Consider the following 437527-nt stretch of genomic DNA (forward strand, 5'->3'; position numbering starts at 1 on the left):
GCTGGCAGAAGGGAAGAAATAACTAAGATCAGAGCAGAACTGAAGGAGACAGAGAACCAAAAATCCCTTCAAAAAATCAATGAATCCAGGAGCTGGTTTTGTGAAAAGATCAACAAAATTGATAGACCGCTAGCAGGACTAATAAAGAAGAAAAGAGAGAAGAATCAAACAGATGCAATAAAAAATGATAAAGGGGATATAACCACCAATCCCACAGAAATACAAACTACCATCAGAGAGTACTATAAACACCTCTACGCAAATAAACTAGAAAATCTAGAAGAAATGGATAAATTCCTCAACACATACACTCTCCCAAGACTAAACCAGAAAGAACTTGAATCTCTGAATAGACCAATAACAGGCTCTGAAATTGAGGCAATAATTAATAGTTTACCAACCAAAAAAGTCCAGGACCAGAAAGATTCACAGCCGAATTCTACCAGAGGTACAAAGAGGAGCTGGTACCATTCCTTCTGAACGTATTCCAATCAATAGAAAAAGAGGGAATCCTCCCTAACTCATTTTATGAGGCCAGCATCATCCTGATACCAAAGCCTGGCAGAGACAACAAAAAAAAGAGAATTTTAGACCAATATCCCTGATGAACATCGATGCAAAAATCCTCAATAAAATACTGGCAAACCAAATCCAGCAGCACATCAAAAAGCTTATCCACCATGATCAAGTGGGCTTCATCCCTGAGATGCAAGGCTGGTTCAACATACACAAATCAATAAATGTAATCCAGCATATAAACAGAACCAATGACAAAAACTACATGATTATCTCAGTAGATGCAGAAAAGGCCTTTGACAAAACTCAACAGCCCTTCATGCTAAAAACTCTCAATAAATTAGGTATTGATGGGACATATCTCAAAATGATAAGAGCTATTTATGACAAACCCACAGCCAATATCATATTGAATGGACAAAAACTGAAAGCATTCCCTTTGAAAACTGGCACAAGACAGGGATGCCCTCCTTCTCCACTCCTATTCAACATAGTGTTGGAACTTCTGGCCAGGGCAATCAGGCAGGAGAAAGAAAAAAAGGGTATTCAATTAGGAAAAGAGGAAGTCAAATTGTCCCTGTTTGCAGATGACATGATTGTATATCTAGAAAACCCCATCGTCTCAGCCCAAAATCTCCTTAAGCTGATAAGCAACTTCAGCAAAGTCTCAGGATACAAAATTAATGTACAAAAATCACAAGCATTCTTCTACACTAATAACAGACAAACAGAGAGCCAAATCATGAGTGAACTCCCATTCACAACTGCTTCAAAGAGAATAAAATACCTAGGAATCCAACTTACAAGGGATGTGAAGGACCTCTTCAAGGAGAACTACAAACCAATGCTCATTGAAATAAAAGAGGATACAAACAAATGGAAGAACATTCCATGCTCATGGATAGGAAGAATCAATATCATGAAAATGGCCATACTGCCCAAGGTAATCTATAGATTCAATGCCATGCCCATCAAGCTACCAATGACTTTCTTCACAGAATTGGAAAAAACTACTTTAAAGTTCATATGGAACCAAAAAAGAGCCCGCATTGCCAAGTCAATCCTAAGCCAAAAGAACAAAGCTGGAGGCATCATGCTACCTGACTTGAAACTATACTACAAGGCTACAGTAACCAAAACAGCATGGTACTGGTACCAAAACAGGGATATAGACCAATGGAACAGAACAGAGCCCTCAGAAATAATGCCGCATGTCTACAACTATCTGATCTTTGACAAACCTGACAAAAACAAGAAATGGGGAAAGGATTCCACATTTAACAAAAGGTGCTGGGAAAACTGGCTAGCCATATGTAGAAAGCTAAAACTGGATCCCTTCCTTACACCTTATACAAAAATTAATTCAAGATGGATTAAAGACTTAAATGTTAGACCTAAAACCATAAAAACCTTAGAAGAAAACCTAGGCAATACCATTCAGGACATAGGCATGGGCAAGGACTTCATGTCTAAAACACCAAAAGCAATGGCAACAAAAGCCAAAATTGACAAATGGGATCTAATTAAACTAAAGAGCTTCTGCACAGCAAAATAAACTACCATTAGAGTGAACAGGCAACCTACAGAATGGGAGAAAATTTTTCAATCTACTCATCTGACAAAGGGCTAATATCCAGAATCTACAATGAACTCAAACAAATTTACAAGAAAAAAACAAACAACCCCATCAAAAAGTGGGCGAAGGATATGAGCAGACACTTCTCAAAAGAAGACATTTATGCAGCCAACAGACACATGAAAAAATGCTCATCATCACTGGCCATCAGAGAAATGCAAATCAAAACCACAATGAGATACCATCTTACACCAGTTAGAATGGCCATCATTAAAAAGTCAGGAAACAACAGGTGCTGGAGAGGATGTGGAGAAATAGGAACACTTTTACACTGTTGGTGGGACTGTAAACTGGTTCAACCATTGTGGAAGACAGTGTGGTGATTCCTCAGGGATCTAGAACTAGAAATACCATTTGACCCAGCCATCCCATTACTGGGTATATACCCAAAGGACTATAAATCATGCTGCTATAAAGACACATGCACACGTATGTTTATTGCAGCACTATTCACAATAGCAAAGACTTGGAACCAACCCAAATGTCCAACAATGATAGACTGGATTAAGAAAATGTGGCACATATACACCATGGAATACTATGCAGCCATAAAAAATGATGAGTTCATGTCCTTTGTAGGGACATGGATGAAGCTGGAAACCATCATTCTCAGCAAACTATCTCAAGGACAAAAAACCAAAAATCACATGTTCTCACTCATAGGTGGGAATTGAACAATGAGAACACTTGGACACAGGAAGGGGGACATCACACACCGGGGCCTGTTATGGGGTGGGGGGAGGGGGGAGGGATAGCATTAGGAGATATACCTAATGTAAATGATGAATTAATGGGTGCAGCACACCAACATGGCACATGTATACATATGTAACAAACCTGCACGTTGTGCACATGTACCCTAGAACTAAAGTATAATAATAAAAAAAAGAAGTACTGGTTCATTATAAAATATCAAAAAGCATAAATGTATAAAGGCAGAAAAAGGAAGATTCATCTCCCTTTTCTTCAGTTCCTCTCCCTGCTCTGCAAGAATGGACTTCCAAGGCTGTAGATGGGCTATAGCTGGTTTTATATAATAAGAAAGAAGAATCCACAATATGGGCACCATTGTGTATGAAGATGTCTTTCCAAGGTAATACGCTCCGTGCAGAGCTTGCTTTTTTGGAACTGTGAGAGCTTCATTGATGAATGGACTCTTAACAATTCCCCACTGACAGGGATACGACGTCATGATATTACAAACAACCCTGCCATGAGCATTTCCTGAATCCTTGTGCGTCTTTACCCATCTTGAAGTATTTCCTCAGGACAGATTTACAGGGCAGGGATGTAATTTTTTTTTATATTTTTTCATTTTTTAAAAATATTTTTAGAGACAGGGTCTCTCTCTGTCACCCAGGCTGGAGTGCAGTGGTGAGATTATAGCTCATTGCATCCTTGAACTCCTGGCCTCAAGTGACACTCCTGCCTCAGCCTCTCAAGTAGCTGGAATTACAGGTGTGCACCACCATGCCCAGCAAATTTGCTTTTTTTTTTTTATAGAGATGCGGTCTCACCATGTTGCCCAGTCTGGTCTTGAATTCCTGGCCTTAAGCAATCCTCCCATCTCTGCTTCCCAAAGTGCTGGGATTACAGGCACGAGCTACTGTGCCCAGGCTACAGGGCAGTTTTTAAAACCCCTGGTGTCTCTAAGCGTGTTATGCTGGGCCACATCCCCCAAAGGTAAACACCCACATCACAGTCACAACACAACCCACATTCCTGGCTTTGTTGTGCTTGCCATTGCAGATCTCCAAGCCTCCTTGGAGCACCCCCACTAAATTCTATTCATGGGGGGCAGGACACAGGCCTTTAAGCCACCCTGCAGCATCCTCCACTTACTTTTTTTTACCTTCCCTGTACTGATTGTATGAGATGCCAAGGCCCTGTTCCCTCTCTCGGCTGACAATGGTCCTCACCCACATTCAGCAAACCTGGGCTGGGGCTGGGGTAGTCAGGACCTTGACAATTTCCATGCCAGGGACCCAGATCCCATCTGTGGAGCCACAAGCCTCTGAGCTGTCAGACGAATGGCAAAGTCGTTCCTTGACTCCATCATACACAATCCAAACTCAATATTCCCTGGACTCCTTCCGTCTCTGTCCTACAAGATTCCAGAATCCCCATACCAGGACAGTATTATTATACTAAGTTGGAATGGAAGATCTACTGGCTCTTACCTTTGGATGGGTTTTTTCCTAGGGGGCCTCTTAGGCGTCCAGACTACTAAACATCTGGCTCAAGCACCCACAGGTTTCACAAATGCCCAAACCCACCCAAGTCCTAGAGTGAGCAGGCTTAGGTTCTTGTTCTGCTCACACCACAGATTGTTGGATCTCCATGTGTAGGGGGTGAAGGGGGCAACTCAGAGATTTTGAAGGGAGAAGTGTCACGAGCATCTTCATGGGCAGGAGGAAGATGAGGATGTGAAAATTAGAAGAGACAACCTGGGGATGGGGGAGACACATTCAAGAATGCTAGAATATCGGAGCTGACTAATACACTGAGCTTGCAGTGTATTAGTCAGTGTTGCTGCAGCAACAAACAGCCCCAGATTCTCAGTGGCCACAACAGCAAACACACCTTTCTCACTATATTACTGGGGCCCCGGCTATTGCTGTGCTCCATGCATCTTCTCATTCTGGGACCCAGACTCAAGAAGCAGTCATGTGGGTCTCAAGGCAGAGAAAAAGAGCAAGAGGGCTGGCAGGAGATCCCACTGTACTTCTTAGATAGAGCTTGTGCAAGCACCTGGCTTAACTCTTATTTGCTCACATTTCAGTGGCTAAAGCATGTCCCCTGGCTAAGCTCAAAGTCAAGGGACAGAGATGTATAATCCTTTAACAGGGAAGAGGGTGTGAAGAATTGTTAATACCAACTCTAACTACCACAGATGGCGCAACCCTAACTCTGTTATATGCCTGGATAAAGTGAGGCACAGAAAGGGGAAGTGGCTTGCCCAAGGTCCACAAACCAGGTAGCAGCAGAACCAGCTCTAGCACCAAATTTCCTGGCAACCAATCCAATGTTCTTAATCCTACTCCCAAAATTTCTTCCAAGAGATATTAACTGATATGGCTTGACTCTGTCCCCACCCAAATCTCATGTTGAATTGTAATCCCAGTGTTGGAGATGGGGCCTGGTGGGAGGTGATTGGATCATGCGGGTGGATCCTTCATAAATGGTTTCGCACCATCTTCCCCCAGTGCTGTCTTGTGATAGAGTTCCAATGAGATCTGGTTGTTTGAAAGTGTGTGGCATGTTCCCATTGGTTCTCTTGCTCCTGCTCCCACCATGTAAGACATACCCGCTTCCCTTTTGTCTTCCATTATGACTGTAAGCTTCCTGAGGCCTCCCCAGCCATACTTCCTGTACAGCCTGCAGAACAGTGAGCCAATTAAACCTCTTTTCTTTATAAATTACTCAGTCTCAGGCATTTCTTTATAGCAATGGGACAATGGACTAATACATTAACCATCTGGGGAATGGGCAGGGAGGTCTTTGTTATAAGACAGCTCAGAGCCTTTAATATGCCATTGAGGGGTTGGGTGCAATGGTTCATGCCTGTAACCCCAACACTTTGGGGGGCCAAGGCGGGTGGATCACCTGAGGCCGGGAGTTCGAGATCAGCCTAGCCAACATGGCGAAACCCCATCTCTACTAAAAATACAAAAATTAGCCAGGCGTGATGGTGCACCTGTCATCCCAGCTTCTCGAGAGGCTGAGGCAGGAGAATTGCTTGAACACGGGAAGCGGAGGTTGCAGTGAGCTGAGATCTCACCACTGCACTCCAGCCTGGGTGACAAGAGTAAAATTCCGTCTCAAAAAAACAAACAAAAAAATACATCATTGAGATTTATCATCTCCAGGTCAGGAAAGTGGGCTTCAGCTTTTCCCAACTTTTTTTTTTTAATCACAAAATCCACAGAACCATCTGAGGAGCAGCATGTGGGGTTGGTGTTCCCAGGAACACACTTTGGGAAACACAGCAGCACCACACCAGCAAGTCAGATGAACTTACTGCACCACAGGCAACATGAGACTCAAGTTTTAGGTTGCTATAAGGAATATTTTAAATATTTTAAATGTTTTAAAATAGCATAACCTTCATATAAATTCTTCACAGCTTAGAAATAGACACAGCTTTCATTTTTAGAAAGTTCCCATTACTTTGTAAGGCCATCATTAATTTTGATTATTTTCTCCATTTTTATTTCTTTTTGGTTGCAGCTGAAAATGTAATAAATGTAATGAAACAGATATTCATAAAGTCATTGGTGGATGAATCATGGGGATCTGGATAATGTTATTGTCTGCTATGACAGCCTTTATTTCTTTAATAAAAACAACAAATATCACAAATCAATTCTCAACAATAAAAATATGTTTTCGCAAAGCAAAAACCTACATTTTGCTGTGATAATGGCAGCACATCTGTCATTCTCAACACATCTTAAACAGTCATACATGGCCTGTGGTTGGGGCCATGGGACTCTTCTGAAAAAGGCTACAAGAATTAGGTCATCTCAAATCATTAGGGTATTTTTTTCCATGATGATTATTTTGAGTTGTAACATATGTGAAATTAAAATAAACTTTATATGGCTTTGGATTTCCCCAAATCTTTCAAAAAGTAAAATCCTATTCAAATGGCTCAAAAATAATACTGTAAAATATACTCCAGTCCCCCTTTAAGAGTTTTCTGATATACTGGAATAGACTTAGAAACTGTGGCCAGAAGGGTCGGCTCTTTTTGCCCGCTTCTTAGGCAGGCGTTTCCACAGATCACAAGCTTCTGGTTAAAAGAGGCCTGAAGACCACTGACCTGCTCCCCGTGGGCCTGAGTCCTCTCCTCTCTGTCCCTCCAGGTCACCACGCAGGCCCTGGGGACAGGTACAGCTCACAGCTAGGAAGTCATGATCCCAGGATTCAAACCCCATCTTTGTGTAACTACACAACCAGTGCCCTAATACTCTCCAGTTTTACCCGAGAGTTCCAGTGGCAAGCCTTGGGCCTTAATTGTGTTTCCACCAAGGTGGAAAATTTTCTGCTGGAAAGAGTTATGAGTACAGTTAAGAGTCCCCCACCTGACCACGTGGGACAGGTCAGGTGATACAAAGTTGTCCTTTATGTGGGACCAAAATGTATTTCCCTTCAGTCTCTGTTGAGGGAGGAGGAATGAGTCTAATTCCTGTATCCTGTGACTGTCCCTTCAAATATTTCAAGACTGTCATCTTCCTCCCCAGTCTTCTCTTCCACAGACCAAACAACCTTCAGCTCCTATGCGGTACCTGGCATGAATGCTTCTGAGGCTCTGAAGCTGCTGGAGGTGGACATTGGCCTAAAGGAGCCCATGAGTCCATGATGCCAAGGCTGGGCAGGGACACCCAAGAGCTGCTTCTACTCTAGGAAACGGGGTGTGTGGAAGACAGGGGTGTCAGAGCCTCATGGGGCAGCAGGGCCTGTCTCCCTCATTGCCTTGATTGTGCCCTATGACTGTGTCCCCATACTGCCATGGAGATGGGACAGGACCCTAGCCCAACCTCTGTGTCTCTGTGGCCTTTCTACCCAGTGCCAAACCAGATGATGTGTTTAAATATGTAGATGACCAGCATAATGCAGACGTGTCCTGAGTTATATATGTAAAACCCTGCAACATAATGAGAAATACATGTTCGTCATTGTAACCGTGGAGAATGTGGGGCCGTTTGTTCCTGCGGTAACGCTGACTAATACACCAACTAAGATTCCTTCCAGAAATATGTGCAGCCACCCACAGCTTAACAACAGGGATATGATCTGAGAAACTTGTCATTAGGAAATTTCGTCATTGTTCAAACATCATGGAGTGACTTACTCCAACCTAGATGGTGTAGGCTACTACACACCTAGGCTACATGGTAGAGCATTTTTCTCCTAGGCTACAAACCTGTGCAGCATGCTACTGTACTGAATACTGCAGACAACTGTAGCACAATGGTAAGCATCTGTGTATCTCAACCTAGAAAAGGTACAGAAAAAATACAGTATTATAATATTATGGGATCACCATCATATATGCGGTCCATTGTTGGCCAAACCATTGTTATGTGGCAAAAGGCTGTACATATATAAAATGTGTGTGTAGATACACACACACACACACACAAACACACACAGAGCATTTTGATAAGACACACAGATTTGCACATAATTTCTATTATCATTCCAGAATGAAGTGGTTTGCCATTTTTATTAGTAGTCTAAGCTAAATCCAACATTTCAGTTTGTTTTTCTGATCAGATTGAAAATATATTTAAAATATTATAAATCTTTTAGACTTGTCAAAAGAAAAGTGCAGTGAAATTCCTTTTACCAGATCACGAACATCTTCAAATAACCCTGGGGCTCTTTTTCTTCTCAGCATTCTCTTCCCTATCCCATCCAATCCTGCTTCTACGGCAGGTAAGAGAAAGGATAAAAACAGGTTGAGGAAAGGGTTCAGTCTGTCATTCATTTACGTCTGGGGCTGCCAGGAAAGCTGGCTGGTTTTCCTTCTGCTCTGTGAGCTGAGAGGCCTGGCGTTCCCACACTCCACACCTGAATGAGCCAGGGGGGCCTCCACTAATTGCCTGGGTCCCTCGCCTCCTGGCCTCATTGGTGAACAGTAAGCCATTGTTTTGTAAGGGAGAAAAATAACCTTTTAATGAATGCGTGCACATCGCCCCAGCCCCCTACCCAGCATCCTGTGCCCAAGGTTTCATCCTAGAAGACACTCCAGGGAACGAAGTGCAATGGTGCCAGGTGGCCCCACAGAGACTCCTCACTCCTGCAGGCATCCGTCTGAAATGGGACTTCATGGGCCAGGACTTCAAGGTGAACTAAAAGTAACAAGCAAAAGCCACTTGCCTCTTCTCTGCTTGAGGGGAAGTCGACCATAGAGTCAATTCGTCCCTTCGCTGATTTACTGGCTATCACAACAAACACCCTGAAATACATTCCGGAATATTATCATTGCCGCAGCATCTGCTCTGCTCTGCCAGCAAACACGACTCCCCAAAGCCACGCCAGGGCGTCACCTACTCTCCTACCTCTGCACATCCATTATATTTTTGTAACGGCAAAGGGTGCAAAAAGCAAACAGTGTGAGCTGGGCGCATGTTTTTCTAACAGGGCAGTAAGAAAATACTTGCTACCTGAGATATTTCTGTAAGTCAGTGAAGCAAGCCGTTCAACATGTGGGTTGCATTATCCTCTGAGTTGAGCCTGGCTTTCTAACTCATACTAAACAGGCGTCTGCCAGGGCTGAGTTTAATAAAAACTGCAACTTTCACTAGTTAATGCATATAGGCAATAAAGATTCAGGCATCCCGAGTGCTTAAGAACAGGCTAATTGCTGTGCACTCTGTCCCTAAATGAGGGTTGTCCCCCCAAAACAGCAGAGAGACAATGACCCTGCGAGCATCCACTAGGACCAGCCTGTGATGCAAGCTTTTGAAGCAACCACACGTGATGTGCGTCAAGCTTCTGAAGCTACGCTCCTGAGGAAGGCTTTGTGCAGCTCAGACTTCCCCACCATCTGCTAACCATGCCCTGCGATGGTTTCCATCCTAAGTGGATTTATGTTCCATCCCTTCATGATGCTCGCCTACAAGGAAGGCTGTATTATTTGGACTGTATTATTTGGGTCCTAGAGTTTTTTCAATATGTTCATGTTTATGGTTATGTCCTTTGATTTCACTGAGGTCATTACAAGAAGCGTCTAGATGAAGATGATTAAGAAGCTTCTGCATTGGAACTGACGTCGTTTCGTTATCAAGGGTGCCCCTCGTTTTGTCACCCAGGGAGCCCAGTAGATGTTCCAACAAAAAAATTTTTTTTATTATAATGCCAGGAGAGAAATGCCCTTAAAAATGATTAAGCGGCTGGGCGTGGTGGCTCATGCCTGTAATCCCAGCACTTTGGAAGGCCGAGGTGGGTGGATCACGAGGTCAGGAGATCGAGACCATCCTGGCTAACACGGGGAAACCCCTTCTCTACTAAAAACACAAAAAATTAGCCGGGCATGGTAGCAGGCGCCTGCAGTTCCAGCTACTCGGGAGGCTGAGGCAGGAGAATGGCATGAACTCTGGGAGGCAGAGCTTGCAGTGAGCGGAGATCGTGCCACTGAAAAAAAGAAAGAAAGAAAGCGGCAACTTCCCCACTCAGTCTTGGGAAACGAGGGGACAGGTAGCCCTATTTTCTGTAAGAAATAGTTTCTGGGCCGGGCACCTTGGCTCACACCTGTAATTCTAGCACTTAGGAAGGCTGAGGCGGGAAGATGACTTGAGCCCAGGAGTTTGAGATCAGCCTGGGCAACATAGTGAGACCGTGTCTCTATAAAAAAATTTGAAACTTAGCCGGGTGTGGTGGCATGAGCCTATGATCCCAGCCACTCCAGAGGCTGAAATGGGAGGATCACTTGAGGCCAGGAGTTGGAGGCTGCAGTGAGCTATGATCGTGCCACTGCACTCCAGCATGGATGACAAAAAAAAAAAAGAAAGAAAGAAAGAAAGAAAAAATAAATAAGAATACATTCTCACTCACCCCTCCTCCAGAATATATATATATTTTAAATTCCTAGTTAGAAACTCCAAGCTGTCACTGATTTAAAAGAAAAAGAGTTGCTGGGAGATACACAGCTTGCTAAAGCAGAAGTCTTTCAAAATGTCACTAAAATATGAGAGTTTCCTCTAGTTATTTGGTTTCCGCCAAATAGCTAACCTATTGCCAGCTGCACACAGGAGTTAGAAAAAGGTTACAATTCATCCCACCCGATTTGAGATTTTTCCAGTTAAAGACATGGCGAGGTAGAAAGACCAAGTTCCTTGTGATGCTAGATGGTCCTGGGGTACCATTGGACTGGCCGAGTCTAATCCCTGCTCTGCCCTTAGTAGCTCTACAGCCACGGGGATGGAGCTTATCCTCTTGGCCCCCCTTTCCTTATCTTTGAAACCAGAGATATGTCTTAGATGATCTCAATGTCTCCCCTTTTTCTGAAGCCTATTACAACCTTGTGGAACCAATCATTCCTAGGGTCGCATGAGCTCGCCTTCCTAAGGGGAATATTGAAAAGCATCCACCAGGGGGCGCCTGATCCGCTTCAGGCGGTGGCACTGGACTGGATTAACCCTGTAGACAGGTGAGTTGACTCCAGCTTTCCCATCCAGCCCTGGAAGGATTCCGGATGTCCGGGGATGTGACAGCCTCCCAGGGATTAGGCTAGAATCACACCATCTCCGCTACCAACCTGTTTTGCAATTTATTCACACCTCTAAGCAGCTGGTCTGGATGACTCTATTTTCGGAAATTTCTGGCGTTTGGGGCCAGCTGTCTATGGGGGAAACATCTTTTCAGTACGCTCACGTATATGATTCAGTTGCAGGCGAGAATCTGGGAGCTGCTGGAAGCTGGGGGGAAAAGTCTCTGACTCTTGCCTTCAACCCCTGGCCACTGAGAAGTGGGACTGCAGCTAGTATGGCCCCCATAGCTATTGAAATGCCCGAGACACGTCAGTGTCTAAACATCTCTCAGACCACCCCTTCCACTTGGATGTACAACAGCCGTCCTTTGAGAGCAGTGTGGTTCAGAAGCCACACCCTTAGTGCCTACATATTCAGGTTGGAGAACAGGTCTGCAGCCAGCCCTCAGCAGATACAGGGCCAGCTTGGAGGGTAGGCTGACCAAAGAACTGAGAAGCCTTATTTGGTCTCCATCACAGTTCTTGGGGAAGATGGAAAAAAGCAGGGTGGTTGAGCACCTGACATTCAAAATTGACCTACGTTGAGTGTTGGAGTTGCGAAAACCCACTAACAAGAAGGCGAATGTTTGGTTTTTTGCTGCCACAGATAAGGGCAGCTTAGGAGAGTTGCACTTTTTACCATACCCTGGAATAAAAATAACCTATCTGTCTATATCATAGACAGACCAGTTTGGGGTTTTATCCTTTAGTTTGTTTTGTTTTTGTTTTTTTGTTTTTTTGAGACAGAGTCTCACTCCATCACCTGCGCTGGAGTATTGTGGTGTAATCACTGCTGCCTGCAGCCTCAACCTCCTGGGCTCAGGTGATTCCCCCACCTCAGCCGCCCATGTAGCGGGGACTACAGGTGCATGCCACCATGCCTGGCTAATTTCTGTATTTTTTGTAGATATGGGGTTTTACCATATTGCCCAGGCTGTTCTTGAACTCCTGGCCTCAAGCAATCCAATCTGCCCATCGTGGCCTCCCAAAGTGCTGAGATTACAGGAGTGAACCACTGGGCCTGTCCCTCCTTTGATGATCTGGATTAACCTGCCAACAGTCTGTCTTTTCCTATAAGTCTGAAAAAAGCCACATCCTAACCCTGAAAAGGAGATCAGGTCTACAGGACTTGTGGGTGTTTTATCCAATGCTGCCTTCTTCCCCCACCCTCTGCCTCCCATTCCAGGTGGGAAACATGCTGGCAGGGTGACTTCTCTGGATTATAAACTCCTTGCCCTCACAGCTCTGAAGACTCAGTAGCCAGCACTAACATTGGTGAGGGGTGAAGAGCTGCTAACTGATGCTTATTATGTCTGAGCGCCAGGAACTTACAAGAAAAATGGCCCCTGCTGCTTCCGGAACTGATGGTTCAAAGAAGCCAGCAGTCAGGCTGACAGCAGTCCTGCCAAACCTTCTCTCAGATGCAGGCTGTCCCTAAATGATAACAAGCTCCTGGAGGATCTGGGATGCCAGGATGACTGAATGCTCCTGTCCTGTCTCAAACCATCCAGCAAAGGGTCCGAGAGCTGCTTTCCTCACCCAGTAATGCAGGCAAAATGCTGCATGAGCTGGACAGAATCCATGAGGATGTTCTGGTTGGAACTATCTGAATAATAACTGCTCCGGGACTGTGGGTTGTTTGATATTTTGTTTCCTAAGAAGGGTAGGGGAAAACATGTAGGGACCCAATGCCTTGGTCCCAAAAGATAAACCCATCATGGGGCCTGTGAAAGAAGAATGACATCCTTATCTCAGGCTGTTCTTGGACTCTTCATCACAGGGTGTCTGAGCCTGTGTGGATAAAATGTTCTGGAATAATGGGGCTGCTCTTTCCTTCCCCGCCCCCATCCAACTGTGAAACAAGTTGTCATCTCAGAAGTGCCACAGAAGGGGGTGGCCTCCTGATCCACTTCCCGACTGACCTCACAGCCTCCACGTCCTGGCTGAAGATTCCAGGTGGTAACTGCAGGGGCTGGACAGGAATGGTGCAGGTCTGAGCATGTGCACACCGACGGCTGTGAGCGATGGGGGACCCTGGCCATGCAGAAGAGGCACCTGCTGCCACCACACCCTGTGGGGAAGTGGGTGTGGGGAGGAAGAAAAGGGAAACATCCTTCTTGGTGGCAACTTCATAGCACCAGTCCCAGGATGAGTGGAGATGGCCACTACACAGTCTCCAAGTGACAGGAGCAGAGTCTGGCCACACGAGTCCCATCAGGAGAATGTGGCCCCACAGGGCCTTGGCCCATCCACTCTTACCCCAGACCTCCTGGGAACTGCACAGGGCCAATCTTACTTCAACCTGTAAAGACCCCTTGGCCACTTCATGGGAAGGAGGACTGGGGCAAGTCACCGAATATCTCTTGACTTCACCTTCTCTTGCACAACAGGAAACATCAGAGCCGCTTTTGTTATTGTAAACATCGAATGCATGGAGCATGTAAAGGTCCTTCCTAGAGTAGGATAAATGGGAGACTTCCTTCTTCAAAGGCTTCACTATTTCTTAAAGCTGAGTCCTCCTGGCTCAAAGAGAGCAAAGATAAAGGAATTAGGAACAGCCTCTCTCAAGCCAAAACTTACCCTTTTGCATTGACTGCTTCTGTAACAAATTCAAGTATCCCTGTTGGCAAATAGATATTTTGGGCAGACTAGAGCAAAGATAACCAACAATGCAAGACTTCACATTTTAAATTGTTTCAAATGTTAAAGCTACCAGCCCAAGACCACCAGGAACACACTTGTCAAACACAGTGAGTTGCATTCGCTTGCAAGGGAGCACACACCGGGGAACTATAGGACTTCTCAAATAAGGACAGTCAGGAAGGGAATCACTATGGGAACTAGCAGGGGATGTGGGGTCATTCTTGGGAGGACTGGTCAACTTGTAAACAAGGTGAGTTGCTGGGACAGCATCTTTCCTTTAGAATACATGCAGTACACTTAAGCCTGTGCCGTTACTGTGAGATCAGCATACCCATGGTCTTCTTGAGAACATAGCCATCTGAATAAGGGTGAAGTTAGTTCAGGCTGCTTTAACAAAATGCTATAAATTGGGTGGTCTATAAATGACAGAAATTTATTTCTCGAGCCCAGGGTGGGTGGATCACTTGAGGTCAGGAGCTCGAGACCAGCCTGGCCAACACAGTGAAACCCTGTCTCTACTAAAAATACAAAAATTAGCTGGGTGTGGTGGTGGGTGCCTATAATCCCAGCTACTCAGGATGCTGAGGCAGGAGAATCACTTGAACCTGGGAAATGGAGGTTGCAGTGAGCCAAGATCATGTCACTGCACTCCAGCCTCAGTGACAGAGCAAGACTCTGTCTCAAAAAAAAAAAAAAGAAAGAAAGAAAAGAAAAGAAAAAAAGAAATGTATTTCTCATAGTTCTAGAGACTGGGAAGTCCAAAATCAAGGCATAGGCAGATGCCATGTCTGGTGAGGTCCTGATTTCTGGTTCATAGATGATGCCTTCTTTCTGTGTCCTCACATGGTAGAAGGGGCTGCCTTGCTCTAGGGGTAGAGAGGGAACAGTTGTCTTTTAAAAGGGCACCAATCCCATTCATGAGGACTTTCCCGCAAAACGCCACCCCACCATGACTTAATCACCTTCCAAAGACCCCACCTCCCAATACCATCACCTTTGGGGTTAGGATTTTAACATATGCATTTTGGAAAGACACAAACATTCAGACCCTAACAATGAGCTTAGATAGTTTGTCTTGAATGTCATGGTTTGGTACAGTTTATTGTTTGAGAGTTTTATTGCTTGGGAGTTTTTATACCACAGTTTTGCAAGCTGCGGCTTCTGTTTCAATTGTTTCCTTTTGCAGCCTAGATGCCAGTAGATTCATTTTTTTAACTTTATTACACCTGATTTTCAAACTATTGCATATTAAAATTATAGGGCCTTTTCCTGATTTATCAACTTTAGAACACAATCTATTAACTTATAGCTATGAAAGATGGGTGATTTGCTTATCTGTAATACTATCCACCCAGCACCTCCAACTTCACCCAATTTTTGTTTTATTTTAGTTTTTTTTTTTTTTTTTGAGATGGAGTCTCACTCTGTTGCCCAGGCTGGAGTGCAGTGGCATGATCTCGGCTCACTGCAAACTCAGCCTCCCAGGTTCATGCCATTCATGCCAGCCTCTCCAGCAGCTGGGACTATAGGCATATGCTGCCATGCCCATATAATTTTTTGTGTTTTTAGTGGAGATGGGGTTTTGCCGTGTTAGCCAGGCTGGTCTTGAACTCCTGGCCTCAAGCAACCTGCCTGTCTCGGCCTGCCAAAATGCTGGGGTTACAGGCGTGACCCACCACACCTGGCCTGGTTTTTGTTCTTCTAATGATTATATTTATAAATCTAAACCAGTGGTTCTTAGCCAGGGGCAATCTCCCTCTCCTCAGGGGGCATTTGGCAATGCCTGGAGACATATTTTGGTAGTTACAACCTGGGGAGTGCTATTGCCGTCTAGTGAGTCCAGGCTGGCAATGTTGCTGAACATCCTGCAATGCACAGGACAGCTCCCACAACAGAGAGCTATCCAGCCCAAATCTCAATAGTGCCAAGGTTGAGAAGCCCTGCTTTAAACAATATATTAAAATCTCTTGACCCACCAACTATAGATAACATCTGACTTTGGATCTATAATGAAGGACATGACCCCTCTACTTCATTCCAAATCTTCCCTCTCTTTCCTCTCAACCTAGTCAAGATTTGAACATCTACATTCTACTTAGTAACAATAACTAAGAGTTTGGCCTCAAGGTTGGTTCTAAAAAGTGAAACCCAATAAACAGTGTTCATAATAGTATGATTATGCAAATATTGGTGTCTGTGAATCGTATAGTGACACTCAATCCACCAAGAAAGAAATTTGATTTTTTGCCACCAGCTTGGGACCCTCAAAGGAGACTGAACAGAAGTGTTAAGGTCAACTGGATTCTCTTTTCTTACACTTCATGAGTAGTTCACATCATACCCTATTATATTTGGCTTCACATTTAAACCATGACATCTTTGCAGTTTCTTTATTTTGGTCATGCTTTAACTGTTGTCTTAAATGTTTGTTCACAAAGGAAGCAGATTGCTTCATCTCATCATATGATCATGTAGCTTCTTAATCATGCTGCTTGTTAAGAGAATCTGCTTTCTTTGTAAAGCTGTACTTCCTGAAAGCTGCTTTTGTTCTAATTTGGAATATTTGCTTTCTAGTTCTGCTGTGTGGCTCTCATCTTTCCTGCAGCTAAGTTCCCTTGTTCCTGCAGCCAACTTCCTTTTGTTGGATCCTTTCTAGCTCCAAGAGGTCATGGTGGGCAAGTGCTAGGCTCTGGAGCTACACTCCCAGGTGCAACTTCTGGGGCCACCACAGAGTAGCTGCACAACTCTGAACAAGTTATCTGATCTTTCCATATCTGTTTCCTTATATATAAAATGGGATTGTGATGATAAAAATAGTAACCCAACTCATAGGGTAGTTGTGAGGATGACGTTAGTTAATGTATATAAAGTGCTTAAAAACAGTGCCTGGCTTTTAGTAAACCCTCAGTAAGTGCTAGCTATTGTGGTCATTATTTTGCTGGAGCATATTCTTAAGTAATCTTTTCAGACAGAGTACCAGGAAGGTAAAACTTTTAGTCTTTTTATGCATGAACTGCCATTATTTTGTCTTCTCGTTTGATTGACAGATTGCTAGACATAAAGATCCATGGTTAAATCACTTACCTTCAGAACTTTGAAGGCATTATCCCACTGTTTTCTAGCATCCAGTGTTACTCATGAAGAATCCAATGCAAATCTGATATTCATCCCTTTGTAGGTGTTGGTTTTTTGTATTTGTGAGTTTTTAGGATCTTCTCTTTATGTCTAGTGTTCCGAAATCTCACAAAATTGTGCCCAAGGGTGAAATTTAACCTGCTATACTTGTCCAGCATTTGGTGAACACTTTCTAGCTGATCCTTGTGTTTCTCTTCAGCTCTGGTACATTTTTAAAACTCTGGTAATTTCAAATCGATTATTTTTTTCTGAATATTTTCTCCTTTCAATTTTCCTCTTTTGTATTTGTGGGATTGCCATCTGATAAAATGCTGTACTTACTGAATTGGTCCTCCATGTCATCTACATTTTCTTTCTTATTTTCCAACTTTTTATTCTGGAAGATTTTGTTTACTTATCTTCCAAGCTTTTTATTAGAAGTTTTATTCTGGTAATAAAGTCTTTAATTTTCAAGAACTTTCTTATTCTCTAAGTGCTCTTTTTTTCAGAGCAACCATTCACATTTTATGAATGTAATATCTTCTAAGTTTTTTCTAAGAAACTTATTAGAGGTTCAGATAGGAATTTTGTTTTAAGTTCTTACCTGTTGATTAATTAATCTGTGCTTTCCCTGGCATCAATTATTCTATTTATCCTCTTGGTCCCCTTATTTGGGGCCCTTTTTCCTTTAATGTATGGTGACCTTTGGTTGCCATTTGTATATGCACCAGTGACAGGACTGGTTAATACAGGTACTGTTACTGTGTAAGTCTGACCAACTGCTTGGATCGGCTAATTGGGAATTGTGACCCATTTGTTCTCTAGCATTTCATCTTCTCCCTGCATAGACCTCTTGCTCTTCTCTACTGGATTATTTCATGGGCAATGAGCCCATCCAACAGCTCCAGCAAGTCCATACCTATAGTGTGAGCTAGCTCAAGATATCTCTTCAAGGGCTTCATCAACACTGGGGCAAATCTCCAAAGATACCCCCTAGGTGCCAGGTTATCACATTTCCTGAATGCCCAGTAGATACCTATCCCTGTCCAAGGTGTATACCAGCATTTTGTAGGCAGGGGGTTAGAAGCCCTGAAATTAAGACATCCAAGTAGCCCAGAGTAGCCTGTACAGTCTGCTGGTGCCTACATGTATAATCTTTCCAGATGAGCTGCAACCCAATTGACCAGGAAGTGGGGTCCATTTGAAACAATGGGTGCTGATAAACCATTGTGGCAATGCCCAGAGTTATCAAGGCAGATGTTGGATCTTGAGACTTAAGGCGCTGTCATGGAACTTAACAATACGCCGTAGTCCTCAATTCATGTCTGAAGCATTAATGCTATTTTCATTTATTTCTGTCTTTCATATGCAGTGGGGTCTTAACAAATTGAGGCCCAGAGATGGACAGAAAGACTCCCAGGCACCAGAAAGCTATTTCTTGCAGCCACCATGTTGCTGTGATTAACAAAATAGTTGGATGCATTTTCCACTCAAAAGTGGCTACAGGGGGAACTGAGTGTGAGTTGTTCACTATCAACTAACAGCACCATTAGAATTATGTTAAAGCTGAGCTAAGAGAAGCAAGAGAAAGGATGCTACTCAAGAAGAATCTTCTAGTGAAAGAGTGAAAACTTTATTGGTCTCAATGGCAGTGGTGAATCAAGGACTTTTTTTTTTTTTTTTTTTTTGAGATGGAGTCTCTGTCGCCCAGGCTGGAGTGCAATGGTGAGATCTTGGGGCTCACTGCAACCCCTGCCTCCTGGGTTCAAGCAATTCTCCTGCCTCAGCCTCCTGAGTAGCTGGGATTACAGGCACCCGCCACCACGCCCAGCTAATTTTTTGTATTTTTAGTAAAGACGAGGTTTCACCATGTTGACCAGGCTGGTCTCGAACTCCTGACCTCGGGGGATCCACCCACCTCAGCCTCTCAAAGTGCTGGGATTACAGCCCTGAGCCACCGTGCCCGGCCCAAGAACATTTTAAATTCTGTGCAACCAAGAAATTCAAAACTGATCTACATGCCCTGTCCAGGTTGACCAGTTATCCCGCTAAACTAGTAACCACCAGAGACTGAGCCTGAAGTGGGGGCTCTATCTGTGCCTTGCTTAGTTCTTCATTTTGATTAGAAATACAAATGCCTGTATTCTACCCCTAACCCCTTTATTGACTAATTCATGGGATCCATTTGACCGCTATTGATGTTTTCTCACTTATTAAAAAAAAATAGTTTTGGTGTAATTATTCTGAGTTAAATATATTTGCCTCTTTTTATCCTAAAAATTGGAAGTTGAAGAATCCTTTTGTTGCCCTTAATGAGCTACTGTAGTAGCTTCCTAGGGCTGCAGTCACAAAGTATTGCAAACTGGCTGGCTTGAAATAACAGAAACCATTCTCTCACGGTTCTCGAGGCAGACATCCAAAATGAAGGTGTTGGCAGGATTGGTTCCCTCTTGGAGACTCAAAGGAAGAACTGGTTCCATGCCTCTCTTCTATCTTCTAATGGTTGCTCTTGGTTTGCAACTGCGTAACCCCAGTCTCCATCCCTGTTGTCACATGGCTGTTATCCCTCCGCGTGTCTGTGCCTTTACATGGTGTCCTCCTCTGTATGTGTGTCTCTGTATCTATTTTCCTCTTCTTATAACTTCCATCTTAGTTACATCTGCAATGACTCCATTTCCAAATAAGGTCACATTCACAAGTACCAGGAGTCCAGACTTGAACATATCTCTTGCAGGGACACAGCTCAACCCCCAGTGCACAGTGTGCCTGTCAACTTCCATACACACTGGTTTGGTTCTATCCCAGGAAGTGGGGAGCCAGGGCTGAGAGACCAAAAGTCCTAGATCCTGGTCCCAAGTCCTCAGCCCATGACTACGCATTACTGTTTCTAACAATGATATGAAAGGATCCTAAAGACTGGTTATATTGAAATATGCCAAAGACAACCTCTAACCCTGAGGCCCAGAGAGCCCCAGGAATCTAAGCTCTCAGTCTTGGACCCAACAGCAAGCCCTCTCTCAACTACTCTGATGGTCTCCTGGCCCCGACATCAGCATGTGTAGCCTTCTGCTGCCTGTCTGCAAAGCCGTCCCTGCACAATACACTCTTCTAAGCATCTCAGAGAGGACAGGATGTGGCTTTGCATGGTAGTTGGAAATGATCAAGAAAATATATATTTACCAAAATCTGAGCTGAAATTAGGATATCCGGATGCTGAGTGTTAATGAGCAGCGTGTCGGTGTTTAACAACTGGGGCCACAGGCCATCGGTTTCACAGGACTCATTTGAATAATGCTTCCAACTGTACAGACAGTGCAGGGAAAGCCGTACACAGATTGGCTTATCAGGAAACACATAAAGGAAAGGAGGAGGGGAAAAAAAACCCCATGGGATCCTGCAGGCTAAAAAAAAAAATGCTAAAAGGAAAAATAAATGTACATGTGTACCTCTTAAGTCTCACAAATCTGCAGGGATTTGTAACTCAGGAAAACCCTGAAGTGAAACACAAATCAAAAAGGGACCAAGGGCCATAATCCACATTCCTAAATTAGTTGTCTTTTCCGGTAATGAAAAAAGAATCAGACTGTAAGTATACAATATCTCTCCCTGTCATTGCCGCTTCTTTCATTGCTTTCTTAAAATATTACAAAGCAAACAAATCCTGCATTCTAATCCATTATAAACCAGTTCCATATCTAATCAACTTGAAGCCAAAGCCATCTGAGCAGTGCAAACATTTTTTAAAAGAGTCATTCTAAGATAAGCAAAACAGGAAATTGGAGGTTGACGATGATGAAACTGATATCCAAATGGTAATCTGAGCAGTAAAGTCACTAAACCCTTCCTGCACCATAAACAGAGTTTCTTGGGATGTGTTTCATTCGCTTTCCCTGGTGATTTGGCAGTAGGTTGCACCAGTTAGTACAAATCATCATCTTTCTCTTCCTTACCCCATGTCGGCAGACTGCGGCCAGGATGCGGGATCCCAGGGCGCCAGGCACTCCCATCTGCTCTGCTGAACAATGTGTGGTCCACCCTTTATCCAAGCTGCAGAGGGGAAGGGCAGATGGAGCCACCTTGCCTTCTAAGTGACTGCAGCAAAAGCACATCTGTCCTCCAGGGCAGGTTCTCGACCCCAGCACTATTCACATTTTTAGCTGGATCGCTTTTCGTCGTCGGAAGCTGTCTTGTTCGTGGTGGGTTGTTTAGCCGCACCCCTAACTTCTGCCCACTAGGTGCAGTAGCACCCCTCCCAGATATGACCATCAAAAAATGTCTCTGAACATTGCCAAATGTCCCTGGGAGTGGGAGGCACAATCACCCCCTGTTGAGAACCACTTAGAAAGAACTTTTGCTGGGAAGAGCTCAGAGCATGCATTTAGAGAGTGTTCGGTGTTCTCGCATTAGCCTTTCCCAAGGGAATTAGTTACTAACTGAATGTCACCTTCTCCACGAGACTTCCCCTGAGCACCCTATTTATGCTCACTCACTATTTTCATTACTTATCATGTTAACTGTTTAATATTCTGCCTCCCCTGTTACACTATATGTAGTTCCAGGGACAGAGTAAACGTTCAAAAACATTTGTTGGCCAGGCAAGGTGGCTCATGCCTAGAATCCCAACGCTTTGGGAGGCTGAGGTGGGAGGATCACTTGAGGCCATAAGTTAGAGACCAGCCTGGCCAACATAGTAAGATCCTGTCTCTACTGAAAGAAAAAAGAAAAAAATAGCCGAGCACAGGGGCATGTGCCTGTAGTCCTAGCTACTTGAGAGGCTGAGGCAGGAGGATTGCGTGAGCCCAGGAGTTAGAGGCTGCAGTGAGCTGTGATCATGCCATTGCACTGTAGCCTGGGCAACAGAGCAGGATCCTATCTTTAAAAAAAAAATTAAAATAAATTTTAAAACATTTATTTATTTGACAAATAAATGGAAAGAAACCAAACTTCACATAGTAAAAACAAAGAAGAAATGAGTTGCCCACCTAACTAGGGTGATGTGGTGAGGAGGACCCAGGGCTCCTGGACTCAGTGCCACAGCCACGGTGCCAACAATGAATTCAATGACACCTGCTTGTCAGGGCTGTTGGGGGTTAAATAGGGTCGTGTGTGTATGTGCCTAACACGCAGCGCATGTGTGGGTGCTCCGGCCTGCCCCGCCTTCCCTACCTCTTTTCTGATGCAGCATCCTCAGCTCTTCCCCAGGGCGCTCCCTGCCTGTGGACTCCTGGGGCCCAGGCCAGACCCTGCCTGCAGATGATTTGAGGACCTGTGTCTTTAGCAGCCCCTTCCTGTTTGGTCTGAGGCCTGGGTCCATGGTGGCAGACCACCTGCCAGACCAACCCCTTGGCTGCCTGGCCTGTGAACTCCAGCCGCCCCACCTCTGGCCAGCTCCCTGGGCCCATGCACAGTTCGACCTGGGCGAAGCTCTGTCTGCCACCTGGGACCCCCAAAGGTGCCACCTTGCCTGAGCCAGGCACTCCCTGCTCTCCTAAAGTCACTCAATCTTAGGAAATGTCTGTTGTCCAATCTGGCACACTCCATGCTGTGGGTGCTCACACTTCTTAGACGCAGTGCTCCACTGGGTGTGCTCTGTTCTTGGGGTAAAGCTAAGTCCTTGTGGCTTTAGACCAGAGAAGTTTCTTTCTGTCTTACAGGGAGTTCCAAGTAGTGAGGGCTGCTCAGCTCCACACAGTCACTCAGAAACCCAAGTCCCTTTCCCGTGTCGCTCCCCCATCCCCATGGCTTTCTTGTTGTCTACATGACTGAATTCAGTTGCCTTCCCCTGCTTCCAGCCAGGGGAAGGGGAAAGAGTATGGAGGAGATGAGTCCTACACAGAGACATGAGTCCCATATCCAGAAACGGCACTTCCTTACATTCCCATGGGCAGGAATCTAGTCCCACGGCCACATCTCGCTGCAAGAGAGGCCGCGAGGTGCAGGCAGAAGGGAGGGCAGGCAGAGGGGAGATGTGGGGTCCCTTCCCCACTCTTCTCCAGCAATCATTTCCTGAGTGTTTTGCTGACTGCAGTCACCTCCACTCCAGTGAGCTCCTTAATCCAGCAGAGAAACACACACCCAGAGCACAGTCGAAGAGGACACAGAGGAGTGGGCAGCTGGCTTGGCTGTTGCACTTGAAGACAGGATCCCAACCAGGAGCAGATGGGAGGCGGCATTCGAGCTGGCCTCTATCTAAGACAAGGGGAGGAAGGACAGGGTGAGAATTTTGCCTGGTCTTAAATCCATATGCCCTTGAGTTTTTTCAATCCTTAGGAAAATGAGTGAAACAGACCTGGGCCATTTGACCATTAAAGATTTTGGACAATCTCTGCAAGAGTTAGAGGCACCATGTGCCCCAGATCATCACCCTTCTCCAAAACGGTCCCTTGGTTTGCTTGGTTATTTTTGTAGAGACAGGGTCTCTACAATGCCCACACTGGACTTGAACTCCTGGGATCAAGCAATCCTCCTAAGCAGCTGAGACAACAGGCACATGCCACCTGGCTTGCTGACCTCCATTTCTGTTTCCAGGAGAGATTTTTTGTTTTGTTTTTTGTTTCCAGACAGGGTCTCGTTTTGTCACCCAGGCTGGAGTGCAGTGGCATGATCATGGCTCACTGCAACCTCTACCTCCTGGGCTCAAACAATCCTCCCATTTCAGCCTCTGGAGTAGCTGGGACCACAGGCACATGCCACCACCATGCCCAACTAATTTTTTTATTTTTATTTTTTGTAGAGATGGGGGTCTCACTATGTTGGCCAGGCTAGTCTCAAACTTCTGGTCTCAAGTGACTCTCCACCTTGGCCTCCCAAAGTGCTGGGATTATAGGTGTGAGCCAGCACACCCGGCTGGGAGAGACTTCTTGATTAGCAGAAGGCAAATTTCATTAATTCAAAGACAAAGCCATGTTCAATGAGTTGCCAGAAAAATAAAAGTTGATTTAAATGTCCCATGACTAAGTACTGAGTCATCATTTGTCATTATTATTTTATTATTTCTTCCTTGTGAGAAATTATTTTATTAATATTTTTATTTACCTTTATTATTTCTCAGCTGGAGAAACCCTACAGAAGGGTGCTGGTCATGCAGCCACATGGCCACCGTGTCCTCAGCAGGCCTGGTTCCTTCCCCCCAGGACCACGGAGGCACAGCCGCCCCTCAGGGGCATAGCATACGGTGTGGTGCGGCCCCTCTTTTCCTGAGCTGAGATTTTTTCGTCTTGTCACGCCCCCCATCTCCCATGCGGCCTCCTCTTCCCAAGACCCCTGGCTTCACTGCAGACTTAGCCACCAGCTCCGCATCACTTGCCCAGCCTGCAACCTCCCGGAGGTGCTTCCCCACCTCCCAAGACAGCGGGTAGGTGCCAACTGCTAATTTTCTTCCAGTGGCCCACCCTTACAACTCATCCATTGCACTCCAAAAGATTGTTTTTTGGAGGACATTTTTTTTTAATTTTATTTTTTCCATAAGTTATTGGGGTATGGGTGGTATTTGGTTACATGAGTAAGTTCTTTAGTGGAGATTTGTGAGCTCCTGCTGCACCCATCACCCGAGCAGTATACACTGCACCATATTTGTTATCTTTTATTCCTCACCCCCCTCCCACTCTTCCCCCCAAATCCCCAAAGTCCATTGTATCATTCTTATGCCTTTGTGTCCTCATAGCTTAGCTCCCACGTATCAGTGAGAACATACAATGTTTGGTTTTCCATTCCTGAGTTAATTCACTTAGAATAATAGTTTCCAATCTCATCCAGGTCATTGCAAATGCTGTTCATTCATTCCTTTTTATGGCTGAGTAGTATTCCATCATATATATATATGTGTATATATATATGTATATGTATGTATATATATGTGTATATATGTGTGTGTGTGTGTGTGTGTGTATACACCACAGTTTCTTTATCCACTTATTGATTGATGGGCATTTGGATTGGTTCTATGACTTTGCAATTGTGAATTGTGCTGCTGTAAACATGCGTGTGCAAGTATCTTTTTCGTGTAATGACTTCTTTTCCTCTGGGTAGATACCCAGCAGTGGGATTGCTGGATCAAATGGTAGTTCTACTTTTAGTTCTTTAAGGAATCTCCACACTGTTTTCCATAGTGGCTGTGCTAGTTTACCTTCCCAGCAGCAGTGTAGAAGTGTTCCCTGATAGTAAAAGGATATTTTAAATATAAAAGAAATGCAAGGTGTTGTGGTAGTTAATTGTAGGTGTCAACTTGGCTAGGCCGTGCTGCCCAGTTGTCTGGTCAGACATCAGTATAGATGTTGCTGTGAAGGTATTTTTCAGATGAAATTAACATGTAAATCATTGGATGTTGAGTAAAGCCAAGTACCATCACGTGTGTGGGCCTCATCCAATCAGTTGAAGGCCCTATAAAGAGACTGGAGTCCCCTAAAAAAGAAGGAATTCTGTCTCCTGAAGGCCTTCAGACTCAGGCTGCAATCAACTCTTCCCTGGGTCTCTAGCCTGCTGGTCTGCTCTGCAGATTTCAAACTTGCCAGTCTCGGCCAGGCACAGTGGTTCAAACCTATAATCCCAGCACTTTGGGAGGCTGAGGCAGGCACATCACCAGAGGTCAGAAGTTTGAGACCAGCCTGGCCAACATGGCGAAACCCCGTCTCTACTAAAAATACAAAAATTAGCGATGCATGGTGGCAGGTGCCTATAATCCTAGCTACTTGGGAGGCTGAGGCAGGAGAATCACTTGAACCTGGGAGGCAGAGGTTGCAGTGAGCCAAGATTGTGCCACTGCACTCCAGCCTGGGTGACAAGAGCAAAACTCCATCACAAACAAACAAACAAACAAACATCTTGCCAGTCTCCATGATCCCGTGGGCTAATTCCTAAAAATCTCTTTGCGTGTGTGTGTGTGTGTGTGTGTGTAATATCTCTCTGCATATGTGTATATATATATATAGAGAGAGAGAGAGAGAGAGAGAGAAAGATCATATACATATATAAGAGTATATGATATACATTCTATTAGTTCTATTTCTCTGGAGAACCCTGGCCAATAAATCAGTGCTACTCATTGATCAATGTTTCCTTGTCCTGTATGTTTTAAGGTGTCTTCATTTTCTTTTTATGATCCTGAGTTGGCCACCAACCAACAAAAGTATTCTCCTCCTGAGTGGCACACTAGATATTGTTCTCCTAAAAATTCAGTCGAGATTCCAATATTTGGTCAACCCCACAAAAACACTCATGTTCTAGTTCAGTCAGGATAACAAATGAAACAGTTCCCAACTTACCCAACTTCGATTGTCTGATCGAACTCAGGCTCACATGATATTTATATCTGAGTGCCCCCCAAACACACAACTCAATAAACAGTCAATTCACTTCGAAAAATTCCCATTTGGCCACAATCTTGCAGCTGTCTGTGAACTCTGCCCCGCCTGAAACACACTTTGGTGCTACAAAGAGCATTCTCCTCCCCGGACACCATATCCTGGGAAGCAAGGAATTGTTTGGAGATGCTCCCAGCTGGCCACCCAGTCTCTGTCCTCAGGGATCCAGAAAGCTCTGGAGGCTGCCTGGCCCTCGGCACTGACCTGGAGCAGAATTGTGAAGTAAGTGGATGTGGCTTTTTCTACCTGTGGGCTCCAGGAATCAGTCTTTTCCAGCTCCTGTGGAGTCACCCATGAGATTTCCATTAGGAATACCTTTTTGTTTCTCTTGGGACTACTTGTTGTTGCTTTACTTATTTATTTATTTATTTTCATTTTCCATTTTGGCTTTGACATTGCAAAGAATGGGCCATGTGGCAGGGACACCTCTGCTTTGAGGCCAGCATGGGCACCTTACACCCCCAAGTGGGCTGCAGAGCCTAGCCAGACTGAATCCCATCAGCAGGTTCTTTTACTTCTTCCAAGATGGTAGCACTTCCTGCCTGGCAGGCACTGCTGCTAGTCAGGTTGAGAACGTCCACAACTCGCCATCCCCACGTGTGTGCAGACATGAAATGCCTACGTGGCAAATATCAGGCCTGGCAGAACCAGGCAAATGTTGACACAGCCAGGTGAGGGGAAACATTCATTCTTTCTGTCAGCATTTACAAAGCACCTACTAAGTGCCAGGGCTTGTGCTAGGTGCCAAGCAAAACCAAAGAGGGCCACTGCCCTCCTTGTGGGAGGCAGGCATGAATCCTATTTATTTTGGGTCTCAGAGTCCTGGTCCCAGAGCAGAGATTCCATAAACATTTTAAATTGTGTGTGTGAGTGAGAACAGGAGAGGAGAGTGCATGGGAGGGTTCGCACCTGACATGCCCACACTAAAAAGCAGACCTCCACCTTTAGTTCCTCCCTAATGGAGAGCCATCACCAACACTCCATTAGGGAGAAAAAAAACAACTCGTTTTTCTCTTGAGAGTCGGTACAGTATTGGTTTTCAATGTTTCAAACCTATGAACAAATACCCCCATGTGTAAAGTCCCATTTCACTCAAGAATCGTCTGTGTTGATCTCAAACACACATTTATGTTTCTTGGTTGGAAAAGCAGAAAAACACTAAACGAATTTTAGTGACCATTTCTTTAAACCTGAGAGGATGGGGAAGCTCAGCTTTCAGACTGTATCAGCAGGGGATGCGATTCCACACTCGGGTGTCATGTGATAGCATTCACAGAGCACAGGAAATACTTCCGCCCGCCCGTCAGCGGGGACAATGGGACTGAAGGTAGCTGGGGGAGAAGGAGGGGTATGAAGGAAATTTCAAGGAAGACAATGAAAAGTTGAGTAAAATCCTTCATTGTCAAAATGAGATCAAATTAGCAATGGTCTCAAAAGCTGTCCAAAGTGAGGGACCCTCCTTCCCCATCAGAGAGTTTCTGTTTAAGGAAGTCCACACCAGCAAGTGTTCCCTAAACAGTGTGTTTTAGGAGCACACCCCGAGAACACTCACTGAATTCCCTTTTACCTAACCTTCTAGAAGCCTTGCCCCAGTTTTATCCCTGTCCTTACTGTTTGCTTAACCCTGTGGGCCAAAGCTCCACTACAGCCATGGATGACTCACAAGCTCAAAATGCCTTCGTCCTAAGCTTCACTAGCCGCACGACTTTACAATTGTTCCCAACACACTCTGTGTGCTACTGCAGGCGTCTCTGGGAAATATTTCTCTGCCCCGTTGCAGTTCCAGGTGCAGGTAGAAGAGAGGACGCGGCTGTTGAGGACACAGCTGTTGAATCCGTTCCCACCTTTTGCTGTGTACATAAAATACAAGTGGCAGGGCCATAGGACTTCCTGGGCAAGGTAGACCAAGGTGACAGAGTCCAAGTAACTTTGAAAAAAAAAAAAAAAAAGCCCACACACTCTGCCAGGTGTGGTGGCTCACACCTATAATCCCAGCACTTTGGGAGGCCGAGGTGGGTGGATCACTTGAGGTCAGGAGTTTCAGACCAGCCTGGCCAACATGGTGAAACCCTGTCTCTACTCACTAAAAATACAAAAATTAGCTAGACATGGTGACAGGTGCCTGTGATCCCAGATACTCGGGAGGCTGAGGCATGAGAATCGCTTGAACCTGGGAGGAGAAGGTTGCAGTGAGCTGAGATTGCACCACTGCATTCCAGCCTGGGCAACAGAGTCAGACACTGTCTCAAAAAAAATAAAAATAAAAAAAAAAACCTCACACACTCTATATACATACTATAGAATATTACTCAGTCATAAAAAGGAGGCCAGGCATGGTGGCTCATGCCTGTAATCCCAGAACTTTGGGAGGCTGAGGTGGGCAGATCATTTGAGGTAAGGAGTTCAAGACCAGCCTGGCCAACATGTTGAAACCCCGTCTCTACTAAAAATACAAAAAAAATTAGCTGGACGTGGTGGTGCATGACTATAATTTCAGCTATTAGGGAGCCTGAAGCAGGAGAATTGCTGGAACCCAGGAGACGGAGGTTGCAGGGAGCCAAGATTACGCCATTGCACTTCAGCCCCGGGTGACAGAGTGAGACTCTGTCTCAAAAAAAAAAAAAAAAAAAAACTAAAAACCCACATGCTGTATATGCATGTGACAGAATATTACCCAGCCATAAAGAGGAATAGTTCTGGTCACCCTACAGTATGGATAAACCTTGAAGATGTGCTGGGTGAAGGAGGTTAGACACAAAGGACCACACATGACATGATTGTATTTATATGAAATGCCCAGAATAGGCAAATCCAGAGAGACGGAAAGCAGATTGGTGGTTTCCAGGGGCTAGGAGGAGAGAGGAATGGGGCGCAACTGCTTAGTGGATAGAGGGTTTCCTTTTGGGGTGATGAAAGGCTTTTGGAACTAGATAGAGGGAGCGGGTGTAGAAATGCCACTGAATTGTGCACTTTAAAATGGTTGGTTTTATGTTAAGTGAATTTCACTTCAATAAACCCACCCCCACACACATGCACACATGCATGCACACTTATTGCTTACATCCCCAAAAGAGGCCATGATTTTTTTTTTTTTTTTTTTTTGAGACAGTCTCGCTCTGTCGCCCAGGCTGGAGTGCAGTGGCGCGATCTCGGCTCACTGCAAGCCCCAAGAGGCCATAATTTTAATCTTTGATTTCACCTGGATACCCCTGGCAAATTGTATTTATATTTTAAAAATAAAACTCCTTGGCTTTAGGGGTGTAGAAGGCCCAATTCCAGAACATTTGGATCTCTCCTCTCCGGAGAAACACCATCAACTCAGGAATAGAGGCGTTGAGGGAAGAACACGCAATGGCCAGGACTTCCCCACCGGCCCGTGTTCCTGACGCGTGGCTGATTTCCCTTTAGCCGAATGCAACGATAACAACAGTGTCCTTGGGAAGCCACCCTCCACCCATTGCCTTCCACATCTGCAATAGGGGTTGAATGACATGGAGTTTCTTGTTTCGGTGCTTGAAGAATGATATGGTATGTCAGATGTCACGGGACGTTAAATAAAGCTGCTCAGAGATGGAAATTGTTACCGTATTTATTTGGAAGTACCAGCAGCCACTTAATTGCAATTTGCAGAAACAAGCTATTGGCTGAGAGTTATTTTTATCAGTTGATTCCACGGTGGATTAAGTGTTTCTGCCATTTCCAGGGTGAGCGTCAAATGCCACAGGCTATCCTTGGAGGCGGGCATCATCTCCCAGTGAGCCTTGGGGGACTGATGGAATTTGTTGAGGCACTAAAGCACCGGGCCTGCCCGGGGGGCCTACCTCATCTGACAGCTGGTACACAGCTCCCTCCCTTAACACACCCCCAAAGAGGCTCATGGCTCATACTCCTGTGTCAGATGAAGGGCCACCACGAATGTCTAGATTATTCCTTTTTTTTTTTTGAGACAGAGTCTTGCTTTGTTGCCCAGGCTGGAGTGCAGCAGCGTGATCCCGGCTCACTGCAACCTCCGCCTCCCAGGTTCAAGTGATTCTCCTGCCTCAGCCTCCCAAGTAGCTGGGATTACAGGCTCGTGCCACCAGGCCCGGCTAATTTTTGTAATTTTAGTAGAGAGGGGGTTTCACCACGTTGGCCTCAAAATGAATTTTTTTCCTCAAAATTCATGGGTTAAAACCTAATCGCCATTGTGGTGGTATTAAGAGGTGGAACTTTTGGAAAGGGATTAGGTCATGAAGGCTTCGCCCTCAGGAATGGATTAGTACAAAGGACTGGAGGGGCTGGGTGAGGTGGTTCATGCCTGTGATCCCAGCACTTTGGGAGGCCAAGGTGGGTGGATTGCTTGAGGTCAGGAGTTTGAGACAAGCCTGAGCAACATAGAAAAACCCCGTCTCTACTGAAAATTAAAAAATTAGCCAGCCGGTAGTCCCAGCTTCTTGGAGGGCTGAAGTGGGAGGATTGCTTGTGCCCGGGAGGTGGAGGCGGCAGTGAGCCAAGATCATGCCACTGCACTCCAGCCTGGGTGATAAAGCAAGACTCTGTCTCAAAAAAAAAAAAGAAAAAAAAAAGGACTGGAGGGAACTAGCTTAGGCCCTTTTTGCTCTTCTGCCATGTGAGACATGGCATTCGTCCCTCTGGAGGATGTGGCAACATGTGCCATCTTGGGAGTGGAGACCAGGCCCTCTGCGAGTGCCTTGGACTCCCAGCCCCCAGAACTGTGAGAAATAAATTTCTGTTCTTTACAAATTACCCAGTCTCAGGCATTTTGTTATAGCAGCACAAATAAACTAAGACACAGGGACCTGTATATTGCCACTAGAACTCCTATCTATCTACCTGGTTAACTAGTCATCCATATCTCCATCCATCCATCCATTCATCCATCCATCCAGCCAGCCAGCCCTATGTCCATCCATCCATCCATCCATCCATCCATCCATCCATCTGTCCATCCATCCATCCATCCATCCATCTCTCTCACGGCCCTGCTTCTCTCTGTATTTTTGAAGCACTCAGGCTCTGAAACCCAATTATTGGACTTCAGGTCCTAGTAATTCCATACTGTATATCTCTGTGGCATTTGGTGATTTACTGAAACTCTCTGTGCCTTAATTTCTACATCTTCAAAATGGGGATACAAACCTATCTCATAAGACTGATGAGAAGATTATTGAGTCACTCTCATAAAGCATGTTTGGGATAGTGTTTGGCACTTGGTAACTGCTCTGTAAATGTTAGATGTCACTATCATGACTGAAGATGGGCTCCCTGCATGTGGTTTGTGTGGTGGGGGGTGGAAAATAGCCACAGAGAGCTCCCAACCTATGCTGTTCCATCTCAGCAAACCTGAAGGAGAGAAAGAGTGTTGCTCTTCCCAGCATTGATACATAAAACCCCAGGAGAGAATTCTGGAGTCTTGACTTGGGTCACTGGCCCATCTCTGGGTCACTCCCTGTGGCCAGGGGGTGGAGTCCTAGGATTGACTGAACAGACGGCACCAAGCCATTCAAGAGGGATCTGCCACCCACGACCCAAACGCCTTCTTCTAGGCCCCACCTCCAATAGATCTTCCTTCCTTCCTTCCTTCCTTCCTTCCTTTCTCTCTCTCTCTCTCTCTTTTCCTTTCTTTCTTGTTTCAGGGTCTCACTCTGTTGCCCAGGCTGAAGTACAGTGGCACAATCACGGCTCACTGCAGCCTCAACTTCCTCAGGCTTGAGCAACCCTCCTATGTCAGCGTCCAGGGTAGCAGGGACCAAAGGCATGTGCCACCACACTAGGCTAATTTTTAGAGATGGGGTCTCACTATGTTGCCCAAGCTGGTCTTGAACTCCTGAGCTCAAGCAATCCTCCTGCCTCAGCCTCCCAAAGTACTGGGCTTACAGGTGGGAGCCACCACACCTGGCCTGGGGAGATTGAATTTCAACATGAGGTTTAAAGGGGACAAACATCCAAACTATAGCAGCTCCCCACTAGAAACCTCCCAGAGTGATGAATATCAGTAATGCCCTATCATCTCCCCCAGGCGCCCATCCCTTCCCCCACGCCAAGGTCTAGCCCAAGAGCAAACCATGGGTTCTGTGTCTGCACCAGCAGGTGCATGGGGTCCTGTGGTGTGCCTCGGCCCGAGTTCACACACAAGTGGACCTCTTCTCCTTGGCACAAACACAGAATTAAGTTTGCCTCTCAGAGACCACAGTCCAGATGTACCCCAATGTCAGAATCAGATTCCACTACCCACTTCCCTGGGGAGAGGTGAGCTTTAGACTCTGCCTGTCTAGACCCCAGATAGATCGTGGGGGACCTCTAGGGTACCTGTCCAGGAAATGTTAGGAAGTTAGATGAAGTAGAGGAGAAAATGGGCCCAACAGTGATTATGAGGACTGACAGGTCTTTGGGCCAAAGCGTTTGATACTTGGATGGAACCATGTGGGTACACTGAGGACACTTCCTTCTGTTGGCCTTTGTCACCCAGTCCTCTCTTCTCAGGATTTCCCGGTCTTCTCTTTTCCAGTAACGTCCCCCTTTCCTGGCTTTGTTTTTCCCTCCAAAGCTTTATCTCTCCCCATACTGATCTGAATCTAAAAGTGAGACTCATGGACATTTCTCCTCCACCTTATCTGCTGCTGAAGCCCTGCATCCACCCCCCCACGCACACACCTGACAACCGGCAGAGGTAGACGTCTTTGTTTGTCAGTTATTGGAGACCAATGGCATTTTAAAAGGTTATTTCTCTTACAGGAAACTGTGTAGCCCAGGGACAGTCACCTTGTGAGCTTCATTCATGAACCCTCACTCTTCCTCCAGGATTGATGGGTGACAGCTCCTTGCTCTGGGCCTTTCTTATATATATTTACAGTAGTCTCTGAAGTACATCCTTAATCAAAGGGGCCATGACTCATTGACACATCTTTGGAATATTACTGAGTAACTCATTAAAATGTTAATAGCTTCTGTCTGGATGTATTGATCTTGATGTCAACTATTCTTGGAATAATAAATAAAGTTGATTTTTAAAATTTTATCTTTCAACCATGCTGAGTGATAAGTGAGCCAAGGAGTGTCTGAAAGAAAATAAGTCACCTTGGAAGCCCCCAATGGAACAGAATCAAATAGAGAGGGTCCTATCCAGCTCTGTGATGACAAATGTTATGGCAGACAGAATTAAGCTCAAACTCACTACAGAACAGGGGAAAACACCCAAAATCCACGGACCATGTTTTTTTTCCCCCCAGGATGTTTCTAAGTAAATAAATCAACAATGGCAACTTTGAATCAATAATTTGTAAATATCTCTGGATGTCTCCAAGTGCTTTCAGCGGTGGGAGCATGAGTAACACCAGATTTCAAGGAACCAGCATCCCAGGAGCCATCTTTGGTTTTCTAAGACTAACATCCAAGATGGGCTTCCTGCGGCTTTCAGCCACCTGCGCCCTGCCTGCTGGCTTCTGCTAAGCTCCCCTTTCTACCTTTCTGGTCCTTGAAGACGTCAAGCCCACACCTAACTGGCCTTCTGCCCTTGATGGTCCCTCCATTGGTCTCTATCAAGGGCCTTCTGCCCTTGATGTTCTGCCTGGAGGGCTCTTTCAGCCTCAGCTGTCCATGCGGCTGCTGGAGAGGGTTCCTGAACTTCCCATCCTGAAACTGCTGCCACCCGCCCCCCAACCCAGCCCTCCCCAGCCTGGGCCTGCTGGGTGTTTAAATCATCAGTGTGGTTTGTCTACCTGCATTTTCATGGCTCCTTCCAGAAGGACTTGTAGGGACTGTGTGTTTACCTTCTCCTATCTTACTCCTGGGTCCATGTGGGCACACAGTAGGCATTCAATAAATGTTGGTTGAATAAATGAATGGAAAGTCCCCTAAAATGAGGAAGAGATCTTGGGATGCCCAGAGGGATGAAGCTGAAAAAGTCTCTAACAAGAAAAGCAGGGGATAGGCTGGAAAGGGACTGCTGCTGAAAACCCGCTAAGAAATGTTTCCACTCCCAGGACAGGGAGGAGGAAGCGATTTAGTTGGAACGTGCATCTAGGCCTCCCATTACTCCCTGGAGCTCCATCACGGGAAAAATCCTTTACATGGATCCGTGACTCCGGGCCTGAGTGCCACGGTTTCAGGACGCGGTCAAGCCCTAAGTCAACGTTTCCAGAACAAACACCCGCGACCAGAAGCAGCAAGGGCCGCCGACACACCACATCACTCTCCCGGCCAGGGCCGAGTCCTGGTAGGAACATGATTATCATTCCTGACGATCTGCCGTGCCGGGCTGGCTGCTCTGATACCCGTCAATGGGCTCATTCAGCCAGGGCCGGGTTTTGCATATTATTCTTAATAAACATTCATAGCCCAAGCCATAATGGCTCTTTCAAGGCTCCTGCTTTGAATGCGTGGTAACAACAGAGTGCCTTTGTGTACTTACATGTAAAAATACACTGGCCACCCTGTTGATACGCAGCATATATATTTATAAATATTTATCACCAAGTCATGGCTGACATTTTCAAAATGCTGCATTTGAAGTAGACCTCGTTTTTCTGTCTCCCAAGCTGAGAGGCCAGACGAGGTTAATTAATCCAATTTTGCCTAATAATGTGCAGCGTAATGATCTCCATGCCTTGGTTTATTTGTCAAGGGGGAGGGGACTCCACGGAAAGGCCTCAGTGACTCCAAAAGGAGGGATTTCCCGACTGCTGCCTTGATCTACAGCCAGCCTGGGGTGATGGAGACGTGCCCGCAGCACCTTCTGGGGAAGCAAGAAAGAGAAGAAGCTGGTAGAGAAAGAGATCCAGGGTCTGGACTTGGTTCACCCCAGGGGTGGGGGTAAAGCTGCGGAAGGAACTTCTCTCCCAATTCCATCCCCTCTCCCTGCCCAAGCTCCTGGGAGACACTCTGATTACTGGGAAATAACATTCCAAACTCACGCCGATGGACTGGACAGGAACTCCTTGCCCTCCATGCTGTGGTCGATAGGGAAACACTTGAACCAGGATCTGGGGCAAGGCAAGTGTTGGATCTGATCAAGACTGGCCAGCAGAAAGACCTGGTCTTGAAGCAGGGAAGAAGTCCATGATGCCACGGTTTGGCTTCTCTCATTAGGTTGCTTTCACAAACCACCCTGCGCTGAAGACTCCTTGGCAAACCTGATCCCTCTTGATTATCCCAACAAGGGCCTCCTGTTTTGTGCATTTTGACTCGTATTCAGACTCGTCTTCTAGCTCTTAAAGATGGGAGGCCTCTGCAACAGAACAATGCTTGGAAAGGGGGTCTTTAAGCGTACCTAAACTCCCTGAGCTCTGACTCCCCCGTTTGGCTCTGCTCAACTCCAGTTTGGGTGTCAGCTTTGCCCTGCTGTGGCTCTCAGTGTCCTGGGAATCCTGTTTACCAGTTCCCATTCTCCATCCACAGGTGGGCTCCCAGGTCAAGAGCAGATCTCACAGACCACTGCTCAAAGCTTATCCTGGCCAGGTGCAGTGACTCATGCCTCTAACTCCAGTGCTTTGGGAGGTCAAAGTGTGGGGATCATGAGGCCAGGAGTTCAAGACCAGCCTGGGCAATGTAAGAAGACCTGTCTCTGCAAAATATATCCATGGATTATGGCTCACACCTGTAGTCTCAGTTACTCCAGAGGCTGAGGCAGAAGGACTGTTTGAGCCCAGAAATTCAAGGCTGCATTGAGCTATGATTCCCTTATCACTTCCTCAACCCTGGATTTGTCACTGTCCAGCTCTGTGGGGCCAGGTTTTCCATCCTATGCTTCCCTCCACCCCACACTCACCTTCACCCTCTTGTCTCTTTATTAAGCAAAACTGGGCTGCCAAATCCCAACACGTTTGTCCCTTTTAACATTCTTCAAACAAAACCTAAGCAGCAAAATTAATCTACTTAAAAAAAAAATCAGGTGCCAGCGAGAGCCAGTTTAGATTTTAAGCCACTTTTTATTTGGCTCACCTGCATGCCACGGAAGCCCGTCAGCACCTGGCACTCACTGACATGGTGTTTGAGTCACAGTTGCGTTACTCAATACACCCCTGTTGAGTGGATCAGCACCCAAGTGGGCATTCACTGTGCCCCACATTCACTTCCTCATACCATACGGCCAGAAACGCAGGGAAAAAAAAATCCCAGCTTTGCTTCCTAAAACCTGCATGACCTTGGGCAAGTTACCTAACCTGTCTAAGCCATAATCTCTTCAACTATAAAACAGGGCTGATAAACTTACTCCACAGGGCAGGGGTGAGTACCCAATAAGACAATTTGAGAAAGCATCTAGCACGTGGCCAGGCCATAATACGTTCTCAACAAATCTCTATTGAATCAGTGACCAATGAAATGGCATTCTAGAAATGCATTTATTTCTGTTATTTAAAACAGGGTTAAAAATTTACAAGAAAAAAAAACAAGCAACTTCATTAAAAAGTGTGGAGAGAACATGAACAGATGCTTTTCAAAAGAAGACTTACATGCAACCAACAAGCATATGAAAAATTCAACATCACTGATCATTGTGGAAATGCAAATGAAAACCACAATGAGATGCCATGTAACACCAGTCAGAATGACTATTTTTAAAAAGTCAAAAAACAGGCTGGGCTTGGTGGCTTACGCCTGTAATCCCAGCACTTTGGGAGGGCGAGGTGGGTGGATCACAAGGTTCGGAGTTCGAGACCAGCCTACCAACATGATGAAACCTAGTCTCTACTAAAAATATAAAAATTAGCTGGGCGTGGTGGCACGCATCTGTAATCCCAGCTACTCAGGAGGCTGAGGCAGGAGAATCGCTTGAACCTGGGAGGCGGAGGTTGCAGTGAGCTGAGATTACACCACTGCACTCCAGCCTGGGCGACAGAGCGAGATTCCGTCAAAAAAAAAAAAAAAAAAAAGTCAAAAAATAACAGATGCTGATGAGGTTGTAGAGAAAAAGGAATGCTTATACACTGCTGGTGGGAGTGTAAATTAGTTCTACTTTACACTCCCATTGTGGAAGACAGTGTGGTGATTCCTCAAAGACCTAGAGCCAGAAATACCATTTGACCCAGTAATCCCATTACTGGGTATATACCCAAAGGAATATAAATCATTCTATCACAAAGACACATGTACATGTATTTTCATTGCAGCACCATTCACAATAGCAAAGACATGGAATCAACCTAAATGTCCATCAGTGATAGACTGGACAAGGAAAATATGGTACATTTATACCATGGAATACTATGCAGCCATAAAAAGGAACAAGATCATGTCCTTTTCAGGGACATGGATGGAGCTGGAGGCCATTATACTTAGCAAACCGACGCAGAAACAGAAAACCAACTACTGCATGTTCTCATTTTTAAGTGGGAGCTAAATGATGAGAACATATGGACACATAGAGGGGAACCACACACACTGGGCCTTTCTGAGGGTGGAGGGTGGGAGGAGGGAGAGGATGAAGAAAAATAACCCATAGGTATGAGGCTTAATACCTGGGTGATGGAATATTCTCTTCAACAAATTCCCATGACACAAGTTTACCTATGTAACAAACCTGCACTTTTATCCCTGAATTTAAAATAAAAGTTAAAAAATCATGCCTGTAATCCCAGCATTTGGGAGGCCAAAGCAGGTGGATCACAAGGTCAGGAGCTCAAGACCAGCCTGGCCAAGATGGTAAAACCCTGTCTCTACTAAAAAAACAAAAACAAAAACAAAAGTTAGCCAGGCATGGTGGCAGGCATCTGTAATCCCAGCTACTCAGGAGGCTGAGGCAGGAGAATCACTTGAACCCAGGAGGCAGAGGTTGCAGTGAGCCGGGATCACACCACTGCATTCCAGCCTGGGCAACAGCACGAGACTCCGTCTTTATTTATTTATTTATTATTTTATTTATTTATTATATAAAATAAATTTTATTTATTATAAAAATATAATATTTTTATTTATTTTTATATATTTATATATTTATAAATATTTTTATTTATTTATTATATAAAGATAAATAAATACAAATTTTAAAATGAAATAAGGTTAAATAATACCTGGATAGCACCAGCAGCTCAATCTTGAGGCTTGTAGCACTAACAAGCTTTTGGAAACAAGTGAGTGTGTCAAGCATTGTTTAGCAAACATTCCCTCTCCCCTGGACGCCGTGGTACTTTATTTATGCTCTTGGGCATGTATCTTACCCCTGGACCATCCTACAGGTGGGAATCCCCTGATTGCATCTGTAATTAATGTTCCATGTGTGATTTGTCCTCAGAAGCCCTAAGCTGAGGAGGCACTTAATAAATATTTATTAATTGACATTCGAGTGGACTCGTGTATTGGACACACTTAATGTACTCCTCAGGTTCTCTCAGCCTCCCCTTCCCCCAGGCCCTCATCTGTGGGTTCTGCCTCCATGGGTGATCAACTTCCTTGGGCCCATGTGATTTTACTGCCTGAAATCAACCAGCTCCACACCCAGAATCTCTAGCTCCTTCTGGTGTGTGGGGGCTCAGATGAAATCCACACCATAGGATATGGGATCTGGCTTCTCCCTGGCTGGGGAAGGAACTGGATGAGGCAATTGATAGTACAGGGGAGTTAATCTCCCAGTGTGCGGACTTGGGCCAATGGGACGCAGGAGATTGGAGGAAGCCTAGCAGACAAGAGCCTTCTCTCTTTCTCCCTCTAATTATTACTCTTCAACACAGTTACTCCACACAGCCCATCTGGGGACATTCCATGGAGCTGATGAGTATACCTGCCAGGCAATGGCCTCTGTCTACACGGCATGCTGCATTGCGTCCCATCCTTCTTGCCTCACTTCCCCTTGACCACACTCTCACTGCCCAAAGAGTGCACCTTTCAAATAAAGCCTTTGCCCTTAATCCTTGCCTCAGGCTCTGTTTTCTTGGGGACTTGGGCTAAGACAGGTCATGTGAACGTTGCACAAGCCAGATAACAGGGAGGAAAAGGCTTTCTGAATTGAGACCATGTATGAGACAAGGGCTGGGATTGTTAATAAGCCCATTCAGTGAATTTTTTTTTCTTTTGAGACGGAGTCTCACTCTGTCGCCCAGGCTGGAGTGCAGTGGTGCAGTCTCGGCTCACTGCAACCTCTGCCTCCCGAGTTCAAGCAATTCTCTGCCTCAGCCTCCTGAGCAGCTGGTTTTACAGGCACCCGCCACCACACCCAGCTAATATTGTGTGTGTGTGTGTGTGTGTGTGTGTGTGTGTGTGTGTGTGTGTGTGTGTGTGTTTTGATGGAGTTTCGCACTGTTGCCCAGGCTGGAGTGCAGTGTCGTGATCTCAGCTCACTGCAAGCTCCACATCCTGGGTTCACGCCATTCTCCTGCCTCAGCCTCCCGAGTAGCTGGGACTACAGGCACCCACCACCACGCCTGGCTAATTTTTTGTGTTTTTAGTACAGACAGGGTTTCACTGTGTTGGCCAGGATGGTCTCGATCTCCTGACCCTGTGATCCGCCGGCCTCAGCCTTACAAAGTGCTGGGATTACAGGAGTGAGCCACTGTGCCCAGCCTAATTTTTGTATTTTTAGTAGAGACGGGGTTTCACCATATTGGCCAGGCTGGTCTTAAACTCCTGATCTTGTGATCCACCTGCCTCGGCCTCCCAACGTGCTGGGATTACAGGTGTGAGCCACCACACCTGGCCTCAGTGAATTTTTATTGAACTGCTTGATTAACATGGTCATGCCAACTACCACCTTGGAGCCCAGGTCATCAGAAAATCAGAGGCACCAGGCTGTGGGCCCCATGTGCCAGCTCACTCCCCTGGGCTCCAGCTCAGCCCAGCCTGATAGCCCAAAAAGTCTTCCTCTCAGCTGTTTTGTGTCTGGGGCTGTGTCTTCTTTAGCAGCTTGCAAATTCCAGCCATGGAAACCCAAGCAAGGGCAGAGAATCAGAGCAGATTCTCTCCTTTACCTTGTGCTATATTTTAATAAATTAATGCAGTTGTAGTTATGTAGAAAGAGATTTGCTCTTGGGTAATGAGGACGACACGGCAGCCTAACTGCAGGTGCATGAATTGGGCAGGCAGGAGGCCTTGCCCTCAGGGACACCTGCTCTCTCTTAGGTCAGCCAATCCACAACAGGGCGCTCATCCAATTTCTGTCCACCTGAGAGTCCACGAGGGCACAAGCCCAGCTGTGCTCCTTCCTGATCAGGTCCCACTTACCACCCACAAAAGGGGAGAACATGGCTCTTTTGAAGGATCCTCATTGAGGGCTCTCATGAGCAAATTATCAATGAAAGTTGATAATTAAAGCAACTACCTCATTTGTTGATAATCCAGCAACAAGAGAGGTAGTTACATTAATATTAAAAGCAGTAACACACACCTCAGATTTGTATGGCATTGTGTTGTTTTAAAAATTCTTTTTCAGGTATTGTGCAGGCTGATTACAATGGCACAAGCTACAGCTCAAGCAGCCTTGAACTAAGTCAGAATCGTTGAATAGTAGCAGTGCCATAGGGTTCAATGTATTTGGCAGCCGACATCCAGATTCCAGGGGAAAGGCAACATGATTACACAGAGGCTTTGTGAAGGGAAGGACTAAAGGAAGAGATGTAGAAAGAGGGGAAAGGGCCGGGCGCGGTGGCTCACGCCTGTAATCCCAGCACTTTGGGAGGCCGAGGCAAGTGGATCATGAGGTCAGGAGTTTCAGACCAGCCTGACCAAGATGGTGAAACCCCGTCTCTACTAAAAATACAAAAATTAGCCGGGTGCAGTGGCAGGCGCCTGTAATCCCAGATACTTGGGCGGCTGAGGCAGGAGAATCGCTTGAACCCAGGAGGCAGGGGTTGCAGTGAGCCGAGATCACGCCACTGCACTCTATCTAGCCTGGACAACAGAGCAAGACTCTGTCAAAAAAAAAGAAAAGGAAGAAAGGAAGGGAGAAAGGGAGAAAGGAAGAAAGGAAGAAAAAGAAAGAAAGGAAGAAAGAGAGAAAGAAAGAAAGAAAGAAAGGAGGGAGGGAGGGAAGGAAGGAAGGAAGGAGAAAGATTAAGAAATGGGCACTTTGGGAGGCCAAGGCGGGTGGATCACGAGGTCAGGAGCTCGAGACCATCCTAGCTAACACGGTGAAACCCCGCCTCTACTAAAAATACAAAAAAATTAGCTGGGCGTGGTGGCGGGCGCCTGTAGTCCCAGCTACTTGGGAGGCTGAGGTGGGAGAATGGCATAAACCCGGGAGGCGGAGCTTGCAGTGAATGGAGATCATGCCGTCAAAAAAAAAAAAAAAAAAGAAGAAGAAAAAGAAAAGAAATCGGCATGAAATCAAAGTGGCCAACAAGGACCACTTTTCCTATGGAGAAGAGTTCAGTGTGGTTTTGAGGTTTGGAATTTGATCTGTATTCTTTCAACCAAAGAATCTTATTCCTACAATGAACAGATTTAAAAGTAGGTATTTGACAAGTATTTGCTGACTGATGAACGAACACAGAGGTCAACAAAAGAGGGCTACCAGCACCCCAAAGTGAAAGAATGGAGAGTGGGAATGCGGCTTGTTTGTCTAAGCAGTGGTGGAGCTGAAGCCACTTTGATTTCCAGTATGGAATAATTCGTCAGGTGACCTGGGATGAGAATGTTAACCCTCTTTTTGTTGCTATGAAAAAGGCGGATAATATCTATTCCATACAGGGCAGCACTAAAGGAGGGTAAACATGATTGATCACTGTGACTTTGAGGAAGGAAGACAGTATAATAAATACTAATTATAATAACCATTCCTGGCTTCTAAGAAAAATGCCTTTTGAAAAAGGAAGGAAGGAAAGAACAATCCCTCCAACAGGGGGCCTCCTGGGACAGGCTTGGTGTGTCATGGCCTCGTGCCGGTCCGAATAAATCCAAAGGGGAAAGGATTCGGTGACAGTTCACAACAGCAGGAGCAGGCAGAAGACCTTTGCTTTTTTCCTCGTTTTACATAAATTAATTTCATGTTTCAATTGCCAAATTATCACAACTTTAGATTAATATACATGGGGCCATGACTTGCAGATAATTGTATATTTCTGCACTTCACGTAAATGCTAACTATAAACATTTAAAATGTAAACGTCAGGCCGGGCGCGGTGGCTCATGCCTGTAATCCCAGCACTTTGGAAGGCCAAGGCAGGCTAAGGCAGGCGGATCACTTGAGGTCAGGAGTTCGAAACCAGCCTGGCCAACATGGTGAAACCTCATCTCTACTAAAAAAAATACAAAAATTTGCTGGGCAGGGTAGCGTGCGCCTGTAATCCCAGCTACTCAGGAGGCTGAGGCAGGAGAATTGCTTGAATCCTGGAGGCGGAGGTTGCAGTGAGCTGAGATCGTGCCACTGCACTCCAGCCTGGGTGACAGAGCAAGACTCTATCTAAAAATATATATATATATATACACATATATATACACATACATATATATATACACATACATATGTACATATATATATGCACATACATATATATATATACACACATACATATATATATATATGGTTGGCCAGGCACTGTGGGTCATACCTGTAATCCCAGCACTTTCAGAGGCTGAGGCAGGAAGATTGCTTAAGCTCAGGAGTTCGACACCAATCTGGGCAATATAGTGAGACCCATCTCTACAAAAATTACAAAAAAAAATTAGCCAGGCGTGGTGGTTCATGCCTGAAGTCTTAGCTGCTCCGGAGGCTGAGGCAGGAGGATTGCTGGAGTCCAGGACGTCGAGGCTGCAGTGAGCCATGATTGTGCCAGTGCACTCCAGCCTGGGAGACAGATTAAGACCCTGTCTCAAAAAAAAAAAAAGTAAAGCCCATAAACTAGCTTCATATAGAAACTCCGGTATATACAACGACAGATATTTCATCATCTCTGGCCCCTAGCAAATAGTTGCATCCTTGAGTGAATCATTTCAGCTCTCTGTGACTTTGTAATTCCAATCTTATATCCTGTACACTGCCTAGTGTCTTCTGGAAATGAATGGGAACATGCCTGAACTTTCCAGATAAATTTACCAGCCCTTTAGCCCTTCCCCTCTCGGTTCTCTGTTTCCTCCCTGTTTCTCGAGAACACGCACATGGTTTACAGCGTGCTTTACAGCGTTTCAAGCCCAAACAGAACACGCTCCACAGGGAAGGGGCTGATTGGTTTAGTTTTCAGGCAGCCCCGCGAGGGGTGGTAATTGACACTCGAACAATGACATGTTGCATTCCTTCATATCGCAGCAGTAATTGAACACACATGAACCCCCTGCACTGGTGACCCTGGAGTGTGCCACACACCTGGAAATAGTGAGGTTCAATTAATATGTCACCGCCACTAAGCAGCTACCAGTGAGAACCACCAGTCGGCTGCCACAGCCCAGCGGTCACAGAACAAAGCAGAGAGCAATGCGGGGTGAACCCAGGGAGCTGCTGCTCCCGGGCAGAGCTTCCCCGGACTGGCCCCTAAAATCTGGTTTTCCCCAAAAAACTTACTCACTTTTAATGACTCCAATTAATTTTATCTAACAGCTTTGTTCACCTCTCCCTCAAAGAGTTATTTTTGCATTAAAATAGCAAAATACTCAACTAGGAGGGGACAGCAATGACCCAGCTAAATTTTTGTGATGACACTTTTAATATAAAAAACAGATCAGAAATGGAATATGATATGAATATGAATATGAAAAGCGGGATTCAAGCCAAGGAAATAAAGAAAGAATGATGGATTCCACCTCTTTCATTCAGTCCCTTGAGTATTTGTGGTGTGCTGACAGTAGCCCGGGGTTACTGCAGAGATTATTGCAAGCCTGGCAGCTGCTCTTCCAGAGCTCACAGACTCAGGGTGATAGCACAATGATGTGGGACAAATCCCCCGAGGCAGAGAATGGGGCACCCAGGGCAGCCTCATCAGTGCCCTCCCCTCATCTGGAAATCTCAGGAGACTTCCTGGAGGAAGCTGCATCTAAGCTGGAGAAGCAGCAGGAGTGAGGAGGGGAAGAGAAGGGAGAGGAGAGAGGGGTCCAGGCGGAGGCCAGCACTGCCAAGGCTGTGAGGCCAGAGAGAAAGTGGCAACATGAGGAGGGGGTGCAGAAGGAAAAGGGGAGTTTGGAAGCCAAGGTCAGAAGTGGGCACTTCCATTTCAGAGCCTAGTTACACTTTTTCCAGAACCAATAGCTATTCTCCTCCTTAAACACACACACACACACACACACACACAGAGAGAGAGAGAGAAAGAGCGAGAGAGAATATTAGCATTCAAACAAGAGTAAAGCTACAATTTTGGCATATTCTTGGAAGAGAGGAAAATGGACATTTCATTTTATATTTAATAAATTCCATTTAGTTAATTAACAAAACCTGGCAGCACTCCCTGAATGAATGGAAATCTGCCAAATCTGAAGGCCAACAACACTGTTGCACAGTCTGACAACTTGCTGTCCCTGGCCACACCCCAGCCCAGATCTCCCTGCCAGCCTTGTCATTTTGTCATGCGTTTGCTGGCAGTGGCATGCAGCGGGTTACTTCGGGTCTCTGGGCTCAGGCTTCCCCTGTAAGGTGAGGAGCTGTGACTTAGGTATACTGCACTTTAGCACTGGGATTGGCCTCCAGGGAGAACAGGGGCAATCCGGGACACCCCGCTGGTCCCTCTGTGACCCACTCTTGGCCCTTAAGCTCCCTAAGGAGGGAGGTCTCCTGTCTATACAGGACCAATCTAGGCTACTCTAGACATCAAGATACCGTAGGGTGCTTCCAGTTAGGCAGGTGTTTCTCTCTCTCTCTTTATTTTTTTTATTTTTTTTTTTTCAGACAGAGTCCCTCTGTCACCCAGGCTGGAGTGCAGTGGCGCGATCTTGACTCACTGCAACCTCTGCCTCCTGGGTTCAAGCGATTCTCCTGCCTCAGCCTCTCGAGTAGCTGGGATCACAGGCATGCACCACCACGCCCAGCTAATTTTTATATTTTTGGTACAGATGGAGATTCACAGTGTTGGCCATGCTGGTCTCGAACTCCTGACTTCGTGATCTGCCTGTCTTGGCCTCCCAAAGTGCTGGGATTACAGGCATGAGCCATCATGCCCGGCCAACATGTGTTTATCTCTACACTCTCCTCAAATCTCACTAAAATGACAGTAAAGGCAAAAAAAGGAACACACTTGCAGAGACAACAAGGTCAGGAGAAGAAGCCGTGGAATATGAGAAAGCTTGGCAATATTTTGAAGGGAGAACAATGAATGGGCTAATGGTCTCTGGCTTAGCGGGCTGGAGAGAGATGAGCCCTGCCAGCTGGAGTGAGGTGGAGGGGGTGAGCCCTCAAGAAACAAGATGATTCCTGCTCCGGAATCACAGAAACACTCAGAAATCAGGGGCTCCATTTATATATATATATATATTTTTTTTTTGACATAGGGTCTCACATTGTCACCCAGGCTGGAGTTCTGTGGCATGATCTCGGCTCACTGCAGCCTTGACCATCCAGGTTCAAGTGACCCTCCTGCCTCAGCCCTCCAAGTAGCTGGGTCTACAAAGGCACACCACCATGCTCAGCTAATTTTTTTTTTTTTTTTGTATTTTTAGTAGAGACAGGGTTTCACCATGTTACTCAGGCTAGTCTCGAACTCTTGAGCTCAAGCGATCTGCCCGCCTCAGCCTCCCAAAGTGCTAGGATTACAGGCATGAGCCACGGCGCCCGGCCAGCCCCAGGTATTTCTGAATGTGAGAATACACCAGCAAGCTGCGGAGGAGGATTGGTTGGAAGACTGTGCAGGGGAAGGCAGACCCTCAGGCCCCTCCTGGGTGCACCAGTGTTGCTGGTGCTGCTCACCTGCTCTCTGAATGTCTGCTGCTTGCCCTCCCCTTCAGAATACTGGATATTTCCTCTCTGACCAGGTGAACCAGAGAGGCTCAGGGCACTGGATCCAGCTGAGGGCAGCAGAATGAAAAGCATGCTCACTGAACAGGGAGATAAACCCACCCCATCCAATGGTGTCGAAAAGTATGGTGTAGTCTTGGAGGCACCAGTGTTCCCAAACTTGCAGGATGTCACCGGAACCCAAACTGGAATTACGGTTTAATGCCTCTCAAAACTGGTGAGCCCGCTGTTCTTCTCACATGTATCTCCATATGTGGATGTGCACCAGAGCCTTTTTCTACCCTCTGAAGGAGAGAAGTGTTCTGTTTAGGGGCTTGTAGAAGAGAGGAACATGAGAAGGCTGAGAAGAGTGGAGGACCCAACAGAGAACTACCATCTCCAGTCTCCCAGGCTGGGTTGAGCCTCGGCAGAAAAGCGTGTTGACCTGAGCACGGGCAGTGGAAAACCAGACATCCAATGTGTTTGCAAGAAATATTCATTTAGATTCACAGAGCTCTTGGTCTAAGCCTAGGATCTTGGTAGGAGAGGGAGGCGGGGGTCTTTGGCCTCTGGGATTCATTGTATCAACCACCAGCAATCTTTGGAATGGGCCAGCTGCTCCCTAGGCCAGAGCTGCTAGGGCTGGAGGCGGGGAGGCCATTTGGACGGTTGAAGAACTCTGTAAAACTACCTTATGCACCTGTAGGTAAAGTCACATTTTGGGGTTATCAAAGTCTAAATTAAATGGTACATGGTATAATTAGTGCTGGATTGGGAAAGAGAAAAATTGCTCATTATATACCCACTGCTGTCATTACTGGGACAAAACGATCTTCCACTGGCCCCACCAGAGCCCACCTCTGCAAGGGCCACGGCCACCATCCTCACCCACAATTGCTGCCTCACTCGTGGGTTCTTTCACGTGGCTGTGTGGACCATGTAGGTGACCTCCCCCGTGCTCTCTCTGAGCCACTGTAAAAAAAACTGATTCTTCAGTGCATGGGAAGTTCCTGTGGCCCTGCCGGTTCTCGGACCCGGCCTTGACCCGAAGGGCACTGATGTTCTGCTCAAGTGCGGAAGGGCTGGATTTTGCAGGGTCAGGAAATACATTTGTGCAGTGACTATAAGATCCCCCTGACATCTTGGTTTGTGGGAAATGCAGATTTTCTTTTTTCTGTAACTTAAATTTGGCTCTCAAGGCCCCGTTTCTGCTGGTGGTGGTATATACTGGTATTAATCTTGCCAAGTCAAGGTCAACTCCAGCTATTTGTTATTTAACGCATAATCCCTTTGAAGTAACTCTTTAGACAATTCATCGTTCTCAGATCAATTCCAAGAGCTTCCCCTCCGTGTCTGCCCACTCCAGTCACCCCCTTTCTTGGCACTGGTGATGGCACTCCTCCAGAAAAATGCCACCCTTGTTCTGGCAGGATCTGACTTCCAATCCAGCCCACAGCCTATGCCCCCTTGTCCCTCAGCTCAGGGACCCCATGGCTGGCATTGTCAACACCTCCCTGCCAGGCACCTGGAAATACTCACTCTTTGCCCATATCCCATTGGGCTAGGGCCATCTAAGACCCCATTGAGGGCTGGGTGCATGGTTCACCTTCTTTCCTGTCCTCCCCCAATTCCTGGGGGCTTCAGTGTTTTGTTTTAATAAAGAGCCCATTTCCTCACTCCTGGCTTTGTGGAGCAACCATGAGACCCCAGGAGGGACCCCACAGTCTGACTGTGTACACGTGGAGGCCATATGCAGGACTTAGATCCATCCTTCACGCAACGAGATTCAATTTCGAAACAGCTCAGATATCTCCTCCCTAACAAGTTTAGCCTTCTCCTTGTCCTGTCAAAAGGGAACAGTGTCCTGGTGCCTACTTGATCTGTCAAAAAATCTTTTTCTGGCCAGGCACGGTGGCTCACGCCTGGAATGCCAGCACTTTGGGAGACTGAGGCACGTGAGTCACTTGAGGTCAGGAGTTTGAGACCAGCCTGGCCAACTTGGTGAAACTCTGTCTCTACCAAAAATACAAAAATTACCCAGGCGTGGTGGTGCACACCTGTAATCCCAGCTACTCAGGAGGCTAAGGCAGGAGAATTGCTTGAACCCGGGAGGCAGAGGTTGCAGTGAGCTGAGATCGCACCACTGCACTCCAGCCTGGGTGACAGAGCAAGACTCTGCCTCAAAAAAAAAAAACTTCCTCCTTATTTTTTCTCCTTCTTCTTCCCAATTCTGTATTCCTGTTCTGTAAAACGAAGGGGGATTTATCTTTCTGATATCTAATCAGATGCACAAATAGGACAAAAGTCTTGAGCCCAAAGTAGAGCAAGGTTGGATATGCAAGTTAGATAAGATGGGAGAGGACATCTCTGCAAATGGTGGGACACACAGAAAGTAGCAAAGGCCAAACGATTGTGGGTGACAAGCAAGGAGGAGGAATCCAGTCAGTGAGAAAGAGCTGGCAAACTTCAGCAGAAACACGGCTGAAGCACAGCGCTGGCAAAGGGGACTCTGGCAGGGTATGTGTGCTTGGGACAAATGAGCCTTCAAGTCTACCGTCTCTGAGGGGACACCAGCTGAGGGGAAGCTGACCCTGGCTGCCAGCCCCAAGCTTTGGGGAGGCCTGTCCTGGGGTCAGCTGTCCGCTGACTCCCCACCGTGCCCACCTCCTCGGCTTCCCAGCTGCAGTGGCCCAGGGAGGCCTCCTGCCATGCCCACCCCCACTGAGCCCCATCTCAGCGCTCCACTGGGGGCTCTTAGCACAGCCCCCATTGCACCTCTGACGGCAGGAGCTGCAGTGACTCTGGCACCTGGGTCTGGCCTGGCCGGCCCCACCACTGGGAACTGCAATCTAGTCTAGAAGGTCCAGGCAAACTCTGCCCAGGAGAGACAGAGGAAGGAGCCCTCAGAGAGCTGCTCTCCCTGTCTCCCCATCCCACAGCCTGTCCCAAGCATCAGTGGTTAAAGGTGGCTTCTCCTGAGATGTCTCACATGCCCGATGTCCTGGGACACTGTGGCCAGCTGAGCAAAGCCCCGCCTAGCACTGACACCCCTCCTTTTCTGCCTCACTTTCCTTCTCTCCTCACTCTGGCTTCTCTGGGGTTGCACCAACCACCACCCCAAAAAGGGATTCACACATAAGCTTTGCTGCAGGCTCTTTTCTAGGGTGCTGAACTAGCTTTGCCTCTGGAAAATGGTGCCTCTCTGCGGAGGGGCGAGAGGCTGCCTTCTGCAAATTATCACCTCGTTAATTTTCTGGAATGGGGGTAGAGGCATATCATCTGTGTTCATTTCCTTCTACAAACTGGGTGGCTTAACACAACAGAAATGCATTCTGTCTCAGTCCTGGAGGCCAGAGATCTGGCAACAAGGTGTACACAGGGCTAGGGCAGGATCCTTCCTTGCCTCTCCCAGCTTCAGGAGCTCCTGGCACTCCCTGGCATTCCTGGCTTGTGGTTGCATCCCCCTCCTATCTCTGCCTCTGTGTTCACAGCGCCTTCTTCCCTATGTTTCTGCCCAAGCTGTCTCGGCTTCCCATTTCTAAGGACACTTGGTGTGCCATGTGGGGCCCAGCCAGGTAAGCCAGGATGATCACCTCACCTCGGGATCCTTAACCGTCACGTCCTTTCTCCCAACAAGGTCACATTCACAGGCTCCAGGGATTAGCTTTGGGTGGGGGGCATTTTTCAATCTAGCATACCATCCTCACTCCCCTGGCTGAAATGTGCAGCAGGGAAAGAGAAAGGAAAGAAAAACAAGTGAAATGCCAACCCAACAATTCTAAAATTCCGAGACGCATGAGCAGGGAAAAATGCGATGTTTCCATTTCTAGTGCCTTCTGCGCCACAGGAGAGATCAGACCTTCAGTCTTCATATCGGCATGTGTTATTTCTTCCTTGGGAGAAACAAAGCGAATCATCCAGTATTGCCGAGTGGAACGGCGCACACGTGGGAGGGCTGGGAGTAGCTGGGTGTCCCCGGCTCCTGGTGAGGAGAACCCCCGCCACCCAACCTCCCCCAGCCTCCCAATGGCTTATTTCAACACCTTTGGGCCAAGAAAGCCGGAGTGGAACTGTCAGTGCCCCCATTTAAAACCCATTTGTGAATGGCTCATAAATCACACCCTTAGAAAACTCACTCCTCATTATAATTCTGCAGAGAAAAACTCTGTTCAGCAATTGCAATAAATGTGAGAGTGAGTAGGTTGCTTTTTCAGCAGGGGGTCATATGGAAGAGGGTTTTGCATTATATTCTTCAGTCTTAATAAAAACAGGAATAATTACGAGCACGTATCCAAATGTACAAAGTCTCTGCTGTCAGACTTCACAGTGGCCGCTGAACACAAAGTGTGATTTCGGAGAAGCCAGAAAGGGTCACAATCCCCAAGACCTCAACCTTGCTGACCCAGTGAAGCAACTAGGTTAAAGTCCCAAATTCTAACATTAGAGCTTCCTTTCTTTGGGTTTGCCCCTGGTCAAAACATTAACATTGCTGGAAGGAGTCACATTTTAAGCACGGTTTTGTTTATACCTTTATTCTGGCATTTTCTTTTCTTTTTTTTTTTTTTTTTTGTTTTTTTTGAGACAGAGTCTCATTCTGTCATCCAGGCTGGAGTGTAGTGGTGTGATCTTAGCTCACTGCAACCTCCACCTCCTGGATTTAAGCGATTCTCCTGCCTCAGCCTCTCGAGTAGCTGGGACTACAGGTGCACACCACCATACCTGGCTAGTTTTTGTATTTTTAGTAGAGACGGGGTTTCACCATGTTGGCCAGGCTGGTCTCCAACTCCTGATCTCAAGAAATCCACCTGCCTCTACCTCCCAAAGTGCTGGGATTACAGGCATAAGCCACCAATTCTGTCATTTTCTAAGAACAAGATGGTTATAGTGCACGGTGATGCACCAGATAGGATAAGGAGACATTGAGGGTGAAGATGAACAATCACAGTCCAGGCTGAGTCCCAGGCTCTGCCTGGAGAAGGCCTCTGTGAATCTGATTTTATAGAAAACCTAAAATGTACTAAGTGCCTACTCGACATCCAGGGCTATGTTCTTCCACATAGAGTGTCTCACTTAATCCTCACGTTAACCTGTGAGGTAGGCACCAAAGCTCCTCCAGGTGTGAGTGGGATGGGATCTAAAAGGTCGCTCCTAAGTCCACTGTTCTAGTTCAAAATGACACCAAATGAGTTAAGGGTGTATGTCCATATAAAGTTAAGTTTTACAAAAGAACTGTAAGTGATAAATTCTATTTCCAGACCATGAAGAACTAGGAGCTTGAGGGACTGACTTACTTCCCAACAAGATCTCAGACATGACATATTCCTGGAGGTGGAAGTCTTCAGGGATACCATGAAATAGACAGACACAAAGGAAAGCTGAGCCTGAAAGAGGATGGGGGAGGTGCAGGAGAGGAAAGGAGGTAGATGATCGCTCCTGTGACCAGAACTGAACAGGAATCACCAGTGACCAGGGCCTCCACACTCAGGAGCTGGTTGAAAGGCAGGGAGCTGGGGCCGGAGTAACTAACTGAGAATCGGAGTGATCAGAACTGGCCTGAACCTGTGGCAAGAGGCCAGGGGGTCAGGTGGTCCCGAGGCAGGGTCCCATGTGGGGCCTGAATCTGAGATTCTCACTCTATGAAAAATTCTTTGAGAGATTCTAAGGTGATCATGAATGGAGGAGGGGGGCTTCCCCAGCTATTGGCACAAGCAGAGGTAGAGTCTCTTTGGAGGAAACTTTTCCCCAAGTTAGTTTTGCAGGAATCCCACAAATTAAAATTATGCATGACTTCACAAGCAAAAATTGACAGATATTTGGGAAGGCAAGTCACTATGAATGACAGCTAACAGGGGCGAGAAACATTCCATCCCAAGAACAACAGATGTTCTGTCATCGCAACAAAATGAAGAATAGTTAAGTATACAATGTTTAAAGAAGAAACAATATACTTATAAAGATGAATAAACAAGAAGAAACTATGAAGCATGAATGGATAGAATCAGGAAAAAAACATAATTAAATTTTTAAAAATGTATAACTATTAAATTAAAAAACTGAATGGACAAGTTAAACAGTTGATTACACTGTTAAGGAGGGAATTAATGAGCTGGAAGGTATATTTGAATAACTTATCTGGAATTCAGCAGAGAAATAAAAAGCTGGAAATGTGAAAAATATAAAGGATATGGAGACTAGAATGAGAAGGTCTAGCATGGGGCTGGGAAACAATGGCTCATGTGCCAAATCCTGCCGGCCACCTGTGATGGTTCATACTGAGTGTCAACTTGATTGGATTGAAGGATACAAAGTATTAATCCTGGGTGTGTCTGTGTGGGCGTTGCCAAAAATGATTAACAGTTGAGTCAGTGGGCTGGGGAAGGTAGATCCACCCTTAATCTGGTGGGCACCATCTAATCAGCTGCCAGCGAATATAAAGCAGGCAGAAAAACGTGAAAAGGAGAGATGGGCCTTTCTCCTAGGCTGGATGCTTCCTGCCCTGGAACATCAGACTCCAAGTTCTTCAGTTTTGGGACTCAGACCTGGCTCTCCTTGCTCTTCAGCTTGCAGACAGCCTATTATGGGACCTTTGATCATGCAAGTTAATACTTAATAAACTCCCCTATATACATACACACACACACACACACACACACACACACACGCACATATATATATTCTGTCCCTCTGAGAGAACCCTAATACACCACCTGTCTTTATAAATAAAGTTTTATTGGAAAACAAACTCCTTTGTTTACACACTGCCTTTGGCTTCTGTCACACTGCAAGAGGGTTGAGTAGAGTTGAGAATGTACGTGGCCTTCAAAGCCTAAAATATTTACTCTCTGGCCTTTTACAAAAAGTTTGGGCCAGTCGTGGTGGCTCATGCCTGCAATCTCAGCACTTTGGGAGGCTGAGGTGGGAGGATTGCTTGAGCCCAGGAGGTCGAGACCAGCCTAGGGAACATAGTGAGACCGTGTCTCTACAAAAAAATTAAAATTAAAATTAACTGGGCATGGTGGCACACACCTGTGGTTCCAGCCACTCAGGAGGCTGGGACGAGAGGATTGCTTTTAGTCTGAGAGGTTGAAGCTGCAGTGAGCCATGATCACACCACTGCAGTCCAGTCTCAGTGACAGTGAGACCCTGTCTCAAAAAAAAAAAAAAAATTCCCCTGCTGTAGTCTATATCTGACTGGGAACACAGAAGGAAAAAATGGAGAGAAAGGAAGAGAGGCAATATTTTAAAAGGTAATGACTAGATTTTCCCAAACTAATTTAAAACATGAAGCCACATATCCAGAGAGTACAACATATTCTGAGCAGGCTAAATAAAAGACAGTCATACTGCTGTTCTGGGTTGAATTGTATTCCTGCAAAAGATGTTGAAATTCTAACTCTCAGCACCTATGAATATGACCTAATTTGGAAATAGGGTCTTTGCAGATGTAATCAAGTTAAGGATCTTGACATGAGACCATTCTGGATTTGATATGGGATCCAAATTCAATGATTGATGTCTTCATACAAAAGAAGCAAAGAGAATGAGAGAGAGAGATCAGTGGTATGAAGACACAGGGAAGAAGCCACGTGAAAACAAATCCAAGCCAAAGAGAGTGTAGGGCCATGAGAAGCTGAAACAGGCAGCAGGAGTTCTCCCCTAGAGCCCTTGGAGGTAGGACACCTTGATTCTAGACTCCTGGCCTTCAGAGCTGTGAGAGAATAAATTTATGTTGTTTTAAGCCACCCAGTTTGTGGTGATTTGTTACGGCAGCCCCAGGGAACAAACACAGATTTTGGTGTTGATGTGGGAGAATAAAAAATGATTCCAAGTTCTTTGTTATTCCCCACACTAAGAGATATTATTTATTTCCCCTCCTCTTGAATCTGGGCTGGACCGTGACTGTTTTAACCAACAGAATATGCAGAAGTGATTCTGTATTAGTCCGTTTTCATGCTGCTAATAAAGACATACCTGAGATTGGGTAATTTACAAAGGAAAGGGGTTTAACTGGCTCACAGTTCAGCATGGCTGGGGAGGCCTCAGGAAACTTACAGTCATGGCAGAAGGGGAAGAAAACATGTCCTTCTTCACAGGGCAGTAGGAAGGAGAAGAATGAGTGTTCAGTGAAGGGGAAGGCCCCTTATAAAACCATCAGATATCATGAGAACTAATTCACTAATACGAGAACATGATGGGGGAAATTGCCCCCATGGTTCAATTATCTACACCTGGTCCCTCCTATGACATGTGGGGATTATGGGAACTACAATTCAAGATGAGATTTGGGTGGGGACACAGCCAAACCATATCAGGTGCCATGCCAGGTCCAGGCTCCAGCCTTCAGAAGCCCTGGCAGAGTCTGCATTTACACTACTGGGAGCCGGGAGCTGCCACAAAAGAAGTGCAGTGACCCTGCTGAAGAGACCATGTGGAGAAGCCAGAGGAGAGAGAGAGACCATGGGACCACATGGAGGAAGGGAGGCACCCAACTCCAGCTAAGCCTGGCCTTCTAGATGCCCCTTCTTCCCACCTCTTTGGAACTGGCTTTGAGTTTTGCCTCACTCCTGTCCCATTCCAGGGCCTGGTTCTCAGGACTGGAACCCCTAGTGCTTTCTGGGTCCTGGAGCACTTCCTCAGAGGCAGCTCAGAATCAGCCAGTCCTGCCCCAGGGCTTCTGTTACATGTGGGGAACCATCTTGGATGTCCCTGCCCAGTGGAGCCACTGCAGCTTCAAGCAATGTCATCTGCAGCAGAAGAGCCACCCAGCTCATCCCAGTCAACCCATAGAATCATGAGGCATCGATAACCTTGAGGAAGAAGAGACTCTTACAGATATAGGCGTTGTAGGCAAAACCAGGTGTAGATAAATGGCTGGTTCTTTGTTGGCTATTGTCAGCAGATGTGCTGATAATAGTAAATTCTTTTTTTTTTTTTGAGACAGAATCTGGATCTGTTGCCCAGGCTGGAGTGCACTGGCACGATCTCGGCTCACTACAACCTCTGCCTCCCACGTTCAAATGATCCTTCCACCTCAGCTTCTCCAGTAGCTGGGATTACAGGCATGCAGCATCATGTCCAGCTAATTTTTGTATTTTTTGTTTTTGTTTTTAGAGAGAAGGGGTTTCGTCATGTTGCCCAGGCTGGTCTCAAACTCCATGGCTCAAGTGATCCGCCTGCCTCGGCCTCCCAAAGTGCTGGGATTACAGGCGTGAGCCACTGCGCCCAGACAGATACTAGTAAATTCTTTAGATACATATGAGTAGGAGCTTCACAGAGCATCCAGCCAAAAGTTAACCCTTAGGTCTTAGTGTCATATGACTCTAATATTGTTAACACACACAGGAAGGCCTTCTTCTAAATAGTAGTATTAATAAACACTTTTTTTTTCTTTAGACAGTTTCGCTCTTATTGCCCAGGCTGGAGTGCAATGGTGCAATCTTGTCTCACTGCAACCTCTGCCTCCTGGGCTCAAGTGATTCTCCTGCCTCAGCCTCCCAAGTAGCTGGGATTACAGGCCTGCACCACCACGTCCAACTAATTTTTTGTATTTAGTAGAGATGGGGTTTCACCATGTTGGTCAGGCTGGTCTTGAACTCCTGACCTCAGGTGATCCGCCGGCCTCGTCCTCCCAAAGTACTGGGATTACAGGCGTGAGCCAGCGTGCCCAGCCTAAACACTTATTTTTACAACTAAGTAAATAAATCTTACCAAATAAAACATCAAGTTATCAAATAAAACATCAAATTAACAAATACTGAATCAAATCAATCCTGCCTCAGTCTCCTGAGTAGCTGGGACTACAGGAGTCCTGCTAATTGTTTGTATTTTTAGTAGAGATGGGATTTCATCATGTTGGCCAGGCTGGTCTCGTACTTTTGACCTCAAGTGATCCACCTGCCTCGGCCTCCCAAAATGCTGGGATTACAGGCATGATCCACCATGCCTGGCCACTTACTAATTACATTATATTTGTGAGAGGTGTCCATAACTAAAAAAAAAAAAAGAAGAAGAAGAAGAAAAGAAAATAAACTTACTAATTACAAAGGGAATTGAAACAAATTCCCAGTGGGGAAGACAGATATCACTTTAATCAAATGAGGAAATTTAACATCAATAGTAATAGGGCCAATGAAAATCATGTACACTTGAAAGGATGCAATGAGAACACAGTGCTCGGGCCAGTGATGACTCACCTGGATCTAATCACAGGCAGCAGCGGACAGAAAGGCAGAGGGGCTGCTTCAGAGCAAAGGAAACTCATGAGACATGACAGCTAAATGCAATACATGATCCGGGATCGGATCCTGGGTCAGGGAGAAAAAAGTTATAAGGGATCTTGGTGGGAAAATTAATGAACTTCAAAGATTATTTCTGGGTTAAATAATAGCAGTCCTTCAACAGGAAATTTTCTAATTTTAATAATTGTATCAAGGTTATGTAAGAGAGTAATCTTGTTCTTAGGAAATATACACTAAAGTATTTGGGGATAAAGGGTAAAGGATATCTCCAACCTATTTTCAAATGAATCAGAGAGAGAGAAAATGATTCATCAAATGGGAGGAAATGTAAACAATGTGTGAATTTAGGTAGAAGGTACATGAGTGTTCTTGCAACACTCATGTAAGTTGGGAATTATATAAAAAGTTACTAAAAGGCTCATTCATTTTATTATTATTTCATTTCCCCCAAAATTTACATTTTATAGTTAAAAATGTGGTATTACGCCAGGCGCAGTGGCTCACACCTGTAATCCCAGCACTTTGGGAGCCCGAGGCAGATGGATCACTCGAGGTCAGGAGTTCAAGACCAGCCTGACCAACATGATGAGATTCCCATCTCTACTAAAAATACAAAAAATTAGCCAGGCGTGGTGGTGGGCGCCTGTAATCCCAGCTACTTGGGAGGCTGAGGCAGGAGAATTGCTTGAACCAGGGAGGCAGCGGCTGCAGTGAGCCGAGATAGTACCATTGCACTCCAGCCTGGGCAACAGGAGTGAAACTCTGTCTCAAAAAAAAAAAATTGTGGTTTTACTAAAGGAACCAATGAACTAAAAGGCAATATAACAGAAGTTAAAGAGCATCTACCCAGAGGTAGACAGTAGGCTAATTAACCTCCCTATACCTCACCTTCCTCATCGGTCAAAGTGACTCATAATAGTACCTATACCATAAATTTTGAGGATTATATAACGTAAAACGGGTAGCATCCGTACCTCCTTATTAAAAAAGCTCATTTTAAGAAACATACCCTTGGGCAAGGCAGGGTGGCCCACGCTTCTAATCCTAGCACATTGGGAGGTCAAGGTGGGTGGATCACTTAAGCTCAGAAGTTTGAGACCAGCCTGGGCAACATGGCAAAACCCTGTCTCTACAAAAAATACAAAATCAGTCAGGCATGGTGGCATGTGCTGGTAGTCCCAGCTACTCAGGGGGCCGAGGTGGGAGGATCACCTGAGCCTGGGAGACAGAGGTTGCAGTGAGCTGAGATTGTGCCACTGCCCTCCAGCCTGAGCGACAGAGCCAGAACTTGTCAAAAAGAAGAAAGAAGGAAAGAAAGAAAGAAAGAAAGAAAGAAAGAAAGAAAGAAAGAAAGAAAGAAAGAAGAAAAGAAAAGAAAAGAAAAGGAAAGAAAACTGTTATGGACATAACCCCTCTCTTGTTCTGGTTGCTCAGATCACAGCATGCAATGTCAATATTGTGTGGTTTATTTGTGCAGTTTGTTCTTTTATATGCCTTATATTCAAATTTTGTTAAGGATCCTGTACAGAAAGAAGGTGACAAGAGCCCCATGTTGCTCTGACATGTCCCACTATTTCCCAAGACCTATCTCGTTTTTTCTTTCTGTACATTTCAGAAGCAGCCCTGCTCCCAGAGAACAAAGGCAAGCTCATAGACACATCCTTCTTTGTAAACACAGTAAAGAGGAGGGGAAAAAATGAAAGGCACATCCCTCAATAACTGGGCTCTGGAAGGCAATACACTGGAGATAGTTACCTGTGATCTGGAGACATGAACCTAGAATAGAAGAAGTGCCATATTAGATGTCTATTTCCATCTATGAAGAAGTGTCTTAGCAAACTTTGTACTAGGAACAACTACACTAGCTGGATAAAATACAAAAGACAGCATTCAGAGTGCCTGAGAGAACAAACAAGACATCCAGATTGGATCCTGGAGAGGTCCTGAGGAAACACATTGAGGTGAGTCCCATTCTAGCCTCTACTTTTTCCCTCGGAGCATCTGCCGATTTGAAGTACAGGCCACAGGGGATGAATAAAAAGCAGTAGCGAGGAACTTGCATCGGTCTCATTGAGAAGGCTGGAAAGAAAATCTATTTGAATGTAGAACTACCAAGGCAGCCAGTACTTGAGGGGCAAAAATTCAGGGGAAGGGGGGACTGCAGAGATATGAGCTTCACATTCCATGTGGCTTTTGCTATAGGTATTTCCAGCTCAGGACTGAAAAACAAATAGCTGCTGTAAAGAAATTACAAATCAAAACAACAACAGTCTTATTGACTTCAAAAATGTACCCCCAAAATTCACGTCTTCCCTAAATCTCAGAAAGTGATATTTGGGCATGTAATAAGTAAGCATCTTGAGATGAAATCTTCCTGGATTTACAGTGGTCTCTAATCCAATGACTGGTGTCCTTATAGGAAGAGGTGATGACACAGAGACACACAGAGGGGAAGATGTGGCCAAGGAGACAGAGATTAGAGTGAGGCAGCCACAGCCAAGTAGTGCCTGGGGCCAGGCTGGGAAAGGCAAAGAAGGATTCTTCCATGGGGCCTTCAGAGGAACCATGGCCTTCCTTATACCTTGATTTCAGAGTTCTTGCTTCCAGAACTGTGAGAGAATAAATTTCTTTTTCAAAAACCACCCCATTTGTGGTAATTTACTTACTTCAGCTCCAGGAAACCATACAAGTCTAATGGTGCTGAAGATATAAAAATCATCATTCAGAGCCTGCCAGAGAAAAGGGACCCTGGTAAATACCCCAGGCTTTCAGTTGTGATCCCAGAAGGACTGTGCCCCAGTAGAAAAGGAAATCAGACTTAGTCTTGACACAAGACTAAATTTTCTCAGGGATGAAAAATACTGTACCAAAAAGTGCGTACAAGACATGCAGAGCCAGTATGAAGATCTAACATAGGTATAATTGGAGTGGAGAAGAGCTGAGAGGATGGGGACAAACAATATTTGAAAAGATACTAAACTGGAAAGTTTCCAAAACTGATGAAAGACATCAAACCACAGAATCAAGATGCTCTGCCAACTCCAAAGAGGATAAATTATTTCTAGGAAAATCAGTAAAACTGATGAAAACCAAGACTAAAAAATATATTTTTTCTTCCCCAGCTTTATTAGGTATAACTGACAAATAAAAATTGCGTATATTCAAGGTGTACAACATGATTTGATATACACTAATATGGTTTGGCTCTGTGTCCCCACCCAAATCTCATCTCAAATTGTAATCCCCACATGTTGATGGAGGGGCCTGTAATCACCAGGTGTCAAGGGAGGGAGGTGATTGGATTATGAGGGCGGTTCCCCCCATACTGTTCTCGTGATAGTGAGTGAGTCTCACAAGATCTGATGGTTTTATAAGTGTTTGCCAGTTCCTCCTTCATTCACTTTTGCTCTCCTGCCTCCTTGCAAAGAAGGTGCCTGCTTCCCCTTTCACCATGATTGTAAGTTTCCTGAGGTCTCCCCAGCCGTGTGGAACTGTGAGCCAATTAAACCTCTTTCCTTTATAAATTACCCAGTCTCAGGCAGTTCTTTATAACAGCATGAGAACAGACTAACACACACACACACACAGTGAAATTATTATCAGAACCAAATTAATTAACATCAGAATTAGTTGCTCTGTGTGTGTGTGTGTGTGTGTGTGTGTGTGTGTGATGTGGCACTTAAAATCTACTCTCTTTAGTGTGGGAGGGGAGTGAGGGATGAGAAATTACCTAATAGGTACAATGTACAGTATTCAGGTGATGGTCACACTAGAATCCCAGACGTCACCACTACACAATATCTCCATGTAACAGAACTGCACTTGTACTCTCTAAATCTATAAAAATAAAAATTTATAAAATAAGATAAAATTTATAAAATCTACTCTCTTCACAGATTTCAAGTAAAAAATTTAATATTATTAACTTTAATCACCATTCTGAACCCCCAAAATCTTTAAAATAGCTAGAGAAAAGAAAAAACACATTACCTTTAAAGGAGCAAAAATGTAAGACCAACAACTGACTTTTCAACAAGAACAACAGAACATGGTAACTAATTCTGATAATGGAATATAAAGATACCTATTTAATGGGGGTGGGGAGAGGAGAGGAGTATCTACCTGCCACCAACATCATACTTAATGGTGAAATACTGAAAGATTTCCCCTTGAGACCAGGAATAAGGAAAGCATGTCTGCTCTCACCACTTCTATTGAAAATTGTATTGGAAGTTCTAGTCCATTGCACTAAGTCAAGAAACAAATAACAGAAAAGCAGGACTGTAAAGGATAAAATTGTAATTCTTTGCAGACAGCATGGCATGCTCTCTGGGCTACTTGGCAGGTGTGAGCCCTTCACCCATCTCTGGTGCAGGTACCAGGAGTGTTCTGGCACAGAGATTATGATCCTTTGGGGGTCTACCCTATGTGCTGGGTTGAGGAAGCAGATGCTTGGGAAGGAGAGATGCCTGGCTTGATTTAGCTGCTTCTGGCCAGGCACAGGGCATTTGTCTAGGGGCTGGCAGGAAGGGGAGCCTGGCAGCTAGTGGAGTGCACATGGGTGCACTGAGTTGCAAAGTGGGGCCCTTCGTAATGCAAGGGTCTAGATCTTCCATGAAAGTATTATATCCTCATGCCCAAGGGAAAGTGGCATTAAATAGCAACAAACAAAAATCAAAACCACCATCACAAGTGAAGAGAGAAACTGAAGAAAGGGAAAAAAATGTGCTTCGAATTTTAGTACCTTCAATGTCACTTGTTCCTACTTCTTGAACAAGGGTCTCACATTTTTATTGTGCACTGGGCCCTCCAAATGATGTAGATTGCCCTGCTCCCCTTTGTACCTCAAGGCATAGCTTAGAGCAGAGTTCAAAAAAGGGGAGACACAGCAGGAGTCACATAGCTGAGACCATCCTTCTGAGGCCCGAAGATCATGGAGCTGGTGAAGCCTGCTCTCCAGCCCCACCCCTCACATGCCTGTGATGCACTCCTGAACACCTCCCTGCACTGGGCTCAGATGGAAGAAGTCTGAACAACAGATGCGCACGTCAAGGGGGTACCCTTGGAAAACTAAACATTCTTCTTTTAATACCCTGACTTACACTTTCTCTTTGAGATACATTTTTTCATTTGTAGATAGTTTGGTATGTACATCTAAAAGAGAAGGGCTCTTTCCTAAAATATGTAATTACAATATCACTGTTGATCATATTTCTCAAGGATGAAAAATACTGTACTAAAAAAATTGACACTTGGCCGGGCGTGGTGGCTCACGCCTGTAATCCTAGTACTTTGGGATGCCGAGGCAGGTGGATCACTTGAGGTCAGGAGTTCAAAACCAGCCTGGCCAATATGGTGAAGCCCCATCTCTACTAAAAATACAAAAATTAGCCAGGGGTGGTGGTGGATGACTGTAATCCTAGCTACTTGGGAGGCTGAGGCAGGAGAATTGCTTGAACCCGGGAGGCAGAGGTTTCAGTGAGCCAAGATCCTGCCACTGCACTCCAGCCTGGGTGACAGAGTGAGACTCTGTCTCAAAAAAAAAAGAAAAAAAAATGACACTCGTGTCTTGATACCATACAAAAAAAATTGACACTCATGTCTTGGTAACATCAAGTATCCAGTCAGTCTTCACATCTCCCTGATTTTCTTATACATTTGCCTGAATTAAAATGCAAACAAGATTCCCACTTTGCATGTGGTTGATATGCCTCTCAGGTGTCTTTTCAACTATGGGTTTCCTTCCTCCCCACTCCCTTTTTTCTCCTTGCCACTCGTTTGTTGAAGGAACTGGGCTGTCTTTCCGATAATTTCCCGTATTCTAGACTTGCCAGTAGCATCCTATGACACTGTTTCACATATTCCTCCATCCCTGGATTTCCTGAAAACCTGTGGTTAGGATGTCTAGTTAGGGACTGAATCATATTCACAGCTGATGTTTTTAGCAAGACTGTTTTATAAGGGGTATGTACTCCATCAGGAGGCAAGTGAGATCTCCAAATCACTCTGGAGAAACCTCCTTCTCTCTCTTCCCTTCTCCCTCCGTGCCTCTCCTCCTCCCTTCCTCTCTCTATTAGCAGTCATTGATGATAAGCTGATCATTGATAAGTTCTATAATCCCAACAAAGGTTTACAAAATGCTTTATCCTCATTCTATCCACCCTTCTTTTATGCTTCTATTAGAATATTTCCATAGGGACAAATTTTCCCTTGTTAACTATCTATTTAGCTATAGACGTAATTCCAATGTTATATTTGCAGCATTTCATACGTGTTCACCCTGGAACTTTATTCCCTACTAGGGTATAAAGAGGAAAACTCAGCAAAAACAAGGAAGCCCCTGTGGATACCTATTTCCTTAATTCAAGTAATTGATATTCCACCTATATATCTTTCAACTCAGAATATGTAGGGCCATGCAAGTATTTTGTTTATTTCATGGTTATGTAGCCTTTTGGCATTTGACATTGTAAGTCACAATCATGATTAATACATGAGCTCTGGGAAACTTTGATTGATAGATCACTAATATTTTTAAGGAGTAGCTCACAATTACCAGACTGCACTCAAAACAGCAGAAATTCTCTCCAAGAAAATGTGTAAATAGCTAGTTTCTACAAGAGAGGAAACCTCTCTGAGTTTGTCACCTTCAGCTTTGGTTCACACTCCACCTGACCCATTTAATTATACAAGGGCATCAGTCATTGAAAGCTAAAATTAACAGTTCATGACTTTTGCCAGAGAGCTCTGATACCTCCAGTGGAAATTTTCCATACTGCTCTTGTGACAGACCGACATCCACTGATGTTGCCACAGAGAAACAAAAAATAAGAAATGAGGTTTTTGCCTTGGTTTGTCAGTAATTGCCACATGGACAGCCTGCCTGGTCTTGGTGACAACCCCACTCTGGTCACATTCACATAACACATAGTTTTTAGTCATTGACTGTGGGCCTGGTGCTGAGAGTAAAGAAGTGCACAAGACAAAGAGCCTGTGCCCAGAGCCAGGAGAGCTGGCCTCCTACACCAGCCCCAGCACTCACTGGCCACATGGGTTCAGGCCAAGTCTTGAAAATCACATAGATTCGAGTCATTAGAAGAGTTCCCGGGGAAAGAGGCACTCCACACCAAGTCAGGAAGAGCCAGATTAAATTCCCAGCTCCCTCCCTTACCATCTGTGTGGCATGAGCCTGAGGTCACTTAGAAATGGTCAGAAAGGAAGAAGCAGATGAAATGGGAGAGTGCAAGGAAGATCTAGGGGAAACCACATAGCTATCGTTTCTTCTTTAATCAGGGTGTAACGTTCATATAGTAAAATGTAATAACATGCACCAATCTTAAGCACACAACATAAGGAACTCTTCACATGAATCCCGTATAACCACCACCCAGATCAAGATATAGAACATTTCCAGCACCCACAGTAGACAGACATTTTAATGTGAAAATACCAAAAGTTGAATCCCACAACTTCTATTATGTTACCACAATCAGTCCTGCCTCACTCCAGTGCCAAATCCTTACCAGTGGAGATGGGTTTACAGTTCCTTGTTCCACCCTCCTGGTGACCAAGAGCACCACTTACAGACTAGCCTACTGATCTGGGGTTACAGATGGAGCCTACAGATCTGTCTTAGACTTTGTGTTTTTTTTTTTTTTTTTTGAGACAGAGCTTACTCCGTTGCCTAGGCTGGAGTGCAGTGGCATGATCTCGGCTCACTTCAGCCTCTGCCTTCTGGACTCAAGCTATTCTCATGCCTCAGCATCCTGAGGAGCTGGGATTACAGGCACTCACCACCATGTCCAGCTAATTTTTGTATTTTTTAGTAGAGGTGGAGTTTCACCATGTTGGCCAGGCTGGTCTCAAACTCCTGACATCAGGTGATCCGCCTGCCTCAGCCTCCAAAAGCACTGGGATTACAGGCATGAGCCACTGTAACCGGCCTGGCTTAGACTTCTAATGTATAATGAGCTAACTGGCCAGTGCTGCACTGGCAAAATATACAAAATATTGTCCCCTTCTTATTTTACTAGCTAACCAGGCCAGATTTTCTTTATATTACAAAGTGTACTAAATATCATAAAATTACTACGTGGGCAATAAAAGTTGCGGGGATGTAACAGCATCCTTCTTAAAAGCCAACTGGTGGGAACCACTCAAAAGTCCATCAACAGATGAATGGATAAACAAAATGTGGTTTATCTATACAATGGAATATTATTTAGCCATAAAAAGGAATGAAATTCTAATATACGCTACAACATGGATGGACCTTGAAAAACCTTATACTGAGTGAAAGAAACCAGACACAAAAGACCACATACTATTCTATATATTTCCATTCATACAAACATCCAGAACAGGTAACTCTGTAGAGACAGAAAGTAGATTAGTGATTGCGTGGGCCTGGTGTTCAGGGTGGAGGGATAGGAGGTTAATAGCTAAAGGGTATGGGGTTTGTTTTAGAACATTTTGATAAAATGTTCTAAAATTATAATGTTGTTTGCACCTATTTGCGAATATACTACACGCCATTAAATTGTACACTTTAAATGGGTGAGTTGTATGGTATGTGATTGCTATGATTTGAATGTCTGTCGCCTCCAAAACTCCTGGTGAAACTTAGTCCCCATTGTAACAGTATTAAGAGTTGGGGCCAGGCCAAGTGCAGTGGCTCATGCCTATAATCCCAGCAATTTGGGAGGCTGAGGCAGGCGGACCGCTTGAGCTCAGGAATTTGAGAGCAATCTGGGCGACACGTCAAAACTTCATCTCTACAAAAAATACAAAAATTAGTTGGGCATGGTGGTTTGCACCTGTAGTCCCAGCTACTTGGGAAGCTGAGGCAGGAGGATCACCTGAGCCTGGGAGGCAAAGCTGCAGTGAACCAAGTCACACCACTGCATTCCAGCTTGGGCAACAAGAGGGAGATCCTGTCTCAAAAAAAAAAAAGGCTGGGCACCCACGGCTCATGTTTGAACTCCCAGCACTTTGGGAGACCAAGGTGGGTGGATCACTTGAGGCCAGGAGTTCAAGACCAGCCTGGCCAACTGGTCTCTATAAGTAGAAACCCCGTCTCTACTAAAAGTGCAAAAATTAGCCGGGCATGATGGTGGGCTCCTGTAATCCCAGCCAGTCAGCAGGCTGAGGCAGTAGAATTGCTTGAACCCGGGAGGTGGAGGTTGCAGAGATACAGTGAGCTGACATCGCACCACTGCACTCCAGCCTGCGCAACAGAGTGAGACTTTGTCTCAAAAAAATAAAATAAAATGAAATGAAGGTCACAAACACCGAGGAAAAAGCCAAGTGAACATAAAGGCAGACCGGAATAATCCAGCCACAAGCCAAGGAGTGCCTGGGGCCACCAGGAGCCAGAAGAGGCAGGAAGGACCCTTTTCTAGGGCCTTCGGAGAAAGGGCAGCCCTGCTGATACATTGATTTCAGACTTTTGGCTGGTCTGAACGGTGAGAAGGAATTTTTGTTGTTTCAAGCCAGGAGGCGGGGATTGCAGTGAGCCAAGATCGTACCACTGCACTCCATCCTGGGTGACAGAGCAAGACTCTGTCTCAAATAAATAAATAAATAAATTACTCAGTCCCAGGTATTCAGCTATAGCAACAGAAAACAGGCTAAGACCATGATTATATCTCAATAAAGCCATATTTAAGAAAAGAAAACAAGGGGGCAATATAAAGTAAATTGAAATGTAACTTAAGGTGCTATTACCCAAAGATACTCACGATCAGCATTGTGAGGAAGATCCCTCTGGTACTTTTCTACCTGTAATTTCGTTGTTATTTTACTTAATCATGATCATACAATACATAGAGTTTTATAGGACTGGAATGATTTCTAAGGTATAACAGTCAGATTTAGGTGCCAACACCAGAAATTTATTGAGCTATTTGAAGCACAAAGAGATTTAACAGAAGGACTCTTTGGTGTTTATGAAACTGTTAAAAAGACTGGGTAGAGACTCTCGACTGGCTTCCCAGGAATGGATCACACGCGGAACTGGCCAGCCAAGGCAGCTATTAGCACTGCCACAGCCAATAATAGCATCAGGAAGCTGCCACTGTGACTGGTGAATCCAGCAACGGCCTTGTTAGCTGTGATTGAAGGATCTGAAAACCACCACTGGAACTGCCGGCTTCAGAGCCTTGCCACTGGCACCTCTGCTAATGCTGCCAGGCACACACATATCCAAAAAAAGCATTCGCTGATTGTGCTTACAGCAGAAACCACAATGGCAGCGAAAGTGTGGCGGCCACTTTACTTCTCGAATAAATGCATCCAATTGGTCACACCTAATTGATATCAAGAACCTTAGCTGCAAGGGAGGCCGGAAAATACAATTATATATAGAAAGGTATTTACCAAACCATGTTAGAAACTTTTAAACTATTTTAAAATAGCTACATAACTTTTCATTAAATATACATACATAGATATATATATGCATTTAATTAATCAACCCCCCCACCTATTTAGGATACTTTGTTTCCAGAGTTTTATATTATGAATATTAAGAATCCAATATTTAATATTATAAATAATATAATGATACTGCCAATAATAACAACTACAGCTTATTTAATACTTCCTTCTTCCAGGCAGTGTGCTAGGTAAGCCCTTTTATACTCATTATATTTGTCAATCATTTTTTAGTTAAGACTCAACAACCTGCTTATGAGGTAACTATTAATCCCATTGTACACATAACAAAACTGAGGGTTAAAGAGAAGTCAGAGCTAGATTTAAGACCAAAGCTTGCATCTTTAACCAATATGCAAATACTCATGCAAAAAGACTTTTTTGGTCTTAGAAATGATCTCCATTGGACAAATAACCAGAAATAGAATTACATACTGTTCAAGAGCTGTGAATGCTTCTAAATCCCTTGAGATACATGAATGAGCAGGCCAGATTCTCAGTTAACGTCACTGTCAGGACTGTGAACACCTGCATGGCAGGAGCTCCCTTTTATCACTTGAAGGCCTGGCTCAGCGACTGGCGCACGGTGGCCACTCCGTGGGTGTTTCCGTGAGTAACAGTGGGTGTGAAGGCAGAAGTGCATGAAGGCGCTGCAGTCCAAAGAACTGCATTCCTTTTGCAGCACAAAGCACGAGCTGTATCTAGGCTAGTCCAGCTCTAGACCACACATGAAAGTGAGTGCCTGGAACATGCAACCCTCTATCTGCTTAAGCCACCTTCATGCACCAGCTAAGTCATCGCACTTTCCATGACCATGTTGCCTGTGAAGAGAATGAACATGGTCTGATAAATCAGGCATCCAAGCAACTGTGCACAAGACTGCAGATTGCATCCATTGCTTTAGGTAGGTCAATGGGAGCAATTTTTAGCATGTGCAACCGCGTCACTTTGGATTATTTAATAAGTTAACTGTCCTATTTAATGCTGATTCTCTAAATCAATATTAGCCACTCATATGTATTGTCACAATCCACCAATGCCCAGACAAGTTAGACTGTGACCCCGAGGACTTCAGAAGATGCATTAACCACTGCAGGCCACCAAATAGCCTTCCTAAGCCTTGCCCTACTTCTCTACCAGGAAGGGGTTTATACTCACACAACTACCAGCTGAAGGGATTGGTATTGCTAATACCTTGGGACCTCTGTGTACTGCTTTTTCCTACAGAGCCAAGTGTAGAGGCAAAATGATTGCTCTTGGGGCCAGCCATGGTTGCTCACACCTGTAATCCCAGTACTTTGGGAGGCTGAGGTGGGGGGCGGGTGGATCACCTGAAGTCAGGAGTTAGAGACCAGCCTGGCCAACATAGTGAAACCCCGTCTCTACCAAAAATACAAAAATTAGCCTGGCGTGGTGGTGCACACCTGTAGTCCCATCTACTCTCTACTCGGGAGGCTGAGGCACGAGAACCACTTGAACCCAGGAGACGGAGGTTGCATGAACCAAGATCATACCACTACACTCCATTCAGGTATCACAGCAAGACTCTGTCTCCAAAAAAAAAAAAAAAAAAAAAGAATGATTGCTCTTGGGAATTTCACCACTAAGATGCCAAAAAACCATGGCACATCAGCTGGCCTATAATGAGGTGGGTCTACGTTCCAGTGAATTTATTCCATCTTTCAGACTATATCACGTGGAATTTTCTTATAGTCTTTCTCCCCCTTTAAAACAATCCTAAGGTTATTAAAGATACTCCTTTCAGTACTGCCTTCCCCACCCCTTGGGCTACACTATTCAGCTGTTTTTTAAAGAACAGAATTGTAACTTGCATTATCAATAGAGAACATTCCTGGAGAAAACACAGATGTTTTCTGGCTCATGTCACAGAGGCGGTTCTGAAATCTACGAAGTTATATCAGGACTTCCTGGCACCGTGAGAGGAAGGTTGGGAGGCAGTATTACTCAGCCAGACCAAAATGATTTTATTTATTCCACATGGCCTAAAAATATGTTTGAACATAATGTGCCATAATTTTTCTGGTGATTTCTATGAATCAGTTTTTAATTATGAATAATGTTTTTAGAGATACTCCTGAGAAATTGTACCCAAGTTTCCCTTGACAGCCATCACATAAAGTATCTAAAATGAAGCAGCTTCCACGGCTAACACAGAAAATCAAAGCATGAATTTCTAAAAGATCCATTAGTCATCTTTGCTGAGAACAAGAGTCTCACGATTCACACATGCAAAGGGTGGCTGAGAAATTCAGGTCAACAAACATAACTAGAAAAAGACGGTTACTGTCAAATAATTGTTCAAAGGAGTTTTGTACAAATATAAATTTTGTAACTTCACTTGGAGCCTTTTTTCTTTTCTTCTAGTTAGGAATTTTCTCTGTGTTTAAATTATTGCCTTTCTAATCCTCAGCTGACGTTTTGCAGCTTTTAAGGGATCACTGTGGCTACAGCAGGAAACGTTCCTGCTCCATGGCCCAACGCAGGCCACTCAGAAATTAAAATGTTTGTGCAAGATAATGAGTATGAATTTCCATTTCTGGGATTTACTTTTAGAAAATCCAGCTACTGAAACTCAATCAAGGAGGGTCCAAGTAACACGCTGTCAAAGAACAGATGGGTGGAGTCAGCTCTGGAATTCAAGTACTTTTCGCAGGTGTATCTCTCCTGGAAACCACTTTCCTGCATTTGTCAGAGCTCACAGCTTCTGCGAAAATGTCGGCTAGGGATCAGGCTAAACAGAAGTACAAATAAGTCAAGTAACTTTCAGTGGAGCACCCTTAATGTTGCTTAAACAGGGAGGTATTTTCTGGTCAATTACCTTAAGTAGACTCCAATAAACGCGAAAATTATTTTTGCATGAGTAACAACAGCGCTTATCTTTTTCCTTCCCCGGCTCCCAACTATCCAGGAATAAAGCAAATTCACACATGAGTATTCCAGGACTCACAACCTTGTTTAGATTGTTTAAAAGGAATTGGAGGCTGTGGCTTTCCATCCAGCGTCGAGAGCTCCCGAGCAAGTCGAACGTGGCGCCGGCTGCTTAGCCAGAGGAAGCCAGCCTCTACCTGTGTCACTGAACGGCGCTCCTCCCACGGCGACACCTCCGTGCTCTTTTTGCTTGTATTTATTCAAAAATTAGATTTGTCAATAACGCAGGGCCTGGCAAATAGGAGGACCTCTCCAAAATTAAATGCAAGATTGAACATAGGTCTCTCACATCATAATAAAGCGGTTTAATTTGGCTTCCACCGGGGGAGCGGAATAGCACTTGCCCAACCCCTTTGAGCCCTGCGCACACTCGCACCACCGCCGCCTCTCCCATAAAGAGAAAAGCCACGAGAAGGGTCCCCTGACTGTGCAAATCTGTGTGCCCTCCCGAGGAAGGCGCCCGAGGGCTCACCCTGCCTGGTTCAAAAGCTTGTGGGAGAGAAGCACCCAAAAGAATTCCGTTGTCAGGTTAAATAAAGTCTTTGTCTATACTCGCAGGATGGGAAGGACGATGGTGCAATCACCGAGATTATTTTGTTTTCGTCCTCTAAAAAACGAAGAGGGGACTGGAGTCGGGACCAAAATTATTGGCAGACCGCACGGTTTGCAGTCACCCTGAAGTTACCAGCAGCCGATGCTGTGTCCAGGGAAAATATTCTTGAGCTGGAAAAGGTGCTAATTTAAAGTCTTTCGTTTTACACGAAAATGTGCTGCACTCTTTGACTGCTCAGGAATTTGCTCTAGCACCTAGAAGGAATTCTGGCTTAGGGCAGGGGCGAGGGACAGTGGAGGGCGTTGGACCTTCTTCCGCAATCGGGACCACTCCAGGTCTCCCCGGAGAAGGCTGAGTCTCCAGCGCGTGGATTCAGATCAGGACTCTGTCTAAGTAGGCGAGAGCTGGGGATACCGCTGGGGGCTTTGGCGAAGCTAAGAAAGCACTGGCTTCTTATTCTCACCAGACATCTCAACACCCACGTGCGCTGGGTCCCGCAGTCTCTCGCCCGCCCCACGCGGGTCCCAGCCCTGGTCCTTACTCCCCGCGCGGGAAGAATCTGGGGAGGGTGGGGGCGGAGAGGCGGCTGATCGGAGAGTGGGAGGGAGGATGGGAGATGGGCAGAGGCTGCCCGCATCAGGGCCGGGACAGACGTCCGCGCGGCCCCAGGCACTCACTTGAGTGTCACGCAAGTCACCCCAACACCGCACAAAACAGTGGCGAGGTGCGCACCGAGGCCCCTACCTGGGGGGTGTGCGCGCACTGAACGACCCCTTCTCCAGGTGCGCGAGCCGCTCCGGCGGCCGTGCACACTGCGCCCCCTTCCGCCCACCTGCCTGGCCTGCGTTTCTAACCACGCGGGCGGTCCCGAGACTTCGCGCAAAAGGCAGGACCGCGACTCTCAATAATGATATCTTCGAAATAATCCCCTGCTGAGCCGGCGCCCAGGGCCGGGGGTGGAGTCCCGAGTCCCTTTTGCGGAATTAAGGAGACCTCTGGCGACCGGGAAGCCTGCCCCTGCGACCGCTCCAGCAGCCCCTGCCGCGTGCGTGCCCGAGTGTGGCCCGCAGCTCCCAAAGCCCAGGTGTGTGTGGCCTAGGGCGGGGAGAGTTGGCGACCCGGGCCCATCACCGCCCCAGTGCCACCGCCCCAGTGCCTGACCAGATGGGGTGCGGTCCCAACGCCCGGCGTGGCCCCGCCGCCGCTCAGATCTGAAGTCCGGCTTTCGCTCGCCCTGCGCGGCGGAACCTCTGACCCGGAGCAGCTCTAGGCCGTGGGCTTCGTCTCCTCCTCCTGGAAGGAATGAATGGGCTCCCCGACACACACCTCTCAGAAAACTCACCTTTCACGCTGACCTTCAAAAGAAAAGAAAGAAAGAAAAAGAAAAATCCGCTCGAAGCGGGAAAATGTCCACGCCCGGGTTTGGGGTGGACACGCGCCCCGGCCTGGCTGGAGGGGCCAACCCAGCGGGGCCCGCCTGCCCGCCGGCCTTGCTGTAACTTTCTCTCTTTAAACTTCCAATGAATGAACGTGCCTCTTCTTACAGATTTGTTTAGATTAGGGAGTAGATTCCTCGCTGATAGTGTTGCTTTGCAAGTAAGACCTCCTATATTATTCAAACCAAACGAGTTTGTGTCTTTAAAGGACTATAGCAGCCCCATTCTATGTTAAGGGTTGGCTATCACAATTATTATATGCTTAGGGAAAAAATGTAAGCCCCGTAGTTTGTGCTTTTCTTGATGTACAGAAAGGTTTATCTTAGGTGGATAGGTTTTGTTTTGTTTCTTAAATGGGATTTTTTTGGTTCGTGTCTTTGAAGGGCTGTTTCGCGACGTCATTAATGAACTAATCGGTTTTCAGATTTCAAGACGGTGTGTAATTGATGTAACCACTGAGGAATTTCAGTGCACACCAGACTAAGACTCTTCCAGCGCAGGGGATTCCAGATGCTTCTTGGGCCCTCTGGAAGCCATGGGGATGTTTCCAGACCGAAAGGAGGGCTTTGCTGGGGAGCAGATGTGCTGCCTCTCCCCGACCCAGGATTTTGAGGCCATGTTTCCGTTAAGCTGGACCGAGAGCCCTCTGGGAGAGGGAGGCAGGTCGTAGGGGGCGGGGGTGAGGGGGAGCGAGATGAGGTCGTCGCTGGACGCTGGGCTCCCTTGTCCTTGTCCTTTTCCCCAGAATCCATGGTCAGGCCTAGGGAGCCACCCCTGGGTGCTCGAGATGAGTCCCCACCCTCACTGAAGGTCGGTCACTGGATGTCTGTGTGCATCGTAAGGGGCCCACCGAAGTCCCGAAGCCTTCTCAGGGATCAGAGAGAAAGAGGAGCAGGCTTGGGAGACAGGGAAGGAAAATGCAGGGGAAAGGGCTCACCCCTCGACCCCAGGTAAAATTAGAAGGAACGTGTGGCAACCCAGGTGCAGCTTTGGTCGCTCGCTCAAGGACTTTGCTAGTCACTATCATTAATTAATTAATCACTATCATTAACTACCAAGGACACCGTTTTTATTCCCCTAAAAGCGTCACCTTGAGGGGAATGGAGAAGTGGGCAGCAGCTATGCAAATCCTGGGACAGGAGACACTGCCTGAGGACCCTCTCTCACTCCCAATCCCAGAAGCCGAAGTTATCCCCGACAACCAAGTCCAAGCACATGAACCAAGACGCTCAGCTTCAGGCAGCTCCTTGCCCCCACAAGCGGCCCAGGAGGTGGGCATTATCGCCCACCCCTGGGATTCCTCCATCCCTCCCTCTTCTCTCCTGCGGGAGAGAGAGCTGTGGTCACCCAGTTGGGGGTGATGGCTCTGGACTAATGGGGTCTCTAGACCCAGGGCACAAAGGCCGATCTGCCAGGGGTTACTGCATGTAATGAGATAATCAGACATGTTGACCAACCTAAAAGAAAAGACTCTCCCAGGGAGTAACTCCCAGTGAAATAATTTATTAAAAAAATCAAAAAAGAGACATAAATTTCTCTCTACTACTTGAGGAAACAGCAAACAGAACGAATTAGGGTCTTGGCCTCTGGAGGAATAAATTATTTCCGACTTGCTCTGGATACCTGTAATTATTTGTAAGCAGTGGGTAGTAATACTGTAATTGTCCCCCGGTCCTTTCTGGAAGTAGCAATGACCCCAAGGACAATTGGTGACGTCTCCACAGGGTTTACACATGGAAAGGAGTGAAAAATCGAAGAATTCTTTCAGATAGCCCAGACCAAAAATCCTCCCAGCCATGAAAAGGTCTTATATGTGATGCTGGGCCAAGCGGATTTTTCTGGAGTAACCATATCATAACTGATTGCGGATGTAGACAAGAGCGTATAAACCAAATAGGCTTGAATCAACGCAGTCCTGGATTTTCTGTTGCCTCTGCTTGCTGGGGCAGTGGAAGTTCTTAAACTCCACTTCAGAGGTTGGAAATTCTTCCCCCTCCCCCACCTCCTTAGTGACAAGGTCTCTGATCTCCTGCTGCCACTGCAATAGCCTCTCCCATCCCGCGGGGAACGGCCGGAGTTCTTCCGTTGATCTCTCCCGAGTCGGTTTCCACTGGGGGATGGATCGCAGGTAGGCGCCGGCGCGGCCTGGGGAAGAGCAGTTGCGGAGCATCTGAAGCGGAAAATCCAAGCAGATGTGAGGCGATCCGGGCCCGCCCCGTTCCTCTTGGGGCCTGAATTTCTTCCAGATAAGTTTCCTAATGGAACATTTCTAAGAGGTGGGGTACGAGGCGGCTTGCTCGCACGCGCAGTGGGACACACTGCGGGTGGGGACGTACTGCGAGCTCCGGACCTCAATGCGTCCGGCCCGTCTCCACACTGCCCTTTTCCAGCCCCCAGTCTCCTTTCATTCCCTACTCTGCAGGCTCCTTCGGGGCCAGTGGGTGAACCGCCATTTAGAACGGTGCCTCGGACTCGGGGGGTCGTGCCCTCCATCTCTGCCTCCCCCCTGGGGCCCGCGAGGCTGGTCCGGGCGTTCTGAGCTGGGCGTTCGGCTTTAGGCCCAATACCTGGACCAGGAATTTCTTCTCCCCGCGCCAGAAGGGAAAGACGTAGGAGGTGTCCCAACCTGCGGTCACCGCCGATGCTCCTGACCACTCTAGTGAGCACCTGCCCGGTACTTTTCCATTCCAACGGAGCTTCCAGCTTCATACTAACTATCCCACATACGGCCTGTGGGTGTTAGCTCTAAGTGTCCTTTTCCGAGGGCCCGAGGCTCCCCCTCCAGCAGGGAGAGCTCCGGGACGGCCCCCACCAAGGGCTGGGTTTCTTCCTTCACAATTCCACAGAGGCATCCCTGTCCTTTCTACCTGGGAAACCTCGAGGTGCGGTGCCCGTGTACTTCTGGTACTTTGCGTGGTGCCATCAGGGACCCCAGAGCCACAGCTGCGTGTGTGTGTGGATATGTGTGTGTGTGTGCGCGCGCGCGCGCGTGTACGGCGAAAGGATGTGCTTGGGGGAGCCGAGTACACAACGTCTGCTTGGGCAGCTGCTGGGCAGGCGTTGGGCCTGGAGGTATCTCACACCCACGTATCTTCCAGTCTTCAAACACGGCATTGCTCTACCTCCCATAGCGCGCTTCGAACCTGCCTCGCGGACACGTGAACAGAGGCTGTCCCTGGGAAGATAAGTGCGCTTTCCCGTAAAATCCGGGAAATTTGCCTTGAGGAAAGTTTCCGTTCTTGTTACTTGTCGGGTTTCTCCCACTTCCACTTAGCCATGTTTCTGCGATCTGGGTAATCCCTTTCAAGCCCGGGGAATTCTCCCGGGTCCATAATTGAGGGTCGGAAGCCGTGGGGGTGAGAAACGCATTAAATCCTCCCGAAGCCCAGGAGGTGCCAGAGCGGGCTCAGGGGGCCGCCTGCGGAAGCTGCGGCAGGGGCTGGGTCCGTAGCCTCTAACCCCTTGGAGCCCCTTCTCCCAGAGGCCCCGAGCCGGCAGCTGTCAGCGCAGCCAGGAGCGGGATCCTGGGCGCGGAGGTGGGTCCGACTCGCCAGGCTTGGGCATTGGAGACCCGCGCCGCTAGCCCATGGCCCTCTGCTCAAGCCGCTGCAACAGGAAAGCGCTCCTGGATCCGAAACCCCGAAGGAAAGCACTGTTACTCTGTGCGTCCGGCTCGCGTGGCGTCGCGGTTTCGGAGCACCAAGCCTGCGAGCCCTGGCCACGATGTGGGCTCTGCAAGGGGCTACGGACAGGCAGGGGGAGAGCCCGGGTTTGCGCACACCTTCCAGCCCCTGGAGGGAGCCTGCTCGGCTTCGAACGCCTTCGAACTTTTGACCTTCAAAGGAGTCCCTGGAAAAGGTCAGGAGCGCCTGCTGCAGGCACGGTTGCCGAAGGCCAGGCCTTCCTGGCGCAGGGGAGGGCCAGGGGAGGGAAGCGGATACTCAGTCGCTGTCCGACGGCGAGTTTTCGGAGCAGCAGGCTCATGATCCCGGGCCAGTGGCGAGAGCAGTGACACCGAGAACCCAAATCTCCGCGCCCGCATCCGCGGCCCGGTGTCCTCCCGGCCCCTGCTGACCTCCAGATCACGCACCCCACTGCTCCACGGCTCTGCAGCCTGTGGCACACGGCCGAGAGTCCCCACATGATCTCGACGCCAATGTAAGGAACTGCCCTGCGTCCTCTGAGCCTGTCTCTGGCCTGGGGGGCCGGGAAAGCTGCACTCCTGGAAGAGGTGGGGTTATGTGACCGCCGCTGCAGGGGTGCGCGGAGGACTCCTGGGCCGCACACCCGTTTCCAGGCTGCAGGAGCCGGACAGGGGAGGGCAGAGGGGGGACAAAAGGACTCTTTAGGTCCAAAATGGCCCTGAAGGAGAGTCCGGAATGCCCAGTGGCCGCGTCTGCAACGGAGTCTTCTTTCTCCAATTGCCTTCTGCCCCATCACCATGGGCCCCACCTGCGCCACCTGCGCCCACCCTGTGACCCTGGCTCAGCGACCTTGGCCCTTAATCGCCCAACGCCGATTCCTCAAAATTCCGGCTGCGCTGAATCGGGCTGCTTTTGCAGCCGCCCCGGCAGTTGGGCCCTGTTTCCGCCGGCGCCCTGGGAGAGGCCTCACCACTCGGCTGGGCTCCCTGGCCCCTCCCTTCTCCTGGCCTGAGCGCCCCTGCGGCCTCCCGCTCCTCCTGAGAAGGCGACAATCTCTTTGCACCTTAGTGTTTCGAGGACAGAAAGGGCAGAAGGGTCACTTCGGAGCCACTCACGCCGTTTTCATGTGTGTGTGTAATGGGGGGAGGGGAGCTCCCGGCTTTCCCCTTTTCAGCTCTTGGACCTGCAACACCGGGAGGGCGAGGACGCGGGACCAGCGCACCCTCCGAAGGCTCGATCCTCCCCGGCAGGGCGCCTGGCCAACGAGTCGCGCCGCCTCCTCTCGGCCGCGCCTGCTGGTGACCTGCCCGAGAGCCACAGGGGCGGCCTCGGCACCCCTCCTTCCCTCGCCCTCCCCGCCGCCCATCCTAGCTCCGGGGTCCGGCGACCGGCGCTCAGGAGCCGGTCCCCGCGGCGCGCCGTGTGCACTCACCGCGACTTCCCCGAACCCGGGAGCGCGCGGGTCTCTCCCGGGAGAGTCCCTGGAGGCAGCGACGCGGAGGCGCGCCTGTGACTCCAGGGCCGCGGCGGGGTCGGAGGCAAGATTCGCCGCCCCCGCCCCCGCCGCGGTCCCTCCCCCCTCCCGCCCCCCCCTCCGGGACCCAGGCGGCCAGTGCTCCGCCCGAAGGCGGGTCTGCCATAAACAAACGCGGCTCGGCCGCACGTGGACAGCGGAGGTGCTGCGCCTAGCCACACATCGCGGGCTCCGGCGCTGCGTCTCCAGGCACCGGGAGCCGCCAGGAAGGGCAGGAGAGCGCGCCAGGGCCAGGGCCCGGCCCCAGCCGCCTGCGACTCGCTCCCCTCCGCTGGGCTCCCGCTCCATGGCTCCGCGGCCACCGCCGCCCATGTCGCCCTCCGGTCCGGAGGGGCCTTGCCGCAGCCGGTTCGAACACTCGACGAAGGAGTAAGCAGCGCCTCCGCCTCCGCGCCGGCCGCCCCCACGCCCCCAGGAAGGCCGAGGCAGGAGAGGCAGGAGGGAGGAAACAGGAGCGAGCAGGAACGGGGCTCCGGTTGCTGCAGGACGGTCCAGCCCGGAGGAGGCTGCGCTCCGGGCAGCGGCGGGCGGCGCCGCCGGGTTGCTCGGAGCTCAGGCCCGGCGGCTGCGGGGAGGCGTCTCGGAACCCCGGGAGGCCCCCCGCACCTGCCCGCGGCCCACTCCGCGGACTCACCTGGCTCCCGGCTCCCCCTTCCCCATCCCCGCCGCCGCAGCCCGAGGGGGGCTCCGCGGGCCTGGAGCACGGCTGGGTCTAATATGCCCGGAGCCGAGGCGCGATGAAGGAGAAGTCCAAGAATGCGGCCAAGACCAGGAGGGAGAAGGAAAATGGCGAGTTTTACGAGCTTGCCAAGCTGCTCCCGCTGCCGTCGGCCATCACCTCGCAGCTGGACAAAGCGTCCATCATCCGCCTCACCACGAGCTACCTGAAGATGCGCGCCGTCTTTCCCGAAGGTGAGGCCTCAGGTGGGCGGCCGGGGACGCTGGGGAGCCCGGCGGCCTCGGCCCAGGCGGGAAGCGCAAGCCAGCCCGCCCAGAGGGGTTGCCGCGGCCTGGCGTCCAGAGCTGGGGCGTCTGAGGGAGGTTGCGTGAGGGTCTTCGGCTTCGGCGCTGGCTTGGGGCGAGGGGCCAGGGCCTTGGCGGCCCAGGCGACCAAACCCTCTCCTGGTCCAGGGCTGGGTGAGGGCGAATTACGAATTGTTCCAGGGGCAGGCAGTCCCCCAGCCCGCACGGCCAGCGAGTTCTTTCTGGTTTTGTTATTTCTCCCTTTCCTCCTTCCTTCCTTCGCCAGTGCATTCTGGTTTGGTTTGGATTTTTTTTCTCTCTTTCTCTCTCTTTCTTTCCCTTCTTTCTTTCTTTCTCTTTCTTTCTTTCTCTTTCTTTCTTCCTCTTTCTTTCATTCTCCCCTTCCTTCCTTCGCTCCCTCCCTCCCTCCCTCCTTCCTTCCTTCCTTTGCCAATGCATTGGTTTGTTTTCTTTCCTTTTCTGCTTTCCTTCCTTTCTTTGGAAGTTCACCCTGGTTTTGCTTTCTTTCTTTCCCCATCCCTTCCTTTCTTTATCCCTCCTTCCCTTCCTTCTTTTCTTTCTACGATTCCCTTTATTTTTCCTTCATTCCTCCCTCTTTTTGTCTCTTCTGGAGGAGGTGAAGGAGGGTCAGCTTCAGGTGCTGCGAGTCAGCGGGGATCACGGTGAGGCCCAAGCACTGCAGGCTGAGGCCACAGAGCGAACACTTGTGCTGAGCCGGGCCCTCTGGTGAGGCTGGGGTGCGGGAAGTCAGGGCAGGAGAGACCCGCCCCCGCCGTTGCTGAGCTGAGATCCGGCTGAAAGAGAGGGGTCCGATTAATTCGAAAATGGCAGACAGAGCTGAGCGCTGCCGTTCTTTTCAGGACTGAAAATGTGCCAGTGGGCCAGGGGCGCTGGGACCCGCGGTGCGGAAGACTCGGAACAGGAAGAAATAGTGGCGCGCTGGGTGGGCTGCCCCGCCGCCCACGCGGGTTGCCGCTGGTGACAGTGGCTGCCCGGCCAGGCACCTCCGAGCAGCAGGTCTGAGCGTTTTTGGCGTCCCAAGCGTTCCGGGCCGCGTCTTCCAGAGCCTCTGCTCCCAGCGGGGTCGCTGCGGCCTGGCCCGAAGGATTTGACTCTTTGCTGGGAGGCGCGCTGCTCAGGGCTCTGGTGGGTCCTCTGGGCCCAGGAGCTGGGAGGGCTGCGCCGGCCTCTGGAGCCCCGGGAGCCAGTGCCGAGGTAGGGAGACAACTTCCGCCGCAGGGCGCCGGACGGTCGGGGCAGAGCAGGCGACAGGTGTCCCTAGGCCGCAGGGCGCTTCCATAGCGCCATCCCCACCAGGCACTCTACTCGAAATCGGAAAGCTCGACCTTTTGCATTCGCCGCTGCCAAGCCTGTTATTTGTGCTGGGCGCTGGGTCTGGAGCTGCGCTTCTCGGCGCCTCCCCGGTGGAGCGCAGAGGGCTGGTCTGCAAGCGCGGCCTCCAGCCCCGCGGCTCCCCGGCCCAGGAGCCAGGCGCGGGCTGACCCGGGAGCACCCGGCAGCGGAGGGGGCTGGAAGCGGACCCTAGGCCTCTCCTGTGCCACCCGGCCCTACCGCGCGGCCGCGGGGCGCTCTCCTCTCGGGCGCAGCTGTCCTTCAGCCCAGTGCAGGTTCCTCCCTTTCCTACTCGGAACGTGGCAAAGATACCCCAGTCCCAGCCCCTCCAGCTGAGAGCTGTTGCCCAAGGTCGTCGCTACTTGTCTGCTCAAGGGTGACCCCTTGTCAGAGAACTAGGGATGATTCCACTCCGGTTGATGTTTCAGGGGAAATTAAAAGAACATTCGGTTTTATGAGTCTCCTTCCGGGGAGGCGTGGTGGTAACTGGTTTGCTGGGAAGAGCCGTTCCTTAACCGCATGCAACAAAGCAGGTGTGGAATCCGGACGAGAGGGCACTCACTGCCTTCTGCCCCCTTTGGAAATAGAAAAAGCCTTCGAAGCAACAATCCAAAGATTAAATAATTTGCGGTCAATGATTTCAATTAAACAAATTGGTAAGGGAGGGCCGAGAAAACACGGCTGCTCAAGAGCTGTTGGCTGTTTGAGGGATTTCCCGGAGAGCCTGTTAAAAGCTGCGAAGTGGTGGGTGTGCCGCTCAGCCACCTTTAAACCGGCTCTGTGCGTTCTGGCTCTGGAAAGCAAGTCTCCAGGCATTTGGGCTCAGAATTGCTGGGCCCCGAGTTTGGGCGGGGGTGGTCCTTCTGGGGGTCAGGCCTTGAGCAGCTTGCACTGGTGGCAGGTTTGGGAGCAGTTGAGGGGCTTCCTGTGTGTCTTTTGGAGGGGGTGACTCTGGAAGTTGGCACTCTGGAAGGGAGCTGTTTGGCCCTAGAGTTTTGGAAAGGGCCCTGAACCTGTTCGGTCCCCCTCGGAAAGGGAAGGGAGCAGTGGCTTAGTCCCTCCCTCCTCCATTCGTGCAATGCCTGGGGTAGGGGTAGACCTGGAGCGGGTGGACTCATATCCTTGGAATTCGTCAGGACAGCTGCTCCGGGACCTTGGCCCTCAGTCAGTCTGGGGCTGAGGAGTAGGGAAGCTGGGAACTTGGGGCAGAGGAAGAAGATGCGTTTAGAAAGACCTCCATTATGCAAACTGGAGTCCATTATGCAAACTGGTCACCCTTCCAGTAGCTCCAAAGAGTGGCAGTGGAGTGGCATCTTGATTGATTTAACCTCTTCTCAGGGGACCTGGGTCTGCGAGGGAGGATATGGCTGCGGGGTTGGAATAGGATCTGTCTGAGCTGCCAGGGTCAGGGTGGTGGCCCTAGGGAGGTTTTAGGGCCAGGGTGGTCCCGGGCTGTGGCAGGGGCTCTCAGATCGCCTCGGGCTCTCAGCTGCAAGGTGAAAAATACCATGAGGAATTGATCCGCCAAGGGCGGTCTTGTCTCAAAGCAAGTGGATTGCTGGGGTAAAGAATCTAGAGACCAGCTTAGGACTCTGGGAGAAAAAAAAAAAAAGAATAGCATAGTCCTAAGGAACTGCAAGGATCACCAGATTAACCCTTCATACCTGGGGAAATTAAGGCCAGACATGACACAGGCCTTTCCCAGTGCTCCGTAGCAAGGGCAATAGCAGGCCAGTTGCTGCCACTGCGGTCCTGTGGGGCATGTTCTCACTCCACTGCACCCAGGAGGCTGCCAGCCTCTGTTTCTTTTAACGTAGATCTCCTCAGTTGTTAAGACAGAAAGAGGAACTCAGAGGGGTCTCTGTGTGCAAGGCAGAGGGAGACCACCAGAACCAGGGTAAGCACCCCACTTGGTAGCCAGTTCAAGGACTTGGGGATGTTTTCAACATTTACAGCAAGGTTTGAGGCCCCATTGTCATGCTGCGCTACTCGGCCTTGGTCTCCTTATCTGTAAAATGGGCCCATTAGCAATGCACAGGGTTGCTGTGATGAAGGGTGAGGTCCCACAAGCAAAAGCTGTGCAGTGAGGGGGGAATCCTAAGCATTGTTCCTATGCCATTCACCCCTTCCTGTGAGCTCCCCATATTCCCTGGCTCAAAGGAGTCTTGAATGGCAGGGATGGAGGACTCACTGCCTGGACTTTGAAGACCCCTGCTTTCTGGGTGACCACCTTTTCTCCCCTTTGACAGTGAACTAATAAATTGGAGGTAGATAGTGCTGGGAAGAGGACAGGAGAGCAAGGCTGACTTTGGACATGGGCTCGAAATTGAGAACTTGATGAGTCTTGGAGGGTGGTTAAGATAAGCTCGGGGCTGGGGCAGCGCTGAGGTCTGATGGTCAGCCGGCCCTCCCCAAAGTGTAGCCCTCCGTTCTGGAGATAGGGGCTTTGGAAACTGCGAAAGCATCCTGGCAGGCCAGCTCTGGTTGCTCCCTGGCCATAGCTGCTCTGACTACAGGCAGCAGGACGCAGGTCAGCCTCTGCCCATCAGAGGTCAGAGGCAGGGCCTCCAGCACCAGACTCAGCAGTGCCACTGCAAACCTGGCACAACAGACTGGTTCCAGGACTCAGCTCAGTAGTGAAGTTGGAAACCAAGGTTGAGTCTCCCCATCTCCCTTTCCCCAACCTGAAAGACCCAACATGGGTGTGGGTGAAAGAGGGAGAAGGAATTGCTACTCCAGCAACTGTCATTTGCCCACACGAAACGAGGTGGGGTTCAAGGTCTGAACTCTTCCAGTGCCTGGGTGCCTTTGGGTTTAAATTCAGCTGCAGGTGCCCCCATCACCACTTCCACCTGAGCACACCACGAGAAGCCAGGTTATCTTAGAAATTGTTTCCCGGAATCAAAGCGACTTGATTTGGAGAGTTGGGTGAGGAGAAACTCACCCCTATACCCCTCAGGGCGTCAGAGATGTGAGGCAATTCTCTACCTCCGCTGGAAAAAATGCAGATTTATTAAAGGTCGGCTGTTTAAGAACAACGTAGATTTTTTACAACGCTTTCCCCGTCTCTGCTTTGAAGCCTGCCAGGCTGCAGCTGGGGATCCAGGAGGGAAAGCCCGCAGGCGCAGAGGGGACAATCCGGGAAGTGGTAAAGGGGACACCCGGGCACAGGGCCTGTGCTTTCGTTGCAGGCGAGGAAGTGGAGCGCGCGCTGCAGATTCAGCGCGGGGCTAGAGGAGGACCTGGATCCCTGAACCCCGGGGCGGAAAGGGAGCCTCCGGGCGGCTGTGGGTGCCGCGCTCCTCGGAGCCAGCAGCTGCTGGGGCGGCGTCCGAACTCCCCAGGTCTGCGCACGGCAATGGGGGCACCGGGCCTTCTGTCTGTCCTCAGAATACGTAGGATACCCGCGGGCGACAAGCCCGGCCAGGCTAGGAGCCTCCTTCCCTGCCCCTCCCCATCGGCCGCGGGAGGCTTTCTTGGGGCGTCCCCACGACCACCCCCTTCTCACCCGGTCCCCAGTTTGGAAAAAGGCGCAAGAAGCGGGCTTTTCAGGGACCCCGGGGAGAACACGAGGGCTCCGACGCGGGAGGATTGAAGCGTGCAGAGGCGCCCCAACTTGCGACAATTTACTGGGATCCTTTTGTGGGGAAAGGAGGCTTAGAGGCTCAAGCTATAGGCTGTCCTAGAGCAACTAGGCGAGAACCTGGCCCCAAACTCCCTCCTTACTCCCTGGCACAGGTTCCCGGCGCCTGGTGTTCCCAAGGGAGCCCCCAGACCCTACCGCCCTTGCGGGGGCTCGTGCTGCGGCTTCTGGGTCGTAAACGCCGGGGTCAGGGGTGGCGGAGCTGTAGAGGCTGCCTGCGCAGAAAGCTCCAGGATCCCAAAATGTGCTTGCGTGGAGCAGGGAGCGGAAGAGGCAGCCGGTCCTCACCCTCCTCTCCCGCCACGCACATATCCTTCTTGACTTCGAAGTGGTTTGCAATCCGAAAGTGAGACCTTGAGTCCTCAGATGGCCGGCAATGCGCCAGAGGTCACGCTCCCCAGAAACACCCCTCTCCCCTCCCCTACCCCAGCTCCCCCTGGGGCGGGTGGTAACTGGGGGAGGAGAGGCCGCAGGCAGGGAAGGGGTGGGAAAGCCAGAGAGGGCGGCACAAAGTGATGGCAGCCCGGCAAACACTGGGGCTTCGGGCTGGGCCGCGCTCGTTTAATCCCACAAAAATCCCATTTTGGAGGTGAGAAATAGAGGTTAGAGGTCGGGCCCTTCTGGAGATCAGACCGAGGAGACAGGCCCAGCTGGCGTCTTAAAGCAAGGAGGGGGAGTCGGGAGGAGGTGAGACCCCTGCACCCAGGTGGGGCTCCCAAACCGTTCTGGATTTTCCACACTCCCAGGTCCGATTTTCCATGGAGGGCTGGGGTTAGGGACTGGTACCTTCCTGTTGTTAACCGCATTTGATATTCACAAGAACCCTGTGAGGAGACTTTGTCACCGTTTTTAGATGCCTGAGGTTGCCGGAGGGGCAGTGAGAGAATCGTCTAACCTGCTGTTCCTACCACAGTCCAGGCCCTGTGTCCTGGGCTGGACCCACAGTCCCTGCCACCACCCAGAGGAAGGCGCGAGGCTGGCTGCCTCCTTTACAGGTCTCCCCTAGGTGCCCTCATGAAGGGGGACGGCCACCTCACAGTGCAGGAACTATCTCCCCGTTTGCTCCCAAATAGTCTTCTTGGTGTGGTGCTGTTTATGGTCTGTGACCTGCATCTGGGGTTACCCCCAGGACCAGCTTCGGAAGAGGAGGGATCACTTGGAGGCAGTGCAGTGTGAGGAACGGCAGGCAGGGTGTGGGACCAACATGCACACACTCGCAGGTGCTGGGGGCAGGGAGGAATGAGGCGCTGGCTCCCTTTCCCTCCATTTCTCCCTGGGGGGTCCCAGCAACCTGGCCATCCCTGACTTCCAAAAGCACAGCGTCCCCACAGGTCCTGCAGTGCTCTGCAGGGGTGCAGGGAGCTCCCCTCCCCCCAGCCGCAACCTCGCCTTCCTCACCCCCACGCCACCCCCACCCCTCCGGCAGGAAACCACAGGCTGGGTTGGGGACCCCTGGTGCTCCAAGAGAGCAGTGAGTGCTGGGAGCCGCTAACCCCGAGGCGCCTAGCACAGACTCTTCTCACCCCTTATTTTTGAAATAAAGCCCTTCCTTAGGTCCAGATAAGGGCCACGTGCTCAGTGCCTCACTTTCGTGGGAGTGTATATCACTTTACAGTATCAAGACAATTTTCTTTCGTTACAAATCTTTATTTAGTCTCTGCGTTTAGACCAAAGTAGATTTTTATGGGCTGAGTGAAAAAACCTCGCCTGCATTGGTTTCTAATGGAACAGCTGGCAGCGCCACCGCCCCCGGGTGGGGTGGCCTAGAGGCAGGGGTGCTTGGGAGGAACATCTAGCACCCGACCACCTCCACCAGGTGGGAAAGGGACGTTTGCACCCAATCTCCGCCGGCAAAGCAGAGGCTTTGGGGAATTACAGAAAAACTATAATGATCTAAAAGAGAACAAGTTATCTTGAACTGTGCGGGTATTTGAATCATACAGAAAATTGTCCTGTGTGCCCGGTGCACTTTTGCATGTAGAGCCAGGGCCTTCGAGGAAGCTTTCAGGAGATACCGGGCAGCGGAGTCTGGTCTGGAGTTTCATTTCCGTAGGTGCAGATTTCTCCCCAAGCCTTCCCGCCATGGGCTTTGCAAGAAGCCAGGGCCCAGAGGCCACGCTCACCGTTAACACTGCACAGGGCAAAGATGGCTCCAGGACAACTGCCCAACCCCAGGAACGACCCAGCAGCAGAGAAAAGGACAGCTGCCAGGGTGCCTTTTTCTCTTTTTGGAAATCAGAATTCCTGGGTCCTTAGTAAAGTCTTACTTCACCAAATCCCAGGACCTTCACATTTTGGTTCTTGCCATTGCTAACAGTTGTAAATGCTGCCGCCACGAGGCCTGGGAGGAAGGACCCGCTGGTGAGAGCACAGGGAGTGCTGCTGTGATCACGGTGGTGATGCGGGGTGAGCGCGATTTCCCGGGATTAAAAAGCCACCGCTGCCCCCGTGGTGGAGGCTGGGGGCCCCCGATTAATGAGCTGTGATTGTATTCCCGGGATCGTGTATGTGGAAATTAGCCACCTCCTCAGCCAGGATAAGCCCCTAATTCCTTGAGCCCAGGAGGAGAAATTAAAGGTCATCCCTTTTTAAATTGAGGAATAGTGGTTTTTTTTAACTTTTTTTTTTTTTAGGTTTTTAGTTGCCGAATAGGGAAGGGTTTGCGAAGCCGCTGCCCTGGGCCGAGGTGCATTTTACGCTTCCAGAGGTCGAGGCCTCCAGAGACCGCGATGCCCAGGGCGTTCCCGGGGAGGCTGAGAGACCCAGGGTGCTCTGGGTGACTGCACGGCGACTCCTCGGGAACCCACTCGTGGCTGCCCGCTTGGAAGGGCTTTGGGGCTCCGGGAACGATCTCCAGGATCTCCACGGCTGGTCAGGTTCCCTGTCCCTCGTATCCCGCGCTGCCCGGGGGCTCCTGCCTTTGGTTCAGTGCTCGCGGCACCACCGCACTCAGGACGGCAGTGGGGGGCTGGGGCTGGGGCTGGGGCTGGGGCTGGGGCTGGGCCTGGCCCGCAGTTCCTGGGGTGGGGAGCGGGCATCGTGGGTTGGGGCGGGGGACGCGCCAGCAGCGCCCGCAGCTCGCCCCGCAGGGGTCGCAGCCAGGGGTCGGGAGCTAGGCTCGTGGGCCGGGAGACGCCGGGCGCGTTGTCCTCCGGGGAGGTTGGGGTGCAGGCGGTGCACCGACCCTCGCCATCTGGCGCTGCAGCCACCAGCCACGGCGCTTAGTGGAGGGTCTGCGGCCAGGCTCCCGGCGGAAAGATTCCGGGGAGGGCTCGGGGGTTGTCCCAGCCCGCGCTAAGCGCCGCAGCCTCGCCCGGCTTTCCTGCTTCCTCGGACTGTGCAGGGGAAGCCTGGGGTCTCGCGGGGCGCAGCAGTCAGGTCGAGGGTGCAGCAGGAGGGGAGTCCTGACAGGCAGGTCCCTCTTTCCCCTGGTGCGCAACACTGGTTGGTAGCTTTTGCGGAGGTGGTGAAGAAGGGCAGGAGGCCTGTTGAGCGGAGGAGTCGGGGGATCCCTAATTATGTGACAGGAGACCCTTTCCAGTTCGGCCTGTGGCCCATCCCTCTCTCACCGCCGGCAGATTGGAGTCTGCTCTCGGGGAGCTCCCAGGTAAACCCCTCACAGGCAGAAGGTTTCGGATTGGAAGGAGGACCGCGCTTGTGGGGCGCCTGTGAGAGCTGGGAAGCCCAAGGGGTAGCGTGTAGGGGTTTTTTTATGCGGGAGGAGCTGCCTCCTGGGCGGCGGGGACTTTCTGTCTCAGCCTGTCTGCCTTTGGGAAAACAAGGAGTTGCCGGAGAAGCAGGGAAAGAAAGGAGGGAGGGAAGGAGGGTCCTTGGGGGAATATTTGCGGGTCAAATCGATATCCCCGTTTGGCCACGAGAATGGCGATTTCAAAGCAGATTAGATTACTTTGTGGCATTTCAAATAAAACGGCAATTTCAGGGCCATGAGCACGTGGGCGACCCGCGGGAGCTGTGGGCCTGGCAGGCTCGCACGGGCGCCCGGGCTGCCGGCCGCTGCGGGGATTTCTCCCCCAGCCTTTTCTTTTTAACAGAGGGCAAAGGGGCGACGGCGAGAGCACAGATGGCGGCTGCGGAGCCGGGGAGGCGGCGGGGAGACGCGCGGGACTCGTGGGGAGGGCTGGCAGGGTGCAGGGGTTCCGCGTGACCTGCCCGGCGCCCAGGCATCGGGCTGGGCGCTGCAGTTTACCGATTTGCTTTCGTCCCTCGTCCAGGTTTAGGAGACGCGTGGGGACAGCCGAGCCGCGCCGGGCCCCTGGACAGCGTCGCCAAGGAGCTGGGATCGCACTTGCTGCAGGTAGAGCGGCCGCGCCGGGGGAGGAGCGCAGCCGCCGCAGGCTCCCTTCCCACCCCGCCACCCCAGCCTCCAGGCGTCCCTTCCCCAGGAGCGCCAGGCAGATCCAGAGGCTGCCGGGGGCTGGGGATGGGGTGGTCCCCACTGCGGAGGGATGGACGCTTAGCATGTCGGATGCGGCCTGCGGCCAACCCTACCCTAACCCTACGTCTGCCCCCACACCCCGCCGAAGGCCCCAGGACTCCCCAGGCCACCTGAGACCTACGCCAGGGGCGCCTCCCGAGCGTGGTCAAGTGCTTTCCAATCTCACTTCCCTCAGCAGGTTCCACCCAGCGCTTGCTCTGTGCCAGGCGCCAGGGCTGGAGCAACAGAAATGATTGGGCTGCTCTGAGCTCTGAAGCATTCAGCCGCTGCGTGTGTGCAAGGGGCGCAAGGACGGAGAGACAGCATCAATAATACAATATTAACAGGAGCACTTGTCCAGAGCTTACTGCAAGCCACATTCAGTTCCGGACCTTATTGACTTCCCCCTCCCATCTAGAGTGGATTCTGGTTTTTTTATTTGTTTTGTTTTGTTTTTTGTTTGTTTGTTTGTTTTTGAGACGGAGTCTCACTCTGTGGCCCAGGCTAGAGTGCAATGGCGCGATCTCGGCTCACTCCAACCTCCGCCTCCCGGGTTCAAGCGATTCTCCCGCTTCAGCCTCCCGAGTAGCCAGGATTGCAGGCACCCGCCATCATGCCTGGCTAATTTTTGTAGAGACAGGGTTTCACCCAGGCTGGTCTCGATCTCCTGACCTCCGATGATCCGCCCACCTCAGCCTTCCAAAGTGTTGGGATTACAGGCGTGAGCCAACGCGTCCTGCCTTGGTTCTGTTTTTAACTCCATTTTTTAGAGGAGGAAATTGAGGCACAGAGAGGTTAAATAACATGTCTAAGGTCACACAGCAAGGGGTGGAGCGGAGTTAGCCCACTGGCCTAGCTCTAGAGCCCACCCGGATAACCAGAACTTGGTGAGGCCTCCGGGCTCTTGCTTGGTTTGGAGCCAGGTGCTTAGCGCCCCGAGCCCGGGGCCATTCACCCTGCAGGAGCTGCACGCGCCCCTGACCTCGGCTTTTCCCTGGCAGCAGAGGGGCTTTGCGGGTCGGCCGGGTAGCCCTGAGCACAGCTCGCCACTTCCAGGTGGGCTGTTGGCGCTGGCTGGGGACACATCCCGATCTTTCAAATGCCCTTTACAGAGCCTCATCAACGACCCGATTCATTCCCCCCTCCTGTCATTTGTCTCTGCCATCGAAAAATGCCTACCGAGAGCTGCTCTGCATTTCCGCCCTCTATTTTGTGTTTTACTTTAAAATAATAATTAAAAAAAATGTTGGCTGCAGGACGCCATGACTTAGGTCAGCGAGTCAGCCGCTAGCTCTGCATTTCCAAAAAGCAGATCTTTTCACAACTCTCTTGCCCCAAGTGCCCTGGTGTGGTTTATTTTTTAAAATGCATGCCTGCGGAAGAGAAGACCCGGGGAATATTCGAAACCCCGAGCTTTTACAACATAAAGCGCATGGTGTGGCCGCGGCGGGTAATGGCGCTCTGGGAGCCCTGCCCAGGCGGCCTCTGCTCGCCCTCCTCCACTTCCAGCTCCGAGCTGGGTGTGTTGCAAGTTTCATACTCCTACATATTATAAGTGACACTAATAGCAGGGACAACTAAGTGCTGGGGAACTTCAATGAAAACCTGGCTGGTAAAGTCAACACCCCCAGACTTCTCTATGCTACATTTCTTTAATTAATTCCGGAGTGGTGTGTGGACGGGCGTCTTTGCAGTTATTATACATGTAAGTGAATTAGGCCATTTGAAGCTACGAAGTCATACCCAACATTTTCCATTAAGAATATTATTTTTTAAGCTACTGCTGGCAACTTTTAGAATTTAATTATGATAATTTTCCTCTTTTCCTCATTATCCCAGATATGGCTGGTTGTGAGATACTTTTTCACTAAATGTGTCTCTTTAATGATTTTGGAATTAAGCAAGCATGCCAAATGAGCCAAGACATTTATAACTTTAGAAATTGCTGTATAGTATGTATTTTTGGAACACCACAGGTTTAGTTGGGAAAATATTTTGCAGCTGAGTTAGAAACTTGAAAGTTAGGCTTATAATCAAGATGCTGATTTTCAACCTTAGCATCGGGGAAGGTAATGATAGTTTAGTTGGCAAAGACTTTTTGCAGCAAACTGTATTTGAGACAGCAGAATCCAAGGATATCTTTCAAGATTCACTTATACTACATTCTTTTTAGCCCCCTCTCTAGGGGTGGAGGGGGTGGCTTAGAAAAACCAAAGGTAATCTGGTTTCAATTACACGCTGTAAAAATAGAATTTGTGGCCAGAAATTAATTTGGAATATTTTTTATGGGGGCAGCATTGTGGGTTGTATGAGTCTTTCACCAACTTTATTGCTTTTCTTTGGTTCTGGATCTAAAATATGAATGAGTAAATAAAATACAGTTTCCTTTTTCAAAAATAATTTAGTCTTTTTATCCTTGACACATAAATATAATCATTACCTTTTTATTTGTCTTAATTACCTCTTATAGTTTTACTTTATTTTTGAGGGTTAGCCAACTTAGGAAAAATCAGAATTTCATTTGGGTAGTTTTCATTTTTCAGAAGTTGATACTTTTCCTCCTTGAATTTTGCAAAGGTTATTTGATCTCTTGCAAATTCTAAATAATTAATTCTGTAGACATAGTCCGGTAAAATAACCAGGTATTTTGTTTTATTTTCTGGGCAGTGGTAGTGTTCGGAATTTATTATTCAAACGGTACTTAGAGGTAACTAGAAAATTGTGGCAAATAAAGCATATGTCCTAGTGGTATAAATGACTGCCAATTATGACATAAAATGGTCTATATAGTGGTAGATTTTCCCCTAAGTACCATAGAACTCCGGATTTGTACTAAGTGCTAAAATAACCCCAAACAATAAAGCTACTACATTTAAACTGAGCTTGATAGGAATTCTCAAATGTTTTGCATGATTTTTGTGATGTGGATGTACGATTGTTTCTAAAGTGCTTTAAAAGCGTTTCAGAGCCTGGCCTGGGAACTAAACCCTGGGTGCTGTTTCCTACAGTCCTTTTTAAGACCCTGGGCTTCATTTTTGCATTTAGCAAGCATGTGTTGATGGTCATATTTGATGCATCCCTCCATCCCAGTGACTGTACCATTGTTAGATTTAACTCTAATGTAGAATGATCATCTCTTATTCTGACACTTTATCTTTTACAGACTTTGGATGGATTTGTTTTTGTGGTAGCATCTGATGGCAAAATCATGTATATATCCGAGACCGCTTCTGTCCATTTAGGCTTGTCCCAGGTGGGTATTGCCTAATTTTATGTGCAACCAAAATATTAAACGAAGTGACAGCAGATTTTGACAGCCTCACCCAACTTGAAAATGAGTCTGTTTAAGTGTCTGCTTTTGTGTAAGAACATAACCCTAAATTGCAAAATCCTCTGCTCAGGACATCCTGCAGGGGTTTTCTTCTCCATATTACGTTTTACTTTTTTACTTTCCTTTTCCCTTGGGGTTTCATGACCAGTGTGTCTTCGCCACGTCAGCCTTGTTCCGAGATTCTGTCCCATACCTGGACTATCTGCTTATGTAGTAATGCTAGAGGCCCTGAAAAGAGCTCCACAAAGGGACATGTTTCAGTCCACACTTGCTGGTCTGCACGTTACGGTATTATGAGTTGCTATAAAGCAAGAGGTAAGCTGATGTGGAACATGGATTTTATGCAGAATGTTCTTTGGGGAGAGAGAATGGGGAGGGGTAGATTTATGAGTGTTCGCATGGAATTCGGGGTCATTTTTCCCGACTTTTTCCAGTTCAGTGGTCGTTTCAGCAAAGCATTTTATATGCTTGTGATAGAAACTCATAAAACTCAGTTTACTACTGTTTTGCACAGCAAGGTTTCTTTAGAACATCTGAATATTACCAATTTTTCTGGAAAGATGGAATCATCTTCTTAAAAAAGTCCACCGTTTCCTTAGAGGAAAGAGGGGGACTCAGCTTTGTCTCTCCCTGGCAAGCCAAGGGTTTGATGGGGGATTTGGGGGCTCCCTGGGCCCGTTGAATGTCTGAAAGGGGATAGTGTAACTGATCATTCCCATTCACATGCCTGACTTAACAAATGCGGATCATGATTTTAAAAGTCACATTTTAAACTACATATAGGGACTAAATATTTCTTCACATTGTGTACTATCAGAGTGATTTTTCACCGTGACTGAAGACACACTAGAATTAATGATAGATACAGCGGATGGGTTCCAGAGAGGCCCATATTGAATTTGAATTGCACCCGCCTCCTAATGTAGTTAAGCCAAAATAAAACATGCCGATTCGTGTGGCTTCAGTTTGCTCACTGAAAAACAAAATGACCACATTTGGCAAACTGCATCCGGTGTATTCCTTTTATTTTTCTGCCAATACTTTTTTTATAAGCTTGCTATTTATTTACATCCTTCTCTTCTGATGTATGGATATCCTTATCCAGATCCACGTGGGTTTATGTAACTCTGTGTTTCTCAGGCAAAACCCTTTAAAATGAATTACATATTAAAATGATATGGAAGTTTTTCTCTTCCTCTTCTCTGCTTTTATCAAACCAAGTCTCCCAAATACAGTTTACTAAGGCTTGGCACTTGTGCCTATGTGACTCATGGGATTAGTGTACTTGTAGAATGGGAACTACTGTTGGGAACAGGAAATTTACTATTTTCCATAATTATTAGGTTGATGCAAAAGTAAATGCGGTCTTTCCATTACTTTTAGTGGCAATGACCGCAATTACCTTTGCACCAACCTACTATTATTCTCTGAATTCTTACCTTGCCCTATTTAGAATTATGCAGGGCTCTTAAGTTGTACCCAGACTAGTTTCTACTTCTGACGTGGCCCGATTACTTACCTTTTTTAGTCATTTAGAAAACCTTTCATAGTCTTACAGTAATGTCACAAACACAACAAAACATTTCACACACTTTTAAAGATGACTGATCAAAAATCTTTTAAAATAGGTAAAGTCACTGTTATCAAATATTAAATTTAGATCTGAGCTCCCTAGCAGTCAAAGCAAAAAGGGAAATGCATTCAGTTATACAGTTTTTATTGTCTGATAGGGCAGGTTCTTTAACCTACTTGAACCATGTAACTTAAATAGTAAAATCATGCCTGCTCTATCTGTCTTTAAGGATCGTGGTGAGAAACGGATCAAAATGCCTATTTCATGTGATTTACAAACTACAGGGGGCAACACAAAATCCAGGCATACCCACAGTTTCATTTGAGCAAAGTTGCTTTCAGTAGAGTCCTTTGGGGGCTCCTATTAGGGCTGCTTGGTCATTTGGAATGTCCTGGCCCATCAGGAGGTACTGTGCACATCCCAAGAGATCCAGTGCATTCAGTCAGGCCGTCCAAGTTAGCCTCTCTGTGTTATTTTTCTCTTTTTATGTGGAAAATAGAATTGATTGATTATAAACACAATAATTAAGAAGGACCAAAATATTGGATAGGTGACAAATCTGCCTCCGGTTCATGATCGGCTCCACGGAAGGAAATCCAGGCAGCCTCACAAGTTGAAGTACTCTATTTCCTCATGATCATAATGCAGCAGGAAAACTTTGCATCATAATTTTGAGAGAGGAGAGGGGTTAGGCACTACCATTTTCTAAGAAAGTTGTAGAGATACATACATTGTCTCTTTCTCTCCAGTAGAAGTGATAGTTTCTAAAAAGATAAGTCGAACTGATCATTTGCATAGAGCAACTAATTTTTTCTGATTTCTCTGCGGGGCTGTGTTAGCATCAGTCCACAGGTACAAAAACACTTTAGTGCCCATGTGCCCTCTTTGTCGGTGTCTAGGGAGCGTTCCACAGTGAACTGTTTAAATAAGCAACAACAAACTTTTCTCTCAAATCTTCCGCCTGTTCATGATTAACTCCATAGAAGGAAATCTAGGCAGAATCACAATGTGTATTTTTTTCTGTCTTCTTTATTTAAATAGTAAAATAAAGTATTGAATAGGATGTCAAATACCCAACTGGTCTTTTAAACATTTTTGCACCTTTTAGATTATTTTTTAAAAGTCAGGCAAATGTATCAAGCATGAAACCTTTCTTAAAATGGGCTTAAACATTTTTTTTAAGTCACAAGAGATAAAAGTGTTAATAAAATTTACCCAGTAGTCAGAGTAACCTTTTAAACAGAATTTCTGATGAATAACGATAGTAGTAATAGCTGATACATGCTGCTCTTTTGTGTTCCAAAAACTTTCAATTACCTTCAATGACATTATCTTATTAAGTAAAGATGTCTTTCATGTTGATTCAGTGTTAAACTTTATGTTAAAAGATCATAGAGAATATAAGCCCCTAGATCTGCTATAATTGCGTGGAAATTCACTGCAAAGTGATTTTTTGTTTTGTTTTGTTTTTGGTCTAACCTCTACTAAATGACTATCCAAATTCTTTATTTGAGGGTATGGAAATGATTCTTTATGGGTTATAAGCCCATCCCCATTCCAAGTCTTTTATTAAGCCTTATTTGAACAAGTGTTGAAATAAATCTGCTTCGTATGGCAGAGCTTTTTAGTTTTTTTGTTTGTTTGTTTACACTAGTAAACAAGAGATTGTTGCTGCCAAACTTTGGTACTAAAACAATGACAGAGACAACTATAAAATGCCAGTTGTCTCCTCAGCCCAGGGTCCAAGTGTTAGGCAGTAGAGAGGCAGGCTTTCAGCCTGAAAACTCCCATTGGTGGGCACACTCACACACGTGTCCACACACAAAGCATCTAGACAAGTTTCTATCTACGTGGATGAGGTAGAGTTGGGGAAGCAATCTTTTTCCATGCGTGTTTACTAAATGATTTAGTTCCATGTGCTGTTTTGGTTAATGCAATTATTTTACTTTTATTTAGGGAGGAGGAAAAAAAATCCCCGTGTAAAAACGTAGCTGCTGTATACATTTTTAAGTATCCTGGGGTTAAGTTTCCTCACCAACATTTCACACAGTTATCTAGCATCTAGGTAACTAGTATACATGTTCAAATAAATATATGTATGTAAGAAATAGCTGTTTATGAGACACATAAAAGAATGTCTTATTTGAGATTGTGGCCAGAAACAACCATAAACATATCGATGATGTTGTTTGGAGGTACAAGACCTAATCCTTTCACTTTTGAAATAAAGACAAAAGACAACATAATTATGTTTGTTGACATAACTTGAACCCTGAAACCCAAACCATCTTGTTTTAAAATCCTTAATTTACCATACTCAGCAAAACACCCCAGAGTAATGTGCATTTTCAGAGTGCCAAGCAACTCTGCCCTTCCACACAGAATATATGCATTTAGTGCTGTATTTATCATGTGTAGTTTTCTTGGCAAGAAGAAAAGCTATTCAGCAAAACATAAAAAAGCTCTTAGTAGGAAAGCTATCCATTTTGTAGTTAGCAGGGTTTTGCAAATACTAAAATATCACATGGAAGGTCTGTTTTAATAAGGCTGATGTATGAGACCCAGGGAGTTTTATAGCGACAACCATAATTTTTTTTTTTTTTTTTTTTTTTTTTTTTTTTGTGAGGTAGTCACATTTCTCTCAGTGTTCAAAAGCATGGATAGATACGTAAATACAGGAAACACCATGTCAACCATAATTTTGACTTAAGGTCAGGACTGTTTTATCATTCCAAAATTTGTTCTGTAAAGACATTTCCGTTATTTGAAGGCTGTTTCACTTCCTAGACAGCTCTGGAGTTTTCCCGTTCGTTTTGTCACAGACTCGAGCCTTCAGAAAACCAAGCCTTTCATCTGTGCAACCTCACCCTTCTCATTCTTCAAACGCATGGATTGAGAACGGGAACTCTGAAAACATAAGAGCCTACTTTGGGATTAAAACGGAAATCTAACCCTTAATAAGCACAGATGGAAGGTCTTTCTGCAAGGAGGTAAAGATGTTTCCCGAAAACACATCAGTCACTTTTTTCCAGAAAAGAACTTCGAGCAAACCAGAATTATTCTTTTTCCCTAAAAACATGGGGAAGGGAGAAACGGTAGGCCAATATAACATTTCTCTATTTTGTTATTTTTTCATTTTTAAAATAAACTGTTGAAATTGTGGGTCACTATATATATATATATATATATATATATTTTTTTTTTTTTTTTTTTTTTTTTTTTTGAGACAGAGTCTTGCTCTGTCGCCCAGGCTGGACTGCAGTGGTGCGATGTCGGCTTACTGCAAACTGCGCCTCCCGGGTTCAAACGATTCTCCTGCCTCGGCCTCCCTTGTAGCTGGGATCACAGCCGCATGCCACCACGCCCGGCTAATTTTTGTATTTTTAGTATGACATGATTTCACCATGTTGGCCAGGCTGGTCTTGAACTCCTGACCTCAGGTGATCCGCCTGCCTCGGCCTACCAAAGTGTCAATATATATTTTCTTAAGCCAACTCTCTTAGTTTTTAGCTTCTGTCACTCTGCACCTGGACAGGCCTTCCCAGGGCATAGTCATTGCCACCCTGAGGAAAAAAGGAAATGGTCCTGTCCCAAATGGCTGGCTTACCTGTTGCCAGTTTATTTAAACTTTTTAAGGATTAACAGGAATGACTCGAAAGAAGAATATTTAGTTTTATTATTTTTCTTAAATGAAATCCTGTAATAAACTTTTCAGGGAGGCGAATGTCCGTCTGGGAGATCTGTTGAGAAAGTGCCAGGCTTGGGAAGTGGGTGTTAAGTAGAGGGTAGGAAGGATGCCTCTAATAGGATTCTCTCTGTTGCTCTGTTTGCATAATATTGGAAGGAAACATTCCATGAATAATGTAAAACATAGAACCGTGAGAGCCGTTTTAGGGACAAGATGACTTAGCAGGCCAGAAGTGAAACTTATTCTGAATAAGAAAGCAACTCGCTCTTCTTAACAAATTGGAAGAACTGGCTCAGAGGAGTGCGATAAATCACTTCAGCCCTCCACGACCCCTTGGTCCCAAGTAAAAGCTGGTGGCCTAGATGCCAGTCTGGACCTGCAGCTCCCAGGAGAACTTCTCCATTAAGCAGCTGGCTGGGTTGTCCTGTTGCGTGAGGTGGCACCGTCAGGATGGCCACTTTGCAGATAATCGTGTTGTCTCTCCTCTGACGGAGAGCCACAGGCTCCCGGCGACACCTGCAGCAAGACACACCTAAAAATAACAAGGGGGTGGCTCGGGACAAGACACACCATGAGCCTCCTTTTGTTATCTTAAGTTACCCTCTCTCCTTAGGGCAGGGTCAAGAAGGAATTCTCCAGACCTACCCAAGACCCTTCGCCACCCAAGGACGGTTTCCCACATGCTTTGAGTTTCTTCTCAGGCTGGGCACTGGGACTCCCCTTGGTGGTGGAGGAAGCCCTACCACTGCCCCTGGGCCTCCCCTGAACAATGCTGGGGTACGCCGACTCACTGTCCTTGTCTGCCACCCTCAGCACTATTGATTATAGCTCTAAAAATAGGATCCACCCACCACTGCTCAGAAGCCTGCTCTGCTAGTCATTTCTAGAACATTCTGTGCCACTGTCCATCTTAAGGTGGGTGGGGGCCCAGGTGTTGAGACTCTATCATATCCTCTCCTGGTGCTTATGTTTGAGAGAACATTCGAAAGGTTCTCAAGTTCGGGAATTTGGGCCTCCAGGGACCTCTGTGTAAAAATTGTAACTATGATGGGTATTTTCCTGGGGCCATCCATTCCTGCAAAGTGACATGGACGTGCTGTCCTCTGTGGGCTGTGTCTGGAAATAGGTAGCGTCGGACTGTTGAGGCAGCAACCCCAGGACATAATCCCCATATAACGTGGCTCTCTGGAGCAGGCCCAGACCCTCCCGCAGGTCACGCACAGCCCCAGCCACACCCCTGGGCGGGAGTCACAGAATTAGCACAGTCATCTCGGACTGGGAGGGCCAGAGACACATTGCTGGCAATGTGAGAGAGGCCTGGCAGTGCCTGAGGGGCACAGCTCAGAGCCGACGAAGAAAGGGCCTTTGTCTGAGTTCATGTCCTCCTCGGGCGCAGTGGCGCCCCCGCCGTGGACGGCTGGTCGGCCTCGGAGTGGACAACACTCCCACAGGGAGCACTATGTGGACAGGACAGCTGGCCTTCTGGTCACCCAGTCCCCTCAGATCGCCAGCAAGGGAAGGACAGAGACCCTGGCCTGGTCTGTTTCAAGCCCTCTTCTGTATGAAGGATGCTGCCCAGGCCAGCAGCACCACCCACCTCTGGTGCCCACCTTTTCCACCCTTTGCTTTCTGGTCCTTCCTGCTAAGGGCTCTCTTGGCTGCAAGCTCAAGCCTCAGTGCCATAGCCTTTTTAGACAGTGTGGGAGGCAGTTCAGAGCTCTGAGCTCTGTTGAGAAAAGAAAACTCTTTCTGCGTTTGGCAAAGGTGTGGGTTGTCAGCAGAGATCAAAGTTCTGTTCCTGGCAGGGTGCGCACCTGTGACACACCTTGCCCCTCCCCCTGCGCCAATCCCAGAGAGGCGGTGGCATTTCTGACCCTTCCCTTCCACGGCAGGTGGAGCTCACGGGCAACAGTATTTATGAATACATCCATCCTTCCGACCACGATGAGATGACCGCTGTCCTCACGGCCCACCAGCCGCTGCACCACCACCTGCTCCAAGGTATTCCATCCAGAGGGAAAAAAACAGACTAAAAGCAAGGCGACATTCTTAAATGGAACTCAGGGCTTTGCTTCCCACATGTGCCAAGTGGCTGGGCATGACTAGGACTGCCCAGCCCAGGTCTCTCCAATACACACACAGCACCCACCACGTGGGGATTTGCATTGATACCTGTGTCTTTTAAGCCAATATTCATCAAGCTCCTATTGTTGGCCAGAACCCGTGTTGAGTGCTAGGTAGAGGACAAAAGTGGTGCAAGCCTGCTCCCCTCGTGCTCTTGGGTCAGAATTCCAGGGATTACAGCATCACGGGTCTAGACCAAGCTTCTCCTCAACCAAGATGCCGTGCCTAAAACTCGGGGGTCGGGGGTGGTCCATGACATTTCATGGGGAAAATTACATATGTGTTTCCTCCAGTTGAAATTTGGCATTTCCTTTGCTTCTGATGATAGATGATAAACCATCTTGGGGTCCCTAGTACCTGTGGCTTTGCCAACAATAGAAATCACAGATGTTTTCCATATCATAGGAAAGTTTTGCAGGTTTAAACATATCGCTTATGCCCACATGCCTACTTCAAAATTTCAGGAGTTCTGAGACCTGCTACTGAATCTTCTTATTTATGTATTAATAAAGCAGCACATTTATATCCATATCACTGTGTTGAAATATTTTGATAATTATTTTCCAATACAGTTGCTTTTTTGGTAATCTTATATATTTTATTTTATGTATTTAAAAATGTTACTCCAAGTAGGGATCTGTAGGTTTTGTGCTGTGGCACAAATCATTAAGAAGCCCTGGTCATTACACAAATGACTCCTTAAATTTCAGTTGCGATGAGTGCTAGGAAGATACAGAAGGACTTATTCCAGGGGCCCTGGCCTTTTAACTCCCTCCAACCATCCAGTGAGGCCAACAGGCCTCTTGACAAATGGGTCTTGTGTGTGCTTTGGACTATGGCACCCAGCTTGGCCAAAATACCCCAGTGGAACAAAATGCAAAAGAAGAGGCTTTAAGGGTGATGAGAATGGAGTAGCTGGCTGCAGGAAAAACATGAGTTGCATTCTTATTGCTGTCTTCTGGGGGTTGGTGGGGAGAGGTCATTCTCGGGCTGGGAAGAGAGAATACAAAATAGCACACACAGTTGTAAAATCCCTTGCAGACAGTTCTGTGGCCTGCAAGTTCCAGCTCCAGAAATAGTCACTGGAGTCTAATTATTCCTTACCAAGGAGAGAGCCTGGCATGTTGGTTTCTGAAATGAGATGGGGCACCTAGTTGTAGCTAAGGTCTGATTCTTGGATATGATATGTCTGCAGACATCAACACGAATCATGGCTCTGAAGAGGTAATTTCTAAAAAATGAGGGCTAGGCTAGAACATCGCACCTGAATCGAATTCTTTCACTGTGGGGTTGTTTAAAGCTGGACAAAGACAACAGGTGTCAGAGAATTGCAGAACATAGTGCTGTTGTTGTTTTTGAAAATTGCACAGTACGGTTTTTTGTTTTGTTTTGTTTTTTGGAGTCGGAGTTTCATTCTTGTTACCCAGGCAAGGAGTGCAGTGGTGTGATCTCGGCTCACTGCAACCTCCACCACCTGGGTTCAAGCGATTCTCCTGCCTCAGCCCTCCCAAGTAGCTGGGATTACAGGTGCCTGCCACCACGCCTGGCTAATTTTTTTGTATTTTTATTAGAGACAGGGTTTTGCCATGTTGGTCAGACTGGTCTCGAACCTCAGGCGATCTGGCCACCTCAGCCTCCCAAAGTGCTGGGATTACAGGCATGAGCCACCGTGCCTGGCCTGAAAATTGCACAGTATGTTAACTGTATGGGACTGGGCTTTCTCCCCCTACCCCCGGTTTCATTTTACCCTGCCTGGGTCATAACCTCCCAAAGAGGGATTATAAATGAGAGCAAATGAGTCTTGGGAATATCATGAGACCCTTTCATGCCCTGTTTCTGTGGCCTTTGAGTCTGAAGCAACAAGGGCTGGAAGCATTGAGGCCGCACCTGACTCATTTCCACAGCCGGCCGAGGGGTGCAGGGGTTGAGATTCCCAAGTGCTCGATTTTCTCCCCAGCTGCTCCATTTTCTCCCCAGCTGCTCCCTTGCTGACTTTCCGTGTCTGAAATGACCCCCGTTGTTTTATGATAAACCTGTGAGAAATGGGCTCTCCCCAGAACTTGGTAGTTGATGACCAGTTGATGTATTTTAGACCTGAGCTTCCACCCACCGTGCTTGTCTGGAAATGGCTGGGGCAGGCAGCCATGTTAGAGGGAAGCTTTTTGCCCAAAGACACCAGCTGCAGGGGGAATTGTGGGTAAAATATGGCAGCCTCTCCAACTGGGGCAGGGGGTGCCCTCTGAGGTGATTCCTGAGCTTCCACAGGGCAGTGACCTCAGGGAGGGTGGAAGACTTTGCTTCCATTCCTAGTGGTAACCTTCCTTAAAAAATTCATGTATTAACCTCCACCAAAAGGCTGTTTATTTAGAGTGGAGTGACCTCGCCCTCCCTTAGAGGTCCTTCTCTATTTGTGTCTTAGAGTGCTGGTGTCCCTTCCTGAAACAGAGGGTGTTTCCTTAGGGGACACATTTGCATTGACAATAGTGAGGTCAGAGATTTGCGTGGGAGGCCTGCAAAAGCAAAGTGAGTGAGTGGGAAGGGCAGAGCCCTGGAGAGACAGAGACGGGGTGGTCCTTCTGGGGCTAGAAATGAGGGTGAAAGCATGGATCTGCCAAGCCTTGGGTCACACACACTCAAGTCCTGCTACCCTGAGGGAGGTCAGAGGCTTCTGGGCCTTCCTGGAGCCCATGGCCCCCAGGAGCGGGCGACGGCAGGTGGAGCTCTGCAGGGCCCATCAGGGGCCTCAGGGGTGGCCTCGTTTGGCTGCCTTCCTTTAGAGCCGAGGAAGCCACACCAGGACTGGGCTGGTGTCTCCACTGCCCCACCCAGATCTCAGCCAAGGCCGAAGATCTCTGAGCAGGGTCTGGGCACACTGTGAAGGCCTCTGGCAGCTGCATCTGGCCCTGGGAACACACTGGTGCGGTTGGAATAAGGATGGGGGAAGCACGGAGGGACAGCTGCCAACCTCACCTTGCTCCTGCTTGCAGAGTATGAGATAGAGAGGTCGTTCTTTCTTCGAATGAAATGTGTCTTGGCGAAAAGGAACGCGGGCCTGACCTGCAGCGGATACAAGGTACGGGGAGTCATGGGTGCGGGGAGGAGCTGGCTAAGGGTCTTCAATGTGTGTTTTCAAGAGCGTCTGCAGAAAGGAAGGCATGGGAGCACAAACTCGTCATCCCCGCTAATGTAGAGCTCTCCAGCAACGTGGTGCACAGTCTCTTGGAGGCTCATGTGAGAGCTGGTGCTTTAGGAGGATGTTCCAGGCTGGCTGGAATTCATCGCATAAGACCCGGAATCAGCGTGGCTTAGGGCAGATTTTATTAATACCTTGGCACTTTCCATGTGGACCAGTCCCAGTGGAGCCACCACCTCTGGAGTTTATAGAGGCCCATCCTCCTGGGCACAGTGCAGCTGGCAGTGGTATCCAGAGCACAGACACTGCCCTTCCCCTTGGGATGCTCCACCAAGTTCCCCGCCGCCGATGACGGTGTGCACCACATAATGCTAGCGCCCTTTCCAAGGTCCGAGGCAGAGCTTTCATCTGCGGCACCACACCTGGGCCACTCCCTCAAGCATCTCAGCTGCCCATTGGAATGAGCAGCACTGGCCCAGTTTTGTAGTCAAGGACCAGAGGAGGGACGGCAGAAGGGTCTTGGTGGCGGAGCTGGGACTCTGAGCCCAGCCCATGCTTCTCCCTGGCTCCATTTCTCTGCCAGACACCACCGCTTGTTCTTGTTAATTCCAGAATGGAGGAGTAGGTCATGTCTTAGGGCACGAGAGTCAGCCGCCCCCCAGGGAAAAGTGGGTCGGGGGAAGTCTGTGCTGAGTGCCCCCCGCCAACACTTTTGTCCCCTCTCTGGGCTCCTTACCCTCCTCCCAGGCATCTTCACTGCCATCTCTCCAACCTCAGAGGACAGACATCATAACCCATCAATATGAGGCTGAAGGCTGCCAGAAACTTTCTTCCAGGAGGATTTGCCTCTTAGAAAAGAAGGGAGGAGGATGGGGTGAGAGGAAAGGGCACTTTTGTGCCTTTGTCCTCTCTTTCTGGAAGGCCCCACCCCAGCTCCCCTCTTTGACCCCACTCTGAGCTCCTCCTTTGACCTATATCTCACTGTGCTGTTACAGTTTGGGGGACATGTTTCTTCCTTTTTGTCCCGGATACTAAGCCTCTTTGGGCCACGGTGGGGCCCCGGGAGCCAACGGACATTCTTCAGGGCACTTGGGTCTTTTTGTTAAGGGACAGGGTCTTGCTCTGTCACCCAGGCTGGAGTCCAGTGGTGCAATCACAGCTCACCGGAGCCTCAAACTCCTGGGTTCAAATGATCCTCCCACCTCAGCCTTCTGTGTAGCTGGGGCCACAGGCGCACACCACCACACCCAGCTAATTTTTAAAAATTTTTGTGGAGATGGGGTCTTGCTGTGTTTCCAGGCTGGTCTTGAGTCCCTAGCCTCAGTCAATCCTCCTGCCTTGGCCTCCCAAAGTGTCAGGATTACAGACAGGAGCCACCGCGCCTGGATGGGACTTGGGTCTTGACTTTTTTTGCCACTTATTAACTGTCCGCTGTCCAATCTTAAGCAATACACAACACCATCTTGTTCTTGGTTTCCTCATTAGTAAAATGGGAGAATAGACTGGAAGGATTTTAAGATTTGTTTTAGCCCTAAAGACGATGAATGCATTCAGAAATCCTGGAGGAAGAGTTTTGGAACAGAGAACTTAAGGCTAAGATTCTTCACTGTTGTCATGATGATAATGATCCTGTCAAGATTTCACAGACTGCAGCTTGAATAAATGCTTCCAGTAGTGAGGCTCAAGGCTGTACAGATGTTTCTGTTTGACACTGAAACACTGCATTCTCGTCTGTATGGCTTTTGGCTATAGCAATTGGAAGGGCTTCTGTAGGGCCACTCTGGCTTATTATTACGAGGAAATAAAATCTTGAATTATAAATAAAGGAAATAAAAATACATTAAAAATGAAGACTTCAAAAAATTGTACTGGGGCAGGGTACGGTGATTCATGCCTGTAATTCCAGTACTTTGGAAGGCTAATGTGGGAGGATTGCTTGAGCCCAGGAGTTCGAGACCAGTCTGGGCAACATAATGAGACCTTGTCTCTACAAAAAAATTTTTTTAAAAATTAGCCAGGCACGGTGGCACATGCCTGTGGTCCCAGCTACTCAGGAGGCTAAGGTGGGAGGATCACTTGAGCCTGGGAGGTCAAGGCTGCAGTGAGCCTGATTGCACTACTGCACTCCAGCCCAAATGACAGTGAGACCTTGTCTAAAAAAAAATCTATGGAAAGAATTGTTTATTTACTGGTACAGCGTGTCGAGTGATACAGATGCCAAGTTCAATCCCATTGGAAAGTGGTAAGCAGCATCGTCAGTGATGCGAGCACTGTGGAACAAATGGTTGGCCTCCCCCAGATGCCTTTATTGTGTTACCTACTCACAGCTTGGCAGTGAGCTCATATGTATATCTCCATCATATATGACAGAGCCCTAATTTGTAGTTACTTACAGTACAGTCAATTGGATAAGACAACCCTTATATTTTATTATGATATTTTTTGTTGTCTTGTGAGTTTGTTTTGTTACCCTGGCTGGAGTGCAGTGGCACAATCTCGGCTCACTGCAACCCCTGCCTCCAGGGCTCAAGTGATCCTCCCACCTCAGCCTCCCAAGTAGCTGGAGACTATAGGCATGCACCACCATGCCCGGATAATTTTTGTATTTTTTGTAGAGAAGGGGTTTTGCCATGTCACCAAGGCTGGTCTCGAACTCCTGGACTCAAGCAATCCCCCGACCTCGGCCTCCCAAAGTGCTGAGATGGCAAGACTGAGCCACTGCTTCCAGCTATTATGTTGTTTCCTAAGAAGCACAGCTCTCCACTTCTCCTAAGCAATGAACCGGTGCCTGTCAGCACATTGGGCCGCACAGCAGAGTAGAGGCTGGGCTGGGAGATATTCCAGCACGTTTGAGAAAATGAGCCAGGAGGAGTGGGCTCCAGCCCAACCCCAGCGGCCAGTGGCTGACCCTGCCCTCTCCACTCCCAGGTCATCCACTGCAGTGGCTACTTGAAGATCAGGCAGTATATGCTGGACATGTCCCTGTACGACTCCTGCTACCAGATTGTGGGGCTAGTGGCCGTGGGCCAGTCGCTGCCACCCAGTGCCATCACCGAGATCAAGCTGTACAGTAACATGTTCATGTTCAGGGCCAGCCTCGACCTGAAGCTGATATTCCTGGATTCCAGGTGAGTTCGGCACCTGCCACAGTGGCTGTGGCCTTCTGGAAGACACCGGTGGTGGAAATGGGCCCCTGAAAGCTGCCATCTCGGCCAAATCATAACAAGGAATAAGTCATAATAGGAATGTGGATTAAGCAAAACCAATTTATGAACTGAAAGAACATATGTCAGCCTTAGGACTCAAGGACTTGTTTTATTTTATTTACTTATTGATTTACTTATTTTATTTACTTATCGATTACTTATTTTATTTACTTATTGATTACTTGTTTTATTTTATTTACTTATTTGAATCACTAGAGTTTGAAATGAAAACATGTGCTGTGAGCAAAGGTTGGGCTTTTTTGAAGGCCATGATGTCAGAGCTCTGCCTCCTGTGTCCAAGGAGGACTTTAGAACAAACAGAAAGTTTCCACCCTGAGTGCGGTGTGTGGGGGGCCTTGGCACTCAGGCTGGTGTGAAGCCACCACAGGGCTGAGGCTGGGAGCAGAGATGCTATCTACCCTGGGGGATGCTCTTCCCACAGCTCATGGGTGCCCTGTCTACCTCTGGGCTGGGAGGAGGGGATTGGATGAGGTCATTTCCCCTGGCCTTGGGGAGGACCTCTCTCCAGACCCGTGCTGGAGTGGCCTTCACTCTCTCCTAGAACCGGCTGCAGTCCCAGTTTTTTAACTGGGTCTGCAGTTAAAGTCTAAGTTTTTTAAAATTGAAGTGAATTTTAATTTTAATTAATTAATTTTTTGGAGACAGAGTTCCGCTCTTTTGCCCAGGCTGGAGTGCAGTGGTGCAATCTCAGCTCACTGCAACCTCTGCCTCACAGGTTCAAGCGATTCTGCCTCAGCCTCCCAAGTAGCTGGGATTCCAGGCACCCACCACCATGCCCAGTTAATTTTTGTATTTTTAGTAGAGATGGGGTTTCACTATGTTGGCCAGGCTAGTCTTGAACTCCTGACCTCAGGTGATCCGCCCGCCTCAGCCTTCCAAAGTGCTGGGATTCCAGGAGTGAACCACTGTGCCCAGCCTAAAACTGAATTGAATTTTTAAGTGACAAACGCTAACTGTGTTTGGTTTTCAGGGTTTTGTGGTGTTTGTGGGGTACAATGTGATGCTTTGACACACGTCCACTCTGTGGAACCATCAAACCCCTCCCAAGTCTTGAGGCCACGTGCTAGTCAGGCCTCTTCCGTGTTCTTATTTGTAAAACAGCAGCGCAGCCTGCCCACTCACTGCTAGGAAAGATGAGATTAGATAATAGACGGAAGCATTGGAAACAGTGAAGCCTCTCTTACCTGCAAGGCCACTTTAGCTCTTGGCAGGCAGGTTCCTCGGCTGTGCAGTCGGGAATAAGCCATCAGAGACCCCGCTCCTGGCGTGGGGTGTGTGTGTGCGATGAGTCTTTGGCGGGGGGAGGAGAGATACATTTTGCTTTCTGTATGTCCAGAAGCCAGGATTTACTGTTTTCTTTTCTTTTTCACTTTTTAAAGTTGTGGTAAAATACACATCACATAAAATTGATCATTTTAACCATTTATTGATGCTCTATAGAGAAAAAACAGATCTTCCTGGTTAGGGGCGAGAGATAAAGACAGGAGTCAGTTTGGCTCCTTGTCAACGCCCTTCAGGACCACTCAGAAGCAGGGTGAGTGTGTCAGGGTCACCAGCATCTTCCCAGAAACTCCAAGCAGACAGGAAGCAGCGCTCTTTGGGGAAAGCTGCCAGCACCTCTGGGGACGGCCAAGAGCGACAAATGCCATTTTCCTGCCATGCAGAGGGAGGCGCTGCAGGGAGAGAAGGCAGCCGAGCTGCCCCAGCCGGGGTGGACCCCTCTGCTCCCTCTTTTCTGACTTGGGAGCCACTTCTGAGAGGTGGCTGGAAGGACATCAGCTGCCCAAGGTCATTATCAGAGACATCTAGGAGGATCCAACTGGTTTCCCCCTTGTTTCGTCTCCTAGTTTTCCTCTGGGCCTTCTAGGAAACCCCTGAGACTGATGAATTCTGGAGAACAGGAAAGAAGTGGTCTCCCCAGAGGAGAGACCTGAGGGCTTTTCAAGCCGTTCAATCCACATTGCCTGGAAAGGCAGCCGAGGGTAGAGGAGGTTGTGCCTAAAGGAGGCCTGGACAGGGCCTGGATGGGGCTTTGCAGCGCCAGAGGGGGCTCCCGCGTCTCAGGGTGTGGGGGCTGCACCCCTGGAGTGAACAGAAAAGAAGGCTGGTGGTCTTGAAGGAGACATCCTGCCTCTCCCAGATCTCTGGTTGTTCCTGCCATATCAGGAAACTTCTAGCAAAGCCTTGAGGCCTTTTCTGAGCTGCAGTCACATGGGAGGGCTGAAAGGGGTCAGAAGAATGCTGCAGAGGCCTTCCCAGTCACCACAGTCAGTCTGTGACCAAGGGGATGGGGCCTGGGCTGGCCCAGCCCTGGGAGGACAGCAGAGTGGCCAAGCAGGCTGGGAGATGTCCCTTCTGAGTCCAAACCCCAGGAGCCAGGCGAGGGCTTTGCCCGAAGTCCAGCGGCCCCAAGTCACAGGAGCGAGGGTGGTCATGGGCCTGTCTGGCACCACACCCCGCACAATCCCAGACACAACTGAACTCGCCGTAACCTGAAATTGGGTTCGTCAGGGTTTTGTGGTATTTCTCTTTGAAACTGGAGCTGATGCTTTTGCTAAGGATGGGTGAACACAGCGATGTTTGGGGTTTGGCAGATTCCTCTGACAGGTCTTCAGACACTAGAGGCTTGGAAAAAACCTGGAGGGCACCCTGCCAAACCCCTCCATTTCCCTTTAATTTTTAAAGCCAGTGTGTACTTTGATGAGAAACTTAATACATGTGTTTCTGATTCATTTACACGTTTGGGGCCGTTGTTCTGTAACTTTGCATCCAAAGGGTCTGGGAAGCCTCTTTCATCCCCACACGGTAGAGATGCCTGGTTTTCTTTTTGGGGGAAAACAGACGGCTCAATTTTCCTGCCACACAGAGTTAGATTCTGATGGGGCTTGAAGTTCTAGGTGGCCCTTAGGCAAGTCCCCTGAGCCCCGAATGGCTCTGGGCTCTACAAGGCCCCCTCCCCGCATCCCTCCCCCCCACCACTGCAAGCCCTGTCTCCTTCCTACCCTAGAAGGACACCATGGAAATGAGTACACCAAACAGGGAACAATTCCAGGGAAACATGAGGCTCTCCGAGATTTACGACCCAAAGCTTGAGCAGATCTTAACAGAAAGGGAAGCGGGTTAAAGAATGAAAGTGAGGTCAAGTTTCTCAGTTTAATTTACAGCTAACGTCTCCTATCCTAGCAAGGAGGGCCCCCAGCCCCAGCCCTCCCTCTTTCCCCGACCTCACCCGGCCCCCAGGACTGACTGCACCATAGCCTCGCCTGCCTTGGACTCCCTTCATCCCTCTCTCTTTCATCTGTTCTTGAAAATCTATCACCAAGATGTTGAGGACCACCTCCTTCGAGGACATGGTGCCCGGCCCCATTGCCCAAAGCCTGGGAAACCATCGTTGCCACGTGCAGCTTCCACCTACGGCCAGAGCGATCCTGATGCGGGTGATGATGTGGTCTTGGGTACTGAGAGCCACTTTTCTTCAAAGAGCCGAAGTGGGAAATTAATATGCCCAGGGCTCGATGAGAACACAAAGGGGTTTTGTCATGTAAGCCCCAGGAAAATGCTTCCATTTCTCTAGAGAGCTTAAGGCTTTCCTTTTAGTCACAATATCTTAGGGCGTTATCCTGTCTTCTGGGGGGTCTGAACCAATCCTCCCCTCATAGGAGCCTAAAGGTCCCCAGTTATTCTGTAATTCCCAATAGTGGGAATCACCCAGCGGCAGCATCCTGAGACCATCTGTGCCAATCAACAGTGTCTAGCGTGCAACAGAGGTTTAAACACTCACACCCGCAGTAGCCAAGATGTGCAAACAACTGTCCACAGACAGAGGGATGGAGGAACCAAATGTGGTGTCTACATAAAACAGAAACGTATTCAGTCCTAAGAAGGAATGAAGTTCAGACACATGCCTCAGCATGGATAGCCTTGGAAACATCATGCTGAGTGAAAGAAGCCACACACCAAGAGCCACATGGTGTGCCATTGCACGGATATGAACTTTCTCGAAGAGAAAAATTCCTAGAGACAGAAAGTACAAGGGAGGCTACTGGGGGCTGGGGAGACGACAGTGGGGAGCTGGTGTTTAATGGGGACAGAGTGTTTGGGATCATGGAAAGCTCTGGACGGGGGCAGTGATGCCTGTTACACAACACTGTGAGTGCACCAAATACCACTGAATTGTACACCAGCGGTGGTAACCATGGTGAATTGTATATTATGTATATTTTACCACAATTTATAAAAAACATTCGCACAGGACCGTCCCCCCGAAGCCCTCCAAGAGTGGGTTCTTTCTCACCGTAGCAGCTTTCTCGCAATATCAGTATCAAAGTCCACTTGTAAGCATTCCCCGATAAGCTGAACTTCGAAAAAGGCTACAATTTTAAGCCATTCCAAACATTCTCTTAGCCGGTGGTTTCAGAAGAACATTCCCGTTCACGAATAGTGCTACATCCTGCAGCGGGCTCGAATTCAAAGGCTTGCTTCTTGTAAAAAAGATCATTCTCAGTTTCCAAAATCAACATTTCCCGCCTGAGCCTTTTAGCACTTGATTAGTTGGCAAAACCAATATTAGTTTAAATGAAAGGCAGTCTGCAGAGTGGTGTAACTCACTGAGCTGCCATGACCCCACAGGGTGACCGAGGTGACGGGGTACGAGCCGCAGGACCTGATCGAGAAGACCCTATACCATCACGTGCACGGCTGCGACGTGTTCCACCTCCGCTACGCACACCACCTCCGTGAGTAGCACGCCCACCCCAGCCACGGGAGGTAGCTGGTCAGGGAGGAGGCGCTGAGGACAGAGCCGGGGGACGTGTCCATTTTGTTGGTGCAATAATCATCCATGATACACACTTGAATCTCAAGCCTCAAGTGTGGCTTCCTCCACCCCATGATTAAGTACGGCTGCCTGTTGTCGGTTCTCAAGCAGCCACGCGCACCCTTTCAGGGAGACTCTAGCAGGTGTAGGATCAGGAAGTTGCCTGGATTCTAGATTGTGGATGTGGAACCTAAACTCTGTGATCTGGACACCATTTGCAAATAACAGCAACAACAGCGGAAGACCGCTAGTTATGGAGCTCTTACTGCTGTCGGGCACTAAGTTTAAGTGACTAAATACATTACCAGCCCAGTGAGGGAGGGTCTCACTGTCATGATCCTCATTTTACCAGTGAGGATGCTGAGGTCCAGATAGGTTAAGCCGCTTGCCCACCTTCATACAGCTGGATGGTAGCGGAGCTGGGAGCTGAACCCACGCAGAGCCCTGCCTCCGACTGCTATACCCCAGCCAGCTAGGGGAAGCCCAGGGAGGCCACCGTTCCACGATGGGAGAGGTCATCTTGGGACGGGGTGAACAAACACCAATTTGATTTGCCAACGGAGGCGGTTTGGGAACATCAGGATATAGAGGCGGATGCTCTAGTCACTGAAATGTTTAAAGAAGTGACACTTTTCTTTTACTTTTTTAAAATTAAAAAAAAAAATCTTTTTGAGACAGAGTCTTGTTCTGTTGCCCAGGCTGGAGTGCAGTGGCATGAACTTGGCTCACTGCAACCTCCGCCTCCTGGGTTCAAGCAATTCTCCTGCTTCAGCCTCCCAAGTAGCTGGGATTACAGGTGCATGCCACCACGCCTGGCTAATCTTTGTATTTTTAGTAGAGACGGGGTTTCACCATGTTGGCCAGGCTGATCTCGAACTCCTGACCTCAGGTGATCCATTTGTCTCCGCCTCCCAAAGTGCTGGGATTACAGGCATGAGCCACCGCACCCAGCCACACACTTTCAGAATCCAAATGGAGGCAAAGACTAATTTGGATGGAGTGGAATGCCTCATCCTCCTGCTGTCCAGCCCTGCCACGCCCATGGCCAGTCGGGGGTGCTTTATAATGGGGTGCAGACAGTTAGAGGAGCTGGGTCTTCTGCAGTGTGGCCCAGATGGCATGTCCTCTGTTCTTGCTCTGCCTTCTGTTGGCTCAGGGACGTTAGAGGACAGGTTGCCAGTGTCGAGTGGGAGGGGGACGGCAGGCCCACAGGCCGCTAGGTCCACAGATGTGTGGTGTGCTGGGCTCCGTGTGGACTGGGACCCGGGAACTCGATACTCCCAGGGTGTCGCTGTTGCTCTTCCCTCCCCAAGTCTCTATGGACAGAAACCCGTGACAACCAGGACTTACGGCTGAGCAGGCACAGACGGCTTCTTCCTTGCTCCTTGACTCATGTGGAGACTTGGAGGTGTGAACAACCCTTTTGTGTCTTTTGTTAAAGACCAAATCATGATCTCATAACCATCTCTGTCATTCTGGAGACCAAGCTTGGTAGAGAAGCAACTGCTTAGTGTTCGGATGGAACTTCTCCATTGGTGTCACTAATATGGGAGCTAGAAAGTTTTCTTGTGCAAACTGGGTATGGTGTGTCAATTCTAGAATCAGATATCCAGGAGACTTGATCAGGCGGGTGTGAAGAGCAGAGTGGAGGGGCTCTGCAGTAGCAAGAGCAGTTGGGAGACGGGAGAGGCATTTGCCTCGAGGGCATAGAGCCGTGCTGTGCCCTAGAACAGTCTGGGGCTTGGAGAGCGAAGGTGAGGGCTCATACCTCCACACGCTCCCCCTGCCACTGTTGGGGCGGAGGGGCTGACCAGCTGCTCTAAGGGAAAGCCCCAGCCCTGGGGGGTCTGGAGCCCCCTTCCACAGAGGCAGGAGAATGCTGAGGAGTTTAAAGCATACCCCTGAATTACAGCAAGAGAAGACTTGCTCTTCACAGCGGGCTGAAAGGCAGGAAATTAGGCCTCTAAGCACAGAGACAAAACTGAGGGAATCAAAAATCTCTCTCTTTTTTTTTTTAATGAGATGGAGTCTCACTCTGTTGCCCAGGCTGGAGTGCAGTGGCATGATCTCAGCTCACTGCAGCCTCTGCCTCCTGGGTTCAAGCAATTCTCGTGTCTCAGCCTCCCAAGTAGCTGGGATTACAGGTGCCCACCACCACGCCTGGCTAATTTTTTTAGTTTTAGTACAGACAGGGTTTTGCCATGCTGAGCAGGCCGGTCTTGAACTCCTGACCTCAAGTGGGACTACAGGCGTGAGCCACTGCACCTAGACAAAAGTCTTCTTTTTAAATACCATGTCTTTTATGTCACACTTCCTGGCTAACCCAGGAAGCAGGGATTTTTTTTTTTCAGAGTCTTGCTCTGTCACCCAAGCTGGAGTGCAGTGGCGCGATCTCAGCTCACTGCAAGCTCCTCTTCCCGGGTTCATGCCATTCCCCTGCCTCAGCCTCCCAAGTAGCTGGGACTACAGGCGCCCGCCAGCAAGCCTGGCTAATTTTTTTTGTATTTTTAGTAGAGACGGGATTTCACCATGTTAGCCAGGATGGTCTCAATCTCCTGACCTCGTGATCCGCCCGCCTCGGCCTCCCATAGTGCTGGGATTACAGGCTTGAGCCACTGCGCCCGGCCCGAAGCAGGGATTTTTTTCCCCATTTGCTTTGGAACAGTCATGAAGGCCACAGTGATGCTCAGTCAGTGCCTCCTCTGTGTCCATCATGGGTAGATGCTTTCACTTATAGACTCTGACCTGCGGGCAGTTTGGGGAGCTGTGTCCCTCTCGTGCCCTTTTCCCAGGTGATCAGGGTGAGACTCAGGGGACACTTGCCCAAGGGCAGCAGTGGAGCTGGGGCAGGACCAAAGTCCAGCCCATTGGCTGTCGTGCTGTCAGCCGTCACCACCACACCACACCACGGGGCTTAACCTTGGAGATGTGGGCTGGTGGCTGTTCTGTAGGATCCCAGCCCTCCTGAGCTTGCCTGGCTCACCAGACCCACAGGGTGATTTTATTTGAGGGGTCTCCTGTGGTTTATATGATGAAGCCACTTTATCTCACAGGAAGTTTCCAGATATTGAAGTTGTCCAAGGGGACTCTGAAAGGGCAGGCAGGCACAGGCTCAAAAAGGTAGGCGTGTTTAGAAATTAGACGGGGCATGGATTTCTTTTCCAAATGAGCCAGAATTGGTAATTCAAAGAAAACAGAAAATAGCAAGATTGACAGTGATTGCTACTGTCCTGTGACTCTGACCTTAGCTGTGCTAGAGAAACAACCAGAAAAGACTGCACCCCAGCCAGGCCGGTGGGTTGGTGTGGTCTTGGAGTTCACCATGAGTGTGCCTGCCTCAGTTTCCCCTGGCAGCTTTGAGAGGGAGGGGAAGCAAAGATAGTCTCAGATGATGGGGAGTTCTTTGGTTCCAGCATGGGAACCACCTGCAGGGCTGAGCAGCAGCCTCCCCTCAGAGCACTCAACTGGAATGTCACACGCCTCTCCAAAGCTAGAACTCTCTGGGAAGACAGTCAACTCCCAAGCAGGGTCTTCAGAGTTGGGGTCTTCATGGTATGGGGCTTTGTGATTGTGGAGGCCTCACTCTCCTTCCCAGGTACAGAACCTGGGCCAGAGGGGCCAACCCCAGGCCTCCTGTTACTGCCTCTCCATCCCCAGGGCTGGGTGGCACCTGTTTGATTTCCTGAAACTCCAGAAGCTGCCCCAGAGCCTGGAGATGAAGTGCAATGGTTGATTTGGACAGTGACTAGACATGGCCAGGGGAGGAGTGAGCCAGAGAAGAGAAGGAGCCACAAAGGGTGTTGTCCACTGGCTACAGCCGAGGGAGGCTGGCGCTCAACGCCGGGGATACCCCAGAGCCAGTGTCATCAAGCAGAGGGGAGAGTGAGCTGAGGTATTGATACCCCTGTGCCTGTCAGTCAGTAGTTGGAGGGCAGCTCTCGGGGGCCTTGATTGCCTGGCTTACCCCCAACATGGTCAGGGTGGGCCCTGCCAAAGAAAGGCCTCAGTGGGGGAGAACAGGTCAGGCCAGTGGATGTGGCTGGGCCAGAGCAAGGCTGATGTCTTCACAGCCTCTCCTCAGCTTCCTCCCTGCTGGGCCTTCATCCAGGCTGTGTTAAGATGTTCTCTGTTCTAACCTTCCACAAGTTTCTCCCTTCCCAGCCCCGCCTGTCATCTTTCCCTTGTCCACAGAGGCCACGCCTCTCTCTGGGGGTCCCTGTTGGCTGACAGGAGCTTCCTCACACCCACACCCCTGCTGTGTGAGGGCTGAGGGAAGCCCATCCCCCACACTCTCCAGCTCTGTCTCCACTCCTGGCTTTGTACCAATAGCTGCTGCCTCTCCTCTTGGGGACATGTGCCCCACTGCTGCTTGGCCCCACAGAGTCCCAACCAAGGGACCTCAGGTCTGGACGATGCTTTTGTCTTGTGGTGTTTGGGTCCTGATGGGGACTTGGGGACTGTCTTAGTGTCCCGGGCACAATTCAGCCCTGAACTAGGTCATTCCTTAATATGTCTGTATCCTCACTCAAGTTGTGGGGAGAGGCCCTTCCCATATTATAGCTGCAGAGGCCGACTTGGGGAGGACAGGGGAGAAGCTGAGAAGGTGGGAGGCCCCATTTTGAAATGGGACTTGTTAGTCCTGTCACACAGTGCTTTGGTGGCTGACAGCCCAGCTCAGGGCCTGGCTTGAGGGAAGGGCGGTGAGGCCAGACTCCCTATTCAAGCCTCCTGCCCTCCCAGGTTCCACCAGGGTCCCCACTGTGGCCACTGCAGACCTGAGACTCAAGTCTTTCAACTCCATCAGCTAGAGCTGGCCCTGTGGCTGCCCGAGGGATGCGGGGACACAGGCAGCCTGCCAGCTTCCCTTCCATCTGCCACAACCGAGCGTAGCTGGAGGTGACCAGCAGTGACAGCAACCCCCGCCTGGGCCCCTCAGGACTCCTCACAGTGAGATGCCAGACGCATCTGTCGTGGGCAGTGGGTGAGGTCACCGAGAGCAGGGACAAAGCAGACAGCTGCCAACAGCCAGGACCCGAGTGAGGTCACTGTCCCCTCTTCTGAGGCCTCGCTTTCCCCACACCGGTAGCCAAAAGCCAGGAATCTCTGGGGTCAGTGCCAAGGGCTCTGCAGAGGCCTGATTGGAGGTGGTGGTCCGGGAGGGCCAGACAGCCCGATGGTTTGCACACGTTCTTCAGAATATTATCTTCACTGGGAGCAAGAGTCCACAGGGGCTGAAGAAATCGCAGCCCCTAAAGAGAAAGAACTCCCAGCCTCCAGAAACTTGAGCTTTGTGAGGAAGAGCAGGGCCAGCAGGACAGGCTTTGGGGAGCACAGGTTTGCAGAGGTCAGGCGAGGGGGCACCTCGGACCAGAGAAGGGGGCATGCGGGCGTCATGTCGGTGTGGTCTGGGTGTCACCAGGTGAGCTTGTGAAGTCAGAGTTGTGCCACAATATTCCCCAGAACTAACTTCCTTCCCTTCCTTCCCTCCTTCCCTTCCCTTCCCTTTCCTTTCCTCCCTCCCTTTCTTCTTTCTTTCTTTTCCTTCTTTCTTTCTCTTTCTTTCTTTCCTCCCTCCCTCCCTTTCTTCTTTCTCTTTCTTTTCTTTCTTCTTTCTTCCTTCCTTTTCTTTTTCTTCTTTCTCTTTCGTTCTTTCTCTCTTTCTTTCTTCATTTTTATTTTTTAGAGACAGGGTCTCACTCTGTCACCCAGTCTGGAATACAGTAGCGTGGTCAGAGCTCACTCTAACCTTGAACTTCTGGCCTGAAGTGATCCTCCTGCCTCAGCCTCCTGAGTAGCTGGGACTACAGGCATGTACCACCATACCCAGCGAATTTTTAAATGTTTTTGGTAAAGATGGGGTCTTGCTATGTTGCCCAGGCTGGGCTTAAGCTCCTGTGTTCAAGTGATCCTCCCATCTTGACCTCCCAAAGTGTTGGGATTACAGGCATGAGCCACCATACCCGGCCCCAGAACATTCTGTAAAGAAAAGTGAACACGGGATCATCATAAATGGAACCACTGTGACCCTCCCACCCCACGCCTCACCCACCACCTGAGGTGGCTGATTAAAGGCACCAGGCTCCAGCCTGGCCTCATGAAAGCCGAGCTCTGCCTCCCCGCTTTCTTTGTTTCATGTTTGGGAGACTTTTTCTTGTATGTAGGGGGAGCTGGCACAGGCTTGTGATCTGTTGACCCAGACCCTCAGGGCGGGCTGAGCACAGCCTGGTCCATAGGTGGAGAAGGGATCAGTGTCAGTAAACCTGACAGTTTGTGTCATGGGACACTGGGCTGTCCATGGTTTGGAAGAACCGTGATGTCCACATGGCTATTCTTCCAAGGTTGTTGAGAATTTCACCTGGCTCTCTAGGTAGGCTCCTGCCCAGAATGGGCCAAGCCCAGACCACGAAGAGAACACAGGCCATGTGCAGCTATTAAAACATTTCAATGTCCACTTTGGGAGGCCAAGGCAGGCGGGTCACTTGGGGTCAGGAGTTTGAGACCAGCCTGGCCAACATGGTGAAACCCTGTCTCTACTAAACAATACAAAACTTAGCCGGGCGTGGTGGCATTCGCCTGTAATCCCAGCTATTCAGGAGTCTGAGGCAGGGAGAATCTCTTGAACCCAGGAGACGGAGGTTGCAGTGAGCCGAGATTGTACCACTGCACTCCAGCCTGGGCAAAAGAGCAAGACCCTGTCTCAAAAAAAAAAAAAAAAAAAAAAGCATGGGGCCATATTCCTAAGGGCTTGAATAGATTTTGCGGTTGAAGAGCTTAGCGAGCACTAGTCCTCTTGAAATCCGTGGATGGATCCTCAGGCTGAGCCTGCTGCATCTCTTGGTTATTTTGGACCATAAACAAATTGGCCAAGTCTCCCTTAAAAGGTGAGCCCACCTCACCCCCATACGTATTATTCAATGTATTACTTTGAAAGTAATAGCAGCCAGATGCGGTGGCTCACGCCTGTAATCCCAGAACTTTGGGAGGCCAAGGCAGGCAGATCATGAGGTCAAGAGTTAGAGACCAGCCTGGCCAACATAGTGAAACCCCGTCTCTACTAAACTACAAAAAATTAGCCGGGTGTGGTCGTGGGTGCCTGTAATCCCAGCTACTCGGGAGGCTGAGGCAGGAGAATCACTTGAACCTGGGAGGCAGAGGTTGCAGTGAGCTGAGCTCATGCCACTGCACTCCAGCCTGGGTGGCAAAGCAAGACTCCGTCTCCAAAAAAAAAGTAATGGCAAAAATCGCAAGTACTTCTATACCAACCTAATAGCTATAGAGAACTTTCCAGAGGCCGCTGCTCCCTCCTCCCACAGCTGCCACTTTGAGGACACCTGGGCTGGACTCCAGCTGTGCCCTCAAGCTCTGTTGGCCCCGGTTTCCTGGTGCTGCCCACCTCCCACCTCCCACTGTTGTAGTGGGGATAGAATGAGGCAATCCTGTGAAATGAGCTGGAAGTAGACACCATGTATCTTTTCATTAGAGAAGCAAACCCCCAAAGGAGAAGCATTGTCAGGCTTCTCTCTTTGCCATGGCCTTTGCCTATACCCTTCAGCAGCGATCTGAGTCGGTTGAGATGCAGATGTTAAGCCTGGGCAGAAAAGCGCTGCTCTCTGCATGGTCTGGGAGAGACCTCTCTCCAGCCGGTGGCATGCTCGTTACGCAGCAGCACTGCCTCATGTCCCCAGGTTCATCCTGACGGGGTGGTGGGGCTTGATGGAGACTGGATTCCTGCCTCCCAAACCCCACAATCTTCTCTCCCATGTAAAAAACAAAAACATTTCATTCTGGTTAAACCTCCTCCTTGTTGGAAATTTAGAAAGTCAAGGAAAGCTGAAAAGAAGAAAGTGAAAATTATCTGTCATTTTCAGTCAGATAAAAGTTAATATGTATTGAGCCCTTCAGCTGTGTCTGCCAGTGTTCTAAATCCTCAAATAGATCATCTAATCTTTCAACAACCATATGATGTAAGGACTGATTATCCTTTTTTTATAAATGAGGAAATTGAGTCACAGGGGGGTTGGTAGCTAGTCTAGGATCACACAGTTTGTTGGAGGGGGTAATGTATGCACGTGCCCACCTTTTCATAATTAGGGTTATACTTTACACATTTCTGAATCTTGTCTTTTCTTCTGTTAACATTGTATCAGACACATTTCCCATAATATTACAATTTCTTATTAATCACATTTTAATGGCTGCATAGTTTGCCATAATGTATTTACTCTTTTCCCTACTGTTGAAGAGTTAAGTCTCTCCCCACCCCTTTTCCCTGAATTTTCAGCAATATTGCAGTGAAACCCTTTGTAGGTAAGTCTGTGTTTGCACACACAGACCTGCTCACAATTTCCATAGGATCAATTCCTAGAAGTGAGACCAGTGTGTCAGAGGGTGTGAGCTATCAGACTGCTTTCCACCAACTCATCCTTCCATCACACATGAACATGCCTCTCACTGGGCCAGGCGCCGTGGCTCACGCCTGTAATGGCTGCATAGTTTGCCATAATGGCAAACTATGGGAGGGCGAGGTAGGCGGACCACTTGAGGTCAGGAGTTTGAGACCAGCCTGGCCAACCTGGCAAAACTGGGGAGGCCGAGGCAGGAGAATTGCTTGAACCCAGGAGGCAGAGGTTTCAGTGAGCCGAGATCATGCCACTGCACTCCAGCCTGAGCAACACAGAGAGACTCTGTCTCAAAAAAAAAAAGAAAAAGAAAGAAGAGAAGAAAGAAAGAAAGAGAGAAAGAAAGAGAGAAAGAAAGAAAGAAAGAAAGAAAGAAAGGAAGGAAGGAAAATGCCACTCACCATATATTAGCCGGTGTCACCTGTTGGCCTTTCATTTTTTTTTTTTTTTTAGATAAAATTCACCTTTCTCACCATTTTCAGTGTTTTTTAGTTATATTCACAGTGTTGAACAACTATCACCTTTAATTCCAGAATGTTTTCATCATCCCAAAAGGCGCCTGTCACTCCAGTCCCCCTCGTGCTTCAGCCCCTGGCACCCACTCATTTGCTTTTGGACTCTGTGGATGTGCGTATTCTGGACATTTCATGTAAAGGGAATCATACAATGTTTGTTTCTATTCTAATGTCTGTTGATCTGATGGATGGATGTGCCTTTGAGTTAAACAAGGGAGTTGGGCATTTGTTCATCATTTTGCCCATTATATTTATTCTTTGATCTTTTCATCTATTGCTTTTAGGGTCTTTGTGTCTTTATCAATCTGTACGAACCCCTTATATATTAAGGTGAATAACTCCGTGCAGCGTTTTCTTTTGCACCAAAATATTTTGATGTGGATGAGAAAGAGCCATCTGCAAGGTGAAAAGGAACCGTAAAGGGCCACGGACAGCCCAGGAGTGTTTGGGCAGAGACTGGGGGCTTTGCCCAGCGGTATGACAGGAAGGCTGAATTTTTGTTGCATATGAGCCTCAAAGGCTGAATTTTTGTTGGAAATGCACCTTGGGGAGTTTGCTTCAGCCCCAGCTGATACAGTCACAGACTCAGCCCCTTTGGCCACCTCCCCAGATCTCTGCTCAGGCAGCTGCTAGTTAGGTCCAGGGGCCAGTCCTGCCTTGAGAAGCAGGAATGTTCTGGAGCTGAGGACCCAGACATCCGAGGGTGTCTTTCTAGACTTGTGCTATCCTCCTCTTCCCTGGAGAAGCTTCACCTCTCCACTGCCCACCTGCGGGTTCTGGCACTTTCCTCCCCCACCTGCCTCCTGGAAGGCGGTGAGGTGGAATTGTGGTTTATGGGTGCACCGAGCCTTTGGCTGAGCTGCTTAGCGGCCTGGAGTTTGCAGCCAAGCATAGAAGACAGGCCCATAGGCCCAATTTTCAGGAACTCGGCAGCCAAGTAGAGGTCCTTCCTACATAAACAACATAGCAAATTAATGGGCCCAAGGAAAACTGGGATTAATGGGAAGAAAATATAAATGGCAACAGAGTAACAGACAGTTTCACTGTGAATACCCTCATGTTCCTGAACAGCAAACATCAGCAACAGCTTGACACTTGGTTGAATGCACTTAACTGACTACTTTGTGTAAATAACTATATCACTCACCCCCCCTCCCCATTAAGGATTTGGGGATTAAAACATAACTGTGGCATTTTGAAAACTAAAAAGCAGATTGAATTTTTTCATTCTGCCAGATACAAACTTTGGTGGCTAATGTTTCCCTCAATGAAAGCAATGACTGTTAAATAAGAGTTCTTAATGGGTGGGAACTCCTTGAAGCTGAAGGCAAAATTCCTGTGTGCACATGTATGTGCGCGCGCGTGTGTGTGTGCATGCACGAGACGCACACAGACATGCACCCTCCAGCGGAGAAAGCCCGCCCCCTTTGTCAAGTTCTCAGAGGCGTCCTTGGGACAGAGGTCACCGTTGGGGGCAGCATCCCAGAGGTGGGGCCTGCGAAGCGTCTGAGGACTCATGTCACCTTGTGCTTGCAGTGTTGGTGAAGGGCCAGGTCACCACCAAGTACTACCGGCTGCTGTCCAAGCGGGGCGGCTGGGTGTGGGTGCAGAGCTACGCCACCGTGGTGCACAACAGCCGCTCGTCCCGGCCCCACTGCATCGTGAGTGTCAATTATGTACTCACGTAAGTCACACGTATTTGTTTCTCTCCTTGCTCTTTTCTCTTCCCTGTCCCACACTGGATGGCTCCAATAAGCACCATCTCTCTTTCTCTCTTTCTCAAACTGTTCATTTGTCTTCTGTTTTTTTTCTTTTTTTAATTTTTTTTTTTTTTTTTAGCAATCTGGTCATTTTGGAAGGTGCAAACTATTTCTATGCTCAGCGGTGAAAGCCAAGTGCTAGGCTGCAGGGGGAGCCAGGAGGAGGGGGCCTGCCCTGGGCATAGCTTAGGATCCCATCACAGAGCCTAGTGAGGAGCATGGGGGCGGGTGGTGATGCCCCCCATCCTGAATAGGGTGCAAAGAGGGTGCACACCCCCCATCAAGAATACAAACTTGTGCTATCCATGCCTATAAGCCTTTAGGTCATCTTAGATGCTCCTGCTGTTTGAGACAGGAAATATCCCATTTTTACCTGTCTTCTTATAGAGCCTGTTACAAATTAATCATGGTGAATATTTGGTCCTTTAAACACTCCAGAAGGTCAAGTTCAGTCACAAATGCTTTTTTTTTTTTTTTTTTTTGTAAATTAAAAAAATATGTTTTTGTAGAGACGGGGTTTTGCTATGTTGCCCAGGCTGGTCTCGAACTCCTGGCTTCAAGTGATCCTCCCACCTCGGCCTCCCAAAGTGCTGGAATTACAGGCATGAGCCACGGTGCCCAGCCGGCAAATACTTTTAAGGCCATTAGAAGCAATAGGACAGATGTCTATCTGGGGCCATATATTACTTTCCACCCACCATAGCTATTGTACGTTCAATCACCTTGCTCCAGGCTCTGACCCTTGCTGTGCCACCAGCCCCATGATGAAAAGAGTTTTTGTTTGCACTTTATATGGGGTGAGGATTTAGGCTCTAGGTTTGTTCATAGAATGACTGTGTCTTAGAAGTCAAGTGATTCTGACAAAACTGTCAGGGAGAAAACAGTTTAGCCCTTTAGTTATTCTTCCTGAGCAAATGTGTGGGCTGGTTCTCCAGGTCGACCTCTCCTTGTGTGAACATGACCCTGCTGAGTTGGTTCTTTAGGGCAGAGATGGGCCCCCGATGTGAGAATGCACAAAGCTGGTGGTCAGGCTCCCAGACCTGTGAAGAGCCCCGGACTCTTGCCTCCTGGGGTGCTAACTGGAGAGGCAGCTGGGCCACAGGTGTGCATGCTGGATGCAGGTGGACCTGATCAATGGTATTTCTGCCTGTCTCTTTTTCCCTTGGTGGCTTTCCTCATGGCCCACGACCTCCCCGAGAAATGTGTTTGGGGTTTTATTGGACTGGAGAGAGCTCTGACCTGGCTCAGCATTTCCTGGGGTGGCCCAGCCTGGGGCTGCAGATGGCTTTTATAATGAGGGTGAGCTGGCCTTGTCTCAAATCCTATCCACATCCAATCCCAGTGAAAAGACACACTGGAGCACTGAGAACGCCCTGCCCAAGGGCTGGGGCCAGGGAAGCTGCTCAGCCTCCAGCACCTGCTGGACATGACTCGGCCCACTCTCGCCTTCCAGGGAGATTGAATACAAAGAACTTCAGCTGTCCCTGGAGCAGGTGTCCACTGCCAAGTCCCAGGACTCCTGGAGGACCGCCTTGTCTACCTCACAAGAAACTAGGAAATTAGTGAAACCCAAAAATACCAAGATGAAGACAAAGCTGAGAACAAACCCTTACCCCCCACAGGTAACACGCATGTCCTGCAGTTTTGGGGTGCTGACATCTATCCTAGGGGTTCGGGACACCTGGACACGTTAAGGAATGGGGAGCCTCTCATTGCACAGCAGGGATCTCCCTGCCGTGGAGCAAGGTCCCTCTGGGATGTCTTGCCTACACAGTAGTGACAGCCCGGGGAAGGCCGACATCCCGGTGGGCTAGTCAAGTTTAGGAAACAGAAGACTAAATTGGAAAGGCACTTCAGCCCACTAGAATCCATGGGTTAGATTCTAATGGGCTTGACGGGTTGGAATCCACGGGTTAGATTCTAGACTGGTGGGTTAGAATACCAGTCCATTGTATTTCTGCAGCATTTTAAAAATGAAAGCCCTCCCTCTTTTTAAAAAAGTAGTTTGTGAGCTCTCAGAAATAGCAATTGTCGGTTGGGCGTGGTGGCCCATGCCTGTAATACCAGCACTTTGGGAGGCCGAGGCAGGTGGATCACCTGAGGTCAGGAGTTTGAGTCCAGCCTGGCCAACATGGTGATACTCCATCTCTATTAAAAATACAAAAATTCGCGCCTGTAGTCCCAGCTACTCAGGAGGCTGAGACAGGGAAATCGCTTGAACCCGGGAGGTGGAGGTTGCAGTCAGCCGAGACAGTGCCACTGCACTCCAGCCTGGGTGACAGAGCAAGACTCCATCACTTGTTCTGTGCCAAGTGAACTTTGGTAATGTGGTCATTAGCAGATGGACCAGTTGAACGTCATGGCCTCCACATTATGACAAAAAAAAAGAAAGAAGGAAAAGAAAGGAAGGAAGGAAGGGAGGGAGGGAGGGAAGGAAGGACAGACGGAAGGAAGGAAGGAAGGGAAGGAAGGAAGAAAAGAAAAGAAAAGAAAAGAAAGAAAAGAAAGAAAAGAGAAAGAAAGAAAAAGAGAAAGAAAGAAAGAAAGAGTCCATGTGTGTCTGATGTCTTGTTAGCTCGGGGTGGGGGATCTCTTTCCACCCTGGGAGCAGGTCACTGGGGTATCGCTCGCTGTGTGCCTGTCCCCAGTGGGACCTTGCAGTGGTGGCGAGGGTAGGGGCAGCCCTTGGATGGGGTTGGGCCCCGTCGGGACGGTTCTTGCAGGGCCGGAAGGCAGCTTCCTGGCAGCCCCTTGCTGGCCCTTCATCCATCTTCTTTGCCATGCAGCAATACAGCTCATTCCAAATGGACAAACTGGAATGCGGCCAGCTCGGAAACTGGAGAGCCAGTCCCCCTGCAAGCGCTGCTGCTCCTCCAGAACCACAGCTCCACTCAGAAAGCAGTGACCTTCTGTACACGCCATCCTACAGCCTGCCCTTCTCCTACCATTACGGACACTTCCCTCTGGACTCTCACGTCTTCAGCAGCAAAAAGCCAATGTTGCCGGCCAAGTTCGGGCAGCCCCAAGGATCCCCTTGTGAGGTGGCACGCTTTTTCCTGAGCACACTGCCAGCCAGCAGTGAATGCCAGTGGCATTATGCCAACCCCCTAGTGCCTAGCAGCTCGTCTCCAGCTAAAAATCCTCCAGAGCCACCGGCAAACACTGCCAGGCACAGCCTGGTGCCAAGCTACGAAGGTGGGTCAGGTCTGCTCGTGGGGAAGGTGGGAGGACTGGGCACGGCCGGGGGCCGAAGCAGCCGTGGCGGTGGGTGGCAGATGGAGACAGAACCCTCACGCTTTGGGCAAACTTTCCCTCTTTCTGCTTCTAAGTAGGGCTTGCTGTGCTTTCTTGCTCTCAATGCAGGTGCTCCTCGAGAGTGAGAAATGGCAGTCTGCCTGCCTCGGGGACACTAGTGACAGTATAAAGGGCAAAGGAAAACCAAGTATCCGGCCTTCATGTAAATCCTGGCCACATTCACCAACCAAAGGGGGACAGTGATTTTCAAAACCAGCTCCCATGTGCTGAGAACACCCCAGCTGCATTTCTTTTGCAAGATACCTTTCCACTCCAACCAGAAGTGAATATTTGAGACAAACGGCCTATTGGCTATTTTCCCATGCCAGTTTTGGAAGTGGGGAAAACTATGGTGGAAATTTGTGGGCTTGGGGACAGAAATGCCACTCACCAACCCAGGGCAAAGAACACAAACCCTCCAGGCCTCAGTTTCTTCACCTGTAAAATGGGGTGAAGCTGTGATGTGCCTACTCCCAAGGACACGACACACAGTAGGGACCTGCCCTGTACATGCTAGTTCAACAGAAAGGAATGGCCTTTCACCTTTTCCTGGTGGCAGGCAAGCAGATGTCCTCTGCGGAGATACCGCCAGCTCCCCAGGACGCAGACTGACTCCTGTTTGCTCGCTGGACCAACCCCAGGCAGAAGGTGGAAGGTGGGAACGGAGGTTTAGTTGCAGGACATGTATTCCCATTGCACCGAGACCTAACTGCCGCTCAGAGTGTAGACCGAGATGGTGCAGATGCCTGCAGTGCCACTAAAATGTGGGTGAAGGTGACATCAGGATTATGTGCCCCAGGCCGGGCTCAGTGGCTCACGCCTGTAATCCCAGCGCTTTGGGAGGCCAAGGTGGGCGGATCACCTGAGGTCAGGAGTTTGAGACAAGCCTGCCAACATGCTGAAACCCCATCTCCACTAAAAATACAAAAATTAGTTGGGCACGGTGGTGAGCACCTGTAATCCCAGCTACTCTGGAGGCTGAGACAGGAGGATCACTTGAACCCGGGAGGTGGAGGTTGCAGTGAGCTGAGATCACATCACTGCACTCCAGCCTGGGTAACAGAGTGAGGCTGTCTCAAAAAAAAAAAAAAAAAAAGAAAAAAGAAAAAGGATGATGTGCCTCAGAAAAGCAGCACACCAGCCCCTGCTTAAAGAGGAAGGAATTAAAGAAGAGAGCTCTTGGAAGTTCCCCCACGCCTCTCTCGAGGCAGGTAGGGCTCTGCTCCTTCTGGGCCTCATCCTGCTTTTTCTGCAAATCCTAGGAATCTCTTGCTCTGTATTGTGACTTGAGGCTGAGATAACATTTCTTCCCAAATCTGAGAAGAGAGATAGATTACGGGAGAATGCCGCCTTTCTGGAAATCACTAGGACATGTTTTTTCAGAAGTAGCTAACTTAGAAAAGACCACATTGGTGACCAGGGCCAGGCCTCCTGCCTTTTGACCTGGCCTGTCCCAGGAGCCACTGATCCCTTAGATTTGCATCTGCCATACCCGTGAACATCTTGGGCCCCTCATATAACCAAGGAAGGGATCTCCAGAACATCCAAGCAAAGGAAGACAAAGCAAAGGGTTTTGATAACAGCTGAAAGTATTACCCACTTGAGATTGACTTGAATTTGTGTGTCGGAAGCTGGCTAATGCTGTCACATGGTATTTGACTTTTACCACTATTTTAAAAGTGAAAGAGGTTAACAATCTCCTTATCACACACTTGATAAAAAGTGGACCAAAGGTGCTAATTTGAGGCAATTTGCGATCAGCTTCCTAGTCTTTTTGGTATTAAAGGAAGACAAATTTTGCCATATAGTGTTTAAAAACAAACAAACAAACAAGGACAAAAAAACCCACAAGCCAGGGAGCTACTTAATGTCAGGCATCGGACTGAGTAGATGGGAGTGGTTATTTTTCATTATGACACGGCGAAACCGATCGGGGTGGTTACCACCCCTCTCCACTAAGGGACGGGCAGAAGAAATCAGAGCAGACGGGGGCCCTCCAACACCAGGGCCCCTGGTGGCCTTAGACCTCTGCCGTCCAATCAGGTAGCCACCAACCCCGTGTGGTCTTGAACATGGAAATGTGGCCAGTGCAGTGAGGCAGGTGTGACCTGCGCTCTGCATCTCAGGACCAAAAAAAAAAAAAAAAGAAAATATCCCAATAATTGTTTCACACGGATTCCATTGAGAGAGTATTTTGGATATGCTGCATTAACGTGTATTACTTAACAGGCATTCCACCTGTTTCCCTGCTTTGTAACGCGGCTCCTGGAACATTTCAGGTCGCGTCCTGAGATTGGACAGCACGGCCTAGACTAAGGCGGGGGAGGGCGACAGCGACCCCGCAGGTGCAGCGCGTGGGCGGCCGAGGGGTGGTGGCTGCGCCCGGGGCTTGGGGGTGGGGTGGCTGCGGCCGCGCCCCTTGCTGCCCTCTAACGTGTCGCCTGTCCCCGCAGCGCCCGCCGCCGCCGTGCGCAGGTTCGGCGAGGACACCGCGCCCCCGAGCTTCCCGAGCTGCGGCCACTACCGCGAGGAGCCCGCGCTGGGCCCGGCCAAAGCCGCCCGCCAGGCCGCCCGGGACGGGGCGCGGCTGGCGCTGGCCCGCGCGGCACCCGAGTGCTGCGCGCCCCCGACCCCCGAGGCCCCGGGCGCGCCGGCGCAGCTGCCCTTCGTGCTGCTCAACTACCACCGCGTGCTGGCCCGGCGCGGACCGCTGGGGGGCGCCGCACCCGCCGCCTCCGGCCTGGCCTGCGCTCCCGGCGGCCCCGAGGCGGCGACCGGCGCGCTGCGGCTCCGGCACCCGAGCCCCGCCGCCACCTCCCCGCCCGGCGCGCCCCTGCCGCACTACCTGGGCGCCTCGGTCATCATCACCAACGGGAGGTGACCCGCTGGCCGCCCGCGCCAGGAGCCTGGACCCGGCCTCCCGGGGCTGCGGCGCCACCGAGCCCGGCAAATGCGCACGACCTACATTAATTTATGCAGAGACAGCTGTTTGAATTGGACCCCGCCGCCGACTTGCGGATTTCCACCGCGGAGGCCGCGCGCGCCGGTGCCGAGGGCCGAGGAGCGCCCGGGTCCGGGCAGGTGACCGCCCGCCTCTGTCCTGCGAGGGCCGGTGCGACCCAGTTGCTGGGGGCTTGGTTTCCTCACCTTGAAATCGGGCTTCACGCGTCTTGCCTTGTCCCCAACGTTCAACAACAGTCCCGCTGGGGGATTGACGCGGTTTCACTCGGCAAATATCCTCCACTTTCAGGAGGGAAAACCCACCCTGCCACAGTCCGCTCTTCCAAGTGGATGGCAGACCTGGGAGGGGGACGCCTGTGTCACGAGCCCTTTTAGATGCTTAGGTGAAGGCAGAAGTGATGATTGTAAGTCCCATGAATACACAACTCCACTGTCTTTAAAAGTCATTCAAGAGTCTCATTATTTTTGTTTTTAACCCTTTCTTCAATACAAAAAGCCAACAAACCAAGACTAAGGGGGTGACCATGCAATTCCATTTTGTGTCTGTGAACATGGGTGTGCGTCCCAAATACATTAACAAGCTCTTACTTCCCCCTAACCCCTATGAACTCTTGATAACACCAAGAGTAGCACCTTCAGAATATATTGAATAGGCATTAAATGCAAAAATATATATGTAGCCAGAGAGTTTATGAGAATGACCCTGTCAAGCTTCATTATTACGTGGCAAAATCCCTCTGGCCCACACAGATCTGTAATTCACTAGGCTCGTGTTTGCTACAAATAGTGCTAATAAAGTTAAATTGCATGTGCAATACGGAACACTGTCAATGGACTGCACCTTGTGAAGGAAAAACATGCTTAAGAGGGTGTAATGAAAATGATGTAGACATTTTAAGCATTTTCTACACAGCGAGAAAACTTCATAAGAACATGTTACGTGTGCAACAGGTAAACAGAAATCCTTTCATAAAGCACCAGCAGTGTTTAAAAAATGAGCTTCCATTAATTTTTATTTTTTATGGGTTTTGCTTAAAGATCTCAACATGGAAAAATCCTGCCATGGCTCTGAACTGCACAATGCATTGAACCACCGTCCTTCAATTTTCTTCACACTGTCAACACTGCAGCATTTTGCTGCTTTATCAAAATGGTTTATTTTAGGAAACTTTTTCCACCTTTCTGAATGGAAAGAGGTTTTCACAAATGTTTTAAACTCATCGTTCTAGAATCAAGTGCACCTACACCAACTGCTCTCAAAATGTGAACTGACTTTTTTTTTTTGCCAACCGTGTGTCACTTAGTGAGGACCTGACACAATCCCTACAGGGTGTCTGTCAGTGGGCCTCATGGTAAGAGTCACAATTTGCAAATTTAGGACCGTGGGTCATGCAGCGAAGGGGCTGGATGGTAGGAAGGGATGTGCCCGCCTCTCCCCGCGCACTCAGCTATACCTCATTCACAGCTCCTCGTGAGTGTGTGCACAGGAAATAAGCCGAGGGTATTATTTTTTTATGTTCATGAGTCTTGTAATTAAACCGTGATTCTTGAAAGGTGTAGGTTTGATTACTAGGAGATACCACCGACATTTTTCAATAAAGTACTGCAAAATGCTTTTGTGTCTACCTTGTTATTAACTTTTGGGGCTGTATTTAGTAAAAATAAATCAAGGCTATCGGAGCAGTTCAATAACAAAGGTTACTGTTGAGAAAAAAGACCCTATCATAGATTTACAAGTGACAACGTGGACAGGCGTAACAGAGTGTGTATGTACTTGAAAAAGAAAATGTGTACTAGTGAAAACGTCCTTGTCTAAACAAACTTCGTTTTCATAACCTAGAACATGAAGGAAGATTCTTACACGAGCTGGCTTCAGGACGGCCAGGGCTGAGTGCAAAGTTAGCAGAGCTGTTACTGTGGCAACCTAATATTGTTACCTCCATCTTGAAGAGTCTGCACATTTAAGCTGGGGATAGCGTTTCTTGACTTCTGTGAGGCTCCGGCAGGGGAAGAGGAAGCATTTTAATACATATGCCTCTCTTTTACAAAAAAGAAAAAAAAATCATCGTAGGCCCTAACATGTACCATGTTGACAAAAATGCCAGATCAAATGGATTTGAGAAATAAGCCCAATTCAAGGCTGGCTCAGCCCTCCACGGGGCCTCCCAGGGAAAGGAATTCCTTTATGTTCTTGGAAGCCCTTTTCTAGAAAAGCCATTCCATTCATACCTTTGTAGAGCAGTGGGCTGGGTGTGGAGGGCAGCGCGGAGGGTATCTGCAAGAGCCTGTATTTTCCGCCTCCCTTGCCCCCACTCCTTTTATCCTTTTAAAAGTCCTATCAGCCCTGCCTTCGTCCCTTCCGCCCTAAGCCCTAAGAGTGGGGGAGGTTTAATACGGCCAATGGATCTTGTATAAAGTCTACGTAAGTTTTAATTTACCAGAGCTATAAGATGGTTAAGGTAGACTAGTGGGGGCTGCTACAGATAAAATGAGATACAAAGAACATTTGCAAATAAATGCCATAAAATTACAGTAGCTTGGAATTTTAGTGAATCATGGCCCTTGTGTTATCTAGAATGCATTATTCAAGCTGTTCCTAAACTTAAGTATGACATATAAGATTAAAATCTTGGGGGGAAAAACTGTTCAGATGAAAAGTCAAGTCAAGAAGTTTCCACAAAAGAAAAGAAAAATCCTAAAAACAATCTAGCTGTTGTTACATTAAATTTTTTTCTCACCTCAATTAAAAGGGTTTTTGCTTTGGAGTTTTGTTAACTTTCGTTCTTTGGAGTAATAATATTTCTCTTGTGTATGGCGCTGAATACATTTGTCAATAATACGTCAAAAAAAAAAACCACCTGGCTTTTTAATATTTGGAAATACATACATATTCCTTACTATGTAAAACACTTTATTTATTTTGTAAAAATATGTTTAAATATGAATAAAAATACTGTAACCCAAAGTAGTTGCCTACTTTTAAAAATGAAACTTGTAAAAATAAGAGTGAGCCCAAACCACATAGAAAGTCTTAGTTTATTTTGGTAGACTTGCTTTTTATAGGCATTGGTTTAAAGTGATTCTTTTCAGAGACATCCTTTGAGAAGTTAAAATTGCAGAGGCTTACGCTTGCTTTTATTTCAAATATGCATAGTGATTAACCAGGAATAAGGATTCTCCCATGTTCTGCCTGTTAAGAGCAAACAGATCTGGAGAACGGAAGCCCACCCTGCCTCCCTTTCCCATCTGAAGCAGTGCGGTGAGGCTGGCTCCTCTCTTTGTTCCCAGACTCCAGGGCAAGGGGCGACCATGCTGTATATGCTGTGCCTTGGGGGACCCCCAGAGGCTGCGCTCTGTGGCCTGTGCTCCCCCGACCTGTGCACCCGCACCCCAGTCGGCCACTTGCTCTCACATCAGGCGACGTCAGCCTGCTGCAGTGAAACTCAACCACGATTTTCCTTTGCACACAAATCCTTCCTACTTCCACCACTCCCTAGCAGAGTTCCCAGTGCCAGAGAGCACGGCTGGGGTGGGGGTGGGGACAGGAAGTCCAGTTATTGCTGTGTTCTATTTTAGGGGGCACTTCCTCAAGAGTCCCCCTGAAACCTGTTACCAGCCTGGAAGGGAGGATATCTTGCCTTTTACAAAATACGGTCGATACTCAATGCACAGCCTCTAAAACAAGGGCTACTCCAGTGTTCTAAAAGCACACGCTGATCCTGAGTTTAGTGACCACATTTTAAAGATCATGAGGAAAATGCCAAGTTCCCATTAAGACTTTAAAGCTCCTTGAGATCCCAGGTTGCGGGGTGCATAAATGGCCCAAATCGGAGAGTGTGCTATAGCAGGTAGACAGGTTTCGCTAACACGAACAGCTATCAGTAAAATGCCTTTATTCAGCTAATTCTATAGAAGCGGAGTTTTGAGAGTCTTTGGTTCATGTGAGGCAAAATCAGGTTTATGGAAAACGCAGCATCTGCTTCAAGGCTGCTTCATCTCTCTCAGGACAACTGAGTCTCCTGCGCGAGGGAGGAGCGCCTGTTGGAAAGCACAGAGCACAGCAGTATGCCCGGAACATCTCCATAGCCTTTGACAAGGCCACACTTCATTAGTTTTAATTTGCAGAAAGGAAATTAAATGATAACATTTTTTCCCAAAGCAGAGTGTCCAGAATAGGACTTCAGCTTAAAACAAAACATAGCATGTTTTTCATTAAATAACCCCCAAAGAAATTCAAAAAGTGATGATGGCAGCTCTGAGAGAGGGCTTGCCTTATATTACAAAGTCTGAGAAATGAAACCTACATCGTTAGCCTCGAGATCTTTGTCCCTGATGATATTCTGCAGATGCCCTCTCAAGGGTAAGTCCATTTTGTAATTTGGGGATGGTGTGGACTTGTATTTTACTTAAGTTTCTAACTAATTTTGAAAGAAGGCTTGGGCATTTGGAGAAGAGTGGTTTTTTTTGTGGTTTTTTTTTTTGGTTTTTTTTTTTTTTGAGAAAAATAATTCTAATTGAAGCCTCATTTCCAAAAATTACTTTTTAAGTTCTTTTAATGTTTCATTTCCAAAAAATATATATTGGGTATTTTTTCATAGGGCTGTCCTGTGCCTGGCTAAAGGTAGACAGACTTTATACTAAAAACCACAAGTTTCTGGAATTAGCCTGACTGGGTAAGACCTGGATAAAGATGGTGCTAGTTTACAATGAAGGGATTTTGTTCAAAGCTGAAAGCTCCATCAAACTTTCTTTCCACTAATTTCAGCTGGGACTGGAAGAGAGAAAACTGGACAAAAATTGGCCTTTTAAAAAGCTGAAAAGTAATGAGTATGATTCATAAGTTCAACAGAGATAGGAGGGACATGGAAAAGGCATGGCGTACATCTGGGAATAGCGAATGCATATCAAAAGGCTTCCTTTCTTTTGTTCTTTCATGAGGCTTGTAGCACATCAAATTTTGAATGTCTTCTTTTAAAGCTATGTGCGCACACACGCACGCACACACATATGCGGGCACACACACACATCCTCCCTCTGAACTGATGGTGTTTAGTATCAATAACATTTTCTTTCTTGGTAATACGAGGTAAATGAGGGGGGCAAAAACTTATGACTTCTGAGTAAAATGCCATGTCTTCTATATTCCATGAGCTGCACAGTCTTGCAGGAATGCTCCACATTACAGAGTAAATCTGAAACTGGCTTAAAAGCTCCAAATCCTCCCTTGTATGTGGTATGAGTGTGCCTTCATCTCCAGCTGTTAGAGCCAAATCGCCCACCTCCTCATCCAAGTGATGCCTAATCAGACATTTAAGGATTCTGAACTTGATCCTGTCTCTTCACAATATGTAGTAAATTTAAACTTCCTTAAGAAAGTCAGTCCCTAACTGAGGACATTTAAACTTCCTTAGGAAAGGAGAGCTCACTGAATGGTGTGAAAGTAATGAGCTGATTTCCTCCACAAGGTCACTGCATCCACACCAGCTAGCTCTATCTCTACAGGCGTTTAGACTTCACTATGGGGCCACACCACCGGGTGGAGAGTAACTCTTGGAAGTCTATCTTCCCTTTTCTTCATTAATAAAAACACAGAACAATGACTAAGTGTCCAAGCATGTTCTTACAGTTCAGTACCTCCCCAGATGCTTACAAACAGTGATAGCATACCTCTAACTCACCACTGGCCTGGGCCCAAGAGCATATTTTGGTTTGTTTTTTCATAGACTAGGGGTAAAGGTCTGCACTACTAAGAAAATATCTGAATTTTCCCATTGCCATTTCCATGTAAAAACTCCCCCTGACAATAAACATAAGTCCAAGCCGCAGAGGGGAGAGCAATTTCCCACCTGTGGGAGGGCTTTCCCTAAACTAAATTTGCTACTTCTTAACCATCTATCCCAGAGCCTCTTCAAACACCAAAGAAAACGACAACAAAACAAACCTAAAAACAAACAGAAACACAGAAAAAGAACAAAGACTTAACAAATGAATTGGAGGAAGAGAAATTCACCTACAACTCTAAATCAGATTTCCAGATGCGTGGGCACGGACAGGCGGCCGCGATGAAAGCTGAATGCTCACGGTGGCGGTTCTGCACTGGGCTCGGACCCCAGGCAGCCCAGCGGCATCCTCGCCTGCTGCCAAGGCGCCAGGGCCGGTGAGTCACGAGGGCAGGCCCAGGCCCGTCTCGGGGACGCCCGGCATTACCGCCGTTTGGGGAGGATGAGGTTTCTCAGCATGTCGAAGGAGTTGCCGTCCGGGTGCACAGTCACAACCTCGCCGCCCTCCTGGTGAACCTGGAGGAAGCCAGAATCGTCCAGGCCAACGATGGACACCTTTGGTCCCTCTGCGCTGCCCAGATGGACTTGCTGACCACTGAAAAGGAAGAACAGCGTGCGGTCACTGGGAGGTGTCACAGGACGGCTTAAGACAATGAGCTGAAGAATAATCCATGATGAGAGAGCTGGGCGTGCTGGGGAGAGGGCTGAGGCTCGCTGCAGGGAAAAGGCAGCCTGCGCTGAGCTCTGACTTTCTTCCACCCTGGTGAATGGTTTTAAGAACTGCTCAAATAACCAGCAGGATGCAAGTTCAACAAGGAGTCGAAATTTCTTCACACAACGTCACTCCTCCTAATTCTGGTCATCTGCGGTGATGGTTGGAACCACTTCCTCACCTCCCAGCGCTTTTAAGAAACACTGTGCAACTCTAGGTTTTTTGGCTGAGATTGGAGGAAAATAGGCCGAGTTGGCAAACAATGTTTTATCTTATAAAACAAAGTTGGTTCATATCAGCCACAACTGAAACTCATCCTGATCCTACTTCTTTTGAATATTTTCCAAATGTACTCAAGTCACGTCCTTCTTAACAGCTTTCGAAGTATAGAATTTTCTCAAGTTTTTATTTTGAAGAATTTTAAATCTAAAGAAAAGCTGAAAGAATAGTGCAACAAACCTCATATTCTCTTCCATTCTCACACCAAATGAAAATATTTTCCGTATTTGCTTTCTTTCTTCACACATAAACACACACAAGCACACATTTTTTTTCCTGCATCATATAAAGATAAGTTGCAGCTGGGTGTGGTAGCTCATGTTTGTAATCTTAGCACTTTGGGAGGCCAAGGTGGGAGGATTGCTTGAGGCCAGGAGTTCAAGACCAGCCTGGGCAATATAGTGAGACCCTGCCTCTACAAAAAAAATTTTTTTTTAAATTAGGGGGCCGTGTGGCACACTCCTATTGTCTCAGCTACTTGGGAGGCTGAGGCAGGAGGATCATTTGAGCCCGGGAGTTCAAGGTTTCAGTAGTGAGCTATGATGGCACCACTGCACTCCAGTGACAGAGCAAGACCCTCTCTAAAAAAAAAAAAAAAAAAAGTGAAAATAAAAAAAGTTTTTTAAAAGCTGCAGGCATTGTGACACTTTCTGCTTAAATACTTTATCTCCTGAGAACAAGAACCTCCCATAAAATTATAATAGCATTAACTATGACCACTCAAGAACGTCTGGATACAAACAGTCCATGTTCATGTCATTCCCACTGTCCTTTTAATATTGTTTGTGGCTATTTCCCTCCATCCAGGATCACACACATTACATTTAGATGTCATGCCTCGTTCGTCTTCTCTAATCCCAAACAATTCTGCCACCTTCTTTTGGTCTAATTGTTTGTGCGCAGACCTGACATTTTTGCAGGGCACAGGCCTGTTGTTGTGGAATCAGTGAGCGGTCCTCGGACTTCAGCTGCATGAGAATCCCTGGAGTATCTGTTATGACACAGGGTGCTGGGCCCAGCCCAGGGGTTTCTGATGCAGTAGCCCCTGGTTGAGGCTGAGGCTGCTTCCTGGGATCTCACTTTGAGAACCACTGTTACCTGGAAGGTTTGACAATTTAGATGCGTCTATTGTTTCCTCACAATTAGAATCAGATTAAACCAATGTTAAACTCTCTCACAATTTCGGTTCTTCCCATCGCATCCCACCAGGAGGCATAAGATGCCCGTTTGCTCCATTACTTGTGATGCTAAGTTGGTCAAGGTGGTGTCCCTGCAGTTTCTCCAACAGAGACACAGAAAATAATCATTCAGACCAGTGCTTGGTCCCTCATTTTAAGATACTGAACTACGGCCGGGCGCGGTGGCTCACACCTGTAATCCCAGCACTTTGGGAGGCCAAGGCGGGCAGATCACAAAGTCAGGAGATCGAGACCATCCTGGCTAACACAGTGAAACCCCACCTCCACTAAAAATACAAAAAATTAGCCGGGTGTAGCGGCGGGCACCTGTAGTCCCAGCTACTCAGGTGACTGAGACGAGAGACTGAGGCAGGAGAATGGCGTGAACCCGGGAGGCGGAGCTTGCAGTGAGCCAAGATCGTGCCACTGCACTCCAGCCTGGGCGACAGAGTGAGACTCCGTCTCAAAAAAAAAAAAAAAAAAAAAAAAAGATACAGAACTACTAAGATACTAATAAAGGAGTTGAAAAGAATGAAGATGAGCCAGCACTGACCTGTGGACCCAGTATCGGTAATAAAGGGGAAGGACGCTGTTGGGCCCTTTGTCCTGAAACTCTTTGATCAGTTTCTCCAGCACAGTCACGACTCTGGCAATGAGATAATCGGCTCTTAAGGGCTTCAGTTCTGCCTTGTGTTGTTTATTGTATTCTGTGATGAGGTCGTTGATGCAGATGGTAGGGTTACTGTTAGTCACATTAAATCCACAGCCTGGACAAAAACAAACAATTGAGCAGCTCAGCCTGTTGATGGCATCACACATTCCTCTCTGCCACCTGGAAAAAGTTACAGTCTTGACTGTCAACTTCCTCCTTCCTTGTCCTCATTTCAGATTTCGTGTCTCTAACCACTTGAAGAGTGACATGTATTTCTGTCCATCTTCCTTTTTGTCCTTCTTTTATTATTCTTGTTCAAGCTAAAACCATCTCAACCTTACTGCAAATAAAAAGGTGGGAAAAAAGAAAGCCACATTTGATTCAATTTAATTCAATAGAAGCTATTAAATATGGGACAAAACGTATCAGTGTTGCCTCTGAAATAAGTGGTCTACCAAGCATTGTAGCTCTGCACTGAGTCCAGGAGAGAATAAAATCTCTGGTTTCTTCTCCTGCTTGAATAACAGATCCCATGCTTGAAAATAGAGTTTTATTCAGGACTTGGGAAGTAAACTCTGGACTCAGAGATTTCAAACCTTGGTCATGGCATAACCCTAGAAATGCATCTTTTAATACTTTATTCTTGGAAGTCTTTGGTGCTAAGGTTACGCTGTTGGCAAGATGCCGACTCATGTTCAGTAGCTTTTTGCAGGGTCCTAAACCAAGGCTTCATGAGAGTTACCAGGGATGGTGTCTGAATAGGCTTATCTGTGCAGTTACTTAACACCACTATCCTCTCCAGGGAGAGGGCGGTGTCTTCAGAAAAGCTGAACTTCAGTGTTCAGCAGGGCCCTGAATCGGCCTGCAAGAGGTCTTCAGTAAGAAATGAAATACTGCAAAAACTAAGCAGTAAGAAAACTACCATGTTTTCAGTGACTCTAAGAAAAAAATCCCCAAAACATTCGCCAAAGGCAGAACAATGCCATTTGTAACAACAGCATTCCCGGCAAGTGTCCTGCCATTTCCTGTGTGAAGGGAAGGATTGACTGGTCTCAGATTTTAAAACAATATACTGGCTATTAAAATACAAAGCAATTGTCAATTACCTCTGGAAAAAAAACAAGTAACTACAGCAACAGGGGCAGAACTTGCAGTTGCTCATGTATTCATTCATTCAATACATACAGGATCTGAAGCGCCTACTGAACGTTCGTAAGGCATTAAATTAAGTGCTGTATAGCACTGAAAATTCTCCCGTGTTCAGAAAACTGGAATTCCTAGGAGGAGTAGCAACACTCACTACTGGCAACTTAGGCTATGTCCTTCTAAGGACCGGTGAGCACCCTGCTGGCTGCTCTGAATCCCCAAAGTCAGAGACCCCATCCTATGGCCTTCAGAATTCAATAAAAGCTATGGGTTCTCACCATAGGAAAATGTTTCATTCCCCTACTTTATTTTTTATTTTTATTTATTTATTTATTTTTTGGAGACGGGGTCTCACTCCAGGCGCACTGTAGCCTCAACCTCCTGAGCTCAGGTGATTTTCCCATCTCAGCCTCCTGAGTAGCTAGGACTACAGGCAGGCACCACCACGCCCAGCTAATTTTTTGTATTTTTAGTGGAGACAGGGTTTCGCCATGTCACTCAGGCTGGTCTCGAACTCCTGGACTCAAGCAATCCACCCACCTCAGGCTCCCGAAGTGCTGGGATTACAGGCATTGAGCCCCCACACCCGGCCTATTTTTTATGTTTTATTTTTGAGACAGGGTCTCACTCTGTCATCCAGAATGGAGTGGAGTGGCTCGATCACAGCTCACTGTAGCCTTGAACTCCTGGGCTCAAGTGATCTACCTGCCTCAGTCTCGCAAGTAGCTGGGATTATGAGCTCAAGCCACTACGCCTGGCCTTCGCTTACCCCATGCTGATAACATTTGTTAGCTCCCTGAAGCCATCCATGAGCCTGCTTGTGGCCCCTACCTAGGAATGTCTGCATCAACTGCAATTACTCACTTAAAGATAGGAAATGGGGGAGGCTGGGCACAGTGGCTCACGTCTGTAATGCCAGCACTCTGGGAGGCCAAGGCGGGCGGATCATGAGTTCAGGAGTTTGATACCAGCCTGGCCAACATAGTGAAACCCTGTCTCCACTAAAAATACAAAAAAATTAGCTGGGTGTGGTGGCGGGCACCTGTACTCCCAGCTACTTGGGAGGCTGAGGCAAGGAGAATCACTTGAACCTGGGAGGCGGAGGCTGCAGTGAGCCGAGATTGCACCACTGCATTCCAGGCCGGGCAACAGTGCTGGACTCCATCTCAAAAAAAAAAAAAAAATAGATAGGAAATGGAGCTTTAAGGGTATGAAGTAGCTTGCCCAGAATAATATTGCCCCTTGGTGGCAGAGCTGGTAACACAGGCCTTGTATTCCCTGGCTGGCACTTGAAACACATGGTTACATGTTTTTTGACCATTGCTGGTTTCTGAACACAGATTAGGTTCTACTGCCACAGAGTGAGGCTGATGACTGGACGGCCAGGAACCTAAGGACTTCTGAGATTGCCTCTGAATCCATCTTCTTGCCTGATTTGGATGTGCTAAGGTGAAACAGGGATTCTTTACCCCGCCTTGACCAGCATGGAGCTTCTTCTGAAGGTTAAAATGATGCCAGCTCTTTCATGGCCCAGGAAGGTCACGATAAGAATGCAAGACACCAGGAGAACTATTTAGGAAATTAACTTTTCTTTTTCTTATTACAGAATAGAACGTTAAATGTTTATTTTCACCATTTCAAATTCAATGAGTAGCAGGAGTGTGGAAGGATGTAAGAACATACCTGTTTGATGTGATACCACTTTGGTGGTTCCCGTGGTCACACACAGAAAATGCTAAACCCTGTGAAGTGCTTTCAACCAATCTCTCTGCATCTATACCCTGCTCCAAAACTACAAGACTCAAAGTAACCTCATATGATAATCTGCTCCTGCCAATGTAGGCATGCATAAACCGTTTTTATTTTTATTGTTTTATTAATCTAAAAATGCTGGGGGAAAGGTTTTTGAAACTTACCAATAAGTATATAAAATGTTTCTCCCATGAGTGTTGAGTTAACCAGAACTCCGCCGATCTTCATGAGGTCACTGTAATAAATATCGTTGGGCCACTTCACTCGTAAGTTGATATCCTAAAGGGAAATCTGCACATTAATTAAGCCGTCACAGGACACAAGGGGCCCAGGCAAGTCACTGAGCTAAGGGAAGATAAGCAGAAACCAAGGTAACATGGGCCTCGTCCTCTCCTCTTTTTCAGGCAGCTAATCACTTCTTTGGGACAATCCGATATTGAAGTGCCTCTTGGGGCCAGGAGGTAAAAGCCCTGAAGAACACAGTTGACACAAACCCCAGCATTCTTCCCCATCCCCCAGCACTGTTTCTCATCATCCAAAACCCTTTCTGAAGATGCTTACCTTGTAAATGAAGTTCATTATGTCAGTATCCACCACCACCGCCACCATGGAGTAGCTAACTAACGTGCTAGGGCCAGAGGGTGGGGAGAGAATAGTAATCTCAGGGGGCGTCTCCCTTCAGGAACCCATGCTTGAGAGACAAAGATGGCCCTGAATTAACCAAGGTCACAAAAGGCAGGTAGAAATGTCTTGAGTAGCAGGCAGTGGCCAGGCGCGCTGGCTCACACCTGTAATCCCAGCACTTTGGGAGGCTGAGGCGGGCGGATCAAAAGGTCAGGAGTTCGAGACCAGTCTGGCCAACATAGTGAAACCCCATCTCTGCTAAAAATACAAAAAATTAGCTGGGTGTGGTGGTGTGCATCTGTAATCCCAGCTACTTGAGAGGCTGAGGCAGGAGAATTGTGTGAACCCGGGAGGCGGAGGTTGCAGTGAGCCGAGATCGTGCCACTGCACTCCAGCCCAGGTGACAGGGCGAGACTCTGTCTCAAAAAAAAAAAAAAGAATGCTGTGAAGATGCAGAGGAGAAATTCACGTTAGCGAAAGCCTCGCAGAACTGCTAATGGTCATCTTGGGTAATGGAACTGGACTTGTCATGTGGCCTATTGCCTCTGCATCTTGAATGGTGTGGCCTGGGGGTGGGGGGGCTCTCCCTGTCATCAGCTTACAGAATGGACCAAGACTGGACAGTGTCTTGAACAAGGCCACCCAGGCCTCTGCCTATCCACTGTGACTCTGAAGTTGGGACACAGAGACGGGGCTAGCCGAGTGGGTGTCGGAACCACCAGGTCTTTTAGACCTCGGGCTGGCAGCCAGGCTGTGCCATGTGTGGGTAAAGGAAGCCTGTCTGGAGATGCAAGGCTGGAAGAGAACATTCAGCAAAATAAAGCTAAGGGAGCAGAGAGTAGCTGATGGCCTCCAAGGGCCACGGGGCTGGTCTTCCCACGTTGCAGGCCAGGCATGGCACCAAGCACCTTCTCAGCATTATCTACGTGTTACTCACACCCAGCCCATGTGTTGGTGCTAGCGCATCCCCAGGGAACAGAGGGAGAAACGGAAGCTTAGAGAAATTATGTGGCTTGCCTGAGGTTATAGCACTTGAAAGCCACGGAGCTAAAATTCAAACCTTTCTGCCACCAGGCCTGGGTGAGGAATCCTATGCCATGCGGCCTGTTGCTTCCATGAAATCCCTTCCTCCTTCCAACAGGCCTTCTTTTGACTTCGGCCCGTTAGAGCATATTGGAAGCTCATCTGCCCTAAAACAGTAGTTTAGGCTGAGAGAAAAAATACAGGAATAGGAGCACAGGAGAACAAAAAGTTTAAGTAAACCAAGCATGGGGGGTGCGCAATGACCCAGAACTGATCAACAGCTTCACGTTTCTTTTCTCTCTAGAACGGGGGTTCTCAGTGGGAGAGGGGTGGATTTGGCGATACTGGGAGACTTCCCTGGTTGTCACAGCCTGAGGGAGTGCTACTGGCGTCTAGAGAGTAGAGGCCGCAATGCTGACACACATCCTTTAAGGCACAGGACATCCCCACGACAAACATGCCAGGGCCCACATATCAATAGCACTGGGCTGAGAAAGTCTCCTCTAGGAAACCTGTGTCTAGGAGGCTCTGCTCTTCATCACTGCCCCCAGTTCCCTTTCCTGCCCCTCTCTCGCCTTCCCACACCCCCCTGTGCCCACCACATGGCCAGGGGAATGAGCCCCTGCCTCGCCGGCGGGAGGACACCTGCAGAGTTCCCAGAGCTGTCAAGCTCCTCCGCCACGTGCGTGGCAGCTGGTGCCTGGGCGGGCCCTGCACTTGGGCTCCAGCTCGCCTTCATGGCTTCGGATCTCATCGGCTCATGAAGCAGCTCATGAAACTCTGGGTTCTCACGCAGGTAAACAGGACCAGCATTTCCACATGAAGAGGAGGACTGTGTGCTCATTTTTCATTTTCTCAATCATCTATTCCAACAGCTGCTGTGATCCTCCCACATAAAAAAAGACCAAAATGAAACAAATCCTGCTTTTGAAGAGCTGCTAACATCATGGGAGACGGAACAGGTGCACACATCACTCCTCTTCAAAGCCACACGTGGTGGATACCATAAAAGAGGCTTCAACATGGCAAGTGCTGGACAGTGCTGGAGGAAAGAGCTGGAAGTAGCTGGAGGGTCTGAGAACGGCACTGGAGCTGGGCCTTAAGGATGAACAGAATTTTAAGAAGCAGAGAAGAGAGCAGGGGTAGGGGTGTGTGGGTGGAGGGAGGGTGCGGGGCCCAGGGGGACTTCATGGACAGAAGAAAGAGCAGGAGTGAGAATGGGCGGCCCAAGGCGAGTTCCGTAAGGAATGCCTGCGTCCCAGCGAGGCCGCCTTGGGTCTGGGGAGGGTGGTCATGATTTGTGTGCTGACGGTGACATCTGGTTAGGGACCAGTTGGGGTCCTAGTGAAGGCCACACAAAAAGTGAAATCCAAACAACAGGGGCCTATTTCAATCAAAGTAGCTGCACTGTGTCAGCTAACTTGACTATGTTAAAAAAGAAACCCAATTCAAAATCAAATGTCCCATCACACAGGTGAGGCTGGGCAGCTGACTGCAGAAGAGGGAAAGAACATCGGTACAAGCTTCTTAAGGAGAACGGGAACACAAATTCCCCCGACCCCGTTCACCGCTGAAGGCAAGCTTCCCACTTCCATCCTGGCTTCCAGCGCCTGGCGCACGCAGCCTCTGAGCACAGCAGGCCCTCAAAGAATGCTCGCTAAGGGAACTAGTGAGGCTCCAAGGTCAAAGTCAAAGCCATGAAAAAGCTAAACAGACCAAACAGACTCATTTAATGTTCTCGGCTTAGTGTTTGTTTTACTTATTTTCCTAAGACTAACTTGTTGCTAGAGTTAATTTCTCCCATGACAGGACTTTCTTTCTTCCTTTTTTTGATACGAGTCTCACTCTGTCATCCAGGCTGGAGTGCAATGGCACAATCTCGGCTCACCGCAACCTCTGCCTCCCGAGTTCAAGCGATTCTTGTGCCTCAGCCTCCCGAGTAGCTGAGAATATAGGCACCCATCACCATGCCTGGCTACTTTTTGTGTTTTTAGTAGAGATGGGGTTTCACCATGTTGGCCAGGCTGGTCTCAAACTCCTGCCCTCCTCAACCTCCCAAAGTGCTGGGATTACAGGCATGAGCCACCGCGCCTGGCCAGGACTTTCTATTTTGATTGCTTCCTGCTAGACAGAATGCACAGCTCAGGTGCTCAAGGCCGGGCACCTGAAGCCCTGTAATGGCGTGATGCCCCCAAACCATCAGATATGCAAGGATGCTGGGTGCCTGGTAGTAAGCGTCCGTTTCAGCGATGTGATGTAATACAGGAAACAGAGACGTCAGCATTAACTACATCTGTGGAATACCAAAAATTCATACACAGCAAATACATCACAGAGGGATTTAAGGGGCAGTGAGAAGGACCTTTTCTTCAATGAAATGATGACAGGACCTCCAAGTCTCCTTTGAGAGTCACGCTCTTAACATCTTGCTTCAGAAATCAATCCAATCATTTTTCTTTAGCCTGACATAGGAGCTGCTGGGGGAGGGAGGCAGGAATCTCCTATTTATACCCATATGAAATTCTTCCAGGAACATTTGGGAGGGGGCTATGGGAAGTGAAGCCCAAGTATGGAAGAAAATGCTTTGGTCACTGAGCTAATTGTTCCCTGTTGCTTGTCTTTTTAATAACTGACAACAAAACATCCAACAGTAATAAGGAAGCAGGCACATGGGTCCTAATAGCTGGGGGAAGATGGCCCCAAGTGGATCTGCACATTGTATGTGGTCAACAGTGGATAAAGGATAGCTCTGCTAGAGCACAGAGTCTGGTAAACAGACGTAGGAAATGAGAAAGGTTTTTAGGCCCCCAAATAACCCTTTTCAACAGAAAATGCAGATGAACAACTTCAATCCAGTCCAACAATCAAATCTCATCCAGTGCTTCAATCAAAAAACAAACATGCAGCTAGGCATGGTGGCTCACGCCTGTAATCCCAGCACTTTGGGAGGCTGAGGCAGGCGGATCACAAGGTCAAGAGATTGAGACCATCCTGGCCAACATGGTGAAACCCCATCTCTACTAACAACACAAAAACTAGCTGTGTGTGATGGTGCACACCTGTAGTCCCAGCTACTCAGGAGGCTGAGGCAGGGGAATTGCTTGAACCCTGGAGGCGGAGATTGCAGTGAGCCGAGATGGCGCCACTGCACTCCAGCCTGGTGACAAAGTGAGACTCTGTCTCAAAAAAATAAATACATAAGTAAACATGACCAGGTGCAGTGGCTCATGCCTATAATCCCAGAACTTTGGGAAGCTGAAGCGGGCAGACTACTTGAGCTCAGGAGTTCAAGACCAGCCTGGGCCACATGGTGAAACCCTGTCTCTACTAAAAATACAACAAAATAGCCAGGGGTGGTGGTGTGTACCTATGGTCCCAGCTACTCGGGAGGCTGAGGTGTGAGGATCGCTTAAGACTGGAAGGTGGAGGTTGCAGTGAGCCGAGATAGTGCCACTGCACTCCAGCGTGGGTGACAGAGTGAGACCCTGTCTCAATTAAAATAAATAAATAAACAACAACAAAAACCAAAAACTAAAGCGTTGCCCTCATCAGGCTGTTTGAGAAATCTGAAAAACTGGGTAGAAAGGGAGTTCTGGGGAATTAATGCATTCAGGCAAGCCTGAAGCAGCATTAGCACCTGGTGGTGCTCTGAAAACTCCGAGAGCACTTTGCTGCCAGCTGTGCAAAGGGTAGGCTGAGGTTCTACAGCCACCAATTATGCAAGCACATGCTATAAACAAGAATAAGCCAGATTCTGCAAGCATCCCAGGGACATAGAAGGAGACTGAACTGTACCTACCTGATACTCGGGAATGGACCTCACTGCTTCCACGACAGCCACGGACATCAGATGCTGGACAAACGGGATCCTCTGTCCCAGCTGGGATCTCAGTGGAATGGAGATGAGCAGAGTAGAAAGAGCACATCCCACAGGGCTCAGCCACACATTCCCTCCCCGTCCTGGAACACAGGCCACAGTGGGAAACATGCTACCCTGCCACGTGGACAGACGCAGACACATGTCATGCCAGGGCCACACACTCAAATAAATCTGGACTTATTACAATGCTTATTGTATTACAATGCTTATTATATTCTGGGCTTAATAAAAGAAAAGCTTTTTAAAATCTGAAGCTCTGTTGCTGAAAAAGTTTCCAATAATTAGCATAATGTTCTGCTTCTGTGAGCATATCATTTGTGCCTTGATGACTCTGAGTCTTACAGCGTCTGAACATGACTATATGACTATAGGTTTAATTCCCACCATATGGTCATGAAGGCAAACACAGACATTGGGAAACTGAACTGAATCTATACTGATCCATGAGAGGTCCTGGAAGCCACTGTTTAGAAGCAATTCCTATTGTGGCGATGGTTGCTCAGCCCAGCAAATATGCCATTAAATAAGAGCCACAGAACTGTATACTTTATTTTTATTATTTTTTTTTAAGATGGAGTCTCACTATGCCACCCAGGTTGGAGCGCAGTGCGTGTGATCTCAGCTCATTGCAACCTCTGCCTCCTGGGTTCAAGTGATTCTCCTGCCTCAGCCTCCCAAGTAACTGGGATTAAGGTGCCCGCCATCATTCCCAGGTAAGTTTTGTATTTTTAGTAGAGACAGGGTTTCACCATGTTGGTCAGGCTGGTCTTGAACTCCTGACTTCAAGTTATCTGCCCGCCTCGGCCTCCCAAAGTGTTGGGATTACAGGCATGAGCCACCACGCCCAGCCACACTTTAAATGGAGGAATTATATTTCAATAAAGCTGTTTAAAAAGGGATTCCTGATATTAACTGAGTTGTTATTTTTCTTTACTTCGTTTCTTTCTTCCTTTTTATTTTTGAGACAGGGTCTTGCTCTGTTGCCTAGGCTGGAATGCAGTGGCGTGATTACAGCTCACTGGGCTCAAGTGATGCTCCCACCTCAGGCTCCCAAGTAGTTGGGACTACAGGTGAGTACCACCATGCCCGGCTGATTTTTATATTTTTTTTAAGAGATGGGTCTTGCTAAGTTGTCCCAGCTCGTCTTGAACTCCTGGGCTCAAGTGATCTTCTGCCTTGGCCTCTCAAAGTGGTGGGATTATAGGCATGAGCCACTATGCCTGGCCTACTTTTCTTAAAATTGAAGTTAGAAAAATAGAAGAATCCAAATGAGAGGTAGAGTTCATCAAAGTTCTTCTTGAATGTCTTTTTCAAAAAACAAAAAACAAAAATCCACATATTGAGATCCATAGCTTTTGACAAAAACATTTTTTTTTCCATTTGAATTATATTTGAAAGACATGTTCAGGAGAAAGAAGTAGAGAACAGCAGATTTCTTATTTCTTTGGTTCTTATGAAAAAGTCATAAGAGGCTGTGAGAGTGAGAAGCACATGTGGGTGAGCCTGGCACTGGCTGGAGCAGGGAGGGGCCAAGCCCCATGGAGCAGCCCCTGTACAGGGTCAGACCCCAGATGGGTCTGGGAGGATGTGGGCTCTCGTCTCCGGGATCTGCAGGTGGTGGAGCCCTGGGCAGCGCTCTGCTTCTCTGTGGTCACTGTGTGAATGGGCACTGATGCAGAGCCCACCATGTACATGCAAGCCCAGCCCAGGGCCAGCTGGGGTGAGAACTGGCATGCAAAAGGCCTCCCACATGACGCTCAGTACAGACACAGAAGGCTCCTTATGGAGAACCTTCAGGAAAATAAACGTCTCTAGAGCACAGTGACGATCCCCAAATTGGAAAGCCCGGAATTCATGTAGGTCACATTTGCCATCACAGGCAAATGTCCAGTGATTCATAAGCATTATGATTTGACAGAATGCTTTAGTTCTACTAAGGGTGAACCTTCTGATCACTGCTTCCCTCTTCCTCTTCCTCCATTCCAGGCGGTTATGAAATCAGAAACTACTAACTTGAGTCCCCCAGATGATCAGCACACACATTCAATGGGCTCCTGGGCCACAAGAGTTGCAGAGTTTAGAAAACAGAAGTAACAGCAATGATCACAAAAGATGACTGACCTTTGCCCTCGGTCTGCCGGGCCGCGATCGCTATTAAGCCCATTTCCTGCGGTGTCTGAAACATCAGCCTGCGGAAGAGGGGGAAAGACCGGTTAGGCCAGACATGGACACGCACGCGGCACCAACGGCTCACACAGGAGGGACAGGGTTTGCATGCATCTAAGGGTGTGTGGCCATGGAAGGGCCAACTTTGGTTCCACTGGCCTTCAGGAATGTGGAGCCAGGAGGGATATCACCCTCCTTTCTAACCTGGCTCGTGAGAATGAAAGAGATGAAGAAAGCACCTTTTAACATCAAAAAAAGAGCATGGGAGGGGGCGTGTGTACCTGCCTGAGCCGTTACTCCATTTATTTAAGACTTGGTTAGATTCTATTTCATCAGAATATCCTGCCAAGTTCTTTCTCCCCCCACCCCCAATGTATGTACCTTCTTCAAGTGACAACTAGCAATTCCTGACATTTGTTCCTACTTAGGGTGCATTTCTGTTCGAACACTAGAACACAATCATAACAGAAGTTTCTGATTATTCAGAAAACCAATATGGTGGCAATAAAGCCGTTTAAAAGACACACTATCCCCTGAGAACTAATTATGATTTAACTATGGTAAATAAATCCACACCTTCTGAGGACGCAGGAGAACTCTGCATCGTTTTCAGCTTCAGTCCTGCTTTTAAAATGGTTTCATTGAAAAGAATACAAACTTTCCTTTGGGGGATAGGTAGAAAAGTGCATTACATCCCCACCAAATGAGTCGATATTAACTTTTTTTCAAAAAAAGGAAAGAAAAAAAAAATCACACAAAAACCCCCACTCTGAGAATTTCCTGCAAGCTGCGCTCTCCCTATTTTAACCCCGTGGTAGGACAGTTCCTCTCTACGTGCCCAGGAATTGCCGATCAGGTGCTGCGCAGGCGCGGTTCGAGGTAGGATTCATCAACAGAGCAAAGATCAGGTTTGGCCACTTTGTCAGTGCAGATGAGGGGGCCTCTTTGATTTTTTTCTTTTCTTTTCTTTCTTGGAAGGAGGGGAGCAGCCAGGACAGGGATGCGGAAGGGATGGCATTTTGTAATAACATAAAGTTTCTAATAAGAAGTCTCCAGGCTTCCACAGTGGTCCTGCTGAGGACAAAGGAGCGCTAGAGAAAGACCACGCTGAGAAGCTTATCATCCTCCCCTCCCAGCTACAGAAACTGGGGGGAACTTTACAAATGGCTGGAACTCGGTAAGAGAAGAAAAATACTTAAAAGCAGAGAGAAACAACACTGTGTCCACTGTGCACCCATGGCTCACAGAGCTCCATCTGACGGCGCATGCAGGCCTCAGTTGGGACAGAAGGAGCCCAGAAGACCCTTCACGTGTTAAAAAGACCTCAGGACACACAGGGCAGGGGCTCAGCTGGTGAGATAGCTGTCTTCCCACACGGCTGCTGGAACAGGCACAGGACGCTCTCGGCGAGCAGGCCGGCCTCGCCGCCCATGTGCCAGGCCCACTCCATCTCACATGAAATACAGCTCAGAAGTATTTCTCTTGGACGCCATGAATAACTCATTGAGATCGAGTGTGCTGTACGCCACTGGGTCCAAGAAGAAAGCGTCCTTTTCTTGTGTTGGACCAGCAGAAAATCTAAGAAGGAGTCTTTGTCTGTGCAGGGAGTTAACATTGTCTTTCAGGGACCTCTGTTTTCTAGGGGGTCCAGCAACCCTCCACCTGGCTTCCTAAGGCCCAGGGCTCTCGAGGTGATGGGGCAGGGGCCGAGGGGATGATTTAGCGTGTTGTGAGCAGATCGCAAAAGCAATCTAGGATGTTCTGTAAATAAACATGTAGACGGTAGACAGTCATGGGCTATAGCCAGGGACAGTGATGGGAGGGGCAGGAAAAAGGTTGGTTCAGAAACCAAACACAGACTTCTAGAACAAAGAGAAATGATTAAGGGAACATATGCACTAAACTGCTAGAGGTTTGGCAGCAGTTAACAGGGCATATTAATGAGAAGAGGGAGTCTGTGCTGAAGGCCAAGAGGAAATTCTGCAAGGAGGGAGACAACCGGGGAAGGAGCTAATGCTCAGTTTGAGACAACTGGAGGCCGCCAGATTTATTTGTGCTATCTGAGATAACTCTGGGGCCAAACCGCATGGCTCACAGTCAACAAAGCAGCATTTATAAACCTTGTCAATTCTGCATTTCTGAAAATGAAGCTGCTTGAGTTTGCTTTAGCAGAAAGGAGAAACCATAAATGCATTTCCATCCTTAGCGGATGATGTCCTTACAAAAAGAAAAAGGAAAAACAAAAAGGAGGGGGGTTCCATAATGATTACCTCCCTGCTTCTGTATATTTTCCTTCCTTGCTGGCAAAGGTTGTGGAATAAAAGCTTTCTGTGAGTGGCAGCCGAGTGCATTCACTGTGGAACCAAAGCGGCACTCAAGAAAAGCGCTGTTTTGTACTCTTGTGTTGAGTCTGAAACATTCGGAGCCGCCTAAGGGTCACTCTGCAAACGAGACAGCCTCCTGACCACTTTGGTTACTAAGGACAGGCCAGTAGCCACGGAGGCTCTGCCAATGGAACAGTCCTGATTGTCACATGGTCCTTTAAGATTAAGCTTTAATGATTGGGAATGACCTAAGACAGGCCAGCATGAATTAATGAAAAATCCGAATGAACAAAAACGTAAATTCAGACCAAGTCCATCCACTTCGGGGATCTGAACCTAAGAAAATAGTCCACATTCACAACAGTGTTATAAAGGTAAAAATATGGAAATAACCTCACTGTTAATAAGCAAATGGTTAAATAAATTCTGATAAATTAAGTCAATGGAATAATTTGTAATCAAATTATTATAGTTCTGAAGACTATATAGCAACGTGGAAGAAAGGCTTGCATTGGTATGTCAAATTAAAAAGCAGCATACAAAACTATACATGCTTTTTTTTTTTTTTTTTTTTTGAGATGCAGTCTCACTCTGTCGCCCAGGCTGGAGTGCAGTGGCATGAATCTCGGGTCACTGCAACCTCCATCTCCAAGGTTTAAGCAATTCTCCTGCCTCAGCCTCCCGAGTAGCTGGGATTACAGGTGTGCACCACCATGCCCAACAAATTTTTGTATTTCTAGTAGAGACGAGGTTTCATCATGTTGGCCAGGCTGGTCTTGAACTCCTGGCCTCAAGCGATCCTCCCACTTCGGCCTCCCAAAGTGCTGGGATTACAGGTGTAAGCCACCGCACCTGGCCAAAAACTACATATACTTTTATTCCAAGTATGTAAAATTCAAAAAGGGCAGGAAGGAGATTAGACAAAATGTTAATGATGGCTATATTAAGATTTTTTTTCTTTTATTTTAAAACTTTAATATGATGGGTAACCTTTCTTTTTTTTTTTTCGTTTGAGATGGGGTCTTATTCTGTCATCTCAGCTAGAGTGCAGTGACTCACTATAGCCTGGACCTCCAGGGCTCAAGGGATCCTCCCACCTCAACTTCCTGAATAGCTGGGACCGCTATGGGTTCATACCACCACACCTGGCTAATTTTTGTATTTTTTGGTAGAGACAGGGTTTGGTAGAGCCCAGGCTGCGTAACCTTTTGATTTAAAATTTATTTTGAATTTTTTTTGGAAAAAAGCATATTTTTACATTTAGATATAATATTGTAATTGACTATTCATAAATACAGAACTTCTAAGTATAAGACCAAAAGGTCCGTTTTAAAAAGAAATAAGACAATTGGCCGGGCGTGGTGGTTCCCGCCTGTAATCCCAGCACTTTGCGAGGCCGAGGCGGGCGGATCACGAGGTCAGGAGATCAAGACCATCCTGGCTAACACGGTGAAACCCCGTCTCTACTAAAAATACAAAAAAATTAGCTGGGCATGGTGGCGGGTGCCTGTAATCCCAGCTACTCGGGAGGCTGAGGCAGGAGAATGGCGTGAACCCGGGAGGCAGAGATTGCAGTGAGCCAAGATTGCACCACTGCACTCCAGCCTGGGCAACAGAGCGAGACTCCGTCTCAAATAAATAAATAAATAAATAAATAAATAAATATAAAATAAAATAAAAAGAAACGACAATCAACAATAGTTATTTGCAGTACCCATTTCATTATAACTAGTGAGCAGCTTATCTGATACTAACAAGTGAGCAGAAATTCTTGAAACCAGTCTGTTCAGACCCAGTGATAGCCTTAAATATGGTTTACTTCCTGACCCGGGGACTGTATTTCTACAGAATTGAAGCCTGAGGAGGACTCAGACAGGGACACAAAATAATTCAGGGGCTCAACTGTTCACCACAGCATTACTGATGCAGTGTGAAAAATCAGAAATAATCCAGACAGCCCACTGTTGAAGAATTAAAAAACCCACAGCAGTCCCACATGAAAGCCCATCATGTGGCCATCAGTAATGTGGGCAGATGACCACCGGACACTTTTAGGTGATTTAATCAGGATGCAAAATCCTACAGACAGCGTGAGTCCAATCATGTTTTGAAGTATGCTTTTAAAAATTATGGCCGGGCGCGGTGGCTCACACCTGTAATCCTAGCACTTTGGGAGGCCGAGACGGGCGGATCACTTGAGGTCAGGAGTTCAGGACCAGCTGGCCAACATGGTGAAACCCCATCTCTATTAAAAATACAAAAAATTAGCCGGGTGTGGTGGCGGGTGCCTGTAATCCCAGCTATGTGGGAGATTGAGGCAGGAGAATCACTTGAACCCAGGGGGCGGAGGCTGCAGTCAGCTGAGATCACACCACTGCACTCCAGCCTAGGCATCATAGAGACTCCAACTCAAAAAAAAAAAAACAAAAATTATTAGGAAATATACCAAAATATTAGCTGCAGTTACCTTGGGGAGTGAACATATTTGAAAAATATAGAAAAATATTAAGTAGAACATAAGTCATCTAGGTAAGTCCCACTTCTCATTAAAAGTGTATATTCTTTTAGGATTTCTCTCTTTTTAGAAAACACAGATATATTTTACAAAGTATTTTCTGATAATTAAAAATTTTATATTTTGGAGCTCTTCCAATGATGTAGATATATAATTATAGACATTATATTGTTAAAAAGTTAAAAAGAAGGTTAAAAACAGTATCGTAGAATGATTCTCTTTATATACGATATGTATTTATAGAAAAATACAGGGGCCAGGCTCAGTGGCTCATGCTTGTAATCCCAGCACTTTGGGAGGCTGAGGTGGGTGGATCACTTGAGCCCAGGAGTTCAAGACCAGCTTAGGCCACATGGCAAAACCCCATGTCTATCAAAAAATACAAAAATTTAGCCAGGCATGGTGGTACATGCCTGTGGTTCCAGCTACTTGGGAGGCTGAGATGGGAGGATCACTTGAGGCAGGGAGTTCAAGGCTACAGTGAGCAAAGATCATGCCACTGCACTCCAGCCTGGGCAACAGAGCAAGATACTGTCTCAAAAAAAAAAAAAAAAAAAAAAAGAAGGACACATATTAACAGTGGTTATCTCAAGAAGGTGGAAGAGGCCGGGTGTGTTGGTTCACGCCTGTAATCCCAATACTTTGGGAGGCCAAGGCGGGCAGATCACGAGGTCAAGAGATCGAGACCATCCTGCCCAACACAGTGAAACTTGTCTCTACTAAAAATACAGAAATTAGCTGGGCATGGTGGCGCGCACCTGTAGTCCCAGCTACTCGAGAGGCTGAGGCAGGAGAATGGCTTGAACCTGGGAGGCAGAGGTTGCAGTGAGCCAAGATTGTGCCACTGCACTCCAGCCAGGTGACAGAACAAGACTCCATCTCAAAAAAAAAAAAAAAGGTGGAAGTGTGGAAGTAGAATTATATGATGATTTAAATGTCTCCTTTATGTTGTTCTATATAATCTCTGGGTGGTAAGATTTCAAGTGATTTTTATTTCTCGCTTATACTTTACTGAATTTTCCAATATTTTTATAATTGTAGTGCATTCATTTTATAAATCCTATTTAAAAAAAGGTTTATTTAAGCCCAACCTACAAGTGGATTAAGCTTGCAGCTGCCAGTTCACTAGTTGGTGGAGCAATCTCCTTTCCAGCACAGATTGGCAAAGAAAGGGTGGCCAAGTGCAGGCAGCTTTCCCAGGCTGCCATACCTGTCCCGTGGCTCATTCCCTGCCGCACAGGCCAAGGCCACAGAGGGCTGGCACTCTGCCGCTGGGGGCAGCTGGCCTCTGGAAGCTGGGCTGTACCTCAGACTGGCCTCCCTTTCTAAAAGATGTTGTAAAGTCTTTCTCTGGAAAACACACCCCAAACCCTCCTAAGTCTGAGGCATCATGCCCTGCAGCAGTCTGGCATGGGGTGGGTGTGAGGCGACCTCGAAGTCTCCCTCGGGCCTGGAGGGCTTCCTCAGCTCATGGTCCTGGCCTGACACCAGTCTGTGCTTCTCTTTGCTATCTTCTTTACCCCCCAGTTTTCTCAGCTCTGACCCTGTTCTTAGCTTTCAGAGAGACACACACTCTCATGAGTGAAAAAGAAAGCCAGTGGGAGGTGGGGAGGAAGAGGGAGAAGGGGGCCCCAGGCAGTCACACATTGAAGGTTCATGAGTTATTTTTCATTTTAAAAAAGCTGACTGGAAGATGAATTCCCACTGTTCATAACCCTGCTGCCCTCTGCTTAGTTCAAAGGAAGCAGTGCCGAACTTCATTTCAGAACTACTTTTAACACATATTACATTGTAAAAACCAACCATTACATCTGAGTAGCACTTTCTAAAAAGTTAAAACGCTAAAATATCAAGATACTTCATTTTTGTTAAAGTCACACTTTAACAATACGATTGATTTTTTTAAAGCTACTTTCTAGGCAGGAATGCACAAGATTGTTTTTGGAAAGAAAATGAACAGTGGTTTCTGCTAAAAAACGCCTCCACCGTAAAATGGAGCGAGGCCCATGAGACAGCTGTGCAACGTATGGGGACACAGTCAGGGGCAGAAGAGGCCCGACTTCTGACAGGTGACTTCTGAACTGGCAGCAGGGTCCACGGCACAAAGCTGAGGTGGCTGCCCCAGGACACTGCAGGGTCCTAGCCAGGGACCCTGGGGATATTATTCCTGGCAGCTACAGGAAGGTTCCCAAGGAACTTTAGAAACATCACAGCAGAGTGGAGACTCAGACAGGGAACGGGACAGATCTGGACTCGAATCCCAGTGTTGATATGAACATGGAGTAAGGGAATCTATCTCTCTCAGTCTCTCCAGTCACCTATAAAATGGAACATTTTGTGCAGTGTCAGTAAAAATGAAATATGATGGAATCTGTAAAGTGGTCCCTGTCATGTCGATCCTAGAACTTCTTGCTGCCAGAAGACAAGCAGCGCCTCCCCTTACCTCCTCCTCTTGGGGATAAGGAGGAAAGTCAGGGAGACAGACGGAAGGAATGGAATGGTGGGGACAAATGTGTGTGTTTTACGACTCCTCAAAAATTCTATAGGTGATGCCTCTCCTCTCTGTACCCATCCCTCATCACTTCTACCTACACACACTAAGGTGATCTCTATCTGGGCTAAAAACCTTGTAAGTGACACCAGCAATGGGGGATGCAGAATCTTCACTTCCAGTTCTAGGGTCTCTGAACCTACTCAGCAAAGCTACACATAGTTGGTTGAACTGGCTCTTTGGCTGACTTTGTTTAGGTGACTGCTTAGAAACACTGCTGGTCAGAGGTGTGCCCAGGCAGATAATAGAACAGTTTTATTGATATATTCTTCCATTCTATTCTGGATTTGACACTACGGCCTGCCCTTTCCTCAATGCACTCTGTTGGTATGCTTTAAATCGTATCCCCTTTCCGCTCTTGGTGTAGAACGGGATGAATGTTTCAGTTGGAGGCAACACGGGAATCGGGACTGTTCAAAGAGCAGAGCCATCACAATCCTCCCACTGGAGCTCCCCAGAAGCAGAGAGATGCCTGTGGGCCAGGCCCTCTGTTAGAGACACCCGCTTCATTTCCATAGCTCCTGGCATACCTGCCCTTCTTACGTTTTTGGCTAATCTTCCCCAAATCCAGCATAAGAGAGTCCACATTGCTGCTAAATAAACCATTTCATGGCTCCCAAGAAGGAGCCCAGTGGATTCAGCTTTCAGAATGAGGCTCCTTTTTGGTAAGTCAAGCGTTTACTAATGTTGGTCTGTATTATCCAATCAAAGTGAATACAAGCCACTGTTTCTTACCCTGACACTTCACCATAAATACTAGATGCCTGCACATCCACTGCCTTCTATCTTAAACTGGTGCTATTACAGAATTTACAGATGAGCAAAGAAGCTTGCATAGAGAGAAATATTCATGGTGCCCACAGCCACCTCTCTGGCTGTACTTCAGCGGTAGCCCTGATGGCAGATCCCTGCCTCTGACGGTGAGCCTTCACTGCGCCACCGCACACCAGTACTCAGACTATCTGTCCCCACTTCTCCGCCAGGAGTCTCCAGATCCTCCACACAATCCTCTCAACCCCCCTTTCAGGCTGGTCAGATCTCATAAATATGTCCATCTTCTACAACTGGGTGTGGAGCGGCTGCTGGGGGAGAGTGTCCACAGCCTTGACCATAAGTCACCTGCCCCTAAAGAGGGTCTGCTACTGGGAAGTGCTGCTGCTATTTCAGAGGATGGACACCGACTCACGTGGACGACACAGCAAGCAGACGTCTGCGAACAGTGTTTCTGCAGGTACCAGGTAGATGTTTCAACTGGTCACCTGGAATTGACACCAATTTTTTGTGCTATGAGTGGCATTTTAGGTGCGTGATCTCATCCAAGCCTTCCAAAGCTGAGAAGAAGTCCTTCCTCACAGACAAGAGGACACAGTCTCAGAAAGGCAAAACCACTGCTATAAAGCCACATAGCAAGCAAACCAGAAATTCAAATCATGTTCTGGTTGGTTGTAAGGTCTATAATACTTTTTTTCTTTTTAACCTTTTACTTCGAAGTAATATCAGACTTAAAGAAAAGTTACAGGAAGAGTACAAAGCATTCCTACATGCCCTTCACACAGCACCCAGATTTCCTAAAGGTTCACTTTTTACCATATATGTTTTGTCCATCTGTCTATCCATCATTATTTTCTGAACCAGTTGAGAGTGAGTTGCAGCCCTAATGTCTCTGTATTCCTATATGCGTCTATGTAGCTTCCTAAAACCCAGGGTTTATCTTACCTGATTATAGTACAATCATGGAAATCAACAGCCTTGTTACAACACTATTTTATGCTTTTTTTTTTCTTTTGAGATGGAGTTTCACTCTGTCACCCAGGTTAGAGTGCAGTGGCACAATCTCAGCTCACTGCAACCTCCGCCTCCCAGGTTTAAGCGATTCTCCTGCCTCAGCCTCCTGAGTAGCTGGGATTACAGGCGTGCACCACCATGCCCGGCTAATTTTTGTATTTTTAGTAGAGATGGGGTTTCACCACGTTGGTTGGGCTGGTCTCGAACTCCTGACCTTGTGATCCACCCATCTCAGCCCCCCAAAGTGCTGGGATTACAGGCGTGAGCCACCGCACCCGGCTGATATGGCACCATTATCTAATCCAGAGGTCAGCAGAATTTTCTATAAAAGGTCAGAGAGTAAATACTGTAGGCTCTGCAGCCGTATGGTTTCTGTGCTCAATTGCTCAAACCTGCCGTCCGAGGGCAAAGGCAGCCATGCCTGTGTCTCAACATTTACGGACATAAAAATTTGAATTTTACATAATGTTCGTGTATCACAATATATGCCTTTTAACTAATAGGCTTTTTTATTTTTTTTAGAGCAACTTTAGGTTTACAGAAAAATTGTGCAGAAAGAGTTCCCATATGTCCCCTTCCCCAATGGTTTCCTTATCATTCACATCTTGCTGTGGTGTGGTCATTTGTTACAATTTCTGAAGCAGTCTTGGTATAGGATTATTAACCACAGCTCACTGCTTCTGTTAGGGTTCGTGCTTTGTGCTGTACATTCTGTGGGTTTTGATAAACGCACCGCATCTTGTGGCCACCATGTCAGCCTCACACAGAACAGTTTCCCTGCCCTAAAAATTCCCCTGTGCTTCACTTATTCATCCCTCATCCCTTCCCCTCCCCGAACCCTTTGGCAACCACCGGTATTTTTACTCTCTCTATAGTTTTGCCTTTCCCAAAGTGTCATATAAATTTTATTCTTTAAAATTTTTTCTGACCCTTTAAAATGTAAGAAACATACTTAGCTCTCATGTGGCACGAAAACTGGCAGCAGGACAGACTCGGCCCAAGGGCCAAACTTTGCCAACCCCAGATCTCATCTATAGAGTATATTCAAATTGTGTCCATTGTCCTAGTAATAATGCTCTTTTTTTCTGGTCTAAGATCAAATCCAGGATCATCTGATGCATTGAGCTGTCACGGCTTCTTCGTCTCCTTTAATCTGGTTCAGTTTCTTAGTCTTTTTGTTTTTCATGATCCAGACATTTTTGGAAGAGCAGGGGCAGTTATTTTGTCCTATGTCCCTCGATTTAGATAATCGGATACCCCCGTTATAAGACTCAGGGGTGCATTTCTAGCAGGAATACATGGAAGCAATATTGTGACCTCAGGGCCTGACATCGGGAGGCAGGCAGTGCTGTCTCCTAACATCAGGGATGTTAACTTTGACCCACAGGGTTATGTGGTTTGTGCTGGGTTTTCCCACTAAATTGCGTTTGTAATTAATAAGCACTTATGGGGAGATAAATCTATTTCTCATGAAATTTAATCTATTAGTTTTAGTATCCATGAATGATTCTTGCTTGAATCAATTATTATTTTTATTTATTTTTTATTTTTTTGGAGACACAGTCTCGCTCTGTCGCCCAGGCTGGAGTGCAGTGGCACGATCTCAGCTCACTGCAAGCTCCACCTCCCGGGTTCACACCATTCTCCTGCCTCAGCCTCCCAAGTAGCTGGGACTACAGGCGCCCGCCACCACGCCCGGCTAATTTTTTTGTATTTTTAGTAGAGATGGGGTTTCACCGTGTTAGCCAGGATGGTCTTGATCTCCTGACCTTGTGATCCGCCCACCTCTGCCTCCCAAAGTGCTGGGATTACAGGCGTGAGCCACTGTGCCTGGCTGCTTGAATCAATTATTATTATTTTTTTTTGAGACAGAGTCTCACTCTGTCACCCAGGCTGGAATGCAGTGGTGCAGCCTCCACTCACTGCAACCCCTGCCTCCTGGGTTCAGGCGATTCTCCTGCCACAGCCTCCCGAGTAGCTGGGATTACAGGTGTGCACCACCATGCCCAGCTAATTTTTGTATTTTAGTACAGACAGGGTTTCTCCATGTTGACCAGGCTGGTCTCTAACTCCTGACCTCAGGCGATCCACCCGCCTCGGCCTCCCAAAGTGCTGAGATTACAGGTGTGAGCCACCGTGCCTGGCCTTGAATCAATTATTTACTTGATGGTTGCCAAACAGATTTTTCTGAGCCATCATTTCTTCCATATTCACTTGTGAGGTTCTACTGTAAGGAGTAACTTTTTCTTCTCCCCTCCACTTATTATTTATCTTTTAATTTATTTATATCAGAGTAGACTTATAGATTCTTATTTCAGTAGATTGTATGCCTTCCTATCATTTTTTATTTTGATGCTCAAATAGCCACATATCTGGCAAGTGAATGCTCCTTCAGTCTGGCTCCTGGGTCCTACTGGTGTGTCCCAGTCATCTTTCAGCATAAGAGGTCTCTACTTTCAGGCATAAGAGGTTCTAGGCTCATCCTGAACTTTCTCAGCCCCTGCCCTGGAATCAGCTATTTCTCCAAGGAGCTCTGGTTCCTTTTGGTGAAAAATGGTCTTTTAAAAAAACTGGGGCTAAGAAAGAGATAGAAAATGTGTGCATGTGTGTCTAGGGTGTATATATGCATTATAATTGTCCCTTGGTATTCATGGAGGATTTGTTCCAGACTGCCTCCCAAGTCCCACAGTGAGCTCTGTGGAACCTTAGTACACAAAAAATTGGCCCTCCATATACATGGGTTTCACATCCCATGAATAATCTGCTTTGGTTGAAAAAATTCCATGTGTAGTAGACCCTTGCAGTTCATACCCCTGATGAATCAAAGGTCAACTGTATTTCCTTCCGTCCATCCATCCCTCCCTCCTTCCTTCCTTCCCTCCTTCCTTCTTTCTTTCTTCCTTCCTTCCTCTAGATTCTCATCTTCTTTCTCTATCTAATCTATCCATCTACCACCCATCCATCCATCCAGTTTGAAAACCATAAGTTCATCATAAACTCCAATCCAATCCAATACCACAAGGTTCATTCTAGCCCCTCCTTTTCTATATTCATAAATTCTTTCTCCAATAGTGGGAAATCTGGCTTGCATTATCTACACTATTTATTCATTTGCTCAATGCCATAATACACAGGGGGAAGTGGTCTCAGCAGTGCTGATCCATATTACTGCGAAATCACACTTACTAACTAGAGTTCAATATTTGTTTACAGTTCTTTTTGCCCTTAGCCTGAGGGTATAGATTCAAATATTGTATTGAACATTTCCTTGGATTTGTTCTTTTTTTTTTCCCCTTTACTTTGGTGTGGTTATTTTATTTGTCTGAAATCAGGTTAGGTTTAACTGTACTTCTATATTACATTTTACCCCCACACCCAAACCCCACCAATCCTTCTTTCTTTTTCATTGTTTAACCTGGTTCAGAGTCGGAACTGTACACAGACAAGTATACTCCGAGAAGTGTCACACTCCCCTACCCATTCCTTCTACCTAGGTCTCCCACTCCACCTCCTTTCTGTAAACCACAAATCAAAATCTCATTCATTTCTGGTTTATTCTTCCTGTGTTCCTTTTTGCACAAATGAATGGATACATGCATATTTTCTTATTTCCTTGTCTTCCTTACAGAAAGTTACCATTTTGTAGATGCTCTTTTGTCTCCCCCCTCCACCTACCCCACACAATTAATATACCCGGGAACCACTAGGTTGCATACTCCTTATGAGAATCTAAGGCCTGATGATCTGAGGTGGAGCTGAGGCGGTGTTGCTAGTGCTGGGGAGCGGCTGCAAATAAGTTCATAGAGCTTTTCCTCATTTTTTCTTTTTTTCAGACGGAGTCTCACTCTGTTGCCCAGGCTGGAGTGCAGTGGCGCAATCCCGGGTTCACACCATTCTCCTGCCTCAGCCTCCCAAGTAGCTGGAACTACAGGTGCCCACCACCACGCCTGGCTTTTTTTTTGTATTTTTAGTAGAGATGGGGTTTCACCATGTTAGCCAGGATGGTCTCGATCTCCTGACCTCGTGATCCGCCTGCCTCAGCCTCCCAAAGTGCTGGGATTACAGGCATAAGCCACCGCACCCAGCTCCTCATTTCTTCTTAAAGCTGAGCAGACTCCATTCTGTGGATGTAGCACAGCCTCTTCAACCACTCTTTTATGTATAGGCATTTAGGTAGTTCCTAAAAGGACAGTATAATGAACACTCTTATTCGCATGGATTTTTATATTGCTGGAGGTATATCTTCAGGGTAAATTGCTGGAAGTGGGATGCTGAGCCAGAAGGTAAACACACTGGTAGCTTTATCAGATTCTGCCAGAACCCCCACTACTGCACACAGCCGCGCAGAGATACCTGTTTCCCTACAGCCTAACCAATGGACAGTGGCGTGTGTCTGTGCATGTGCGTGTGTATACACAGTCAATTACCAGTTAATGTCTTTTGAGTTAACTCAAAAGTTAAGAGTTTCTTATATATTAGGGCAGGGTCCCCAGCTCTGACCCACCCCCCCACCCCCCAGGCTGCACAGCAGGAGGTGAGAAGCAGGCAGGCAGGTGAGCAAGAAAGCTAGAAAAGCTTCCTCTGTATTTACAGCCGCTCCCCACAGCTCACGTTACCACCTGAGCTCCACTTCCTGTCAGATCAGCGGCAGCATTAGATTCTCATAGGAGCCCTATTGTGAACTGCACATGCAAGGGATCTAGGTTGCATACTCCTTATGAGAATCTAAGGCCTGATGATCTGAGGTGGAGCTGAGGCGGAGGCGGAGGCAGAGGTTGCAGTGAGCTGAGATCATGCCATTGCACTCCAGCCTAGACAACAGGAGCGTGAAACTCTGTCTCAAAAAAAAAAAAAAAAGCCTTGATGGTATTTTTAGTCTAAGTGCATTAAATGTATAAATTAACTTGGGGAGAACTGACCATCTTTGTGATTTTGAGTTGTCCTATCTATGAGCAAAGGATGACTTACATTTGTTCAAATATACTTTTGTGTCTTTCAGATTGTTTTAAAGTGATCTTGTGTTGATTGTGCATATTTCTTATGCACTATCTTATGTATTTTATCTTATTTGTTGCTATTATGAATATATCCCATAATTTCTTTTAACTAGTTATTGCTTGTTGTATATAAAAACTATTGATTTCTGTATAATAATTTTATATCCTGCTCTATTACTGAATTCTCTTATTGTTTGAGTTAGAGAATCACAGATTCTCTAAGGTTTCTCATTTCCTCTGCAAACAGATAATTTTACTTCTTTTTCAATGATACCGTTAATTGACTTCTCTTGTCTATTTGGATTGGCTAATACCTTTAGTACAATGCCAAACAGAGGTGGAGACAGTGGGCCTCCTTGCCATGTTTCTTAGTGTTTCCCTGCTATATAAGATGCTATCTAGGACTCACAGACACTTACAAGTCAGTAAATTATCCACTAAGTCCTATTTTTGGAATTTTTAAAAATCAGGACAGGGTGTTGAATTTTATAAAGTGTTTTCTCAGTATCTATGGAAATAATCATACATTTTTCTTTTTTGATCTATTAACATATTAATGAGTTAAGAGATCTATTAATTTTTTAAATATTAAACCAATCTTGCATTCCTAGAAAAAAAATCACATTTGTCTTAATGTTAGATTCTGTTAGTTAATATTTATTTAGAATTTCTGCATTGATGCTCATTAGTGATACTGGCCTGTAATTTTTATACTGTCTTTAACAGATTTAAGCATCAATATTATTTACTTCGTTAAAATGAATTTGAAAATTTTCCTTCATTTTTGATGAGCCCATCCTTTTTCCACTGAAGTACTCCTTCTGAGGAAGACTAAAAAAAAATTTCTGCCAATGATCCCGTAGGAAAATTCCAAAAGAAACCTTTTTGATTTCTTCTTGAAATAGCTTTCAGAACTCCTGTTCTCAATCAAATATCTTTGCACCTACAGGTCTGTGTGAGGTACTTGCAGCACATGGGTAGTAAGACAATGAGTTTATGTTAATGTGGACTACATTTAAGAATCTACATATAAGAACCTTAACTGAGGCTTTACCTTAATACTCCAGACAAACAGGCTGGAGACCTGACCTCCTTAAGAGGTCTGGACCAGTTCTGGTAGAGATCAGCCCAGAATGACCAGGCCTCTGAACATTCCACAAAACGTGTTCCATGGAGAGGGTGTAGAGGAGAATAGGGAGCATTACCGAACAGCAAAGGAAAACACTTTAAGACTCTCCTCAACCATTTCCATTAAAATTTCAGAAACAGGCCAGGTGCAGCGGCTCATGCCTGTAATCCCAGCACTTTTGGAGGCCGAGGCAGGTGGATCACCTGAGGTCAGGAGTTTCAGACCAACGTGGCCAACATAGTGAAACCCCATCTCTACTAAAAATACTACTAAAATACTACTAAAAATTAGCTGAGCATAGTGGCAGGCACCTGTAGTCCCAGATACTCACGAGGCTGAGGCACAAGAATCACTTGAACTTGGGAGGCAGAGACTGCCGAGATCACACCACTGCACTCCAGCCTGGGCAACAGAGTGAGACTCTGTCTCCGAAAAAAACCAAAACCAAAACAAAGAAAACCTCCAGAAACAGATGAGAACATATTTAGATGTTTTGTATTGTATTAATACTTTTTGCTCAATTTTAACAAATGCCTCAGTCTTTGCTAGGAGCTACCCACCTCAACAAGCATGGGTTCCTGGCCATATCATCAAGGTCACAGAGGCAAAGCTGCCTCCAGAGCTAGGCTCTCAAACAATGCTGCACATCAGAATCGCCTGCAGTTTTAAAACACAAAGCAAAAACAAACTGATGCTAAGACCCCAGATACCCTCTGAACCCAACCTCCAGAGCCAGAGCTTGGGTGTGTCCCAGATGATTAGAATGCAGCTGGTCCAAAGACTGGGGTTCTAAAACCACTGTTCCCAAAGCTATTTTTCAATGACTTTTTTAAAACTACATTTCTTTTAAAAATTTTCCAGAGCTACAACATCAAAGAGGCAGTAATTCTTTTCTGGTTCCTTCAATGATTGAAATGAAGCATCGCATTATTTTGATATTTACTAGGATGGCACAACAACAGTCCCACAGATGGAGAGATTTCATTTTCTAGAGCCAGAGGGTGGTAGGTAGTCGAGGAAAAGGAAAAAGGGGAAAGGAACAAAGAATTGGCATTCGGACACAAAGTGTGCACCAGAAAGTGCTATTACGTGCAAGACAGTCACTTAGTGTGTCTGAATCCCTGTTGGTGTTCTGTCTCCCTACAGTGGCTTCATTCACGATCACCAGATGTCAGGTCTGCCAGATGTCGTTTTTAGCCCCATGAAGCATAGCAAGGGCTGGTGTCTCATGCACACACACAAGCATGTGTGCACATGCACACACACACATGCACATACACACTCACACACACATACATGCACAAATCCACACACACACACACACCCCCACTTGACTGCCACCTCAATATGGCAGGCTTCCAACAGTGAGCACACCAGCCAACATGGCACCATCTTTCCACTCACTCTAAGATTTCTCCAAGGTCTTGTAAATGAATGAATGAATGGGCCATGGGGAAGGGGTATCTTCAGCTATAGATCTCAAGATTCTACACTGCAAGCAAGCCAGTGGTTCCTTTGACTGAGCACCCATCCACATGCTGGGCCCTTGGTATGAGCCATGTTCTCATTTAAATGTCCCAGTGACTCTCAAGACATCATCATTGCCAAGTAGTCTCATTCTACTGCTGATGAGTGGAAGCTACGCCGGAGAAGTGGCCTGGTGAGATCACAGAACAGTCAACCAGGTTTGCCTGGCTCAGAGGCCCATCTTCTGACTCACTAGGAAAGAATCTTTTGCTTTTATAAAAACAGAATTTCAAGGTAGAAATACCACCTCTTTTTTTTTTTTTTTTTTTTTTTTTTAATGAGACAGAGTCTTGCTCTTCACCCAGCCTGGAGTGCAGCGGCACTATCTCAGCTCACTGAACCCTCTACCTCCCAGGTTCGAGCAATTCTCGTGCCTCAGCCACCTAAGTAGCTGGGACTACAGGCATGTGCCACCATGCTTGGCTAATTTTTGTATTTTTAGTAGAGATCGGGTTTTGCCACGTTGGCCAGGCTGGTCTTGAACTCCTGACCTCAGGTGATCCACCCACCTCAGCTTCCGAAAGTGCTGGGATTACAGGCGTGAGCCACCATGCCCAGCCAGCCAGCCTCTTAAAATGCATTTGTGTAAGTTTAACAGTCCTGGAGGCTATAAGGCTTTCTAGAAAGATCTGGAAATTGACTTCCAAATAATAACATCAAAATGGGGTTCTTGCTTTATCTTTTTTTCTGAGAACTGAAACAGAGTCACCTTACATTTTCTAAAAGTAAATACCACCAGCTTGGTGGCCAAGTTCATCAGTTCTGTGCTATGTGTCTGAATAGTTATTTTCCCAGCTCTGTACGTATTCTGCTTCAAACACTTCATTTTCACTTATGAAATTTACATAAATTATAATACTAATAAGAAGTTTCTTTACCTACAGAGTGAAGGGGCATCTGAAACACCTGGGCAAACAAAGGAACCTGAAGGTAACGAATTCCTTCCTACAGAAGGGCAGCTCCACCCGGCCACTTGGGCCCTTGATTTCCACCCCAGGTACCGTCGCCTTCGGGGTAATGACAAGGAAGAATGCCCTGCCCTGCCAGCTGGCCTGAAAACCAGTGTGCCTTTCACCACCCTGACGCCCTGTGTGTCACCTTCCTCTTTCCCTCTCTCGGCTCCCACCTCTCTTCAGAGCCTTCCCTGCACCCCGCCCTACCAGAGATCAACCAACACGCCAGAGCTCGTTTGCCGGGATGCTTAGCACCAGCTTAACTCTTCACTCAGTGGGACAAGGGGCCTCTTTCTTTCAGGCAGGGCTTTGCTCCATGACACGCTGGGTTTATGGCCCCCGTGAACGAAACCTGGTTCGGAATCCAATTCTACAACAGATTTTCGTTCAAATGGTTATTTTCCATCCCTTGCCCCCAATTCCATTTTCTACCCATCTCTCCCGGCTCTCTGCCTGTGGGGGCTGACCCCTTGAGACCTGGGTGGATTCGTGCTTCTGGGTGGGTTCTGTGCTGGCAAGACATTTTATATCCTGTTCTCTTACTGAATCCTTGTACTTTTTGAGTTTAGTTTGATCCTTTATTCTCAAGGTTTCCCAGATATACTACAATATCATCCACAGATAGAGTGTTACTTCTTTTCTGATTCTTAGGTCTCCAGTTGGCTTCCGTGTCCACTTGGATTGGGTAATACCTCCAGGATGATGCTAGGTATTATAGAAGTGGAGGCAGTGGGTGTATCCTGGCCTTGTTCCTCCTGGTCTCTGTGGAAATGCTCTTAGGTTTCCCCAAGAAGCAGGATGCTAGCTTTAGGACTCTGGATCTCACCCACTCCCTCCCACCTATGAGTCTTTGGAAAATACTATTCCCTCCCTTGCTATTTCAGGCCCAGGTGGCAGAACTCCTCTCTCTGGGGACACCTCCATTGTGTGTTTTCCCTTCCACAGGATTCTGAGTTGGATCCTGTGTCTGTCTGTGGCCCTGAGAGCTGCAGGTATCGACTGCATGGTGGAATGGGCTGTATCCTCAACCCTGTTTCAACAGGGACACTTCTGCTAGGAGAGGAGAATGGGCTCAGATGTAAAGCTGCCCTTCTGCAGGGTTTCCTGAACCTCCTGGTCTCTTTGCCTTCATCTTGCCTCTTCCTGCTCCGTTAAAAAGAAAATGCTTCCCATTTGTTAATTGTTGAGAGTGTATGCTGCTGTTTTATTTTGCTTGACATCTTACAATCAATCTTCTGTATATGTTTATATATGCTTTTCTATTTAAGCTTTTTTTTTTTTTTTTAAATCTAAAAAACACAGTACCATACCGCCAAAGGTGTCAGGAAACACGCTCAAATAAGGAAGGGCTCCAAAGACTGCTTTGCCAACAAAATGCCAGTAAAATCTGAAACCCAGGTTCAGACACACTGGGAACGTTCCAAAATTTAAAACTTAAAGAACTTCTTTATTCCAGTAAATCAGCTTCCCTGTGAATACCATCAAAATCCTGGGCTTTAATGAGTAAGGGAATATCAGAGGAAGGGGTGGAGAAGGAAAGGATTTGGACGAGCACAAAATTTAATTTAAAAACTATTATGAGAAGTTTAATTTCCCCTCCCCCAACCAAACACATAAATCTTTTCCATGCATTTTCTTTGTTTCAGTTTTTCCTAAAAAATCTGGAGAAGGAAAGGCATCTTGAACCATCTGAAATGACAGAGTCAGTGGAGTCTTTAATAATAAATATGTGTTTATTGGATTCCTATGAATTAAATGACATATTAGCTATATGGGAGGATCCAAGGAAATCGTAAGCAAAATTGCATTCTCACCGAATGTGTAATCAACCAGGGAGAAAAGACATTGACGGGAAGGATAACGAGTGATATGAGGCCTTGGGCCTCTTAAGGAGTAGGGACAACAGAGGTGTCAGAGTCCAGGCGGGGATGGCTCACTTCGGCAGGGGTGGTCGGGGCCCAGCACACCCCCAAGTGCACTGAAAGATGCGAGCATGTAGGGAGAATGAAGCTGGCCTTCACAGTTCATAATTCCATCCACAGGCAGCACTGCGTGCAGCCACATTTCAATGTGGAACTTTCCAGGGCCAAGAAGCACTGAACACGTCGCAAGAGCATGGACTTCCTAGGTTTTCACCAGGCCACGCGTGAGCATGGGGCTGTGGGTGTCGGTGTGCCTCAGCACTGCCACGTCCGCTCTGAGTGCAGGTCCGGCTCAGTTTTGGATGTTCCTCCGAGAGCAGTCCTCCAGGGCCACCGTGGGACGAGGCACCTCTTTGGTAGGCCATTTGCACTCCAGCACGGCCTCTCTTCCTAACCACAATGGGCTGCTGGTTCAAGGACTCCCTGCCACAGCCAGGAGGCACAGAAGACCCCATGGAGGCACTTGGCTGGTAAGACCCACAGGGGTCACCTGCCTAGGCTTAGCCTCAATCTCCTTGTAGATAAAACTGGACCCTAACCCTTCACTGCCCAGGGCCCCTAGGGAATAAATGTGCCATGCTGCGTGGGATGCCCAAGGAGAGTTCTGTGGCATTTATTTAGCCACACTGGTTCCTCTCCCCTGGTTTCTTTTCATCATCAAATGGACATGATGGAAAGCTCCTTTGCGGTCTTTCTAGGAGAGGAGGCAGCACCTATATTCCAGATGCAGCCATTTTACAACCAGGCGCTGCTTCCCGGTCAGAGCCGCTCAACCATGCGGATATTCTACAGAAAGAGAACTCAGCTCTCTCCTTCCTACCTCACATGACCCTAAGGAAAGTTAAGAAAAGAGGAAAAGACCTGTGAAGATGCCTGATCAGCTGTCAGGGTTACGTAGACACTGGCTGCTGTTATTTATTGTTCCCTGGCTGATAAAATAGCCAGGTCACCTGTGCCGATGACCAGACCCACCCCCTACCCACCAGCAGGGCTGCCAGGGCTTTCTGGGGAGACGCTGCGGCTTGGTTCTTATTTCCTTTGCTCTGCATCCCTCTGGGTTGGCTTGAGTCTGATCATGGGTTTATTCCATTTCCATTTTGCTAGATTCCCTCCACTCCCTCAAGCTTCTACAAAACTGTGGGGCCACCACTCCCCACAAAGGATTAAAACCGAGATGTTTCCTAGAGGTGGCATTTTGTCTTCCTGAAGCTGTTCTGTGCACAGGTCCTCTCCACACTCATGCCAAATGCTCGGTGAAGCGTCTTCCTGAATGTCCCTAAGGGGCACGTGCCACTGGCAGAGCTGATGGGCACACCTCACTCCCACACATGCTGTGCCAAGCTCATGACTCAGCTGTGCAGGGCCCGCCCAAGAGTGAGGCAAACACCAACACCGCACAGCAACCCTTTGTCAATGGTGGGGACCTCAGTGGCTTCTCCATTGGAACTTAGGGCTGACGGGCCTCCAGACCTACTGTTACACGCTGGCCCACGGAATGACCCTCATAAAGCCAAGAACAGTAAACAGAGCTTAACATTCTAACGAAATCAAGATTGCTGTGTGTGCTTTCACAAAATGAAACTGCCTGGAACTTCTCATAACGTTTTTTATGATAAGCATTAAAATGCAAAGAGGAAGATTAAAGTTCCTGCTACAGACCAGAGCAGTAATGAGCGTGGGAGGAGGAGCTCTGGGTAGGGTCTGGGAGAGAGGTTTATGTACTGCATTACAATTGGATATTATTATATAAAATGAGTGTGTTATTAAAAGGATCCTGAAGTTATAAAAACTCAAAGGAACTTTTACTGAGGATGAATAACTTCTTTGGTAAAGATGAATGACTCTCACGTCCTAGACACTGAGGTGCAGTCACGTGCCAGAGCTCTTTAATTGCTAGTAGTTGGATTTCGTTGTTTTTGTGGGGCACTTTTTTGCGGGGGAAGGGGCAGAAAGATTAGGAATACATTCTTTGATTAGGAAAGTTCTAGTGGGTAAGAGAAAGTCCCTCTAGTTAGTAACTGAGAATCTTGATTATCCTACTAGAAAAAGGCAATAAGAAGACGCATCTCCTATGGCCATAACAGCCACCTGATATGATTTGTTTTGCTCTACTTCTTTTAATTTTGTTTGTTTGTTTGTTTTCAGACAGACTCTCATTCTGTTGCCCAGGCTAAAGTGCAGTGGTGCAATCATAGCTCACTGCAGGCTTGACCTCCTGGGCTCAAGCCATCCTCCCACCTCAGCCTCCCAAGTAACTGGGACCACAGGTGTGTGCCACCATGCCTGGCTAATTTTTAAATTTTTTCTAGAGACAGGGTCTTGCTATGTTGCCCAGGCTGGTTGTTCGACTTCTTAAACAGTACATACCACCTCATCCATTTAATGTTACAAACACAATGAAATCAGTAAGTCAGAAAACTGTAGAGTGATGTGGTGAAAAACATTTTTTTAAATGTAGTTCTACTTATTTTAAATACATTTAATTAACTAAAATTATACCAGAATATGGCTTTGGGCTTGATCTACTCAAGTAATTTATACATTTTCCCTATAATTTTGTTTGTGTCCATAAACTCGGAAATTTCCATGTAATCTGTATCAAGACAATCACAAATTCTAAATTAGTGAAGACCAAAGTAATGTTTCCCTTTACCATGGTTGGAAGTGTACAGGATATTTAGTTTATTAATTTTAAAAATTATGAGAGTAATCCCGACAGTCTGGAAAACAGAAACAAAAGATTTCATCACACATACTAACACAACGATTGCCACCTTACGCATTTTCTAGTCCTTTCTCAAAGATGCATGTTTTAAGATTTTAATCTACGAATTAATAATTTATTGAAACCTGCTTTTTACTTTAAGTGGTCTGAGCATTTCTGTATCTTGCCATAGTCTTTCTGCTGATGGACAATATTCCATTGAGTGAGTGTGTACAGAGTACTTAACTATACATCTTTGTGAGTATGAACTTTCCGATGTATCTGATCATTTCTTAAGGGTAGATTACTAGAAGTAGTATCAATGGGTCAAGGATATTAACTTTTTACAACTCCTGATGCCTACTGCCACACTGCTTTTCAAGAGGTTGCTCTAATGTACACTCCCACTGGGGTTTGAACAAGGCTTAAAAGTACCTGTTTCATTATATCCTTGCCCATCCTGGGTATTATCATTAAAAACCATTTTGGGCCTGGCACAGTGGCTCATGCCTATAATCCCAGCACTTTGGGAGGCCGAGGCGGGCAGATCACGAGGTCAGGAGATCAAGACCATCCTGGCCAACATGGTGAAACCCTGTCTCTACTAAAAATACAAAAATTAGCCGTGTGTGGTGGGGTGCACCTGTAATCCCAGCTGCTCAGGAGGCTGAGGCAGGAGAATTGCTTGAACCCAGGAGGTGAATGTTGCAGTGAGCTGAGATCGTGCCACTGCACTCCAGCCTGGCGATGGAGTGGGACTCCATCTCAAAACAAACAAACAAACAAACAAACAAACATTTTGGTGTGTGTGTTTGTTGGCTGATGTAGAGGGTGAAAACAGCCAACACACCAAAATCATGGAGGATTAGGAAGTGGGTCCTATGGTGTTTCCTTGGCTCTTCATTCAGATTGAAGACAGGAAACAACCACATAGACATATTCTGTATCTGGCTGCCTTTCCCATGATCTTACGCTTCCGTGGCTCAATGGCTGCCTTTCCCACGATCTTATGCTTTTGATCATCCATGGAGAAAAACGCAAACGGACGCAGGAATGCTCCAATCTGGGCTGTGAAGGCTCAGACAGCCAGGAGGCTGTCTGCCCAGGAAGGCAGGTCAGAAGCTGCTATTAACCACTCTGGCAGGGCAGTGTTTCTGTCAGCCTGCAGAGCACTTCAGGTTCTGGGAGCAGCTGATGGCAGAACTGTGGTGTTCTCTCCATGGAAAAAAAATGAGGAAGTCAGCAAAATGTTCTTAAGCCATTCCGTCCACCATTTTGTCCATCTGTGTTGATTTGGCAGTGGTGTTGGCAAAGAATCTGGGTGTAGGACAATGTGCTTTGTAAACAGAAGAAAATGAAATGATAGATGCAGGGGTGCCTTCGTTTGAGCTTGCTTGTATTTAAAGTTGGCTAAATATGCCTCAGCAGAGATCTTTGGGGACATGAATCATAATAGAAAAAAACAGCAACATTTAGGCTTGTCCAAAATAAAACCTGCTCACCGTGCCTCAGGTAACCCTAAGAAGCGTCCTCTGTTGTAAAAACAATTCAAATACATACCAAGTAGCAAGAATCACATAAGGAAACCCCACATAGGATGTCCGGGGCAACAACATGCAGACCCCCACCCCTGCCGGAGCCGAGTACACACCGACCCACACATCCAGGGCTCTGGGCAGCGGTGACTGTTCAGTGAGACCGCTTTCAGCATTTGCGAGAAGCCGCTCACCAACTGCCAAGTTCCTGCTGGGTCGGCCAAGAGGTATGAACCAAAAATGAAAAAACGTGAAAGGTTTGTTTTTTAAAGGCAATACATCAAACATAAAAAGAGCCCTTTTGTATGAATTTTCAGTGTGGGAGCCAGAGAGGAGAAAAAATCATTTTCCCTCCTGGGAGGAAGCAGTTTGACCTCACCTGCGACTTTTCTCTTACGGTGTGGATTTTTCTCACCCCATTAAATGTAACCTACTCTAGGTGGGTTAGTACCATGTGAGAGAAATAGAGGGTGATGGGGAATATGGCAGACAGGCAGGCTGGGGCTCAGATAGAGTGCCGAGCACCCTCGAGGGTGGGCCCTCGAGGGCCACGGAAGCGGGTGCCACGGGGCTGCATGGAATGCGGCTGCTCCAAGGGGCCTGTTTGCTAGACACACAAGGATTAAGTTTCCATGGCTCCAAAACCCTTGCAGCCTCCCACCCTACCCCCGGCAAAAGCATTCTTTGCAAAAGGAAAGGAAAAAAGAACAACCAAGTTAGAATGGGGTTATCTTCTTACCACTTTCACAAAGAAAGGGCTGGCTGGGATGGACACAGCAGGTTTCCCACTGTGAAGCCATCAGAAAGGCAGCGGAAAAAACCATCGTGGCAGTTAGGTGTGGGCCAGCCACACAGACAGGAACAAGCGAGCCTTCAAACCTAGAAGGTGAGTGCGCTACCTGTCAGGGTTCACAGGACTTTTCTCTGAAGAACAGTAAAAGACCATCTCAGCACCGGGTCCCTAAATCCCCTTCCCATTAACCAGGTGCCAATAGTGAAACCTAGAAGGGGACCCTGGTAAATCACCCGGCGGCTACCCCGCAGGCTCCCAGCACTACGCTCTGGGGACTGTCAGCCTTTTCTTCTGTCACACAGCAGGAGAATGAGCTCACTTTGGCATCTGTGTGACCAGGGATGGCTGCCATCTGTGTGTCACTGTTAGCAGTGGTCAGAGCAGAAGTAGCAGGAGGAACCATGTGAAATCCCTAACATTCAACCATTTAGACATGCAAAAATGGCTCTTTCCTTTGATTTACCCTGATGATGACAAGAAAAGGAGAAGGGGGGGAGGGAAGGGAGAGGGGGAGGGAAGGGATGGAAGGGAAGGGAGCGGGGGGAGGAGGAGGACGACCATGATCATCAGCCAACTGTGCTACGTCAGTCCAGAGTGAGCTGCTACTTATGATTTCATTTCCTCCTTAGACTGATGGGAGCAATAACAATCCCCATTTGTAGATGAGGCACCTGCTCAGAGAACTGAAGTTACTCATCCAGGGTCACATGGCTGGCAAGAGGCATGCCCAGTACCTATGACAAACATTCATCCCCAAGTAACGAAGCCAACAACCTGTGTCTCACTCCAGAACCACAGAGCTGTTACAATACGTGGTGCCTCCTGAGCCAGCAGCCAGGGGCAAGAACGAGAGGATGCAGGGAGAGGCTCTGGGGAAAGGGTTGTGTCCCCTCAGTCATGTGACCCCCAGGCTTTCTAGAGTGACTCATGGTGAGGACAGCAAAGATCTCAAAATGCTGTCTAGACCTTAACTCTGCCCATCACCCCATCCATTTGGTTTCGTTTCCCTTTCATTTGCATGTGTAGTCACATGCTCAGCATCCTTGGGGGCAGCTGCATCTGTGGTCCTCCAGAACCCCAAGCTTTGCAGTTGGACTTGAACCCCTCATGCGCTTTTCATTCCTGATTAAATGACCTGATTCGAGTTGTTGAGATATTTAGTTTACGTCAAATAATTCTTCTTTCTATTGCTCCATTCACTTCTGCACATTGCCTTAGGTACCGATCCATTTTCTCTACGACCCCCGCTGCTTACATGAGTTCTAACATCATCCACAGGTGTGTGCCTGTCGGAGGGCTCGTGAGAACACGGGACAGCAAGATGTAGTCTTTTTTTTTTTTTTTTTTTTTTTTTGAGATAGAGTCTCGCTCTGCTGCCCAGGCTGGAGTGCAGTGGCGCAATCTTGGCTCACTTCTACCTCTGCCTCCTGGGCCCCAGTTCAAGCAATTCTCCTTCCTCAGCCTCCCAAGTAGCTGGGATTACAGGCATGCACCACCATGCCCAAATAATTTTTGTATTTTTAGTAGAGACAGAGTTTCTCCATGTTGGCCAGGCTGGTCTTGAACTATGGACCTTGTGATCCACCCGCCTCGGCCTCCCAAAGTGCTGGGGTTACAGGTGTGAGCCACCGCACCCAGCCAGGATGCAATCTTATTGGTGTGTCATTTTTAGCCCAAGAAGCAAAAAAGTGGAGTGAGTAAGCTGGTAGGATCAACTGTTATTTTTATATTAAAACAAACATGTACCAGAATTATGGAGTAAAAATTATGTGAAATTTACAAGCATGTTAGAGATAAATCAGACCTTAAAGAAATTTAGTGCTAGTCAGAAGCTACATAAATGGTCAGGCATGTGGCTGCTGGTGCAATATTGTCCCTTTAAGGCCAAGAGACCTCAGACAAGTTACTTAACCTCTCCCATCGAAAGCATCTCTCATGAAGATGCTGCTTCAGTCATAGGGTTGTTATGAGGATTTACCAAGTTAGTACCTATGTGGACAGCTGTCTAGAAGCCTCAGACCACCCTGTGAATGTGCTTTCAGACCTGCCCTGGATTCTTAGCTTCTACTAAGGACGAGCTAGGGGTGTGACTGGGTTATGCTTGGCTCATTCTGGCCTCCCTGCCGCAACTTTTCCAAAGAGGCGATCTCTGAGCTCCTGGGAGCAAACCCATGAGGATACAGATGATTCGGCAACTTTGTGCCAGGCCCTCTCCAGGCTCTGGGGTTGTTTCTGTGAACAAATGCTCTGTCTCTGCACCCAGGGAGCTGGCATTCTAGTATGTGTGTGCAAGGGGGTGGGAGAGAGACATAAATGCATAATGTGTCAATGCAGTGAAAACAAAATACAGCAGATAAGGGGTAGAAGGAACGACAAAGGATGGGGTGTTCAAATGGTCCCTGAAGGCTGCTGCAATAAGGCATTTGTTCAGAAAGAAGATAGTGAGAGCATACCATGAAGACATGTGACAGAGGACTATTCCAGGCAGAGGCAGCAGCAAGGCCAAAGGCCCTCAGTGGGATTGGAGAGGAACAAAAAGGTGACCGACGTGGCTGAAGCACACTCTGTGCGTATGGGGTTGGGGGGAATAGGAATAAGGGTTATGCTGGTTGGGGGACAGATTTGGAAGTGTGCAGGTCATAGCAAGAACTCTGGATTTTTTACTGAATGAAGTAGGAAGCAACACTGAGCCTTTCTAAGCTAAGAGGGATGAGATAACTAAGTTACATTTTAAAGGAATTCACCTGGCTGCTACATGGAAAACAGCCTGGTGGAAGGAAGAAAGAGATGTGTTCTGCACATTTTGAAAGTGGAACCAAGAGGATCTGATGATGAACTGAGCTCCCAAAAGGAAGATGGAGTCAAGGGTGAGTTCACGATTTCTGGCATGCACAACTCAAGGAAAAAGCGATGTGCCGTTTCCCAAAAGCGGGAGGCAAGGGCTGAGCAGGCTGGAGGGTGGAATCTGGTGCTGGACTTAGATGTAGCAAGCATAAGATGCCTATGAGACAGCCCACGGAATCCAAGCAGAAGTCTGGAGTGGGAGGGAGAGGTCTGGGCTAGGATATTCATTTGGGAATCATTATCGTGGAGATGGTTCTTAGAACCATGGGACCAGGAGAGGTCAGCTGGGGAATGAGTTGGGCTGGAGAGGGGAAGACGTCTGATTAACCTGACTTTGTTCTCTGGCAAAGGCACCAGGTTGAGAATTCAGAAACTCATATCCCTGGTTTCTTTTTAGCAAACACGAAGCATGGTGACCAAGCCATGTCATCACACTGGAACCGCAAAAAAGAGAAGAAAGGAAATGTTCTTCGTCTTCTGCCAGGACACATTGACGGCGCTCAGCTAGCCAGCACCTAGGTCCCACAGAGGGCAGGAGGGATCCGGAAACACTGAGGTCCCCTCCTGAGAGGCTCATGCCCTCACATACTTTCTTAATATAATCAAAATGGGAGTAAATGATGACAATATGCAACTTTCCAAATACTGAGGGTTCTGGACACAAGCTACTGAAACAGATTTCATAGTTGCCATGCTCCATACTCTGCCTAGCATATGGTAGGCGTTTTATAAACATTTGACAAATAGTTATGAATATTTCTAACAGAAACCAGAAATTTTGGAGCCATAACTCCTTTACAGCTCAAGAAATACGCAAAATTAATATTCCCTGAGAGATAGATGTCTGAAGGCCCCAAGCAGTCCAACCCTGTCCCGTCATAGCCTGAGACATCCTGCCTTAGGGAGTAAGTTATTACTAACTGTGGACAAGCTCTGTTTCCCTTTTGGAGGAACTGAGGGCAGAGATCCTGCCATTAATTCCTCCCCCAGTGCCTGGGATAATGCCCTGTGCACAGCAAATGCCCAATACATCTAAATAAATGTCAAATGAATGAGCGAATAAATATTCATTAAAAATTAACCAAACAGTTAATTTAGGTCATTCAGTGGAAAAAAGAAAAACAGTGAAACTAGAAAAGCATCTTTTTAATTTAAAAGGTTAATTAAGGACAAGGTTTAAAAAAAATATTTTGGTGGCTTTAGTAAACCAAGCACACCTGGGACTCAAAATAGTTGCAATCTGTAACTCTAAACACAGCCCATTATGTCCCACGAATTAGAAAATGAGGGAAAGTTGCCTGACTTGCTTCATGATTCTAGTATAATCTCAATTCTTCAACCAGATAGTGAACAAGAAAATAAAAAACCCCAAACACTTAAACACACAGATGTGAAAATCATGAATAAAATGCTAGTTAACTGAATTCAATGCTACATCTTATGTGTATTATAATCACATATTGTTTATCCTAGAAATGCAAGGATGGTTTAACATCAGAAAAATGTATCAACATAATACATAACATATGGGTGGGCAAAATGAGGAAAATCACATGATTTTCTGAATAGATGCAGAACAGACATTTGGTAATTTCAGTAGCCCTAGGTCAGTCCAAATGATCTACTAGTCTGATCAATTTAATGATTTTACTAGATTCTCTAATTCCCAAAAGCATGTTTCTTTTTACTATTTAAGCATTTTACAGCAATCTGTTTTAGATGTATAAGCAGGGCCCACGAGAGCTGTGAGGGACCAGGACTCGGATAATCCAGGGCGTTGGGAGACTTCCCCAAACCGGGAAATGATCCCATGCACCATCTGAGCCTTCCAGTCTTCCCACAGACTCTACCAAACATTATCGGGGCCACTAACAAAGAAGGAAGAAAAACTACTTTCAATGTTAGCTCTCCCTTTGACTCTTCTACTGAGGGATATGTGGGGGACCCATGTTTATGAATAATAACTTCCAGAAATAAAAATTCAGGAGAGACAAGCAATGCAGCACCTACAGAAACAAAAATAATCAGACCTAAATCCACAAGTTTATTAAAGTGACTTTTTATCATGATCTTTTTTTTTTTTTTCCTGCAATGGAGTCTCACTCTATTGCCCAGGCTAGAGTGCAGTGGAGTGATCTCGGCTCACTGCAACCTCCACCTCCCAGGTTCAAGCAATTCTCCAGCCTCAGCCTCCCAAGTAGCTGGGACTATAGGTGCACACAACCACGCCCGGCTAATTTTTGTATTTTTAGTAGAGACGGGGTTTCACCATGTTGGCCAGGCTTATCTCAAACTCCTGACCTCAAGTGATCCACCCGCCTCGGCCTCTCAAAGTGCTGGGATTACAGGGGTGAGCCACAGCTCCCAGCCTATCACGATCTCTCTTAACACTGCCCTGACATAACTCATGGCTGTACCATCCAAAGACAGTATTTTGTGCTATGTTTGAAAACCTTCCAATCTGGCCTTAAAACAAATATTCAGCAACATAATAGAGTGATAATGTCAGAAAAGAGTATTGGCTCCCATATCCACAGTTGTTTTATAGCATTTAAGACCAACATTTTATAAATATTATTAGAAATAATATTTATTTTTATTAACATTAAAATTAATATAATAAAAATATTACTTTTCTCCTAGCTTTGCTTATGTTTGTGTTTTCATAAATAGTAGAGGGGAGAACTAATGATTAATCAATGGGCTGTGCATCACTTGGGAAGTTCCCTGTGTAAAAAGCTCTAAGTTAACATCTTTGCAAAACCATTATGAAGAACTTCCCAATAATCCATTTAAACATATCAGATTAATGAGGAATTAAATGCATCTGCACTTATTCTTGGTGTGGATTTCAACTGTTTCTCAAAGCTGAACTGAGCCAGAGCCTGCTCAGCAGAAGAAAAATTGAGAAGGCTAATGGAGAGAGCCGTTAGCGTAGGATGCAATGGTGTGCAACCTGGTGGGCACACACGGTCTGAAGCCTCACCCTGCCCTGACGCCTGCCTTCCTAATTCTGTGCATTCACATGTTGACTTAACACTGGTTTATTGAGCATTTACTATGTAACGCTGTTCCAGAGACCGAGAAATACAGCAGTAAACCAAGTAGGCTTACATTCTGGCAGGAGGAGTCAGACACTCAACAAATATGCAAATACAGACATATATATTGGGTTGTGGGGTTAGAGAAGAAGTAGTGGGAGCTAAGGATGGCGGGGAGAAGCCCTCTCTGATAAGCTAACACGTGAGCAGAGACTTGAAGGAAGTGAGAGACTCAGGAAGCTACCTTGGCAATGAACGATCCGGGCAGGGAGAAGAGTAAACACAAAGGATGGAGGTAGTAGCATGTGCTTGACCTGAGGCCCAACGAGGAGGCCCAGGCGACTGGATGAAGTGTGTGCACAGTGTGTGTATGTGTGTGTGCAGGTATTTGGGGGAGGAAGGGAGGCAATCACACAGGGCTTCCAGGGAGGTGAGGACTATGAATTTTCACTTAGCATAATATTTTCAAGATTCACCCATGCTGTCACACAAATTAATATTTTGTTCTTTTATATTGCTTGGATTCCTAGTTGTATTCTAGTAATTTGTTTATCCATTCACCAAATGATGACTATTTAGGTTGTTTCCAGTTTGGGGTTATTCAAATAAAGCTGCTATGAATATCTACATACAGTCTTTGTATGGACAAATGTTTTCATTTATCTTGGAAAGCCATCCATCTATCAACTGATTGACTGACTGATTGATCTGCTCACTATGTATCATCCAGTAATGCCATTCCTAGGGATTTACCCAAGATAAATTCCAGACTGTTTTCAAAAGTGGCTGTTATCATTCTGCATTCCCACCAGTAACACATGAGAGTTCCAGTTTCTCCACATTCTTGTCAACATTTGGTATTGTCAGTCTTTTTTAAGTTCAGCCCTACTAATGCATGTGAAGTGGTATCTTATCATAGTGTTAATTTGCATTTCTCTGAAGACTGGTGACACTGAGCATTTTCTCATGTGCCTTTAGGAATTTATAAATTTTCTTTGCTAAGTGTCTTTTCAAATTTTTGCCTTTTAAAAAAATTGAGTTGTCTTAATATTGAGTCGTAAGGTTCTTTATATATTCTGGCTATATGTCCTTTGTCAGATATATGTCTTGCAAATATTTTCTCCCAGTCTGTGGCTTACCTTTTCCACTTTTAAACTGTGTTTTATAAAGAAAAGAAGTTTTTTTAGATCAAAGTCCATTTTAATCATTTTTTCTTTTACAGTTCATGCTTTTTGTGTCTCATTTAAGAAATCTTTCCCTACTCCAATGTCACAAATATATTTTCCGAGAAGCTTAACAGTTTTTGCACTAAATTTAGGTCTATGATCCGTTTTGACTTAATTTTTCCATATGGTGTCATGTAACAGTTGAGATTTTTTTCCTATGCAGGCAGATATTCAATGGTTCAAGTATCATTTATTGAAATGGCTATCTTTTCTCCACTGAATGACCTTGGCACTTTTATCAAACATCAACTGGCCACATACAGGTGAGTCTACTTCTGGACACTTATCCTGTTCCATTCATCTGTATATCTCTATCCTTACACCAACACGCATAGTCTTGAATACTAGGGCAAGTTAATTTTAAGATGTCTCCTGGATATGTAAAAATTATATCTGAGTTGAACTACAGTTTATTTATATATCCAGGCAGTAAAGAAATGTGAGAATCTGGAGGTGAGGGAAGAGATCAGAGATACCACCTTGGAAACCATCAATTTAGAGATGATTCTTAAGGCAGGGGACTAAGGGACACTCTGTAGGACACGGACATAGAGAAGGGAAGGGGCTGCGGCCTGAACACCCCACCTGCATGCCCACTCACATACTTTCGTCGGCCTATGTTAACGAAGTGCTGGGTCTCCCCAGCCTCTCTCATCTGTAAGCAGTGCCAACAACGTCCAACACAGTTCCATCCAATTTGGATCTGCCAGATTTCCAAGGAGCAGAAAACTTGACCCTACAAATCAGAGTCCCGAATTCAGCCCAGAGGCTCAGAAAGTTGCTCCAGTTTTCTAAGCCTCAGTTCTCAAATTTGGAAAAATAGAAATTCAGTAACTAGCCAAAATCACAGGGTTCTTTGTGGACAACTAATAAGAATAAAATGTAAACATTTAGACACGCAAGCCCCGTGAGGAAAATCCAGCTGTCCCTCTTTCTAATCAGGGTGGTGTGAGTTTCCTATGACCCATTTCCACCATTTCCACATTTATGAACCGTGATCAACATTAGACACTGAAAACACAGGAAAACAACTTCTGGACAAATCACCGTGAGCTCAAATGACCCCGCAGACTCTGTGACCAGCTTGACCCCACCACTCCATCATCAAAGAGGACCATGGTGAGAGCCTGAGAGATGAGGCACTACTTGTTGATGCTGGCAGGGATCAGCAGAAACATATGTTTTCATGCTGAAAACAGAAGACACAGATGTGGGCACACTTAGAATGCACTCCTGGCACACAGTGGGTACTCCGTAACTACTTGGTGAACAAACAGACACAAAGAAACAGCAGTCATTTGAACAATCAGCTGAGAAAACAGAGACTATGTGACCAAGCTCTCCATCAGGTATGGAACAGATGCAGTCGCAGGAATGATAACAGTCACAAGGAGAGCTGAGGGTGGCTCCCTGCCGGTACCGCTCTTGGCAGTTTATGGGAAATTATTCATCCTATGGAGCAGCACTATTATTAACCCCGTTGTACCAGTGAGGAAACAGAGGCAGGAAGGTACTAGAATTACTCCCACTTCATAGGTTAAGGAAACTAAAACCCACCGAAATGGCAGGGCTGGGACTTGAACCTAGGTCATCAGGCTATGGGGTTCCACGGACTATGGCTCAGCTATAATACTACGCGATATTCTCTCCCATCTTCAGAATGTTTGCTTCACTTCAAGTAAAAGACAGTAACTAAAAATTCTCTTTCCATCATCTGTTACCTTAAAACAGCCTAACTCACAAAACTTCACAACGCAAGCCCAGGTATTATGGAACCCACCAAGAATAGCAAGTTCAGTGTTGGCTGCCATTTCTAAGTGGACAGTGTTAATTCCCTCCACTTAGTTGAGGGGCGGAGAGAGGTGTTGAAGGAAAGAGATGAGATGACAAGTCTGAAGTGGCTTCATCACAAAGCATCCATGGCTGTGATATGTAGCTGTGTCATCCATGGCAACATTCGCCTGAATGGAGATTGTATTATGGACATTGTTCTGGGATGCCTGAGGCTGATGACATGGGACATGCCGGAAATTTATGTATTTCCTACATAAATATGCAGCTGAACATATTTATGTAGGAAAATTAAAGAACAGACTGGTTAATCACTGGTAAGCCGTGAATGCCCCCTCAATGATTACCCTTGTCATTCGTGCCAGCCAAAACACACCCAGTTCACAATAGAGATGCAAGTAACTTTTCAACCTGCAACTGACCACTAGAAATTGATTTTAGTAGTTGCCTCTATCCTGTGATATTTTAGAAATCAGGTTATCATGCATAATTAGCTCTCCAGCCCAACTCATCTGTGCCACATTCTATTATAACAATGGGAGAGGGTATGACAATCAAGAAAAGGAAAAAAACATAGGCATCTGTCTCATAGTTCAATTTTAACAGGAATAAAAATAATTTGAAAGAAAGAACAAATACGTAGATCAGGGCCACATCTGCCATCTCATTGCAAGGCACATGCCCATCCTGTCTACAAAGCTTTTGGCATAGCATGTCTGGTGCACAGTAAGTACTTAATCAGTGGCAGTTCATCTTTTTATTATTATTAATGTTTCTAGCATGAATGGATCGCAGAGAGTCTATTAACTTTCCTTCCTAGTCAAGGGATGCACAAAAATTTAGCAAAACTTCAGATATTAATTTGCTTCACTGTGAGTAGTTATGTTCTATTTATAAAAATTGCAAACAGATTGATTTCCTTTCTTTGTTTTTTTTTTAAATTTTTAAATTTCTTTTATAGAGACAGTATCTAACTATGTTGCCCAAGCTGGTCTCAAACTCCTGGTCTCAAGCAATCCTCATGCCTTGGCCTCCCAAAGTATTGGGACTACAGGTGTGAGCCACTGCATTCAGCATTGATCTTATTTTAATTTGCAATTTTAGCAGCAATATGATATATATAATATTCTTTAATAACAATATTCATAATGTATATGACGTAAGGTATACAAGAATACAAGTATTTTATACACTAACAGTAGCAAATAATATTCTCTTTCAAAATTGTGATTCATCGAGGCAGGCTAACATTAGCTGAAACAAGTCCAACTGCAGTGGCCCAAGTCCAGGGCTAGTCAGGCAGATCTCCTCCAAGCGGTGACTCAGGGCCACAGGCCTCTTGCAACTTGGGATGCCGCCATTTTCCCACAAGGCCTCCAAGATTGCGTCATAAGGGGAAAGGGACAGTGGGAGAATCTCATGGGCCAGGCCTGGAAGAAGCATACTTCATGTCCATCTGTCTGTTGGTTGTCCAGGCAACGCCAGCCCAACTGAAAGGGGACTATGCGCCCAGGAGAAAAATGAAATAGGGTTGGGAATCACTATTTTCTGTGTCATAAACATTCTCTCCGTGGACAATTAACATCTGCCTTGTACTTTACAGATGTTTACATGGCACTTTTCACTATGTCTTATTTATTCATTCAGAAAATTTAGTCAATTAAAAAAAGTTGAAAAGTTACTATTGTTATTGCCATTTTCCAGGTGAAGAAACTGCGGCTTGGAGAAGTCATTTAGCATCCAAGCAGATGAGTGGCACAGCCAAGACTTCATTGCCTGACCTCTGCATCCAAATCTCAAGCCCTTTCCACTTTTCTTTGCGTCGTATTGAACTTCAAGAAGAACAGAGCTCCTGTGATAAAACAGATTTATGACAGAAGTAGGGTTACCTTTTCACTCCCAATGGGATCCAGTGTCGTGTAGTTCCATAAAAAAGGCACAATCCCCACACAATTCAACAGAACAGCCTGAGAGCAGGCTTTCACCAGTCCATAGTCATATATCAGCCAGTACAGGGAGTGTTTCAAAACTGAAATAGAAGTTAATATCCTGATAATCTCAAAATAAGACTTCTAATTCTTATTTTAAAGGTCAAAGAGATGGGTGCAGATATGGGTGAACATGATTAAATCAAAATTATGGATGTGAAGAAAAACTCTGGGCGATCAGGGTCCAGTTCCTAACCCTGTCCCCTTAACTAGACATGACACCCATGTGGAATACTCATTGTCATGGTGACAACCAGGTGGATGGAGTTTGAAGACAGGTCAGAACATACTACTAGGTCCACAAAGCCCAAGGCGTCACTGAGCTGGGTGTGAAGTGGCTGTCTGGCACATCTTCTTCCATTGACAAGCCGGCCTTTGTGATGAGAAGGAGGCTCATGGCACAGTTCTCAGCTGAGTCCACTCCTGCAGGCAGGGAGCAGGGAGGACAAAACGTCCCCAGCTTCCTTCTCCATGGTCTCTGCCTAGAGAGCATCAGTATTTCGATGTTCAGCATGGAATAGACTTCCATAACATTGAAAGCAGTGATCTTCTCTTTTCAAAACAAGGTGTTGTATGCAGTATTAAATCTGGATTCCAGAAACGCTCGCACAGGGCGACCTTGTGTGCAGAAGTTTATTGCCAAGTTTCCAGTTTATGCCCACGAGGCGCACAGCGAGGCTTCTGGAGGCAGCAGCTTGCTTTTGGCATTCCCTTACAGAGCTCAGAGCCCCGACAGGTTTTGGCTGTAAGAAGTATCCTGCAACTGATTTATTCCTCAATTTCAATTATTTTTTTCTCTACATGAACCATTTCCATGTTTCCAAAGCAGAAGTAGAAAGAAAGAAAAAAAAACTCTTAAGGTGAAAAAAACTTCCAAAGTGTTTTGTTTTGTTTTGTTTATTAAAAAAAAAAAAAAAGCCTGCAATACAGGAATGGATTTGCTATCAAACATCCATTTCAGGAAACCACCAGGTAGAATCTGACAATTTGATGGGCAATTAGGTCTCAATTTCCCCATCAGGAACAACGTCTGTGCACACACACATACACACATTCACTCCCAAGCCATCCACCTCACCAGACCATGAGCTTTTAGGGAGACCGAATTCCAGCCAGGAAGGCAGTTTCCTTTTCACTGTGCCAACATAATGCTTCATTACACCAAGACACAGCACTCTCCGATCTGCCAGGTCAATAAAGAACGAAGCTTAAAATTTACAGTCACCTTTACAATGCTAAGCATTTCAACCTTAAATAAATGTGCAGTCCACCAATCCGCTTCCCCGGCCTGCGTCCAGCTCTTCCTGTAGCTGAGGCTCAAATGATCTTCCACAGGGTCCATTAGTTCCTCTCGGCTGGTCCCTGGGTTCAATGCAATGCTCCCAGCAGGTACGGTAACTGCCACTCATCTGAAACTCCCAAGTTACACTCTGCCTCACTGACAAGGGCATGGGGCGCTGCCTCCTATTCTGTTTTGTGGGTTCTTTGATCACCAGAAGGAATTTCGAGCCACTGTGCTAAGTAAATCAAGTTACTCATAGGCTGGGATCCCAGAAGCCGCTGGGCTCCTCCATACACCATCAGAAGCTGAGCTTCTCCAGAGGCCACTGAAGAGGCTGCTCAAGAACCCTATAGCAGGTTGTCCCAGAATTACCCACCATGACCTAGGTAGCTGACTAAATGCCACAGCCCACCTGAAGTTTCCCCAGGCAAACACCTGGAGTGTCTCATGACTAAGCAAGATGTCCTATGGAGCTAAAAATAACCCTCCTATCCCTTCCTCCTCCTGCCATCCCCATCTCTCTGACCCTCTGTGGTCCTCAAAGGGCATTTAAGATTTGAGTTTCCTGGCCAGAACGTGGGCAAGTGCTTGTATTTATTTGCTATTTACTAACTGCTGCCATAGTAGATGGCATTTCTAAAACGGTATAAAACATCTACCAACAACATCAGGTTTTTGGTATTCTCTATGTGACTGTTAAAATAAAAATGGACCTTGGCTACCTATAATGAATGAGCCAAGTAAAAGCACTCCAATCCTGGCGTCCAATTCTATCAGCTGATATTTGACACAGGGTTTGACAGTTGACAAACTGTCTCTCCATGGTTCCCTCTTAACAGCTCCATGAGGTGGCAGGGCCAGTACAATCATCCTTGTTTTGTATCTGAGCAAAGGACATTGTGGAGAGATGAAGCAAGGCTACAAAATCGGTGAAGGATTCCGACTTTCCACTACAGCAAGAGGTCTCAGTGCATGGCTAGCCCTAGGCGATGCCAGAAACATGACGACATAAGTAATACTTTCTTTAATAGCAAAGAAAGCAAGCCAGTAAGATGTCCAGCTTTGGAAATATGAAGTTGGTAAGGACAAAAGACGCCTCCAAATTTTAAAGAAAAAAAAAATTTCTCTCTCGGTTAACCCTCACTACTCCATCAAGAGTAACAGCAGAGTCCAGGTATCCCCTGGAAGCGGGTCAGGTTCAGAGTCCAGGTATCCTCTGGAAGCGGGTCAGGTTCAGAGTCCAGGTATCCCCTGGAAGCGGGTCAGGTTCAGAGTCCAGGTATCCCCTGGAAGCGGGTCAGGTTCGGGTCTGCACTGTCTTCCTTGCTTCCAGGTACCTTCCTCCTCCCAGGCTACACGGAGTCCCGGGCCCGGCTCTGGGAGCTGCGTTTACAGGCAGGGCGGCAGGAAGGACATGACCTCCCCGGCTCCGCGGCAGGTTAAGCAGCCTGATTGAACGTGGCTGCTAATTAAGGGCCCCTCTTGTCTGGCAGGGCCACCGGGGTACCTTCTGCACTTGTTCATGACCACTGCACCTCGCTCAGAAATTAACTCTTGATGAGTGCAGACAGGGGCCCAGCTGGTCCTCCCGAGTCCTCCCAAGTAGATAAATGAAGTGTAATAAGAATGCCGCTGACTGCCAAGGGAAGAGGGGCTCTCCGTGACCTCTTGGTAAAATCCAGAGTATACTTTTACTATGACTTAATTCTCTGCACTGGGGACACCTAACGTAGCCAGGAATGGTGTGAACAGACCACTAGCCACAGGGACAGCATAGAGGCGTCCATCACTAGACGTCCACTTCATGAAGTAGGAGTTAAAAGAATAAAGAGGTAATTTATGAGAAAGTAATTTTCAATTGGCAAATATTTTCAGGAGGTGTGATGACCTACTTTTCTCCATAACTCTTCATGGGCCCAGGGACAATGGTGGCTCCTATTACAGTTTGCAAATGGTACAATCATTCCGCTCAGGTTTAAAATATTAAATGCTCATCTTCTATCACTTACAGAGGGATTCTTTCCCTGAAGCTCTATTTAAGGAGAGGGAAATTGCGGCCGTCATTGTCCAGGCCTCCCAGATACAGAAACTTGGTAGTCAGACATGTTCTGGGTCACATGGCTAAGCTGTACTGACATGCTGCTCGAGTCCAGAGGTATCGCCATTGAGTTCAGCACAGTCAGGACCAGAGCCTTTTCCACCATTCATCTCAGGAAGCCAACACACACAGCTGGTAAGGGGGAGGGCTTGGAGCTAGGAGACTGGGAACTGTGTGTGGTCAGAAGCCACCTCACTGCCCTGGCCCACAGTGTGGTTCCCTGTGTGACATCATCTTTGAGATATGACAGAGACAAAAAGCAGGCTGAGAGTCCCTGCTCTGGACTCTAGATCGCAATGAAGCCACATCTTTCTACAACTTTTGAAAGAAGCAGGTGAGGTTTCCAAAAAAAAAAACCAGGTGAAATGAAAGGTGATGGTCAGTGTGCTATCTTTTGACCGCACAGCACAAAAGTGGTTGCCGGGCTAGAAGCAAGATAGAAAGATGAAGAAATGGGCAGAAAAGGCATTTGGTGCCTTGATGAAAAATTTCAAAAATAAAAGGGTCCCATGGTGAAACTAGAACAATTCCCAGAAGACTAAATGTGGGAGGAATGGGAGGAGGTAGGGGAAGTCAGTAGAGACTCTAAGTTGTTTAAGAGAGCGTATTACTTATCTATTGCTGTGTAACAAATGAATGCAAAACTAGGCAGCCCGAGACAACTTAAGAAACCCACGATTTCCGTGTGCCTGGAGTCTGGGTTGGCTCAGCAGGATGCCTTTAGCTCAGGGTCTCTCATAAGGCTGCACTCAAGGTGTCAGCGGGCACTGTGGTCATCTCAAGGCTTGCCTGGGGGGATGGCTCCGCCTCCACTTTGTCCCTTCCCAACCTCATCTGTAGTCTGCCACAGGCCTCGGTGCCCCAGTAGCTGCTAATCTTTTGCCATGGGGCTACTCATAGCACGTCAGCTTGCTTCCCTCAGAGCTGGGGGTAGGGAGAAGAGGAAAAGCAAGCAAGACAGAAGTCACCCAGAAGTGCAAAAAAGGAGTTGCCATCCCATTACTTTTGCCATATTTGATTTGTTAGAAGTGATCCAGTAGGTCCGACCCACCTGCAAGGGGAGAGGCTTACGCAAGAGCATGAAAACCTGAGGACAGAGACCACCAGGACCAACAAAGGCTGCGGACCACAGAGACACTCTTTATTCATGGAATAAACCTGGAGCCTGATTCTCCCACGGCGAGCCTCCTGAAATGATAGAAGCTACGGAGGGAGGCCACATGTCGGCATTATTATTGTTCATCATTCATTCAGGGCCCACAAAAGCGAGAGCATCTCCATACAGGTGTGGATTTTAAAATCAGGAAAGCAGGCCAGACTGAATTCATGCTTAGGCACAGCTGCTCAGAACTGACCACCCTAAGGGGCCCACTGTTAATAACTCATCCTTTCTGATGATCCGCCCACTGCCTGTTGTGGCTGCTGCCACTGTTCAGCTCTGTCCCCTGCCCTGAGAAACATGTGCTGCCAGAGGTTCGTCCTCACAATAATAACCGCTAACGCTGAGTGAGAGCATGTGATGGTCAAGTACAGAGTCTGGCACTTTATGTTCATCACCGCGTTTCATCCTCACCACGACCCTGTTCTGTGGATCGGGCTGGACGCATCAGGAGGTGGGAGTCCCTGTCGTCTGGGCACTGATCAGTGCCTGAATGTTCTCAGGGACACTCCCCTTCATTAAAGCAGACAGTTAGACATTAACAGCTCTCATGACTCAATATATAACTGAATCGTTATATTATGGGCACATTGCACAACTGTTCACTTAGAAAATCTAAAAGAATCAGCTAAAAACTATTAGAAAAACTTAGTGAAGTGTATAAAATGAAACACTACCGTGCCACTTTAGGACTCTGGCAATAGCTAAAAAGTAAGTTTTGTGATAACTCATGTTCATTGTAGAAAATCTAGAAAATAAAAAAAAAAAAGTAAAACTAAGGCATTAAGTCACTCATGATTTTACCAAAAGACATTTTGGTATATTTTCTTTGATGCATTTTTCTATGTTACATGGGTGACTATATCATTGTATTTTTAAAAATTGTTGTCATACTACACTAGCTGAGCATCTTGCTTTTTTCACTTAATGTAACATTGGGAGCATTTTCCCATGCTCATGTTCTTCAAAAACCCAAGGTTAAATGGTTACTGAATAGCTCATCATATTATTACAACCTAATTTTAAAAAACTATTTCCTTTTACTCATTTAATTAGTCAAAAAAAATCAAATTTTTTTCCTCTGTTCCCCATTTCCTGTCTTTAAAAAATTATTTGAATATCCATTTCAATTCTTCTATTGGCTTAACACATATTTATTTACATTTTTAAGTTGGCTGCAAGTTAGAAATATAAGTTTTCACAGTCTGCCTACAGTCAATGCTGTACGACCTCTATAATAAAGAACTCTTCTCACCATCGAGGTCCGTATCTATCCCGGTCTTTACCTTACAGCTGTTACATGTATCTCATCTATGGATGTTATAAGCCTCGCAAGACAGTGTTATAATTTTTGCTTAAAATTCTTACATGATTAACAATGAAATTAAGAAGAAAAAAGCAGAAAGAAAACTAGTATTTTGTATTGATCCAAATATTTACCAGTCCAGTAGTCTTTACTCTTTTCCAAGGACCTGAGTTCCCAACTGGTATTATTTCCCTTTAACTGAAAGAAGTTCCTGCAGCATTTCTTACAGTGCAGGTCTGCTGGTGATAAATTCTTTTTTCTTTTATCGAAAAATGCCTTTATTTCCCTTCAATCTTAGAAGGATATTTCTACAAGATATAAAATTCTGGGTTAGGGCAGGCGCGGTGGCTCACACCTGTAATCCCAGCACTTTGGGAGGCTGAGGCAAGCGGATCACTTGAGGGCAGGAGTTCAAGACTAGCTTGGGCCACATGGTGAGACCCTGTGTCTACTAAAAAGACAAAAAATAGCTGGGTGTGGTGGTTCGCACCTGTAGTCCCAGCTACTCAGGAGGCTGAGGCAGGAGAACTGCTCAAACCCAGGAGGCAGAGATTGCAGTGAGCCGACATCATGCCACCGCACTCCAACCTGGGCAACAGAGCGAGACCTCAACTTAAAAAAAAAAAAAATTCTGGGTTAGAATTTTCTCATTCTCTTTCAGTACCTTGAAGATGTTATTCCATGCCGTTCTGGTCTGCAAGGTTTCCAGTGAGAAGTCAGCCATTAACTGGATTATTACTGTATGGCTTTTCTCTTGTTGCTTTCAAGATTTGCTCTTCATCTTTGGTTTTCAAAACTTTGCAAGAACCAGCGTGGGATTTTTAAATATTTATTCTTATTGGTGTTTCTTGAGCATATGATCTTATATCTGTAAATTTCTACTTGTCACTGAATTCTGAAGTTTTTTAGCTATTATCTCTTCTACTATTTTTTTCTGCTCCATTTTCTCTTTTTCCTCTGTCATTTTCCCCCTCTCTGCCTTCAGCTGTTAAGTCCACTCAGTAAATTTTTATTTGAGATAACTATTTTCAGTTCTAGAATTTCCATTTGGTTCTTCTTTTTATCATTCTATTTCTCTGCTGAGCTATCTTATCTTTTCATTTATAGTGAGCATATATCATGTTATTTCATTTAGGATAGTTTTGTTTTGCTTTGCTTTGAGACAAGGTCTTACTCTGTCACCCAGGCTGGAGTGCAGTGGTGTGATCACGGCTCACTGCAGCCATGACCTCCTGGGCCCAAGCAATCCTCCCACCTGAGCCTCCCCAGTAGCTGGGACTACAAGTGCACACTACAATGCCCAGCTAATTTTTGTATTTTTTGTAGACATGGGGTTTCCCTGTGTTGCCCAGGCTGGTCTCAGACTCTGAGGTGGGCTCAAGCAATATGCCCACCCCAGCTTCCCAAAGTGTCGGGATTACAGGCGTGAGCCGTGGCACTCAGCCATTTAGTATAGTTATAACAGCCACTGGAAAACCTTGTGTGACTCTCCATATCTGCTTCCCCTTGGGGTTGGACTTCATTTGATTTCTCTTTTTCTTGAGACAGTATTCTATTTCCTTGGTTCTTCAAATGTTGGTTATTTTAGCTTAGTATCCCAGATGTGAGGAAGGTTAAACTGTAGAGGTTTGGGATTTTGCGATTTTTCTTGGATGACTGTTAGTTCTTTTGGTTGGCAATTAGCTGAACCTGAACTGCAAACTCTGATCCTTTCGGCAGCAAGCACAGATTTTTTTGTCATTATTGTGATCTGAGTCTATTCTATGCATGTATGGTTCAGCGATCAAAGAGGTATATAAACAGAATTTGGGGATCCCCTCTCCAGCCCTTTTCTTCTAGGAGTCCCTCTCACTGCACCACCTGCCCTTGGCCCTGAGCTTACTTGGTGCAGCTCAAGACCTACCTTGTCCCAACAAGGTTCTCCCACCATAGCTGGCCTGCTTCTGCTCACTCTCAATGGCTTCAGGCAGCTGCTTTCTGAATTATACCCAGTTTTCATAGTTATTTTCTGTATGTGGGGGTGGGAGGGATGGAGGTGGGAGGATCTGTCTGGTAAGATCTTGATCTGCCATTCTCAGAAGAAGTTCCCAGACCTTTGTATCTAAATACCATTCCCCACTAAAAGGAACCAGAGTTCCTTCTAAAAATGTAGAAAGTAAAATACAAAAACAGCTCATTCCAGAGCTGGGTACAAGGTTACACCTGGAATGCCTTATTATGCCAGAGAGTGAGGAAGTGATGAAAGATCCAAGAGGCCCTGTCAAAAGGAGATGGGAGCCTACTTTTCAAACCAAATCTGGGATAATTTGAGCAAAGAGAATAAGGATCATAATTAATAATAAAATTCTGAAGAAAAGAGAGACTTAATAGGCCACAGTGCTGATAGAGAGAGAGGAAAAGGAAGAGAAGCATATTACTCATTTAATTGGCAGATAAAACTGAATGTATTTGTCATGTACAACACGATGTTTTGAAGTACCTACACATTATGAAATTACTAAATCTAGCTAATTAACATATGTATTACCTCACACTGTTACCATTTGTTACATTTTTAACTGATGACGTATCTCTCATTTATTGGACTGATAACGTATCTATTCCTCATTCACTGGATTCTACCCAGAAACAGCACACTTTCACCCTTTCATGGTACAGCTGCTGTGCTCTTCACAATGTTATTATTCTAGACTATTACAGTTCAAGCTAGCAGTGACCTATTTATCTTTTAGGATCATGAACAATATATATCACTTCATTTCTAGAAACTGATCTTCAAAAACTATAACCTACTGCAGGACAGGTGAGGCCAGGGAGGCGGACACCTCTGCCTCCAGGAGGCTACTCTGTGCCTCAAGAACCAAAGAACGAGGGGAGTTCGACCACTGCCTGTACAGAGCCCGAATGCCCTCCCTGCTGCTGTTCTAACGCATGTCCCATCTGCAATGTTAGAAAACAAGCTTCAGCTTGATACAGTGGAACTTGGCAGATGGCACAGTCTGCTTCTTACAGAACTAGGTATGAAAATAAATTCATTTAGTAGTGCTCCTTGGAGAAATGTGGTTCAGAAGTCAAATAATTTTAAAAGACCTCTTTCCCATGTAAGACACCCATGAAACAATGCTCTGGTCATAATTAGTCTCTAAACTTTCAAAATGCCTGCTTCAGTGACCTCACCTGCTATTGAACACGATGCCTGCAGATGGTGTGAGGTGGCCGAAGGGTGGAGGACTGGCAGCGGGGGCTGCAGCGGCTGGTGTGACCAGCCACTCACTTGCTGAAGGATCAGGGAGAGACACTGTGTCTCTCTGGGTCTCGGCTTCTTAACCTGTGAAACCCAGGGGTTGGGGAAAAGCTCACCAAGCCCCCCTCCTGCTTTGGCATCCTGTGAGTCTTTATTGTCCTGGGCTAGCTGGGACCCCTAGGACACTGGGTGGCTCCTTCCACCCCACATGATCATTCTGCTCAAGAAGAACTTGCAGGAGCCACAGACCTGCCTCACAAACATGAGGAAGCGCATCCTTCTACAAAGCGAGAGGCTTGAGGTGTGTGAATAGCCAGGTCAAGGCGAAAGCTACCGAGGTTTTGCGGAATCAACTCTGTATCAAATCTTCTCTCTCTATCCTTCTCAGAGTCTGATCAAACTGGGAGGTAACAGATTCTCAACAAATCTCAAGGAGAGGGAGGAAAATATCTACCTACTATGGAATTATCTGTAATTTTTCTAACACACAGAGTATGTTAGCTAAAGCTTTAATGCCCCCTATCCTTTCTGTCACTTACGGTACACTTTATCCTTTGATTTTTGATCAACTGTTAGTTGCAGAATGAATATGCCTAAATTATCACTGAAATCTAGCAAATTAAGTCTTAGAATGTTAGTTTTAAAAATAAGTTTAAAAATCATTTTTATGAGTCTTTGTAAGCTCAAAAATATAGCTCTCATTATTTTGACTTAGTTTGTTTAAATTGCTAAGAAAATTATTTCCTCAAAAAACAGACACTGTACTCTTCACCAAATTTAGTATGTTGAAAACTGAAAATAAGAAATTACATATGAAAGAGCAAGCCAGAGACAACATACCAATATACAGAAAAAATAGAGGAAAAAAATACTAAATTTTTCACCTCTGACTTTTCCTCCTTTTAAAAAGAAAAAAATTAGGGCTGGCGCGGTGGCTCCCACCTGTAATCCCAGCACTTTGGGAGGCCGAGGTGCGAGGATGGCTTGAGTCCAGGATTTCAAGACCAACCTGGGCAACAAAGTGAGACCCTGCCTCTATTAAAAATAAAAAAATTGGCCAGGCATGGTGCTACATGCCTATGGTCCCAGCTACTTGGGAAGCTGAGGTGGAAGGATTGCCTGAGCCTAGGAGCTCAAGGTTGCAGTGAGCTGTGATCGTGCCACTACACTTCATCCTGAGCAACAGAGCGAGATTCTGTCTCAAAAAGAGAAGAAAAGAAAAGATCTACCAGAAGCCTTGGGTCCCTGTTTTCTGGCAATATGCCAGGCATATTTGCAAATATGTAAACTGCATGGATAATTTTGCTGTGACGAGGAATGTCACTTTACCAGACTATAACTTTAGTCAGCATTCCTCTGAACAAACTTGCTCATGATACTAAGCAACGCAAACATGCAGCCAAACAACTGGTGTTTTAATATTCTAGCTTCTATTTCTTCCACGACATAATTTCCTGTAATAATCTCACTCATGCCTGAACTCCACAGACATTCTTATTTATGTTTTTCAGGTCAGTATGCCAATAGCAAGAAGACTTGTTCTTGAAAGGTTGAGTTTTTCAAATGAGTCCTGAAAGAATTCTACCACACTGCCTATTTCCCAAGCAGGGATCATGGGAGAAAGCAAATTTTTAAGAAAATGGTTCTAATGCCATTTTGTTAAAAGTACTGAGAGATTTACAATGATCAAGTAATATGCCAGTTTCTTTCAAAGGATGCCAACATTTGATGCCAACATAATTACAAGTTGGAAAAATGTGTAATGAATCAGGCGGCTCATAATTTCCCTTAGAATATGTATGCACAACTTATTAAATGACATAAAAAGCAAAGAGTCACGGCAAATGTTGAAACCTTAAATCTGAGTTTCATTGCTTTGGGGCATTTTCGTCAAACTCCATCATCTGGAAGTACCTAACAATAAGAAATATTAGGTCACAAGCTGTTTTAGAAACACCTGTAATACCTTCACCTAATGAGGCCAATAAACGAGAGCTTCGTGTTCCTCATCAAATAAGAGAACTTAATAGTCAAATCTGACATAATAAGCCCAAACTCAAACCCTGTAGAAATGGAAACACTCACATGGAGAGCATTTTCTCCTCCAAATTTTCGATTCTGCCAGGTCCCTCCACTAAAGCCACCTGGTGGAAAAATGTGCCCCCAGTGCTAGGTCAGCATGGGTTTCCCAGAGTAGGGCTTAATTCACGTGGTGGTCTTTGGAGGCTCAGAAAGAATAGAATAGAGTTTTCTCTTGATGGTCACTGTCCTCACCTCCTCCTGCTCTCCCCCAAACACACTACAACCTAGGTAAGGAGAAAGACCCTACTGACATCTTATTCAAAACCCCCAATCCCACCCCTTTCAAGGTACTTGCCAGGGAGGTAAATGGTGGACTCTGCAGGTTTCCTCCTCCAAAATCATTTGTATACTTTGTCTATGGTCACTGTCTCCCCAAAAGGGCTATACTATCATTTTCTTCCAACTAGGGCTGTCAGATTTCACAAATAAAAATACAGAATGCCCATTTAAATGTGAATTTCAGATAAACAACAGATAATTTCTTAGTATGTCTCAAACCATGCATGGGATATACTTACACTAAAAAGCTATCTGTTGTTTATCTGAAACTCAAAATGAACAGGGCATCCCAGATTTTATCTGGCAAATTTATGCAAAACATTCGTAATATGGGGAATGAGAAATTAACACAGTTACCTCTTTCTGGTAGTCCAGGAAGTAGAGAAAAGGCAGCTCTAAGAAGGGGTAGAGGTGAGAAAAGGGAAAACGTAAAGAGAAAATAAAGCCTTCCTTATTTTGGTAGAATTCCATGTGGTCCTTTACAAACTTTAACGTGCATACAAATCACCCAGGGACATTGTTAATTTAACATGTGGGTTCTGATTGGATAGGGTCCTGGAGTCTGGAATTCTCCATTTCTAATCCCTCTCCAGGCAATGCTGATACTGCTGGTTCAAAGTTCGTTTCACTGGTAACAGAATTCCAGCCTCCTTTATTCCAGGAATTGCATGGGGTCAAAGGCAAGAAGACCCAGTGCAATGGGTGGAGAAGCAGGTGGAGGAGTGGGGGCCCTGTGAGGGCCAGGGAAGGCCATGTGAGTGTGTGGATGTGTGGCTGGGGGAAAGGAGGCCAGGGATCAATGAAGCTTTGCTTTTTTTTTTTTTTTTTTTTTTTTTGATGGAGTCTCGCTCTGTCACCCAGGCTGGGATGCAGTGGTGCAGTCTCGGCTCTCTGCAACCTCCGCCTCCTGGGCTCAAGCAATTCTCCTGCTTCAGGCTCCTGAGTAGCTGGGATTACAGGCATATGCCACCACATCCCACTAATTTTTTTGTATTTTTAGTAGAGACGGGGTTTCACCATGTTGGTCATGCTGGTCTCAAACTCCAGACCTCAAATGATCCACCTGCCTTGGCCCCACAAAGTGCTGGGATTGCAGGCGTGAGCCGCTGCACCTGGCCTCAATGAAGCTTTTCTAACAGTGAAGGTGAAATACAAAGATTTGGTCTCTTCTGAGGTTTCTTCTAATTCTGCACTGTGAGAAATAACCACTATTGTCATCCATACTAAGACATGAGTTTTGAGCAACAACAGCAACAAAAAATGCACACACAGCAAAAGCAGCAAACAGTTTTAGACATTCATGCTTCTCATATTATTACTGAGAAACAGAGCAGTACAGTTAAGAATCCAACACAAATGCCTTGTCACATTTGGATAAATGAGTAAAGACGGGGGATAGGTTGTGTAGAATTCATCAAATTGGTGCTCCTAAAAAGTGAATTGAGATTTCGGGACCTGGCCATGGTTTGACCCTTAGTGATGTGTGTACCTATATACACACCAAAACAGGCACTCGCTTCACTTTCCAAAAGTTATTTGGAGAAAAGTTGTTCTAGTTCAGGGCGTTTACATAGACCAAGGATGGTCACCTGAGACTCCAGGGCAAATACATGAGATTTTTACCGGTTCCTTGATATCTTTGACTCAAGACAGAAAAAAAGTCATTAGGAAAACGGTAATTGTTCTTGTCATTCACAGAAGCCTACAATTCTCCCACCCAGGAAATTCCACTACTCAATTAATTGATTACATGGAATAGGATGCCTCCACTAGTCATCTAGTCAAATGTGGACGCTGGTCTGGGTTTTAACTTGTGGGAAATTGTTTTTCTTAAACTCAGGGGGCTCTAAAGTACAATGGTTAAGAGTACCAGAGTCAGACTACTTGTGCTGAATTCTGGCTCCAACACTGTCTCCCTGGGTTCCATACTACCCTTAGCCTCAGTTTTTACATCCGTAAAAAGGGATCAATAAAAGAATGTCTGACTGGGGCAACATAGTGAGACCCCATCTCTATAAAAAATTTTAAAAATTAGCCAGGCCAGACATGGTGCATGCCTGTAGTCCCAGCTCCTCAGGAGGCTGGGGTGGGAGGATCACTTGAGCCTGGGCGGTCAAGGCTGCAGTGAGCTGTGATCACACCACTGCACTCCAGCCTGGGTGACAAAGGAAGACCCTATCTCAAAAAAAAAAATGTGACTGTCACTAGGCTGCTGTGGGGGATAAACTTAATAATGTATGTCTAGGAAATACACAGGAGGAGTTCAGTAACGTTGCCTGTTAATACCTTGTCACTGTAGTTACTGTTTCTTTGCTACTTTGCATGAAGCTCTGAATTGCTCAATGTTACCCTGAAGCTGGGGACTAACCATCCTTCTCTGGATTGCCTTCTGCCACTCAGCCATTCTAGTAATCAAGCTAAGCCTCTACTGAGGTCCCAGGACACACAGTTGTATGGGTAAGCCAATGCGGCCAATGAAATGTGTTGTAGATATAGAAAATGAGCTATCGGAAACGCTGACTTCAGGAAGTGGAGATACACGGCACAGCTCCAAAGGCAAGAAGCCCATAGCCACCACGAATCTAGTAAGTCCTCCCTGCTTCTTGCCTTACATCCACAGGTGTGAGGGAAATTGGTGGTAAAAATTTCCTTTCCCATGACTTGTAACCTTCTGAGAAAAGCCTTGTGATGATATACTAAGTACTTCAGCAAAGGATCAGAGGAGTCAGCTGTGAGCACTGCTCAGATCCCAGTAAGACTTTCAGTGGCCAAGATTAAAGCTGGCTTCCCTCTGCCACACCAAGCAACCCAGTCTGGCTACAGTACAGCAGGCTGCTGCAGGAACTTTTCAGAGCGAAGAGTAAGCGTTCGATGAAGATATAGACTCGATTAGAGTGGAAGATGGAAGCAGCAGATAACGGATGCATTACATACCATACTCTTTTCAAAATGAAAAAGCAACTAACATGCAATCCTTCAATATAAAGGTAGATTATAAACATCGGTATTTTTTCTTTTTACTCGCACTTGGAATTACTTTGGTTGTAACCATTTACGTCTTTGCTCAGTCTGGATTTAATCGGTTTCTCTGTTCTTCCCTGTAAAACTGAGTCTTTCCACCAAATGACCCTGCATTCACCTTAATTTGATTTTCTGGGTTTTCGTCTTTTAAAAGTCATCACAGATCTTATGCCATAGTTGTGATCAGTTCTCCAACATTTGTCTGACTATGGCTCAAGATTAAAAAACATTTTCTTCTAAGATGTGAGATCTCCTAATTCTCCAACACTCACCTATCCTCCACCCACCAGCATTTCTCTCCCTCACCCTGCTCCTCCGCCTGCTTCTTCACCCACTGCACTGGGGCTTCTTGCCTTTGACATCATGCAATTCCTGGAATAAAGGAGACTGGAGTTCTGTTACCAGTGAAACGAACTTTACGTTAGAGACATCCAAACTGTGTGGATTTGGTATAAGCTTCTTTCAAAAAGTACTACTCCATTATTGGGAATGTTTATGCCTAAAAAAGAAGATTCTGTGTTCTATTGTGTCAGACGCTTTCAAAGTGCAATTGTTCAATTTGCAAACTGCAATTGGTTAACCAAGCTAAACTTAATTAGTCCAACGATCCTACACATCAAACCCTACTGTTTGATGTATTCTGCGAGATGTCCAAGCCGCCTACAGCTGGCTAAGGGTCACAATGAAAAGGCAGCCAGGCTTAGGTCTGGGAACTGAAATGAGCTGTTCTAAGTGGAGCTTTTCTTCCATTTTCTGAGGCTGCACTGCTCTGACCTTCTCCAAATCAATCCTTTGCGGATTAACATGTAAAGCAGTGTCGAATTAATTTCAGAAAGGGAATATGAGATCAGCCTAGGATCATACAAAACATCTAACTCCTAAATACACTAATGCTTCTAGCCATTCAATGAGAAGCTGTCAATAAAGGGAAAAAAGTCGGTGAGGGGGGCGGCCAGAAGGATTTGAAGGTTGGAGCAATCTATCAGACTAGTTAGCACATTGCCTACTTCTGTGGCATGGCTAATGCATTCCTCTAGAAGTTAATCCTATTTCTAAAGACCCTCCCGCGAGGAGCACATAGGCCGTGATGAATGAGAACTAAAATGCATTAAAATTCTCAACAACTTCACCAAAAGGCACACTATTAGATTCTGAGTGTCTAAAATAAGACGGTTCATTAAAAGTGCAGGTCTTAAAGAACCCGCTTTTGTCCCTACACACTGGGGAGAGAGGGGCCAGTGTGTCACTTGTGACACCTGCAGCCAAAATATTTTTACATTAGGTTGTCCAAGTAATCACATGAGAAACACTACATGAAACGGCAAGGGAAGGCCTTTTTCACAAGCGAGCTTAAACAGCGTTATTATGTGCCTACGCTGGGGGAGGATGTGTTTCCCCAGCATTAGCCACACAACGGTGTCATTAAACCCACTTTTAAAAAACAGACATGAAAGAGCACTTAATTTCCCTTGGAGGAGCGGTGGTATTTGAACACTTCTCTTTTTCTCTCATTGTATTTTGCTTGTACTCAATTAAGAGATAATTTAGCCATTTATCAAGATGGAGTCGGGGCTGAGCATTTATACAGGCATTTACTGCAGCTATCCTTACAGGCGAAAATCTGAAACCGTCTCCAGAAGACAGTTCATAGCGGTGGGCCTAATATTGACTGAAAATTACACCTTGACGAGTTAGTTTTGAGTCCCTGTTAACAGCACAGGGTATGGCTGGATGGCCCTCAAGACTGACTGCGACAAATTATAAAGCAACGTTGATGCTAACGCCAGAAACACCAAGGACGAAATACTTGAGCCCCTACAGAACTGGCAGGAAGCAGCAGCTTAGGAGGCTCCGAAAGATGAAAACACAAGGACAGAAGCACACCTAGAAACTGGAGGGAATCCACATGGTGTGTTTGTTAAATGAATGAATTAAAGAGAGAATAAGTAGACTCAGATTGCCACCTGGACTCAGGACATTTATAGCAACTCAATGGGCTGAAGTTTTGCAAAAGTTGATCCTCAGTGCTAAACATCAGGTCCAGCAGAAGGGTTCCCCAGAGGGGTGTGGGCATGGGAGGATGAGAGAGGAGCACGAGGGACGTATGATCCTGCCCACTTTGTTTCCACGCTTCATAATAAACACCTGTGCTGCATTTACTCTTTTGTATGAGCATCTACCACTTCTTTGTAGGGTCATCAATCCTACTATAAACAGTGTTATCAGTCTAAACTCTGCTATATCTGAACATTGTAATAATCAAGCTATGATACTGACAGTATCATTTACGGAAAGCTTCTAATACAGCATCTGTTTTACACACACTATCTCTAATCCTCACAATCCTTTGGGCAGGTGGCATCTTTGTTTTACAGACAGAACACCTGAGGCTCAGAGAGGGCGAGTCAGGTGTTAAAGGCCACACAGCTAGCAGTCACCACTGAGAGGATTAAATTGAGGTCTTCTGGGCTCCCAAATCCATACTCTTTCCACTTTCCCATAAAGAAACAGTGCAGGGGAAAACATAATACCATGTATCTAAAAGAAAGAAGCATAACTAAGAAGTTGCACATCTGAAAGGTTGCAAGTTCCCTCAAGCTTAAAGTAAAAATGCTTGTTAAATGATAGGGTCAAGGATTTTATGAATAAATAAAAAAGAGCCATCCTACCTAAGCCAGATAAAGTGCACTCACAGGGCAGCAAAAATAAACCAGACTCACGCCATGTCAGGGTCCCACCAAAAGCCAGGCTGTGCGACCCACGGAGATGACCACCAACCAGCACCCCTCCCTCAGTGAGAAGGTGGGTCCTTGGCCATTGGGAATGAGGCAAAGGAAGGGGCAGGGCCCAGGGAGCAGTGGCCTGGCAGCCCCTTCCCATGAGTTGGGGACTAGGGGGCAGGTAGTGATGGTAGTGAGGCCCCGTGCCAGCTGCAGCGGAGGAGGCATGGTTGAGGCTGCCACCTCTACAGAGCTGGCAGGAACTGGGAACAGGTGAGAGCCACGCCCCCTTCCGAGTTGAAGGGGCTGGAGCCCCACTCTCCCAGGCGCAGCTGCTGCTGCCCAGCCACGGCCGGGCCGCCGACTGGGATTCCTCGTGCTGTCAGAGGCCCCAGGAAGCCCCCCTCCCCCACAGGCTCAGAAGTGCCTGCTCCTGCTGCAGGGCCTGTCCCTGCTCCTGGCACCCACTCTGATTTCAGAGCAAAGTTGTGGCCGAGCCCGGGCACTGTCATGACCCAGCCAGGTGTGCACATGCTCAGGGCGGCGCTGACATGCCAGCCCCCTGCTGCCTCAGTCCCCACTGGACTTTGGGAACCAACAAGCACAGGCTTCTGGATGCCAAGGGGGCGCTGAGGGCAGTTTGGCACAGGCCTGTACGCGCCCTTCAGCATGAACAGCCTGGGTGCTGTGGGCACCGTGGATGTCAGGTTGATGGCTGCAGGAGGCAGACAGGCTCCTGGGCAGAAAGTGGCACATCCCTGGTGAAGCTCCATCTTCAAGTCAAGGACAACCTGAAGCATTTCTTGGGGCTGGATAGCTTTTGTCTTTTCGATGACCCCAAAAGCACGGAAAAACCAGAAGTCAGCTCCGTGGGTGGTGACCCCGTGGAGGGGAAATATAAACCAGAAAGTAGGATGCTGAGTGCAGACTGGGAGGCGACTTCATGGTCTGGACTAGTGCCAGCCCTAGCGCCTGGGACGTGAGGGTGCCCGGCAAGAGGGTGTAAAAAGACAAAACAATGAGTGTGCGGGAGGCCTGATTCCCATGTCAAAAAGGGTGGAAGGAACCACGTGTTCAGCTGACAGCATCGTCCTCCTGCTTATTTCCTCAGCCAAGGACTGGGGACTGGGAGACAGTCCACTTGGGTGACGGCGAATTTCTTTCACCCCGAGCTGACACCACCTTGGGCAGGGGGCCACAGTGAGGGCTGAGCTGGCCACTGTGTCCAGGGGATCGTGCCTTGGGCAGATCTGCCTTCATTTCCCTGCTCTTCCCCTCTGTCTTTTGTGTATAGTAGGAGCACACGAGAATTAGGAAGAACAGAAAAAACAAGCATCTTTCAAGGTTTTATTGAACCACTGCCAAGAAGATGTGGAAGAGTGGGTTGACTACAATTGCTAGACATCCATTCATTCACTTATTCATTCAGTTCACTGGCATCCCCAGCTAACACGGCTACCGTGTCACACTTACCAGAAAATGGTTGGGAGATTTATCCTCGGCCAACTCTGCAGAACCCTCCTCCCCAAACCTCCTGCTCTGCACTTTGCTCCGGCAGTGATCTCAATGACAGGATTTTAAAACAAGGTTTCAGTACTTCTGCAACCCAAATGTTCACATCGTTACCGCTTAGGAATCTTAGTTAGGTCTATATGATATTTAAGCATGTGTTTAAAGACACAAAACACTTTCCGCATTTTGTCTGAATAGACTGAAGACTTGTTGCTGAGTTTTCAGTACAAAAAAACACCAGCGATTATCCTAAAACTGACAAGTTTGAAGATGCAAAGTCTAGGCTATAAGAAGAATTTTAAATGCACACCTTTAAAATGAGAATTGTGGCTAAAATGGAGAAAGGGAAGGGAGGGAAGGAAAGAGAAGAAGACAGGAGGGGAGAGGAAAGAGGGAAGAAGAGGAGAAACTGACAGCTGACAGGAGGGTCCCATCACAGGTACAGGAGACATCAGGTGGCCTCTGATGGGAATAGGAGAGCTGCAGCCAGTCATCCTCACCCTCCCACAGCTTCTAATGAGCCATTGTCAGGCCTTGTAAAAGTAAGTTAAATTATTGCTGATATATCTTCCTTGTAAGTAAGATATGGTGACAAAAGGTCACTCCTCGGCCAGGTGCAGTGGCTCACACCTGTAATCCCAGTACTTTGGGAGGCTGAGGCAGGCGAATCATGAGGTCAGGAGTTCGAAACCAGCCTGGCCAACATGGCAAAACCCTGTCTCTACTAAAAATACAAAAAATTAGCCAGGCATGGTGGCATGCACCTGTAATCCCAGCTACTTGGGAGGCTGAGGCAGAAGAATTGCTTGAACCCGGGAGGCAGAGGTTGCAGTGAGCCAAGATTGCACCACTGTACTCCAGCCTGGGTGACGGAGCAAGACTCTGTCTTGGAAAAAAAAAAAAAAGCATTAATCCTCTAATCTAACGGATGACACACAGACTTCATAAAGCATATTTATCTGACCTGATGGGTTTTTTTAAATAAACTTTTATTTTGGAATAATTTTTCATTTACATTACTTTTAATGATAGTAATCACGGCTCTTTCGTGATGGGCTTAGCACATGTGATGGGCACCAGCACATATACATATGCCCTTTCAAATCAATCAACAGCTTGTTCAGGGATGTATGGAGACAGACAGAGATGTAGTATCTGGATCATTACTATTAATGCTAACTATTAATTTTACCTCTCCTAGTATTTCAAAATATGGTTATGCAGGCCAATTATCCATGCATGGAAAAATTCCCAGAAAAGGGAAGAACAGGAACAGGACAAGATCTAGCTAGAGCAGGACAATGATTTTTAAAGCAAGATAACTAATTTTTAAAACCTACCAATAAATACAGCATTTAATTCAGAGTAGGGTTAAAAGAAATAAAAACAACAAAGTAAAACTTAAATGTATCACTCACTAAAATTACCTGTTATATTGATTAGGGCATAACCACTCGGGTTTTCTTGACCTGTGAGCCTGGACTTCTCGTGTGTGTTAAAGCACCGCCAAATACAACAATGACTAATAGCCTTTCTAAACGAATCTAAGACCCCGCTGATGGTAGTAAACATCCCAATTTCAGAAGTGTTAAAATGTGTATTTTAGAACTGATCAAACAGTAATACATTAAGCTGAACCCAATCAAAAGTACATTTCCTACTTATTTGGATAATGATGCACAATGCCTGGAAGAGAATGAGAACCAGGCAAATATTTACTGAATCAATGGATAGTCTAGGAGGTGACAGTCATCTGTTAAATATGGAATTACTCGCAGTTTGCCGAAACACCATCTTCTTTCCTCTCTACACTTGCCTGGGACACCCCTCTCTTAGCCTTTCATTATAAGGAACAGTCAGTTCAATAATACAAATAATACGAATCTCTCTTCACTATGCATGAAGTGATCATTCCTTGCAAACTAGAAACACGAACTTGTTAACCTCCTTCAAGGATGCAAGACGACTCAGGAATCCTTCCATGTACTCTGCATTCACAAATACGTGTATGTGTGAACTTAGTCTACGAGGAGACTAACAACAGCCCACTTACCAGCTTCAAACGTGCAGGGGGTGTGTGTGTGTGTGTGTGTGTGTGTGTGTGTGTGTGTGTTTGTGTGTGTGTACACATGTGCTTCAGGGCAAGGCATGTGCTATATAATTTATTTTATAAGTTTACTACCACCAGATGTACAGTGTCAGTATCACCTGTGTAAATTAGACACAACTGGGTTTTGTATTTTGCATTACCTAGATAAGTATTTCTCTGCATTAGAGCTACATAGACCAGGCCTATTTAGCTACTCCCCCCTCCCATTCTTGGAGGATAAAAACAATTTGTTGTCTTTATAGGTTCTCTGAGCATCTAACCCTATATATAGCACCAAGAGAAACCAAACAGAGCACTGATGCCATGTTTGCTGAAATACCAACAAGGAGAGTAGAGGACAATGAGTAGAATTAGTACAAAAATAAGCCAGGCACAGTGGCTCACACCTGTAATCCCAGCACTTTGGGAGGCCGAGGCAGGTGGATCACCTGAGGTCAGGAGTTTGAGACCAGCCTGGCCAACATGGTGAAACCCTGTCTCTACTAAAAATACAAAAAAAGTGCACACATATGTTTATAGAACCACTATTCACAATGGCAAAGACATGGAATCAATCCAAATGCCCATTAATGATAGACTGGATAAAGAAAATGTGGCACATATACACCATGTAATACTATGCGGCCATAAAAAGGAATGAGTTCATGTCCTTTGCAGGCACATGGATGAAGCTGGACACCATCATCCTCAGCAAACTAACATAGAAACAGAAAACCAAACACCACAAGTTCTCACTCACAAGTGGGAGCTGAACAATGAGAACACATGGACACAGGGAGGGGAATAACACACACTGGGGCCTGTCAGAGAAGGGAAAAGGGGAGGGAGAGCATCAGAACAAACAGCTAATGCATGTAGGGCTTAATACCCAAGTGATGGATTAATAGATGCAGCAAACCACCATGACACACATTTACCTAACCTGCACGTTCTGCACATGTATCCCAGAACTTAAAGCAAAAAACAAACAAACAAACAAAACTCTGATGCCATCTCTGGCATCTCAGGCAATTTCTGCTTTTTCTAGGTTTTGTTTTGTCCATACACGGTACAGACTTCCTCCACAGAGGGATTTTACGAGAACCAGAACCAACAGGAAAAACTTGGGTGAGAGGTACTAACATAATTAACAAAATGAAGAAACACGCCAACTTTCCTAACCAGGGAAGAAACACAAAACAATAAAGGAAGTCACATTTCCCTCCTCTTCCCATCACTGAAGAGACGGCAGCCAAATGGTCATGCTCACATTTGGTGCACGAAAGTGCTCTGGCAGTAATGATCTACAGGCAGTCATTGGCATGCTTACGGTCACTCACTTGCGACCTTGTTTCTTGAGTTTGTCCTAAAACTTCTTTTTGAAAGAAAGAAAGACTTTGACATAAAAATGTTCAATGTAGCTTCAGAATCACAAGAATTAGAAATTACCTCAATATCTAATAGCAGGGAGACCACTAAGGAAATTATAGTATGAGGCCAGGTGCAGTGGATCACACCCTAGAACTTTGGGAAACTGAGGCAAGAGGACTGCTTGAGGCCAGGAATTTGGAACCAGCCTGGACAACATAGTGAGAGGTCCTGTCTCTATAAAAAATAAATACGAAACTCATCCAGGTGTGGCAGGATGTGTCTCTGGTCCTGGCTACTTGAGAGGCTGAGGCGGGAGGATCACTTGAGCCTAGAAGGTCACGGCTGCAGTAAGTCAAGATCACACCACTGCACTCCAGCCTGGACAACAGAGTGAGACTCTATCTCAATTAAAATAATAATAATTGTTATTATTATTGTCTTTGTGTTAACCTATTCTTGAGACTGGTTTGGTTCTGATGTGTGTGTGTATGTGTGTGTGTGTACACGTAAATATACATATATATTGTTCTACGTGATTAAAAAAATACACTTCACTCATCTTCCAAGTAAGTTAGCCTTCTTGTTTCCATTAAAATGCAGGAGATGGGTCTGGTTCTACCAACCTTGCTTGAGATTTATCCCCAGGTCACCCCCGCCCCAGGACTCTGGCAGAGCTAGCGTAAGGCAGAGCACTAGTGGCTGATCCTGATGTCACCTGCAGGCCACATATGCATCTCCACCATCTCCAGACGTCGGCAATGCCGCAGCATGACTCTGGGGATACAGCTTCTAGACAACAAGCAGCAAGTTAGAGACTAGAACAATTTCACGGATAAAAGACACCTGCTGGTGATATATGACTTCAAACAATGAAGAGGGGACTAGAAAGCTGGCATTCTGCCAACCAACACCTAAGAGGGCAGGGGAGCCATAGAGTGGGGACAGTAAAGGGAGGGACACTCTCTCCCAACAACCAAGGAATAGACCCACCTGGAAGGCAGAGGGGGTTTCTTCACTGGGTACAAGGAATTAGAGTAAGAAGTTATTTTTTTTTAATTAGAAACAAATGAAAGAATCACACCAACTTCACTCTGTGAACTATGATTTTAACGTTAAGAGTAACAAAGATGGGAAATCTATCAAAATCCTCAATTTTGTATTACACTGCACACTCGTGAAACAGTTCCTAACAAGCCTAGATGAATTTCAGTTCTTTTAAGCCAATATTTGAAATACAGGTCCCCAGTCCCACCCCTTCCTCAGCAGTGGCCCACTTCAGTGGCTGTTTTCTAGGAGTTGTTCCTGGAGTTAGTCTGGAGTCAGCACCTCCAGCCCTCATACTGATCTCCCAGTGAGATACGTGCATCTCCAGAGTTCAGTACTCGCTACACTGATGGCACTCAGAAGTTTGTGGAGTGAATGGACGAATGAATGGATCGTTATGCTTCACTGGAGCAGGCAGGATCAACCCCCTGGAAGGGTTAAAGAAGGTGCTGAACGAAACTCTGCTTTTCTTGCCTTCATGCTTCCTTTTTTCCAAAAGGGTAAAAAGTAGCTGCATTAAATCCCTTTCTGTTCAGATGTCCTAGAACTGCTACAAGGCCCACCACATATCCCCCTCATCTCCAACTAGCACAGGGTAAATAGTAACATTCTACTGTACCACATTTTCTAGAATGGCGGTATATATGAAGTTACAATTCACGCTATGCACTGCTAGTGAACTTTCCACAATGCCATAAATGAAATATGTAATATCATGACTCCCATTTTACAAATGAGGAAGCTTGTCCAAGTTTACACAGTTAACAGCGGAACTGGGACTCCATTCTGCTATACTGCCTCCCAGTAAAAGTTTACATGGTGAATACAGAACAAATATTCAAAAGAGAGAAAGAGGGGAAACAGAGGTGACAGAGGATCCAGTGTTGGCTTAATAGGTATAAACATGGTCTGAGCCTGATTATAGGCAAAAGAAACAAAGAAGAGCAGAAAAAAAGGAGTCACATGCATGGATAGCACGGTGCTACAAGGATGTCTAATAACACAGACCCGTGGCGGGGAGGGTCGCAGGATAATGGCATGCTTAAGGCGGCCCAATACACACAGGAGAACACTGATGCTTGCTGGCAGGCTGGGAAATAGAGGTGCCTTGAAGAATCCATGGGGAGCTTATACTGCAAGTCTGTTTTGGCAGTAAAAAAGGATGAGGAGTGTAAAGTTAAAGAAAAGGACTGAAGGCCATTAGGAGTTCTTCAGCGAGCATACTCAGCTGGTAAGTCAAAAATACTGCTGAGCTGAGGCCGGGCACGGTGGCTCACACTTGTAATCCCAGCACTTTGGGACGCCAAGGCGAGCGGATCACCTGAGGTCAGGAGTTCAAGACCAGCCTGGCCAACATGGTGAAACCCCGTCTCTACTAAAAATACAAAAAAAAAATTAGCCAGGCATGGTGGCAGACGCCTGTAATCCCAGCTACTCGGGAGGCTGAGGCAGGAGAATCACTTGAACCCGGGAGGCGGAGGTTGCAGTGAACCAAGATTGCGCCACTGCACTCCAGCCTGGGCAAGAAGGTGAGACTCCATCTCAAAAAAAAAAAAAAAACCAACAAAAAACAAAAACAATAAAATAACCGCTGAGCTGAAAGAGATGGGCATACAATTCCTACGGCAGAAGGAAACTCGGTTCTCTGGGGGCAATACTTCTCACTTACAAGTTGAGTGTGCTCGTTGAAGAAACCTTGGTGACCTTTAGGGATTTTCTTTAAATTATACCCCCTATCCTTTTCATACCCCCAAACTCAGTGGTAAGTATTTTTCTTTTTCTTTCTTTCTTTCTTTTTTTTTTTTTTTTTTGAGACAGAGTCTCACTGTGTCATCCAGGCTGGAGTGCAGTGGCGTGATCTCGGCTTACTGCAAGCTCCACCTCCCGGGTTCACACCATTCTCCTGCCTCAGCCTCCCAAGTAGCTGGGACTACAGGCGCCCGCCACCACACCCAGCTAATTTTTTGTATTTTTAGTAGAGATGGGGTTTCACCGTGTTAGCCAGGATGGTCTTGATCTCCTGACCTCGTGATCTGCCCACCTCGGCCCCCCAAAGTGCTGGGATTACAGGCGTGAGCCACCACGCCCGGCCTCAGTGGCGAGTATTTTTCTACAGTTGTTTCATGTTCTGAGAACCAGAAGAAGGATATTTAATGTTGTTGGGTGTGCAGGTTCAGGTCTGATTCAGCGGGTTCAGAAGTAACTGAATAACAGCAGGGTACCAGTATAGGGAATATCAACAAGGGAGCTGAGCTTTGCTAATAGGCCATAATTTATTTTAAAAAAATTTAGTCTCATAACTCTAGAGTTCAGTACTTGGTTCACTGATGGCAATCAGAAGTGTGTGGAATGAATGAATGAATGAATGAATGAGTGAGTGAGTGAGTAAATGGTTATACTTCACTGGAGTCAGCAGGATCAACATCCTGGAAACGTTAATAAGGTGCTGAACAAAACTCTTTTTTTCCTTTATTCTTCCTTTTTTCCAAAAGAAGAATAGCCTATGAAGTAATTCTTCTTTTCCCTCTAACTGCAATAGATACATAATACCATATTTTCACTAACAGCAAAAACAATTCACATTAGAAGGGGTTCTTCCATTCACCAGAGTTAATTTTTTAAGTGGATAAGCAATTAAAGATGCCAAGTAGATTAAAATTGATCCCTAGCATAAAAGTTGTGATCAATAAAAAAACAATCTGTAAATTTGATTGCATAAATCCTTTTTACTTAAGTCCACCATAAGCATAATTTTCAGGATCACTACTTTGATCTCACTTACTGGAAAATAAAATGCAATAAAAATATTGCTGCAAAACCTAGTTTCTAGAAAATAATAAATAAAACATCCATTTTAAAATTTTTGAACCACCCGTGGGAGACAAATGCACAATGATTAGACTATGCTACTACTAATCAAGGAAAATGCAGGATTAAAAAGTCCCTTGGGATCTAGCCAAGTTCCTAAACTAACAGGAGAAATGCTTTCTGAAATGCAGCTTGTTTTATTTAACTGGTTCCAACGGCCCCTTACTGGTTTTCATGGTTTGGCAACTTTATACATTGTCTTTGGATTCTTGCTGTTAGGATCTAGCTCACACATCATCCATCTCTCCTCCCGCTCACTTATGCATCTGTTGTCAGTTCTACTGGATTCCTGTGAAACTCCAAATAGCGTACTTCACTGTTTTACCTATGAGATGTATGTCTTGCTGCTCAGTTTGTATGAGAAGCACAACCACACTCAGCTTTTCAGTCCCTTTCCCCTCCTCTGCTTCCCCGCCCACCTCTGTCACCCTTTACCTTGTCAAATGTAGTAACATTCACACTCTGTTCAGTAGCAACTGTTATCTTTCATGATTTGTCTCCAGATTCATTAAGTTGACACATTCCAATTTTGTGTGTCATGACATATAAACATAATTTACAGTATTAACTATACAGATGATACTTATTACAAGAGAATGCATAATATACAGGTATTACTATAAATATTAATAGTCATATTACTAGATATTACTGAATATTAATATACTATACAGATATTTGTAACTATGCAGACATTTATCATCCTAGTTTGTTAGGATTACATTTCCTTCTCAATGGGTTCACGGTGCCATCCAATGGAAGATGTTTCTAGTATCAAAATAAAAAAGACCCTGTCTCCTCCCTCATGTAATTTGCTTTTATTTCAAGATACTAAAAAACCTGAGAAATCTCCCCACTCTATTCCCTTCCCAGAGAGGACTTACTTAAGTTCCAGAGTGAAGCCAGCCCCTCTCCCCGGCCCTCACCCGCAGAGGGAAGGAGGGGCAGGCACGCAGCTACACTATATGAGCTCACGTCTGATGGTTTAGGGACCCTCTCCTGTAGTACAACCCAGCTGCACACGCACAGGGTTAGAGGCTGAACTGTGTCCCCCTAAAAATTCAGATACTGAAGTCCTCACCCTCAGCACCTCAAAATGGAACTGTATTTAGAGACAGGGTCTTTCCAGAGGCGATTAAGTTAACATGAGGTAATTCAGGTGGGTCCTAATCCAGTATGACTCGTGTCCTTGTAAGAAGAGGACATTTGAACACAGACACACACAGAGGAGAGGTGACAGGAACACACAGGGAGACGACAGCCTCTACAAGCCAGAGAAAGGGGCCCAGAACAGAGCCTCCCTCACGGCCTCAGAAGGAGCCAGCCCTGCTGACACCTTATCCTGGACTTCTGGCCTTCAGAGCTGGGAGAAATGAATGTCTGTTGTTGAAGCTACCCCAGGCTGTGGTACTTTGTCCCAGCAGCCCTAGCAAGATAACACACAGAGTAACATCAGCCTTTTCCCATCCAGTCCTGTGGTAACGGGAGCACTAAAAAGCTCTGCGAGGAATGCGTGCTTTGTTCTTAGACTCAGAGATCCCGTGTTTCTTGTCAGAATATATCTTTCTCTGTATCTGTAGCTACAGACTTAGCAGCAGGGAGCTCTGTGTAGCACATAGGGCTTGTCAATAGATAGGTTTCACTTTAGTAAAAGTGGAGACAGGGGCCAGGTGCAGTGGTTCATGCCTGTAATCCCAGCATTTTGGGAGACTGAGGTGGGCTGATCGCTTGAGCCTAGGGGTTCGAGACCAGCCTGGGCAACATGATGAAACCCGAAACCTTGTCTCTAAAAAAAATTTTAAAAATTAGCAGGGCATGGTGGCACACATCTGTAGTCTCAACAACTCTGGAGGCTGAAGTAGAAGGATAACCTGAGCCCCTGGAAGTTGAGGCTGCAGTGAGCCATGATGATACCACTGTACTCCAGCCTGGGCAACAGAGTGAGACCCTCTCTCAAAAAAAAAACAAAAAAAGTAGACACAGGTGATCCCTACATCCAGGATGAGGAGGCTTTTACTCTGAGGTATCTGCCCTAGTTATCCCCAGAAAGCCATTCCATTTCTTTAAAGGGAGGAATCACCCTAAGGCAGCTTCATCATTGTCATCCTCCACCTGCTTTTCATCTCCCCAAATGCGGTTTAAATCTTATCTGCTGATAACCACCTTTATTTCCTTTGATGTTGTAGATGTTTAACTATTAGTTTTGTACAATCTTTTTGGAGGGTTTTAAGAAGGGGAGAAGATAAACTCAACACGTGATCCCATGGCCTTATTCAAGTAGAAGCTCCAATCTATTTTTTTTAACATTGTTTCCTGATATTAAATCAAATAAGAGATGTAGGGTTCTCCTGATTACAATTAACTCTCTCATATGGCTAAATAAGGACATGACAAGTTATGCAAAACGTTTCTTTAAAGCTCTCTTGAAAGTGTTCAAGGAAGTGGGAAGACATGGAAATCTCTGAGGGTAGCCAAAGGGAAGGAAATAAATTACATGTCTCAGAATATAGAAATAAAGTTACTGGGCCGGCATGGTGGCTCACACCTGTAATCTCAGCACTTTGGGAGGGCGAGGTGGGTAGATCACTACAGGTCAGGAGTTCGAGACCAGCCTGGCCAACATGGTGAAACCTTGTCTCTACTAAAAATACAAAAAACATTAGCCGGGTGTGGTGGCATGCACCTGTAGTCCCAGCTACTCAGGAGGCTGAGGTAGGAGAATCACTTGAACCTGGGAGGTGGAGGTTGCGGTGAGCCAAGATCATGCCACTGCACTTCAGCCTGGGCAACAGAGCAAGACTCCAACTCTAAAACAATACATCAATCAAAATAAAGTTATTGTATCACAGCAGCTATGTCATCTGGAAACAAAATATTCTATTTAGGTATGGAGTGGTTTAGGGTTAGGTCTCCTTTATGAGTAGAAGGGAATATATTTAAAATTTTTTAAAAATACAATTTCCTATATTTCAGTTCCAGAACTGGTTCTAAATCACTGGCTCTGAGCAATTTCGCTAGAAATGCTCCCTAATGACCTGCCCTGAGCTAATAGCATCGAGATCATTGATTAGACACAAGACAAGCAGCCCAGGACACAGGGCACAGCTAAGCTTTTACAGCTCAGATTTTCAGCCTTTCATCACCACGGTGGAAGGGGAAAAAAACTCCTTTCAGTTCCCTGAAGGATGTGTTCTTGCACATAAATTGGCATTTAGGTTCAATTAGATACTGAAGGCCTGGTCCTTTAAGGCCAGCCGGGTGGGTTGCGGCTAGATATGCCTCGGCGCTTCTCCTCTGTCCTATTACTGGGCAAGTGTCCTCTGGCTGTATGTGCTCCAAGTTATAACCTAACGAAAGGGCAAAAAGGTGGAAGAGATGGCTGATGAGGAGGAAGAGGATGGAAAGAAAAGAAAGACAAAGATTTCCTTGACTATGCACATAGCCAGAATCTCAGCAGGTGAAATTATACAGCACAGAGAATCTCGATGAAGATTCTAATATAGATCACACAACTCTGAAGCTTTTCTCTTTAACATGAGACTCAGTTAAGGGTTGGAAGGGAGCTGGTGAGCAATGAAACAGTAAAGTACAAGAGGGCTCCAGCTTCCCAACCTCACTCACAGTCTAGGCTAGATTAGCACATGCCAGACACAGTTCTGTTCACTTTACAGCCATTGCTCATTTAATACTCACAACAATGACACTCACAGTATCTTCACTTTACAGATAGGGAAAATAAGGCATAGAAAGGTTAAGTGACTTGCCCAAAGTCACACAGCTAGTCCAAGGCAAAGCCTCAGCTCTGACATGGGAGGCCATTCCCTAACTCTTTGTTCACTGTTTTCTTTAAAACATGATCTTGGAATTACTTTCTCTCATTTAGCAATATCATGCTAATTCAAGAGTCAGTAAAATGTGTCCTTGAAGGTAGGTACAAAAAAGGATGTTCCCTCCAAAGGCAGCCCTCATCACAGCCTGAACCTTCAAAGGGTTGTAAGGAGCCTCAGATGCACAGCTGCCTTCTCTAGTACCACACTTTTGGTTCCATTGCTTAGACGACTAAGGAGAATGAAGAGCTTGTTCCTTATTTTCCAGCTTCTAGAAGGGCAAAGGAAGGGAATACCATGAGACAGAGGCCACACAGCACCCAAAAATAGAAGACCATTTTTTTTTTTAGGCAAGGTCACCCAGGCTGGTGTACAGTGGCACAATCAGTCCACAGCAGCCTTGACTTCCCAGGCTCAAGTGATCCTCCCAGCTCAGCTTCCCAACATGCTGGGACTACAGGCACATGCCACCATGCCTAGCTAAATTTTTTTTTTTAATTTAAGTAGAGATGAGGTCTCACTTTGTTGCCCAGGCTGGTTCTTGAACTCCTGGGCTCAAGTGATCCTCCTACCTAGGCCTCCCAAAGTGCTAGGATTGGCTGGGTGCAATGGCTCACACCTGTAATCTCAGCACTTTGGGAGGCCAAGGTGGGTGGATCACTTGAGGTCAGGAGTTCAAGACCAGCCTGGCCAACATGGTGAAGCCCTGCCACTAATAAAAATACAAAAATAAGCCAGATGTAGTGGCATGCACCTGTAATCCCAGCTACTCGGGAGGCTGAAGCAGGAGAACTGCTTGAACCTGGGAGGTGGAGGTTGCAGTGAGCCAAGATCATGCCACTGCACTCCAGCCTGAGGGAGAGAGTTGGAGACTGTCTAAAAAACAATTATATATATATATATATATTTGATTTGGACACTGATTCTGTATGGAGATTTTAATATTCAGTAAAGGCAGAATAAGTTGTGGAAATACCTCAAATAAACAGAAGAGGATAAGGCATCAGTCAAACCAGGGAGGGATAAATCAGATAAAATGAAGAAGTTCAAACATAAGCAAGTGGTATAGGAGCCAAAGATTCCCAACTAAAATGACTACTGGAACAACTGCAGCTTGAAAATATTTCCTGCGATCAAAATTTGCTCACGAGCTATGGAAGTGAGTTTTGGGAAGAGATGATTCTCCTTTACACAACTGCCCGGATTGAAGAGGATTTGCTAGAATTTAGTACAGTGGACCTGTGAATGACACAGGTTGGAACTGCATGGGTCCACTTATACGTGGATTCTTTTCCAACCAAACGCAGACTGAAAATATAGTATTGGTGGGACGCAAAACCTGTAATGTACAGAGGGCTGACTTTTCCTAGGCGAGGGTTCCACAGGGCTCACTGCCAGACTTGAGTACGCACAGACTTTGGCGTACGCCAGGGTCCTGGAACCAATCCCTCACAGATACTGAAGGACAGCTGTATTTATCCCCTGACACACTGCAGCTCTTCATGAATACTGGGAGTCACTATACTCACCTAAGTTCTATACACTGAGGTAATGAGGTTCCAGATTCCAAATGTGGAAGTGAACTTCCTTCTTTTCTCCTTGTGAGTGTGTGGGAGTCTGTGGGAAAGTGCATGAGGGGAGAAAAGGGAATGTCACTGAGCACCAGCATGAGCATGTCCAAGTGTGACCAAGACGGGCCAAGCATTCAAAGTAGCCAGGTGGGCGAGTGGCCAAGCGCCAGAGAGGCCAATCCCAAGAGTGACTGAGCCCAGGGGTGGCCGAGCCTGACACTGTCTGGCTGCTTTCAGTGGTCCCACAGATTGAGGCTGTGTATGAAGAGACTCTTCCAGCAAACACTTTTTTTTTGAGACGGAGTCTCACTCTGTCGCCAGGCTGGAGTGCAGTGGCACGATCTTGGCTCACTGCAACCTCCGCCTCCCGGGTTCAAGCGAGTCTCCTGCCTCAGCCTCCTGTGTAGCTGGGACTACAGGCACATGCCAGCATGCCCAGCTAATTTTTGTATTTTTAGTAGAGATGGGGTTTCACCATGTTGGCCAGGATGGTCTCAATCTCTTGACCTCGTGATCCGCCTGCCTCGGCCTCCCATAGTGCTGGGATTACAGGCATGAGCCACCACACCTGGCCCCAGCAGACACTTCTAAGGCATCCTATTCTGAGGTCAAAAATACATTTTTAGGCTGAAAGATGAGAATAACTTCTTTGGAGAAAGCAATGAGCAGCAGTAGGTGTGGGGGGTCAGGAGTCAGGCTAAGCACTCTGACACCTGTTAGAAGCCTTCTCGAGAACAGAAGATTCTCGAGATTCCCAGGTGAGGGTCTTCAGCCTCATCTCACCCATTCCCCAATGTCCTGGCCGGACAAAAGCCACAGGCTGGGGGAAGAGCCATTTCTAGCAGAGAAGGCAACTGCTTCCAAGATTTAAAGTAAATGGGGGATTCCAAGACGTCTGATTCAGATGATCAGTAAAGTCACTGATGGTTTAGTCTTTCCTAAATACAGTCATAAAGATTTTAATTTCACACTATGTCAAGAGTTTTATGGAGCCAAGGATCTTTTCAGTACTGAATATGCCTATACAAACCCCACAGAAATCAGGCGGCAAAAGCAATAATCATAACTATCACCTTTTGGGTCAAAAACTTGATTAAAGCCAAATGACAATTAAAATGTATTTTATTAGCAGTAAGATGAAATCCAGAGCATATGTCAAAGCTGGACTATGAAGTCATAATTTCTCTAGATCACAGTTGGAAGCAGTAATTTTATCACTCTGTCCCTCCCTAGCCCGTAAATCCAAATATAGTTCAGACAGCAGCTCCGGGCTGCAGGGTAGTATCCTACTCACTGTGAGACCCTGGGGAAGAGCTCCACTCTCACTGGCCCAGGCAGGCCACACCCAGCCTCCCTGCTCTCCCGAGTTTATGGCCCTGGGCACCTCTCCCAATCCAAGGCAAAATCAGCTGTCACAGGAGTAAGATGCTGCCACACACCCTGGATCAGCTGTCCCCAGTAGGCATGCCATGGAGTAGTCTAATTAGCCTCTGTGAAGATGTCATGTTTCGTGAGCAATGAGGAGGACCTAGACAATTTTAGACATGAGAACATTCCTTCGGGCATGTCAGAGGTGATGCTCTTTCCATGGGCCCTTTTGTGTGTTCTTAATACCCACAAAGACCTGATTCCCATTTTTAAAATCAAACCAGGAGTCCCCTGGCTTACAGCGGCCCTCTACACCCCACCACCACCCTGCCCACAACTAACACATCACCTTACCCAAGAATGTCATGCAAATCTGCTCATGGTCTCTCCCCACTCCTACCCCAGTGCCACGTCTGAACCTTCATTCTAATTACGGTTTGCTTGTATTTGTGGCAGAGTCCCACAAAAGTCCCCCGAGAAAATCTCCTAGTCACTGTGACAAAACTATTCCGGAACACGGCCCCACTTACACAGCTCTATACTGGTAAGGGCCGATGTCCTTCCACAGTCACCTCTCCCACTGCAAGACAGGAGCAAGAGCTACACTTACCCTGGGGCTGCAACAGGATGATTATTTGCTTACCAGGACAGTGAAAATCCTGAGGGAATTTTTTTTTATTATACTTTAAGTTTTAGGGTACATGTGCATATTGTGCAGGTTAGTTACATATGTATACATGTGACATGCTGGTGCGCTGCACCCACTAACTCGTCATCTAGCATTAGGTATATCTCCCCATGCTATCCCTCCCCCCTCCCCCCTCCCCACCACAGTCCCCAGAGTATGATGTTTCCCTTCCTGTGTCCATGTGATCTCATTGTTCAATTCCCTGCACAGCAAAAGAAACTACCATCAGAGTGAACAGGCAACCCACAAAATGGGAGAAAATTTTCGCAATCTACTCATCTGACAAAGGGCTAATATCCAGAATCTACAATGAACTCAAACAAATTTACAAGAAAAAAACAAACAACCCCATCAAAAAGGGGGCAAAGGACATGAACAGACACTTCTCAAAAGAAGACATTTATGCAGCCAAAAAACACATGAAAAAATGCTCACCATCACTGCCCATCAGGGAATTTTTTTTTAAGGCGGTAAGTGTCAAGGCATGATCTAAGCTTCTTTCTCATGTAGTCAGAACTGGACCAAAATTGCCTGTTGAATGTCAATAAACATATAAAAACTGCACGGCGGCTGGGCACGGTGGTTCACGCCTGTAATCCAGCACTTTGGGAGGCTGAGGCAGGTGGATCACCTGAGGTCATGAGTTCAAGACCAGCCTGGCCAACATGGTGAAACCCCATGTCTACAAAAATACAAAAATTAGCCAGGCGTGGTGGCATGTGCCTGTAATCCCAGCTACTCTGGAGGCTGAGGCAGAAGAATCGCTTGAACCTGGGAGGCGGAGGTTGCAGTGAGCCAAGATTGCGCCACTGCACTCCAGCCTGGGCAACAGAGCAAGACTCCGTCTCAAAAAACAAAACAAACAAATAAAAAACTGCACGGCATTTGACATTCTTGGTATTGGGACCTGACCTGCTTATTGTTCAGAAAGCTATTTATAAAAGTTTTGTGAAAACCTGAAGCATTATACAAACTATATGCTATACTGTGAAGTTTTAATAAGTGGGGATCCTTTTAAATAGAAACTTCTGCTAATAGGCAACTCGAAATCCCCAACTACACATCATCTTTCTACTTTAGACATTTAAAAATACAGCACACAAAAAAACTTCATCTTGGCCATGTCCACGTCAAGTAGGAAAAAGTCCAAACAGAATGAAAGTGTCTGAATTATAAATCCTTGTGAAAATACTATTAATCAAGAGGGAATTAATGTTAACTTATCTAGTGGGTACTATTATCTATAACTTTAATATCAAACTCACAAAATTAGCAGCAGGAATATAATTATACTTAAAAAAAATTATTTTCTTAGTAAGGTTGGCCCATAGAAGAATAAGGATTAGTAAGATGCACAGTGGTCAAACATGAAGAAATGAGTGAATTTTAGGGAAATTTGCAAGTCGGCTGCAATCGTGAACATCGTATCAAGCCAAGTAATGAAAGCCACTCTTGCCTGGGTGGGCTCAGTCCAGCCCAGCCCCTGTTGATACTCTGATGCATTCTGCAGCTAACCAAGTTCTTACAGGGGAGAGGGGAAGAAATGGCAACAAAATACACATTGAAAACAAAATAAATATGTTTCCTGAAGCCAATATCTGAATAATCCTTAGGTAATGACCATTTATACACTTGATAAGTTTCCCAAGTTTTTCTTTCCTCTTTCTTAAGTAAAAGGGAAATCTAGGCCAATTTTTAAGCCGGATAATATTTAGAAACTATTTTTTTTAGGTCATTTCATCCCATTTTTGGTTGACTAGTGTAACCAAGGCAGCAACTGGATTTCAAAGCAGCAGAGGAAGACATTCTGAGCTCACCTGGAGCCCAACGCTGGGACGCAGCCTCCACCCTCCCAGGAAACTAGCCACTTACATTCCCTTGCCCTCTCGCCCTTCTGCCCTTCCTGCCACCAGGTAGCTGGTCACAATGGGAGTTTTCTTTCTTTCTGCAGTGGAGTGAATGATCACACACACACACACACACACACCCACACCCGCAACCAACTCCTAGTACCCACACTCTGTAAATGTTTACTTACTTGGAAAAAGGGTCTTTGCAGATAGAATAGAATTAAATTACAATCTTAGCCAGGTGTGGTGGTTCATGCCTGTAATCTCAGCACTTTGGGAGGCCGAGACGGGCAGATCACAAGGTCAGGAGATCGAGACCATCCTGGCCAACACGGTGAAACTCTGTCTCTACTAAAAATACAAAAATTAGCCGGGAGAGGTGGTGGGTGCCTGCAGTCGCAGCTACTCGGGAGGCTGAGGCAGGAGAATGACGTGAACCCAGGAGGCGGAGCTTGCAGTGAGCCAAGATCACGCCACTGCACTCCAGCCTGGGCGACAGAGCGAGACTCCGTCTCAAAGAAAAAAAAAAAAAAAAAAGAGACAGAAAAGGAGAAGACACACACACACACAGAGGAGGTCACATGAAGACGGGGATAGAGATTGCAGTGAAATAGCCACAAGCCAAGGAATGCCTAAAGTCACAAGAAGCTGGAAGGGGCAAGGAACGGGGCCTCCCCTGGAGCCTCCAGAGGGAGTGTGGCCCTGCTGACACCTTGATTTCAGACTTGTGGCCTCCAGAACCGACAGAGAATTATTTTCAGCTGTTTTAAGCTGCCAGTTTGCAGGAATTTGTTACAGCAGCACCAAGAAACGTACATTCCAGATACACAGACATATTACTCTCATTTTTGGAGCAGCAAAGGAGCATCACTTAAACAGTTAACAGGGACCAACCTCCCGTCTTTAGAGCAATCTAAGCATTTGCTCTCTACAATTAGATTAAATGGGATTAAACACAGGCACTGCTTCACATATGAAATTGCTGTGCAAATACACACGGCTGAAAAATACGAGAGGTCAATGGACAGCATTAGCATGTCCACTTCATGAAAGAATGACACACTTCTCCACGTTGGTTTAGTGGATCCTGGATCCAGTCCAACGTGAATGGCTCACTTTCAGAAATGAATCTGAAACTGCTGACCATCTTCTTTGGAGTCACATCCTAGGAGGTAGCCTGGGAAGAGGCCTGACTCTGAAATGTCTCACACACATTGTAACCACTCACTATTTTTGCAAGAACTTGCTTTTCTTTCTAGATATAAACATAAGTATGCTTTGCTCACTGATGGAGTGTAATTCTTGAAAGAAGGGAGAGGGGAGAGGTGGCAGCCCAGGGAAGAAAGGACTGAGGGAGAGCAGATAGCAGCAGATGACCTGAGAGGGGACCAGATATATGCCAGAAGGAAGAACTTCAAAGCCAACACACAAAATACAGGCAAAAGAAATTAACAGGCACATCACAGAAGGCATCCAAACAGTCAAAAAGTTCTTACGAAGATGGTCCAGCTCACTGGCAATCTCCTACACACATTTCTGAAAATTCCAAAATGTCTTCAGACAGAAGAAGCTTCAAACCCAAATATGGATCCCTAAGATCATTTTCCAACCCAACTACATTAACACAAGTAAAACTCCAGAGAGCCACATGATGCTGCCTGTGAACTTAAATGACAAATTCTAACGTTAACATTTATTTCGCTGGAGGCCAAGACGACGTAATAACAAAAGTGTTATGTAGCTTATAAATGGCCTACTTGTAATTTGTTAGCACAATTTTGGAAGTGCTTTCCAAGGAGCAAGAAAAACTTCAAAACATAAACTAATCTTCACTAAGGCTCCATCACTCATAATAAAGGTTAAGGATGTACCTTAAATAGCTCACAAACAGGAAAAGCACGTGTGGATTTCTTTGAGAAGCTTGTAACATCTTGTAACTTTACTTATCTAGTAGAAGCTTTATTGCTAATTTTTACATAATCATAGAACTACATGAAATAGCCATATTGCCTAACATTTATGCTTGGCTTTAAAAAAATTACTATTCCTAAATACAAAAATAACCTGTCATTAGAAAAGGTAGGTGAATATTTAAAAAAATTTTTTTAAAATAATAATTCAGTCTACCTTTAGTGTTGAAGTACTGCCTTCATAACTATTGATGGGAACTCCAAAAATATCCTCTATGGAAAAATATTCAGGTATCTAAAAAAAGATTCATCTGAAGAAATTTTATAGTAATGGTTTCCTTTGAAATATTTTTGGACCTCTTATAGTGAAATCATGAGCCACAAAAATAATAAATGTCTCCCATATTTTAAAACTAAGTAGTGACATATCGTCATTATAAAGATTATAAAGTAATCTTCCTATATGATGAGACTAAATTACAATGTTGCTTTTATTTTATTTCAATTAATTAATTTTTTTGAGATGGAGTTTTTTGCTCTTGTCAGCCAGGCTGGAGTGCAATGGTGTGATCTCAGCTCACTTCAACCTCCGCCTCCCAGGTTCAAGAGATTCTGCCGCCTCAGCCTCCCGAATAGCTGGGATTACAGGCGCCCACCACCACGCCGGGCTAATTTTTATATTTTTAGTAAAGATGGGGTTTCACCATGTTGGCCAGGCTGGTCTCGAACTCTTGACCTCAGGTGATCTGCCTGCCTTGGCCTCCCAAAGTGCTGGGATTACAGGTGTGAGCCACAGCACCAGGCCACAATATTGCTTTTAGATTAAATTTAATCTTCAGTGGAAGAAAAATCCATGAGGATTTTTGTTTTTTCACAGAGGGGTGGGACAACAATATAAAGATGAAACTGTTTGGGGTGGGTATTTTATAGTATATAAATTATACCTCAATTAAAAAATTAAAATGACCTTAAATTTTAAAACGACAGGGACTTAGGCATGAAAAAACCTTTTGGAAGCATTTAGTTCTTTTCCATCTTACAGCCATAAATTAAAGGTATTGCTTAATTTGCTAAAAATATTTCAACCGAATTGGCTTATATTTAAGTTTTAATGGGTCAAATATGTTAACCAAGGATATTCTTTTGGCTTTTCGGGGAATTTGTCTGTCTTCAAACAAAACAAACAAAACTATACCACTGTCCGAATAGTAGGGACAATTTACAATGTGTGTCAAGATCCAGAGTTCAAGAAATGTGATAATACATAGCCCAAACCACGAGCACATTATTTATTATTACTGCTCTAAGAGTAAAATGCTATGGTCATGTGAGGTCTGTGTAAAGGATAGGACGATGGCCTCTGCCACGTGATCTAGAAGCCACATAACGCAACTTTTGTGGAAGGCAAGAGGATTCAATCTGTGTGTGAAGATGGCAAGGGCTAGGGCTGCACAACGTGGTGGCTAAGAGCACAGGAGTCAAAATCCTAGGCTGGGAAACAGCTTCTGTCCTTAGTAGCATCAGACCTTGGACAAAACACTATCATCTTCAGGCAGGCTTCTCATCTGTAAAATGGGGATAATGCAACGTACGATTCTTGTGAACTAATCTTGCGAAAGCAGTAGGCAAACGCCTGGCTTCACAGGCAACTAAGACGTGAGCTATGTTCCTCAACTGGCTGGGCTCTGTTCTGCAGCCACAGGGTAGGCCTGGCATCCCAGAAATGCTTGTCATTGATAACACGGGGACATCAAGTCAGACAATTCGAATGTCACTCCTGAAAGTATAATGACCCTCAGCTGTCATCCACAGCTCATTGGAAAACTGCTAGGTAGGACCCACTAAGGCTGACATATGCATACCTCACAACCCAGCAATTCTACTCCTGGGTATACACTCAACAAAAATGCTTACATATGTTCACCAAAAGAATCAGATGGTTCATAACAGCATGATTCATAATAGCCCCAAACCAGAAACAACCCAAATGCCCGTTAATAGTAGAAGATAAACAAATTGTGGGATACTCACCCAAAGAAGTATTTTATGGCAATGAGAATGAACAAACTATAGCAACAGATGACAACTCAGAATGCAAGAGGCCATGGTATATGTTTCCATCGGTATAAAAAATAAAACCAGACAAAACTAAGATAGCGTCAGAAATCAGGACAGTGTTCCCCAAAGGGAGGATGCAGATGGGAAGGGACCTGAAGGTGCCTCTGACTGCTGGAACCCATTTCTTGATCTGGCTACATGTGAGAGAGTTTAGGCCGTAAAAATTCAAATGCTGCACCCTCAGGATGTGTGCACTTTTCTGGATGCATATTATACTTCAATAAAACTTCTAAGAAACTCTCTGGCCAGGCACAGTGGCTCATCCCTATAATCCCAGCACTTCGGGAGGCCAAGGTGGGCAGATCACATGAGGCCAGGAGTTCGAGACCAGGCTGGCCAACAATGCAAAACCTCGTTTCTACTAAAAATACAAAAGAAGTTGGCTGGGTGTGGTGACGCACGCCTGTAATGCCAGCTACTTGGGAGGCTGAGGCACGAGAATTGCTTGAACCCGGGAGGTGGAGGTTGCAGTAAGCCAAGATTGTGCCACTGCACTCCACCCTGGGCAACAGAGCAAGACTCAGTCTCAAAAAAACAAACAACAACCAAAAAAACTATCTTTATTATTGATAAAACAATTCAAGGCTACGAACCCAGGGTAGCCCACACCACCCTATTCTGAGGCCCTGAATTCTGCAGACCTACGTCAGCCTAACCAGCAGGATGAGGGGCCCCGGGCCAGGGAGCAACATCCTCTCTCACCAATGATCTCTTTACATTTCTAAGCCTGGCATCTCTCTGTTGCTTTGCACATGTCTGAAACTGAGTAGTTCTTCCTGCCATGTCTTATCTTCTAGACTTTGGTGGCCATCTGTATGGAAGGAATCTTCACGTAAAAGACACGCACAGGATACTGAGCTGAAATGAGACCCAACTTCTTTTAATTAAACACATCTTGCCTCAGACAAATCATTTAAAAGAAGTATCTATTAAGATACTGGCCAGAATGGTGGCTCACATCTGCAATCCTAACACTTTGGAAGGCCAGTGTAGGAGGATAGCTTGAGTCCAGGAGTTCAAGACCAGCCTGGGAAACATGGCAAGACCCTGTCTCCACAAAAAATAAAAAATTAGCCAGGTGTGGTGGCATGTCCCTGTAGTCCCAGCTACTTGGGAGGCTGAGGTAGGGCGATCACATGAGCCCGGGAAGTCGAGACTCCAATGAGCCATGATCGTGCCACAGCACTCTAGCCTGGGCGACAGAGAGAGACCCTGTCCTCCCTGCCCACCCCACCCCCAAAAAAAGAAACAAAGAAAGAAAATATCTGCTGAGATATTAAAGATATATCTTTTAAGAAACTACAAAAGAATAATTTGTACAAAACTTAAATGAACACTAGTAATGTACAGAATTTTCTAATTAGGCATACATCATATCCTACTAATCTTAGTGAATTCAAAGTTACTAGTGTGCGCAAAGTTATTTTAAAATATAAAGCATGCTGGAAAACAAAAGTTTCTGAAATTCTGTACATTCACTTCTAAAATGTCAAACTAGGCTGGGTGCAGTGGCTCATGCCTGTAATCCCAACACTTAAGGAGGTCAAGAGGCAGGAGGCCTGCTTCAAGCCCAGGAGTTCAAGACCAGCCTGGGCAACAAAGAGAGACCGCGTCACTATGAAATATTCTAAAAAATTACCTGGGTTTGGTGGCATGCACTTGTAGTACCAGCTGTTGGGAAGGCTGAGGCAGGAGGATCACTAGAGCCCAGGAGATTGAGGCTGCAGTGAGCCATGATCATACCACTGCACTCTAGCCTGTGTGACAGAGCAAGACACTATCTCTGAAAGATAAAATGTCAAAATGACTACTTATTTGGATCACTATGCATGAGAAATAGTTTCTTCTCAAAGTAAACACATGCTCATATGAGAATATTTCAGTCAATAATGCTCCCTCTCTCCGGTGCAGCACAGGGAATGTTTAGGGCACGGAAACTATAAAATAGTGTAAAGGTGGATACATATCACTATACATTTGGCAACACCCATAGAACTCCGCAGCACGAGGAATGAGCCGTCATGGAACTGATGGACTTCAACAACAATTTATGAATAGAAGCTCGTCAATTGTAATAAATGTACCACACTAATGAAAGATGTTAATAATAGGGGGAAACGGAGGGGGATTCGGCGGGCGAGACAGAAGGACAGGGAGGGAGTATATGGGAACTCTATACTCTGTTCAATTTTTCTGTTAACCTTAAACTGCTCTAAGAAGTGAAGTCTATTGATTAAAATATAAATAAATAAATAAATAAATAATGCTTCCTCCCGCCTTCTAAGATGCCCACATTTTACCTTTGATCATTTCTGCAGGAAACACCTAGTTTAGAATACACAGGCCACAGGAAAGAACAAAAGCTTTCACTATTTTCAGGGTTTTGTGCTTGTATGTGTGAACATCTTTGTCACTCACGGTCAGTGACTTATACAGACATGATCTTAACAATTCAGTATGGAGAACGACTATCTTTTTTTTTTTTTTTTTGTACTTGGCTGGATACTGTCCTGTGTAAGAAAATATATTGCAAAATGTATTCAAATAAAAGCAAGAATCAGGGTCGACTTTAATACCGTGGGGAGAAATCCGATCGATTGGGTCCATAAGGAAAGATGTATGCATTCGGTGCTCCCTAATTACAACTGCTTTGGTGGGCAGCAGCAGTGGTGAAACAGATGTTGGAGACCTATTAAAGACGGGGTTTCAAACATCTGCTTACAATTTTAAGGCAATTGTAAATACAGCAGAGAAGGTCAATTGGGCCAATTAAGGCCGATGTGCAAATCCACCACTGCAGGTTTCTTTTCAAGCTTACATGGACTTGATTTTTTATGCTTTCATTTTCTACAACCACAATTTTTTTTTAAACCCAGGAAATGGGTTTAATAACTTTTGTCCATTTTTGATTGTTATTCTTCTTAAATGGAAGAAAACTTTCTGTTCAAAGAAGTCACTGCACACCTTTTGCCTCACGATGACTCATTTTCCTTCCCTCCCCTCCCATGCTCACAGCCGGCCACTCGGCCCCGATCAAAGCGGGTTCCATATTACCAGGGAGGTGAGGAATCCCGAATACTGGGCTTCCTTTCTAAGCCATAATGAACATGGGCAAGTGTCACCTTCAGAAACTTCCGTGCCATGGCGCACAACAGTGCTCCCAGCTGTACGGATGGGACTGCTGGGAGCATTTGCTACTTCTACCCTAGGCACCTTCACCAGCCTTTATTAGAAAATCATGAGTTTCATGAACCGTAAATACAACGGCAAACTGCACTATCCCTCTTCTAAGTAGGTAAAACTGAAATTCTTGTGGTATGCAAGGCTCATTCATGTCAGAGGCAGTAGCAGGGACACGCTCCCAGTTAATTCCAGGCCAGTGCTACAAAGTCTAAGGCCCACTTGCTGCTCAAAAATTGGCCCCCAGGGGTGGAGCGGGACTCAGAGACTGAGGGTCGGCAAAGAGGCAGAGCAGTCCAGCTCAACATTACTAGGTCATTTCTCTTAAAGCTGCACGTGTAATCGTTACTTGTGCAAAGTAGGTAAAAAAAGTCCAAGTATCACAGGCATCAAAATGGCCTCCTCTGGGAGAGTAAGAAATAAGCCTGGCCTATCTTCCTTCCTATGAGCTCTGTGATGGCCACCGGAGTATATTTTGCCACCTCTTCTTGGTGGCCCAGACCACTCAACTGCTCTCTTTATATAGAGAAAAAAACCAAGGTTGGGCAAACCTAGATTCAAATTCTGCACTTCTTAGCTGAGTGACCTTGAAGCCTCTGTTTCCTCATCTGTAAAATGGGAATATTGCCATTTCTAGAGCTCTAAAAGTTGATACAAAGTAGGTACTCAATAAATGTTGAGTTCCTAAAGGTGATACACAGTAGGTACTCCATAAATGTTGGTTTCCTAAAAGTGATACATAGTAGACACTCCATAAATTTAGTTTCCTAAAGTTGATGTGTGGTGGGCACTCAGTAAATGTTGGCTTTGTAAAGTTGGTACATAGTAGGCACATAATAAATGTTGCTTCCTAAAGTTGATACCTAGCGGCAGTCAATAAATGTTGGTTTCCTAAAGAAAATACACAGTAGGCACTCAATAAATGTTGGTTTCCTAAAGTTCCTATACATTAGGCACTCAATAAATGTCGAGGTCCTCTGTCCTCCTGAGACCTTTGGGACCTCCACCAAGACATTTCCAAGGGGCCTAGACTGGTGTTTCCAACCGGGGGGGCAGTTCCCCTGAATGTTTCTATTTGTTTATTTTCAGGGGGAGGTATATCCAGTTTTTGTGCTGTTGTTGATATTGTTGTTGTTATTATTTGCTTTGTTTTTGGCGAAACAAAGAGTGGATAATGAAACTACAAAAAAATTCTAAAAGAAGAATCCTTGAGGCAGCAGAATGGGAAGAAATAGTTTTCAGAACAAAGAAAATTCTGAAGGAAAGTCAATATACCGCACAGAAATCTAGGTTGAGAAAGAACTGTTTTTCCCTTACATCTCCTTTTTACTTTTCAACCTTGAGGCTCAGCTCACTCAGGTCTGAGCAAGAATAAAGAGTCCTGCTTGTCTAAACAACTGCTAAATCTGAAGGCAAACAGCTCAACTCCATGTGGTTCTTCAGCAACATTCCTGTCAACAAACCCCGTCTTGGCTCGATTGGTCCAACAATGCCAGATTTAGAGCCATCCGCTCATCCTTCTTCCAGGATGCAAGGGGATTTTCAAAAGGCCATTCCAGGAACAGCTCTCACAATTTTTGTAGCCTTTTCAAAAACACAAAAAATCTAATTCATTTGCTGCACTGCTTCAGCCATCCAGCTTAAACTAATTTTAAAATCTCTCCTTTTGTAAATAGAGATGTTAGAAACGCCACCACAGCCACAATATAAAATGATGGTATCTTTCTCTTTTGTAATCAAATTACCATCATTTATTATAAAGCTTCAGACAGAAACCTGAGGGATGGGCAAGACGACCTGGGGTTCAGAAGAGAGAGATGGCATTTTTGACATTGAAATAAAGGCTTGGAGGGCATAAATCCTTTTTTAAAAATCAAGTATTTAGCACAGGATTTGGTATAAACACTGATCAATAAATAAGAGCCAGCAGTCATAGCAGCACGCTAGAATCAACATCATCTGAGTTCTAGCACAGACTCGTTTCTATGAATCATTGAAAAGGAATTTCATGGAGCCAGCAGCATCAGTACAGAAAGTCAGAATAAGCACTTAGACAGTAATACCAGCAACTTATTTACTATCCTACGTTGGAGTCAGTTTGCTGGATTTTATATAAGGTAAGTAATGGATATCTAAGGTACTGTCAATTAAAAAAAGTTCTCCAAAGTAATTTTTGTTTAAAGTTGCATATGATAAACTGTAAAACCAAAATAACATTTGGGTCAAAACTCCAAAGAGTTGGGTTATCACTAAGCTAGAAAGAGAAAAACAGCAGAATGAGGATTTTCTTGCTGATATGCCAAAAACGTGACTCTATTTCTTTCAACAGGGTTTACTGTTTTCTTCCTGTTTTACAACAGCAATACATATAAGAATTTTTTTTAATTCAGAAAATTGCAGAGATAAGGGGAAATTTCTCCCCTAATTCTATTCCCCAAAGAGAACTGCCTTTCATGTATTCTGGCAAAATTCTCTCATCTTCTTTCAATGCATGCACAAACCTTTTGTTTATTTACTTTTCGAAAACAAAATTGGGTCATACAGTAGGTATTGTTTTCTGATCTGCTTTTCTAATTTTTAAATGCTGTGCAACAGTTAATCAAATGGATATACAATTAACCTCCCATTATTAAACACCAAGAACAGCTTCTATTTTTCTGTATTATAAATGGCAAAGCGACGAACATCCACACATATAAAACTTTGCATCACTTCATCTACTTGGGTTAAATTCCTACCAACTGAATTGTTGGGTCAAAATACATGCACATTTTAAGGTATGTGATATACAAGACATGCCAGAAAAATTGTGTTAATTCTGCACAATGTATGAGAGTACTCTTTTCTCCCTAACTTTGCCCACATAATTGTTGTTGTTGTTTTTTTTTTTGAAACAGAGTCTAGCTCTGTCACTCAGGCTGAAGTGCAGTGGCATAATCTCGGCTCACTACAACCTCTGCCTCCTGAGTTCAAGCAATTCTCCTGCCTCAGCCTCCCGAGTAGCTGGGATTACAGGCACGCCCCACCATGCCCAGCTAATTTTTGTATTTTAGTAGAGAGGGGATTTTACCATGTTGGCCAGGCTGATCTTGAACTCTTGACCTCAAACGATCTGCCTGCCTCAGCCTCCAAAGTGCTGGGATTACAGGCTTGAGCCACCGCACCCGGCCTCAACTGTAAAGCTTTTTGTATACTGAAAATATTAAACTTTTATGATTATATTCCAACTATTTTTCCTCCATTAGTAACCTGTTTCATAGTGCTGCTTAATGCAGAGAATTTTATTATTGTAGACCAATCAATCTGCCTTTTTCTTTTATCATTTTCCTTTGGATTTATAAGCTTAGAAAGGCCTTTCCTATCCTAAGAGCAAATACAAAATCTGCTTTACATATTGAACTAATATTGGGATGGTACTGATTTTGACTGCAATATTTGAGAAGGCAAAACAGAGTTTAAGGAAAGAAAAAAGAAATCCCAAAGGATGGGGAAAGAGGTGAGAAGGCTTCTAAAAATAACATTTGGCAGACACCGGCTCAATGCAAGTCTAATTTGCTTCTTAGTTAATGAAGGAGAAAATGGAGATGGCGAAGGAATAAAAGGTCCATTCTAGAATGGCAATAATAAAATCCCCTATGAAGACAATAACAACATTCTTGTTATACATGGAAATCTAATCCTAAAATAATAACGCATATATTGATATAACAGCACTGTGAATAAATTCCATTTAAGCTATGTTATTTTAACAATGACCCAGAAAATGTTAAACTAAAGAAGTTTGTTACATGCCTAGTTTGGCCCACTTAGAGAGCCACAGGTTCTCAGAAACATATCTGGAAAAGGCCTTTTTGTCTGCAATCAATGCATCCATCATGGTGCACCAACTGGCTGACTACAAAGAGCTTACACATAAATATATGTGCATATACATATAGATTTTACTTGCATCAAAAGGTAAAAATAGAATTTGGTTTATTTTGTAAAGCCATTCAACGTAATCATAATCTCATTAGGATCCAGCAGAAAAGAATGACTCTGGCAGCTTTTTGCTGGGACCCTGGTACCTCCTTCTGTGGGTAGAAAAGGAGCCCCTGGGGGCATCTGGGTGGAAGGAAGGCTCGGAGGCTGGAGACTTGCTTGCCTGGATGCCAGCCAGTGTGGCAAAGATGTCCAGGGCAGCCTAGAGTTTCTGCTGGGGGCAGGGGTAGGGGTGGTCAGGGCACAGCCAAGTACCGGGCAGTATCCACCCCAGCCCCCACTGAACTGCCAGCATCCGGCTCTGCCTGTCTTTGGCTTCTGGCTTGCTTTCCTGGCCTGATTCTCTGACCTTCCCCTCGGCATTGAGAGCTCTCCAACATTCATCCTTCCAGTGCATTTCTTTTCTGCTTAAGTGGCCCAGGTCAATTTCTGTTGTTTGCAATCATGAACCTTGACTGGACAAACTCTTATTAGCTTCCGGCAGATATTAAAAGATGCGTGAGCTCACTTTGATGCAAAAGGGCCTCAGCATGGATGCACGCCTTATCTATGAGAAAGCTCCTCTGCTTCCTCTCCTGGCCTCCCTGTACTTATCTCATGGTTTATACTTGATTTTGTTCCTTTCAACTTTCTTCTTTTCATGCCCAACTCCCCTCCCTAAAATGGGTCAGGTGGCAGAGGTGAAGGCAGAGAGCAGAGGTGAGAAGAAAATAGGAAAGTGAGTAACTTTTGGATATTACTTTTCAGAAAACATTCTGTGTGGCAGTGGCCACTTTCCTGTCAAAGGCTTAACATTTTTTTCCTATAAATGCATTAAAAGTGAGTCAGACTTGGATTTGCACCTTAACATTATTGCCAACACTTTCAATAACTATATGTTCTCTACAAATGTTCTCTACTAAAGAAGGGACTCGGAGAATGGAGGGAGCAAAAAGGAGAATGGGGAGGCAACTCCGGGGCAGCTCACGTGTCTGGCCCTGTGTGGGGTTTCCTCTTTAGAATTCAGCAGGCTGTAGGGAAGGTGAACGCTGGGTACTAGGTAACCCCTGACCTGGTCAGGGAGTCCGAGAAAATCGGAGAGACTGCTCTCTATCCTGCACCCCGAAGCCCACGCTCCACAGGCTTGCAGGGTTGTCTTGGGAAGCCCCCCCCAGAGGCCAGCCCCAATTCAGCAGGGTGACGGGGCATGGACCACACACGCATGCCTGTCCTTAGCGCCTTGAGCCTGGAGACCCCTGTTCCTCCCAGTTCCCTTCCTTGTGGAATGGCGAAGGGAGAGGTGCCCCCAGGGAGGGTTTTGGACCGTAGCCACCTCTTAAGATTCTGGGGTCGGGTCACAAGTCCTGAGTCCAAGGGAATAGCAGGGTGACACTGGTCAACAGGTATGTGAATCCTGGTTGAATTCTTGCCCTCAAAAGTTCATGCTACATTTTCTGTGTCCCTTCCACCCTCAATCTACGACGAGGAGCTCCCCTATCCTGGGCCAGTCGGGGTCTACCAGCCAGCCAGGGAAGCAAAGGGAGAGAGGGAGAGGCCTTCGAGGACACTACCCCTGCTGGAGGGGTGAGGCGAGGATGTGCCATTGTTGAGGGGCTGTAGCCTACGGCCACAGGTGATGGGCAGGGTGGGTTAGGAACTGTGCACTCCAAAACTCCTTGTGGTTTCTCTCAGCAAAAGCTTTTTGTACCTCCCCTCCCTCCGTGGAAAAAAAAAAAAAAGGTTATGAGAGAGAAAGATATTAGGTTAAGAGCCTTCTACATTTCAATAGAGCTACCATACAATCCAGCAATCCCAATCCTAGGCATATACCCAAAAGAATGGAAACCAGGATACTGAAGAGCTATCTGCACTCCCATGTTTATTGCAGCCTATTCACAGTAGCCAAGACCTGGGAGCAACCTAAGCGTCCATCAACAGATGACTGGACAAAGAAAACGTGCTGCAGATACACAATGGAGCACTATTCAGCCACAAAAAAGAATGCGATATTGTCATTTGCAACAACATGGACGGAACTGGAGGTCATTATGCTCAGTGAAATAAGCCAGACATCGAAAGACAAACATTGTATGTCCTTATTTATGTGTGGGAGCTAAAAATTAAAACACTGAACTCATGTTGATGGAGGAGAAGGATGGTCATCAGAGGCTGGGAAGGGTAGTGGGGGGCAGGGAGGTAGGTGGGGATGGTTAATGGGGACAAAATAGTAGTTAGAAAGAATGGAAAAAACCTAATATTTGCTAGCACAACAGGGTGACTACAGTAAAAAATATTTTAATTGTACATTTTTAAATAACTAAAAGAATATAATTGGATTGTTTGTAACACAAAGGATAAATGCTTGAGGTGATGGACACCCCATTTACCCTGAGGTGATTATTACACATTGCATGTCTGTATCAAAATATCCCATATACCCCATAAAATATACACATACTGTGTACCCACAAAAATAAAAAATAAAAATTTTAAAAAGCTTAAGAGTCCTCCACATTTCAGAAACATATATTTTTAAACATTAGGAAAAAGGTAGAAAAACAGTAGTCTATGGCCGTAAGAGCCTGCAGGCACCCTGCTTGTCCGATCACGGACGCTAAGCGGGGTTGGGCCTGGCTAGTACTTGCATGGGAGACCATGTAGGAATGCCGGGTGCTCTAGGCTTAAATTTAAGTAAGTCTAAGTAATTTAAAGAGATTTTTTTAAGACGACAGATTATAAGTCAAAGTGCCACCCTGTGGCACCCATGACTGTTCCTACTGCAGAGATGCTCTGAGGATGCCATTCGTTCTCACACGGAATTCTTTCATGAAGATCCCAAAGAAATTCCTGTCTGGTCTCACCTTCCAGAATACATCTACTTTTTTCTAAGTGTCTCTCTAAGTTTAATCTGTGACTTGTTGACTTCTTTACATCAGCTGTTAGTAAATCTAAAGATAAATTCCTAACTGATGAGATAAGCTGGATTACCTGAACGTTACCGGGGAGCCCCTCTGGGTTATCTAACACGGGAAGACCAGAGGCTTTCTCTCCTGGCAGAGAGGACCATACCCAGCTTCCCAGGGGCCCTCAAGTCCATGCACAGGGCAGCTGGATTTCCCAGACAATTCTGGTCAGCAGCCAACAAACACCCCAGGTCCTGCTGCCTGGTGCCAGGCCAGCTGCTGCCCCACTGACAAGGGGCTCTCACAATTCCTATGCCAAATGAAAGCAGTAAGGAAACAGAGTTCTTTCTCCAAAACACATTCACACTTCACGGCCAGCACAGAGCCCAGCACACCTCTCAGAGGGGTACCAGAAGGATCAGAGGACCAGATCCTTGGTACGTCTGCCTCTAAAGCCTGATCGTTAAGCCATATTCTAAGACCTTGAGGATCCCACCCCAAGTCCTAGTACATAATAGGTACCTCCTGCAAAGATGCAACCTGCCTGAAACCATCCCTCAGACACAGGACCCCGCTGAGGACATCGCTTCCTCATCCCTGCCGGTGCACATCTCTGGTGCAGCTTCTCCTTTTGCCCCTCCCAATTTTAATTCAGGACCTGACAGATTTATAAATTGCCTCCAGTAATTTCTGGAACACAGCAGCACAGAAGAAGGAGAAGGAGGGAAACCAAAAGAAAAAACACAAATTCTCTATCTTTCAATGCAAGCATAACTTTTTGCCATGGGTTTTGGCTTCCTATGACTCAGTGCACACTATCACCTCGAGATTCTCATGATGAATAGGATTGAAAATGTCCTAAAATAGAGCCACCTTCAAACTGCAGCAAAACACCTTCCCAAGAGGGCACACAGGTACAAATGGTCTTAAGGGCAAAAAAATTCCACAGAGCCTCACTCTCCCATATGTGCTTTCCTAAAACAAGTTATTTCGGAGCGAGCTTGGAGTTCAGGCACACAAAGCTCTATCTTTAAACCTCTCCTTAAACAACTGCCTTTCTCCCATGTGACAAAGAAAGGGAGAGCGCTCACCCTCCCTGGGTGTAACTATGGAAGGAAGTATCCTGGAAGCATAAAAACCTCCATGGGGCAACAGACAGGTCACACAAAATTCTGATGACAGCAAAAAATGTGCAGATCAAGGTTTTTATAACAGTATGTTTAAAACATGGGAAAAAATACAAGTTTTTTAAAAGTATGTTATTATATTGATGAGGTAGTATTAAAATTAACCATTTCAATTTTCTCAAATAGTTTTAAGTACAGCAGATTAAACTAAATGTCTTTAACTAAAGCACTAACAGGTATAATGATAACAATTTGGTAAGTCACAGTAAAGTCTCTTAACTATCCTTCAGCTACTAATAAAGTGAATAACTCTAATAACCAGTAACAGATTCTTTCATAAATCAGGTGGGTTCCAGTTCTTTGCTTTCAACAAAACTGAAGGAGGACCTAACTGAGCTATTAAGTCAATAAAAATAATTACTGATGAGACTGCAATATAATTTTTGGCATATAACTTGTAAACATTTAAAAAAAACTGAGTGGCAATGCTGTTTTTAAAAATTAATTCCATCCAAATGGAATTAACATTTGTTTTTGTTGTAGAAAAGCATCCTGGAGTGATTAATAAAAGACTTTTCAAGCACAAAAATGGGTTATATTAGTATATTGTTCTATGGGGAAGAATGGAAATATGAGTTCAAAAATATAAAATAACGATGTGAAATTTTGACTATTAAAAAAGAGTCTCATATAACTTTTAATGCATAATGGCCGGCATCAAATAGGTATGGCATTTAAATTCATTGGATAAATTTTAGAAAGACATGAGACTCTCTGAACGTCAATATTTGTCATATGTTAAAAATCACATCCTACAATTAAGCTTTTGATGAGAACTGTTAGATGTCAGCTTAAACACGTGTAAGGGGATTTACAGATTTTCAAAATTATTTTAGGGGTACACAACTAAGAACACTGAACAACGACTGCTATAATGGCACCCTATTACTCTACCACAGGAACAAAAGCTCCCGGGGTTCCCACCAGAGACAGGCACATCTGGGGCACGGGGAAGGACGCTTAGAGTGATGCTCATTTAAAAAGCTCATTTTAACAGGGAACAGTAAGACAAGCATCAAAAGGAAGTGCAGACTGTACAGATCCTTGGAGCTCTGCAGGGGGAGTGACTTCTTAGGCGCTGGTTTTCCTCCTGTTTATGAGAGTAGGACTAATAATTTGAGCAGTTCAAGGTGGGGAAAAGCTTAAGTACTGAGTGCACTGAGGAAGCAGAGGTCACAGGAAGGACCCCATAGCGAGGTCCTCTGTGGGTGCAGGACTGCCCCCTAGGGGACATTTCAGAACTCTATTTTTCTGGTTGTCATAATGACCAGAACGTAGTGCTCAGAGGGGCCAAGGATTCACGATGTCTTGCAACACACAAGGTCAGCCCTGGACAACAAGATTCTCCCACTATTAAAACAAATTTTTAATATTCCACTGGACACACATTTAGATGAAATACTTGTTCACAATGATCTGACTTGAGAATCTGATTCTATTTTTGCGGGTACACAGAAAGTACTTTCTGTACAGCAGTATTAGACTCTAAATATTCCAAAGATAGGACCACCATGTAAATCAAGGGGGAGTTGGGTAAAGTCCATACAAGCACAAGCTGTTTCCCACTCTGAGACCAGATCATCTCAGGCTACACTATTCATGGTGTCTAGGCTGCCCAAGACCTTGCAGCCATCATATTCATGCTTTTTTTTGTATAGGTGCATGTGTCTATTTCATCACATCTTCTTAACAGTCAGATATGAGCACATATTCCGATGCATATTATTTTCTTTAACTTTTTATTTCTATATTGGTTTTTAGAATTACCTGTATAGATCGTTTGTATAATGTATAAATCCAACTTCAAGAGGTTGGCCAGGCATGGTGGCTCACGCCTGTAATCCCAGCACTTTGGGAGGCCAAAGCGGGTGGATTGCCTGAGGTCAGGAGTTCGAGACCAGTCTGGTCAACATGGTGAAACCCTGTCTCTACTAAAAATAAAAAAAAAAAAATTAGCTGGGCCTGATGATGTGTGCCTGTAATCCCAGCTACTCGGGAAGCTGAGGCAGGGGAACTGCTTGAACCAGGGAGATGGAGGTTGCAGTGAGCCAAGATCACACCACTGCACTCCAGCCTGGGCAACAGAGCAAGACTCCATCTAAAAAAAAAAAAAAAAGGTTAAAGGTGGCAGTACAAAATGTTTGTTTGTTTGTAGACAGGATCTCGCTCTATTGTCCAGGCTGGAAGTGGCACAATCATGGCTAACTGCAACCTCTGCCTCCCAGGCTCAGGCGATACTCCCATCTCAGTCTCCCAAGTAGCTGGGACCACAGGTGCACGCCACCACACCTGGCTAATTTTTGTATTTTTTTGTAGAGATGAGGTTTTTCTGTGTTTCCCAGGCTGGTCTCAAACTCTTGAGCTCAAGTGGCCTGCCCTCCTTGGCTTCCCAAAGTGCTGGGATTACAGGTGTAAGCTCACACACCTGGCCCAAAATATTTGTTATAAAAAGAGATATGGACATGCTACAACATGGGTGAATCTTGAAAATATTATGCTAGGTCAAAGAAGCCAGAGGTGAAAGGCCGCATGTTATATGATTCCATTGTTATGAAATGTCCAGAACAGGCAAATCCATAGAAACAGAAAGTAGATGGTGACACCCAGGGCTGGTGGGCGGGGGGCAGGGGGAAGGGGAGTGACTGCTAATGGGTACAGGGTTTCTTTTTGGGGTGATTTTAAAAAGTTCTAAATTTGAGTGTGGTGATGATCATACAAGTGAGAATATAATTTTAAAAACCACTGAATTAATTGTATGCTTTAAGTGGTTGAATTGTATGGGATGTGGTTTATATTTCAAAAAGCTTTTTTAAAGTATTGGTCAAATTTGGTTGAAAAGCGCTACTCCAGACTTGCTCACATGGAAGAGAACTGGAGGGGAAAAAGGTAGGCCAGAACATCTAGATGGGACCCCTACAGGGTTAAAACAGCTATGAAGTATCAGAACACTTCTGCTATTTAGACTGCGGAAGGCTTTCATTTTAAAGGACATACAAATGGCAATGAACATAGGTGAGACTCTCCAAAATAGAATCTACCTCAGATTGCAAATAAATACCACGGCTTCTATGGGTCGAAAAGACATAAATAACACACACCACCGCCAATAGTAGTCCTTTGAAACCCTCCAGACCCAATTAACACACTAAGAAAGCATAGAAACATAAACTGTTCTAGGAAGTATATCATTAGGTAAGGTAACACAGTCCCCCCAGCAACAAAAAGAAAAATAGAAGGAAGGAAAAAAAAATGAATGTCCAAATAGCACCCACCACCAATAATCACCTAGTTAAGAGAAAACCACATCTAGGGATCAAGTTCCCTCACCTCGAGTTATGAGGCAGGTATGAGCCAGTGCATGAAACAGCTGATGTATTCTGAAATCAGAAAACCAGCGCAAAGGAACTAAGATTTACTAGCACGTAAAACCACACACACACACATAGACATACATACAAGGTAATTTCCCCAGGCAGCATCTTACTTCGATTACCTTAAATTAGTAATTTGCTAATGCAGGCAGTTCTCACTTTGCATGGTCCCACATTAACTGAAAGTCACGCATGTCCATTGCAAACAGTGTAAAGTGAGGACACTGTTCTGATATGCACAAATTTCAGTTTACATGGCGCCATGCAAAGCAATAAATGCCTCTACCAAAATAGGTCAAACAACATGTTTAAAAGTCTTCTCTAATATGGAGGTCTGTTTGAAAACCCGTATCAGGATTGCTTATCTCTTGTTCAACATTGCCGTTTCAAAACCCAAGCCACACCAGGTATTCCAGTTCTAGGTCAGTTGCTTCAGCGATATTCCCAAAGGAGAACATGAACAAACCCTCAAGATCCTTTCTTCTTCCCTTTCTTTAACCTTTCTGTTTGTTCGATCCTATTCCAAAGCCGTAGGTGGAGTGGCAGAAGGCAGGAGTGGGGTAGGAGAGATACAGAGAACCTCCGTCTCCTTGCTAGCCTCTCCTCACTAGTCCTATTCCGAAGAGGTTCACAAGAATTCATGCTGTTTGCTCTTTCATTTGTGTACTACTGGAGGAAGTCCAGCTAGGTTACCATGATACCAGCAGTCTTAGCAAGGCTTGATAAGAAGATGAGCTGTCATGCCAACGTCCCCACGTCGACCCTCCTTTGTTCACCCACCCCAAACCTCCAGGGCCCTCGCTGGGGCTCCTGCTCAGAGCTCCCACTCCTAGGATGGCATCTCAGTGGCCCAAGTTCTGGTGGCTTCATCCAAGCTCCCCTCAACAAAGCAGAGTGATCCTGTTTTCCCCATAAAAGCCCAGTTTTTAGCTGGCCATCATTTAATTTAGGATCTTGGTTTTTTGTTTTTTTCGTTGTTGTTGTTTTTTGAGATAGAGTCTCACTCTGTCACCCAGGCTGAAGTGCAGTGGTGCAATCTCGGCTCAATGCAACCTCTCCCTCCCAGGTTCAAGTGATTCTCCTGCCTCAGCCTCCCGAGTAGCTGGGACTACAGACGTGAGGTACCACACCCGGCTAATTTTTGTATTTTTAATAGAGACGAGGTTTCACCATATTGGCCAGGCTGGTCTTGAACTCCTGACCTAATGATCCACCCGCCTCAGCCTCCCAAAGTGCTGGAATTACAGGTGTGAGCCACTGCACCTGGCCAGGATCTTGTTTATTTTTTATTATATTTTAAACATTTTCATTAGATATTTAAAGTCATCAAGATTTTATAAAAAATTTCTTTCACTGCCCTTAAACTTAAGAAATCTTATCTCATCAAGAGCATGACTAAATATCCACTTTATCCTCTCCTCCTCATTCATATTTTAATATTTAATTCACTCATTTATCTGGAGTCCTTTTTGATACATCTCTAAAAGACAGATAATTCCACAATGAGTTGCTAGCTAAACATTACTTGAAATTTCAGGATGGGACTCTGTCCTCACCACCAAGCCTTGTTTCCAAGAGATGCCACGACTGATAAAACTGAGGTTGGAAATATCAATGTCTTACAGAAAACAGAAGATTGGGGGGAAACGATTGAAACAGCACTGAATATGTTTATGAAATGCACCCACTCACTCAACAAATATTTACTGTGCCTCTGTGTCATCCAAGTTCCAGGGATACAGCAGTGAGCAAAGTTCCTGACTTTGTAAGGTTTAAGTGATAGAGACGGAGACAGATGTTAAATAACGCAGTACATCAAGGGCGGAGGAGGCCTTGAAGAATCGTGGATGGAGGGTGCCTGCAGTGAGGTGGTGGCTGCTGTTGTCAGGCTGGGAGGGAGCCCGCCCTGCCATGAAGACCTCTGGGCATCTGCAGGAGACAGGGAGCAGGCCATGCAGCTGTGCGGGGTAAGAGCCTTCCAGGTGAAGAGGAAGCCCATGCACAACGCACCAGAGGCTAAATGACCCAAATTTGCAGAGTGAGCCAGTTCCCAAATGCTCCTCGTGCATCATCCCCTCCCCAGGCTTGGGACATCTGCAACAGGCTGGGAACCACTGGGGCAGGACTTCCTACCAGGTTTGTCATCTACAGGCTACACCTCTTCTGAGGCCCCTAAGTCACCCAATGTTTGGCTTGGAGTTTTTTGTTTTTCGTTTTGTTTTTTGTTTTGTTTTGAGATGGAGTCTCACTCTGTCGCCCAGGCTGGATTGCAGTGGTGAGATCCTGGCTCACTGTAACCTCCACCTCCTGAGTTCAAGCGATTCTCCTGCCTCAGCCTCCTGAGTAGCTGGGATTACAGGCGTGTGCCACCAAGCCCAGCTAATTGTTGTATTTTTAGTAGAGACGGGGTTTCACCATGTTGGTCAGGCTGGTCTCAAACTCCTGACCTCGTGATCTGCCCCCCTTGGCCTCCCAAAGTGCTGGGATTACAGGCGTGAGCCACCGTGCCTGGCCAGCTTGGAGTTTTTTGTCTTTTGTCCTGGCATTCTTCCTTTCCTGACTTGGTTCTCCTAGAACCTCCTTGGCTTCTCACAAATGGTTTCTAAGCTGAAGAATCCATTGTTCTGAGTCTGACCTTGCACCCTCAGCTCTCCCCACTCTGCAAACTCCACTGGGACCCCCACAGGGTCCACAAGAGGAGAGGGGAGCAGGACAACTGTAGTCTTGTTCTTTTGCGTAAGTGGACTGAGTTTTGCAGAGGCAGGAAGATGGAAGATTTTCATCTTTTAGTTTCAAAAGTCTGTCTCAAAACCACGGCTGGAGTGGCCTTGCTGCACAGAGCAGTGACTTTCATACAAGTTGTCTTGTGGTTAAAGGGCATCCAACTCCAAACCCAGGAGTATCCCTCAACCTTTTGAATTTCGTTTAAAATAAAACTGTAGGATTTCAACAAGGAATATAAGTGGTCCCAAGGTGGGCTTCACAAACCACCATTCCCAGACATGTTTTGGGGAAGCCTTCAGCAGCAATGCTGCTCAGGTGGGCGTTCAGGCACAGTGACAAGGAGATGGGGAAGAAGACGGTCTCGCAATAATCAATTACACCACTGGAGGCTCCTGGCTGCCTAAGGACACACTGGCCCTGACCCCATCCTGAAATTGTTCCTTGCAGGTCGCATATTTACTCAATCAATATTCATGCAGAGTCCACTCTACAGCAGGCTCTAGGTCAGAATTAGCTGGACGAGAATGCTCGGGTTCCCTGCATGTGTGCACACACGAACCCTATATATAGTACATTTTGCAGTGGGAGGGGTTACTTTTAATTGAGCACCTGCTTTGGTGTGTCTAATATAGTGTTTGATTTCATCCTTATTCTGAGTAGGCATTACTATTCCCTTTTTTTCAAATGAGGAAACTAAGCAGAGACAGATCACATAACCTCCCCCAAGGTCAGCCAGCTAGTTAGTGGTGGGGCAGGGCTCAAGCCAGGGTGATCAGACTCCAAAGCCATGCCCTCTCCAGGAAGTCACACCCCTCCAGGAAGCCACACCCCTCCAGGAAGCCACACCCTCCAGGAAGTCAGGCTAATTCCCCAAACTAGCCACTAAAAGTGGCCAGGACTGGTCAGATCAACACGCAGAGAAAGCTGCTGATGTTTTATTGTTAATAAGGTCCCAAGTTCAAGTTTTATTTGGAGATGTTCAAATTTTAATTATTACTTTTAATTGAAATGCACTGTAATTTAATATTAATTTTTGTGTAAGTCAAATGAATTAGGCTAAATTGCAACTTTCATTTTATTTTGGAAGGAGGAGAGGCTGAAGAAAAAAAGCAATAAATAAAAAGGAAAAATTATTTCTCTTAGAAATTCACCTGATAGAGAGGGATTACTGCATTTTCTAAACCATGTCTAGTTTAGACACGGCACATCTGGTATGATAGATGCTGTGTATGAATGGAAACAAGTTTAGGGTAATAAATGTTTCCTAGTGTTAAAATAAACGCCTCAGCGGTTCAGATTTTGGCCAGGCAGTTTCTCCACAGTAGGAGGCACTTATCTACTTTAACACTTTGCTACTTAGAAATTATCACTCAATCAATTACCGTCCACCTGGGTTTATTTTTACAGAGAGCTTCAATAAAATGAGTGTGAAAATAAGTTAAACACATTCTATTCATTTTCTCAATTTTTCACCTCTCCCAATGGTGGTTATGTTGACAGAAAAATTACTTCATTTTATTTCAACAGACATTTATGGAATGCTGACCAGGTTCTGTGCTAAGGGCTGGGAGACAGGATATGACCAAGTGGAATGAAATGTGGTCCCTCTCATTACAGAGCATATATAACCTACCTTTTAGCACAGGCGGTGTCTCTACAGCCCAAATGAAGGCAACCACGAGAAAAATTCTGGACCCTACAATCTCCACAGCCCTCCCCTTCCTCCCCTACCACAAGAGACTCTGCCCTTGCCCAGGTAACGTCCCTGTGAGTGGTTACCTATGTGGTCCGTCAAGCTCTCAGGTGCTTCCAGATATGGAAATACTCTTTCACCAAGAGATGTTTGTTATACTTTCTTTTTTCTTTTTAAACTTTTCTTTTAGGTTCAGGGGTACATGTGCAGGTTTGTTAATATAGGCAAACTCGTGTCAGAGGTTTGGTGTACAGACCATCTTGTCACCCATGTACTAAGCCTAGTACCCAATAGATTTTTTCCTGATCCTCTCCCTCCTTTCACCCTCTACCCTCCAGTAGGCCACAGGGCCCATTGTTCCCCTCTTTGTGCTCACTGGTTCTCATTATTTAGCTCCCACTTGTAAGTGAGAACACACAGTGTTTGGTTTTCTGTTACTGTGTTCGTTTGCTTACACTTTCTTTTCAAAGAGTACCTCCCTCTTACCTCACTTCTGACGTAAGCTTTAGAATTTCTGTACCACCTGTCTTTTTAAAAATAACAGCTTTACTGAGACATCATTCAAATACCATAAATCCACCCTTTCAAAGTATAAGACTCAACGGTCTTGATACTTTCACAAAGTTGTATAACCATTTCCACTATCTAATTCCAGATTCATCACCCCCAAAAGAAATCCCTCACACATTAGCAGCCACTCCCCATTCCTCTCTCCTCCACCCCCCTCAACCAATCTCCTGGCAACCACTAATCTATTATACTTACTATCCCCATGGATTTGCCTATCCTAGGCATTTCCTATAAATGAAATCACACAACATGTGGTCTTCTTCTGTGTCTGACTTCTTTCATTTTAGCATAATGTTTTCAAGGTTCATCCATGGTACAGCATGCATCAGTACTGCATTCCTTTTTATGGCTGAATAATATTCCATCGTATGACTAGACATTTTATTTATCCATTCATCCACTGATGGACATTTGGGTTGTTCCCACCTTTTGGCTATCATGAAGCGTGATGCCATGAATATCCACATGCAAGTTTTTGTGTGGACCTCTGTTTTCATCTATCTTGGGTAGGTGTCTAGGAGCAGAGTTGCTGTATCACATGGTTAACTCTGTATTTAACCTTGCAAGGCGCTGCCTGTTTTCCAAAGCAGCTGCCCCATTTTACATTCCCATCAACAGTGTGGAAGAGTTCCAGTGTCTCCACATCCTTGCGAATACTTGTTACTGCCTTTTTTCTGACAGCCCCAGGTGTGAGGTGGTATCTCATTGTGGTTTTGATTGGCATCTCCCTGATGGCTACTGATGTTGGGCATCTTTTCATGTGCTTAATAATAAATCTATTTTCCTTTACAAAATTTTCTTAGGTTTTTTGGGTATTCTTTCGAATTTCACATTTTGGCCTACAAGTTCAGAACCTCTCCGCATCCGTTCCTCTCACCCTCCTGTAATGTGGTGTGGTCGCCTGTCTTTCAGCTCCTACAGTCGGGGCCTGGGCCACCATTGCTGCTCTCGCATGGCTGATGAGCCTTATAGAGCCTACATCACATCTCTTGGACCTGGAAGGGGAAGGAAGAGGAAAGGCCTGGAGACTCACCAAAAGGAAGGAATTCAGCAATGGCAGAAGTGAGCCCCGAAGTCCCAAAGTCTCTGGATTATTCTTTCCACCAAGCCATGTTACGCCCCTAATTCAACACTTGTCATTTCTCTTTCTCTCTCTCTCTCTTTTTTTTTTTTTTAAAGCGACGGGGTCTCATTATGTTGCTCAGGCCTCAAGCGATCCTCCCACTTCAGCTTCCCGAATAGCTGGGACTACATCGCGCCACTGAGCCTGGCTTCACCATTTCTTAATTGCTACAAATTCCCCAAATCCCATGAGACAGAAATGTATGTTCAGTCATAAATATGAGTGCACATTATTCTCCCAGGCATGACATGGAACAAGTAAAACAGTAATCCTGCTTTCTGGGTGCAGAGTCAGTGAAGAAACATAAAAACAGTCGCATAGAATGATGCACAGAGATTTAGAAATAGCACCATAAAAGCTCTAAACAGGGAGATTCCACCTGGAGACATCAGCAAGGCTTGCAGAGGAGAGAGAACTGACCATCGCCGATCCACTGAGAAGGAATCAGATGGAAAATGTGGGGGTGTGGAATAATCAGGGGTGGGAACAGCACATTCAAAGATCCAGTTTCAGGAAATAGCAGGTGTTTAGTGAAACTAAAACAGAAAGCATGAGGGTCACAGGCGGGGTCATGGAAAGGGTCAAGGCTGGAAAGAGAGGCTGGGGCCAGTGCTTGTCAGTCTTCCCTGCCATGCTCAGGGTTGGGATTTTGTAGGTTCTGAAATGCAAAGCCTGTGAGTTTTTGAGAAAGGAAGGAACGTGATTAGATTTGCACGTAAAGAGCTCACTGCAGCAACCATATCTCTGGATATCATACAGATAGATCTTTTCAGCATAGTAATGAAAACTGAAAATTACTGCAAAATGCCTAAACTTGTTCAAGATTCTCTTTGTATCATTTCTTCTTGGCAAAGTTCCGCTGCTCAAGACCCAACAATTCATCTCAACCACTCACCACAAGGTTAAGAAATGCTCTGATGCTGTGGTGTGGAACTCAGCTATGTGCCACAAAGTAGTGGGCTTCAAACCTTTGGCTTAAATGTCCCCTAGTAGAATTACAAAAAAAACTATGAAAGCCCTGCATATTTTTAAGTTCACATAAAAGTTTTCCGTCTAAGCTAGGACAGTTGCAAAGGATGCAATTTCTGGCTTGGGATCAATATTGACATTTAAATGAAACTATTATATCACTCTTGTAAGTGTGTTCAAAGGAATCAAATTATCATAAAAATGTGTTATCCACCATCATCTAAAGTGCATGAACAGGCTGGGTTTCGTGGCTCATGCCTGTAATTCCAGCACTTTGGGAGGCTGAGGCGGGCGGATCACTTGAGGTCAGGAGTTTGAGACCAGCCTGGCCAACATGGTGAAACCTTGTCTCTACTAAAAATACAAAAATTAGCTGGGCATGGTGGCGTGCACCTGTTAATTCCAGCTACTCGGGAGGCTGAGGCAGGAGAATCACTTGAACCTGGGAGATGGAGGCTGCAGTGAGCCGAGGTTGTGCCACTGCACTCCAGCCTGGGCAACAAAGACTATGTCTCAAAAAAAAAAAAAAAGTACATGAACAAACATTTCCTTTAGTCAAAAATTTGCATTCCCTTTCCTCCTTCAAGAAAATTCTACTTCACTCCAATTCCATCCTAATCCTGCTTAAAAGTCTTACTTCTCTGTTTTCTCTACAATAAAAATACACATTAAAAAACTGTAGTTTTTATTTCCTGTAACCATTAAGCTCTAAGTGTTAAGTTTTCATATTATGAATTGATTCAGTTACAATTACCAATAGTACAGAATGGATCAAAATATAAACGTTTTAAATTTTAATAAAAGTATTATGTATAACTTGAAATCCATTGGAAATCCATCTTTTAAAAAGATGAATGGGCCTTTTTATCCTTTCTATAGATGAATATTACTTATGGCTAGAATAAGACAAGGTTAACATCAATTCTATTTCTACTTTCCATTTTTTATAGATGTTAACACTGAGAAACCTTGTCCATATACCTAAGTACAGGGAAATAAAGGAGTTTTATTATAGCAATGCTGCTCAATTCTTTAAACTGCTTCCAACATATTTGTCAAAAATCATGCCTTATCTATCATTAAAAAGTGTTTTTTAAAATCTTGTCTTTCGCTTTCTGACACCAATATTTCATGCTGCCCTGTCTGCCACCCTAGAGGCTGCTCCGTCTCAGACAGGCTCCATCCATAGCAAGATTATGGATGAGTGAGAAAAGTCAGTTGTGGGGCGGGGCAGGGTGGGGTGCGTGGCAGTGGGTGGGAGAAGAAAACAGGCTGATACCCCCACCACTGACATCTGCTCAGGCGGATCAATCTCAGGCAAGAGTCCACGTGGAGGCTGAGGGTCTGAAAACTCCACCACTCCCCACTTATGTGCCCCAGAATGCGCGCCAGTTTAAAGGAATGGCTCCGAGGCAGGTTTGTAGACTCCTGGGTCTCCTACTCCGGTTAAACCTTGAAACAGAAGCTCTGTTCCTGGGGACCCCAAGAAAGGAGATGGAAGCAGGAAAGAAGCAAAGATGGAAAAAGATGAAAAATGTTAGAAAATGGCATAAAAACAAACAATAAAGTGTTTTTCAGAAAAACAGAGAAAAGCTCTATAAATTAGAACTCTGTGGCTTGCCCCACACAAAGCCATCAGATTAGGGAGCAGACCCTCTTCGGCTTTCTCCTCCCCAGCTCCTGCCTCTCCTAAATGTGCCCAGAGAACCTCTTCAGTCTTTGTACCGTTTTGTTATTGTTATTTTTAAGCAGAGGGTCATCATTTCAACCCTGGTTGTTTCAAACAAATAGTAAACTGTGATAGAAAATTCTGAACATTCCACCACCAGTGACCCTTACTATTCTGATATGGTCTAATAACTCAGAATTATTCCCTATCATACATACTTTATATGACATCAGCTACCACACAAGTTTTTAATACACAGTAAGCAGGTGGCCCCAGCAATTTCTCTTATATCTCACATCTGGTATTGTACTCCATATAAGGTGCTGAGTCCGATTTTTTAATAAAAACATGGCCTGAGCTTGTAAAAGTTCAAGTAAAATATGCCTTTAAAACTGCTGTATTTAATTTCCAGTCATGAAAGTCTAAAATTATTGTAAAATAATACTCAACTTTTTTCATAGATCCATTCAATGAAGCTTAAAAGTACTTTCCTTTCAGAAAGGTAAAGAGCTTCATAACTAACAGTTTCTTGAATTCACATGTGCTGTCTTATGTCTTACTTTTGTGAGCGTGAATTGTATACATTTTATAACCTTTCAATCTGGACAAAATTAGTTTGGTTAGTAGCACAAAGTAATAATACATGTATGTTTCTGGGTAGAGGTGGGGGAAGGGAATGGTAAGGGGAAGGGCAGAAATGCTGAGAATTAAACCAATAACTTGAGACTTGGAGGAATTCATTATTTTTTCAAAAAGGAAATTGAAGACATAAACTGAAGATACACACTAGGTAGGAAACATCAACAAATGTGACATGATTATGAATATTATCTTATAATTGGGGAAATAGCCATTTTGACAGTCATTACACTTTATGTGAGGTTAGTGTACAATGTGGGGTAAAAGACTGGTGTAAAAATGAGATAGATTTCTGCAAGTTCAAACTTAAAATCGTGTATCTGACTAGATATAAGCTGTTGCGAGTGCATTACATCTCCCACTCCAGTCTAGGAAAGGTGGAGTCCCTTTCATTTACACGACTATTTTCATGACTGGGCAAATTCACAGAGGAAACACAGGGATCACATTCCTTCGATCATAAAGTCCTCAAAAGCAATCTTGCTCCATGTCAGCTGGTGCTAAATCAAAAGGTAACTTTCATTTCCTTTAAATAATTCAGTTTCATCTCTAACTATCATCTTCAACCACAGATTTTAAATTGATGCTAAATTGGGTAACTAAGTAGAAATAAATTAGTAGTAGATGATGCTGGCTATAAAACCAAGCCAAGAACTTGAGTAGTTTTTTTTTTTTTTTAAGGGTTCCACTCTACTGAATCTATCCGATAATAAATATTTCTCCAAAGAACTTTTATGCTAGTGCTCATTTTTTCCCTTTTGGGGGATGATGGAAAGGGGGCAGTTACCCTCCCTTGTTATCACAAGTAAAATGCAAAAATCAGCCCACAGATGGTTGCAGAGAAAAAGGTCCTCTCAAACCCCAAAGGCCCAAGTGTAAACTGATATTAATAGATCTGCTCAGTTTGTAGGCAGTTTAACAATAGCTATCCAGACTAAAGACACATGCTTGATGACCCAGTTCCCATAAGAGAGAAACATCACACATGTACATATATCTGGGGGGCAGAGTTCCTCGATGGGCATTGCAACATTGGTTCTCAGAGAAAAACGACAGAAATCAGCTAACTATCCATTAGGAAGGAAACAGCTAGCAGCTAAACAAAGCGTAGCAGGCTCTTATTGTGGTATAATGTACAGTAGTAAAAAGGAATGAGATAGATCAATTGGCTACAACATAGCTAAACCTCCAGAGTACATGGCTGAATTACAGAGTAACACAGCAGCAAACACAGATCAAAATCCAACCAAATCTACTTTCCCCTTCTTGGCAACAGAATTTTGGCTGCAAAGTGCATCTCCCTGACTCCCCTCCTTTCAGCTAGGCAGGCTAGAACCAGGTTCTTGCCAATGAAGCATACCACTCCAGCCTCACATGTTTAAGAGAAAATCTCTACCCCTCTATTTCCACTCCTTTGTCTTATCTGCTGTGTGGAAAAGCAATGACCAGATGACTGACCTAGAAAGTCACATGTTAAAGACGGCAGAGCCCCTGTCAGCCTGGGTCTCTGAATGACTGCATGGAACACTGCAGCCCAATGACCTACATACACTACTTATTATGTTCTGTCACATGAGGTAGAACTACATGCCCTTCTTTTAAAGCCAAATTACTGTCAAGTCTCTTACTATAGCAACTTAATCTTTTATCCCAACATAGAAACATACAGTAAGACGACCAGGTGCGGTGGCTCACGCCTGTAATCCCAATACTTTTGGAGGCCAAGGTGGGGGGATCTCTTACAGTTGGGAGGATCTCTTGAGGTCAGGAGTTCGAGATCAGCCTGGCCAACATGGTGAAACCCCATCTCTACTAAAAATACAAAAATTAGCCAGGTGTGGTGGCACACGCCTGTAATCCCAGCTACTTGGAGGCTGAGGCAGGAGAATCGTTTGAATGGGGAGGCAGAGGTTGTAATGAGCCAAGATCACACCACTGCATTCCAGCCTGGGCCACAGAGCAAGACCCCATCACGAAAGAAAGGAAAAAAGGGAAGGGAAAAGGGAGGGGAAAAAGGAAGGGAAAAGGGAAGGGAAAAGGAAAGGGAAAAGGGAAGGGAAGGGAAAAAAGAGAGAGAAAGAGAAAGAAAGAAAGAAAGAGAGAAGGAAGGAAGGAAGGAAGGAAAAGAAAGAAAGAAAGAAAGAGAAAAAGAAAAACAGTAAGACCCCTTCTATATTAACACCATATCAAAAAGACTTGAAAAAGCAGATCAATCTCCTGACAGTGATTATAGAGGTGGGAATGAGAGAAAGGAAGGGCACAGGCAAAACAAGACAGATGGGATTAGGGAAAACTTTAGATTTCACTTTTAAATATATGAACAGAAAATATATCCATGTATTACTCATATAATTGAAAGCTGATAATCTATAGAATGTAACAATTTTAATGACCAATTCTATTTTTTCCTCTAAGTTTTTCATTGAGGTGGCATTTGGATTCTAAGTGATTCCAGTCAATATATCTTTCCATAAAATATAAAGAAAATGATGACCAAAATAAAAATAGTCATAAAAAAAAAAGGTGTCATGAGAACATTGTCTGGCACTCACACTCTGGAAAGGGGAAAAAACAATTGGCTGGCACGACGACTTTGTCCCCACGGAGCGTTGTACTGTACAAGCATTCTTCCACCAGGCTACCATGTGAGTGTGGGCAGTTGTCCCCATCTCAGGGTCTCCGGAACCTGGGAGAAGTCCATCCACCCTAGTCTGGGAGACAGCACAGGCTCCAGGAGATGAAGTGAAGGCTCTGTCCCCTGCCACCCATCAGGTATAGTACAACCTCCCTCTCTCCAAGGGACAGTTTCTTCCAATGAAAAACTGAGGCACCGCATAGGTTGTGTCTGAGATACGACTCCTCGCATTCAAGTCTCAGCTGAAGGCCTTAAGGAAACAACTGCAACTTTTTTTTCAATGACCTGAGTCCATGCATTAAGCAAAAGATGTTTAATTTTATTTATTTATTTATTTTGAGACAGAGTCTCGCTCTGTCACCCAGGCTGGAGTGCAGTGGTGCGATCTCGGCTCACTGCAAGCTTCGCCTTCCAGGTTCATGCCATTCTCCTGCCTCAGCCTCCGGAGTAGCTGGGACTACAGGCGCCCGCCACCACGCCCGGCTAATCTTCTAATCTTCTGTATTTTTAGTAGAGACAGGGTTTCACCGTGTTAGCCAGGATGATCTCGATCTCCTGACCTCGTGATCCGCCCACCTCGGCCTCCCAAAGTGCTGGGATTACAGGCGTGAGCCACCGTGCCTGGCCCAAATGATGTTTAATTTTAGATGAGTTTCTTTCCCCATCTCAGCATCTACCAGGAAAGAGATTTTCATTTTCAAACCTCATTTCTTTCCTAAGGATTACCCATGCAAACTGCATTTCATACTTTCAAAATGCCCTTTGCTGATTAAAAAGCACTGTGAGAACACAGACATGCTTAAGAAATTTCATGATACACGGAGAACAAAAAAATTCTACTTTTGATCATTCTCATCTTTACCAGACTTGCTTAGTACAATTAAATTATCCACCCTAAAATAAATTTTCTTCTAGATACCATATCCTTATTTTGTTAATCCTCCATCTTAAATGTATTGATGTCCTTAATCTTGTGTTTATAACATCTGGGTTAAAATCACAGACTCACAGAACAAATCCAACCCCCCTACTTAAAGAGAAAGAACAGAGGTCTTCCACCTAGAATCATTTTATGAACAATAGGGGAACTTTAACTTCTGGGAAAACCCTAGATTCCTGCTTTGGAATCCTTTAGGAGTGGGAACAGGAATATGAACAGGAGAAAACCACCTTTAAAATAAAACCCGTGAACCCTAGTTATAGCACCTTTGAATTGCAAAGAATCTGAAAAGTTGTTTGCCACGATTTTAAAATTAATTCCACACCAAAGCATGCATGTTTTTCATTTAAGAGACTTCAGAAATTGACTCTGAAGGACTATCAGCAGCAAAACCTGGTTACTTTTGTGTCTCGCCCCAGTACTGCTATTAGGAGTGCAGCCTCTGGCCACCAGTGACCTGGACACACACCCAGCTGCCCCTCTGAGAAGCTGCGTCTGGACCACTGCATCTCCCCGGGAACCTCATTGACACCACAGGCTTATTACCATGAAGGGGCCGGGGGAGAAAGAAAAGAGAATACACCTAAGTTCTCCTTAGCAGGCCTGATACGGTCTTAACAGTCACTCTCATGATTATTAGCTATTAATTCCTTATTTTTCTTAGTTATTACTTGCATGATTTTCACTTATATGAGCATATTTCCCCCACCATTTCTTAAAGTATCTTCCCATATAATTATTAATTTTAAAACTAGGTTATCAATAAATAGACCTATATTTCTACCTATGTCATCCTCCAACAGTTATTGATAAATTTGCTACCTTTGCAGATATGAAGATTTTCATCTCAGCTTTCCAGTGAGAAGTGATTGTTTCGGAATCATAGTTACAAGTTTCCCTTAAAGTAACTGGAAGTCTTAAAAGGGGGCTTCATGACAAAACATCACATGAGGAAAAATATCTTAAGGACTAGTTAGCAGTGAGAATTTTCAATAAAATCATGAGGTAGAGATATCAAGGCTAAAATTCAAATACTAAGAGAAGAAAATGTTCCTAACTCCCACAGGTCTGGTCCAGCTGTTTTAAAAGACCTGGGCAGAAGGGTTTGGAAAATGGCATCTAAGAAGGAGGAAAATTTAGCACCTACCCCCCAGCCCTGGCCCCCCACTCCACCTTCAACTGGAGCCTTAGAGAGGCTCTCTTGAGCAATTATAGAGTAAAATTACATCAGAATATACATTAATGAGAATATTTTCAATAATGCAAACGCTGCTAATTATATCTTTTCTTTTTAACACGAGGTAGAACATTTTACAGCAACCCTGAGACCGGCCGTGTGCCCAGCAGGGAGCCTCGTATTCCGCACACACTTGTAAAGGCCATGACAGCAGGCTGCATGATATGAGGTGTGAGAAATGAAAACTTTATGTGCATACAAATTTAGATTTTTAAAATATTTTCACTAGGGGCATAAATAAAGAGAAATTAGACCACTGGGATTTCAGAAAACGAGAATACAGACTGTGATTTTTGTTTTAAATTTTAGTACTTAGAGTACCCCAATACCTAAAGAAGTAAATAATTCAGCAAGTTACCAAAAGTAACACTTCAGTTTTAACTTTATACTTTTTATATAATTTGAGCTATTTTGTTCAAGGAAGGAGAGAAAATTGCGCACATTTAAATAAAAGAAAGGAGACAAGGAAGGAAAACGAAGGGACACAGGCACCACTACAGACGGCCCTTTATCAGGCTACCATGACACATCCATGCAACAAGGGCTACCAAAAACGCTACGTCAATACAATTTCCATCAATTTACACTGATTTTTATTATACCATAGCACTTGAAAAAACTGTCCACAGTTATTTGCCCCCATTATAAAAATATTGACACTTTACCACAAGGTTGGACTTTAGCATGAACATCCACATACCCACCACCTAGACAAGTCACATACTGGGAGTTAATATTCGCAAAACATATATCTGAAAAAGGACTGGTATCTGAGATATACAAAGAACTTCTACAACTCAATAATAAAATGACAAGTACCCCAACTTCAAAATGGGCAAAAGATTTGAACAACATTTCACAAATTAAGAATGCCAGCAGTGTAATAGGTACAATAAGTGTAATCATCCTCAACAATATCTGTTTTCAGGAAAATGCAGATTGAAAGCACAGTGAGATACAACTGCACACCCACCAGACCAGCTGAAAGTAAAAGACTGACCACACCAAATATTGGTGAAGATGTAGAGGACCACCTACCATTAACATTTTCTTATACTTGCTTTAGTACATATCAACCTATGCATCCAGCCATTAATTCATCTTCTTGCTTTATGCCTTTCAATGTAAATTGCAGATATCCCCTTTAATACTTCAGCTGGGCTGGGCGCGGTGGCTCACGCCTGTAATCCTAGCACTGTGGGAGGCTGAGGCGGGCAGATCACAAGGTCAGGAGATAGAGACCATCCTGGCTAACATGGTGAAATCCCGTCTCTACCAAAAATACAAAAAAATTAGCCGGGCGTGGTGGCGGGCGCCTGTAGTCCCAGCTACTCGGGAGGCGGAGTTTGCAGTGAGCCGAGATCGCACCACTGCACTCCAGCCTGGGTGACAGAGCGAGCCTCCGTCCCCAAAAAAAAAAAACAAAACAAAACAAAACTTCAGCTGCATACCATTAACTAGAGTTCAATATTTTAGTTTTTATGTAAAATTGGCCTACCTTGATATGCTAAGATCTGCTGGGTTTTGACAAATGTGTACACCACCGCCACTCCCAGAAACAACCATTCTTCTAATTTTCTCCCACCATAGATTAGATGTGTCTGTTCTTCAATTTCATAAAATGGAATAGCACAGTATGTACTTGTTCATGGGATGTTTCTTTCACTCTGCATAATGTTTTTGAGATTCGTGCAAGCTCATTCCTTTTTATTGCTAAGTAGTGTACCTTTGTATAAATATGCTACAGTTTATCCATTCATCTGTCGGTGGACATCTAGGTTGCTTCCAGGTTTTGGCAATTACAAATAAGCTTCTATGAATACGACCTACAAGTCTGCATAGACATGTATTTTTGTTTATCTTGGGTAAATATCTAGAGATGGGGTTACAGAGTAGGCATATGTGTGCTTTTATTTAAAAATTGCTACACTATTTTTTTCAAAATGGTCGTATCATTTTATATTCCCACCAACGATGTTCAGAAATTGCAGTTCCTCTACAACTTCACCAATATTTGGTGTGTCAGTCTTTTCATTTTCAGCTGATCTGGGGGATATGCAGTGGTATCTCACTGTGCTTTTAATCTGCATTTTCCTGAAAACAGATATTGTTAAGGATTATTACACTTATTATACTGCTGGCATTCTTCTTTTTTTTTTTTTTTGTTTGAGACAGAGTCTCGCTCTGTCACCAGGCTGGAGTACAGTGGCACAATCTCGACTCACTGCAACCTCCACCTCCCGGGTTGAAGCGATTCTCCTGCCTCAGCCTCCCCAATAGCTGGGACTACAGGCGTGTACCACCACACCAAGCTAATTTTTGTATTTTTAGTAGAGACGGGGTTTCACCATGTTGGCCAGGATGGTCTCGATCTCTTGACCTTGTGATCCGCCTGCCTCAGCCTCCCAAAGTGCTGGGATTACAAGCGTGAGCCACCACACCCAGCCATTGCTGGCATTCTTAATTTGTGAAGTGTTGTTCAAATCTTTTGCCCATTTTTAAATTGGAGTATTTGTCATTTTATTACTGAGTTGTAGAAGTTCTTTGTATATGTCAGATACGAGTCCTTTGTCAGACATATGTTTTGCAAATATTAATTCCCAGTGTGTGACTTATCTATTCATTTCCTCATCAGTACCTCTTGATGAGCAGAATTTTTCTTTTTAGAGACAGGGTGTCACTCTGTCATCCAGCCTGGAGTGCAGTGGTGCAATCATATCTCACTGCAGCCCTGACCTTTCAGGTTCAGGCCTCCTGGGCAACTGGGACCACAGGCATGTGCCACCACATCCAGCTAATTTTAAAAATATTTTGTAGAGATGGAGTTTCACTATGTTGCCCAGGCTGGTCTCAAACTCCTGGGATCAAGCTATCCTCCTGCCTTGACCTCTCAAAATGCTAAGATTACAGGAATGAAACACTGCACCTGGCTAGAATTTTTAAATGAAGTCTAACATCATTTTTCTTTTATAGTTATTGCTTTCTGTAATCAGTTTAAGAAATTTCTTCCTAGTCGCAAGTCATGAAGATATTGTTTTCCTTTAAAACTTTACGATTTTTCACTTCTGTATTAAGGTCTATGATTCATCTCAAATCAATTTTCCTGTATGAGGTGAAGTACAGCACAAGATTCCCTTCTTTTCCTATATGGAGCACATATCTACTTATTGTATCACCACTTCTTGAAAACACATTTCTTTCCCCATCGGATTGCTTTAACACCTGTCTCAAAAATCAAAGGCCCTAACATAGTGAAACCCCGTCTCTACTAAAAATACAAAAAATTAGCCGGGTGTTGTGGTGGGCGCCTGTAGTCTCAGCTACTCGGGAGGCTGAGGCAGGAGAATGGCGTGAACCCAGGAGGTGGAGCTTGCAGTGAGCCGAGATCGCGCCACTGCACTCCAGCCTGAGCGACAGAGCGAGACTCCGTCTCAAAAAAAAAAAAAAATAAAATAAAATAAAATAAATTAATTAAAAAGCCAATAAGGTGCAGATCTATTTCCAGGGTATTCTGCTCTATTGTTCTATTTTCTTGTTAATGCCAGTACCATATAGCTTTGATTATTGTCATTTTATATAGTAAGTCTTAAAGTTAAGTAGTATGACTTCTCCACCAACTTTGTTCTAAATTACTTTCTCCATTATAGAACTTTTGCATTTCTATGTACATGTTAGAATTAGTGAGGACGTGGTGGCCCATCTGGAGCAGCCACTGTGGGGACACCAGCTGCAATGGGGGAGGTGTGGCCAGGGCTGCTGCACTCCATGGAGCTGGCATGGGCCAGGAATAGGCGGGAGCCCTGCCCCCTACCAAGTCGGCTGGGCAGGAGCCCCATGCTCCCAGGTGCAGCTGCGGCCACCCAGCCACGGCTCTGGACCCAGGCATCCCTGCACTCTCGGGGGTCCAGGAAGCACCCCCGGTCCCTGCAGGCTTGGAAGTGCCTACTCCCACTCCCTGGCCTCTCCCCACTCCCGGCACCCACTTCAGTGCAAAGTTGTAGCCAAGCGCGGGTGCTGTCATGACCCAGCCAGGTGTGCACATATGCAGAGTAGCCAGCACTCCCCTCCCCCACTGGTGCCTCAGCCTCCTCTAGACTTTGGTCACCAATGAACGCAGGAGGGAGACCAGAGGACTAAGCGTGACTTTGCACAGGCCTGTGGGTGCCCCTCAGCATAGACAGCTGGGCACCACGGACAGCATGGTGATGGCAGCAGGAGGCAGACAGGCTCCTAAGCAGGAAGAAGCCAGTTCCTGGTGAAACCACACCTTCAAGCCTGAAGCCTGGGCTCCAGGCTGCCAGTTCCAGGTGAAGTCCACGGCCTGGAGTGAGAATTTCATTGACAACTGTTTGGCCATTCGGATGGTGCTTTTTCCAGGACCAGCCAGGGACACCCAAGGACCAGTCAGCACACACTTCCTCCATTGTGACAACATAAAAACCCCAGATTCAGCCACTCACACTCTCCTCTGGAAGACCCCGCTGAGAGCTGGACACATGTTGGGACAACCTGCCCGCAGAAAGGAGCTACCCACAATGGGTCTCCTCTTCGCTGAGAGCCGGACAGATGTTGGGATAACATGTCTGCGGAAAGGAGCTACACACTACAGGTCTCCTGTCCACTAAGAGCTGGACACTCATCGGGACGATCTGCCTGCAGAAAGGAGCTACCCACTTCAAGTCTCCTGAGAGCTGTTCTGCCACTCAATGAAGCTTCTCTCTGCCTTGCTCGCCCTCCAATTGTCCACATACCTCTTTCTTCCTGGATGCAGGACAAGAACTTGGGACCTGCCCAATGGTGGAACTAAGAGAGCTGTAACACAAACAGGGGCAACGTCCCCCTGCTCGCCATGTTGCAGGTGATGAGGAGAGAAGAGAGGCAGCTCTTCGGGGAGCCAGACCTAGGGGCTCCCCCAGCCAGGGCTGTGACACCCTCTTTGGGGCTCTGCAGTTCCTGGTGTCTCCAAGTTTCTGGATGCCACCGCATTCCCCTTGTCTAGGTGCTGGTGCCTGCAGCAGAAGCCACTTGTGGTACATCTGATCTAGCCTCAGCCTTGCACGGAGGCAGCACCCGTGCCAGGGCATGGAGCTGCCTGCCCCACCGCAGCAGCCACTGTGCACTGGCCTGGCTGTGCACAGTGGCCAGACCCCAAGCTTGCTCGTTCACAACCCCTCGCCAGTGTGCGCCTGGCTCACCCGTGACAGGCATGGGATCCAGGCTGAGAGTGCGAGCCAAGTGCAGCCTGCCAGGGCTGAATGAGCCCAGCAGGCCCGAACAAAACTCAGGCAAAGGTACCACCAGCCACAGAGGTTTCTGGCTGGAAAAGCAATACTCTAAGGATCCTGTGACATTTTCGTATACATTTCCACAAAAATACCTGCCGTGATTTTGATTGAGCTTGTACCAAATTCGTACATCAACTTACAGCAAACTGGCATTTTACCAGTACTAACTCTTCCAATCCGTGATCATGGTTTCTCTACGTAGGTCTTATGCAGTTTCAAAACAGTTCGTACTTTCCCTTGTGATTTCTTGCTTGACCAATGGACTATTTAGATGTGTGCTGTTTACTTTCTAAATATTTGTGGGTTTCCTAGATCCATTTTTGTTATTGATTTCTAATTTAATTCCATGGTGGACAGGGAATATACTCTGTGATTTCAATCACTTTAGGCTTTTGGAGACTTGTTTTATGACCCAGCACATAGTCTACCTTGGTGAACATACCAAGCACACTTGAAACAAGGTGGGTTTGGCAAGGTATAGTGTTCTGGAAGTATTGGGTATCAGGAAGGTGAAAGTGGTTGAGAGTGTTATCCAGATTATCTATGTTTTTCATGATTTTTGGTTAGCTGTTCCATCATGGGCTAAGAGGGCATTGCTGAAATCTCCAACTCTGACGGTGGACTTCTCTATTTCTTTTATTCTATCCGTTTTTGCATCATATACTTTAAAGCTCTGTTATTAGGTAAATACACATCCATGAGTTGTTATCTGTTCTCTATGAATTACCCCTATTGTCACTGTGAAATATCCCTCCCCAACCTTTGTACTTCTTTGTCTTAAAGTGAATTTTATCTGCTGCTTAAAAAGTCACTCCAACCTCCTTAGGCTGTTAATGTGGTATATAATTTCCTATCGTTTTACTTCTAACCTGTGTCTTTATAATTGAAGTGTGTCTTGAAGAGAACATATACTCAGGTCTTGCTTTTTAAAAAATCCATTCTAACATTTTCTGCCTTTTAATAACAGGGCTTAGTCTATTATCATTTAATGTAAATATTGATAAGGTTGAATTGAGTTAAACCATTTGGTTAATTTTTATTTTTTTCTCTCTTTTTTTTTGTGTGTTTCTAGTCCTCTTTTCCTGACTTCTTTTGGATTTTTTTTTTAGAATGGCATTTTATCTATTGGCTTTTGAATTGTATCTTTTGCCTTATGTGTTTAGTGGTTATCCTAGGGATTACAATGTACATCCTTACCTTTTATATCAACTTAGCATTAATATTGTACCATGTCAGATCAAATGCAGAAATGTTACAATCTTATAGGTCCATTTACCACCCCTTTGTTGTTCCTTTATGCTAGAGTTGTCATATGTATTCTACCAATAAATATAAGACTATGTAAGATGATGCTACAATTTTGCTTTAGGTAGATATATGTGTGTTGGGGGAGTATTTTAAATTTACCCAGATATTTGTCCAGAGAGCATTCCTTCCTAAAGACTCAAGTTTCCCTCTAGTGTTTTTCCTTTTACCTTTTGAAACTTCCTTTGGCATTTCCTTCCAGCAGACCTGCACTATGACACATTATCTTAGTGTTCTTTCACCTGGACATGTATTTTGCCATCATTATTGAAACATTTTGTTCGATATGGAATTCTGGGTTGACAAGTTTATCTTCCTTGAGCCCTCTAAAAATATTGTTCCACTCTCTTCTGGCTTTAATAATTTCTGAGAAAAAGTCCACAGACATTCAAATCATTGTTCCTCACTGCATGAAATGCTGTTTTCCTCAGATTACTTTCAGTACTTGGTTTTTTTTTTTTTTAATCTTTGGTCTGCAGCAGTTGGACTATAATATGCCTAGATGTATTTTCATCATATTCATCTGGCTTGGAGTTTGCTGAACTTCTTGAGCCTGTAAATTTATGTCTTCTGCCAAACTGAGGGAACATCTGGCCATCATTTTTTCAACTTTTTTTTCCATCTCTCCTACACATATATTAAACATTCTGATATTATCCATAGGTCCCTGAGGCTCTGTTTATTTTTTAAATCTTTTTCTCTCTTCTTCAGATTAGATAATTATTAGTCTTATTTTCAAGTTCATAGAACCTGAGAACATGAGGATGATAAAATTACATTCACTGTGGCTAATCATTGAAGGGTCATTGTGAACTAGACAATGTGAACTAGACAGAAGCTAGAAGAAACATACAATTCTAATTTTAAAAGGAAATTGTACTAACCAGAGATATTCTATCCCAAGTGAAATTCAAGTAAATAAACGAAACTACTACTACTGAGCACCTATTAAAGGTCAGAAATTGTACTGGCACTTTCATACTTACCATTGTATTTAATTTAGATCACGGCTCATTAATAAAGGTATTACTGCCCACAATATACACATAGTAGTACAGAGGAACAAAAAAGTAACTTGTCCCACTAATTAGCTCAAGAGCTGAGACTTTAACTTAGGACTCCCGTTATAGCTTTACCACTCATCTCATTAAAAAAATAAAAAATTAAGAGAATCATCAAGAGTTAGACATATTAGCTAGCCTGATATTCTTCTGTAATAAGATTAGTATACAAGTAGATATTGGAAGTATGGGGAACATAGTACATTACGACTTCAGCAAAGCATCTGTCAGAAGTAATACAGTATTACGAACTAACAATTAGGGCTCTTAACACAGATAAAACTCTTACATGCTGCTTCTACCACTTACTCTTTATGTCACTCTGTCCAAGCATTTAAACTCTCTAAGCTATAGCTTTCCCCTTATCTCTTTAAAGGGGAACCATGATGATAACTATCTCACCAGGTTTTAGTAAAGACCAAATGGTAAAAATCTACAGAATGCATTTAGCATAGTACCTGTCACATAGTAAATGGTAAATTAGTGTTAACTATTATTATTAAGGCATGATATCTCTTTGGACAAAAAATAATTTGAAATAATTACATAATAATGAAATATTATGAAGTATTGTAAACAACAGTTATTAACCCCATCCTATTCAACTTCTGTCAATGTCTGCTTTGTTCTATAATTCACCAAGTATCTTCCAGAAAAGAAAGATTGTAATGGGGTCACTACAGAATTATACAGAACTGCTGGCTCAAAAAGAAATATGCTTATTATTTATAATAGGAAATCACCAGCAATGACAAGAATGCATTCACAGAAGATTGCTTAAATAAATTATAATAGACTAATCTTGCACATGTAGTATAGGAGGAAATAAAAGACTAGAAGGAGATACACCAAAAGATTAACATGATTCATATTTCTTCAACTAATTAACAAACATCTTAAATACCATTTGGGAAAAGATTACATTTTTTTCAACAGTATTTGGATTCAGATTTCCATTTTGGAATGGGGTGGGTTTATAATGAGCCATTCTGGGAGACAGAACTATCTCCAAGGTGACTGGAAGGGGATGCCTCAAGTTATAAGAGCTCAACAGACCAGGCACAGTGGCTCACACCTATAGTCCCAGAACTTTGGGAGGCCAGGAATTCAAAACCAGCCTTGGGCAAAAAAGTGAGACCTTGTCTCTACAAAAGCTACGAAAAATTAGCCCAGTATGGTGGCACGTGCCTGTAGTCCCAGCTACTCAAGAGGCTGAGGTGGGAGGACTGCTTGAGCCCAGGAGTTCGAGGCTGCAGTGAGCCGAGATTGCACCACTACACTCCAGCCTGGATGACAGAGCAAGACCCCATCTCTTAAAGAAAAAAAAAAAGAGCTCAGTAAATATTTGACTGAACAAATGGTAGGAAATTGCCCAGTATCTGGTGCTCAGACACATCCACAACACTGCAGAGGGCATTCAAGCCCTCTGGCCCCTGAGGTGCCTGCCAGAGTTTGGACAGACATTTGTTTGTCTGATTTAAGGTTTAGTAGAAGTCAAATCCCTCATTCGTTTCCAATGATGACAACATGGTGCTGGAAACATTTGGTGCACTCCATGACAATTTTCCAGGTATCAACAGTAAAAATAGAAACTGCCTGTAATCTTACAACGGTGCTCTATCTCCACTGCCTGGAACAAAGGTTCCAAGAAGGCCTCTTAGCAGTTAGGAAACATGCTCATATTTTGCAACAGAAAGAAGGGAAGGGGAGGCAGGAGAAGGAAGAAAAGAGAACAAGATCTGAAACAAAGCTAGAGAAAGCATTTTAATTGAGCTAAAAAAACAAAACAAAACAAAACAAAAACAAATTCTAAAATTAGCTCCACATCAGAGATTCACAGCCCAGGTTTGCAACATCTAAGTTTCTTGTATTACCTCAATGGGCATCACAGAATGAAAAAAAAAAAAATCGTATTACATTTCATCTTGTTTCCATTTATAAAAGAGAAGATGCCATAGGTTGTTTCCGGAAGTAGAAAGGGTATTGAAAATGAGTAGAAAGGATGAAAATAAAAACCAGGAAAGCAGGGAGATTGCCACGACTTGCAGAATCCACCTCGAACACTCCACCAGGATTCCAAGCATATCAGACCCCACACTCCGATTCCACGGCAGGTTCTATACTATGTTAGTAAGTCAAATAAGCTTTAACAAAACATTGAAATCCAAAATGTCAGCCACGACCTCATCCAAGACCACTCCACATCTGCCCAAACTCCCCTTACCCCTCCCAGAGCACTCCTTAGGGCGTGGGAGCCGAGGGGCATTTTCCACCACAGCTGAGTTCTTCACGCCACTGTATCATCCCCTCCTGCGTTCTGGGTGTTTGGGTTGGAAGCGATGCCAGCAGAGAGTGTTTGTTTGTTTGTTTGTTTTGAGATAGAGTCTCACTGTCACCCAAGCTGGAGTGCAGTGGCATGATCTCGGCTCACTGCAACCTCCACCTCCCAGATTCAAGCAATCTCCTGCCTCAGCCCCTCAACTAGCTGGGACTACAGGCGTGCACCACCATGCCCGACTAATTTTTGTATTTTTAGTAGAGATGGGGTTTCACCATGTTGGCCAGGATGGTCTCAAACTCCTGACCTCAAGTGATCCGCCCACCTCGGCCTCCCAAAGTGCTGGGATTACAGACGTGAGCCACCACGCCTGGCCTGGCAGAGATTTTTCTTCTCAGATATCACTCAGCTGTAATTGGAGACATCTGAACACCCACCTGGATCATCACCCCCACTCCCACCCCAGGAGCCACTTTGTCTAACAGGGGCATGGAACTCATTCGACTTTCCCTGGGTTCCAGAAGGAAACTCCAATTACTCAGCCACCACTCCTGTTAGCGTGGGAAGCTGGGAAGCGTGGAATGAAGCTGAGTTATGAATCATGCATACACAGACAGCTGTCGGGGGATGCATGCCAACCAGAGGGGCCACACATATTCCATGTTGATGGGACAGCACCTGCAGGAGGCAGAGAGAACTTGTAACAGATCATATGAAATCCCCATTGCCGTAATTCCTTTTTGGAACAGGGCAGGGCATAAAAAGAAGTAATCCAGATGATCAGCCAGACAGACATGAAAAGAAAAGAACTGTCCTCAGGCCAGCTGGGCCTCAGTGTCCGTGTTGGAAGGACACTTCCAGCTTTGGTGGTCTTGATGTCCATACCCTGAGGAACCTGGACTCTGAGAAGGCTCCCGGGACCCATGTGGACAGGGGGGCTCTGCACCATTTTACTTGAAAGGGGGCTTTACAGGCATGGTGGCACGTGCCTTAATCCCAGCTACTAGGGGTGGCTGAGGCAGGAGGATCACTTGAATCTGGGAAGCAGAGGTTGCAGTGAACCAAGATTGTGCCACTGCACTCCAGCTTGAGCAAGAGTGAGACTCCACGTCGGCCGAGCATGGTGGCTCACGCCTGTAATCCCAGCATTTTGGGAGGCCGAAGCAGGCAGATCACAAGGTCAGGAGATCAAGACCATCCTGGCTAACACGGTGAAACCCCGTCTCTACTGAAAATACAAAAAATTAGCCGGGCGTGGTGGCAGGTGCCTGTAGTCCTAGCTACTCGGGAGGCTGAGGCAGGAGAATGGCATGAACCCGGGAGGCGGAGCTTGCAGTGAGCCGGGATTGTGCCACTGCACTCTAGCCTGGGTGACAGAGCGAGACTCCGTCTTGGAAAAAAAAAAAAATTAAGCCACAGATCTAGTATAACCCTCTAATCTCACAGATGAGAAACAGACCCAGAGAGGCTGGGTGATTCACCAACATCGCACAAGCTGCTGTGTCAAAATGGCAGGCAAGAAAGTTACGGTCTGAGATTTTGGGTTGTTTTGTTTTGTTTTGTTTTGTTTTGTTTTTGAGATAGAGTCTCACTCTGTCGCCCAGGCTGGAGTGCAGTGCCGCAATCTCGGCTCACTGCAACCTCCACCTCCTGGGTTCAAGCAATTCTCCTGCCTCAGCCTCCTGAGTAGCTGGGACTATAGGTGCGTGTCACCACGCCTGGCTAATTTTCTTTCTTTCTTTTTTTTTTTATAGTAGAGATGGGGTTTCTCCATGTTAGCCAGGATGGCCTCAATCTCCTGACCTCGTGATCCACCCACCTCGGCCTCCCAAAGCGTTGGGATTACAGGTGTGAGCCACTGTGCCCGGCCCAGTCTGAGGTTTTTGTATTTCATTTTTAGGTAAATTCTGTATGCACATATTACCCAATTTTAAACTGAAAACTCTATTAGCATCAAGGTGACCTCTGGAACCAAAGGGCAAAGAAAGAGGCAGGTATAGACTTCCCCATCATTCCTCCTTCTCATCTCCTTGCCCTTCCACAACCAGGGAAAATCCTTCTCCGCCAGGCAATGACTTCATCGTTTCCTTCTCACTAATTTGAATACTCTTATGGGAGAGCCAAACAAAAAATGAAAATGATGAATGACTCCTTGTGCAATGCAGAAAAAATGTGGCGTTTGGGATCTCACAGTGACGGAATACCCCTCATGCAGAAACAGAACATGCTTCTCTCCAAAACAAAAAGCAGAAACAACAAAGGTATTTCAGAGCTCAGAAGGTGTTTTGCCAAATGGTAGGTGTGTAAAAGATTTTAAAGGGGCAGGTGAAAGCAAATCAACTCTCACCTCCAAAGCAGGTAATTGTTTTATTTGAAAGAAAAACAAAAGTTCCTCTAAATAAGCCACAAAGCTAAGTCAGGGGAGAAAAAGAAATGGAAGAGAGGGATGCCTAACAAGTAGGAGGAAAAATACCTGCTGGGTTAACTGGCACATTTATTTTAAACATTTACAGATTTTGACTAAAACATATTTTTAAGCTAGAACTCAACCTCTATCTGCACACCCCATGTGTCCAGGTGACTGGTCAGACCTCAATCATGAACACTAACGTCTAAGAATATCTAAAAAAGTTTCTACTTAGACACTACTGTTAAATCATAATCCAAGTTTGGGCAATGCTGCTTTCTTATCATAGATTTCTTACTGCATCAGAATCTTGAAACATATGCTCAGGTTTTATTTGCAGTTTCCATTGTCGGTGGCTATCAGCAGTGCTGTGTGGGGAAAGCACCTGTCTTCCTTGGTAGCTGAAGAGGAGATTAAACCAACTCTTGGTGGCCACCCCACTCCGTGTCAGAGACTATGCAATGAGCTTTCCACAGCACCACCTGCTCTGACCTTCCCCACATGAATGGCTGCCAGGTCCGACCTGCAGACCATGGCTGAACAACGGATGAACAAATGCACTCAGACACAAGAATCCAGTGAAAGAGCAGGCTAGGGGACCGGGCCACCCACAGACACCAAGGAGGGTGCTGTAAAGAGTCAGCAGCCACAGCCCTGAAAAGCCGGCACTGTGGGCATTTATTCAGTATAAATTTAATGACAAAGGCCTTGAGTCAACACATTTGTGGGCAATTCACATGGTCACCCAGACCCGGAGAGAGTAGTTCTGTGCGTGGATGATTAAGGGTGAGGTTCCAAGGCCTAAGTAAACTAACTTATCTACATCAGTTTATTTATATCCCCTTGTTATCTAACGTAAGCTTTCAGGCACCAGATAAAAGAATCTGGCTGCCTTCAGCCAAATCCTTTTCCAAAGCTTTTGTAAAACCTTCCGGCCTTCCAAGAAGGTTTGCATCTTCTGCAATTTTTCCCACCACCCTGACCAATCTCCTACAAATGGCATTACCATGAGTGGGCATTATTGCAGCTTGTCCATTTTAAGATGAGATGTCATGGAATTTGCCGCAGGCCAGTAGCCAATGAAGCTCCAGAGCCTGCCCTGCTTTCAGCATCCCATGCAGCCTTGCCCAGTGGGAAACCAGACTTCTAATAAACTCAGGCTGGTTATTCCAAGGTCATGTCTTTGGCCCTTCTGCTAAAGAATAACTCCTTTACAATCTATAGACTAGAGTGGAAGCAGTTCCAACCCTCAGCAGATTCAGCTCACTACTAAACTAAAATCAACACATTTGGATTTTTCTCTAAGGTAAACCTGAAGGGGGGGGAAAAGAGCATAGAGAAGTCCCTGTCACCCTCTTTATTGATTATCTTTTCTAACCCTAAACCTTGACTTATTACCTTTTGTGGTCTTTTATTGCTTGTTTAAATAAAACAGAGGCATTTGACAAAATGAATATTAAATGTAGTTACAATCAAGCAATTCTGCAGAGTAATAAACATCTGGGTTTTTTTTTAGAGCTTCAAGAGAATGTAGTAATGTCAGGTGCACATGTTTCTGACTGTCATGGAAGGTTCAGGGGTCTCAGGAAGGTGTGGGTGATGCACAAGGCATATCCAAGGGACTGCGAAAATGTTCAAACCACTGCAGATTTGGCTCCTTTGAAATGACTGTGAATTACCTGTGAAAATGATAATTAAAGGGTTAAGATTTCAAAAAAAGAGAAGGTTCAATGAAAAACAGACTTGCTTCACATATAAGAGAAACACAAACATGGACAATTGACTATGTTTTCTCATCTTTCAAAAAAAGTTGGACTAAAATATTTTTGGCACAACAGTAACCAGCAACAAACAATTGGTTCTAGTATGAGAAAAAAACTGTCGAAATCTTCAAACAAAAACTCCATTCCAAGAAAACACCTACCACACCAGGCACGGTGGTTCATGCCTATAATCCCAGCACTTTGGGAGGCCAAGGTGGGAGGATCGCTTAAATTCAACAGTTCAAGGCCAACCTGGGTAACATAGTGGGACCCCTGTCTCTACAAAAAATTTAAAAATTATCCAGGCATGGTGGCTCACGCCTGTGGTCCCAGCTACTCGGGATGCTGAGGTGGGAGGATCACTTGGGCCCAGGAGGTTGAGACTGCAGTCAGCCATGATCAGACCACTGTACTCCAGCCTGGGTGACAGAGCGAGATCCTGTCTCCAAAAAAAAAAAAAAAGATACACATATCACAGTCCTGAACACAGACCACACCAATCTGTTTCATGGACGTCCACAGCACTGCTGCTGAAGGATGCGTTATAAAGGCTAAAAAGAATTGCACGCAAAGTTTAAATAATAATGAGAGTTCCATAAATATTAGCTATGTACTAAGAGTCTGCTGACATATTATCTCGGCGCATCCTCACCCTATCCAGTGAGGCACCCTGAAGGAGGGCCCCACATCTTCTCTATTCCCCATGGGTCCCAGAGCCTCACACAGGATCTTGCACACAGCTGGTGTGCCAGAGAAAGTAGTTAAGTAATTAAACTTTTTATTTTTAAGTAGACTATTACCAGCTACATGACACAGATAAGGAAATAGAGGCATAAAAGGTTACTGATTTTCCCAAGTTTACTCGTCTAATAAACTGGGATTCCAAACCAGGGCCAGCAGGACCCCATTCCAAGATCTAAGTAATGTAAAATGAATGAACCACGGGCTGATATGCAATTTCTGCAAATACTTTCTACCCCAGCTCTTCTACCATGTTATCTACTTTTTTTTTTTCCTAAAAGTCTCATATACCCTCAAAAGATGAAGACTGCCACCATTGAGAACATTCAAAAGATAGGTGCTGTTGGCCAGGCATGGTGGCTCAGGCCTGTAATCCCAGCACTTTGGGAGGCCGAGACGGGCGGATCACGAGGTCAGGAAATCGAGACCATCCTGGTGAACATGGTGAAACCCCGTCTCTACTAAAAATACAAAAAAAATTAGCCAGGCGTGGTAGCAGGTGTCTGTAGTCTCAGCTACTTGGGAGGCTGAGGCAGGAGAATGGCATGAACCTGGAAGGCAGAGCTTGCAGTGAGCTGATATCGCACCACCGCACTCCAGCCTGAGCAACAGAGCGAGACTCCATCTCAAAAAAAAAAAAAAAAAAAAAGATGGGTGCTATGGGTTTGAAAGAGCTTCAGCAGAATCCCTGCCATGGCTGGGCAGCTTGCGCTACCCTGAAGGAGGCCATGTTCGCTCCACTCCAGGTGACATTCACTCCTGCTGTTCTGTGCAGTCAAATTTGGGATGCTTCAAGTTGTCCAATAGTAAAATGATATTCAACTGCAATGGACTGAATGTTTGTGTTCCCTCCCCAACCCTCTGTCAAAATTCATGTGTTGAAATCCCAGCCCCCAATGTGATGGTAATCACTTTTGCAGGTGATTAAGTCATGAGGGTGGAGCCCTCACTAATGGGATTAGTGCCCTTCTATCTGAGGACCGTTGACAGCTCTCTCACCCTCTTTCTGCCATGTGCGGATACAAGAAGTCAGCAGTCAGCAGGGTCTGGTGGCTCATGCCTGTAATCCCAGCACTTTGAAAGGCCGAGGCAGGAGGATCATTTGAGGTCAGGGGTTCGAGACCAGCCTGGCCAACATGGTGAAACCCTGTCTCTACTAAAAATACAAAAAAAATTAGCTGGGTGTGGTGGCACATGCCTGTAATCCCAGCTGCGCAGGAGGCTGGGGCAGGATAATTGCTTGATCCCCGGAGACAGAGGTTGCAGTGAGCCAAGATCCTGCCACTGCACTTCAGCCTGGGCCACAGAGCGAGATTCTGTCTCAAAAAAAAAAAAAAAAAAAGTCAGCAGTCTACAATCTAGAAGATAATTTGACCAAGCCAGGTAGCACCTTGATCTCAGACTTCCAGCCTCCAGAACGGTGAGAAACAAATTTCTGTTGTTTATAGGCCATTCAGTGGATGCTACTTTGTTACTGCACCCCGAAATGATGAAGACATCAACATCAACGCTGAGAGGACACTGGGACGGCTCAGTTCTAATGAAAATGTCACCTAAATAGAACACATTATCACTATCACAAAACGGTAAACATCAAAGTAACTCTACCATACTTGAAAAATCGGTTACAAAATATGAAAATAAACAACCAAGAACACTAAAAATTAATGTAGAAGCTTCTCTGAAAAATACCAGGCCACAGAATAATTCAACTTCAGGAGCTTGGCATGTGAAAGGTTAACTTATTCAGGTTTTGAATTGGAACAACAAAAAAAATTTGATGGAGAACTTTCCAGAATAACCCTTCAGTCACAACCGTTGCCAAAGTCAAAGGCCAAAGTTAAATTTTAAATTTTAGAAGTAAACATTAAAATGAAGGTTTCTTAAAATTCTCCAATAATTTTCACTTTTAAAGTACCAAACTGACACATAAAAAAATTCGTGCTAATTATCCCAAGCAATCAACTTCTTTAAAACCCTTTATTTCGCAATTACACTAATATCCCATTAATTTGGGACACTTACCAATGTATTTATTCTTTACTCATTACCTATGTGCACATTAAGAGTACACCAATAACACAATACAGGCATTAATATGTAAAACATCAACAAAAGCCATCTGGAAAGCTAATGAATAATCAAGGGATTTCAAATTAAACTACAGAATTTTCCCTTAGAATCTTTAGGACAACACTGTCAAGCTCAATCTATTCACTTCGCCTCCAGAATCAATTTTTCAAACTTTATGACAGGTCTAATCGCTTCCACCTGTGTCTCCAGCTTGACTCTTGACTGGCATGCTACCAGCCAGGGTGGAAATGTAGACAAAGACCCCTATTAGGATCCGGCTGTTTCTCTACTGTGAGGTCACTCAGCCATTAAATTAGTTCCAGCCCAATTTCTGTCCTCTCGGGCCTCGACTTCAGGGAAGGAGGGTGCAGAGTTGAGTCAGTTAGCAGCACAGACCCAGAAGGGAAGAAAAGGGGGAAAAGATGTTTGGGACTGACTAGGTAGGTGTGCACAAAGCTGAAAAGCTGGAGTTGGTCCCAAACTCTGAAATCGAAATACTATCTTTCTTAAATGACTGCAGCTATTCTCCCCAATGCGATCCTGCCCCCTTCCCATTTAAAAAAAAAAAAAAATATATATATATATATATATATTTTATGGGATTGTGTTTCCTTTTCTTCTCCTTCATTTGTAGAAAGTCAACTGTCTCCCACACAACATTTCCTCAACTCACATGAGGCTGATTCACAAAACTAGCTCAGCAACCTAAAAGCGCCAGAAGTCACTGAGAGATAAAAGGCTGGTTGGTGGAGGCTCTGGTGTGGGCACATCACCAGGTCAAAGGAGGTGAGCTGAAGGTGCCTGGAGAGCATCTAGTGTTCCAACGCCCCTGATCTCACAGCTGAAGACAGTAAGGCTCAGGGAGGAGAGACTGTCAAGGTCACAGAGCTAGTGAATGACAAAGTCTTGGTTCCAGCATTTTCCCTACTAGATTACGAGCTCTACAGCATCAGAAACCAGGCCCAACACACAGTAACTGCAAAAACAAAAACAAAACACCACACATCTCTCCTATATCACTGTGCCCACCTCCTTTCTGCCCAAAGCTCCAATGATCAGACCAAGAACGGTGTACACAACTTTACAAACTGGCACACGCACTAGGATCTCCTTCTGCAAACGCACCGTCAGGCATGGACGCTGCCTGAGCCGCCAGGACACCTCTCCAGTGCCTAACACGGTGCCTGGCATACAGGAGTTGCTCCAGAACTGCTTATCCCATGAGGCAAAGAAGTCAAATCTAAGCCTGAAACATCAAGGGACACAAACGGTGACAAATGAGAAATCAGCTTATTTAATAAGAAAATCTAAAATATTCTTTACAAATACAAAACGTCCAACCTTGGACAGCTTATTCAGGATGCACAAGTATACGAAGGAAATTGGCGTAAGCAAGGTTATGCCCATCTGCTCACCACACACTGCGGTTTCACGTCATTTCACTCTCTGATGGAGACTTGGTATAAGTCAATCAAAAAAGACGCTATTGGCCAAATAAAAGATGATTCCAAAAATAGCACAATGACTCAGTTACCCCAAGCTCCTATGTTTCACAGTCTAGCCTCATGCTGTCTCCAGAGGGTCGACTATCATTTATCAGGAGATTAAATGGAATGTGCCACACGCCCACTATGTCAAGGCAGACTGAACTCTGGGAGGGGCTTTTCCTGCAGTGACAATGGATTTGCAGTGGCCGGTCCACACCCACTTCCCTAGACCCCATCACCACCAATAGTTCACATTTTGCAAAGGGATTCCTGAGCTGTAGCTGTGGGATGTGAGCCTGGAACACAGAGAAGTTCACTGTCCCAGACACAGACACAGACACAGACTGGACCCATGTCCCTGGGACTCTACTTAACTGGCTAACTGCTCACAGGGAAACCTACCAGGAAATAGCACAGAAAAATAAAGGTCTCTGGCGTGAAACAAAACTGGCAATACACACAGCATGGTGATATGGTTATGCCCTGTGTCCCCACACAAATCTCATCTTGAATTATAATCCCTGTAATCCCCATAATCCCCAGGTGCCAAGGGAGAGACTGGGTGGAGGTAATCGGATCATGGGGGTTGTTTCTCCCATGCTGTCCTTGTGATGGTGAGTTCTCATGAGATCTGATGGTTTTGTAAGTGTTTGGTAGTTCCTCCTGTGTTCATTCTCCTGCCTGCCGCCTTGTGAAGAAGGTGCCTTGCTTCCCTTCACCTTCCGCCACGATTGTAAGTCTCCTGAGGCCTCCCCAGCCGTGCTGAACTGTGAGTCAGTTAAACCTCTTTCCTTTGTAAATTACCCAGTCTTGGGCAGTACTTTATAGCAATGTGGAAACAGACTAATACACATGGCATCCAGAAGGTGTTACCCTGACAATAGTGTGGAAAAGCAATTCATGGTCGGGAAGACATGTCAGAGAAAATGACTGGAGCCCAGGATAAAGGATGAAATCACGTTTTCTAAGCAAATGAGTTGGGTGGCACAGCCAAGTCAGATTCCTGGGGAAAGCGCATCACTAACGGGGTTTTGAGTTTTTACTCTGGGGATGGAGGGGACTCAGTCATCAGCAAGCGGCACCCACATTGCCCTGTGCTACTTCCTCTCCCCAGAGTGCTCTCCCCTCTATTCAATCACAAACACACTTCCAAATTTGTGGGGTGGAGACACAAGGTGAAGGCGGTGGGGGGTTCATGCTCTAAGACAAGCCACTCACGTGCCCAGAGAGATCAAAAGAAAGCTCTCTATACCAGTACCATGGTAGCTCAGCTGGTACTGAAATACCAGCCCTCAAAAAATACCACGCCCTCAAAAATCTGTCAGAAATCTCCAAATCCTCCTAGATGTGTAAACACCTAAAAAGAATTCCTCTAATTACCTTGAGTAAGCACTGAAACAAAAGCAGTGTTATAAGTCAAATAATTATCTTCACCTGTGATCCTACATCTGGTAGACCCTGGCACTATCAGAAGGTATACTACTTTCAGGGCCTCCAAGTATTTTTCTTGGTAGTCTGAAAAACTGAAAGTACATGCCTGAGGCAGAATTCTAATTGTCTTCCAATGTCTACCAATGTCTACCCTCCTTTCCTCCTTAGTGATAGAAGCCTGGTTTCCAGTTAGATCCATGGTTGCCTACTATAAAGACCACATTTATTTCCCAGCCTTGTTTGTAGGTCACGTGACTAGGTCCTGTTCATAATACATAAACAAAAAGGCCATGTGCAACTTCTGTCCCTTGAAGAATAGGGATGTAGCTTCTTTACCCCTTCCTCCCACTTACTGGCTCAAGTAAGAACATAAACACTGGGATCACCATCCTGGACATGTGCTGAAGGTGGCCGAGCAACTCAGCTGGGTCCTTGACACGTGAGCCAGCGCACCAATGCTGGACTTCCCATCTCAGCCTATCTCATTTGTAGGAGAGAAAAGTAAACTTCCATCCTGTTCAAGCCACTTCTATTTTCGGATATCTGTTGCACACAGTGAAACCTAATCTTAATTGACCTAGGAACCGGTACCTGAATCGGGGGTGCTGGGTCTCAGATTTTATGTATGCCCCAGAAACAAGGCCTAAAAATGCAGCCTGATATGGAGGAGATGGGCAGGGGATCACTGGAAAAGACACAGGTCTCACAGGTTCTCGACTGCTGACTGCCGCAGCAAAACCTTTGATCGAGTCCTGACCTTCTATATGTTGGGAGGTAGACCTGGTGTCTGTTAGAAGCTGTATCCTTACAGGAAACAGCTCTGAAAATTCAAAATGTCAGTGCTTGCCAGTCCTTGACACTCTCAGCAAGGTTCAATCAAGAGAAATGATCTCCAACTAAAGCTAACTAGTCTCAAGAAAGTGGGAAAGAATACAGATTTGATTAGAAAGGAGCTCTGTGTCAGCAACCAGCAATCTAAGTGAGCCTATGGGGCTGTCCCTGCAGCCCCAGCAGGAGATAAGACAGATGCTTTACCACATAGAGCCCAGAAGCCTTGTGCCAAAGATATGATTAAGGGCCTGGCCTTCCACCCAAGCCCATGGTTTCATTTGGCCCAAGGGAGTTGCTATTAAATTGGGAGGGAAAGGAATGGCAGAGCGCTGAGGCCTTTAAAAGACCAGAGTTTTTAGGCTGAAAAACTGTCTAGACAAGATCTTGATGGTTACTCACATGGAACCAATCAGAAGCAAACAGACTAGAGGGCTACTAAAGTCCTGAGAGACTTGTATCTCTACAGAAACCTTAAGGCTGGCCTATAAAAAGCTGTGACTATTCAGTCCTCAAAACAACACCCAGACCCCAAATCCTCCCAGGAAGCGGGTGTTGGAAGCCCATCCTCTCCAGCATCCATCTCCGATGTGGTGCAGAGAAGACCCTTTCAGAAGGCAAAGCCATGACTCCAAAAGATCCCAGGCAAGAGAGTTCCCGGAGGGCAGAACGCGGGTTGACAGACAGTGACAAGGAAACATAGTGGCTGCCAGTGCAGGGGGTGCAGGGAGACTTGATGGTCGTGATTTCTACTACAGCAGTGTGGCACATGGTGTGCTGGGGGCAGAGAGCTCGTCTGTTTCAGCTAACAGATTGCAAGACCTCAACAGGTACATCCGGCCCTAAAAGAGAAAACGGCACATCATCCAGAGATCCTGAATCTGATCAAGTGGAAGGAAATGAATGTCATACCAGGGCCATCTTCCTTGAGGAAGAGGTGAGAGTTTTCTATGGAGGGGAAGACAAATGCATGTGGATATCTGGGACCTCAGCAGAAACTGCTGGCTGTTCCCCACTGTGTCCTTCCCCGTCTTCCTTAGGAATACAACTCCCAATTTTCAGCTGGTGCAGGTTCCATGATGGGGAAGGGTAGACGGAGAAAAAGAGATTTTGTAAATCATATGATCAAGATCTATATCTAACATAAATTTCACTCCTACTTCAGCCCATTAGAAAAGAGCTGCTCAATTGCTGAAGAAATGATACACACAGACGAAGAGAGAAATAAGCATTGAGAGAACCCAGTCCATAGTTCTGAAAATTCTTCTTGTTCTATCCAATAGTTTCATCAAAGTGATAGTCTCATCATGTTGCCCAGGCTGGTCTCAAACTCCAGGGCTTAAGCAATTCTCCTGCCTCAGCCTCCCAAAGTGCTGCAATTACAGGCATGAGCCACAAAAAAAGTATCCCACTTTTTTTTGAGATGGGAGTCTTGTTCGGTCACCCAGGCTAGAGTGCAATGGTGCGATCTTGGCTCACTGCAACCTCTGCCTCCAAAGTTCAAGCAATTCTCCTGCCTCAGCCTCCTGAGTAGCTGGGATTACAGGAGCGCACCACAACTGCCTGGCTAATTTTTGTATTTTTAGTAGAGACAGGGTTTCACTATGTTGGTCAGGCTGGTCTCGAACTCCTGACCTCAAGTGATCCACCCACCTCGGCCTCCCAAAATGCTGGGATTACAGGTGTGAGCTACCGCGCCTGGCCATATCCAACATTTTTTATAAATATTCAGAAACAGGAACAATTCCACACACAGTAAATTCTGTTACCTAGAATTCTACACACTGGTATAATACTAGTGTTTGACACTGCTCCAGTAACAACTCCAAAGCACTAAAACAACGGTCCCCAACCTTTTTGGCACCAGGGTCCGGTTTTGTGGAAGACAGTTTGTCCATGGACAGGGGGTTTCGGGATGAAAGTGCTCCACCTCAGATCACAAGGCATTAGTCAGATTCTCATAAGGAGCACACAATTTAGATCCCTCACATGCACAGTTCACAATAGGGTTTGAGCTCCTATGAGAATCTAATGCTGCCGCTGATCTGACAGGGGGCAGGGCTCAGCCAGTAATGCTCACTTGCACCACTCACCTACTGCTGCGCCGCCCCGTTCCTAACAGGCTGCAGACCACAGCCCGGGGGTCGGGGATCCCTGCACTAAAAAATAACGTATGAGATTCGTGGATTTGTTTAAAGCACACAAAAGCAGCAACTGGAAGAGAACAGCTGCCAGTACACATTACCTATTATTACTATCACAAATAGACTATGTTTCCATAAGTATAGCTCGTTAACATGGTTTGGATTTGTGTTCCTGCCCAAATCTCATGTCGAATTGTAATCAGTGTTGGAGGAGGGCCTGGTGGGAGGTGATTTGATCGTAGGGGTGGATATTCCCCTTGCTGTTCTCATGATAGTGAGTTCTCATGAGATCTGGTTGTTTAAAAGTGTGTGACACCACCCCCTTTGCTCTCTTCCTCCTGCTCCCATCATGTAGGACGTGCCTGCTTCCCCTTCACCTTCTGCAATGATTGTAAGTTCCCTGCGGCCTCCCCAGCCATGCTTCCTGTACAGCCTGCAGAACTGTGAGCCAATTAAACCTCTTTTCTTTGTAAACTACCCAGTCTCAGTTATTTATAGCAATGCGAGAACGAACTGATACACTCACGTAGGATCAAACATAGTTTTAGAAATATTTTAGTCTTATTCTTAGAACGTAACAGGCCATGTACTTTGCGCATCCATCTATCTCGTGGTCCCTCTGACACCAAGATGACCTCTTCAAATGTCTTCTCCTTAAAAAGGCAACTGCCTCCCCGTGCCAGGAATTTCTTCCCAGGTTCACTGACTCAGTAGGTTTCTGTGAGTAACCTCACTTCGTAGTGTTAGGAAGGAACCCTGGGAACAGCGGATGCAGGGCATCTGGTAAGCTAAGGCCGCCAACAACCATTCATTCAGTATCAGCTCTGCACCAAGCAAGGGATTCATAATTAATAATCAAACCAAACAAGAAGAGAAACAAAGATTCCTAAACACCCTCAGAAAGGCCAAAGTCTTTTTCCCCTTTGTGAAAGTAAAAGCTCTTAACCCTATGGGAGGTTCCACCTCTAGTGCTGGCAAGCTCAGCTTCAATGTCTGTCCAACACTTTTACAGACCCAAGTTTCCTAAGGCAGAGGTTTTTTTTTTTTAAAGTTTAATATCAAAAGTGAACTTCCTGATATCCAAGAATATTAAGGCAATATATTTATACAGGTTCTTTTTTCACCCAAAAACACAGGCTGGACGGCGTGTGGTGAAGCCCAGCCCTCTGCGGATGTGCGGGAGCCTCAGCCTGTCCGCACTCTCAGGGCGCGTGCTGCCCTCTTGGTGACACGCTGCCCTCTTGGTGACGCGCTGCCCTCTTGGTGACACGCTGCCCTGGCCACGAGCTCCAGGACCACACTTCCAAGGTTCCCAGATGGCAATGACACGAAATATTCTTCAGTATTCTCCACAGAAACAACAAAAATGGCCTGGAAGTACCCGTATTTTTCTATCTGAACTTCACCTCCCCAAATCTTTTGTTCAATAACTTGTCTCATTTTTTTATTCAGAAAATGTAACTATCGCGAGTTACCCCTTCGATATAATAAAGTCTTCGCTTGAGTAACAAAGGATTATTACAGAGTTTGCAACAAGCAAGTGATGACTGTTCCATCTAAAAGAACAGGCTTTTTCCTTTTCTACTGGGAATCAATGGATGTCAGGGGTGGGGTGGAAACAGGAGAGTTAAGAAACGCTGAAAAATAAAAGTACCTATGACATCACAAATTAACTCTGTACACAACAATTATTAATGAACACGGCTCACAGTTCCCCTCCCAGTCTGCCCCCATTGCTCTGATAATCCTCCCAAACAACTCTGCCAATGCCTCCTCTAATACAACACATATACTAACACTGCCATTCTGATGACTCTAAGTGTGACAGTCAAGAAAATGCTAAAGTTGGCTCATCATTTTATATCCATATAGCATTAAATTCCAGAAACTATTATCAAGAAAAAGGCCAAAATATTCCCATACATTGAATTATACATCTGTCTAATCATGTGGTCCCATGAGTGAAATGCCTAGAAACTATGAATCCAGTTATTTTTGGAATATTTCACGCCTTAAATTTTAACACCACATTGAGGGAAGGCACTTTTGTTATTCCCTCCCTCTATAACCCAATTTGTTATTCCCTCCCTCTATAATCCAATTTTTTAAACTAAAATAGTATTAGTACTATTGGGGAGTTTTAAAAAATTCCTTTCATTTGTTTTCTATTTTTTAATCTTTAATCAGAGTCTATGTAACAGAAGGAATCAAAAGGAAAACCTGCAGTAAGAGTAAATTTCTAATATCCAAATGGGGTTATCAACTGCTTAAAAAAGGTATGGGGGTTGGGAATGGGTGGCTCACGCCTAAAATCCCAGCACTCTGGGAGGCTGAGTCAGAAGGATCACTTGAACCCAGGAGTTCGAGGCCAGCCTGGGCAACATGGCGAAACCCTGTCTCTACTAAAAATACAAAACTTAGCTGGGCGTAGTGGCGTGTGCCTATAGTCCCAGCTACTTGGGAGGCTGAGGCAGGAGCAACCCTTGAGCTCAGAAGGTCGAGGCTGCAGTGAGCTGTGATTGTATCACTGGACTCCAGCCTGGGTGACAGAGCAAGATCCTATCTCAATCAATCCATCAATGAATAAATGTATTGGATAGCAATGTACCAAAAACACTTTTCAAAATACAAAGCTCTGACCTTTTTCAATTTACACAGCTTAGGTGTCATTCAAACTTCCTATTCAAATGCCCCTGAAAAACATCCTGTATTAAATGTCTAACACTGATTGTAACTGCACAAAAGAAGAATGATAACCTGAGCAATAATGCCACCGGTTAAACATCTTTTTTCATAATACTCGTTTATCAAAGAACATTCTGAGGGCCTGATTCAAAGAAGCAAGACACAAAGCACAACCACCTTCCATTCCCATAAAAAACAAACCTGTGATCAAAGAACTTCAATTTCCTTTCCCATGATTTAACTCTTCTAGGACAAGAGTACTTCCACTTTGCTAATAGGTCTGGTCAAACGTATTCCTCTACAACTCTATCCCCTCCCCGTCTACTGGTAAGAGAGGATGATCAATGGAACAGGACTCCTCTGAGCAGATGCAGACCTGCTCACACCTTACCCATCCAGGAGACGCATCGTTGTGGGGGTCACTTCGGCAAACAAAATTACTTTCCCCAACTGCTTGGTCTGCAGATTTTGGCGATAGATCTCTAAGTTGAAATGTTCTGATGAGAAGGCCTCCATGTTGGTCACCACAGGTATACAAGATGGGGTTATTTCTACTTCAGACACGTAGGATGAAACAAATCTAAGAGAGAGCTGGCCGGATTTTATTTCTCCCTCGGAGTCCACATGTTTCCCAAGCCACTGCATAAGAGGATCCCTGATTTCCTGTGTCATAAAGAAAGAAATGAGATGGTCGTAATTTGGCATTACATTAGATCATGGTAGCTTTTCCTTATAATGCCATTTTGGTAATATGAGTACTTCCTAATTCATGACCAAGAAAAGCTAGATTAACATATTCCATACATCTAAACGATTAGACAATATGATAATCATATACTTAGTATACTTATACTATAAAATAAGCTCTTCAGAAACCAGGATCCAAGAAAATCAGTTCAGTTCATGATTATACTTCCTATCTTACATCTTACATTCTCTCATGATTTTCAAGATTCCCCTCCAGTCCAGAGTTCATAAGTAGTTCTCCAGTCCTCCGTTCATTTTACAGAAAACTTTTATCTTTTTGCCCCACAAAGAAATTCATTATCCTATTTGCAAAAACAACAACAGAAAACCCTGGGTGAAAGAAGTCACAGAACACAAAGCACTCAAATACAAGAACACTCGGTCTCAGCCTCACATCTTAGAGAATCTCCGCTTCCTCTTGTAAAGACAAGGCAAGTTGATCACCAACAAAGAAGACACTAATCTTCACAAAGGGAAAGTGGGGTACCCCAAAGCTGCTTTCTGTTTGCCCCAAATGGAGGTACAAGGAGGAGAAGGAAGGCAAAACCTAGAAGAGACGTTGTCCAATCCAGGCACAGAGCTCTCTACTCTATCCCCAAAACCACAAGGCTGGAGGAGGTTCCCCCACGCCAGACCTTAGAGGTCCCAGAGGCCTTCCTCCAGGGTGGTTTATCAGGAACTGAGGGCTGAGGGAAGTCATCATCTCAAGAGGCCTGTACAAAACTTACTAAGATCTCAGTAAACACAGATCCAGGCTCTTAGGCCATCCTCCTGCAAACACCAGGCCCTTTACATCCCAAAGCTCCCTGTGGCTACAGAGTAGTGGCTTCAGAGATGAAACTTAATTCAACTAATTTCAACTGATCAACCTTTAAAACTCACATCTAGTTTGCAGATAATACAGAGGAGAAGAGAACGAGTCAAATGACTTCAGAAGAAAGCATTCAGGGCCGCGCGCAGTGGTTCACACCTGTAATCCCAGCACTTTGGGAGGCCCAGGCGGGCAGATCACCTCAGGTCAGTAGTTCAAGACCAGCCTGACCAACATGGTGAAACTCCGTCTCTACTAAAAATACAAAAACTTGCCAGGCATGGTGGCGGGTGCCTGTAATCCCAGCTACTCAGGAGGCTGAGACAGGAGAATCACTTGAACCTGGGAGGCAGAGGCTGCAGTGAGCCAAGATCACTCCACTGCACTCCAGCCTGGCAACAAAGAGTGAAACTCCATCTCAAAAAAAAAAAAAAAGACAAGAAAAGAAAGCATTCAGAAGAAATCCAGGGGATAAAACATTTTACAGAACAGCCGGGCTGGAATCTTCAACTAGTCAATGTCACGGTGGAGATGGGGTGGGGACACAGAGGTGGAGAGGGAGACCCCGTCTAGATTAGAAGGGGCTTAAAAGACATAATGAAACACAATGGGTGGTTCTTTATTGGATCCCAACTTGAACAAACTAGCTGGAAAGGACAATTAGGAAATCTGAATGTGAACAGTATGCATTAGACAGCAAACTGGAATTACTGTCAGTTTTAATAGGTGTGACAAGGGTACTGTGGGGGCCAGGCGCAGTGGCTCACACCTGTAATCCCAGCACTTTGGGAGGCTGAGGCAGGCGAATTGCTTGAGCTCAAGAGTCTGAGACCAGCCTGGGCAACATGGTGAAACCCTGTCTCTCCTAAAAATACAAAAATTAGCCGGGCATGGTGGCGTGCAACTGTAGTCCCAGATACTCAGGTGGCAGCGGTGGAAAGATTGCTTGAGCCCAAGAAGCAGAGGCTGCAGTGAGCCAAGATGGCGCCACTGCACTCCAGCCTGAGTGACAGAACCAAACCCTGTCTCAAGAAAAAAAAGAAGTACTGTGGTGACATAGGAAAAGTCCTTAATTTTTAGAAATGTATATACGTCATGATATCTGTAAAATTTACCCCCAAAATACATAAAGTAAGGCAAAATGTTGATAATTATTCAATTATGTTGATAATTATTAAATCTAGATGATGGGTATTTGGGGTATGTGTTACAGTATTCTCTCTATTCTTTTCCATGTTTGAGAACTGTCATAATTAAGAGTAAAAAAAAGTGGTGAAATAAACATAAGCTATTTAAAAATAATAAATTCAGGCCGGGCACAGTGGTTCACGCCTGTAATCCCAACACTTTGGAAGGCTGAAGAGGGTGGATCACTTGAGGCCAGGAGTTCAAGACTAACCTGGGCAACATGGTGAGACCCCGTCTCTAATAAAAATACAAAAATTAACTGGGCATGGTGGCATGCACCTATAATCCCAGCTACTCAGGAGGCCGAGGCAGGAAAATCTCTTGAACCCAGGTGGCGGAGGTTGCAGTGAGCCGAGATCACGCCATCACACTCCAGCCTGCAGACAGAGCAAAACTGCATCTCAAATAATAATAATAATGAATTCAATTGACCATACACTGGCAACCCATTCCCTCTGTCATCCATTCAACAAATGTTACGGGATATCTCCCATATGGCAGGCAGTCTCACAGGCTCTGAGGACGGAGCAATGATCAAAGGGGTCAAAATTCCTGTCTTTGGAGGGTTAATGCTATAATGTGGGAGTCAGAAAGTTAAAAAAGGCCGGGCGCAGTGGCTCAGGCCTGTAATCCCAGCACTTTGAGAGGCTAAGGAAGGCGGATCACTCGAGGTCAGGAGTTTGAGACCAGCCTGGCCAACATGACAAAACTCCATCTCTACTAAAAATACAAAAAAATTAGCCATGCATCGTGGTGGGTGCCTGTAATCCCGGCTACTTGGGAGGCTGAGGCACAAGAATCACTTGAACCCAGGAGGCAGAGGTTGCAGTGAGCCAAGATTGTGCCACTGCACTCCAGACTGGGTGATAGAGTGAGACTCAGTCTCGAAAAAAAACAAAAAACAAAAAACAACAAAAAAAACAAAGTTATAAAACAGTAAACACAATACACAGAATGTTAGAGAGTAACACGTACAAAGGAGGGACAAGAAAGCACAGAAGAGAGGGAGACCACTTCAGACCAGACAGATGGAGGACCTGCTAAGAAGGCAACGCTTAAGGAAAGGCCTGGAGCAAGTGAAGGAGGATGCTGGGACAAAATCCACAGAACTATGTTTTTATATTTATTTATAAAGGGATTCCAGCAAGTGCAGAGGCTCCCGGAGCGGGGAAAGAGCCTGATCAGGGCACAGCATTTGAGCAGAGTGAGCCTGGGCAGAAGGTGGAGTGCCGGGGCCAGAGAGGCAGAGGGGGTGGTGAGAGCCACCGTCCACATCGCGGAGGGCCTCAAAGGCCACAGTAAGGACGGGGCTTTCACTCGAGGAGCAACAGGGAGCCCCAGAAGGTTCTGGGGAAGGGCGTGGGATGTCCTACCTCTGTTGGAGCAGGATCACCCCACTCTGACTCCTGTGTTGAGAAGAGCCTGAAGGGGAACAAACAAGCAGAGAAACTAGTTATAAAGTCACCTAAATGAGCTAGGAGTGAGACTACTGCCTGGACCAGCATGCAGCAGACATGGTGAGAAAGGATAGGATTCACAGTAGACTCTGAAGTACAGGCTACAAGATTTGCTAACAAATCATATCTGAGATGTTAGAGAAAACAGGGGCTCAAAAAAGAGCCCAAGATTTCTGGCCTAAACATCTGGAAGGACAGATCTGCTGCTGGAAATACTATAGGAAGAGCAGGTTTGGAGAGGAAGAGGCAGGAGGTGAGCCCTGGGTGTGCTAAGCTTGAGATATCTATTAAAAATCCCACGGGGGCTAGGCGCGGTGGCTCACACTGTAATCCCAGCACTTTGGGAGGCCCAGGCAGTCAAATCACTTGAGGTCAGGAGTTCAAGACCAGCCTGGCCAACATGGTGAAACCCCACCTCTACTAAAAATACAAAAATTAGCTGGGCATGGTAGTGGGCATCTGTAGTCCCAGCTACCTGGGAGGCTGAGGCAGGAGAATCACCTGAACTCAGGAGGTGGAGGTTGCAGTGAGCTGAGATCATGCCACTGCATTCCAGCCTGAGCAACAGAGAAAGACTCGGTCTCAAAATTTTTTTTAAAAAAGGAAAAAAAAAATCCCTTGAAAACAATGAATTGGCAGTAGAACATGTGAGTCCAGAATCCAGGGGAGAGGTCTGCACCATGGATATCAATTTGAGAATTGTCAGACTATGGGTGATCATTTAAAGCCAAGAAAGAGGATAAGATCCATGAAAAGAGTGACTGTAGTTAAAAAGAGGATGCAAAGTAGGGCTGCTGTCACAAAGGACTACAAACCGGGTGGCTTGAGATGCCAGAAATCTATTCTTTCACACTTTTGGAGGACAGAAGTCAAAAATGAACCCGTCAACGGGGCCGTGCCTCCTGGGAAGGCTCTGGGGAAACTAGTGTTCACGCCTTTGCTTCTGGTGCTGCTGGCACTCCATGGTGCCCCTCAGCTTGTACGCACATCACCCCCATCTCTGTGGCCATCATCACATGGTGTTCTCCTCTTTAAGTGTCCCGATTCTGTGTGTCCTCTAGTCTTCTGAGGACAGCAGTCGTACTGGATTAGGGATCCACCCTAATGACCTCATCTTCACTTGATTACATCTGCAAAGACCCAGCTTCCAAATAAGGTCGTATTCACAGGCTCCAGGGCTGGGGCTTTCACCTATCTTTTTGGGGGTCACAACTCAACCAACAATAGCAGTCCATGCTTAGGTTTCAGGGAGATCAAAAAGAGTGTGCAAAAGAGATTGAGAAAGGGAGAGAAAAATCAAGTGTGTCTGTGGACAGCAGTGGGGGGCGGTGGTTGCGGGAGTCTCCTGACTCCAGTTTGGAAGGTTGGAAGACGATGACAGTGCCGTGGGGAGAGGGCTGAGAAGTCACCGCTGGCCTCGGTGCCGCAGAGCCCAGACTCTGACGAGAGCAGTTTGAGAGGCGTGATGGAGGCCAAAGTCAGATGGGAGTAGTGAAAAGAGAAAACCTGCAGACTCCAGGATAAAACTCTGGCAAAGGGTCTCCTTTAAAGGGTAGAGAGGAAGGGGGCAGTGGCTAGAGGGAGGAATGGGGCGAAAGCAGGTTTTGTTTGGTTTAAAGGGGAGAAACAGCAGCATTTTCAGATTGATGTGAAAGGTCCCCTAGAGAAAAGAATCCAAAGGGCCAAGTGGGGTGGGACCTAGCGCAGAAGCAGAAAGGTCAGCCTTGGGAGCAGAGACAGCTCACCCATAGGGATGGGGGTGGCTCAGGTTCCCCTCTGCGGACACCTGGTCTTATGACCCCACTGGCTGCAGAACTCCCTTGGCCCTTGCCGGTTGCATAGCCATATGGGACAGCCTGGTAACTGAAATTCGCTGCTCCCACCCTGCTCCGCGGCTGCAGGGAGGTGGGAATCCTGGTGCTGGCAGCCGGTAGAAGTCATCTTATGATTGCTTCTATGTTCTCAATAAATAGGAAGCAAGATCATCGGCTAAGAGAGAAAGTAAGGAAGGAGGTGTTGAAGTTTGGGGAGGGAGGAACGAACATGACAACAGGGAGAATGAGAAGACGAATGCAGTGGGGAGAATCTTCTGAGCAGCGCCTTCCCCAGGGCAGCTGGAAGCATTTGAGCACCACGGAAGGTCAGCGACTCTGAACTGAGAGTGAGAAGTCCGCATGATTTTGTGTTTTTATCCTGCCACAGTCAGCTATCCAGCCATGTGGGCTTAGCAGAGATGAGGCAGTGAGCTGAAGGTGTACAGAAAGCAGTAACTGAGACTAACCGACCACAAATGAGACACTGCTGGAGACAGGAAGATAAATATGAGTGATCCTGTTGGGGAGGAGAGTGAGAGGAATGCCCCAGGACCAAAAAGCTTAGGTCAGCACCAGAGAGAGCTCCCAGAGAAGGCATGCAAAATAAGGGGTGATCCTGCTTGCAAAGAAACCAGAAAAGTTGTTGGAAGAGGTCAAGCTCAAATGAGCTACCAAAAGCTACATTTGGGTCCTATCACAGTACTAATTTTCGGTTTTCGGACTACAGAATACCAAGATATATTTCAAATGGATTATTCCCTGTTCATCATTCTTTCCTTGGTATATACTCTATTGGAAGAAGAAGAAGAAATGAATAAATAACACACAAAGGTGATCCCCAAACCTCAAATCTGGCCATTAGTTATAACCAACTCTGCCCCTAAAACTTTGGTCAATGCCCTTAAAGCATAAAATGCACAGATCTGAATTTCCATCACTTTCCCCAGGGCAGCGGGATGTCACCAGGCCACCACACAGGCTAGAGATACATATAGGTGAATTAGGTTAAACCACAAAAACAGAAAGATAAAACTATTATTTAACTCAAGCAGAGAGCTAAGAGGTTATTCATCAGATGATGGTAATACAAATATCCCATTCAAAGTCAATGAAAACCAGGATAAAATGAAAAAGAAACAACCAGCACTAAGTAGAACTTTCAGAACAGGAATAATGCAGGAATTATCCTCTAAAGTGAATCATCCAGATTGACTATGGTATACATCATTCATTTAAGAAACATGTATGGAGTACCCACGGTGTCTCAAACACAGTACCATGGTAGAAAGAGAAGAGGAAGGACAGATATTGCTATAGTTTGAATGTGTCCTCCAAATTTCATGTGTTGGAAACATAATCCCCCAATTCTATGTTGATGGTACTTGGAGGTGGGGCCTTTGGGAAGAAATTGAGATTGAATGGGGTCATCAGGGTAGGGCACCTATGGTGGGATTGGTGGCTTTATAAGAAGAGAAAGAAAGACCTAAGCTGGCACACTCCTGCCCTCTCACCATGTGATTCCCTTCCCATGTTATAATGCAGCAAGAAGGCCCTCACTAGATGCTGGCACCACACTCTTGGATTTTCCAGTCTCCAGAACCAAGAGCTAAATAAACGTCTATTCTTTCTAAATTGCCCAATCTCAGGTATTCTGTTATAGCAACAGAAAACGGACTAAAAGAGATGCATACACATAACTACAAGACAAAAATTCACTCAAACTATTCAAACATACACTTCTCTTTGGCAAAGTAAGTCAACCTGACTTGCCAAATTTAATCATCTATTCTTATGTGCATGCAAGTTGAGAGCCATATTCTCAAGAAATTACATCATGATTGTTATGTCTACCAATTACTAAAGTAACAATCTAAATTATTTGTTTTTGAAAGCAATACTTAGACACGTACAAATCTGCAAAATAAAACTGATAAAAGCAAGGCATGCAGGTTTTTTTCTTATACTTATTTTACATAATCTTTCAGGGCTTACTCAGAACCAAGTGAATTACTCAGAACAAAGAGAATCTAAAAGGTATCAAATGAAACCAGGACCCTCTTATGAAACATAACTATATACCACCCATAATTCTCTTAAATATTTATATTCACTATAGTCAAATACATTTTAAGTACCATAGGAAGCATTTAGCCTCCCCCAAAACTTTCTCCCCACTCCACCATTAACCCTGGACAACATAAAAATTCTGAATAAAATTCTGGTTGTAAGAAATACCAAAATTACTATCTGTTTGATGTAAATCTGCCGGGCATGTCTTCCCAAATGCACTCAAATTATGATTATGACTTGAGAGTTGCATATACAGCTGCTAATAATACATGTAGGGAAAAGGAATTAATTCATGACTCTTGCCTAAACTCTCCTAATGACCATGCAATGTAAAAATGTTACTGAAGAAAAAAGGTTTGGATCATAGACATCAAGACAAGTGGGCTGACATATAAGTAGCACTACCCACTCTGCAATACGCAAATGCACCTATTTCTTTGAACTCAACTATCAGAGGATAGCTAAAACGTCACTTCTATAGGGAGGATGTCTCTGACCCACAGCCGTTCACAAACTTTCGTAAACCCTTAGTTACTTTATAGCACTTATCACGACTATACATAATTTGTATAAGTGCTTATTCAATGCCACACTGTCTTATTAGAATATAAGTTCCATAAAGATAATATACATATGTTCCTGTTTTGCTCCCAACGGTATCCATGGAACCTAGGACAAAAGTGCATGCTTAATAAGCATTTACTGTATAAATGCACATTAAAACCTTACCAAGGAAAACTCTCCAAATAACAGATAGATAGGTAATCAAGAGGTAAAACTCAAAAAAGACAATGAGAGAGTATGGTCTTGAGATGGCTACATAAGCATCAAAAATAATGCACAGTCTTTGAAATCATTACAGCTAGTTCTATTGACAACAAACAACCACTATCAGATTCCACTTCAAGGGGGTTTATAAAATTCTAATTAATGTTATTTTTCTAACATTTAATCTTCAAGAATTTAGTATTTCTCTTCCTCTAGGATTTCAGGTTAATTAAATATGATTTGGGTGGAACCAACAGCTGAATGCTTTATAGTCACATAAATGTGGCCCTTTTAAATCAGCCACAGCACCCAGTCATTCTCAAGAAAGGTGAATATATTCTTTGTCTTTTATTGGGTCATGTTGCACAGGACATGAAAATCCAAAGGAATCTTAAAAAAAAAAAATAGAACTAATAAGTGAGTTTAGCAAGGTTGTGGGATACAAGGTCAATATACAAAAATTGGCTGGGCACAGTGGCTCACGTCTGTAATCCCAGCCCTTTGGGAGGCCAAAGTGGGTGGATCACTTGAGGTCAGGAGTTCAAGACCAGCCTGGCCAACATGGTGAAACCCCACTTCTACTAAAAATACAAAATTAGCCGGGTGTGGTGGCACACACCTAAAATCCCAGGTACTTGGGAGGCTGAGACACGAGAATCACTTGAACCTGGGAGGCAGAGGTTGCAGTGACCTAAGATTGTACCATTGCACTCCAGGCTGGGCAACAGAGTGAGACTCCATCTCAAAAAAAAAAAATACAAAAATTGGGTGCATTTCCATATACTAACAATAAATATTTGGAGCCTGAACTTCTTTAAAATATCATTTTAATGGCATCAATAGATCTGAAATATTTAGGGACATATTTAACAAAATATGTGCCAGACCTGTTTACTGAAAACTACAAAACACTCCTGAATTAAAAATTAAAGATGTCTGAGCATCATAACTCATACTCGTAATCCCAGCACTTTGGAAGGCTGAGTATGGAGGATCACTTGAGCCCAGGAATTTGACACCAGCTTGGGCAACATAGAAAGACCTCATGTCTAAAAAAAAGAGTTTTTCTGTAATTAGCTGGGTGTGGTGGCATGCACCTGTAGTCCCAGCTAGTCAGGAGGCTGAGGTGAGAGGATCACTTGAGCCCAGGAGCTAGGCTGCAACAAGCCATGATGGCACCACTGCACTCCAGTCTAAGCGACAGAGCAAGACCCCATCTCAAAAACACAAAAAGAAAATTAAAGAGGCTGTAAATAACTGAAAAGATACACCATGTTCATGGATCAGAAGACTAACACTGTTAAGATGTCAATTCTTAAAATTAATCTATGGGTTCAATGTAATCCCAGTCAAAATCCCAGAAGGCTTTTTTTTTTTTTTTGTAGAAATTAACAAGCTGAAAATAGAAACTATTTTAAATGGTCAAAACAATTTTGGGAAGGAACAAAAAGTTGGAAAACCTACATTATCTGCTTTCAAGACTTACTATAAAGTTGCAGTATATCAAGACGGTGTGGTATTGGCACACAGAGATAGGTATAGATTACTGGCACAGAATAGGGTACAGAAATAGGGCCAAACATATAAGTGTGATTGATTTTTTTTAATTTTTTTGAGACAGCGTCTTGCGCTACCACCCAGTGGGGAGTGCAGTGGTGTGATTACAGCTCACTGCAGCCTCAAATTCCTGAGCTCAAGCCAACCTCCCACCTTGGCCTGTTTGATTGATTTTTGACAACAGTGCCCAAGATAACTGACTTGAAAAAGGATAATCTTTGCAATACATGGTGCTGAAACAAACATTCATATGCAAGAATATGAAACCTTGATCTCTATCCCACATGTATATAAAAATTAACTTGAAATAAATCATAGACCTAAATGTAAAACTACAAACCTTCTAAAATAAAATACAGGAGAAAACCTTTCTGACTTTGGGTAGGTAAAGCTTTTTTCAGATGGAACAAAATAAGCATGAACCATAAAAGGAAAAAAGTGATAAGCTGGACTTTATAAAAATTAAGAATATTAACAACTGCTGTTCTTGAAGAGATAATGCTGGCCAGACATGGTAGCCCACACCTGTAATCCCAGAACTTTGGGAGGCTGAGGTGGGTGGATCACCTGAGGTCAGCAGTTTGAGACCAGCCTGGCCAACATGGTGAAACCCCATCTCTACTAAAAATACAAAAATTAGCCAGGCATGGTAGCATGAACCTGTAATCCCAGCTACTTAGGAGGCTGAGGCAGCAGAATTGCTTCAACCCAGGAGGCGGAGGTTGCAGTAAGTTGAGATCATGCAACTGCACTCCAGCCTGGGCGACAGAGAGAGACTCCACCTCAAAAAAAAAGAGAGAGAAAGGGAAAGAGAGATAATGCTAAGAACAGTGAAAAGACAAACAACAAACTGGGAGAAATTATTCTCAATACTTACATCAGACAAAGGACTTGTACCCAGAATATAAAAAAGAAGTCTTAAAATTGTAAGAAAACAAACAATTCAACTTAAAGCCTGAGCAAAAGAGCTGAATAGACACTGCCCAAAAGAAAATATCGGATCGCCAATAAGCACATGAAGAAATGCTTGGCACCATTTGGCAACAGGAAAATGAAAATTAAAACCACAATTAGATACCACTATACATCCACCTGAACGGTTAAAATTAAAAAACTATTTTAAGCCCAGGAATTTGGGCCTGCAATGAGCTGTGAGCACACCACTGCATTCTAGCCTGAACAACAGAGCAAGACCCTGTCTCCAAAAAAAAAAGAAAAAGAAAAAAAACAACATTCTGGCCGGCCACAGTGGCTCATATCTGTAATCCCAGCATTCTGGGAGGCTGAGGCAAGAGGATTGCTTGAGCCCAGGAATCTGAGACCAGCCTAAGCAACATAGTGACACCCAGTCTCTACAAAAAATAAAAAAACAAAACTAGTCAAGAGTGGTCGTACACACCTATATCCCAGCTATTCAGGAGGTTGAGGTGGCAGGATCACTTGAGCCCAGGAATTCAAGGCTGCAGTGAGCCATGACTGTGCCACTGCACTGACAGCCTGGGCAACAGAGCAAGATCCTGTCTCTTAAAAAAAAAAAAAAGAATCTGACACTTTACAACGGTTGGCAAAGATGTGGAGTAACTAGAACTCTCATGCCCTACTGGTGGGAATATAAAATGGTACAATGGTTTTGAAAAACAGTTGGCAGTTTCTTGTAAAGTTAAACACACACTTCTCATATGACCGAGAAATTCTACTCCTAGGTATTTACCCAAAAGAAATGAAAACACATGTCCACACAAAGACCTGTATGTGGATGTTCATAGCAGCTTTACTCAAAACAGCCATAAATGACAGCATATCCATACAATGGAATACTACTCAGGAATAAAAAGTAATGGGCTACCCACACATGCAATAAGGACAAGTCTCAAAAACATAACACTGATCAAAAAAAAGAAGGGTATCCAGTACACTATATGATTCCACTTAGATGACGTTTCAGAAAAGGCCAATCTAATCATCTAGTGATAGACAGTATATCAGTGATCTCCTGAGGCTCCAGGCTTAGGGGTGGATGAGCGCATGAGAACTGATTAAGAAAAGTAACAAAGGCGGTGGCTCACGCCTGTAATCCTAGCACTTTGGGAGGCTGAGGCGGGCGGATCACAAGGTCAGGAGATCGAGACCATCCTGGCTAACACGGTGAAACTCCACCTCTACCAAAAAAAGACAAAAAATTAGCCGGGCGTGGTGGCAGGTGCCTGTAGTCCCAGCTACTGAGGGACACTGAGGCAGCAGAATGGCATGAACCTCGGAAGCGGAGCTTGCAGTGAGCCTAGATCGCACCACTGCACTCCAGCCTGGGCAACAGAGCGAGACTCCATCTCAAAAAAAAGAAAGGTAACAAAGGAATCTTTCGGAATACTGGAAATGTTCTGTGTCTTGATTGTAAAGGTAGTTACATGTAAAACATTTATCAAACTGTACACTAAAATGGGTGCATTTTCTTGAATATAAATCATAACTAAATAAAGTTGATTTTTTAAAAAAGCAAACAGCAACAAACCTATGCAACATTAAACAATACTAAGGCCCAGGAGACTCCATATTCACTAACGTCCAAATAACACCAATATCTCCACTTCTAAAGAGAGTGAATGCTTGAATCTGTATCTAGTGCAAATTCACAGAAGTGACTACTCTATGGTGGGTAAACATATTGCAGCATCTGCTACAGACAAAGTGCAACTAAGATCAGAAACCCATGTTATACTGTGTCTCGCCACTTTATTTATTGATTGGAGGCAGCGTCTTGCTTTGTTGCCCAGGCTGGAGTGCAATGACGTGATCATAGATCACTGTAACCTTGAACTCCTGGGCTCAAGCAATCCTCCCACCTCACACTCCCAAAGTGCTGGGTTTACAGGTGTGGGCCACATCACTTTAGAGCGGTTCCACCCCTGTTACTTGTCTTATCTGCTAAATTTACCCAGCTAACAAGATTCAGTGTTGAATTCAAAATATTTCTTATGATCTCCATGTATGTTTTGGAGCTTCTGTTCCCAAGAAACACCAAATAATTGATCTTAACCCATAAAGGTTTTCTATCTCAGAGACACATTTGCCTCATTGCAAATAATTAGATTAGTTGTGCTTCAGTCATAACATCGTAAGTTGCTAGGCAGCCAGAAGTGAGTTAATCAGAAAATGAATCATCAAAGACATGGTACGCAATCTCCTTTTATGGGTGTCTCGTTCTTAAAACACTTTCAAGGAAACAGAAGCAAATATTTGTCTACTCGTATGGAATTTATATGACGCAATCTAATTCTTACTATTGGTATTTGACATGCAAAATATTCACAGGCAATTTCATGTTTGCTTGGTGTCTTCACTCACAGGACAAAGCCAGATGGCACAGCAAATCTTTATAATCAAAAGATGGCACTCCTGGGCCGGGCGCAGTGGCTCATGCCTGTAATCCCGGCACTTTGGGAGGCTGAGGTGGGTGGATTACCTGAGGTCAGGAGTTTGAGACCAGCCTGGCCAACATGGTGAAACCCCATCTCTACTAAAAAATACAAAAATTAGCCAGGCGTGGTGGTGGACACCTGTAGTCCCAGCTACATGGGAGGCTGAGGCAAGAGAATCGCTTGAACTCCGGAGGTGGAGGGTGCAGTGAGCAGAGATCGCGCCACTGCACTCCAGCATGGGGGACAGAGCAAGACTCTGTATTGGAAAAAAAAAAAAAAATGGCGCTCCTGAAATAGGACTATTTTTTTTTTTCCTGACTTCATTTAAGGCAGGGATTGATCATCTGACAACCCTTGGGGTGGGCGTTTATTCAGCGTGCCAGTACCAAGCAAAGCAAGGCTCCATGCAGGTTTGCGAAATGCCTGTCTGGGTGTCTGCATGTGCGCACCTCCTCACCAGCCTGGTCCCTTATGCGGCAGCTTCTGTCTAGCCACACTGGTCCCCTGTGGTCTAACCAACCCCTGCCTGACCTGTCCAGGTTCCACGCTGCACGGCGCTGCACCCTGGCATGAGTTCCCAAAACTGCTGCTTCCTGCTTCCCACCCTGTGTTCTGCCACTAGCCCCAAGCACCGGCACACAAAAGCGAACGGCTCTGAAGGGCTTCCACCTTCCAGTGGCTTACTTTGCTGAAACCAGTCCATTTTCACAAACATCCAGGCTGACCGTCGCTTAGGGACACCCTCGGGCCAAAATGAATCTGGAGATGTGGTTTATTTAGCCCACATTTTGAACCAGTTGCAACACTTAAAAATTGAGATATTTCATATCAAATTTCCTGCCTCTTTTGAAGCAGCAGCAACTCTTTCCGCACAGCAGTAATGGGCTACAGCCGAGTAGCCACCCTCATCCCGTGGAGAACGCGCTCCAGCTGGCCCTGTGTGTCCCCAGCAGCCAGCTGCACTCTGCGCTGCCTCTCCTGCCCCCTCCCCTGGCCTCTGGGTTAGAGACCACTCGTCTCAGCCCCAGCAGCAAGCCTGGAACCCATCCAGCCATCCTCCTCTGGGGCCCTGATGATGCGTCCTTCCAGTTAGGTCCATTTTAACTCCCCAGACTGAGTCTAGTGACACTGACTCTCAGAACAGAAGGGGACCATTTTGGTAGTTCCTCAAAAAGTTAAACAAGAGGCCGGGCGCAGTGGCTCACGCCCGTAATCTCAGCACTTTGGGAGGCTGAGGCGGGCGGATCACGAGGTGAGGAGATTGAGACCATCCTGGCTAACACGGTGAAACCCCGTCTCTACTAAAAATACAAAAAAAAATTAACCGGGCGTTGTGGCAGGTGCCTGTAGTCCCAGCTACTTGGGAGGCTGAGGCAGGAGAATGGTGTGAACTCGGGAGGCGGAGCTTGCAGTGAGCCGAGATCGCGCCACTGCACTCCAGCCTGGGCGATAGAGCGAGACTCCGTCTCAAAAAAAAAAAAAAAAAAAAAACATTAAACAGAGAGGGCCGGGCGCGGTGGCTCTCACCTGTACTCCCAACACTTTGGGAGGGGCCGAGGTGGGTGGATCACCTGAGGTCAGAAGTTTGAGACCAGCCTGACCAACATGGTGAAACCCTGTCTCTATCAAAAATACAAAAATTAGCCAGGCGTGGTGGCGAGCACCTGTAATCTCAGCTACTTGGGAGGCGGAGACAGAAGAATCGCTTGAACCCAGGAGGCGGAGGCTGTAGTGAGCCAAGATCATGCCATTGCACTCCAGCCTGGGCAACAAGAGCAAAACTCCGTCTCAAAAAAAAAAAAATTAAACAGAGAATTAATACATGATCCAGCAATTCCACTCCCAGGTATAAACCCGAAAGAATTGACAGCAGGGACCCAGATATGTGTGTGCCAATGATCATGGCAGCATTATTCACAACAGCCAAGGCTGGAAATAACCCAGGTGTCCCTCAACAGACAAATGGATAAACAAAATGTGGCATATACAATTAAGGGGATATTATTCAGCCAAAAAAAAAAAAACAAGGTATGAAGTTCTGATACATGTTATAACATGGATGGACCTTGAAAACATTACACTAAGTTAAATAAAAGCCAGACACAAAAGGACAAATATTGTATGATGTCACTTGTATGAAATATCCAGAATAGGAAAATTCATAAAAATGGAAAGTAGAACAGAGGTTACCAGGAGCCACAGGGAGAGGGGAAGGGGAATTATTTATTCACTGTTACAGAGTTTCTATTTAGGACGCTTAAAAAAAAAGTTTTGGAAATTTAGAGTGAAAATGGTTGTAAAATAGTGTGGGTGTAATTTACACCACTGAATCGGAGACTTAAAGGTGGTTCTAACAGTAAACTTATTTCATATATATTTTATCACATTAAAGAGAGAAAGGGAGAGAGAGAAGGAGTCAGGATCTCAGTTCCTTTACTCTCACAAAGCTCCCTGTCCTCTATGCAATTAGCCACCCCCCCAACCCCCTGCCATCAATTAGCCCTGCAGACCAGGGGGAGCAAAGGGACAGCTTGCACAGGCAACCGAGGGGTCTCGCTGTGCTCTCCTCTGGGTCCCTCCTTGCTGTCCCTGAGTATCACTAAGAGAGGCCACTCAAAGGACCTCTCAGAACAAAAGTCATTTCCAAGGTGACTTTCCACCCACTTCTCCAGCTAAATGATTTTAAGTTCTGCTTAGGCACCCACTTAGCTACAACAAGAGTATGAAAGCCACCACTTTCTGCACATCCATCCACTGCCAAGCACTGCTGGGTGCTGTGGACCCAAGATCCCCAGTCCTTTCCAGGCGACACCTCTGCATCATTAGCACCGTTCACAGCAGAAGAAATGGGACCCCAGACAGCATTAACGACTGCCCAAACCACACAGGCAGTATACCGCAGAGCTGGAATTTGAACCCATGAAACCAAATCTGTCTGGCTCCCAAATCCTTGCTCTAATTCCTATCCCACAGTCCTCACAAAGAGACCTACCTAACCCAAAATGCAGCAAATTAGGAAATGCCTATTTTCTATAATCAAAATGCTGATGGTATCACAAAGATATAAACTCAATATGCAACCATGAATAAACATAAAATGGATGTGTATGGCTCAGAGCTGGGGGTGGGGTAGGAGGGAGAAGGGCAGTGGGCAGGGGTGGGAGCAGAGTGTTTGATAAGAAAAACTTCAATTTGGCGGGGTGTGGTGGCTCACGCTGTAATCCCAGCACTTTGGGAGGCCCAGGCAGGCAGATCACCTGAGGCCAGGAGTTTGAGACCAGCCTGGCCAACATCGTGAAACTCCGTCTCTACTAAAAATACAAAAATTAGCAGGGCATGGTGGTGGGTGCCTGTAGTCCCAGCTACTTGGGAAGCTGAGGCAGAAGATTCACTTAAACCCAGGAAGTGAAGGTTGCAGTGGGCCGAGATCGTGGGCCACTGCAACACTCCAGCCTGGGTGACAAAGACTCCGTCTTAAAAAAAAAGAAACTTGAATGTGAACCTTGAAGCTACCACCCACTAGCTGTGTCTACTTAGACAAGGCTGTGAGAGGACACTTTCACAAAGAAATAAAGGTTTTATCATGTAAGTGAGCTACTGCTGACCTCACCCCTATCTGGTTTCTGCAGGAAAGAGGTGTCATATTCACAAGGGTTCTGTAATGGAAGGACTGTGGGCAGAGGTAAGAGAACCCAAGAACAAGGAAGGGGTGCCAAAGCACTTGGAACCAGCAAGGGACTGAAGGAGCAAGAGGGGGAGCTGCTAATGGGAAATAATATTAATACCTTGACCTCTCTCAAATCCTGCCCATCAATCTCCGGCCAGTGCAGCCAGTGATGAGAAACATCCAGAGTTAGGAGCACGGGAGCCCAGGGATGGGCCGACAGGTGAACGGTCCAGGGGCCAGCACATCTGGCTGGGTGGGCTCGCTGGTTATGCGTCCCCTCTCACATCCAGCCCTGCACAACTCTGACAGTCCCAGCAACAACATGAACTTCTACACAGCCTGATCTAGCGATGAGCCCAAATCGATTCAGCAACTCCAAAGGACTTAGGATTGATGTCATTGGCTATCTAACCCCCAGGAATATGAGTTCCTCCAGGGCTGAACTTGCCACAGGGCTTTCTAGATCCCCAATGCCTGGGACACAGTAGGCACTCAATAAATGTCTGTTAAGCGGTCTTCCTTTTATAATGTAAAGTGATAGCTCAGGCTCAGACGCTGAAAGGCCCAGGATTTACTGCATTTTTTTGTTACCTGCCAACTAGCGAAGACCACAAAAGGCTTGAGTAGAACAGTAAAAGCAGGGAGTGAATAAGTCATTTCTAACAAGGCTGGTTTTATAGGCATCACACCTCCACCAAGCCAAATAGGCTCATTGTAGAGGCGGAATCTATTCTGCAAGTGCAGAGACCAAAGAGAAAGCCAGGGTCGGCTCTAACGGCGAGGGCGGCTCTATGGGGCAGCTCAGCCACTGCCTCCACAATGAGAGACGCGAACTTCCACTCACTGGGCTCGTGGGTGCGGGACCGACACCCACAGGAGTCTCTGGGGCCTTCATTAAGCCTGCCCAAGGAAAACGCCCGCCATTTGTCTCAGCCCAACACAAACAGGCTTCTGACAGAGCAGACAGCGTGGGGGTGGAGGGCATGGAAAACGCTGGGGCTGAGCCCTGGGGGCCCATAGGCAGCCCTGCCTGGTGCACCCAGAGGTGCCCATCCTAGCCGACATGCACACCAACGTGACCATTCACACGTTCCCTTCCTTCTGATGCTGACATGTCCCCCCGCCCCATCATCCTCAGCTATTTGCCTGTTACCTGCCAGCCCCACCTGGGCCTCTTGTGGGGGCAGGGGACTCTGGCACGGGATCCTGCCCTCAGCTCTGCCACCATCAGCTGTGAGGCCGCAAGAGGCACTCCCTGGGCTGACCGCAGCTTCTTCATTTTTCTAACGAGAAAACGAGAACATCTCTCTCTGGTAAAACGGAGCTTCAAGATTCAATGTTTAGCCTCCACTGTTTAATTCTCAGCTGAAATTTTAACATCATGTTATGTTAAAATATATGTTACCTGGAAAGAGAGAAGCGGCCCCATATCAAGAGGCCAAGAGCTTTCTGCTCCAGGGCCTTATCTTAGCAAAGGTTCACTGGTCCAACCGACTGTGAACCGACTGTGAATTTTCCCACTTGGGAAAATTCAGAGAATCCCAGGGAATAACACCTGGCCAGGCCTGGCAGGAGAGAGGGGGGCGGCGTCCAACACTGCCCTACGTGTGCAAGGAGAGGGCGGGTCTAAGCCCACACACTCAAGGCCATGGTCTAAGAAGCTCCGGCTCAGAAGGTGCATTCGTTCATAGGAGAAAGGGGCTGACTGCCCAGTTTCTACACAGCAGAGTTTCTAAACTGAAAAGTGTTTTTAATAACACACAAAACAATTCCAACTTTTCCCTGAAACTCCATCTGGCCAGTTTCCTCCGGCATGCCCACAGCTGATTCTTCTAGAAACTGTTTAACATGATTGTTAAGAATAACCTAACAACCTGTTAGGTTATTTATCCTGCTTTCCCAGAATACAGAGCTGGACTGTGCGGGCAGCCGCTCGGGCAGAGAGGGCTGTGCACTGCCGGCCTGTCCCTGGGGTCTCTGGGGGCTCTCGGTGCACAGGAGCCAAGGAAGCAGCTCCCAATCCATTAGCGGGAAAAACCAAAACACTTTGCAAGTGTCCAAATAAAATGTGCTTACTAAATGTCTACTATAAGCAAAATACTGGGAAAGGGATACAAAGATTAACAACATATGGTCCTTGCTTTCAAATCAGCTTGCATGACAGTTTAATGGGGAAAACAGATATTTATACAAATAATACAACAATAGCACTTATACAAACCACCTAAAAAAAATCTTATGGAAGTGACTAGATCTAAGGTTCCAAGTCACGATACTTGGGTTAGGAAATTGCAAGAAAAAATTCAAATCCTATACCCGTGACATGATCATCAGTGGAATTTTCCTAGATCAGAGGGGTAGAATCCCTTTGTTGAGTATAAAAGATCAACTATTTGTCCTCATAGCATCCGGCTGTAAGATTTTTTTATGTTCTGTAATTTAAGACTTTTCTTTTAAGAGATAGGGTCTTGCTTGCTCAACATGTTCCTCAGGCTGGAGTGCAGTGGCGTGATCACAAACTCAACTCCCGGGCTCAAGAGAACCTCTCATCTCAGCCTCCCAAGTAGCTGGGATTATAGGTGCACACCATCATGCCTAGCTAATTTTTTTTTATCTTTTGTAGAGGTGGAGTCTCGCTATGTTGCCCAACCTGGTCTTCAACACCTGGACTCAAGCGATCCCCCCACCTCAGCCTCCCGAAGTGCTGAGATTACGGGCATGAGCCGCTGCACCTGACCAATTTAAAACTTAAAATCTTACTATTCTAAGAACTTTATACATATGTGCTTTATAAATGCTGGTTCATATGAAGATGGAATACCCCCTCAACTCTGTAGGGTGATACACGGCCATACGGAACCATCACAAACTAGTAGGCTACTGCTTTTACTTCAAATAAAACAAATACTCCCCGGCCCAAGTAGAAACTAGAGCCGTTCTCCTGGAAGCAAAGATGTCAAAGCCTCTCACTCTTAGAAACAACCCACAATAGGGTCTGGGCTTTGTGGTTTACTTAAACGAATTAACATTTGCATCTTCAAAACAAAAACAAAAGGCCCTCTTTATCAGGAAAATGTGGCAAAAGGTTCACCAGTGGTAAATCTGGGTGAAGGCTCCACAGGGCTTATAGGGTTGGTGTATGACTCTTTTACCTTTTCTTCAGTTCCAATTTTTTTTAACAAAAAATTGGGGGAGAAATAAAGGATTTTCCCCAGAAGCTTGAAAGGCCCTGCCAGCTCCTACATGAGCTGTAGATTTTTGTTCTTCTGTTAATCCTGGAATCATCAAAGAAACAGCCTTCATAAAGAATCAAAAAGCAAAACAGCAATGAAGAACACCTTTTAGCTTTTTGATCTGAACAAGCCTTCATGCTGCCTGTGCCGGGGAAGGGCTGCTGAACCATTCTGAGGCAAGAACACCTCCCTGAAAAACCACAGATTTCCATCCTCATGGAGCCGTCCCTCCGGAGACCCAAATCTTGTACGGCCCAAATGCAGGGTGCACTTTCCCCGAGTACAAACCCCAGTGCGTTTCATGAAGCTGTTCAGTATATGCAGAATCAGTGCATTAATAACAGCTTATTGGCACCGAATGAAAAACACACAAGTCTTAATCTTAGGTCTTGAATTTTGTCCAGGTCCTACGTCATACCTGGCTGGAAGGGCTACAGCCGTAAGCATGCTTGGTGACTGGAGGCTGTGTAGTGAGACCTGAGTTTTGAAATCAGGATTGGTAGCTTAACAAAATTTACTGGTTGTAGAAAAAGTAAACTTGCCTCCGGGGAGGTGAGCTCAGCCTCACCATTCTGACAGCAGCCTCTGGTGGCCAGTTTAGTAAAAAGTGTTGGCTCTGATGCTGAAAGCTCGGACCTTCCCTTCTTAATGAAGGTTGCTGCCAGCAGACAGGCCATTCTAGGTAACAGCTGGAGGTGACTGGGGAAGCTGCAGAAATCCAAACGAAGGTGTGACTTTGGACCACGTAAATCACCAAGTCATTGGATGATCTGTCTCTTGCATTAAAAAAAAAAATGAAGTACTCTCTTTCAAAAGTAGAAAAATAAATAAAGAGAACTGTTTTAAAAGGGCTCGAGTCACAAGGCAGATAATACATACTCAGTTTGAAAGTAATCTCATTCCTTACTTGCATAGAAAGCCTTTAAATATTCAAGGAGCACAGATTCCTGAACAAAATAAAGCCCAGTCTGTCTGCTTTCTTACATGGCACCCCATGGTACACTAACTCCTATGTACTGAGTGCCGGAAATTCTTCCTGCAAAGTAAGGAATTGCTCCATATGGCAGAAACTTCTAGAAAATGCTGCAACCATTCATTCAGAGAACAAAATTAAATATTCAGGATTGTAGGTGAGGCCTGATTTCTAGTGCCACAGATTCACACCATTTCACTGGATATAAATAGAGGAATGATCAGAGGCTAACAGTTGGCTTCAAAGGCAGAGAGGGTAAGAAGGAGACGCCATCAGCTTCAAGCCAACTTCTTCGTAAGGTGCACTCTGTCCTCAGCCGTCAGAGAACAATCTGGAAACAATCTGCTGAGCAGCTGCTCTCATCAACAAACTGTTTATTGTAAGAAAGTGGCTGGGTCAAAGGCTAAACATCAACCCGAGCTGAAAGCATACAGAGCAAAAATCAATACCGTCCCTGCTAAAGAGACCCAGGACTTAGCATGCAGAAAAGAGAGGGTGAGGAACTCATGTTTAGTTCTGAAAGAGTAAGAGTTGGAACAAAACCCCCATATTTCAACATTCAGGGTTCTTCTGCATATTATTTCAACTGGCGACTTGCTGCTATTTGCAGAACGGCCTTGTAATGGGGGCTAAAATGTGGCATTCAACAAGGACACAGAAATCAACTTTGCCCTAAAAGTTATAGGGGTTAACATCAGTTGTTTCTCTCTCACATTTGTTTTGCAACAGGACCAACGTGCTCATCATACACATGTGCTTATTATACACAATGCACAGATACTACAGTCCATCTTTAAATATGTCTAATTGGAAACTGGAAGGCTGACTGGACATGAGATTATATGAAGAGATTGTTTCATTTTAGGTATGACAGTGGAATTGTGATTATGTTTTTAAACAGAGCTCGCATCTTTCAAAGACACATACTAAAATATTTGCAGATGAGAAAACTGAAACAGTATCTGGGAATTCCTTCCAAATAATACTGGCAGAGAAGTGGGTAGAAAGAAGTGAAATAAGATTGGCCATAAATGGATAACTGTGAAAGAGAGTGATGAGTACAGAAGAATTCATTCATTATTTATATTTACTTTTGCATATTTGAAATTTTCTATGAAATGTTTGCTTTTACTTGTGTGTAAAGTTCAACAGTTACTTTGAAAGAAAAAAAGTTTTCTTAAATATAAGAGAAGTATTAACCTACCGAGGCAAATTAATTAAGTCATATGCCATGGTATTGCTAGGTATCCAATTTAACGTTTTTGAGCAATGTCCGAGATATGGTTGTTATGTCCTGAGTTGAACGATGGAAAAGTAGAAAGAGATGCTCAAAGTGTTCCCACTGCATACGTGCTCCAGCAAGCCAGAATGTGACACAGAAACAGATAAGACGGTTTCCTATGGTTTAATTGCAGTATGGGGCAAGAGGACATACGTGAGCTGCTAGGAAAACCCAACTATCATAAATAATGGGGACCAAATTGTTAAAAGACAAGTTAGCACACAAATTTTGAAAACACAATTTCTTTGTAAATTTGAGGCTGCTATATAGTGTATTGATAATTCTTAAATTAACAGTAAAATTAGAGAATTAGCCTGAAATAAATAAAAATAAAGCAGATAGCAAAACATTCTTTCATTGTGCTGAAATTAACTGTGAAGATGTATCTATGATTTTAACTTGTTTCAATATAAAGATGAAAATGGTAATAATCACAAATTCTTAGAAAAGAATGCATTCAAAGGAACTGCTTAAAAAGTTAAAAAAAATTGTTTTTAGTCTACTTGCTTTGCCAAGACCAGCATAAATACTGCAGAGAGTCCTGCAAAGGATGAGAAAGGTCATCTTGTCTACCCTCCCTCCCAACAGAACAGAGAAGGGTTTGGTCATGAGAATTTGGTGACCCACCAGGCACGGTAGCTCATACCTGTGAGGCCAAGTACTTTGGGAAGCTGAGGCGGAAGAATTGTCTGAGCCCAGAAATTTGAGACCAGTTTGGGCAAAAAGTAAGACTCCATCTCTACAAAACACAAAAGTAAAATAGCCAGGTATGGCGATATGTGCCTGTAGTCCCCGCTGCTTGGGAGGCTGAGGTGGGAGATTACCTGAGCTCAGGAGTTCAAGGCTGCAGTGAGCCATGATCATGCCACTGCACTCCAACCTGAGTGACAGAACGAGACCCTGTCTCAAGAAAAAAAAAAAAAAAAAAGACACCCACCCTAGTGGGAAGGTGGGGCAGAGATGGGAATGGTTAATGGATGCAAAAAATAAAAATAAATAAAAAGAATGAATAAGACCTAGTATTTGATAGCACAACAGGGTGACTACAGTTAATAATAATTTAATTGTACATGCTCAAATAACTAAAATAATATAATTTGTTTGTAATATAAAGGATAAATGCTTGAGAAGATAGGTACCCCATTTTATATGATGTGATTATTATGCACAGCATGCCTGTATCAAAGCATCTCATGCATCCCATAAATGTATACACCTACTATGTACCTATTAAATTAAAATAAAAAAATTTTTTTAAAGCCGTCTACCAAGAAAAACTCATTTGGCCAATCTGAGACACTACACCTAACCCCAACATCACAGAAGGAAAAAATACACAGAGCAAAACCTTCAAAATTATAGACCTTTGACCTTTAAAGCATTTTATGAACTAAAAAGCTACAGAAAAACTTAAATCCTGAAATGCATCAAGGTTGCCTATGAAAAGTAATCTAGACAATCCTAGGCAGAGTCTGGCTATCCCCCTACCCCCAAATTAACCATCATTTTTTAATTTATGAAACTACTGTTTGATGTTTCTTTTAAAAGGTGTATTTTCTTATTTACGGAAATTAAAAACAGGAAGAGGGATCAGTGGTGCCATCATTCAATCACTCTTCAGTGAACTACTCTACGTAGGATTCATTTTTGTTCAGAGAAGAGAGCAACTTACCAAATGTTTACCTAGGGCATACAAAAGCAAACTCAGTAAGTTTTCTGAAAAGAATATTCACTTTCAGCCGGGCACAGTGGCTCACGCCTGTAATCCCAGCACTTTGGGGAGCCGAGGCAGGCGGATCACAAGGTCAGGAGTCCAAGACCAGCCTGACCAACATGGTGAAACCCCGTCTCTACTAAAAATACAAAAACTAGCTGGGCGTGGTGGTGTGTGCCTATAATTCCAGCTACTCAGGAGGCTGAGGCAGGAGAATCGCTTGAACCCGGGAGGTGGAGGTTGCAGTGAGCCGAGATCGTGCCACTGCACTCCAGCCTGGGTAACAGATTGAGACTCTGTCTCAAAGAAAAAGAAAAAGAAAAAAAGAATATTCACTTTCAACTTTAATTTTAATTTTTTAAACTTTTCCTTAATGCATGTAGGAGGCAGGTTGAATTAAACTAAAAGTTTTTATAGACCAGTGGCTCAGGAAAGCCTCATGGTGGGTGAAACTGACAATGGTCCTATGATACGCATGTTCAGGACCCAGCGATCTAGCTGCTGATGGGCAACGCTGTTCTCCTTTTGCTCACACCTAGAATCTGAATCTCAGCCTCGGAGGCGCAGCAGCACAGTGCCAAAGCAGCCCTCCTCTTCACCCACAGCCCCTGTCCCCTGCACTCAGACACACATGCCAGAGACCCACCAGAGACACAAACACCTACACAACAAAATTGTGCTGTGAACCTCGTGTCAAGGGAAAGTGCATTTCCCTTTTACCAGAAATCTCCAGACCCGCTACTCTAAGTCTTCTCTCACTCTCTGGGAGAAATGACCACTCCACAAAGGCACGTTCTATCTCAGCAATCTTAAGTTTTTCTGTAGTTCTGGTTAAAACAGACATATGCACTTAAATAAATAAATATATAAATGTATATGCATATATATTATCATAATATGTATTCATATGGTTGAAATTTTAAAAACTCAAATACCCTTAAAAGTATCGATTAAAAGACTCTTTTTTTTAAATTAAAGCCACATTCCTCAATTCACGAAATAAAATTTGAGTTATAGAATTTTTTTGTAAAGGACAGTAGCTCCAATGATCAATGAGAATTGAAATCATAGTCTTTAACTCCAATATCGCCTTTTTAGAAAAAAAAATTTATTTTAATTGACAAGTAAAAAATATGTACATTTCTGGTATACCACATGATGCTTTGATATATGTGTATGTTGCGGAACAGAAACTCCAATATTCCTTCCACTGATTCTATTATTAAACCAAAGCCTAAAAACATTTTAAGAAAGAAAAGACCCACGACACCAGCAGAGGGATAATGTAGAATTGTACTGGAAACATGGTAGTACCTGGATAGCTGTGTGGCCAAACTCGGCATGCTGTACCTGGGGAGACGCAGCCATACACAGGCAGCTACAACAAAACAAACAGATTAGGAAGATCTCTCAGAAAAAAGGAGTCTTCCCTTCTTATCTCCAGGAGAAAGTGCCTGAGGGACAGACAGACGGACTAACCTTGGCTGAGTCTTCCTGCTTTCACGAGGAAGCCCGCAAAATCCTCCTGGTGCTGCCCAGCATCGGCCGAGCTCCAGCACAGGAGCGCTCTCCTTGCACCCCAAGTTGTTTCTCCCCTTACCACTCAGGTGGGGGAAATGGGGGATTAAACACCACTCAGGTCCACAAACTGCCTGTCAGTTCTGAAACCCCCGAAACACTATAAACATTTTTCCAAGACAGTCAGTGCAAATCTCCAGGCGGCATTCTCAAATCATTAGCATGCATGGAAACAAAATGTGCTCCCCAGCTATAATTCACATCCCAAGAACTGAAGGAGAACATTTATCAAATGGGATTCGGGTCTCAGACCCCGACATTCCTGAGCTGACACCACCAGCTCCGCGGCCCGGGAGCGCCAGACTCAACGGTTCCGTCATCGCCGGGCGCCCCACCGCCGCACCCACCGCCAGCTCTGGTCCTTGGCCCTGCACCTGACCACAGGAGCCCTTTGATCATGCTCTCTAACCCGGCACCAGTATGGGCTTATTCCTAGGATGTGTTTTTTGAACTGGGAGACAAAAATCCGCGTGTGAGAATGTTCTAAGCCCTTCTGGAGACAGCCTCCACCGACTTCCCCGGGAGGTGAGGCCAGAATCCCGTACCCGCTCACACATGGCAGCTATTAGGAAGCCTGGGTAGGAGACAAAAAGCATGTGGTCTTGGAGGATTTTTTTTATTCCAAAAGAGGCCGTTTCCCATCCACAAGTTTGTGACTGCATAAACGGTGGATATAAATAGACGGAGGAAAGAAAACCACGCTTCTTAGACGGGATGCTATCCCAAGAAGGAAAGTGCTGAGCGGGAATGTTCCCTCGGCCTCAGAGACCTTATCACCCCTTCACCAGGCCAGACAGCAAAGACCGCAACGCACAGAAGCCAGAATCATCACAAAACTAATTAAACGTGGAAAACAACAAAAGCGTTTGTGCAGATTTCCCACAAGCACACATCTCTGCCCCGGGTATTTACTCTGCAGGCGCTGCTTTGAGGCACACTTGTGGAAACAAGATTCAAGTAAAGACAGGACACACAGTAGCTGAAAAGCCTTCTTCCCACAAAAATAAAACATTCTAAAGGGAGCACAGGAAAACCCCCCAAGTATGATTTCTTTTGCAATTCAACATCAAAACCCATCATGTCACCTTTTGCCATGGGTATTATGTTTGATAACAGGAAGTCAGTCAAAATGAACAAAAAATTTCCAGCGTAGGTGAAGGGCGAAGGAAGAAAGAAACGAGAGAAAGAGGTATATGAAAGACCCTTAAAAACATTCATAGCTATAAAAGCTTTTAAATGTTTGCTTTAATCTGCCAGCTGCCTTTAGCCGGTGCCGTATTGTAAAACAGCCGCACAAGACCACAGCAGCCACATGTCAAAAGCTATTCAAGGTGCACCTGGAATTCTGACTTCCTCTCTAATTTGGATCTCTAAAAATTATTTTTAAGCTGTATTTTAAAGTTATGCCCAAAGCTTCGCCCTATCTATACATTCGAGACTCAGAACTAGGATTAAAAATAGGAGAAGGGGAGGACTCCACATCAAGTACTATGTTAAAAAATGGCAGGCAAAGATTTTTTTTTAGTGGAGAATTCTAATTAACTCATTAGAAAAATACATTAAGCCAGGTGCAGGGGCTCACGCCTGTAATCCCAGCGCTTTGAGGGGCTGAGGCAGGTGGATCACCTGAGGTCAGGAGTTTGAGACCAGCCTGACTAACATGGTGAAACCCTGTCTCTACTAAAAATACAAAAATTAGCCAGGCATGGTGATGGGCACCTGTAACCCCAGCTACTTGGGAGGCTGAGGCAGGAGAATCGCTTGAACCCAGGAGGCAGAGGCTGCAGTGAGCAGAGATTGCACCACTGCACTCCAGCCTAGGCGACAAGAGCAAGACTCCATCTCAAAAAGAAAAACAACAGAAACGAAAAATACATAAGCCTCTTCACTGTCCTGTACGCCAGCTTCCTCTCCCGGGGGCAAGGACTCCTTCCCCGCCCTGCCCTACTTATCAGGGTCACTGTGAGACCCAAATGAGATGGCGACACAGGTAAAAAAGCTTGGTTAACTAGAACGCATGCCACAAAGACGAGGAATTATCCCTCATTTTCCAGAAACTTCTGCAGCAAGGGCTTGTACTTAGTAGGCACACAGATGTTTGCTACATGAAGGGGCCAGTTAGAGAAGGAGGAACAACTGTGTGGTATGTATGACTGAGTCTAAGTTTCTTCATAAAGCTATCAACGTCTGAAAAGCAGCTCCATCTCAGTATGTTCATGTATATCAAATCATCATGCTGCATACCTTAAATATATACAATTAAAAAAAAAGTAACATAAAGGACTTCCCGGAGTAGAAGGGCCTGTACCCGTTTTTTGATATGTTTACAAGTATCTAAACTATCCTTACCAACAAAACCTGCTTTTTATGGGGGGAAAAAGTTTCACAGTAAAAATTTGGGGTTAAATCAAAATGAAATGTCATAACTAGTTTCTGTTTTTAAGTACGTATTATCCATTCCATAACTCCCCACTACCAAAATCACACAAACACACCTCATGGTGATTTTGCCCGATCATTTCAGTAACAAACTCAGTTGTCACTTCTTGTGACAGCTACATCTTGATCCCAACTGGACACAGGACCCCTGCTAAGAGTCCAGCCGGCTTCTATTTCTCAGGTCACCTACACACTGTTAGCCACCGTTGGCCACGATGAACACCCACAAGGTTCCCAAGCTTTTTCATTTTGGAAAAATTCTTGTGCTCCCCAGATCCTAAGCAGATGTCCCAGGCTACGGGAGCAATGCACAAGCTCTCTAGTTCCCCAAGGTAAAGGTGCCGACCTTCCTGGGGGCAGCACGTCCAGTTCCCCAAGGTAAAGGTGCCGACCTTCCTAGGGGTGGCACATCCCACCTTCTTCTGCTTCCTCTGGCCTCACTGGGGGGACCAAAAGGGGTCCACTGGCAGGCAACTCTGCAGGGGTGGAGGGTGGGGGGCTGGCTCTGCCCCACACACAGATTCAGGTCCCAGCCGGTCCTAACCCGCCAGCTGCCCCTCCCAGTGAGACCCTGCAGAGTGTGGCAGCCTGTGCTTTCTTTCTGCCATTGCTCTGGCAGAGATAAAAAGGAAAATGGAACCCAGAGAAACAGAAACAAGGCAGCTAGCTTCTCAACTGGGAAAGAATTACGTTTTCTCTAGAACATCAGATTCGATAGAAAATAAAATCTATTAAAATGTTTCTATAAAATATAAAAGAATTATGTTTTTTCTGGTGTTCTGTAAGGGAAAGGATTATGTTTCTTCTATAAAATCAGTGTTTCTCAAAAACATTCATGTCCCAGCACAGTAAAGATGTATTGCTGCTGACTGCCTGTTACCCACTGGTGGCAGGAAGATGTGGTGGCCACCAGGTGATCGCACCCAGGACACCCCACAGTGAGCCATGTGGTGTATCAGTCTCTCACCCACCAACATCTGCAGAGAGGAAGCCATGGAGAGGTCCCCATATATATGGTCTTGGAGAAACAGTTCAAAGGGCTCTGCCAAGAAACTGGAACATCCAAGCAGGGGTAGGGCACCCAGGGGTACCTTCCACCCACAGAAGCAAAGGGACAGCTTCAGCTCGGAGGCCCCCACACACCAACTCAGAGCTCACAGTTAACCCTGGAAGTCACAGCTGCCACAGGCCATGAACAAGAGTCACGTGTTTTACTATCAGAGCGAACCCTTTCTAAATAATATGTCAAATATTAATATTAACCAAAGTATCAACACCTATGAGATTCCCTGCCTTTTAACATTCAAGTGTGACCATGTGTGAGATGCCTTCAAAGTCCAATGACACGCAGTCATTTGTTTTTAGTTTTTAATAACTAATTTGGCTCATTATAAAATAACTCATAACAAATAACCAATTTGGCTCATTATAAAATAACTAATAACAACTAATTTGGCTTATTATATATATAATCATTATAGAAAATTTGGAAAATACAGAGAAAGTTTTAAAAGATTATCAAAATCACCCTTAAGCACTCCACCACAAATAAGTCCCATATATACCAGATTTCCTTCCAGTCTTGTTTCCTTTTTTTTTTTTTTTTTTTGAGACAGGGTCTCACTGTGTTGCCCAGGCTGGAGTGCAGTGGCACAATCATAGCTCACTACAGCCTCAACCTCCCTGGCTCAGGCAATCCTCCTGCCTCAGCCTCCCGAGTAGCTGGGACTACAGGTATGCGCCACCATGCCTGGCTAATTTTTGTATCTTCTGTAAAGAATACGAAATTCTCCCAGGTTGCCCAGGCTGGTCTCGAATTCCTGGGCTTGAGCGATCCACCTGCCTCAGCCTCCCAAGGCATTGGGATTACAGGCTTGAGCCACTGCACCTGGCCCAGTCTTCTTTCTACGGAGATAGGTGTGTGGTAAACGTGTGTTTGTGTGTTTGTTTTATGGTTTAACTTTTTGTCATTTTGCTGAGACCCAAATTTCAATCCTGCTCCTGGGAGGTTCAGTTAAACGTGAAAGCCTTGGTCGGAGGAAGCCCAGCTCAGCCGCCCACAGCCTGCACCTCAGCCAAGCCCTGCTTCCTCTTGGTGTCGTGCACAGTGACACTGATGGAGCCACACATGACTGGGTTTTATAGTGGGAATCACACGCTACCATGGTGTCTGGGTGTCGATGAAGGTCTCCGAGCACATCCTTCCCAAATGCCAAGGGCTGACCGTCGCTGAGGCGAGTGTTTTTTCTCTTTGGGTCTTGCTGCTATTCTTTCCAGTTATATCACAGTAACGGAGAAGCACATAAATCTTCTGCGCTATTCGTCATAAAGAGCAAGTGTCAAGGCACCAAACTGTGTAAACACAGCTGGTACGCAGTAAAACTATTTAGATAACTAGCGTATTTATTTTGTTCTTTCATATCCCATACTATAATAGTACCTAGGACACAGTAAACGTTGAATGAAAGATGAATATTATTAACTGGGACATTGAAATAATTTCTGCAGACCCAAAAGAAAGCGCCACCAATATAATGGAAAACTATAAAATTATACTATGTGAAACTGATATAGACAGAAAAAAATTAAATCTCTGAAGAACAACTTTATAGTTCTAGGGTCCTGTATGCGAGGCAGCCTAGCTCAGCAGCGACACCCTGTGGTGAGAGATCTTTGATTCCCAGCAACAGAGTGTCTTGCAGGGCACAGGAAGCAGAAAGCCAGCCCAGGCATCCAATCCCTAAGGCAGGCGATGAGCCAAATGGACGGGCAGGATTTAGCAGATGACTGGGTGCCAAGATCCTCTCCATGGAACTTAATTCCGTGAGGATGACTGAGATCTGTTAAGTAGGGATGCCAGAAAGAAAACCAAATACAAAGTACAAACCCAATTCCATTCCCAGTCTCTGTGGTCCAGATCTATAAATACTGACCCATAGCACAGTGACTAGATGCAGGAGGAATTCAGCTGCCTCCGGAAAGACCACCTCAGGCAGTGCATATCCACCTTCAAATTCATTTGCACTATAATCCTTTAGAGAACTTGTATTCCAAGAAAACATCATATAAAACCTTGACTTCTGCCATTTCCTTCTACAGCAGATTCAAGGACACCTAAGCAGAGTTAATAAACATTAAGAGGCCGGGAGTGCCATGCCTGTAATCCCAACACTTTGGAAAGCCAAGGCAGGCAGATTGCTTGAACTCGGGAGTTCAAGACCAGCCTGGGCAACATGGCGAAACCCTGTCTCTACAAAAAGTATTAAAAATTAGCCAGGCATGGTGATGCACATCTGTAGTCCCAGCTACTCGGGGGGCTGAGGTGGGAGGATCGCTTGAGCTTGGGAGGTGGAGGCTGCAGTGAGCCATGATTGCACCACTACACTCCAGCCTGGGCAACAGAGCAAGACCTTGCCTCAAAAACTAAAAATAAACATGAAGAAATGAGGATATGTACAACATACACGTACTCATTCCATTCCTTGGGCTCCCAAAGTAAAGCAGAATTCAGTCAGAAATAAGCAGCTGAGAGGAAAGTAGTCCACAGCACAGATATCCAAGAAAATCAACAAGGCCAAGGGGAGGGCCCGCAATGGGAAGTGAACATTTCTGAAAATAATTATTTTCCAAAGTTATTATGTAATAAGGGGCTTAGTAGGGAGTGTCCATGTATGTGTATACAGAGCAAATATTTGCTTTAATCACATTCAAGCATTTCATTCCCAAAGTCTGTGAAAGGGGAAATCAATACTCCCTCAATTGATCAATGAACAGGTAAAAAAGTATCACCTCCCACTGCCCCAGGCTGTTTAAAAAACTGGAAGGACAAAAATGTGAAGCATCTGTTGTGTGCTTGAATATAAGCAGACACATGATACAAAGCCCTGACATGGGTATTTCAGGTTATACTCATCCTAAATACACCAGAAATGCCAAGAGTTCCAAACTTCCTCTCACAAGAGAATAACCTGGGGCAGGGCCACTCTTCCTATCCACTACTCTGTCCAAGAGTCCGGAGGTCAAGTCCGAAGACCAGCATGATCAGAACTCCGAGAAAGGGCAGGGAGCTCTGCCAAGGGCAAGGCCAGGCCACCTCACTCCCGGACTTCCCCAGCTGGGAGCCTCAGAGCAGGCACTGGCTAAGGTAGCCAGCCCCAGCCCTCCATCCCCAGGAAAAGACGACAGAGAAGGTCTAGGGGACTGGCAGTGCTCTCAGATTTTCTATCTGTCTTCTCCAAGTGAGCCCATCACACCCAGATAGCTCATAGCTCTGCTCTCCTCCAAAAACTAAGGGACACAGTGTAACACAAAAGAAAGTGCCTCCTTTTTAAAAAATGTTGGGATGAGAGGTATAATTTGTTCGTTTCAAGAGAAAGTAGGTAAGTTTAGTGTTTAAAGTCACCTAGACTATTGGGTGTTTGCAGAAACTACATGGTTATGTCATTCAACTCACAAATTTGTCTGTTCAGAGAAGACAACAGAAATAGACAAAATAATTTGTCACAATGACTATGAAACTGATAGTATGGCCAAGCAGGGGGATTAGCAAGAACCTACACCTGGAGAATCTGGTGACCTGCCCAAAACCAGGTATCAATCACAGGCAGCAAGTGCAGGCATGGGCCAAGAGAATTCCCAAACACATTCCCAGCTCCGTGGGCATTTTCCTGTCAGACACGACTCACAGATGTGAAACCCAGAGCGCTGTTGCCACAAGATGGCAGACATTAGCACAAATGTGATTGTTCCAAAGATTTGCTGAAAGTGGCTCAAATCAAAACAAATGTTTTCAATCCCAAATGAATAAAGTTACAGTTTCTGAATATACTCTTGACACAGGGACCCTCTTCCCCTAACGTGGAAAGGGCCACACCTGCAGACTTAACACCTTTCTAAACTCTACTAGTTGTCCCTCTCTTATATATAATCCTCCCCCAACAAAATGAATATTTGCACATCTTGAAGATGATTTCCAAACCCGAAGTCAAAACAGAAATGAAAAATCAAAACCAACCAAAATAAAACAATTAAGGCAACGGGTCGCCACTGTGAAGAGGGCCACGTCACAGCGCGCTCTGCCCAGCTGAGCCCACAACTCACCTCCGCAGCTGACAGCAAGTAAAGAGGAGTTAAGGCAGGAACTTGTTTCATGTCACAGCTGAGGCCAAGGGTTGTCAGAATCTCTCTAAGGACTTCGTATCTTCTAAAATTGCTTGACTTGAGCAAGTTAAAATCTTCTGGAGTTTGCACTATGTTGGAGCTGGGAGGTAGTTCTAAGTGCACCTGAAGGGGAAAGATAGCACTGTGTAAACTGAGGGCACTCACAGGCAATGAGAAAAACAGTTTCTTTTTTCTTTTTCTTTTTTTTTTTTAATTTAGAGACAGGATCTCATTATGTTGCCCAGGCTGGTCTTGAACTCCTGGGCTCAAACGATCCTCCCACCTCAGCCTCCCAAAGTGCTGGGATTACAAGTATGAGCCACCACATCTGGCCAAAAAATTTCTTTACCAGTTTTCTTCTCCAAGTGAGCACATCACACCCAGATAGCTCATAGCTTTGCTCTCCTCTGAAAATTAAGGGACACAGTATAACCCACAAGAGAAAACTTGAACGTGAATTTTTCTAATTATCAATAGCATATAAACTCTGAAGCTGTATATCTGGAAAGTCATGGCCAACAAAAGAACGATTCCAAAGAGCCTACTCAAATTTTGGTTGTCAGGCTGAGGGGCCACGGTGGAAATGACCCTGGACAGTCATCGTCTCTCTCCAGGTACTGATGTTCCACACTCATCAGTCATATGACCTTCCCCAAGTTACTTAACTTGATTATAGGAACAAAATATCTAGGGCCGGGTGCGGTGGCTCACGCCTGTAATCCCAGCACTTTGGGAAGCCGAGGCGGGCAGATCACCTGAGGTCGGGAGTTCAAGACCAGCCTGACCAACATGGAGAAACCCTGTCTCTACTAAAAATAGAAAATTAGCCAGGCGTGGTTGCATGAGCCTGTAATCCCAGCACTTTGGGAAGCCGAGGCGGGCAGATCACCTGAGGTCGGGAGTTCAAGACCAGCCTGACCAACATGGAGAAACCCTGTCTCTACTAAAAATACAAAATTAGCCAGGCGTGGTTGCATGAGCCTGTAATCCCAGCTACTCGGGAGGTTGAGGCAGGAGAATTGCTTGAACCCAGGAGGCGGAAGTTGCGGTGAGCTGAGATAGCTCCATTGCACTCCAACCTGGGCAACAAGAGTGAAACTCCATCGCAAAAAAAAAAAAAAAAAAAAAAAGACCTAGAAAGACAGTTATGCTGAAAACCTAATTGCTAGTGAGTTCAGGGAGGCAAATGGGTCATGCTGGAAACTTCCATTTTGCCTATTAGCCATAACTGGAAAACAATACCTAGGAAGAGAGCAGCGTTATTCATCATTTTAAGAGCGTTTGCAGGAGGCTGGGTATAAAGGCTAACACCTGTAATCCCAACACTTTGGAAGACCAAGATGGGAGGATTGCTTGAGCCTAGGAGTTTCAGACCAGCCTGGACAACATAGTGAAACCCTGTCTCTACAAAAAATACAAAAATTAGCCAGGCGTGGGTGGTGCGGCTGTAGTCTCAACTACTTGGGAGGCTGAGCTGGGAGGATCCCTTGAACCCAGGAGGTTGAGGCTGCAGTCAGCCATGATCGTGCCACTGCACTCCAGCCTGGGCAACAGAGTGCGACCATTTAAAAAAAAAAAAGAGAGAGAGAGTTTGCAGGAATTCAAAACAGCAGGTCCTTGAATAATGTTTCACTCAAAGTCATTTTGTTATGATGTTGATGAGGGGAAAAAGAAATCACTTCCCAGCCGGGGCCACTGTCTGTGGGTCCGTACGCTCTCCCCATGTCTGCACGGGTTTTCTCTGTTTCTCCATTTCCCCCCCACATCCCCAAGCTGTGCACATTAGGTGAACCGATGCGTCTACATGGTCCTGATCTGAGCAAGTGTGAGTACGGGTGTGAGTGTGCCCTGTGATGGGAGGGCATCCTGGCCAGGGCTGACTCCCCCACCAGTACCCTGAGCTTCCTGGATGAGCTCCAGCCACGCGGCCACCCACCATGCTGAACTGAAATAATTAGGTAAATAATTATCTTTGTTTTTATTAATCTTTCTTAAATGTACATATAATTCATATTTATTTCAGTGTTTCAGTGTTTTGGCCTTTATTTGGAAGTCTGGTGATGTCTTTGTGACCAGAAATACACTATGGGAACTGACTTCTCGTTTATATCAATTAGCCTGTGGTAACAGTGGTTTCATTGTATCACTTAAGGGTGCAGTTTCCAAGAACCTATCAACAACTTTAAGTGAGGACTTACTGAGGAAGGTGTACGATTTCTTGGACACCAGAAAGGCCTTTCCTCCCACCCTCCTTCCCCTGATTGAATTTTAAGATTTGGAACTTCACCTAGTTACTTCAGGCTTTGTTGTCTAGTTAAAATTAAAATATCTCCACCTATCAACAGCCTTTGTCAGGGTATGAAGGAACTTACTGGAACCTCTAGCTCCCCTGAGATCAGATTTTAAATGAGCATTGAAGCCTGGAGGTTGCCAGAACACTGAGTACCCAGAAAAGCAAACTGAGCTCGTCTGCCTTATTTTGTTTCAGCTTTGCCTACTGTATGCAAAGCTTCTAGCCTGATATTATAGAAGTATTATGAAAATAAAAAGCATAATGCCAGCTTTCGGGCGACTTAGAATCTCTCAATTCCTATCTTAACCAAGCCAAATATACTAACCAAATGTTAAAAGTTGAGGCTTGGCTGGGTGTGGTGGCTCACGCCTATAATCCCAGCACTTTGGCAGGCCAAGGCAGGAGGATCATTTGAGGCCAGGAGTTTGAGACCAGCCTGGACAACATGGTGAAACCCCACTGCCACTAAAAATACAAAAATCAGCCAGGCATGGTGGCGCACGCCTGTAATCCCAGTTACTTGAGAGGCTGAGACACAAGAATCACTTGAACCTGGGAGGCAGAGGTTGCAGTGAGCTGAGATGGTGCCAGTGCACTCCAGCCTGGGTGACAGAGTGAGACTCCGGCTCAAAAAAATAAAGGTTGAGGCCAATCAGAAAAGGTCTGCAGGGCACCGTCCAACATGGTCCCCAAACCACAGCTGATTGGCTGCAGGCTGGCTGCTTCCTCCAAGACTGAGGATGCCAATCATGGGACAACAGGTCAGGTGGGCCTGTTTGTAGACAGCCCTGGAGAGGGGAAGAGGCAGAAAAGCAAAACCCTCTAAAGAATCCGTATCCTCACCTGATGTCAGGAGTTCGAAACCAGCCTGACCAACATGGTGAAACCGTCTCTACTAAAAATACAAAAAAAATTAGCCGGGCCTGATAGCGCATGCTTGTAATCCCAGTTACTTGGGAGGCTGAGGCAGGAGAATCACTTGAACCCGGGAAGCAGAGGTTGCAGTGAGCCGAGATCGTACCACTGCACTCCATCCTAGGCAGTAAGAATGAAACTCCGTCTCAAAAAAAAAAAAAAAAAATCTGTATCCTACTCAGTGCACTTCTACCCTAAATGTGTACCTCTCCTCTCCGGTGGACAAAGCCATGCCAGTATAGACAAACAGCATAGCGGCGAGACCCGTTTAATTCACTTGAGCACACGGCTATCCCGGAGATTAACCCTTACAGGTGGCAGAAATGAAATAAGTCAAGTTCTGTTCCCACTAGAGCCGAAGGGATGAGAGGGGTGCTCGACTGAATGCATGTGGACTCACTGGTCAGGGTGAATACACAGAGTAGCCAAGACGCACACGCAGTGAATTGTATGAACTCGTTTTCACATGAGAACAATGCCAGGATGGAAAACAGGATGGCGCTACAAGCGGGAGGAGTTCCTGGAGACAAGGGGGAAGATGGCCGCTGAAACCCCGAGAACTGCTTGGCTTCACTGTCTTAGGGTTTCAAGATGTAGGTGCTTCTACAATGGAAACAAGAAAAGAGGCCACCTCTGGTTCTATGCTCCCAATTAGCAGGGAGAAATGGCACACTGGAGTGTGTGGGTGGTAGATTTGTACTCCTCGTCCACAGAGGTACTGGACTAGAATCTCATTCTCTGAGTGTAACCCTGTTACCATAATGACAGGTCTATTTCTGTAACTTGGCTTCTTGTAAAAATAAGACTTTTTAGTTGGACCGAAAACCGGAACTAAAAAAATGTCTCCAGCCACAAATGCGTGGAGAGGGTGATACTGGCATCCAGTGGGGAGAGACCAGGGATGCTATTCCGCAGCCGAAAATGCACAAGACTGTTGCTGCCACGAAGAATTCTCTGACCCAAAATGTCAATAGTGCCATGGTTGAGAAACTCTGTCATCAAAGGCGACCCACTGCTGCCATGTGCTAAGCTAAACAAGAAAACAAAATCTTTTAAAATCCCTTTTAAAGATTTTCTGTGGACAACTTCATGGCAAATTCCTGGTCCATTTGACAGTCAAATGTCAGCATTAATCCACAGCCTTAAGTTTTCCCTGTAAACTTGATCAGTACAGCGAGCATACAAACATTTCCTCTCTTTCTTTATTATTATGAATGGCAAAGGCATCAAATCTGCAGCTTACTTGGCTGGGACACCAGTGCCTAGGGTGCAGCTGTGTTCTGCCCTTGAAATACTTTACCTCCTCTTATTGGGTTACATCATTACTAGATTTATTACAAAGGTGAAGACTATGAAATTGAACAGGGAAAGAGGAAACTAACCAGCCTGTGATAATATTTATTTTTTGATCTCAGTAAGGTATCACAGAGACACAGGCCTGTGGAGAAAACAGTGACCCTGTCACACAGAAGACTGGAAGTCATTTAAAATCAAAAATGACATTCTAATCCTCTGAATCTGATTTGTGAAGCTGCATCATATTGCCTTTTTTTTCTAGGGCAATGCACTGCAGTATCAAATTTTATGATAGTAATGGGGTCAATTTAAATGGTGCAGCAAGCAGATTTGCTATGTAACTCGGAGAAATGGATCACAACAGTGCCAAATCAATTTTCTAGTACAAGTCTGTGCTCAGGGGTGGTAAAATTCACTCTTCAAAACTGAAATATGGCTCTAGGAAGTCGGGTTTTTAAGTGGATTTTCTGAGAATATGCAGTTACTATAGTTACAATATTTGCAGAGAAAAAGATAAGAGGAACATTTATTACGCCTCCAAAAGCTAATTCATGTGGCCTGCAGCACTGCAGGAAACCTGCTTGGGCTGTATGTGTTCATCTGTCCTAATGTCCAAATTCCTTAATTTTAAGCATCTCTGCTTGAGTATTATCTTAAGAACAAGTGAGTTGGCTTTAGAATAGTAAAGAAACAAATATATACTCTCTGGAAAAAAATGTTTGGCCAGAAAATTCAAGAAACTTAGCTTCCAGGAGAACTGGAACAAGACAAGGCATTACAAAATGAAAACAAAACAAAAAAGGAAACAATTCTCTATCTCAATAAAAAGATCCCTATAATAAAACAAAATCAATTACACTTATCTTGGGAAGTCTTCTGGACAAAATATCTACATCTGCGTAGTTTTCTCACTAGAGCATCAAATCCTTTAGGGCAAGTGAATGTTCATCTAACTCTAATGAAAACCTTTTCCCCTAAGGATTAAAAGATTTGGAGTCAATGACAAGGAATTCTCAAATAGTTTATCCGCTACCGTTTGCTTAAACAAACAAAAAGCTAAAAGGAAAAAGAAGATGAGCCAAAGGATCTCCTACACAAGAAAAAGAAACTAGCATTTTCCTTTCATCCTCTTTCCATTTTCCCCCTACCTATGTATTAGTATGCCACAAATCTAAGTAGCTTCAATATTCTCTTATTTGAAGTTTTTCTTTTCAGCACTTGGAAGAGTGACAAAACATAAGAAAGGAACTGGGAACCTGAAGATGTTTTTAACACCAACTACCTTGGCAGTCAACTGCAGTATTTCATCGCAGTGGTCACTGACGTCTAGAATCACTACCCTGATGGTTTCAACTTCCTACCTTAAATAAAGACTCAATTATATTAACGAAGGGGTGCTCTAAGGCGAGAAAGCAGACCGATGTATTTGAGAAAGATCATTACTAGTAAAGAACAAAACGAGAATTTTCTGACTAAGCCTCAGTTAACCAGCAAGCTCATTTAACCCTGACAGCTGCCTTGTTTCTCTCTCACAAGTCTTTTGGTTAATCAGCGTATTCAAGAAAGCCCTGAACTAAACTAAACTTTCTGCTCACTATCAGCAAAAGCTCCCAGCCAATATTCAAAAACAGCCCGCAGCACACGACCTCCTGAAACTTTTAAGCGTGTACCTTTAAAAGACATATTCCCTCTCAAAAATACCCACAGATACCCAAAGATCACCAAATCCATGCTGCCCTGAGTACCTGGCAAAGAACAGCTTCTCCCCCGCGAGTTCCAAAAGGCACATGCACAATCATCCTGTCCTTGTCCTCATTCTCCAGGTGGCCCTGGAGCCTGCCGGGGCTGAGCCGGACGGGCCCTTCCTGGTACATGCAGCCACTGCTCAAGACGCTGAGCTTCACCTCGCTCTGGTCAGCCTTGGAGAAAACCAAGTTCTGGACTGTCTTCTGCAGTGCACCCTTGCTTGTCACCTGAAAGCCACCAAAGGTGAAGGATGAAGACAGGCCCAACACCTTCCCTCCCTGAGAAAGATAGGCCATGAACTTCTGGTACAGGTCTTCGGGAATGGACTCCCTGGTAGCAATGACCAACAGCAGACAGTTGTCCGTCCATGGGTCTCTGAGAGCACTGTCCTCCAGCAGGTGGTAGAGAATGTAACTGGCAATGTCCACACAGTCGGCCAGCACGGACCGGACCTCGTGGAACCGGCCAAGGGCTTCCTGGGAGTCGGAGCCCACATAGAGGAGGATGTTGGGTGCCTTTCCCGTGAGGTTGACTCTCCTCCCTTCTCTTTCGGGGGAGGTCTCATCAGCAACACTCTCCAAACTGCTGCTATAATCGTAGGGAAGGTCTGGAATGTTCTCGGCAGACGCAAACTTGACTGACTCAATGGTGCTGTTCTCAAGTTCCAGACACTCGTGGCAACTAGACAGATGGAGGTGATAATGCTCAACAGGGCCCCCTCCCCTGTCACTGTCCCCAGCAGGCTCACTCCCAGAGGCACTGCCTCTCCTTTGTGTGGGTTCTTCACCAAGAGCCTTTGGGTCATCTCTGCCAACATGCTCCATACCGTCCTGCTCAGGCTTAATCTCAAGAGAAGGTTCAGGCTTCGGCTCTAGGATCTGGGCTTGCTTGTTTGAGACCTGATCCTTAACTTCCTTCAGAGTGGAGTCCTGCAAGTGCACCGCTAAGGCACGAATAGGAGAGAGAGACAGAAAATTAATCAACACTTCTTGTATGACACGTAGCTCATCTCAAGAATCTCATCACCCTCTCTGCATTCTGGGACTTACATTCCAGGACAGCCTCTGGCACGGCTCCCACCTGCATCCCCCCTCAACTCGGGGGCATCCTTTGGAAACACTAATTGTTCCCACCTGAAGACCCCAAGTGAAATCAGCAGTTTGCCCAACATCTTTTATACCTATCGGAGAACCTAAGACCCTCTTACGGAATGGTGAAGAAAGTGAGATTCAGAGAGGTGCCTTTGCCTCCTTACTTACAGATTCTATTTCTTGGGTGTTATTCTCTTTCACAATAATGAAACTGAGCAATAAAAAGGACACATATCTAGAGTCTACCCCAGCACGCCCCAGTGAAATGTCACTCTCAGGACATGCCATAGGATCAATGGGAGAAGACTCTTTCCAGTATCTTGTCTCAGGACTGGAACATAAGTTGACAATCACTAATTCAAAAACATTTATTGAGCACTTGCTATATGTCGGACATGGTATTAGAGACATGTACGAGGTGATTCTGGATATTAAGGGATTTACATAAACTTCCAAAGCTGATAAGGGACATTTATTTGCCCATCAGATGAAAGAAGACATTTATAGACATAAAAAGCCTGCTTTTAAGTCTAATTAAGGAAGAACAGTTTGTGTGTTTCCTGAAAAACGATTTGTCCCAAGAAATTGTGATACATATATTTTAAGTAAAAAGCGATTTGATTTAGAACTTCATAGTAACGCTAGCTATGCTTCCCACTCAATCAGAACTGTAGTCTAGACACTAGTTACACTGTATTAAACTATGTGAAATAAATATTATATGGGTTCTGAATTTGAATGCCACCTCCTGAGCAATGCAGTCATGAAAACTTCTTGTTTAAGAAATTTAATAAGCACTGAAAATGTACCCTGCGGCCCCCCAAAAAAATCTTGACACATGCCTGAATTGTATATTATTACAGTAAAATCAAACCTGTGGACTGAATTAAACTGAAACTAAGCATAGCCCTTATGTCATACCAGTAAGGGTGCTCAACAGTCCTTAAGCTAATAACTTATAGTGTCCCACTATGATAAAAACAGGGTCTCACTTTGTCACCCATATGGGAATGCAGTGGCGTGATCATGGCTCACTGTGGCCTTCAACCTCCCAGCTCAAGTGATCCTCCCATCTCAGCCTCCCAAGTAGCCGGGACCACAGGCATGCACCACCACACCCAGCTAATTTTTTTGTTTGTTTGTTTGTTTGGAGATAGGGGTCTATGCTGCTCAGGCTGGTCTCGAACTCCTGGGCTCCAAGCAATCCTCCTGCCTCGGCCTTCCAAAGTGCTGGGATTACAGGCATGAGCCACTATGCCTGGCCAATAAAAACATTTTCTAAAGTTACTTACACACAATCTTTTGGGGTACCAGTCCATTATCCATGTGGAGTCTATCTTCCATGAACGCCACCCCCAGCTTGCTGAAGTTGTCCACACTTGCTTCAGCAATTAGCCGATAAGGATCCCCAGGTCTGCAAGCTAATGGCAAACAACAGTCTGACCACTTGACAATCTGAGAAAAAGCAGGAGAGGGAGGAGGTGGGAAAAGACAGGTTGAGATTTTTCTTCTCTAAAATAACCAGATACTTTATTTTTCCCTTGAGGCTCCTACCACTAAATTACAGTCATTAATAACAAATTACTGGATATTACATTTTACTAATATCAGAGTTGTTTTGAATTCAGCATTCTCATCTCTACCTGACAACCGTGCTTACGAAACACTAAATATAACTCTCTCATTTAAAAGTAACTGAAGTCTCCACTTTTTTAAGGAATTAAAAGATAAAGGGACATTCCCCAGACACTGGAAAAACACCATGCTGCCCTTTAAAAACAGAGAAGAGGAGAGAACAAGAAGTCCACAATACCCAATTACTTTCAATGTAACCTGTGGACCCGCTTTTCTCAAAGTGTGGTCCAAGACCAAGTGCAACTGACCTCCCAGGGAGCACATGAGACCTTCAGAGTCCTGAGCACGACTCCCTCCCTATCTGGTGCACTGGACTTTCTGGAGTTGAAGTCCAGGAATCAGGATTTAAAACATGCTTCCCCTGTGGTCCCTGCACTCGAACTGTGAGAACAATCCAAAAAGACTCTCCAGACAGTTCCTCCCTGTAAGGAGGTTCACGTTCCTACCACAAGGGGGACAGGGAGAAAGAGAGCAGGCAAAACACCCGGCTTAGCCTTCCAGTTCTTACTACAGAAGACTGTGACACTGGGGCCTGGAACACCCATACTCTCTCTGAGGGTTCCCATGGAGAAGACAGCCTGTGAGGTGAAGAGCCCAGCGCTGCAGTCAGGGGTCTGAGGCCGAGTCAAAGGCAACTAATCATCACTGTCTGTCCTCGGGCAAGCTTCTGACCCTCACAGCGTCCTAATTTGTAAAACAAGAATACTCTACTAAAAATACAAAAATTAGCCAGGCGTGGTGTCGCACACCTGTAGTCCCAGCTACTCAGGGGGCTGAGGCAGGAGAATCGCTTGAACCCAAGAGGCAGAGGTTGCAGTGAGCTGAGATCGTGCCACTGCACTCCAGCCTGGGTGACAGAGCAAGACTCCATCTCAAAAAAAATAAATAAATAAATATAATTTAAAGGTTGGTTGTGTTCATGAGATCAAAGAGTATATGTAATGCCCCAGTAAAAAGCTTAGATTGACTGGAATAAAGTACTCAATTACCGACAGCTGCTTTTATTAGCTGTCACAAATGTGGCTTTAAAAGCAGCAGTGAGCAGCACAGTCTTTTTCTAAGATGCCATGAATGATTGCTCTACTTCCTAAAGATACCTTCTCAGGGACACACTGCCCCGAATTTCATAATTATAGATAAATAATTTTTTATTCCATTTTTATTTATTTGTATTTATTTATTTTTTGAGATGAGTACTCACTCTATCACCCAGGCTGGTCTTGAACTCCTGGCCTTGAGTAATTCTCCCGCCTCAGCCTCCCGAGTAGCTGGGACAACAGGCTCGGGCCACCACACTTGGCTTGAATTCTATTTTAGATATTGGTGGGCTAGGATTTTAGAATTAACTCCTCCTAAAAACTATTTTTTAAATGCTAGATAAAATAAATGAATAAAGCATTACCTTAAAAGTCTGGAAGAACAGACTAGATAATAGTGAACTTCCAGGCCAAGTGTGGGATAAATCCTGAACCTACAGAGGAAAGGGGTATTCCCACAAGACACACCACTTCTGCCCCCAGGGTCCTTGCTCATCCAAGCAACTTGGGTTTCAAAAGTCAACGTCCAACTGGCATAAGCATAGACATATAGAGATATGGTTTGGCTGGGTCCCCACCCAAATCTCACCTCGAACTGTAATCCCCATGTGTCAAGGGACAGACCTGGTGGGAGGTGACAGGATCCTGGGGGCGGTTTCCCCCACGCTGTTCTCGTGATAGTGAGTTCTCATAAGATCTGATACTTTTGAAGTGTTTGGGCCAGGCGCGGTGGTTCATGCCTGTAATCCCAGCATTTTGGGAGGCCAAGGTGGGCGAATCACCTGAGCTCAGGAGTTCATGACTAGCCTGGGCAACATGGTAAAACCCCGTCTCTACTAAAAACACAAAAATTAGCCAGGCGTTGTTGTGGGTGCCTATAATCCCAGCTATTCAGGAGGCTGAGGCAGGAGAATCGCTTAAACCCAGGAGTTGGAGGTTGCAGTAAGCCAAGATCATGCCATTGCACTCCAGCCTGGGTGAAAGAGCAAGACTCTGTCTCAATCAATCAATCAATAAAGTGTTTGGTAGTTTCCTCTCTGTCTCTGTCTCTCACCTGCCACCATGTAAGACATACCTTGCTTCCCCCTTTGCCTTCTGCCATGATGGTAAATTTCCTGAGGCTTCTCCAGCCATGAAGAACTGTGAGTCAATTAAACCTCTTTCCTTTAAAAATTACCCAGTCTTGGGCAGTTCCTTCTAGCAGTGTGAAAACAGACTAACGCATATAGACCAAGAGAACAAAGCTGACAGTATAGAAATAAACAGATTCATGGACAACTGAATTTGGACAAGGGTGCCAAGACAACTCAATAAGGAAATAATAGTCTTTTCAACGAATGGTACTAGTACAACTACATACTGACGTGTAAAAGAATGAACATAGGCCGGGCATGGTGGCTCATGCCTGTAATCCCAACACTTTGGGAGGCCGAGGCAGGTAGACCACCAGGAGTTCGAGACCAGCCTGACCAACATGGTGAAACCCCATCTCTACTAAAAATACAAAAATTGGCTGGGCTCGGTGTCTCACGCCTGTAACCGCAGCCCTTTGGGAGGCCAAGGCAGGTGGATTGCCTGAGGTCAGGAGCTCGAGACCAGCTTGGCCAACATAGTGAAACCTTGTCTCTACTAAAAAATACAAAAAATTAGCTGGGCATGGTTGCGGGTGCCTGTAATCCCAGCTACTCAGGAGGCTAAGGCAGAAGAACCACTTGAACCCGGGAGGCAGAGGTTGCAGTGAACCGAGATCGCACCATTGCACTCCAGCCTGGGCAATGAGAGCGAAACTGTCTCAAAAAAAAAATACAAAATTTAGCTAGGTGGGAGCAGGCGCCTGTAATCCCAGCTACTCAGGAGGCTGAAGCTAGGAGAATTGCTCCAACCCAGGAGGCAGAGGTTGCAGTGAGCCAACACTCCAGCCTGGCACTCCAGCCTGGGCACTCCAGCCTGGCAACAGTCTCAAAAAAAACCTATTAAACTTTAAAAGACTCAGATTTGCATTAAATTGATACAGAAAAAGAAAAAAACCACAGATAGGGAAGTGTTAAAGACCTCTTTTAGAAAAAGGAGAAACTGGCCAGGCTCGGAGGCTCACGCCTGCAATCCCGCCTGGGAGGTGGAGGTTGTGGTGAGCTGAGATTGTGCCATTGCAGTCCAGCCTGGGCAACAGAGCAAGACTCCGTCTCAAAAAAAAAAAAAAAAAAAAAGAATGAAGATAAACCTCTTCCTCACACCATGCAAACCACGTACAAAAATTAACTCAAACTGGATCAAAGACCTCAATATAAGAGCTAAAACTACAAAATTCAGAGAAGAAAACACAGGCATAAATTGTCATGACTTTTGATCAACCAATGGCTTCTTAGATAAGACACCAAAAATAGAAGCAACAAAAGAAGAAACAGATAAATGGGACTTCATCAAACATTCTTGTGCTTCAAAAGATATCAAGAAAATGCAAAGACAACGCAAAAAAATAGGAGAAAGTATTGGCAAATCATATAAGAACTCCTACAACTCAACAATAAAAAGACAATCCAATTTAAAAATGGGCAAAGGATGTAAGGCACCTGGCAAAGGCACCTGTAGTCCCAGCTACTAGGGAGGCTGAGGCAGGAGAATGGCGTGAACCCTGGAGGCAGAGCTTGCAGTGAGCCAAGATTGCGCCACTGCACGCCAGCCTGGGCGACAGAGCGAGACTCCATCTTAAAAAAAAAAAGAAAGAAAATATACAAACGCCCAATAAGCACAAGAAACACTGCTCAACAACATCTGTCACGAAGGAAATGCATCTCAAAACCACAGTGAGACACAAAGTCATACCCACTAGGATGGCTGGAATCAAAAAAGATACCAACAAGGACAAGGAAAAACTGGAACTCTAATACACTGCTGGTAGAAATTAAGGTGCTGCAGCTGCCTTGGAAGACTTTGGGAGTTCCTCAAAGAGTTAAACATAGAGTTACCATATGATCTAGTAATTCTACTCCCCAGTATATACCTAAGATAACTGGACCTGAACATACGACCACATCTAGATTAGGCTCAGAGGATCTTCCTAAAGGCAAGCTCCAGAGGCCTTCACAAAAGAAACAAACTACGTTCACTGAGAAACAACTGGAAGATCTGAACTTGTTCAATAAGAACGTATACCCAAACCCCAGCCTTCAGAAAGATATGGTCTCCAAAATGGAAATAGATCCAAAAGTACTGTAGGTTTGGCTCAAAAACCTTGGAGCAAAACTCAAGAAAGCCAAATGCAAGCATATTTGGCAAAAACAAGAAGCTCAACAACAGCAAATATCTGAGAATGAGGCTGGGTGCAGTGGCTCACTCCTGTAAATCCCAGCACTTTGCGGGGCTGAGGCAGAAGGATCAGGAATTCAAGACCAACCTGGGCAACATGGCAAAACCCTGTCTCTATGAAAAACTACAAAAAATAGCCAGGAGCCAGGTGTGTTGATGGGCACCCGTAGTCCCCGCTACTCAGGAGGCTGAGGTGGGAGGATCACTTGAGCCTGGGAAGTTGAGGCAGTGAGCTGTGATCATGCCACTATACTCCAGCCTGGGCAACAGAGTGAAACCCTGTCTAAAAAAAAAAAAAAAAAAAAATCTGAGGGTAGAGTCAAGACCAATCCTTCTCAGGGAAATATGGACACACTACCCACATCCCCAAATGAGGCCCATGCTAGAGTTTGCACAGATCATCAGGCACCCTCATTCCAACTAAACTTAGGCCCCAGTGGTAGGGACCCTATAGACCACTCCAGTGGCCCCAAAATAGTTCATTTTGGCTGCTGCCAAGATCTGAACATATACTGCTTCTACACTTCAGAATCCCAAGTTCATTCTCCAAGCTTCCATTTTAATTCTTTTGGTTCCTCATCTCTACAAAATAGAGACATCAGACACAAAAGGTCACATATTGTAATGGTTTAGGATGATTCTCATACAAAAGAATACTTTTCAGCAGGAAGAAACAAACTTGAGATATGCACAACATGGATGGATTTCAAAAACATTATGTTGAGTGGAAAAAAAAGATGCCAAAGGATACATGCTGTATAATTCCATTTCTATGAATTCCTAGAACAGGAGAAACTAATTTACCATGTCAAAAAGATTCGTGGCCCAAGTAGAAAGAATTGAATAGAAAGAGGCGCAAGACAAATGCATTGGGGTGATGGTAATGTTTCATGTCTTAATGACCTAGGCAGTTACCTAGGTGTATAAATTCATCAAAACACACAGAACTGTGCATCTAAAATCTGTGCATTTTATTTTATATAAATTATACCTCAATTAAAAATATACAACAAAACTAGTAAGGACAATTTCTTTATTTTTTTTCCTGCTTCTTTGTTTTGATTTTGGTTTTGGTTTTTTAATTGTTGTTGTTGTTCCATTTGTTCAGCTAATAAGATTTAGTCAGCATCACTAAGTGGACAGTTGGCTTATGTTTCTACATCCTGTTTTTGGGTCACCTCCCTCCATCATCATACTTGAATGACCTCGTCAAGCTCCCTTCATTCATTTTGGCTCTCCCCAAGACGTTCTTCACGTAGTCACCAGGGTAATGTTATTATTCCTTTAAAAATGTTGCACTATTCCTTGGCCTGGCACGGTGGCTCACGCCTGTAATCCTAACACTTTGGGAGGCTGAGGCAGGTGGATCTCGAGGTCAGGAGATCGAGACCATCCTGGTTAACAGTGAAACCCTGTCTCTACTAAAAATACAAAAAATTAGCCAGGCATGGTGACAGGCGCCTGTAGTCCCAACTACTCAGGAGGCTGAGGCAGGAGAATGGCGTGAACCCAGGAGGCGGAGCTTGCAGTGAGCGGAGATCGTGCCACTGCACTCCAGCCTGGGCAACAGAGCGAGACTCTATCTCAAAAAAATAAAAATGTTGCACTATTCCTCTGCTTAAAATCCTTCCATGAATAAGTTCTGAAGATCTACTGTATGTCATGGTGACTACAGGTTTTGGGTTTTTTTTTTTTTTGTCTCAAAGAAAAAACCACATCATATGTTGTACCCCATAAATATATACAACTAAAAAAATACTTTCATGGCCATTTTTCATCATTCAGGAAAAAAAAATATGCCCACATATAAAGTTTGTATGCAAATGTTCACAGCAGCATTATTCACAATAGCCAAAAGGTAGAAACAACCCAAATGTCCATCAACAGATGAACAGATAAATAAAATGTATATATCTATACAGAGGACTATTATTCAACCATAAAAAGGAATGAGAATGAACTACTGATGCATGTTACAACGTGGATGAATCTCAAATACATTACATTAAGTGAAAGAAGCCAACAACTAAAGGTCACACAGTCTATGAGGCTATTTACATGAAGTATCTAAAATAGGCAAATCTAGAGTCAGAAAGTAGATTCGCAGTTGCCAGGAGCTGAGGTGTCAGGGAGCAGACAGTGAATGCTGACAAGTGTGTGGTTTCTTTCTAGTGTGCTGAAAATGTTTTAGAATTAGATAATGCTAATGATTGCACAACTTTGTGAATATACTAAAAACTACTGAATTGTTTTTCAAGGGTGAGTTTCATGTGAATTATATCTCAATTTTTTAAAACAAAAAGAAAAGAGTCCAGGCAGTTTGTTTGTCTCTACACTCTTCCAGCACAGCCTAGTCAGCCCAACTTCCCAAACTTCAATCCTGGCTCCTCTGGTTAAGAGCGTGTGACCTGAGCAAGCTACTCAAATTCCCCATGCTTCAATGGCCTGTCTGTAAGGTAGAGATAAGAACACCTACCTTGGAAGGTTACTGGGAGCACTAAAAGGGATCATCCATAAAGTGCCTGGGCCACAAGGGTGCTCTTATGGTTCCAAAATATAAAGTCCTTTAGAGCAAGTAACCTCATGAGAAACCACATCATCCCTAGTGGGCAAAAACCGAACTTGGCAGGGAATGGGGAGGTGAAAAAAATCTTAGACATTACAACAGTTTGTGGCCCTCCAAGGCTCAATCCTATCCCTCAACTTTTTTATTTTTTATTTTTATTTTTTTTGAGACAGGGTCTTACTTTATCACCCAGGCTGGAGTGGTGCAGTCATGGCTCATTGCAGCCTCGACTTCCTGGGCTCCAGCAATCCTCCCAACTCAGCCTCCCGAGTAGCTGGGACGACAGGCATGCACCACTATGACGGGCTAATTTTTGTATTTTTTCTAGAGACGGGAATTCGCTATGTTGCCCAAGCTGGTCTCAAACTCCTGAGCTCAAGCGATCCTCCTGCCTCAACCTCCCAAAGTGCTGGGATTACAGGTGTGAGCCACCATGTCCGGCCCCCCACAACAAAATCTTATTCCTTAGTAGCTCATTTCTCTTCTCAGAGTGAACTTGAATTTAATTATTCTCCTCGGAAAAACAATCATGAAAAAAAAAAACTTGAGAAACATTGCCTTTGAGGGGAAAAGAATAAACGCAGGCCTTTATGGCCAACTCACTAACCTGTGTAGAATATTTGGACAAAGAGAAACTCCAGAATTTTCATTTAGCTCTACTTGTATCTTTCCTTCCACTTTACCACCTACTTCTCCCACCTCCTCGCAGACACACAGCCAAGGGAAGCAGAATTCACCTAGAGGGTCAGGCCCACCCAATGTTTCAGCAGAGTCCTACATTTCAGAAATGACATCTTTGATTCAGGACAGAGAGTTCGTTGATTTCAGCTTTGGGAATGGGGGAAAGGACGTCAGTTCAGGAAGATGAGAAGATAAACTAACACCGTGGCAGGGCAGACTTCTGGGATGAAGGTGCGTGGGAAACAGGGAAACGAACAGGGCAACCTCCCGCGGGAAGCTAAAGGCACCATTGTCCTCAGAGCAATCAAAGAAGGAGGAGAACCGCTCAGCCAATGGAGACTCAACCCGGAATTTAGCTGTAAAAACATTGATTTAGCCCCCTGCGGTAGCAGGCACTGGCAGTGTAAAAGGAGCCAATGATGAAATTCCCACACACCTCTGAAGAGGAATGAGGCAGGAGATAAACAAAGGAAGAGGAAGGACCGGAAGAGCCCAAAGAACAATACATCCACACATCCCGGATCAAGTTTCTCCACTCTGCCAACTGTTTCCTCACCTAAGTGCATTTCCGTTTTCTAGGAGCGTGGTCCATGAGCCATGGACCATGCAAACGCCTTCAAGCAGCGCTGGGTGCTCCGATCAAAGCAGAACCGCGGTCACTGATACGTCGTCCAGGGTGTTTGCCTTCCAGTGGATAAAGGCAAACAGGACACTTTAAATTTGCACTTCGAGATGGAAACAAAGGCATGGAAAAGAGAAGGGAAGTCAAGCAAAAGGCTCACTCCCAAAGATCAAAGCTAAGGAAGCCCTGGCTGTCGCTAAACAAAGGAGTTTCCTCCTATAATAGCAGCCAGCAGAAATCTGTTAAGTAACTAAAGCTCTTGACTTGATGTTACAATGTATGGCAGCAGGCAAGGCATATCTTCTCTGCTCAACTTAAAACTCACATCCAAGAAGCAGTCCGGGAGTGAAAGACCCCAGGTTAAACTAGCACAGGTGGCCCTGCCCAACAGGGGGCATTGGCAGGCAGCAGCTCTGCAGTGAGTGGGGAACAGAAATCTCAACAACCCACTGGTACCCAGAGTCAGATCACGGATGCTGCTAATTTTTCTGACTCTTGTTTCTCCTCTTCCAAATCATCTTAATTCAACGTGAAATTGTTAAAAAGCTCTAGTAACAAATTGGATGGAGCAAGGCTGGAAACGCAGAGGTAAAGAATTTGAAAATACAGGGCCAGGCGCGGTGGCTCACACCTGTAATCCCAGCACTTTGGGAGGCCGAGACAGGTGGATCACGAGGTCAGGAGTTCGAAACCAGCCTGGATGGCATGGTGAAACCCCCGCCTCTACTAAAAATACAAAAATTAGCCGGGCATGGTAGCGCGCACCTGTGGTCCCAGCTACTCGGGATGCTGAGGCAGGAGAATCACTGGAACCCAGTAGGCGGAGGTTGTGGTGAGCCGAGACCACACCACTGCACTCCAGCCTGGGCGACAGAACGACACTCCGTCTAGAAAAAAAAAAAAAAAAAAAAGAATTTGAAAATACAAGACTAAAGGGAAAAGGTTATTTTTAACTTTTGGCTATCCTTGCTGTCTTTTGTGTTTGGAAATAGAGAGGATAAAGGAGAGCTACAAAATTGACTTTCACTTGATATTATGTAAAAAGACAGGCCAGGTGCAGTGGCTCATGCCTGTAATCCCAGCACTTGGGGAGGCCGAGGCAGGAAGGATCGCTTAAGCCCAGGAGTTCAAGACCAGCCTGGGCAACAAGGTGAAACCCCATCTCTACTAAAAACAAAAGACTAGCTGGGTGTGGTGGCACACGCCTGTATTCCCAGCTACTTGGGAGGATTAGGTGGGAGGATGGATTGAGCCCAGGAAGTAAAGGCTGCAGTGAGCCATGATCATGCCACTGCACTCCAGCCTGGATGACAGAATGAGACCCTGTCTCAAAAAAAAAAAAAAAAAAGACAATATACCCTATGGCACTTTTAAGGGTATTGGAAAATCAAGTAACAGCGTTAAGAGTTATCACAAAGTCACTGCAAGCAGGAGCTGAAATAGTCAACTAACCCAGATGGAGCTGAAAAGAGGAATTGCGAAACCATGACTGACCAGATGCTCAGGGAAAGGGCAGGTCTCGCTGAATAACTGAGAAAATAATACAAATATTATGAGAATAAATATCTTTGTTGCCACACAGAAGAATGTTATTATTGTGTTCTGTAGACAGCCGATACACTGCCGAGGCCTGCTAAGGTGTGCTGCATTCACATCCACAGTTACCTCCCACCTCATCCCCCCATTCCACTGATGTAAGCTGAGGAAGAAGAGGAGTTTTAAGAGGTATCCCAAGTGGTTTAGTTACCCACTCATGTGTAACAAACCACCCCAAAATTCAGTGGCTTAAAACTAATCATTTATTTTGCTCACAAATCTCAATTTGGACAGGACTGGGCAGGAACAGCTTAACTCTGCTCCATGTGGCATCAGGTAGAGTGACTCAACCAGGGCTGGATGACCTACTTTCAAGATGCCTCTGTCACTGAGCTGGAGCTGCCTGTCAGCTGGGAGCTCAGCCAGGGCTGTCCACGAAGAGCCACATGTCCTTCTCCTTCATGTGGATCTCGCCACAGGGCAGCTTGAGCTTCCTCACAGTATGGGAGCTGGACTCCCAGATGGCATGTTCCAAGAGCCCAGATGGAGGCTCCAAGGTTTCTCATGATCTGGCCTGAGAATTTTCAGAATGTCACTTCTACCATGTCCCAATGGACACACAAATCACTAAGGTCAGTTCAGATTCAAGGGAGGGGGAAGTGACTCCACCTCTCAATAGGAGGAAAGAATTTGCAGCCATCTTCAATGCGCTGCAACAAGATTGTGCCAGCAATTAGTCTTCCCCTTCTGCATGAGAATGACATGTCCCTAAATGGGCATGCTCCTTTGGCCCAGGACCCTGCACAAGAGAGATGTAGAGAGCAGAAAGCTCAAAGCAGAATCACAGCTGGAAACAGCAGCAGCGAACCTGCTGAGCATGAGTAACATACCCAAGAAACTAGGATTCACTGTTAGAAGCCACTGGGATTCTAAGCTTATCTGTTACTTCAGCAATCTGATTAACACAATGTGTAAAACTGCACTCCTGACAACAGCCTTCTAAGCCCTTCCTGCTACATTCCCCATCTGCACAAGTGACCCACCATCCACCCACAGGCCATCACCTCCTAACCAGTATGGACATGTCTCTATCTCAGCGTTCCTACTCCCAACACTCATCAAGCCCATTATCTTTTCCCACGTGGCCACAATCTGTTCCAGGTTTGCTCCCCTCCGATCCCTTCTGCAATCTGCCTGAATTGTGACCTTCCTAAAGTGCAAATCTGATCATTCTGCTTTAAAAAAAAAAAAAATAGTTTTAGCCTACTGTCCCTGGGATCAAGTCCAAATTCCTGGTTAACACATATAAGCCTTTTTTGATGTATATATTATGTCCATTTGCCATCCAATTTGAGTATATTCAATTCTGCCACATAGAAAACAAGAAAACCAATAGCATGGATGAAACTCATAGTGAGTCAAAAGCTTGTAAGACACGCTCAAGACAGACAAAATAAGTGGAACATATGTGCATTGAACATAGATAAAAAGGACAAAACCAGAGTGTTAGTCCTAGGCAGAAAGTCACGGGAGAACCAATCTTTTTTTTTTTTTTTAGAGAAAGACAGGGTCTCACAGCTTTGTCACCCAGCCTAGAGTTCAATAGCGCAATCAGGACTCATTGCAGCCTCGACCTCCTGGGCTCAAGCAATCCTCCCACCTCAGCCTCCCAAGTAGATGGGACCAAAGGCATACGCTACCATGCCTGGCTAAATTTTTTTTTTTAATTTCTTGTAGAGACAGCATCTTGCTGTGCTGCCCAGGCTGACCAGGGCCAATCTTATCAAATCTTAAATATTAGTAAGACACAAACTATGCCACTTGACAGTTATATCATCCTTAATTTGGCCACCCATTTTGACCCCATTTATATACTGTCTAGAAACACATGAAAAAACACACACAGCATCCCAGCAGGTCTCTGGTAAGCCACAGCTATTGCAGACATATATATCCAAATATCTCCAACAAAGCACCTTCCACCTTCTGGGCCCTTGTGTAACTTCAGCTCTAGTCCTTGTGCTGACACCATTGGCAGGGAAGGCTGATGCAGCAGAGAGACAGGACTCCATGTATGAACACTGCATGGCCCAGGATTCAGATTGTGCTGCTTCCATTCCATAGGCACCTGATCCTAAGTGTTAACCAATCCCAGAACTCTCCCCTTATTTCTTGCTGCATGTTTTGAATTGATGTGATAAACAATGTGATTCGAGCATCTTAACTCAGCCTATGAGCCTCTCTATTCTGTGACTGCTGGAATAGGCTGCTTGGCCATGTTCTTGGAAGCTACCACCATAACAAGGTAATTTCCAACACAACATTCCAGCCCCTGCTTTCCCCTCTGGCCTTATCTAGGGCCATTCCCCAACTCAGGTGAATGCAGACTCCAAATGTACTGAGCTGTGTGCAGGGGCCAGGTGCAAATGCTTTCTGTGCATCTGCACATGCTGTTCTACCTGGGAAGTCCTTTCCTCCTTTCACCTATTTTTACCTTAAACCTCAGACATCATCTACCCTGGAAAGTCCTTCCTGACCTCACGCATCTAAGTAGGTCCCCCCCATAATCCCTATCCATGCCTTCTATAGTACTTAACATGGTGACCTTTAATTGTTCATTTACTTAGCTCTCTGCTCTCCCACACTGTGAACTCCTTACAAACAGGGAATGTCATCTCTGAATGAATCTTTCATCTCCATGTAACACATGCCTCCAACCCTACCTAGCACACAATCTGGCATATAACAGGCACTCAATAAACCTTTAATGAATGCCTTGATCAAGTACAAGGAACATAAGCAAATTTCCTGTGAAAAAAAAGAATTGTATTAAGTTCTTTGGGTCAACAATTCTTACTAAATGCAATTGCTAATATAAGTATAGAAAATATTGAAAACTGAGCTGACTCTGCCATCACTTGTTGGTATTACTGCATCAAGCAAAATAAGTGAAACGTAGCTGTTCAATAAATGTTAATGAATGAATAAGCAAAAATATGAGTATGTGAATGCTACATTTTTTAAAACTGAATTTTAAGATCCATTTATCTGTTGTTGGTAATCTGTAGAATGACCACAGATCAAAGCCATTTGAAATATCCAAAATTCAAAAAGATATTTTAAATATCTTTAAGAGTTGTATAGTCTTAAAGATGTGAAAAAATATAAGATCCCATCAATTCAAATGTCCTTCTTACATAATATATTTTTCTATTTAATACCTTAGGACCCTGTTAAATTCAAATGGCTGTGAAGTCAGGTGGAACATACACACACAGATTCATAAGAACCCCCCAAAATGCAAAATCCTATCAAGCAGTCAACCCAAATGGGAACTGTCAACTTGGCTAGAAGACAGTGAGCTATGAGATCAATCCCTTTTTAAGCTTTGAATCCTAATTTATAAAATGGAGCTCGGGGTAACAGCCAGAGTGGTCAACATGAATGGCTCTGGACGTCTCTAGCTCCTGGTTGCAAGACCCACTGATGTCTCTGATCACAAGTGAAATTAGTTAACTGGACTGTGGCAATCCTCCTTGTTGGGAAGGCATTCTTCTACCCCAGAAAATTAAGAATTAGGTAACCACGGCCGAGCGCGGTGGCTCATGCCCGTAATCCCAGCACTTTGGGAGGCCACGGCGGGCAGATCATGAGGTCAGGAGATGGAGACCATCCTGGCCAACATGGTGAAACTCCGTCTCTACTAAAAATAAAAAATTAGCTGGTTGTGGTGGCGCGGGCCTGCAACTCCAACTACCCGGGAGGCTGAGGCAGGAGAATTGCTTGAACCAGGAAGTCGGAGGTTGCAGTGAGCCGAGATCGTGCCACTGCACTCCAGCCTGGTGACAGAGCGAGACTCCGTCTCAAAAAAAAAAAAAAAAAAAAGAATTAAGTAACCACCATTCAGCAAGAAGGTCTTAATTAAATATTCCTTGGAAAGTCAGTTAACTGAAATGATAGCTGTGGCAGAGATGCTAATTATCTCCCAAAATCTAGCCTTTCTTTCTCCCTTACAAGAACAGAACTCCCAGTTTCTGCTGAATCCATGACTGTCCAGCTAGGGAATGCATTTTGCAGACTACTCTGCACCTAAGTGACCAAGGGGGCTATGTGACTAAGTTCTGTACAATGAAATGGGGGCAGAAGTCGCCACGTGAAATTTCTGAATCACAACAGTATTTTTTTTAATTTACTAATTTTTTAGAGATGAGGTTTCACTCTAATACAATGGCAATCAAAGCTCACTGCAACCTCAGACTTCTGGCCTAAAGTGATCCTCCCACCCCAGCCTCTCAAGTAGCTGGGACCACAGGCGGGAGCCACCATGCCAAGATGGATCACAGTTTTAAAGAGGAAACTGGTTGTCTTCCAACCTTCTCTCTTCCCCCACTCTGAAGGCTAGATGAAGCTGACACTGGTGGAGTAGCAGGAGAGCCAGACTCTAGCAAGAGAGAACCACTACCTAGGATAGAGGAGGGAAGACGGGAGAAGGAACCAAGGAAGAAGATGAGGGAAAAAATGGGTCCCTGGATGGACTTCCAAAGCAAAACCACTGCCCAGAGAGAGAAATTTAACTTCTAGCTTGTTTGAGCCCCTGTAGCTCTGGGTCCCACTGTTATACAACTTAGCCTGTATCCTACATAATACAGTAACTATGTTCCTTAAGACGCTGTACATCTTTTAGCCCCATAAAGACATATAATTAACAACTTAGGAAATTAAAAGCACAGCAGTCATTATTTTATGTTAAAAAGGAACCTGAACATATTTGATATTTTATATAATTGCAATATTTTGGAAAGTCTGATCTTGGCTTTAAGTTGAAATCTTACTAAATTTATATATAATATTAGAATATATAAGAAAACTTCAAGCTTACCATATTTGTAAATTTAATACAGTCATGTACCACATAATGTCTCGCCCAACGATGGACCACATATATGATGGCTGTCCCTCATAAGATTACAAGGGAGGTAAAAAATTCCCACGGTCTAATGACATTGTAGTACAGCACAGTACTCACGTATTTCTGGTGATGCCGGTGTACACAAACCTACTGGGCTGTCAGTCATATAAAAGTATAGCACAGACAAGGCCAGACACAGTGGCTGATGCCTGTAATCCCAGCACTTTGGGAGGCCGAGGAGGGTGGATCACCTGAGGTCAAGAGATCGAGACCATCCTAGGCAACATGGTGAAACCCCGCCTCTACTAAAAATACAAAAATTAGCTGGGCATGGTGGCTCGCGCCTGTATTCCCAGCTACTAGGGAGGCTGAGGCAGGAGAATCACTTGAACCCGGGAGGCAGAGGTTGCAGTGAGCTATCACACCACTGCACTCCAGCCTGGCGACAGAGCAAGATTCCATCTCAAAAATAAAATAAAATAAAATAAAATAAAATAAAATAAAATAAAATAAAAAGTATAGGCCAGGTGCAGTGGCTCACACCCATAATCTCAGCACTTTGGGAGGCTGAGGCAGGCAGATCACGAGGTCAGGAGATCGAGACCATCCTGGCTAACATGGTGAAACCCTGTCTCTACTAAAAAAATACAAAAAATTAACCAGGCGTGGTGGCGGGCGCCTGTAGTCCCAGCTACTTGGGAGGCTGAGGCAGGAGAATGGCGTGAACCCAGGAGGTGGAGTTTGCAGTGAGCCGAGATGCGCCACTGCACTCCAGCCTGGGCAACAGAGCAAGACTCAGTCTCAAAAGAAAAAAAAAAAAAAGTATAGCACAGACAATTACACACAGTACACAGTACCTGATAATAAACAACTGTTACTGGTTTATGTGTTTTCTATTATTTTAGAGTGTACTCCTTCTACTTATTAAAAAACAAAACAAAACAAACAAATGGCTGGGTGTGGTGCCTCATGCCTGTAATCCCAGCACTTTGGGAGGCCGAGACGGGGGGATCACTTGAGGTCAAGGGTTCGAGACCAGTCTGGCCACCATGTGAAACCTCATCTCTGCTAAAAATACAAAAATTAGCCAGGTGTGGTAGCAGGCACCTGTAATCCCAGCTACTTGGGAGGCTGAGGCAGGAGAATTGCTGGAACCCGGGGCTGGAGGTTGCAATGAGCCAAGATCATGCCATTGAACTCTAGCCTGGGCAGCAGAGTGAGATTCTGTCTCAAAAAAAACCCAACAAAACAGTTAACTGTAACAGCCTGAGGCAGGTCCTTCAGGAGCTACTGTGGGGGAAGGCACTGTTATCACAGGAGTTCACTGCTCCATGCATGTTACTGCCCATGAAGACCTTCCAGAAGGACACATGTGCAGTGAAAGTCAGTGATACTGATGATCCTGACCCTGGGCAGCCTAGAATAATGTGTGTGTTTCTACGTTAGTTTTTAGCAAAAAAAGTTTAAAAAGTAAGAAACAGGCTGGATGTGGTGGCTCACAACTATAATTCCAGTGCTTGGTGAGGGCTGAGGTGAGAGGACTGCTTGAAGCCAGGAGTTGGAGATCAGTCTAGGAAACATAGCAATTTGTATGTTCACAAATTTGTAGAGATAAATAAATGAAAATAAGAATAAAAATTTAAAAACAAAAATTTTTAAAAAATATATAAAATCTTAGAAAAAAGCTTTTAGAATAAGGATAGAAAGAAAATATTTTTTACAGCTGTACAATGTGTTTGTTTTAAGCTGTTATTACGAAAGAATCAAAAATTTTTAAAAATCAAGTTTATAAAGTAAAAATATGATAGTAAGCTAAGATTAATTTAATATCGAAGAAGAAGGCTGTTATAAATTCAGTGTAGCCTAAGTGTACAGTGTTTATAAAGTCTAAAGTAGTGACTGTTGTGTCCTAGGCTTTCACATTCACACGCCACTCACTCACTGACTCGCCCTGAGCCACTTTCAGTCCTGTAAGCTCCATTCATAGCAAGTGCCCTAGGCAGGTGTACTGTTTTTTATCTTTTATACTGTATCTTTACTGTGCCTTTTCTATGTTTAGATACACAAATACTTACCACAGTGTTACAGCTGCCTACAGTATCCAATGCAGTAACATGCTGTACAGGTTTATAGCCTAGGAGCAATAGGCTACCCCATAAATCCCAGGTGTAAAGTAGGCTACAGCATCTAGATTTGTGTAAGTACACTCTATGATGTTTGCATGATGAAATCACCTAAGGACGCATTTCTCACAATGTGTATCTGTCGTGAAGCAACACATTAACTATAATGTATACGAATTATGTAAGTGTTCAAAAACGTGGTGTCTGTTAATCCAGACAACTTAAAAATCTAAAAAGAAACTGGGAGGAGGGGTGGGGGGAGTCATGAGGAAGGAGCAGGAGCAAGTAGATGGACTCAGGGGGTGGGGAGGCACGTGTAGTTCTAGCGGCGAGTTCATGGGTATTTATCGTATTATTTGAAATCCACAGGTGAATGAGATCCATGCATAAACCAACGATGAGAGTACATTTGGAATAAGGAGTATGGTTAACCCAATTCTGTGTACCTAGAGTCCTAAAATGAAATGAAATATTTTAAGATATTTGAGTTTGTAGGCCAGGTGCGGTGGCTCACACTTGTAATCCCAGCACTTTGGGAGGCCGAGGTGGGCAAATCACAAGGTCAGGAGATCAAGAACATTCTGGCTAACACGGTGAAACCCCATCTCTACTAAACATACAAAAAAAATTAGCCGGGTGTGGTGGTGGGCGCCTGTAGTCCCAGCTACTCGGGAGGCTGAGGCAGGAGAATGGCATGAACCTGGGAGGCAGGGTTGGCAGTGAGCCGAGATCGCGCCACTGCACTCTAGCCTAGGCAACAGAGGAAGACTCTGTCTCAAAAATAAATAAATAAATAAAAAATAAATAAAAGTCCAAGGAGCCAGAATGGTGGCTCATGGCTGTATCCCAGCACTTCGGGAGGCTGAGGCGGGCAGATCACCTGAGGTCAGGAGTTCAAGACCCACCCTGGCCAACATGGTAAAACCCCGTCTCTACTAAAAACACAAAAAATTAGCCGGGTATGGTGGTAGGTGCCTGTAATTCCAGCTACTTGGGAGGCTGAGGCAGAAGAATCGCTTGAACCCAGGAGGTAGAGGTTGCAGTGAGCCAAGATTGCACCACTGCAGTCCAGCCTGGACAACAGAGCCAGACTCCGTCTCAAAAAAAAAAAAAAAAAAGCCCAAGGAATTGGTTACTGATAGAATCTGGAAGTTTGTCCCCTCCAAATCTCACGTTGAAATGTAATCCCCAGTGGCCTGTGGGGGAGGTGTTTGGGTCATGGGAACAGATCCCTCATGAATAGTGTGGTGCTGTCCTCCCTATAGTGAGTGAGTTCTCACAAGACCTGGTTGTTTAAAAGTGTGTGGCACCTCCCCCAGTTCAGTCTCACTCTCATTCCCATTCTTGCCATCTGACACACCTGCACCTCTGTCACTTTCTGCCGTGACTGTTCCTCAAGGCCCTCACCAGAAGCACATGCTGGCACCACTCTTCCTGTATGGCTCGCAGAACCTCTTCTTTATAAATTATCCAGCTCCAGGTATTTCTTTATAGCAATGCAAGAACTGCCTAATACAGTTACCATATGACAAGGCCTCTTTGTAGTTCAAAAAGAAAAGCCAGATATTAGCAATTTCATGTGATTTGACCTACTTGATTATTTGATTTATATTTTCAATAAATTGAAAATCATTTTTAAAATAAAAATGAAGTTTATGAATTGTCTTTTCTGCATATGAAAATTAGCCCTGAATTGGCTGGGCACAGTGGCTCATGCCTGTAATCCCAGCATTTTGGGAAGCAGAGGCGGGTGGATCACGAGGTCAGGAAATCATCCTGACTAACATGGTGAAACCCCGTCTCCACTAAAAATACAAAAAATTACCTGGGCGTTGTGGCGGGCGCCTGTAGTCCCAGCTACTCGGGAGGCTGAGGAAGGAGAATGGCATGAACCCAGGAGGCGAGCTTGCAGTGAGCCGAGATCATGCCACTGCACTTCGGCCTGGGCAACTGAGCAAGATTGCGTCTCAAAAAAAAAAAAAAAAGAGGCCAGGCACGGTGGCTCACGCCTGTAATCCCAGCACTTTGGGAGGCCGAGGCAGGTGGATCCCAAGGTCAGGAGATCGAAACCATCCTGGCTAACATGGTGAAACACCGTCTCTACTAAAAATACAAAAAAAAAAAAAAAAATTAGCCGGACGTGGCAGCATGTGCCTGTAGTCCCAGCTACTCGGGTGGCTGAGGCAGGAGGATGGCGTGAACCTGGGAGGCGGAGCTTGCAGTGAGCCGAGATCACGCCACTGCACGCCAGCCTGGGCGACAGAGTGAGACTGTCTCAAAAAAAAAAAGAAAGAAAGAAAGAAAGAAAATTAGCCCTGAGTTCACCAAAACCATCATATCAACAGCTGATCTTCTTCTACCAAACATAAGAGACACAAGTACTGTTTGATTGGACCTAGGTTAATAAAAGCTTTATTTATTTTGGAATCTCAATGATCTAGATCTCTTTAAAACCATTAATTCGTTCCTCTAGTTACTAGAAAGGATAGAAGCATTGGTTAAAATCTTATCTCTCACTTAGCAGCTGGTTAAAACCTTGTCTAGGCCAGGAACAGTGGCTCACACCTGTAATCCTAGCACTTTGGGAGGCTGAGGCAGGCAGATTGCCTGAGCTCAGGAGTTCGAGACCAGCCTGGGCAACACGGTGGCTGAGGCAGGCAGATTGCCTGAGCTCAGGAGTTCGAGACCAGCCTGGGCAACACGGTGAAACCTGGTCTCTGCTAAAATACAAACAATTAGCTGGGCGTGGCAGCGTGTGCCTGTAGTCCCAGCTACTTGGGAGGGTGAGGCAGGAGAATTGCTTGAACCCGGGAGGTGGAGGTTGCAGTGAGCTGAGATTGCACCACTGCACTCCAGCCTGGGCGACACAGCAAGACTCCATCTCCAAAAAAAAAAAAAGAAAGAAAGAAAACCTTGTCTATCACTTAGCAATGATATTCCTATCACTTTAGGAATGTCATTTAATCTTATAACCTAAGTTTTCTTATCTTCAAAATGGCAATAATAATAATGATAATACTTTGTAGAGCCGTTAAGTATTAGTGATGACAGCTGCAGCCAGTCTGGAGCAGGGTAGGCGCGGCCAGGGATATGCGCTCTGTGGAACCAGGGGGAGCTGGGAGCAGGCAGGAGCCCTTCCCGCTTCTGAGTTGGCGGGGCAGGAGCCCAGTGCTCCCAGGCATAACTGCAGCCTCCCAGCCACAGCTGCGGACCTGGGCATCCCTGCACTCTCAGGGGTCCCAGAGGCCCCCGCTTCCCCACAGGCTTGGAAGTGCCTGATCCCGCTGCCTGGCCTCTTCCTGCTCCCTGTGCCCGCTCTGATTCTGGAGCAAAATTGAAGCTGAGCCTGGGCGGTGTCGCAAGCCGGCCAGGTGAGTGCTGCTCAGGATGGCGCTGACACACCAGCCCCCTGCCACCTCAGCCCCCCTCTAGACTTTAGGAGCCACTCTGGACCACGAGGATGGGAGGGAGGCCGAGGAGGGGCTGAGGACGGCTGGTTGCAGGCCTGTAGGCACCCCTCAGCACAAACAGCCTGGGCACCTTGGACAACATGACTGACAGCAGAAGGCAGACAGGCTCATAGGTAGAAAGGGGCGGGTCCCTGGTAACGCCCTGCCTTCAAGCCAAGACCAGCCCAAAACCTGGGGACCTGGCTGTCAGTTCCAGGTGAAGCCTGTGGCCCAGAGTGAGAACTTAGAGTGCTTTTTCTAGCCCGCCCATGGCTGCCCATGGACCAATCAGCACGCGCTTCCTCCCTTCTGAGCCCATGAAAACCTCAGACCCAGCCAGACTCACACAGAGGCTGGGACTACCAGCTGCAGAAAGGAGCTACCCGCTTCAGGTCTCCTGAGAGCTGTTCTGCCACTCAGTGAAGCTCCTCTCTGCCTTGCTCACCTTCCAGTTGCTCACCCTCCACATACCTCATTCTTCCTGGATGCAGGACAATAACTCAGGACCCACCGAATGGCGGTACTAAAAGAGCTGTAAGACAAACCAGGGCTGAAACATGTCCCTGTGCTCACTACATTGCAGGCAACAAGAAGCAGAGAAGAACTGTGGCCCTTTAAGAAGCCAAGATCTAGGGGCTCCCCAAGCCAAGGCTGTAAACACCCTCTTTGGGGCTCTGCGGTTCCCAGTGTCTCCATGCTTCCAGGTGCCACCATGTTCCCCTTGTCCAGACATGGGTGCCCACAGCAAAAGCCTCATTCAGTACACCTGGTCCAGCCACACCTTGCCGCTCTGCACCCAGCTTGCCCCTGGTAGGTGTGCAATCTGAGCTGGTAGAATGAGCTGAGTGCAGCCTGCCAGGCCAAGTGGGTGGAATAAGACCAGTGGGCACAAGCAATACTTAGGCAGAAGGCACCGCTAGCCACAGAGGTTTCTGTCTGGTGAAACGACACCCCAAGGATCCTGTGACATTAGGGGTAACGTTTATAAAATACCTAGCAAGGGCTCAATAAATGGCTTATTATTATCATAAGTGTCTACAGGGCTAAACGAAACATTACAAACCTTCAGGAGAGAATGTACTGTCTTAACACACTGCACTGCTCCAGGCCCATCTGCCTGATGCTCTGCCCGCTCCAGGGCCCCCATCAGAAAGTCTCTCGCTATCCTATACTATCTGCACCTGCCTCCCCTTATTTTGGTTCACCCTGAATTCCAGTCAATTACTTCTTGTTTACTTCCCCGTTTTTCTTCTTCTCTCAATACAGCATCTCACAGATAATCTTCATGAAATGGGAATCCAGTAAACATGGCTAGCATCAGCAAAATCCCCACTGGATGATCTACATAGCAGGGAACAATGGCGGGTGAGGACCCACAAGTGAGGGGAAGGAAGCTGCAAGGGTACACTGGGGTCAGACCTCCAGGAGCCTCAGGGCATGGACTGCACCTGGAGGGATGACATCCACCAAAAGCTTATGCAACACTGTCCCAACTGGATGTGGGTCCAGAATGACTAACTCTGGCCATCAAGAGGAATGCCCAAGGAAGGGACATGAGACAGGGTATTTTCACAGCTCAGACAAAAGATAATGAACATGAGGATGGAATGAGGAGCAGTGGAGATGAAGGAGAGGAGCTGACAATTTAGGGAGTGCTGTTAGAACTCATAACTTCACGGAAGCGAGGAGGAGGTGCGAGGAAAAGCCGGCTGGCGTGTTAATTTGGGATTTTCTCTCTTTGAAGCAGAAGAATACAAACACAACTCATTTTGGACATGTGGCTGAGGTTGAAGTATTTTCAGAATACTCAGGGAAAGACGTTTAGGACGTAGGTGGTGATATACCCCAGCCACTCAGGTTGATTTAGGAAGCAAGAAATTGTAGGAATGGATGAGATGACCTGAGAGAGAGTGCTGCTCAATAAAAATATAACGTGAGCCACAAATACAAGCCACACACGTGGTTTTAACTTTCCTAGCAGTGACCAGGCGTGGTGGCTAACATCTCTAATCCAAGTATTTTGGGAGGCTGAGGAGGTAGGATCCCTTGAGCCCTGAGTTTGAGGCTGCAGTGAGCTATAATGACCACTGTACTCCAGCCTAGGTGACACAATAAGACCCTGTCTGAAAAATAATAACAATAAATTTTTCTAGCAGCCACATTAAACACATAAAAAGAAACAGGTGAAAATAATTTTACTAATATATTTAACCCAAAATATCCAAAGAGAAAGGGAGCCGCAAAGGCTAGGAAAGAGCACTCATAGAAAGACAAATTTGAGGCCGGGCGTGGTGGCTCACACCTGTAATCCCAGCACTTTGGGAGGCCGAGGCAGGTGGATCACTTGAGGTCAGGAGTTCAAGACCAGCCTAGCCAACATGGCAAAACCCCGACTCTACTAAAAATACAAAAATTAGCCTGGTGTGGTGGCACACGCCTGTAGTCCTAGCTACTCTGGAGGCTGAGGCATGAGAATCACTTGAACCCAGGAGGCGGAGGTCCCAGTGAGCCGAGATCACACCACTGCACTCCAGCCTGGGTGACAGAGCAAGACTCTGTCTCAGGAAAAAAAAAAAAAAAAAAGCAAATTTGGTTTTGACTAAGACACATCAGTTCCTCATGGGACACAAGTAAACATGGTACTCACTGTTTCTGAAGAGGATGATCTCTGTAAATTCTCACTTTGTACCCAAATGCTCTCCGTCACAAATGCTATGTGTTCTGCTTCAAGTATAAAAGGAGACACAAGAAATAGGGCCCACTTGTTCAAGTCTTCAATGGACTGTATAGAGGGAAAGAAACATAATGAGATTGTCACTTCATACCACAACTGCCATAAATTTCAACCCCCTCTGAAACATACCCTCCCCTATAATTCCAAGTGACATGGAAATAAGCTTATCTGATGCTCCTCTGCAGGCCGCAGGAACCGTGTGTTTCTTGTTTAGCTGTGACTGTTTAAGCACCTGCAAAAGCCCATCGATGACTCAGGACAGCTTTAATATCTCTAGACAACTGTTTTCAAGCCATGAATTCTGAAACGGGGCCTATCCCCGCCATTCCTCACTGCTTAGCACACAGTAGCTAACCGGGAAGTACATTTAAAGATGAGGAGGCTGGCCAGCACAGTGGCTCACGCCTGTAATCCTAGCACTTTGGGAGGCCAAGGTGGGCGGATCGCTTGAGCCCAGGAGTTCAAGACGACCACCCTGGCCAACATGGTGAAACCTTATCTCTACAAAAAACATACCAAAAAAATGAGTTGGGCATGGGGGTGGGCGCCTGTAGTCCCAGTTACTCAGGAGGCTGAGGTGGGAGGATCACTCGAGCCTGGGAGCCCGAGGTTGCAGTGAGATGAGATCATGCCACTGCACTCCAGCCTTGGGTGACAGAGTGAGACCCTATCTCAAAAAAAAAAAAAAAAAGATGAGGAGGCCTAGAAGTACGTACCCACCAACAGAAGCTCCTTACTCACAGAAGCCTGAAGGGCTGTTCCTTCATTCCCTACAGCCATCACAGCACAGGGCACAAGGCAGTTTTTCTTTACGCCTTCCTTATAGTGAAATCAACCCTGCTCCTCTCCCTGAGATCTGGGAAGTGTGCAAGTCTCTGGATGCTCACACAGCAGTTAAATCCAGAGAGAAAAGCTATTTCAGGGAAAGGCATTTACCATATGCAGACGCAATCAGACATACTTTAATGGAATGTAAACTCCAGTCAGGAGTGATTGTAGTTTTTCAAAAAGAAGATTAGAATCAAGATTGGTTAGCAAATCAGAAATACCCAGTTATCTCTCGTTTTCTTTCCTGAAATCTCTCTAAGAAAAACAGCAAATTGATTTGAAAAGGCTTTCACATACAGGATATAGCCAGAGGAGAAAAAGATGAAATCTGAGCGGGGTATGCAGGAGGCTTTCACCATCACCCAGAACGAAGGTAACTAGGCAGGCTCCACTGTGCTGCATATCAGTTCAAATCTGCTTGATAAAAACCTATTGAACTAAATAATGAATGAAAATTTAGGGGAGAATTTGCCCCTCCCTCAGTAAACATAATTATCAATATAGTGGTTAAAAAGTATGTCCACTTAGGCCAGGCGCGGTGGCTCACACCTGTAATCCCAGCACTTTGGGAGGCTGAGGCACCTAAGGTTGGGAATTGGAGACCAGCCTGACCAACATGAAGAAACCCTGTCTCTACTGAAAATACAAAATTAGCCGGGCGTGGTGGTGCATGTCTGTAATCCCAGCTACTCGGGAGGCTGAGGCAGGAGAATCATTTGAACCCGGGAGGCAGAAGTTGTGGGGAGCCGAGATCGTGCCATTGCACTCTAGCCTGGGCAACAAGAGCAAAACTCCATCTCAAAAAAAAAAAGTATGTCCACTTTATCCAAGCATAGAATGTGTACATTAAACAGACAAAAAGCTTGATATTGCCAATTTGTATAAACTGTCTTTGGTTAAACTTATCAATTGATTGTAGGGCATTCAATTATAAACACACACATTCAGTATTTATGCATTTGATTTTAAGTGTATAACATATGAGAACACGCCAGGCTTGGTGGCTCACACCTGTAATCCCAGCACTTTGGGAGGCCAAGGTGGGCGGATCACCTGAGGTCAGGAGTTTGAGACCAGCCTGGCCAACACTTTGGTGAAACCCTGTCTCTACTAAAAATACAAAAATTAGCCAGGCGTGGTAGCTCATGCCTGTAATCCCAGCTACTCAGGACGCCAAAGGAGGAGAATCACTTGAACCTGGGAGGTGGAGATTGCAGTGAGCGGAGATCGCGCCACTGCACTCCAGCCTGGGTGACAGAATGAGATCCATCTCAACATATGGGCATGAGATTCAGGTGTGTCCTTATTTCAGCCCAAGTAGACTGAGGTATCCCTCAAAAGTAGACCCAAGCAGACTGAGATATCCACCAACTCATCAACCTGATCATATTTTAAATCTCAAAATAACAGTAGCCAACCACAAATAAATGGTCAAGCTTTCCACCTGTAGACCTTAAACATCACAGCTTAAACCCAACAACTATTAAATTTACTATTTCAGGTCAAGCTGCTATGCTAAACAGTCTCATTTCCTAATAAGAAAAAGAAACGAACTAGAATAGGAACTGTGATTTAAAGGCTAGGGGGATGCAGAGCATGGCCATCCCATCTAGTCTGGAAAACTAGGAAATGACGCAGCAATATCTAACCAAATCTGTAGGCAAAGCTTCCTGTGCAGAGTGAGAGAGCAGAGTTACAGAATCCCTGAAAGCACCAGGCCTCTCCTACTCTGGCCTGCACAGGTAGGCAAGGGCTGAAAAGCACTAGTTATGGTTAGTGTAGTTAACAGAAGGCTAGTGGAGTCATGAAAATGTTCAAAAGTAAAACTGTCCAAGAAAATCAGACATTCCCATCTCCATGTTTTTATATGTCCAAAATTTCTATTCTGACTTAAATCCTAAATGTAATTGATCCAATTTGGAAACTACTACAAAAAGCTCACCCCTCAATTTGTTGCCATTTTATTGAGTTATCTTTCTCAATCAGGTTAATTCCCAACGCTCTAAGCCATACATTGTACGTAATGCATGAACTTCTTCCCCTTTTGTCTGGGTAGAGTCAGTTATGTGGAGGTGGTACTAGTTATTTGCATAACTAGTACCTTGGGGGGCCTGAGAAAACAGTCATTCATATTCAGTGTGACATAATACATACACGGTACTAACAAGAAAGAGTATTTTTTTATTTGCTAGTGGCACAATTTCATCCCACATCTAAGCACAGCCTCCAGGCAATGTTCAAACCTGAGATAAGATTCAATTCCCCACAGGGGCTTTACGGTGTGACATATGCAGAAAACGTCATTTTAGTGCTAAAAGTGAGGCAATATTCCAGAAAACAGAGGAAAGGGACAAGAAACAGATTAAAAGCAAAACACGTTTAAATATTCATGAGAACAATGCTACCGATGTCCATGAAATTTTGTGCAGTACTGCACTGTGAAGCTAAGCCCATTTCCAAAAACAGCTGAATGGAAAGATCTATTGTTCCCTTTACAGCAAGGCAGCAGACTTTTTACAGAGATTAATTGACTGGCCCAAGTCACAAGGTAGGTGACAGAGTGGGCTGAACACGTAACCACCATCCTAAGCACTGGGTCAAAAAAAACAAAGGCTGACTGTCAACTGAAATTTAAAAGACGCAAAGACCATCAGTCGGGTGCCCAAGCTGGTGAATGATGCAACCAACTGACAGAAGATGGAGAGGGAAAAGGGCAGCTTTTGTAAATTTGGGGACATCTGACAAAAAGCTGATAACACAGGTGGGAGTTTTTTGTTTGGGATGTTTTTTTTTTTCTTAAGACAGGGTCTTGCTTTGTCACCCAGACTGGAGTGCAATGGCTCAATCATAGCTCACTGTAGCTTCAAACTCCGGGGCTCAAGTGAACCTCCCGGGATCAAGTGACCCTCCCGCCTCACCCTCCGGAGTAGCTGGGACTACAGGCGCGTGCCACCACGCCGACCTAAGTTTTTTTTTTTTTTTTTTTTGTAGAGAGGGGTCTAGCTATGTTGCCCAGGCTGGTCTCCATCTCCTGGGCTCAAAGCTATCCTCCCTCCTAGGCCTCCCAGAGTGCAGGGATTACAGGCATAAGCCACCGCTCCCGGCCGGCCACAGCTGTCTTTCCTGGTTCACGGTCACCCAAACGCCGGCTCGAAATGTGGGAGAGGAGGTTGGGGGCGACCCCAGGTGGGCATTGCTGGCGTCCGGCTGTCAATCCACAGCTCACGTCCTCACAGGTGCGCGCCTAGAGTCACGCGTCCAGCACCGCCCGGCTGGCCGGGAAGAGGCGACCGGGTCCGTGGTCCGAGTCCCGCACCTCCGGCCTCTCTCTGGGCCCCGGGGCAACCGCCCCTCCCGGGCCGCACAGGCCGCACTGAGGGCGCCACTCCGGGGCTCCTGAACTCCCGGGCTCCCGGCGGGGACGAGGCGCAGGGACGGGGGCACTTCCGGCTCGCGGGGCCCGGGTCGCCCGCCCGCCCGAGCCGCCCACCTGGCTGTCGCTGACGCAGAAGACGCGGCCGCCACGGCTCAGGCACACGCGGGCGCCGGGGGGCTGCGCGGCCGCGCCGCAGAAGGTGAAGGAACAGCGCGAGGCACGCAGCCGCCGCACCGTGGCGCGCACGAGCTCAGCCGGCCGGCGACCCCAGCGCGCCCACAGGTACAGGTAGCACAGCGTGATGAGCATGGCCGCGCCGCCGGCAGGGCGAGCCCGCCTTGCCCGCCGGCCCCAGCGCCCCAGGCCCGGCCCCGCCCCGGCCGGAAGGGCCGCGCCGCCCTCCCGGGCCAGGCGGCGCGGTGGTGGGGACGGCGGGGGAGGCAGGGACCCGGAAGGTGACGCAGGCAACTGGAGGCTGCGGCGGGGGGGCGGGGAGGCCGGGAGGCCGCGTCCGGCTGTGTGATGGGGAGCTCCGGAGGCCGCGCCCAGGGCTGGTGGCGGCGGCGAGGGGCAGCGCTGGGGCGGGGGGTGTGCACCGGGGTCAGGGGATGCCGGGGCTGCACCCGGAGAGGGGGCTCGAGGGAGTGGAGGCCGGGGTGCAGGGCCGCGCCAGGGCTGAGGAGTGGGATGGGTATGTTGTGGATGCGGGGGAGGGGAGGCTCCAGTGGCTGCCTGACCTGTTTAAGCCAAGTCCGGCCTCCCTTCCTTGGAGGGGTGGGAGGCGGATTGAGGAGGGGGCTCTGCCTATGTTCATAGCTGCCAAGGCCAACCTTTACTAACCAGCAGCACACTGGGAGTCCCAGAGCGCGCCACAGCCGCTACCCAGTCCACTTGGGAAAATAAGATAAGGCCGTTTTTAGTAAATTACACTAAGCCTTCATGCAAAAGATTTTAAGGTCAATCACATACATCCACGGGATGCAATAATGTTTTTTTAAATAAGGACAGGAAACAGAAATTGAAGACAAATAAGCACCAAGACGGCTGCCTCTAAAAAGGCTGTGCCAGGAAGGCTCCCTATGGTGTTCTTGCTACATGTGGGTCAACAGTTTGACTGTAAGCATCCTAACACCAGTGGGAAAAGGAAAACATCACCATGATTTGGTGTTCTTGTCTCCAAGGGAAGCATAATTAGTCCTGACACAGAGGCTTCTCCCATAGAACCTCATTTCTTTAAAAGGCATTATGTAAAGAACGTGTTCTGAACAGCTGCGAAGCACAGCAAAGAATTCCATCCAGTGGCTTCCTATTCTGGCCCTCGCTGAAAATAGGTGGCAAGATGCAGCAAAAGCAATCATGTACACCACGTGCATGTCTTAATCTAAGGATAGTTTTTGTTTGTTTTTGAGACAGAGTCTCTCTCTGTCGCCCAGGCTGGAGTGCAGTGGTGCAATCTCGGCTCACTGCAAGCTCTGCCTCCTGGGTTCAAGCGATTCTCCTGCCTCAGCCTCCCGAGTAGCTGGGATTACAGGTGCCCGTCACCATGCCTGGCTAACTTTTGTATTTTTAGTAGAGACAGGGTTTCACCACGTTGGCCAGGGTGGTCTCGAACTCCCGACCTCAGGTGATCCACCCGCCTCTGCCTCCCAAAGTGCTGGGATTACAGGCGTGAGCCACCGCGCCCAGCTAGGATAGATTTTTTTTTTAAGAGACAAGGTCTCGTTCTGTCGCCCAGGCTGGAGTGCAGTGGCATAATCACAGCTCTCTGCAGCTTCGAACTCTGAGCTGAAGTGATCTTCCTGGCCACCATGCCCAGCTAATTTTTTAGAAATTATTTTTCATAGAGACAGGGTCTCGCTGTGTCGCCCAGGCTGGTCTCAAACTCCTGGTCTCGAGCAGTCAAACTCCTGCCTGGATCTCCCAAAGTGCTGGGATTACAAGTTTGAGCCATGGCGCCTAGCCATAAAGATAGATTTTTAAAGTACCTTGGCCATTTGTTCATCTGCTTTAATATAGCTGCATAGAATACCCACTCCCAGAACTTCAGACTTTTGGTTAGGTAACATAGTATATTTTCCCCCTTGCATATAGCGATAGATTTTTAAAAGAGAGAAAATCCAAAAAGAAATAACTGGGCTTAAAAGCAAGCATCTCTGTGGACCAGAAATAGAAGAAAAACAAAGTGATGAACAGGACTAAAGCCATATCCTACACTTCTCTACAGGACAGTGGCAGCCGGAAAGTGGGTTCCTGCATGGTAACAAGACCTTAAAATTGTGTCACTGGAGAAGGACGTGCAGTTCCCGCTGAGGAGAGACTTGGCCACTCCAGGACAACACAGGACTACAAGTCAGGAATTTGAAGATGAAAAGTGCTCAACAGTGATAAATCCTAAATGTTTCACTGAACAACCTTTCAGATAGCCTTCTTGAAGTTTGCTGAATTATGGCTATAAGGACCACTCCCCACCCCTGCTAGGTATGGAGAGGTCATCTCCTCTATCTGAAGGTGACCAACATCTCCAGTTTTTCCAAATTCCCTAAGGGTTTTGAGACCACACCTTCCCACAGGTACTGTAACTCCACCTGGCCAATAGGAATTTTCCAGGTTTACCCTTAGGTGTTTCGAGATATGGTCTCAGAATACATCATGGGAAAATTACATTTTGGGGTCAATCCTGTATACCAATTCTAGGTTAAAAGCATGGGGACCACCATGGTTCAACATGAGCTGACCCTTGCATTGAAGAGTACTGATACCATTCATGCCTGGGGAAGGAATAGAGGGAGGAAGATATGAAGGGCACAGTGAGAAGTGAAACAGTCACATAACAAGCTCTGTTTATGATCCCGCCCTAAAATGATTTCATTTTGCAAAGGTCAAGGATAGAGTTGAGTTTCATCACCCCTATATAACAAAGGAATAGGGGAAGGATGCAAAAATAATACACCAAGGGATATTAATGTGTATGCACCTGATCCTCATCCTGTAGTCCCTCACTGCTCAAAGTGTGGTCCTTAGAGCAGCAGCAGCAGCATCACTTGGAAGCTCGCAAGAAAAGCGGAATCCTAGGCCCCACCCAACCCCAAATCAGCGTCTGCATTTTGACAAAATCCCGGGAGACTCACAAACACATTAAAGTTAGAGAAGCACTGCTAACATCTTCCTCTGTCATTCCCTGGGTCTGGGCTACTCTAGACTCTAATAAGACATTTCCAAAATGATGTGGAAAATAAGACCACAGACTAGGGATTTTTTTTTTTTTTTTAGATGAAGTCTCACTTGCCCAGGTTGGAGTGCAGCGCGATCTCAGCTCACTGCAACGTCCGCCTCCCGAGTTCAAGTGATTCTCCTGCCTCAGCCTCCCGAGTAGCTGGGATTACAAGCACATGCCACCACACCTGGCTAATTTGTGTATTTTTAGTAGAGATGGGGTTTCACCATGTTGGCCAGGCTGGTCTCAAACTCCTAACCTCAGGTGATCGTCCCACCTCGGCCTCCCAACGTGCTGGGATTACAGGCGTGAGCCACCGCGCCCAGTCAGACTAGGGATTTAGAAGCAAGACTTTGTCATTTATAAGAACACTGCAGAAAGGAACAAGAATGACCCAGCTAGCCACTGAAGACCACCTCTGAAACCCATCAACATGACCGGCTTTCTATAGGAAAAGTCTCCACAGACTCAAAAAGTCTCTAGTTTCTTGCCCTTAGGAAGGCATGCCCTGGGAATAATAGTTTGGGGACAAGAGAGAGTAGAGTGTTTACTGTCCTATCCCCCATTAAATACATGGCAGAACTTCCCCAGGGAAAGCCTATCATACTGACATTAACTCAGTACCTGTTTGAACTTGGAGAGCATTCAGAATTCTCATCAGTCAAATGGCCAGAGCTGAGAAGGATAGCTTGTTTTGTTTGTTTTTGAGACAGGGTCTTGCTATGTCACCCAGGCTGGAGGGCAGTGGTGCAATCCCGACTCACTGCAGCCTCGACCTCGTGGGCTCAAGCAATCCTCCCTCCTCAGTTTCCCAAAGTGTTGGGATTACAGGCATGAGCCACCACACCTGGCTAATTTTTGTATTTTTTGTAGAGACAAGGTTTTACCCTGTTGCCCAGGCTGGTTTCCAACTCCTGAGCTCAAGCCATCTGCCCACCTTAGCCTCCCAAAGTTGTGGGATTACAGGCACATGCCACCACACCTGGCTAATTTTTATATTTTTTTGTAGAGACAGGATTTTGCCATGTTGCCCAGGCTTGTCTCGAACTCCTGGATTCAAGCAATCTACCCGCCTTAGCCTCCCAAAGTACCGGGATTACAAGCGTGAGCCACCGTGCCCGGCCTGGGATACTTTCTAAGAACCAAGGAACTATGTAGAAAATCTTCGCCGGGCACAGTGGCTCACGCCTATAATCCCAGCACTTTGGGAGGCCAAGGTGGGCAGATCACGAGGTCAGGAGATCGAGACCATCCTGGCTAACACAGTGAAACCCCGTCTCTACTAAAAAATACAAAAAAGTTAGCCAGGCGTGGTGGCAGGCGCCTGTAATCCCAGCTACTGAGGAGGCTGAGGCAGGAGAATGGCGTGAACCCAGGAGGCGGAGCTTGCAGTGAGCCAAGATTGCACCACTGCACTCCAGCCTGGGCGACAGAGCAAGACTCCATCTCAAAAAAAAAAAAAAAAGAAAAGAAAATCTTGATCTCTATTCAGTAACTTTAATACGTATATTAATATGTTCTTGTTTTTGGAACAATCGTCAAATCAAGCAAAAAGTAATTTTATTTTGTTAATCAAAATAAAGAGAAAAGTAGACAATATTTAGAGCATCAAAAGAATTTAAATTAGAACATCTTGAACTATTGGAAATATGCATTTGAACTCATGTCTTTAAGAGGAAAATAATTATCTTTCCTAGCTCTTTCACTGAGATGGCCTCAGAGTAGCCTTACCCCAAAATGCACCTGAGTGCTCAGATTCTTGAATGGGTGCTCTTCTCCTCATTACAAGGAACTAGAAATCCTTGGAGAAATCACTGATTCTGGTGTTCAAGAGATACCAGATAAGCTGGAACGTCTTATGCTAGGAAGCAGGAGAAGCTTCAAAGAAAAATAGGTCCAGGCAGAAGGATGCAGGAGACAAGCTAGAAGTGCCAAATCAGGACGATTTGAGTATCAAATTGAAATACACCCAATTATGAAGGTACCCAATTTTCAAGAGCCGGCTGGGCGCAGTGGCTCACACCTGTAATCCTACCACTCTGGGAGACTGAGGCGGGCAGATCACCTGAAATCAAGAGTTCAAGACCAGCCTGGGCAACATGGCGAAACCCCATCTCTACTAAAAATACAAAACTTAGCCAGGCGCAGTGGCATACACCTGCAGTCCCACCTACTCGGGAGGCTGAGCCAGGAGAATCACTTGAACCCAGGAGACAGAGGTTGCAGTGGTTGCAGAGGTTGATTGCACCACTGCACTCAAGCCTGGGTGACAGAAAAAGACTCCATCTCAAAAAAAAAAAAAAAAAAATGAAGAGCCATGAAATCCATGGTCATCCTCAATAAAATTTAAATATTCGAAAAGAATGTAGGATAAAATGTGTTACTGCTGAGTCTCGTCATTTGGTTATGTTTGTATTGATTCATTTGTTGTATTGATAAAGATTAGTAGGTGGCAAATTCTTCCTTTAGAAGGTTGTTTGTGACCCAAGAGGGCATCAATACAAAGACCCTAAAGCTGGGATTCCGAAGCACAGAGTCGCGGGAGAGAACCAAAGCCCATCGCATCTGGTTTAAGACTCCTTCAGAGTTGGATCAGCCTAAAAACAGGACATGGTACAAGATTTTATTCATTCCAAAGATTGTAAAAATTAAATTCATCCTGAGAATTTATCAGTCTATGTGGGAGCTACAGACTTCTATGAGCAAGCAGAGGTAAGTAATGTTTTAACTTCAATTAAAAGAGGCTAAGAGATCATCTTCCTTCTTTTGAATTTAATTTTTTTATTATTTTAAAAGACAGGGTCTTGCCCTACCACCCAGGCTGCTCTTGAACCCCTAACCTCAAGCTGTCCTCCTGCCTCAGCCTCCCAAAGCATTGAGATTACAGGCATGTGTCGTGCCTGGCCTCACCCTCCTTGAGATTTCAGAATTGTTGACAGAATGACAATAAGTAGGATTCACTGTCTCCTTAAAGACTGAGGAAAGAAACCCAGTGAAACCTCTGATGGACAATGGCCTCAGTTAACTAGGACAGTAACTGTACAGTATCCATCTCCTAATCCAGTAAAACTGAGTTACATATAGAAAGGCTTGAAAGAAGCAAAGCCATAGATTTATATTTCTGTATTAATAAGGAATCTATGCATATTTTTGGTCTTATATATACTTGAAGTGTGTTAGAGTATGTGGCTGTTTTAAGTACATTCTTATAACTAATTTGAAATGGGTACTTCTATATTGAAATCTTACTGAGTTTATGAATAGTATTGAAACATCTAAGGGAATATTATTAGGTTTGCCATATTAATATACTGAATCTGCTAGATTGATAAGAATTATATAATCAGGCCACTGAAATGTATAAAAAGGAAATTTAATTTAAAAAGGACTTGGGGGCAGACACAGTGGCTCATGCCTGTAATCCCAACAGTTTGGGAGGCCAAAGTGGGAGGATCACTTGAGTCCAGAAGTTCATGACCAGCCTGGGCAACACAGGGAAACCCCATCTCTATGAAAAAAAAAAAAACAACATTTTTTTAAATTAGCCAAGCATGGTGGTGCATGCCTGTGGTGACAGCTTCTCAGGAGGCTGAGGTAGGAGGATCACTTGAGCCCAGAAGGTCAAGGCTTCAGTGAGCTGTGATCGCACCACTGGTCTCCAGCCTCAGTGACAGAGAAAGACCCTGTCTTTTTTTTTTTTTTTTTTAGCAGCTCTGGAATGAGAATAGGTATTTGTAACACACATAACTGATAAAGGATTCATATCTAGAATATACAAAGAACTCCAAATCAATGAGGAAAAGTCAGAAAACCAAAAAAGGAGGACAGCTAAAGCTGAAAAAGCACTTCAAAAACAGACTGTACCCAGCTGTCTGATAAACATGAAAAAGTATGCAGTCTCAAAGTAGGTCCAAATTAAGACCTTCATGAGAATTGGTATACACCCATCGGTTTGGCAGAAATTCCCTTCTCAAGCCCTGGAATTCTGGGCTCTACCCCCATTGCTCAAAGATCTGACCATTTTCCATTTCCATCCCTTCCATCTTTCTGCAGTACCTGGCATTCCTGACCATGCTATTTCTACCAATCAACAAAAACTACTAGATACTCAGAGGGGATTTAATACAGAGAGTTGGCTACAACATGACAAAACACCAGACAAGGGAGGGCACTGTGGCTCATGCCTGTAATCCCGGCACTTCGGGAGGCCAAGGCGGGTGGATCACCTGAGGTCAGGAGTTTGAGATCAGCTGGCCAACATGGTGAAACCCCGTCTCTACTAAAAATACAAAAAATTAACCGGGCATGGTGGCAGGCACCTGTAATCCCAGCTACTTCGGAGGCTGAGGCAGGAGAATCGCTTGAACCTGGGAGGCGGAGGTTGCAGTGAGCCAAGATCATGCCCTTGCACTCCAGCCTGGGCAACAAGAGTGAAACTCCGTCTGAAATAAATAAATGAATAAATAAATAAATAAACAAACGGACACACACCACAGAAGGGACAGTGAGGCAACCCAGGGAATAGAAACAGCAGAAGCCACGACCCTCTGTAGGGCTGAGGGCACACAGCACAGGTCAAGTTACCGTCGCCCGGGATCCAGGGTCCCCTGGTGGAAGCTGGAACCCACAGATCAGTGCTGTGGGAGATGGAGCCACAGAGAAACAACTGCTGCTGGAGACATCAGAAGGGGAAGAAGGTGGAAAAATACTGTAGCCGCTCCACACCTCCAGCCCAACGCCCCATGGCGGAACTTCACTAGAGGCCCCATGGCAGAAGGGCCTCCAGGAACCTCCTTGTGGACCAGAGGAGAGAGAGAGAGAGGCGGCAGGAGGCAAGGGTGTGTCTAAGAACAAACAGGCCACGGCCAGCCCCTGGCCTTCCTGAAACTCCTCCCTTGGGTTCTTTTAAAATTCAATATTCTGCTTCTGTTCCAGGGTTAATGGGCTGAACTGTGTCCCCCCAAATTCTAATGTTGAAGTTCTAACCCCCAGTACCTCAGAATGGGACTGCATCAGGAGACAGGTACTTTAAAATAGTCATTAAGGTAAAATGAGGTCACCACCTAATCTGTTATGACTGGTATCCTTATAAGGAGAGGAGACTAGACACAGACATGCACAGGGGGACAATCCTGTAAGGACAAAGGGAGAAGACAGCCATCTCCAAGCTAAGGAGAGAGGCCTCAGGAGAAACCAACCCCGCCCACACCTTCATCTTGGACTTCTAGCTTCCAGAACTGGGGAAATGAATTTCTGTTGTTGAAGCCCCAGTCTGCAATACTTAGTTATAGCAGCCCTTGCGAACCAGCACATGCAAGTTCTCCGTCTCTGCCTCTAACCCCTCTCTCAACTGTCGGCCATAAGTGAGCCTCTGCCCCCAACTTCTGGCCTCCTCTATGTTCTCTTCCTTGGCAACCTCTGGCAGTGACGCTCAGTCCTCATGGCCAGCTCTGGCCTCTCCCAGGCTCTGGCGCCGCAATCATCTCTTCCACTTGTCTCTGCTTGGATAGTCTGTCAGCATCTCAAAGGCAACATGAATAAAACCAAATGCATTTTTTCCTCCCACAAATTATCTCTTTATCCTGATTTCTCTTATCTCTGTTCATGACTTGTTCACCTTTTCACTAGGACCCAGAATTCATGCATCTTGGAGTCCCAACTTCTCCAGCCCCTGTGTCTTGTTTATTTCCATAGCAGTTGGTAGGCGGGACCTCCGCACAGTCTCACATGGTCCCTTCTTTCTAGTCCAGGCCCAGCTCAGCCCTCACCAGAACAGGCACTAGCACGACAGCCTGCTGGATGATTCCCAGTGCCCGTCCCCTGTTTCCCACGGTTCTGCCTCATCCAGCACACTCTGCACTTGACTGCCTAAAGCACAGCGCTGATCCCATCACTCCTGCTTCTCAAACTCCTGCAGTGCCTGCCCCCACCCCAGAAAGTGCAGGCAGTCTTGCCTGGCATTCAAGACCTTCCACTGAGCCTAAGCAACATAGTGAGACCCCATCTCTACAAAAAATTTAAAAATTAGCCAGGCATGGTGGCACGTGCCTATAGCCCCAGCTACTTGGGAGGCTGAGGCGGGAGAACTGCTGGAGCCCAGGAGTTCCAGGATGTAGTGATCCATGTTCATACCACTGCACTCCAGCCTGGGCAACAGAAGAGACCCCATCTCTAAAAAGAAAAGAAAAAGACCTTCCATTGGACCCACCTAACCGGGTCTCCCTCCTTGGCAGCCATTCACTTATTCCACATTCATTCTGCACCTCCTGCACACGAGGTGCTATGCCAATTACTGGATACATTTAATCCCTCAACAACTCTGCATGGTGACCATTATTGTCCCCATCTTGCAAAGGAAGAAACTGAATTTTAGAACAGTTGAATTTTAGAACTTGAGCTCCCATAATTAGGTGGGGAAACTGATGTTTGAATTTGTGTCCTTTTGGCCCCAAAGTCCTTCTCTGGATAAACTAGGCAACCAAGAGCAAAGAATGCTCTATACCCGACAAAAATAGAAATGAAACTCAAGATCCAAGACGCAAGAGTGGCAGAAGGTTCAAGGTGCACCACTGCCAGCCCTGACAGCCTTTGTATCCAGGTCAGTCGAACAGGCCAGGATTGTCCCCAACTTGGACACATCTAAAAAGCTGCAGGTGGGATGTCATCAAAATCACCTGGGAAAACAACCTGCTCTGAAAACAGAGGCATGATCCAAAAGACAAAGAGGTTTGTGATACCCTTTCTGTACAATAGCTGACTATCAGTAAGTCATTACTGTTTTAAGGAAGTCAGTCACACACACACACACACGCATACACACACAGAAAAATACAAAAGTTAGCTGGGCGTGGTGGTGTGCACCTGCAATCCCAGCTACTCGGGAGGCTGAGGCAGCAGAATCATTTGAACCCGGGAGGCAGAGGTTGCAGTGATCCAAGATTGCATCACTGCACTCCAGCCTGGGCAACAGAGCCAGACTGTCTCAAAAAATAAATAACAATAATAATAATAATGTTGCACCAATGTCAGTTTTGGTAAATCCATGGTTGTGTAAGATGTTAGCATTAGAGGAAGCTGGGTGAAGTTTCAAAGAACTCTCTGTACTATTTCTCTTTTGTAAGCCTAAAATTATTTCAAAATAATAGGTGATAAAAATTAGAAGGTGACATTCCACTGAATTTCATCAGCATTCCTTTTTTCCCCTCTTCCGAACCAGCCATGTGATCTTAAGCAAATTATTTCATCTCTCTAGGTCACAGTTTTTCAACTTAGGAAAAAAAAGAGGGACACAAGCCAGATCATCTCTAACTTCCCCTCAATCTCTCAAATTCTGTGGTCCTCATACATTTACAATATGATGCAATCTACAAACATTTGATATTGGTGCTCCCTTATTCACCTTCATATCCCTGGTATTTAGCATTGTGCCTATACATAGTAGGTGCTCACTGAAAGTTTTTGCAACTACCTCAAAAACTGAGGTTCATACCTCAGTTTGTAAAGTGACGTAGAACTGCTAGCTCTTTTACCTAGTTGACCACTAGAGAGCGAAGCGGTCACAAATTTTTTCTCTGTTAAAAGCAAATTTATCTTCGTCCAGCAGAGGGGAGTGGTCCTTTATATTTCAGGCATGTAAAAATCAGGTCCTGGTTGGGCGAAGGGAGACATCTGTGAGCAGTTTCCTGCCTATCAGACAGGCCCTCCAGAGGGGTGATCAGTACCATAAGCTTCCAGGTAAGCACATGGGGCCACTGCCCCCACCCTCCAAAACACCCTCAAAAGTCTAAACCACCTCAATGGATGGGAGATTGCTCTGCAAATGGGGGAGCCCCACTCCTAATATGTTCATCATTGTCTTCCTAACAATTGTGACTCATTTCTTGAACAAATGTTTCACTTTTAAAGGGTTTGCACAGAGGCAGCTTTAAGAGGTCAAATAAATGAATGTGGAAGGAAATTAAAACTTTTACAACCACATGAAAAAGGCATTAGCCAGTCATCCTGCCCAGCAGCCCAATATTGAGCCTGTGTGAGTTGCCATTTGTGTAGTGAAGCAATAGAGGCCATGGTCTGGAATCAGAAACCCTGGGTTCAGATACTGCCTCTGACCCCCCAACTCCCCAACAAAATGCACACATTCAGTGGCCGTGTGACCAGGGCAAATGCCTCTCGTTCCACAGCTCCAATGCAGGAATAATAATAGCATCCACCTGGCGTGGGTGGGCGGGTTCACAGAGAACAGCCACACAGGGCTAAGAGTGCAGACTATTGTGACCCAGCAACTGCCCACCTGGACAGAGTGAACAGGAAGGGAATAGAAGGGCAAGGCGCTTTCACTTCATCCTCATGAGCGCTCTTCGTGGGGAAACTATTACACAAAGTCGGGGTGGGGAGTTCCTTCCCAGTAAATCGAGTTGCCTTTTTCAGGCACGGAAAAGCCCATCTGCCTGAATTTTCCTCAACTGGTCAATCATGGTGCCAGAAGTCCCAGCCACTTGAAGTGCTCCTTCAGGTTAAGTTACTTTATCTGCCAACTGTGTTAGTTTAAACAAGTCAGTTTCCAAGTCCTACGCTGCTGCTTTTATCATCCCATTAATTTATAAAACTAAGAATAGGGGCCAAACGCGGTGGCTCACGCCTGTAATCCCAGCACTTTGGGAGATCGAGGCGGGTGGATCACCTGAGGTCAGGAGTTCGAGACCAGCCTGGCCAACATGGTGAAACCCCATCTCTACTAAAAATACAAAAAATTAGCCAGGCATGGTGGTGCACACGTAGTCCCAGCTGCTCAGGAGGCTGAGGCAAGAGAATCACTTGAATCCAGGAAACAGAGGTTGCAGTGAGCCAAGATTGTGCCACTGCACTCCAGCCTGGGCAACAGAGCAAGACTCCCACCTCAAACAAAAAAAAAAAAAAAAGAAAATTAAGAATAGGACCCCACAGTGTGGGAAGGAGGCTGGAAGCGTCCTGATTAAACTGCAGCCTGAGGACTGCTGGGTGGGATCCTGTAGAGCACACTGAGCCCTGAGAAGGGGGCAAGAAGAGCCCCAGGGTGCAAGGCCAGAGACTAGCTGGGGCAGAGAAGAGTGCGAAGCTGGCAGGACTGAAGGGTCGGGAGACCCTTAAAGAGACCCTGTAGCAGATGCCTTGGGAATGTATGTGTCACCGAGCAAAGCACATGAAGAGAACTGTTCAACAGCGGACTCAGCTGGGAACTCCAGACACTGCAGCAAAACCAGCACAGATGCATCCTCTCCTGTGGCTAAAAGCTCCATGAGGGGCCAGTGAGTCACATGACAACCGAATTTCTCCTCTGCCAACCTGAACATATTCTGGGACTGAGACTTCCGTACTCAGGGAAAACCAATCACACTGCTTAAAAGAAAAAAAATTGGCCAGGTGCGGTGGCTCACGCCTGTAATCCCAGCACTTTGGGAGGCTGAGGCGGGCAGATCATGAGGTCAGGAGATCGAGACCATCCTGGCTAACACAGTGAAACCCCGTCTCTATTAAAAATTCAAAAAAAAATTAGCCGGGCATGATGGCGGGCGCCTGTAGTCCCAGCTACTGGGGAGGCTGAGGCAGGAGAATAGCATGAACCCAGGAGGCGGAGCTTGCAGTGAGCCAAGATCGCGCCACTGCCCTCCAGGCCTGGGTGACAGAGCAAGACTCAGTCTCAAAAAAAAAAAAAAAAAAAGAAAGAAAGAAACTACCTGTTATAAACCCTTGATGCTATAAATTTAATGGAGCTGGAAATAAATTCCCTGGAAAGACTATGGTGGGAGAAGGGGGGCATTACCTTCATCCGTTTACATTCTCCAGCCATGGGAACTAGCTCCTTTGTTTTCCCTGAATTTATGTTTCTATAGAGGCACCCAGGATTGAGTCTCCTCTAGGGGGGTCCCATGAAGCTGCCATGCCCCTCTGTTGATACACCTTGCTTTGCAGGTCAATTTGTGACTTTTAAAATGGTTTTATGCAAACGACATGTTTAGCCCAAATGCACTGCAGGTAGCTTGTGATAAAACAGCAATACGGACCAGGCACAGTGGCTCACACCTATAATGCCAGCACTTTGAGAGGCCAAAGCAGAAGGATCACTTCAGGCCAGGAGTTTGAGACCGGTCTTTGCAACATAGGGAGACTCCATCTGTACAGAAAATTAAAAATTAGCCAGGCGGCCAGGTGTGGTGGCTCACGCCTGTAATCCTAACACTTTGGGAGGCAAAGGCGGGCAAATCACTTGAGCCTGGGCAACATGGTGAAACCACATCTCTACAAAAGTAAAGAAAATTAGCCAGGCATGGTGGTGTGTGCCTGTAGTTCCAGCTACTCCTGGGGAGGTCGAGGCTGCAGTGAGCCGCAATCATGCCACTTGTACTCCAGCCTGGGCGACAGAGCAAGTCCCCATCTCAAAAAAAAAAAAAAAAAAAAGGCTGGGTGTGGTGGTCCCAGATACTCAGAGGCTGAAAAGGGAGGATTGCTTGAGCCCAGAAGTTCAAGGCTGCAGTGAGCTGCGATCACATCAATGCACTCCATCCAGCCTGAGCAATGCAGTGAGACCCTGACTATATTTAAAAAAAAAAAAAAAAAGGAAGAAACAACTCAACCACAGGGCTAGTATGTTACTGGGTTATAAAATGATAAAGTCCTAAACAGAGAATTAGCCCGTTTCCAGAAGAGGCCAAGAACAGATGATACAGCTGAACTGAACTCCTGCCTGTACAGCTCGTTTTCTACAAGATTCCAGACCTGGAAGATGATGGCATCCAGCCCCCATTGAAGCACCTCGAACAAGAAAAACGCCGAGTCCGAAGAGCCAGGCCTTGAACACACGATTCCTGTCTATAAATAACTCCCCCTGGGGAATAAAAAGCAGGATCCAAGGCAGGAAACCCGAGCCGTGGAATCTGGTAAGTTCTTAGGAAACCCACTCATGGGCCTGAGTCCCCCGTGGAAGCGGCGACTTCGGCACCTGGACACCCGAGTCCCCAGAGCCCCGGGCGGCCGCGCGTCCCTACCTGCAGGCCTGATACCGGCCGCGGAGCGCTCGTGGCCGCGCTCCCGCCAGGCTCCGGGACCGCTGAAACGCACCCAGGGGGGTGAAGGCGTAGTCGCCAAGGACAGCGCAGATGGCAGCGGAGGCATGGGAGCCGGAACCTACCGTGGCAAAGGGCCAGGTCAGGACGCCCCTCGGCGCAGCCCCAAATCCTGCCCACGCCCCAGCCCCGCTCAGGCCGCGCCCCTGCCACCTCTGGCCACACGGGCTGAGACGTCTGGCTCCTGCAGAGCGCACTTCCCGCTGCCCTTCTCCACTGGCTGCTCAGGCCCTGCCTCGCCAGCACGGCATCCGCGGGGGATCCCTACCTGTCCTTTAGGGCTTGCCTCATAGGTCAAACGTCACCTCCCAGGGAGGTATGGCCTGCCCCCTAGCCAGGTGGGCCCCTTCCACGCTCGCCTGCAACACCACCCACCCACCTTGATAACTGCTTGTAAAGGTTGTACTGCTTTCCCCCTTGAGACTGCAAACCTTCAAGGGCAGGAAATGGGTCTGTTTTCCTGGCAAAATAATTAAGTTGGCTTAAGGTTTTGCTGAATAAAATGAGTGACAGACAAAAGTAGCCAAATTTGGCACTGCTGATGGGTTATTTGGTGAAGGAGGTGCAATGTATGGGCTTAACTAGTTATTCTGGGTTTCTTTCCCCATGTTACTCCTCCCTAATTCTGATGAGGAACTGAGAGCTGAATCTATTAATCTATTAACTCTTAACCTTCCTTTTCTTTTTTTTTTGAGACGGAGTCTCACTCTGTCACCCAGCCTGGAGTGCAGTGGCGCGATCTCAGCTCACTATAACCTCCGCCTCCCAGGTTCAAGTGATTCTCCTGCCTCAGCCTCTTAAGTATTGGGATTACAGGTGCCCGCCACCATGCCCAGATAATTTTTGTATTTTTAGTAGAGACAGTGTTTCACCATGTTGGCCAGGCTAGTCTCAAACTCCTGACCTCAGGTGATCCACCCACCTCAGCCTCCCAAAGTGCTGGGGTTACAGGTGTAAGCCACTGCATCCGGCCTTAACCTTCCTTTTCTAAAGGCACTACCGGACTTCTCCTGCTACCCTAAGGATGGAGTCCTAATTCTGCCACTGGAACCCTGAATGCTTCACTTTCAGCACAAAAATTTCAAGCAAAGACTTGCAGCCTCTCCTTCTCGGTTTAGGGGAATGGGGGAATTCTTTAATCTGTGGTGGGACACACATGATGTTAATTAGAATACTCTCTCCCAAAGAGGAGGAAATAAATAGGAAAATGAATCAAGTATGATGCCCGGGAAGTGTTTATGGATGTTGTGCAGAATAGCCCTACCACAAAGAAAATTTCAAATGAGACATCCTATCACTGCTGGGGTTTCTCATAACACAAGAACTGAGGCTAGGTATGGTTTTTATTTTCTTGCTTTATAAGAATATTATTCAATAAGCAGATTTCCAAGCCTTGCATTCTTTCTATTCAATGTTTCTAAGATTCACACATACAATTTCGCAAAGCTGCATTTTATTCACAAATATTCTATTTGTGATCACATCCTACTTTGTTTAGCCATTCTCCTGGGGATCAACATGGGGTTATCTCCAGTTTGTTTCCTCTAACAAATAATATTGTTCTGAACATCCACTCGTCTCCTGGAGCCCCTGGGCAAGCATTTCTCTGGGTGTGGACCCATTACTACACCAGGCATACGTCCAGCAAGCTAATTAATGTGCAGAATTAAGAGATAACGCTAAACTGTTTTCCAAAGCAGTTATACCAACGTACACTCCCATTAAAAGTGACTTTTGTTTTTGACTCAGTATTTTTCAGGTCAAACACATTTTCCTTTCAATTTTAGATTTATACTGATTTTCACAAACTGTCTTGGAGAATTATGAGGTCCTCAAACACAAAGCTTCATATTGTGGTTCTTAGTCAAGAAAATCTCCTAGAGGCAATGATCCAGCTAATTACAGATCCCCTATTGTCCACGTCTAAATTTACGCATTGTAGCTGGGATTAGACCCATGAATCCTAGGACAATGCCAGGGGTGTCATTAACTTAAAAACTCTGGCAGGCCAAGTGCAGTGGATCACGCCTGTAATCCTAGCACTTTGGGAGACTGAGGCGGGTGGATCACGAGGTCAGGAGTTGAAGACCAGCCTGGCCAAGATGGTGAAACCCCATCTCTACTAAAAATACAAAAATGAGCCGGCCATGGTGGCACGCACCTGTAATCCCAGCTACTCGGGAGGCTGAGGCAGAGAATTGCTTAAACCCGGAAGGCGGAGGCGGAGGTTGCAGTGAGCTGAGATTGTGCCAATGCACTACAGCCTGGGCGACACAGTGAGATTCCGTCTCAAAAACAAAAACAAAAACAAAAACAAAAAAACTCTGGCGTAAGCATGGTGTGGAGAGTGTCTGCAGTAATATGAGAATGCTGGGCACAACAGCATAAGCAGCTGCCTTCAGAATCTACCGCTCTCGCCTCCCACGGTCCATACAACCTCTTATTTTCTTATTTTTTAATGTTTGTTTATTTATTTATTTATTGAGACAGAGTCTCACTCTGTCACCCAAGCTGGAGTGCAGAAGCACGATCTTGGCTCACTGCAACCCCCGCCTCCTGGGTTCAAGTGATTCTCCTGCCTCAGCCTCCGAAGTAGCTGGGACTACAGGTACCCACCACCACACCCAGCTAATTTTTGTATTTTTAGTAGAGATGGGGTTTCACTATGTTGGCCAGGCTGGTCTCGAACCCCTGACCTCAAGTGACCCGCCCACCTCGACCTCCCAAAGTGCTAGGATTACAGGCACGAGCCACCGCGCCCAGCCTGTGAAGGCTTTAATAGTAACAATCCTTATAAAAATGATTTTTTTGGCCGGGCGCAGTGGCTCACGCCTGTAATCCCAACACTTTGGGAGGCTGAGGCGGGCAGATCACGAGGTCAGGAGATCGAGACCATTCTGGTTAACACGGTGAAACCCAGTCTGTACTAAAAATACAAAAAATTAGCCGGGCGTGGTGGCGGGCACCTGTAGTCCCAACTACTCAGGAGGCTGAGGCAGGAGAATGGCGTGAACCCAGGAGGCAGAGCTTGCAGTGAGACGAGATGGTGTTACTGCACTCAAGCCTGGGTGACACAGCGAGACTCTGTCTCAAAAAAAAAAAAAAAATTTTTTTTTTTAAGACAGGGTATATCACAGGCTGGAGTGCAGTGGTGCTATCATAGCTCACTGTAGCCTCAAACTCCTGTGCTTAACTGACCCTCCTGCCTCAGCCTCCCAAGTAGCTGATACTATATGTACAAACCACCATTGCCCGCTAATTATTTTTGTATTTTGTATAGAGGTGGGTTCTTGCTATGTTGCCCAGGCTGGTCTCGAACTCCTGGCCTCAAACGATCTAACCACCTTTGCCTCACAAAGCCCTAGGATCATATACATAAGCCACCACACCTGGCCAAGAATGATTTTTTTAAATTGGAAAATTTTAAATGTTCAATAAGGAACATATTAAGCAAACTGTGGTAGAGTAGTCCCCCCTTATCCACAAGGGGTATGTTCCAAGACCCCCAGTGGATGCCTGAACCCTATATATATTGTTTTTTCCTATTACTTACCTATGACAAAGTTTATACGTTAGGCACAATAACAAATTAACAACTAATAATAAAATAGGCTAATAATAAATAATAAAATTAAATAAAGTAGGAATGACTAGAACACAAGCACTGTGATACCACAACAGTCGATCTGATCACCAACAGAGCTACTAAGTGACAAATGGGAGAATCTGCTGGACAAATAGATGATTTGTGTCCCAGGTGAGACAGAACAGGAAGGTGTGAGATTTCATCATGCTGTTCCGAACCGCACACAATTTAAAACTCATGAATTATGTTCTCACTTCTAAGTGGGAGCTCAATAATGTGTACACGTGGACACAGAGAGTGGAATAACAGGCATTGGAGGCTCAGAAGGGTGGAAGGGGTGAACAATGAGAAATTACTTAATGGGTACAATGTACATGATCAGGGGTGATGGCTGCACTCAAAATCCAGACTTCACCACTTCCCAATATACCCATGTAACAAAACAGGGGCACTTGTACCCTCTAAATCTATCAAAATTAAATAAACAAATAAATCTTATGAAATGTTCTGGAATGTTCCATTTTATATTTTCTTTTTCTTGTTTTTTTTTTTTCATTTAATATTTTCAAACTGCAGTTGGCCACAGGTAACTGAAACCTTGGAAAGCAACAGCACAGCTAAGGGGGCAATTACTATATATCCATTCAGTGGTACAAAGTATAACTTTCTTTCCAGAACCATTTGAGATTAAATTGCAGAAACCATGACCCTTCACCCTAGTACTTCAAGCTGTATTTCCTAAGAACAAGAATATTTCTCCAACATAACCACACTGCAATGATCAGATGCAGAAAATTTAACACTGCAATATTCAGATTCAGGTATCAGCATCCATCCAATGCTAATAACTGCTATTCACATTTAGTCAATTGTCCCAAATAACATTCTTGCTAGCAGTATTATTTTTCCCAATTCAAGGACACACATGTCATTTAGCTGTCATGTCTCTTTATTCCCTTTTAATCTAGAATAGTTCCTTAGTCTTTCATGACCTTGACATCTTTTAAAAGTCAGCCCCGGCTGGGCGCGGTGGCTCACGCCTGTAATCCCAGCACTTTGGGAGGCCAAGGCGGGCGGATCACTTGAGGTCAGGAGTTTGAGATCATCCTGGCCAACATGGTGAAACCCCGTCTCTACTAAAAATACAAAAATTGGCTGGGCACAGTGGCTCATGCCTGTAATCCCAGCACTTTGGGAGGCCGAGGCGGGCAGATCACGAGATCAAGAGATCGAGACCATCCTGGCCAAAGTAGTAAAACCCCATCTCTACTAAAAATACAAAAATTAGCTGGGCGTGGTAGTGCGCACCTGTAGTCCCAGGTACTCAGGAGGCTGAGGCAGGAGAATCGCTTGGACCTGGGAGGTGGAGGTTGCAGTGAGCCAAGATCGGGCCACTGCACTCCAGCCTGGGTGACAGAGTGAGACTTGGTCTTGGGAAAAAAAAAAAAGTTAGCCCCATTATATTGCAGCTGGTCCCTCAATTTGTGTTTGTCTAATGTTTCCTAAATCCAATTCAGGTTATGCATTTTTGGCACAGGATGTCAGTTCAAATTGATGACGCTGACTTTGTTCACATGGTTAAGGTGGTTTCCAGAAGAACCACTATAAAGGTTCCTTGTATATGTTTGTAATTCATACGTAATCTGTGGAGTGAGGCTTTGGCATCTTATTCCCCAGTGCTATGGTTTGAATGTATTCCCCAAGTGCATGTGTTGGAAATGTAATCCCCAGTGCAACAGTGTTGAGAGGTAGGTGATTTGGTCATAAAGGCTCTGCTGTTATTGCGGGAGTGGGCTCCTGATAAAGGGATGAGTTTGGCCCCTTCCTTTCTCTTTCCCTTGCTCACCCTCTTGCCCTTCTGCTTTCCACCATGAGATGATGCAGCCAGAAGGCCCTCACCAGATGTGGCTCCTCAATCTTGGACTTCCCAGCCTCCAGAACCATAAGGCAAATACATTTCTGTTCATTATAAATTACCCAGTCTCAGGTATTCTGTTACGGAAGCATAAAACAGACCAAGACACCCAGTAAGCGCCCACCTGAATCAGTCATGACTGCGTTAGTTGCAATGTGGTAACTTTTCGTTTGTTTTTTGTTTTTTGAGATGGAGTTTCACTCATTGCCCAGGCTGGAGTGCAATGGTGCGATCTCAGCTCACCACAACCTCCGCCTCCCGGGTTCAAGTCATTCTCCTGCTTCAGCCTCCTGAGTAGCTGGGATTACAGGCATGTACCACCATGCCCAGCTAATTTTGTATTTTTAGTAGAGACAGGGTTTCTCCATGTTGGTCAGGCTCAGGTGATCCATCCGACCTCAGGTGATCCACCTGCCTTGGCCTCCCAAAGTGCTGGGACTACAGGCATGAGCCACTATACCCGGCCTACAATGTGGTAACGTTTTCTGTATGATTAGTCAAATGCAGTAGTGAGAAGGGGGAAAAGAATAAAACAAAGAGTTCAATCTGTAACTGACCATGAACAATCAATTGAGATAACTTGCTACCTTCAGACTAGCCAACTTTTCCAACTCTGTTGTTCCTTCAGCAATCATTAGCTGGCATTCTCCTCTTCTACCTCTGTTTATGTATTTGTTGGTAAGTTTATTTGCTTTTTAGTACGACTCTAGACTCATGGATTCTCTTTTATTCAACGTGATAATTCATTATTGCCATTATTAATTTTGATATTCAAATTGTTCCAGGTTTGGCCACTGGAGCCCCATCAAGCTGACCCCTGTGTCCTTCTGACCTGTCTCTATCATTCTTTGAGCACCTCCTTGTGTTTTGAACAAGCCACTCCTGACTCATCGTTGACCTTCCCTCCCCTTCCCACAATGAGCCATTTCTCCTAGGAGCTCTGACTCCTTTTAATGGACAATGGTATTTAGAAAACAAGATATGGGCACGAGGAATGCTCATTGCTACTTGGGTGGCCCTGCTCCCCAGCTCTCTCAGCAGACAGATCTTAGAAATAACTCAAGTCAAAATGAAAAGCAGGACAGGCACGGTGGCTCACACCTGTAATCCCAGCACTTTGTGAGGCTGAGGTGGGCAGATCACTTGAGGCCAGGAGTTCGAGACCAGCATGGCTAGCATGGTGAAACCCTGTCTCTACTAAAAATACAAAAATTAGCCAGGTGTGGTGGTGCATGCCTGTAATCCCAGCTACTCAGGAGGCTGAGGCAGGAGAATTGTCTGAACCTGGGAGGCAGAGGTTGCAGTGAGCCGAGATCACACCACTGCACTCCAGCCTGGGCAACAGAGCAAGACTCTTGTCTCCAAAAAAACGAAAAGTTGTGTTATCCACCAAGTTTCCAAGTTTCTCCACTATAAAGGTTCCTTTTTTATCTTTGTAATTAATAAGTAATCTGTGGAATCTCTCATTCCAATTCATGGAGCTCTTCTTTGCCTTCCTTCACTCCATATTTTTATCTTTCTTCTCTCATAGTGAGGATCCCAGCTCCCAAGAATATCATTATATTTACTTATTTGCTTAATCCTACAATACACAGAAAATATTTTCAGAATTGCTATACCAGATCACTACCAACTAAGTGAAGTACAAAATTTCTTTGTAGTTTTGTTTGTTTACACACAGGTGGATAGTCAAAGAGCTGTGTTCAAAGTTATTTGAGTTTGCCTTTCTATGACTAATTTACTATGCAGTTTAGCTCATTTGTTCACTTCTGTTTGTATTCAATTTTAGGTTTCCTTTCCCCCATCTTATGTTGATTTAGTTTTACTTTTTAAATACTAAAACATTAACATGTTTTGAAAAGTCAAAACTGCCCCCAAAAAAGGTATGCCTGGAGATGTGTCATTTCCTCTTAGACTTTCACCCCATTCTCATCCACCCACTGCAAGTAGCCAATTTATTAGTTTCTAGTTTTTTCTTCCTAGGTTTCTTTTTTCCCTTTTCTCTTTTTCTTTCCAAAAATAAGGAGATACTTGAATGTTTCACACAAAAAGTAGCCTAACACAGTACTCTCTGTTTAACTTTTGTTCACTTCCTAGTACTGTATACCCTAGAAATCACTCCACATCAGTTCAGAGACCTTCCTCACTGTTTTTTATACGTGCATTGTGTGGATGTACCAGGGTTTATTCACCCAATTGCCTATGTATTGGCACTGAAGTTGTTTCCAAAATTTTGCCATTGCAAACAATGCTGCAATGAGTGACCTTGTACATATATACACTTTTATACTGGTGTAGGCGTTTCTCCAGAGTAAATTCCTACCTGTAGAATTGCTGGGTCAAGGGGTAAATGCATATGTAGTTTTGTTAAACAATGCTAAATGTTCCTCTCTAGGAGTTGGACCATCTTGCATTCCCACCAGCGATGTATGAGAGCATCTGTTACCCCACAGCCTGTCCTGTTGCTTTGCACTTAGCAACGGGATCAGTTAGAACCGTGATGGTATCTCAGAGTACCCTGCATTTCTCCTCCTATGGGAGAAACGGAACATCTTTTCATTGAAGGGCCAGTTTTATGTCATTTTTGTGCAGATTGTCAGTTCATGTCTTTTGCCTATTTGGTCTTTGCTTCCCTCAATGTTTGAGTTATTTACATACTTGGGATCTTAACCCTTTATCTGTGATAGATGTTGCAAATATTTTTTCCCAGTTTGCCATCTGTCTTTAATTAATGGTAGGGGATTTTTTTTTCTTTTTCCTTTTAATTTTATTTTATTTTATTTATTTTATTTTATTTATTTTTTTTTTGAGACAGGGTCTCACTCCCTCACCCAGGCTGGAGTGCAGAGCCGCCATCTCTGCTGACAGCAAGCTCTGCCTCCCTGGCTAAAGCAATCCTCCCACCTCAGCCTCCGGAGTAGCTGAAACGAACTTTTCTTATTTTTTGCAGAGGGGTTTTCGCCATGTTGGCCAGGCTGGTCTCCAACTCCTGAACTCAAAGAGATTCTCCCACCTAGGCCTCCCAGCGTGCTGGGATTACAGGCGTGAGCCACAGCGTCTGGCCCATCTTTTTTTTTTTTTTTTTTAAATGAGACGGAGTTCGCTCTTGTCGTCCAGGCTGGAGTGCAGCGGTGCAATCTCAGCTCACTGCAACCTCCACCTCCCGAGTTCAAGTGATTCTCCTGCCTCAGCCTCCTGAGTAGCTGGGATTACAGGAGCACCACCAGCAGCAAGACCGACTAATTTTTGTTATGTTTAGCAGAGACACGGTTTCACCATGTTGCCCAGGCTGGTCTCGAATTCCTGACCTCAAGTGATCTGCCTGCCTCGGCCTCGCGAAGTGCTGAGATTACAAGCGTGAACCACCGCGCCCGGCCCCAGCTTCCGTTTTTTAATGTTATTATGTATCAATCTTTTTTTTCCGGGCACGTAGGCGCTGGGTCATTTGGAAGCCTTTCCCCACACGCAGGTCCTAGTCACCCGTGCTTTTTTGCGGCGGGTAGGCCCTGCGGCTCTGCCCCTAACATGGGCGCGGGGCACGCGGCCAGGGGCCCGTGGGAGGGTGACAGGGCGCGCGAACCCAGGTTCTCAGGCCGCGTCGCCGCGCGTGCGCACTGACAGCCGGGCCGAGCCAGCCCGGGTCCCGCAGGGAAGAACGCCAGCGGCGCGCGGAGGCCGCGCTGCCCTGGGCCGCTAGGTCCCTATGGCTGCCCCACCGGAAGCCCCGCCCCCTTCTGGCAGCTGGAGGCGGCTTTCCGGCCGTCCCGGCTGCAGCCCCGAGGCCTTGACTCAGGAGACGGCTGTTCCCTGGCAGAGGCCCGCGGTGGACTGCCTGACCCTCGCCCGGCCCCAGCACGCCCCCGGCGAGCGCCCACCCCTGCCCCGGCCCGCAGCGCCCCGACTTACTTCTGAGGCCGAGACGCGGCCGCTCCTGCGCCGGGTGGTCGCCCGCGAATCCCTGCCGCGCCGCGCTGCGCCCCCTCGCGGCCCGCCTGGTGGTGCAACCGGGCTCTCTGCGCAGGGCCGCGGGGCCGCCTGGCCTCCTCCTGCCCTGGCCGCGGTGCCGCGCGCTCGGGAACGCGGGCCTTTCGCCGCTAGCCAGCTTCTGCCTCTCGGCCACCTGTCCTCTCTCGCCCACGCTGCCTGGGAGGCGCGCTTCTGCCGCCTTCTTGCCGCGCTCGCTCTAGCCTCGCCCACTCCTGCGGCCTTACAGGGCCGAACCTCACCCTGCTCTGCGGAAGGCAGGCCTACACCTTCCCTCCGCGCCTTCCTCCCTGACCGGCACCAAACACCACGTTGCCCTTTCCAGCATCGACGACCTATTCCCCAGTTCTCTGACACCAGCTGAATTAGCACGAAACTACTGGTTAAGGGATTAGCCCAGGGAGACTGCCCTCCCTTCGCCAGCCACAAGCGGGGTGCCCAGAATGCCCACATTTCTACCCTGCCCACTAGAAACTGAGGGATTGCCACAGCTCCCGTGAGGTTCAGCAATTCCCTGGGACGACACAGAACTCAGGGAGACACTTTACTGTTAGAAGATTATTGTAAAGAACACAACTCGGTAACAGCCGAGTGCAAGAGATGCGCAGCACGGGGGGTGAAGGGCGGGAGTGCTGTCCTCACAGCACCTCTGTGTGCCCACCTGCCTGGAAGCTCTCCGAACCCTGTTTAAGAGATTTTTATCCAGGTTTCATTATGTCATTGGCCATTAGTGATTGAATTCAATCTCCAGCCCCTTTCCCTTCCCGCAAGAGGAGTAGGGACATGTTGGAGCTGAATGAAAGTTACAACCCTCTGATCACATGGTGTGTTGCACCAGCCCCACCCTGAATCCATCCTAGAGCCCGCAATTAGCCACCTCATTAGCAGAAACTGTGATTTGACTAAGGGAGTCGTTATGCATAACAAAAACACTCCTATTGCCTAGGAAATTCCAAGGGGTTTAGGAGTTCTGTGTCAGGAACTGGGGACAAAGACCAAATAGATTTTTTATACCAAACTCCCTAAACCAATAACCCAGTTTAATCGTGAGAAAAACATCAGACAAATCCCAGCAGAGGGACATTGTACAAAATAGCCAACCTAAAATCGGTCAAGGTTGTGAATGTGGTCAGAATCAAAATGGTGGAGTCATTTGTGTTAAAAGAGAGAGAGGAAAAAAAATGACAAATAGAGCTGGGGAAAGCCATGAAGAGGATTCTTGTTCCTAAATGCGTGATGTCACAAATGCTCATAAAAGATCAACACTGTCCACAGAGGCCATGTCAGCCTTCCCAAAAGAAGATTCCTGCCAGGACATCTGCCCGGCAATAGCCTGTCCAACTTCAGACTGGTATCACCCTGATCGATACTTGTAGCTGAGGCTAATTATCAAAAACAATATGTAATCCTCCTCATTTTTTCTTTAAAAATCTTGGTCTTCCTTTACCTCCCTGAATTTCACACACATAGCTTAAAATGGCCCACATGGCTCCATTGCAATGCCCTGTTCCCAAATAAATACCATTTTCTTTTAGAGAACCTCTCTGTTATGGAGGTTGACAAGGTCACCAAAACCAAAGAGTGTGAGGAACTGCCCCAGCCAAGAGGCATCTAAGGAGACATGATGGTTAAATGTAAGTGGTGTCCTAGATGGGATCCTGGAACAGAAAAAGGACATTGGAAGAAAATGGAGGAAATTTAAATAATGTACCAATAATATCAATAATATAACATACCAATGTTGGTTTATTAATTGTTAACAAATGTGCCATACTAATGTAAGATACAAATATGAGGAAACTGGTTTATGGGAACTCTCTGCACTATCTTGCAAATTATCTGTAAATCTTAAACTATTCTAAAAATAACGCTTTAAAAAAAAATTAGAGCTGAGTGTCATGGGCACACCTGTAATCCCAGCACTTTGGGAGGCCAAGGTGGGAGGATCACTTGGGCCCAAGAGTTTCAGAGCCAGCCTGGGTGACACAGTGAGACCCCATCTCTTAAAAAAAAAATAGCCAGGCATGGCAGCATGCGCCTGTAGTCCCAGCTACTCAGGAGGCTGAGGGGGGAGGATCTCTCGAGCCTAGGAGGTTGAGGCTGCCGTGAGTCAAGATGACGCCACTGCACTCCTGCCTGGGCAACAGAGCAAGACCTTGTCTCAGAAAAGACAAGAATCATAAATAAATAAACAAGTAAACTAGAAATAAGCCAGATGTGGTGAGGCATGCCTATAATCAGTTATTTGGGAGGCTGTGGTGGGAGGATAGCTTGAGCCCAGGAGACCAGCCTAAGCAATATAGCAAGACTCCCTCTGAAAATAAAAGGAAAAACAATTACAAAGATTTAAAAGCCCTTCAATTTTGAGGATCCACCTTCTTTAAACAGCAGAGGGAGAAAGTGTATAAATTGAGTGACATTCGCTGGAATTAGGAGATCCGGAGTGGAAATTTCCAGAGAAATTCCAAAAATCCTGGTGAGAAGAAAGGAATAGCCATAGCAGGCCCTGAGAATACAGAGCTTCCTAGCCAAGTCAAATCTGTCCCATCCTTCTCCCACCTCCACTCCCCCTCCCCTGGCACCAAGGGGGTCAGCAGAGGGAGCAGAAACCTTCAGCCACTCCCCTTCCTGCAGACCAGCAGCCCCAGCCCTGACCACAGCTGGCTGGCCTTGGAATGAAGCTTGAAGGACTGATAAATACCTGGGACTGGACATACTAGTTTCTGAATTGAGAACAAGTTTGTGATTTAAAGTGATCTTGGCCGGGCGCAAATGGCTCACGCCTGTAATCCCTGCCCTTTGGGAGGCTTAGGCGGGCAGATCACCTGAGGTCGGGAGATTGAGACCAGCCTGGCCAACATAGCGAACCCCCGTCTCTACTAAACATACAAAAATTAGCCAGGCATGGCGGCTTGCGCCTGTAATCCCAGCTACTCAGGAGGCTGAGACAGGAGAATCACTTGAGCCCAGGAAGTGGAGGTTGCAGTGAGCCAAGATCTCACTACTGCACTCCAGCCTGGGCAATGGAGCAAGACTGCATCTCAAAACAAACAAACAAACAAATCAATAAAGTGACTCTAAGATTGTCCCCAACCTAACATGAGCAGAAACGTTTTGGGTCTGTGTTATGAGTTCAATTGTATCCTCCTAAAAAAGCTATGTTAAAGTCCTAAATGCTCGCATACCTGAGAATATGACCTCCTTTGAAAACAAGGTCATTGCAGATGTAATTAGTTAAGATGAGGTCACACTCACCTAATATGCCTGGTGTCTTTGTGATAATATGGACATATGGCGACAGAGGGACTGGGAGAATGCCACGTGACAACAAAGGCAGAGGCTGGCCCAATGCTGCAAACCACCGAAGCAAGGAAGAAGCGAGGAAGACTTGAGGAAGGATCCCCCACAGGTTTCAGAGGGAGCACAGCCCTCCTGCCACTTTAATTTTGAACTTCTAGGCTCAAGAATTGCGAGACAAAATTCTGTTGTTTTAAGCCACCCCGTTTGTAGTACTTTGCTGCAGAGGCCCTGAGAGTCTAATTCAGCCCTATTAGCATTTTCTTCCGGGGCAAGTGAAGATACTCTCTACTGGATACAGATAGAGATGGTAGAAGATAAAGCTGTGTTTCTCACGTCCTGTGAGTTATGCATACAAGGTACCAGTTACTCAACTGTCCTGTGGACTAAATCTCTTTAAGGGACCAAGGGAGCTTACCAGGCCCCTGGTAAGGAGGCCTAGGCCCATAGGTGGTACCAAAGCAAAAGGGACCTAGCACAGTGGTGAAAAACTCCAGCTTACCTTCTAGGAACTTGCCCTGCAGATGCGGTCATCTGTGTGCAAAATGGTGTATGTGTGTACAAGGTTATTCACTGAGGCATTGTTTGCAATAACAGAAGGTTGGAAACCACTACATATCCAATAGGTATGGAAGGCAAATAAGTATTTGTACTCCATGCGCTATTAAGACTGTGCAGCTTGGCCAGGCATGGTGGCTCATGCCTGTAATCCCAGCACTTTGGGAGGCCGAGGTGGGTGGATCACGAGGTCGGGGGTTCGAGACCAGTCTGATCAACATGGTGAAACCCCCATCTCTACTAAAAATACAAAAAACTGGCCAGGCTGGTGGCGCGCGCCTGTAATCCCAGCTACATGGGAGGCTGAGGCAGGAGAATCGCTTGAACCCGGGAGGCGGAGGTTGCAGTGAGCTGAGATAGCGCCACTGCACTCCAGCCTGGGCGACAGAGCGAGACTCCGTCTCAGAAACAAACAAACAAACAAAAAAACCGTGCAGCTCTTAAAAACTGGGAGGAAGCGACGCCCAGCAAGACGGCGGCAGCGCAGCGCGTGTGTTGTTGAGGATCCAGGACGCTGGCCCGCGGGCGTCTTGGGCTTCTTCACCGCTGCGAAATCGCGTCACCTACCGCTACTGGCGGATTCGGGAGGTGCTGATGCACGCCAAGCACTTCCGGCGGGGGAGCGGGGTGCGGGGGAAATTGCTGCTACAGGTTGGCGGTCAGAGCCGGGACTGGCGCCTTTGTGAAATGCACCAAAGCCGGAAACCTGAAGAAGAGGACCATGAGGACCCTCTGGATTAATCGAATTACAGCTGCTACCCAGGAACACGGCCCGAAGTACCCACCGTTCACTGGCAATTTAATTAAGTGCCAGGTGAAGCGCCACAAGAAAGTCCCAGCGAATCTGGCTATCTACGAACCAGAGACTTTTAAATCTTTGGCTGCCTTGGCCAATAGGAGGCGACAGGAAGAATTTGCTGCTGCCTTAGGAGATGGGAAGGCAGCATATTTTTCCAGAATGGTACAGTACCGCTGAGGACCGTTGCTGTATTGACTAGGAAAAGACACAGAGTAATTTGCAGTTTATTTGATTTGTGCTTGTGTTTATCCACATTCGAGTAACAGGCATGAGGGAAGGCCCCTTCTCTCTGGGACAGAGCCTCACAGATGACTTCCGTGTTTCGTGCGAATGAAAGTCAAACATTGTTCGAAAAAAAAAAATTGGGAGGAAGCAAGAAAGAAAAAGAGTAAGGGACCTGTTTGTATACTAATAGAGAAATAGAAATATCTGGAATACAGTAACCTCCCTTTTGTGTAAAAGGCAGGGAGGCTGATAAGAAAATAATATAACTGTATTTCGGCCGGGTGGAGTGGCTCACGTCTGTAATCCCAGCACTTTGGGGGCCACGGCGGGTGGATCTCTTGAGAGCAGGAGTTTGAGACCAGCCTGGGCAATACGGTAAAACCCCGTCTCTACTAAAATTACAAAAATTAGCCAGTGTGGTGATGCACACATGTAATCCCAGCTACTCAGGAGGTTGAGGCATGAGAATCGCTTGAACCCGGGAGGCGGAGGTTGCAGTGAGCAGAAATCACGCCACTGCACTCCAGTCTGGGCGACAGAGCAAGACTCTGTCTTGAAAAATAAAATAAAATACATAAAAAAGATAAAATAAAATAAAATAAAATAAAGAATATAAAATGCACTTATTGTCTATTATGTACTGGACATTGTTCTATCAGTACACAGCCAAGGGTGAAATAGGCCATGGCTAGAAATGAACAAAGTTATTTACTCACAGAAAATGGGCAGTGGGCTAGGCATATTTACTCATCTTTATTTCAAACGTTAGAAAAGAATTCCTGTACATTTCTAGGAGCCATAGATGCCCAGGATACCAATGCCTTTTCTTCCTCACATTCTTCATGCTTCTGTAGCAGCAGAGCAAAATATAGATAGTGTTTTCTATAGGAACACTATAAGAACCCAGAGAGGCAGAGGAAACTGGATGGGTCTGAATTCCAACTCATCAGAACAGAAGCTGAGTTTCAGTGTGACCCACAGCCTGACTAGTTTTCATTCAGGATTGGTCTTTCAGTTCCAGGCCTGGAGCATGGTGGCTCATGCCTGTAATCCCAGCACTTTGGGAAGCTGAGGCGGGAGGATCAATTGAGTCCGGGAGTCTGAGACCAGCTCAGGCAATAGAGTGAGACTCCATCTCTACAGAAAATTTAAAAAGTAGGCATGGTGGTACATACCTGTAGTCTCAACTACTTGGGAGGCTGAGGTGGGAGGATCTCTCGAGCCAAGGAGGTCGAGGCTGCAGTAAGCCATGATGACACCACTGCACTCTAGCCTGGGTGACAGAGCGAGACCCTGTCTCAAAAAAAAAAAAAAAGAGAAAAAAAGAAAAAAATGAGTTCCACATCTTGCTCACAGCCCATTCTCTATGAATTGAGAGATGACAGAAGATGACTGTTTTTTTGTTTTGTTTTGTTTTTTTGAGATGGAGTCTCGCTCTGTCAGGCTGGAGTAGTGCAGTGGTGCAATCTTGGCTCACGGCAACCTCTGCCTCCCGGGTTCAAGCAATTCTGCCTCAGCCTCCTGAGTAGCTGGGATTACAGGTGTGCACCACCATGCCTGGCTAATTTTTATATTTTTAGTAGAGACAGGGTTTCACCATGTTGGCCAGGATGGTGTCAATCTCCTGACCTCATGATCCACCTACCTCAGCCTCCCAAAGTGCTGGGATTACAGGCGTGAGCCACCGCACCCAGCCTGGATGACTTTTTAACCATGTGTTTGTGATCTTCTCCATGGCCTCTGCTGCTCAGCTTATTAATAGGTTGGTTGGCCATCTACAATTTATCTTTCATATCTTTCCCCCAGAAAGCCAGTGTACCTGTGATGGGAGATCAATCCTGACAGCTCACAGAAAGAGTCTGGTCTTCTGTGGAGCACACTTACTAAGTCCCAGACTCTGCAGCAAGCCTGGCTGGCTTCACATCACACCCCTGATCTTCGGGGTGACTTTGAAGTAATGATTGAGCTTCTCCATGACTTGGTTTCCTCTCCTCAAAGTATGGATAACCTACTTTCTCTCTTACATGCTTATTGTCAGGACTGAGTAAATTAAAACCCACAAACCACAGTCCTGGCACACAGTACATGCTCAATAAATGTTAAAGTTATAGTTACTACAGTAGCTATTATTAGTGCAGTGGACATGTCCCCGCCTGAGCTTCCATTATCTTGTCTGCAAAATGGAAAGATGAACCAGGAATGAGACTGAAGTTCTCTTCTAGCTCTGAGATCTGTAGGTCTGGCTTTCCTGATTTGCTTTGTCCATTTTTTTTTCCCACATGGCACTGTATGTGCCCAGGCAATATGTAACGAATAGGAGTTTCTTCTGTTTTCCTATAGAAACAACTAGAAGAGTGAATCTCATTACATTGACAAACTCAGGGACCAGGCCAGGCGCGGTGGCTCACACCTGTAATCCCAGCAATTTGGGAGGCCGAGGTGGGTGGATCACTTGAGGCCAGGAGTTTGAGACCAGCCTGGGCAACATGGTGAAACCCCGTCTCTACTGAAAAGACAAAAATAGCCAGGTGTGGTGGTGCGCACCTGTAGTCCCAGCTACTCAGGAGGCTGAGGCAGGAGAATAGCTTGAACCAGGAGATGGAGGTTGCAGTGAGCTGAGACCACAGCACTGCACACCAGTCTGGGCAACAGAGTGAAACTCTGGCTCAAAAAAAAAAAAGACCACACACTGGGCGGTTTACAACAACAGCAGTGTCTTGTCTCACAGCTCTGGGGGCTGAAGTCTGAAACCCAGGTGCCTGCAGCGTTGTTTCCTTGAAGAGGCTCTCGGGGAGAATCAGTCCCATGCCCCTCTCCCTCTCCTTGCATCTGATGTTGCCCGTAGGCCTTGTGTTCCTTGGCTCCTAGAGGCTTCACTCCAGTCTCTGTGTCTGTCTTCTCATGGCTCTCTTCTCCATGTGTCTCTGTGTCTGTCTTCTCATGGCTCTCTTCTCCGTGTGTCTCTGTGTCTGTCTTCTCATGGCTCTCTTCTCCGTGTGTCTCTGTGTCTGTCTTCTCATGGCTCTCTTCTCCGTGTGTCTCTGTGTTTCCAGTCTCCTTCCGCCTTTTTCTTATGAGGACGCCTGTCATTGGATTTAGGTTCCACCCTGTGTTAGTCTGTTTTGTGCTGCTGTAATACAATGCCAGAGACTAGGTAATGATAAAAAAAAAATGGAAATGGATTTCATACAGTTCTAGAGGCTAGGAAGCCCAAGGTCAAGGCACTGGTAGGATTGGTGTCTGGTGAGGGCCTGGTCTCTGCTTCCAAGATGGTGCCTTTAATACTGTATCCTCCAGAGGGGAGGAACGCTGCTCCTTACAAGGCAAAAGGGTAGAAGAGTGAGAACCCACTCCTGACAGCCTTTTTTTTAAGGGCATTAAACCCATCCATGAGGGCAGAACTCTCATGGCCTAATCACCTGTTAAAGGCCCCACCTCCCAATACCATTACATTGAAAATTAAATTTCAACAACAGTTTGGGAGAGGACAAATATCCAATCCATAGTACACCCTAAATCCAGAATGATCTCCTCTCAAGATCCCTGCTACCACCTCCTTCTCCTCCTTCTCCTCCTCCTCTTCCTTCTCCTCCTTCTGCTTCTTATTGTTGTTATTTTAGAGACAGGGTCTTGCTTTATCTCCCAAGCTAGAGTGCAGTGGTGCGATCATAGCTTACTGCAGCCTCCAACCCCTGGGCTCAAGTGATCCTTCCACCTCAGCCTCCCGAGGAGCTGGGACTACAGTTGTGTACCAACATGCCTGGCTAGGAGTCTCTAATTTAATTGCATCTGCCAAGCCTCTTTTTCCAAGTAAGGTCACATTCCCAGGTTCTGGGGGGCAGGGCTTAGACATAGATTTTTGGGGGCCACTGCTTAATGTACTGTAGGAGGGCCACATCCTGTGTACTACAGGGACAGCCTGAGGTGAGATTCTGCTACTTACCACGTGCCACCTGTGGATAAAACTTTCTGCTTTCCGTGTTTTCTCATGGTGGGTGTTAGCTCAAAGTACATAATTAAATTGGACGACTCCAGAGTACTTCTTCATTTTCTGAAGCTAGCTGAGCAGTGACCGAAACAGAGGAAACCCCTGCCCTCATGGAACTGACACACTCCTAGGAAAGGCAGACAACAAGTAAAACAAATAGGTAAGAGACAGTAGGACAGGCACAGTGGCTCACGCCTGTGCTCCCAGCACTTTGGGAGGCTTAGGTGGGTGAACTGCTAAAGCTTAGGAATTCCAGGCCAGCCTGGGTAATGTGGCAAAACCCCCTCTCTACAAAAAAATTCAAAAATTAGCCAGGTGTGGTGGTGTACACCTGTAGTCCCAGTTGCTCGGGAGGCTGAGGCAGGAGGATCACTTGAGCCCAGGAGGTTGAGGCTGCAGTGAGCCCTGATTGCACCACTGCATTCCAGCCTGGGTGACAGAGCGAGACCCTGTCTTAAAAGAAATAGTAGGTTAAATGAGTTAGGGTGATAGATATATGAAAAATATGGTTATGTTAAATGTAATGGAGAAAACTGAAGCAGGGAAGGAGGCTAGGGAATGCCACGGTACACGTGTCTTTGTGAGTGTGAAGGAGAGAGAGGCTTTAAACAGGTGTCCAGAGAAGGCGTCATCGCCAGAGGAGATCGGAGTCAGACCTGAAGGAGGTGAGGTGGCAGGCCATGCAGACGTCTGGAAGGACAGTGTTGCAAGCAGAGGCCCTGAGACATGAATGTGCCTGGGAGGCTCCCAGGCCAGAAACAGTCCAGAGGGAAGGGGGTCTGTGGGGAGTGGGGTAGGGAAGGTAAAGCCAGGGCTATAGATGGTTCCAGCTTCCAGACATCAATCATGGCATGGTTAAGCTAGGGACGTCTGCAGTCATGCAGAAAAGCTTCTTCTTCTTCTTCTTTTTTTTTTTTTTTCTTTTTGAGTTGGAGTTTTACTCTTGTTGCCCAGGTTAGAGTGCAATGGTGCGATCTTGGCTCATCAGAGCCTCCGTCTCCCGGGTTCAAATGATTCTCCTGCCTCAGCCTCCCAAGTAGCTGGGATTACAGGCGTGCACCACCATGCCCAGCTAATTAACTTTTTTCTTTTATTTTCTTTTTTCTTTTTCTTGAGACGGAATCTTGCTCTTGTTGCCCAGGCTAGAGTGCAATGGCGTGATCTTGGCTCACCGCAACCTCCGCCTCCCGGGTTCAAGCGATTCTCCTGCCTCAGCCTCCCAAGTAGCTGAGATTACAGGTATGCGCCACCATGCCTGGCTAATTTTGTATTTTTAGTAGAGACAGGGTTTCTCCATGTTGGTCAGGCTGGTCTCAAACTCCTGACCTTAGGTGATCCTCCTGCCTCAGCCTCCCAAAGTGCTGGAATTACAGGCGTGAGCCACCACGCCTGGCCTTTTTTTTTTTTTTCCCGAAAGCTAACGTGGGCCTTAACATAAGGATTCAAAAACAGATATATTTCACCTAACAATTCTATTTCTGAGAATATATCCAAAAGAACTGACAGCAGGTGCTTGAAGGAATGGTGTTCATAGTGCATTATTCACAACAGCCAGAAGGTGGAAGCAACTCAAGTGTCCATCTACTGAGGATGAATGGATAAACAAAATGTGGTCTCTGCACACAAGGGAATATTACTCAGCCTGAAAAAGGAAAGAAATTCTAAGCTATACTACAATATGGATGAACCTTATGGGTATTATGCTGAGTGCAATAAATCCGCCAAGAAAGGCAAATACTCACAGATTCCACTTATATGAGGTACCTATAATTCTCAAACTCACGAGGACAGAAAGAATGGTGGCTGCCAGGGCCTGGCAAAGGGGGAAGTGGGAAGTTACTGTTGAAGAGTTTCAGCTTTGCAAGATGAAGAGTTCTCTGGGTAGATGGTGGTGATGGGAGCACAGCAGCATGAGTGTACCTAATGCTGCTAAACTGTGCACCTCAAATGGTAAAGATGCTAGATTCCATGTTACGTGTATTTTACCACAATTGTAAAAAATAAAAATAAATAACTTTTGGCTGGACATGGTGGTTCACACCTGTAATCCCAGCATTTTGGGAGGCCGAGGCGGGCAGATCTCTTGAGGTCAGGAGTTTGAGAACAGTCTAAACAACATGATGAGACCCCATTTCTACTAAAAATACAAAAATTAGCTGGGTGTGGTGGCACACCCCTGTAATCCCAGCTACTCAGGAGGCTGAGGCATGAGAATTGCTTGAACCCGGGAGGCAGAGGTTGCCATGAGCCGAGATCACGCCACTGCACTCCAGCCGGCGTGACAGAATGACACTCCATCTCAAACAAAACAAAACAAACAAACAAAAAACTTAAAAAAAAAAACACCCCAAACAAATATATCTCTTATTCCCATGGAACAAATATACAAATATCCTTTTTTGGTCTTAAATATTTTAGAAAATAACAACATCAAAAGCAGTAACAACCTCTTGTAGCTTCTAAAACAGCTTTCAGAGTTGCAGAACACTTAGGAGCAGATAACAGGAAATACGGTCTAACTAAACAGAAGAAAAGGAAATTATCATTTCCCTGCTTGTCTTCAGCACTGTTTATGTAAAAATATTCTGACCTCTTAGATGTTCTGAGTTTTGGGATCCTCTTCCTAGGCAGGCCGGAAACCTTCAGGGCTGACATCTTTACTTTTTGTTTCCAGGCAACAGTGGAGAGTCAGCATATGAAAAAGAATTTTTAATTAAAGACAGCAGGAGAAGAAATAGAATCTCCATTTTATTTAACTCCCGGACAGGGAGGGTTTCACACACTTGAAGTTCAGCAATTTTTCCCAGTTTATAAGCCAGGGTCCTAATTAAGTTTCTTAAGATTTCTACCCCTTCCCCAAATTACTTCCTCTATTATAAAGACCTCCCATGGACTCAAACGAAATTTAAGAAATAGTTTAAAATACTTGGTAACACAAAAGGTCTTTGAATTCCCAACTACCTCAATGGCAATTTATTTTGTTCACTGTATTTTAATTCCTGCACCTGCAAAAGAAAAACTAAAAAACAAACAAACAAAAAACTCTCATTTTACATTACCAGTAAATTTATTTTTCATTAAACACATTTTCAACAAAAACACGCATAATTATGGATTTTAATTATGGTTTATGTAGCTACATTCTACCTCCCCAAGGACAGATTATCCACATAAATTATTTGGAATTCTTCTACTAAGGAAATTTGTCTATTCTCCCCATATTTTCAATTATTCAATATTTACTGATATCAATATAAGCTCAAGAGTATTTATTTTATACCTCGAGTTATAAACAAATACTACTTTATTTCGTTGCTCAAATTGTCCCAGCTTTGGCCATGGTGGTCTTATATTGTACTTGGCCGAAGGAAAAAAAAAAAGAGAGAGAGAAAATAGACTGTCTACTGCCTGCAGGTGCTGAGTTTGGTCTTTTTGCTCTTTAAATTTATTTTTATTTTATTTTATATTTATTTTTTGAGACAGAGTCTCACTCTGTCATTTGGGCTGGTGTAGAGTGATGCAATCTTGGCTTACTGCAACTTCCACCTCCCGGGTTCGAGCGATTCTCCTGCCTCAGCCTCCGGAGTAGCTAGGATTACAGGTGCACACCACCACGCCTGGCTAATTTTTTGTATTTTTTTTTTTTAGTAGTGACAGGGTTTCACCATGTTGGCCTGGCTGGTCTCAAACTCCTGACCTAATGTGATCCACCTGCCTCGGCCTCGCAAAGTGCTGGGATTACAGACGTGAGCTACCATGCCCAGCCCTTCAAATTTATTTTTAGTGGCGCTCACTTTCTTTTTTTTTCTTTTCTTTTCTTTTTTTTGAGACAGAGTCTCATTGCGCAGCCCAGGCTAGAGGGCAATGGTGCGGTCTCAGCTCACTGCAACCTCTGCCTCCCGGGTTCAAGCGATCCTCCTGCCTCAGCCCTCCGAGTAGGTGGGACTACAGGCGTGTGCCACTACTCCCGGGTAATTTTTGTATTTTTATTAGAGACGGGGTTTCACTGTGTTGGCCAGGCTGGTCTTGAACTCCTGACCTCATGACCCACCCGCCTTGGCCTTCCAAAGTGCTGGGATTACAGGGGTGAGCCACCGCGCCTGGCCGTGGCATTCACTTTCTACAGCCCAGGTATCTGACAGGAACTCGAGTCCTGCTTCTCTGTACCAGTTACTTAACCCCTGGGAAGTCCAGTTTCTTAATCTGTAAACTGAGGATAATGCCTGATTTGCAGGGTTAGAGGGAGGATTATAAATTAATGTATGCTCCAGAAAAGACCAAATGATTCTACCTCTGTGAGGTGCCTGGAATGGTCAAATGCATAGATACAGAAAGCGGAATGGTGGTTACCAATGGCAGGGGGTGGGGAATGAGGAGTTACTGTTTCACGGGTACAGAGTTTGGTTTGGGATGATGAAAAAGTTCTGGAGATGGGGGGCCAGTTGCACAACAATGTGAGTGGATTTATTGCCACTGAATTGTACATTTGAAAATGGTTAAAATGGTAAATTTTATGTTATGTACCTTTTGCCACAATAAAAAGTAATATATTCATTGTTGAAAATTTAGAAAACAAGTTTTAAAGCCCCTCCAAATCTTTAGTAATGTCAGCACTCAGCAGGCACTTCTGTTTTATTTGTAGCCTTTGAATATATAGTTCACATCCTATGCATACAGTTTTGTTCTTTCCACATGGTCATGTTTTTCCCATGCTGTTCAAAACTCTGTAAACATATTTTTATTAACTGCATACTATTCTACCATCATTTATTTAATCATTGCCATATTTTTGGACATAGTTTTTCAACAGTATAAGCAGCGCTCTCTGATTAAATACATCTTCATTCCCATTTCAGAATACATCTATAGTATAGACACAAGTAGAATTACTGGGACAAAAGGTGAACTTTCATTTTTGTTGTGCTTTTTTTGAGACAGGGTCTTAGGGTCTTGCTCTGTTGCCCAACATGGAGTGCAGTGGCATGATCATGGCTCACTGCAGCCTGCAACTCCTGGGTTCAAACAGTCCTCCCACCTCAGCCTCCTGGGTAGCTGGGACCACAAACATGTGTCACCACACCCGGCCTGGGTGAACATTTTTATGGCACACAATACACCTTATCAAACTTTTTCATTGCATTGCCACCAGCTACCTAGAAGACACTCATTTAAAAACATCCACACCTAGCCAGGCGTGGTGGTGTACACCTGTAGTCCTAGCTACTTGGGAGGCTGAGGTGGGAGGATCATTTGAGCCTGGAAGGTTGAGGCTGCAGTGAGCCGTGATCATGCCACTGCACTCCAACCTGGGCAACAGGGCAAGACTCTGTCTCAAAAAACAAACAAACAAAAAACACAACGAAAACACCCCTTCTGCACCCAGTTGCCCAGTGTTCTTTCATTTTCTTTTCTTTTTTTAAAAAATTATATATATATATATTTGAGAAAAATAACAGCGTCTCACTCTGTGGCCCAGGCTGGGCTGCAGTGGTGTGATCATGTCTTACTGCAGCCTCAACTTCCTCGAGCTCAGGTAATCCTCCCACCTCAGCCTCCTGAGTAGCTGGGACCACAGGCCCACTCCACCACGCCTGGTTAATTTTTGTATTTTTGTAGAGACGGGGTTTCACCACTCCGGCCAGGCTGGTCTGGAACTCTTGACCTCAAGTGATCTGCCTGCCTCTGCTTCCCAAAGTGTGCAGATTACAGGATTGAGCCACCGCGCCCTGCCCAGTGTTCTTGTAAAACCCCATTCTGCATTTAGATTAAATATGGTACCTTATTGTTGCAATATGGTCCACTAATGTTCTTTGCCTCCTTCTAGCCTCCTCCCATTAATTCCCCCCTCTTAAATGTTTGCCTTTATTTAGATTTAATTATTGTTGCTCAAAATCTTAATTAAAAAAATGTGAAAACACTTTAATGTCTGAAGTTCTTCGATTTTTTTTTTTTTTTTTTTTTTTTTTTTTTTTTTTTTGAGACAGAGTCTGGCTCTTGTTGCCCAGGCTAGAGTGCACTGGCGCGATCTCGGCTCACTGCAACTTCTGCCTCCCGAGTTCAAGCGATTCTCCTGCCTCAGCCTCCCAAGTAGCTGGGATTACAGGCACCCGCCACCACACCCGGCTATTTTTTTGTATTTTTCTTAGTGGATACGGGGTTTCAACATGTTGGCCAGGCTGGTCTCAAACTCCCGACCTCAAGTGATCCACCCGCCTGGGCCTCCCAAAGTGCTGGGATTACAGGCATGAGCCACCGCGCCTTGCGGAAGTTCTTCGATTTTTTTTTTTTTTTTTGGAAAGGGAATCTCGCTCTGTCTCCCACGCTGGAGTGCAGTGGCACACTCTCGGCTCACTGCAACCTCCGCCTCCCAGATTCAAGCCATTCTCCGCCTCAGCCTCCCAAGTAGCTGGGATTACAGGAGCCTGCCACCACGCCCGGCTAATTTTTTTATTTTTAGTAGAGACGGGTTTCACCATATTGGCCAGACTGATCTCGAACTCCTGACTTCAAGTGATCCACCTGCCTCGGTCTCCCAAAGTGCTGGGATTACAGGTGTGAGCCACCGCGCCTGGCCTAGTTCTTCGATTTTTTAACATCCATCACAGTAACTTAAATTATATAAAGTAACTACCCCTGAGGAGCCCGGGGGTCCAGGCCTGCGGCCCTCCAGCGCCTTCGGTGTTCTGTCGCAGTGCACTACGTGTGAAACCGCTTTCTCCCACCCTGGCCGTGCGCTGGTGATGGTGGCAGCGGCGCTCCAGCGACGCCCGGGGAAGTGTCCCCAGGGTCGGGCAAGGTCGCTTCTGCTGGTCGGGAGGCCCTTTCTAAGCCTGGCTGGGGCTAACCGAAGGAGAAGCCCGCCGCTCCAGGCTTTATTAAAAATTCGCATTCTTTCCAAGGCCGCTATCGGTGGGAAGGGTGCGCTCGTAGCACCCCTCTTGCTCGGTTCCATTCCTGGCCTTCTGTCTCCTGGAAGGGTCGCCGCGCCCCACCCCACCCGCTTCGCCACGGGTTCGAGCCCTGGCGTCGGGGCGTCCAGGAGCCCACTGTCCAGCACCGAAGGCAAGGCCGGTGCACGCGGACCCGAGGATTCGGTAGATGTCCCCGAAGACCCGCTGCCGCTCTAAGGCGGTGGAAGCGAGATTCTCCGGAAACCCAGGGAACCCGATGCTCGCACAGGACCAAAGCCCGAGGCCGCGGGGACCACAGAGGGACGGAGAAGCCGGGACTCCTCACATCCCACATCCGGCAGGGGAAGCCCAGCGGGTGAGCGCAGGTCCCCCCAGTCCCCGAGGGAGTGCGCCCGACGGAAACGCCCCTAGCCCGCGGGCCTCGCTTTCCTCTGCCGGGTTCCTGGGTCACTTCCCGCTGTCTCCAGCCCGAGCTCGTGGCCCCAATTCCTGGTACCTCCATCCTCTGGTCACCCCTTCTCTGGTGCCCCCTCCCCGACTTTTCTTTGTCCCGTCCCCACCCTTGCCCGGGCCTGCCGGACTCCCCTCCTTGACACCCGGCGCCACCTCCTTGAGCTTTTCTCGTCTCCTCCCCATCCCCGGCTCCCTGGTCCCCTCCCGGAACTTCTCTGGTCCCCTCCGCTCCTCCGACCCGGGCTTTTCCTTCGTACCCTGCGGCCCCCTCCGCACCCCTCACGGAGCTCCTCGGGTCCTGCCCCCTCCCCGCGCTTGCCCTCGCCGCCCCGCCCCCGTTTTTAAACCTGGCGCGCGGGTAGGTGAGCGCGTTAGCCCGAGTGGATCTAGGCGCGCTCGTAGGCCGGCGCCGCAGCAAGGGGCGCGGGCTCCGCCGGCACCATGGAGCCCGAAGCGGCGGCCGGAGCCCGGAAGGCGCGGGGGCGCGGCTGTCACTGCCCGGGGGACGCTCCCTGGAGGCCTCCGCCACCGCGCGGGCCGGAGAGGTGAGGGTGGCCCCGCGCCCCGGTGGACGCGCTGAGAGGCGTGCGCGGTGGCGGTGCGGGGAGCGCAGCGAGCGGGAGGCTGGGGCGCTGCTGAACCCCCGATCCCCAGCGGAGCTCCGGAGCTCGACGGCGACGCCAAGCAAGCTCCTGAGCCGGCAGCCGGGTTCCCGGGAGGGGCGCTCAGTTCTCCGGTTCCAACGCACAGCTCTGAAGTGCGGAGGCCCAGGATGTAGCTGGCCAGGAAAGGGGCCGACGCTTCCGTGTAGAGGAGATCTCAGTTAGCCAGCCGGGGACACTGCAGTCTCGGGCTCCTAAGCCAGCCTTGCAAAGGCAATCTCTCACCTTGCTACTTTCTCGGTAGCCGTTTCTGTTGTCCCTGGATTGGGGGCTCGGCGTTCGCTGTCCCTGGGCACCAACCCTTTTAAAGACAGTAACGTTGTAGGAAATCAAATTAGCCAGGGAGGTAGGGAAGGGACCGGGTAGGCCGGATGGGCCAGGTAGCCAGGCAGGAGAAAGTTTCCCTCTTTTCTTTTCTTTTCTTTTTTTTTTTTTTTTTGAGACAGGGTCTCACTGTGTCGCCCAGGCTGGAGTGCAATGGCGTGATCTCGGCTCACGGGAACCTCCGCCTCCCGGGTTCAAGCGATTTTCCTGCCTCAGCCTCCTGAGTAGCAGGGATTACACGCGGCTGCCACCACGCCCGGCTAATTTTTGTATTTTTAGTAGAGACTGGGTTTCGCCATGTTGGCCAGGCTGGTCTCGAACTCCTGACCTCGAGTGATCCACTAACCTCAGCCTCCCAAAGTGCTGGGATTACAGGTGTGAGCCACCGCGCCCAGCCCTCTTTTTTTGTTTGTTTGTTTTTCATCCTACAACTCTGTAAAATCATCTCTGTAGAATCAATCTCCTTCAGTGACCAAGGTGGTGTGATTGAAATTAACCGGGGACAAAGTAGACAGCTATAGTTGGGGAACCCCGAATTGAACAATTCAGCCAGGATTTGCAGGGAGAGAAATCTCCCAACTAATGGGTTCCCTGATAATTGTGTGAGATTTGGGACCTCCCTTCTCAAAGCTTAACTGGAGGCAGAGAACTGGGGACGTAGCAGGAGAGAAAAAACACAAATGACAGTAATTTATCCACAGCCCTGAGAACTCCAGGGAAAGTTCCTGGGGGGTCCGGTGCCTCTTTTTCAGGCAGGCACTGGAACTAAGAATAACTCTCATGGCATAGTTTGAAGGCAGCAGAAGTGCCCAGGGTTCACTCTCTCCTGGCGCTTGCCGTTCCAGCCCCGCGCCGTGGCGACCTTGGATCCAGACACCTGGAGATGCTGAGCTGACCAGAACTGGAAGGCCGGTAAGGTTCAGTGCGGGCGTTGTAGGTAACCCGTCCAGCCAGAAAGTGGCATCGTCTTTTAAAATACAGGGACCGTGAACGGCCTTCTGCGCAGGGCCTTCCCTTGGGCGTCTAACCCAGGAGCGCCTCGGGGTCTGGGAGTTGGAACCTGAATGAGTAAGGTGTTAATCAGACCTGACTCGCATTATAGATTGGGCTCCTGGTGGCTTCTCCTTCCTAAAAAAGCATACCCACTATAAAAGCATAGTCGTAGGCTGGGCGCGGTGGCTCGGGCCTGTAATCTCAGCACTTTGGGAGGCCGAGACGGGTGGATCACCTGAAGTCAGGAGTTCGTGACCAGCCTGGCCAAGATGGCGAAACGCCGTCTCTACTAAAAATATAAAAATTAGCTGGGCATGGTGGCAGGCGCCTGTAATCCCAGCTACTTAGGAGGCCGAGGCAGGAGAATCGCTTGAACCCGGGAGGCGGAGGTTGCAGGGAGCCGAGATCATGCCACTGCACTCCAGTGTGGGCGACAGAGCAAGACTCATCTCAAAAACAAAAAACAAAAAACAAAAAAGCCGTAGTCGTTTCATGGGAATTATAAGGAATGTCCTCCCTGTTGCGGTTTCTTCTGCAAAGCAACAGGTCGGGAGGGGAGGGGAGAGGCTGCCACTATCGCTTGCCTTAGAGAAAAGCTGGGAGCACCATTAGCGTTGGGCCGGTGCCACAGAGCAAATAGGACTGAGCCCCATCTGAGGTGCCCAGAGTTGCGGTTAAAAGCCCCCACCCCGCGTCTGGCCCTTTCTGAAGCACTTTCAGCCCCGTCAAGCACTCCTGGGGTATCTCATGTTGTCTGAGCAAATACACTCAAGCAGAGGGCTTTGTGGGCAAGATTAATGACCTCCACCGTTCTTTTGTTACTCTGCATTGGTAACTCAGTTGCTTTATACTTACTGATGTAATGACTTGCTTTCATAGAATTTACCTTTCCTTTGTTACATTTTAAAATATAAATTGATGACTTTTACTTAATTTTTTTTTTGATGACTCTTAAAACACTGAAGAATTAGGCTGGGAAAGACCATGTATTGAATTTACATAACACGTGTTATATGGCCTAACGTGCAGTTATTTGTAATATGGTAAGAAAACTTGATTGTGGGAAAACAGACCTTCACCGTATTTTGATATTTACACGACTTTATTAAATTAATCTGAATATTGGGAATTTTAATTTACTTCAAAGAAGGAAGCAGATAAAAGATAAATCAATTAACAAGAGATGATTTTTAGTCCCCGATTATTTATACATATATCTAAATAATGTAAAATCCCTTCTTTTGCATTCAAACTTAGTTCTTAAACATAAAATTTAAAGGTGCGTGTGTGAGAATATAGATGTTTACAATTATCCAGTTTTCTTTTAAATGAAATGGATGTGGAGCCTATCAGTTTCTTGCAGGAATAAAAATACGATAGCACGCTCCCTAAGTAAGACAGATGGTTTTGGGTTTTGTTTTCTGTTTTGATAAGGCCGTTTGTGAGAAAAATTTACTTGCAGAGAAATGTTAAACGTTAACTTTCTCGCTGATCGGCAGGTAGCCTGTCACGCTGAAGTAGTTCTGTCCACGGATGTGGGTGTGGGAAGAGTGGTTGTTCCCTGGGGGCTGTAGAGCCCGCCAATCCTCACCCCTAGCCCGGAGCCCGCTCTTTGCAGAGCCCAGCTGGTTGCGCAGAGCGACCAGCGCCAGTCTGTGCTCTGGTACTGTGCACCGCCCTGGGTTCCCTGCAGTCCACCGACGAGAGCTGCCCAGCGCGGGGAAGGAACGCTTCTTGCTCAACAGCGCCCTCGCCCGACAAAGCAGGACAATTCCCCAGCTCCCAAGCCCTCTTCTGTGTTTCTCAAAAATGCCATTGGCTGGAGTGGCGGTGAGGAGGACTAACGCCTGGTGACCTGTACCAGGGCTCCCGGCAAGCAAAGCAAAACTAGAATAAAACCTCAAGTAGGCCGGGCGCGTGGCTCACCCTGTAATCTCAGCACTTTGGGAGGCCGAGGCTGTCGGATCATCTGAGGTCAGGAGTTCGAGACTGACCTCACAAACATGGTGAAACCCTGTCTCTACTAAAAATACAAAAGTTAGCCGGGCAGCGGTGGTGTGCGCCTGTAATCCTAGCTACTCAGGATGCTGAAGCAGGAGGATCGCTTGAACCTGGGAGGCAGAGGTTGCAGTGAGCTGAGATCGGGACACTGCATTCCAGCGTGGGAGACAGAATGAGACCCTGTCTCAAAAACAAAAACAAAACCCAAAAAACCCTCAAGCAGAGGGAAGGCCTCAAGGCCCTGTACTCTGAGCAGCACGGTCACCCTCACCCACTTCATGCCCCTACAACCCTTAGGGAGCTATCTCCCTCCCCTACCTGCACCTTTCTTGATCTCTGTTGCGTTTCCCTCCTGGCCACTTGCGGGCACTGTCAGGGAGGCAGTTTCCTGGAAAACATCAGGGACTGTTTGTTCTTCTGGGCCTGCCCTATCTGCCAGGCTCCCACTTCTTAGCCCTAGCCCGGTCAGAGACTCGAACGGGGAGGAGAAGGCTGACCCCCACTGAAAGCCTCTCTGCACCTGTCAGTCCTCAGGCTCATAGGAAAACACACTCGCACATATCTTAAACGCAGTGCTTGCCTTGTGCACATTTCTGTTCTCGTGTTTCATTATAAAATGTGAATATTTAGACATTTGCCTCAGCAGACAAAGGATCCTTTTGGAAAACAATCAGGATATTTATGGCATTTTTTTTTTTTTTTGAGGCGGAGTTTTGCTCTTGTCGCCCAGGCTGGAGTGCAATGGTGCAGTCTCAGCTCACTGCAATCTCAGCTCACTGCAATCTCAGCTCACTGCAGCCTCTGCCTCCCAGGTTCAAGCGATTCGCCTGCCTCAGCCTCCAAGTAGCTGGGATTACAAGCGTGCGCCACCACGCCCGGCTAATTTTTGTATTTTTAGTAGGGACGGGGGTTTCACTATGTTGGCCAGGCTGGTCTCGAACTCCTGACCTCAGATCGTGATCCTCCTGCCTCCGCCTCCCACAGTGCTGGTAATTACGGGCGTGAGCCACTGCGCCCTGCCTGGCATAAAACTTTTAAAGCTGCATATGTTTGTGGGGTAAGGTTTTTAAAGTGGATAAAGGTGTGCTGAATGTTTTAACAGGGTCCAGTTAGAACTGGACGATTTACAGAAGTTATTCTTTCTCTGACATCTGCCACTGCCGAGTTAGGCCCTGTCTGATCGCAGGGCGCCAAATAGCCGTTAGCAGGGCAAGATTGCTTGTGGCCATAAAGTAGGGCCTGAGGAAATAGAAGTGTTTTATAATCACGAACAGAGCTTAACAAAGAAGCAGCTTCCTGTATCCCCCAAAGAGTGAACAACTTTATGGAAAAGATTTTGTTTCAAAGAGCCTCATAACTTTCTTAGCTCATCACAGTGAATTATGAAAATATGGCTGGGGCCCGACGCGGTGTCTCACGCCTGTAATCCCAGCACTTTGGGAGGCCGAGGCGGGCGGATCACGAGATCAGGAGATCGAAACACGGTGAAACCCCATCTCTACTAAAAATACAAAAAATTAGCCGGGCGTGGTGGCATGCGCCTGTAGTCCCAGCTACTCGGGAGGCTGAGACAGGAGAATCTCAGTGAGCCGAGATCGCACCACTGCACTCCAGCCTGGGTGAGCAGAGTAAGACTCCGTCTCAAAAAAAAAAAAAAAAAATATGGCAGGGAAAATGTAATGTCTGCAGAGGCTCCTTACAGGCGAATTTGCTCATATATATCATGTGCACATTCCCTCCGCCACCCGCCCCAGCGTCCGTGCAGGATGGAATGGCGTGGAGATTCACGGTGTCAAAGTCCTTCCTTGTCAGGCCATAGTAAGTTTTGTCCTGTTTCTCATCTGGTTCCAATTGAACTTTGGAATCTGAAGATTTGGGGTTTCTGATGCACTGCCCCAGACCATTTCAGCTCTTTATTTATTATTATTATTATTATTATTATTATTATTTTTGAGATGGAGTCTCGCTCTGTTGCCAGGCTGGAGTGCAGTGGTGCAATCTCAGCTGACTGCAACCTCCGCTTCCCGGGTTCAGGCGATTCTCCTGCCTCAGCCTCCTGAGTAGTTGGGACTACAGGCATATGCCACCACGCCCAGCTAAATTTTTTGGTATTGTTAGTAGAGACTGGGTTTCACTGTGTTGGCCAGGCTGGTCTTGAACTCCTCACCTCAAGTGATCTGCCCACTTGGGCCTCCCAAAGTGCTGCCATTACAGGAGTGAGCCACCGTGCCCAGCCTGAGTTCACATCCTGCCCTCATCCAGAAGCTCTTTACCATCAATTTTCAAGACTGGTTCCTCCAAGCCCTTTCTATACCAGCCTCATCTGTGCACAGCTCCCTGCGGCCGCTGCTCTCCTTGAAATACAGATCTGATAGTTGGACTCCCTGACTCAAAAATCCATCTCCAGTTCCTGTATCCAGAGTCAAACCTAAACTCAACAGTGGGTATTCAAGGCAAATGTCACCGTTTGAGCCCTTTGCCCATCACAGGGTCTCACTTGTTCCACACCAGGCTCCTCATGGCTCCCCACCTGCACCCCCTGTTTTCCTGCCACTCTGATTTTTTTTTTTTTTTTTTGAGACGGAGTGTCGCTCTGTGGTCCAGGCTGGAGTGCAGTGGCAGGATCTTGGCTCACTGTAACCTCCACCTCCCAGGTTCAAGTGATTCTTGTGCTTCAGCCTCCCAAGTAGCTGGGATTACAGGCATGCGCCACCACGCCCATGCCTAGCTAAATTTTCAGATTCCGCCCGCCTCAGTCTCCCAAAATGCTGGTATTACAGGCATGAGCTACCACTCCCGGTACTGCCACTCTGAATTTGATGCTCTCCTCTGCCAAAATAGTCTTAGAATCGCAAACCCACATGCCACAGATGTCTCTGCGAGGCCCTTCATGAAGCCGTTCCTGACCTTCCTTCATGCTTAGAATCATGGGTATCTTCCCGTGTGATGCTTTGTAGCTGGTTATTAGCATACATGTGCGTCTCTGTCCATTAGATTGTAAAATGCTGGACTGAGGCACTGTGTCCAACTCCTTCCATCTGAATTCTTCACAGTGCCTGGGACATTTTGGGCCGCGGTAACAGGAACACGGGCTTATCGAATACTGATAAGGTGTCTAAACTCTCTAAAATTGGTATTGATATGACCAACTGCAGATGACTTACGTTCTGTGGTTTAAAACCTCAGGATGTCACCTTCCGACACTCCTGCACTGTCTCTGTGTTTGTATGTGTCTGTCGTTACAGCTTGAACCTAGGGCTGACCAACACACTTTTGGATCAAAGGGAGCCTTTGGATTTCAGCATCCTGTAAGGTAATATACGACTTCACAATAAGTAATCTGTAATTTCCTTTTAATATAGGCATTAATACGCTTTAGTGTCTTCAACCACATAGATTTTCAACAAAGTGGAAAATAATTCAATTTATTTGGTATTGTTTAGTTTCCTTATACCAAGGAGATTTTGTTGGATTTCTGGAATCCATTCATGTATTCATTCATTCAGTGTTTTCTACAAAGTGCAATTGGCCTCTCTCTTTTCTTTATACCTGTTATTTCTACTTCTCATTACAAATTGTGCCTTGTATTATATTTATATAATTGCATATGAATTGTATATGCATATACAAAAACTTAGATATTGAGGTATATTTCTATTGTTCTACCAGGATATAAGCTAGTATATTGTCTAGTGCAAAGTCGACCTTCAAAATCTATGTGTTGAAGGTGGACATGGTGGCTCATGCCTGTAATCCCAGCACTTTAGGAGGCTGAGGCAGGTGGGTCACCTGAGGTCAGGAGTTCAATCCTCATAGAATTACTAGTAGAGCTTTTAAAAATACAGATGCCTGGGTGGTTCTCCCAGGCACTCGGATTCGCTTGCTCTAGGGAAAGACCCATGCATTCTGTTTTTTTTTTTTTTTTTTTTTTTTTTTTGAGATGGAGTCCTGCTCTGTCACTCAGGCTGGAGTGCAGTGGCACAATCTCGGCTCAACTGCAACTCCACCTCCCATATTCAAGCGATTCTCCTGCCTCAGCCTCCCAAGTAGCTGGAATTACAGGTGCGTGCCGCCATGCCTGGCTAATTTTTGTATTTTTAATAGAGGTGGGGTTTCACCATGTTGGCCAGGCTGGTCTTGAACTCCTGATGTCAGGTAATCCACCCGCCTTGGCCTTCCAAAGTGCTGTGATCACAGGCTGTGATCACAGCCACCGCACCCGGCCACTCTGTTTTTGATTAGTTGAAAATGCTGTGACTGACAAAGCATGAGCTGCAGCCATGCATTGCACACTGGATATACAATTTCACTTTATATTTTTATTACAGAAAATTTCAGACATACACAAAAGTGGAGTGAATAGTACAGTGAACCCCATGTACCCATCACCGGCCTCAATAGTTATCAATGTTCTGAGCTCATCATATTTATCACCCGCAACTATGTTATTGTTGTTAGCATATTTTATTTTATTTATTTATTTTATTTTGAGATAGGGTCTTGCTCTGTTGCCCAGGCTGGAGTGCAGTGGTGTCATCCCAGCTCACTGCAGCCTCCACCTCCCCAGGCTTCCATCTCGGCCTCTGGAGTAGCTGGGACTACAGGTACAAACCACCACACCCAGCTAATTTTTTTTTTTTTTTTTTTTTTTTTCAGATATAGGGTTTTGCCATGCTGCTCAGGCTGGTCTCAAACTCCTGGGCTCAAGTGATCCTCTTGCTTTGGCTTCCCAAAGTGCTGAGATTACAGACATGAGCCACTGTGTCCCACCCCAGCATATTCTAAAGCCAATCTCAGACATGCTAGGAATTCACCTGTGAATACTTCAGCATAAAGACCTAATTGTAAACATGGCTAAAAATGGAACTATGCTCATATTTCTGTCTTAGATGAACATACACATTCTGTCTGCTGCAGAATTCCTCAACCTCAGCACTATTGGCACTTTGGGCTGGATAATTCTTCACGGTAGGAGCTATCCTGGGTCTCGTAGGGTGTTTACCAGTATTCCTGGCCTCTACTCACTAAATGTCAGTAGCTTCCCCTCCATTGTGACAACCAAAAATGTCTCCAGGCATTGCCAAATGTCCCCTGGAGGTCGAGAACCACTGGTCTATTGGCTATCTTATGAAGTAAAAAACTATCCTCCATTATTTATAGAAGGGTGTTTTCTCTCTCCCTTTTCTCTTCTATCTGAAAAAAAAGGATATTGAAATCAGCTTTGCAAATAAGCAGTGATCAATTGACAAACTCACTTCTTCAGAAGACCACAGAGAAAAATACAAATAAGTTAATGAATGAAAAGCAGGTCGAGGCATGGTGGCTCATACCTGTAATCTCACACTTTGGGAGGCCAAGGCAGGAGGATCACTTGAGCTCAGGAGTTGCAGACCAGCCTGGGCAATATGGCAAAACCCTGTCTCTATGAAAAATATAAAGAATTAGCTGGACGTGGTGGCATGCACCAGTAGTCTCAGCTACTCAGGAGGTTCAGGTGGGAGATGCTTGAGCCCAGGATTTCAAGGCTGCAGTAAGCTATGATTGCCTCACTGCACTCCAGCCTGGGTGGCAGAATGAGACCCTTTCTCAAAAACAAAAAAGAAAGAAAGTAAGTGAAGGATAAGAGATTATGGCCGGGAGTGGTGGCTCATGCCTATAATCGCAGCACTGTTGGAGGCCGAGCTGGGCGAATCATTTGAGGTCAGGATTTCGAGACCAGACTGACCAACATGGTGAAACTCCATCTCTACTAAATACAAAAATTAGCCAGGCATGGTGGTGGGTGCCTGTAATCTCAGCTATTTGGGAGGCTGAGACAGGAGAATCACTGAACTCAGAAGGCAGAAGTTGCAGTGAGCCGAGATTGCGCCACTGCACTCCAGCCTGGGTGGGAGAGTAAGACTCCCTTTCAAAAAAAAAAAAAAAAAAGATTACGGGGAGGGGGTATCTTAATACTCGCCATGTATGAGCAAGTCCAAAAACTTATAAAACCTGGAATTTAGGGGTTCCAAATTTTACATACTTAAGCACTTTCTTTTTTCTTTCTCTTTTCTTTCCTTTTTTCCTAAGCACATCTTTTTTATTCTGGCAGAGCAAAGGACTTGTGCCTCCAATTTCTTTATGGCAACATCTGGAAAAATTAGCTGCTTCTCTAGACCAGGGTTTCAGAGATGTCAGAGTAAATTTCCTCCAGAACCCAAGGGGTTACAGCATTTCCCATGCTGCAGGGGACAGAGGGTGGGGTGGGAGAGTGGGGCTTCACCTAAATGGGACATCAATTATCCAAGAAGAGTCAAGTCCCCTATTTGATCAGAGTGAGCCTCCTAATCTTGGAACTCAATGTTTACAGTTGCCTTTTACCTTCCTTGAAGCACACCCTTTTCCTTGCGACTGTCTAAATTGACTGGCTCAGTCAGATTTATAACTCACTTCTGAACCAGGGTAGGTTTATCACCAGGTGCCTCCAGGAGGTGCCTAGAGTTCTCTGTTCTGATGACTTAAATTCTGTGTGTTGTGAAGGCAAAGACCAGAAAGGAAGACTGGGGAGTTCTCTGCTTCTGGGAAAAAGCACCCTCTAGAAGCAATTTAGGACGAGGTTCAGGTTGATTAATGGTATATTTGTTTCTTAAATATTAGAGTCTATTTACCCATGTCAAAGCGTCAAGAATACCTGCGGAGTTCCGGGGAGCAAGTACTGGCCAGTTTCCCAGTGCAAGCCACGATTGACTTCTACGACGATGAGTCTACTGAGTCTGCTTCTGAAGCTGAAGAGCCAGAGGAAGGACCCCCACCCCTCCATCTTCTGCCCCAGGAGGTGGGAGGTCTGCAGGAAAATGGCCCAGGGGGAAAGGGCAGAGACCAGGGCATCAACCAAGGGCAGTGATCCTCAGGAGGGGGTGACCACTGGGGGGAGGGTCCGCTCCCTCAAGGTGTCTCCTCAAGGGGTGGCAAGTGCTCCTCATCCAAATGAATCAGTCTCTGTCTCCTGGGCCCTTCTCCAGGACCTGCCCCTCACGTTCTCTTGGGGACACCCGAGCCAGGACACCACACATCCCTGCTGAGTGTGCAGAGGCTAGAGGCTTCTCGGGCAGCCCCTGGCCTGCACACTACTCATGACAGAAAGTCAGCTTTTACTTTTCTTTCCCCTGGCGATTCGTTTTTGGTGCACTCATGCATGCCTTTGAGAAAGGATTCTAGGAGAAAGAGAAGGTCTATGTCAACAGAGTTGTTATCTCATAGAGCCAGTTTTCAAAGCTCCTTCTGCATTGTCACTCACTGATCAGGTGATGAATTCTTCCTAGATAGTCGCCCACTCCACCTCCTACTTAACCTGAGACTCATTATTTAGCTATTTCTGCTTTTGTAAAAATAATTTAGATATTAAACTCCAATTTTAATCTATCATCCAAGGGTAGATGTAGTTGCTTAGTAGCATTTTGGAAAAAAAAAAAAAAAGGTTTGGTTTGGTTTTGTGACGGAGTTTTGCTCTTGTCTCCCAGGCTGGAGTGCAGTGACACAATCTCGGCTCACTGCAACCTCCACATCTTGGGTTCAAGTGATTCTCCTGTCTCAGCCTCCCAAGTAGCTGGGATTACAGGCATGAGCTACCACGCCTGGCTAATTTTTTGTATTTTTAGTAGAGACTCGGTTTCACCATGTTGGTCAGGCTGGCTTTGAACTCCTGACCTCAGGTGATCCACCCGCCTTGGCCTCCCAAAGTGCTGGGATTACAGGCGTGAGCCACTGAGCCTGGCCAAAAAAAAATGTATTTATTAAAAAAAATTTTTTTTAGCCCGCCGAATAATTCCCATAAGAGTAACAAAAAGGACCAGCCTGACCAACGTGGAGAAACTCTGTCTCTATTAAAAATACAAAATTAGCCAGGCATGATGGCGCATGCCTGTAATCCCAGCTACTCGGGAGGCTGAGGCAGGAGAATGGCTAGAACCCGGGAGGCGGAGGTTGCCGTGAGTCGAGATCGCACCATTGCATTCCAGCCTGGGCAACAAGAGCGAAACTCCGTCTCAAAAAAAAGAAAAAAGAAAAAAAAGAGTAACAGAAAGATAGGGATTTTTAGGAGACAATTAGATAAAAATGTATGTGATGACTGTATAAGGAGGCCTGTGTGTATGAATTTATAGGGAGTAGAACCATCTCTCTTCTTAGTTGGTGACTGTTTGGGACTTGGTATTTTAATAGATGAACACTATTTTTTTAATTTTTTATTTTTTTAGCCCTACCCTTAACCCATGAACACTATTTTTAATTAAAGTATCTGATGTAAAATTATTTTGAGTTTTTAATATTTTGAGAAACGTGTATTCCTGAAACTTTTTGACTTACTTATCTTACATGTGGTGTCTTCCTGTATATAGTACATTATATCAATTTCTACTTGAAATAAATATTTTGAAAGAATGTTTGATAATCACCTTTTTTGCTTAAGACATTTTTATAATTAAATAGTTTCTGCTTTAAGGTTTTTTTGTTTTTCATGGTTTTTAAAAATAATTCTTTTAAAATTATAACCTATTATTTTATTTCAGTATTCTGTTTTATTTTTTAAAATTTTAGACACAGGGTCTTGCTCCGTCCCTGGCTGGAGTGCAGTGGCTCAATAATAGCTCACTGCAGCCTTGAACTCCTGGGCTCAAGGAATCCTCCCACCTCAGCCTTCGCAGTAGGTAGGACAACAGGCGTGAGCCACCATGCCCAGCAATGTTTTTTGAGACGGAGTTTCGCTCTTGTCACCCAGGCTGGAGTGCAATGGCACAATCTCGGCTCACTGCAACCTCTGCCTCACAGGTTCAGTCGATTCTCCTACCTTGGCCTCCTGAGTAGCTGGGATTACCGGCACGTGCCACCAAGCCTGGCTAATTTTGTATTTTTAGTAGAGGTGGGGTTTTACCATGTTGGCCAGGCTGGTCTCAAACTCCTGACCTCAGGTGATCCACCCACCTCGGCCTCCCAAGGTGCTGGGATTACAGGCATGAACCACCATGCCCAGCCACCCAGTTAATTAAAAAAAATTTTTTTTTTTGTAGATACAGGTTCTCAATACATTGCCAAGGCTGCTCTTGAACTCCTGGCCTCAAGCTATCTTACCTAGGCCTCCTAAAGCACTGGAACTACAGGAATGAGCCACCATACTAGGCCCAATATATTAAAAAGTAGGAGTAATGAATGGAAATACTTTCAGCAATCCAAACACTATAGAAAGTACACATTGCAAAGTAAAATCACATTCTGCTCTTCCCCCTTTCCTTTGTCTAAAGATAACAAACATCAATTGTGTTTTATGGCTTCAGTCTTTTGAAAAATTCCTTTTTTGTGTGTTTTTCTTTTCTGGGCCTTTTTTTCTTTTAAAATGTTTACTTTTTTGTGTTTTGAACAAATTTGGCTACTTTTTCATTTAAAAATTAAAAATTGTATTTTATTGTTTCTTTTACTTGTTTAAAGTACATCTTTTCAGACTTAAAAACAATTAAACCTGGGTCAATTTCAGAAAGGATTTAAGATGACCCCGAATTTTGCTGGCTTTTCGCAGAAAAATGCTAGAAGTCTTATCTTCACTCCTTCATGTGATGCTTAAGATAAAAACTAAATAATCACATCTGGCTTTGTTGAGTTTTCTTGATAAATCAGTTTTATTGACAAATAAAGCCTGGTCCAATAATGAGTTTATCCTAAATAAACCAAACATAGTCCAAATTCTGATGGCATCAACCTCCACAGTTTAAAATATGCTGCGTGTGCCAGGTGAGATGGTTCACCCCTGTAATCCCAGCACTTTGGGAGGCCGAGGCAGGTGGATCACTTGAGTCCAGGAGGTCGAGACCTGCCTAGACATGGTGAAACCCCTTCTCTACTAAAAATACAAAAAATTCACCAGGCGTGGTGACACGTGCCTGTAGTCTCAGCCACTTGGGAGGCTGAGGTGGGAGGATCACCTGAGCCTGGGGAGGTTGAGGCTGCAGTGAGCCAAAATCACACCACTGTACTCCAGCTTGGGAGACAGAAAGAGACCCTGCTCAAAAAAGTTAATTAATATATGCTGTATGATAGTTTTACATTACATTAATTCTAAATTACTTAGAATCTGGCCAGCTTAGTGCAAATACAAAACAAGGCACTTTAGCTATGGCTAGCAATGGAATCACATATACTGTGGGTCAGACATTTTTGATAGCAAGGATATGGTGAGCTTGGGGCCTCCTTAGCTCTCTGATTGTTACAATTACGTGAATTAACTAAAAGTCTCAAACCTAAGAGCTCCAGGGTTTTGATCATGTATCCCTCTCACTTAAAAAATGTAGCTGAGCATGGTAGCTCATGCCTGTAATAACAGCACTTTGGGAGGCTGAGGCAGGAGGATCACTTGAGCCCAGGAGTTTGAGACCAGCCTGGGCAACAGAGGGAGACCTCATTCTCAACAAAAAATTAAAAAGCTAGCCAGGTGCAGGGATGTGTGCCTATAGTCCCAGCAACTCAGGAGCCTGAGGTGGGAGATGCTGGAGCCTAGGAGTTCAAGGTTGCAGTGGGCTATGATTGCAGCACTGCACTCCAGCCTGGGCAACAGAGTGAGACTCCATCTCAACAAAATACAAAATTAAAAATGTGTGCCTGCCCCCTAACATATATTCACTTATGAATTATATGTTATGTTGAGCCATTTGAAATTGCTGATGCTTTACCATTTTTAACCTACAAAAAAAGGCAATTTCATATGGTTCAACCAACATGTACTATTGGGATAATATATTGCACATTACAAAATATACACAAGACGTATATTTTAAAGGATCGCCCAAGTTGGGCATGGTGGCTTACACCTGTAATCCCAGCACTTTGGGAGGCCAAGGCTGGAGGATTGCTTGTGACCAGCCTGGGCAACATAGCAAGACCACATCTCTAAAAAAAAAAAAAAAAAAAAAAAAGCAAATAAGCAATTTCATTACTTTTTAAAACTTGTATTGTATTTTAAGTTCAGAGGTACATGTGCAGGTTTGTTACATAGGTAAATGCATATCATGGGGTCTTTTTATACAGATTATTTCGTCACCCATGTATTAAGCCTAGTACCCATTTGTTATTTTTTCTGATCCTCTCCTTCCTTCCACCCACCACCCTCCTATGGGCCCCAAATGTGTGTTGTTCCTCTCTGTGTGTCCATGTGTTCTCATCATTTAGCTCCCACTTGTAAGTGAGAACACGCAGTATTTGGTTTTCTGTTCCTGCATTAGTTTGCTAAGGATAATGGTCTCCAGCTCCATCCACATTCCTGCAAAGGATATGATCTTGTTCCTTTTTATGGCTGCATAATATTCCATGGCGTATATGTACCACATTTTCTCTGTCCAGTCTACCATTGATGGGCATTTAGGTTGATTCCATGTCTTTGCTACTGTGAACAGTGTTGCAATGAACATACACGTGTTTGTGTCTTTTTAAAATAATTTTTATTTTAGGTTTGGGGTACATGTGAAGTTTTGTTATATAGGTAAACTCGTGTCACAGGGGTTTGTTGTACAGATTATTTCATCACCCAGGTATTAAGCCTAGTACTCAATAATTATTTTTTCTGCTCCTCTCCCTCCTCCCTCCATCCTCAAGTAGGCCCTAGCGTCTGTTGTTCCCCTCTTTGTGTGCACGAGTTCTCGTCGTTTAGCTCCCACTTATAAGTGAGGATATACCGTGCTTGCTTCCCTATTCCTGTGTCAGTTTGCTAAGGATAACGGCCTCCAAACCCATCCACGTTCCTGCAAAAGACATGATGTTGTTCTTTTTTTTTTTTGAGACAGAGTCTCGCTGTGTCGCCCAGGCTGGAGTGCAGTGGCGCAATCTCAGTTCACTGCAAGCTCCGCCTCCCAGGTTCACACCATTCTGCCTCAGCCTCCCGAGTAGCTGGGACTACAGGCGCCTGCCACCACGCCCAGCTAATTTTTTTTTGTATTTTTAGTAGAGACGGGGTTTCACTGTGTTAGCCAGGATGGTCTCGATCTCCTGACCTCGGGATCCGCCCGCCTCAGCTTCCCAAAGTGCTGGGATTGCAGGCGTAAGCCACCGCGCCCAGCCGATCTTGTTCTTTTTTATGGCTGCATAATATTCCACATTTTCTTTATGCAATCTGCCATTGATGGGCATTTAGACTGATTCCAGTGCATGTGTCTTTATGGTAGAATGATTTATATTCCTTTGGGTATATACCCAGTAATGGGATTGCTGGGTCGAATGGTAGTTCTGTTTTGAGATCTTTGAGGATTCTCCACTCTGCTTTCCACAATAGTTGAACTAATTTACTTTCCTACCAACAGTGTATAAGCGTTCCCTTTTATCTGCAACCTCGCTAGAATCTGTTTTTTTGTTTTGTTTTGTTTTGTTTGCTTTTTAACAATAGCCATTCTGACTGGTGTGTGATGGTATCTTATGTTTTTGATTTGCATTTCTCTAATGATCAGTGATGTTGAGCTTTTTTTCATGTTGGCCACATTTATGTCTTCTTTTGAGAAGTGTCTATTCAAGCCCTTTTCCCACTTTTTAATGGAGTTGTTTGTTTTTTCTCTTGTAAATTTGTTTAAGTACCTTATAGATGTTAGATATTGGACCTTTGTCCAATGTATAGTTTGCAAAATTTCTCTCCCATTCTCTAGGTTGTCTTCTTACTCTGATGATAGTTTCTTTTGCTGTGCAGAAGCTCTTTAATTTAATAGATCCCATTTGTCAATTTTTGCTTTTGTTACAATTGCTTTTGGCATCTTTTTCTTTCTTTCTTTCTTTCTTTTTTTTTTAAGACAGAGTCTTACTCTGTAACCCAGGCTGGAGTGGAGTGGTGTGATCTAGGCTCACTGCAATCTCTGCGTCCTGGGCTCAAGTGATTCTCTTGCCTCAGCCTCTTGAGTAGCTGGGATTACAGGTGCCCACCACCACACCCAGCTAATTTTTGTATTTTTAGTAGAGATGGGGTTCCACCATGTTAGCCAGGCTGGTCTCAAACTCCTGACCTCAAGTGATCTGCCTGCCTTGGCCTCCCAGAGTGCTGGGATTACAGGCATGAGCCACCACACCTGGCTTTGCTTTTGGCATCTTTGTCATGAAACCTTTGCCCATTCCTATGTCCAGAATGATATTGCCTAGGTTGTCTTCCGGGGTTTTTATAGTTCTAGGTTTTACATGTAAGTCTGTAATCCATCTTGAGTTGATTTTTGTATATGGTGTAAGGAAGGGGTCCAGTTTCAATCTTCTACATATGGCTAGCCAGTTATCCCAGCACAATTTATTAAATAGGGAGTCCTTTCCCCATTGCTTTTTTTTTTTTTTTTTTTTTGGTCAGTTTTGTTAAAGATCAGTTGGTTATAGGTGTGTGGCCTTATTTCTGGGCTCTTTATTCTGTTCCATCCATCTATGTGTCTGTTTTTGTACCAGTACCATGTTGTTTTGGTTACTGTAACCCTGTAGTATGGTTTGATGTCAGGTAGGGTAATGTCCCCAGCTTTGTTCTTTTTACTTAGGATTACCTTCACTATTTGGGCTCTTTTTTTTGTTCCATATGAATTTTTAAAATAGTTTTTTCTAGTTCTATGAAGAATGTCATTGGAAGTTCGATAGAATAACGTTGAATTGGCCGGGTGCGGTGGTTCACGCCTGTAATCCCAGCACTTTGAGAGGCCGAGGCGGGTGGATCACGAGGTCAGGAGATCAAGTCCATCCTGGCTAACACGGTGAAACCCCGTCTCCACTAAACATACAACAAATTAGCCGGGTGTGGTGGCAGGCGCCTGAAGTCCCAGCTACTTGGGAGGCTGAGGCAGGAGAATGGTGTGAACCTGAGAGGCAAAGCTTGCAGTCAGCCGAGATTGCGCCACTGCACTCCAGCCTGGGCGACAGAATGAGACTCTGTCTCAAAGGAAAAAAAAAGGGAATAACGTTGAACCTAGAAATTGCTTTGGGCAGTACAGCCATTTTAATGATGTTCTTCCTATCCAGGAACATGGAATGTTTTTCCATTTATTTGTGTCATTTCTGATTTCTTTGAGCAGGGTTTTGTAATTCTCATTGCAGAGATCTTTCACTTCCCTGGTTAGCTGTATTCCTAGGTATTTTATTCTTTTTGTGGCGATTGTGAATGGGATTGAGTTCCGATTTGACTCTTGCTGGCTGTTGTTGGTGTATAGGAATGCTGGTGATTTTTGCACATTGGTTTTGTATCCTGAGACTTTGCTGAAGTTTATCAGCTGAAGGAGCTTTTTGGCCGAGACTTTAGAGTTTTCTAGATACAGGATCATGTCATCTGCAAAGATAGTTTGACTTCCTCTCTTTCCATTTGGATGCTCTTTATTTCTTTATCTTGCCTGATAAGCATTTAAATTATTAATAGTTCTTAAATCCTTTTATTCTCATGAAATAAATATATATACTAAATAAATGTATGTATACTGTGTATATATATATATAATATGTAAGCCATCTCACAGAGAAGCATGGATTCAAATAAAAGAAATACAGCATGCACTTACTAAATTATATTCTTCAGTCACATCCACCAATTTTGAAGACGTTTTTACTGAAATTTGATGAATAAATCTTCTCTTGATGTGAATCCAAGTTTATTTATTTTTCCTTTTTTACTCTTTTTCTTCTTCTTTTTTTTTTTTTTTTTTTTTTTTTTGAGGCAGGGTCTCACTGTTGCCCAGGCTGGAGTACAGTGGTGTGACCTCGGCTCACTGCAACCTCTGCTTCACAGGTTCAAGTGATTCTCCTGCTTCAGCCTCCCGAGTAGCTGGGATTACAGGCACCTGCCACCACGCCCAGCTAATTTTTTTTTTTTTTTTTTTGTATTTTTAATAGAGATGGGGTTTCGCCATGTTGCCCAGGCTGGTCTCTACCTCCTGAGTTCAGGGCAATCCGCTGACTTCAGCCTCCTAAAGTGCTGGGATTATGGGTGTGAGCCACTGCACCCAGCCTATATATATCATATGTATATATCATAGCTCATTGCAACCTCAAATTCCTGAGCTCGAGCAATCCACCCACCTCTGCCTCCTGAGTAGCTGTGATTACAGGTATTCGCCACCATGCCCAGCTAATTTTTACATTTTTGCAGAGATGGGGGTCTCTCTGTGTTACCAGGCTAGTCTTCAACTCCTGGCATCACGTGATTCTCCCTCTGTGGCCTCCCAAAGTGTTTTAAAATGAACCCCATTGTATAATCTTCCTGAAGAAGTCAGAAGATTACCACTAGCCTATCATTCTACAGCAAAACACGAATGGGGAGAGAGAGAGAAGACTGCTCTTCGAAAGACCAATTTTGGGTTCCTGTCTCTTGGATTTTAAAAATCAGGTGATTTCTCTTTAAAAATCTGGATCTCTGGCAGTGTTTGCCTGTGTTCCTGCAAGGAATCAATCAGCTGGAGCTGAGGAGCGGCTGTTGGCATTAAACAGCCCAGCCTTCCCCGCTCTCCACAGTCTCCATCTTTCTCCATCCCCTCCCATTTCTTTCCTGCAACAGCTTGCCTAATAACGGTGCAGTACATGGATTTCACACGTGGTGACATCTCTATGCGTTTTCTCTGGAATCATTTTAGCATTCTAATCAAAATGGCTGCTCCAACAATGGTTATACTTAGCTAGGTTTTCTATAAAATATCCATTTTTTAAAAGGTAATTTATGGTTGAGGCTGACTCGTTTGACACATCTTTCTTTCAGTGGCTCACAAAAAGTAGCTCCTAATGAATTTCATTATTGAAACAGAATTTTGCAAATACCACAAGCTGGAACATGCTAGAAATATCTGCACTTTCACCCAGCTGTACTCAAACCTCCTACGCTGCGTGATTTGATGTAATAATGGTTTCTTCAAATCTCCAGCCACATCTTCTTTGAGTCTTCCAATAGATTTTCTTACAAAAGGATGCATTTCAATTTCTTGCCATAGTGTTTCCTATTTGCTATTTTAACGAGTTTTACTGTGGTAGGAAGACAGTGTTTTCTAATTTTTTTTTAAACTTCTATAGTAAACATGGAATTGCAAAACATGCTGTTTAACACACCGTTAAACATTTGTCATTAAGTTGAGTGAAATTTTGTGTGATCTGGTGTTGAGGATCACATGATTTTTAAACACAATTGACAGTATCTACAGTAAAATGTATGCTTTTCTTGAGGTCCAATGATAAAAGATGTTAACAATTCAATTATTTTTCTTGATAATGTTAATTATTTTTGCTAACTTTTTGCCAACTTTTTGCCAGATCTCTTTTAGCTTGTTATGTGGCTGATGATGAGCTTGCAATAAAGACAGAAATGTTAGCCTTGACATTTGTTTGTGGTTTGCTTGAGCTTGCATTATCTATATTATTTTCAATCCAGTTTCTTGGGAAGAATTTTGTTTGTTTTGTTTTGTTTTGTTTTAGAGAGACAGGGTCTCAATGTGTTGTCCAGGCTGGAGTCCAGTGGTGCGATCACGGGTCACTGCAGGCTTGAACTCCCGGCCTCAAGCAATCCTCCCACCTCAGCTTCCTGAGTAGCTGGGACTACAGGTATGTGCCACCATGCCTGATTATTTTGTGTGTGTGTGTGTGTGTGTGTGTGTGTGTGTGTGTGTGTGTGTGTGTGTAGATAGGACCTCACTATGTTGTGCAAGCTGGTCTCAAACTCCTGGCCTCAAGTGATCCTCTTGCCTTGGCCTCCCAAAGTGTTGGGATTACAGGCATGAGGCACCACATTCACCCAGAAAAATTTAAAATTTAAAATTGTGATGTAATTCACATACGATAAAATTCACCTTTTTTTTGAGACCGAGTTTCACTCTTGTTGCCCAGGCTAGAGTGCAATGGCGTGACCTCGGCTCACAGCAACCTCTGCCTCCCAGGTTCAAGCGATTCTCCTGCCTCAGCCTCCCAAGTAGTTGGGATTACAGGAGTGCGCCACCATGTCTGGCTAATTTTGTATTTTTAGTAGAGATGGGGCCTCTCCATGTTGGTGAGGTGAGTCTCAAACTCCCCGCCTCAGGTGATCCACCCATCCCAAAGTGCTGGGATTACAGGCATGAGCCACCACACCCGGCCAAAATTCACCCTTTTAAAGTGTACAGTTCAGGCTGGGCACAGTGGCTCATGCCTGTACTCCCAGCACTTCAGAAGCCAGAGGCAGGAGGATCTCTTGAGACGTGGAGCTTGAGACCAGCCTGGGTAACATGGTGAAACCCTGTCACTACAAGAAATACAAAAATTAGCTGGGTGTGGTGGTGTGAGCCTGTAGTCCCAGCTACTCGGGTGGCTGAGGTGGGAGGATTGCTTGAGCCTGGGAGGTTGAGGTTGCAGTGAGCTATGATCACACCACTGCACTCCATCCTGGGCGACAGAGTGAGACTGAGACCATCTCCAAAAAAAAAAAAAAAAAAACCAAAAAACTGTAGAGTTCAGCAGCTTTTTTGTGTATTCACAGAAGTGTACAAGCATCACCACTAATCTCAGATCATTTTCATCATCCCAGAAAGAAATCTCATATCCATTAGTAGACACTCCCATATCCCCCAGGCCCTGGCAGCCACTCACCTACTTTCTGTCTCTCTGGATCTCCCTCTCCTGGACATTTCATTAAAGTGGAATCATACAATATGTTTTTTTTTAATTTGGCTTCTAAATTATCTTTTAAAACTTAAAAAAAATTTTAGATTAAAAAAAAGCCCAGAAGTCTCAATACTGCACCCTGTCCCCACCAAACCATGGTCCCTTTCCACACTCGCCTGGGCTGTGCACGTCGACTGTGGTGAGGGCACAGCATTGACACCGTCACCAGCACAGCCTTGATTTCGTTACAATCCAATTACCTTGGCTCAGAGAACAATTTATTCTGAATAAAGAAATAAGCAAATCCTTGTTTTGCAAATTTCTGCTGTTGGCCTAGAGAGTGACAGTGCCCCCAAAGATGGGCCAGCAGGGGCTCAAAGCAACCCACTCATTATGCTCTGCAGGAACGCTCCACTGCATGGGGCACATGCGTTTTCAGTAGCACTGTCTTCATGCAGAGAGAATAGAACATTTGTTATCAAAGAAGACTGCAAAAAAGTAAAATATGTGCCACCAACAAGCCAATTCACTCACGAACTGTTCTTTTTAGGACTTAGGAGTAAATTCTGGTGGGCACCACACAGAGGAGTTTTAGACTATTTCAGGTAGATGTTAAAGTAAGGCATGAAAAGTAAGGTATAAAATGCTCCCTGAAATTATATGTTAAAGTAAGGTATCAAACTGCTGCCTGAAATTATATATAAGATTATTCTTTCTCTTTATATTCCAGAGGTCTATTTGAAGAGCACATTTTTTAGAGGGAAAGTCATAGCAATTTTGTTACAAATATTAACATCAAGGAAATAAAACCATCCTTCTTTCTAGGCTAGTTTTTCCATGTAAACTTTTAATTTTTTTTATATTTTGTATTTATTTTATTTTATTTTATTTATTTTTCGAGACAGCGTCTCAGCATTAGTCCGTTCTCGTGCTGCTATAAAGACATACCCGAGACTGGGTAATTTATAAAGGTTAGAGGTTTAATTGACTCACAGTTCAGCATGGCTGGGGAGGCCTCAGGAAACTTACAATTATGGTGGAAGGGGAAGCAAACACATACTTCTTCACATGGCAGCAGCAAGGAGAATTGCCAAGCAAATGGGGAAAAACCCATTATAAAACCATCAGATAGCTGGGCATGGTGGCTCACACCTGTAATCCCAGCACTTTGGGAGGCTGAGGCGGGCAGATCACCTGAGGTCAGGAGTTCAAGACCAGCCTGACCAACATGGAGAAACCCTGTCTCTACTAAAGATACAAAATTAGCCAGGCGTGGTGGTGCATGCCTGTAATCCCAGCTGCTTGGGAGGCTGAGGCAGGAGAATCACTTGAACTTGGGAGGCGGAGGTTGTGGTGAGCCAAGATCGTGCCATTGCACTCCAGCCTGGGCAACAAGAGCAAAACTCTGTCTCAAAACAAAACAAAACGAAACAAAAACCATCAGATCTCGTGAGAACACACTATCACAAGAACAGCATGAGGGTACCCACCCTCATGATTCAATTACCTCCCACCAGGTCCCTCCCATGACACGTGGGGATTATGGGAACTACAATTCAAGATGAGATTTGGGTGGGGACACAGCCAAATCATATCAGACAGGGCCACACCCTGTCACCTCAGCTAGAGTGCAGTGGTGCAGTCACAGCTCACTGTGGCCTTGACCTCCCTGGCTCAAGCTATTGCCTTCCTCAGCCTCCCAAAGTGCTGGGATTACAGGCATAAGCCACTGGGCCTGGCCCAATGTAAACTTTCTATTAAAGAATAATACACCTATAGAAACTACATAAATCATACACTTGATATAATTTGCAAAGTTAATATGCTCATGTAAGCAGTACCCAGATCAAAAACAGAGCACAACTGGTCGCCTAGGATAACCCCTTGCACTCTCTTCCAGTCTCCATGCCTCTAAAACCATAGATACGATTTGTCTGGTTTTGAACTTGGTATCAAAGGGACCAAATGGTATGTGCTCTTCTGTGTCTGGCTTCCATCCTTAACATTGTGCTTGGGAGAATCAGCCAAACTGTGATGTGAAGCTGTAGGCAGCTCGTTCTCATTGCTGAGTAGAACTCTGTTGTGTCAATGTATTCACTGTCCTATTGACAATTGGTTAGTTTCCGGTTTGTGGTTATCAGAAATAACACTGCCTTGACCATTCCTGTCGATGGCTATTGGTGGACATATGGACCCATACTGAATGCATTTCTTTTTCTTTTCTTTTCTTTTCTTTTTCTTTCTTTCTTTCTCTTTCTTTCTTTTCCCTTCCTTCCTTCCTTCCTTTCTTTCCTTCTTTCTTTTTTTTTTTGTTGAGACAGGGTCTCACTGTGTCACCCAGGCTGGAGTGCAGTGGTGCAACCACAACTCATTGCAGCCTCCACCTCCCGGGCTCAAGCGATCATCCTGCCTCAGCCTCCCAAATAGCCGGGACTAAAGGCATGTGCCACCACATCTGGCTGAATTTTGTATTTTTTGTAGAGATGGGTTTTCACCATGTTGCCCAGGCTGGTCTTGAATTCCTGAGCTCAAGTGATCCACCTGCCTCAGCCTCCCCAAAGTACTGGGATTACAGGCATGAGCCACGGCGCCTGGCCATTTGGTGTATTTCTAGGAGAAGTAGCAAGAAGATAGTTTTTATGTCTGCCCCTCATATGTTTGGTGTCCGTCAGCCTGAAAATAATTTAAAAACTGAAGAGTGGAGGGCATGGACCACGGAGTTTTAGAGGAAAAGAACAAAGTTACCAAACAGGCTGTTCTTTTCTTTGCGATCTTTACTAATGAACCAGAGCTTAGGGGTGCTGCTGTGTCCAGAAAGTGACCAGCGTCAGTGGGCTCTTTCTTCTTCCTAAATTGGGATTTTGTAACAAAATATAGAAGCTTACTTCATTTGGGAATTGGATGTGACTTGGAAATGTGAAAGGGGACCTGGGAATTCAATCCACCCCCCTGTTTTTTTAAGATGGAGTCTTGCGCTGTCACCCAGGCTGGAGTGCAGTGGCGTGGTCTTGGCTCACTGCAACCTCCGTCTCCTGGGTTCAAGCAATTCTCCTGCCTCAGCCTCCCGAATAGCTGGGATTACAGGCATGCACCACCACGCCTGGCTAATTTTTGTATTTTTATTTTTTCTTAGACACCGTCTCACTCTGTTGCCCAGGCCAAGGTGCAGTGGTGAGATCTCTGCTCAGTGCAACCTCCACCTTCCCTGGGCTAAAGCAATTCTCCTGCCTCAGCCTCCCAAGTAGCTGGGACTACAGGCATGCACCATCATGCCTGGCTGATTTTTGTATTTTTAGTAGAGACGGGGTTTCACCATGTTAGCCAAGCTAGTCTTAAACTCCTGACCTCAGGTGATCCACCCACCTCGGCCTCCCAAAGTGCTGGGATTATAAGCATGAGCCACCATGCCTGGCTTAGGAATTCAATCTCTTAAGAAGATCCTGGAGAAGTCTAATAATTCTCTTCTGAAGGATCTATGAACTTACCAAGGCTTCAACTCATCTCATCTCTTTACATACAGAGAAAGTTTAATTACAGAAAGCGTCAGATTGGAGAACAGAACCCACATCCTACAAATGCTCCTTCTCAGCAGGGAGCATGGCCCCCCCGTCCCTGACCTCCCTTCCTCTGGGGTAGCATCCTTCACCAAGTTTTACTTACACTGACCACGGGCCACCTGTCGCTACTCTTTATCTTCTTCTATCGTACATCCCTACCATGCCAATTATAGATTTTACCAAGATTGTTTTCTATTATTTTATTTTGGACCCTGAACAATCGACTGAACTGAAAGAGGTTTTATGTTTGTTTCCTTGAGCAGTTTATTTAATTTTTAGAGACAGGGTCTTGCTCCATCGCCCAGGCTGGAGTTCAGTGGAGCAATCAGCTCACTGTAGTCTTGAACTCCCAGACTCAAGTGATTCTCCCGTCTCAGCTTCCTGAGTATCTGGGACTACAGGTGCAACCATCATGCCCTGCTCATCGTTTTATTTTTTGTAGGGACAGAGTCTTGCTATGTTACCCAGGCTGGTCTCAAAACTCCTTGACTCAAGTGATGCTCTTGCCTCGATCTCCCACAGCCCTGGGATTACAGGCGTGAGCCACCGTGCCTGGCATGAGCAGTTTATTTTTGTCACCTGTTTATTCTGTGATAGAAGGGTAATATATCAAAGAAGAGAAAAACTGTCCTATACAGAAACCACCAGAGGAAGAATTTGCTACTGTCCTGCAGAGCATGAATCATGTCTGCGTGACTCATTTTTGCAGAACTGCTGGTGAAAGGCCAATGCATAAATAGGTACTTTGTGATGATGATCATGAAAATGATGGATAATAAAAAGATACAAACAGTTCTGACTGCCTTAGAAGGCAGTTGCTGGACAAATAAAAAATACAGTACTATTTTAATATTCTATTGCATCATTACTTAGTAATCATTACAAACAGATTTGATTTTATAGTTTCAAATATTTCAAAAAGATGTTCAATGCCATTACAGAAATGCAAATTAAAACACAGTGAGATACTTCTACATCACTGTTAGAATGGATACAATTTTGTTTATTTATTTATTAAAATATTATTATTGTAAATTGACAAACTATAGTTGTACATATTTATGGGGTACAAAGTGATGTTATGATTTACAAATACAACTTGGGATAATTAAATCAAGTGAATTAACTATTCATCACCTCAAATTTCTTTTGTGGAGAGAACATTTGAAATTTTACTCTCTTAGCAATTTTGAAATGTACAATACACTATTATTAACTAAACTTACTATGCTGTGTAATAGATTGCAAAAAAACCCTTATTTCTCCTGCCTAACAGAGGCTTTGTAGTAGCCTCTGACCATCATTTACCCATTCCCTCCAGCCCCCAGCCTCTGGTAATCACCATCCTACTCTATGCTTCTATGAGGCTATTGTTTTAGATTCCACATTGTATTAGTCAGGGTTCTCTAGAGGGACAGAGCTAATAGGAGATATATATAGAATATATACATAGAATATATATATAGAATATATACATAGAATATATATATAGAATATATACATAGAATATATATATAGAATATATACATAGAATATATACATAGAATATATACATAGAATACATACATAGAATATATACATAGAATACATACATAGAATATATATAGAATATATACATAGAATATATATAGAATATACATAGAATATATATATAGAATATACATAGAATATAGATAGTATATATGTAGTGTATATATAGTGTATATATATAATATATATAGTGTGTGTGTGTGTGTGTGTGTGTATATATATATATATATCAGGGAGATTATTAAGTATTAACTCACACAATCACAAGGTCCCACAGTAGGCCTTCTGCAGGCTTAGGAAGAAGAAGAGCCAGTTGGAGTTCCAAAACTGAAGAACTTGGAGTCCAATGTTTGAGGGCAGGAAGCATCCAGCATGAGAGAAAGATGTAGGCTGGAAGGCTGGGCCAGTCTAGTCTTTTCACATTTTTCTGCGTGCTTTATATTCTAGCCACACTGGCAGCCAGTTAGATGGTGGCCACCCAGATTAAGGGTGGGTCTGCCTTTCCCAGCCCACTGACTCAAATGTTAATCTCCTTTGGCAACACCCTCAAGACACACCCAGGATCAGTACTTTGCATCCTTCAATCCAATCAAGTTGACACTCAGTATCAACCATCACACATACATAAGTAAGATCACGTGGTATTTGTCTTTCTGTGTGTGGCTTATTACACTTAACGTCATGTCTTCTGATTTTTTTTTGAGACTTGTTCCCCAGGCTAGAGTGCAATGGCATGATCTCGGCTCACTGCAACCTCCACCTCCCGGAAGTGATTATCCTACCTCAGCCTCCTAAGTAGCTGGGATTACAGGCACCCACCACCATGGCTAATTTTTTTGTATCTTTTGTAGAGACAGGGTTTCACCATGTTGGCCAGGCTGGTCTCAAACTCCTGACCTCAGGTGATCCACCTGCCTCTGCCTCCCAAAGTGCTGGGATTACAGGCATGAGCCACTGCGTCCTGCCCGTGTCTTCCAATTTCATCCATGTTGTTGTTAATGAGAGAATTTATTTCCTTTTTTAAGACTAAAATTCCATTGTGGATATATGTTACATTTTCTTTATTTGTTCATCTATTGATGGACATTTAGATTGGTTCCATAATTTGGCTAGTGTAAATAGTGCTGCAGTGAAAATGGGAGCGCAGACATCTCTTTGACATACTGATTTCAAATCTTTTGGGTAAATACCCAGAAATGAGAATGCTGGATCACAATTTTATTTTGTTTTATTTTATTTATTTTATTTATTTTTGAGACGGAGTCTTGCTGTCACTCAGGCTGGAGTGCAGTGGTGTGATCTCGGCTCACTGCAACCTCCGCCTCCCAGATTCAAGCAATTCTCCTGCCTCAGCCTCCTGAGTAGCTGGGAATACAGGAATGCACCACCACACCCAGCTAATTTTTTTTTTTTTTTTTTAGTAGAGACAGGGTTTCGCCATGTTAATCAGGCTGGTCTCAAACTCCTGACCTCAAGTGATCCGCCTGCCTCGGCCTCCAAAAGTGGTAGGATTACAGGCATAAGCCATCATGCCCGACCTGGATCACAATTTTAAATAAGAAGTGTTGGCAGGGATGTGGAGAAACTAGAATCCTCATATTATATTATTGGTGGAAATGTATAAACAGTACAACCATTTTGGAAAACAATCTGGCAGTTTCAGTAAAAAGTTAAAACTGGCTGGGCACTGTGGCTCACGCCTGTAATCCTAGCACTTTGGGAGGCTGAAGCAGGAGGTTTGCTTGAGCCCAGGAGTTCAGACCAACCTGGGCAACATGTGGAGACCCCATCTCTACAAATTTTTTTCTTTTTTTTTGAGACGAACTCTTGCTCTGTCGCCAGGCTGGAGTGCCATGGCATGATCTCGGCTTACTGCAACCTCCGCCTCCTGGGTTCAAGCGATTCTTCTGCCTCAGCCTCCCGAGTAGTTGGGATTACAGGTGCGCGCCACCACGCCCAGCTAATTTTTGTATTTTTAGTAGAGATGGGGTTTCACCATGTTGGCCAGGATGGTCTCGATCTCTTGACCTTGTGATTCCACCCGCCTCAGGCTCCCAAAGTGCTGGGATTACCAGCGTGCGCCACCGCACCTGGCCAAAAAAAATTTTTTTTTAATTAGCCAGGCATGGTGGTGAGTCCTGTAGTCCCAGGTAGGAGGATCACTTGAGCCCAGGAGGTCAAGACTGGAGTAAGCCATGATAGCAACACTGCACTCCAGCCTGAGTGATAAAGCATGGCCCTGTCTGAAAGAAAATAAAAAAGCTAAACATAAATTCACCATAGAACCTAGCTATTCCACTCCTAGGAATCTACCCAAGACAAATAAAAACATTAGTCCACACAGACATGTAGGTGAATGTTTATAGTAGCGCTATTCATAACAATCTCACACTGGAAATCATCCAAATATACATTAACTGGTGGCTGGATAAATAAAATGTGGTATATCCATACAATAGGATGTTATTCAGTAATTAGAAGAGATGAAGTATTGATACATGTGGAAACACGAGTGGACCTTGGAAGCAGTGTGCTAAGTGGAAGAAACCAGACATAACAGACTGCATTGTATGAGTCCATTTTCTTTTTCAGTTTTTATTTATTTATTTTTTGAGACGGAATCTCACTCTGTCACTCAGGGTGGAGTGCAGTGGCATGCATGATCTCAGCTCACTGCAACTTCCACCTCCCGGGTTCAAGCAATTCTCGTGCCTCGGCCTCCCGAGTAGCTGGGATTACAGGAACCCACCACCATGCCTGGCTAATTTTTGTATTTTTAGTAGAGATGGGGTTTCACCATGTTGGCCGGGCTGGTCTCGAACTCCTGACTTCGTGATTCACCCGGTTCAGCCTCTCAAAGTGCTGGGATTACAGGCGTGAGCCACTGCGCCCGTCCGTATGAGTCCATTTATATAAAATGTCCACAGAAAGGCGAATTTCTAGTGACAGAAAACAAAACAGTGGTTGCTTAGTGCTGGGAGTGGGAGCAAGGATTAACTGTAAATCAGCACAAGAAAACTTTTTGGGGTGATAGAATTATTCTAAAACTGGATTATGGTGTTAGTTGCATAATTCTAGAAATGCACGAAAATCTTTGAAATGTACAGTGCCAATGGGTAAATATATAGTAAATAAATTACATCCCAATAAGTTGTTTTTTTTTAAAGCATAGACTCTTATTATTAAGACAATATTTGTATCTTTTATTTAGCTACAGAGTCGCTACAGGAATAATACATTTTTTGGGGGTGGAGGGCATGACAAAGTTTAAATTTTTAAGAAGTAACCCAAAGGAAAACATTCTAAAGAATCTTTCAGTTTCTTCCCTGAGACCTCTGAGTTTTTTACTCTCCTGGGTTTATTCATTAAGGCCCTGTCTTCTGAAGATGTGCAGTGACCTCTGAGTCATCAATCACTTAAAGGTAAAGAGGTCCCAGGTGTACTTTTAGAATAATGGGTTCAATTCCAAAGTAAGACATGAAGGGAGGACCAATTGCCTAGATCCAGGTCATCAGTAGGCTAGACCTTCCTGTCCTGCTTTCAAAGTGAGTATCTGGAATTACTTGAAACTCCAAGATTAGGTTGTTAAACAACATGGTAAGACCAATACCCAAATTTAAGTTAGGTGTAAGACTTAGGGCTTCAGATGTCAACAATACCAAACCATAATAGTCACCATTGTCATAAAGTGGGTGCTCTCCAGATATATCAACAGTACACCTGGAAAGCCCATCGTTTTCCAGAATTTTCTACAATAATATACTGGTCCCTAGCAACAGTTACCGTATAGATGATTAAAAGACACTAAAATTTTTATTTTAAAATGCAGTTTTTATCAATATACAACAGATACAGAAAAGCAAGCATATCTTAAGTGCTCAATGAATTTTCAAAGGTAACATCCCTTCTATAACACCAACAAGGTTGAGAAATAGAAGATCACCATCACCCTGGAAGCCCCTCAAAGCCCCTCCCAGCTACCACACTCACTCTCTTCCTCAAAGATAACCACTATTCTGACTCTTAACACCATACATTTGTTTGCCCAGTTCTGAACTTTATATAAATGGAATCAACTACACTGTATGCACTCGTTTTTGTCTGGTTTATTTTACACTGTACATAAGTCAACCATAGTCTCTTGTAGGAATATGTCAACTATTTATTTATTCATTCTATTATTGATGTACATTTGTATTGCTTCCAGGGATTTTGGCTGTTATGAATAATGCTGCTATGAACACTTTTGGGTTTGTTTTTTGTGCATTATCTGTGGACATTTCTGTTGAGAATATATCTAGGAGTGGATGTTGGCTGCTAGGGTATGTGTATGGTTAGCTTTAGTATACATCATTTTATTTGGCCAAAATCTAGAAAGCCACTTGAAATGATGTAAGTGTAAACATACCTAAATGGAGAAATTTCCTAAATGTAAACACACGTTCATTCTTCATCAGAACTGATGGAGCAAACACTGTCACAGGCAGGTCAACTGAGTATCAGTCACGAAGTTAGTGGAGTGTGATGTCTCACCAACATCACTTCGGAAGCCATCGCCTCCGTGGGGTTCGGGCCTTGGGAAATGAGCCCCACATGAACTTCCTGGCACTCCTGCCAGCTCCTTTCAGTGGAGTCTGGATGAACAAGGCTCATAGCCCTGCCTTGGCTTTGATACAAAGGAAAATATTAGGTGTGTTCAATTTCCCTCTAAGGTCTGGAAATCAATTTACCTTTTTTCTTTCTTTTCCTTTTCTTTTTTTTTTTTTTTAAGACAAGGTCTGTCACCCAGGCTGGAGTGCAGTGGTGCGTTCTTGGTTCACTGCAGCCTCAACCTCCTGGGCTCAAGTGGTCCTCCCACCTCAGCCTCCTGAGTAGCTGGGACTACAGGCACGTGCCACCACACCTGGCTGAATTTTTTTTTTTTTTTAATAGAGGCAGGGTTTCACTATGTTGTCCAGGCTGGTCTCAAACTCCTGGGCTCAAGCGATCCACCTGCCTCGGCCTCCCAAAGTGCTGAGATTTACAACTTATTTTCTTTAAAAAACAAAAAAGCCAGGGGTAATTATTAGCACACAATTGCAGGCTGAGTCTCTCAGTTCCTGGAGGACACTTGTCTGCTGCTTTCTGGAGCTTGGTGGTCCTTTACCTCTGGGCAGGGCTAAAAGCTCTTGCCTGTGACTGGTTCTTCCTGGTGGCTGTGGGCTCATAATCTACCCCATGTCAGAGTCCATCTCTGACAGGATTTGAAGCCAGGGCACCTGGATTCAGCTCACAATGCTTCTAGTAGGATATTTTCATGGCCCAGGCTAATCTTAATAATCCAGTGTTTGTCCCCAGTGAAACCTTCCAGGGAGTTTCTACATCAGTTTCACTTCATGGTCTCTGAATTGGGTGTCCACTTGGGTTTGGGGAAGACTTTCTATGAAAACAAGGATCCCTTTGGCTTGCTGCCTATCCGTGGAAGTTGAAGCGATAGTCAGAATTCCGACCTCAGACGCTTTTACACCCTAATGGGCCAGGCTGCAGAGAGGGCTCTAACTTCTTTTCTTTTAACTTTTCTTTAAAGTTGGATTCCTTCTGTAGCTGCTTGTTCTCTTCCATGTCTCTAGGGTATTTGTTAGTATACACAAGAAACAGCTTCTTGAATAATGTCCATTATAGCTTCACATTGAAATGACAATGACTTCCTCCCTCTCCCTCTCCCTTCCCTTCCCCCTTCCCCCCTTGCCTCTCCCTTCCCTCTCCCTTCCCTCTCCCTTCCCTTCCCCCTTTCCCCCCTTCCCTCTCCCTTCCCTCTCCCTTCCCTCTCCCTTCCCTCTCCCTTCCCTTCCCCCTTTCCCCCCTTCCCTCTCCCTTCCCTCTCCCTTCCCTCTCCCTTCCCTTCCCCCTTTCCCCCCTTCCCTCTCCCTTCCCTCTCCCTTCCCTCTCCCTCCCCTCTCCCTCCCCTCTCCCTTCCCTCTCCTTTCCTCTCTTTTCCTCTCCTTTCCTTTCCTTTCCTGTCTCACAGGGCTTGCTCTGTTGCCCAGGCTGGAGTACACTGGTGTGATCATAGCTCACGGCAGCCTAGAACTCCTAGGCTCAAGCAATCCTTGAGGCTCAAGCTCAGCCTCCCATGTAACTGGAACTACGGGCATGCACCACCACGCCCAGCTATTTAAAAAAAAAAAATTTTTTTTTATAGACAGGATGTCTTGGTATGTTGCCCAGGCTAGTATTGAACTCCTGGCCTCAAACAATCTTCCTGCCTCTGCCTCCTAAAGTTCTGGGATTACAAGCATGAGCCACTGCACCTGGCCTGTTTTATTTCTTTTCTACCATACTCTAAGGCTGCAAGTAGAGCAGCTGCAATGCCTGCTTTTAGTATTGGAGAACTTACAATATGTTCCTTACTTTCTGTTTTTGCTTGCTTTAAAAGTTGCCACAACTTTTGACATTGTTATTTGTTAGTAGAAGAGAAGAACTTATATTCTCCAAGCTCAGATGGGGTTCCTGAATTTGGCCCTACTTTTTATGTTTTTATAAACCATTGACATGTACTAAAACTACTTGGGACATGACTTGCGAAAAACTTGTCTGGTCAAATGGCAAATATTCACTACAAACGTATAGAACAACCAATCACCTACTTGCTTAGGTTTAAAATGGAAAGAAATTATTTTGGGTTCTATATTTTGGGATAACTTAACATTTTAAAAGTATTATTTATTGCAGGCTGGGCTCAGTGTCTCATGCCTGTAACCCTACCACTTTGGGAGGCCGAGGCAGGAAAATCACTTGAGTTCAGGAGTTCAAGACCAGCCTGGGCAATATGGCAAAACCCCATCTTTACAAAAAATACAAAAATTAGCCTGGTGTGGTGGTGTGTGCCTGTAGTCTCAGCAACTTGGGAGGCTGAGGGAGGATCATTTGAGCCTAGGAGACGAAGGCTACAGTGAGCTGAGATTGTGCCACTGCACTCCAGCCTGGGCGATAGAACGAGACCCTGTCTCAAAAAAAGAGTATTGTTTATTGATTGCATAAGATGCAATACAATGAATACAAATCACTCAGCATTAGGAGGCTAATTAGGCAATATGAGGGGGAATGGCTTTATCAAGAGACCAACCAGGTCAATTTTCTCAGATTTTAGGTCAGTTTCAGGATACGTTTGGGATGATCCTTATATGGGTGACTTAGGTAGCTTTTTGATTGTTGTTACCAGTTTTCATTCGTTCATTTTTTTTAAAATAGCTGTATTGAGATAGAATTCACATACTTTATAATTCACCCATTTAAAGTATACAATTCAGTGGTTTTTAGTATATTCACTGATGCGTGCAATCACCACCACAGTCAATTTTAAAACATGTCATCACTTCAAAAGAGAAACCTCATGTCTGCTAGCCCTCAGTCCTCTATTCCCCCACCCTACCCTAAGCAATCACAAGTCTACTTATCTAGGCTGGGCGCGGTGGCTCATGCCTGTAATCCCAGCACTTTGGGAGGCCGAGGTGGGCAGATCATCTGAGGTCAGGAGTTTGAGACCAGCCTGGCCAACAGTGTTAGTGAAACCCTGTCTCTACTAAAAATACAAAAACTAGCCGAGCGTGGTGGTGGACACCTATAATCCTAGCTACTCAGCATCCAGGTCCCCAGGGCTCTGTGGGTGGCATCCGGGAGAGGTGGCCTTGCCAGGGGATGCTCAGGGAGAAGCAGGGACCCCACAGCTGTGTATTAGCCTGAGGGATGTCCCCAGAGGTGGAACAAGAGCATGTCTCCAGGTAAATGAGCATTCCCCAAGTAAGTGTTAGTGTCACTGTTCTGTCCTCACTGCCACCCACCCTCCCCCCCAATCAGTGGGCTGGAAAGGACAGGTCTGGAGCCAGAGAGGGGGTTTGTGGTTACAGCCTCTCCCCACAGCAGGCCTGGGTGAGGGCCTCCTGGCCTGGGGCCTGGGGGTAGGGGTGCTGTCCCTCCTGCCACAGCCCTTTCAAAGTTGGCCCCTTTCACCTGACAACTCTGGAGGCAGGCCTGAGCAGGTGGAGCGGTAGCTGAGGTGGGGCAGGTGTCAGTTGCTGCAGGTGGCTCTGGGGAACAGTATTGGGCATTCCTTCTTCCACAGAGCTGAGTGTGGTTGATTCCACCTAGGATGGCCAGGCAGCCTCATCACACCAGAAGGGGTGGTTGGATATTTAGTGTTGAGCTGCCCAGGGACATGAGAGTGGGGGTGGCCACACATTGAAAAGCTGAGGTGCCCTGGGGAAAAACAAACAACTCACTAATCCATTTAAAATCCTGAGCTAGGCCAGGTGCAGTGGCTCATGGCTATAATCCCAGCACTTTGGGAGGCCGAGGCGGGTGGATCACTTGAGGTCAGGAGTTTGAGACCAGCCTGGCCAACATGGAGAAACCCTGTCTCTATTAAAAATACAAAAATTAGCCAGGTGTGGCGCATACCTGTAATACCAGCTACTCGGGAGGCTGAGGCAGGAGAATCACTTGAACTCGGGAGGTGAAAGTTGCAGTGAGCCGAGATTGCACCACTGCACTCTAGCCTGGGCAACAGAGTGAGACTCTGTCTCAAAAACATCAAACTAAAACAAAACCCTGAGCTGAAACCAACACAGACTTACATTTCAAACAGTATGGACATGGCACGGGGCCAGCTTCACCAGGCCATATGCACAGTGTGTTTGCCTGGGTCGGCTTGGCCCTGAGGTTTTCAGGTTGGTGACTATCTTGAGAACTGGCTGAGTACATCCTAAGACTTGCCTGGAAAGACCTGGCTGGGGACACAGACCACCTGAGAGTCGGCCCCAGGGCCCTCCTCCCCGAGGGATGACCCGGCCCATTTGCTTTTCTGAGTCAATTTCCCTGTGACCGTCCCTTTTCCCTCTGCTCTGGGGGTGCAGCAGCCGTCCTTCTCTCTTCACAGCTGCCATCAGCCTCTGGTATCTTGGGGACCGCTCTGCTCCACACCCAGAGCTGTCTGAGGAAGAGGTTTGTGGCCCTTGCCCCCACTGCCTTCTGTCCTGGACCCAGATGCATCAGGCAGAACCATGTGCAATGCTGATATGTGACCAGTTTGACCTATAAAAATGACTTTCCCATAGGTCAATTTGGATACAGTCTTTTTTCTTTTCTTTTATTTATTTATTTATTTATTTATTTATTTATTTTATTTATTTTTATGAGACAGTGTCTTGCTCTGCCGCCCAGGCTGGCGTGCAGTGGTGTGATCCTGGCTCATTGCAATTTCTGCCTCCCAGGTTCAAGCAATTCTCCTGCCTCAGCCCCCCAAGTAGCTGAGACTACAGGTGCATACCACCACACCTGACTAATTTTTGTATTTTTTGTAGAGACAGGGTTTTGCCATGTTGCCCAGGCTGGTCTCGATTTCCTGAGCTCAAGTGATCCACCTGCCTCAGCCTCCCAAAGTGCTGGGATTATAGGAGTGAGCCGCCGCGCCTGGCCTGTATATAGTCCTTTTTATTTGAAATATCTTCCTACTAATTGTGATAGGAAAATAAACAGAAAGAAACAAAAATAAAAATAGTGGGCATATAGACTCTCTAGAGATGGTAAAGCATAGTTTTTTCTGTCTGGGCCTGCCTTTCCTGGGGCCTTTTATTAATAGAGAACTTTGTGGCTGGGCACGGTGGCTCACGCCTGTAATCCCAGCACTTTGGGAGGCGGAGGTGGGCAGATCACCTGAGGTCAGGAGTTCGAGACCAGCCTGGCCAACATGGTGAAACCTCATCTCTACTAAAAATACAAAAATTAGCTGGGCATGGTGGCGCACACCTGTAATCTCAGTTACTTCACAGGTTGAGGCAGGAAAATCACTTGAACCCGAGAAACAGAGGTTTCAGTGAGCCGAGACTGCGCCACTGCACTCCAGCCTGGGCGACACAGCAAGGCTCCGTCTCAAAAAAAAAAAAAAAAAAAAATTAGGGAACTTTGGGGATGTCTCCCAAGGCTACCACGCCTTCCAACTTGGCTGGACCAGATGGCTTCCCAGGGACAGCAGGCGGGCCAGGCCCAGGCTCGTAGAATCCCCATCTTGGGGCTCAGTCTCTGGTTCCCCTCTTCTGGTCTCTCCTGGCTGTGCTTTCATTCTGCAGCTCTCTCTTGGCCCTGCCCTGCCTCTCTCTGCCTTCCCCATGAATGCCCCCAAGGAGTCCCACGGCTCAGGCTTCCTGTCTGACCTTGCGGTCACTTCCTCCCTGTGTCCTGGAGGCTCCTGGGTCCAGCCACCACCCCTGGCCCACTGCTCTCTGTCCTGAGTGTTTTGCCCACAACATTTTTCTGGCCAGGCTGATAAGTCCAGAAAAGTTCAGTTTCCTTACCTGCACTGTGGCTTTCTCTTGAAGTCAGGTGTCTTACACGGCAGGGGCCAACCTTGGAAGCCTGGCTGACTTGACTTGCTGCCTCCTGTCTTTCTCCTGTTCCTGAGCCCCCGCAGAAGCCGTCTCTATTTCAGGCATTAGTCCCTGCTGGCCTTGCTCTGATACCCAGTCCAGGTTGCACATTGCTTAGGGCCCTGCACTAGCAGAGGAGAGAGGACAGCTGGCCACCACCCCCCGAAACCTGCCTCCTCAGGGTCACTCTCCATCTCTCCTCAGGTGCCTGCCCCCTACCCAGGGACCCCCATCAATGGGCCCCGTCGGAATTTCCATCCAGGGCCCTCACAGGGACTCTGGTTAGAGATCAGAGGGGCTGCCAGGCAGAACAGGGGCACAGCCCATGCTGAGCTGTCCTGAGATAAGGGGTGGCTTCTGCCTGGGCAGCGGCCACTGCCCTGGGCCTCTCCTGACTGCCACGAGCCTGGACAGCAGGAGTTGTCCTTGCACCCCTGTGGGTCCCCAGAATGCTTGCAGTCTTCACAGCCTGTACCCTGCCACTGGGCCAACAGTGACCAACCTGGCCAAACATCCCGTGGACCCCTCTTTCCATATGCCCTCCTTTGTCACTGGCTGCTTGTTCATTGAACCACTTGAGTCATTCACTAAGAATGCATTGAATACCTACTATGTGCCAGGTACCATTCTAGGCCTTAGGGACATAGTGGTGAATAGGGCAGGTGACCCTCCTCCCACCCCCCAGAGCTCAAAGTCTAGTGGGAACACAAGTAATGAAACCAATGATCCTCTAAGTGGGATCTGCGTACTGGGGCCTAGCCATGGCCTGTGTTACCAGCCTGCGATGAGGTGGCCAGGAGTTGACAGAAATGTTGAGAAACTTCTATAGGAATTTGACAGGGAAAGTTTTTGTTTATTGAGTCTAGTTTAAAAAAAAAAATCAGGTTTCTATTGTTTGTCTTTTTTAAATTTTATTTTTCTAGCAATTCTTTTTGTTTGTTTGTTTTTGAGATGAAGTCTCACTCTGTCGCCCAGACTGGAGTGCAGTGGGGTGATCTCGGCTTCCTCTGCTGCTACGAGGTGAAGCCAAGACAGGCCAACAAGCAGGGGCAGGGTCCTATCAGCAGCAGCAGCTGGGGGTAAGTGTCTGAGGGATTCTCGGAGGAAGTGTTCACGTGCAGTAAAAGATGCCCAGGTTTGGGGTGAGCCCAGAGCGGACATGTGTGGTTTGCACATCCTTCCTTTTTCTGGCTGCAAAGCAAAAGGCAGATGCATCCTGACTCCACTGGGGTACTCAGTTGTCCCATTCAGAAGGACATCATGATAAAGCAACATCTCACCAACAGTCCAAGCCCCTGCTCATTTCAGCTGCACGTATACTACAACTGGAATGATACAGAGAGGATTAGCATGGCTCCTGTGAAAGGATGACACACAAATTCATGAAGCGCTCCACATTAAAAAAAAAAGTCCAATCCTGAGACAGGTTTTTAAGAGCAGCTTTCTTGCAAAGGTTTAGCACGCAAACGACTTTTAAAGAAACTTTTTATGCCTTGGACACTTACTGACTGACATAAGATGCTGCCAAGATGGAATTCTCTTTATGGAAGGATTTCCTCAAAGATACTATGTTGTGCAACCAGAAAAGAAAAACTAAAGCATGGAAAAGGGAATTTGAACTCATAATTTTTCTGAGAAATAAGAGTAGGGTCTGATTCATAGATACGTTGGTTTATCTGGCCTTCTATCAGTTGATGTTTGCAGGCTGCAAAAAAGTGGCAGTGGGTGCCCTTGCCAATGATACGGATGCTCCAGAAGTTTCTAAAGTATCTTGTAAATCTCCAAAAGGAAAAGCACATTATTTTACATAATTTAAGAATTGTGCTTCCTATATTCTTTTTTTTAAAAAAATATGCAGTCTGGGAAACATAGCAAGACACATCTCTACACACACAAACACACACAAAAATTAGCTGGGTGTTGTGCCACATGCCTGTAAGTCCCAGCTACTCAGGAGGCTGATGCAGGAGGATCAGTTGAGCCCAGGGGTTTAAGGCTGCAATGAGTTATGATCATGCCACTGAACTCTCTAGCCTGGGTGAAAGAGTGAGACCCTGTCTCAAAACAGACAAACAAAAAATGTGGTAAGCTGCAATTGAGACCTATTTACAAATTGGTGTATGTCTACAATCTGAGTAATATATTTCTTCTCTTTGCATTTTGCTACCCTGACATAGAAGAGTTTGCCAGGCTACTTTCATTGTTGCTGAAGGTCTTTACATATTACAGAAAGTTGCTGCAAATCATTTACAAAAGATGATTTAGGCAGGTTTAAATTAGGCAACTCGAGTAGGGATCATTATGGCGGATGGGAGGCAGGACTAGATTGTAGCTCCAACTCGAATGGACAGAGCAATGGGCGGAGGCTCGCATAGTGAATTTTAGCTCCGAATTGACTGCAAGAACAAATCAGCAATCTTGAGAGAACCCACAGACTCTCTGTCTCCTGCAGGACCCAGGAGACACCCCAAATACTGTGAGCGCCCCAACTGCAGAAGTGGGAAAGGGAGATCCTTTTCTCCTGAACACACACCCCCACTGGAGAAACTAAAGGTCTGTTTGCGGGAGAAGTTTCTGACCTTACCTGGAGCTGAGTCAAGTTAGAGAGCCAAGTGAAATACAGGGGTAGAGGAAGCACTGGGAAAGGCCTTGGGAGCTCGCTGGGTCCCCAAGCAGGCCATTGCTGCCTGGCACCGCAGGGACCCATTGGGAGAGCAGCTAGAGGAGTGGGGGGATATGCTACAGGGAGAAGGAAATCTCCAGCTGAACTGGGGCGAGAAGCCTCCCTGTCAGAACTCAGGGGAGGGCATGAATCCAGGGTGCAGATTCCACAGGCAGGGGAAGAACCATGCCCTTTTCTTTCGCAGCTGGGAGGCAGGTAGCCCGGGGCAAGTTCTCAAGCCTGTGTCGCCCACTGCTTGGAAACAGACTCTGTTAGTGGTGCATGGTGGGAGTGAGACTGGCCCTTTTTTATTGCATGGGAGCTGGGTGAGGCCTGTAACTGCCAGCTTTCCCCCACTTCCCTGACAACCTGCATGACTCAGCAGCAGCCACAATCCTCCTAGGTACACAACTCCACTGACCTGGGAAACTCACCTCCATCCCCCAAAGCAGCCGCAGCAAGACCCGCCCAAGGAGAGTCTGAGCTCAGACACACCTAACCCTCCCCCAACCTGATGGCCCTTCCCTACTCACCCTGGTAGTGAAGACAAAGGGCATATGCTCTTGGGAATTCTAGGGCCCCATCCACGGCTGGTTCCTCTCCACAGTACCATAGCTGATGCTCTCTGGAAAGCGCTACCTCCCCAGCAGGAGGCCAACCAGCACAAAAATAGAGCATTAAACCACCAAAGCTAAGAATGCTCACGGAGTCCATTGCACACCCCCTGCCACCTCCACTGGAACAGGTGTTGGTATCCATGACTGAGAGACCCATAGATGGTTCACATCCAGGACTCTGTGCAGACAACTCCCAGTGCCAGCCTGGAGCCGGGTAGACTTGCTGGGTGGCTAGACCCAGAAGACAGACAACAATCACTGCAGTTCGGCTCACAGGAAGCCACATCCATAGGAAAAGGGGGAGAGTACTACAACAAAAGAACACCCCGTGAAACAAAAGAATCTGAACAACGGCCTTCAGCCCTAGACCTTCCCTCTGACAGAGCCTACCCAAATGAGAAGGAACCAGAAAACCAACTCTGGTAATATGACAGAACAGGGCTCTTTAAACCCCCCAACAAAAATCACACTAGTTACCAGCAATGGATCCAAACCAAGAAGAAATCTCTGATTTACCTGAAAAAGAATTCAGGAGGTTAGTTATTAAGCTAATTAGGGAGGCACCAGAGAAAGGCGAAGCCCAGTGCAAGGAAATCCAAAAATCAATACAAGAAGTGAAGGGAGAAATATTCAAGGAAATAGATAGCTTAAAGAAAAAACAATTAAAACTTCAGGAAATATTGGACACACTTATAGAAATGCAAAAAGCTCTGGGAAGTCTCAGCAATAGAATTGAACAAGTAGAAGAAAGAAATTCAGAGCTTGAAGACAAGGTCTTCGACTTAACCCAATCCAACGAAGACAAAGAAAAAAGAATATGAAAATATGAACAAAGTCTCCATGAAGTCTGGGATTGTGTTAAACAACCAAACCTAAGAATAATTGGTGTTCCTGAGGAAGAAGAGAAATCTAAAAGTTTGGAAAACATATTTGGGGGAATAATCAAGGAAAACTTCCCCAGCCCTGCTAGAGACCTAGACATCCAAATACAAGAAGCACAAAGAACACCTGCAGAGTTCATTGTAAAAAGATCATTCCCTAAGCACATGGTCATCAGGTTATCCAAAGTTAAGAAGAAGGGAAGAATCTTAAGAGCTGTGAGACAGAAGTACCAGGTAACCTATAAAGGAAAACCTATCAGATTAACAGCAGATTTCCCAGCAGAAACCCTACAAGATAGAAGGGATTGGGGCCCTATCTTCAGCCGCCTCAAACAAAACAATTATCAGCCAAGAATTTTGTATCTAGAGAAACTAAGCATCACATGTGACTGAAAGATACAGTCTTTTTCAGACAAACAAATACTGGGAGAATTTGCCACTACCAAGCCACCACTACAAGAACTGCTAAAAGGAGTTCTAAATCTTGAAACAAATCCTGCAAACACATCAAAACAGAACCTCTTTAAAGCATAAATCACACAGGACCTATAAAACAAAAATACAAGTTAAAAAGCAGAAACAAAAAACAAAAAACAAACCCAAAGTACACAGGCAACAAATAGCATGATGAATGCAATGGTACCTCATATCTCAATACTAACATTGAATGTAAATGGCCTAAATGCTCCACTTTAAAGATACAGGACTGGAGAATGGATAAAAACTCACCAACCATCTGCTGCCTTCAGGAGACTCACCTAACGCATAAGGACTCACATAAACTTAAAGGGGTGGAAAAGGGCATTGCATGCAAATGGACACCAAAAGTGAGAAGGAGTAGCTATTCTTATTTCAGACAAAACAAACTTTAAAGCAACAGCAGTTAAAAGAGACAAACAGGGACATTATATAATGGTAAAAGGCCTTGTCCAACAGGAAAATATCACAATGTTAAACATATACGCATGTAACACTGGAGCCCCCAAATTTATAAACAATTAAGCATAGACCTAAGAAATGAGATAGACATCAACACAATAAGAGTGGGGGACTTCAGTACTCCACTGACAGCACCAGACAGGTCATAAGACAGAAAGTCAACAAAGAAACAGATGAATTTAAACTATACCTTGGAACAAACGGGCTTAACAGATATATACAGAACATTTCATCCGAAAACCACAGAATGCACATTCTATTCAACAGCGCATGGAACTTTTTCCAAGATAGACCATATGATAGGCCATAAAATGAGCCTCATATAATTTAAGAAAATTTGAAATTATATCAAGCACTCTCTCAGACCACAGTGGAATAAAACTGGAAATAAACTCCAAAAGGAACCTTCAAAACCATGCAACCACATGGCAATTAAATAACCCGCTCCCGAATGAGCATTGGGTCAAAAACAAAATCAATATGGAAATTAAAAAGTTCTTAGACCCAAACAACAATAATGACACAACCTATCAAAACCTCTGGGATACAGCAAAGGCAGTGCTAAGAGGAAAGTTCATAGCCCTAAACACCTACATCGAAAAGACTGAAAGAGCTCAAACTGACAATCCAAGGTCACGCCTCAAGGACTAGAGAGATAAGAACAACCAAACTCAAACCTAGCAAAAGAAAGGAAATAACCAAGATCAGAGCAGAACTAAATGAAATTGAAACAAACAAACAAACAAACACATACAAAAGATAAATGAAACAAAAAGCTGGTTCTTTGAAAAGATAAATAAAATTGATGACCATTAGCAAGATTAACCAAGGAAAGAGAAAAAATCCAAACAACCTCATTAAGAAATGAAACAGGAGATATTACAACTGACACCACTGAAATACAAAAGATCATTCAAGGCTGCTATGAACACCTTTATGCACATAAACTAGAAAACCTAGAAGAGATGGATAAATTCCTGGAAAAACAAAACCCTCCAAGCTTCAATCAGGAAGAATTAGATACCCTGAACAGACCAATAACAAGCAGCAAGATTGAAATGGTAATAAAAAAATCTACCAACAAAAAAAGGTCCAGGATCAGACGGATTCACAGGATAATTTTACCAGACAGTCAAAGAATTTGTACCAATCCTTTTGACACTATTCCACAAGATAGAGAAAGAAGAAACCCTCCCTAATTCATTCTACGAAGCCAGCATCACCCTAATACCGAAGCCAGGAAAGGACATAACCAAAAAAGAAAACTATACACCAATATCCCTCATGAACATAGATGCTAAAATCCTTAATAAAATACTAGCTAACCGAATCCAACAGCATATCAAAAAGATAATCCACCATGATCAAGTGGGTTTCATACCAGGGATGCAGGGATGGTCTAACATCCGCAAGTCAATACATGTGATGCACTACATAAACAGAATTAAAAACAAAAATCACAGCCAGGTGCAGTGGCTCACGCCTGTAATCCCAGCACCTTGGGTAGCTGAGGTAGGTGGATCACCTGAGGTCAGGAGTTCAAGACCAGCCTGATCAACATGGTAAACTCTGTCTTTACTAAAAAATATTTAAAAATTAGCCAGGTGTTGTGCCAGGCGCCTGTAGTCCCAGCTACATGGGAGGCTGAGGCAGGAGAATCGCTTGAACCCAGGAGGTGGAGGTTGCAGTGAGCCGAGATCATGCAATTGCACTCTGGCCTGGGCGACAAGAGTGAAACTTCGTCTCAAAAATAAAAAAAAAATCACATGATCATCTCCATAGATGCAGAAAAAGCATTAGACAAAATCCAGCACCCCTTAATGATTAAAACTCTCAGCAAAATCAGCATACAAAGGACATACCTCAGTGTAATAAAGGCCATCTATGACAAACCCACAGCCCACATAGTACTGAATGGGGAAAAGTTGAAAGCATTCTCTCCCCCCGAGAACTGGAACAAGAAAAGGATGCCCACTCTCACCACTCCTCTTCAACATTGTAATGGAAGTCCTAGCCAGAGCAATCAGACAAGAGAAAGAAATAAAGAGCAGGCCGGGTGCAGTGGCTCATGCCAGTGATCCCAGTACTTTGGGAGGCCAAGGCAGGTGGATCACAAGGTCAGGAATTTGAGACCAGCCTGACCAACATGGTAAAACCCTGTATCTACTGAAAATACAAAAATTAGCCGGGTGTAGTGGTGTGCTAATCCCAGCTACACAGGAGGCTGAGGCAGGAGAATTGCTTGAACCCGGGAGATGGAGGTTGCAGAGAGCCAAGATCGTGCCACTGCACTCCAGCCTGGGTGACAGAGCGAGACTCTGTCTCAAAAAAAAAAAAAAAAAAAAGAAAGAAAAAGAAATAATGGGCATCCAAATTGGTAAAGAGGAAGTCAAACTGTCCCTGTGTGCTGACGATATGATCGTTTACCTTGAAAACCCTAATGACTCCTCCAGAAAGCTCCCAGAACTGATAAAAGAATTGAGCAAAATTGCTGGATACAAGATTAATGTACACAAATTAGTAGCTCTTCTATATACCAACAGCGACCACGCAAATATCAAATCAAGAACTCAACCCCTTTTACAATAGCTGGGAAAAACAAAAAACAAAAAACGTAGGAATATACCTAGTCAATGAGTCTAAAGACCTCTACAAGGAGAACTACAAAACACTGCTGAAAGAAATCACAGGCCGGGCACGGTGGCTCACGCCTGTAATCCCAGCACTTTGGGAGGCTGAGGCAGGCGGATCACCTGAGCTCAGGAGTTTGAGACTAGCTTGGCTAACACGGTGAAATCCCATTTCTACTAAAAATACAAAAAATTAGCTGGGCATGATGGTGTGCGCCTATAATCCCAGCTCCTCGGGAGGCTGAGGCAGGAGAATCACTTGAACCTGGGAGGCGGATGTTGCAGTGAGCTGAGATTGTGCCACTGCACTCCAGCTTGGGCGACAAAGCTAGACTCCATCTCAAAAAAATAATAATAATAATAATAAAATAAAAATAAAATATCCAGAATCTACAACAAATTTAAACAAATCAGTAAGAAAAAAACAATCCTATCAAAAAGTAGGCTAAGGACACGAATAGACAATTCTCAAAAGAAGATATACAAATGGCCAACAAACATATGAAAAAATGTTCAACATCACTAATGATCAGGGAAATGCAAATTAAAACCACAATGTGATACCATTTCACTTCTGCAAGAATGGCCATGATCAAAACACCGAAAAACAGTAGATGTTGGTGTGGATGTGGTGATCAGGGAACACTTCTACACTGCTGCTGGGAAGGTAAACTAGCACAACCACTATGGAAAACAGTGTGGAGACTCCTCAAGGAACTGAAAGTGGAACTACCATTTGATCCAGCAATCCCACTGCTGGGTGTCTACCCAGAGGAAAAGAAGTCATTACATGAAAAAGATACTTGCACACGCATGTTTATAGCAGCACAATTCACAATTGCAAAGTCATAGAAACAACCCAAATGCCCATCAATCAAAGAGTAGATAAAGAAACTATTATATATATATGTGTGTGTGTGTGTGTGTGTGTGTGTGTGTGTGTACACACACACAGTGGAATACTACTCAGCCATAAAAAGGAATGCATTAACAGCATTTTCAGGCCCGATGCAGTGGCTCACACCTGTAATCCTGGCACTTTGGGAGGCCGAGGCAGGTGGGTCATGAGGTCAGGAGTTTGAGACCAGCCTGACCAACATGCTGAAACCCCGTCTCTACTAAAAATACAAAAATTAGCTGGGCGCGGTGGCAGTCGCCTGTAATCCCAGCTACTCAGGAGGCTGAGGCAGGAGAATCGCTTGAACCTGGGAGGCGGAGGTTGCAGTGAGCCGAAATTGTGCCACTGCACTCCAGCCTGGGCAACAGTGTGAGACTCTGTCAATAAATAAATAAATAAATAAATAAATAAATAAAGTTAACATAAAAAAAAGAAGAAACACAGACAAAAGATAATAAATTAGGCAACTCCATAGCCATTTTTATTCTTGAAAAAGAATTACCTTGTGTGTAAAGGGAATTTTCTTTTATTTCCTTGTTTTCTTGTTTTGTTAAGAGATAGGGTCTCGTGGTGTCACCCAGGCTAGTGCCATCATAACTCACTGCAGCCTTGAACTCCTGGGCTCAAGCAATCCTCCCACCTCAGCTTCCCAAATCACTGGGATTATAGACCTGAGCCACCCACCATACCTGGCCTGTGAAGGGAATTTCCTAAATGAGTTTGAAAGTTTAAGTCGTGTCATACACATAAGTGATTTCAGCCTCCTAGGCTGCCAGGAAGCTCTTAATGTAAGTTTGCTAAGTAAATGCCTGTGAAACCATAGCCTGTCAGCTATCCAAACCATACTTTGTAATTTCTCTGAACTCATTTCATTAATTCTCAAAATGATCATGGAAGATCTACTGTCATTTTCTTGAAAAATTAAAGCATAAAATGCTTATTAAATAAACAATCAATACGTGATGTGGACAAGTGAACAGTCATGCTTTGTTGGTGGGAATGTAAAATTGAGGCTACCTTCCTGGCAATTTGGCAATCCATAAGAGTTTCAGAAATTTTATATCCCGTTATCCTTCTAAAACTCTTTCCTAAGGACAAATCAGAGATAAGGATAAAGATTTTTGTTCAAGAATATTTGCTGTTAGGACATTTATAAAAATGAAAATTTAGAACCATCTCAAAAGTCTAATAATAGAGACTTTGTAAAATAAATGTTAGTGCATCCACCTGATGCAATTATAATATAGCTGCTAACTGTTCACAATATCATATTATTTTTAAAATGAGGAACACAAAATTATATTTACAGTGTGATCCCACTTTTTTGTTAAATATACATCTATAACAAACACATACGCTTATAAGGACTTATACAAGACTATTAAGAGTAATTATCTTTGGGTGATGGATTATGGGTGATTTGAATTTTTTGTTATTCTCTATAGTTTTAAAATTCTCTACAATGAATAGACATTACTTCTAAAATAAGTGATACTTATTAAAACAATAAAAATATTTAAAAATCAACCATCTGGTAACATTCCATTTTCATTACTTATGTAGACTTAAAAGACTATAATCATGAAATGACCTTAGCTAAAATTTTAGAGACTTTTAATCAAGGGTATTTCTGAAATAGTCTATCGATTCGTAGAGAGTGTAGCCGATGGGCTTCATTAGTGCCTTTTTTTTTTTTTTTGAGACAGAGTTTCGCTCTTGTCACTGAGGCTGGAGTGCAATGGCATGATCTTGGCTCACTGCAACCTCCGCCTCCCAGGTTCAAGTGATTCTCCTGCCTCAGCCTCCCCAGTAGCTGGGACTACAGGTGCCCGCCATCACGCCCGGCTAATTTTTGTATTTTTAGTAGAGACGGGGTTTTGCCATGTTGGCCAGGCTGGTCATGAGCCATTAGTGCCTTTCAATCACTAAGTTATTTGGTTCATGACATTGTCTTGATTAACCCAACAGAAAAAAATCTGATTTAGTCCAACACACGAACTACCACTAATCTTATTGGTGACAAGAAGCTCCTGATAAGGATGAGCTGAAGAGGTGAAAATGAGGGCAAGTTTTGGGATTTAACTTCACTGAAACCATTTTGTTTGAAGGATTGGATATCTGATCTGATGTCGTTTACTTCAGATCTTTGAACAAATCATTACACAGGTATGTTTGGGAAGGAAGGAGTTAAGTCTAAAAAGAGTGCTTGATTCAGGATTTGTTTTGGAATCACTTATCTATTGGGTTGCTGACAGCAATAAACATTTTCTAAATACCTAAAGGAATGAAAGTAGAGTGTCACCCAGTGAGAAGGTGGCAGGTGAAACTTGGTTATTTCTTTATATTAGTTCGGCTGAATGTTAGAGTAAGAAAAACCCTAAAACAAAACAAAACAGATAAAAGTTGCCTTTTAAATTTGTCATGCATCTGTCGCTGGTGTGTGGTCCTTTATAGCGTCCAAGATGGCCTATGGAAGATATTTATTTTGTAAAACAAAGTTCGAAAAGGCAAAGAGATCATCAACTTAGACCAAACATGCAATAACTCCTGTAAATGGATTGTCAGCAGGCATTGACATACATTGTCTATTTTGGCCAGGAAGAGGTGGAGTTATTCTCAAGGTTAAGTAAAGGTCATCTCTCTCTACCATACTGCCACTCAGCAGTGATGGAAAAGCAAAGCCTGAAGTTGGGTACCAGGAAATTTCACTTGGGAGACGGATGGCCCAGTCTGTCTGTGCACTCAGGTCATCTTGGTTAGTTTTCCCATAATTGTACTAGATCAGCAGTCAAGTGAAATGCCAGATTCATCACTGATAGAATCTCTGTCCTGGGTTGACAGTCCTTTAATTTGTGTGCCTTTGTGGCCAGAGGCCATTATTTCTAATTGCCTTTTTGTCCTGTAGCAGTTCATCTATCTTTCACACACACCAAATTTAATCTTCATGTTAGACAATGATGGGGAATTTGGCTGAAGTTGTTATCAAATGAGTTTCATAAGCTTTAGTAACCTCAGGGAAAAAAAATCTTAAAAGACTTACCAAAATTTGAAAATAGTAAACAATGATGGCTTTCTAGTAATTTAAGGTTGTTACAGGATCTCCATACTGATAATTCAAAATATCTGGGTCAATGATTTGACTCCTTAACGTATGAAAAAAGGCTTACACTTCTCTTATTGCACCTACAATTTAATTATAACACATCTGATGATTTCTGATAGGAATGTCTGATTTTTTTTTTCTTCTTCACTCAACAACCATATATATATATGGTAGCTACCTTGAGGTAGGCACTGAGACCCAAGATGAATCAATCAAGTCCCTGTGAAGACAAATGAAACAGCCGAGTCTGCCTTTGGACCAGGGTGTGTACCACAGGGTACATTCGGAGAGAAATGGAAGCCCGTCTGGGGGTGTGGGTAGGGCCAGGGAACATGGAGGGAGCAGCAGTGAGACCATGGGATAGGCTCTGTGAATACCAGGAGTTCCACCCACTCCACCTGATTCAGCCCTGGGGATAGTGGAGAGAGGGGTCTCCATCTAACAGGTGAGGAAACAGAGCATTAGGCGGTGATATAGTTTGGCTCTGTGTCCCCACCCAAATCTCATCTTGTAGCTCCCATAATTCCCACATGTGGAAAAGACCAGTGGGAAATAATTGAATCATGGAGGCAAGTCTTTCCCGTGCTGTTCTCGTGATAGTGAATGAATCTCATGAGATCTGATGGTTTTAAAAACGGGAGTTTCGCTGCACAAGCTCTCTCTCTTTGCCTGCTGCCATCCATGTAAGACCTGACTTGTTCCTCCTTGCTTTCCACCATGATTGTGAAGCTTCCCCAGCCACATGGAACTGTAAGTCCACTAAACCCCTTTTCCTATATAAATAAAGTCTCAGGTGTGTCTTTATCAGCAGCATGAAAACTATTACAGGGGGTGAACACTCCCATGGCCTCACATAGCAAGAAGGAAGATGGGAGCACTTGAGACCCAGTGTCCAGATTTGTGAGTTGAGTTGGTCCAGCTGAGCTGGGGTGATGGGAAGCAGTTGGGATCAGGAAGCTGCACAGAGGTCCCAGTCGCCCAGCCGACCAGGACAGAAAATGCTGAACTGTGAAACTATTTGGGGACTTGTCTTTTTTTTTTTTTTTTTTTTAATGGAAAGGACTTCTCTGCACATCCATTCACTTTCCTGCCCATGCCAGCAGCTCAGCGGCCCCATTTTTCGGGTGAACGTTGCAGGCATGGTATAAAACCCATTCCATTTCCCGCATTAACTTTGCACAAGCCACATGGTCTCTTTTCTCTCAGATTCTTCACACGGCTGTTGTGAAGAGGGGTGGAAGAGAAATTTACATTCCAACCTTCAGAGACAAGTCAGCCAAATTATGCCAAGGCCTCTGTCCCTCCATCTGTCCATCCATCCGTCCATCCATTAGAGCCAGGGCAAGTAGCATAGGGCTCTGGGTGGATGGCCCTCAAGATGTGCTTTACCTCCACCGCCACTTTCTCTGCCTGGGTTACTCATTCACTAGGCAGGTATTTATTGAGGGCCCTTCTGCATACCAGGCACTGAACCAGGCCTTGGGGATGAGGTGACCAAACAGTCAGGGTCCCTGGCATGGTGTGGCTTGCACAAAAGGGTATATGGGAAATGACAGTTGTGAGCACTGTCGCGGAGGGTGGGCCTAAGGAAAGAAGCTCGGTGTGAAGGGAGAGGGGAAGGGGTGGAGGAGGAGGACGGGCGTTCGAGGCAGAAGAAACAGCAGATGTGGGCCCTGAGTGGGAGGGGCAGGCCCTTCTGATGACCCAAAAGGAGCCAGGTGTGGCAGGTACTGGCCCACAGCCCTGTATAAAATGCCCAGACACGCCTCCTGTCTTTGAGGTGCTTAGACAAGAGGCCTGTTACAGTCATACTGCTGAGGACAATTACAGAGACTGACATGCGTAGATGCAGAACCCAGGTGCGTTTCTGAGTATCACAGATGACAGACAGAGAAAAGATGAGGCACAGTCATGCATCACTGAATGACGGGGATATGGTCTGAGAAATGTGTCATCAGGAAATTCCGTCACTGTGTGAACATCACAGAGTGACCTACACAAACCTAGATGGCATAGTCTCCTCACACCTAGGCTGCATGGTACAGCCTCGGGCTCCAAGGCTACAAACCTGTGCAGCATGTTACCGCATGAATGATGCAGGTAGTGGTGACACAATGGTGTTTGTGTATCTAAACAAATCTAAAGATAGAAACGGTACAGTAGGGGTGCGGTGGCTCACACCTGTAATCCCAGCACTTGCAGAGGCTGAGGCAGGCGAATCCTTGAGCTCTGGAGTTTCATAAGAGCCTGGGTAACACAGCAAAACCCCATCTCTACTAAAAATTAAAAAACAAAAACTAGCTGGGCGTGGTGGCACACACCTAAAGTCCCAGCTACTCAGGAGGCTGAGGCAGGAGGATTGCTTGAGCCCAGGAAGTTGAGGCTGCAGTGAGCAGTGATCTACCACTGCACTCACGCCTAGGTGACAGAGTGATACCCTGTCTCAAATTACCCAGTCTTAGGTAGTTTTTTTTTTTTTTTTTGAGGCGGAGTTTCGCTCTGTCACCCAGGCTGCAGTGCAGTGGCGCAATCTCGGCTCACTGCAACCTCCGCCTCCCGGGTTCAAGCAATTCTCCTGCCTCAGCCTCCTGAGTAGCTGGGATTACAGGCGTGCACCACCCTGCCCGGCTAATTTTTGTATTTTCAGTAGAGATGGGGTTTCACCATGTTGGTCAGGCTGGTCTCAAACTCCTGACCTTGTGATCTGCTCGCCTCGGCCTCCCAAAGTGCTGGGACTACAGGCATGAGCCACCGTGCCTGGCCTTAGGTAGTTCTTTATAGCAATGCGAGAACATGTCCTTAGAGGACAGAGGCCATGGGAGGTTTGATGGATACTGAAGGGGAGCACCCACAGGACCACTGAGGCAGGCAGTGGCGAGACGCAGCCACAAACCAAGGCTGTGTGATGCAGCGTAAGGCTGGACAAGGCCAGGCAGTGTCCCCTCCCACTTCCGGAGGGAGTTTGGCCCTGCTGAGGCCTTGATGGCTCTGAAGCTCATCTCAGTCTTGTGACCTCCAGGACTGCGAGATAATCCATTTCTATTGTTTAAAGCCACTTAGTTTGAGGCGATTTGTTACTGCAGCCCCAGGAAACAAATACAATGATGGACAGGAATTGGTGGAGATGAAGCAGTTTCCAGAGTGGTGAACACAGTGAGGAAAAGCGTGGGGTACAATAGCGATTACCATTACTCAAGGCCTGACTGTGGCCCAAGCACAGTTTTAAGCATTTTATATACTTCCTGTTTCCCAGTAGCCTACACAATAAGTGATGTTTTACAGATGAAGAAACCGAGCTCAGAGAGGTAATGTAACCTGCCCAAGGTACACTGGCAGGAAGCAGTGTAGCTGGGACTTGAGCTCAGTTCTAATGGATTCCCAAAGCCCATGCTCTTTTTACTTTGCTCCTTGGAGGTTGGCCACTTAAGTGCCATTTATTTATTTATTCATTCACTGTTTGTCTATTTGAATAAAAATACTGAGTTTTTATCCACTATTTGAATAAAAACACTGAGTTTTGTTAGTATTCCAAGTTGCAAATTAAAACTACATACCATTCCTTAATTTCTTAGCAAAAGTGGGACAAGTGGTAATTACTGAGCCACTTTCTGGCATCTGGCCTACTTTTTGTTGCTCTATTCTGGGCCACCACATGCCTCGTTAAAAATGGGGAACTATTTCAAAGGAAGATGGGGAGAACAAACACAGAGATGTCAGAAGCCTCTGCCACAGGGCGTGTGCCCAAACCCAGCAGTGATGGCTGTGGGTCCTGAGACTGGGACAGGTGGACAGAGACCAATACAGTTGGTGTGCAGCACCCATGGAGGAGGGCCTTGAATAGCGGGTTGGTTGAGACACGGTCCTCTGGACACAGAG

At 45.7% G+C, this 437527-nt stretch overlaps 4 protein-coding genes, 2 long non-coding RNA genes and 1 other non-coding gene across 10 annotated transcripts; 5 read left to right on the top strand and 2 right to left on the bottom strand.

The window, feature by feature from the left end:
• Nucleotides 1–12934: 12934 nt before the first annotated feature.
• LOC134729736 (uncharacterized) lies at nt 12935–77073 on the bottom strand. Its single transcript, XR_010111101.1, has 3 exons — nt 76991–77073; nt 17139–23353; nt 12935–13930 (listed from the first exon to the last, which is right to left on the bottom strand). It is a non-coding gene; the product is annotated as an uncharacterized LOC134729736 (long non-coding RNA).
• A 439-nt stretch (nt 77074–77512) lies between these two features.
• On the top strand, nt 77513–130810 carry SIM2 (SIM bHLH transcription factor 2). Its single transcript, XM_034947984.3, has 11 exons — nt 77513–78004; nt 87305–87387; nt 90671–90760; nt 97992–98100; nt 101211–101296; nt 104285–104484; nt 109213–109319; nt 119850–119997; nt 121527–121695; nt 122860–123268; nt 125821–130810. Exons 1-11 carry the CDS (start codon nt 77830–77832, stop codon nt 126246–126248), a joined length of 2004 nt encoding a protein of 667 aa, XP_034803875.1. The 5' UTR covers nt 77513–77829; the 3' UTR covers nt 126249–130810.
• A 1119-nt stretch (nt 130811–131929) lies between these two features.
• On the bottom strand, nt 131930–369000 carry HLCS (holocarboxylase synthetase). 4 transcript variants are annotated; one of them, XM_008977660.5, is made up of 11 exons: nt 368578–369000; nt 340567–340701; nt 317348–317510; nt 314964–315907; nt 308655–308837; nt 275232–275503; nt 145476–145543; nt 143274–143434; nt 137992–138106; nt 134831–135044; nt 131930–132703 (listed from the first exon to the last, which is right to left on the bottom strand). In XM_008977660.5, the coding sequence occupies exons 3-11, from the start codon at nt 317397–317399 to the stop codon at nt 132532–132534; spliced, it is 2181 nt and encodes a 726-aa protein (XP_008975908.3). In that variant the 5' UTR covers nt 317400–317510; nt 340567–340701; nt 368578–369000; the 3' UTR covers nt 131930–132531. The 4 variants fall into 4 exon arrangements, with proteins under 4 accessions (XP_008975908.3, XP_008975911.3, XP_034803873.3 ...); XM_008977663.6 differs by lacking the exon at nt 368578–369000 and adding an exon at nt 359093–359660; XM_034947982.3 differs by lacking the exon at nt 368578–369000 and adding an exon at nt 344972–345235.
• On the top strand, nt 350318–352523 carry LOC117977323 (uncharacterized). The gene is made up of 2 exons (XR_008622450.2): nt 350318–350783; nt 352125–352523. It is a non-coding gene; the product is annotated as an uncharacterized LOC117977323 (long non-coding RNA).
• Nucleotides 369001–372963: 3963 nt separating the features above from the next.
• LOC100985597 (large ribosomal subunit protein bL20m-like) lies at nt 372964–374406 on the top strand (the record flags this gene model as incomplete). The annotated part of the gene is given in 2 exon segments (XM_034947983.3): nt 372964–373134; nt 373136–374406. Coding segments are annotated over 2 exon segments (522 nt in total), but the record flags the coding sequence as incomplete, so codon positions are not given.
• Nucleotides 374407–384859: 10453 nt separating this feature from the next.
• Nucleotides 384860–397288, top strand: RIPPLY3 (ripply transcriptional repressor 3). Its single transcript, XM_003823951.5, has 4 exons — nt 384860–385431; nt 386718–386784; nt 392112–392179; nt 395503–397288. Exons 1-4 carry the CDS (start codon nt 385328–385330, stop codon nt 395747–395749), a joined length of 486 nt encoding a protein of 161 aa, XP_003823999.3. The 5' UTR covers nt 384860–385327; the 3' UTR covers nt 395750–397288.
• Nucleotides 397289–423218: 25930 nt separating this feature from the next.
• Nucleotides 423219–423323, top strand: LOC112438109 (U6 spliceosomal RNA). Its single transcript, XR_003026592.1, has one exon. It is a non-coding gene; the product is annotated as a U6 spliceosomal RNA (small nuclear RNA).
• The last annotated feature ends 14204 nt before the right edge of the window (nt 423324–437527 follow it).

The sequence above is a fragment of the Pan paniscus genome, chromosome 22 (assembly GCF_029289425.2).
Source record: "Pan paniscus chromosome 22, NHGRI_mPanPan1-v2.0_pri, whole genome shotgun sequence".
In the NCBI taxonomy this organism is placed as follows: Eukaryota; Metazoa; Chordata; class Mammalia; order Primates; family Hominidae; genus Pan; species Pan paniscus.

Excerpts from the sequence above, each read along its gene's own strand:
- SIM2 (XM_034947984.3), top strand. The coding sequence starts at position 77,830 with ATGAAGGAGAAGTCCAAGAATGCGGCCAAGACCAGGAGGGAGAAGGAA. Across the intron at positions 90,761-97,991 it reads TCCATTTAGGCTTGTCCCAG|GTGGAGCTCACGGGCAACAG; the intron begins GTGGGTATTGCC and ends CTTCCACGGCAG. Across the intron at positions 123,269-125,820 it reads CCTGGTGCCAAGCTACGAAG|CGCCCGCCGCCGCCGTGCGC; the intron begins GTGGGTCAGGTC and ends CTGTCCCCGCAG.
- HLCS (XM_034947982.3), bottom strand. The coding sequence starts at position 345,166 with ATGCTCATCACGCTGTGCTACCTGTACCTGTGGGCGCGCTGGGGTCGC. Across the intron at positions 275,504-308,654 it reads ACTTGCTGTCAGCTGCGGAG|GAAATCAGGGATCCTCTTAT; the intron begins GTGAGTTGTGGG and ends TTTATGACACAG. Across the intron at positions 132,704-134,830 it reads TACCGATACTGGGTCCACAG|TGGTCAGCAAGTCCATCTGG; the intron begins GTCAGTGCTGGC and ends CTTCCTTTTCAG.
- RIPPLY3 (XM_003823951.5), top strand. The coding sequence starts at position 385,328 with ATGGAGCCCGAAGCGGCGGCCGGAGCCCGGAAGGCGCGGGGGCGCGGC. Across the intron at positions 386,785-392,111 it reads TGACCAGAACTGGAAGGCCG|CTTGAACCTAGGGCTGACCA; the intron begins GTAAGGTTCAGT and ends CTGTCGTTACAG. Across the intron at positions 392,180-395,502 it reads GGATTTCAGCATCCTGTAAG|AGTCTATTTACCCATGTCAA; the intron begins GTAATATACGAC and ends CTTAAATATTAG.